Here is a 576,716-nt window from a genome sequence, read left to right as displayed (position 1 = left end):
TATGTATATATATCTTGATTCCTCCATTACTTCTTTGGAGCACTCTTCAGAGCTGTCTGAGATGCTGTGTCCTGGGCTTTAAGTCTTCAGTTTTGTCCATCAAATAGAACATAATTCTCAACTTTCAGCTTGTGCATTTCTTTTTTCAGTTGACAGCAGTCTGCAAATTGAAGTGACAGAAGACAGATTAGCAAGAGAAAAGACAAAGTTTATTCATTTATGTAGACCTGTGAATAAGAAAGAAAATATGAGTTAAAGAAGCGGTTAGAATTTGGGGCTTATATACTGGCTTAAGAAAGGGAGACAGCTAGAATTTTAAAGGAAAATAAATGGCCGACAATGACTGAGGAATATATGGGGAAAACTAATGGAAGACAAGGTTTGTTTTAATAAGCTCTGTTCGTGCAATTTTTCATCTCTAGTGACAACAGTCACTCTTTCTCCCTGCACAGGAATCCTTCCTTAAAGTAGGATTTATTTATGACAGTTGAATTCTTCTGGAAGGTTCTGCTATTAGGAAGATAAGGGGAGTGCAGAGAAAGCATATTCCTGCATCAATTGAATCTGTAATGCCTTCAGCTCAATATAATTGTTATGCCACAGAGGCAAATTCTTGAAGAGCAACTACACACTATAAAGTGCAAAATCAAAGCAAAGAACCAGACAGTTCTGGGAGATCCAATTTCTGACTAAAGTATCCAAATAACATGGTAGATGGTCTGAAGACCATAAATACGGTGACTAAGTTCACATGTGCTCAGTCGCTCAATAGTGTCTGACCCTTTGCAACCCCATGGACTGTAGCCCGCCAGGCTCCTCTATCCATGGGAGTTTTCTAGGCAAGAATACTGGAGCAGGTTGCCATTTCCTCCTCCAGGGGATCTTCCCAACCCAAGGACTGAACCCACGTCTCTTGTATCTCCTGCACCATCAGGTGGATTCTTTACTGCTGCACTGCTATTTTTCACTTAGCCAGAACCATTATATTGAAAGTTGAAACCAGGCACACTGTAATTGAAGTCTCCTCCCAGAAGAGTAAGAGTTTCATATTAACTTTTTATCTCAAAATGAATCAATTAACTGTTCAGTACAACCTGTGCTTTTTTATATAGAATTTGGTAAATTTATTATCCAATTTAGCAGAGCTGAACTCTTCAAAAAGGAAGGAACTCCTGTTAGTGTGTGGCAGCATCCATACATTATTTAGAATCTCAGAATATAGGGGCTAAAAGATATTTTCATCAGCTCACCACCTGACCCCTCGATTCACTGGTAGAAAAGCAGAGGTCCAGAGCAGTTACCTCATTTGCCCAAGGTCACCTAGCTAGTTAGAGCCTTAACTGAGGCTTGAGTCCTGGGCTCAGTCCCTCTGAAACACTTGAAAAGAGGGGAATCTAATGACTTGGAGGTTAATGAATGGAAGTATTTTCGTTAGGTTAATGCAGGAGAGCCCTGGATATTGAGAAAACACAAAATGATTTAGAGCTAATTAAATACAGGGAGAAATTAGAAAATGAGGCTTAAGACAGAGGTTTAATCATTTCAGGTAGACATCTCATCTTTATGCTCTCAAAGTGCCCCGTGCTTTCCTCGACCATAGGGTATTGTAACTCTCTTTTCATTATGTTATAGCTTGAATTCTGCCCTTAATCCCCTTTATATATGTTGATGTCCTAACCCCCAGAATCTTGGAATGTGATCCTGTGTGGAAACAGTCTTTACAGAGGTAAACAAGTTAAAGAGACATCACTGGGTTATTGGATACTGGTGTCACAACAGAAAGGGAAAATTTGAACACAGACCCACATGGAGGCAAGAGGATGTGAAGAGACACAGAGAAAAGAGTATCTAAAGCTAGGGAGAGGGTCTGGAACACATCCTTCCCTCACGACCTCAGAGGGAGTCAACCTTGACCTTGGAGTTCTATCCTCCAGAATTGTGTGTAAAATGCCCAGCTTGTGGGTTTTTTCTTTTTTAAGGTTTTTTTTTTTTTTTTTTTTGTAGTTTTGAAGGCAGCATTACAAAACTAGTGTGCATTGTTTACTTAATTTTCCCACATGCCAATCCTCATTGTCACCCTATTCATCACCAATGGGCCTCGTGCTGACTCTTTATACTGAAATACTTGCACCGTGTCTGGCCTATCACGGGTACTCAGTGAATGCTTGTAACTGAATCACCTTGCACTAAATGGACTTCTCTGAACCTACCTAAACTCAACTGATATTCACAACTCAAATCATTTGGACTATACATTGTTATTTTTATTAAACTGATGATTGTCCAAGAAAGATAATGGCTCTCTCATCGGAAGGCACAAGTGTTATGAAGGAGTGATTGGACCCTAGGCAATGCTTTTCAGCTCTCATAATCCAGATTCAAAACCCCACTTTATTTCTGTTGAATTTTAAACTGCCTTTAATCCACCACTTGCAACTTGAGGGGTCCTTTCAACTAAAATTGTTTCCATCAGAACAAGAATAAAATAAAAAGACCGCACGGCTGATTATTTAGCTTAACAAAACAAAACAGAAAATCCATCAGTCAAAACAAGATTGAAAACAACAAATTCAGTTTTGAAAAAAAAAAAGCCTTGATGTTTCCTTTTGACTACTTTGTTTGCTGAGAAACTAAAAATAGTGTCTTTTTGTTGTGTCTTAAAAAGCTCTTTGTCTATGGAAATCTTGGAAGAGACCAACATTTACTGATTTAGGGTTTTTTTCAGGTATGATATATACAGACACTGATTAAGAATAATAATAAATGAATAATTATTTCATCATCCTATATATTACTTTGTCACACATAAAAAGCCAATATTTCTGAAAAGCTGGCTACTGACAGGCACTAAATCCTCTGTGCATCAGTCAGCACTCTGGCAGAAAAAAGATGGCTTAATTAAAAGGGTTTAACCGACAGAATTTAATGAAGGACAATCTTACACAGTATGGACAGGGTCAAAGGAATCATTGGTGGTTGGTGAGGTGCCCAAAATGTAGCAAAATTGAGAAGCTGTTACCACCCCAGGCTTGAAGCGGTGGGGCAATCTCATCAGAGTCCAGATGAAGATTGTGAAAAGGGGTGCCTGACAAAAACTCTAGCCAGAAAGAAATGGAATTACTGCCAGGGAAGTGATGAGGCAGGGAGATGCTTGATCTACCGCGCCCACCCAGAAACCTGAGGACAGGGAGCCCAGTTGATGCCTTCTACAGGGCTCAATTTCAGACAAGAGTTAGACAATCAAGGGGAGGGGCAAAGGAATAATCAGATTATTTTATATGTGCTACCTAACTGAATCATCCCCACCCTCAAGATGTATTTTATTAATTTAGATGAAGCTCAGAGGAGTTTAAAACCTGCCCAGTTTTTCATGAACAAGTAAGAGTGGGAGGAAGGAAAATTCCAACTTTCTTTTGGGTCTAACAATGGAAGAGAAAAGAAAAAATAACATCTTCTCAAACGAAAGCTTTCTTTAAATGAAAGAAGAGGAGAGAGGGCATTATGTGAAGCTATCAAGGGAACTGTTAAGTTTTATATTAAAGACACTTGTGTAATGCAGAACGTGATGACTATAGTGAACAAATCTGTAGTGCATATTTTCAAGTTGCTAAGAGAAGAGAGATTAAAAATTCCCATCACAAGAAAAAAATGTTGTAACTAGGTGTGATGGATGTCAACTTATTGTGGGGATCATTATACACAACATATAATGTTGTGTATCTGAAACACACAATGTTATATTTTCATTATATCTCAATAAAAGAAGAAAAAACAAAGAAACAGAAAAAATATATGCAAGATATAGCTGTCTTCTTGGAAACTAAATTACATGACTTTTAAAAAATTCCTAAAATACGTAAGGAAGAATATTTGCTGTTTAGTCACTGAGCTGTGTTTGACTCTTTTGCGACCCCACGGACTGCAGCCACTAGGCTCCTCTGTCCATGGGGTTTCTCAAGCAAGAACGCTGAAGTCAGTTGCCATGCCCTCCTCCAGGGGATCTTCCTGACCCGGGGACTGAACTCACATCTCCTGTATTGGCAGGCAGATTCTTTACCACTGAGACACCAGGAATGGTAGGGAAGAAGATGGCAATATATTAACAGCTTCCCAAAGCTTCAACTTTGTTTCCTGAGTTAAAATAAATAAGGAAAAAAATTATCAAAATATTAATAGTAGATATGTTTGTAGATTATTGATTTTTAATACTTTTTATATTTTTTAAACTTTTTCTACAATGGAGATATATTCATTTTATTTAAAAATAGCATGTTATTATTATAATAAATTTTGTGAACTGCATTTGAAAAGAAAGGCATTGGTGTTTGTTTCAGAGCGTGGAATGATTTGGTATGGGAGGAAGCAGGTCTAGGTGGCCATGAGTATGGAAAACAGGCTGGACTAGTGATGAGAAAAGGGGTATGTGTTAATGGTGATGATTAAAGACGAAGAAATGAGGGTGACAAGAGGCTAAATATGCTAGCTAACTCCTGCAAAGAACTATGTAATTTAGTAAGCATTTTAATTTATATCGTTTGGCTTGATGTCCAAAATATCCTTGAGAAATATTACCATCTTTCTTGGCATTGTTACTATGATTATTTTTTGTTTTTTTTTTTTTGTTTTTTTCTCCTCTTGTTTTACAGGTAAAGAAACAAGCTCAAAGAAGTTAAGTGCTTTATCCAAAGCTACATGGTCTGGAAGTGGTGGAGATGGAATTTGAATGCTGGCCTGAGGATTCTGTCTTGTGAACCAAGAATAGTTATTTGTTTGCAGAGGTCTGAGAACAGTCTATGATGCAGACTGGTGCCAACTAAAACACCTCCAGGAGTACTGAAATAACAATTTAGTTTCCTTTAGTCATTTCTCTAAACAAATTGCTATTACTCCCATAGTATGCTAGGTTCACAAATTTGAAGTCTTTTAATTTTTTTTTTTTTGGACTAGACTCCCTGTGCCCCAAATATGAAAGCTAAGAAATCTGAGTGTATCCTTGTGCTCTGAAAATTTCTGTCATCAGTTCCTTAGCTTATCTAATGCATCTCTTGCCAAATAAGTTTGATTAACAACCTCACTCCATAATCATTTTCCAACACATTCAACTGTTGCCTCTAGAGATTAATTGCCAAGCTTTTCTATCTTACTAACAGTACGTTGACATTTAACATCTTGGATTTATAGATTTCCTGGTATGTTATTGGACGGTTTTCTTTGGATAGATTCCCCAAGCATTTGAAATTGGATTTCTCCAAGGACAGGTCTATATAAGTAGAAGAGCTTATCACATCTTTTCACTTCAGTCTCTTCTCAGAGAACTTGGTTTATTACAGTCTTGAAAACTCCTGGGATGTTTCTCTGACTCTGAGTGTGTCTGAATGTACCAGTTAAAATAATGACTAATGTGATCTATATACTGACTATAGATTACTTTCTCATTCCATTTGAATACTTGTATGTTGGACATAAATGTATTATAGAAATGTAGTGATAAGGAGCCCTGTCCACTCATTTAGAAGTTCAGGGACATCTTATTAATCTCTCTATTCCCACTAAACTAGCAGAGCCTTATAAATTCTAGGTGATTAGATGAAACTTGATAGCATGGTTTGTTGACTTTGAAAGACACTATGACTAATATTTAATATTTCAATGCATGCACATTCTTCAAGTAAATAGTAGTATGTGGAATTGAGAAAATAAGTTCTGTGGCATAATTATTGGAGTAGTGTCTTTTAGGTAAAATCTTTTAGTTTTCAATTATAAAACCTTTTCAAACTTGGTTAAGCTAATAAAGGAAACTGCATGGAATCAAGGGCAAAGATAACAGAGAAGTATTTGCTTTTCTCAATGTGAACTTTATTAAAATTTTCTCTCTGTAGAACTCTATTTTTTCATGTGTGTGTGTGTGAGTGGCCATCATTACGCCTGATCCTACTTGCACCCCATTCAAATTTGTCTGCATAGATTTAAGACTGACTTGCTCCAGTTCCTAATTCCTAGGAAAAATAATCTGATTGGTTGGAACCAGGCTGAACAGCTCTGGTTCCCAAAGGTGGCTCATGGCTGCTAGAGGAGCTGGGTACAGATGGCTGTTACCTAAGAAAGATGAACATATCTGGTCAACCCCAAAATGTTTCTGTAGCACCTAAGATGTTGACTTTGATGAGGTACAGGGTTCAGGAACTGTTTTCCCTCATATCTTCTCTTACTCTATGTTTGACTACAAACTACTGTAATATTTAACTCTGACCCTAAGCTGTGAAACTCTCAAGCTGGCCAAAATGGTGACACGCTTTTAACAACAGCTTGACTTCTTGGGGAAAGATTTATCTCAGGATCACTGCAGGGAGCAAAGGGTAAATCCTGTAACTGTTTCCTTTCTAAGTACAGTGAGCCTGAACTGTATTATTATTTAGATACCAGCCTTCCTGAACTGACCCTGGGCAAGAGAGTCAACTAATCATTTCAGTGGGATTTTAAAAGACAGCGGCAATTTTTAGAGGTGAAAGTTTGAGATTGTTCTTTTTTCTACAAGAAGATGGGGGAGAATAGGGTGAGACATTTCTATATTTGCACAGCAAGAAACCTTTAGTGAATCTCTTCTCTATTCCTCAGCTAAAGACATTTTAACTTTTTCTCTGTAGCAGAATCATCACAGTTAAGATATCATGCTAAACCCTCAACCTTTTTTCTAGCAAATAGAGGAGGTAACAAAATAGAGGTCAGATGAGCCAGAAATTCCATTTAGGAAACAGTTAGAAAAACCTGCCTCTTAATGAGCATGCTGTGTAGTTCTCTGTTCCCACTCCCACCCCCCACCACTATTATTTCTTCCTCAGAATAGAATATAAATAATAAATCCATCAAATTCAGTTAATAGTTATGGCTTTAGGGGAACTACAACATAAAGTCACAGAAGGGAAAATGTCATATGACAAGCTTTCCTTGGTTTACAAGGACTTGAGGTTAAGTAATTTCTTCTTCCCTTATGGTTTTAAAATATTTACTCCAGGAGTTGTCAAATCAGCCTGGCATGGTCCTTGTTACAAGTAAATAGGTCCCTTCTGTCAAGGCTCTAGCAATCAGCTTTCCCAGGGATGAGGTGCTGATATCCCAAGGCCTGCTTTTCTCCCCACTGAATTTATCTATTTGTATATCTGTGCACTTAGGCAGACAATGTAATACATCTATTTATTGTCACCACCAGTGTATCCATCTAAAGCTATATCCAAAGGCGTGTGTTCTCATAGAGTGAGGGAGGCACATTAGTCTGGCTTGATGCTGCTCTCACAGGCTTTATCTTGTGAGTTATCTGAAGATAAGGGGCTTGATTGTTGTCAGACACCACAGAGAGTCATTACTGCGTGATTGCAAGAGGCTGACAACTGGGTAAAACTCAGCAGGTTCTGCGTCAGAACTCAAAGCAGTGAAAGTGACAGAAGGAGGGGTCCTTGTTCTCCGTATATTGTAAAATAGACCGTTGTCCAGCAGGCCATGACTTTTTTGAGGTCAGCAATTGGGAATGTATTTATCATTAAACTTGATGATTAAAAAAAAAAAACAGAACATAGTGTGTGATAACTTCTTGTGAGCAAGTAGATGTGTGGATAAATAGATGGATAAATGGATGGATGGATAAACAGATGCATGGTTAGATGCCTGCACACCTGGTTGCATAAATGCATAGATTGATGCATTGGATCATGGGTGGATGAGCTAGTCTACTTACTTTCAGAGCCTTAAGAATGATGTGGGATGCTAGGTTTTCAAGAATGAATGCCTTTTAAAAGTACCCTCCAGGGTGGCCCTTACCTCCACCAAATTCATGCCATACTGGGCTTCTTCCTCTCAGGACTACTACACAAACTATTTTCTCTGCATGATGGGGTTTTCTTCATATTTTCATGCATCAATTAGCTTCTTAATATGCAGATGTCATCTTATGTGCTGTATCATTAAAAGTGATTCTTCTAACTGCCTAAAGTAGTAATCAGGTTGTTCGTCATCCTAGCTTTATTTCAATGGTCTCCTTAGCATCGATTATACTTTTATGTGTTTATTTGATTATTTTATTTTGTGTGTGTGCCTTTATTTCCTTTTCTTCTCCCAATAAAATCTAAGCTTCGTGAGTATTTCCTGGATTATTTATGACTACATAAGTATCTAATTATATTTTGACTGAATTACTAAATGGTTGAATGGGAATAAAATCAAATGATTTTCCATAATTTTAATTACTATAACTTCTGTATATAATATGCTCCTATAATACATTTAGAATAATGCTAATTATGCAATTTAGACACACACAGCCTTTAAAAAGATTAAATCTCTTACTTAAAGAAAGTGATTATGCTGACCTCTTTACACACCAGCTTTGGAAATATATAAAAGGATAAAAAAATACATTAGTGTCACATCCTTCAATCTTTTTGAAATGAGGTGAGGTATAAATACACATGTCCACACACATACACACACACACACACACACACACACATATCCCTATATTTTAGGAATTTATTAGTTTAGACTAATGAAAAGTATACTCTCTTGTAAATAGAGCTTCTTAGTACCCATTCTTTGCTGTATGTTGATTTAGAATGGTGGACTTTTTCCAAGTAAAAATAAGTCAGTGTCTTCTAGTACAGTGGATTTTACTGAGGTAGTTTAGTTTTCTAGTGGCATTTTGGAATGTGATGAGATGTGTTGGTTATTATAATTGGAACTAATGTTATTTGGTAGCCAGCATTGCTACAAATCACAAGGCATGAAAAAGTCTTACCCAATGAAAAGAACTTTTCATATCTCACACAACTTTCAAAACTCTGTTCATAATCATCTGAGCTTTGTTTATAATTCTGCTTTATTTTTAAACACAAAACATTTTGCATTCAAGCTTACCAACTGGACCCTAGCCTCAAGTGCTAATATCTGGGAGAGGGACTGTCGCCTATTATACTATACTCTTTTTTCTGAAAAATTTAGTAAAACTCAATTATGAAGGCTGTCTCTAACTATGTAAAAAGGGGCTTATGAAAGATGATTACAATGTGACGTCCTTTCAAAGGCCATTTTCTTCTTTGGCAAAATAACTTTCTGAATTTCTAGAAGTATGTCAAAAAAAAAATCCAGAGTTAGGTAAAGAGAGATTTTATTCAAATGTAATTTTATAAAAGTGCAATAGTAAAAGGAAGAACATTGTAATAGAGAAAACACTTTGATTGTAAGGTTAAGGGTCCCAAAGTTCAAGCACAGTGACTCTTCTTTTATAAGGAGAAGAGAACTAAACTGAAGGAACTGGATATGGGGGTAGTTGAGAAGCCTGGCTAGTTTGGTCCAGTTAAGTCAGCAAATATTTTGCTCAGATTGGTCAGATTATTTGAACTTAATAAATCAAATCAGTTTTCCGTCCTCAAAATTAAGGGTGTTTGCCATTTGGGGAAGTCCCATCACTAGTAGTCATACCAGTTATGCTATATACACAGGCAATACAATTACTTATATCAGTCTGCATTGGAGACCACAAAATTCATGGCATTTATGGGAACAGAGGCAAAGAGGTGACTATCGTATTGATATTTTATCTTCCATTGTAGCTATACTAAAGCAATAACACAGTGAAAAATATATTTGATCAGTTGGTTTCCTTCTGTTTCTCCATTATGTCAATTTAGAGCATTATATAACTTTTCCATTTTCCTAGATTATGTGTAGAGGTCGACAATAATGTTTGTGAATTTAATTTCAGAATAATAAAAGAAGCTTTATGAAATATTTGTTCTCTAAAAGGCTGAAGGTCCTTTAGAATTGAGAACCACTATCCTACTGCTGCTGCTGCTGCTAAGTCACTTCAGTCGTGTCCGACTCTGTGTGACCCCATAGACGTCAGCCCACCAGGCTCTCCTGCCCCTGGGATTCTCCAGGCAAGAACACTGGAGCGGGTTACCATTTCCTTCTCCAATGCATGAAAGTGAAGTCACTCAGTCGTGTCCGACTCTTAGCAACCCCATGGACTGCAGCCTACCAGGCTCCTCCATCCATGGGATTTTCCAGGCAAGAGTACTGGAGTGGGGTGCCATTGCCTTCTCGACTATTCTACTACCAGATTATTATTTATGGATAATGATGCTGAAACTAATAGAAGTTGAGAAATTTGCCAAGTTATAGAGAATATTGATACAACTACACACATATGTACTCTCAAATTGTTATATTTGTTGGCATGACAGTCATAGGCTAGGAATAGAGATGCATAAATTGTCTCTATTTTGTCTAACAGGAGAAAAAAATGTTCACACATAAATGGTAAAGTGATTGGTTTAGCAAACAAATTTCTAGAAAATGTCATTTCTGATAAGCACACTAATTAAATTTTGCTTTGCTGGGAGATTCTCGCTGTATTTGAAACATGTGGGAAAGTAAAGAGAAATTCTGAGGATCTATTTCTTGATCAGGAAAATGGGAATAAAAGTATAATATGTACCTAATAGCATTGTGAGACTTTAACAAGCTTACTGGAATGATCCATCATTTCAAACAATAACATTCTTATCAATTACCTGATGATTTTATTAAAATGTTAACTCTTACTCATCAGATATCAATGTGACTTGAGATTCTGCATTTTCAACAAAATCTCTACTAATTGCTAATGGTACTGGCTGGAGACCACTTTAAGCAGTAACAAGGATATAATTCCCCTGGCTATCAAAAGGGGCCAGTTCTAGTTATACCTCTTTTACCTCTTCTCCCTCCCCCTTGTCTTCCCTCTTGTTCTCTTTTTGAAACTATAGAAGAATGGGCATTGTTTCCTTGGAGATGTCACTGACTTTGTAATTTTTAAATCACTGCCATTTCACTCATTCAGGAACTTTTGGAAGAAGGGAAATGATGAGATATAGATTGTTTGGGGCTAAGAGGAATTAAGACCCAACTGAAAGAAATTATTGAATGAGCTTTCTTCCTCCCACATGCCAAACTTAATATTCTTAATGTTTCTTTGCCCAAATTCAAAGCAGCCTCACCATATCAATATAGCTAGTAACAGAAAAGGACACGGGTATTATTAATTTGTTCTACAGCAGCATCTATATTTGCTATATACATATATATGATGTATATTATTTGCTATATATAAACAAATGTCCATTTATCTAAAACAGCCTCATATTTTTAAATTCATTTTGCAAAACATTTTGTCATTGCTCCACTATGATTTAAAAGAGCACTATTTTTTTGAGAATAGAAGAGAAAATGAGGCACAAAAGAGTTATTAGCTTCAAAACCCCACAGATGCTTCTTCAATGGGACTTACAAGAATGAGAAACATTTTTTTAAAGAAATACAGTTCTAAGATGTCTTGTAATTTTCAGTTTCACCAACAGATGACACTAGTCATTTCTATAGTCTTTTTTTTTTTTTTTTTTAATAGCACATCAAGGAAATTCAAGGCTGCAGTTTTGAGAATAAAAGCCCAAGCAAAAGAAACTATTAACTCTGAAATGTTAACATATTAAAATTACCATTTCATAGAGTTTTATTGTTGTTATTTTCATACAATTTGCAAAGCATAATCAGATTGTTCTTGTGGCAAATGACAACACTTCAATTCTGTTCACCAACCCATAGTTACAGCAATGATTCTGAATTGAAAGATGCCTAAAGTACTTTCATTGAAGGGATATATATATACATTTCATATGATAAAAATTGAATGTCTGTTCCTTCATCTATAAAATAAAATATTCTGAATGTATTCTCAGGCAACTTTCTGCTCCATATTAATGGAATGGAGTCACAAAAATAAACACAGAAAGACAAGACACTGTCTAAAGGAATGATCAAGTCACCTGATAAAATCAGTTATGTAATTACTGAGGTCAAAATGCCTCAGCAGTGACATAGGAGTTTCTGAGGGTTGTAATGCCTTCTAGATGTTGATAACCTATAAAACAATGTAAATGTGAATGGTTCTTCTCTTTGATCTCTCCCAGAGTCATTCACACTCTTGATACCATTCTGAAATTGGAGACACTTCCTTCTGGACACTTGAGACCTGTCCATGACTGGGCATATCTCACTGCTGCCTTTTTGGTTGTTCCTATAGTTACAGAGGGGCATCCCTGGTGGTTCAGGCGGTAAAAATCTGCCTGCAGTGTGGGAGACCAGGTTCGACCCCTGGGTAGGGAAGATCCTTTGGAGAAGGGAATGGCAACCCAGTCCAGTGTTCTTGCCTAGAGAACTCCATGGACAGAGGAACCTGGTGGGCTACAGTACATGGTGTCGCAAAGAGTCGGACATGACTGAGTGACCAATACACACACACACACACACACACACAGAGTCACAGAAACCAATGATTATTGTCATAATTGTAAATTGGCAGCAAGCAAGATGGTTCATGAAACTCTTCTCTCCTCCTGCCCCCAGTAACTCCATGTTGGACACAGACATAAATTGCCTTGTAGAACTAAATTTGCAAAATAAAGACACACACACACACACACACAAAAGCAGGTATGTGGTACTATTTACTGTGGTTCCAAAAGGAGTTGTGAGCACCATGCTTTCTGAAAGACAATTCAGAAAAAGCCCATATAAAGGTATCTGTCAAAGGAAAACATTCCATCTTAACTAGATATTGAAAAATTTCATAGAAACATGATTTTCTTCTGAATAGTGAAAAAACACAATGCCTGATTATCACTACTCAAGCATGAAGCAGAAATTATACAAACCATTATCATTCCTGATGAAACAAAAGAATATTGAGTAAAGCTAGTCACGTCTCATTCTTTCAAAAATGAGTAAAAGTGAGTGGCTAATAAAGTCTGTTTGCAATTTAAAAAAATTCCTTTTTATTGTTTTGTTTTAAAATAAAATCTTCATAGCTTTCTTTTCAGCAAAGTTAAACTCCTTGCTAATCCTTTAAAAATACTGTACAAAATAGTAATAATGAAAACAGAGCATATCTGCTTTTTCACCATCAATCGTTATCAGTTGCCACATGTACTAAATCCAGAGACAGGAAAAAAAAATAGATCTGAAAAAAAAAATATTTAAGTGTAGTGGCTGTTTTAAATGATTTAATGACTTGGGGCAGAATTACCTTCAATAATCAATTTGCATGAATAAATACAGGATAACATTTTTCTACACGTTTAAAATAAAATGTTGTTTCTTGAAATTGTAATGGGAAGGTACATATACATAATACGTGACTTAGAAGAACAACAGTGAAAGTTGCTAAATTATATTGTTGCAGGAAAAAAAAATGTTAATTGCCTAGATCTTGTTCTGCTTCTAATTTAAGAACTTGAATTGTTTCACTAAGAAATATTTGTTACATGGAAATAACATTTATATGCATTCATATATGCATTCACATATTAACAAATGTATATTAAATAACTGTATATTTTTTCTACCAAAATGTATACTGTTTCCTTCTTTTATTTAAGAACAGAGCTTCGCATCGCATACACAAACATGATTTATACATATGAAATACAAGATAAAACATTTCTGTATGTTTGTAGCTTGACAGTCAGCATACAATTATTCTGAAATCTCAAAGTACGCCCAGTATTGAATATTGTTTTTAAATTGTCTTTTGAGCACTATAAATTCCCTGGATTTTATGTATTTTCCATTTTTTCTGTGTATATGATAGCCTAAAATTTTCCTAGGTATGGTTCTTGCCTTTAAAATAAGCACCAATTACACATATTATTCTTACCTTCACTAAAAAATTAATAAGGAATATTTATAAACTTCATCAACAAAAACATCTAGGTCTAGAATTTTCCTCACAAGAAATTTTCCTTTTTTAAAAGTTCTGAATTCAATTTCTTTAACAAATACATAGTTCTACATATTTTTTAATTTTTCATCAGTCAGTTTTGGTATATTGTTTTTTTTACTAATTGTTCCATTTCATTTAGCTTTTCAATTTCTCTGCATAAATTTCTTTACATTTCCCTTAAGTTTTTATCAGTATTTTTAGATTCTGTACAGCTATAACCATTTTCATTTCTGATATTGGCAATTTGTCTTTCCTCTCCTTTCTTTATTATTCCTGATAGGGCTTATAATCAATCAGTATTACTGATCTTCTCAAAGAACCATTGCTTGACTATTTAATTTTCTTTACAGTTTGTTTTTTATTTCAGTGATATTTTTTCCTTTGTTATTCTTATTTTTATTTCCTCTTGTTTAATTTTGGCAATTTGGTAATTTCCAGCATATGTGGGGAAAATTTCAGATCATTAATTTTAAAAATCTTTTTTTATCTCATATTAGCATTTAAAGTTCTAAATTTAATTCTTACCATCTTTAGTTGTAAATTTTCACTAAGTATTATAAGCAGTATTTTTGATATTTTGATATTTGTGTGTTTTGATTTTTATTTCCCTTGTAATCTCTTTATTAAGCTATGGATTATTTGGAAATGTACAATTTAATCTCCAAATATATAAGAGATTTTCTCATTGTTATTATTTGATTTGAAATTTAATTGTTTTGTTTCAGATCATGTACTCTGTGAGACTGCAAAATTCTGACGTTTATTGAGACATATTATGGCCCAGTATATGATCTGTCTTGATGAGTGTTTCCTATTTACTTAAAAATGGGTCATATTCTAGAGTTAAATGCTGTATGTCACAGTCAATTAAGTTAAGTCAGTTGCTTCTGTTGAGTTCTATATACATAGTTGTCTAGTTGTCCAGTCAATTACTGAGAAAGAGATGTTAACATCTAAGTATAATTGTGTTTTTGTCTATTTTTTCTGATAACTTTTCAGTCATTCATATTAATTCATTAGTAAGAAATTTTTTCCATGTGAGGATATACCACAAAAAGTAACATGATTTACGAATAGGCATGTCCTTGTAACTTGTTTTTAAAAGCTGTATGTAATTGAAGTTGAGTTTAAATCATTGTCTCTTGAATTAGACAACACTGAATTTGAATCACACCGATGCCTCATGTGAGTTGCATGAAAATTTGTCTCTTTAAATATCAGTCTATATAATTGAGAAAATAAAAATTATACATATTTTATGTATACATACAAAACTCTCTGTGTTCAATGTCGAATGAGGTCTTTTGCTCAAGTGAAAGACTGAATATACTAAGAACTCAGTAAATGTAAGTTACCATCATTAGTATCAGCAACAGCATTACCACTATTATTACCTTATCATTCACACATTTTTCAGTTCAGTTCAGTTAAGTCGCTCAGTCGTGTCTGACTCTTTGCGATCCCATGGACTGCAGCACACCAGGCTTTCCTGTCCATCACCAACTCCCAGAGCTTGCTCAAACTCATGTCCATTGTGTCAGTGATACCATCCAACCGTCTCATCCTCTGTCATCCCCTTCTCCTCCCACTGTCAATCTTTCCCAGCATCAGGGTCTTTCCCAATGAGTCAATTCTTCACATCTGGTGGCCAAAGTATTGGCGTTTCAGCTTCGGCATCAGTCTTTCCAATGAATATTCAGGGCTGATTTCCTTTAGGATTGACTGGTTGGATCTCCTTGCAGTCCAAGGGACTCTCAAGAGTCTTCTCCAACACCACAGTTCAAAAGCATCAATTCTTTGATGCTCAGCTTGCTTTATAGTCCAACTCTCATATCCATACATAACTACTGGAAAAACTATAGCTTTGACTAGATGGACCTTTATTATGATTAGATAGTTAGAAATTTACAAATATATTTTTATAAGTTTTGAAGTAAATCCATGTAGAAGAGCTAGGTTATATAGAGCATTGAGTCAATATACATGCTACATACAGCATAAAACAATTCATATGCCCTGAAATCTAGCTCTATTTTTCCATAACTGGAATTTATATTCTCATGATAGCTTTCATCTATATATAAACATTACTCAGATGTATTTTAAAATAACAATGTAAATGTGAATTATTATTTGATTATGACTTTTTTAGCTAATTCTTAAGGTTCTTTGAGAAACACGTTGAAGTCTGACTGTCCTACAGATCAGTTAAATGAAGATTGGGTTATTGAAAGACTTTTCTTTTTTCCCTCATTGATCTGTCTTTGAAATTGTTCTCTCTGAAGTGTAAAAGAATTCTTAGCTGAACTTGCCCATTAATATATACACACACACACACACACATATACACCTTATCAGCAGATAATGAAACTCTATTTTCAGATTCCTAGGTGGATAGTTCATCATTGTACTTAGCAACACAAATAGTGATAAGTTAAAACTTCACTCAAAAAGGACAACAAAGGAGACAGTACACATTCTTATCCATCACATTGGTCTAGTGGGAAATGGGAAGAGCTGACATCAGAGGTCTTTATGGCCCCAGATAGGTATTATACAGAACTCTCACCGCTTATGTGAAAGATTGAAATGGAAATAGTTGGGAAACAGCAGTTTTATCTTGTCAGATCCTTTCAGAGGACTTATGGTTCATACCAGCATAACCTGAGCGTTATTTGCAAGGAATAGCTAAGTAATGAAAACTCACCCTATAGTGCCAACCAGAAATGAAAGTATCATGTCAGCACAATTCCTGTCAGATGGTCTTTAGATAAAGATTCCGGGCTTTTAACTTCATCAAATGAAACAAATCTGGGTAATCAGTCTTGGCATGTAATGGAACCTTTATCTCACTGTGCAAGTAAATTATGGATAGAGTTATACACTCAGGAGATGACCTATATAGCATATCCAAAAGGCAAAATTAAGAATAGTATTCAACCTTGACCCACTTTTTTCACCTTCTCCAAAAAGTTAGAAGGATGGTTTTGGTGAAGTACTGAATGCAAAATACATCAAAAGTAATCATATTTTATTCCCAAGATACTCCTTTAGGGTTCTTATCTTTTTTTAGAGAGTAAGTGTGAAACTTCTTTAAATATCTCAATCTACACCTCTGAATGAGACCCTGACCTCTGGTGTCAGCAAGACACTGGTTCAAATATTAGCAAAGATGTTTACTTTCTTTGTAGCTTGGGTAATTTGCCTAACTTTTTTGAACCTCAATTATCTCGTATATAAAATATGACTAGGGCTTGCCTGGCAGAGTTCATCTGATGAACTACTAAAATAATTAAAAAGAAATAATATCCCTATACTTAATCTATTTGAATACTCAAAAGTAATCAGTATTGGTGATGATTATATTTGTTCTAGATGTGTGGACTTATGCAAATTACTAAACCTCTGTGTGGTTCATGTTTTGCAGGCTTTAAAGGGAAAATATATAAGTTTGTATTATACTACAACTCTATATAATGCTGTTGGTAGAATTAAACCAATTAATTCATGCAAAATGAGGGAAACACTGCTTTTCACATTTTAAAAGTTTCATTAAGTGTTATATTTTGTTATTTGAAATGAGAGTAGCAGATAGCTTTAAGAAAAACACATGATCTGGAACCTTCCTACCAAGATCTGAATATCAGCTCTATCATTTATTCAGTCACATTGTATTACCCTTTCCTCATCTCTAACATTTGTGGTTTAGTAATAGTATCAGTCACACAACATACTTGTGCAGATTAAAAGAGTAAAACATATATTAAGAGCTTAGAACAGTGTCTGGCACATAGTAAATGCATAATAAATGATTTGACCCTCTGTGTGTGCCTTTCAAAAAAATAGATAAAATTATAAAGATTCATATAGCAAGCATCCACATGCTCAGTACTGATAGCTTATGGTGAACTATGTTGGATTCGTGATCTCTGAAGATTTAGCTTTGGGACCAGGGACCAGGCTTGATCACTCAAGAGCTTTTGTGCAGCAGAGTTTTATTAAAGTGAAAAAGGGCAGAGAAAGCTTCTGACATAGACATCAGAAGGGAGATGGAGAGTGCCCCCCTTGCTAGCATTAGCAAAGAAGTTACATACTTTTTAAATTAGTTATTACAATAAATCAAAAGAATGTCTCAAGTTTCTAAAGATCTTACTAGACCCACTCCCACAATTTACATTTGAGGATAACAGGATTAGAACTTAACAATAGAAAGATCCAACCAGACCCACTCCCATAATATACATTCTAAGATATCAGGATTAATCAGAAGGTTTTCAGGAAGGAAAAACTGTCCTCAAGCAGGATACATTATTGTTACATAATCCCTAGTACAAAGTTTAAACTGAGTTGTTTATTGTGTAATCATCAGTTCCAGGCTTAAAGAAAAATAACTATTTTACATGACTAAGAAATGTAGAGAGAAAAAAAAAATGTTTGTCCTTTCCTCCTCAAGAATTCCAGACCTCTATCACCTCCTTGAGAGCCCCAGACTGCTTTCTCCTCCTTTGGGACCCTGGACTTATGAACCGCCCTAGGAATTGACTCTCTCAATACCAAGAAGTAACAAATGCTAACAAGTTTTATCCAACAAAATTAAATATCTCAATACCTTTTTATACTAAGTGAAATACTGAAAGTTGTTTTTTCTTTCTTTCTTTCTTTTTTTTCTGTTATCCTACCACACCAAATATTAAAATGATTAGTTACTGGTAAAGAACATGTGCCCTTGGAATCAGATATCCTAAGTTTGTATTTTAGTTTTACTACTGAGTACTGTTCCATCGTGGCTAAGTTTCTTTACTTTCCCCTATCATGGTCTTCTTATTGGCAAAATGTTGATAACAATACATTCCTTACAGATCCTTCATACACACACACACACAAACAAAAACATGTAGGAAAAGTTCTGCGTACAAAGCATATCTGTGTGTCTGTTACTTAGTCATATTTGACTCTTTGCAACCTAACGGACTGCAGCCCACCAGGCTCTTCTGTCCATGGGATTCTCCAGGCAAGATTACTGGAGTGGGTTGCCATTTCCTTCTCCAGGGGATCTCCATGACCCAGGGAGTGTACCTTGGGCTTCCCTGGTGGCTCAGCTGGTAAAGAATCTGCCTGCAATGCAGGAGACCTGGGTTCGATCCCTGGGTTGGGAAGATCCCCTGGAGAAGAAAATGGCTACCCACTCCAGCATTCTGGTCTGGAGAATTCCACGGACAGTATAGTTCATGGGGTTGCAAAGAACTAGACATGACTGAGTGACTTTCACTTTCACTCCTACATTGCAGACAAGATTCTTCACCATCTGAGCCACCAGGGAAGCCCTCATTTCACTGAAAAACAAATTCCTGAAACTTAGGAATTAATGTTATGGCTTAGGATGGGATTTGAAGAGATCATTTAATCTAATCTATTTATGCAACTTCAGTGTCTTGAATTTAAGTTCTAGGAGAGCAAGATTTTTGCTCATTGTTAAAATATGTATATATTTGAATATTTTCAGTGCCAATAATAAAGAACTCAATAAATATTTGTTGAATATTTATTGAATGTTACATGAATAGAAAAAACGACTTTGGTCAAATACATGGCTATTTTTTAGCCAAATAGATTTTAGTTATTTCATTTTTTTTGTCTAATAATCCTTATGATATCAACCCCACCCACACTGATTTATGTGTATGAATTATAATCGCTAGTATTTATGTTGCATTTCAGTTCAGTTCAGTTCAGTTGCTGAGTCATGTCCACTCTTTACAACACCATGAACTGGAGCACACCAGGCCTCCCTGTCCATCACCAACTCCCAGAGTTCACCCAGAATCATGTGCATCAAGTCGGTGATGCCTTCCACCCATCTCATCCTCTGTTGTCCCCTTCTCTTCCTGCCCCTAATCCCTCCCAGCATCAGAGTCTTTTCCAATGAGTCAACTCTTCGCATGAGGTGGCCAAAGTATTGGAGTTTCAGCTTCAGCATCAGTCCTTCCAATGAACACTCAGGACAGATCTCCTTTAGGATGGATTGGTTGGATCTCCTTGCAGTCCAAGGGACTTGCAAGAGTCTTCTCCAACACCACAGTTCAAAAGCATCAATTCTTCAGCGCTCAGCCTTCTTCACAGTCCAACTCTCACATCCATACATGACCACAGGAAAAACCATAGCCTTGACTAGATGGACCTTTGTTGGCAAAGTAATATCTCTGCTTTTTAATATGCTGTCTAGGTTGGTCATACTTTCCTTCCAAGGAGTAAGCATCTTAGTATGTGCTAAATTCTTTTCTAAGCACATTGCCTGCATTAGCTCATTTACTCCTCATCCTAATCCAATAAGGAGATGTTACTAGAACATTTTAAAGATGTAAACTGAGGCATTAAGTACTAAGTCATTCTCCTTGTATCATATAATCAATAAATATCACAGGCAATTCTCAAATTTAATCTCAAACCCTAGCTCTAAAACATTTGACTAGATTCCTTGTTGGCCTCCATTTGTTTTTATTTTACAGACACACACACACACACAAAGATATTTTAACAACTGATCATCCTTGTGAGGAAAAAAAGAAACAAAACTGGATGGCAGAGTCTTTTCTCCTGAAATCTGACCACATGACAAAATCCTGAAGACCTTGAGAAGAGAAAAGAGATGTACTCTTCCCTTATACAATGTAAAGAACAGCAGAATCACTTGAAAATAGTCTTATTTATTTGGAACACAATGTTTGAAAAAGCACTGTGTGTGATGCAGTGTGATCTCTACTGTTGGATCTCAGTGCCACTGGAAAGCCAGAAAAAAAACAGACTAACTGGGGCTTGATTTGTTTCCCTTAAAACTCTACTTCAGTATAAAACTGTCCTTGTATCCTGCATCATCTTAATACCCTGAGCCAGAGTATTTATCACCTTATTTGGGGTTATCGTCTACACACATTTATTAATGTTCTCGTTACTATATAGATACATGTCTGGCTCCTGCATGTCTCAAAACATTCTCAGGAGTGAATTCTTGTCAAATCACTTTTTAATCTTAGTACTTAGAATAGCCCAGCACTTCACGGGACATTCAATAAACATTTGTTTAACCAGTGAATGAACAATGAAAATGGTTTTAAGCAACAGATACTCTACAATTTAACCAGGCACATTGTACTTACCACTCCACACTTACTGAAGTGGGCTGACAATCAGAGAAAATCGTGTTCCTTTTTACCATGGATTTAAGCTGTTAAATGAATAACGAATGAAGACCTCTACCCATATTAAAGGAGTCCCTTTCATTATTATTATTAAGATGCATTAGCACACTGTAGCACTTGATTGAAGTATTCTTTGCTTCGATGGCCACTGAAGGCTTTAAGCTTGAGAACTGCTAAACTGTGAAGGGAAACACAAAAGATAAAGGTTTGCATTTTCTTTGATCTGCTCAGGGTGTCTGATTGAGTTTTCACTTTCTTTAAAATTTGTATCAGATTGAAACTTAGAAAAGAGCAATAGGAGAGACTAGAGTTTTAGAGAGTTTCATACTATTTTTACAGAAATGAGGTGAGGATAGGGCCACTGGTACTAAATGCATTCAATTTTGAATTTAAGTTACTTGGAGATACTAATCTCTCTTCAATAAAGTACTCTCTGCCCTGCCCCCTCTCCAGAAGACACACATTCTCTCTCTCCTTCTCCCTCCCACATCACCATTTTATGCCCCTTTTAGTGGGGCATAAATGCTGTACTTACATTTTAAAAATATGTTGTTGTTGCTTTACCATACTGTAAAAGTGCCATAATCAAGGAGTAAAGTCTTCCAAGGGTAAGGCTTATTTTTCTTATACATCTATCTATATATATCTATCCTCAGTGCTTTCATTTACTTGGATTTTCTGACATAAACATTTCTGTACATAAAGCATGTGAAGCTCAGCCAAATTAACTGAATTATACCCAAAATACCCAGATCAGAATGTGGGTTTCATTGCTGGGTACCATACTATGGACTGTTAAATTGTTTTCTATCTGAGTAAAATGGGAATAGATCACTTTAAACCTGGTGACAAGCATAAAGTCAGGCTGTGTTTAACTTTATACCTATCAAACCCATTCCAATATGGGTTTCTTTTTTTTTTTTTTTTTGCTTTTAAAAAATATTCAAGTTTAATAATTTATGCTTTACCAATAAGATACATATTTCTACTTTTCTATAAAAGGCGTTAGTGGAACATCCCTGATTAAGTCAAGCCAGCGCTGACCCCGTGGTGCCCGGACCTCACCTGCCCACAGCTTCGTCCCATGCCCTCCAGAGCCCCGACTGGCATCCGCGCCAGGCCCACCCTGTGCCCCGCTCCGTGCACGGTGGCCTCGGTGGGGTCCGGCAGTCCTCCAGAGGAATGAAGGGGGCGGGGAAGTTATTCTTAGGAGCACCGCTGTTGATTCCTGACCCAGCGGCAAACCCCACTCTCAGAATCCGGTCCTCACTTCAATATGGAGAAAACCACGGTGAGAATCTTCCGCGTCCCCGGCTCCGCCCTCGTGGCCTGAAACGGGCCCCGCCTTGAAGGCCGCCGTAGGGGAAGGATCCCACTCTGGCGCCTGGGTGTCCCCGAAGGCCCCCGCGGTCCGTGGAACTGATCCCTGGTAAATTGGTCCTTTTGGGCAGCACCTTGATGACCCGGCCTCGAAAGATGCTCTTGTCCAGCTCCACGGCGGCCTGGGCCGAGCTCTCCGTGGCAAACTCTATGTAGGCATAGCCCTTGGGGTGTCCAGAGAACTTGTCACACAGGATGGTGACCTGGTGGATCTCCCCACAGTGGTTGAAATAGGCCTCCAGCTCCTGGGCCGTGCCCCCATAGTCCACATTGCCCACGTAGATGGATCTGTGGTCAGCCTCTGCTTTCTCCAGGGGGCTGTCTGTCTCGGGACTCAGTAGCTGCCTGGCCAGCAGGGCCCCGGTGGCTTCCTCTCCTTCATCCAGGTTCTGCACCCTGGGCGGCTCCGGCCCCTGGCTCCATGGCCCACAGCTTCAGTTTGATGGCCTCCAGCTCCTGGTCAGGCACTGGGCACTCAGCCAGGCCCTCCCTCTCCAAGAGAGACAGCAGGAAGCCGGCATCTTCCTCATTGTCTTCCTCAGCTTCCCCCGTCTCCTCCTCCTCCCCGCCAGCCCCCGGGTCCAGATGGGTCTTCTCGGCTGGGCTCCAGGCCCCCCAGCCCTGGGCCTCAGGGTCTGAGGAAGACCTCTGGAGCCAGGCCTCAGTAGGGGGAGGGAAGAGGGTGCGGCTGAGGAAGGGCCACATGGCAGCAGGGGCAGGCCAGGCTTCCGGGCTCACTCCACGCCCTATGGGTTTCAATTAACTTGATAAATCTATACGGCAATGAAATCAAAAGAAGGTGTAGTGTCTTGCAGTAGAATAAATTTTCCCTGTTTATATAGAAAAGACCTTGTAATTAAAAGTTGTCATTATTATTTTTATTGCTTTATGCATCTACAAACTATAAACTTTTTCACAGGACTCTACAGATTCAACAACTATTTACAACAAAGGGATTTTTAAGCAGTAAACTTTTGTGTTTTTCATACTCTACCACTTCCCTGAAAGTTCATCCTAAACAACTTGGACATAGGAAAGAAAACTTTCCAAGATTTAAGTTACTCAGGAGGTAGAAGACAAAATGTTTAATTTTTGAAGCTACATTAAGGCAAGTAATTAGGGAACCATTATGTAGTAAAAGCGTATTAACATATCTCCAAAAGGTAATCTACTCCCACTTAGCTTTATTGACCTGCCTGATAAATCCCACAGAAGGTGATGGTAGAGTTCCATCTATTTTAGGAAACACAATTTAGATAGAATTTTAGTATGAGTTATTGTTGAAGTAGAAAGAAATGAACACATTTTGTTTCATCTTGAAATGTTCTCTTAGAAAATTTAAGTCACCCCAAGAGAAGGACCATTGAATAGCTGAGTAGTCTTTGAAAAATGAGATCCTTTCCCAGATCTTAACTCTTCTGGCAAAGTCCAAATGTATCTTTGTTTCTGACACTGTCATAAATCCATGTTTGTGGGAAGAATTTATTCTGTGCTTTTACATTAATCTTCATGAATAGTCAAAGTAATTTCCTCTTACTGTTCAAACTTTCAGCTAGTAATTGGTCAGTAATTCCAGAAACCAAAACATATAAAGACTCTTTCTAAATTAGCATATGATGTTATATTGAACAATTAATGAATATTCTGCAAATTTGCTCTGTGTAATCACCACATTTTACTTTAAAATAATGATGGATGTCAAGATTTAAATCTAAGTGCCAGTATTTGCCAAACAGAAATTCTGTTTATCAATTAGTTATACTGTTCCTAAAAATATTTTTAAAGGGGCAACAGAGGATGGGTTGGTTGAATAGCATCACCAATCTGATGGACTTGAGTTTGAGCAAACTCTCGGATATAGTGAAGGACAGGGAAGCCTGTCCATGGGATCGCAAAGAGTTGGGCATGACTTAGTGACTAAACAAAAAGTGTATACTGATAAAGGTTGATTAGAGATTATAAAAATTAAAATAGTTTAGATTTTTCATTCTCAGTTTTCTATTGATTGAGAGTCTTAGAATTTTAAGACAGTAAGGAGCTACCCTTCCTTAGGTTTCAAAGTTAATTTTATCCTGAAAGTCCATTGTTCACATGAAATCTGGTGAGGAACACCATTATGGAAACAGGGGAGCTTCTCAGGGTAAATCAGAAGGAAACTGGGTGCTGTAGAATTTCTCCCAACTTCCTCCCTGCCATGCTTTCTCAAAAATTTTGTCAGGGACAGCTTGGAAAGTAATGATCTCATCAAATAAATACCAGTTTGTAGAATAATTCAAAAAAAATCTGGAGATGTTAAATGTACTGAATTATCTAGTATCACACAGAGAAATGAAGGCAAAAATGAGAATAGATATCAGTTCAGTAATCTTTTATAACAAGCTTCTCCATGAAAACATACCTGAGAAAATTTTGCTCTTGTTGATCACTCCATCTTCTCAGCAACTGCATCATTTATTGGCTGCGCCATCATGACACGATGCATTCTGTGAAACGCTTCAGGTCAGTGAAGTATTCTGCCTCTTAGGGGGCCTGAAAACCGTTTGAGGGTGGAAACTGTATAGAACATCTCTTGGAATCCCATACTGTACTTTTAGTCTACAAAAAACAAACAATGGAGAAAAGATAAAACCAACCATAGAATATAATGCAGGATTGCTCTTTGGGTAATACATTTTGCAGAACACATTTACACAGAATATGAATATGTGTCTCCTAAAAAAAGAATTCCATGTACAAATATATGTGAAAGAGGCTGGATTAAACAAAAGTTAAACAGTACCAATGGAATTCTCAATTCTTTAATATGCTAACATACATTGTGAATCTGCAATAATTGGAATTTTTCAAATTTATTTGTCATTGAGCCTTTAAAAAATGTGTTTAATATTATATTGCTCACAATGGTGATCTATAGAATATATTTAGTAAAGAATGAGGAAGGGCCAAGTCTAGAAGTCAGAAGTTTGGTGATTCTAACTTGAACATTCCTTTTGCTATATAAGCTTCAGGAAGTAACTTATCTGAGCCTCAGTTTCTTCATCCATAAAAATGGCATGTATAACACTAGCATTGCCTAAGAGAGTTAGTTAAGTACCAAACAGGGTTATGATTATAAAATTATTTATATAAATTTACACACTATTTAAATGTAAAGTATGCTTTTTGTACTGTAAGTTTATAATCATAATTTCAGTGGATTAAATTTGAATAGAGACACAAAGAGCATAGTTTCAGCAAACCTTTTCAGAAAAAAAGTAGTAATGTTTCAGTCAATTATGTACTCTCAGATGTTAAACACAGCTTTATTCAAAGAACTTGCAATTATAATAGGCATTTTTCAATTACTTCTAGTAACTGAAAATTTGGGTGATAATCATTTTTATTATAATCTTATTTTTCCTCTGGAGAAGTTAATTAAAAACTGCCAGATTCTATATGTTTATAAGTATAAAAAAAGGTTGACTAGATATATTGAATGTATTTGAGCTATTTAATTTTTTGTTTTTATAAGAAGTTACTATAAAAAATTAAGTTCACATTTCAAAGAAAAAACAGTATCAGTTCAGTTCAGTCACTCAGTCATGTCTGAATCTTTGTGACCCCATGGACTGCAACATGCCAGGCCTCCCTGTCCAACACTAACTCCCAGAGTTTACCAAAACTCATGTCCATTGAGTCGGTGATGCCATCCAACCATCTCATCTCCTGTTGTCCCCTTCTCCTCTTGTCTTCAATCTTCCTCAGCATTAAGATCTTTTCCAATAAGTCAGCTCTTCGCATCAGGTGGCCAAAGTATTGGAGTTTCAGCTTCAACGTCAGTACTTCCAATGAACACTCAGGACTGATCTCCTTTAGGATAGACTGATTGGATCTCCTTGAAGTCCAAGGGACTCTCAAGAGTATTCTCCAACACCACAGTTCAAAAGCATCAATTCTTCAGCAGTCAGCTTTCTTTATAATCCAACTCTCACATCCAAACATGATCACTGGGAAAACCATAGCCTTGACTAAATGGACCTTGGTTGGGAAAGTAGTGTCTCTGCTTTTTAATATGCTACCTAGGTTGGTCATAACTTTCCTTCCAAGGAATAGGCATCATTTAATTTTATGGCCGCAATCATCATCTGCTGTGATTTTGGAGCCCCCAAAATAGGCAGTCACTCATTTCACTGTTTCCCCATCTATTTGCCATGAAGTGATGGGACTGGATGTCATAATCTTAGTTTTCTGAATGTTGAGCTTTTTCACTCTCCTCTTTCACTTTCTTCAAGAGGCTCTTTAGTTCCTCTCCACTTTCTGCCATAAGTGTGGTGTCATCTGCATATCTGAAGTTATTGATATTTCTCCTGACAATCTTGATTCCAGCTTGTGCTTCATCCAGCCCAGCATTTCTCATGATGTATAGTCTTTCTGTAAGTATACAAATTATATAATTTAATATTCAATTTAAGAGGATAAGTTCAAAATACTGATTATTTTAAAAAAATCAGTTACTATATTTTTCTCAGTGACAAAAGTTACTTCTGAAATAATATTTTATTTATTTTAATTCTCCCTTTCCATATTCACAAAATACTTCTACTATGTGGGGGCTGGGTTGCAAAAGGGACCCATAATTTATAGTTCCAATAGAAATATTTTTAATGGATAGAAGTAGTTACTTAGAGGAAAAGGAAGTTTTTTCATGTCAAAAGAGTGTGGCTATAAAGAGCAAAAGTAACAAATTTCCCCTATATTCAAAATTTGACCAATTCAAAGTAGAATATAATTCCCATGAGGATAAGGACTCTGTCTACTCAGTTTTCTACTTTACTCCAGAGTCTGAAAGAATGTTTGGGATATTTTAGGTACTTAACAGATATTTCTCCACTAATAGCTAGGAATAATACTGCCCTGGTTCCTGACAGAAACAAATAAAAATTCTTCCTGAAAGAAAACATCATCCAATATCTCAAATTATGTTTATACATATTTCAAATACATGTCCAGTACAGAGTAAAAGGTATCTAAGCAGATTTTTTAAAAATTTTATGACTAAAAAAATGGCAATATACACAAGAGGTAGAAGAAACAGAAGAACAGGTACTACAGATATTGGAAGATTTTAAAAAAAGAATAATAACAGAACCCATAGTCAAGAGAATGAGAAGACAACCACAGGCTGTGAAAAATATCTGCAAAGATGTATATGATAAGGGATTACTATTCAAAACATACAAAGAATTCTCAAAACTGAAAAAAAATATCCAATTAAAATATAGGCCAAAGAGACGCTTTACATTATGTATCATTAGAGAAATGCAAATTACAATAACAAAGAAATACCACTACACATCTACACATCTATTAGAATGGCTAAAATCCAGACCACTGACAGCACATAATATTTGTAAGAATATGAAGCAATAGAAACTCTCATTCACTGATGGTGGGAATGTAAGATGTTACAGTCACTTTCATATTTGAAGGATGGTCTGATAATTTCTTACAAAATTAAACTTACCGTTACATATGTTTCAGCAAACTCACTCCTTGATGTTTACGCAAAGTTGTTGAAAACTTTATTCATACAAAATTGTGCGCATATACATAGAAGCTTTATTCACAATTGACAAAACTTGGAAGCAACCAAGAATGTAACAGATGAATGAGTAAATAAACTGTGGTATATCTGGACAATGGGTTATTATTTAGGACTAAAAAGAAGTGAGCTATCAAGTCATGAAAAGACAGGGAGGAAACTTAAATGTATATTACTAAATAAAAGAAGCCATTCTGAAAGGTTACATACTGTGTGATTTCAGCTACATAATATTCTGGGAAAAGCTATAAATGAAGACATTGTACAGGAGGCAGTGATCAAGACCATCCCCCAGAAAAAGAAATGCAAAAAGGCAAAATGGTTGTCTGAGGAGGCCTTACAAGTAGCTGAGAAAAGAAGAGATGATAAAGGCAAAGGAGAAAAGGAAAGATATACTCATTTGAATGCAGAGTTCCAAAGAATAGCAAGGAGAGATAAGAAAGCCTTCTTCAGTGATCAATGCAAAGGAATAGAGGAAAACAGTAGAATGTGAAAGACTAGAGATCTTTTCAAGAAAATTAGAGCTACCAAGGAAACATTTCATGCAAAGATGGGCAAAATAAAGGATAGAAATGGTATGGACCTAACAGAAGCAGAAGATATTAAGAAGAGGTGGTAAGAATACACAGAAGAACTATATAAAAAAGCTCTTCATGACCCAGATAACAATGATTGTGTGAACACTCACCTAGAGTCAGACATCCTGGAATGCGAAGGCTAGTGGGCATTAAGAAGCATCACTACAAACAAAGCTAGTGGAGGTGATGGAATTCCAGTTGAGCTATTTCAAATCCTAAAGTATGATGTTGTGAAAGTGCTGCACTCAATATGCCAGCAAATTTGGAAAACTCAGCAGTGGCCACAGGACTGGAAAAGGTCAGTTTTCATTCCAATCCCAAAGAAAGGCAATGCCAAAGAATGCTCAAACTACTGCACAATTGCACTCATCTCACACTCTAGACAAGTAAAGCTCAAAATTCTCCAAGCTAGGCTTCAACAGTACATGAACCATGAACTTCCAGATGTCTAAGCTGGATTTAGAAAAGGCAGAGAAACCAGAGATCAAATTGCCAACATCTGTTGGATCATTGAGAAGGCAAGAGAGTTCCAGAAAAACATCTACTTCTGTTTTATTGACTATGCTAGAGCCTTTGACTCTGTGGATCACCACAAACTGAGGAAAATTCTTCAAGAGATGGGAATACCAGACCACCTGACCTGCCTCCTGAGAAACCTGTATGCAGGTCAAGAAGCAACATTTAGAACTGGACATGGAACAGCAGACTGGTTCTAAATCGGGAAAGGAGTACATCAAGGCTATATATTGTCACTCTGCTTATTTAACTTACATGCAGAGTACATTGCATGAAATGCTGGACTGGATGAAGCATAAGCTGGAATCAAGATTGCCAGGAGAAATATCAATAACCTCAGATATGCAGATGACAACCACACTTACAGCACAAAGTGAAGAAGAACTAAACAGCCTCTTGATAAAAGTGAAAGTGGAGAGTGAAAAAGTTGGCTTACAGCTCAACATTCAGAAAACTAAGATCATGGCATCTGGTCCCATCACTTCATGGCAAATAGATGGGAAAATAATGGAAACAGTGACAGACTATTTTTTAGGGCTCCAAAATCACTGCAGATGGTGATTGCAGCTATGAAATTAAAAGACGCTTGCTCCTTGAAAGAAAAGTTATGACCAACCTAGACAACATATTAAAAAGCAGAGATATTACTTTGCCAACGAAAGTCCATCTCGTCAAGGCTATGGTTTTTCCAGTGGTCATGTATGGATGTAAGAGTTGGAAAGAAAGCTGAGTGCCAAAGAATTGATGCTTTTGATCTGTGGTGTTGTTTGAGTCCTTGGACAGCAAGGAGATCCAGCCAGTCCATCCTAAAGGAAATCAGTCCTGAATATTCATTGGAAGGACTGATGCTGAAGCTAAAACTCCAATATTTTGGCCATCTGATGTGAAGAACCGACTCATTGGAGAAGACTCTGATGCTGGGAAAAATTGAAGTCAGGAGGGGAAGGTGATGACAGAGATTGAGATGGTTGGATGGCATCACTGACTCAATGGACATGAGTTTGAGTAAGCTCTGGGAGTTTGTGAAGGACAGGGATGTCTGGTGAGCTGCAGTCCATGGGGTCTCAAACAGCTGGACAGGACTAGCGACTGAACCTAACTAACTGACAGTAAAATGATCAGTGGTAGCCAGGGGAGGAAGGGATGAATAAGCAGAGAAGATTCTTAAGGCATAAAGCTTCTCAGTTTGATACAATGATGATGGATACATGTCATCATACATTTGTCCAAACTCATGGAATGTATGATACCAAGAAATAATTCTAATGTAAACTATGGGTTTTAGGTGATAATTATGTGTCAATGTAGATTCAGTTATAACAAATGTAATACTCTGGGGGGTGAATTGAATGGTAATGGGGCCTATATGTATATGGGAACAGGGTCTCAGGGAGGTAGTATCTAGAAAATCTCTGTACTTACCTTTCAGTTTTGGTGTGAACCTAAAATTTCTCTAAAATATAAAGTCTAAAATAACAGATAATTTTGCAAATTTCCAGTGAACAGAAAACCATAAAATAGAATGTAGCATATTTTTAAATCAACCAAATTAAATGCTACAATCTGGAAAATAAAATACCTAAATTAAGAGATTAATGTATGTTTAAGCAACATCTATATTTGGCTGAAGGGAATTTAGTTAAAAGAAGTAACGGGCTGAGAGAAATTTTAAAAGAAATTGGCCAGAATAAAAATAAAGGGGCAGCATATTTTTTTAAACTTATAAACATAAAAAAAGAATATATATATATATATATAAAATGAGGAGTTCTAACATAAGGATTGTATTAATAGAAGCAAAGAAGAAAGAAAGAGGATGGAGCAGAAGCAAATTTTGTTGAGATAATCACTGATAGTTGCTCACAAACTATAAAAGACATGAATCCACAGAATCAAGAGGCCTAGCAAATATCAAGCAGTATAAATAAAAACTATCACTAGTCATATTGTAGCTGAATTGCAAGCAAAATATAAAACTATAAATAAGTCTGGGGGGAAAAGAGGGATAAAATAACAGGATGCCTTCAAAGGAGTGGAGCTGGAACAACAACTAACTTGTAGATGCAGCAATGAAAAACAGAACACACTGGAATGATATTATCAGTGTATTTTAAAAAATTAACTCTCAACCCCAAATTATATAGTACTCAATAAAAATACTGTTCAGTTATAAAGGTGAAATAAAGATGTGTTCCACAAAGCAAGAATTGAGACTATGCCCATAGAACCCCATGGATTCAGTTGCATTTTCCTAATATTTCATCTTACAGTATAAGCATCACTCCCATGTAGAAGTAGAGTCTATATTCTTTTCCCATAAAAAGGCTGGACTTTGTCACTCGTGGTAAATAAACATGACAGAAGTGATAATATGAATCTTTCATGGTAAAGTAATAACAATGATCCTCTTTGGCCTGACACTCTCCCCCATTCCCATCTCTCTCTGGGAATTTTGCCTTTGGATCCCAACGATGCTATTGGAATTCCCAAACCAAACACATGGAGAATATAGCAGAAAGAAAAACTGAAGTCCTCAGTCAACAGGCAACATTCACTTTCAGTCAAATCAGAGAAAAAGCTTTCAAAGTTTTCCAGTCCCCAGCCTTCTGCTGTTCTACCTGAGACTCCACTATATCCTGTTCAAGTTTCTTACCCACAGAAAAGGTGAGTGATAATGTATGATATTGTTGTTTTAAGTAATCATGTTTTGAGAATTTTTCTAACAACAATTATAATAATTGAATCAGATTTTGTTAACATGAGTAGGGTCCTATGCGAAAAAACTTAAGACACTAGCAGTGACTATGAATAGTAGACAGACAGAAGTTGGAAGGGCTTTGAATGGAGTTAGTGAAAGCCTGATGGCCTCTGAGAAGGCTGTCAGGTATTATAGAGAAAGGAAAAAAGAAATGGAAACTGAAAGAAAGGAAATTATTGTTATGTGCACAGAAAGTTTTGCAAAACTACTTGCGATAAAGTAGCAAGTGGAAAATATATCTAATGAAATGGGTAATTTATCTATGGAGATTTCCAGGCAGAATATGGAAAATGCCTCCTGGGTTCTTGCTGCTCATAATAAAATGCTAGAGATGAGGATAAGCTAAAGGAAGACTTATTAAATAAAACAGATCCAAGAGGTGCTGGATTCACAAATAAAACTGACTTTCTTCCCAGAATCTCCAGGACTCTCAAATTTAAAAAAGTGTTTCAGATTAAAGTTATATATTCTTTTTAAAGTCTCTGAAATATATAAGGTGGTGCCTTGAGAGAACTGGTCAGTGAGACAGAAATCTCTTTATTGAGTTTAAAAGCCACGTTAGATTTTATTAAAAATTTTTTTTTCAAATTCAAAGTTAATAAAACACAAGGGATGACTTTTAGTGTCATAAGCAATATTTTTACAGCATCCAATAATAATTTTTTCTGCATATAATATCCCATTTGGTTTATCACAGTATGGTTGGGTCCTCAGTGTCCGTTTTATGACCAAGTTAAAGCCAAATTCATATTCCTAGACTGTAAATATTAATACAATTTCTCAAATAAACAGTACCTTACTTATCAAATCTAAAATGCCATCATTAGACATCTTATGTTTTTTAAAACTAAATAAGAAAAATTGCTGCCAAATCAAATATGATGCAATACTCTCTTATTGTATCATTATGTCATCTTACTAAAATTTGTACTTATTAAATAAGATCATTTAGAAGTCTTTCTTTGTCAATTAAAAAGTTAACTCCTGTGTGTAAGGGAGGAAGAAAACAACTTTGAAAACAGTTAAGGTACTCTTCAAATGTCTTAACGTAAAAATCCAAGCTTTGTATCATTTTTAAACTCACAGTTGTTGGTATCAGTGGTTTCCACACCATGATGTCTTCTGTACCATCCAAGGTATGGGAAGGTCGGTGGGGGCTGGGGAGATGAGGGCAGGGACATTTTTTTTTAAAAAATGACTTCATGGTTCTCTCCAGATGCTCTTATAAACTCTGACACCAGTGCTGTAAATTTTATTGCTTTCCAGACTTTAACAGATGATAACAGTTGAAGATTTTCAGACAATATCTAGAACAGAGAGTTCACCAATGATTCTCAAGTGGTTTAATAATTTACTTGTCAGAAGTTTTCTGGTATCCAGTGATGCCACTAAAAGAGAAATTATAAAAATATACATGTGTGCAAACAACTAGCTCATTAATGTTATCTGCTGCTGCTGCTGCTGCTGCTGCTAAGTTGCTTCAGTTGTGTCCAACTCTGTGCGACCCCAGAGACGGCAGCCCACCAGGCTCCCCCATCCCTGGGGTTCTCCAGGCAAGAACACTGGAGTGGGTTGCCATTTCCTTCTCCAACATATGAAATTGACAAGTGAAAGTGAACTTGCTCAGTTGTGTCCAACTCCTAGCGACCCCATGGACTGCAGCCCACCAGGCTCCTCAATCCAGCCAACTCTAATTTTGACATGTTTCTGATTATGATAGAGTTCTGTTTTGTTGTTGTTTTCAGTTGCTTAGTCATGTCCAGTCATGTTCATGGAACCCCATGAACTGCAGCACCCCAGGCTTCCCAGTCTTTCTCTATCTCCCGGAGTTTACTCAAACTCACGTCCATTGAGTCAGTGATGCCATCCAACCATCTCATCCTCTGTCATTACCTTCTCTTCCTGCCTTCAATCTTTCCCAGCATCAGGGTCTTTTCAAATGAGTCAGTTCTTCACATCAGGTGGCCAAAATATTGGAGCTTCAGCTTCAATATCAGTCATTCCAATGCATATTCAGGACTGATCTTTAGGATGAACTGATTGGATCTCCTTGCAGTCCAAGAGACTCTCAAGAGTCTTCTCTAACACCACAGTTCAAAACCATCAATTATTTAGCACTCAGCCTTTTTTATAGACCAACTCTCACATCCGTACACGACTACTGGAAAAACCATACCATATATGGACCTTTGTTGGTAAAGTGATGTCTCTGTTTTTTTAATACACTGTCTAGGTTTGTCATGGAGAAGGCAATGGCAACCCACTCCAACACTCTTGCCAGGAAAGTCCCATGGACAGGGGAACCTGGTGGGCTGCAGTCCATGGGGTCGCTAAGAGTCGGGCACAACTGAGCAACTTCCCTTTCACTTTTCACTTTCATGCATTGGAGAAGGAAATGGCAACCCACTCCAGTGTTCTTGTCTGGAGAATCCCAGGGACAGGGGAGCCTGGTGGGCTGCTGTCTATGGGGTCGCACAGAGTCGGACACGACTGAAGCGACTTAGCAGCAGCAGCAGCAGCAGCAGGTTTGTCATAGCTATTCTTCCAAGGAGCAAGTCTCTTTTAATTTAGTGTCTGTAATCACCTTTCGCAGTGATTTTGGAGCCCAAGAAAATGAAATATGTCACTGTTTCCATTGTATCCCCATCTATTTGCCATGAAGTGATAAGATTGGATGTGATGAACTTCATTTTTTGAATGTTGAGTTTTAAACCAGTCTTTTCACTCTTCTCTTTCACCTTCATCAAGAGGCTCTTTAGTTCCAGTTCATATTTTGCCATTAAAGTGGTATTATTTGCATATCTGAAGATGTTGATATTTCTCCCAGTAATCTTTATTCCAGCTTGTGCTTCATCCAGCCTGGCATTTCACATGTACTCTACATATAAGTTAAATAAGCAGGGTGACAATATACAACCTTCACATACTCCTTTCCCAATTTTGCAACAGTCTATGTTCCATGTCCAGTTCTAACTGTTGTTTCTTGTCCTGCATACAGGTTTCTCAAGAGACAGGTAATGTAATCTGGTATTCCTATCCCTTTAAGAATGTTCCACAGTTTGTTGCGATCCACACAGTCAAAGGCTTTAGTAAAGTCAATGAAGCAGAAGTAGTTTTGTTTTTTTTTAATTCCCTTACTTTTTCTATGACCCAGTTATGTTGGCAATTTGATCTCTCCACAATGGATAGCATGTACATCATGAGAAATGCTGAACTGGATGAAGCACAAGCTGGAATCAAGATTGTCAGGAGAAATATCAATAACCTCAGATATGCAGATGACACTTATGGCAGAAAGCAAAGAAGAACTAAAGAGCCTCTTGATGAAAGTGAAAGAGGAGAGTGAAGAAGTTGGCTTAAAACTCAACATTCAGAAAACTAAGATCATGGCATCTGCTCTCATCACTTCAAGGTAAATAGATGGGGAAACAATAGAAACAATGATAGACTTTATCTTTTTTGGCTTCAAAATCACTGCAGATGGTGACTGCAGCCATGAAATTGAAAGATGCTTGCTCCTTGGAAGAAAAGTTATGTCCAACCTAGATAGCATATTCAAAAGCAGAGACATTACTTTGCCAACAAAGGTCTGTCTAGTCAAGGCTATGGTTTTTCCTGTGGTCATGTATGGATGTGAGAGTTGGACTATAAAGAAAGCTGAGCACCAAAGAATCAATGCTTTTGAACTGTGGTGTTGGAGAATACCACAGTCTTGAGAGTGCCTTGGACTGCAAGGAGATTCAACCAGTCCATCATAAAGTAAATCAGTCCTGAATATTCATTGGGAGGACTGATGCTGAGGGTGAAATTCCAATACTTTGATCACCTGATGTGAAGAACTGATTCATTGGAAAAGACCCTGATGCTGGGAAAGAGTGAAGGCAGGAGGAGAAGGGAATGACAGAGGATGAGATAGTTGGATGGCATCACCAGTAAGGACGTGAACTTGAGTAAGCTCTGGGAGTTGGTGATGGACAGGGAAGCCCTGGTGTGCTGAAGTTCATGCAGTCACAAAAAGTTGGACACAACTGAGCAACTGAACTGAACTGAATGAAAAATAGCAGCTCTCGGCTGGCAGATCGGCTCCACTAAGGCCAGTGGCAGCTGTGAGGGTGGGCTGCCCTCAGCTCATGGGAGTCCTCCAATGCAGGTTACAACCTTCCTTCCTTCGCAGCCTCTCCAGCAGGGCTTTTGCCTCGAGCCCTGGACATATGTTGACTGATATCTGATGACCAGTGAAGGTTTAAATGCTCAACATGGACTAACAGTGAGACAGCCAGGGCACCAGCATGTCATCCAGCTATGTTGAGCAGCTGAAGGGCTTGTCCCTGCCCTGGCCTAACAAAACATAGTCCACTGGAGAAATGAATGGCAAACCACTTCAGTATTCTTGCCTTGAGAACCCCATGAACAGTTCTATTTTAGAGACACTAAATTGTGGAATTTATGCATCCTAAAATCAATAAAATATGGCATTACTGTATCTCAATTAGCATATATTGTTCTAGACACAGCTTAATTTAATAGGCACACTTAGTTTCTTGATGGATCCAGGAGTGATATAAATGAATTAGGATTTAAAAGAATTAGACTTTATTCCCAACCTGAAAGTAATCTCAAACTCATATTAAAACCTTTCTAAATTAAAGGCTTAGACACAGCCTACCAGGAGTGACAAGTTCAATGAGAATCGTGAACCAAACTAGTTGGTTATTATTTCTGTTGCCTAAGCCTAAGTAATATGAATGAAAATTTATACTGGGCTAGTGTTCTTTATACCAAAACAGCTTTGAAAATCAATCTATTCAGTGTGAGGAAATAGATACAATTTTTATAATATACCAAGGTTCTACAAATTGATGATAACAAGCTAATTTAATAATTGTTTAGGTAAGGTATCAGTCATAGATTTCTAAGATTCTCATAACCTCATTTGTGTATCTAGAGTTCCAAATTTCCTGAAGAATAAACACAAGAGCTACTACTGAATGGCAGAGCCTTATGCATTTCAAATGACCACAATCACATACTTTATTCGCAAAAAACTTGCCAATCCTTGCTAATTATCCTGGTTTCAAACCAAGTGCAGTGTTCCAAAAAACAAGTGCTTCAAAATTATAAGAGCCAAACATTTGCTTAAAAAATTTGTTTGGCTTATATTAGGGCATGAAAGGACTTCTCTTACTAAGATATTTAAAATGTAGTTCTACTGATAGCTAACTATTTATGAAATTTATTATTTGTATCTGCAATCTGCTATTTAGATCCACCTATATGTATATAATTATTTGCAATCTGCAAATAGTTATAATTAAGCACCACCAAGCAAAAGCATGATAAGATTTGTGACACCTGCAAATTTCCTTAAAAAAAGAGTATAATCGCTACTGATTAGCTAGTTAGGTGATTTTTTTTTCCTCTGGTTGCTTTATATCTGTTCTTTTAATATTCATATGTGTATATTTCAAACATCCTCAAAAGGATATGTTTCTTTCAGTTAAACTCCTCTATAGTTTTAAGTCTTTGGATGGAAATGGTGAGTGAAATTACCCAGATATGTAAGCACATGTTTAACATGGGAGGAGACAGCTCTCAGTACACAATTTGATCATAGATTTGCAAGAAATATATTAATATTATTTACATCCCTGACCAAAAAGAAATCAGTTCATTTACATTTTATCCTATTCAACGTATTGGCAAAAGCAAAAAACTGCTGGAAAGAGAGATGATTTGAAATGCTAATGTGGTACAAACGATAGAGATGTCCAAGAGAATTTGGAGTGAATAAGGCTTTCAAATCTGGGCTCATGTAAAATGGAAACTAAAAGTGCATGTTCTTTGGCTTCATTACCAAAGTAGGAGGATAGTACCCAGATGCTGTTCTCTCGAAAGCGGATGTAGTGGCTAACACTTTGGGCTTAAAATTAGAAAGTACAGGAAGGTTAAGAGACTTGGCAAAGGTCACTTATGTAAAAGAAGCAGTACATGCAGTTAGCCTAACAGATGCTTATTCCACAGCTCTTTGCTTTATGCTATAAACCTTCCCATTAATATAAGTACTTTGTCCAGTAGTAAACTAATATGCACAGGGCTTCCCTGGTGGCTCAATGGTAAAGAATCTGCCTGCAATGTGGAAGGCCTGGGTTCAATCCCTGGGTTGGGAAGATCCCCTGGAAGAAGGAAATGGCAACCCACTCCAGTATTCTTGCCTGGAGAATTGCATGCATCAAGGAGATATACAGTCCATGGGGTTGCAAAGAGTCGGACATGACTGAATGGCTAACACTTACTTGATGGGTATGCTGGGTGGTTCTGATGATCTAGGTCAGGCTTGTCCCATCTTAGCGTGGCTCACTCACACATCTGCACTCAGCTGGTGTGTGACCTGGGGGCTAGGTGTCCTAAGACAGACTTCATTCTTGCCTGACACTTGGCTGGCAGTCATCTGGCACAAGGACTAGACCTTATGTCTTTCATTATTCAGCAGATTATCCTGAGCTTGTTTTCAGGGTAATAGCAGCGTTATCAAGAGAGCAAACAGTAGTGTGGGGATCCTTGGACCTGGCAGTTTCACATACACTGCATTCTATTTAACAGAACAATTCACATAACCCGCCTAGATTGACAAGGTAGAGAAACTGATTCTACTCATGATGGAAAGCATTTTCAAGTCACATGGCAGAGGGCTTAGAGAGAGGTGATGAGCTGGGGACATGTTTTTAATCAGCCTACCAAAGCAGAATATTTTGTAGGCATCAGAGAAAATTTCTCGAAAGAGAGCACAGTTGAATTGAGCCTGAGTTATATGAGTGTTATATATGCAGCAATAAAAAAAGAATGGTTTGGCATATGTGGAGATAGAGATAGAGTACTAATAATGTAAATAATTGATGCTTTCTGTTATTAATTATGAAGAACTTACTCCGATTTTAATTTCTATATAGTGTTAATAGTTGAAAAAAAGAGGTAAAGATGAAATTGCGCTTATTAAACAACTGATTAAATTTGAAATGCAATGTTAATATAGTTTTCTTCTCTTTGTAAGATTTCCCTATTTAGCTACAACTGAACCCAAAGGATTCAAATGTGAATTCAATCTGAATTCAATCTCTTTTATGTGTCAGACAGACACAATTGGGAGTGTCATAGGCCTATTGTGCTGTGTGCTGTGCTGTGTTCTTAATTGCTCAGTTGTGTCTAACTCTTTGCGACCTCATGGACTGTAGCTTGCCAGGCTCCTCTGTCCATGGGGATTCTCCAGGCAAGAAAACTAGAGTGGGTTGCCATGCCCTCCTCCAGGGGATCTTCCCAACTCAGGGATCAACCTAGGTCTCCCACATTGCAGGGGGATTCTTTACTGACTGAGCCACCGTGGAAGTTCTAGGCACATTTTAGTTCATGGCAGTTTTTCAAAGTAAATGGTAATTGTCAGTGTAATAATTTTTTCAAGTTTCCTTACTAAACATGTTTCTATATAATAGAAGTTTTAACATCCTATTTCATAAGAAAATAATAAAAATGATTGCTTACATCAACATAAAAATAAAATGAAACAGAAATGAAAACAAATGATTATGAACTTTTACTTAGAATTATTCAATAACCTTAGAAAAATATAAAGATCATTTGGCTGTCTAAAAGAATATGAAAGGTTATCCAGTTCATCTTTCTGACTTGAGATGGAATATTCTTCACATCAGAGTTCTATATTTAGCAACATTTTTAGACTGTGTATACAAATCAGCAAGAGACTAGTTATTTGAAATAATAGAGGTTAAAAGTAAAGACCTTGAATAAATATGATTGCTATTCCCTCTCTGAATTGAATTCTATCTGTATCTACACACAAGCATCTCTATCTTTTAAGTGTGTTGTACCCTCTGACTATGTGACTCAGGGACAAGTCACTTAGCTTCATGGGACTCGTTTTCTACTTCCATGAACAGGAGATTTACATACTGTTACAGTTGGATACTGTATAGGGTTATACTTAAAAGCTGGTATTTTGTAAACGTTAAGTTTACATTTTGCAGTCAGACAAACTGGCCTTCAAATTCTGTTTGGTACTTTCTAGTTAAGTGCTCTCTGGTCAGTTTCTGAGCTTTCTCAGCCTCAATTTCTTCATATGGAAGAAACAGGTAATAATATAATCTACTTTAATTCCTGTAAAGATTAAATGGGAAAATGCATTGAGTTTCATGCACATGTCTAGCATATGGTGAGTACTTCCAGATTAAACATCAAATGACTGAATAAATGAATGATTAGATAACTCAGTATTTGTTAAATGATTTGAATGAATTGATAAGCTAAATACTATGATTATAAGAAGATGAAAGAGTATGGTACTAAGCTCTGAGGTAAACTGAGGGTCAGTTACCTGAGGTAGCTTGGACTGCAAATATAATGAGCTTGACTTAGCATCAAAATGGGTGTATTCTGAAGTTAATATTATTCAATTGTGTGTGCCTCCTAGGATGCCTCAGTCATGTCCTACTATTTACGATCCCATGGACTGTAGCTTGCCAAGCTCCTCTGTCCGTGGGATTCTCCAGGCATGAATACTGGAGTGGGTTGCCATGCCCTCCTCCAGGGGATCTTCCTGACCTAGGGATGAAATCTAAGTCTCTTACATCTCTTGCATTGGCAGGCAAGTTCTTTACCACTACAGCTCCTAGGAAGCCCATTACATATTAAAATACACACAAGCTCTTTAGAAGTATTTTTGATTGATTATTTGGCTATTCTTATCGTAATTAATAGTTGGTAAAGAATCTGCCTGCAATGCAGGAGACCCTGGTTCGATTTCTGGGTTGGGAAGATCTACTGAAGAAGGAATTGGCTGCCCACTCCAGTATTCTAGCCTGGAGAATTCCATGGACTGTATAGTCCATGGGGTCGCAGAGTTGGACATGACTGAGTGACTTGCACTTGGGCTTTATCATAATTAAATCATTATTGCTAATGACTTTCTAATTGATTTTTTTCCCTGACTATTAAGAACATTCTGGGATCTCTTCTTTACTTTTACACTTCAGTTTTACTCCCAAAATAAAACATTCCAATCTGTCCTCATTTTAAATCTCTCCTTACAATTCTCTTTTATTATTTCAACTTTAGATATACAGACTTAACTGTGGAATAATTTATATTTGTTTAAAAATATGTAAAAATATAGAAAAATGATGCATCAATGTTTCCCTATGCCCATAATGTAAATATGTTAGCCTACTGATAAGAAGTCAGTTACATCTGTTTTGCTCATATATTAAAAACAAAGTTTAGGAAATAAAAATAAGTTTTTTAAAGCAGAGCTTCTAGAGTTTTGTCTATCAGAGCAGAAGTAAAACAAGGAGTACAAAATTGATTTCAGGAGGCAACAGGTTTGTGGGGTCAAGCATGTGTGCCTACCTGAACAAGTAATAAAATCATTTACTCAATTCACCTCCTGCACAATGCAACTAGTAATAAAAGCCTAGCAGAGACACAGATCAATTTTTAGACCTCTGAAGGATCTGAGAGCTTCTCTAGTCCAATACCTTAATTCTATAATTGAGGAAACTGAGACACAGAATAAGTGATTGCTCAAGATCCCGAAGCTATGGGAAAAACTGGATAAGAACGGAGACTTTCTAGGATTTCCCTGGTCATCCAGTGGCTAAGACTTCATGCTCTCAGTGCAGGGGACCCAGGATTGATCCCTGGTCAGGAAACTAGATGCCACATACCAGAACTAAGAGTTTGCATGCTGCACCTAAAGATGAAGTAAAGATCCCTCATGCCACAAAGACGATCACAGATCCCAGGTGCTGCAACTAAGACCCAATGCGTCAAAGAAATTAATACTAAAAAAAAAGGAAAGAAAAAGAAAAGAAATGGAGGCCTTCTGACTTCCTGATCCAGTCCTTTTTCTCTACAGGAAGATGAAAGAAAGGGAGGGAACTCAATGGAAAGCTGTGACTCCTCCGAGATTACACAGCCAAGCCTCTGGTGAAGACTTGGAACAATAGTGGACATGGAGTAGATGAGAGAAAGGATAACTAAGGACTCCATCTGACTAAGATAACCTGCAGAAGGTATTAGTCACTTCTTCACTTACATTGTCCAAATCTCACACAAGTTCTTCTTTTGGCCAAATCCAACCTGCAACTGTACAGTGAAGGGGATTCTGGGAAATACACTTTCCAGCTTAACCATGTTGTCACAATCAAACCACCTCAAATGTTATCCTTTGACCCACTCTACACATAAAATTCTTCAGGTATCACTCTACTAAATTAAGTATTTTTAGAATAGCAAAGTTCTAAGGTGCATAGACTGTTGACAATTCTGAAAGAGATGGGAATACCAGACCACCTGACCTGCCTCTTGAGAAACCTATATGCAGATCAAGAAGCAACAGTTAGAACTGGACATGGAACAATAGACTGGTTCCAAATAGGAAAAGGAGTACATCAAGGATGTATATCATCAGCCTGCTTATTTAACTTATATGCAGAGTACATCATGAGAAACACTGGGCTGGAAGAAGCACAAGCTGGAATCAAGATTGCCAGGAGAAATATCAATAACCTCAGATATGCAGATGACACCACCCTTATGGCAGAAAGTGAAGAGGAACTCAAAAGCCTCTTGATGAAAGTGAAAGAGGAGAGTGAAAAAGTTGGCTTAAAACTCAACATTCAGAAAACGAAGATCATGGCATCTGCTCCCATCACTTCATGGGAAATAGATGGGGAAACAGTGGAAACAGTGTCAGACTTTAATTTTGGGGGCTCCAAAATCACTGCAGATGGTGCTTGCAGCCATGAAATTAAAAGACGCTTACTCCTTGGAAGGAAAGTTATGACCAACCTGGACAGGATATTAAAAAGCAGAGACGTTACTTTGCCAACAAAGGTCCATCTAGTCAAGGCTATGGTTTTTCCAGCAGTCACATATGGACGTGAGAATTGGACTATAAAGAAAACTGAGCACAGAAGAATTGATGCTTTTGAACTGTGGTGCTGGAGAAGACTCTTGAGAGTCCCTTGGACTGCAAGGAGATCCAACCAGTCCATTCTAAAGGAGATCAGTCCTGGGTGTTCATTGGAAGGACTGATGCTGAAGCTGAAACTCCAATACTTTGGCCACCTCATACAAAGAGTTGACTCATTGGAAAAGACCCTGATGCCAAGAGGGATTGGGGGCAGGAGGAGAAGGGGACAACAGAGGCTGAGATGGCTGGATAGCATCACCTACTCGATGGACATGAGTTTGAGTGAACTTCGGGAGTTGGTGATGGACAGGGAGGCCTGGCGTGCTGCAGTTCATGGGGTTGCAGAGTCAGACACAACTGATCGACTGAGCTCAACCGAAATGAAGGTGCATAGAGGGAAATATTAGCTTTCCAATTTTTTTAAATTTCCATATTATAATATTATATGTAAGCTTCAAAGAAACTTCATTGCTTTCAACATCTCCCATCAACCAAATGTTTTAAAAATGTGCAATGCTTCTTCCTGGAAAGATGTTCATAAACTGCTATTTGGATATCTCTGTCTCTCTGTCTCTCCCTCTCTTTCTCGTTTTCTCTCCATAACTAGCTAGCTGGGATGAATAAACAGATGACAGATAAATAGATACTTTTAAACTATTCCATTATATAATAAGATACTAATGTTCTGATACTAGATTTTGAAAATAAATTTTGAATGCTTTCAGTGTTTTTTGTTTTACTTAACTCACACTTTTGATTCTAACTTGACAGCTAAACTGGCCTTGGTGCTGAAAGAGTATTTGTTGACATACTTTTTTCTCCACCAGTATGCTCTTGTGAGCGCTGAACCTTCCAGTAGATGAAATGAACTCTCAAAGGTACTGTTTTCACTGCCACCAAAAGGAATGTTCCCTTCCGCTAAACACTGTTCCTCAGACCGGTTCAGCACTCCAAAAAAAAAAAAAAGAACGGGGATATGGAAACAGCTGTTCCCAGTCACCTGAGGAGGAAATACTCACTGGATACTTCAAGCTACAGCATATTTTGCCCTGAACTACCCCAATAATTGCCTTCTACCTTCATGGTAAATGTGGTTTGAATGTCCACTTAAGTTAACATTTCTTTTTACATTTTCCTCTGTTCGTCCAAATAGAATGTTGAGATCATCCCCAGATAACTTTTTATTATACTTGGTTTTGGGTGTTTTAGGGTGTCCACTCCTTGTGGAACCAAAGGGCACCTGTCAGGGCAAAGGAAGCCTCTGCTTCCAATTATTTCTGCCCTGCAGGCACGTCTCATAAAGGAGCTTTCTCTGCCAAGTTCTAGTTATTATTTCCTGAGGCTTTTTTTTTTTTTCCTTCCCAAGATACCTCTTGAGACCAAAACTTCTGACAGTACTGCAACTTTGCGACACTGGATATTACAAGAATCTCTCATTATTTTGGCTTTTTCACTTCCTGACTTTTTACACACCTATAATTGCATGCTTTGCAGTCTTTCCATTTAGATTAAATGGAAAGCAGTATCCTTTAAGAAATTTTTTTCTTTCCTTTATTTCTGTGGTTATTATTAGAAAGAGAGTTTTCAAGTAATGTTGTTGAAAGTACCAATCTGTCTACTTCATTTTTAACATTGTCTTAAATTCAATCTTTTTTTCTTTCAATTTGCTATGTTCTGAATGTCAGAAAAGTTTCTAAGGATAATATAATGGCAAAACTTTCACCCTCTCTTTGCACATTCATAGACAGTTGAATTTAAAAGGAAACTTTTCAGGGATGATAGTGTGGATGTGAAATCACACTTTGTCTGTTCTTACTTACATGTCTAAACAAAGTAAGAAATACTGCTTAGAAAGAGAATGCTCAAAGGAATATAAGTTCCAGATACACCAACATTTTGCGTTATTTTGAAAATATCTTTGAGGTGTAACTTTCAGCTAAAACAATCAAAAAAGAAATCACACTGCAATATCATCAGTAAATCAAACATTTCTCTTGGGTCATATTCCATATTTCTCTTGGTAGATCAGTAAGAATTTGATTAGTTTGGAGATGTTTTTTCTGAGAATCTACTTAATTTATATTTTATTTTTTAGTTCTGAGAATCTACTTAATCTTAAAATTATTTTGTAGATCTAGTCTACTAAAGTTCAGACCAACAGTACTTACATATAACTTTAAAATACCCTATTAAAACTACAAATCTAATTAGGATTCCATAGTAATAGAGGACATACATGTCTCTGTATGCATACGTGTATGAAATAAAAAATCATCTAATACAAAATAAACTAAAAATTGACCAAATTCTAAATAAATTTTGTATAGTCATACAACTTCAAGCCACCTGAAAAGAATATTGGGACATTAATTATTAAAGCATGGATTTGGATGCTTTATTCATTGCTTACACTATTTAAATATTATTTTCTTTTAATTTTAAATAAAAAGAAAATTGATACCGATTTAAGAACAAAATGAAACTATCAATGTTAACTAATGCAATCTATTATTATGAGCCCGTTTTTGTTGTTGTTTGTTTGTTTTTAATATAACCTTTCTGGGGGAACAATGTGGAATCATAGAAAAAACTTGAGGAAATCTGCCAAAGCAAGATGATTTTAAAATGAGAATCAGAAAAATATTGTTTGAAACAAGGATTATTCCACAGAAGCCCCTAGATTCCCTAAATGCATATCCATACACACATCCACATCCACACACAAACATCCACATGCACACACACATACACACACACACACACACACACGTGCATGCATGCTGTGTGCTAAGTTGCATCGAACTCTTTACTACTCCATGGACTGTAGCCAAGGGCTCCTCTGTCCATGGAATTCTTCAGGCAAGAATACTGGAGTGGGTTGCCACACCCGACCCAGGGATCAAACCCACATCTAAAATATCTACTGCATTGGCAGGCAGATTCTTTACCACCAGCACCACCTGGAAAGACCCCCCACTCTGCCCCCCCAACACACATATACCCATAGTCAATTCAGAAAGAACTGTAAGTTTACACAGCATGCATAGACATCATTTTCTGCTAGACTTTACAAATGTTGTAAACATTTGAATTCCATTTCTCTTTGTAAATCAGACAGAATTACTGAGTCCATTGACTTACTTTGCTATGGATATCCAAGGACATCACTCTACAGTATATATTAAGAAACTTAATAAAAGACAAATATCCATACTGAGCAAGATGTTAGTATGATATAGTAAAAATAATATGGTCTTTGGAACTACAACCAACAGCATTCAGAGTTGCTGCTGCTAAGTCACTAAGTCATGTCCAGCTCTTTGTGATCCCATGGACTCATTAGTCTTCTCTATCAATGGGATTGCCCAGGCAAAATACTGGAGCTAGTTGCCATTTCCTTCTCCAGGGCATCCTTCTGACCCAGGGATCAAATCTGCATCTCCTACATTGGCAGGCAGGTTCTTAACCACTGAGTCACTGGGTAAATTTAGCACTGTTATAATTTAGATAAGCAACAAATTTTATCTGAGCCTCAGTTTCCACAGGAATAAAATGAAGAAAACTATATTTAAGATTTATAACAATTAAGTGAAGTCATATATCTAAAAGACTTTTTTTGGAATCTGACATTTAGGTGTTAATATTATGGTGCATATCATCATATATTTCAAAACTTTTCAATGCTACAAATGAGGCAACACATGACTTATCCAGAATTACACTTGTGGAATTATCAAGACTAAAAGAGGGTTTCACTATTCTTTCTTACCAAGGATACTGGGGGGAAATATTATAGTCATAGAAGAATATTTCTTATAGTAAACATGTGATGTAAAAGATGTTTCCAGGCACATGTGACAATGAGTCATGCAGATATGAGACACAGAAAGGTTTCCACTTATGGCTGATCCCATCTGATTGAGTAGGACCTTCCCTGCCAGCTGTTAAAACATCTAAATAGTCTTATGGCTACAAGGCACAAGTGGTACTCTGTAGCAGTTGGCAGAACAATCTGCCATTTCATGTTATGGTTTCAAATTCCCACTAAAGATATCATCTCATGACCAGAAGACTAAGTATGGTGTAGAGATGTCCAGTTTTCAATTTTGTGGCTCAAACTAGAGGAGTTCTGTTACATTAAAAGCTATCACACATCATTCCCTTATAGGTAGGTTCCAGCTGCTGCACCTACATTGCCACCGGACCAGAATTAAATCTAATAGACATAGAACGTAAGTAACTGTCAGTCTGCCAGCAAATGATTCAGGAATGCTATATGAATACATTTTCCCTTTTAGTAAAATCAATGCCAACTCAGCTGCTTGCTGAATGCCACTGCTTGAAGCATTTTAAGAACCATAATCAAGAAATTCAACAGCAATCTCTTTTATCAGGATTGCTAACAACCTTTATCATAGACAAGCCAAAGTCAACAGAAGCAGAATGTATAAAATAGGGGTCTTTATATCACCATCTTATTGTATAAATAGAGCAGCCATCCTTGGCTGTACATCAATAATAAAATAACTAAGATTATTTTCATCACACCTACAAGCCTTGAGTTCAGGACCTGACTGTGCTCTTGGTTACTCAGCTGTATGATCTTGATCCCATGTCATACTTTGGACTGGAAAAGGAGAAATTAAACTAAGTGATTTTTAAATTCCCTTTCATCTTGGTTTCTTTAATCGTCCTTATCCACCCTCAGTGTAGGAAAACAGATATCTCAAGTTTCTACTCACAATACTAAAGTTACTCAGTGTTTTATTTTATTTGTTTAGTTCAGTTATTCAAGGACTTCACATGGCACATCTATTATATGCCTGGCACACTGCAGAATTCTGGGGATAAAACAACAGTCCACAGTATTAAGAAACTTAAAAAACAATAATTCCCCAAGCTCTGAATTACTATAACATTCATTGTTTTGTGCAGACTCCTGCACTCAGTATTCTGAGACATCTCTTATTTATCTGATGACCAACCCACGGTAATCCAGACTGCTTACTAGGGCCCACTGTTCCCACAAAATGAAATTCTTGATAGTTGGAAATGGGGTGAGTGCAAGATTATCTTATTATTTTTAAAAAAAATACTGTTTACAATGAAGCACAAAATGTACCAAAAGTGTAGTTTTTGCACGTTGAAGTTAATTCTTTGATGTTCCAATAATTATTGTATACTTATCAGAATTTCTGAATGTTAGGTACACATTGCTTTGTTGAAAACATATAGAAAATATATTCTTAAATCATTCATAAATTATAGTTTATATGGTAGAAAGGATATGTCAAAGCATGGAATCCATAATGAAATTATACTGTGATTAAAAGGGGGATTTTTAAAGTCCCTTTGAACTTTAAAATGTGACCATTCTTTAAACTTCTGGGTTACTTCTATAGACTGTAGAGTTACAAATTTTCACTTCCAGTTCTTGGATCTATATATGGTCTCAAATTTCACATAAGATGCCAAGGGCTGACTGTTTTACTGTTTTTGTTTTAGGTTTAAGAAACAGTATAGCAGAGAAATCCTTCAAACTAAATAAAAAAGAAATAATTCAACACTACTTCCCATGTAACACTGAAGTAATCGGAGTCACACTTTATAAACTACCACAGTAAAATAATTAATTGCTTCCTTAAAAAGCCCTATGAAACTCAAGACTGCAATTCCAAATGTAACACAGTACAGAAGCAGCCAAAATACTGCAATAAAATTCTTTAATATTCAAATTAAACTTGAAGTATTTTGTACCAGTCTGAAACAACTTCAATTAAAGAAAAAAAGAGGCGGGGGTGGGGGAGGGGATTGTTAATAAGATTCAAATTCTGATTTATATAGCATAAATAACTCTTAAGCATCCAGGTGAGTGATCACACCATCGTGATTATCTTGGTCATGAAGATCTTTTTTGTACAGTTTTTCTGTGTATTCTTGCCACCTCTTCTTAATATCTTCTGCTTCTGTTAGGTCCATACCATTTCTGGCCTTTATCGAGCCTATCTTTGCATGAAATATTCCCTTGGTATCTCTAATTTTCTTGAAGAGATCTCTAGTCTTTCCCATTCTGTTGTTTTCCTCTATTTCTTTGCACTGATCACTGAGGAAGGCTTTCTTATCTCTTCTTGCTATTCTTTAGAACTCTGCATTCAGATGCTTATATCTTTCCTTTTCTCCTTTGCTTTTCACTTTTCTTCTCTTCACAGCTATTTGTAAGGCCTCCCCAGACAGCCATTTTGCTTTGTTGCATTTCTTTTCCATGGGGATGGTCTTGATCCCTGTCTCCTGTACAATGTCACAAACCTCATTCCATAGTTCATCAGGCACTCTATCTATCAGATCTAGGCCCTTAAATCTATTTCTCACTTCCACTGTATAATCATAAGGGATTTGATTTAGGTCATACCTGAATGGTCTAGTGGTTTTCCCTACTTTCTTCAATTTCAGTCTGAATTTGGGATTAAGGAGTTCATGATCTGAGCCACAGTCAGCTCCTGGTCTTGTTTTTGTTGACCGTATAGAGCTTCTCCATCTTTGGCTGCAAAGAATATAATCAATCTGATTTCGGTGTTGACCATCTGGTGATGTCCATGTGTAGAGTCTTCTCTTGTGTTGTTAGAAGAGGGTGTTTGCTATGACCAGTGTGTTCTCTTGGGAAAATTCTATTAGCCTTTGCCCTGCTTCATTCCATATTCCAAGGCCAAATTTGCCTGTTACTCCAGATGTTTCTTGACTTCCTACTTTTTCATTTTAGCAGCAAAGAATATTACACAAGTAACACATTGGTTCCCACAAGTGCATAAGCAGAAATGTTTCAGCTCTTTCTCTTATAATTTGGTATAACAGATTCATTGGTAGTTTGCAACTGTACCTTACAGATTTACTTACTCAAATGAATGAACCAGCCTTTGATAAAGCTCCTTAAAGTATTACTAAACTTTGGAGGAGCTGACTTGTTTACGACATCTCCGTATTTATAACCCAATTATCTGAGGCTACAACAGGAATTAATATACCAGTAAAATTCTGCCTGGAAAGTGCTATATTTTCTATCTAAATTCTCATTTATCAGTTACCACATTATATTTATTTTAGCTGTAGTCAAAAGTGGCCTTTAAATAAATAGACTAGAAAGCTGTCTAATGCAAACTTGCAACAATGCAAAAAACGAAAAACAAGTCAGGGACCATCTAAATGTTCCAAGCTGGGGGAGGGGGGGCAATTTATGTCTACAAAATGAACTTAATATCTTTCTGAAAAATCCTAGAAAGTAGTGATATTTGTTAGCAAAATTTAGATCTGGGTGTCTAGCTTTTAAAATAAGTATGATTATGGAAGCATTCAATTAACTTGTATTCAGGTCTCCTTTCTTGTTGATTGGGCTTCCCTGAGGGCTCAGCTGGTAAAGAATCCGCCTGCAATGCAGGAGACCTGGGTTTGATCCCTGGGTTGGGAAGATCCCCTAGAGAACGGCTACCCCTCTAGTATTTTGGCCTGGAGAATTCCATGAGCTGTAAAGTCCATGAGGTCACAAAGGGTTGGACACAACTGACCAACTTTCACTTCACTTCACTTCCTGTTGATTAAATAAGCAGCTACTTTAGAATTACACAGCTAGGCTGAATGGTCAAGATACATGAAATTCCTGGGCCAATCAAATGATTTTCCTGGAATAAAAATGCCAAAAGAGGAAAAAAGAGATAAAATCAAGAACTATAGATATTTCTTTTGTTTTGTTTTTAGTATTTATTTGGAATGCAGGAATTCCAAAAGAAGCTTTAAGTTCCCCTTGGAATAACAGAAAGAAAATCACAAGATGTACTGTAGGACATGTAAAACTCAAATATGAAAAGTCTGGATTAGTACATTAATTGAAAACTTTTCTATAGATGTCATTCTAGTGTACAGTCCTCATTTGATATAAAAGGAAATTGAGACCCAAGCATCAGAAATAGTAGAAAAGATAATCTAATGAATCTGGCTTAGTGAAGACCTCTAATTATCAATCTGGTGAATAATAAAAACTAGATCAGAAGGGGCATCCAAGGATAGTTATGGTCTTTACTAACAGTCAAGTTCATGGTTACAGAGAACATGTTTGACCATCAGCTGAAAGTAGCAGTTATTCTGATTTCATCATATCACACTGTTTTTTCTTTTATAAACCTTTTAACATGATGTGTTTTGAAATTATGTTTAGGAATAGTTTGGAACACATATTTGTTTATTCTTTCACTTCTGTATTCAACACCTATTTTTTTCAGTATCTCCCATCCTCAAAGTGTATAAGGACTGGAGACATAAAGGGAAACCAGATTACAGAGTTACTTCTCTCAGAGAGTATAGGGAGATAAGAAAAAGATATTAAACATAAAACCCTGATAAATTGTGACACATGTATTGATCAGGTATTAAATAAGCATATGTTTTAACCCAATTTAGGTGGGCAAAGATGTTTTTATATAAGAAGTAAATGTTTAAGTTAAGTTTGGAAGGACAAATATTTATTAATTAGAAACAACAAGGTAATGATTGAGTATGATCAAGGACATTGAACTCAGTGATATATTGTGTCCATGTGCCACACACATTTGCTACAGCATAAAAATATGACTAACACTTGACCTATTTTATGTACTGAACTATTGACCTTCTTAAAGTCAGTCAAAATTGGTACTTTAACATAATTGTTTTCAAAGCTTAAGGGGAACTGTTGCCATTTCCACATGTCAATGATTTTCAGAAAGTGCTTCATGTTGGAATGACACCTATTCAATTACATAGTAAATCACATTTGTCAAGAAAACATATTACATAACTAAATGCAAAGAATTATGGACCCTTAGATGAGACTGTGAATTTTCTTAACAATATTTAGAATTTTTGAAACATTTGTATTTAAATAAAAAATATATGCTCAAGTATAAGTAACTAAAGGTAGAATGCAATGAAAAATCGCTTTCTCTACTTATTTTAACATCATCTAACATTAATAGATATATTAGATTTTGTAATGGAATTTAGTTTTGATAAAAAGAAAAAGTTGCCCCAGCTAAAATATATATTTATTCCTTAATATGAATACAAACCTCATTGTATTGTATCAATAGAAATAACCTTTAGTAACATGACAGCTAAGCTGATGTGGAATCATACTCTTCCACCCTCATTAGTAAATGGAACTTAAGTAGAGGCATTGTCTGTCTAAGAAGGAGTAGGAAGGAGGAAAGGAAGGAAAAAAGGAACAAAAATCTCAAGATGCCAGCAACACATATCTTATTCCAATACTAAGCAGTTGTTGGTCCACTGGGTCTTCTATAATAAGAAAAAAAAAAGCAAAAGCACTAAACATGAATTTTCAGTGAAAATCACAATGAAAGTGCAATCCACTCTGAGGCATAACTAGCAGAATCAAGAAGTAGGAGTTAATAGAAATGTATGTGTGTGTTGTGTGTTAGTCACTCAGTTGTGGCCAACTATTTGTGACCCCGTGGACTGTAGCCCATGTCCATTCACTATTTTAAGTTTAAAGATTTTTAGTATATTCACAAGGTTATACAACAATTTAACTCCAGAACATTTTCATGAACCCTACAAAGAAACTTTCTTTGCATTCCAGTCCCCAATAATGAAAAGGACAAAAAAGATCTTCACGACCCAGATAATCATGATGGTGTGATCACTGACCTAGAGCCAGACATCCTGGAATGTGAAGTCAAGTGGGACTTAGAAAGCATCACTACGAACAAAGCTAGTGGAGGTGATAGAATTCCAGTTGAGCTATTCCAAATCCTGAAATATGATGCTATGAAAGTGCTGCACTCAATATGCCAGCAAATTTGGAAAACTCAGCAGTGGCCACAGGACTGGAAAAGGTCAGTTTTTATCCCAGTCCCAAAGAAAGGCAATGCCAAAGAATGCTCAAACTACCACACAATTGTACTCATCTCACACGCTAGTAAAGTAATGCTCAAAATTCTCCAAGCCAGGCTTTAGCAATATGTGAACTGTGAACTTCCTGATGTTCAAGCTGGTTTTAGAAAAGGCAGAGGAATCAGAGATCAAATTGCCAACATCCGCTGGATCGTGGAAAAAGCAAGAGAGTTCCAGAAAAACATCTATTTCTGCTTTATTGACTATGCCAAAGCCTTTGACTTTGTGGATCACAATCAACTGTGGAAAATTCTGAAAGAGATGGGAATACCAGACCACCTGACCTGCCTCTTGAGAAATTTGTATGCAGGTCAGGAAGCAACAGTTAGAACTGGACATGGAACAACAGACTGGTTCCAAATAGGAAAAGGAGTACATCAAGCCTGTATATTGTCACCCTGTTTATTTAACTTATACGCAGAGTACATCATGAGAAATGCTGGATTGGAAGAAACCCAAGCTGGAATCAAGACTGCGGGGAGAAATATCAATAACCTCAGATATGCAGATGACACCACCCTTATGGCAGAAAGTGAAGAGGAACTCAAAAGCCTCTTGATGAAAGTGAAAGTGGAGAGTGAAAAAGTTCGCTTAAAGCTCAACATTCAGAAAACGAAGATCATGACATCTGGTCCCATCACTTCATGGGAAATAGATGGGGAAACAGTGGAAACAGTGTCAGACTTTATTTTGGGGGGCTCCAAAATCACTGCAGATGATGATTGCAGCCATGAAATTAATAGACGCTTACTCCTTGGAAGGAACGTTCTGACCAACCTAGATAGCATATTCAAAAGCAGAGACATTACTTTGCCAACAAAAATTCGTCTAGTCAAGGCTATGGTTTTTCCTGTGGTCATGTATGGATGTGAGAATTGGACTGTGAAGAAGGCTGAGCACTGAAGAATTGATGCTTTTGAACTGTGGTATTGGAGAAGACTCTTCAGAGTCCCTTGGACTGCAAGGAGATCCAACTAGTCCATTCTGAAGGAGATCAGCCCTGGGATTTCTTTGGAAGGAATGATGCTAAAGCTGAAACTCCAGTACTTTAGCCACCTCATGCAAAGAGTTGACTCATTGGAAAAGACTCTGATGCTGGGAGGGCTTGGGAGCAAGAGGAGAAGGGGACAACAGAGGGTGAGATAGCTGGATGGCATCACTGACTCAATGGACGTGAGTCTCAGTGAACTCTGGGAGTTGGTGATGGACAGGGAGGCGTGGCGTGCTGTGATTCATGGGGTTGCAAAGAGTCGGACACAACTGAGCGACTGATCTGATCTGATCTGACAAAGAAACTCCATAGGCATTAGTATTCAATTTCAGTCTCTCCAATGCTATCCCCTGTTAAAAACTAGTTCATTTTATGTCTCTATGGATTTGCTTATTCTGGGTATTTTGTATTTGCCTATTTTGGGAATCACTCAATACGGGGTTTTTAGTTTTGGCTTCTCATACTTAGCATAAGGTATTCAAGGTTAATTATTAGTACTTCATTATTTTTTAAGATTGTATTAGGAAGAGGATGACCACCAGTATCATCATTGAATACTTTCAACAAATGAATATTTAGCCATTCATCTACTGGTGAACATTTGTTTTGTTTCCATGTCTTGGCTATTATGAATAATGCTGCTGTGAGCATTAGTGTAAAAGTTTATGTATGAGCATGAGTTTTTAATTCCCTTAGGTATCTATATTCCCTTAGGTATCTATATAGACTTGAAACTTTTTGGTCATATGGTAGCTCTACTTAGCTTTTTGAGGAACTGCCAAGATATTTTCCCTGGTGGCTGCACCATTACATATTCCCACTGGTAACATATGACTGTACTCACATCCTTGTCAATATTCGTTCCTGTTTTATTTTTTTTTTTAATTTTTATCTAGTGAATATGAAGTTGTATAACACTGTGGTTTTGATTTGTGTTTCCCTAATAATGTTGATGGGGAAACAGTGGAAACAGTGTCAGACTTTATTTTTGGGGGCTCCAAAATCACTGCAGATGGTGATTGCAGCCATGAAATTAAAAGACACTTACTCCTTGGAAGGAACGTTCTGACCAACCTAGATAGCATATTAAAAAGCACAGACATTACTTTGTCAACAAAAGTCCATCTAGTCAAGGCTATAGTTTTTCCAGTGGTCATGTATGGATGTGAGAGTTGGACTGTGAAGAAAGCTGAGTGCTGAAGAATTGATGCTTTTGAACTGTGGTGTTGGAGAAGACTCTTGAGAGTTCCTTGGACTACAAGGAGATCCAACCAGTCCATCCTAAGGAAGATCAGTCCTGGGCATTCATAGGAAGGACTGATGCTGAAGCTGAAATTCAAATACTTTGGCCACCTCATGAGAAGAGTTGACTCATTGGAAAAGGCCCTGATGCTGGGAGGGATTGGGGGCAGGAGGAGAAGGGGACGACAGAGAATGAGATGGCTGGATGCCATCACCGACTCGATGGACATGAGTTCGGGTGAACTCTGGGAGTTGGTGATGGACAGGGAGGCCTGGCGTGCTGTGATTCATGAGGTTGCAAAGAGTCGGACATGACTGAACGACTGAACTGAACTGAATAGTGTTGAACATCTTTTTACATATTTATTGGCCATTTGTTATGTTCTTTGGTGTGATATCTATAAATTATTTGCCCAATTTTTAATTGGAATATCTGTCTTTATTGTTGAGTGGTAAATTTTCTTTGTATATTCTATAACTAGACACTTATCAGAGATATGATATGATATGCAAATACTTTCTCCCTTTCAGGGGTTCTATGCTCACTTTCTTTATAGTGTCATTTAACCATAATTTTTAAGAAAAAATGTATGAAGTCTTATTAATTTAATTTTTATACTTGTTGCTTATATTTTAGGTGTCATATCTAAGAATTCTTTACCAAATACAGATGGAAATTCAGCCCTATGTTTCTTCTAAGAGTTTTACAGTCCCTACATTCAGGTCCAGTTTGTGTTCATTCTTGTATATGGTGTTAGGTTCAACTTCAGTCTTGCAAGAATTTGTCCAATTGTTACAACACAATTTCTAGCAAAGATCATTACTACATTGAATGATCTTGATATCCTTGGTTAAGAACAACTGACATCCTTGGTTAAGATTTATGAAAACTAAACTTTTGAATACTATAATGCGATAACCCTAGGTATAAATTCTCTTCATCCCCCAATTTGATGTTTTATTTTGCTTTTTATAAATTGGTGACGGCTATTGTAGGCCATTTGTTTACTGATTTTCCAAATTATTTTGAAAAACTGTATTCCTTTTTATATATGATCATTACCTCTGCTTTTTGGTTTGTGTTCAGGTTGTTTTGACAGGAAATTTCTCAAGTGTGAGTAGATGAAAAAAAAACAAACAAAAAACTAGTAAGCAAAATAAAAACAACAGCAACAAAAACTGTCTCCGTCTTTGCATTTGTTTCAGTGCCAGAGCATTTTCTTACCACTTAGCCTGTCTTGCACTCAGCCTAGGGTTCAGCCTAAGGTAAAAGTTTAAGGTCTTCTCCAATATTTTCTGAGCATGCATCTTGCTTTGGGCAAGATTTCAAAATTGACTTTTTAAATACTCCATGCACATAAAGTCCTTTTGAGCTTCCTAATTTCCCAGAGAAGTTCTTTCCAATGTTTTCTTCTGGACCTGAAGCGTTCTATTGAGTTTTGTTGTTGTTGTTGTTTTGCCCCAGATATCTGTGATTTGTTAGTTCACCTTGCCACTTTTTTGAGCAATGCTCACCACTTTTCCAGTCTGAATTCTGAGCTAGGTGAAAGAAAGATGGGTGCCTTGTATCGACTGTGCAGATCAACCATATATGTGTGAGAGCAGACATACATCATGATTTGTGATGAAGGGCTTCTCTATTCCTGCCAAAATGAAGGGTCAGAGTTCTACATGGGAACACAGTCTTCCCTCCTCAGTAGCAATGCCATGCCATAGAGGGGAATGAACTAGTATGAGTAAAAATGTCGTAAAACTTTCTTACCACTTTGACATTTTCTTTCTTGGTTCAGTGTTTGCTTGGTTGTTGTGTATCTTTGACTCTTTTCCATGGTTCTGAGAAAGTTGGAACTCATGGGTTTTGTTGGATATTAATGTTTCATTTAGAGGAGAGAGGCTTGGAGCTGCCATTTTGTTGATGCTCCTCCTCCCTCTCTATTCTTTGACCAAAAGAGCATGAGAATAGTTAACAAAAAACCGGAATGTATTTATTAGAGTTTTGGATAAGGCCATCTGATCAAACAGCACACTAATTTAAAGATAAGTATAACTGAGGCTACCTGAATCACCTTTATTTAGCTTTGTGTTGGGGGATTTTGTCCAGGAAATAAATGGGTTTAGACCACCTTAGTTAAGATGTCTTATTGTGTTTTCTGAAAAACCTTCCCCCTACAAAGAGAAAACTAGATACAAATCCTGTTTTCTTCAGTGAATTCTTGAAAATTGTTTTATCTGAGGTAAGAACTTACCTGACCAAACTGCTTGCTTAAAACAAGTCTACTTATCAAGAATCACTTAAAGGTAAACATTCATTATTCTTCAGGTCTCCTGAAAAAATGAACAAAATTCCCAACCTATATAATCTTTAACACTAATTTTTTCATAAAGCTGTAATTTATAATATTGTGTGTGTTGACATCAAAATGAATGCTAACTAGGCAACCAATCTTATAAGGACAAAAACATTTTTATCATCCTCGTAACTGAAACTGAAGTTATTTAAGTATGTACATTTTCATCATTTTTTCTTAATTTCGACTCTTTTTTGTTGTTGTTGTTGGAATCTGTTCTTATGCAAGATCATATTTTTCTTTTTTTTCCCACTGTTCTATTTTTTAAAGTATGAATCTCTATTCAAAGTCAAAGGAGACTCAATCCATGTAAACTGTACAAAGATGTGTAGGAGGGAGAAAGAAAAATGTCCCCAAACGGTAGATTGCTTGGTCAAGAGTGGCTCAGATTGAGACAGATAAATTAACGGTTACTACTCTATATTCCACAAAACATTAGAGAAGGTAGGGAAAGGTTGAACATTAATGGTTCTTTGCCTAGTAATATCCTGTCCTTGTCATTTTGAATAATGTTTTCTTGAAGTGACACCACTGTTCTAAGGCTGTGAACTCAAAGGAAAAGTCCAGTTGACATTTTGGTGCTGAGTCTTGTTTTTAATTTCTAACTACCAAGAAAGGTATCAGAATCAGAGATTTTTGATTTTCTTTCCAGTTTAATGATTATTTTAAAATTAAATTTTAGTCCTTTACAGAGGAGAAAGTCACATTGGTGTAGTAAACCACCTGAAAATAGAATTTTATCCCCTAGTCATGTTTTGAAATAAAATAGTTTTTTCGAAATGGCTGTCTATATCTTGAAGGTTGATTAAAGACATATAAGATATTTAGCTTGTTGTGAGCTTCTTCCAGGCCATTTTACAGCCTAACCAGCACTTAAGAAAATTAGACATAATCCCACACTAAGCCTGAAACATAATCAATCTATTCAATAATCTCCTCTATGTCTTGACCGCATAAGGTCATCTCATTGTTAGTAAGACTTGATACAAAGTCAGTGATTCAAAGCTACAGACAGCCAGATAAAGCCCATTGCATGTAGTAGAGGTACCCATTTAAGCACTTCTTTAGTAACTTGACCTTGAAAATCTTCCAAATCACCAATTGTGTCAGTGGTTAAAGAGGGTCACTTCTTGAACATCTGACAGCTCCTGAAATATCTTTCTCTCATTCCTGAGATGATTAGAGATAGAGACTTGGAACTCATTTTAAATGTGTAAGTGACAATGTGATTCAATTCAGCGTAAAGACTAATAATATACTATCTGTTATGAATCTTATAGTTTAGCTAGCTTTATTGCCCCTAATGACAACCTTCATGCCATAACACCTTTTGTGTCAACTCCACATGAACTAGCAACATATATTTAGAGTTTTTAAATTCATAGGCAACATTAAAAGTTTAATAATTTTATGCCTAATGAGAATATCACAAAGATATTTCTAGGTATATATCTTCCTCGTGAGAATCCTAGTTATTGTTGTTTGTAATTTTTATATGTTGTTGGTCATAAATATATTCATAAGTTATTTTCCAAAGGACTTAAGTGTCCTGAGCAAGAGATTTTGCAATGATCTTGAAAAGCTTGTTTCTTTTTATTCTCAGTAAAAGTTATATTTTACTAGTATTTTTTAATGTTACAAAATCATTCCAGCTTTTGAAAGACAAAATTTTAGCTATAAGTTTATCAATATGTTTTAAAATTTAAAATTTAAAATTAATTTTATTTTTTTAGACTTTTTATTTTATATTGAAATATAGCCAGCTGGTAAAGAATCCACCTGCAATGCGGGAGACCTGGATTCGACCCCTGGGTTGGGAAGATCCCCTGGAGAAGGGAAAAGCTACCCTTTCCAGTATTCTTACCTGGAGAATTCCATGAACTGTATAGCCCATGGGGTCCCAAAGAGTCAGACACAAGTGAGTGACTTTCACTGTAGCCAATTAACAAAATTGTGATAGCTTCAGGTGGACAGCAAAGAAGGTGTTTTTTTTTTTTTTTTTTCCCCTTTTGAGTATGTTACCATTGACTTTTAAATTTCAAAAATTTGTTCCTGAGAGGCAGCATGAGAATTACAACTACCATTCAGGTACAACAACTAGACATGCCAGCTCCTATGTCTACATAATAATTGTTGCTGTCTTTAGTCACTAAGCCATGTCTGACTCTGCAATGTCATAGACTGTAGCCCTCAGGCTCCTGTCCATGGAATTCTCCCAGCAAGAATACTGGAATGGGTTTCCATTCCCTTCTACAGGTGATCTTCCTGACCCAGGGATCGAACCCAAGTCTTCTGCATTGCAGGCAGATTCTTTACTGCTGAACAACAAGGGAAACCCCTACACAATTAAAAACAAGTGCTTGAGAGTAAATAACCTAGTGCATAAGATCACAGAGGAGTTTGTCTGCAAGAAAACAATTTTTCAAAAATAAAATGCTTCATTCCAGTGCCTGTTTTTAGTATTGTTGAAGAAAAGTTTATAGTTACAGTATTTTTAATTCTACTGAAGAAAGCTGTACGTTTTAATGAAGAGTGGAACTCATTTTTAGACCATCTCTTTCTATTCTACCATTTGGATACAGGGTTAGTGTTGCAGAGGCTTTCACTTAACTTCACAGTAAGGGGCTCAGCTTGGCTTCCTGGATGCTTTTCTGAATTAGAGGTGAAAAGGCAATGGTGTCGAATGACCAAACACAGTAAACATAAGTATTAGTGACTCACAGTGACTTTGATTAAGAAAGACACCTTATGGGAAACAGGCTTCCCCTTGTCCATCTTGAGTCTCCAGGGCTCTGTCTTTTAGTTGCAAGAAATATAAACCGAACTCCACCTTAAAGAGAAATGAATTGATTCATATAGCCAAGGAGGGATAGGGGCATAGGTCACAGAATCACACAAAGAACCAAAAACTGATGGATTAAAAACTTAGAACTCTGGATTTAATGGCTCTAGGGATTCTTTTTAATTTTCTTGAGATCTGTAGTCAAGCTGGAATCAGGAATGCCAGGAGAAATAACCTCAGATATGCAGATGACACCACCCTTATGGTAGAAAGTGAAGAGGAACTACAGAGCCTCTTGATGAAGAAGGTGAAAGAGGAAAGTGAAAAAAGCTGACTTAAAATTCAATGTTCAGAAAACAAAGATCATGGCATCCAGTCCCATCACCTTATGCCAAATAGATTGGGAAACAAAGGAAAGACTGACAGACTTTATTTTCTTGGGCTCCAAAATCACTGCAAATGGTGATTGCAGCCATAATACTAAAAGATACTTGCCCCTTGAAAGAAAAGCTATGACCAATCTAGACAAAATATTAAAAAGCAGAGATGTTACTTTGCTGACAAAGGTCCATATAGTCAAAGTGATGGTTTTTCCAGTAGTCATGTATGGATGTGAGAGCTGGGCCATAAAGAATGCTGAGCACCAAGGAACTGATGCTTTTTAATGGTGTTGGAGAAGACTCTTGAGAGTCCTTTGGACTGCAAGATCAAACAAGTCAGTCCTAAAGGAAATCAGTCCTGAATATCCATTGGAAGGACTGATGATGAAGCTGAAGCTCCAATAATTTGGCTGCCTAATATGAAGAGCCGACTCATTAGAAAAGCCCCTGATGCTGGGAAAGATTGAAGGCAGGAGGAGAAGGGGTCGACAGAGGCCGAGATGGTTGGATGGCATCACCGACTCAATCGACATGAGTTTGAGCAAGCTCTGGGAAATGGTGAAGGACAAGGAAGCCTGGCATGCTATATTCCACGGAGTCGCAAAGAGATAGACATGACTGAGCAACTGAACAGTAACAAGGGATTCTCTTCGTCCTTCTCTCATTTCCATTTACTTTTGTGTGATAGTCCAATTTCTACCAAACACCAGTTAACAATAACCACATGGTAGCAACTCCAATGCAAAAGCACCTAGTGTCTGTAAATATCTGGATTAATACAAAGGAAGGACACTGATTTGTCTGTTGTATGGGCCAATCACTATAGTTGGGGATATAAGTTGCCAAGTTCTATTGCTGATTCCTATAGTTAAAAGACTAATCGCAGTTACAGAAGCAAAGATAGAAAAGCTAGCTGGACAAACATAAAAATTAACATAGTTCAAGACACTATTCCTTTGCTGAAACACTTCTACAGCATCATTACAGTTGTTTCTCTAGGATCAAATTGGAAAAACACTGGGAATAATGAAAAGATCTCTAGTTCTGGGAACAGGAGACTCAGATCCATCTCTTCTCTGCTTCTAAACAGTTTTGTGATGTTGAAAAAGTCACTTTGCATTTCCTGGACTTCATTTTCAATATTCATAGGGTAGTTTCAAGTGAATAAAAATGGCTGCTACTGATAAGCATATTCTGTTGTTGGAGAGCTCAAAGCTACATTGAGCTGAATTTTGTCTCTTCTACAGTAGGATAGAGACTAGGAGTGGACTCTGATATCAGATATCCCTGAATTTGAATCCTGGTTTATGATCCTGAGCAATTTACTCAATCTCTTTCTGGTTCAGTTTCCTCTTTTGTAAGGTCAGGATAATTATTGTACTACCCGCTAAGTTTGTTCACAGGATTTAATTAGAAAAACACCTATAAAGTATTTGGCAAAGCACCTAGTACATACAAGGACTGAATAAATATTAGTCATTGCTATAATTATTAATATGGTTTTCAGTTTTTTAAAAATTTCCAAATCTGATGTTAGTCCTACTCTCAAGAGTTATTAAGAATTTTTTGAAGGATAATTGCTTAGCAATGTTGTGTTTGTTTCTGCTGTACAACATGAATGAGCTGCATGGCCCCTTCCTCTTGAGCCTTTAAAGAATCTCTCTTTCATGGGACAGATCCAGATTTTATTTATTTATTTGTTTTGTCTCCCAGTCTTCCTGCTTTACCACAACTCTTTATTCTTTAGTATTGGGTTGCCCAAAAAGTTCATTCAAGTTTTTCTGTAAGCGCTCATGCAAAGCCCAAATGAAATTTCTGGGCAACCCAATAAACAGGTTCTTCAAGACACTGACACAGAGTACAAAGGTGTCTTTCCTTTTCAGTTGTCCAAGGTCGGAAATTAACCGCTGTCAGTTTAACTGTGTTCTGAATAATTTATAATCCAGAGGTACCACAGCATAAAATATTTAAAAAAGTAAAGGTGAATGCACCCGGAGAACATGGATTGTGGGATTGTAAGGAGCAGGTAATTGAGCATGGACAGTTCTCTTAAATATCTAGATTACATAAAACTACGTATTTAGGAACCGACCCAAGTAATTTGGTCACTATTTTTGCATGATAAAACTTACTTTCTATCATTTGTTTTCGGGCATATGAGTGAAGTGAGTGAAGTCGTTCAGTCGTGTCTAACTCTTTGCGACCCTGTGGACTGTAGCCCACCAGGCTCCTCCATCCATGGGATTCTCCAGGAAAGAATACTGAAGTGGGTTGTCATTTCCTTCTCCAGGGGATCTTCCCGACCCAGGGATCGAACCCAGGTCCCCCACATTTCAGGCAGACACTTTAACCTCTGATCCTGTCCAAAAGAAGGTAATAAAAGATGAGAAAATAATTTGCTACTTTTAAACGATGTCTACAGGATGTCAAAACATTCTATCAGTTGGGTAAAAGTACAGTTAAACTAGTTCAGAATCATGTAGACCAAGTTTGTCTGTGGGATAGGCATTTTTTACTGTCTGTCCCAAACAGGTTGGTTTCCTCTCTATTGTTTTCTTATTTTCTGTCTTGAACTAGTATACTTTTATGAATGGTAACATATTAATTTTAATTAAACATAGAAATTTTACATGGAAATTTGTATTTCATCATCCTTATAACCTTAAAAGATAGGTAAGGCAGAAATTATAATTATCACCTTCATTTTGCCAAAAGAATTTGCTCAAAGTTACCCAGCTAGCAGATGTCAGAGACTTACAAATAACATAACTCTAAGGGTTCTCATTAATAGAAAATAGTGTAATGTGTTCCTTCTAGGTGTCTAATGTTGTTTGAGATTCTTTAGACAAAGCATTAGTATTGAGGTTGATCATAAATGCACCTGAAGATCAATGGAATTATGTTGGGGCAATTCTAAAATAAACATTCAAGGAATGCTATCCCCTAGAGCTCAATTATCTGAGCTAAAAGTGTTTGTAATAATAGATCTTGTTATAGAGCTGGTGAATTTCTCTGTGTGTTTTTCCTATTTCCATCATCTTTCAGTTTCTATTATAACATTCTTGGGAAATTACTAATAAATTAATAATTGCAAAAGCATATATAGCCTCAAGGTCAGTGTACTGGTAGCCATTAGCCACAATATGCTAGAAGAGATATGATGCTTAGCTGTTGAAATACCAGTCACATAGAACTAATCAATGTTCAAGACATACTGGGGATAGAATGGGTAAAGGGGGGATGTGGAGGAAGAAGATGTCTACATATTCATTTGGGATATTTACTCCATAAGGCATATTGACTGAAAAAAAAAAAAATGAACTCATGCAAGATCTGCACACAGCTGGTTGGAACCATGATGCTAAGAAATTGGGAATTGTTTTATAAATGAATGTTCCAGCCTAAGAGCAGGATCTCTTCATAGCAGCCTCCTTTTAGTAGTGCCATTTTAGGCACTTGATCCATAGAGGGAAGTAATTAAGTTTAATATACGCAATCCTCATTTTGAGGACACCCTTGATTTAAAGTAGCAGGGGAGCATAATTAAGTCTAATAGAAACCAAGGCTTGAGACTGAAGATACTCTATGAAGCAAACACAGACCAAGTCTACACAATACCAACGACCCAGTCAACCAGTATCACAAACTGTGCTTATGTCCAACTCTTCAGTGAAAGCCAGACTAGATGTTTGTGATGTGCTTGTTTATTTATTTCGTTTGAATCACATTTATAATTGGTATTGAGTGAATACTAAGCACAACATTTAGAGAAGCACTGGCATCTTTTGTAGTTCTGTGCTTTTTATTTGATAGTGGGGGCTAAGGGGTATAATTATTTGAAATAGTGGTATCAAAGACTGTCATCATCCTCAAGTGGGTTTTTTTTAAGGGTTAAATAAAATCAGATTCTTGATTATGGTATTTAAATCTGTTGGGGGTTAAGTTAAAAAGAATAATCATCCAGAGCCACTCAGCTGACTTGATACCTTTTACATGTATTTTTGAAATAAAATTTCCCAAGTGGATAAGTAAGATTTCATATGATATCCTGTCATATATAAATATATGATCACTAATTTTTTTTAACGAAAGGATATGTTTTATGTGTGAGAATTTTAACATCTCAGGATTGTATTGGAGAAGGCAGTGGCAACCCACTCCAGTACTCTTGCCTGGAAAATCCCATGGACGGAGGAGCCTGGTAGGCTGAAGTCCATGGGGTCGCTGGGAGTCGGACATGACTGAGGGACTTCACTTTCACTTTTCACTTTCATGCATTGGAGAAGGAAATGGCAACCCACTCCAGTGTTCTTGCCTGGAGAATCCCAGGGATGGGGGAGCCTGGTGGGCTGCCGTCTATGGGGTCGCACAGAGTCGAACATGACTGAAGCGACTTAGCAGCAACAGCAAGGGTCATTAAATACCCTTTACAAAGTTAAGTGAAGAAGTTCAGTAATTAAATTGGTGTTTCTAACCAAAATAATATATTCTAAAACCCAAGGACATTTGAATTGAAAATGTGTAGCCTAAACATCAGATTAATTGTCTATATTCCCTATCTCAGTTTACACAGTGTACTCTTAAATATAGCTGAAATTAAAGAAAATCATTCAGATTTATAGTTCAGCCAGTTCAGTTCAGTCACTCAGTTGTGTCCAACTCTTTGTGACCCCAAAGACTGCAGCACTCCAGGCTTCCCTGTCCATCACCAACTCCCAGAGCTCGCTCAAATTCATGTCCATTGAATTGGTGAAGCCATCCAACCATCTCATCCTCTGTCATCCCCTTCTCTTCCTGCCTTTAATCTTTCCCAGCATCAGGGTCTTTTCAAATGAGTCAGTTCATCAGGTAGCCGAAGTATTGGAGTATCAGCTTCAGCATCAGTCCTTCTAATGAATATTCAGGATTGATCTCCTTTAGGATGAACTAGTTGGATCTCCTTGCAGTCCAAGGGACTCTCAAGAGTCTTCTCCAACACCACAGTTCAAAAACATCAATTCTGTGCTCAGCTTTCTTTATAGTCCAACTCTCACATCCATACATGACTACTGGAAGATTTATAGGTAGATGGCTTAGATGGTAAAGCATCTGCCTGAAATTAGGGAGACCCAGGTTCAATCCCTGGGTCAGGAAGATCCCCTGGAGAAGACAATGGCAATCCACTCCAGCACTCTTGCCTGGAAAATCTCATAGACGGAGAAGTCCATGGGGTCACAAAGAGTCGGACACGACTGAGCAACTTCACTTTCATAACATACTATTTGCTGTTCTGCTGTGGGTAAACTTGGTTTGATGCAATGGAAAGAATCTCAGTCTGGCAATTAAGAGTTCTTGCTTTTTATCTTGTTTCTGTTCATTTGGAGAAAAGTGGGGGAAATAACTAAGCTTACAAGATTCATTTCTTACTATTGAAGAGTGTAAAATATTGGAAGAGAGAAGCATGTAAAAATAATTATGGTTTAATGCATTTAATGGCTTCCTAGGTGGAGCTAGTGGTAAAGAACCTGCCTGCCAACGCAAAAGACATAAGAGACACACATTTAATCCCCGGGTCGGGAAGATCCCCTGGAGAGGGTGTGGCAACCCACTCCAGTATTCTTGCCTGGAGAATCCCATGGACAGAGGAGACCTGTGGTCTACATTCTATAGGGTCACACAGAGTCCTACAGAATAGATGTTTATAGAATGTGCTGTAAGAAATGAGAGAGGGAGTCTTAGGCAACTGAAGAGAAATAATGAAAGAATTTTTTTGTTGTTGGATCTCAAAGAAGGATAATAAAAAGCCCAGGGAATTGCATTAGAGGTAGAACAAGCAGTACGTGTAAACAAGGGTCTAAAACATTTCTCTGAGACTCCAGTGCATATGGAGGAAATAAGGTAAAATATGAGTGGAGTTAGAAGGCTCTGGTTGTTCAGAGAAGGTAGGAGTTGAGGTGAAAATTAAAACCTGAACCCAAATAGCAGACAGCTTTGTTGAATACATTCAAGAGTTTGATTTTACTCTTTGTAAAAAAAATCTTTTAAGCCAATGGGTTATTTATGTTCTGTGTTCTTACCAGAACTGCATGAACTTGTACTTTTTTTCTTTCCAAACATTGTGCAGTTCACTGTGTTTTGCATGCATGTGAATGAGAAAATAATTGGTCATATTCTGTATTCACTTTTATGTCATACTTTTAGATTTATGACCTTAAGATTTGAAAAATTATGACTTTAATAAATTTATCATCTGTTGACATTCCTGGAATACTTTTATTCTCAGATAAGATACTGGAAGTAGCAGAATAGTATAAATTGACTGTATTAAAGAAATAGCATACATGTAAAGAACTAGGAATGTAAGAAGCTCTGCCTTCTGAAACCCTGGAGGAGGGCATGTATGGTTTAAGAGAAGGCTGTGTACTGGGAAGAAATAATGGAAGAAAAAGTTAAGGAGAACTGAATGTCTCCCTCAGGCTCTGGCATAATATGGCTGTGAGAACCGACATGTCATTCCATTCCTCCTTATTCATTAATTCTATAAATGTTCCTTGAGCCTTTACTGTGTTTCAGACACTGAAGTATGAGGCAATGATGTTCTTGACTTTTCGTGCTTTTCTTTAATGAGCTTAAGTCAGCAATGACTCTTTGAGAGCAAGCAACAAAAACCACTGGAGCTCTCACCAGCTCAAAAACGACTTAGTTAGAAGGACCCAGGGTAGCTAACAGATTTGAAGGGGAAACTGGAGATCCAGGTTTCAGAAAGAACAGAGACCAATGAATTCCAGAAAACCTGGTAGCTGGAACTAGGAGAAAATGGACAGTGTTGTGGGTATCAGGGGAGGAGCAAGTTTGCAAAGGAGAATTGAATACTCTCTAACAAAAAAGGTAATGGATGCTGGACAGGCAAAAGAAAATGTTTGTCTACAAAGCACCTCTTATACCTTAGGTGATAGCTAAGACTTTTGTGAGTTGTAAAAATTGTAGAAGTAAATATAAGATCATGATATGGTGTTTCACGTTTTTTGGTATACTTTCTTTAATATACAACCCTGCCTTGTGTGAATAGAATCTCATAAGTAAAGGAAGACAGCTTTCATCCCAAAGTGAAATGAAAAAAAAATTTAGTGAAAATGTATTTTTTTTTTTTTTCAAAAGAAGAGGCCATGATTGTATTTACAGTAGGTCTATAAATAAGCATTCTGCAATCACCCTTTAGGGAAAGAGCAAGGTTCATTTCTATAGCTCATTTGAAAAACACACTTCTTGAGTTGAGATGGCCCCAAAGAGATTTATTTTCATGGATTTATAAGCTCTCAGAAACTGCAGGTTTAACGTGGGCTAGCTGACAGACGTTTAATTACCGACTTTGGTCATTGCAGCGATGACATTAATTCTCTAGTTTAAAGAAAATGATAGTATTATCAAAAGTAACCTGTAAAGCTATATTAAAACTACCTTTACTAAAAATCCTTTTTAATAAGCATTGTCTTTAAATAGACTCTGGGTTTGAAATCAAGAATAGTCAATGAAAAAAAAAAAAAAGTTTAATCATATCCCTCTACTCCACTCTGTCTTTACAAAATTCAATTATTTCTATCCAGTGCAGCATAAGAAACGTTTGGCAACTGATTAAAACAATTCTTAAAGCAAATTAGAGCACTGTCTGGAAACAAGAAATCAGAACGTCAAAACACAGGGGCATTTCTATGCAAAATGTCTTATAAGTGTCTTTGACGGATGATTTCTCTCTGTTTATTATATTAGTTTCATTAATTTGGCCCACATCAAGCAAAAGGAAAAGAAGGTATGTCATAAGTTTGCTAATGGAAATAAAAATTCTCAAATGAATAATATTCCCAAAGAAAACCAAAGTAGTCATGTGGGAAAATTTTATGTTTTAATTTTATACAAGCTTACTCAGCACTGTAAAAATCTGTGTACAGGTTTATAGCTGTAGGGATCCCAAAATAACTGCTTTTTTTTTTTTTTTTTTTGCAGTAAAGCTGCATCTATAAAATTTCAGCTACTACTAATATGTAAATACCATTCAACCTAGATTTTATTTATTGCTTTCTGGTCACAGCCAAATATAACAATATGTTATTTGTCCTATATTCAATGTGCATTGTAAAAGTAAACTATGAGCTACATAGATCTGTGTTGTGTGTTTTAAAATATACTGCCATTTTGACTTAAATCTATGTTACTTATACTTTGTTTACAAAAGACTACAGATTTTTCTCCTCCTAAAACTAAAGAGAAACTCCAAGGCATATATTACAGACATATGAAACTATGCATTAACAGTGAAATAAGGTTGTCCACAAGAAATCTGGCTTCTTTTCAATAGATTCCCTTCCCATATCAAAATTCAAGCACTACAGTCTTATAAAATCAGTTAGCTAACTGACTCTGTGTTTTATACAACTATAAATGCTTGTTTCAGTGAATCAAAGCCTCAACTGTTGTCGTTGGTCACTACATTTGTTGCTGCTGCTGCTGCTGCTAAATTGCATCAGTCATGTCAGACTCTGTGCGACCCCATAGATGGCAGCCCACCAGGCTCCCCCCTGGTGGGATTCTCCAGGCAAGAACACTGGAGTGGGTTGCCATTGCCTTCTCCATATTTGTTGCAGTATATTGAAATAAAGAAATATGAAACAGCAATCAGTTAACAAGTGTTTACTGAACCCCTTAGACTTGGTTGGTAAGAAACTTCATACTCATTTTATGAAACTGGGCCTTAACTTAAGTACAGAAACAAATTGAACAATGGGGTTTTATAATTATACTTACCAAATTAATAAGCACTATATTGGGTAAATTTTATATACTACTTTTAATAATAAAATCTCAATTGTGAAGGCTTATGAGATAGCGTGGTGGTGATAATGAGGATGAGAGATAGAGAGTAGATATAAATTTTTGACTTAGAAAATAGTTTCAGAAGGAATTTGGTTTTGTCTCAGGAACTCAGTAGATGTAATCTGGATTTATTCTTTCTCACACACATGCATGCACAGGTACACACACACACACACACACACACATTCTTCTGCCTTCTTTGGTATAAACTTCATTCTCCAGTAGCTCACTCACTCTGTATAGTTGATTCCCCAATTCTAGGCTTGCATATTTATATCTTAGCAAGTATCCCTAGTGGAAGAGAGATCATCTCTGTTTTGAGTAGTTACAAAATGACCCAAATATTGAGATAATTGTTTTTCTGGAGATGAATTGGGATAGCTGATTTCATGAATCTGTCTCTCATTCCAAGAATGTAGAGTATTCCTTCCTAAACCACAGGGAATGAAAATACAGAGAGAGGTCTCATTACAGGAGACAATAATGTGCTGGTTTCAGAGGAAGGGTGAAAAACTAAGCAAATATAGCCAGAGTCCATAGTCGGCAAGAAACACAACAGTGAAGAAAACATATAAGTGAGAATTATACAATGTAACATCAACACCAGTTTTATGGTGTTCCTTACTTTCTGTTAACTTCAACTTTCATGTCTATGATCTTCACGCAATTCTTTTGTGGTCACTAAACTCCAGCATCCCCCATTCATCAGAATTCTCCTCTTAGACAATCAAGAGGAAGTCTGGGGTTATGCCATATAGCTGAACTACTCAAGACATGGCTTGGCATGAATATGGAAGGGAAGTAGCTTAGTGCTGTCAGTTTGGAGAAAAGAGAAGTAAGCTAAATGAGCCTCTTGATGAAAGTGAAGGAGGAGAGTGAAAAAGTTGGCTTAAAACTCAACATTCAAAAAACTAAGATCATGGCATCTGGTCCCATCACTTCATGGCAAATAGATGGGGAAACAATGAAAACAGTGAGAGACCCATGAAATTAAAAGATGCTTGTTCCTTGGAAGAAAAGCTATGACCAACCTAGACAATATATTAAAAAGCAGAGACATTACTTTGCTGACAAAGGTCCATATAGTCAAAGTGATGGTTTTTCCAATAGTCATCTATGGATATGAGAGTTGGACTATAAAGAAAGCTGAGTGCAGAACAACTGATGCTTTTGAACTGTGGTATTGAATAAGACCCTTGAGAGTCCTTTGGGCTGGAAGAAAATCCAACCAGTCAATCCTGAAGGAAATCAGTCCTGAATATTCATTAGAAACACTGATGTTGAAACTGAAACTCCAAAACTTTGGCCACCTGATGCAAAGAACTGACTCATTGGAAAAGACGTTGATGCTGGGAGGATTGAAGGCAGGAGAAGGGGATGACAGAGGATGAGATGGTTGGACGGCATCACTAACTCAATGGACATGAGTTTGAGCAAGCTCTGGGAGTTGGTGATGGACAGGGAAGTCTGGCATGCTGCAGTCCATGGGGTCGCAAAGAGACAGACATGACCGAATGCCTGAACTGACCCACATTACCAACTCCCCACCAGACAACTTTGTCTATATCAGCCCTAGCATAATAAATTCAATTATCCTAAAATTAAACTCATTCATTGTGTCTAGACTGAATTGATTCTCTTTCCTGTCCTCAGTTATCATTTGACTTTCTATTAAACTCTTCATAATTCTTCCCTCAGAAGCATCCCTATGATTTCTTCTACATTTTTTCCCTTTAATTTGAATTTTCACTAGATAATGAATTCACTTTAACAGTGAGTAGTTCTCCTCCTATGTCTAACTTCTAGTTCCCTAAGACTTACTGTTGTCAATCATAGCTATGAATTTCTTAGAGGTTAACTTTATTAAAGGGGCTTCCCAGGTGGCTCAGTGGTAAAGAAGCCACCACAGGATCAGTCCTTGGGCTGGGACGATCCCCTGGAGAAGGAAATGGCAACCCTCTCCAGTATTCTTGCCTGGAGAATTCTATGGACAGAGGAGTCTGGCGGGCTACAAACCATAGGGACAGAAAGAGTCAGTCACAACTGAGCACGCGCACACACTAACACCCTTATTAAGATAAATATGCATACACAAAAATGCTTATTTATTTTAGCTTAAAGTAACTTTCAGAGAAGGCAATGGCACCCCAATCCAGTACTCTTGCCTGGAAAATCCCATGGACAGAGGAGCCTGGTAGGCTGTAGTCCATGGGGTCACGAAGAGTCAGACATGACTGAGCAACTTCAATTTCACTTTTCACTTTCATTCATTGGAGAAGGAAATGGCAACCCACTCCAGTGTTCTTGCCTGGAGAATCCCAGGGAAGGGGAAGCCTGGTGGGCTGCCGTCTATGGGGTTGCACAGAGTTGGACACATCTGAAGCGACTTAGCAGCAGCAGCAGCAAAGTAACTTTTGTTTTGAGCCCTATCTTTAATACTTTACAATATATCTTCTACAATATACACAATATTTTAAATCAATGCAAAAGAAACAACTTCATTTTTAAATGGATGCATAATATAATATCCATGCACATGATACATGTAACCAGTCCCCTCTGATGAGTATGTTTCCAGGACTTTTGCTAATGTCAGCAATGTTGCAATGAATGCTGTTGTACACATTATGTATCTTATATACAGGAAATTCTAAGTATTTTAATCAAAGTATGTAATTTGCTTTTGATTTTTCTTGGTTTTGTAGAATTCATTTTTATGTTCAAGAACGTGTCAGCTTTTCTTTTATGGATTTTGAATTTGATATCATAAGTAAAAAAGGGTTTTTCCACTCTAATACTATTAGGAAACTAAAAAATACCTATGTTGTCTAATAATTTTATGAAAACCCATAGTAGGGGGTGGTCCTAAGATGGCAGAAGAATAGGACAGGGAGACCAATTTCTCCCCCACAAATTCATTGAAAGAACATTTGAACACTGAGCAAATTCCACAAAACAACTTCTGAATGGTGGCAGAGGACATCAGGCATCCAGAAAGGCAGACCATTGTCTTTGAAAGGAGATGGAGAAAACTTGAGGCTACTGTAAGAATAAGACTGAAAACCAGAGGCAGGAGAAAGAAAGAGAGAAAGTGAAGTTGCTCAGTCATGTCTGACTCTTTGTGACCCCATGGACTGTAGCCCACCAGGCTCCTCAGTCGATGGGATTCCCCAGACAAGAATACTGGAGTGAGTTGCCATTTCCTTCTCCAGAGGATCTTCCGGGCCCAGGGATCGAACCCAGGTATCCCACATTGCAGGCAGACGCTTTAACCTCTGAGCCTTCAGTCCAAATCCTGAGAACACCAGAGAACTCCTGACTCCAGGGAACATTAATTGACAGGAGCTCATCAAAAGCCTCCATACCTACACTGAAACCAAGCACCACCCAAGGGCCAACAAGTTCCAGAACAAGATATACCACGCAAATTCTCCAGCAACACAGGAACATAGCCCTGAGCTTCAAAATACAGGCTGCCCAAAGTCACACCAAACACACTGACATCTCAAAACTCACTACTGGACACTTCATTGCACTCCAGAGACAAGAAATCCAGCTCCACGCAGCAGAACACTGACAAAAGCTTCCCTAACCAGGAAACCTTGACAAGCCACCTGTCCAACCCACCCCCCCCCCCCACCCACAGCAAGGAACCTCCACAATAAAGAAGAACCACAAACTGCCATAATACAGAAAGGCCACCCCAAACACAGCAATATAAACAAGATGAAAAGGCAGAGAAATACTCAGCAGGTAAAGGAACAGGATAAATGCCCACCAAACCAAACAAAAGAGGAAGAGATAGGGAATCTACCTGATAAAGAATTCCAAATAATGATATTGAAAATGATCCAAAATCTTGAAAACAAAATGTTGTTACAGATAAATAGCCTGGAGACAAGGATTGAGAAGATGCAAGAAAGGTTTAACAAGGATCTAGAAGAAATAAAAAAGAGTCAATATATAATGAATAATGCAAATAATGAGATCAAAAACACTCTGGATGGAACTAAAAGTAGAATAAGGGAGGCAGAAGATAGGATAAGTGAGGTAGAAGATTGAATGGTAGAAATAAATGAAGCAGAGAGGAAAAAAGAATTAAATGAGGACAACCTCAGAGACCACTGGGACAATGTTAAACGCCCCAGCATTCGAATCATAGGAGTCCCAGAAGAAGAAGACAAAAAGAAAGGCCATGAGAAAATACTTGAGGAGATAATAGTTGAAAAATTCCCTGAAATGGGGAAGGAAATAGTCACCCAAATCCAAGAAACCCAGAGAGTCCCAAACAGGATAAACCCAAGGCAAAATACCCCAAGACACATATTAATCAAATTAACAAAGATGAAACACAAAGAACAAATATTAAAAGCAGCAAGGTAAAAACAACAAATTACACACAAGGGGATTCCCATAAAGATAACAGCTGATCTTTCAATAGAAACTCTTCAGGCCAGAGGGGAATGGCAGGACATACTTAAAGTGATGAAAGAGTAAAACCTACAGCACAGATTACTGTAACCAGTAAGGATCTCATTCAAATATGAACAAGAAATCAAAAGCTTTACAACAAGCAAAAGCTGAGAGAATTCACCACCACCAAACCAGTTCTCCAACAAATGTTAAAGGATCTTCTCTAGACAGGAAACACAGAAAGGGTGTATAAACTTGAACCCAAAACAACAAAGTAGATGGCAAGGGGATCATACTTATGAATAATTACCTTAAATGTAAACGGGTTGAATATTCAACCAAAAGACAAAGACTGGCTGAATGGATACAAAAACAGATCCCTATATATGTTTTCTACAAGAGACCCACCTCAAAACAAGGGACACATACAGACTGAAAGTGAAGGGCTGGAGAAAGATATTCCACACAAATAGAGATCAAAAGAAAGCAGGAGTAGCAATACTCGTATCAGATAAAATAGACTTTGAAATAAAGGCTGTGAAAAGAGACAAAGAAGGACACTACATAATGATCAAAGGATCAATCCAAGAAGAAGATATAACAATTATAAATATATATGCACCCAACATAGGAACACTGCAATATGTAAGGCAAATGCTAACAAGTATGAAAGGGGAAATTAACAATAACACAATAATAGTGGGAGACTTTAATACCCCAATCACACCTATGGATAGATCAACTAAACAGAAAATTAACAAGGAAACACAAACTTTAAATGATACAATAGACCAGTTAGACCTAATTGATATCTATAGGGTATTTCACCCCAAAACAATGAATTTCACCTTTTTTCTCAAGTGCACATGGAATCTTCTCCAGGATAGATCAAATCCTGGGCCATAAACCTAGCCTTAGTAAATTCAAAAAAATTTAAATCATTCCAAGCATCTTTTCTGACCACAATGCAGTAAGATTAGTTGTCAAGTACAGGAGAAAAACTATTAAAAATTCCAACATATGGTGGCTGAATAATATGCTGCTGAATAACCAACAAATCACAGAAGGAATAAAAAAAGAAATCAAAATATGCATAGAAATGAATGAAAGTGAGAACACAACTACCCAAAACCTGTGGGACACTGTAAAAGCAGTGCTAAGGGGAAGGTTCAGAGTAATCCAGGCTTACCTCAAGAAACAAGAAAAAAGTCAAATAAATAACCTAAGTCTACACCTAAAGCAACTACAAAAGGAAGAAATGAAGAACTCCAGGGTTAGTAGAAGGAAAGAAATCTTAAAAATTAGGGCAGAAATAAATGCAAAAGAAACAAAAGAGACCATAGCAAAAATCAACAAAGCCAAAAGCTGGTTCTTTGAAAGGATAAAAAATAAATTGACAAACCATTAGCCAGATTCATGAAGAAACAAAGGGAGAAGAATCAAATCAACAAAATTAGAAGTGAAAATGGAGAGATCACAACAGACAACAGAAACACAAAGGATCATAAGAGACTACTATCAGCAATTATACGCCAATAAAATGGACAACTTGGAAGAAATGGACAAATTCTTAGAAGAGTACAACTTTCCAAAACTGAACCAGAAAGAAATAGAAAATCTTAACAGACCCATCACAAGCACGGAAATTGAAACTGTAATCAGAAATCTTCCAGCAAACAAAAGCCCAGGACCAGATGACTTCGCAGCTGAATTCTACCAAAAATTTAGAGAAGAGCTAACACCTATCCTACTCAAATTCTTGCAGAAAATTGCAGAGGAAGGTAAACGTCCAAACTCATTCTACGAGGCCACCATCACCCTAATACCAAAACCTGACAAAGATGCCACAAAAAAGAAAACTACAGGTCAATATCACTGATGAACATAGATGCAAAAATCCTTAACAAAATTCTAGCAAAAAGAATCCAACAACATATTAAAAAGATTATACATCATGAGCAAGTGGACTTTATCCCAGGGATGCAAGGATTCTTCAATATCCACAAATCAATCAATGTAATACATCACATTAACAAATTGAAAGATAAAAACCATATGATTATCTCAATAGATGCAAAGAAAGCCTCTGACAAAATCCAATATCCATTTATGATAAAAAACCCTCCAGAAAGCAGGAATAGAAGGAACATACCTCAACATAACAAAAGCTATATATGACAAACACACAGCAAACATTATCCTCAATGGTGAAAAATTGAAAGCATTTCCCCTAAAGTCAGGAGCAAGACAAGGGTGCCCACTCTCACCACTATTATTCAACATAGTTTTGGAAGTTTTGGCCACAGCAATCAGAGCAGAAAAAGAAATAAAAGGAATCCATATTGGAAAAGAAGTAAAACTCTCACTATTTGCAGATGACATGATCCTCTACATAGAAAACCCTAAAGACTCCACAAGAAAATTACTAGAGCTAATCAATGAATATAGTAAAGTTGCAGGACATAAAATCAACACACAGAAATCCCTTGCATTCCTATACACTAACAATGGGAAAACAGAAAGAGAAATTAAGGAAACAATTCCATTCACCATTGCAATGAAAAGAATAAAATACTTAGGAATATATCTACCTAAAGAAACTAAAGACCTATATATAGAAAACTATAAAACAATGGTGAAAGATATCAAAAAGGACACAAATAGATGGAGAAATATACCATGTTCATGGATTGGAGGAATCAATATAGTGAAAATGAGAATACTACCCAAAGCAATCTACAGATTCAGTGCAATCCCTATCAAGCTACCAATGGTATTTTTCACAGAGCTAGAACAAATAATTTAACAACGTGTATGGAAATACAAAAAACCTCGAATAGCCAAAGCAATCTTGAGAAAGAAGACTGGAACTGGAGGAATCAAACTGCCTGACTTCAGGCTCTACTACAAAGCCACAGTCATCAAGACAGTATTGTACTGGCACAAAGACAGAAATATAGATCGATGGAACAAAATAGAAAACCCAGAGATAAATCCACACACATATGGACACCTTATCTTTGACAAAGGAGGCAAGAATATACAATGGAGAAAAGACAATCTCTTTAACAAGTGGCAATGGCACCCCACTCTAGTATTCTAGCCTGGAAAATCCCATGGGCAGAGGAGCCTGGTAGGCTGCAGTCCATGGGGTCACTAAGAGTCGGACACGACTGAGTGACTTCCCTTTCACTTTTCACTTTCATGCATTAGAGAAGGAAATGGCAACCCACTCCAGTGTTCTTGCCTGGAGAATCCCAGGGACGGGGGAGCCTGGTGGGCTGCAGTCTATGGGGTCGCACAGAGTTGGACACGACTGAAGTGACTTAACAGCAGCTGGGAAAACTGGTCAACCATTTGTAAAAGAATGAAACTAGACCACTTTCTAACACCATACACAAAAATAAACTCAAAATGGATTAAAGATCTAAACGTAAGACTAGAAACTATAAAACTCCTAGAGGAAAACATAGGCAAAACACTTTCTGACATAAATCACAGCAGGATCCTCTATGACCCACCTCCAAGAATATTGGAAATAAAAGCAAAAATAAACAAATGGGACCTAGTTAAACTTAAAAGCTTTTGCACAACAAAGGAAACTATAAGCCAGGTGAAAAGATAGCCTTCAGAGTGGGAGAAAATAAAAGTAAACAAAGCAACTGGCAAAGAATTAATCTCAAAAATATACAAGCAACTTCTGCAGCTCAATTCCAGAAAAATAAACGACCCAATCAAAAAATAGTCCAAAGAACTAAACAGATATTATTCCAAAGAAGACATACAGATGACTAACAAACACATGAAAAGATGCTCAATATCACTCATTATCAGAGAAATGCAAATCAAAACCACAATGAGGTACCATTTCACGCCAGTCAGAATGGCTGCAATCCAGAAGTCTACAAGCAATAAATGCTAGAGAGGGTGTGGAGAAAAGGGAACCCTCTTACACTGTTGGTGGGAATACAAACTAGTACAGCCACTATGGAGAACAGTGTGGAGATTCCTTCAAAAACTGGAAATAGAACTGCCATACAACCCAGCAATCCCCCTGCTGGGCATACACACCGAGAAAACCATAGTTGAAAGAGACATGTGTACCCCAGTGTTCATCACAGCACTGTTTATAATAGCCAGGACATGGAAGCAACCTAGATGTCCATCAGCAGACGAATGGATAAGAAAGTGTGGTACATATACACAATGGAGTATTACTCAGCCATTAAAAAGAATACATTTGAATCAGTTCTAATGAGGTGGACAAAACTGGAACCTATTATACGGAGTGAAGAGCACGCACATATATGGAATTTTAGAAAGATGGTAACGATAACCCTGTATACGAGACAGCAAAAGAGACACAGATGTATAGACCAGTCTTTTGGACTCTGTGAGAGAGGGCGAGGTGGGATGACTTGGGAGAATGGCATTGAAACATATATATTATCATATGTGAAACGAATTGCCAGTCCAGGTTCGATGCATGAGACAGGGTGCTCGGGGCTGGTGCACTGGGATGACCCAAAGGGATGGGATGGGGAGGGAGGTGGAAGGGGGGTTCAGGATGGGGGGAAAAAAAAAAAAGAAAACCCATAGTAATTTTTTAAATATCATATAAGAATTATTTCACTCTCCCTTGTCTCTGCTTCCCTGGAAGATGATATAAACTGCTACCTGTTTGTAGCCTTGTGGTGCTTGTTACTAAACATTACACCTTGTCCCTAATCATCACTAGACAAATATTTGTTCATTGGAAATACATTGCAGGCATTGTTTTCAAATCTCTACATAGAAGTGCCTTATGCCAGTAGGAGGTTCACTTCTGCATATTTATTTAACAAACCATACAGTCCTTTTTAAGCAAAAATTGATACTTGAATATAGAACTGTTTTTTCGATTAAGGACTGTGAAAGTTATTCTCTGACCTACTTTCAAGTGGAAGAAATGGGTGGAGAGTTTGAAAAGAGAAGGGATTTTAAAATAAGGGTATGGTTTTGAATTTAGATAAACATAGTTCTGAGTCTTGCTTTTACAGACTGAGGTTACAAGAACCAAGACCAGTTTTCATGTAATGTGTATTTAATAAAAATATCTCTGACACAGTTTGTTCATTCATGTGATGAGGTTGATAGGATTTACCCCATTTAGCTTCTGTGAGGAATAAATGTGCCAGATAATCACCATGTATGATGTTTAGGGGATCAATACTAACCACACATTGATGGTGAAGCCATTTCAGAGTTGGAGGTAAGTTGTGAAATACCAGCTACACAAAAACAGATGCATTGGAAAATCCTCAGTTGAATATCAATAATTTTTGTCAGTCTTAAGAAGAGGAATTGATAATATATACCTTCTATTGGCAAAGTATCTGTGATTTAAGGAGATGACTAGGATTCAGCTCTTTTTTTTTTTTTGGCTTGTTTTATTTCTTTGCATTTAATTAGTCCTCAGCAGTGTTTTGGCAGAATTTTGGCCTCATTCTCACCTACCAGCCTACTGCAAAAGAACAATAAGCCTGTCTTGCTTAATATAAACAAGGCCACCAACCAACCTTGAGAATCAGACCAAGAACTCATAATTTGATAAGCATAGATAATTAATCCATAATCCAAGTATGACCTTTGTGTTCTAAAAAATTAATTGAAAAGTGCAGGCTTTGTTTCGGATAGCTTTTGATAATGCTCTGTGCACGTGCTCTCTACCTTACCTCAAATGGGGTAACAAGATTCAGGGAATAATATTTCCTGAAATCCTACTTGAAATCCCATAGGCAAATATTGCCTCCCAGCTCCTTCTTTACTAACAAACAAAGCAAAATAAAACCCAGAAGCTTTGAGTGTTAGTTCTTTCAGAATTCTCCTTTTTAGTGGAAATAATTAGATCGCTGACAACTAGACCGATCCTTACCTAGGAGACAGATGGAATTTGAAAAGGCCAACAAGGTTGTCAGCACTTCAAGAGCAGTACACATAAAAGAAGTGGATCTGCAGGGAGAAAGCCGTTTCTTCAATTCAGAGAGGACATTAAACCAAAGCATAAACAACTCAATTTGATACAATCAAATTAAAACCAGTTTGTGTGGGTAGGTGTGTAACATACTACAGGAAAGAGCCATGTATTATGCACTTCTTTTTCAAAATGTATCTGTGTGTATGCATGTGTGTGTGTATGTTGTGGTGTTGTTCCTTCACTCTATAAGTTTCTGAGTAATACTCCCAGCAGTTTCAATTCAGCAACCTTTGGAATTTGTTGAGAAAAGCCAGGAACTATGCTATAGGGTCAGAGTGGCGGAGTTCACTTCATGCTTTCACTTGGGTAACTAGGTTAGCCGGATGAACTAAAGGTTGCACTGTAAAGGTTGCAATGTGAGGTTGCAACGGGGGTTTTGACTCTAAAGTCAGAAATCTCTGCAGTAATATTCATCAAATGGGTTAGTTGTATTTCCAGGGCATGTCTGTATGTGCCCTCTGCCCAGTTTCCAAGTATAAATATATAGTTTCCAAGTATACATATATATAGTATATCTCTTAGGTTTCCAAAGTCAGGCACACAATCTCCAGTTTAGAACACAAGCAGTGACCCTGATCATTACTGAATGAAGTGCTTCATTCTGTACTGTCTAGAAATATCAGAGAGCGTGTCTCTTTGGTTAACAGACACAACACTGATTCTATTTGGATCATCCATTTGGCTAGACCAGTAGTTCTTACCCCAGGGGTGAATTTCCTGTTTCCCTCATCTCCAAGGGACATCTGGCAAAGTCTAGAGACAATTTAATTGTCATACCTGACATCAAATGAGATAAGACCAAGGATTTTTTTTCTCACCACTCATGTGTCAAAAGAGCAAGGTTGAGAAATTCTAGGCCAACCTTTGGACTGAGCAAAAATTCAGATGAAATTTCAACTCAGCTCCTCAAAATTAAAACTTGATAAAGGAAAAGAACCAATGAATATACTAAACATTTATTTTGAGGACACTGAGATTTTTCCATAAAAAACATGTGGGTACAGAGTTTCTACTAGATTTAGTATTTTTTCCAATTGAAAGAAGAATCTAACTGATCTTCTCTGGGGGAAAATACCAACTCAGTTGTTTGCATTGCTGTAGTTCAATTATGAATAATCTGTAAATTGCCAACCCTTGAGAAATGCCTTTTTAGCTATTTTTCTTGTTTAAGAAAGCATTGTAAAATTAAAATGGCTTTTCCCTATGCAGGTGCACCTTGCCTTAAGCAAGTTCTATATATGAAAACATTGATCTATCAAAAAGATTAATCTGGGCCAAATGGTGGCTTTAGAATACAAATTTGTAGATTTATAAAGACAATGTAAGAATGATTCCTGTAAAAACCCAAACTGTAGTATTTTACATACTGTGATTCAGTTTCTACTTTGGGAAACATATAAATATTAACTTAATTTTTTAAAATTAAAACCGGTTAATCAACTGATCCAGAGAAGGCAATGGCAACCCACTCCAGAACTCTTGCCTGGAAAATCCCATGGACTTCGGAGCCTGATAGGCTGCAGTCCATGGGGTCGCTAAGAGTCAGACACAACTGAGCGCCTTCACTTTCACTTTTCACTGTCATTCACTGGAGAAGGAAATGGCAACCCACTCCAGTGTTCTTGCCTGGAGAATCCCAGGGACAGGGGAGCCTGGTGGGCTGCTGTCTATGGGGTCACACAGAGTCAGACACAACTGAAGTGACTTAAAAAAAAATCAACAGATCATTTTAATAAAACAACCAGCTAATTTTCTAACAAAAATGACTACTTACTTTCCTCTGAGTAAATAAAATTGTTAAAGCGTAGGTCCTATGTAACTGCTGTACTTATTAAAACAGGTTCCAAAGATGTGTGTGTGGGTGTGTATTCCCTACTCCACTATCATTTTACATGAAATACTGCCAAAGGTATAACTTTATGTTTCCTTATCAGGATGCATCTTTAGGAATGTTAACCCAACTGGACAGGTTATACACAACACTATTTCATTACTTGATTCATTCATCTGTTCTATCATCAGTTTATATTGGGTTGGCTAAAATGGTTGCTTGGGTTTTCCTATAAGATGTTAGGAAAAATCCAAATGAATTTTTTGGCCAACCCAATGTACACATATATGCATATGTAACTGTGAGATGCCTTCTAGTGCCCAAACCCTAGGTTATGGTGATGCAGTTTTTTAAAATAGGACCACCTTCTAGGGAAAATGAAATATTATTTTAAAAATATAACTTTGAAGTCCCTCAGGATGAAATATAGAATGACAGGTATATTCCTCTCAAGTGTCAATGGAAACTTGAAGACCACTTCATGTTATGACACTTTTCAGTTATTATGCCCTTATTTTAATAAACTCATCTGTAGACTTGTGGGAAAAGCATTCATTCATAATAGAATGCAGAAGCCAGGCCAGAATATGTTTATAGAAAAACATTTTTAAAAGATAACTGTTGACTAAAACTTTATCAATGATATACTCTGTGTAATGTAATTTAGCCATTTTCTACTGGTAGAGTCTTCTTTGATTAAGGTTCAAATAGATCCAAAATTGATCAAATGTACAGTGTTGTTAAAATTGTTGTTAAAATACAGCTTTGGAAAACCTGTCATACTACTCTGAAACTCTGTTTTATGATTCTTAAAGTGTGTATAATAATAATCAGAATTTTGTTCAATAATTTAAAATTAAGCATCTATAATTTCTAGCATCAGTAGGTAAACAGAAAGTGATAGTTTAATTTCTCTTAACTATGATAAGAACTTGAAAAAGTTCTTACAGAAAATTTATTTTAAAATAAATGATAAATATACACATATGTAACACATTCTTTCTAAGAAGCATTATGAAATGATAGTATTTTTGTAAAAAGGTGAGAAATCTGTCAGTTAATAAGACAGACTGAACTAAAAGAGATTTGTGTTGCTATAGTACAGAAAAAATACTTTAATACACGATCGTTAAAACATTCAAAAAGTTAAAGATGAGTAGTGGACAAAGATTTATGTGATACTCACATGGCACTATATGATGTGGAAGAGAATCAGTTAATACCTAAATTAGAAGCTTTTATTATACATTAAATAAAAGGTTCACCCAAAATCCTTGTCCTAATCCCCCAAAACCATCAATATGTGTTGCAGATGTGATTGAGAATTTTGAGATGGGAAGATTATTGTGGATTATTTGAGTGAACCCAATGTAGTCAATCACAAAGTTCCTTAGAAACAGGAGATAGGAAGATCAGAATTTGTACTAGCAGGTGTGATAACTGAAACAAGAGGTTGGAATAATGCAAAGCAAGAGCCAAGAGCCAAAGAATGTAGGAATCTGAAAGAGGCAAAAACATAGGTTCTCGCCAGAACATTCTAGAAGGAATGCGGTCTCCAAGCACCTTGATTTTGGAGTTCTGACCTCCAGAAATGGGAGGTAATGAATTCATGTACTTTTAAGACATTGAGTTCCTGACCATTACAGCAGCAACGGAAAACTAACATAAGGTCTAAATATACCCAAGTTTTGAAAAAAACACGTAAAAGAAGAAGACTGAAAATGACACAGTAATTAAGCAGTCAAGGGATAGTGAAAGCTATGTTAAAATACTGGAGTGGGTAGCCTTTCCCTTCTCCAGGGGATCTTCCCAACTCAGGGATCGAGCACAGGTTGTCTGCAGTACAGGCAGATTCTTTACCAGCTGAGCCACAAGGGAAGCCCAAGAATACTGGAGTGGGTAGCCTATCCCTTCTCCAGCAAATCTTCCTGAACCAGGAATGAAATCAGGATCTCCTACATTGCAGCCAGATTCTTTACCAACAGAGCTATCAGGGAAGCCTGTTAAAAGCTAAGATGTATTATATATTTATATTCTTCATTGTAAAAGTAGTATAATTACTTTTTATGTATACACATTTATTATAGAATTTTCAAACTGTATTGAATTCATTTTACAGTAGGATGAAATAAGACTGAAATAATGTGTAATACAAACACTATGAGACAGTTGTAATAAAATATGAAAACATGATAGTTTATTTCTCAGTTGGAGTATATTTGTCATTTTGTTTATCAGTAAAGTCTTTCTTCCTGGTCAAAATTTCAGCTCAACTGGAAGTTAATTCTATTTTGTATTCTTGTTATTTTGGAATTAATTATAGATGTTAATGTCTTTTTGGTAAGCATGGGTTAAGTCAGCTTTAGAAAAATATCAATTTGTTTTCCATATGATAGTAAAATTGATTTCACTGTAGGCCAGTTTCTTTTTGTGTGGTCATATTTCTCTACTAATGTAATTTCATTTTAAATTGCTCACTAGAAACCAGTGTCCATGTTATGGTATATGATTAGACAAAGAAGATCTGTTAAAATTTTCCCAGTTTTATACCACTTTCCCCTACGGTTAAGAATGACCTCTTGTTTGATTCCACTGAAAGGAACCGGGGCTTATGGTTGAAATGTACCACAGAGGAAAACAATGAATGACAATAGAGGTTTGAGAAGGGAAAACAATTGCTAGCAAATCTCCATCTTATTTAATGCCCAGAATGCTGATTACTTTGGGAAAGAAATACATTTGTGTTGGCTTTGGGGAAATCAGTTTGTGGACTATAGTGCTTTAGGGGAATTTTGTTGCATTTTTAATTCCCTGACCTAGGTCGCTCCAATCAGACAAAATTTTATTCTTTTCACTTGTGTTCCAGATGGAAGAAAATGTAAACAGCTGTCCAAGTGGTGATGGAGCCTTTTCTTCCACATTCTTGCCTGCCATTATGTTAGAGATTTACTTTTTCAGCAAATTGAAACTTCTAAAACCTAGTAATCAAAATTTCCCCTTTTCCTACACTTTGTATTCCAATGATCATCAATTGCCTACTTTCAGAAATAGTTTTTCAAAGATGAAGCTATGATGACTATGCATGGTCATTATCATATTTACTCTTGTCAGTACCATATAGCATTATGTTGTTTACAATAATTAGCTGTTGGAAGTGATTTTGTAAACACAGCAATGTGACAGTCTGCATATAGAAAAGCAAGTCACTGTTCAGAGACAGATTTGGCTGCTATGCAGTGACTATTGGTTATGACTATAATATAAAGGTCCAAGATAATGAATATATATGAAAGAAGATAGAGAATTTAGAAATTTTAATAAAATCAATGGGAGATAAGTCTTTTTTTAAGTTGATATGCTAATTATATTCACTTGCTGCTGCTGCTGCTGCTGCTAAGTCGCTTCAGTCGTGTCCGACTCTGTGCAGCCCACCAGGCTCCCCCGTCCCTGGGATTCTCCAGGCAAGAACACTGGAGTGGGTTGCCATTTCCTTCTCCAATGCATGAAAGTGAAAAGTGAAAGTGAAGTTGCTCAGTGTTGTCCGACTCTTAGCAACCCCGTGGACTGCAGCCTACCAGGCTCCTCCGTCCATGGGATTTTCCAGGCAAGAGTACTGGAATGGGGTGCCATTGCCTTCTCTGAATTATATTCACTTAAGAAGCAAAAAAATAAAATTGTATAATTAATGTATTGAATTTACACAAATTTAACTTTATGCATAGGATATACCCCTACCTAATTTTTCATATTAAATGGGCAATGAATGTAATCACATCAAAATCAACCAATGCAAGCTATCAAAACCTATCGGTTGTTTTTTAGTCATTAAGTCATGTCTGACTCTTTGCAATGTTAAGTACTGTAGCCCACCAGGCTCCTCTGTCCATGGGATTTCCTAGGCAAGAATACTAGAGTGGGTTGCCACTTCCTCTTCCAAGGGATCTTCTCAACCCAGGGCTCGAACTGCATGTCTACACTGCAGGAGAGTTCTTTACTGCTAAGCCAAGTATGTATAATGGTTGTTTCAAGATTTGCTGACCACTGGAAAACATTAAATGCATTGTTTAAGTTGTCTTCAAGCAGGTAGTGCTAAAGTATCACTATCCACAAAGATGAAATTAAAGAATAATTGAGAAGGACAAAGAAGTATTGACTAACATGGACTTAGAGGAGCAGACACAGGGATAGATACACAAAACCATATATGTTACTCAATGGGAATTGTATAAGCTTTTCAAGAATAATTTCAATTTTATGGGATTGTTGCTTTCTGTGCTATCTTCAGATCCTGAGTTTCTCATAAAACATAACTTTACTTTCTATTCATCAATTCAACAGACCTTCATTGTTTCTTTGAATACCTTCTATTTTCAAGGATCCATTCACAGGAGAAACATGAAGAATCAGATACTGTTTCTTCTAGGAGTTGGATGTTTCAATTGTACATTTATTAAAAATAAAAGATGATATGATTTAATATTGGAATTCACAATGTGCTAACAAAACATGAAGAAAGTTGAAAGTGGCATGAGAAGAAAAGCTATTTGACTTCTCCATTAAAATATATTGGAGTTTTAGAGTCCCAATGGTTTGCTAAATTATTAATAGAAGTTAGATTATGCAAATTGGAGAATAAATTGGCTAAATGTACATATTTACTAGCATATTTTAAGGAAAAGCAAATGTATATTTCTACATTCACTTTTGTGTTCCAGTTCCTTTTTCTGGGAATGAACAGAGAAAACGGATTTTCAAAATTATTTTATTGCCAAAGAATAAACAATTTAGATAGTGAAATGATCATACCAATTCTAAGTGCCAAAATTTCATATTGATAGTGAGAGTTCAAAGGAGTTTCTTTTAGGAGAATCTGGAAAAATACTAACTTTTTGTTTCCTTCTAAATGTATACTTGTTTACTTACTCCTGTAAGGGATTCTTATTAAGGTGTTTTTTTTTTTTTTTTTTCCCCTCCTCTGATGAATTTATAAAACTGAGTAATCCCTTAGTGTGGCTAGATTAAAATCTGCTGACATGTGGTGACCCAAAGACAAGCTTCTGTAGTAGATGCTGTTGTTGCCCTGCCCGGATCACTTTTCCAGATCTGTTCACAAGGCCATCAGTAGCTGTGAGAGTGGGCTGCTTAAGGCTAATTTTGTTCTTTTTTTTTTTTTCACAGAAGTGCCCTCAGTTACCTGGATCTGTTTTGGCTGAGAAAGTCTACTGCTCTCCACCTTGCTGTCGTTGTTCAGTCTCTCAGTCATGTCTGACTCTTTGCAACCCAATGGACTGCAGCACGTCAAGCCTCTCTGTCCCTCACTATATTCACCTAACCTCTTCCAAAGACCATAGTAAAAACTGACTTTGTGAGGATGCAAGAGGATGCTTTTCTTACTACAAAGTGGAATAAACCTTGTGGTGCAATCCATACTCCAAAGATTTCCATTGAGACAGGGTAAAGTTGGTTTATGTCTACTCAGCGTTTTTCCTCTCCCCTCTCCTACTTTTCTCACTCCATTTACCCAGAGAGCACTCAGCCTATAAATTACTTGACTAAGAATTCCTATCTCAGTCTTTCTTCCAGAAAAATGATAATTAAGTAAATATGGAATAACGCTTCCATTCATGGTGGTATCCACTAAGTGGCACCTAGGACAATAGGTTTACTGGTGAATATATATCTTGATGGACCTTGCTAAATGTAATATTCAGAAAGAAATTAATTTAAGTGACTATTTAGCAAATTCATGAAATACAACACTGATAATGTCACTTTTGTTTTCTTTTTTTCCAGATTATTATTCTTTTGAGAAAGTCAGTTTAAGAAAGTTCAGTCAAACAGTAACAACAGCAACCACTAAAACAGAAAAAAAGAATCTGGATCTCACAAACCAATCTATTCTAGTCTACAGATTGCTAAAAGAAAAAAGTTGCAAAATACTAGTTATGAATAAATTGGGAACTGACTAGGTACAAAGTTTATATAAAGATATTGAGGACAGCTTATGATGGTACAGTTGAATTATGTTTTATACATACACATGATTATTCATTTGCAGTCTTCCTTGATAGCTCAGTTGGTAAAGACTCTGCCTGTAATGCAGGAGACCCCAGTTTGATTCCCAGCTTGGGAAGATCGACTGGAGAAGGGATAGGCTACACACTCCAGATTTCTTGGGCTTCACTTGTGGCTTAGCTGGTAAAGAATCTGCCTGCAATGCAGGAGACCTGGGTTCAATCTCTGGGTTGGGAAGATCCCCTGGAGAAGGGAAATGCTACCCACTCCAGTATTATGGCCTAGAGAATTCCACGGACTGTATAGTTCATGGGGTTGCAAAGAGTCGGACATGACTAAGCTACTTTCACTTCACTTCATTCACTTGAAACTAGATAGAAAAATATCAGATCAGATCAGATCAGCCCCTCAGTCGTGTCTGACTCTTTGCGACCCCATGAGTTGCAGCACGCCAGGCCTCCCTGTCCATCACCAACTCCCGGAGTTCACTCAGACTCATGTCCATCAAGTCAGTGATGCCATCCAGCCATCTCATCCTCTGTCGTCCCCTTCTCCTCCTGCTCCCAATCCCTCCCAGCATCAGAGTCTTTTCCAATGAGTCAACTCTTTGCATGAGGTGGCCAAAGTACTGGAGTTTCAGCTTTAACATCATTCCTTCCAAAGAAATCCCAGGGCTGATCTCCTTCAGAACAGACTGGTTGGATCTCCTTGCAGTCCAAGGGACTCTCAAGAGTCTTCTCCAACACCACAGTTCAAAAGCATCAATTCTTCAGTGCTCAGCCTTCTTCACAGTCCAACTCTCACATCCATACATGACCACAGGAAAAACCATAGCCTTGACTAGATGAACCTTTGTTGGCAAAGTAATGTCTCTGCTTTTGAATATGCTATCTAGGTTGGTCATAACTTTCCTTCCAAGGAGTAAGCGTCTTTTAATTTCATGGCTGCAATCACCATCTGCAGTGATTTTGGAGCCCCCCAAAATAAAGTCTGACACTGTTTCCACTGTTTCCCCATCTATTTCCCATGAAGTGATGGGACCAGATGTCATGATCTTCGTTTTCTGAATGTTGAGCTTTAAGCCAACTTTTTCACTCCCCACTTTCACTTTCATCAAGAGGCTTTTGAGTTCCTCTTCACTTTCTGCCATAAGGGTAGTGTCATCTGCATATCTGAGATTATTGATATTTCTCCCCGCAGTCTTGATTCCAGCTTGAGTTTCTTCCAGTCCAGCGTTTCTCATGATGTACTCTGCATATAAGTTAAATAAACAGGGTGACAATATACAGCCTTGATGAACTCCTTTTCCTATTTGGAAACAGTCTGTTGTTCCATGTCCAGTTCTAACTGTTGCTTCCTGACCTGCATACGAATTTCTCAAGAGGCAGATCAGGTGGTCCGGTATTCCCATCTCTTTCAGAATTTTCCACAGTTGATTGTGATCCACACAGTCAAAGGCTTTGGCATAGTCAATAAAGCAGAAATAGATGTTTTTCTGGAACTCTTTTGCTTCTTCCATGATCCAGTGGATGTTGGCAATTTGATCTCTGGTTCCTCTGCCTTTTCTAAAACCAGCTTGAACATCAGGAAGTTCACAGTTCACATATTGCTAAGCCTGGCTTGGAGAATTTTGAGCATTACTTTACTAGTGTGCGAGATGAGTGCAATTGTGCTGTAGTTTGAGCATTCTTTGGCATTGCCTTTCTTTGGGATTGGAATGAAAACTGACCTTTTCTAGTCCTATGGCCACTGCTGAGTTTTCCAAATTTGCTGGCATATTGAGTGCAGCACTTTCACAGCATCATCTTTCAGGATTTGATATAGCTCAACTGGAATTCCATTACCTCCACTAGCTTTGTTCATAGAGATGCTTTCTAAGGCCCACTTGACTTCACATTCCAGGATGTCTGGCTCTAGGTCAGTGATCACACCATCGTGATTATCGGGGTCGTGAAGATCTTTTTTGTACAGTTCTTCTGTGTATTCTTGCCATCTCTTAATATCTTCTGCTTCTGTTAGGTCCATACCATTTCTGTCCTTTATCAAGCCCATCTTTGCATGAAATGTTCCTTTGGTATCTCTGATTTTCTTGAAGAGATCCCTAGTCTTTCCCATTCTGTTGTTTTCCTCTATTTCTTTGCAGTGATCGCTGAGGAAGGCTTTCTTATCTCTTCTTGGTATTCTTTGGAACTCTGCATTCAGATGTTTATATCTTTCCTTTTCTCCTTTGCTTTTCGCTTCTCTTCTTTTCACAGCTATTTGTAAGGCCTTCCCAGACAGCCATTTTGCTTTTTTGCGTTTCTTTTCCACGGGGATGATCTTGATCCCTGTCTCCTGTACAATGTCACGAACCTCATTCCATAGTTCATCAGGTACTCTATCTATCAGATCTAGGCCCTTAAATCTATTTCTCACTTCCACTGTATAATCATAAGGGATTTGATTTAGGTCATACCTGAATGGTCTAGTGGTTTTCCCTACTTTCTTCAATTTCAGTCTGAATTTGGCAATAAGGAGTTCATGGTCTGAGCCACAGTCAGCTCCTGGTCTTGTTTTGGTTGACTATATAGAGCTTCTCCGTCTTTGGCTACAAAGAATATAATCAGTCTGATTTCGGTGTTGACCATCTGGTGATGTCCATGTATAGAGTCTTCTCTTGTGTTGTTGGAAGAGGGTTTTTGTTATGATCAGTGCATTTTCTTGGCAAAACTCTATTAGTCTTTGCCCTGCTTCATTCCATATTCCAAGGCCAAATTTGCCTGTTACTCCAGGTGTTTCTTGACTTTCTACTTTTGCATTCCAGTCCCCTAGAATGAAAAGGACATCTTTTTTGGATGTTAGTTCTAAAAGGTCTTGTAGGTCTTCATAGAACCATTCAACTTCAACTTCTTCAGCATTACTGGCTGGGGCATAGACTTGGATTACTGTGATATTGAATTGTTTGCCTTGGAAACGAACAGAGATCATTCTGTCGTTTTTGAGATTGCATCCAAGTACTGCATTTCGGACTCTTTTGTTGACCATGATGGCCACTCCATTTCTTCTGAGGGATTCCTGCCTGCAGTAGTAGATATAATGGTCATCTGAGTTAAATTCACCCATCCCAGTCCATTTTAGTTCGCTGATTCCTAGAATGTCGACATTCTCTCTTGCCATCTCTTGTTTGACCACTTCCATTTTGCATTGATTCATGGACCTGACATTCCAGGTTGCTATGCAATGTTGTTCTTTATAGCATCGGACCTTGCTTCTATCACCAGTCACATCCACAGCTGGGTATTCTTTTTGCTTTGGCTCCATCCCTTCATTCTTTCTGGAGTTATTTCTCCACTGATCTCCAGTAGCATATTGGGCACCTACTGACACGGGGAGTTTCTCTTTCAGTATCCTATCATTTTGCCTTTTCATACTGTTCATGGGGTTCTCAAGGCAAGAATACTGAAGTGGTTTGCCATTCCCTTCTCCAGTGGACCACATTCTGTCAGATCTCTCCACCATGACTCACCCATCTTGGGTTGCCCCATGGGTGTGGCTTAGTTTCATTGAGTATAGGCTGCTAAAATAACTTCTGAGTTTAACCCTTCCCACGAATTTTCCTCGAACACACAATTATCTCTCATCAGTCTTGACAGTGAATTGTCTTGTTAAAAAGCCTGCAATTCTGTTACAGATAAGCTTCAAATATTGATTTGAACCTTTTACTTCCTTGGTCTGAGATATCATGGTAAGGCTAAAAATGTTCAAATCTGTTGCTGCAGAAAAGCAAAGAAATGTCTCCAGAGAAAGACAGATCTCAGAGACATGCAGAAAACAGTTTGCTACATTTCTATTTCACTGGACACCATGTAGGCATGGCCTATGTTGGTTCAAAGAAGAAGGGAGTACCAAAGGGTGAGCAGTGAAGGTAGCTCTGGGACACAGTAAGTGTTCAATAAATACACAAGTCAGGGGGTTATAAAGTGAGGTTTCTGCTACACAGCCTCTGAGAGCCACATCATGGCAGTCAGCAGGAAAGAAGTGCTGTGGAGACAAAAACTCAACAATACCTACTTTATAGTCATGCAAATTAATGAGTTTGCTGTGTAAGAGATTTAGTGTGAGCTCCTTGCGGTAAAGCTAACAAACATATAAACAAAACTCGTCTCTGTCTCTTAACCCTCAGAAATGCGTATCGTAATGAAACACTAGAAGATGCTTTCTAAATGAATAAATGAATGGGTGAATAATAAATTTAGAACAATTACTCTGTATTTATTTGGTATCATAAGAGAGTGACAAACATTAGGATGTAATTCTAGCCTACCAGCCCCACTCTCACTTTTAACTGCTTCTCTGTCACTCCTGACTTCATTTGATGTTTTGTGTACTCATTGCTTCCTCTTCCATTCAGAATCTTTGTCCTCATTGTTTCCAATGTTAGTCATATTTTTGTTTTGTTTTGTTTTGCTTCCCTTCTTGAAGGGAATGAATTCTTATCTATTCTTTAGACCTTATGATCACACATTTTATTTTTAAGTGAGTTTTCCCAGAATGGGAGAAACATCAATAACCTCAGATATGCAGATGACACCACCCTTATGGCAGAAAGTGAAGAGAAACTCAAAAGCCTCTTGATGAAAGTGAAAGAGGAGAGTGAAAAAGTTGGCTTAAAACTCAACATTCAGAAAAAGAAGATCATGGCATCTGGTCACATCACTTCATGGGAAATAGATGGGAAAGAGTGGAAACAGTGTCAGTCTTTATTTTGGGGGGCTCCAAAATCACTGCAGATGGTGACTGCAGCCATGAAATTAAAAGACGCTTACTCCTTGGAAGAAAAGTTATGACCAAACTAGATAGTATATTGAAAAGCGGAGACATTATTTTGCCAACAAAGGTCCGTCTAGTCAAGGCTATACTTTTTCAGGTGGTCATGTATGGATGTGAGAGTTGGACTGTGAAGAAAGCTGAGTGCTGAAGAATTGATGCTTTTGAACTGTGGTGTTGGAGAAGACTCTTGAGAGTCCCTTGGACTGCAAGGAGATCCAACCAGTCCATTCTGAAGGAGATCAGCCCTGGGATTTCTTTGGAAGGAATGATGCTAAAGCTGACTTTTTTCCAGTACTTTGGCCACCTCATACGAAGAGCTGACTCATTGGGAAAGACTCTGATGCTGGGAGGGATTGGGGGCAGGAGGTGAAGGGGATGACAGAGGATGAGATGGCTGGATGGCATCACCGACTCGACGGACATGAGTTTGAGTGAACTCCGGGAGATTGTGATGGATAGGGAGGCCTGGCGTGCTGTGATTCATGAGGTTGCAGAGAGTCAGACATGACTGAGCGAATGATCTGATCTGATCCCAGAACTGCAGTTTCCATAATCAGTTTATTTGGTTTCTACTAATCACTTTACCTTGAATTTAGGGATTTAGTTTTTACTTGATAAGAGATTGATTTGAAGATTCATCTTATCATTAATTAAATAGTATTATAACTGAAAGTAAACAGAGAATAATTATCTAATTAATGCCATCATTGTGAACTACTAATTTAGGTAACCACTTTGAAGTAATTTGTATTTTTTCCTATGAGTAAACTCTTAATTTATGTTTAATTTCTCCAAATGACTCTACTCAGTTAACCTAACTAAGATAATAAGAATAGTATTGGCTATATTAAGCAATCAAATATCATAAAATTTTCCTAGGAATACAATTTCTACCAATAAGCAAAATGGTAATTATACGGTATGTTTGAAATTTATCTTGTTCTTACCACACAATCATATAAACATTTGTGATTACTATATTATTTCTTCCATTTTTAGATTTAATTTACTAATATATTAGCTTAATTGAAAAAAATATTTTACAGGACACATATACAAATACTACAACTCATGTAAGAACTGACTTAAAAGGAAATACAATCATGAGCTCTTCTGCTGGAGATTTGCTGGCAGGTTATTCAGAAAAAGGCCAGATGCTTTCAGATGATTTACCCAACTCTCAACATATTATAGAAGGCATCTGGAATAAACAATTATTATCTAATATCCATTCCTGTGCCTCATGAATCTACGTGGGATCAAGTGATTCATTCCTCCAATGGAGAGTGAGCAAAGCTGGTGTGTGCCTCTGGTCTTGACATACACATGTGGATATATTTTCCCCAAGTTTTTTCTCTCCCCAGCACAAGTATAAACAAAGGACTATGAGGTGACAAAGTTAAGAGATAGAAGAAGGCTAGCTTCTGAATTACCCCTTGGAAGACAGTCAAAGTCCATGTAACTTGCACTGGGCTTAGACTATGTTATGCCAGGGAAATTTTGGGTTTATTTATTACCATAGCATAGACTTGCCTCACTTAACTATAACATGGCTTGAGATTCATCTAAACAAAGTATTACACATTGTGTTTAAGTAATAAATCAATCCAACAAAATTCTATTTAATGAGTACTAAGTAATATACTGCATGTTGGAAACATAGACAGAAATAACACCTTTTCTCTAGAGCAGGAGAAGCATAGCTTTATAACTCAATAAACAAATGGCATATGAGGTTATCATAATTTCTCCAAAAAAGATAAGTATTTGTGCTACATGGCTCAGGATGCCACAACAAAACACCATTGACTAAGGAACATAAACAACAGATTCATGTTTTCTCACAATTCTGGAGGCTGAAAGGCCAAGATCCAGCAAGGTTGGATTCTGGGGAAGACTCTCTTCCTGGCTTGCAGACAGCTGCTTTCTTCTTTGTCCACACAAGGCAGAGAGAGGAAGATTCAGAGAGAGAGGTCTTCCTATTCTTATTAGATTGGGGCCCACACTTCGACCTCATTTAACCTTAATTACCTCCTCTGAACCCTATCTCCAAAGATACAGTAACTTTAACATTTGGGGTTCAGTTCAGTCACTCAGTCGTGTCTGACTCTTTGTTACCCCATGAATCGCAGCACACGAGGCCTCCCTATCCGTCACCAACTCCCGGAGTTCACTCAAACCCATGTCCATCGAGTCGGTGATGCCATCCAGCCATCTCATCCTCTGTCGTCCCCTTCTCCTCCTGACCCCAATCCCTCCCAGCATCAGAGTCTTTTCCAATGAGTCAACTCTTTGCACGAGGTGGCCAAAGTATTGGAGTTTCAGCTTTAGCATCAGTCCTTCCAAAGAACACCCAGGACTGATCTCCTTTAGGATGGATTGGTTGGATCTCCTTGCAAGTCCAAGGGATTCTCAAGAGGGTTTAGCATACAAATTTTAGGGGCAAAGGGGAACAATTCATTCCATAGTTTATTTTTCTAGGATTAGGTATTAAATGTTATATATAGAAAGGTGAAGAAAGGGAATAAGGCTTTCAGAGAGTAGGTAGGGTTTCTTAACTAATTCAAATTATGAAATAAAAGTTATTAAAATTCAGAATATTAAACATACAATCAAATATACATGAGCTTCGCTGATGGCTCAGAGGGTAAAGAATCTGCTTACAATGAAGGAAACCTGGATTCCATCCCTGGATCAGGAGGATCCCCTGAAGGGAATATCTACCTACTCTAGTATTCTTGCCTAGAGAATCCCATGGACAAAGGAGCCTGGCAGTCTAGTCCATGGGGTCACAAAGAGTTGGACATGACTGAGCGATTAACATAACACACAAATATATACACAAACACAAAAATATTGAGTATAAAAAGTTGGAGATTAAAAATATAATTAAGTTAAAAGAATCAAGAAGACTGATACTAGAATGGAAAAGAGATGATAAATATAAGATCAAAGAAATACAACAACAACTTATTTTGAAGTTTTAGAAATAAAAAACAATACAATATTGTAAAGTTAAAAAATAAAATTAAAAAAAATTAGAAATCAAAATATATATATATATTAAATACCTGATTTAATTCCATCTTAATAAAACTGCTGGTGTTCGGTTTAAATTTTTTTTTTAATTAATTAATTTTAATTGGAGGTTTTAATTAAAAAAAAAAAAAAAGAAGAGCAGAATAAAGAGAGGGGAAAGAATTATCAAGAAATAATAAAACTGAATTCCCCAGCACATGAGAGACATACATTTTGAGATTAAAATTATTAAAACTGACAAATGAGGGAAAATCTTAAAAAATGATATATCTTAACCTACTTTCATAAGATCTCATAGAAACAAAAGAAAGTATAAAATTTCCAGAAAATAAAAGATAATCTATGATATATTAAGAATCAGAAACTGACTGGCATTGTAAAAACCCGTTTTTAGTAGATAATACTTTCAAAGTTTGTGGGAAAACTATTTTGACTATAAACCCTATACCAAACAACAAGTGCCCAAATATTTCTCCAACAAAATGACTCACAGGATACATATGGGGATGTGCTAGAAAAAAGAAAGGTGAAAACGAAGAGAGAGAAAGATTTGGACTATAAGAAAAAATAAAAATAACTTTAAAGTGCTATAAAATTAGCTGCAAGCTGCTGGCCAGAAGTGTTCTAACTCAGCGAAGGAAATTGTGAGATGTAAGTTGAATGTCTTCTAAAAAAATTAAAAAATGGAGGACATTAATAAGAACCAATAAAATGATAGTCATATGTCAATTGATACTTGAAAAAAGAATATTTTTTTTTCTGTTCCAAGAAATAAAAGCAAAGAGAAAATCTGAAGAATACTTAAGGTCATCTAAGTTTCAAATAGAATGTAAAATAAAATGTATCATGATCTTAAACAATTGATGAGTTCAGAAAATAAAATAATTTATCTGAATATGAATCCAGAAATAGTTTTTATTAAATAGCTGAGAAGTAGTGGACATTGGAACTACAGGGAAGAAAAGGAAAACTAAAATACAAATGGTCCTTGATTTATAATGGTTTGACTTACAATTTTTCAGTTTTATGCTAGTGTTAGTGCAGAGGTGATATGCATTCAGTAGAATCTGGAGTTCACATTTTGAATTGTGATTTTTTCCCTGCAGTATGGGGTATGACACTCTCTTGTGATGCTGGGCAGCAGTAGCTGCATCTTCTAGTCGGCCACACAATCATGAGAGTAAACAACCAATATACCTACAACCATTCTGACTCAATAAAGCTACAGTAGACTGGTTTTCACTTTCAGTACAGTATTCAATAAATTACATGAGATATTCAACAGTTTGTTATTAAAATAGTCTTTTTGTTACATAATTTTGCCCAACTGAAGGCTAATATAAATGTTCTGAGCACATTTAAAGTAAGCTACACTAAGTTCTGATGTTGAGTAGGTTAGGTGCATTAAATACATTTTCAACTTATGTTATTTTTAACTTAATGATAGATTTATCAGGATGCAATCCCACTGTAAGCTGAGGAAGACTTATAGTTAAAATACTACTACTGGCTTTTAGAGTTTCAAATCAATTGATAGAAAACTTTCACATACCTTAATTGTGTTTACTGGACCAAAAATAAGATTATCAAAATTATCACAATCAACAAGTTAAAAGGAAAAACCATAGTTGAAGAAAGGAGTTGGAGGGTGTTGGAGAAATTGGGAGAGAATATAAACTTTCTTTTGTACGTCCTATAATGTAGAAATACTTTATAAATTTGATGAAATTATAAATGATTTAAGATTCAGAATAATTCTCTTATGGAAGTTTAGTGAACTGCAAGCACACACACACACACATTACCAAACATTAGGACATGAACAATAATGCAAAACATTAGGACAATAATGTTTCCAATGCAAACATTGGAAAGGAAATAGCAAATATCAAACAAACAGGAATCTTAAGAGTTGCAAAATACAATACTTAAACTGAAGAAGTCATTAGAAAGTTTCAAAAGTAGACATGGTCATGTAGAAGCAAGAATCAGTGACCTACAGGGCAAGACATGGGAAATTACCAGTCAGAGAAGCAAAAAGAAAAAAAAAAAAAAGAAATGACAGAGAGAAGAAAGCTTACTGGAATTAGGTGATGCAATATAAAGAAACACTATTCCCAGTAAAAAATTCCAGAAGGAAAAGAGAAAGAGTGACATAGAAAAAAGGTTTAAGCAATGATGGCTGAAAACTTCCCAAACCTGGGGACAGAAATAGACATCTGGATCCATGAAGCCCGAGGATCCCAAAGAGTTTGGACCAAAATGGACTATACCTAGATATACTAAAATTATATTTTCAGAGACAAAAAAAAAAAAGATTTTAACAGCAGCTTTTGCTGTTAAAGAGTAATTACATACAAGGCTACCGCCATAAGACCATAGGCAGCTTTCTTAACAGAAACTTTCCAGACCAGAAAAGAATGGGATGACATATTCGAAATATGGAAAGAAAGTAACCGCTAGTCAATAATTTTATAGCCAGTAGGCTGTTCTCCACAAACAAAGGAGGGATAAAGACTTTCCTAAAGAAACATAGCAGAGGGAGCTTGTTACTACTAGACTTACATGTGCATGGGTGCTTGCTAAGTCACTTCAGTTGTGTCTGATTCTTTGTGACCCTCTTGGACCTAGCCCGCCAGCCTCCTCTGTCCATGAGATTCTACAGGCAAGAATACTGGAGCGGGTTGCCATGCTCTCCTTCAGGGGATCTTCATGACCTAACCCAAGGATTGAATCCACATCTCTTATGTCTTCTGCTTTGGCAGTCAGGTTCTTTACCAGTAACACCAGCTGGGAAGCCCAGACCTACCATATAAGAAATGCTAAACTCCCACAGTGGAGAAGGAAATGGCAACCCACTCCAGTATTCTTGCCCGGGAAATCCCATATGATGGGAGATAAACTCACAAAGTTGCAGAGGCTTCTGCTTTAACATTTTTCAGTGTCTGAATATCATTGGCATCCTAAGGCATAGGACAATTTGTTTCACCATATAACCCATATCATTAATAAAGAGGCATATCACTTGATGGGGGGCTTATGGGTTTGCCAGCCAACATATTTTGCACCTGGAAATGATGACCAACTAAAAGAAGAGGAGAAACATAAATCAAGCCTATACAACAGTTTAGTTGTTGTGAGATAGTGATGTGAGCCACAAGTGGACTACTGTTTCACTATATTCCATTTCAGAGGTGGCTCTAAACAAAGCAGTGAATGGAGCTCTTTCTAAAGGACTGAGCTATGAACAGTCTACTTATTGTTCTCTTTGTAGGGAGGGAGAAGGGACTTGAGTTATGAATATACATGGGCTCTTGAGCAATAATGAGTGGTTTGCCTAATTAGTAGAGTCTAGACAGAACAAGAATGGAAAATCACAAAGAAGAAACAAAGAGTCATTGGAGATAGACTCATGGTAGCAATCATGATTGGCACATTTCTTTCTGTTTTATATTCATGTCCACCAGAAGGCATATACTGCAATGAGGCAGTCAACCAGTCTCTCTCTGAATTAGAGAGACTAACTTAATCTTGAATGTTAGCCATTCTCTCTTCTTGGCCACACAAGTTCTGGTACAATAAACCCATGAACTGAGTGGCCATGGCTTCATGGATGCCAATACACATAAATTCAACAGCATGTGCTTCTTCAGTGTATGGATGACTAGCTACTGCCACTTCTGCTTGCCTAATCTGCTGACAATAGAGCCCAGTCATGACTCCTCAATATGGCACCATTCCTCAGGAGTTCAGACACCCACTTGATGGCAAGTTGATTATAATGGACATTATCAATCCTGAAGGAAACAGTGATTTATTCTTATCAGAATTGAAAGCTACCCAGGATATAGATTTTCCTTCCCTGTCTGCAATTCCTCTGCCAGCACTACCACCCGAGAACTTAGAATGCCGAATCTGTCATTACGGTATCCTATATATCATTGCCTAAGCTCAAGGGATCCACTTTACGTCAAAGTATGAGTGACAATGGGTAAACAACAATGGGGTTTTCAGCATCTGTACTTATGTGCCCTTCTTACTCAGAGAAAGCCAGTCAAATATAATGATGGAATGAACTGTTTAACACTTTGTTAAGTTCACAGCTCCAGGAAAACACCCTGCAGGGTTACAGCCCAGTCATCTGGAGTGATATATACACTAAACCTGCATCTGATATGTGATGTCCGCAGTGAGGGGGATATGTAGATCCATGAACAGAAGGGCAGTAGTACACTTAGTCTTTCTTACCATCATTCCCAATTACCCATTTGCAGAATTTGTGCTCTCATCCTTGCAGTTTCAGATTCCTCAGCTTAGAGGTCCTCAATCCTAAGGGAAGAAAACTTCTACTCGAGATAATAAATATTCTATGATTTTGACCTGATCTCTTTAATTATCTTATTCTAGTAACCCATAGAAAAAGAAAGTAAATAAATTTCTGGGGCTAGTTAACCCTTAATACTACTAACAGCAACATTTTCCTCTACACAGTGGGGTCTTGGAGGAGTTATGCTGACTATATACTGGAATACCTCAAGTTTTATTCTAAAATAATAGTTGGGAAGTATGACAATGTCGTCTCACTACGGCAAGACATCTACAGATACAGTCTTCCCAGGGAAGTTTAGGTCTGAATCACCTAAACAGATAGTCCAGGACAGCCTAACTGCTAGCTGAGGGTACGGAAAACCTAGATTTAGTAGTAGAGACATGAGATGATAGGTATCTATTACCATCCCAATTCTAGTCTCAGTGAGGCTGTAGCTATTTTTCTCCAAGTCTCTTGTTTTTAAGCCATTGCAGAGAATTTGTCTGGCTCAATCCAGAAGTTGACTCTGTTACTGATTGGACTTAATGAAGGTTTTGAATAGATCTGAGTACTGCAATGTGGGAACTAAATTCGATGTTTTTTACCGCACAATTCCAAATCTTCTCAGCCTGACCAAATATTCAAGGCAGCATTTCGTCTAACACAGATGTTACCTGACAAACTTTTATCTCTCACAACTCTTGTTTCCCATTCAGCAATTTTTCTGATTTCGTGGCGTTGATTGCATACGCAAACCTGATTGGCACTCGTGTGTTTGTACCGTGGATATATAGATGAACTAATGTCTCCTAGGACCATCTTGGATAAATGTGTAGGGTGATCACATATCCTCAGTGGCTCCAAATAGATTTGAGTTATACCAGTTGTGCCAGCACTGTTATTAACACTTTCTCCTCTCACTGTTACAATTGCCCTGTTTTACATAATGAAGTATATGATTGCATTACTACTGGGCATAGGAGCTGATAGATAAATGCTTCTCTCATGCTCAGTCTAGGTGGATGGCCCAGAGAGACACTGAATATGAAAAACTTCTTAGATGTCCCATATTATTGAATAAGCATTCATACTTAGTGTTGGAAAACTCAGTGATACTTTCTGTATTGGCTTTTCTTGCTCCCTTTTTAACTCTCATTGTCCCTTACTCCTCTGAGAAAACATTTTCAAATAAATTTCAAACCCATATATGACAAAAGATACAAAGTCCTTATCTCAGGTTCTGCTCCAAGGAGAATCTAGACTATGTTGACTTGGGTTCAATGAGTGATAATATCTCTGTTGGCTGATCATTGCTGCGTGACAAATCACCCCAAAATTTAGTGGCTTAAAATAATAAAAATTGATTTTATTGCTCTTGTTTACAGCACAGCTGAGGTTCAGCTCCTCTGGGCTATACTTAGCCAGGCAGCTTGCTCGTTACCCAAGTCTGAGAATCAGCTAAAGTTAATTGTGCTCACAGAATCTTTCATTCTCCTTGGACTACAGGCTAACCAAGGCATGGCTTTCTATGGCAGTACCCAAGGAACAAGAAGGTGAACAGAAATATATGGATTTATTTAAAACCTAGGGCTATAGCCAGCACACTGTGACTTATAATATATTCACATGCTATTGGTTAAGCAAGTTACATGTCAAGTCCAAAATCAAGGGGCAGGGAAGTATACTCCACCTGCAATGAAGCAGGAGCAGTTGTATATACACATGGATGGGAAGAGTAAAGGAGTGAAGGTAATAAACCCATGTACCATACGATTATGAAAGAAGTACCAGCTCATTGTCAGTGAAAGAAAACACTGTGCAGTATTTCTGGTAATGATGACAAAATTCTACTTGCTGGAAACTCTGATGAAACTTGTATTTGCTATATTTAATTTGGGGCTTCCCTGGTGGCTCAGAAGGTAAAGTATCTTCCTGCAATGCGGGAGGACCCAGGTTCCATCCCCGGGTCAGAAAGATTCCCTGGAGAAGGAAATGGCAACCCAATCCAGTATTCTCTCCTGAGGAATTTGATGGACAGAGAAGCCTGGTGGGCTACAGTCCCTGGGGTCGCAAAAAGTCAGACACGACTGAATGACAAACACTTCCACTTTCAATCACCACTGAAACTCCATGTAATAGTTTGTACATTTCATAAATGAAGGACAATACTGGAGAAGTCAGAACAGTTGTTTAAGCAGCTAAACTCCAGATTTTAGAGTTTATGTGCTGTGACCTCTTCATTGTGTCTAGGAAATAGGATACTATCATAATTATTATGCATAGAAAATATCTCAATCTTCAGGGTTAAAAAGATTAGACTAGAAGAGGAGCTGCATTAATGAAATACATTTATTTTCACTGGGCCTAAGCAATTTACCCTATAATTTAGAAAGATCATAGTGGGCCTTATGGTAAATAATACTCCTAAAATAGTGAGCCTTGCAGAGCAATTGGTGCTCATTAAAATTCAGTGTTGGAAGCTTCAGGTGGCAGGCAGTTCCATGGAACAATTTCTCAGTGTCCTATGCCTGAAGCAAAACAATTTATGTCACAAGATACTAGGTGCTACCTACTCCCTGTTGTAAGTTATCATTGTGTAAAACTTCTTCTATATTTATATGAATATATTCAAGAGATTTGAACTGAATTATTGGAATATAGTTCTGCTAAAATATACTGTTTCTTACTATGTTGTAGAAGAAAAATATATTCATTTCCCTATTCTCCTTTTGAAAAGCAATACATTTGCAGGCAAAAGGGTATTCCTTTTTTTTTTTTTTTTTATTCCCAGAGGGAAGTGCATTTCTGAGTATCTGGGAAATATACATATGTAGTATAAAGTGAAAAAACAATTTTGTGTTGGAGTAAGAGACTAAGAAAACTGTTGTACTTCCTTCAATGTGCTTTTCCTGACAGAAAGTAAATGTGATATGTGTACTGAATTTCCCTTCATGGCACTCCAATTCCTACCTCTCCCTCACCAAAATGGAAAAGAAAAAAATACAGTCTACATTTCTTGGAATGATTTAACACTTCTATCCTTTTCAAAGCACAATGAAGAGCTGAGCCAAATATTTAGATTTGTAGTATCTTTATGAAAAATAAGCAGTTCTATAAATAATATAGGGCTTAACCATCTAGTTAATTGTCAAAGTCTATGCAGTTATAGCTTAAATGATTGTGTTCAAGAGAAACTTTTATGTCTTTAAGAGTGAAATACACATAAAATTATAGCAGATATTTTATCTTTCATTACATATGCCATTGTGTACAGCAAAGAGCTTTTGGCAGAGAGGTTCAGAAGACACATGTTAAGGGTAATGGCTGCTGCTGCTGCTAAGTCACTTCAGTTGTGTCCGACTCTGTGCGACCCCATAGACGGCAGCCCACCAGGCTCCCCCGTCCCTGGGATTCTCCAGGCAAGAACACTGCAGTGGGTTGCCATTTCCTTCTCCAATGCATGAAAGTGAAAAGTGAAAGTTAAGTCACTCAGTCATGTCCGACTCTTCACGACCCCATGGACTGCAGCCCACCAGGCTCCTCTGTCCATGGAATTTTCCAGGCAAGAGCACTGGACTGAGGTGCCATTGCCTTCTCCTAAGGGTAATGGACCTGAGTTCAAATCCCTGTTTGACCTTTTACAGCTTGTATGATCTTGGCATGGTATTTAATATTTTCAAATCTCTTTGCCAGTAAAGCAAAGGTGATAAAAACTACATCACGGGGTCATTGTAAGGGTTAGGCAAGACTTTAGAGTTAGTGTCTGACCCAGAGGAAGCCCTTAGAAGTTATACAAAAGTGTTTACATTTTGATAATATTAGGAGAAATGTCTATCATGGGCAGGGGAAAATGTCTTATTAAATATATATATTTCTAAACAAAAGTTATTTAGAACAGTTGCACATGCCAAAGTATCTGAATAAAAAATAAAGGAAACGAGCAAAACAGTAATATCAAGACGACAACACCTCTATGTTTGTTTATCTTATATCTTTAAATAATTGCATTAGTTCAATAATCTTTCCTTTAGAGAAAGAAAATCTCTCCTTTAGAGAAAGAATGTCATTAGATGTTTTTTCATAATAAAGCAATTGAATACAAGTTAAGGGCTTCTCTGATGGTTCAGCAGGTAAAGAATCTGCCTGCAATACAGGGGACACAAGAGAAGCAGCTTTGATCCCTGGGTTGGAAAGATCTTCTGTAGGAGGAAATAGCAAGCCACTCTAGTATGCTTGCCTGGAGGATCCCATGGACAGAGGAGCCTGGCGGGATAGAATTCAAAGGGTCGCAAAGAATCGGACACACCGAGCAACTGAGTAGACACACACACACATGAACATACACAAGTTATAGTTAATCGGCATGCTTTTCCTGGAAAAGGAAGAAATAGATCAAAATGTGTGGTGCCTGAAGCTTATAAAATTTGGGGGACACACTTAAAGAATTGGCAGGTGAGGGGACCATATGTATTGGACTGGAAAACGTTAGGAAGATGGACAGTTTCTTTTTTGCCTTTAGTATCAAGAGAGCAGGAGACCTGGGTTAGATCTCTGGGTTGGGAAGATCCCCTGGAGAAGGGAATGGCAACCCACTCCAGTATTGCCTGGAGAATTCCGTGGACAGAAGAGCCTGGCTGGCTACACTCCATGGGGTCGCACAGTTGGATATGACTGAGCAACTAACACTTTTATTTTCACTTTCAAAAAGAGAGCAGAGGAAATAGCAGTCATGAATGAGGAATTCTCCTTGGGGCTGTGAGGCGGAAAAAAGTCATGCTCCACAGTTCCCTGAAGTTGATTTCACTGCTGAAGGAATTCTGTGGCAGACCTGAGAGAGGTGTTACACCTCAGCCTGTGCCTAATGGGGGTCCTGTTGAATGATATTGTCCCACTGCATTGGGTAGAACCTGAACTGTTGGTCTCAATGTCTCCCAGACCACGTGGGCATGCGCCAAATACCTGTGCATATACATACTCCCGTCCCCATGCCTCAGCAAAAAATGATAGAATAAAGAAAGAGATTCCAATAGGAATGCTAGATACCACGTTAAATGCAGTGTACTAGGCTACCCTATCAAAAAAGCAGAGTCACATTGGATTAAAAAATCCAACTGCATGATGATTATGAGAAAGTTCAAACAAAGTGGCAAAAAATTGTGTTAATGTGCAATATATACAGGAAAATGCAAACTAGAAAATGGGGATGCCAAACAGAATTCAGATGCAAGAGATGTAAACAATTTAAAAGGATTCCTAACAATGCTATATCATAAAGATGCAATCATATACATATAGATATATGTATACACTTAGAGAGATGCAATTCACGGTATACATAGGCAGTAAGATAAATAGATACTGTATATACTACATATCTCACTGTAATGAGATACTAATAATATGTATATATACGTATACCCACACACATATATATGTATATTTATATAACATTTAGCCACTAAGCAATTCAACAGCAGAATATGCAGTGCAAAATCTTGAAAAATAAGGATTATTTGATTTAAAAAATATTTGTGGGGAAAATTTCATATGCTTTTCATAGAATTTGACATGCCAAGAGGACAAAATATAAAAAGGAATATAAAATTCTGAGTAATAAAATCAACGTTAATACTGAATTCTAATACCAGACTGCCTGGGTTTGATTCCCCCTTATCATCTCCTAACTAGATGCTCTAAGACAATTTAGATTACCTCTAGGTGCTTCAGTTTCCTTGTCTGCTACATGTGGAAAATGATAACACTAATCAGGTTATTGTGAAGATTAAATAAATAATATAAAACATTTATATAAACACATTAAATTGACACAGATTGAAAAAGAATTGAAACTACTAACATAAGAGAAATTGGAGAGGACGATTTTCATAGCCCACTAAATTCAGTAATTCTGACAATAGCAAAAATGATAATATTTGGTTTGAATGATAGGCTTGTCAATATTTATTTTTTCAAAACTTTAAGAAAAGCTACTATGTAACATAATCATCATTTAATTTATTATATCTCAACTTTGTAAGAAACTTTACATAAAATGAAACATACTCACTTATAGAGTATGAAAGCATCTGTCAAATGTGCATATCTTGGTAACTTCAGTCACAACCAAAACCAATATTTTCATCACTTGAAAAATTCCCTGATGCACAATTGCAATTAATCTCTCTCCACCTCAGCCTAAAGCAAACATTCTTTGTTTTCTGTCACTATCAAATTGCTTTGGCTTTCCTTCAATATCTTTCTTAATAGCATACCATTTTCTAGATTAATCTAAGTAATAACTATTAGCAAATTTTGTCTTTTTAGTTCTAACAAGTATTACATTTGTGAAAGTAGCACAATGTTTTAATCCATTAATCTTCTGATAAACATTTGTGTGGTTTCCAACTTTTGCCTATTAGAAATAATTGCTCTGAATCTTCATTGCACACCTTTGTGTGGACATATGCTTTTTTTTTTTCTTTTGAGAAAATACACAGGAGTAGAGTTTCTTGGTAATAGTATTTTAAGAAACGGCCAAATTGTTTTTCAAAGTAGTTTTAACTCTTTAAACTCTTAGCAACCCAGGTGTAAGAATTTCAGTTGACTCACATCCTCAAAAACGCTTTGGTATTTTCACTGTTCTGCATTTTAGCCTTTCTAATTGGTGAAAAGTGAAAGTGAAAGTCGCTCAGTCGTGTCTGACTCTCTGTGACCCCATGTACTATTCAGTCTGTGGAATTCTCCAGGCCAGAATACTGGAGTATTCTAGAGGATCTTCCCAACCCAAGAATATAATTGGGGTCTCCTGCATTGCAGGCAGATTCTTCACCAGCTGAGCTACCAGGGAAGCCCTCTGTACTGGTATTTCACTATCATTTTAATTTGCATTTTCCTGATGAATAATGATGCTGAGCACCTTTTTTTATGTGCTTAAAGGTTATCCACATATCTTTGGTGAAATGTCTGTTTATATATTTTTAAATTGTTTTAGTTGGCGTTCTTCTTATTATTGAGTTCTTGAAATTAAAATTCAATTTCCTTAATGATATCTTTCAAAGGTCATTTTCCATTTTGATGAAGGCCAATATTTTATTTTTCTCCATGTTTTGTGTTATCACATTTAAATGTGTATGTATGTGTGTCCTAAGAAATATTTTCCTACCCCAACAACTTGTATATTTTCTTCTAGAAGTTACATTTACTGTTAGTTTGTGATCCACGTCAAATTTCATGTTTAGGTTTGTGATTCATTTTGCTGGTGTATGTATAGTGAGTTAAGATTAATTTATTCCAAATTCCAAAAATATCCAATTGTCTAAACACTGTTTCTTAAATATGACATTTTAATCATAATTATCTTGGAATGTTTGTCTAAAATCAATTGATTGTGTAAGTATAGTTCTATTTTTAAAAGCTCTTTTATGTTCTATTGAAGTGTTCTGCCAAAACTACACTGCCGTGATCACTTTAGGAGAGTAGTAAGTGTTAAAATCAGAAAAAACAACTTCCATTTTGCTCTTTATCATTTTGATTTTACTTTTAACAGCTATTTTCATTCTATTAAATTTAATTGTCATGACAACTGCCACAAGAAAACCAGCTGAGATTTTGATTAGAATTATTTCAAATCTAAAGACCTATTTATAGATAACTGACTTCTTAAAAATATTAAATTTTCTCATCCATGAACATGGTATATTTCTTTCTTTATTTAAGTCTTAATTTATTTCTCTCAGTACTTCACTGTAGTTTTTAGTGTACAGACCTTAGTTTAAAGCTTTGATGCCCCCATTGACTAAATAATAAGAATATGAGAAGTGAAGTGAAAGTTGCTCAGTCATGTCTGACTCTTCGCGACTCCATGAACTGTCCATGCAATTCTCCAGGCCAGAATACTGGAGTAGGTAGCCTTTCCTTTCTCCAGGTGATCTTCCCAACCCAGGGATCAAACCCAGGTCTCCTGCATTGCAGGCGGATTCTTTACCAGCTAAGCCACAAGAATATGAGAAGATCCCAGCAAATGTATCTAAGAAGGAACAGCTAGTGAGATATGGAGCAGTAGGGAGAAAAAGCCAATTAAATTGGATTCAAGATAGAAAGTAAAAGGTTGACTTGAAGACCATGAGTATAGACAAGTCTTTCAAGGTACTTTACTGTAAGAAGAAGCAGGAAAATGACAGAAGTAGGTGGAAGACAATGTGACATCTGCAAGATTGTTGATTTTTAACCTCCATGCTGTAATGACACACAAGAGGGGGAGAACTGGTATTCTGAAGAGCGACACAAGTAGCTGGAACAATGTCTTGAATACATAAGAGAGCACATTAACTAGAGCATTAACTAGAGCACAGTGGAGGACCTGGCTTGGGTAAGGAGCATGGTTCACTCAGGGACGCAGGAGTGAAGGCAGAGTCCATGGACACAGGGGCACGTGTGTGACTGGAAGCAGTAGGAGGAACTCCTAGAGCTGTCTTCTGATTGTTACTCCCTTCTCAGGGAAATAGAAAGCAAAGCAATTAGCTATCTTTGAATATGGGGCAGAGGTATTAAAGATTTAGGTCAAAGGGCATCTTTTAAATTAAATGAAATCTTCATGGAAAAACCCACTACGTTATGACTATTTTTCTCACACATCCTCAGAAAAATTCAGCATATTGGCATTTTTATAAGTAAATAATATGTTGATTTCAAAAGAGAGATGCCTCTAAATTAAAAAAAAAGGTAGAGGTTCAGGTAAGGCAATTATCATCCCTATAAAATACTTCTTCCATTTTGCTTCTTCAAGAATTGGAAGAATAGTACAGCCCATTTTGATTAATCTAGTGTTATGAAGCATTAACTCCTCTCTTACACCTCCCAGGATGGTAGTTAGACCCCATGTAGAAATGAGGTATATGACTGACATTTTTTACAGAAGAATGTGATCACAGAAATCCATAGAATGTAGTCATAACATGCAGTCACAGAAACCTTCTGGCTTATCGGATAAAGGCAAACTGAGTCTGAAAGATACCCATATTCGATTTGTGGATTTTGTTTTCCCAGAATCCATATACTTGAAGATGTTAGAAGTGAATTTCTTTTTATTGCAACATGAAAATAAGTGCAAGCAAGTTTTTTGCTCTCATGTTGTAGCCATGTGTGTATGTGTTGGTATCTCTGCATTCAGGTGGTCTCTCTATTTTTTATTTTCATTCAACAAGCTGTTACTCCCTTCAAAACCAATGGCAAAACCCTAACATATTAAAAAGTTTCACTGAAAAGTTGGTCACAAAACACAAATAGCATTCTTTTCCTTACAGAGCTGTTTTGCAAACACATACACAGTGGCTCTTGGCCTCAAAGATTACATGTGTGTTACCTGGGAGCTGCTCAAAGATTACATGTGTGTTACCTGGGGGAGCAGCTCTACTCTTTTGGATGTCACTTTCTTTATGTGTTTACCTATCTTTTAGAAGCCTCATGCACAAATTAAAAAAAAAAAAAAAAAAGGTTTAGAAAGGTTTCAGTGACAGTGCATAAGATCCTTTGATTTTATTTCCCTTTTCTCTTCTCCCTAACTAGTGGCAGAAGTTACAGGCATGCTTCAGAAAGCTTACGTTTGAATACAGTATAAATCAGGGCAGACCCTTGACCGGCTTAATCTTTACTTGCAAACGACAATGCAGTGAAACCAGAGGAAGAAAAAAAAATTACTTATTTTCCTTTTGGAAGCCTAATAAGTAGTTAGCCTGACCCAGTTTTCAATAAGAAATTTTCTGATGACCCAACAGGAGTGACTATCTCTAGTCAAAAAAAAGGGGAGGGTGAATTTAATCTTTCATGCCACTGGAATGGCAGCTGCTCTTAGTATTCTCTGATTCTGTGAAGGATGACAAAGATAGAGCTGGCTTTTCAATGTAGGGAGAATTTTCCTTTTGAATATTCCAAACGGGAGATTTGCACATGTGCCTCAAGAACTAATTGTCTAGGTTCCGTCAGGAATGCAGCAGTAGAGGAGCGTATTTTATGCTTAAGACCAGAGAGGAGCCACGCAGTACTCAGTGGATAAAAGGCTTGCAGTCCCAGCTGGGAAAAAGAGTCCCATTATCTCCCAGCTGCATAGACGTTCCATACGGCTTGGTTCTGCCTGGATGCACAGCATGCCTGGCTGAGAGCTTGAAACAGAGTTCTGCAGAAAAAATTGTAAAGATCCCGAGACGTTTCCCTGGTAAGATCTGTAAGTACAAAATTGTGCTGTCTGCTGCAATGAGAATATTGCTGGGCAAGCTGCAGCTTTTCTTCCTTTCAATGTCTTTGTATTAGCATAACAGGTAAAAGCTTGGGTTGGGGGAGAAGTCACTGCTTTATTTATGCTATGTTTCCATGATGCTGATGCTTAAAATGCATTTATTCCTGTGAAAGAAAATGTATTGAATCTGTATTCGGAAGAGCTTAGGATCAAACCAGGGAAAGAGACTACAGGTATATTTTTCAGTGTTGCATTAGTCTTTGCTGCAGTAAAACTAATGGGCAAGACGGGATGACAGTGCTAATTCTAGTACTTTCAGATGGCTTTACGCCCTTTCTGTACCGGCAAATGGAAGATGTGATTGCTAAATTTTTTCATCAAAGGGTAAAGGGGTGGGGTTTACAGTGTCCAACGGATGGTTTAAAGGAATGTTTAGGAAAAGTTTCCTTGGGGAGGGTTTTGGTTAGGGAAGCAAAGTAAGACTGGAGGTCACATGAGCTTGCAAAATTCATCTGATATTTTGCCATTTATGTAGCTTCTAGACAATAGTTTCTGAAGTTGCCATTTATAATAGTTAAGCTTGTCAGTATTAAGGTATGTATAATACTTTATGGAAAGTTTCAAAAGTTGATGACTTGGGAACAAAACTTTTAAGAGCTCTGAGATTAGCCACATATAACCCGTTATGTTAATGGAATACTGTCAAAATTGGGAGTTTGGGGGAAAATTGGAATTCATAGTTTTGCTTCTCCAATTGTAAACTACTTATGTTTAAATAATCAGCATCCTGACTATGTCCTCTGAGAAACATTCACAGAATGACTAAATAGAAGTTATACCAAGAGGAAAAATAGGGAGAACAGTAGAATTACACAGAATCAATTCGGAAAATGAGGTATTCATAATCTTATCTACAGTGGCAATGTTTTTCAGAGATCTTTGCAAAAAAAAGAAGCCATATGTTGAATACTGAATTGCTTGTTTTGAACAATTTTCATTTGTCTGATGGGTTTGTTTATCATCTTCTTTATTCTTGTTTTTAAAAGGCTTTTCCAATTTATGTGTATTGTATTTTATGGGAAAAAAATATATTTAAGCACACTCTCCCTTACCTCTCCCTTCTCTCATACATGTAAACCTACACAAATTCACAAAACAAACAGACACATACAAAAATACTGACCTGATTTGTATAACAAACAAAAATACAGAGCTATTTCATCTTTGATGCGTCAGTGATTTTTTAAAAGCAATATCATGGCTATGCAGTCCAAAGATTATAAAAATATAAATCTGCAAACTTTTATATAAGGCCCCTTATATGAGGTTATATAAATGCATAACTTATCACATCTTATAAAAAAAAATCTCATCAACTACAGTGCATGACTTCCTTTGAGCATTTCTAGTGAAGTTCCAGAATACTTATTTTTTTTTAATTCTCCATGTAACTTTTCTTAATGACAAATTTAAATTGTCATTTAGCAAATTGTTACGTATTTGGTCCAAACTTAGTGAAGGAGGAAGGTTATGACTTTTAAGCAAATAATATTTGCTTATTATTCACTTATGTATTTATTTTAACATCATATTAGAATACAGTAGCATATAGTATATTCATTAAAAATAACTCAAACTAAACCTAAAAGTTTGAAAAAGAACTCCCAACACCCATAATAACAATTATAAATTTGAAGACTATCATTGGAGATACCCAATGCTATTCATTGAGTAAGAAAGACTTTAGTAAGAACGACTTCTTGAGACGCGGCTGGCATTGTTGGGTTCCTGTGTCGTCTTCAAAAAAAAAAAAAGAATGACTTCTTACCATATATTTATTTTTTATATTTTTACAAATAAGTATTTACATAATATGATCAATGATGATGGTAGACAGACAGATAGATAGATGACAGATAGATCCATAGACAGACATTCTGTTAAAAAGACATGATCTTACCCTACTCTGACAGAGGTATTGAATTTAACATTTGGACTAAGCAGGGAAAAAAGAAAGCTGATATAAAACTGAAAAAAAAAATTACAGGCATTCATTTCTTTCCAAGAGAAAGATTAGCTCCAGAAAAAATTGCCTGAGAGTTAAGAATAATTATAAAATTATTAATAGTTTGAAGTCATTTTTAGAATGAATGTTTAAATATTAAACTATCTCTTATAAGTCCTTGTTGTGATAAAGAAATTAGCACATGGACTTTATTTCTCTTACACATATCACCTGATTTTTAATTATAGTATCAGTTTTATATTACTGAGATTTACAGTATTTTTATCTTGGCTTAATTCCTACAGTCTTCATTTGGACTTATTTCAAGTTTGAAAAGATTCAGTCCTTACCAGTTGCTCAATTTACCATTCCTGTATTCTTTACTTTGAATCTTCATTTCTTGGGTTGCTGGAGTTCATTTTTAGCCCTCCATCAAAGAAACTGTCATAGATGCTGTATTTTCTGTGTGCTTACATAGAATGTTTCTTCCATTTGCTTTAAACATGGAAGACAAGTTATCTTTCTTGAATCAAATATATTTTTTTCCCTTCAGAGGTTTGTAACTATTTATAAACAATGCTGAGGACACTTCCTGTATTGAATGTTGCTGTCCAATAGTTTTTAGATATATTTGAAGTTTTCATCCTTGTATAGTATTTTCTTTTATTGTGATGGATGGCCACATGATTCTCATTTGTTTGGTTGTGTGTTTTTGCCAGAATATGTTCTGAAGTTGATCAGTCTTCATCAACTTGGCTTGAGGATGATGTACCGCACTGATTTGAGATTATTTCAATTTTTTATTGTTATACTATGTATTTGATGTTTTTCCCCCAGAGAATTGTGGAGATAGTTTTTATATTACTTCTTATTTTTCTTTAGGAACACCAATATGGGCATGTTGGGTCTCATGTGTCTGTCTTCAACATCTATTATATTATCCAAATTATTTTTAATTTTATACATTTTCAGTTCACTTTGTTTGATTTTCTTTTTAAAAATATATGCAGAAGATACTAACTCTATGTAAGAATAACTGTCTAAGCACTTCCTCCAAACTGGGGCTGCTTCTTCTTGAGATTGACATTTTTTATCTGCACTTCCCCTTTCTTCACCCCTTTGGTCTTCTTTTTCTTTTAAAATAGGCAGAGGTGGAGGCATAGGCAGAGTAGAGATGATAATTAAGGCACTGAACGATTTTGTATGATACTATACTGGCAGATACATATCATTATATATTTGTCATAATCTTAAGAATGTATAACAAGAATTAACCCTAATATGAACTATGAATTTTGAATGATAGTAATGCAACAGTGTAAGTTAACAATTAAACAATTGCAACAAATTGTAGAACCACATACAACTATGGTAGCATATTTTGCTTGTAGGGCAGGCTGTTCAAGTGTGTGGGGGCAGGGAATACAAGGTATCAGGTTTAGAGGCAAACTGCATCCTCCTAAAAATAAGAGAAGGAGAAGGTAATTATCACTTTATCCTGATGCACCTTCCTTTAAGTCTATTTTTTTTTTTTTTTTTAAGGAGTGATGAAAATGTGCTTCAGAGTCTGTTTTGGGATAATGTCTACTCACACTTTTCATTGAAGACAGGGGGGTTTTTGCTTTGTTTTCGATCCTACCATCACCACTATATTTTTCTTTCTTCTTTGTTGTTTCTGTAAAATAAAAGAGGAATAGAAATCTCTTTAATAAGCTTTAAGTAAAAATCTTTCAGTTTGGAAAAATTCTTTTAAATGGAAATTTCATTAGAAAATTAAATTATTCTCATTATTCATATTGACAAGAGCTGTTTTAGTTAAAATTAAGTTTTTGTGCACTGTGTATTCTAGTATTAAATACTTATTATAGTCAAGGCCTAACACAGAACAAACTAGAGGAAGAAAAAAAAAAAAAACAAAGTCAAGGCCATTCTTATGATCTTCTATTAGTCTTTCATGAGGGAGTCTATGGCCTACTTACTTATCTTGCAATGAATCCTAACATAATTTACAGTGAATTTGGGTCCTAGTAACATGAATCAAAATTAGCTCTCTCAAATATTTAATGGCAGTAGAGTGGATATAAAAGTGAAGCATAATCGGTTTCCAATTACATGAATAAATGAATGAAATTATTTAGATATTGATATTTTTAAAGAAGCAATAAAAGAATCATGTATTCTATGAAGTAACAAAATGAATGCTCTTACTGGTAAAATATGTTCCAATTAAGTCACATTCTCTGCATGGGTCTAAAGTGATAAGCAGGATCCTGATGGCAGGCCACTCAAGCTGAAGGGCCATCCATCACCTATATATCTGCTCTTTTCTACATCCAGCAGAGTCGCCTTGTGGTCTTAGGTGAGTTACTTAGCCTCCCTATACCTTGGTTTCCCCATCTCTAATGGAAAGGAAAAATACTTCATAGTATTAGCAAGAGGATTAAATGGGTTAATATGTGAAAACACCTTGAAAGAAAGCTTTGGAATCAATAGGCACTCATTGTAGTAGTTTTTTAATCATGTTTATCTTAGTATCACTACTATAACATTTGTCTAAAAAGCTTCAGGATTGAGAAGCAATAATATAAAACAATGAAAATAATGAAATTACAATTATCATCTAATCAATTATATTGGTTATTCAGTAGAAAGTTAAATTTGGAGATGTAAATCACAGTTAGATACAAAAATGGAGGTTAAGGAGCATTGAGAGAAGCTTTAGAGATGCTGGCCCTCAGGTCCATATAGCTTAAAAACAGAAGTGATATTTCTGCATACACCAAACAATCAGACCTGATCTAGACTAAGAATTTATTTCATTTTCTGATTATAAATGCAATACACTTTTTAAAAAAGCACTTTAAGCAAAACACACACACACACACACACACACACACAAAGCCATAATTCCTTTCACCAAAGAAAGCCATGGCAAGATGCTTATGCATTTCTTTCCTGTTACTAAGAATCTTCTTCTATATTTAAAAAACATTAAAATTTTAATGTTCTAAAAAAGTAACACATACACCTGGAAACAACATTAATGAAATCTGAAACCACAGGAAACATTCTAGGCTAAAAAATACCTCTGTTTACCCTTCCAGTCCTACTTCCCAGAGATGATTTCAACAGTTCATTGTATTTATTGTTTACTGCCTTTTACTGATCAATTATTCTGTATACATTTTTACTGTCTTAAAAATTGGATACTCTCTTTATTGAATTTCAGTAAAAATTAATACCCTAACGTAATACAGAACTTTATATTTTCTAAAATAGCTGAAGATAATATATCTGTCCTCTCACCAACAGGATAATGACTTGTTTAAATTTTCCCCAAGATATTTTACCTAGTGTCTACCTTTCTATTTTATTTTCAGTTTATTTTTAAACTGTTTCCAGTATTTTTGTCAATGTTTACTGAGATACATGACATGTTTTTCTGACATTTATTTACTACATCTTCTAGCTACATACATGCATTTCATGGATTCATTTCCTGTATACTAAAGATCACTTGCAGGTGATTCTAGAAACAGTATTAAACTCTCTTAAAATTTATGTCTGAGAAAATTACTTATTTTTCTTATATCTACAATAATTGTATAGCTGGTTACAGAACTTGATAATGACTGATATCTGATATTTTTCTCTCAACCATTTTTGCATATTCTGTCTGATGACTTTCTGGAATATAATTTTTTGCTCATGAAAAGACTGCTCCTAGTCTAATTATGACTCTGAAGATATATGTCTTTAACTCTTGTAGATTTTAGGAAATTTTCCTTGCATCAATGTCTTTGGGTTTACCACAGTAGTGTAGGTAGGTGTGATTTTTTAAAAATATATCTCAGTTAGGACTCCACCAGCTCCTAATTCTGTTTTTTCTCAATTCTGAAAAATTCTCAGCTACTCTATATTTAATATTTCTTCCCCTCACCTCTTTATTTTTTCCTTCAGGATGCTCATTAATTATTTGATTCTTCTATTCTTCTGTGTCTTACTTTATATATTTTTATATTTTCCTTTTTTGTGTTGTATTCTTTGTGATTTCCTCATATCTATACTTCATGTATTTATTTTTCTTTTCAGCAAAAGAAATTTTAATTCATTAACTTATTTTTGGCTGTGCTGGGTCTTCATTGCTGTGTGGGCTTTTTCTTTAGTTGTGGTGAGTAAAGGACACTCTCTAGTTATGGTGTGTGGGCTCCTCATTGCAGTGGCTTCTCTTATTGCAGAGCACAGACTCCAGGAGTGTGGGCTTCAGTAGCTGCGGCACATGGACTCAGTAGGGATCTGAGGCACACAGGCTGAGCAGTTGTGGTGCACAGGCGTAGTTGCTCCGTGGCATGTGAGATCTTCCCAACTCAGGGGTTGAACCCATGTCTCCTGCATTGGTAGGAAGATTCTTCATCACTGAACCAGCCGGGAAACACTGAGAAAGTATTTTTAGATTTCTATTATTTCTTTTTTTTTTTTTTTAATTCTCTTGGATGGCATCATCGACTCGATGGACATGGGTTTGGGTGGACTCTGGGAATTGGTGATGGACAGGGAGGCCTGGCGTGCTGCGGTTCACAGGGTTGCAATGAGTCAGACACAACTGAACGACTGAACTGAACTGAATTCTGTTTGTGACTAACAGTTTCTCTTCCATCCTTTAGCTCTCCAAAAATTTAACTAAGCTTATTTCAAAATTGAATTTTGTTTGTTTGACTAGTTTTAATTTTTAGAGGTGAATTATTCCATTACTGGTGTCTGCTGGACCTCCCTCATGGTGGCTCATTCATTATCTGTTTATGATTTCCTTTTAGGACAAATTCACTTTCAGCAGATGTTGCTTTCCATCTAAGAGGCCAGCATTATGTGAGTTGAAGACGCTTCTCTGTAACATTGCTTCACTTTTGCCTCTAGAGTGGCTCTATAATTTCTTCCTATTTTAGATTACTTTCTGTGTTAACTTTTTGGCCTAAAATTTTACCTCATCATGCAGATGGGATAAATTTGAGCCCTACCACCAAGTGTGTCATAAACTTGGTGCTCTGGCTACCTATGAGAGAATCTTTTTCTACCAGACAAACACAGTCTTTCAAGATTCCCTATTTCATGCAGGATCCATTTTACCTTGGGTTATTTTGGCTTTACCACTTCCTCACCAGTCTACATTTGAATTTTCTCTTCATTTTTGGTCCCCTGAGCATTTTTCATTGACAACTTTAGTTTTATTATATGTATGCATACATACATATATATATATATATGTATATACACACACCCCACTCCAGTACTCATTTTTCATTGACAACTTTAGTTTTATTATATGTACGCATATATATATATATATATATATATATACACACATATATATATACACACCCCACTCCAGTACTCTTGCCTGGAAAATCCCATGGACGGAAGAGCCTGGTAGGCTGCAGTCCATGGGGTTGCTAAGAGTTGGACACGACTGAGTGACTTCACTTTCACTTTTCACTTTCATGCATTGGAGAAGGAAATGGCAACCCACTCCAGTGTGCTTGCCTGGAGAATCCCAGGGAGAGGGGAGCCTGGTGGGCTGCCGTCTATGGGGTCGCACAGAGTCGGACATGACTGAAGTGACTTAGCAGAGCATATATGTATTTGTTTTAAAGGTATATCATACTTAGAGAACATTTTATGTGCCTGTGGTAGAAATGATACCATTCTCATTATACTGCATAATATCATATACTTTCATGTTGGCTGGACTTTTCCTCATATTTTCCGTCTTTTAGAAAGTCATCAAATTTTCTGGCTTGCTTGTAGTTTTTTTCTGATACTTATTATCTCACCTATATCTTTTACTATGTTTTGGATCAGTTCTATGGTATGTTAGGAATGGAGGCAAACACTCATTCCAAAATATTAATCTGAAAGTTGATTCTGAAATTTAAAAACAGATATTTTTAACAGAAATGAAAGATTATTTTCCTTAAGTTTTCAGTAATTCCTAGATGCTCACATTATCTCATAAGGAATGGATAATGCTAAAAAGAATCCGCCTGAAATGTGGGAGACCTGGGTTCAATCCCTGGGTTGGAAAGATCCCCTGGAAAAGGGCATGGCAACCCACTGCAGTATTCTTCCCTGGAGAACCCATGGACAGAGGAGCATGGTGGGCTACAGTCCATGGGGCCACAGAGTGAGACACAACTGAACAACTAAGCACAGCACAGAAAATTGACTGTATCCGTGTTTCCACTGGTTGCACTGACATTACTTTAACTTACTGAAATGTTTGATTCTGTCCAAAAGGACAGTTCATTCAATGAGAAAATATGCTAAGCGACACTCTAGAATTTAGTTAGAATATGTGAAAGTTTGTGTAGTCTTTGAGAGTAGTTGTTATATTAATTCTTTAAGTTTAATGATGAGCAAATTCTTAAAATGTTCAATTCAGTTCAGTTGCTCAGTTTAAAATGTAGAAGCAATTATTCAAAATGGTTTTTAGCAGAGCAATTTCTAATGACACAGTAAATCTGAGTGCTAAACAGATCATTCTTTTAGGTGAGTTCTGCTGATTGGAAGTGAAGATACTGGATTGAATGGATTTTAAAAGTTTTTTTAAAGTCTCCTTTTAAAGCAGCAAGAAGAAACTAAAATATTATGTCTTTCAAAGTTTCTAGTAATTTCTCAGTCTTGTGTATAAAAAGTCATTATGGACACTTTACTTTCAAAACTTTTATTTGCTTATTCAAAATTCAATTTATTTGGCTTCTTTTACATTTGCATGACTAACAGGGCTGTGTAAGAAACTGTATAGAGGTTTTTATAGTATCTTTACAAGTATCAGGAGTGTATTATAGTTGTTGGAATGGAGCTCTTACCCAAAGAACATAATTTTCCTCTCTGGCATCTGTCACATTCCTCCAATCAGTAAAGAGCAGCAAATGAAAGAAGTCAGAAACCAGATATGCTGCTACTTTTCTATTGACTATTATAAAAGTAAATTAAGAAATTCCTTAAACTTTTATTGAGATGAAAAGCTTACAACTACTCAAAGATTGATGGAGGTAATTTTCCCCCAAACATGTAACATTAAGATGTTTTCTAGGCTTTTAATCTTGTTAGCAAATTCTTAGAAGTAGAAGTGAAGTCGCTCAGTCGTGTCCGACTCTTTGCGACCGCATGGACTGTAGCCTACAAGGCTCCCCTGTCCATGGAATTTTCCAGGCAAGAGTACTGGAGTGGGTTGCCATTTCCTTCTCCAGGGGATTTTCCCCACCCAGGGATTGAACCCGGGTCTCCTGCATTGCAGGCAGACGCTTTACCATTTGAGCCACCAGGGAAGCCCCTGGTGGGCTTCTTAAACATGCCTAATTGTGAATCTGTGGTGCTCACAGATATGTTAATTCTGACATTGCCATATATATATAAATCAAAAAGTGTGTATTTAAGAGTCATATTAAAATTAAATTCTCTTAAAATAATACAGTTTTTTCAGAGATGCTAACATCATTATTTTATGCCAGTGATATCTATACAGATTGCTTCCTGTCAAGCTATAGGGAGAGCACTTTGATGGGAAAGCTCTGTCTTAGCTGACTGTACTCCAGTTTCATCTATTGTTATAAGATGTTCAGAGTGACAGAAGCAGTTTTCTTATAGAAAGAGATAATGTATTTAAAAAAAATAATAATCTATTTGTCCTGTGTGGCTCAACACAGAGAACCAGAGAGAAGTTTTCATACATTTATAAATACACGTCCATCATCTGCACAATACTTGAGACAATTTCTGTTACCATTAGTGGTTTCTTCACTTAAAAGGTAAAAGTCATTTTCCACAAAGAAACGAGGAACAACAGAAAAATAATTACATGCCACTGACGTTTCAAGACTTATAACTATATCTTTGGATGTCCTAAAGTATATTTTTAAAGAGTTTTAGCTTCTTTTCTTTCATGCCTTTATTTGTACATGATATTATTTCAATTTATCCAAAAATTCTGGTTAATCCAGATCAATCATTTAAAATAATTATAATACTGTCTACATTATAATTCAATAAAATGTACTGATAATAAAGCAATAGTAAAACGAGTTTTCAAGTTTAATTAAATAACATTTCAGAACACTAAAATGTTTCAATATTTTCTTTACAAATTATTGAAAACATGTGATGGATGAATTTACAATTATTGTCTTATAGACACAGTCACTTTGTTTTCATGGAAGTTTGGATCATATTTTAATTTTTTTATGATTTATTATGGTTTTGCTCTCCCCAGTGTCTAAGTTCCTAAAAGCCTGGGCCCTGACTTGTTCCTCTATGTATATTCACTGCCTGGTTCATTTACAATAATTTTTACTAATATGTTAATCCCACAAATACTGACTGAATTCTTACTATGTGATTGATGCTATTTCAGGTACTGGAGTACAACTATGAACAGGACAGAGAAGAGTCCTGCTATTGTGGAATTAAAATTCTAATATGTGTTTTTGAATTTGATTAAATACTCATCTCTACCTGTTGGGAGGAGTTAACATGATTAATTTTATATCTTACTTGAGAAATAAACATTAGAATTTTAATAAAATATTTAATTCCAAGATAATTTTTAAGGAAATAATAACCTTATGCAGTGAGAAACACAGAAAAAACTATATAAAAAAGAATGCATATTTGTTTGGAATAATGATTCTCCCTCTATTATCATATATAGTGATTTATTCTAGGCTATCCAGTTGATTCATAAGTTGAATCTGAAAATTGTTGATTAACAACAAATAGCATCACATTTTATATACATGTTCACATAATTTTTTAATCACATGTCAACTTCTTTACCTGAATGTTGCTCATTTTCATCAAGTAAATGGTACTTGTGGACTCACTATGATGATGAAATATGTTCAAAATTTGCAAACTACATTAAATTCTTAAAACTTTAGTAAATTAGTCTATATAGCAATGGAGGAAACTGAAAACAAACAGAATACCACTTTTTAACCCCCCCCTTTTTTTTTACTGATGAGAATTATACATATTTATTATACAAAATTTGGAAATGCAGAAAAATATGTATTACTCATTATCCTGCATATTTTCAGTTATCTTGTATGCATGTGTATATGTGTGTGTAAGATACAACATTGGGATGGATCTATGTGTTCTGTTTTTAACTGGTTTTCATTCATCAACATAGTGTGTACATTTTGAGTATCATAAATATTCTCCTAATTTGAAGGATATCCCACCACATGGGTATGCCGTAAGTTTACTCAAAACAACAAACTGTCATTAGATATTTAGCTTTTTCTATCTATTTACTACTTATAAAAATGCTGTGGTGTGTATATCCTTGTACTTGGATCTTTCACATGTCTGATGATTCCTTAAAAATAAATTTCTAGTATTATAATGTCAATGTCAAATGATATGCCAAAGTACACTATTTTGAAGATGTCACTGTGTTTACTACTAAATTGTGCTTTAGGAAGACAGTTTCCTTGGTACTTCCAGGCAGATGAATTCCCATTGCCTGCATATTTATAAACAATGCTGCTGCTGCTGCTAAGTCACCTCAGTCGTGTCCGACTCTGTGTGACCCCATAGATGGCAGCCCACCAGGCTCCCCTGTCCCTGGGATTCTCCAGGCAAGCACACTGGAGTGGGTTGCCATTTCCTTCTCCAGTGCATGAAAGTGAAAAGTGAAAGTGAAGTCGCTCAGTCGGGTCCAACTCTTAGTGGCCCCATGGACTGCAGCCTACCAGGCTCCTCCGTCCATGCGATTTTCCAGGCAAGAGTACTGGAGTGGGGTGCCATACATGTTATTAATTGTAAATGCTCTCTATTCAGTGGCAAAGCCACCACACAAATAAATTTTATTTCAATATTTCTCTAACTCACCTCTTTTCATAAATGCAGGCAAATATTTCATGGTGTTTGACCCAGTTGTATCTATGCCTATTGTTAAGGTCAGCCTATATTCTTGGTCAATTTTTTCCATTGGGATTTTTTTTTCCTATGCTCTAGAAATTCATCATACAAGGAAATAACTCTGAATTTTCATACATATACTTCAAGCTTTTTTCAAAGTTTATAATATGTTTGCCTCATTTCATTTTAAGTGTGAAACCTTGTAAAATGTATGAAATACTCTCTAAACCTCAGTTTCTATATGTTCACAGTGATACCTGGATTCGATTTCACAAATTTGGAGGAACTGAATTGAGTTAATGCTTCCAAATGTACCCACTCCAGTACTCTTGCCTAAAAAATCTCATGGACGGAGGAGCTTGGTAAGCTGCAGTCCATGGGGTCGCTAAGAGTTGGACACGACTGAGCTACTTCACTTTCACTTTCACTCTCATACGTGATACAAAATTATTGTTCCGTCTTATAAAATGAAATCACTATTTGACCTAGATTATTCATCAGATCACAAACAAGTCTAAATCAGTAAGTTTGAAGTCTCTTAAGGATAGGAACTATGCCTTCAACTTCTTAGTTCTAATACCTAGCACAGTATTTGCCATGTTGGGGGTGCTCAATAAATGCTTGTTTAATAAATGTAGATTCTAAATATACCAAAGAAACATAAATTCAAATACATCTGTGCTCATTCCAAGTATGCTATTAGAATGTCATCTAAATCTAATGGTGTAAAAAATAGTACATATTAAAATGATAATTAATGTTAAACTTTAATTTATATCTCTGCCCTTGGCAACCACAGTAATCCACTCCATGATGAAGCAATCGGGAAATTTAAACCATTATTACATCACTACAAACTGTGTTTGCTCTGTCTTTGGAGTTGATGTATGTCATGACTTTTATGGGGATTTGAAATAAAATGGTGACTCAAAAGTACATACAGGTAATAGGAAATAGATTTCAGGGTAAAATGTGTAATTGTAAAAACCTTTAGATTCATAAACAATTTATAAATTACAGAGAGAGAGTTATGTGTGAGGAATGTAATAATTTCTTGATCTTCAGTTATCTAAAAATATTATGAGATATATAATTTTTTTCTCTAGATGCTCGGTAGAAGAATTTCTTATTTTTCTGTTAACCTGCATTTAACTTAGTATGATTCTATCTTAATTTGGAGGAAAATAATGAAGTGTTTGGCTTTGCCAAACAGCACTTTGGGCATAGTTTTTGTGTGTGATTTAGACCCGAAAATATTCATACTCTGTTTGGTATATTGAATGAAAAAGATAAAAGCCATCAAACAAGCATGTTTTACTTCTAGTCCAGAATCATAGTATTCATAAATCAAGATATGCTGCAGTAACAAACAATCCCTAAATCATTTTTTTTTAACAAAAGCTCATTTTATTCAATGATGTATATTCAATAGATGTCAAAGCAGTCTACTTTGAATAGAGCAATATAGATACAAACAAGAAATCAAGTATTATCGTATGCCTATTACTGAATCCTCTCTTCACTTGTTTTTTGTTTGTTTTCTAGCTTTTTTCAGATATAATTGATACATTATGCAAGTTTAAGGTATATAACATCAGGTTTTGATGTATGTATACTGACAATCCTCAATGTGCAATGGCTCAACTTACAATTTTCTGACTCTATGATGTTGAGAAAGTGATATACATTCAGTAGAAATTGTACTTGGAATTATGAATTTTTATCTTTTCCTCAGGCTAATGTATGCAGTATAATCTCTCTTGATGCTGGGCAGCAGTCAGCTGCAATTCCCCGTCTGCCAGGCAATTACAAGGATAAACAGCTGATACACAAACTACCACTCTGTATTTCTACTTTTAGTATAGTATTCAATAAATTACATGAAGTTTGTTAGGTTAGGTATATAAAATGTATTTCGACTTATATTTTCAACTTATGTTGGATTTATCAGGATGTAACCCCACTGGAAATTGAGCAAGGTCTTTATATTGCAAAACGATTACTGCAATAAGGTTAGTTAACATACTCATCACCTTACACAGTCACCTTTTTTTATGGTGAGAACTTGTGAGATCTACTCTCTTAGCAACTTTCAATTATACAATACAATTATACAATACAATACAATAAATTATGCTCACTATGCATGCATTACATTCCAAGAACTTATTCATTTTATATCTGGAAGTTTGTACCCTTGGACTACCTTTACCTGCTTCCCGCATATTTACTTACCTCAGGCAACTACCAGTCTGTTCTGTTTCTATGGATTTGGTTTTTCTAGATTCTACATGTAAGTAAGATTATATAGTATTTGTCTTCCTCTCTCTGGCTCAGTTTGCTTAGCATAATGCCCTCAAAGTTCATCCATGTTGTCATAAATTGGAGGATTTCTTTCTTTTTTTATGGATAAAAAATATGCTAGATGCGGTGTGTGCATGCTCAGTCATGTCTGATTCTGAGACTACATGGACTGTAGCTCACCAGGCTCCTCTGTCCATGAGATTCTCCAGGCCCAGGGATCACATTTGCATTTCTGGCATCTCCTGCATTGATAAGTGGATTCTTTACCATTAGTGCCACCAGTTCAGTTAGGTTCAGTTGCTCAGTTGTGTCCGACTCTTTCTGACCCACTAGCACCACCATTCACATCCAAAACAGGGTCCATAGAGTCACAAAGAGTCACACACAGCTCAAGTGACTTAGCACACACACATATCCTCAAGACAATGATTTCATTTCTTTCAGATATATACCCAGAATGACTGCCTGGATCATATAGAAGCTCTGTTTTTAATTTTTTGAGAAACCTCCATACTGTTCTCAATAATGATTGTGAGTGAGTGAAGTCGCTCAGTTGTGTCCGACTCTCTGTGACCCCATGGACTGTAGCCTACCAGGCTCCTCTGTCCATGGGATTTTCCAGGCAATAGTACTGGAGTGGATTGCCATTTCCTTCTCCAGGAATAATGATTGTAACAATGTATAATCTCACCAACAGTGCACAAGGGAAATGAAAGTAAAAGAGTCATGTCTGACTCTTTGTGACCCCATGAACCGTAGCCTGCCAGACTCCTCTGTCCATGGGGTTTTCCCAAGCAAGAATACCAGAGTGGGTAGCCATTCCCTTCTTCAGGGGATCTACCTGACCCAGGTATCAAACCCAGGCTTCCTGCATCGCAGGCAAATTATTTACCATCTGAGCCGCCAGGGATGCCCACACAAGGGAAACGACCTCTAACTCGCTAAGATTTCTGTGTATCCATCTCTGAGGAAACTATCCTCCATGAGAAAACTAAGTGCTAAAATTTCACGTGAACATGTGCTTCCACAAGCACTTTGCTTTCAGAAAAGAGAATTCTAGAGTCTTGCAGTTACATTTAAGTGCTTCTACCCAGAAGTGATACATATCACTTCACTGACTAAAGCAGATCACCCAGGAGAGTGAAAAAGTGAAATTGCTTATGTACCTGACAAGAGGAGGATGAGAAATATTGCTGAGTGACAGACAACACTACCCACCACTGTGAGTTTGCAAACAAAAACCATTTTACTTCACCATTTTGCTAATGAATAAATTCACTTCACTTCAGTTGTTTCAACTGGTCTCAATACCTTAGATAACTTTTTTCTTTTGTTTTATTAGAGATTCATTTTCACTCTTTGTACCTATTAAAAACTAATACCTATCAACATTTTTATCGGCTGTGCATTAAGTAGTCACCTCATTCACTGCATTTTCATTCATTGATTCATTCATCCAGTAATTATTTGTCATCAATTCTCCATATGCAAGACTCTGCTTGTAGTATTAGGGCTTGGAGAAACATTCCTTGTACTCATGAATCTTAGAGCATTTGGAGAAGATATATTTGAATTAAATTGTCACTTAAAGTAGCCCTTGTGCTAAATGCCCAGAAGAGCCCCATGGTGCTATAAGAAGATGATATGACAAAATAGGAAAAGCCAGTGAAGACTTTCATGGGGAGTTCTGACTAGGTGCTTGATTTGTTGGATGTGAGGGAAGACGTTTATATAGAAGGAAGAGTAGATGAGGAGAGGAGGCACAGCAAGAATGAGAAACTGAAGAAGGCAAGCTTCAGATCCAGAGGGACCAGAGGTCCAGGTGCCAGAAGAGGCTAGAGAAGTAGATGAGAACCTGACCTAGGGTTTTACATGTTAAGGCTTTGGATTTTCTTCCTTAGAAGATAGAGGAGCTATTGAGGATTATTAATGAAATAATACCACCAGACTTGGGCATTGAAGTTATTTTCAGTACCACGTGGGAAACTTTCTCTTTCACTATTCAAATATTTAGCATCAGGACAATACAGAAATTTTTAAAAAATGGCATAGGCAACAGAGAAATTAACCACCTATTCAGAGTTTCCTCTCCTTTGATGACGAAGCAAAATCTGTTTTACACTTCACAAACCCTAAAATTTTGTTGTTTGTTCCTTATGTTGACTTTTCCATGCAACAGTCATTTGAAACGTTTGGGGGAAAAAAGTAAAAGAACAGTTTACTAATTTTTAAAGTATAAGTAAGTCCAAAGTGGAAAGTATATAAAATATTAATACAGAAAACTAAAATAAAAAATAATATATTCTTCTAAAAAATACTCCTAAATATTTCCCTAAATTTTTATGTTTTAAGGATAACAAGATTTCTTATATATCCATTCTAAGCTAAAATTGTATTCAAAATATACAGAGATATAAAATGTCACCAATAACCACATCACTTCCTGTATATATGTACCCACACTCCCCTTAAGAAATGATGTTTGTATAATAGGCTCCAGTTTCATCCACCTCATTAGAACTGATTCAAATGTATTCTTTTTAATGGCTGAGTAATACTCCATTGTGTATATGTACCACAGCTGGAGCCTATTATACAGAGTGAAGTAAGCCAGAAGGAAAAACACCAATACAGTATACTAACGCATATATATGGAATTTAGAAAGATGGTAACGAAAAAAAAAAAAAAAAAACCCAGACTCCTTGTCATCTCCTTTCACTACCTTGCAAACTGTTATACTTGCAATGATTTCTTTTTTTTTTAATTAAAAAAAAAAAATTTGGCTGCCCTGTCTTAAAAAAAAAAAAAAAAAAGAAATGATGTTTGTTTCTTTCCCTTTAATTCTGTTCTGGACTCAAAACTTGTCTGCACCAAAAGTGGAAGTGAAACTATGCCAATTCTTGGTCCCTAAGGGGCCATGCAGTTTCTAGTAATACTGTGATTTTCTTAGAACCTAAATACCATGTATTAAGTTCTTGTATCTGTGAAAGGAAGAGGTCTACTGAGTCCCTGTAGACACACCACACAAAGAGAGAGGCTGCTTGGAGGAAACGCAGGCTAGTCAGGTTGGAGTCTGTACCAAGCAGGAAAGAAGGTTTCTTGGATCTTCTAGTCCATTTGCGATATGATAGAGCCAAGGAACTATCCAGTGAACTCATAAGGTTTTGAGAAACAATAAATTGTTGTTTTAACTACCAATTTTTGAGGTGGTTTGTTAGCGTTCAAGAATTGAAACAGGCAAAATTACTTGGTTAGTTTTTAAAAGAAAAAGTGCTATGAAGTGCCTCCAAGTCCCATTTTGCACATTCAGTTCAGTTCCGTTCAGTTGCTCAGTCATGTCTGACTCTTTGCAGATCCCATGGACTGCAGCATGCCAGGCTGCCCTGTCCATCATCAACCCCAGAACTTACTCAAACTCATGTCCATCGAGTTGGTGATGCCATCCAATCATCTCATTCTCTGTCGTTCCCTTTTCCTCCTGTCTTCAATCTTTCCCAGCATCAGGGTCTTTTGCAATGAGTTGATTCTTCGTATCAGGTGTCTAAACTATTGGAGTTTCAACTTCAGCATCAGTCCTTCCAATGAGTATTCAGGACTGATTTCCTTAAGATGGACTGATTGGATCTCCTTGCAGTAAGGACTCTCAAGAGTCTTTTCCAACACCACAGTTCAAAAGCATCAATTCTTTGGCACTCAGCTTTCTTTATAGTCCAACTCTCACATCCATACATGACTACTGGAAAAGCCATAGCTTTGACTAGATGGACCTTTGTTGACAAAGTAATGTCTCTGCTTTTTAATATGCTGTCTAGGTTGGTCATAGCTTTTCTTCCAAGGAGTAAGCATCTTTTAATTTTATGGCTGCAGTCACCACAGGCAGTTATTTTGGAGCCCCCCTAAATAAAGTATGTCACTATTTCCATTGTTTCCCCATCTATTTGCCATGAAATGATGGGACTGGATGCAATGATCTTAGTTTTCTGAATGTTGAGTTTTAAGCCAGAGTTTTCACTCTCTTCTTTCACTTTCATTAAGAGGCTCTTTAGTTTGTACATTGCACATTGCAAACCCTTAATTTATGCAACCTTGTGAAAAATATACCAAGACTCACATGGCACAAGCCTATCTCTAAAAGTTGTGTTTGGTTAATTTTGGATAAAGTCCTTAAAATTATAAATTGATGTCAAAGCAGGGAAATAAAAATTTAGGCAAAAATATCTTTGTTATATTCATTTCACCTCAGAGTGTATTATATGCACAGAATTTATTAAAATCTCAACCAAGATGAAACTATAAGACTTATGTGCTGATTTTGGCCTTTGATGGGAATAAAATAGTGTAAAACAGGTTCACAGATACCCATATACTTAGAGTCAAGAATATATATGACTTCTCTTCATTCTTGTAAACCTTTATAAATTTCTTAAGTCATTTTTCTAATACACCGTGGACTTAAGTGTTATTATATATCAAGTTATAAATATTGTTGATTAGAAATCTGTCCAAGGGATGTCATATATTTCTCCTGTCTCATGGCTAACCAAAACAGTTCAGTGACAAATACATAACTGGGACAAATTATATATATATATATATATATATATATATATATATATATATATATTTAAGCACAATAGTTATAATGAATGTTGCCATATGAATTTTTGCTTTGTAGCATAATTATTTTCTTGTGAGCATATATATTTCTGGTCAATAATAATAATAATAAAACAACATTGAAATTCTCAAGTGTCATAATATTAGTAGATAAAGAAACTCAATTGATCATGTTGATAAACAAGTACCTTTCCCATGAAAGCCAGAGAACTGACCATCAAATATGTTATATGGTTTAAAATGATACTTTTTGTGTATCCATTTCCCTAAAAGGTGCATTGTTCATTTGAAGACTAAATGTTACATTGATTCAGTTCTCTCTATGATTGTGAGATGAGTTCATGTTTATTCACATCAAACTCAAGAACATTCATTTGCAGTTGCCATTCATGTGGATGTCAAAAATGCCACTTTTTGTTGTGTATATTGTGAGAGGGCAAAATAAATAACTTTTCCTGCTTAAAATTAGATTGCTTTTTAAATGTATTATTAATCATCTTTTAGGCACCAAAATATCAAAATGAAATGGTCCAGAATTTTATATTTTCCAGAGTGATAAATGCCGAGTGAGTTAGCAATATTTGACCATACTTTCAGATGTACTGGAGAATTTCTGAAGATGATGCATTTCTCTATTCTATCACCTTTCAGTTTTTATGTTAAGTGCTAATGTGTGTAAACAGCAGGATTTCAGAGTTGTGACACCCCCAAAGACAGACATCTCTATAAAAGTTTTGGTCCAGCCACATGAGAATAATGTGAAATGGATAAGGAATTAGTTGAACTGCAAAGAGTTCACTGAAAGGACTTAACTGTAACCTGGGTGAAGGATTGCAAAATGAATCATTCAAGACTATTTAAGAGTGTAACTAGTACTAGCAAAAATCTACCTCTATCTGAAGGGTTTAAGCTTACAGTCTTCAGTTATTTTAGTAAATTTAATTACAATTATAACAGTACAATTACAATATCATGTCTCTTATGTGCATTATGCAGAAAACTACCCGAGACATAGCGCCTAGCACTTATTTCCTGTTCTCAATTTTCTGCCCTCCAAAAGTTTTCATTCATTTGAGGTGGTTAAACTCCTTAGAGATTAAATGTCTTTTAACACGAAGATGTTTTAGAATGAAATATAGAGATAATGGGGCTTCCCAAGTGGCACTAGTGGTAAAGAACCATCCCCAGGCAATGCAGGAGATGCAAGAGATGCGGGTTCAATCCCTGGGCCAGGAAGAGCCCCTTGAGTAAGAAATGGCAACCCTATCCAGTGTTCTTGCCTGGAAAATTCCATGGGCGCCTAGCAGGCTATGGTCTATGGGGCCACAGAGAGTTAGACACGACTGAGTGACTAAGCAGCCGCAGCATGGAGATAATGACATAAATCAAACCCAAGGTATTAATACCTTGGAGTTTAGTTTAAGGTAACTTTATGCTCATTAGTACTACTGTGTGCTGATGTATAAAGGGCCTACAATACTTCAGACTCTGAGGAATCCCTGCACAATTAAGACTTATGGTTGCACTTTTAAGTTTGTAATCAAATATCTGATTTTAGACAGATCAGTGTAAGTTGAAAATAAATGAAAATTAACTAATTTAAAACATTTTGAAATGTTTAAAAGAAAGTTAAGATTTACTATTTTATGAGGGTAATATACAACATGTAAATACTTGAAATGATTTTCTTTGTTAGGGTCCTCAAGTTGATTGGTTAGGACTTTGAAACACTTAAGGGAACAAAATATTTAATTTTATAAATGCTATTTAAGATATTTGAGAACACTGCAATAAACTCAGTTGTCAATGGTCTTGATTGTTTAAGTATGTTTAATCTACTCAACTTGAAATAATTGAAAATGAATCATGGCAAAAGTAAAAACTTTTCTTATTTTACTAAGATTATGTATAAATTTATAAGTCATATAAATTAAGCCTATGATTTTAAGAGAAAAACAACATTTACATTTAAAACTCTAATAAGCTGGGTATTATTCTATAATCTCCAGTGAATGCTAAGCTTCTGAATTCTATGGAGATGAAGCGACTTGCCCAAGACTGAAGAGCAAACACTGAGACTCACATTCTAACACAAAATCCAGTGACAGTGGTTTCTCTATTCACTCTCTAAGGGGAAACTTAGCTGTTTGTAGATTTGTGCAAAATTTTGGAGTAAAATAGTGTAATGCTCTGAAATACTCTGTATCTTTTATTACTAATTTTCTGGTTTAAAACCTACCAAAACCAAAAGAAAATAGAACCTATACTATATTTCTAAGTAGTCAAAATAATGTAAGTAAGGCATAATGTATCATCATTTTTTCATCTCTCCCCATTTTAAAAAACAAGTTCATCTTTGTGGCTGATTTTTAACTCTAAACAACAGTTGTTCTGCTGTTGTTGACTTTTTAAAACAGTATAGTTATTTTGAGTCTATATTTACACTGTATTCTTATTTAGGATACATAATAATTCATTTTACATCATTTATTGCCTCTGAACAGATTTGAAAAAAGGATCTGAGCAATATCTTTTAAAATGATATCATGCTTTTTATTCTCCTCTTTTTAACAGTTTTGATGATGATCCTCTGAGGTAAATCTAAGTGCAAAACAAATAGACTCCTATTTCTATTTATATGTACATACATACTTTGAATACAGATTTTTGAAAAACAAATTGCAGATTCCATTTTTTCAATGCCTTCTCTTGCTCTGTTTTTTTATTGTAATTTTTAAGTGTTTAATTATTTTCATATATTTCTTCTTCATAAATGTGTCTTATAACTGTTTTCACAGGTTAGATCAATTTTAATCTATCTATGGATGCTATTTTTAAACTGTTGTCTAGTATTGAGCACTTCTTTGTTAGCTGTTGTGTTACATTTGAACATTGCTCATGGCCAAAATTGTGCTAGACCAGTGTCTTTCTTAAAGAAAAGTGCTTTATGTTTTCTGCATCTGACATTTACATCAGACACATTCAAAAAACAGTGAACCAAGTCTTATGAAAGAGATAGAAGGATCATTATTTAAAATATTGATGTCAGAAAAACAGAATTGCTTTTTGATTTAGGATATGTAAATATTCACTCTTCTTGAAAGACTGACTTTAAAACATGTCTAATCCTGCTAAACAATAGAAAAAACATAGAAGAAACTTAAAAAAAAAAAAAGAAAGAAAAGACACCACATAAAGCAGATATAACATCATGGGGAAAGTAGGTACTTTCTATATCATTGTCAAAAACCAAAAATTGCTTCCTGATTTAGGACACCGTAAATGCATATAGAGGTTTGAGTGGCTGGAAGAAATCAATATCATCCATTGTTCCTTGGATGGTGGACTTTGCTCATGCTCTAAACTCTGAACATTTCTAAAACAGTCTCCCTCAAAGCTGGCAAATTTGGAAAAAATAAATTCCTTTTATAGATGAATCATTTTATAGGTGATGTATCTTATAATGAACCCCTTACGATTTTCATTTAATATTCAACTACCCTGACCTGAATATTTCTATCTTCTCCTCTAAGTCAGTACTTCAGGAAAATATGATGAGCAGACTGACAGTGTTGTCAGGATTGTGATTGAGACGAAGCTGCAATTATGAGCAATGTGAAATACAAGTCTTCCTAGGTCCTGACCCATCATGTATCTGGTTTCACAACCTCTGCTTCATTCGTCAGTCATAAGAAGACCTGAGATTCTTAGTCTGGTGACAGAAACTTCCTTTTCTTTTGGTCTATCAGAAAGGTCGGTTTGGTTTAGTTGGCTAAGTCGTGTCCGACTCTTGTGACCCCGTGGACTGTAGCCCATGAGGCTCCTCTGTCCATGGGATTCTCCATGCAATACTGGAGTGAGTTGCCATTTCCATCAGAAGGGGTACTAGTGAAGATTTCAAGTTGGGAGTCTGGCCCATCTGCATTTTAATACTGGTCAGCTGAAAGACTTACTAGCTGGTTAAACTGGGATATACATTTTAACATCTCTCAGCTTCAGTTTTCTCACTTGTAAAATGGGGAAATAATATCTCTCATGATTGTTTGGAGAATTAATTGATATTAATGAATCTAAAAGTCAACACAATGCCTGACATAGAGTAATCATACGGTGAGTTTCTAGTGGTATAGTATCATTAGATTCATCATGAATACAGAAATACCATAGATGGCATAGGAAAAGTGTCACCCCCTGAGGATGTATAATAACCCCATAGGTATTTGGCTGATACCAATTACAAGTGCAAGACGTTTAGATCAAACTAGCATTAATAACCGGAGAAGGCAATGGCAACCCACTCCAGTACTCTTGCCTGGAAAATCCCATGGATGGAGGGGCCTGGTAGGCTGCAGTCCATGGGGTCGCTAGGAGTCGGACACGACTGAGTGACTTCACTTTCACTTTTCATTTTCATGCATTGGAGAAGGAAATGGCAACCCACTCCAGTGTTCTTGCCTGGAGAATCCCAGGGGCGGGGGAGCCTGGTGGGCTGCTGTCTATGGGGTCACACAGAGTCGGATACGACTGAAGCGACTTAGCAGCAGCAGCAGCATTAATAATAGCAGAAAGATACCCACTTTATATAGTCCCAGGCATTTTCCTTGTTCTTTACTTAGGCTAATACATTTTTTTCCCATAAAAAACCTGAGAAGGAGTGATATACTCCACATTTTACAGATAAGTAAATTAAGACCCACAAAGGTAAGTTGTTCAAACTCAACCCAGTCATTCAATAGTGGAACCAGAATTCAAAACCGGGCAGTTTTTAGCCAAAATCAGTATGTTTTACAACCATACTCTCCATTCCCAAACTGAAAATCAAGGCACCACAGGGAATTCATAGAGGCTTCATGGGATGCAATTAAATATTCCAGAGAAGCACAGTGAGGCTCAACATCTGTCAGCTACTGACTGGAATACTACTTTGAGGTAGTTTTATCCCAACATTATATTGCATTACTTGCTTTTGCTATCTTATGATTGTTAAAGTTGAGTTTCCAGTGGTTGTTGTTTATTAAAATTAAATACTATATGAAATATCAGGGTGGAGCAGTAAATCAGGCTGGGCACATTTATTCTAAGATTTGAGAAGTTGTGCTCTGCCTAACAGAAGCATATTTGCCATAAGTAAAAGTGGTTATTTAAGAAGGAAATAAAATAGCATCTTTTTCTATCATTGCAGGCATATCTTAGAGATACTGCAACATCAGTTCCAGACTACCACAATAAAGCAAATATGGCAATAAAATGAGTCACATAAACTTTTTGGTTTCCCAACACATATAAAGTGATGTTTACACTCTACTTTAGCCTATTAAATGCACAATAGCATTATATTTAAAAATGTATAAACTTTAATTAAAGATATCTTATTACTAAAAAATGCTAACCATCATCTGAGCCTTCAGTGAGTCATGGTAGTAATGTCAAAGATTATTGATCACAGATGGCCACAACAAGTGTAATAATCATTAAATTTTTTGAAATATTGCAAGAACTACCAAAGTGTGACACAGAGACATGAAGTGAACAAATGCTGTTGGAAAAATGGTACCAAAGACTCGCTTGAGTCAGGGCTGTCACAAACTTCAGTTTGTAAAAAAACTTTGTGAAGTGCAATAAAGCACAGAGCAATAAAATAAGGTATGCCTGTATATGAATGCTATTACTCAAACAACCCCTAGGTTGTTAAAACATAAGTTTTTTAACCAACCTACTTTATACAGGCAATTGTTCAGTGTTTACTTTGGCCTAGCAGTGACAGATTTTATTTTCTTGGGCTCCAAAACCACTGTGGATGGTGACTGCAGCCATGAAATGAAAAGATGCTTGCTCCTTGGAAGGAAAGCTATGACAAAACTGGAGAGCATATTAAAAAGCAGAAGTATCACTTTGCCAACAGAGGTCCATCTAATTAAAGCTATGGTTTTTCCAGTAGTCATGTACAGATGTGAAAGTTGGACCATAAAGAAGGCTGAGGGCTGAAGAATTGATGCTTTTAAATTGTGGTGCTGGAGAAGACTCTTGAAAATCCCTTGGAGAGCAAGGAGATCAAACCAGTCAATCCTAAAGGAAATCAACCCTGAATATTCACTGGCAGGACTGATGCTGGAGCCAAAGTTCCAACACTTGGGCCAGCAAAAGACCTTGATGCTGGGAAAGATTGAAGGCAGGAGGAGAAGGGGGTGACAGAGGACAAGATGAGTATATAGCATCACCAACTCAGTGGTCATGAATTTGAATAAACTCCAGGAGATAGTGGAGGACTGAAGAGCCTGGCATGCTGCAGTCCATGGGGTTGCAAAGAGGCAGACGTGGCTTAGCGACTGAACAACAGGGATGCCATGAGGAAATTACTGTGACACTGAGAACAACAGGATCAGAAAAAATTGTGGAACCTTTGCATTGTATTGTTCAGCAGCTCAGGGAAAGCTCTATGGGTTTAATTAAACCTTAATTTTCCTATAATTTCTCAGGTACTTATAAATTCCTTTCTCAAAGAGCTCACAGCAATACAGGAAAATTAGACACCAAGATTAAAGGGGGAGTGTGATATTAAGTGTTGGAGGATTCAGATCCTCCACACAGGTGACATAAATACCCAGAAAGTCCATGAAATTGAGTAGTGGAAGGGAATTTTACTAGGTGGAAAAGTGACCAGAAAAAATTTCCGAGAAGAGATGAATGAACGAGAGAGGTCAAAATGTATAGTGCTCATAGAATAATGGGCATGATAACAATGGAGCATTCACTAATCACATTGTCACTTATTAAATACTTGCTAGGTCTTAGGCAATACAATAGACACATGGTTGTGAAGGGGATATTTAGAGTGCCTTTCCTCAGGTTCTGATACCTCTTGGGGTTGCTGACAAGTTCAGGAGAGTGGTAGAAAGAAGAGAAAAAAAGGGGTGGAAATAATATATTGCCTTTGGGTCTTCCCTTATAGCTCAGTTGGTAAAGAATCTGCCTGCAATGCAGGAGACCCTGGTTCAATTTCTGGGTCAGGAAGATTCCTTGAAGAAGGGATAGGCTGACCACTCCAGTATTCTTGGACTTCCCTTGTGGTTCAGCTGGTAAAGAATCTGCCTGCAATGCAGGAGACCTGGGTTCAACCCCTGGATTGGGAAGATCCCCTAGAGAAGGGAAAGGCTACCCACTCCAATATTCTGGCCTGGAGAATTCCATGGACTGTATAGTCCATGTGTTCACAAAGAGTCAGACATGACTGAGCTACTTTCACTTTTACTTTTAACCCTTAAAGAGGCAAGGAATTTTTAGAATTATAAGTATACAGTCTAATTACCTTGGCTTAATTACTTCAAGTGCATTCACAAATATTGGTACTATTCCAAGCTGCTTCATTTTACAGAAAAAGATGTTGGATTTTAATACCCTCCTGGTGAATAAATGAGAGGCATCTGTATATTTTTCCAGAATCATGACTTATTCAGTTTATGGTCTAATTATTGGTTGAGAAGATAAGTAAATAACAAATTATCATATGAAAAATGTGAGGTGGGAAGTAATTAATTCAATAAAATAGATTGTTCAATATGTGAACAACTTCATTATAAATTCTAGGAAAAGGACTGATTTCTGAAGAAAGATAATAACATCTAAAATCTTAAGAATTAAATTAAGAGATAATTAAAAACATTTGCAGGATGTAGTATTCAAATTTGGTAAACAAATTCAGTGACACTATCATGATGAGACTACTGGATCTGTATAACCCTGTCTTTCCTAGGGGATTGACTCGGTTAAGATGCAGTAATAACTCTCTTGTATCATCTCATTAATCCTAGATAGCACTCTCGTGTTAACTGGAGATCTCTGTCTCAAGTTGACTGTCTCAAGCTGCAGACTGTCTCAAGTTGAACATAGCAATTCATGTATAATTACTCACAATGGTATCCTCTTACTAAAACATATTAGTCAAAAGCCTTCAACTACCCAATGGGTTAGGGGAATTATCTTCCTAAAATATCTCCATGATTCTGGTATGGGTACACAGCTAGAACAATCCTGTTCTCACATATGGTCACTATTCATTTATTTGTCATTTTAATAGAGATTTGCATGCTCACAGCCAGTCATTGTGATAGTAGAAGTATTACAAAACTCAAAAGAGAAAGAGATGATTTCTATCTGGGAAACTAGGGACGTCTTCAGGAAGATGGTGGCATACAAGTCATGTAGTAGGGAATAGACAGTCCATTGAGTATGGTTGCATGAGTATCTCCAATTCCAGCTGGACTTCACCAGAAGAGGATGGTAGAATTAAAAGAGAGACAGAGGAAAGAAATGATTGCAAAAGCAAAATGACTGGTAGCATTAAGAGCTCTTTATCCATGTTCATTCACTAGTGTGTCTCTTTCCAATTTAGCAGTCATCTAACTTGAATCTAGGTTGTTTTAGCTGCAGCTTTTTTCATCCAATGAATTAAACTTTGGAAATGTTGAAAGCTGAGTTTCTGTGTGTGGCAGGAAGGAGGAACAATAAGAACGGAACGGAAGTAATGACAGAGAATAACATCCTCTTCCTCCCTCCTTTATTAATACAATTCAGCAAGTGGTTATCAAACACCTTGTATGTGCTAGGTTCTATGTGAAATTATGTAGATATTAATTTAGTAAAAGACAAATTTCTTGTCTCGCATGTCTATAGGCACACAAGAATCTGTAAGGACTCACAATAAATGTAAAACATAAAAGAACAAAAATATAGACAAGGTAAAATGGTAGCTCAGAAGAGGTAAAAGAAGAAGACTTCACAAAGGTGCTATTTTTAGTCTCAAGATGCCTGTAAAAGACATTTCTTTACCTGTACCTTCTCTTAAAATGATTCACAAATAATGAGAAGAAGAAGAAACGGAAAGCAATATTCCATTGTCAGTGAAACACAGAGATGAGATATAATGTCAAAAACTACAAGAACACAAAGTTGAAGGATAAATGCAGAAAGGAAAAAAGTTATACCAAAATACTCTCAAAGGAAGATAAGAAGTAAAGGAAATACTTTGTGGATTCACCCAGAAGGATTAGGAGCTGGAGCCATCTTGTAGCTTGAAAGGCAATGGAAGGGATGCTAAAACTGAAACAGAAGGCTTATTTGAAAAGCTTTCACTTGGGCTCCCAAAGCATCACCTTCTCCAATCAGTAGACCACTCCCCCACTATTTCTCACAGATAGACAAAACCAATGGGAGATTGGAGATTATCTGCAAGAAATGGAGCTACAGGGTCTCAAACTTCAAGTCTTAAGATAGAAAAGAAAATAGCATAAGTCCTGAGAAAGAAAACAGATTTTAGATGATCCTTCCATGCAGAAATTGAAAGACTCAAAATATGGACTCACAAATATCCATGTTTACAATTTTTCAATAAAAAGTTGTCAGCCTTAATAGTCTAATAATGATGACCGTCTGCCAACATACCACATTCATGAATACAGATATATGAATGAAGAACTGGTGTTACCAACCATTTGAGAAAGTCATCAGTATATATGAGTAAGGCCTCAAACTAAATAATAAACATTAAAATAGCATTGCGTGTGTGCATGCTAAGTTGCTTCAGTTGTGGCCAACTATTTGTGACACCATGGACTGTAGTTACCAGGCATCTCTGCCCATGGGATTCTACAGGCAAGAATACTGGAGTATCTTTCTGACCCAGGGATGGAACCCATATCTCATGCCTCCTGCTTTGGCAGACAGGTTCTTTATGGCTGAGTCACTAGAGAAGCCCATACACAATTACATTTAAAATAGATAACCAAGAAGGACCAACTGTACAACACAGGGAACTCTACCCAATACTCTGTAATATCTAAATGGAAAAGGAATTTGAAAAAGAATAGATAAATATGTATGTAAAACAGAACCACTCTGCTGTAACCTGAAACTTAACACAACACTGTTAATCGACTATGTGTACTTAGTCGCTCAGTCCTGTCTGACTCTTTGCGACCTGACCCCATGGACTGTAGCCCACCAGGCTTCTTTGTCCATTGGGATTCTCCAGATAAGAATACTGGAGTGGGTTGCCGTGTTCTTCTCCAGGGGATCTTCCCAACTTAGGGATCAAACCCAGGTCACCCACATTTCAGGCAGATTATTTACCAGCTGAGATACCAGGGAAACACATTAATAATTAAAAAAAGAAAAATTTAATGATTTTACCAAAAAAAATCATAAAAAACTTTTTAACGAAAAGGAGGTTAGAATATAAAAGGAAGAAAGCAATACAGGAATTAGAAATAGTTTTTGGATGTTTACATTATGATAGCTAAATATCAAAACAAAATGACAACAAATCAAAATTACAATCAGCACAAATTTGTAAGGTAAAGTTAAGGGAATTATCCAGAAAACAAAAGATTAAAAATAAGTTGATAGTAGTAGCAAAAAGATAAAAATGTTAGAGAATTAATTTATAAAGTATAATATTCTAGGGAACTTCTAAAACATAGACAAGAATAAAGAAAAAAGTGGAGGTGAAAATAATGTAAAACAAAATATCAAAAAAATCTCTAGGTGTGAAATATACTGAGAAGAATATTCTAGAGATATTAAAATATTTAATTGATAGAGGAAGTGGATAAAAATGAGATTTGGCCAAAAATTGGATGTCAACACTGATTCTAAAACCAAGAGACAGGGACTTTAAAGCTCCACTTTTATAAATGCAAAAAGTAAGACCTTCTGGGTAAATGAGTTGCCCACACTTTCACAAGTCATTGATCCCAAAGTTCTTAGGTCTTTAATAATGTATGTATTCCATCTTTTTTTTTTTTTTTGCACTCTTATTCTTCTTTATTATTCTCATCTCTTCTTGAGGTAATAATTGATGGACAGGTGGTGAATATGGGTAACATAATTGCTAAAAGAGTGAATATTTGTCCATTCAACAAACCAACCCAATTCATGTCATTTTCCTCAATTCAAGTACTAGTTACTTGGTGTTTCATGCAGTCATGTCTCTTTAATTCGTAATTTAATGCAAATGATTTTGGCAATTCCGAGAGACATGTGAGAGTTAAGTTTAGCACGTTTTGTGAATGTTTTCTGCCAGATTGATGACCTTCGTGTTAATAAGATGGCTGCTTTTCAATTCCTCTATAGAAAATATCATTTTCTGCTCTCCTTTTTGTTTTATTTACAAGTGTAATCTCTGATCCATAAATTATTAAGATGAAAATGGTTAGTGGCTAGCTTTTCATATAAGCATACAGAAAGGGTCTAATTCACTGATCCATTTCAAATATTTCCAACCACTTTTGGAAGAATTTTGAAAAGAAGTCAATGTGGCAGAAATGGAGGAGGGAGCTGTTGGCAAATGTATCACAGGCTGTTTTAGATTCCCTCTTCCAAATAACTGTAATAGCATTCTGAAGCTGAACTATTAGTAAAGTGATCATTTCACTGCTTTTTACATCAGTAGATGTAGATCATAATATGACTGTCATTTTATTTGGTGATGGTATGATTTTGGGCTTTCAAATATTACTGGCAGGCACACTTGAGAAAAAGGGAGTAACAGCATTAGAAATGCTGTGTGTGTATGCATGTGTGTGAGAAAGAGAAGAACAAAATCCAAGGACAGTGTTCCCTTGTTCCAGCTTAACTCTTAGAACACTTTCAACTTAAAAATTCCAAGATCACAGTATTTATTTTTACACGTCCAACTACTTGTGCTATTTACCAAAACTTCTGAGAAAAACTCAAACTGAGTTGTCTTATTACCAGGTTCATAGGAACTGTGAAAAGGAGTATCAATAGAAGAAAATGTTGAGCTAGTATCAAAAGAACAAAAGCCACCCTACAGCTAAAAATGATTGCACATGTGCATAAACACACAAATTTCAAGTGTTAGATACATGTATTTTTCTACTCTTTCCTTCATTTGTACATTTTCCTTCACTCCATCTTACTTCCCTCCAGAATACGTTTACAGTTAACTTTATTGAGATATAATTCACATATAATAAACATACACATTTTAAGTTCAATGAGTTTGAAAAATGTATGTCCCTAAAAATGTCCATCCCCTGCATCTGGATACAGAATATTTTTTATTACTGACAAAAGTTTTTTATGCTTTTAGAAGTCAATACTACCACATCTATCCATACCCACTGATCTGATTTTGATCACTACAGATTAGAGTTGTTTTGTTTCTGTGTTTTTTTTTTTTTTTTTAATTTGCTTTTCAGATCATTCGTTGATGGTGTTTAGAAACACAAAGCAAGCTAGAACTTTCAGGACAATACTAAATAGCAATGATGAAGAAAGACATTTATATCTTATTTCTGATCATAGAGGGAAAGCTTTCAGTCTTTCACTGTTGAGTATGGTGTTAACCAAGGTAATGGACGTTGTCAAATCCTCTTTTTCTGCAATGGTTAAGATAATTTTTTTTTCTCTCTTTCTTTTCCTCCTTCATTTTACTAATGTGGTGTATTCCCATTGCTTAATTTTTCTTATGTCAAACTGTCCTTGCATCTCTGAGATAATTCTCATTGACAGTGATATGTGCTATGCTGTTCTTAGTTGTTCTGTCGTATCTGACTTTTTGCAACGCCATGGAATGTAGCCAGCCAGGCTCCTCTGTCCATGGGGATTTTCCAGGCAAGAATACTGGAGTGAGTTGCCATGCCCTCCTCCAGGGGATCTTCCCACCCCAGAGACTGAACCCAGGTCTCATACTGTAGGCAGATTCTTTACCATCTGAGCCACCAGGGAAGCCTAAGAATACTGGAGTCGGTAGTCTATCCCTTCTTCAGGGGATCTTCCCAACCCAGGGATTAAATTGGGGTCTCCTGCATTGCAGGTAGATTCTTTACCAGCTAAGCTACCAGGGAAGCCCTGATAATGATATATAAGCCATCTAATGTGCTGCTATACTCACTGCCCCCAACCCTGCAGCAGGGCACCACAGACCCATGCCTCTGCTGGATACTCCAGGACACTCCTGGGCAAGTCTGGGTCAGTCTCTTGTGGGGTCACTGCTCCTTTCTCCTGGGTCCTGGTGCACACAAGATTCTGTTTGTGCCCTCCAAGAGTCTATTTCCCAGTCTTGTGTAAGTTCTGGCAGCTCCATGGTGGGGTTAATGGTGACCTCCTCCAAGAGGGCTTATGCCATAACCAAGTCAGCTGCACCCAGAGCCCCTGTCCCTGTGGCAGTCCATTGCTGGCCTGTACCTCTACAGGAGATGCTCAAACACAGTTCTGTCTCAGTCTCTGTGGCATCCCTGGGTCTTGGTGCGTAAAAAGCTTTGTTTGAGCCCTCTGAGCATCTCTGGCAGGAATGAGGTTTGATTCTAAACGTGAATTCACCCCTCCAACCATCTTGCTGGGGCTGCTCCTTTGCCCTTCAGTGTGGGGTATCTCCTCATGGCCGCTCCAGTGCTGCATAGCCACTGCTCCAGCGCCACACAGCTGTCACTCCATTAGAGGGCAGACAGACTGAAAACCACAGTCACAGACAACTAACCAATCTGATCACATGGACCACAGTCTTCTCTAATTCAATTAAACTATGAGCCATGTTGTGTAGGGCCACCCAAAACGGACGGGTCATGGTGGACAATTCTGACGAAATGTGGTCCACTGGGGAAGGGAAAGGCAAAGCACTTCAGTATTCCTGCCTTGAGGACCCCATGAACAGCATGAAAAGGCAAAAAGATAGGACACTGAAAGAGGAACTCCCAGGTCGGTAGGTGGCCAATATGCTACTGGAGATCAGTGGAGAACTAACTCCAGAAAGAATGAAGAGACGGAGCCAAAGAAACGATACCCAGTTGTGGATGTGACAGGTGATACAAGCAAAGTCCGATGCTGTAAGAGCAGGATTGAATAGGAATCTGGAATGTTAGGTCCATGAATTAAGGCAAATTGGAAGTGGTGAAACAGGAGATGGCAAGAGTGAACATTGACATTTTAGGAATCAGTGAACTAAAATGGACTGGAATGGGTGAATTTAACTCAGATGACCAGTATATCTACAACTGTAGGTAAGAATCCATTAGGAGAAATGGAGTAGCCATCACAGTCAACAAAAGAGTCTGAAATGCAGTTTTTGGATGCAATCTCAAAAATGATGGAATGATCTGTTTGTTTCCAAGGGAAACCATTCAATATCATGGTAATTAAACTCTATGACCCGACCACTAATGCTGAAGAAGCTGAAGTTGAATGGTTCTATGAAGACCTACAAGACCTTCTAGAACTAACACCCAAAAAAGATGTCCTTTTCATTACAGGGGACTGGAATGCAAAAGTAGGAAGTCAAGAAACACCTGGAGTAACAGGCAAATTTGGCCTTGGAGTATAGAATGAAACAGGGCAAAGGAAACAGAGTTGTGCCAAGAGAACGCACTGGTCACAGCAAACACCCTCTTCCAACAACACATGAGAAGACTGTACACATGAGAAGACATCACCAGATGGTCAATAACGAAATCAGATTGATTATATTCTTTGCAGCCAAAGATGGAGAAGCTCTATATAGTCAGATGAAACAAGACTGGGAGCTGGCTGTGGCTCAAATCATGAACTCCTTATTGCCAAATTCAGGCTTAAATTGAAGAAAGTATGGAAAACCACTAGACCAGTCAGTCAGTCAGTCAGTCAGTTCAGTCGCTCAGTCGTGTCCAACTCTTTGTGACCCCATGAATCGCAGCGCGCCAGGCCTCCCTGTCCATCACCAGCTCCCGGAGTTCACTCAGACTCACGTCCATCGAGTCAGTGATGCCATCCAGCCATCTCATCCTCTGATGTCCCCTTCTCCTCCTGCCCCCAATCCCTCCCAGCATCAGAGTCTTTTCCAGTGAGTCAGCTCTTCGCATGAGGTGGCCAAAGTACTGGAGTTGCAGCTTTAACATCATTCCTTCCAAAGAAATCCCAGGGCTGATCTCCTTCAGAATGGACTGGCTGGATCTCCTTGCAGTCCAAGGGATTCTCAAGAGTCTTCTCCAACACCACAGTTCAAAAGCATCAATTCTTTGGCGCTCAGCTTTCTTCACAGTCCAACTCTCACATCCATACATGACTACCTGAAAAACCATAGCCTTGACTAGACAGACCTTTGTTGGCAAAGTAATGTCTCTGCTTTTTAATATGCTGTCTAGGTTGGTCATAACTTTCCTTCCAAGGAGTAAGCGTCTTTTAATTTCATGGCTGCAGTCACCATCTGAAGTGATTTTGGAGCCCCCAAAAATAAAGTCTGACACTGTTTCCACTGTTTCCCCATCTATTTCCCAAAGCCTTTGACTGTGTGGATCACAATAAACTGTGGAAAATTCTAAAAGAGATGGGAATACCAGACCACCTGACCTGCCTCTTGAGAAACCTGTATACAGGTCAGGAAGCAACAGTTAGAACTGGACATGGAACAACAGACTGGTTCCAAATAGGAAAAGGAGTACGTCAAGGCTGTATATTGTCACCCTGCTTATTGAACTTATATACAGAGCACATCATGAGAAATTCTGGGCTGGAAGAAGCACAAGCTGGAATCAAGATTGCCAGGAGAAATATCAATAACCTCAGATATGCAGATGACAACACCCTTATGGCAGAAAATGAAGAGGAACTAAAAAGCCTCTTGATGAAGATGAAAGAGGAGAGTGAAAAAGTTGGCTTAAAACTCAACATTCACACCATTCAGGTATGACCTAAGTAAAATCCCTTAAGGTTTATACAGTGGAAGTGAGAAATAGATTCAAGGCATTAGATAGAGTGCCTGATGAACTATGGCTGGAGGTTCATGACATTGTACAGGAGACAAGGATCAAGACCATCCCCCAAAAAAGAAATGCAAAAAAGCAAAATGGTTGTCTGAGGAGGCCTTACAAATAGCTGTGAAAAGAAGAGAAGCAAAAAGCAAAGGAGAAAAGGAAAGATACACCCATCTGAATGCAGAGTTCCAAAGAATAGCAAGGAGAGATAAGAAAGCCTTCCTCGGTGATCAGTGCAAAGAAATAGAGGAAAACAATAGAATGGGAAAGATTAGAGATCTCTTCAAGAAAATTAGAGATACCAAGGGAACATTTCATGCAAGTGAAGTGAAGTGAAGTCCCTCAGTCACGTCCAACTCTTTGTGACCCTATGGACTGTAGCCTACCAGGCTCCTCCATACATGGGACTTTCCAGGCAAGAATACTGGAGTGGGTTGCCATTCCCTTTTCCACATTTCATGCAAAGATGGGCACAATAAAGGACAGAAATGGTATGGACCTAACAGAAGCAGACGATATTAAGAAGAGATGGCAAGAATATACAGAAGAACTACACACAAAAAAAGATCTTCATGACCCAGATAATCATGATGGTATGATCACTCACCTAGACCCAGACATCCTGGAATTTGAAGTCAAGTGGGCCTTAGGAAGCATCACTACAAACAAAGCTAGTGCAGGTAATGGAATTCCAGTTGAGCTATTCAAATCCTAAAAGATGATGCTGTGAAAGTGCTGCACTCAATCTGCCAGCAAATTTGGAACTCATCAGTGGCCACAGGATTGGAAAAGGTCAGTTTTCATTCTAACCCCAAAGAAAGGCAATGCCAAAGAATGTTCAAACTACTTCACAGTTGCACTCATCTCACACGATAGTAAAGTAATGCTCAAAATTCTCCAAGCTAGGCTTCAACAGTAGATGAACTGTGAACTTCCAGATGTTCAAGCTGGTTTTAGAAAAGGCAGAGGAACCAGAGATCAAATTGCCAACATCTGCTGGATCATTGAAAAAGCAAGAGAGTTCCAGAAAAAACATCTATTTCTGCTTTCTTGACTATGCCAAAACCTTTGACTGTGTGGATCACAACAAACTGTGGAAAATTCTTCAAGAGATGGGAATACCAGACCACCTGACCTGCCTCTTAAGAAATGTGTATGCAGGTCAGGGAACAACAGTTAGAACTGGACTTGGAACAACAGACCGGTTCCAAATAGGAAAAGGAGTACATCAAGGCTGTATATTTTCACCCTGCTTATTTAACTTATATGCAGAGTACATCATGAGAAACGCTGGGCTGAAAGAAGCACAAGCTGGAATCAAGATTGCCAGGAGAAATATCAATAACCTCAGATATGAAGATGACACTACCATTATGGCAGAAAGTGAAAAAGAACTAAAGAGCCTTTTGATGAAAGTGAAAGAGGAAAGTGAAAAAGTTGGCTTAAAGCTCAACTTTTAGAACACTAAGATCATGGCATCCAATTTCATCATGTCATGGCAAATAGATAGGGAAACAGTGGAAACAGTGTCAGAGTTTATTTTGAGGGGCTTCAAAATCACTGCAGATGGTGATTGCAGCCATGAAATTAAAAGACGCTTACTCCTTGGAAGGAAAGTTATGACCAACCTAGACAGCGTATTGAAAAGCAGAGACATTACTTTGCCAACAAAGATCCGTCTAGTGAAGGCTATGGTTTTTCCAGTGGTCATGTATGGATGTGAGAGTTGGACTATAAAGAAAGTTTAGCATGGAAGAATTGTAGCTTTTGAACTGTGGTGTTGGAGAAGACTCTTGAGAGTCCCTTGGACTGCAAGGAGATCCAACCGGTCCATTGTAAAGGAGATCAGTCCTGAATATTCATTGCAAGGGCTGATGTTAAAGCGGAAACTCCAATACTTTGGCCTACTGATGCAAAGAATTGACTCATTGGAAAACACCCTGATGCTAGGAAAGACAGAAGGCAGGAGGAGAAGGGGATGACAGAAGATGAGATTGTTGGAAGGCATCCCAGAGTCAATGAACATGGTTTGAGTAAACTCCGGGAGTGGGTGATGGACATGGAGGCCTGGCGTGCTGCAGTCCATGGGATCACAAAGAGTCAGACACAACTGAGTGACTGAACTGAACTGTATGTGCAGGGGGACCACCAGTGTTTTTGCCTCTTAAATAGCCATTTGACAATATCAAGGTAGCACTGATTACCACACTGGAGAAGGGCAGTACCAGCATCTGGTGTATGAGGTCAGGATAGTGCTAAACTGACCACAATGGACAGGGCAGCTGCCCTTCCCCCAATAACACACCACTAACCATCCCAGGGTGTTGATATTGCCCAGGCTGAGAAACTCCAATGTACATCAACCCTGCTAACACTCCTCTTTCTCTCTTTAACTTGTCTCTTTCCCCTTAGCCTCCTCTAATAACCCTACCCTCCTTCTGTCAATGATGTAGCCATCCTGAACCTCGCTTAGTTTCTTCTATCAATCAAGTTATCTTTTGCTCTCTTCTGCCATACCTTTCCTTCCTTCTGAAATGAATATCCTTTCCCCTTCCTCACCTCCCAAACCATAGATCTGTTTTAATTTCACTTACTCTCTAGTTCTCAGTTATTTCTTCCAGGAAGCTTTTCTGATCTTTCTTAGACCAAGAGAAGTAATTTTGTAGTATTGCCTCCCTCCAGTAACAACATTGTTTATATCATAGTGTTTATCAGTTTATTAAAATTACATTTTTATTTCTATAAAGTTTATACCCAATCTTATCTCTTCAATTTGGTATCTTTAAGAGTTGAGCCTTTGCCATTTATGCAGTAGTTTTCCATGCATTGTTTGTATTTAAGTTACAGAATAAGCCCAAGAATAACTGAATGACTCAGTCTAGATTTATTTTTCTTTATCTGTAACATTCAGGAAATATAGCACTGGAGAAATGTAAGTTAATATTTTGTATGCATACACTTCAGATCTCTTTGTGAAACAAAAATAACCAATTAAAATATTTTTATCCACTTACCTAAATCTTTATTACTCCGCCTTATACATTAGTGTTAGTGTTAGTCACTCAGTCCTGCCCGACTCTTTGCGACCCCATGGACTGCCGCCCACCAGGCTCCTCTGTCCATGAGATTTTCCAGGCAAGGATACTGGAGTGGGTTGTCATTTCCTTCTCCAGGGGATCTTCCCAACCCAGGGATCGAACCCGGGTCTCCTGCACTGCAGGCAAATTCTTTACCGACTGAGCTGCGTTATACATTAGTTCAGTTCAGTTCAGTCGCTCAGTCGTGTCCGACTCTTTGCAACCCAATGAATCGTAGCACGCCAGGCCTCCCTGTCCATCACCAACTCCCAGAGTTCACTCAAACTCATGTCCATCGAGTCGGTGATGCCATCCAGCCATCGCAGCCTCTGTTGTCCCCTTCTCCTCCTGCCCCCAGTCCCTCCCAGCATCAGGGTCTTTTCCAATGAGTCAACTCTTCGCATGAGGTGGCCAAAGTACTGGAGTTTCAGCTTTAGCATCATTCCTTCCAAAGAACACCCAGGACTGATCTCCTTTAGGATGGACTGGTTGGATCTCCTTGCAGTCCAAGGGACTCTCAAGAGTCCTCTCCAACACCACAGTTCAAAAGCATCAATTCTTTGGCGCTCAGCTTTCTTCACAGTCCAACTCTCACATCAATACATGACTACTGGAAAAACCATAGCCTTGACTAGATGAACCTTTGTTGGCAAAGTATTGTCTCTGCTTTTTAATATGCTATCTAGGTTGGTCATAACTTTCCTTTCAAGGAAATAAACATAAATGACTGCTAATATTGATCTATCTGATCACTTTAAATGATCAAATTGCTGATTCATTATCTGTGAAAAGACTGAGAGCACAAATTCATAGGAATATTTCTTGAATAAATTTTGAGATATGCGAGCAAGATTTGAAAATGGAACAGCAAAAGAAAATGGTTTATTCCTGCCTTTTAAATCAGTAGTCTTGGAGCATGATTTTCTAGTAATTTCTGGCTTCCCTAGGCAGAGTCCAACTTCTGGAGAAAGAAAGAAAATGCAGTCTGCACAGTCAAATGCCAGAGGCAGTATGAGTACTGTGCAAGTTCAAACCAGGTCAGAATAAAAATGGCTACTAACCAGCCATCCAGCTTGTAAAATGATATAAGAACTCATTGATACTTATTGCCCTTTACAAATATTAAAAAATAAGTCATGGTGTCAGCAAAATGCTTCAAGTTTCAGTGCTGCTTTATGGACTAGAAGTGTTTCAAGGAAGAGTTGGCTGTGATGTGAATTTCTGTAAATCAAAACCTACTTTCCCACTTAATCTAATCAAGGCACTGATACTACATCCTAATGGCTATTTGACAAGCCCCAATACACTGAGATGGTAACATCTTAAGAGAAAAGATTTAAGGCAAAAGGCAACACCGTATTTCTACAGTGAGGTAGATGTGTTCTGCCTTATGGGGTTTGTGATCTTCAGTTTGTTTGCTTTTATATTTCAGGGCATTTTAAAAAATTCTAACATCTTTTTTTACCATTAGGTACAATTCATAAGCACTGGAATCAGAAATTCTTGAGAGTTTAATAATCTTCCAAACCAATGAAATGTTCCTCAGTATAGTTTTGTCTTCCTTTTGTGTTTTTGTAAATAAAAGAATACATTTGAATCAGTTCTAATGAGGTGGATGAAACTGGAGCCTATTATACAGAGTGAAGTAAGCCATAAAGAAAACACCAATACAGTATACTAACGCATATATATGGAATTTAGAAAGATGGTAACGACAACCCTGTATGCAAGACAGCAAAAGAGATACAGATGTATATAACAGTCTTTTGGACTCTGTGGAAGAGGGACGGGGGATAATTTGGGAGAATGGCATTAAAACATGTATAATATCATATAAGAAACAAATCGCCAGTCCAGGTTTGATGCAGGATACAGGAAGCTTGGGGCTTGTGCACTGGGATTACCCAGAGGGATGGTATGAGGAGGGAGGTGGGAGGGGGGGTTCAGGATGGGGAATACGTGTACACCTGTGGCAGATGCATGTTGATGTATGGCAAAACCAATACAATAATGTAAAGTGAAAAAAAATTTTTTTTAATAAATTAATTTAAAAAATAGATTGGTAATTGTTTGGAAAAGTTTTAGTTTTCATAAGCTTATTTTGCTTGCTGGCTTTCTGAGCCTCCATTTCCTCATATCCAATATGGAGAAATGTCAAGAAAGTTAAATCAGTACTTAATATTAAAAGAAAAAACAAACAATACATGCATATGAATGTATGCTACTTGTAGATTCTTGTTAAGATAAATCTGATTCTGCAGGTTAAGATAAATCTGGTTCTCAGCCTCATTCGCTGCTTTGGGTTTATTATGTAGAAGGTGAGTGTTCACATAACTGGAAATTTTTCTGTGATTTGACCTTCCCTAATCAGTTTATCTCGGAGAAGGCAATGGCAACCCACTCCAGTACTCTTGCCTGGAAAATTGCATGGACGGAGGAGCCTGGTAGGCTGCAGTCCATGGGGTCGCTAAGAGTCGGACAACACTGAGCAACTTCACTTTCACTTTTCACTTTCATGCATTGGAGAAGGAAATGGCAACCCACTCCGGTGTTCTTGCCTGGAGAATCCTAGGGACGGGGGAGCCTGGTAGGCTGCCGTCTATGGTGTCGCACAGAGTCGGACACGACTGAAGCGACTTAGCAGCAGCAGCAATCAGTTTATCTGAAGTAGCAGAATGACTCCTCATCTCATTACACCTCAGGTTACTGTCTAAGTATTCTGTTTTATTCTTTTTTCATACTTATCACAATCTTTATTTATTACAGCTCTGCCTATTTTCATATTGTCTCTGGCACCACCACCTTTAGAAAAAAAGCTCCAGGAGGGCACAGGCCATTTGTCTTGTTCAACTTTTTATTACTGACATGAAGAGCTTGTAGTAAGTCATCAGTCAGTATTTGTTAAATGAGATTTTTTTGGTTGCAGAAACTAAATTTTATGGACTGCAATCAATGTCCTGGGTCAATCCAGAAGAGAAGAGAAAGACTTTCAAAAAGACTGCATAATCTTTACATTTAGAGCTTCTTCCTTTGTCTCTTCCACACGCCTCTTCTTCTCATCACCAACTAGGAACTTCCCACATAACCAGAGGAAGGAGGGAGGGAAAGTCATCTGAAAAGTTATACCTTTCTCATGGGTTCCGAATTCTCTTATCTATTAATTATTGGATAGATCATCACCATATACATGGTGCCATAACTATGTTAAATTATACATATATAAACATACATACATACATATAATATATAAATGATCAGAAGTATATATATTTCATGTACTTTTATGTACTACATAGTTTGTAAATATTTACTTTTCTAAAGTATTTATCTGTTTTCAATTAAAGTGGAAAAATTAAAAAATGCTTCTTTTAAGTGGAAAAGTTAAAAATGCTTCTGCTAAGTGATACAGCAATATTACTTGTTAAAGGACATAGCCTCCTAGCACAGTTCTATAATAACTATCCAACAACCACACAACAAAAATTTCTCTTGATGTTACTACTTTACATAAATACTTCTATTATAATTTACCCATATTATTATATAACGAACCCAAGAAGGAAAATTTGAAAGGATTGATACTTTGCATTTTGTAAGCCAAATCTATTTCCTATTACATGAATTCTTTGAGTTCAAGTTACAAGTAAAGTTTATCCGTATTTATATCTACTATCAGATATATATGCAAGCACATGTATGTTGTTGTTTAGTCACCAAGTGCTGTCTAACTCTTTGCAACTCCTCTATTCAAGGAATTATCCAGGCTAGAATACTGGAGTAGGTTGCCATTTCTTCCTCCAGGGGATCTTCTTGACCTGAGGATCAAACCCACATCTCCTTCATTGGTAGGCAGATTCTTTACCAATGAGCCACAGACCTCTCTAAATGACTATATTTTATTTCTCTATAATCATGAGACTTAATCAGGGCTATGGCTAAATAACACTAATCAATAATATGATTCAGCTGACACAATCAGAGGAAATCTGTAAGTCAATGAACTACTTTGATATCTTGTATACAAAAGCAATAGGTTGATTGAATTTTCACTTTTTAATCTGTTACTTTGATATCAAGTATTTTCAGCATTAAATATACTTTGTTGATTGAATTCTTGCCCACTGGGCAAAGACAGTGTAACATATAACTAGAGCATCTTTTCTATGTTTTCAGAATTTTTAGGGTCTTCTGTTATGCTAAAGCAATGGTCGAAGGGATAGTCTCAATATCTAAAACTTCAATATTTGATGTGGCCACTCAGTTTTGTGTGGGTTTGTATACATACATATAAATATTTTTTAATTAATTATTTATTTAACACAGATTGTTTTTAAAAAAAAAAAAAAACAGCTGTGAGCAATAGAAAGCAAAGGATATGTCTTTGAAATTAAAGTGAGCAGACACTGCAGGGCCTAGTGGTTCAAAAGTTTTGTAGCAGGGAATGGCTGTCTACAAAATATATCCTAAATTAAGTGGGTACCAACCAGATTTACATAATTGGCTTCCCTTTAGCTACTTATAGATTCTGCCTTAAGTTAGTTTAACTTATTTATTGGTTGGATTATAGAGACTCAGTCCTACCTGAATCAGTCACCTTACTCTTTTGAAATTATTATCTTTCTTTTATCTCAATATAACTTTTCAGACCACAACATTCAATGTTACTTGTCCATCATGAATGTTTTCAACATTCTGTTACATATGATTCCTTTGGTGCATTAGTCCCTACACCATGACACCCTAAAGTGGCCAGGATCACATGTGAAGCCAAGACACAGGGTGGGCAACACCTTCATCCTGTGTATCTCCATTAATCTTGTGGCTCACTGGTAAAGAATCCACCTGCAACGTGGGAGACCTGGGTTTGATCCCTGGGTTGGGAAGATCCCCTGGAGAAGGGAAAGACTACCAACTCCAGTTTTCTGGCCTGGAGAATTCCATGGACTGTATACTCCATGGGGTCGCAAAGAATCAGACACAACTGAGTGACTTTCACTTTACTTCAGCTGTAATATTCCTTGTCATCAGATCAGCTTCTATAATTCATTATCTGGATAATCTGAAGATCCTCTGGTCCAACTGCCTCCCCACTCCACAATTTGTCGCATAAAACAAGCTGAGTACTTTCCTACCATCATACAGAAGATGAGTCAGTGCCTACACCAAAACTGAGGTATGAAGATGGGTCAGTGATTGATTGTCTTGGAGAAGCCTCCAGGGATGGAATCACTGAATTCAGCATTGAGGAATTTAGCTGTGCTTATTTCAGGGAAATAAAATCACTACCTACTCACTTAGTTACTTTTCTTTGTAAAATTCAACAGCCACCTACATATACACATATTTCTATAGATCTAGCAACACACTTGTGGGAGCTGTTTGTTTCTAAAGTTTTTGATCAAACAAATGACAATGATAGAATTTCTGATTTTCCCTTTAGGAACCCAAATATATCCAAATTGCAAACTGAAAGATACTGAACTTTTAATAATTCAAGATTTCTGAGTACCATCAAGTTCCATAAAGCTAATCTGCATAGGTATTTTTTTCATTTGACTTAGTATGGAAAAAGGAAGAGAGTTCCAGAAAAACATCTATTTCTGCTTTATTGACTATGCCAAATATGTGTGGATCACAATAAACTGTGGAAAATTCTGAAGAGACAGGAATACCAGACCACCTGACCTGCCTCTTGAGAAACCTATATGCAGGTCAGGAAGCAACAGTTAGAACTGGACATGGAACAACAGACTGGTTCCAAATAGGAAAAGGACTACGTCAAGGCTGTATATTGTCACCCTGCTTATTTAACTTCTATGCAGAGTGCATCATGAGATACGCTGGGGTGGAAGAAACACAAGCTGGAATCAAGATTGCCGGGAGAAATATCAATCACCTCAGATATGCAGATGACACCACCCTTATGGCAGAAAGTGAAGAGGAACTCAAAAGCCTCTTGATGAAAGTGAAAGTGGAGAGTGAAAAAGTTGGCTTAAAGCTCAACATTCAGAAAACAAAGATCATGGCATCCAGTCCCATCACCTCATGGGAAATAGATGGGGAAACAGTGGAAACAGTGTCACACTTTATTTTTTTGGGCTCCAAAAATCACTGCAGATGGTGATGGCAGCCATGAAATTAAAAGATGCTTACTCCTTGGAAAAAAAGTTATGACCAACCTAGATAGCATATTGAAAAGCAGAGACATTACTTTGCCAACAAAGGTCTGTCTAGTCAAGGCTATGGTTTTTCCAGTAGTCATGTAAGAATGTGAGAGTTGGACTGTGAAGAAAGCTGAGCGCCGAAGAATGGATGCTTTTGAACTGTGGTGCTGGAGAAGACTCTTGAGAGTCCCTTGGACTACAAGGAGATCCAACCAGTCCATTCTGAAGGAGATCAGCTCTGGGATTTCTTTGGAAGGAATGATGCTAAAGCTGAAACTCCAGTACTTTGGCCACCTCATGCGAAGAGTTGACTCATTGGAAAAGACTGATGCTGGGAGGGATTGGGGGCAGGAGAAGGGGACGACAGAGGATGAGATGGCTGGATGGCATCACTGACTCGATGGACATGAGTCTGAGTGAACTCCGGGAGCTGGTGATGGACAGGGAGTCCTGGCGTGCTGTGATTCATGGGGTCGCAAAGAGTCGGACACAACTGAGCAACTGAACTGACTGAGATACATTTTAATATTCAAAAGTGTTATATAAATATAAGATACTTTTCTTAACTCCAGCAAATTTGTAGCATCAGTGTTCAAACATACAACACTTTCTAAGTGATGGTTGTTGGAGGTATATGTAACTGTAACAAACATTTAACTGTACATGAATTCATTTTAGATATGAGTTTCTAAGTAATTTCTAATAGTTATTGATTTAAAATCCCAGGTCATGCTTTTGAAAACTTTCTACATCAGGCAATGTTCATTTATATAAAATATACTTTGTTTTCTTTCTTTAATTTTTTATCATTGCTTTTATTAAATAGTCAATTCCTTTGGTCAGGAAAAAAATACTTCTTTAATATGGAATTTATAAATTGGTTTAAAAGGCCAAAACTTAATTTTTAGCGTGACTTATCTATTAAATATTCTGTCTTCTCTCTCTTCTCTTTACTTAATGAAAAAGCCAATTGCAAAATAAGAAGATTGATTAGTAACAATAATTTTGGTGTTCTAGTAATAAAAACCTTTTCTGAATTCCAATTTTTGTAAAAGTCACTGATTCTATTTCAAGGCTAATTTACAATTCAGTGTCTAATAAATGACAGAGATTTAATTGGAGCAGATGAATCCCCTACCCTCATACCCACCATCAGGATTCACAAGCACTCTGATGAATAGCTAATGCTGTGAAAACCTTACCATCTCCAACTATTTTCTAGCCTGGGAAACATGATTTTCTCTATGCAGGCCAAACTCACATTGCCCAAGAGTTAAGGCTCCTAAAAACCCTCAATCAATTACAGTTCAGGAAATGATAAATACTCTTCTGCACTTCTCAATTGGGATAATTGAACACTGCCCGGGCAATGGCTGGAGAAGGCAATAGCAACCCACTCCAGTCCTCTTGCCTGGAAAATCCCATGGACAGAGGAGCCTGGTGGGCCTCAGTCCATGGGGTCGCTAAGAGTCGGACAAAACTGAGCAACTTCACTTTCACTTTTCACTTTCATGCATTGGAGAAGGAAATGGCAACCCACTCCAGTGTTCTTGCCTGGAGAATCCCAGGGGCGGTGGAGCCTGGTGGGCTGCCATCTATGGGGTTGCACAATCGGATATGACTGAAGCGACTTAGCAGCAGCAGCAGCAGGGCAATGGCAGAGTGACTGAGATCCAGTTGATCACACTGACAGCTGGCCTGATAATAAACTTTCACTGGTTTATTCTCTTCTGAGTAAGCTCCTTTCCATCCCACATTTCTTAGTATCACTCTCCAACCAAACTTTTTGCATTCAAGTCCTTGAAACTCAGAAAAAAAAAGTACTGTTGATAAATAAATGACTTCACCTTTGTGAAAAGATGCATACACAGGGTACTCTCTGCCTCTCTGCGTCAACATACCCATCATTTTATCTTTCTCTAAACTGGTTTACAAGAGGTGTTATAAACTCAGCTTAGAGTTGAGGGGGGAATGAATCCTTTCTTAATTAATTTATTATTAAGCTAATTATTAAAACTTTATCTCAAGAGGTTCATTGAATGTAAATAATAAATTGAAGTCACAGACTATAAAGAATAGAAAAGGAATTGAGAACTCTTTTTTTTTTTTTTTTCCAATTGGGAGGGACCCTTTAACATTAGAAGCAGACCCTTGAGATGTTCTATAAAGCTAAGTTCTGTTAAAGTCTGCATTGCTATATCCTATGTGATAAAAGTTCCTGACACTTAGCAGTTGTGTCTTGCCATTCTACCTGTGAATGGTAGGTCTGCAGAAGAGATGGGGCACTATAATATGCATTCTAGAAATTTAGCACTTGAACTCAGAAGTAGGTGGAGTGTGAAGTATCTGCCACTAGTCACATAAATGCTGATAGTCATGTCTCATACCCAATTCTGCCCTAGGAAATGGGGTACACAAAAGGAGGTTCTTGTTGGTGCTGCTGGGAGCTGTGTGCAAGCTTTCAAAGGCACAATTAGTTCTTCAGAGTCTAATCAAAGGCTGCTTAGGGGGTTGTTCTCCTTGAATTAATGGGAGTATGAGTGTTCAATGAGGGAGATTAGCCCCAGAAGACAGGGAAGCAAATTAAATCTTTATGTTGATTTGAATTGGAAGTGAATAAAGCTTGCCTGCTCACTTAACTCAAGTGAAGTTAACAGGCAAGGATGAATGAAGACTTAACTTCTCTGTGTGGCAAAGAAGACCTCAGGGCACTTTGCACCCGGAAACCTCCTGAGACAGAGCTGAGATGGAGGTGGCCATTCATCATGCTCTGGGGTGATGGGAATTTTCAGTAAATGCTGTATCAATGTAGTTAAATCTTCCCAGAACCAATAAAAATGTCCTTTGCCTTTTCCACCCTCTATTACAAGTAATTGCTATTCATCTAGTTATGGATATCTTGGAAGTAGTCACAGAGTACTTGGAGTGCCTAGGGGATGAAAAGTTCGAAGGAAAAATGTAGCCATATATCATTGGCATTCATGAGAAAATTCACATTAGATGTTTGAACGGCAGGTGCCCAGGAGGCAATAGAGAAATCAGGAACAATATTGTGCCAAAAATACCATTCTGACTGGGGACATGAGGGAGTTTATGTCAGGTGGACTGAAGGAAAGCTATTTGGAAAGAAGAGATGTATGTGATTTTCTGTATGCATTTAGTTTATTTATATGTGTACATCCCTTGAAAAACTAGTGTGTTCTGGGAATTGACAAGCAAACTGGGCCTGAAACTTTTGAAATATGCAGCTGTGCTTATAGATCTTTTACTTTTAAATCTCTGAATAACATCTTGCAACATGATCAATATGTTTTCAACTTCATATCATTTTAAAATCTATTTGCAACCCCTAAGACAAAAAACGTGTTGCGACCATGTACCACTTTACACTTGGGAGGCCAAGTTTAAGCCAGCGGGGATTCAGATGCAAAATCCAGTCCCTGCCTTTTTCTGAATATACACCTCTTCTGGAGGCCTAAGGGTGTGTTGTTTCAATGATAATATACTAGACAGACAAGCTAAAGAAGATGTTAAAAGGAGGAGAGGTGATAGCATTCTTGCCTGGAGTCACTTTAGTGAAAAAGAGTTCTTCTTTCACTTAATTCCTCATTCTAGACTGTTTGAATTATAGTTACTTGAAGGCAGTCCAGGGTAAGCCTACCTAATTCTCTTCATTCCTCTTATTTAAAAGGTCTAATGTATAACCTTTCAAGGAGATTGTACTAGATTCTATAAGGTAACAAAGAGAATAATATCTCTAAAATTTATCATCACTTCTGAATGGCTTTTTGCCTGTGTGTGTGCTCAGTTGCTAAGTCCTGTCCAACTTTTTGCCACCCCCATGGAATGTAACTCACCAGGCTCCTCTGCTCATTACAGCCCTGAAATACATTTAACTGATAAATAGCGATCAATCACGCATTCACTCTGTGGATTAGTGTAACTTAATTTCTCTTGTGTATAAGGACACACACACTCACACACATGATCCTGAAAAATAGACTGTGCAAAATGCATTATGGGAAAGCAGGTGTACCTTAAATCTTTTATTCATTTCCTCATTAAATATAAACTGATTAAAAGTTGAAATTGAAAGCATTTGAAGATATGATCAAAATCTTCATGGGATAAGGGTCATTGCATCTTGGCCAAATACTAAAATTAGAGAATTCTAGGAAGATGGACCAGCATAATCAAAGACAGAGGCATCCTTGAAAATGACTGATCTTTTAAGTGTGGTTGTTTTGTACTTAATAATGTTAATAATGTCAATAATGACAATAATAATAGCAGCTATTATTTAGTGTGCTCTGGCCTCATGTGAAATACTGTTCAAAGCAGTTTATTTGAATTAACTTATCCTCACCTCAAACATGGAAAGTAGCTACTGTTATTATCCCCATTTTAGTGAATGAAGTCGCTCAGTCGTGTCCGACTCTTAGCAACCCCATGGACTGTAGCCTACCAGGCTCCTCAGTCCATGGGATTTTCCAGGCAAGAGTACTGGAGTGGGTTGCCATTTCCTTCTCCAGGGGATCTTCTCTACCCAGGGATTGAACCTGGGTCTCCGCATTGCAGGCAGATGCTTTACCGTCTGCGCCACTGCTGTTGAGGAAATGAAAGCACAGAGGAGTTAGGTAACCTGTTATCAAATTGCTGAGTGAGAAGCAGAGGCTGGATTGAAACGAGGTAACTTGGCTACACAGCATGGACTCTCTGTTACCAATGTTTCCTCTTAAAAAGCTCACAGAGCCACCAGGTCAATGACTGTGTTGTCCTTTCAATTTCCCTTCAGACTGAATTCACTAAAATTATGTGACTGGTTACAGGCAGTGGTGGGCTGTCTCTGATCTCTTTGGATGCCTGATCCAGCAACATTTTCATGGGGCCAGTCTGTCCATTGGGAAGCTCTGCCGAAGACATTACTTTTCCCTCTAAGAGTGGTTTTCACATCTCCCCCACTGTTTACAACTCATAATACTCTTATCAAGATCTGGATATAAATTAGAAGCACAGTTTCATCCCAAGTCACCCAAACTTAGAGGGTGGAAAATTTAAAACAATGCTTTTAAAACAGTATGCACATTTTAGCCTGGCTGGCTCCAAAAGTTAGTTAATCTGTCAGAGCTTCACTTTTTGTTTTTCTTGATGATTTAAAAAAAACAAAATGAGACATTTTGTTTGAGAAAGTACCTTTCAGACTATAAACCAATTTACAAAAGTGGGATACTATTTACATAAACATGAGATCCAGGTACTGGAAGGTAGTTTAAGTCCTGTTAGTAAGAAGGCAGGAGACAGGCATGGCTTGGGGGAAATCTGAGATAATATTGTAATACTCTGCCCTTGGAGGATTGTATCATCAGGCCAGCAGGCAATTTTTACATATATATATATATATATATATATATATATATATATATATACACATACACACACACACACACACACATATATATACACGTACATACACACACACATATATAGCTTGCAAACGCCATCATCAAAGGCTAAAGAATGTGCAAAGGGTTGGGAATGTCTGTCCCCCATGTTCCAGGCCACAGCATCTTTGCTCTTGGGGACCATGTATTTAGCAAGGGTAACACACTCTCCACAAAAAGCTTAATTCACATTTCTGAAATTTCAAAAAGCCAGGGAATGGGCACTTAAGAGACTAAGGTGCAATGCCATTCCTTGTTTGTCAAATGAGTTGTCTTTTTCTCTCTCCTTTTTATTTTTATTATTTTACAAATTCTAGCCTCTCAATAGCAGAGGAATTTCCCAGAGTTTTACAGCAACAGTGTTGACAGGCAACTGCCTTTCCCTCCTGAGTTGACTCCTATTTCTGTGAGGTCAGGACTGCCAGTGGGAGCACATATCAGGGGACAGGTTGATGGAAGAGAAGGCAAAAGGTCCTATTGTCCAGGGGCTGGGGACCATGAACCTTAGCCAAAGGGAACAGAATGGAATCAGTGTACATCCTGCTTTGAGTGCTCACTATATTTTTCCCTCTCCTTCCTTAATGGATAGCATTGGAAGAAAGGGTGTTGCTTCTCAGCAAAGAGCTTACAATTGCTTAGATTTAATGTGTTCATAACAATATGTATATTTTCATAATTCTTTCCAGATAGGACAGAAAATTCACAAGTCCATGCATTTCAAAAAAGATAAGCTATTGTGTGTGATCAGAAAATAACTGATTGGCATGAAAGTGATTAAAATCTAGCCAGTTTCCCTGATCAGCTATGCAGGAATGAGAAACATTAATCATTTAATCCCTTATGTGTATCGTGAGTTTCTTTCCATTTAAAGAGCTCTTTTAAATCCTTGATTTAGTTGATCCTTATAAAAATTTGGAGGAGTCAGTAGGACAGATATTACGGTCCCAATACTCGCAACCTAAGATCAGAGGTTACAAGTCTTAGATTACATTGCTAGCTGTTGGCAGAGCTGGGATTTTAATATCATTGCATTTCTGGTCCAGGGCTCTTTTCCTTCTAGGTTTTCCTGGACTGTGTTCCATAGAGCATCAATTCACTGTAGGATAAGCACTGCAGAAAATAGAGTCCCAGGATCATAGAAGTCTAAGAACAGTATATACTATACCCTTCCCCTTAGATTCTATAATGGACATTAGAAGAATAGAGACACTGAGAAATCCTGCAGGGAAGAGCTTGTTCACCTTATTTAAGCTTGCATTTTGCATTGTATTTGACTACATGCTGTCTTTTTTTCCCCCTTAAGTCTAAAAATGACACTGGCAAACCTTGCAGAGTGCCGTCTGTATAGCTTCATGACAGTTCAGGTTATTCACAGTGAAGGTGGAATCTTCCCTTTGCAACTCTGATAGGAAGAAATCTTTCCTATCAGAAATATGTTTGCTCAGAAACTTGAATCAAATCTCCCAGGATCAGCTTTAGGCAAAATTGTAATATCTGTAAGATTAGCCATTGTGGAGGCAAGTCAAGGTTTAGGATTCGAACAGGTAGTGGTCAGATGAGGGACTTTTGCCACTTATTAGCTGGCAACGCTTTATCCAATTTCTTACACGTCCAAGCTTTAGTGTCCTCACCCGTAAAATGAGAGCAATCATTTTACACGTGATAGGACTGCTGGAAAGATTAAATGAGACAGTGTACATGCAATCCTTGACATAGAGCATGGTGTGAGGGCGGAAGCCCTAGAGCCTGGTATTGGTCAGTATTCAAAAACTGATATTATTAATACTATAGCTATTAACGTGCCCTTTCAGACAGCCTGCTGATCTCCCAGTCATTCTCTTCCATCTCCTATTTTTCTGTCCTGTCATATAGTCCAAAAGGACTGCTTCCAGATGTCTCACGTAGCTGATGTAGGACACAGATGGCAAATACGCTGCCTTCAGAGACTAGGCAGGTGATACGAAACTGTAGTGGCTTGGATCTTAGACAAACTGGGTCTGATTGTCTAAACTAAGGCAAATACCATTAAAGGGTCAAATACTCCTGATGCTTGTTGTTGTTAATGTCTTTTTAAAGATGCTGTTTGTATATAGAAATGTGAACTCAGTGATGCCAAGTCTTCAGATACATAAAGAAAAACCAGAATGTTCATTGTTATTTCAGTTTCCCAACTTTCAAATATTCTTCTGGGGGAATCCAGCTTTTGGACCACCACTTAATGACTCCTGGTACAGAGGATTTTCAGCTTCTTGCTCTTTATATAAATAAAAAGCTACAAGTTTAGAAGGGCTTAAGAGGTCATCTAGTTTAACCTTCTACTCAATGCCAAATTGTCCTCTATAATATCCCAGAGAATTTGTCATCTAGCTGTTCCTTCTATACGCCTAGTCATGATGAATGTGACATCTCATGGAGAAAGCACTTTTACTCTTTACATGCACAATCTCATTGAAGCCTTATATAAACCTCATGCAGTAGATAGTACTTTTTTCATTGTAATTATCATAAAACTGAGGCTCAGATAGGGTATTTCACTTCCTCTAAAGTCACAAAGCTATTAAGTGTCTGTAGGTTTTGAGATACAAACCCAGAATGTCTAGGTTTCAAAGCCAGTGCACTTAAACACTGGATAAACAATTCTACTTGTTAAAATGCTCTGGGCTGATACTAAGCTGAAATTTGCTGCCCTGAAATGTCTACCCTTTGGTCCCAGTTCTGGTCTCCTGAGACACAAATAATAAGTCTAATCCTTCTTCCACAAGACAGCCCTTCAAATATTTGAAGATGGCTCTTCTCTGCCTACTAAATCCTCTCTTCCCCAGGCTAAACATACTCATTTCTCTCCACTGACCCTCACAAGCTCCCAGCTACTTCATCATCCTCACCCTGCTCCCTAGGAGAGGCTTTCAATTTGTCAAAATTCCTCTTAAACCATGATGCTCAGGAGAGAATACAATCCCTCTATGTGGTTATACAAGCTCAGGTGAGGGTTAAGGCAGAAGTTGCACCTCCCTTGTTTTGAACAATATGCTTTTATTAATGCAACCTCAGTTACATCTGATTTTGGCAACTGTGTCAAAACTACTGAACGCTGACCTTAAAATTACCCCATGCTGCATTTATTTTTTAATTTGAAATTATGAAGTCACTTTCCCCCACTCCACATTCCTATTCTGAATAAGTATATCAGTTTTAAAACCTAAGACTTAATATATATTTTCTTAAATACCATCTTATTAGATTAGATATAGTTTTGAACTATACCCATCTGTTTTGCTTGTTTTTCTTTAATTTGACAAGTTTAGTTTAGTAAAGCAGGAAAAAAGAAAACTTTCCCCACAGTCCAGTTTTTCTTAATTAAGCACATAAAGAAATAATTTTTTCCCTCTAATGCTCTATTACTACACCCAAATAAGCTTATTAATATTTCCCTCAAACAAAAGAAAGTACTTCATGCACATAGTAGTTTCAATAGTATCTTGTTATAAATGTTCTTGCTTTGTTTAGTTCTTTTTTTTTTAACTTTGAAATATATGAAGGAGCAAAAAGAGTAAAAGAGAAGAAAACCGGCTTCTTGTTAAACTTATGCATATGCATATAAACTTATGCATAGATATCCTATCAGTTCAGTTCAGTTGCTGAGTTGTGTCCAACTCTTTGCAGCCCCATGGACTGCAGCACGCCAGGCCTCCCTTTCCATCACCAGCTCCCAGAGTTTACTCAAACTCATGTCCATTGAATCAGTGATGCCATCCAACCATCTCATCCTCTGCCATTACCTTCTCCTCCCACCTTCAATCTTTCCCAGGGTCTTTTCAAATGAGTCAGGTCTTCTCATCAGGTGGCCAAAATATTATAGTTTCAGCTTCAACATCAGTCCTTGCAAATAATATTCAGGACTGATCTCCTTTAGGATGGACTGGTTGGATCTCCTTGCTGTCCAAGGGATGCTCAAAAGTCTTTTCCAACACCACAGTTCAAAAGCATCAATTCTTTGGCGCTCAGCTTTCTTCACAGTCCAACTCTCATATCCACACATGACTATTGGAAAAACCATAGCTTTGACTAGATGGACCTTTGTTGGCAAAATAATGTCTCTGCTTTTTAATATGCTATCTAGGTTGGTCATAACTTTCCTTCCACGGAGTAAGCGTCTTTTAATTTCATGGCTGCCATCACCATCTGCAGTGATTTTGGAGCCCAAAAGAATAAAGTCTGACACTGTTTCCACTGTTTCCCCAACTATTTCCCATGAGGTGATGGGACCAGATGCCATGATCTTTGTTTTCTGAATGTTGAGCTTTAAGCCAACTTTTTCACTCTCCTCTTTCACTTTCATCAAGAGGCTTTTGAGTTCCTCTTCACTTTCTGCCATAAGGGTGGTGTCACCTGCATATCTGAGGTTATTGATATATCTCTCGGCAATCTTGATTCCAGCTCGTGCTTCTTCCAGCCCAGCGTTTCTCATGATGTACTCTGCATAGAAGTTAAATAAGCAAGGTGACAATATACAGCCTTGACGTAGTCCTTTTCCTATTTGGAACCAGTCTGTTGTTCCATGTCCAGTTCTAACTGTTGCTTCCTGACCTGCATATAGGTTTCTCAAAAGGCAGGTCAGGTGGTCTGCTATTCCCATCTCTTTCAGAATTTTCCACAGTTTATTGTGATCCACACAGTTAAAGGCTTTGGCATAGTCAATAATGCACAAATAGATGTTTTTCTAGAACTCTTTTGCTTTTTCCATGATCCAGTGGATGCTGGCAATTTAATCTCTGGTTCCTCTGCCTTTTCTAAATCCAGCTTGAACATCTGGAAGTTCACAGTTCACATACTGCTGAAGCCTGGCTTGGAAAATTTTGAGCATTACTTTACTAGCGTGTGAGATGTGTGCAATTGTAGGGTAGTTTGAGCATTCTTTGGCATTGCCTTTCTTTGGGATTGGAATGAAAACTGACCTTTTCCAGTCCTGTGGCCACTGCTGAGTTTTCCAAATTTGCTGGCATATTGAGTGCAGCATCATCTTTCAGGATTTGAAATAGCTCAACTGGAATTCCATCACCTCCACTAGCTTTGTATGTAGTGATGCTTCCTAAGGCCCACTTGACTTCACATTCCAGGATGTCTGGCTCTAGGTGAGTGATCACACCATTATGATTATCTTGGTCGTGAAGATCTTTTTTGTACAGTTCTTCTGTGTATTCTTGCCACCTCTTCTTAATATCTTCTGCTTCTGTTAAGTCCATATCATTTCTGTCCTTTATTGAGCCTATCTTTACATGAAATATTCCCATGGTATCTCTAATTTTCTTGAAGGTTATTGATACTTCTCCCAGAAATTTTGATTCTAGCTTGTACATAATGGTATATCATATATGTAAATATTTATTGGTAGCAAAATTCAGAGATATTTGGATTAAAAAGAATGAAACAAATGATTACACTCCGTTTGTTTTAATCAAGATGTTTCTGAGTTTTGCTGCCTTATATATTCATTATCCATATATTCACTATCCCCTCCAGCTTCCTGACGTTGCAGAAATTAATCAAATATTCAGTAGGCTTGGGTTAATAACTTCCCACTAGAAACTTCTCTCTGTGCCATTCTTTAGACAGAGGTTGGCAAACTGTGGCCTTGGATTAAATGCTATATTTCATTACTCTTTTATAAATAAAGTTTTATCAGAACACAGCTACTCCCATTTGTTAATATCTTGTCTATATAGCCACTTTTGCACTACAACAGTCCTGTTTCCTAGTGGCAACAGAGGCCAAATGATCTGCAAAAGTGAAAGCTGTTTCCTATTTGATTCCTTACAGAAAAAGTTTCCCAACTTCTGCTTTGGTGGCTGGTTAGCAATCAATACATCTTATTACTCAACTCATTACTGAGAACTGAAACTTGTGTAATTTCCTATCTCTATGTTAAATTATACTGAAAGCAAAAGTAATTTAGTTATTTGCTTCAGAAAGTAATCACTTCTATAGGATAAAACTTTCATTTCAAGGCCAACATCAACACCTACAAAGAGTCTTACGTCACTGCACCCATCCATCTATAGTTATTACACCATATGCTCTGCCTATTTCTAGTCAGTTCCTCCTTTTGCAAGATCAACCTTCAAGTCACTCAGCTCAGGACATAAAATCCAATAAATATCACCCATAACTTTCCCTTCTGAGATAGTACTGATATTATGTCAAGTTATACTCTCCTTTTCTAAACTAAGCCTAGTAAACTTAGTTTTGCCTGAACAACAAACATTTCTGGTCACCATTTCGAATATGAGAGTTGACATTACAAATCCTCCAAACTACATTATCACCCACCCAGATCCTCTTATTCTGATCAAAAGAAACACTGAGAGCATTTCTATAAGATGTAATTACCTGCATTTTCAGTTAGGAAAACAGATTCACAGAGGCTGAACCTTTACTAAGGTGACATGCCCAGTGTCACAGATCAAGAGGGGTGTACAGTAGGCAGGACTCTCTCTCAGGGATCTGCTCTCAGGTCTCATTCTAGGTCATAAACTTTATAGGACTATTTGCCTCTTTGAGGCCTCAGTTTCCTCACCTATGAAAGTGGTATCTATATACAGGTGGACCCTGATGTATTATGTTTCAAATTCAACTTTACTTGACTTAGATATTCTAGGTTAGCAGTAAACTGCAGGCTCCTCTCTTATGATACTGGGCAGTTATAGCTCCCAGTCAGTCACCCCATCACATAAATAAACAACTGATACAATTACAACCTTTCTGTTTTTCACTTTTAGTACAGTATTCAACATATTACAAGAGATAGTCAACACTTTATTATTAAAGAGGCTTTGTGATAGATGATTTTACCCAACTGTAGGCTATGTACGTGTTCTGAGCATGTTTAAGGTAGCTTGGTAAAGCTGTGCTGCTCAGTAGGCTAAGTGTATTGAACACATTGTTGACATATTTTTCAACTTATGTTGGGGTTATTGGGACATAACCTCATTGTAAGTCAAGAAAGATCTGTATGTTCTTTCAGTTCTGAAATTAATTGAAAGTATGGTCTCTTATCAGTTAGAAAACTAATTTCTTCACACAGATCTCTTTCAGCAAGCACAAGGCATATGAGATAGACTGTATTGATGACTAAGTTAAGTTCTACAGCTTGGTTGCTCTAATCAGAAAACACGTAGAAATGATTCCAACTATTGTCATAACAAATGTATTTGCATGTATTCCATTCTGTTAACAACTTAACATGTAATCATGTCTCCTCTAAGGAAAGAAGGAATGTTTCTTCTCCCATTGCATTAATCACACTGTGCTATATCTTTCTACTAATCTATCATCTATTATGATTACCTATTTTGAGAGTCAGCATAACAATTATCATAAGCGATAGCATTATATTATGAAAACATAGACTCTGATGGCATGATTTATCTTGCTACTTTGCCTGACTTAATGGGAGTTGGAGTTTCCCTAGTCTAAATCAGATTTTTAGATCATAAATATTTCAATTTTTAATTTATTATTGATTAGCTTGATAGTAAATAACTCCATGAATGCTGAGGTTGGAAATCTGTTTTAAAATTATTAAGCATCTTCCCTTCTATCTGGCCATAGATTGTTATCACAGTGAAATAAAACAGTAGGGCTACCTGAAGCAAATGGACTTGGGATTTTTAATTTATCTAATATAGTTAATTAACTGGTCAATTAAAAACAAAAGGGCAATTAGTGCTGAGCACATTTGTTTTGATGATGAACATGCCAACTGAAAATGGATCTTAATCTCTGCTACAAAATTCTGTAACATCAAAGGAATACTGCTGTAAATACAGAAAGAATAAAGTCCCTTAAGAGTAATGCACTTGCAACAATGATTTCCTTTCATACTAAAGCAACACAATTGAGACACACAGAGAAAAACTGGCCAATATTTTAAGTAATATTCCTCCACTGCTCACTCTATTATCCTGCATTTACAGTGATCACCAAAGCCAGTTAGCAGTAGCTTCTTTTTCCTACTACCAAAGTGAGACAATAATTTCAGTTAATGCAAAAGGGAGGAGAAGGGATGACAGAGGATGAGATGGTTGAATGGCATCACCAACTCAATGGGCATGAGTTTGAGTAAGCTCCAGAAGTTAGTGATGGACAGGGAAGCCTGGTGTGCTGCAGTCCATGGACTGCAGTCCCTGAGGTCGCAAAGAGTCGGACAGGACTGAGCAACTGAACTGAATGCAAAAGGGGTAAGAACTGTACAGGTACAATATGTAATAGACCTGAAGATTTCTATAAACTGTATATACTAATGAACATAATTCTTAATCACTCAAACTGGTGTCACATAGATATATCCACATATATTGAAGAGTATCAAGTTTTTTTAGACAAGAATGACTACCCATATTTTCCTTTTGTCATTCAATGAGATGTGTCTTGGGTGTTCTCTGTAGCTTATAAGTTTAATCATTGAGTTCCAAGCACAATCCTTCTTAAGCCCCTTTCAAAGGCTTGTTTCAAATCGTACGTGCACATACACACGCCATTTTATTTAACCATATGTCACCAGTCCTCAGTGCAAAGAGAAGTCAGAAAGCTCTTTTGTAAAAGATAAAGATCAGGGATGCATTCCATCTCTCTTTTGGTTACACCCATTGCTTCCCATGTCTGTTGGGCACACCACAGTTTAACGTGGCAACAACCTCCCAGAATTACTCTATTGCCTAAAGTCTAGCCAATGCTTCCTAGTCAATCCCGGTTTACTAGCATTTGTATCACACTCATAGACAGTTGAATGGTTTCATGGCAAGAAATAGATTCAGTGATCGCTTTCTACTTTTTTAAAAATTGACTTATCTGAGTGAAACTAAAGGACTATTTGTGTTGTGTGGGTTAAAAACAGTCTTTGGGGGACTTTCCTGGTTGCCCAGTAGTTAAGAATCTGCCTACCAATGCAGGGGATGTGAATTCAATCCCTGATCAGGGAACTAAGATCCCACATGCCAGGGAGCAACTAAGTCCACAAGCCACAACTACAGAGCCCATGTGCTCTGAAGCCTGTGCCCCACAACTAGAGTGAAGTCCGAGTGCCACAAAGAAGGAAACTGCATGCCACAGCTAAGACCTGATGCAACCAAAACTAAAATAAGTAAATAAATATTTTTTAAAAAGAAAAAGAAGAACCATCTTTAGGCACAACCTCACAGTCACAACAATCATCTCTTAATTCTTCTCTCATCTACTTTCTAAGGTCAGATGATGATTGAAACACATGGTAAGAAGAGATCCTTCTAAAGATCTGCTAAAGGCAAGATACAGTTCAGAGTTACTTCAAAATCAAGACCTATTTTTTTTTCCTGCTAAACATGTATAATTTTTGCTGAACACATATACATGGAGTTAGAGAAACAGAGTTCCACATTTCTGTACCTGAAATTCTTATAATCAAATGTTTTTTAGAGTTCAGAATGTATTAGATAAAAGATCAGCAACAGAACTTCCAGAAATTCTAAAGTTATAAAAGGTTGGACAGTCAAAATTTTCAGGTTTGGAGACCATATGGTTTCTGGCATATTCAATTTGCGTTTGTAGCACAAAAGCAATCATAGACAGTGCATGAATAAATAGGTATATTGCATTCCAGTGAAACTTTATTTACAAAAGCAGACAGAAGACTGAATTTGGTCAGCTGACTTCAGTTTTGTGACCCCTAGTCTTTAGAAAGGCAATGTAATGCAAATTTACGTGGATTTAGAATACCTTCAGTGGGCAACAACTCTGTCAACCACCAACACCATGTTTAGCAGCAAAACCTAAGTATTCATGCTAATTTGGAAACAGACTAAACAATGTCACATTAATTCAGTACAGGTTTTACCACCAAATTTAGTTTTGCCATTCAACTTACAAAGATATTTTAACTTTCAGAGATATATATATATATTTTTTTAATTTTGAAAAACTGATTGTGGACCGATGCATACTCTTGTGTTGAAGTGTTTGAAATGATTACTTTTGCCCTAAGGAATTTCAGGGGAGGAAAAAGAAACACATATAGTCTGGAGGAGATAAGTCTGCCAGTAATAATAGAACAACAACCTTAGCAGGTGTGTTAGGAACCACGACACCCACTTCTCCAGGCCAAAATGATATTTAAAAGATTGCATGGTTTATAAACCTCATCTAAAACAATGTGCTTGTAATGCATTTTTGAAACCTTTTTTTTTTTTAGAACTTCAGAAAGTTCTTTTGAGTTTAAACACAGGCCTCCTTTATTCTGCCTCGAGCAATCTTTAGGATTCTAAGAACCTAGAAATAATTCCTGTGGCTATTCTGTGTATCAGTGCCCAGCATAATTTTTCTCTACTGAATATATGTACCCCATTTTGCTGTGAGTAAATAACCAGACCCTTCTTATCTGGATTGTTCTGATTGAGCCAGTGTATTCTCCTTCCTCAGGTAATTTAAACTTTTACAAATGGAACTTTTACAAATGGCAAGTGATGCATAAATATTAGCTATTTAGGCTATCTTTATAGAGCACTGCTAAATAAACTATCCCCTGGGCTTTGCCCTCATTACAGGATGTTGATAAGCAATCAGATGGTAAAGGGCAATATTTGCTACAAAATTATACACCAGGTTAAATCAAACAATCTTAGATTATTAGAGCTAGAAGACATTTAAGGATGATCTCTAGGTCGAAATCTTCAATTTTCGTAAGAGGAAGCTGACAGTCATCGTTACTGTATATGAAACACCCAAAATTACTAAGCTGGTTAAGAGAAAGGCCACACTATAAGCAGTGTCTTTAGATTTCCAGTTTAATCTTTTTCTTTATAATACTAGACTGGTTAGTTGTCAAATACAAACCAAACAAATACTGACTGAATACCCATGAGCTCTATATTACATACCAAACCATGTATTATGAGCTAGTATTGTATCTGGTTTTATCTTCAAGATAAGGTATGAAAATGCTGGCAATATAATGGAGTCTTTGATAAATACAATGCTCAAAGGGTATGCATCACGTCAGTTTGCTCTGGGGTCTTTAGGAAAAACATTATATTAATTCAGGATAAAAAATGAATTTACTAGTCAGGTTTTTGTTTGCAAGAGACAAAAATACAGCACAAATGATTAGACAAAACTTTGTCTTATTCATTGACATTGGAGAATTCCAGGTGTTAAACTTGGTGAGGCACTTCATCATTTCATGATATCAGGTGTGACTATAGGTTCTTTAGAACATAATAACACCCAGATACGTGAAGCAAAACTCTTGTTTCCTACATATCCAAATAAGAGAAGGAATACACAGGGAAATGTCCCTAGGGACAGGATAAAAGCAAGCTGGGACTTAGGTGTGGACAAGATAAGAGCAGCAAATGAGATAGGGTTAGCTATATTTCGAGGGCTTCCATGGGATTATTTTGAATAATTCCATCAGCCTTAGGAAGAAGGGTCATTCCTGATTGTTAGGTAGCTAGAGATCTCTGAAAATTGGGTTTGTATGCACTATAATCCAGAAGTGTCAGAGCTTGAGAAGGGAAGAAATTGGGGCAGGGACTCGGTAAATTTTCTGCTAAGGGGAATTGATAGCTTTTAGCCATGCCTTCTAAACTGGGTGAAGATATGACTTGCAAAATGTTATATTACACTGGATCAACAGATTTAAGTCTTAGCATCTTAGTTGTTGTAATATCATTGACAAATCATTGGCTTTGTTGTCATTAGTTTGGCTTAGGCTACATCCCCCTTCTTTTACAAAACACTGTAGCCAGGGGAATGGATTCCTCATTGACACAGCCCTGGTCATATCTTCATCCCTGTAGCTAGGAGATGAAGGAAATCTCACTTTCATTATATGGACTGACGATGTATAGGAAGGTGGTTCCTCCAAAAAAAAGGAAATAAATAGATAAATAAAATAAATACATGCATAAAGACAGAGTTTTTATCAGAAGAAGAGAAGAATGAATTGTTTGATTGGAGAAACTAATGATGTCCATCAAATAAGTTGGTAATTATAAGTTTTTACTTTCTACTCTACCCTTTCTATTCTCCATATCAGCCAGAATGATGTTAGTATCATGTAAATGTCCTGCTTCAAATCCTCAATTATGATTTGAAAGTGCAACATCCATATTTGTCAACATGGTCCATAGGCCTTGAATAGTTTAACCTCTTTGTCCTTCTCCAACCGTGTCTCATGCCACTGTCCTTCTGAATAGCACCGAAATCTCTTTAAGGTCTTTGAAAATGCACACTCAGTCCTGCTTCAGGACTTTTCACACTCCTTCCCTTTTGCTTAGACAGCTAGTAGTCTCCTTCCTCATTTTACCTACCTTAATCCCTGCTCTCCTACATGCCCTCCTCATGTGTATGCATGCACTTGCCTGGCTAAGAGCTTCTTGTTTTTCAAGTCTCAGTTCAAACACACTACTTGAGCATCACCTCATAGATCTCATAGATGGCACTTATCTTCTGCCAAGTATTACCATATTTACCACATCTATCAGTGTGTGTGTGCTTGATTTTGCTGTTTTTCTTATAAAATGTAAGATCTCAAGGGTGAAATGAAGAGTTTTAGATTCATTACTAACACCAAGGTACCTGATGTCTGGCAGAGAGTAAATATAAATGAATAAATGTTTTTTGAAAAAATAGAAATGAATAAATAGATATAGAGTATCAGTTCAGTTCAGTTCAGTTGCTCAGTCACGTCCGATTCTTTGCAACGCCATGATTGCAGCATGCCAGGCCTCCCTGTCCTCCCTGTCCATCACCAGCTCCCGGAGTTCATTCAGACTCATGTCCATCGAGTCAGTGATGCCATCCAGCCATCTCATCCTCTGTCGTCCCCTTCTCCTCCCGCCCCCAATCCCTCCCAGCATCAGGGTCTTTTCCAATGAGTCAACTCTTCGCATGAGGTGGCCAAAGTACTGGAGTTTCAGCTTTAGCATCATTCCTTCCAAAGAACACCCAGGACTGATCTCCTTTAGAATGGACTGGTTGGATCTCCTTGCAGTCCAAGGGACTCTCAAGAGTCTTCTCCAACAGCACAGTTCAAAAGCATCAATTCTTCAGCGCTCAGCTTTCTTCACAGTCCAACTTTCACATCCATACATGACCACTGTAAAAACCATAGCCTTAACTAGACAGACCTTTGTTGGCAAAGTAATGTCTCTGCTTTTGAATATGCTATCTAGGTTGGTCATAACTTTCCTTCCAAAGAATATAGAGTATAATTTCACTTAAATGTGAGATGTTAAGAGTTTGGAACTTCTGGTGTTAAAGAGAATGAAAGATGATGTAAGATATGAGAAAATTTCTGGAAGGACATTGTCAACTCAACATAGCATATTGGTCTGAATACTGCTTATTTTCTTTTTGATTTTTATTCCTTGATTAAATCTGAAAGCATTTAATTTAGATTTTATAAAGACTTAGAATATAGTCAATGGTTTGTGTTTATGTCAAAGTAACTAGTAACAGAAAGAAATTAAAGATTTTTAAAATTTAAAAATATATCAGAAAATGATCAAAACTTTATTATTTACACTTAAAATCCACATACTTCCAAGAGATATTTGAAGTTGCAAGAAAATATATTTCCACTAGGTTAAAAGTTGTAAAGGGTCCTATCATTTGATATATAATGATTTTATCAAAATATGACCTAGATGAGTTCATTCTACACTTTTTTGAGATTATGAGCTTTATGAGCTGCTTACTAAATTTCACTTTTTGAATAAAGGCCAACCAAACTATTATCTTGATTTCATTTATCACTGGAAAGCTTAAATGTCAAAATAAATTAAAGAAAATTATGATGTTATTGAATAAAAAAAGTATATCTCACACTCTACACATAATATTTCCAGAAATTGAATTCTACAGAAGTTTTAGCAAAATATTAATTTTAGGTCTAGTAAAGATAATGCTTCTCAATGAGTATATTCTCAATAATACTGATTAAAAAACAATCCATGAAATGTGTAAAGTCACTGTTATATAAAAGATAAAGCAAAATTTTACCTTATTCCTAATGGTATAAAATAAAAAGTAAAAGACACCAACAGAATTGTGGGAGTTGATTTAATATGTCTTTAAACCTCTCTAACATTTTAAAAAGTCAAATTTAAAATTATACTCATGAAAGTTTTCATCCACAAGAATACAATCAATTGAACTGCACTTCAGCCTATTAACTGCTATAGAAAATTTTATAGCAAATGTAATGTATATCTAAGGTATGAATTTAAATTATGGGAATATGAGCTGAAATTATGAAAACTTTGCAAATTATACATGCATGTAAAAAGTAGACTTTTAGGTTACCTTATTTAGATTAATAATATTTAAATATGAATTTGAGCCAGTATGCAACAATTTATATATACGTAAGAATATGTATATTTTTGCATTTGTCATTTCATGACAATTTTCTTTTTCTTTCAGACTCTTGAAATACTGACTGGAAGATAGACATTTTCTTTCCGGCTGATTGTATGGGAGAAATTTTGACCTTAGAAAGTGGAAATGAGGTTGCTATGGAAACTGGTAATTCTGATGTCACTCATAAACATTTCCGCAGGTAAAGAGTTCTATTATTATGAGTTCTGATTGATAATCTATTGGCATTTTATTTTTTCTACAGGTGAAGCAATTTTCAAATACATAATATAGGGTTGGCAAAAAAGTTCTTTCATGTTTTCCCATAACATCTTACAGAAAAACCCAGAAGAACTTTTTGTCCAATCTAATACTTACACTATTTAAATAACTAAATGATAAAATTTTGAAGGTAACCTCTATGGGTAATATAGAGTTTAATCCTTAAAAAAAATTAATCAAGTGCCATTTTTAAACAGAACTAAGATGATTTCAGTTATAAATTGTCAAGTATGAAATTTTTATAGTAAAAGGATGTGATTAAGTAAATTTTGTCATCAATAAACAATGAAGAATAATTTTTTTGTTTCCTTTAGAGTGGTCTTTAAAAATTAAAATAGAAATATATATATTTTCTTCAAATTTGGAATTTGGTATGGATTAAAGCTATATCAGTATAGAAGATAAAGTAATATAGAGTGTCATATCAGAAGTAGAATAAGTTTAGAGTTTTTTTCCTATCCATGTTAATGATACATTCTTTCATTCACCCTATGTATGAAGTCTGTGTATCAGATAGCTTTTGTCATGCAACAAACCATCACAAATCTGAATGGATGAAAATAACACATAACCATGTATTTAGTTGAAAAATATATAGATGGGCAATTTTAAGTAGGCTCAACTGGCCTATTCTTTTGATTTTGCCTGAGTGCTTTACATCTGTGGTTAAGCTACTGCATCATCTGGGACCTAGCTAGTCTGCTAATAGAGACCACTGGGCTGTCTCTGCCCCGAACCAAGTATTCTTTTATCCTCTGTAAGTCTGTGGTCCTTCATACATGTCTGCTCAAAATTCCAATAGAAATCAGAAGTATGCAAGGTTTTTTAATGTTAAGACTTGCAACTGACACAATGCCGTTTCTGCTGCATTCTTTTAACCATTCCCAGTCACACTATCAGATTCAAGAAATATAAGAATATACTCCATCTCTTGATAGAAAAACAACAAAATTACACTGTAAGGGGTATGGAAACAGTAAAGCAGATAATAGTGACTAACTTTGAATATAATCAACCATAGTTCTACCAAGAACACAGAATTCTATTCTGAATTTTCAAGCTTACCTGTGTGAGTCGCCACACAACATGAACACTGTCTCAGTCATCTAATTGTCAGAGCAACTCTTCTATCAAAACATACTGCTTCCCACCAACTGTGGTAGTGCATACTACCGAAGTTTCCCATATTCATACCAAAGCCCTAATATATTAGGAGTAACATAGGAACAAACATAGTAACACATGAGTCAGAGACATGGTAATTGTAAGAGGCAAATATTCAAAAACAATTCTAAGAAGTGGAAATATTTCTAATTTTAAAAGGTATAAAAAGGTTAAAATATGCAAAACATAACCATTAGAATCAGAAAAACACGTAAATAAAGATATTTTTACTACTAGAGAATCCAGTGGCTAGAAGTGCTATCATTGTGTTTATTCAAAGTTATTACATTATTTTGATTCATATCACTTCTAATTCTCTGTAACAAAGAATCAGAGTTAAATAATATTTTTTGTAATAGATGAAAACAAAACCAGAGTCATCAAAGTGCCCCCAAATTATACATATGTGAATACAAATTATATTCTTATCCTGCAGTTTCAGTTTCCTGTCAAAATTTTAGATTAACATTTTGCCCTTTAAATATCTATACTGAATCAGCACAGTATATCTAGAAGATCTTTTATGTTAAATTAAAATAAATTATTATTCTCAGACCACGTATCATCTGAGAGATCTTCCAGTTCTTCTGTTACGTTTTATTTTTCCAAGTTGGATGTGATTCAACATGTCCTTTTGCTTTATCCTAAAGCGAAAAATAATCATGTGTCCTTGGTGTACAATTTTCTTATGAAAGAACAGATTGTATCTTTTTTTTAAAACCACAGCTATTTAAATAAGATAATCTGAGCAACATTGCCACAGAGGTAAGAATGCTGACAATCATATACACAAGAGAGCTTTGCTTTGAATCTGTTTGTTTTGTTTTGTTTTATTTTAAGATTTCATGGTGTATCTCCCCACTTGCAGATACTATATACTATGTTAGTTTAGAAAACTCAGTTCCCTAATGATGCAGTGCTATTTCTACACACACACACACAAACATACACATATAATAACCTCTTATTTTCCAAAAATTGATTTTGATTCATTTCTGAAAGACCAACAAATCTTTCACAATTATGTGCTTTTCCTTTCTATTTTTTACTGTTACAATCTTTTCAAAACACTGACTTTTTAATTCTCTCCAAACTTTAAATTAAAATTTAAAATTTTACGCCATCTCATCTCCTATTTGTTGTTGTTGTTAATTAACTGTATCTAACCATATTACTATGGACATTGGCCTTTAAGTTTTTACGATGAACCATAATCTATCCAGGCATATGTTATGGTTCTGGAATATTTTTGAAATTATGGATATTTAAAATTTCTAGTATTCTATTTTAGTATTTTTTTAATATTATGAGACAACCATTTAATTAAGATACATGATTGCTAATTACATGTGAAAGTCACTCAGTCATATCTGACTCATTGTAACTGCATGGACTATACATCCATGGGATTCTCCAGGCCAGAATACTGGAGACAGTAGCCATTCTCTTCAGGAGATCTTCTCAACCCAGGGATTGAATTCAGGTCTTCCACATTGCAGACAGATTCCTTACCAGCTGAGACTTCAGGGTTTTTAATCACTTCATTAATGTGTGTGGTAGACTAAATAATTGTCCCCATGGATATAAGTAGCAAAATGGATTTTGCAGATGGGATTAAGTTAAAGATCTTGAGATGGATAGACTATCCCGGAATAACTGCATAAGAAATTGAAATGCTCTTGTAAGATGGTGACAAAGGATATGTGGCACAGGGCAGAACGCAATATGATGAAAGAGGAGAAAGAGACATCAGATCTTTGCTACCAACCTTAAATATATATAGGAAGGGACCATGAGCCAAGAAATGAAGCTCAAGAAGCTAGAAAAGATAAGGAAAGAGGTATTTTCTCTTTGAAGAAAACATACATTGGTTTCCATCCTGTGAAATCCATTTTGGACTTGGGACTTCCAGATATGTGAGAAAATATATGTGTGTTGTTCTAAATCACCAAGTTGTAATTTTTAGAGAACCCATAGGAAACTAATGTAATAAGTTTCTTCCTCACTAAACTTTAAGCTCCAGAAGAGCTGGCACTGTATGTTCCTGGCATGTGGTAGGGATTCAGTAAATAGTGTTAAAATGAACAAATGAGTGAATTAGATTCAATGTTATTGGTCCTATTTGGATTATCATCAAGTAGAAAAAATTAAGTCATGAATTTCCCATGTTTTGATGTCTTGTCATAGAATTTTAGAGATGGAACTCTAGCAACATTTGAAAGTTTCAAACTATGCCCTACTTGAATGTAAACTTCATGAGAGCAAAGATTTCCATATGTTTTATTCTCTGCTGTTTCTCCACCCCCTAACAGATGGTTTGTAAATATTCCACTAAATTCAACAGATAGTTTTAGTACCTTAGATATGCCGAGCACTGAACTAGATGTTGACCTTCACAGTAAGAGGGCCATGGTCTCTGTATTCTTCAGCATACAGCCTAAAAATGGAAGTCAGCAAGTCAGCCAATAATTTCAATAGAGAAAGTATAGCTTGCTATTTGAATATCATAGTAGAGAGCATATAACATGGAAATGTTCTAAGAGGACATTTGCTGTTTTTGTCAACCTCCAATCCATTTCTGCTTCTTCTGAAAAAATATATTAGATTTTCCTTAGCAAACCACTGTTTTCTATCAGTCTTTGTAGTTGAAAGGAGAGTGACATAACTTCATAATCAGCCAATTGGTATATCCCATCGTCCTTCACCATAGTATTTGGTTCAGGAAATATTATATCTGAACAAATCCCTGGGCATTTGCTAAAATGAAACGACATAAAGTCATCACATTTGTGCTGTGGACGGTGGGGCCTGGTGGGCTGCCGTCTATGGGGTCGCACAGAGTTGGACACAACTGAAGCGACTTAGCAGCAGCAGCAGCAGTTGACTCATTGGAAAAGACCCTGATGCTGGCAAAGATTGATGGTAAAAGGAGAAGAGGGTGGCAGAGGCTGAGACAGTTAGATAGCACCACGGGCACAATGAATATGAATTTGAGCAAACTCAGGGTTATAGTAGAAGACAGAGAATCCTGGCATGCTACAGACCATGGGGTCACAGAGTTGGACACAACTTAGCAACTGAGCAGCAACAACAGTTAGTACAAAGAGGTACCAGGGACTGCTCTGACAGAAAAATTGGCCTGGAAATGAAATTAACACAGACACAGAACAAACCAAGGGAACAATGGCACCATTTCTTCACTTTACCTTTGAAACTTTAAGTACCAGGTGTCTTTTTCCTATTTTATGCTAATTTCCATTGAAATTCTGTCCCTTGATGAAAAGAATCTTCTCTGATAAGGTCAAAATTGTTTTTAATGTAAATTAGTGATGATAAGTGAAGCTCTATTAGCAATAGAAATTCTTCGGGGATTAATGCCTACTCCCTGCTGGGCATGAGGAACACAGCAAATATGAAGACGAAGAAAAGGCACAATTTTTTTCCTGGAAGGATAAAAAGAGTCAAGAGGCTTTATATGGACTCAAGGCAAACCATTCAAATATCACAGTAATCCAAGTCTATGCCCCAACCACTAATGTCAAAGAACCTGAAGTTGAACAGTTCTGTGAAGACCTATAAGATCATTTAGAACTAACACCCCCAAAAGATATGATTTTCATCATAGGGGACTGGAATGCAAAAGTAGGAAGTCAAGAGATACCTGGAGTTACAGGCAAATTTGGGCTTGGAGTACAGAATGAAGCAGGGCAAAGATTAACAGAGTTTTGCTAAGAGAGCACACTAGTCATAACAAAACTCTCTTCCAAAAACACAAGAGACGACTCTACCCAAGGACATCCCTAGATGGTCTATACCGAAATCAGACTGATTATATTCTTTGCAGCCAAAGATAGAGAAGCTCTATACAGTTAGCAAAAACAAGACTGGGAGCTGACTGTGGCTCAGATCATGAACTCCTTATTGCCAAATTCAGACTTAAATTGAAGAATGTAGGGAAAACCAATAGACCATTCAAGTATGACTTAAATAAAATCCCTTAGGATTATACAGTGAAAGTGAAACATAGATTCAAGGGATTAGATCTGATAGACAGAGTGCCTAATGAACTATGGATGGAAATTGTACAAGAGGCAGTGGTCAAGACCACTCCCAAGAAAAAGAAATGCAAAAAGGCAAAATGGTTGTCTGAGGAGGCCTTACAAATAGCTGAGAAAAGAAGAGAAGCTAAAGGCAAAGGAGAAAAGGGAAGATATACCCATTTGAATGCAGAGATCCAAAGAATAGCAAGGAGAGATAACAAAGCCTTCCCCGGTGATAAGTGCAAAGAAATAGAGGAAAACAATAGAATGGGAAAGACTAGAGGTCTCTTCAAGAAAATCAGAGCTACCAAGGGAACATTTCATGCAAAGATGGTCTCAATAAAGGACAGAAATGATAGGGAACTAACAGAAGCAGAAGATATTAAGAAGTGGTGGCGGGAATATACAGAAGAATTATACAAAAAGAAAAGATCTTCATGACCCAGATAACCACAAGGTGTGATCACTCACCTAGAGTCAGACATCCTGAAATGTGAAGTCAAGGGGGTCTTAGGAAGCATCACTATGAACAAAGCTAGTGGAGATGATGGAATTCTAGTTGAGCTATTTCAAATGATGCTGTGAAAGTGTTGTACTCAATATGCCAGCAAATTTGGAAAACTCAGTAGTGGCCACAGGACTGGAAAAGGTCAGTTTTCATTCCAATCCCAAAGAAAGGCAATGCCAAAGAATGTTCAAACTACCACACAGTTGCACTCATCTCACACACTAGCAAAGTAATGCTCAAAATTCTCCAAGCCAAGCTTCAACAGTACATGAACCGTGAACTTCCAGATATTCAAGCTGGTCTTAGAAAAGGCAGAGGAACTAGGAATCAAATTTCCAACATCTGTTGGATCATCAAAATAGCAAGAGAGTTACAGAAAAACATCTACTCCTGCTTTATTGACTACTCCAAATCCTTTGACTGTGTGGATCACCACAAACTGTGGAAAATTATTAAAGAGATGGGAATACCAGGCCACCTTACCTGCCTCTTGAAAAACCTATATGCAGGTCAAGAAGCAACAGTTAGAACTGGACATGGAACAACAGACTGGTTCCAAACAGGGAAAGGACTACATCAAGGCTGTATATTGTCACCTTGCTTATTTAACTTATATGCAGAGCACATCATGCAAAATGCTGGGCTCGGTAAAGCACAAGCTGGAATCAAGATTTCAGGGAGAAATATCAATAACCTCTGACATGCAGATTACATAGCCCTTATGGCAGAAAGTGAAGAAGAACTAAAGAGCCTCTTGATGAAAGTGAAAGAGGAGAGTGGAAAAAGTTGGCTTAAAATTCAACATTCAGAAAACTAAGATCATGGCATCTGTTCCCATCACTTCATGGCAAATAGATGGGAAAACAGTGGAAACAGTGAGAGACTTTATTTTCTTGGGCTTCAAAATCACTGCTGATGGTGACTACAGCCATGAAAGTAAAAGATGCTTGCTTCTTGGAAGGAAAGCTATGATCAGCTTAGACAGAATGTTATAAAACAGAGACATTACTTTGCTGAAAAAGGTCCACCTAATCAAAGCTATAGTTTTTCCAGTAGTCATGTATGGATGTGAGATCTGGACTATAAGGAAAGCTGAGCGCCGAAGAATTGATGGTTTTGAACTGTGGTGTTGAAGACTCTTGAGAGTCCCTTGGACTGCAAGGAGATCCAACCAGTCCAACCTAAGGGAGATCAGTCCTGAATATTCATTGGAAGAACTGATGCTGAAGCTGAAACTCCGATACTTTGGCCACCTGATGTGAAGACCTGACTCATTGGAAAAGACCCTGATGGTGTGAAAGATTGAAGATGGGAGGAGAAGGGAATGACAGAGGATGAGATAGTTAGATGGCATCACTGACTTGGTGGATATGAGTTTGAGTAAACTCCGGGAGTTGGTGATGGATAGAGAGGCCTGGTGTGCTGCAGTCTATGGGGTCCCAAACGTTGGACACGACTGAGCGACTGAACTGAACTGAACTGAAAGGTTAAAAGAGGTTAGGGTAGTTAAATAGGGACTGCTACCTGAGAATTAAATGGCATGGGAAAATAATAGGCTTCTATACATAGAAACTGAGATAAAAATATCATCATTGTGAGTATTATGCTTTGATACTATTTGCAAAGTATTTATTCACTATAGCAGTCACCTTGTACTTGGAAAATCCAGGTTCTCTGAGAACCTCAAATTCCATTAAGCATCACGGGGAAAACCACACTTGGTGGTTCTGTGATGTGGATAGTGTTCTCCCATCAATTATAATAAATCTGAACTGAACTAGTCAGAAAGCAAGCTCACTGTGGATACTACAGTATAGGGGGTTTATTTCAGAATGAAGATCTTGTACAGTTGTGAGGGAAACTGGAGTACTAAGGGCCCAAATGTAATGTCATCAACAAGCCCTCAGGGCACTTGGGCAGGTGGTAAGTCAGACATTGCAAGTGGATCTGGAAAGGCAGCAGATTCAGCTGCCAGAGAGGACATGAGGAGAACTTCATGTCCACTATCTCTGAAGCTGACAGCAGACTTAGGATCACTCTTGGTCAGCAGTGCTAGCAGTTAGGTCAAAAGCTAGATACGAGAAAGGAGACAGGGACCCTCTCTCAGTTTCTCAAAATCTCTCTCTCACCACAGTTACTTCCATGTGGCTTTCAGAGAACCTTGTCATTTCCTCTTCCCAAATTTCATCCAATTAAAAAAGAAAATCAACCCCAGAATTCAGAAATCCAGAATTCTATAGGGAAGGGAAATTTGGGAACTTAGTTTTAGCTAAGCTAATTTTATTGTTCTCTCTTATCTCTGAATTAGGATTTCTTCTGATTATCACTCATTTTTCTAATGAAAATAATCAGTAGTGTAATCAAGTAGAATCCAACAACTATAGATTGTCTTAGTGTTTACCTTCTTAACACATCAGCTGCTAAATATGTGTTTCAGACTGTCTCTTCACATTAATAGTTTGTTTGGAATGTCTGAGCATCTCACTGAGTTAACCAATTGACCACACTGATGGACAGGCAGACTAATCAATGAGTTTTGAAAGTTGGAATTTGGATATAACAGAACCTTAGCCACAGAATCGTAGCATTCAACAACTTGACAACGGCAGTAGAGTTTAAAAACCGTTACCCATCTGTGACTAAACTCTATCAGTGATGCTCTTGAAAATAATTTCAAAATAACAATCAGAAAACGTTTGATAAAAGAATAGCACAGAGAAATTCATTCATAATTACCCAAGGGGATAGCATGAGATGGATAAATCAATTCAAATATGAGTCCCAAGGTGCCTTTTAGCTAAAAGAAGCAGTACGGTCCTCCTATATTATGTGAAAAAAATAGTAAAATTGTGTAATGATTTTCATCTTAAAATCATTGAATATCAGGACTGTAAAGGGTTATGGCTGTCTACTGTTATAGAGATGATAAATGCTAATGTTATCAAGGGCCAAAGCGGAAATAGGCTGAGACTCTAATCCCCAGGTGTAGATTATTGTTCCTGGTCTCATTTTTCTTCAGTATCCCTTTTCTTTCTTTTTTTTCTACACCTACATTTGGAGTGATTTCAATGTTGTAAAACTATAGGCAATGGACAGGTGCAAGGGTACGGAGAAACCTGGCAGTTGAATAGAAGATGTTTTTTTGGAACCAGTTCCCTGAACAGCCCATCTGCATCATCAGTCCTCACATGCTTTGGACTCTGGAAATGTGTTCTCAAACACAAAGCATGATCCAGCTTCTGCAAATATTTTATCACACAACAGCAAATCATTTGGCAATTCTATTTAAGAGAGACTCTGAGTCTGGATAAGTAAAATAAGTGTGTGGCCACGAACTTAGATAAATTAAATTATACCTTTGGCCTTGGATTCAGTTTGGTGTGCACACTCAGTCATTTAGTCGGTCTGCCTCTTGGTGACCCCATGGACTGTAGCCCGCCAGGCTTCTCTGTCCATGGTAATTCTCCAGGCAAGAATATTGGAGTGGTTTGCCATTTCCTCCTCTGGGGCATCTTCTCCACCCAGGGAACAAACCTGCCTGTCTAGCATCTTCTGCATTGGCAAGCGGGTTTTTTACCATTGAGTCACCTGGGAAGCCATTCAGTTTAGCAATGCTACATAAGAAGTATAAAGTAAAAGGACATTTAGCAATTATTAAAAGATGCTGTGGCCACCCAGTAGATTTTGATAATTTGTTCCCAGAAAGCACTCTTCCCTCAATTATTGGTGATTCTGTGTGAAAATGAGGGGTTGCACCTCCATCTCCACCTGTATATTGCAGCCGTGTAAAGCTCTTAATAAAAATGGAACCCTTCTGTGTTCTTTAATATAAGTGCTTTCTATTAATTCCCATGCATACACATACAGGTAAAACACACAAACTGAAACAAACAAATCTTCCTGCTCTTTTTTGAAATAAACTGACATTGTTTCCAGGCTCAAGGTTGAAAACTGGTTGTAGAGCTGGTCAGAGCATTTGGGTAGAGTTTGTTTGTTTATTCAAATGTTGGTTTAATTCTGTATATACCAAATTTCTTCATTGTGAGTCTGGAAAAGTGAGTAGACAACTTCTGCAAGTTTTTGAAAATGCAAGTTTGATTTTTTTTTTTAGTAGCAAAGAGGGAAAGAAATCCTATTTTCTGTTTTTCTGATAACCTATTAGGTACATTTTCAAACTGAAATTTTTTTGGCATGGTCAAAATCTGTTATCTTTGTTCCTGAAATCAGCACTAATTCTGTAAACAAAATAAGACCTAAATTAATGCTAAAAGGAACAAAAGCAATTACAATGTCAATTTTCTCTATGTAGAAAATTGATATTTAATATATTGATACATATGATATATATTTTTCTGGATATATTATATATATATATATATATATACACATATATATATGTATATATGTAGGCTTCCTTTGTGGCTCACATGGTAAAGAATCTGCCTGCAATGCAGGAGACCTAGGTTCGATCCCTGAGCAGGGAAGATCCCATGGAGAAGGGAATGGCAACCCACTCCAGTATTCTTGCCTAGAGAATTCCTTGGACAGAGGAGCCCTGGTGGGCTACAGTCCATGGGTCGTAGAGTTGAACATGACTGATCAACGGCACCTTCATTTTCATATATATATATGTGTGTGTGTGTGTGTGTGTATTCCTGAGGTCACCATCATTGGGATCTCTATTAAATCTATAAACATGATATACTTCCACTAAAAAAATGGCTAAGATTTCCCTGGTGGCTCAGCGGTAAAGAATTCACTGGCCAATGCAGGTGACTTGGGTTCAAAACCTGGTCCAGGAAGATCCCACGTGCTGCAGAGCAACTAAGCTAGTGTGTCACAACTATAGAGGCTGTGCTCTGGAGCTTGGAACCACAACTACTGAAGTCTGAGCACCCAAGAACCTGTGCTCCACAGCAAGCCACTGCAATGAGAAGCCTGCACAATGCAACTAGAGAGTAGCCCCTAGTCATCACAACTAGAGAAAAGCCCGCACAGCAACAGAGACCCAGCACAGCCAAAAATAAATGAATGAATAAATAATTTGTTGATTTTAAAAATGGCTGATTTTTTTTAATGGTTAAATGAAGCAGCATTCTAGCAGATGTTTAACAACGCCCTCTCTGAAAAAAAGTTTGTGTACACATATATACACATATCTGCATGCAGGGGCTTCCCTGTTGGCTCAGAGGGTAAAGAGTCTGCTTGCAATGTCGAAGCCCCATGTTTGATCCCTGGATCAGGAAGATCCCCTAGAGAAGGTAATGGCAATCTACTCCAGTATCTTGCCTGGAGTATACACATGGAGAGAGGAGCCTGGTAGGCTACCCTCCATAGGGTCAGAGGCCAGGAAGCAACAGTTAGAACTGGACATGGAACAACAGACTGGTTCCAAATCGGGAAAGGACTACATCAAGGTTGTATATTGTCACCTTGCTTATTTAACTTATATGCAAGGTACATCATGAGAAATACCGGGCTGATAAAGCACAAGCTGGAATCAAGATTGCCAGGAAAAACATCAATAACCTCAGATAAGCAGATGACACCACCCTTATGGCACAAAGTGAAGAACTAAAGAGCCTCTTGATGAAAGTGAAAGAGGAGAGTGAAAATGTTACCTTAAAACTCAACATTCAGAAAACTAAGATCATGGCATCTGGTCCCATCACTTCATGGCAAATAGTTGAGGAAGCAATGGAAACAGTGACAGGTGTTATTTCCTTGGGCTCCAAAATCACTGCAGGTGGTGACTGCAGTCATGAAATTCAAAGACGCTTGCTCCTTGGAAGAAAAGTTATGACCAACCTAGATAGCATATTTCAAAGCAGAGACATTACTTTGCCAACAAAGGTCCATCTAGTCAAAGCTATGTTTTTTCCAATAGTCATGTATGGATGTGAAAGTTGGACTATAAAGAAAGTTGAGAGCTGAAGAATTGATGCTTTTGAACTGTGGTGTTGGAGAAGACTCTTAAGAGTCCCTTGGACTGCAAGGAGATCCAACCAGACCATCCTAAAGGAAACCAGTCCTGAATATTAATTGAAACACCTGATGCTGAAGCTGAACCTCCAATACTTTGGCCACCTGATGAGAAGACCTGACTCATTTGAAAAGAGCCTGATGCGGGGAAAGATTGAAGGTGGGAGAAAAAGGGGATGATAGAGGATGAGATGGTTAAATGGCATCACTGACTCAATGGACATGAGCTTCAGTAAACTCCAGGAGTTGGTGATGGACAGGGAGGCCTGGCGTGCTGCAGTCCGTATGGTCTCAGAGTCAGACACAACTGAGTGACTGACTGACTAATACATATATATGTGTTTGTATTCTACACACATGCATCCATGTATGTGTACATATATATGTTTATTATCAATTTTATTAATACAATGTATGTTAGCAGAGAATTGAAATAAAATTGTGAAATTTATGTATTAAAAAGCAAAGATATTTCTTTGCCTACAAAGGTCCATGTAGTCGAAGCTATGGTTTTTCCAGCACTCATGTACAAATGTGAAAGCTAGACAATAAAAAAGGCTGAGCGCCAAATAATTGATGCTTTCAAAATGTAGTGGTGGAGAAGACTATTGAGAGTCCCTTGGGCAGCCTTGGACAGTCAATCCTAAAGGAAATCACGTCTGAATATTCATTGGAAGGACTGATGCTGAAGCTGAAACTCCAATACTTTGGCCACCAGATTAGAAGAACTGACTCATTGGAAAAGACCGTTGATGCTGGGAAAAACTGAAGGCAGGAGAATGGGATGACAGAGGATGAGATGGTTGGATGGCATCACTGACTCAATGGATATGAGTTTCAGCAAAGCCCAAGAGATGGTATAGGACAGGAAAGACTGGCATGCTGCAGTCCATTGGGTTGCAAAGAGTTGGACATGACTGAGTTACTGAACAACAAAAAAATAAAATGTACGGTACTCTTAAATATAAATTCCATAAAGTCATTTTATTCTCACAGAAGTCTTTTGTGAAACTGTACTGAATGCATATACCTTGAGCCAATCTCATTTCAGTTCAACATAACTTGACAGAGTTGGATTCCAATCCACCAACTCTGTTCCAGGTAATTGTACTGTTATTAAGTCCAATATGTTATATAATCTTAGTTTCTCACCCTCATACAAATTATTTATTTACTGAAAGCTCTTTCAGCATCAGCACTAAATCAAGATCTGATTTGTGATGTTTGCCAGTTTCTGTGTGTAAATATTCTCATGGCTGATTTCAAGCTAACATGACATCACCATGAATGTGGATATGGATAGATACAGTAGTTATTCATGATACAGGATTAGCATCATAACGGATACTATACATTTTATATGTCTTATACATATAAACCACTTCAACACTATGAATAATAGTAAAATGCACTAATCAGAAGTAATGAGTTTTGAATATTTATTATTTTTAATATAATTATTTTACTTTTAAGATGACATAATTTAACTTTGAATAATGTCTGTGCTTAATAACTTGCTTACAAAATTCCTAAGGATATCACTCAGCTCCCAAGAGCTGCCACAAGTTGGTTGCAGCACATCCCTGGCTAAATACATTATCAATAAATATATATGATATACATGTTTTGTATTACATATAATTTGCATATAAAATGTAAAACTAATCTATGTAATTAGAAGGCAGATAGAGGTTATTCTTGTCTGTCTTAACTGTGATTGGCAGGTCTTCTTGAAAGACAGCCATGGTCTGCATCCTGACTTGAGTGCTGGTTACCTTAGGTGGGTTCAATTTGTACAAATTCATTGAACTTATGTTCATATTCAATTGCAATAATCAAACTGAACATGATTAAATCTGAACTGCTGAGGACAGCAATTTGTCACAATATTTTGAAAGGTCCTCATGTGATTCCAATGTGAAGTTTGAGAACCAGAATTTTTCCATATCGTTTAATTAATCTGTCAAATTATACTAGTTTAAAATATGCTAATGTGTTATTTACTGATATAAGCAAAAGGAAATGAAACAAATTGTAATATAGTCCAAAAAGATCATGTTATATTTGAGCAAAATCTAGCTTCCTATCATGACTTAGGAAGCCCTGGGTAGTTTAGCCTCTCCCTCACTGTCTAGGCTCTAGTTTTCTCTGATTCTAATTCAGTGAAACCAGCAGAGAAAATATCCAGGCAAACTGCAGAATCACAAAAAAAACAGGGAGTTGTTTTAAAGCACTGGTTTGGAGGGGTGTGGTTGTTACACAGCTATATGCAGTTGATACATACATAAGTACAATTTTGAACAATATCTGTAGGATCGCAAAGGTGTTTTTAAGGCTTGCATATATTTTAATGAAACAAGATATGTTAATCTACGTTTTCGCAAGCTCACCAACTTTTGCATTATTCATGGTTTTACAAATGTGACTACATTTCTATCTCAAATTCCTCTGTTATTCTGGTGAATTGAAAATTTCTGTAAATACAGATGGTTTTCTGTTTCCCTGACAACTCTTCCACTTTGGAGACTTTTTTATTTTTTTTAATCTTTTAAGTGCATAGTCTTTGAAATGAGGTAGTTTGTACACAGAGAGTATACAGAATTAACTATTGGTATTGAGGAAAGAAAATGTTAGAAATTCTGTACTCTTCTATTTTGTCTAATGCTTTTGTTAATTTTAATTTTTATGTGCATTTTATAATGCATATAGCATAAATATAGATATATTGGTTCATATGTTTACAACTACTACTTTTGTATTTGTCATAAAATTTGCATAAGTATCTAAGTCATACTACACTCTGAGCAGAAGCTAGCCTTTGTACATAATGGACAGCAATTTGAAAAAGCCAAGTGTTACATAAATTTAACTTTATGTCAAGAATGAAAGTCTTGAACAAATGCTAAGCAAACATTTCATCTGAGTATTGGATTCTCATCATAAACTCTGACACGTCTAGTCACATGGTCCTTGACAAGTTCTATATTTCTGATTTCCCCATTGATAGAATAAAGGTAATAATCTTTCACTTGTGTAGTTTCAAACTCAGATGAAACACTGCACATAAAACTCTTTATAAACTAGAAAGCACCAAATATAATGTATAACTAATCAAATATTAAAAGATAGTCTTTCTTTTCCCTTTACAACTAGGCATTCCATGATTATTATCTTATTTTCAGCAAGGACAAATGTATATTTCTCAGAATAACTATATATTTGAGATAATTATCTCTTTTAAGTGAAGTGTGCGGAAATGATGAAAGTCCTCTTAAGAGCTAAGGAGAAAGAAGAATTTTGGCTGTTTGGAGGTTTATTCAGAGTGGAGGTCACATTGGAGAAACATTGAGAAACAGCTGAGAAACATTGGATATACTTTCACTTAAGAGGAAATCAATCTCAAGAAAGACAATGCAGATGAAAACAATCAGATGAGGAGAGACTTGGGGATTTAAAAAAAAACAACAAAAACTGCAGAGGTCTCACTAGTAGTACAGTCTGACTTAAATGAAGGATACATGAAGGAGAGTAAAGGAAGACATGGCTCATGACACAGGTGAGATGGAATTAATTGGAGAACTTTCAATATTTGTTAAAGGAAATTGAATTTGAATGCTTGATTAGACAGTTTGAACTTCATAGGAAATGGGATCCGTGAAGGTCTTGACACAGAGTAATGACAAAATCAGCTGTGCCTTATGAACGTTTGTCTGCACAGGAGTCGGTGTCAATAAGCTATGCCTTAGAAAGGATGTCGTGGATGCCCTTAAATAGGGAGAAGTCTTAGGGGGCCACTATAAAAATTGAGCAGAGATATCGAAGATTTACTTGAATGATGACCCTCAAACTGAAAAAGGAATGAACAAATATATCCTGAGGTAAAATACAGCATAAAAGATTTTAAATGTTTAGATTATTTATAACCCAGTGTCACTGGGTATCTGCTACCCAATAATATTAAAATAACATTGGCTGTATGTTTAATGTGCTACTTCTGCAACTAACAGTACTAAAATTATGCCTGTGTAGATTGTGCGTCTACTACTACTACTAAGTCACTTCAGTCGTGTCCGACTCTGTGCAACCCCATAGACGGCAGCCCACCAGGCTCCCCCGTCCCTGGGATTCTCCAGGCAAGAACACTGGAGTGGGTTGCCAGTCTAAGCAAACTGTATTAGTTAGCTTTGCAAACTAGGATTCGATTCATGTGTTCACTTTATATCATGATTTATTTATTTATTAAATTAAAAAAAATATTTTGGCCATGCTGCATGGCATGTGGGGTCTAGTTTCCTGACCAGTAAGCAAACCCATGCTCCCTTCAGTAAAAGTGTGGCCTCTTAACCACAGGATCACCAGGCAAGTTCCATGATTTGTTTTAAAAGAAAAAAGTACCTATCTGAGACCAAATTACATGTTGTAATTAAACCACTTATGCCTAAAAGTAGATTCTAATAAGATCCAATAAGATTCTAAAAGTATTTTTGAATATTGGGTTACATTTAAGTGGTCTTAGGGGCTTACTTTGAGAGGTCAGCCAACTATTCATTTATTTTAAAATATTTTTTGAGTCTTTACTGTGCATTAGGCAGTGTTCTAGGTAGGAAAGATGCAGTCATATATACAACTGGAAATAGCTTAGTCTACATAGAGCCTCTATTCTACTAGACATAGAAAGAAAGTGGACAAGTAATAAATGTTAATTCAGACAGTAAAAAATCCATTGAAGATAGTAAAAAAAAAAAAAAAGACTGATGAGAGTAAGGCCAGTGGTATGACTAGGTGCTGACACCATTTATAGGGTCCTAAGGGATGGTCTTTCATGGAGGTGACTGATTTGAGGTGGGAGTAATGGAAAAAGCCAGCCATAGAAAGATTTGGAGAAGTGCTGGGCACCTGAATAGCAAGTGCAGAGGCCCTGAGTGAAGGACAATTTTGATATTTGGGGGAGTCTAAGAAAGAATCATGGCTCTCATGTAATGGACAAATTGAGATGAAAGGGATTGACAAAAGTCAGACTGTATAGTGTCTTGCTGGTCATGGCAATGAGTTTGATTTTAAATCTCAGGAAAGTTTTAGGTAGAAAAAATTATATATTAATCCCCCTATGTTATTTTCCATTTGTGGCATAACAATTGTGGATGTGTGCTGAATTGCTTCAGTTGTGTTCAACTCTTTGCGACCCCATGGAATACAGCCCTTCAGGCTCCTCTGTCCACGGGATTCTCCAGGCAAGTATACTGTAGTGGGTTGCTATGCTTTCCTCCAGGGGATCTTCCTGGCCCTGGGACTGAACCTGTGTCTCTTGTGTCTCCTGCATTGGAAGTCGGGTTCTTTACCACTAGCACCACCTAGAAAGTCACTATTAAAGTACCCCCTAAAAGGGTGGTTCAGATGGTAAAGAGTCCATCTCAAATGCAGAGACCTGGATTTGATCCCCGGGTTGAGAAGATCCCCTGGAGGGGGGCATGGCAACCCATTCCAGTATTCTTGCCTGAAGAATGGGGTTGCAAAGAGTTGGACACAACTGAGCAACTAAGCACACAAAAATAAAAATTACATGAAGTCCTCAGCTTCATAGAAAACTTGAGCCTCTTCTTCAAAGACTTCAAGTTAAAAGCACAATTTCCCACATTCCTTTCTAGTATGGGCCTACATTGCCCAAAGAATATTTTGTCTGCATAACAATCATTTCCTTCCAATGCTGACAAAACAAGGCTTTTCTACATTGTTATCAGTCTTTGAACACAATTTCACTTAGGGTTTGAAGGTGAGTTACTTTTGAAAAAGATTTGATAATCACACAGCTACCTTTATCAGTAAGCATTGCATAAAAATATGGTTTTCAGCATTTCTAAATTGGACCATCTCTATTAGAAATTGCAAAAATGTCACTTGACTTAAAAATATAGACTGGTGTTTCATTCCTAAAGGTGCTATTATGCTAACAATAAATCTGAACAGGACCATAGGCAGAGTGTGGGTTGTGATATGCTCAATATTCATCACACTCCAACCCAAAGGAATATCCATTATGTGCTTCTGGGATCCTTGAGCAAAGCAGGTACATTACACCTGCCAATTTTCATGGATTTGCTGTGTGATACATCATCCTCTTTGAGGAAATCTTGGTCACAGTGCATATTCCATTCTTGTGGTTTTCTTTCTCAGGTAGTTCAATTACTCTGGTTCTCAATTCAGCAGAAATTATGTTTTTGAAATTGAGTAAAATTCAGGCAATCATACATACTTTTCAGTGTCCCCCTTATCACAGACTCCTGACTATTTGGAGGACAGTACATTTTCTCCACATCCAATTTAAGGCTACTCCATTTATAAAATGGCATGTTATGCCAAAACACTGACAAAACAGTTTTTTTTTTTCCCTTGATTGGAATAAACTGTAGAAATAGCTTGATTCAAGTTTTAAGAATCTATTACTTTGAAAGAAGTTTTGAGAATAATATAACTACATTTGTCAGTTGACATTATGTGAAAATAGTGACAGGAAAAGTATCTGATAATTTTAGTCTCAAGTTTATTTCTCAAGAGTAATTAATACAGTGGGAGAAAGTGGCTCATTAGACCCCAATAATATAATAGTTAAATGCCTACAGGAGGCCTTTAATCTGGCTCTCTGCCAATAAATGTGACTACCTTCATGTTCACTTCCTTAAATTATTCAGTTTCTCTCTGGAAAAAAATTGAATCTAATACTGTATAAGCAATACTTCTTCAGGACTAAGCAAATAGACATTCAGTCCATAGTTTTGTAAGACAAGAACAGAAGTGTCTGGCCATAGGAAGACAAATATAAATGACACACAGAAAAGAAACATACATTAATGAAACAAATGGACTGTTTAAAAAACTACCATTTAAATGATAATTTTTTTTAAAGTAACAAAGTTAAAAGAGAATTTATTAGGCAGGAATTCTTAAGATGATATAAGTAATAAAATCCCTTATAACTAGTGATGTTTGCTATTTCTTACTTGGTTTGTGTTTAAAACACCAGCCATTTGACTTTCATTGATACTATTCTTAAGAACTGCAGAGTTGCTGTTGTTTTTTAATTGGAGGATCATTGCTTTACAATGTTATGTTGATTTCTGCTGTACAGCAAAATGAATCAGCCATATGTATGCATGTAATCCCTCCCTCTTGAGCCTCCCTCCCTCTTGAGCCTCCCTCCCACCCACCCACCACTGTCCCACCCCCTAGGTCCTCACAGAACACCAGGATGAGCTCCTTGTTTTATATAGCAACTTCCCACTAGCTATATGTGTTACCTATGGTAATATATATATTTCAATGCTACTCTCTCAATTCATTCCACCCTCTTCTTCCCACAATGTGCCCACAAGTCTGTTCTCTATGTCTGCAACTCTATTCCTGCCCTGCAAATACATTCATCAGTACCACTTTTCTAGATTTTGTATATATGCATTAGTATATGATTTTTGTTTTTCTCTTTCTGACTTCACTCCATATAAGAGGTTCTAGGCTTATCTACCTCAGTTCAACTGCTTAAATTCGCTCCTTTTTATGCATGAATAATATTCCATTGTATATATGTGCCAAACTTTTTTACCCATTCTTCTGTTGATGGCCACCTAGGCTTCTTCCATATTCTGGCTGACAGCAGAATTTTTATGAAGGCTTGAGTTGAAAATTCTGCTATTTCTATACTTGGATAACTCATTTTATATATAAATACATACATATGAAGATTTAGATGATTCACTTTTATCTTGCTAATCAGGTACATAGTAATTTTTTTAATATCAGATTTTTAAAGATTTGACCTTAACTTTTGAAATCTGTCTATAATTTATCAAATTTATAAGAAAATAATAGTGAGATGAAAGACTTAAATGAATAATAACATCTAGTACATCCTGAGCCTTTCTATTTTCACTGTTGGAAAGATTAACCCTTAACCACATCAGTAAACCTTGGGTTTCTCACACACGTGACATTTTAGCATCAACGAAATCTGATCCTTCATGATTTTTCAGTGTTTGCTATACCCTACACATTTGTTCCAGCCATTTTGTTGACTATTTACTTAAGAATAAAATAATTCTTCATGAAAAATTCTCATACATTGTAAAAAAAAAGTTGTAACTTTTTTCTCCATTCATCAATGTGGTTGCCAATTATTCCATTAATATTCATGTTTTTTCCAACTCTCAGATGTATAGATGGTTCAGTAACTTAGGGGCTAAAAATCAACCTTCTGAGACCATATTCAGTTCAGTTAAATAGTTCAGTCATGTCTGACTCTTTGTGAACCCATGGACTGCAGCATGCCAGGCTTCCTGTCCATCACCAACTCCCAGAGCTTGCTCAAACTCATGTCCATCAAGTTGGTGATGCCATCCAACCATCTCATCCTATGTTATCCCCTTTTCTTCCCACCTTCAACCTTGCCCAGCATAAGGGTCTTTTCCAATGAGTCAGTTCTTTGCATCAGGTGACCAAAGTATTGGAGTTTCAGCTTCAGCATCAATCCTTCTAATGAATATTCAGGACTGATTTCCTTTAGGATGAACTGGTTGGATCTCCTTGCAGTCCAAGGGACTCTCAAGAGTCTTCTCCAACACGACAGTTCAAAAACATCAATTTCAGAGCTCAGCTTTCTTTATAGTCCAACTCTCACATCCATACATAACCATTGGAAAACCTATAGCTTTGACTAAATGGATCTTTATTGGCAAAGTAATGTCTCTCCTTTTTAATATACTGTCTTGTTTGGTTATAGCTATTTTTCCAAGGAGTAAGCATCTTTTAATTTCAGGGCTGCAGTCACCATCTACAGTGATTTTGGTGCCCAAGGAAATAAAGTCTGTCACTGTTTCCATTGTTTCCCCATCTATTTGCCATGAAGTGATGGGACCAGATGCCATGATCTTAGTTTTTTCAATGTTGAGGTTTAAGCCAACTTTTTCACTCTCCTCTTTCACTTTCATCAAGAGGCTCTTTAGTTCTTCTTCACTTTGTGCCATAAGGGTGGTGTCATCTGCATATCTGAGGTTATTGATATTTCTCCCAGCAATCTTGATTCCAGCTTGTGCTTCATCCAGCCTGGCATGTTACATGATGTACTCCACATACAAGTTAAATAAGCAGTGGAGGGAGTGGAGTGGGTCTTGGCTGTTATTCTTACAGCTCCCATGGAAGAGCACTGATCCTTTCTCCTAGCAGCTTTTCTCTCCAGCCCTTCTTAATTACCCTAACTTCTTTTAAACCTTTCTCTGTCCCCCAAAGCTAACCTTGGCCCTATTTCCTCAAGTTCCATGCTTTAAAATGAGGGCATGTGGTATTTCACACGCAGGAAGTAAGGACTGAAAGAGCTTTAAATCACTCTGCCTCTGAGTTGACTTATTATTGATTTGACCATGATTTTTAGTGCTTTTACCCAAAGAAAGAAAAGTGCAAATAGGTGTGGAAAGGCATCAATCTGTAATAAGGCTACAGAGATGTCACTTTCTAATAGAAACATATACAGTGCTATGAAGAATATAGGGTATTTTCACACATCTTCTTTGCATGCATGTTCAGTTACTCTGTCATGTCAAACTCTTTGCAACCCCATACACTGTCTAGATGCCAGGCTCCTCTGTCCATGGAATTCTCTAGGTAAGGATACTGAAGTGGAATGCCATTCTTATCTCCAAGGGATCTTCCTGATCCAGGGATCAAACCCAAATCTCCTGCACTGCAGGCCGATTCTTTACCATCTAAGCCACCAGAGAAGCCCCATGCATTGTTAATATTCCCATTTCGTAGATAAGGAAATAAAAATTGTAGATCGTAAATGACTTGCTCAAGGAAACATGGCAGATAAGTAACAAGTTGCATTTTAGCATAGATTGAATTTAGAATTCACACTCTCAGCTCACTATATTCTGTCCATGTCCAACTTTAATCCTCAGTGCTTATGTGATGATCCAGATTTTGACTGGATATTTAGCTATTCAGGGATGTTGCAGATAATGATGAGAATTATTCATATTTCTTTAGCATAGACCATATTTAAAAGAGGCTAAAAATAATATGAAAGAGCTGTATGGTCAAGTTTCAGAGTTGAGTTTGAAAAGTCATTCTGAGCAGTAGAATTTCAGTGAATTTTATTTCTTTATTGTACTTTCTAAATTTTCAAGTGGGTTTACATTATTTTTTAAATAAATAGATTTTCAGGAGTTTTTAAATAGATTTTAAGGGTTTTACTAGTTAAATAGATGACTTGACAAGCTGAGGCATTTTCCCCTCCAAACTGGTCAGAAAATTGACCCAAAACTTTCCACTTTATTTGATAAACCTTGACCATTCTAAATTTCTAAACATCACCAAAGATTTTGATTTGATAAATTATCAAATACTTAACTCTTTTGTGTATTTTCTTAGACCTCTCAAGTTATATACATGGCATAGGTTATAGTCATCTTAAGTTCTATTATAAAAGGGTACTTATAATATTCTTATTCACATATATTATTCAAAGTTCTTCAATTTTCAGTTCAGTTCAGTTCAGTTGCTCAGTCATGTCTGACTCTTTGCGACCCCATGAATCACAGCACGCCAGGCCTCCCTGTCCATCACCAACTCCCGGAGTTCACTCAGACTCACGTCCATCGAATCAGTGATGCCATCCAGCCATCTCATCCTCTGTCGTCCCCTTCTCCTCCTGCCCTCAATCCCTCCCAGCATCAGAGTCTTTTCCAATGAGTCAACTCTTCACATGAGGTGGCCAAAGGACTGGAGTTTCAGCTTCAGCATCATTCCTTCCAAAGAAATCCCAGGGCTGATCTCCTTCAGAATGGACTGGTTGGATCTCCCTGCAGTCCAAGGGACTCTCAAGAGTCTTCTCCAATACCACAGTTCAAAAGCATCAATTCTTTGGCGCTCAGCCTTATACACAGTCCAACTCTCACATCCATATATGACAACAGGAAAAACCATAGCCCTTGACTAGATGGACCTTTGTTGGCAAAGTAATGTCTCTGCTTTTGAATATGCTATCTAGTTTGGTCATAACTTTTCTTCCAAGGAGTAAGCGTCTTTTAATTTCATGGCTGCAGTCACCATCTGCAGTGATTTTGGAGCCCCCAAAAATACAGTCTGACACTGTTTCCACTGTTTGCCCATCTATTTCCCATGAAGTGATGGGACCGGATGCCATGATCTTCGTTTTCTGAATGTTGAGCTTTAAGCCAACTTTTTCACTCTCCACTTCACTTTCATCAAGAGGCTTTTGAGTTCCTCTTCACTTTCTGCCATAAGGGTGGTGTCATCTGCATATCTGAGGTTATCTATATTTCTCCTGGTAATCTTGATTCCAGCTTGTGTTTCTTTCAGTCCAGCATTTCTCATGATGTACTCTGCATATAAGTTAAATAAGCAGGGTGACAATATACAGCCTTGACGGACTCCTTTTCCTATTTGGAACCAGTCTGTTGTTCCATGTCCAGTTCTAACTGTTCCTTCTTGACCTGCATACACATTTCTCAAGAGGCAGGTCAGGTGGTCTGGTATTCCCATCTCTTTCAGAATTTTCCACGGTATATTGTGATCCACACAGTCAAAGGCTTTGGCATAGTCAATAAAGCAGAAATAGATGTTTTTCTGGAACTCTCTTGCTTTTTCCATGATCTAATGGATGTTGGCAATTTGATGTCTGGTTCCTCTGCCTTTTCTAAAACCAGCTTGAACATCAGGAAGTTCACAGTTCACATATTGCTGAAACCTGGCTTGAAGAATTTTGAGCATTACTTTACTAGCATGTGAGATGAGTGCAATTGTGCGGTAGTTTGAGCATTCTTCAATTTTTCTATCTCGCAATTAATCATTAAAGAATTATGAAGTCGAAAGGAAAAATGTTATTCATTCCATTATGTAGATAAAAAAGGATAAAGTAGTCTTAACAATAGAAATATCAAAAGTAGTAGAACTGACTCTAAAACCCAGGATGAGTATTTATATTGCAAATTTATTAGGGAGTGAAAACACTTGATCTCTAGAGTCTTGATTTCAAGAATTTGATATCTCAGGAAGATATAGATTGAGATCTTAGTGAATATCAAAATACTCAAAGTGAAACTTAAAATATTTATATAAAACTAAAAATATTTCTTTGCTGTATCACTTGTATTATCCAAGTACAAGGAACACAGAGAATCAAATAGTGTGAAAACTTCCTACAACTTTTGCAACGCTTTTCTCTTTTCCTTAGTCCTTCCTCAGATATATGGCTATGTTCCTAACACCTAAAACATGGGCTTTGGAGAAGGACATACCTGGATACCAACCCTATCGCTGCCCTTTAAGTAGACAAATGACTCCTGGTAATTTTCATACCTTTCCAAGCTCTGTCTCTTCACTTTACAATAGGTTTAACATTTCGTTCATCAAATGAGCTTTACATTTCACTATTCATTTTTAGAGATATGCAGAAATGCAAAGTGGTTAGCACAGTGCTCAATAAATGATAACTAGTGGGTATCACAGTAAGAGTAGTACTGAGAGTTGGCTTGTTAATTGTTTCTTTATTTACATTTAGGGTTAACAGTGCTAACAATTGAAGTAGCAGCAATAGTCAACACCACTCACTGCTACATAGTATCTTTAGGTGTAATTCTAAGGACCAGATCTTAAAACTCAGTTACCTGGGATGTGTACTTTGTCTTTCTTTTATCCTTGGGCTTTGGATGGCTTTTTTCTACTGCTCTGAATCAAATCGGGAGTTGGTGATGGACAGGGAGGCCTGGCGTGCTGCAGTTCATGGGGTTGCAAAGAGTCGAGCACGACTGAGCGACTGAACTGAACTGAATCAAATATTCAAAGTGAGAATGAACATGGGGTCTTGCTCTATCTCAATTACAGTAAGTGAATAACTGGGTTATTTTGACCACAGATCAAACTCTAAATGAAGGAGCAGTTATAGGTGCCAGAAAGACATGAGAGGAACCATGCACCAAAATTTTTCTTCAAAATTTTTACTACAAATAACTTAATCTCCTCTGATTTAGAAACTTTGCAAACCAGAGTTTCTCACCGTCAACCTATTGACCCACTAATTAATCAGATTTGGGGGCAGATAATTCTTTGCTGTATGGAACTGTCTTCTGTCTTAGAGAATATTTAGCAGTATTCTTGCCCTCTGTCCACTAGATGTCAGTTACAACACCCATCCAAGTCAGGACAATCAAAAAATATCTCCAGACTCAAAGAGCCCACTGGGGAGCAAGTATCTCTAAATGGGAGTAACTTTTGTATACTCTTGAGAACATTCCTGACGTTGAGCAACTATTAGCTATACTCTGCTTTCCAGAAAAGCCTCTACTTTAATCACAACAAACCTACTACAGCTGTTGTGTTTTCTGACCTGGGGACCCCTACCCATCTCCTGCTGGATCATCTCTGCATAGAGACTGACATCTACTTCAGGGTTTCTCTCATCAAACTCACTTCCCTCACGCCTTCTGGGAAGAGTAACTATACAACCTTCATACTTCTTTCTCTTTGAACTACGTACCTTCTTTCTCAGGGGTACCTAAAATAGTATTTTTCACTTTTTTGAACCCAAATTCACTCTTCCATTAGTTTCTGAGAGTCTCCAAAAAAAAAAAAAAAAAAAAACAACACCAGGGCTATACTGGCTTCTGCAAATACTACTGGTAATAACAACTAAAAATTGAAAGAGGTTTTCAACTTGAAAACTGTGTTAGGAATGAGGAAGATAAGAGGGGAACTAACAATAATTAAGCTATGATGTGTCAGCTTCTAGACTACTTAGTATCTCATTTAATCCATACAGTAAAAGTTTTAGATGAAGAAACTGAGGCTTAGGTAGGTTGCTTTCAACACTGCAAACAAATGGGTATTGTTGCTTGTTCTGCATAACTCAGTGCTCTGTGCCCACTTCAGTGTACCATTTCCAACAGTGTTTGGGACTTCTTGTGAAGAGAGGAGACAGACTGCAGTCCTCTTATTTATGTGTGTACGTGTGTGATTTGTATTTCACACCTTAACCCATACTTTGGAAATATTAAGCATCACACTAAAATATGGAACGAACTCTGTCCCAAAAGATCAAAAAGAACAGTCACATTTCTCCATAAGAAACTCTTATACACTTTGGAGAGAAGGCAAGTTTCTATCTACAGACCTGTCAAGAGGCAAGCTGTCTCTTTTTAAAAATGATTTAGAGGCATCTGCCCTCCAGTCTGCTAGTCCGTTAGTGTCTCACTTGGCTATTCATCATCAGAGAAAGGAATCTCTGCCCATTTCACATAAGGTATATGTCTTCCTACTGGAAGATCTTTCTCCAGAAGCAGATGGGTTCAGGCTAAGGTCTCTGCTTGCAAAATAGAGACAGAACTCAGCACTATTTATATCACACTTGAACTGACTCAGTACCACTGCTCATTTAACCTACTTGTCTTCCTATCTGGAGATGTTGTTTTCCTTCTGGCCTCTCTGCCAGCTGTGACATATTCCAGGGAAACCTTAAAGAAAGGACATCTTTAAGAAATACCCTATTGCATTCTGGAGGAGTTTAGCATCCTCACTATACTTAAAGGCTGTGGTTATGTGTGTGTGTGTGTGCGTGTGTGCACATGTGTATGTCTGTATGTATTCAGTCATGTCTGACTCTTTGCAACCACATCTATACTCTGCCAGGACCATCAGTCTATGGAATTTTCCAAGCAAGAATACTAGAGTGGGTTGCCATTTATATCTATATTACCATCTTACTTCTTTGAAGTAGGATTTAATCAGTCCAGTTCTGTTTATTACTGTCTAATTTCTGGCTTCTTCACTTGGAAATCCATCCCTTATGCTAAATGCTCTTATATTATCTGGCAGTTCAAATAGACTTGAATGTGAATGCTCCAGTAAAAAATAACTCCTCTTATTGACCTTGCAAACATATGCCCAATATTGTGCTAAATGCTTTACATAAGTGATTTCGTTTAATTATCAGAAAACTCTAAAAGGAAATAGGTATTATTATCCCCATTGTTAGACAGAGGAAACTAATGAAGAGAAGGTAAACAGATGTCCAATTTCACACAGCTATTATGTGACAGAGTTGGGATTTGAATCCAGATTTATCCCAAACCCAAAGTTGTTCCATTTTATCACACTGTCTTCATGTGAGTTCCTGCTGGGATTATCTTTTACTGCTCAATTTATAATATTTTCACTTTCATTTTAATTTCTGGTTGACAAAATGAATGCATTGGTAGGGTCTGCAAAGACATGGAAATTGGATTACAAGCAAAACCATCTCTGGAAGTGCCAATTTCCTAATATTTCCCTTGTGGAAGGAACCTAGAATAATGGATTAGACCAGTATTCTAATCTCAGATACGCCACTATTGGCTCTCTAACACCAGAAAAATTGTGTTACTTTTCTAGACTTCAGTTTCTTTATTTGTAAATTGATGGAATTGACTTATGAATTCTTAATCCCTTTCTATGATAGTCTGTGATTTTCTGATGCATATAATATTTCTGCCTCTCAAAAGGCTTCCAAAAATCCACTGGAGAAAACACTAGTAATAGGAAATTCTACTTTCACTGCTACTTAACTTTGTGCTCATTCAACTATCTCCATAGTGCCTTTCCCCAGAGATTCTAAACACCTACTTAATTTAATATAGCCCTTTATAAAATGGGTCTTCTCTGAAGATCTCAGCTTGAGGCGTTTCTCTGGTACCCAAACAATACATTCCGTTTTGCAAAGGCTTCATTTTTTTCTCCCTAAGAATTTCCTGTTCATTTAGCTACAGCCAGAGGTAAAGCTAACAAATTTGTACATCTCTTCAGAGGCACCCACTTTACTAAATGTCTTTTAATTGGCATGGGAGCCTGCAGAATGCCCTCTGAGAAACAATGAGAATTGTTTCTTTAAATACAAAAATATAAAGGACACACTTTCAGATTGAATCCCATATGCATTAGAATGGACTTTTAGTTCAGTTCAGTCATTCAGTCATTCAGTCGTGTCCAACTCCTTGAAACCCCATGTACTGTACCCCAAACTAAATTATTTAGCTGTATTGCATAAACTTTCTAGATTTCCTATCATAGATACAGACATTCTCCTGTCAGGTTTTCTGTCATAAATGCTACTCTAGTTCGCGCAATGGTAACGGCATCCACTAAATCCTTCTCTCACTTTTTTTTTCTTTCCAGATTATCATTGTGGTAGGAAGTATAATTAGTAACTATTTGTGTGGACTTTGGAGTCCATAAAATTGCAGCCAACCATTTAACAACTATGTTGAATGTCTTCTACCATTCACATCTTCTACTGCTCATTTCAATATCCCCAAAGCCTAAATCAGTGAAGAACAAATAGGAGGAAGACAATGAATAAAACTGAGTTAAGACACCAAGCTCTGTGCTATAAATAAAGTACTGAGCAAAACTAACATGGCCCAATCCTTACAAAGCTTGAAGTGCAGTGATGGCTTATTCTTACACATGTGTGCACACACATACACACACACTCACACATTTGTGACTAGTGCTCTAAAAGACATGTGACTTTAAGAACCTGTGACAGGAAACCTCACTTGGTTTGGGGAATTCAAAGAAGACTGCCTTCAGGGTTCCCCAAGGACCTCGTGGTGCTGTGGTAGCTCAAAGACTTCCAAAGAAGACTACCTTGAGGAACTGACTTTCTAAAATCTGAATAGTAACTGACCATCAGTTAGAGTAGAGAAGAGGCATTTGTGACATGAGCAAAGATATACAAAAAAGGAAAATAGGTGGGAGGAAACGTGATAGTTTAAGGTCAACAGTAGAGTAATGCAGACAATAACAAGAGGAAGAGCAGATGAGGGAACAAGGAGAGGCAAGGACCAATCCTAACAGGACTTGGTAGGTTCTTCTATAAATCATTAAAGGATTTTCCTTTGTTCCTCAAGAACGTAGTCATTTAAGATTTTGTAGCTGGAAGAAGGAAGTAGGGTAGAAAAGTGGATCAACCAAGATACGAACAAATCTGTACCCTGATATGACTACATTGACTCCTCCATGGTAAATAGATGGAAAGATGAAAAAGAATGAGAATTAACAGGAAATTATAGTAATCAAGGATTAGAAAAAAACACAATAATTTGGTGTAAGGATCTGATTCTCTGTGTTAACACATAAGATAAGGATCTGATTCTCTGTGTTAACACATAAGAAGTGCTCAACTATTTTATGTGTAATTAAGATGTAATCTGTTGTGTAACAGCATTTTGGTAATCTTATTAGTCCTATCCAAAATAGATGAATCCATTTTTTTTCAATCCTATTGATAGTTTGACTTTGAAACCCTAAGATACCACTCCTGTTTATTCTATTTTTAAAATAGCCTCCTACTATATGTTTTATTTACTTTTCTGTTAGCAATGTTTCAAATAAAATAGAAACGGTTTTGCATAGATGAATCACTTGTTAAGGGATGAGTCAACTGACTGGAAAGAATATTAGATTTGGAATTAGGGAAAAATAGAAAAGTGCAGGCTGATTAGTTGAATGATATTTATGGACATTTTACAGTGTTCTGTTGTTGTTTTAGAGACTTAGAAGAAAACAGTAGTCTGCTGCCTTACTAGTTCTTTGAATTTGCAGAAATTTATTACTATCTTAAACTTTGCCTTCATATTCTTGAAGTATGGGGAACAATACCTCTCTCACTTGTGAGGAATAAATTGCCTGGTACATGCTAAAGCATTTTGTGGATCACAAGTAAATTATTGAAAAGCATATAATCATAATTCTCATCTTGTTTAGTTTTTCCACTTGTTAGAAGTATCCTTTTGACACTTTCTTCTACGATTCTGTAATGTCCTTGGTCTTTGTTTCCTACTTTATTTTATTACAACTGCTTACAATGTTATAGCCATTTACAACTTCATGTTAATCAAAATCATGAATTTCAGCAAAGGCAACAATCCTTGACTAGTCTGTGACCTTTTTCCCTTTGATCCTGGCATCTGAAAGCTTTTTATACATTTTAATTCTCTTCCATTTTAATAGCTTTGTGAAGCAGTCCTATTTTCTTTGACTGATAAGATCATTGAAGGTGACCTGATTTTCTCCAGAGATGCACAGTGAATAAAACACATTCCCCACACACTCACTTACCCATATCCAAAGAAGGGGAGAAAAACTTGGAGTTGCAATTCCTATACAGAGGTCACATTAGGAGGAAATAACTTCTCAAATATTGTGATTATACGTGCATCATCAAATCATGTAAGCTGCTGATTGATCATTGCAAATCTTCATTTCTTTGAGGCTTCATCTTGTTTTACAAAAAAAAAAAGTAATCAATATAAACACAAATTTTTACAACAAGAAATATAGAGTTTATTTTTCTTTTGTGTTTTTTTTAAGTGCTCTGTTAATATAAACATCTAAACTTTTGGGCTACATTTTTTTTGAGACAGAAAATTTGTGTGTGTGCATGCTCAGTTGCTTCAGTCCTGTCCGACTCTTTAGCGACCGTACGGACTATAGCCCTCCAAGCTCCTCTGTCCGTGGAATTCTTCAGGCAAGAATACTGGAGTGAGTTGCCATTTCCTCCTTCAGGGGATCTTCCCAAACCAGTGATTGAACCCATGTCTCTTGTGTCTCCTGCATTGCAGGCAGGCAGATTCTTTACCCACTCAGCAACCTAGGAAGCTTTATATATATGTGTGTGTGTGTGTGTGTTTATATACATATATACATATATATATATATATATATAGCTTTGAGGTTTGATGTATGTGTGTGTCTGGGCATTATATTTATACAGTTTTGCATTTACAAGGTGACTTACTTTTTGCTAGGTGTGTGCCTTGCACATTGGGTGCTCTGTCCTTGTGATCTGTTTGTGTCAATTTAATGGCTCATGACTTAAACAGCTAGGCTATTCATGGGTGTCGAAAATTGATATTTGAGAGCATTTTATTCTGCTCAGTCAGGCTTATTCTTTATAAAGAATCCAAACAGTAATAACGTTTACAAAAGACTACTGAATAGAATGCTTAATGTGTACTTATTCCATGAGTTTGTATCCTTCTGCACATTCCAGAGCAATATATCCTCTCTGCCCACTGTGAGCCATAACCCTGACAACGCCACCAACATCTCACTCCTATCTTCATGGCAATCACTCACAAAGATTGTTTTCCTCTGCTTTTCAGAGCTTTATACTTTTGAGGCACTCAGTATATAGTGAATGACTTCAAGACATTTTAATATTCATCCATTCTACTAATACCTCATTTACCATTTCTAAGACCTTTGTTTAGGAAAGGTAAAAGAATCAACTCATTGTTTTATCCCAATATTCCAGAGAGACAAAACTAATTTAGCATTTCTATGTATCAACTTTTAGTAATTATATTTCTCCTATCACAGTTAGTCTGGCAGTGACCATCTTCCTTTTCCAATTCTCAAGAAGGTGCTTCAGTGAATGGACTTTCCCACATAGTTTGTTTCTAGAGTTTTAGAGAAGTGAATCATGAAAGGCAGGTTGTTCTATTTTCCGAAGTCACTATAGAACTATAGTTGCTAGACAGTTCATTTTGGGCAAATCTTGTTGAACTTTTTCTAATTTAAAATAGTATATTCAGCCTGAGCAGAATGACAAATATGTGGTTATAGTGAAAGTATTCACGCTTAGTGTAAAACACAGCATTCAGATAAAGGCAAGCCTTTGCTCATCTTCTATTGCCATTTTCTCTGGCTTTTTTTGTTTTAGACTTCAAAAATGTAACTCATATACAAAGTGTGTGTATATTTATATCATATATCACACATTTCGTATGGGTAAAAGAACAGAAAATTGATAAAATATGCCTGGATGCTTGTGGCATAAAATTATATTTCAGTTCTAGCTATAAAAGTGTAATCCAATTGAAAGGTTTATCATGCATCTGTGAATATTTTTTGTTGCATATGTAATGGTGTTGCATGGGCAATTTAATTTCTTCCTTTAAAAGAAATCTTGGATAAATTCATTCTATAGCTTTTCATAAGATGCAACTAAAGATCAGCTCTGTAGAAGTCCACATCCAATGCATAAAATATATTGTCTCAAATAATTATTTTATTTTAATTGTATTGTTGACTTACTGTGCTGAAAATTATTGTTATAATTTTCACAGGTATGGTGTCTTCTTTTCTCTTCATGTGTGAGCTAAAGTTGTGATTTTTTTCTTTTTTTGTAAAAGACCAAGACAAAATATTCTATATAAATAGGGATAGAATTTAAAGTTCAACATATAATGCTAAACTCATACTGAAACTTATAGTTCTCAGAAAAACATAATCATTCTAATATCAAGATTATCATCAGAAAAAACAATATAGTGAAATAAAAATCAATGAAAGGAGGTAATGTAGCTGTGAGTCTGAAGATAAAAAGTGACAAATTATTCTATTAGAAGACAATTTCTCTTATCCAAAGAGAAATAATAACTTAGTACTTATTATTGGTCAATTGGAAGCTTTAAATGTATGAAAAATATATAAGTAAAAATTTAAATTAAAAAAGAAGTGGGTTCCTAAAAAGCTGGTATAACCAGGCTCTTGGTCATGATTATATTTTTTCCTTCAGCATTAGCTAAGTATGAAATAATTAACTAATACTGGCCCTGTCCCACAAGGGCCAGTATTCTTAATATACTGTATACAACTGGATGCCATATTTTGTAATCCTCAGTGTCATTTACTTTCTAGGCATTCTAGACTCACTCCCATATTTTCATATTATTTATTTATTTTTAAATTTGTAATAAGATCAGTACCTCTTAAAATCAAAGCCCTAACTGTGTTTCTGGGTTCAAAGAAAACAGTTGTTTGACTCACTACATTAATTTTCTGATGCTGCATTATAACACTGGTATAAGAATATTATGGTACAATAATACCATAAACCTACAGGCTTAAAACAACAACATCAATTATGTTACAAATCTATGGTTCAGTAGTCTTGCTACAGCTCATCTGGGTTCTTTGCTTCCAGGACTCATTTGAAAGTGGCAAATAAGGTATCATCCATGACTGAGTTTTTATCTGAAAACCCAACTGGGAAGGAATATGCTTACAAAGCCATATGATTGTTGACAGAATTCAGTTTATTGAACATTGTTAGATTGAGAGTTTCAGCCACTCTCTGGCTATTGACCAGAGGATGCCCTCAGTTCCTTACCACATGGGCATCTCCAAACAGCCACTTCCTTTGTTTAAAATCTGCAAAATGACTATGCAATTGAGACAATTTTCTAGAAAAATTTGAGTTATAATCTTATGACCCTAATCATGGAAATGACAGTTCACTCCCTCTGCTGGTTAGAAGCAAGCCATAGGTCAAACCTACATTCAAGAGCAAGGGGAGATCCAATGGTGCCTACCAGAAGACAGGGTCATTGGGGGTCATGTTTATAGAGTCTTTCCACCACACTTTTCCTATTCTGTGAATGCAAATAATTTTGCTGAAGGTATAGTAGAGAAGTGTGGTAGAAGAGATAGTGTATATCACTGAATCTAGGTCTAATCCAGAAATTTCCAGGAAGATGATGTTTATACAATAGATTAAAAACTTCTATTATTAATTATTTGCTTTGACTGTTACCAAAAAATTAATGATGTTTACTTTAGAAGAATATGGTTTGAGATAAGTGTATATCATAAAGATGCCACACTTTAACTTAATGGTGGATATCTATCTACTAACTCTGATGTTTATGTGTAGGACAGTTACATATAGTTTATGTAAAAGTAATACCATATTTGAAGGACACAAAAAAATTCATGTTAAAATAAAAAAACCAGAGCTCATATTTGGAACTAGTCGTAATATACCTAGTATACCATAATGTAGTGATTTCACTAGAATATAATGATGCCTCTCTATATGAACATCTTAAAATAAAGTCATGGCTTTCACAGAGGTCCTAGGAAATGGTTAAACAGCTAACTGCAGACTGAATGAAACTTACATAGCCTAGGAAGTAAGTATAAGTGTGAACAGCAAGTCTTATGAAATTAGTATTTTTTATTAGAATATTTTCATTCCTGGTATTTTTCACTAGAAATTCAAATTAGGGAATCACATGGGAATGTAAAAATTAAAACCACTATATAAGAATTTGTTGGTTATGTTTATAGCATTAGGAACAACTAGTACTTATTTTAGCATTACCTTAATATAACTTTGATACAGATTAGAGCAAACAGCAGCTTTACTGGAGATGATAAAAAAAATAAAATGTATATCAATTAAAGTATCAGCATTTCATTAAGAGAAGTTAGAGAGTAACAAATCATTCTTGAAATTTATGGAATAATCTATTCTTGTTAAATCTTTATCTAATAAGGGATTTCAGATGGTTTAGTAGTTACTAGATCCAGTTGCACAGAGTTGGACATGACTGAAGCGACTTAGCAGCAGCAGCAGATCCAGTTCAGTGGGATATGGGTGCAGCAAAACCCATTCTCCTTAAAATTGTCAGATTTAAGAAGCAGCTTTATGATTTTTTTTTAATCTTGTATTTATTTGCTGTAGTTGTTATACTCAGGGATTCTTATATCTTCCATAATGAATATCATGTGTTTAAAAAAATTTTTATAAAGTAGGTGAACAGAAAAAGAACAGAACTATAGAACACTTTCTTTGATATCTAGACGACCTCTGACTATGTAAGTGCTCTAAAAAGGAAGTTGGGAACTCCTTGGTTTTCCAATCCACATTTCGATAATCACTGCATAAGAATAAAACCACAGAAGTATGAAATTCTCAGCCCATGTTTACTAAAGTCTAGTGAAAGTGCTAATATATCCCATCCTGGCATACAGCCGGCTTCTATAAATAGAATTCATGATACAAATGAATTAGTACATGTAAAGCACTTACAACTACACAATAAATATAATCTGTTAGGAAAGCTATATATAGCATAGTAATTAAGAGCACAGCCTGAAGGCTCCATTGTTTCAAATTCTTGCTCTGCCACTATCAGCTTGAATACATTACTTAATCTATCTCACTGTTCTTAACTGTAACACCGAGATATTAATAATGATATCTCATGAAGTTTTATGACTATATAAATTAATAAAAACAGTGCCTTGCACAGATTATGAACTATGTAATGTTTTTTCTTAATCATTACTGTTTTTTTAGTTCCTAGAGACAGATGTAGTCCTATCAGTAAATTTTAGGGTTTGATTGCTTTCATTTAATAAATATTTATTGATTCATGTACCAAATTCAAGACACTGAACTAAATAATGAGAACTATAAAAGAGAATAGGATGGACTGTTTTGATGGAAATGACAATTGTTTAACACAGAAGGTAAGATTTTGCATATACGTAAGTAGTATATTGAAGAAAATGAAAGATAGTACAAGATGGTAAAATCTCAAAAAAAAAAGCTATTTACATGAATTTGTAAAAAATGTCATTTTGAATTACACCCAGAGGGGTGTTAGCACTGAACCACAGTGATGGTTGATGTTACTAAAGGGTTACCTATCCTTTGAAAAAAGAGTTGTAGATCCATGTTTATATAGGAAGACATTACATACCTGGGGATATTCATGTGAATATAAACTTGATTTCCACACATGGTTTCACAAATTTCAACGACTCTCCAAAAATTACCTAGGAGAGAAAATGACCTATTTCATGTTGATCGTTTTGGGAAATTTTCACAAAAATATCTTTAATTTAGAATGACCAAAATATGAAGTCCTGTGGATTGATCAGCAAAATAAAATCCAAACACAAGTCATTTAGCTACTCTGCTTTTCGCTTGGGTGTTTCTTTCTTTAACATTTCCTGCGAGTTAGGGTTCTTTCCTCTTTGATTTACATCATGAAAAGCTACGCAGGCATCTCTTAACTCCTAATTTAGCTGTCTGCTTGGAAAAGACAACTTGAACGTGGCTGTGGTGAGGAGTGCCACTCAATTTAGTTGGTTGGAGACCTTTTACAGCCGGAGCCCCTTTTGCAGTGGTAAAGTGCTTGTTACTCTCAGCAGAAGTCCCTCAGTTGCACTCATTCTTTTTAATAAACAGGGGGGAAAAAAGAGGTATGATAAGCTGCCCTTTTCGATATGATATCTCCCCATTCTCCCTACCCAGATACAAATATGAAAGAAATCTTGTCATCTATAAAGGTCCATTTCATGTTTCCTAAGAGAAAAAGAGAAGTTGAGGAGTGAAGCCAATTATGGGAAATGGGAGGTAAAGAGGTGAGGCCAGTGTGTCCTCATAAACACCCCGAAGGTGAGGGTTTTGTACCTATTTTATCCACACAGAATGATTTGTGAAAGCCTTTGTTGTTGTTTTTACAGTTCATAGGCTTCCCACTGGTCAACCCCTATGGCTGATTGCCCCCTACAGTGAAAGCCTTCCACTGGGAATGAAGAAAGCTTAAAAAAAAAAAAAGAGTACCTGATGTGTAATAAAGCACTTTTTGCTAACCAACATTGGTTACATTTATACATAACACTTTTTTTTTTCTTTCCTACCTTCACCCCCACCTTGCATTCCTTTCAGCTGTATAGAAGGCAATAAGGATGAAATAATTAGAATGCACGTCTGCTGCACAGAAGTCCTTCTCCATGGGCACAATTTTAATTTGATCTTTTATAGAAAGCATAATGTGTTTACATACACACCTATATGCCAGTTCTAGATACACAGAATGCCCACTCCATTTTCCATTTGGTTTTTCTATAGTCTCTGAGACCTAGATTTTTGTTAAATATGCATTTAAAATTTTTTAAATGCTTATTTCAAAAACCCCAAAAAATAAAAATATGACAAATGACTGCACATCATAATCTGAAAAATGAATTCTCTCAATGACAAAGATAAATAATTTCCCAAAACACAGTGAAAAAATTCTCAATTTAAATATAGAAAAAGGGAACATTCAATTATCTCTTAAAGAACAATGGACTTCCAAGCCTCCACTGAGAAATATGATGGGAAATTGTTGCCACTGTTTTTCTATTTAAAATCTTCAAATTCAGTTTTCCTTTAATGACCTAATTCCCTGGTGCTTAGGACAAGGCTGTTTTTTGTTTGTTTGCTTGTTTGTTTTTCTGTACCTGTGATTGCTCATCTGTCTAGAATAGTCTTCAGTTCAGTTCAGTAGCTAAGTCGTGTCTGACTCTTTGCGACTCCATGAACCTCAGCACACCAGGCCTCCCTGTCCATCACCAACTCCCGGAGTCCACCCAAACCTATGTCCATCGAGTTGATGATGCCATCCAACCATTTCATCCTCTGTTGTCCCCTTCTCCTCCTGCCCTCAATCTTTCCCAGCATCAGGGCCTTTTCCAGTGAGTCAGCTCTTTGCATTAGGTGGCCAAAGTATAAGTTAAATCATTTATCATATCATAGATCTGGCAGGACCATCACCTTTCACATGTAGATGTCCACAGGTGAGTAGAAAGAGGCTGAAAACACATTTGCTGAAAAAGACAAGACTCAGCACGGGATGAATGCCATAGAAACAGGTGTAGCTAGAGTTGATATATTACACCAGAATCTATTATGACCACCAATGATTTCAGAACAGCCTTGTGCCTCACCTATATGATTTTTGTCATAACAAACAAACTGTATCTGAATCACAGTTTCCTATGAACTCTTTCCTTCCTCTCCCCTAAGATACACACACACACACACACACACACACAATCTTGTCTCAACATCCTTCACTAAGGTTATCACTGTCTACCTTGTTTAGTATAAATGTATGTATAAGCATCATCTAGCAGCATCATATCTGTTAACCTCTAGGTTCTTTGAGGTCAGGACTTATCCAGTTAATTTCTGCATCCTTGGAAGTGCCTGCCACGCTTATTTGTACATCCTGGCACTTAGTGTTTGCTTGAGGATTGGATATATGCAGATGACACCACCCTTATGGCAGAAAGTGAAGAGGAACTAAAAAGCCTCTTGATCAAAGTGAAAGTGGAGAGTGAAAAAGTTGGCTTAAAGCTCAACATTCAGAAAATGAAGATCATGGCATCTGGTCCCATCACTTCATGGGAAATAGATGGGGAAACAGTGGAAACAGTGTCAGACTTTATTTTTTTGGGGTCCAAAATCACTGCAGATGGTGCTTGCAGCCATGAAATTAAAAGACGCTTACTCCTTGGAAGGAAAGTTATGACCAACCTAGATAGCATTTTAAAAAGCAGAGACATTACTTTGCTGATAAAGGTCCATCTAGTCAAGGCTATGGTTTTTCCTGTGGTCATGTACAGATGTGAGAGTTGGACTGTGAAGAAGGCTGAGCGCCGAAGAATTGATGCTTTTGAACTGTGGTGTTGGAGAAGACTCTTGAGAGTCCCTTGGACTGCAAGGAGATCCAACTAGTCCATTCTGAAGGAGATCAGCCCTGGGATTTCTTTGGAAGGAATGATGCTAAAGTTGAAACTCCAGTCCTTTGGCCACCTCATGTGAAGAGTTGACTCATTGGAAAAGACTCTGATGCTGGGAGGGATTGGAGGCAGGAGGAAAAGGGGACAACAGAGGATGAGATGGCTGGATGGCATCACTGACTCGATGGACGTGAGTCTGAGTGAACTCCGGGAGTTGGTGATGGACAGGGAGGCCTGGCGTGCTGCGATTCATGGGGTTGCAAACAGTTGGACACGACTGAGCGACTGAACTGAACTGAACTGAACGGGATATATGACTTCATGTTTCGAGAGCCAGGAAATTCAGATTATCTAAACCTGAAATGTTGGTACATTGCTCTCCTCTATGTTAACTCCAATCATTTAGCTGCAGGTAGCTACTATTAGCAACGACTGCAATAAGTCTTTTGAGTCTATGTCTGAACTCCTTGGAAAAGAATTCTGTGATTCAATGATAATGTCTGCAAGCCAACAGAAAACAAAGAAGGCCACTTTGCTATAAATTGACCCTCAGGATATGTTCTATCCATCAATTTGCATGCACGTGCTCAGTCATATCTGTCTCTTTACAACCCCATGGACTGTAGCCCACCAGGCTCCTCTGTTCATGGAAATCTCCCCTCAAGAATATTGGACAGGGTTGACATTTCCTCCTCTAGGGGATCTTCCCAACTCAGGGATTGAATCACATTTCTTTTGTCTCCTGTATGGCAAGTGGGTTGTTTACCACTACACCACCTGGGAAGCCCACCCATTACTTGACAGGTAAACAAATGGAGCTTCAGAGTGTTAAAACATTTTATTCCATGTCACACAATCAGTGGCAAAATTATGATACAAACTCAGACTCATCTTTATCACAGTGTCTCTTCTCTTCCATTGAGACTACCTTGCTTTTCCTATCCTTGTGAAAAGTGGAAGTTGCTAAGTCATGTCTACCTCTTTGTGACCCCATAGACTATATAGTCAGTAGAACTCTCTAGGCCAGAATACCAGAGTGGGTAGTTTTTCCCTTCTCCAGGGTATCTTCCCAACCCAGGGATAGAACCCAGGTCTCCCACATTGCAGGCAAATTCTTTAACAGCTGAGCCACAAGGGAAGCCCTATCCTTGGAGGATTGCAAACAGGCTTTAAGGAACATGCACTGGTGAGTTGTTTGACAGGTGATGAACTAGATCACAACGTGAACAAAGGCAGAGTGGCTATTTACAAAATAGAAGCATTCCACAGAAACGTTTAAACAATCTTGAGGGACTCAAGAACTTCCTGATTATAGCTCTAGTAGAGCAAAATCTAAGCTATAGGAGATAGCAGAATGGCATAAGGAATATTCCTCAGAGGGTTCTGCTTGAGGGAGATTTGACATAAACTATATGTAAGGTGGGGAAAATGTGGAAACCGTGTCAGATTTCATTCTCTTTGGCTCCAAAATCAAAGGAGACAGTGACTGCAGCCACAAAATTAAAAGATGCTTGTTCCTTGGATGAAAAGCTATGACAAACCTAGGCAGTGTATTAAAAAGCAGAGACATCACTTTGCCTACAAAAGTCCATATAGTCAAAACTATGGTTTTTCCAGTAGTCACGTATAGATGTGAGATTTGGACCATAAAGAACACTGGGCCTCCCAAAACGAATGCTTTTGAACTGTGGCACTGGAGAAGACCCTTGAGGGTCCCTTAGACTGCAAGGAGATCAAACCAGATAATCCTAAAGGAAATCAACCCTAAATAATCATTGGATGGACTGATGTTGAAACTGAAGCTCTAATATTTTGGCCACATGATGCAAAGAGCTGACGCATTGGAAAAAACCCTCATGCTGAGAAAAATTGAAGGAAAGAGGAGAAGGGGTCTACAGAGAATGAGATGATTGGATGGCATCACTCACTCCATGGGCATGAGTTTGAGCAAGCTCAGGGAGATAGTGAAGGACAGAGAAGCCTGACATGCTGCAGTTCATGGGGTCGCAGATAGTTGGAACTCGCTTAGTGACTGAACAACAACAACGATATATAATATATGCTCTAGACCAGCCATATGCCATCTCCAGCCATATGTTGCCAGTTACCTTTTGCACTAGATTAACTACCTCGGGACTCCCTTTTCCTGCCCAACCACTCAGACTCTAGGGTCAGTCTGCCCAATGCAACTCATGACACAGGTGGTAGGAACACATTATACAAGTCCAAAAGTCATTACCCATCACTTTTCTTATCTTCCTTTCATTATTTTTAAAAATATGTATTACCTTCACTTCATCATTTTCAACCATTTCAGGACATGGTTTTTGATATTATGCATTATCAGTGTGAGGAAAGGAAGTTAACAGTAAATCATGATTTTTTGGGAAACCACTGTCTTTCAGAATTCATATTTTAATCACAACCGCAGATAAACAGAGCACCACTTTGAATTCCAGTTTATTGGAGTTTTCTGTAGTAGTATAAAGTCTGTGTCCCAAATAATTCTTCAGTCTACCACCTCTCTTTGATACTTTCAGATTAGGCCTCCTCTACCTTTTTTCAGAAGTCTCATATTTCCATAATGGGCAAACTCATCTGAAAGTTCCTTAGAGAATAAAATCCAAATTCCTCGCATGACCAAAAGACTTTCTCTGATTCTTTCTTTTAAAGTATTACAAATTCTCACCTTGCCGAAGTGTTTATACTTCACAAAGACACCGTGTTTTTTACTTTTCTACACCTGCTTTAGTTGCTAGTGCCTCTTCCTAAAATATTCATATTTACCTTGTCCTCCTGGAAAACTACTACTGTCTTTCAAAACCTTACATAAATATCTTGGTCCAGGAATCTTTGCTTTGTCCACCAGGCTGGTTTTAGGAAACTGGATCATAAAATACAGCATTTGCAATGGTGTAGTCAAATGTTCCTTGTTAGTTGCATACTAGTTTCAGAAGATGCTTTACTCTTCCAGAGGTAGAAAGATTTGGCTTAAATCCAAAAGCATTCCTTTTTGTCACCAACTCACAGAGGTTGTTGGGTTTCATGAGCAACACTAACAACATGACAGCAATGACGTATGTACATGTGCATATGTACATATATATATATATGCAAATAAACACGTGCAGACACAACAACTGTAAAAGAAGCATCAAAGATTCCCTCAAATAATATTTATTTTTCTTTCTCTTTCTCATTTAGATAGCTTAGAACCACTGTCTCTTCAGTGTGTTCATTCTTGCTTCTTTTGCTTACCTTATGCAGAACGCAATTAAACTAGCCTAGGTATGCAAACGGCTCAAAAATTGTGTACCCTTAATGGGTCAAGTGCATAAATATCTAGGGTCGAGATCACAGAAAGCTGCTCCTCTCCTTTTTTCTGCAGCCTTGTATTTTTTATATACATTGTTTGGTCACTAAGTCGTGTTCGACTCTTTACGGCCCCCATGAGCTGCAGCATACCAGGCTTTCTTGTCCTTCACTATCTTCCTGAGTTTGCTCAAACTTATGATGTCCACTGAGTTGGTGATACCATCCAATTATCTCATCCTCTGTTGCCCTCTTCTCCTCTTGTTTCAATCTTTCCCAGAATCGAGGTAATTTCCAACGATTCGACTCCACATCTGATGGCCAAAGTATTGGAGCTTCAGCATCAGCCCTTCCAATGAATATTCAGGGTTGATTTCCTTTAGGATTGACTGGTTTGATCTTCTTGCTGTCCAAGAGACTCTCAAGAGTGTCCAGCACCACAGTTCAAAAGCATCAATTCTTCAGCACTCAGCCTTCTTTATGGTCCAACTCTCACATCCATACATGACTACTGGAAAAGCCATAACTTTGACTTTATTCGGACCTTTGTCAGCAAAGTGATGTCTCTGCTTTTTAATATACTATCTAGGTTGGTCATAGTTTTTCTTCCAAGGAGCAAGTGTCTTTTAATTTTGTGGCTCCAGTTACCATCTTCAATGATTTTGGAGCCTAAGAAAATAAAATTAGTCACTGTTTCCATGCTTTCCCATCTATTTGACATGAAGTGATATGCACATTAATTCCCCTGAAGTTGCTGTATTGACTTAATGGAACACCATTGCCACCTGCTGGCCATATTGAGCCATTAAAATGCTCCCATTTAACCAAATTAAAAAGATTATTCAGGTTTGGCTATGTTGTTGTTACAACTAATTTTTATATATTAGAAGTAGAGTGGTCAATGTGACTCAAGTTTCCATTTAATTACGCATCACGCATAATTAAACTAGCCTAACTTAATCAAAACAATGACTGAATGGAAGTAATAAGCCTTGGTTGTCAAGAATACAGACTTTTGACATCAGAAATAGAGCCTCAAGATTTAACTTTACCATTTTTAGCCTTGGAACCTTGGGTAGGTCGCATAACCTATCAAGATTTACGTTTCTCGACAATGTAAAAATAGATTTTTAGTAGTGGGTTCTTCATAGGGTTGGTATAACCAATCAATGAAATAACAAATTTGAAATGGCAATACGGTATCAGGCACATGGTAAGCAATTCATGCATGTTCTTGGATACTTTTTCCTTTAGCGCTGCTCTTCTTCCAGTTGCAATATCTGTAAAGTCAGTTTTGTCTCTTGACATTCATTTTCTTCTGAATTTTTCAATTAATAAATACGTGATTTTCCAACAGAGTTTCGTCTGTTATATAAAGTACAATAAGGTTAGTGCTCTATTTGTTCAACCTTGCACTTGTTAAACCCTGCAAACCCCAGGTTTAAATCATTATTTGCACTTCTCACAGCACTCATTTTAAAGATTAAAGTATAGTTAATGTTCAATAAAATACAATGATCTAGTACTCAGTAATGAGTTTTAATATTTGTAGTCACCATAAAAACTGCAACTCAAAACAAGATATAAAACATTTCCATTATCCCAAGTATTTTCTCATGTCTTTTTTAAATTAAAAAAGGAAGAAACAAATGGATTGTCTCAAAACATCTATGTAACCCTTATACAGGCTCTATGGTAATCTTCTCTGTATCAGGACAACTTTACTTCATTTGCCGAAGTGAGTATGACCCATTGCATTTCTGATTTCCTCCCTTATTCTCTCAGACCCAGGGGAAATTATAAAAAGGAGAAAGAACAATTAACCCAGAAATGCTCTTGAGTCAATTTAAGATCAACAAACTCTGAGTGAATATAGAGCCTCCAGGCCACTTCAAGATTTAAATCTCCATAAGATGTCTTTATAACATTACCAATATTTTAGAGGGATAGGATATGCAATCTTTTAGAAAAATGACGGTCCCCAAACACCATGGCTGCACTGGTTTACATTCCCACCAATAGTGGAGGAGAGTTCTTTTTCCTCCACACACTCTCCAGCATTTACAGTTTGTAGATTTTTTAATGATGGCCATTCTGACCAGTGTGAGGTGGTATCTCATTGTAATTTTATTTTGCATTTATCTAATAAATAGCAATGTTGATCATCTTTCATGTGCCTGTTAACCATCTGTATGTCTTCTTTGGAGAAATGTCTGTTTAGGTCTTCTGCCTATGTTCAGGTTTTTTTTTTTTTTTTAATTGCATTACGTGATGAGCTATTTGCCCTTTTAAAAATTAAGCCCTTCTTGGTAACATCATTTGGTAATATGTTCTCCCAATTCACAGGTTGTCTTTTGCTTTGTTTACCATTTTCTTTGCTGTTCAAAAGTTTTAAAGTTTAACTTAGTCCCAGTTGTTTATTTTGCTTGTATTTCTTTTGCCTTGGGAAAGAGATCTAAGAAACTATTGTAATCATTTATGTCAGAGAATATTTTGCTTATGTTCTATTCTCAGCTATGTGATCTTATACCTCATGAGTTTGCTTTGAGAAATAAATAACATATTTGCAAAGTTCCCTGGTGGCTCAAATGGTAAAGTGTCTGCCTACAATGCAGGAGACCTGGGTTCAATGCCTGGGTCTTGAACCAGGCAAAGGTCTTCCTGACCTCCTGGACAAGGAAATGGTAACCCACTCCAGTATTCTTGCCTGGAAAAATCCCATGGACGGAGCAACCTGGTAGGCTACAGTCCATGGGGTAGCAAAGAGTCAGATACGATTGATAGACTTCACTTTCTTTCTTTCTTTGCAAAGTTCAGGAGTTGCCAAGATCACCCTCACTTCTGATACTAACTGCAAATTCAGACTGTCCCAATATCACCCTCAGTGGAATTCCTTGGCAGTCTAGTGGTTAGGAATCTAACAAAGTTTTGCCAAAAGAAGGCATTGCTCTTAGCAAGCACCCTCTTCCAACAACACAAGAGACAACTCTACACATGGACATCACCAGATGGTCAATATTGAAATAAGATTAATTATATTCTTTGCAGCCAAAGATGGAGAAGCTCTATGAAACAAGACCGGGAGCTGACTGTGGCTCAGACCACAAATGTCTTATTGCAAAATTCAGACTTAAATTGAAGAAAGTAGGGAAAACCACTAGGCCATTCAAGTATGACCTATATCAAATCCCTTATGAATATACAGAGAAGGGAATGGCAAACCACTTCAGTATTCTTGCCTTGAGAACACCATGAACAGTATGAAAAGACAAAAAGATAGGACACTGAAAGATGAAATCCTCAGGTTGGTAGGTGACCAATATGCTACTGGAGATCAGTGGAGAAATAACTTCAGAAAGAATGAAGAGATGAAGCCAAAGCAAAAACAACACCCAGTTGTGGATGTGACTAGTGATGGAAGTAAAGTCCGATGCTGTAAAGAACAATACTGCATAGGAACCTGGAATGTTAGGTCCATGAATCAAAGCATGTGGAAGTGGTCAAACAGGAGATGACAAGAGTGAAATCAAAATTTAAGGAATCAAAGAACTGAAATGGACTGGAATGGGTGACTTTAACTCAGATGACCATCATATCTACTACTGCGGGCAGGAATCCCTCAGAAGAAATGGAGTAGCCATCACAGTCAACAAAAGAGTCTGAAATGCAGTACTTGGATGCGACCTCAAAAATGACAGAATGATCTTTGTTCATTTCCAAGGTAAACCATTCACTATCACTGTAATCCAAGTCTATACCCTGACCAGTAATGCTGAAGAGCTGAAGTTGAACACTTCTATGAAGACTACAAGACCTTCTAGAACTAACACCCCAAAAAGATGTCCTTTTCATTATAGGGGGCTGGAATGCAAAAGTAGGAAGTCAAGAGATATTTGGAGTAACAGGCAAATTTGGCCTTAGAGTACAAAATGAAGCAGGTCAAAGGCTAACAGAGTTTTAACACACTGATCATAGTAAACATCCTCTTCCAACAACACAAGACTCTACACATGGATATCACCAGATGATCAATACCAAAATCAGATTGATTATATTCTTTGCAGCCAAAGATGGAGAAGCTCTAAACAGTCAGCAAAAACAAGCTTGGGAACTGACTAAGGCTCAGATCATGAACTCCTTATTGCCAAATTCAGACTTAAATTGAAGAAAGTAGGGAAAACCACTGGAAACCCATTCCAGTACTCTTGCATGGAAAATCCCATGGACGGAGGAGCTTGATAGGCTGCAGTCCATGGGGTCACTAAGATTCAGACACGACTGTGCAATATCACTTTCACTTTTCACTTTCATACGTTGGAGAAGGAAATGACAACCCACTCCAGTATTCTTCCCTGGAGAATCCCAGGGACAGGGAAGCCTGGTGGGCTGCCATCTATGGGGTCTCACAGAGTTGGACACAACTGAAATGACTTAGCAGCAGCAGCAGGGAAAATGACTAGACCATTCAAGTATGACCTAAATCAACCCCTTATGATTATACAATGAAAGTGACAAATAGATTCAAGAGATTAGATCTGATAGAGTGCCTGAAGAACTATGGATGGAGGTTCATGACATTGTACAGGAGACAGGGATCAAGACCATTCCCAAGAAAACGAAATGCAAAAAGGCAAAATGGCTGTCTGAGGAGGCCTTACAAATAGCTGAGAAAAGAAAAGACATGAAAGACAAAGGAGAAAAGGAAAGATACACCCATTTGAATGTAGAGTTCTAAAGAATAGAAAGGAGAGATAAGAAAGCCTTCCTCAGTGATCAGTGCAAAGAAATAGAGAAAAACAATAGAATGGGAAAGACTAGAGATCTCTTCAAGAAAATTAGAGATACCAAGGGAATATTTCATGCAAAGATGAGCACAATAAAGGACAGAGATCATATGGACCTAACAGAAGCAGAAGATATTAAGATGAGGTGGCAAGAATACACAGAAGAACTATACAAAAAAGATCTTCATGACCCAGATAACCACGATGGTGTGATCGCTGACCTAGAGCCAGACATCCTGGAATGCGAAGTCAAGTGGGCCTTAGGAACCATCATTACAAACAAAACTAGTGGAGGTGATGGAATTCCAGGCGAGCTATTTCAAATCCTAAAAGATGATGCTGTGAAAGTGCTGCACTCAATATGCCAGCAAATTTGGAAAAACTCAGCAGTGGCCACAGGACTGGAAAAGGTCAGTATTCATTCCAGTCCCAAAGAATGGCAATGCCAAAGAATGTTCAACTTACCTTACAATTGCACTTATTTCATATGCTAGCAAGGTTATTCTCAAAATCCTTCAAGCTAGACTTTAGCAGTATGTGAATGAAGAAATTCCAGGTGTACAAGCTGGATTTAGAAAAAACAGAGGAACCAGAGATCAGATTGCTAACATCCATTGGATCATAGAAAATGCAAGAGAATTCCAGAAAAATAGCTACTTCTGCTTCATTGGCTTTGACTGTGTGGATCACAACAAACTGGAAAATTGTTAAAGAGATGAGAATACCAGACCACCTTACTTGCCTCCTAAGATATCTGTATGCAAGTTGAGAAGCAACAATTAGAACTGGACGTGGACCGATGCACTGGTTTAAATTTGGGAAAGGAGTACATCAAGGCTGTATATTGTTGCCCTACTTATTTAACTTACATGTAGACTACATCATAAGAAATGTCAGGCTGGATGAAGCGCAAGCTGGAATCAAGATTGCTGGGAGAAATATCAATAACCTCAGATATGCAGATGATACAACCCTATGGCAGAAAGCAAAGCGAAACTAAAGAGCCTCTTGATGAAGGTGAAAGAGGAGAATGAAAAAGCTGGCTTAAAACTCAACGTTCAAACAGCAAAGATGATCCAGTCCCATCATTTCATGGCAAATAAATGGGGAAACACCCTGGAGAAGGAAATGGCAACCCACTCCAGTATTCTTGCCTGGAAAATTCCATGGACAGAGGAACGTGGCGGGCTACAGTCCATGGGGTGGCAAAGAGACAGCCACGACTGAGCACATCAGCACAAATGGGGAAACAATGGAAACGGACAGGCTTTATTTTCTTGGCCTCCAAAATCACTGTGGATGGTGACTGCATCTATGAAATTAAATGACTCTTGCTCCTTGGAAGAAGAGCTATGACAAACATAGACTGTGTATTAAAAGCTGAGACATCACTTTGCTGACAATACTTTGGCCACCTGATGCAAAGAGCTGACTCTTAGGAAAAGACCCTAATGCTGGGAAAGTTTGAGGGCAAGAGAAGGGGATGACATAGGATGAGATGGTTGAATAGCATCACAGACTCAATGAACATAAATTTGAGCAAACTATGGGGATAGTGAAGGACAGGGGAGCCTGGTTTGCTGCAGTCCATGAGGGTCACAAAGAGTTGGACATGGCTTAGTGCCTAAACAACAACAGCAACACAACACTGGATGGTATATCCATTAAATGCACATAACCATTAATATTTTATTCTTTTTGTGGACATACAGAATCTCTCCTGCCTAAAGAGTAGTCTAAAAACACTTTCAGACTGGAGGGGCACTCTGAGCATGTGTAGTACAGCTAGGTGGCTGCTGGAGGCTGGGCCCCTGTGCTGATGCCAACAGCCCGCTAGGCCTCCTCCTAGCATGGTCAGCCCAGGGAGGTAGAGAAAGAGCCGTAGCTTCTCCCTGCCGCGTGAGGAGCCGGCACTTCAGCACGCCCACCCCTACCCCAACCCACCATGCCCCCCAACACCCCACAACCTCCCCCGACACCCTTCCACGTCCCTACCACCCCCGCCACCCCTGGGCTTCTGAGGCGCCCTCCAGGCCCACAATGATGACGGAGAGGTGAAATTAAAAAACTTGCAAATTCTTATTTGTTTTTATTTTTGTTTTTCTTTTCTCGTGTTGTATGTTGTTAAGAGGATTTTTAGTTATTCATAGTAACACTTACCAGATTAAAACTCATAGCTTTGGTTAGACCCAACCTACTTTCCTCTTGTTGCTTTATCCCTTGAGTAACCTGGATATTCCCCCATCTTTTCAGGTACATATTTATAGACAACCCCTGCAGCTATATTGTAAGCTGGTTGATCTCAGTCACTGTATATTGGATTTTACTAATCTCATCTTTAGTGTAATCATATTTCCATGTTGCTTGGGGATTTATCACTTTAAAGTCCTATATTCCGCCCAAGAACCTATGCCCACTACTTTAACAGCTAAAGTTCTTTTTTTTTCCCCCATGAGCAGCACTAAAAGCTCACACAAAACTCAGCAGCAAGTTTTTCCTCCCAGCTTGAAAAAGTCCTCTCTTTGTCATAAAACAAAAATACAGAATGAAAGGTTAAGTTCATTCTTATTGCCTATTCTCATTATTGTTGATGAAAAACTCCAAATTAATGTGTCTGTGCTTATGGAATTATCTCCTTCAATGAGAAAGAATTCTTTTTAGAAATAGGCATTGCTTAACAGCATTTGGCATTTGCTCAGCCTGAACAATCATCTAGAGAAGATGTATCTTCTTTCTTTATTTAGTGTAGTGATCACCACAGGAATTTGGTGCTGAAAACCCTTAGTGTAGTGGTTGGTGTAGAGGCTTTTATTAGAAATCATGGCACTGCAATTAAGTACCTGAGTTTACCCTGGAAGTAGACTACTTCTGACTCCAGGCAAATAGTTATATTGCTTTCTTCTTTTCAAACCCCAGAGAAGAAAGGGTTTTGTTTATTTGTTTTGTTTTCTGCAGTATGCTATGCTTCCAAAAGTGACTGGCCAGAGGAAGCACGCAATAAGTATTTGTCATTGAAAGAGCAAAGGTATTGTTGCAGGAAGGGGGACCCCTTCCAGGGCCTGAAAGTGGGCTCGTCTAACACTCGGAAATGAATTGTCCGAGGAGACACATGTGCTGACAAAGCAAGAGATTCTACTGGGAAGGGGAGCCCGAGTGGAGAGCAGTAGGGTAAGGGAACTCAGGAGAACTGCTTTGCCACATGGCTTGAAGTTTTGGGTTTTATGGTGATGGGATTAGTTTCCAGATTGTCTTTAACCAGTCATTCTGTCTCAGAGTCCTTCCTGGTGAACAAGTAAGTGAAGTCGCTCAGTGATGTACAACTCTTTGCGACCCCATGAACTGTAGCCTAACCAGGTTCCTCCATCCATGGGATTTTCCAGGTAAGAATACTGGAGTGGGTTGCCATTTCCTTCTCCAGGAGATCTTCCTGACCCAGGGACTGAACCCAGGTCTCCCACATTGTAGGCAGACACTTTACCGTCTGAGCCACCAGGGAAGATCCCCTGGTGAACAAGTCCATGCCTTATTCAGCCAAGATGGATGCATTGAGAAAGATTCTGAGACGTAGTTGAACAGGTGGTGTCACTTTTTTGACCTTTCCTGAACTCAACCTGTTGATGGTGGCTTATTAGTTCCATGGTGTTCCTTATCAGGACTTTTGTAAAACAACTCATGCAAATGGTTACTATGGTGCCTGGCCAGGGTGGGCGGTTTCAGTCAGTGTGCTTCCCCTAACAGTATGATGAGGATAAACTCTCACCGTGTATGCAGAGGCCTTGGGCTTCCCTGGTGACTCAGTGGTAAAGAATTTGCCTGCCTACACAGGACACATGGGTTCAATTCCTGGATTGGAAAGATCTCCTGGAGAAGGAAATGGCAATCCACTCCAGTATTCTTACATAGGAAATCCCACAGACAGAGGAGATTGGCAGGCTACAGTCCTTGGGTGGCGAAAGAGTCGGACATGATTTAGTAATTAAACAGCAACAACATGCAAAGCCCTTAGTCCAGGACCAAGCTCTCAGTACACATTCATTTAAAAAACATACAGTTAAAACAAAAACAGTTAAATCCTTTATAACTTAATAAAGCGTTCAGCAATGGGTTTATAGGAAATTGATCAATTATATTATTCAATTCCTATTTGTGTTGTCCATTTACTTATTTATTCACCAAACAAGTATCTAGCAATAATCATATGTGTTGCTGGAAGTTCTGAGGAATCAAAGTAAATAAAAGTAACCAAAATGAAGGACATACATGAAACATTCTGTCCAACCCAGGACAGTTTCTATATGTCTATCAATAGCCTATCCCTGACGGCGAAGAAACCCATAGGACAGTGATGAGAAAACAAGAGTATTCAAATTATAAATGTTATTATTAATTTTGTTGGCATTTCTGTATCTGTCAGATTCTCTCAAACTCATGAGATACAAGAGCATTTTCTCTGAGATAAGAGTTTATTCAGACAGTCTCCTCTTTACTGCCAATGTTTGCCTGAGAGAATCTTTCAACTAGTTCTTTCAGGTTACAGACACAATTGGCTGTTCTTGATATACATCTAAGCATCATCTCTGGACCAACCGAAAGGCAAGGATTCTGTGTCTGATTACTCTGTGGCTGCTCACTGAGGATACTGAAGCAGCTCCTGGTTAATTAGACCATTTTATCTCTAACCTCATCTCTTTTCTGGATGTAATAGTAATAGAGGTGCCAGCAATTCCAAGCACAGCTCTGAAACCTTGCTCATCAGCATCTGTGATTTGCACGGGGTGCTGTTATTTGAATTGTTAAAGCCAAATTGTTGCAAAAGGTTATGCCTAAGTGGACATTTTTATCTCCAAATCAATCATGTGTTTTTAATGAAACTTAAAAGGAGCTTATAAAGTTAAATAAGTAAATAAATAAACAACAGAATCTACAGCACTTAGTGATGCAAGTCAAATGTATACTGTATTTCCTTCAGCACATACACACAACATAATGACATGGAGAAATGTTTGCTTATATGGAAAGGAAGAACACAAAGTGACAAAGATTGTGTGCTTCTTATTTTATCAACTGTGCGATCATAGGCAAGTCACAGTCCCCTGAACATCATCCTTCTTGTCTGTCAAGTGGACATAATATCAGTATCTACAGGGTTGTTATCAGGATTAAAATGCTTTAAAAATATTTCATGCAGTGCCTATTCTGCAATGCATGCTGATTATATGTTTGTTACTGTTTAATCGCTAAGTTTTGTCTGACTCTTTGTGACTGCTTGGACTGTAGCCTACCAGGCTCCTCTGTCCATCCGATTTCCCAGGCAAGAATATCGGGGTGGGTTGCCAATTCCTTTTCCAGGTGATCTTCCTGACCCAGGGATGGAATCCACATCTCCTGCATTGGCAGGCAGATTCTTTACCCCTTGTCCACCAGGGAAGCCCTGCTGATTATATATTAGCTATCATTATTCTAGGAAATCATCCCATCCTGCCTACTCATGCAAAGAAACAATTAACTCATATTGAAAAGCAATTATTTCACTTCTACTACAGGGATTGCAGAAAATCAGAGAAAAGGCGAAAACGGGCAAATTTTGCTATTTCTCCTAGGCTTCTTGAGATGCGTAGTCTATATATACTAAAATTTACACCAGAATACAGGAGAAACTGAAAGGAAGAAAAAGGAATGAGCTTTTTTCTATGAAGTATTTGAGGCTTGTCTTCCCCAACATTTCCCAAAAAAACTGTCTATGAAAAAATTCTTATTTCATGAGATGCTCTTAAAAAAATTGCCTTCAACTAAGCTTGGAAAACACTGAGTATTAGATTGCCTCTTGTCTCTTAAGGAACTATTCTTATTTTAATGAAGAAGTGTCTGAGAAATTTGGAACTGCTTTAATAAAAGAAACATTGCAAAAATATGCTGAGGAAAGTGTGTGGGTTGAACAGTGTCCTTCACAACGTTTATGTCCACCTACTAACTGAGAATGGGATTATATTTGGCAATAGGATCTTCGAAAATATAATTAAGGATATTGAGATAAACTCATAACAGATTTTGATTGGGTTCTAAATCCAAAGACTGAAGTCCTCTTAGAAGATGGTGAGGTGAAGATGGACACAGAAACTGAAGTGATGCCAAGGAACACCAAGGATGGCTAACAAGCACTTGAAGCTAAGATGAAGCCATAGGATCGTTTCTGGAAACCTCAGACTCCCCAGAATGAATGAAACCTAATGACACCTTCATTTTAGATGTTAAGGCTTTTGAAGTGTGAGAGAATAAATTTGTTGGTTGGAACCTCTCAGTTATTGGAGATTTGTGATGAAGGCCCTATGAAACATGTAGATGGTATTCCAAAATGGCCATTTACAAAATGTGGAAAATACTATTAAATATAGATCAAAAAAAAAAAAAAACCCTTCTTATCTCTTCTGCTCATTTGTTTTGGTTCCATTGTTTAGTGGTGAGGAGGTGATAAATTGTACAAATGGAGTAGAGAAAAACATTGCTAAGCATTGTGTGCACGTTCAGTCACTCAGTCCTTTCTGACTCTTTGTAACCCCATGAACTGTTACCTGCCAGTCTCCTTTTTCCATGGGATTTCCTAGGCAAGGATACTGGAGGGGGTTGCCATTTCCTACTCCAGGGGATCTTCTAAACCCAGGGGGGGAACCCATGTCACCTACCTCTCCTGCACTGGTAGGTGGATTCTTTACCACTGAGCCACCAGAGCAGCCCCAAGCATTGTTATTAAGAGCTAAATTATGACTCAAAAGTGAGTTCTCTAGTGTGATTGAGGAACTGAATGTTTAATTGTAGTGAATTTAAATAGCCACATTTGGTGAGTGCATATGATATTGAACAGAGGACATCGAGAAGATTGTGGTGTATCTTTGCTTACCAAATTTTCAAAATCCAGATTCTGAGCATGTGGTCAGATGATGGGAAAATAAATATTTGTTAAATTAAAAAAAAAGTGAGTTCTCCATTAGTTTTTGGTTGTCATTTGTGCTCTTGTCAACAAAAGTTCTTCACATTTGTAAATTATCAGTGTTTGTGAAAAGTTTATAAAACAGTCAGCTTCTCCCATGCTACCTCTAGAAGAAACAAATAAAAGAAATGATAAAATAGGTAATAACCATTATGCAATAGCAACAATAGCAATGTTTGCTAAAAGTCAGTCTCTCTGCTTAGCTTTAGAATCAGCATAGAAAGTTAAGATTTCTATGTTTTATGGATAAAGATCTAGAATAGGATTTTGTTTTCATTTCTTTGTCTAGAAAAAAATAAAACACATATTTTTAATCCAGCCCTTTGTGGAAAAGCATTCTGTCATTACTATGTGAACTGAGTCTAACAGTATATGTGATGCTGTTTGGTCACTGGTCAGACAAAATACCACAAAAGCAGCAAAAGAAACAGCTAAAATCATGGCATCAGAAGTCAGACATCTGGACTGTTTGAGGTATGAAAGGCAAGTAAGGAACAATTTGCCCTAAGTCTAGTTCCTTCTTGTAATTGAAATAAATACCTTGCCTACCATATCAGTAAACAAAGGATGCTATAGCCATCAAGCCACTACAGTCACCCCCATGGTGAGCCCTGAGGGAACACATGTTGAAGACAACTGGCTGCCCTTTTCCAAGCCCTCAGTCACTGTAGCCACCCACAACGGTGTACCCTGAGGGGACTCAGGATGGAAAAGAACAGGACACTAGCCCTAGATAGTCAGGGTGCATATCAAAGGAGTGATTTCAGTGAGCCCAGACTCCTGCATGTCCCCATACAGGAAAAACAGTGCTAAATTCATTAACTTGAGATTTCTGATTTTCTTTAATTAACAGTAATCTGTTGATGTTTCGACCACCTGGTCTTTGTTGCAAAAACCCCTGTATATCCTGGCTCTTCCCTTACTTTTTCAGAGTAGTCCTCAGACAATCTGCCAAATAAAACATAACTCAACTTGTAGGTTGAGCATTTTTTTTCTTTTGAAATTTTTATCAGGAGAGCACTTCAAATCTGGACTCTCTGTTAAGCTTCTTAAATACAAGCATGGCAGCTACTGCTTCCTGGCACATTTTCATGGAGAATTTGGACATGTTTTTCAAACTGAAAATGCAATCACGAACTTAAATTATGTTTATGGCTCCCCAAAGCCTCCTTTAAGGTGGCTAAAGGGGCCCTCTTGATGTTACTTTGGATATCTATTTCTCTCATCTCATTTCTTGTCAACTCTTTCCTTAACAAGAATTACGTGAGTTCTCAAATTTTTGATTTCTCACAACTCAGGTCATTTGCATTCACTTACTCTTTCTTCTTTTTAAATAATCTCCCCATCCCTAACTCTCATACTCCTCATGCCTTCTGATGTTAGACTGAGTGTCAAAATTCTACCCTGTGTAAAATGGAGGAAAATTTGCATTTTCTTCACAGAGTTGTGTAAAAAAGTAAATAAGATAATAAATGCCAAAGTTAATACATGTAACAGTAAATAAATTTTCAAAAATATCATCATCGTCATCATCCTTCAAATCCTACTTGGGATAAAATTTGTACTGGAAAGCATTCTCTGATTTTATAAGACTAAATTAGATGAAAACTAACAATAATTATAAGAACAATTCCAACATTAATTCTCTTATATTCATTAATTCAAATTCTAGAAAATTAGGCTAATAATCATAATATGAATAATCATAAATATAGGAAAGGCATTTCTTATTTCAGTTTTTATAGTAGAAGTCCAAAATATAGAACAATGTATTTTCAATTAGATATACCAGTCATATGATGGATTATTATGAAACTTTCAACAAGTATATTTCTATTAAAAAATTAAATTTGTAAGTGCTAATTAACAGCAGGGGAAATGCTTGTGTCATATTTTTAACTGAATAATAGCAGATATTAAAAATTAACAGCATAGTATAGCAAAACATCCTGGAATTATAGGTACCACTATCCTAATAATAGTTTCCAAAAGCATAATTGGGTATTTATTCTTTTCATATTTGAGTCTTGCAAATATTCTAAAATGAGCATGCGTGTTCAGTCAGTTGTGTCCGATTCTTTCCGCCCGATGGACTCTAGCCCGCCACGCTTCTCTGTCCATGAGAGTTCCCAGGCAAGAATACTGGTGCTTAGTCCCTTAGTCATGTCTGACTCTTGGAGACCCCATGGGCTGTAGACTTCCAGGCTCCTCTGTCTATGGGATTCTCCAGGCAAGAATACTGGAGTGGATTACCATGCCCTCCTCCAGACGATCTTCCCAACCCAGGGATAAACCTTCCCAACCCAGGTCTCCCTCATTTACCATCTGAATACTGGAGCAGGTTGCTATTCCCTCTGCCAGGGGATCTTCTTGACCCAGGGATGAACCCATGTCTCTTATGTCTCCTGCATTGGCAGGCAGACTTTTACCACTGAGTCACCTGGGAAGCCCCATTATAATGATCATCAATTATTTACATAATGGCATAAAATTAAAACTTTAAACAATGCAGGTTGAGTAAATCAAATCAAATTTTTTCCTACATATCCATACCAGTCCCTGTCAATGAGATATCTGATGTATTTCTCTTGGCTAACGTTTCACCTGTGTTGAAGAACATGGAAACAAGTTGATAAATAACATAAAGAAAGGGGAAAACATGAATATAAAAGAAGAGAAGAAAATGCCTGATACATTCTCATCATTGTGAAAGGTTTACAAAGTCAATATAGCATCACAGGATAAACTGTTTATGTTCAAACACTGGAGGGGAAAAAAAAAAAAAAGAGGTAAAATTCAGAACTTCAGAACTGGTTGTACCTTGAAAGAATAAACAGAAAATTTCAAATGTTTCTCTCACATAGGGAATCAGCCAGTTTTCCTACTCATAAATGGAAAATAAAAATCTTTTGTTGATTATGAGTTTGAAAAAATAAATTGAACTCATGTTTGTCATTTCTATAAACTATCTCTGTCATTTAATCTTTATATTGGGAGGAAGACAATATAGCTTAATGGATCAGGGGATGCTATTTCATTTTCTTATTTCATATTCAAATTTGCTCTAGTGTAATTATGGTGTTTATGAAGCTTAAACTGATGTAGCAAGAGAAAAATAAAGAGAATAAATATTCATCTGCTCTAAGGGGCACTTCATGATAAGAAAGATCACTTTGGAAAGTATAGGAAATGCATGAGAGGTTTTTATCAACCAATAATTTTAAATTTATAAGGAACAGTCATTATGATAAACCGGAAAAAAATATAGATCTATTTCTAAGTAAATTTTCAACCAAAATGAGGAAAGCTTAGCAAAAACGTTTCAGTTACAGGGAGAGAGAAGCAAAATGAAAACACAAATACCTCACCCCAATCTGTGAGAAAAGAACAGAAAAAGAATCAGGAAATTATAAATGAACAGATTTGCCCTTGGCTGTAGGCAAGATCTCTAAGACAGTAATAAGGAATGAGGTTACCAAACATCCAGAGAGAGATGAGCTGATAAAACTTAATCAGGCTAGTTTCACAAAGGGCAAATCTTTTCTGACAAATTTGGTGGCATTTTTGCATGGCACAGAGGGCAGAAAAAGTACGTGACTAGAATTAGAGAGAGAATTTGAAGTGGAACAGCAGAAAGGCATAGATGACACATGTGGGAATGAAGTACTGTTTTAACTTTCCAAAGGAGGCCACTTGGGTGACCCTTAACCCCAAACCCACTGATTTCATTAAGATATTCATGCTGGTTATAAGCACAAGCAGGACTGATAGATTGGCATGCTTTGTTGTGACACTGTTAGCAAAATCATGTGTTATCAGCAAATGATATACATTTGGAGTACTATGTTAACCACAGATTTTTACAGTGCTTCTCTCAGCTATTTATTTTTCTTTTTTCCAAATATTCTTTTTTTCGTTTGTTATTGTTATATAAATGGAATCAGTGCCATTTAGGCAGACACAATCTTATCTAAGAGAGCAACCAAGGAGGCCACTGTAATATCTCCATGATAATAATGGGTTTCAAGGGGTTTTCTCACATCTTCACTCAGGGACATTTTAGAAATGTGCTTTTTGGTGCTTTGTGTACTTGACAGCATGCTGTTATTTTTCAAAGGTTAATGTTGAAATGCTCTAAATTGGGCAAGTAACAGGGTCAAAGGCCCAGAAGTTCAAAAGATAGAATCTAAGTTTGCCTCTCAGTTGGCCCCTCAGCCTACAAATAAACGTGTCCCTTTCATCCTAAAAATATAAATAATCAAAACTGAAGCACACATGTACCAAGAGTTCTAGGCCCTGCTGTTATCTCTGCTCAGAGCTCTATTTCTCTTTTTGCCATCTGATATCTTTGTAGTATGATATATACAATGCCACAGTTTTCTTTCAGTTCTGAATTTATTTTAAACTTGTCCTTTAATGTCTCAATCCATCTTGACTTTGAAAATGAAATTTCTCCTAAAGAAGAAACAAGAGACATTCTAATGATCAACAGTTTGTTGTCATTCTTATTTTTCATTATTACTCTCTAACAGATGACAATCTTAACTTTAACTATGTTCTCTATTAAAAACTCTCCTTTCTTAGCCTCCCATATGATGGGTGTGATGGATAGATAATGGCTCCAAAAATGTCCATGCCCTATTTCCTGGATTGTGTAAATATGTTAGAATACATGGTGAAGGGGGATTAAGGTAGAAAATAGAATTAAGATTGCTAATCATCTGATCTTAATAGGGAGATTATCTTGGATTATCTGGATGCACCCAGTGAAATAATAAGCATCCTTAAAAGCAGGAGACAGACATGAGTCAGGAAAATGTGACTAGGGAAGAATAGCTGGAGTGACTTGATAGGAGAAGGATTCATTGTACTGTTGTTGGCTTTGAAGTTGGAGATAGGGGTCCACAAACTGAGGAATGGACAGTAGCCTGCCAAGCTCCTCTGTCCATGGAATTTTCCAGGCAAGAATACTGGTGTTGGTTGCCATGTCCTCCTTCAGGGGATCTTCCCGACCCAGGGACTGAACCCACATCTCTTTTGTCTCCTGCGTTAGCAGACAGGTTCTTTACCATTAGTGCCAGCTGGGAAGCCCCCAAAATTAACTCATAAATATATGCAAATGTGTTTATCATGGCTAAATCTTATGGTGTATGAATTATAACTCAGGAAAGCTATTCCAAAAAAGGCCAAAACAAAAACCTGTTTTATCCATAAGGGAAAAAAGGGGGAAAAAAAAATAGCATTCCACTGAACATGAGTCATTTGCATTTCAATGGTTAGAATCATTTGCATTCTTAATAGTTTTCACTTCCTTACATTGTCATCAAATCGATAAGAGACACCAAAAGGCAACATTAATCCAAAAAAGTTCAGTGAAGAGGACACCCAGTATTCTTTTCATGTCCATTTTGAAATCTTTCACAAATATTCCTGGTTTGTCCTATCACAACACATACCTCTTGCCTATTCACTTTTTCATTCTCCTGATGATCATTTTACATATTATCATCTCTTCTCAAAACCTTCTATACTTCCTGTCCCATCATCTGTCTTAGCTAATGATTTTCCTTTCTCCTCCCCAAGAAAGTAAGAAAAAACTTCAGAAGATTATTTTAACAGATTAAACCCCACTTGCATCAGTACATTTTCTGTCTCTGTTTACCCTGTCTTCCTTCCTTTCATTGTGGGAAAAAACCTTTCTAAGACCAATGACCTAGATCCCTCTTCTGTCACCTCCTGAAGGGCATCACTCAATTGTCAAGGAAGAATGCCTTAAAATTCCAAAACATGAATCTAAATATATGCAAAATTTCTTGTATAATTTTATTCTCTAAAGCCACTTTGACTGCCTTGTAAAATGATTTTCTGCAGTGAATGGACGCTTCGTTTATTTAATCATTCAAACTTCCATTCACATCTGCATGATTACAGAAAACATGGAGTATGTAGCTAGTAACTCATAAAAAATTGTGTCTAAATGAATGTTTATTCAATAAAAGAAAGTAAAATGAATTAAACTTGTATCTACTTTCTCATCTCCTTTCATCTTCACTGCCCTTAGTCTTTCTTCTTCGCCATACCCCTTTAACAGTTAATGACTTCAACTAACATGTATTTTTGCATTCACCCACAATAGCTAGCTCAGAGTAATCTTCAATGTTCTCTTCATCTCTCATATCCAATCAGTTATACCATTCTGTTGATACTGCCTCTAAACACTTGAAAATAGCTCATTTTATTCTCATTCTCTTCATTAGTACTGACAAGGCCCAATTTTTCAAATGTTTGATAAATAAATTTTCTGACCTCTGGTTTCTCTTTCCCTACCTTCCCCCAGTTAGTTATACATCTAAGCATGTCATGCTTCTGCTTATAACTGAAGACACTCCTATGTTTTCTGACTTTTACACATCAGGTTCAAACCTCTGTCATATTATTGAAGATCTTTCAAAACTGTTCTAAACCTACAATTGCATCCTTATATTTCATTACTCTCCTCCTTTCAAGACCAGTTACATATTTTGAATGACAAGTATTTTCATATCTTTATTCAAGTTATACTTACAGAGTTTCCTTACTATTTATTTCCTTATCTTTCAAAGACATTCTCATTCTTCTATATTTAGTTCAAATATTGCATCTTTTATTGCTTGTCCATAACCTCTAGGTAGAAGGAATTCCTTCTCTGGATTTTCTTAAAATTATATTTATGCTTTTGGTAAAACACATATCCTGTACTATTGCAATTAGTTAATTGCTTTTATGTCTCTTCCTGGAGTATACCTCATAGTGACTTAGAGTAAGTGTTCTGGAGTCAGATTGCATAAATTCAAAATTGAATCCCAACATGCTTTAGCTGCTTGCTATTAAGAAAGTTAAAGTTCCTCAAGCCTCTATTTCTATATTCTTACAATGGGAATATTGAAATCTAAGTGACAGAGTTTATATAAGTGAGAAAGGGAATAGTTCCTGCCATATCAGTAGACAAAACTGTCATGGTCATCAGTGATTCCAGCCCTCCAATGTGAGCCCAAGGGGACTCAAGAAGGAGAAAAATACCCACGATCCAACAACAGTTAGGTTGCAGCCACTCCCTACAGTGAACACTTCTCTCAGGTTTCCTTGATGCTGTCTCCCAGGCTTGAAGTCCTAAAACATAACTCTCAACTTTTAGGTTGCAACTAGTTTTTAAGTCAGAATAAGAATAGAATAATTCCAATAATAGTTCAACTTTGTCTCTGGCTCTTATATATAACAAAACTACTCTTATTGGGTTGTAAACTTTTTGGGTGCAGTGCATTTATTTATGTTTGCGTTGTCAGTGCATAACAAAATTTTAACACATAATCAGAGCTAATAAGTGTGGCTGACTTGACTTATGTTGGATCTTTATCACTGTGTGCTAGTAGTATCAAAACAAGGGATGATATAGAATTTATTTTGGTTTGGATTTAAAATGAAGAGATCAACAGAATGTGAAATATATGGTAAGGCACTCTTATTATGATTTACTTTATTATCTGTGTGCCATTTCCAATATGTCATATACTTTCCAATCAGGTTTAATGCTTAACTTTCAAATCAGTCTAAGTGGACTGAAATACTGCAGGTCTCCAATGTTAAGCCATGTATATACCATTAGGTCATTATATTAGAGTAACTTAAAACAAATAACGAGAATGATTCCATTATGTTCAGAGTAGACTGTCAAATAAGGATTGTTTTATCAAATGTCCATTGCAGGAAACATTAAGCATGACTACTCTTCAGTCTTCTTAGTCACTCAGTTGTATCTGACTCTGTGTGACTTTATAGACTGAAGCCCACCAGGCTCCTCTGTCCATGGAATTCTCTAGGCAAGAATAGTGGAGTGGGCTGCCATGCCCTTCTCCAGTTATTTTCCAGATGCAGGAATCAAATACAAGTCTCCTGCACTGCAGGTAGATTCTTTACCTCCTCGTCAGACTCCTCCTCTTTAGAACTTTAATGTTTACTTGAATAAGGAGTCACTGATTATCCAGGTGTAAAATAAATGTCAAAGTCAAAGTATGGCTTGAATTTAATTACTGTTTAAAGTTAATGCCAATTTGACCGTATACTTTTCCCCACTACTTTACTGAGATATAATTGACATTGCATAAATTGAGATATAAATGTTGTGTAAGTTTAAGGTATACAATGTACTGACTTGTTTTATGTATTTATTATGAAATGATCATCCCCAAAAGTTAGTTAATATATTCATCACCTCTCATAGTAAAACTTTTTTTATGTACTACTCATAAGAGCTTGCTTAGTCTCATTCAGTCATGTCCAACTCTGTGTGACCCTATGGACTGTAGCTGGAATGGGTTGCCATTCCCCTCTTCAGGGGATCTTTGCAACCCAGGGATTGAAACTGGGTCTCCTGCATTGCAGGCAGGCTCTTTACAATCAAGGTTCATACATGTTGTTACACATGCAGCATTCCCTTCTCCTTTATGACTGAAAAATATCTCATATATGTCATGTGTTCAGTTGCTCACGTGGGTCCTGTTCTTGCAATCCCATGCGCTATAGCCCACTAGGCTCCTCTGTTCATGGGATTTCTGAGACAAAAATATTGAAGTGGGCATCCGTTCCCTTCTCCAGGGAATCTTCCAACTTGGGGATTGGACCTGTGCATCCTGCATTGCAGGCAGATTTTTTACCATATGAGTCACTTGGGAAGCATTCCATATATATATATATACTTTTTAATCTATTTTTAAATCTATTCATCCACTGATGGATATTTAGGTTGTTTTGATGTCTTGTCTATTGTAAACAATGCTGCAATAAACACCACAACCTACATTTTTGAAACAATCTTCAAATATATCTGTAGAATGTATTGAATATTGCCATTTTAAAACCACTACTAGAATAAAATTCTCTTTATACTAGAATTTAAAGACTGGTGAGCCAAAAAAAAAAAAAGAAAAATCTGTCTCTGCACCCCAGCCCTCACTACCAAGCCACATCAGTTTGTTAGTGTTAGTCACTCAGTCATGGCTGACTGTGACCCCATGGACTGTAGCCCTCCAGGCTCCTCTGTCCATGGGATTTTCCAGGCAATAACTGGAGTGGATTGCCGTTTCCTTCTCCAAGGGATCTTCTTGACCCAAGAATTGAACCCAGGTTTCCTGCATTGAGCTACCAGGAAAGCCCCATCTACTTATTAGACTATATCCAACTATTTATTAGACAATTAAACCTATGACCCCAAGGAGCCAGAAAATCAACATCTGCAAATCTGAACTATTTTTTTTTTGTTTTTCCCTTTATTTTGAAAAATAATATATCTCTGGGCACTTTTAATGTTTTCTTTCTCTTTTACCATTTTCCCAAATTCAGTAAGTTGACAAATCACATTGAAAAAAAATTTTTTGTTTTTCATTCTTACTCTCACTACCTTAGTTTAAGATGTATCTCTCTTATTGGACTATTGCGATAACCTCATAATTATATTTTTAATTCTACCTTTATCCTCTTTATTCTCCAATATAATTGATGATTTTTTCTGTTTTTTTTTTTTTTCCCACTAAAAATTAACCCTAATATATCTACCTTATATAAAACCTACTGGAGAAGGGAATGGCAAACCACTTCTGTATTCTTGCCTTGAGAACTCCAGGAACAGTATGAAAAGGCAAAATGATAGGATACTGAAAGAGGAACCATAAGCTAAGCATCAAGAGATAGAGGAGAAACTTTTCTGGCAGCCCAGTGGTTCAGTTCAGTTCAGTCGCCCAGCCGTGTCCGACTCTTTGTGACCCCATGAATCACAGCACGCCAGGCCGCCCTGTCCATCACCAGCTCCCGGAGTTCACCCAGACTCACGTCCATCGAGTCAGTGATGTCATCCAGCCATCTCATCCTCTGTCGTCCCCTTCTCCTCCTGCCCCCAATCCCTCCCAGCATCAGAGTCTTTTCCAATGAGTCAACTCTTCACATGAGGTGGCCAAAGTACTGGAGTTTCAGCTTTAGCATCATCCCTTCCAAAGAAATCCCAGGGCTGATCTCCTTCAGAATGGACTGGTTGGATCTCCTTGCAGTCCAAGGGACTCTCAAGAGTCTTCTCCAACACCACAGTTCAAAAGCATCAATTCTTCGGTGCTCAGCCTTCTTCACAGTCCAACTCTCACATCCATACGTGACCAGTGGGAAAACCATAGCCTTGACTAGACGGACCTTTGTTGGCAAAGTAATGTCTCTGCTTTTGAATATGCTATCTAGGTTGGTCATAACTTTCCTTCCAAGGAGTAAGGTCTTTTAATTTCATGGCTGCAGTCTCCATCTGCAGTGATTTTGGAGCCAAAAAAATAAAGTCTGACACTGTTTCCATTGTTTGCCCATCTATTTCCCATGAAGTGGTGGGACCAGATGCCATGATCTTCGTTTTCTGAATGTTGAGCTTTAAGCCAACTTTTTCACTCTCCACTGTCACTTTCATCAAGAGGCTTTTGAGTTCCTCTTCACTTTCTGCCATAAGGGTGGTATCATCTGCATATCTGAGGTTATTGATATTTCTCCCGGCAATCTTAATTCCAGCTTGTGTTTCTTCCAGTCCAGCATTTCTCATGATGTACTCTGCATATAAGTTAAATAAGCAGGGTGACAATATACAGCCTTGACGGACTCCTTTTCCTGTTTGGAACCAGTCTGTTGTTCCATGTCCAGTTCTAACTGTTGCTTCCTGATCTGCATATAGATTTCTCAAAAGGCAGATCAGGTGGTCTGGTATTCCCATCTCTTTCAGAATTTTCCACAGTGTATTGTGATCCACACAGTCAAAGGCTTTGGCATAGTCAATAAAGCAGAAATAGATGTTTCTCTGGAACTCTCTTGCTTTTTCCGTGATCCAGCAGGTGTTGGCAATTTGATCTCTGGTTCCTCTGCCCAGTGGTTAAGACTTTGCTTTTCAATGTAGAGGGTGCAGGTTTGATCCCTGGTCAGGGAGCCAAGATCCCACGTGCCTTGAGGCCAAAAAACCAAGACCTAAAACAGAACCAATATTGTAGCAAATTCAATAAGACTTTAAAAATGGTTCAAATGAAAAAAAATTTTATAAAAAGAGACAGTGAAAATTCCAGGGCAGAGATCTATAGTCAGATTTATGACTCATATTTGCCTCTGATTCTTAAGGAAAGCACTTGACCTCCCTGGAATTACTTTTCATCCCCTGTCAATTAAGTGGAAATGTCTCTGATATACATTTTTTTCTATTATAAAATTTTGTGAATTGCTTAGAAGAACAAGGGAAATTGGTGAGAGAGAGAAAAAAAGAAAAAAAAAATAGTGTATGTGTTTGTGTGTAATAACGAGAGATGTTCTCTTACAGAACTTTAATTCCAGGAAGGACATAACCAACCTTAGTCTAGTGTAGTTTCTGTAGGTTAAAGAAATTGGTTTGGAAACTAAGGCAGAGGTTTAGTAAAAGAAAATAAATAAAGCAGAGAGAGTAGAGCTGTTTTACTCCTGGAAATACACAGAACTCCAGTGGAAATACTGCAGGGTGTACAACTCTGGATTTGGTGTCAAACCTCAGTTTGAGTACCATCCTGGAATATCACTAGCTGTGTGATCTTGATCAAATCATTTAACTTCTGTAAGCTTTAATCATGGTGTCTCTTTTGATCTGGCATGATGTTTTTTATTTGCTATTTAATGTCACTCTCCCTGGGATATTTATTGGGTAAGGTAGACCCTTAGAAGCCCTGAGGGCCTCTCCCCACTATTTGGTGCAAACACCCCCCAGCTGTTGCTACTGGCCACTGGATTCTGTTCCGTATCAGTTACTTTACCAACATGTGCCCCCAGATCATTCCCACAACTCACAGCAGATAGACAACCCTCAAAGGCACTGAAGTGTCTGTGCCAGGACACATCAGGTACCCAGAGCAGAAATGGACAAGAGGCTCACCCCATCAAGAAGCTGACCACTGAAAGAATAGTGCTGCCATGTAGGGGCAGGAACAACCACCTCCATGCCTTGCCCTGAGATACAGTAGCATGCTCACAGCAAACCCTGATACTATGTGACCTATACATGGGCTCCATTCTGGAGCTGGAGGTGTTGCTAGGCAGAAGGGATGAGGGGAGGTCAACATAGGCCTGAGGCATCAGGAGGTGAGGAGCAAACCGACAAGAATCTGTCCAGAGAAGATAGGCTTTGCGGGTGGCTGGAGGAAGTACCACTCTTTAGCCAAAGCTCTGAGCATTAGGGACTTATCACACTCACCGCACTTGTCTTACAAGCACAAATTTAGGGAATGATAATACTAAGAATATTAAGATGGTAACTGTAGAGCCTTAAACTAGAATTGCTAGGCCCTTGTAAGAGCCTAACTTCATGTGGTCATGCTCATTATACACACCAGGTTTTAGTTTCTTATTTGGTTTTAAAAAAAGAAAAACACGCATCTCCTTTTCTCTCTCTCTTTTTTTTTTAATTTATTTTTGGCTGTTCTGGGCCTTTGTTGCTGTGCGGACCTTTGTCTAGTTGTAGAGAGAAGGCGTTATTGTCCAGTTTTGGTGCACGGCCTTCTCACTGAGGTGGCCTCTTTTGTTGTGGATCCTGGGCTCCAGAGCACTAGCTCGACATTTGTGGCGCACGGGCTTAGTTGCTCCACGGATTGTGGGACCTTTCTGGACCAGGGATCGAACCCCTGTCTCCTGCATTAGCAGGCAGATTCTTGACCACTGAGCCATCAGGAAAGCTCCTTTTTTGTTTTGTTTTGTTCTGTTTCTATGGAATTGGAACATTATTTCAAAAACTGAGCTTTTGTAGTAGAAGACATTTTGAGGGTGCCAGGAACCTGGGTGAGGAAATCTATATGTAGGGTTGGGATTATAGCACAAAGAGAGATCCCAGAAACTTTCTATCTGGACATGACCTTAGAGTGTTCAGGTCTTAACCCTCTGTGAATCCTGAAATTTTCCCAAGTCCTCAAAATGAAATTCAAGTAAATTCAAGGAAAATACACCTTTTAGTTTTGTGATCTTTTAAAGACAGGTCTTCTCATATGCTTAAAGTTGCCTCTAATAACTACTCCTGTAAACAAATGGTTGCCTGCCCAGGCTATCTACCCTTTGGAAGTTCTGGAGAGAAGAAAAGCAATAGAACACTGGTCATAAACATTGTTTATTTGAATCTGTCTTTCCCAACATTTTGTCCATTGCAAAAAACAGAAACTGTACAGTTTGCTGATAGAACACAGAGGCAGATCTCTCAACAAAGGATCAATAAGCTTGGGGAATAAAGTAACTCTGTACTCATTTATTTTCTCCATCATTCTACCATCTGCCTGCCCATTTGTCTGCCTGTCTCAATCTTTGTCACTGTATAGACTAGTATTCTTTTAACTCTTAACGAGTTTTATGGAAGATGGAAACTAATAATCCTGAACAACCTCCTCTCCATTCAAGTAACAATCAGAAACTATAAATCTCTTCATTTTATTTCCCAATTCCTAAGAGAGAGAAGTACCACAGCCCAGCAGGACATATTCACCTTTGGTCTAGTCATTCATAGCCAGGAGAATGGGGTGAATTAAATGAAGGGCCTATTCCTATCAGTTAAAAGCTTCTTCTCCACGAAGATGGTCATGGACTGCTCAGAAATGACAAGATGTGACTGTCCTAGATATAATCAAAAGTTTCTAAATTCAGGGAGGGTGACAATGAACTTTAGACTTCAGTAGTTTGATTCAGTATTGGAGCCAGATCATAGGATTAACTTTTTTATTTTTTAACTCCACAGAAGATAAAAGAGGAATAAAAATGGGGCAGAATCCTACAAGGATTTTTCAGTAACATTTTATAATTTACTTTTAGTTGATACTTAAAAGTATTTATTTTTCAGTGTTCATCTATTGCAAAGTTCTTGCTTTATTAACAAGTAGTAAAACATTTCTTATAGTATTATAGGTAATTTTACAACAGCAGGTTATTTTATCACTTATTGCTCAAAATACCAACTTTTCCTAACCTCCAGTGCATTTTTAAAGAAAAAGGAGTTTGATATCTTGCTTTTGATACCATATTGTCACATGTTTTCAGCTCTTCTTGTATAGAAAGCTCACAGTGTCCTTCCTTTCTGAGCATGTAAGCAAAACAACAAAAGTCCACTATTATTTTATTATTTCAATGCAATATGAAAAAAATCTAGTGATTTACCAAAGGCAACCGAACAACTAGTTGACAAATGCTAAACTTTTTACTGGTATCAATTCAAGTTCTTAAAAAAAAAAAAAAAGACTGATGATAATTCACCAAGACCAGGCTTTTGTGTCTTTCAAAATGAACTAAAGTTTGTTAGAAAATGTTTGGACTCTGTGGGAGAGGGAGAGGGTGGGATGACTTGGGAGAATGGCATTGAAGCATGTATAATATCATATATGAAACGAGTCGCCAGTCCAGGTTCAATGCATGATACTGGATGCTTGGGGCTGGTGCACTGGGACGACCCAGAGGGATGGTATGGGGAGGGAGGAGGGAGAAGGGTTCAGGATGGGGAACACATGTATACCTGTGCCAGATTCATTTTGATATGTGGAAAAACCAATACAATATTGTAAAGTTAAAAAAAAAATGTCAAATAAGAATGTAAATGAATGCCTCACAAAAGGTATCATGGAAATGTAATTTGTTACTTGGAATATGTAATAGTCCTTGGAAAACTACAAATTACTCTCCAAAATACAAAATATTATTAAGTCAAGATATCCCCCTAATATAGATTAAATGAAGATAGAACAGAGCTTTTCTCTGAGTGAAGGTAAAGGAAGATAAGTTAACACTTGTTGTCTACCTATTTTGTGCATGACAAAATATTTTTTGTGGGGAAAGGAAAGTGGTTGAAAATTTTTAAATTCTAAAGATCTAGAATAAAATAGGGCTTCCCTGGTAGTTCAGCTGTTAAAAGAATCTGCCTGCAATGCAGGAGACCCTGGTTTGATTCCTGGGCCTGGAAGATCTCCTGGAGAAGGGATAGGCTACCCACTCCACTATTCTTGGGCATCCCTGGTGGCTCAGTTGGTAAAGAATCTGCCTACAATTTGGGAGACCAGGGTATGATCCCTGGGTTAGGAAGATCCCGTGGAGGAGGGCATGGCAGCCCACTCTAGTATTCTTGTCTGGAGAATCCCTGTGGACAGAGGAACATGGCAGGCTACCATCCATGGGGTCACAAAAAGTTGGACATGACTGAGCAACTAAGCACACACAGGATTAAACAGAGTCATACTGTACCATCAAAAACCAGATTACCAATCTCAATATATTTGCTTCTAGTATCCTTCTTTCATTTAAAAAAAAATTTTAAACATAAATACATGCTTATTTTAAACATTCAAATTATAAAATATTAAGGAAAATAAAATCTTTCCCCTTAAAAAAAAAAACTTTCCCCAAAATAAAGTATGAAAATTTGTTGAAATTGCAGCTGTTTTTCTAGGCATGTAAATACAGAGAATGTAGATTAATGTGTAGAGAGATATATGTGCAGAAACAAAAGCTATTTTTATAAAAGGGGACCATGCCATAGGTATTACTTTGACATAAGGATAGTGGGCTTCCCTGGTGGCTCAGATGGTAAGAAGATACGCTGAACAGGAAATGGCTACCCACTCCAGTATTCTTTCCTGGAAAATTCCATGGACAGAGGAGCCTGGTGGGCTACAGTCCATGGGGTCACAAAGAATAAGACACAACTGAGTACACATGTACCATACCCAATTTTTGTTTAGTCCAATAAAAGTAAAAATAAAAGAAAGAAAAAATGAGAATTTTGAATATTCAATAAACTGTTTGAAACAACATAGATACACTTTTTTCCCCTAAAACTTTCCTGCAAAGATAAAAGACACACTGAATAATACTGAGATCAAAATGCTTATGTATTAAAAAAAATATATATATATATATACATACACACATATGTTCTCTAATTTTGAAATTATGAAAGAAGACGATATTATCACTCACACACTTCAGACCATATTCCTTTACCCATCCCTCTTTTTCTATTTATACTGTTATTTTAATATTATCCAAGTTTATGGCATTCACATTCTGTTCTATAACTAAAACCAACATGTTTCTTAAGTAGTTTAATATTTGAACATACTCAATGTGCATACTATTCTGCCTCCATTCTTGATATCTGTATATTGGTTTATTTTTAGTTGGATGAAATTCATTATTAAGTAATTTCGTCAAAAGTAGTCATTTATGTTATATTCCCAGGGTTTTTGTGTATTTGTTTCTTTTTTGATGGTAAAGTGTGTTGAATGCCATTAGATTTGAAAGATATGTCAGTGGATGATAATAGTCACGTCACTCTTTTATTCAGAATACTGTAGCTTTTCCCTCACTGTCTTCTGGCATAGAATGCTATACTGTTACAAAATCTGAGATTAATATGATTTTCTCTTTCACTCTTTTAAGTAATTTTGTTTTTCAGCATGGTGTTCTTGAAAAGACTTTAAGTTTGAAGATAAGTCACTTTACTAACACATGCAGCTAACACATGCTTTGGTGTAAAGTGTTCTCTCCAAAATGTCTCTGGAATTTGGTATATTTTTTCTATTTGGAATTTTCTTGGTAGCTTTCAAAAGATTTGTTTGATTGTATTTCTCAGTGACATCAAGATTCTTTATGTTAGATCTTATCTATCTTTTTTATATGTTACCTTCTCTTCAATTGTTTTATCTGTGTTTTTTCATTACAGTTATCTCTAATCTTTTTGTCAGTAATTTGACTTTTAGGAGGTATCTGTTTGTTTGTTTGTTTGCCCATCTTAGTTGGTTTATTCATTCTTTAATAATGCTGTTTGGGTTGGATCTTTTATGTATAAGTTACATCCTAATTTATCTGATTCTATAGTTTCTTTTTTTCATCTTGACATTGAGTTATGCTTTTTGAATTCATGTTCTTACTCTACAGCATGAAACAATTTTGAGAAATTTCCTAAGGCTCAGTCAGTTCAGTGCAGTCACTCAGTCGTGTCCGACTCTTTGCGACCCCTTGAATCTTGAGTTATATTTTCTGCTACATTGGATATATTGTCTATCTTTGGCATGCTGTATGTTTGACTTTTATTGTTGCAATGTATTTTCCTACTTACTATTCCATTTATTTTCATATGCTCATACTTGAAGAACTATGTACTAACCATTCATTTATTCCTTACACAGAGGGATTTTTTTTTAACTTTCTTCTCAACATATTAGGGACCTGTTTGTTTTCTTCCTCTGAGTTCCATTTTGGAGGCCAGATACCCACATATCATGAGTACTCATACTTTGTACCTCGAGGGAATATTGTGGGAAGTTCAGCCTTTATTAAACCATGTGGGTGCTTCTCTCTATTTTAAGATTATCTTTAATGGTTTCTAGCAAGATTATTGGTGGAAAAGTCATAGGTGGACTTGATTGGAGAAATGCATCATTTTTCAGTTGGGCTTCAGAGATTTTACAAAGTGAGTATATAGGCATGAAGCTATTGGCTTGTGAGATAGAGTCAGCTTTACTATTCATGCTTCTCTGCTTCACTCTTTTTTTCTTCAGGAGCTCTGGAGTAAAGGGCTGGAGAAAGGAGCCCTTCAAACAGAAGAGAAAAAAATTAAAATACCCTATGCATGTACATGGGTTTCCCTGGTAGCACAGTGGTAAAAAAAAAATCTACCTCCAATTGCAGTAGATATGAATTCAATCTCGGGATGAAGAAGATCCCTAAAGAAGGAAATGGCAACCCACTCCAGTATTCTTGCCTGGGAAATCCCATAGACAGAGGAGCCTGGCAGGCTACAGTTCATGGGGTCACACAGAGTTGGACAAGACCCATCAACTAAATAATAACAATGCATGTCTATATAAATCTACTTATCTCCAGAATTTGAGGTTGTTAAGAGAATTCTCAGAATTTTGTTGCTTCACCCTAAATCTCACAACTGTTGGGGAAAAGATTAAGAAGTTGAAAATCCTTTTGCCTCTCTGAGCCTGGACAAGCCCTTCTTATTCCACATATTTTTTCCTATCGTTTCTTTGTTTATTTTGATTATTTATAAGTCAGTGGCATTGGAAATTATCCCTTTTCTTGTTGATACTTCAAACCAAAAAAAAAGGAATTTTATTTGAGCCTAAGTTGAGGATTATAACCTGGGAAGACCACCTGAGAAAGCTGTGAGAACTGTTCTGCCACTAGAAGTCAAGGTAGAGTTGTACAAGCTTTTTGAGACTGAAAGCTGCTCATCAAACGCTGCATTATTGACAGCTTACATAACCCGCATCTAAGCATCATTTTGGTGGGTCATGTGGCCCCTTACAAGATCAAGAACGAATGTTACCTTTAAGCAGCTGTCTTGTTGGTGCTGGGAGAACATTGCTCTTTATGGTTGAGCAGGTATTTCTGCTGATGGAGGAGTTTTGCTCAATGCTAATGCAGATACACAGTGCACTAGCAGGAGAGAGAGGAGGCCAAAGGGGAGAGAGAGAAAAAAAATTCTTAAATTGTTTTGTCTTGCCATGAAATGCGAATTTTTATTTCACAATTTCTCCTGTTGATCATCAATCTTTATATAGAAAGCATTATGTGATCAAATATTTGGCCCATTGAAGCTAGGGTGGCTGCTTGCCTTTCCCAGTGTGCATCAAATCCCTCAATGCTGGGTGCTAATAGCCTGCTTCTCTCTGGTGGCTTATACTAGCAGAATGTTCAGCAAGGGTTTATGGCCAATTCTAGGTAATCCAATAAGAGACTTAAGCCAGTTTCCTTGTATGTGCATTGTGCATTGCCCATTATTTTATAGCCCACATTAGAGGTGATCTTCAGCTTCAAGTTGTTCAGACATCATTATCCTAGTACAAGCAGATGATGCACAGTGTGAAAGGCAAGAAATTACCACTTATAATTCCACAAACTTTAACTTAAATTGGTAGTAGGAACAACAATATCATTAGTAAAGATCTAATCCCCAAATCCTCCTGAATCAAACTGTTTTCCTAGTATTTCTCCTACTGTAGAAAGAGGATTGTTCAGAGCAGAAATCTCACTTTAAGGGTCATAAGATGAGTTAACAAGTATTGTGGCCCAGACCTTGCTGATTTCTGTTTGTTATTTACTCATTTTTATAATTCCTTGCTCATTTCATTAAGCACTAGAATAAGAAAAGTCTGTTTTAACTCACTCTTTCCCAATCAACTTTTATAGTAACACAACAATGAAGACTTAGTATTGCTACTTTGCAGTTCAGAATTAAGTAACTTATCCAGCATTATATAGCTAGTAACTAACTAGCATTTCCCTGGTGGATCAGACAGTAAAGAATCCACCTGCAATGTGGGAGACCTGGGTTCAGTCCCTGGGTTGGGAAGATTCCCTGAAGAAGACAATGGCTACCCACTCCAGTATTCTGGCCTGGAGAATTCCATAAACAGAGTAGCCTGGAAGGCTAGAGTCCATGGGATTGCAAAGAAGTCAGGCACGACTGAGTGACTTTCACAGGACAGGAACTAACTAGGCTGGAATGAAAACCCCCATCTGTCTGCTATTTTAGGTAAATAATGGAATATAATAAAATTACAAATTTAAGATAAAGTTACAGATTTAATTTATTATTCCTGGGCGCAAATATTTTGGAAGAAAGATATGGATCTAAGTGAATGGTGAAAAAAGTGAGGAGAGAATCAAGATGCCTAAGTTTGATTTCTTTCTATCTCTCAAAGCTGATGATGAATTTGGAAAAGATGATTCAACTTCCTGGGTTTTAGTTTTCTTGTGTGCAATAATAATATGGATGATGATGACAATAATGATGGTAATTTTCTTAGTCTGATGACTATTATTCACTTGTACCAGGCACAATGTGATAAACTTTATAAGTATCATGTCATCACATCTCAAAATAACCATTCGATATACATATTCTATTTTATCAATGAAGATACTGCAAATTTTGCAAATCCACTAAAGCCCATTTGATTTAAGGGCACATGATATAAACCATTAGTTCTATTATCTTTCCAAACCAAGAAGTCTGGCCTGAATGGTCTTTAAAATATCTACCAAATTTGAGATTATCGCGAGCTGCAGTAGGTATCAGAGGAAATGAGCATGCTCCTACATGACCCTCAAGTACAACTAGTAGAGTTCTGGACTGGATGCCCTTAAATTAAATCTTAATATGATGATGTTTTTGCTTTATGTGTTCATTTGGACATTAAAAAAAAACACAGACTTTCTCTTAAACCATGAATACTGAACTCTTCCTCTCCCTTTCCCACATACTTTTCTTTCTTATCAATTCAGTTCAAATGTCCTAAAGTGGAGATAGGTAATGCGAGCGTCCACATGAATGTGGATGATGAGCACAATAGCAGCCCACATGTTAGATACTGAGACGAGTGAGATAGACATGCATGCAGAGCAAAGGGATAGTGCAGGAGTGGCCCTGTGGAGTGGCAGAGCCCAAGTAAGGTGAAAAGGGCACACCTTTAGTGGGCTGGTCTAACAGTAAATATCAGAGTCTGGGAAGCCTGAAGAGGGTCCCATTGCCAAGACGGGGTGGTAAAAGTAGAAACCTGCAATCTGGTATTGGAGTCAAGCAAAGTAAGGACTGAATCCCCACAACGAAAGGACATTGCAGTGTGAGGTGTTAGATCCTACACAAGGATGTGAAAGTTATCCACTTTGGAATATGACCATGCGCACAGTGTCAGAGGTCAAGTGTAATGAAACAGAGCATCTACACAGGAAAGAGACCCTGAACAGGGTCAGAACCTGAGTGAGGTAAAGGAGGCAAGAGACAACTCAACAAGTGGTGTCAGGGCAGGTATGGGAGTAAAACTTGCAGCAGGTATCACAATCTGTAAAGGATGAGGAGGAGCTCCATAAAGGGGAGAAGCTGGTGACAGTAACGGGCAGTTGTTACATATAGAGAGATTGAACAAATGCATAAATACATTGAGAATAGTGGAAACCAGGGTTCTCATGGCTGGAATAGGAAGTTAAAAATATAGACAGAAAAAAAACAAACCTAGAACAAACCCTCTATGAATTACCACAAGATTCTAGTGTGGACTCTAAATACATACACACATGCTTCTATCCATCTATCCGTCTGTGTGTATATATGTGCATGTGTATGGGCTTCCCTGGTGTCAGCAGTGGTGGCTCAGCGGTAAAGCATCCACCTATCAATGCAATAAACATAGGTTTGATCCCTGGGCTGGGAAGATCCCCTGGTGAAGGACACGGCAACCGAAGCCCGCTCCAGTATTCTTGCCTGGGAAATCCATGGACAGAGGAGCCTGGCAGGCTACAGTCCATGGGGTTGCAAAAGAGTCTGGCATGACTTAGCAACTAAACAACAACAACTCATGTATGTAAAATTATACATATACATACTTACATGCCTTCATGTACATATAATATATAAAACCTACACACAAACACACACACACACATGCACATATTGAAAGGTCCTCAGAGCAAAAACACCTCAATGAGTACACTTAGCATCCAGATCACGGCTTCTCAATATCATTCTCTAATTTTAAAAAAATGAAATTTTCTTAGAAAAAAGGACCACTTTGATGGCTGGAACAGGAAAACTGTAAGATGATTCTGAAACACTTTCTTATACCAGAAAGTAAGGAAGAGAACAAAGAATAACAGGCACATGTCAAAAAGATGAAGAAACCAGCTTGAATAGGCTCCTGCTGGCCAAATCAGTGAAACTTTGGGCATCCAATAGTCATGAACTATAACTTCCTTTATGTAATAATAAATAACTTCCTTTATTTAATAAAAAATTCCTTATTTAATAAAATAAGAAGCTATGGATTCACACTGAAAGAGTAGATCATACTGATAGAAATATATAAATAAAAATTAAATTCTCAATAAGGAACAGTATATTTACATTGTCTCAAAGTCTGTAACCACAAAATGCTTACTAATTATAAGGGGAGGGGGAGGTAATTTCATAGTGGAGAGGTTTCGCAGGCAGTACCTTAACCAGTGATCAAAGTTAACTTCAGCAGAAATGAGAGAAGCAGAAGTCCTGGACTATCTGATAGGATGCTATCTGAAGCACACAACATTCCTGAATCTAATCATAATTAAACAGCAGACACAGGGAAACACCCTTTGTGGGAGGGGAATGGAGGGACAGGAGGGCAAGACAATGTGATCAATATACTCTGGATGGTGGGGAGTGTTTTCTTTTCATGGTGATAATTTTTAAAAATTAGAGCCAGTTTTTACAGTGCTTTAATTATCTTTAAACAAACAAACAAAAAAATCTTTATAGACCCTTTTTATTACCCATATTTTCAGCATACAGCTCCTACAAGGACCCTGATCCTGTTGTCCCTTAGACAAGCCTAAATTGAGTGAAACCTAACCAAATCAGTGCCTTGTAATTTTTGAAGTTACCAGGTGAGGAAAATCAAGTGAAAACAGAAAGTGTTCAATTAATACCTTCAAGGACACTAAAAAGAGAAAACAATAAATGAAATCTATGATTCTCTGCTGGATCTTTTTGCTATAAACGATTTTATCAAGAAAAACAGAGAAAGGGGACTGACAGATGCTAGCATTGAAACAATGTCAATTCCTTGATTTTGATCATTTTATTGTGTCCTTTACAAAAAAATAGACACTAATTCATTTATGATAATGTGGCATGCTTGCAAAGCTACTCTTTAAATGGTATAGGACGAAAATTCTTTGTACCATTCTTGAAACTTTTCATATGTTTGAGATTGTTTCAAGATGAAATAGTTTTAAAAATATCTATTTATTTGATGTCTAATACTGTTTACATTCAAAACAGGGTCAAGTATTTTCCACATGGTGTAATTTTTCTTTTCTTTTTCCAGGTGATGGTGGCTTGAGCCCTCCTATTTTTACCCAAGAACCACAAGATGCTATTTTTCCTTTGGATTTGTCAAAATCTGAAATAATCCTGAATTGTGCTGCTAATGGTTACCCATTACCCCATTATAGGTAAATTTCTACTTCTGAGCACCATGCTGGTTTTTTTTCCTTTGTGTTCAGGGTAAAGTATACACATAATTTATTGTTGTTGTTACTTAGTGGCTAAGTTGTGTCCAACTCTTTGCAAATCCATGGACTCCTCTGTAGTAGTCTACCAGGCTCCTCTGTCCTTGGATTTACCAGGCAAGGATAATGGAGTGGGTTGCCATTTCCTAATCCAAGGGATCTTCCTGACCCAGGGGTTAAACCCATGTCTCTTGCATTGGTAGGTGGATTCTTTACCACTGAGCTGTCACCAAAGCCCATACACACCATAAAATGACCTAATTTGAAGTGTACAGCTCAACGAATTTTTACATAGGTATACAGCTGTGTTGGAGAATGGCATGGCAACCCACTCCAGTATTCTTGGAGCCTAGCAGGCTGCAGTCCATGGGGTCGCAAAGAGTCGTATAGGACTGAGCGACTAAGCACAGCACAGCACATTCAGCTGTGTGTCCACCACTCAAATGAAGGTAGACATTTTTGGTACCCTAAAGTATCCCCTCATGCCACTTGCCAAGTGATAATTATCCCACCCTCATCCTCCAGCAACCACTCTTATAACTTACTGGTTAGATTTGCTTAGAGCAGTTATTCTTGAGATTGGGTCTATGTTACAGTGAGAATTCAAAAAGAATGGAAGAAAAAGGAAGGAAGGGAGAAAAAAAGAATGAAGAAAGGAATAGAGGAAGAAAGAAAAAAAAAATAAGAGGACAGGAAAAGATTTGTTTCCCCAATTTGAAAGAGATTGTAAAGCACAAATTCATTTTGTACTCCCTTCCCCACAATATGTGGTTACTGCCTCAGTTGCCCCATATACAATGACTATGAACATGTTTCTCTAAAAGGAATTAATCCAGATTGAAACATTTTTCATCAGACCAATTTCTGTGATTCCACTGATACATTCCATCACCCCAAAAGAATTGGTTTTAGAAAAAATATGTTGAAGACAGCTATGGACCATCTAAGGCAGAAAAGCAATTTTTATTCTGGGCAACTAGAAATACATATATTTGTTCCTCACATATTACCTCTGAAATAATAAGAAAGAATGGTCTGCAGTGTTTCTGTTCTTAGAATATTACAGTAGAGGCAGAATCTGATTCACATTGTGGGTGGACTTCACAAATATATGCATATATGCATTATACTTGTGTAAATCTAAAAGATATTGTGTTGGCAAGAATTGCATGTGCAGTGTGAATATAGAAAAAGTAGAATAATATTAAAATGACTATTGTGGCTTTAGGGTTTAAAAGCATTTTTTTAAGTCTTAATTTTTAGTGTGTGCATACTAAGTCATTTCATAGTGCTAAGTCATTTCAATTGTGTCCAGCTCTTTGTGACCCCATGGACTGTGTAGCCCACCAGGTTCCTCTGTCCATGGGATTCTCCAGGCAAGAATACAGGAGTGGATTGCCATGCCCTCCTCCAGGGGAATCTTCCTGATCTAGGGACTGAACCTACAACTCTTACGTCTCCCGCATTGTAAATCATCACAAACAAAAAGCAACAAATTCAGTCCATTTTAGTAAAAAACAAAACAAACAAAAAAAAAACTGTCTTTTCCTGATTTATATGTTCCATTAAAAATACCATATTTATATATATAATTACTGTGATCTTATAATTATCTAATTAATTAGCTAAATGACTTAAATACAAAAGGTTAAAGACAACTTTGTATCTTGTGTCTCTTGTCAAAATAACTTCAGTATTATTTTTTACAACAAAAGAGCTGAAAACTGTGTCTTATTATTTAGGCTTTATTAAGGCTTTTCTATCTTTAGAACACCTCAACCAATGAAGTCCATCTAGCAGATGAAGATTACTTAGTTTATAAACTGGTCCATCTAGTTCATGGTTGTTTCCTTAAGTAAAAAGCTGTGTTATTTAAATTAAAACTTGGCTAAATATACAAAAATGTGACTAACATATTTTTGAGATCACCTAATACTTCAAGTTGCCATTTTATTTTTGAGAAGTAATTTGATTGTTCCTAAAGATTGATAGAATTTATTAGAGAAAAGGAAAAACATGTAAGTCCCTATACAATCAGAAACAATTGTTAAGTATAGGTAAGAGAGATCATCGATTAGTCATGTACTTATATAAAAATTTCTATTGACTTATAACACATGGAAAGATATAATAGAGTGGTTCTCAAAACAATTTGCTAATAATACTTGTGAAGAAATACACTGAATGAAGAGATGGCAAATTTCAATGTTGTGAAATGGCTTCTGTTGTAACGCTTGTAAATAAGGAGGCTAAAGACAGGCAATCAACGTCTTATTTCCAGTCCCCTTAACCAGGTGTAGCTTATTTCTACTATCATGGTATAAAATACTCAAGATGCTTTTAAAAGATAATGAGGAAAAAAAAATTTTTTAATGCTTAAATGTCAAATTGAATCCCAGTTTTCTTGATAATAAAGTAAAGGGCAGAGGTATTTCAGACAATGCACATTAGCAACAAAATGTGAATTTTAGTTTTAATATGACCCTTTCGAACTTAAAATTTATTTTTAAAAAATCCTCATGACTGTATTCATTTTGGATTGTGTGTCTGAGTGTTTGTGTGTGTGTGTGAAATAGATGGACACTTTATGATTCGGAGTTTAAGATTATTTGAAATTACTTGGGTATAGTGTGAAGCTGTACTAAAAACCCATTGGCTTAGAACCAAGAGTTATCATTTCTAGTCACAGCTCTATCGTTACATATATAACCCTGGAATAATCATGTCTTTCTCCTTTCGTTGTATCCCTCATCCACAAAGTGAGGGTGTGGTTGATTTTAAGGTGTATTTTATTCCTTTTAGTAAATTCCCTTTAGAAAATGAAGTCTCATAAGAGAAACTAAGCAACATTGAAAGCAGAACTTTGGAAACAGTTTAAAAGAATCTTGTCTAAAGTCACTTTCAGTTGGATTCAATACTTTCACGGACAGAATATCAGTGAAGACAAGATATATGTTAGGCAAAGTTTTCCAGTGGAAAGGATCGCTTTCTATTCTTTTAAAGACCAGGAAACACATGAAAATTAACATCTAACCATGCAGCTTTGTTAAAGGAAGGAAAATGGGCTACTCAAAAATAGTACTTGGAAAAAAAATAGTACTTGGGTAGAATTGCTTATACTTAATAAGTCAAGGATATAGTGATGAGATAGGTGATGAGCTTAGTTCTAGAGCTCAGAATATATATTTTATTTGGGAAAATGAAATGACACACACATAAATTATTTTTACATAGGATACCCTCTGTCAAAAAAAGTTCTTTGAATGTCAGAGAGAATTTCCATCACGTGTCCTCTGAACCTGGTCACTGCAGAAGGTTCCTTTCTGTGATTTAATCTATTCCAGTCACAAAGACATTCTTAAGTTTGGAGAAGCTCTAGGCCTGTGAGTAAAAATCACAAAGGGTGTTACTCTGCCTTACTATTCTTTTTATTCATTTCCTCCCTGGATCTACTTAACAACTTTCTGTGACAAAGCAGGATATTTTTATTGTGCAAATTTTATAATCAATGGATATGACTTTTGGAGAAATGACTTGGCTAAGCATACAGAACAAAGGAATATCAAAGCTAGGCCTAAGACTCTTTCTGTGAGGTCAATGGAACTAAATTTAGTGCACATTAGAATCACCCAGAGAGACGTTACAAATTTCAACTTTGGAGTTCTTCATGTGTCTAGGAATGGGTCCAGAAATCGCACTCCATGTAACTCTAAAGCAAGGCTCCGTTTTGGAAAAAACACTCTCACACACACATACATTATCACAGACTAGCAGACAAATATAGCCCCAGACATTATATTCTTGACACAGGGCTTAACTACTTAATAGTGAAGGATGTTCCCCAGAAAAAGGTCAAGATTTTAGTTCAAATCCATTATGTTTCATGGAATCAATATGATATTAAGGCAGATGCTTAAAATAATCTTCTATAGCATATTTCCTAGTTTGCATCATGAGATAATTCTCCTGGGCATGGCATTCTATCAGTAACACTTGTATGACAATCACTTGAATTCATTAATACTATTTCTCAATTTATTTAAACATATTAATTAGAACAAAGCCCACACCAGGAGTTGAACCCCTGATCTATATGCACAGTTTAATAATCATTGTACCATAGTGATTAGAATGATTATGGGGAGAGTGTGAAAAATTCATTTGCTGCAGCTAAGCCAACAACTTTGAATTTGTGTTGAAAAACAATTACCGAGCTTAATTAGGAGCATGTAATGATGACAGCAGTTATTTCAGTGATTGATTTCAAAATTAAAGAAAGCTGGCAAACTAAGTGTGGTATATCCTTTGCATTGAAAAAGCAAGGGAACACAAAGGTTCAAAGACCATGCCCTGTAAACAAATTATGAAAGACAGCATTATAGCACTGGCAAGGAGAATATTTAAGGCTTCAGATAGGCCTAAAAAATAGTAGTTTTCTCCATTTTCTTCTAATATTGAGAACTAGAAACCGAATAAGTTTCTCTAGAAAAAAAAATTGGCAGATAGTTCAGGCAAACGAAATGTACTATTTTTGACTGTTGTCTTCCAGCTTCCTTTTATTAAAAAGAAGTTGAGGTGCACAAGAATTGGCTAAGTAATTTAAAAGTGACAGAGTTGGTTCAAGTCCTCTGGATGATTTGATATCCATCATTTCTCATCTTTAACAGGGGAGAAGATACCCTAAGTCTGTATTTCTCTTCTACTGCTGTAGACATTTGCTAGACTTTTTCCATGGGATGTTTCAGAATTCTAAAAAAGTCAATGACATTTGGAATAATTCTATAAAATGTCATTCCTTCCTTACAATTAGCTACCCGCACAAAACTATTTTTAATATGACCTTAGCATGAAGGGAAGAATCTGCAGAGCTCTCATAAACTCTAAAGAAACAAGATTTACAAACTGTCTTTATTTCACAGGAAGAGGTATTCACTTGTTTTTCTGACTGATTATCTTAACTCAATGTTTTAAAATATATCTCTTTTCTTAAATGGTTTATATTACTACACAAAGCTAGTGCCCTAGAAATGTATATGTTTGAATGTGTAATAGTCTGATTTCAAGATGTCTGACTATTTTGATGGAAGTAAGGGGTTGCAAGCTGGGGGAAGTGGGTCCATTAAAGATAACAAATGGGTATTCATTCATCTTAAAATGATAAAACGTAATTTCAAAATCATCTAATACTTCTATGAAAATAAATATAACTGTTAGGATTTTCTGATACTTAATTAATGTTCTAAAAGATTGTTGACTACTAGGTAAGCCGAGAAATTTTTTGCAGCCTAAAATGAAAACCTCTCAAACTGCATTTGTTTTGTTAAGGTATAATTTTAGTTTGGCATTTCTAAGTACTGTTGAAATATTTTCAGCATGATTAATTTTCCAAGTAAGAAACTATCAGAGACAATCAAGTTCTAAAGTAGTCAGGTTATTTTTGTTTTGTTATCAACCTCAAATTGGCATTGTAAAATCTTTGCTGACTTTCTTTGTGCCATTCTAATATATTCTTCTTGGACTTCATGTCTAAATCATTTTTGACATTCAATTTTGCAGTATCAGTGTGGGTGTTCAGGTATGGTATATATTATTTGAAAAGTTGTTAAAGGAATAGGATGGCCAGGGTTATTGACTGAATGTCTACTTTTTATTTCTTATGTCAAGAGTTCTGTTGCCTTACTGTACAGGTTTTGGTGAGTGTTTGTAATTTGTAAAGAGTAGAAGATCTTTCAAATAATCTAGTTATTGATATTATGGAGCTCACGAAGATAATAATCTTCAGTGAAACTGGTAGGATGTGCCCATATGTAACTATGTTTTGTTTTATTTTAACAGTCTCAAGAATTGTCAATGTATGTTGTTTAAATCAGTAGTGGTCAACTCTGATTTTGGAGGCATAATTTGATTTTTTTTTTTCCTTTGAAGGTGGAAGCACAATGGCGCAGATATTGATTTTAGCATGAGCTATCACTACAGGCTGGATGGAGGCAGTTTGGCAATCAGCAGCCCTCGCACAGATCAAGATATTGGCACATACCAGTGCCTGGCCACCAATTCTCTGGGAACAATTCTGAGTCAGAAGGCAAAGCTCCAATTTGCATGTGAGTTTGTGGGAAAAATCTATAATCTTTGTGTTTCTGAAAATATATTCTTATTATAACCATAGTAGAAAAAAGCGAACTTTGCCAATCACATGCTCTTTGAGAGCAAATATGAATTTATAGAGGTAAAAAGTTTTAACAGTGTGCATTTTGTGAATTCAGACTCCTGGGAATAGTTGAATCTGTTTCCAAAAAAAAAAAAAAAACAGGAAATATCAGTATTATTGTATTTTGTGAATTATATTTAGAAACATCTCTGAAAGTTCTAGATATACATATTCAGATAAAGATTATATATATATATATATATATATATATATATATATATATATATCCTTTTTCCTTCTTCTTTTGCATTGGGCATTAATGTGAAGGGCACATGAATAAAAGAAAGCAAAGATGTTTTTTGGGGGAGGAAAGCTTTCTCCCAGGAAAAGTGATCATGCATCTACAGTTTGATGCAGGTGGAAATAAAGTGGTTGCCAAAGGCAGACTTTATATTAACTGTAACAATGTCCAACTGCGTCACATAAATGTCATCCAAATAATTACCTTGGTGACATTTGGGGACATTAGCAGATGAACAATAGACATACTGCTCCTTATAGTGTTTATATATAGTGTTTCCAGGGACTGAAATGTTTCATATTGGATCCAGGGAAAGCCTTGTTTGAAAGTAATTACATTTGTTGATGTGGATGAAGCAGAAGCCTTACATCTTTCCCTTTATACCCCCTCTGCCATGCGACTCCCACTCACGCCCTCCTCAGAGGATGTACCAGGGACCAAAGAGTGAGAAGCTACTCTTTGGGACCCTGATGAATAGGTCTATACTTCTGTTATTTTGAAAAAATATCTATTTTGAAATCTACAGAACAAAATATACATCCAAAGCCCAACTTGTAGAACTGTTGCAGGAAGGAGGACCCCTTCTAGGGCCCGAAACTGGGCTCCTTCTAACACTCGGAAATGAACTGTCAGAGGAGACACATGTGCTGACAAAGCAAGAGAGTTTATTGGGAAAGGGCACCCGAGCGGAGAGCAGCAGGGTAAGGGAACCAGGAGAACAGCTCTGTCACATGGCTTGTAGTCTCAGGTTTTATGGTGATGGGATTAGTTTCCAGGTTGTCTTTAGCCAATCATTCTAACCCAAGAGTCCTTCCTGGTGGTGCATGCCTTGTTCAGCCAAGATGAATGCCAGAGAGAAGGATTCCGGGAGGTGGTCGAACGTGTGGTGTCTCATTTTGACCTTTCCCAAACTCTTCCAGTTGGTGGAGGCTTATTAGTTCCATGTTCCTTACCAGGACCTCTTGTCATAAAACAACTCATGGAAATGATTACTATGGTGTCTGACCAGGGTGGGCGGTTTCAATCAGTGTGCTTCCCCTAACAGAACTACTTTAATCATCAGTAGATATATAAATTTGGAGTATGAAATGGCAACCCACTCCAGTATTCTTTCCTAGGAGATCCCATGGACAGAGGAGTCTAGCAGCCTACACTCCATGGTGTCCCAAGAGTCAGACACGACTTAGCAACTAAACTACCACCACCGCCACCATTATATAAATTAATAATTAGGTCTGTTTCTCATTGAAAGTCTTGTGTTCCAAAGATAACTAGCTCTACACAAAACTCCCTTTGGTTAACCATTCTGCGAATGGCCTTGTTTCTGAATATGTATATAAATACACTCAGAAATAAATACATATGTATATAAGTATGTGTGTATAAATGTGCATGTGATTATAAATATACACACATGTACATATATGTATGTGGTCCTCTATATACACACATATACACATGTATATATATACACAAGCATTGCTAAGTGTATCTGAATATATATATGTCTTCAGAAAACAAAAGATAATGCAAAATTTTACAGGGCTAAATGGAATATAAACAAATGCTGGTGACTGTTCCCAACCTAGGGATCGAACTCAGATCTCTGGATTCTTTACTGTCTGAACCACCAGGGGAGCCCCATTTGAAACTTACGGTAAAGATAATCACAATACTTGATTTCTACATTTCAGCTAAGACCATCACTTGGAAAAACAATAGCGAGCCAAATATTAATGAAGACTTATTTTACAGAAGTAAACAATTGCTCCACAGGTTTTGAATGACTCTGCCAAAATAATTTTTTTTTCACTTGAATAGAAGATGACCCTAGGAGATACATGGTCAGATTGCATAAAAATAAATTTAATAAATTTGATTTTCTGGTAAAGGGAATCCCATAGAGCATATTTATTTGCTACACCTGGTGTTTCTCCAGAGTTATGGATTCTACCCCTTCTTGAAAATAACTGAATACCTATGATGAAAGTTAATGCACTGTGCTTTATATGGCCATATATTTCCTTCTCTTTGTTCCCCCTTAAAAATTTGTATTTTTAATTTCCAAATTATTTTTTTTACTTTTTTTTCTGCTTTAAAAATGTGTAACTGGAAGTTTTTGTAAGTTAAAATGTAACTTTTATTTGCTAAAAAAAAAGAGGAAATATTTAAAATTCAGAAAAAAAATTTATGCTTTCATTTGGATGAATGAGGAAAGTCAGTTCTTCTATTCTTGCTGACTTTCCTGTCTCTTCATAAAGTTTTCTTTTTTGGGAGTTGAAAGTATATGACTGTTGTTCCCTAAAAGCATTTCTATTACTATTTATGCAGAAATAGCTGATTTATGCATCCATTAGCTGATCTTTCTCCTGCAGACTTAAAGGGTCTTAGGTTTCAAGTCTTAAACTTGAAAAAACAAAACAAACAAACAAACAAACAAGAAAGAATCAGATCATTCTGCCTTTTCTGTCCAGTAACTATAACAGTGTCTTGCCTGAAATGTTTCCTGTTGTTTCCATGGAGAGATTTGGTTGAGTTTATCTCTGCTGACTTGAATCAACCCTGAAAATAACCAACACTTTTTAATCACCTATAAAGTATCCCTTTTCCTTTCCTAGATCTCATAAGTACTCTTGCCAGCTTACTTAAATCAGTTGTTCATTCCAAGTAGTAAAGAATTTATTTTAAAAATGTGAAAAATACCACTTCTAGCTTTGTCACTGCTATTACACAACTCCGAATGGTCTATTTTGAACAAATGTGCATAAAGATCTTAAAAATAAATCAAAAGGTGTTAATAACTTACAGCCCAGAAGACTTCATGTACAAATTCTTTCTTATTCTTTCTTTCTTATATAAATTACTTAATCTGAGTTCTCATCACTATCTTCACAAATTTTCAACATTGCCTATTTACTAGAAAGGCTTTTGTACCTTTCTTAAAATCATAACAATGGTGGTCACATGCTACAATTTTCGCTACAAACAGACCTGAGTTCAAATTCTATCTCTGTAAAATATCCAGCAGCAGGAAATTAGGCCACCTTTTAAAATATTAAGCCCATTTATGAAATGTATTCAGTGAGAATTGCAGCAGAATCCAAAGGACAGTGACAGGAATTAACTGAGTAACGATGTGAACCCCCTGGCCCATGATAGGCACTCAGGAAATGGTAACTCTAATTCTTCTTTTGATATTTTCATTTCCTCCCCCAAATTGGCCAAACATCCATATATTTCAAACTGCTACAGTTACTCATAGAAAAATCTAGTTTACATTTCAAAACTTCCTCCAGACCAGTTGTTTTCAAGGCTTTTAAGTGTTTGACATATATTACCTTTCTTGAACTGTGGAATAACCATAAGAGGATGATTCTATCATTTCCATTTTACAGATTAGAAGCCTGAGGCTCACTGAGATTGGATCTTTTTAGAAAGTATATTGTTAAAGAATCAGTTGTAACTTTAGTATAAAAGTTCAGATTCTACAGCAGAAACCAATACAACATTGTAAAACAATTATATTCTTCCATTAAAAAAAATAAAAATTCAGATTCTAAAACTCATGTCTTTTGTATTAAGGTATTCAGTTCAATTCAAACAGTGCTCAAACAGATCAAATGGGCTTTCATTGTTAATTTAATAGGCCTTTGACATAATCACTGTTGAAATAATAAGCCATTTCTGAAGGACAGTAACCTTCACATAGGCCTGGTGGTAGATCCCATTGGTGCTGAGTTCAAATCCCCTTTACTGGACAATGAGCTCAGCTGTTAATGCCCACAGCTACCCCTTTTCTTCAACCCATGCCCTAGAGCTCCCCATGGGCTCGGGCTGGAGCTAGACAACAGCTGAGACCCCTTTTTGCGTAGCCCGTTCCTGTGCCCTATCCAGTTCCGATCCCTCCATTTCTCCTTCAAGTGTTTCCTCAATAAATCAATGAAGTTGAACCTCTGTGTCAGCCTTTGCTTCCAGGGAAACCGAAGTAAGACAGACACTAAACATATAAGATATTTGATCTTATTGACAGACAAATTGGGTCCAGAATCTCTAATCATATGAATTTCCATAAGTAAGAGCAAAACTATACATCAGAATAAAATTGTGTCAACAGCTCTGCTTCCCACCAGTTGGCAGTCGTACACCGCCACTTTGACCTTCAGAACAAATGAACTATGAACCACCCTTCAGAACCTAACTCATCCATGGGAGAGGCTCTGTAGGTAAATTTGTCTACATAATTGATTGCTTGTGTTTCCAACTTCTTTCCTGATGTTCAGCAATTCAAAATCCCCCTTGGAGTTTATTTTAGACTCCAGCCTGTTAGAGTTGCCTTAACTTGAATCATCCCACCACAAAACCATGCAGGAATACAGCCCAAATATTTAAAAACAAAACCCAAAAAACTCCGTTATAAAATATCCTCCTAAATCTAATCTGTCTTTAAATTGCTATGTTACTCAGGCAAGTTAGTTATCTCTATAGACTTATTAAGGGTATGTTTTGAATTATTTAATTGCAAAAGTTTCCTTCAGTTCTTCCAAAGATTCTGTCATTCCAAATTATCAGGTACATTCTTATTTAAGCTCTTTTCTATTTTCCTCCAAGCAACCTCAAACCTAAAGCAAATTCATTGAGTGTCTAGTCACCAAAAGCTTCTGTTATCACCCTGGCATTCTTTTTTTTTTTTATTTTTAAACTTTACAATATTGTATTAGTTTTGCCAAATATCGAAATGAATCCACCACAGGTATACATGTGTTTCCCATCCTGAACCCTCCTCCTTCTTCCCTCCCCATACCATCCCTCTGGGTCGTCCCAGTGCACCAGCCCCAAGCATCCAGTATCGTGCATCGAACCTGGACTGGCAACTCGTTTCATACATGATATTATACATGTTTCAATGCCATTCTCCCAAATCTTCCCACCCTTTCCCTCTCCAACAGAGTCCATAAGACTGTTCTATACAAACCAGTTTGACTTTATACAAGCCACACATGCAGCTGCTTTGAATTTCTTTTATTTCTCAAGGACTTTAGTGGTAAAGGTTGAATGTAGACTTCTTCCTTTCATATGTATGTTAATGAATTACTCTGTATTGGTGTGAGAGAACATTGCATCTGTCATTGCTGTTTAAAATGTCATCCTTGAGTAAAGAAAAGGTAGAGGATTTTGAAAGAAACCTCTGATTTCACTGAGCTGTATTTTTTTTTTTTTTGAGACTCATAATATATACCTCTACCAATGAATAGAGAAACACTGGGATAAAAGTTACTTATGAATAGACTTTTTGGTCCTCCTCTATTTAATATTTAATCACAGATACCATTTTAAATCAGTTTGTTCTATTATTGCTGAAATCTCCTAGTTTTACAAGACTGATGCTAGACTGGTTGAATAAATTAATGGCCATTTATTTATTCATCAGCCAAGCAACCAGAAAACACCTTATTTATATGCATCAAGCACTGTGCTAGGGACTAAAGATCAAATGGTAGATAAGAAATAGCTACTCCCTGTCTTCACAGAGCAGACAGGTGAAAACTTGAGAGCAAGAAAAAAAGGAAAGAAAGAAATTGGTAGCATTTGCATAATGAGCCTCACAATAACACTCTGAAGTTGCTATAATCCCTTTTTCGGATGACCAGATTGAGGCTATAGAAGAATTAACCAGCTTGCCTCAAATCACACATATAATAAGTGACAGAGTCAGTATTCAAACCCGGGCAGTTGGAACCCGGAGTCCATGTTCTTAATGCCCACATGTGTGTGCATGCTAAGTTGCTTCAGTTGTGTCTGACTCTTTGCGACCCTACAGATTGTAGCCCGCCAGACGCCTCTGTCCATGGGAATCTCCAGGCAAGAATACTGGAGTGGATTGCCAAGTCCTCTTCCAGGGAATCTTTCTAATTCAGGGATGAAACCCATGTCTCCTGTGGCTCCACTGCAGGCAGATTCTTTACCACACAGCACCTCCACAAAAATAGCATCAGGTGATGTGAGAGGGTTAGATGTAATCTATAAGACAGACCAGAAGAGAAAGTAGTCAAGTTTGTCTGGATTGGACAAAGGGCAAGGGAAGCCTTCCAAAGACAGTGGGGCTTGAACTGAGCCTTGAAATATTAAATCGTGTTCCAGATAAAGAAAATAGGGGAGGAGAATGTTCAGGTCCACAGGAGAACAAGAGGAATGCAAATGCAAATAAGCTTCAAGTATTAGAGAAAATGTGAGGGGAATGGGAAAAACCAGGTAGGAACATGACAAGCCATGATTCAGAAATAATTGGTTTTCTAGGACAAGGCTGAACCATAAATTGGAGCCAGGTATATCCAAATTTCAGAGACCCTTTATTTCCAAGCTTAATCTACGAATAATGGAATGATTGGGTGATACTGCGAGATGCCAGAAAAAACAGCAAAATTCTATCATATCATGAAGCTTTTAGGCAGAGGCACCAGGGATGAACTATGTTTCAAAAATATTCTCACTCAGTGTGACAGTGTACACAGGTGTGAATTCATGTGTAAAATAGTGATGTCAATAGTACCCACTTTCTGCACATGTGTGTGCTGAGTTGCTTCAGTTATGTCCAATTCTTTGTGACTTTATGGACTGTAGCCCACCAGGCTCCAATCTATGGGGTCCTCCAGGCAAAAATACTGAAGCAGGGTGCTATTCCCTTCTCCAGGGGATCTTCGTGACCCAGGGATGGAACCCATGTCTCTTATGTCTCCTGCAATGGCAGGTGGGTTCTGTACCAAAAGTACCACCTGGGAAGCCCACTCTCTTTATATAGGTTTATTATAATGACCAAATATGCATTATTATATGTAGAGCAATGGGTAAGGGCACCTGGTATATTGTTGCGAGTTGTTGACTGAGAGCCTGGGAGAGGTCTGGCTATGTAACTGTGAATAGACCAAGTTTGGTACTTCAGTACTTATCCTAAGAACAGTGGAAATGCTTTGAATGATGTTGCAGATTTTGAAGTTGTTTATAAACTGTTGTTTGAAAATACTAATACTTTTTCCTTAAAAATATTGATCTGATATATTAATGATCTTTATTTTATTTTTAAAACCACCATATACATATTTAGGGCTTCTAGGGGTAAAGAATCCGCCTGCCAGTGCATGAGACTTGAAACGTGGGTTCGTTCCCTGGCTTGGGAATATCCCTAGGAGGAGGGCACGGCAACCCATTCCAGTATTCTTGCCTGGAGAATCCCATGGACAGAGGAACCTGGTGAGCTACAGTCCATGGGGTTGCAAAGAGTCAGACACAACTGAAGTGACTTCACACGCAGGCACACGTTTAGGGATGCTCCAAACCTCACTTCTCACACTTGTAGGATGAAGTTAAAGAATTCTTGCTTCATGTCACAGGGTTTAATTTTAGATGGCTCTAGGTTAACACGTGATAATATTTCATTTTAAAGGGCTATAAAGATGTGAGCATTTACAATCATTGTAAATTTTTTCTTTCCCAGAGAAATGCCAAGGGTTTTATACCTGCAATGCTGTTCATCTTTATTCTCTACCTGTAACCTGTCCCAAATCATGTTTTGCAGGTTGAGAAATTAAAGAAATTCAAAATGGGGCAAACACATCACCTGGTCATTAACCTATCACAGACCTAGTATTTTTCACATCTCCATCTCAAAATAACTTTTAAATATATATATATATATATATATATATACACACACATACATATTTGTAGGTAAAGAAAGTAAAACAGAATCCATATAAATCCAAAAACCATAATCAGAACAACAGAAAAGATCTCCAGGTAAAAGTAATGATATAAAGGTCTTTGACTCTTTAGAGTAGGAACTCCAAAGGTACCTGTATATTATTTGAAAAAGTGAAAGTGAAAGTCACTCAGTCGTGTCTGACTCTTTCCGACCCCATGGACTATACACTCAATGGAATTCTCCAAGCCTGAATGCTGGAGTGGGTTGCCATGCTCTTCTCCAGGGGATCTTCCCAACCCAGGGTTCGAACTTAGGTCTCCCACATTGCAGGCAGATTCTTTATCAGCTGAACCACAAGGGAAGGGAATGTGTATTTTTATTTCTGTATTTTGCCCAGTATCTGTACAAGCACAAAAAAACAAACAAACAAAAGAAACCCCTCACATTTAGAAATAAATTTTAAAAGCTTCCTTGGGTACTGATGAAATCAAAATGTCTTTAAATTTTTTTCATGTATAAAAACAGTTATACATGATCCTGATGATATGGTGGCAAAGTGCATTTATATCTGAAAAATAAATTAAGACCTGGGAGAAGGAGTTTTAAAGATAACACTTGAAAATGCATTTGGAAATTGTAAAGGCTCTGATAATTTTGAAGTATGTGTCAAGTGGGAAATGCATATCTAATTATAATTGAAAATGCTAGATGGTTTTTAACCTTTATTTTTTACATCAGGAAAATAACTAAACAAAGTAAGTTGACATATTTTTCTTTAACTTATTAAATAAAATAAATCAGATAAATTAGTATTGGATTTTCATGATCATTTTGGAAATAGCACTAAAAATTGTTCCAATGAAGTTAATATTCTCAATTTATCTTAATATAAAACCATCAATAGGTATTGTAAAAAGGAGAAGAGTTTGTCTTTGCTTTTAAAAATAACTTAATTATTAGTGTATAGGAATGCAAGGACAGAGTGAAGTAAGCCAGAAGGAAAAACATCAATACAGTATACTAACGCATATATATGGAATTTAGAAAGATGGTAACAATAACCCGGTGTACAAGACAGCAAAAGAGACACTGAGGTATAGAACAGTCTTATGGACTCTGTGGGAGAGGGAGAGGGTGGGAAGATTTGGGAGAATGGCAATGAAACATGTAAAATATCATGTATGAACAAGTTGCCAGTCCAGGTTTGATGTACGATACTGGATGCTTGGGGCTGGTGCAATGGGACGGCCCAGAGGGATGGTATGGGGAGGGGGGAGGGAGGAGGGTTCGGGGTGGGGAACACATGTATACCTGTGGCGGATTCATTTTGATATTTGGCAAAACTAATACAATTATGTAAAGTTTAAAAATAAAATAAAATTAGAAAAAAAAATAACTTAAGCCTTAAACAATTGGACTCAGAGTAGTTGCATAACTGAATTACAGCAAGCTAGTATTATTTTTATTTTCTTAACTAAATCAACAGGAAACTGGATTATTCAATGTCTTAGCCTCATTTTTTTCTTCTTCATCACTGTTGGACATCTATGTATGTATGTATCTTATCAGAAATTACACTTTTTCAAAAGGCAGGCTTTCTCTTACTTCCCATATTTGGTAAGACCTAGTCTTTTTTGGTCCATTTGAACAAAAGTGCACATTCAAGCTGCACAGGTAAAGAGCTGGGGTTTGAGAAGAAAATGTTACAAAGTAAGGTATTCATCTAATCAAAATTGAGAGTTCCTGGTTTGTAAAATAGAGAAAGAAACCCAAAGCCAAAGGGCTTATTTATTATTCTTATGCTACTTGACAAATGATTTTGAGGAACTTTTGAACATAACCATAGAGATTTTGCTTTTGAAATTTACAGATTTAGTCAGGACTCACAGCCACATTTTTATTTGTACTAAAGAATCAAATGAATTATTTTCTAGGAGTTTTAATATGTTATTGAAATAGCGGACCCAAATCAAGTGTTTAAAAAGTAAATTCGAATGATAAAGAGGATTTGGTGTCAACCTCTGGAAACGTTCATTTTGTTTTAACATACTAATTTATATGCAATCTTTTCCAAGAAGCAAACACATACAGAAAATTACAAAACATATAAGAACAGTGAAACATTACTAAGCCAGATCCAGAGACAGAAAATCGGCAACCCCAGAAGCCCTACTATACCTTTCCAGTTTCTACTTCCTCTCTCCTCTCCACTATCTTGACTTGTAAATATATAGTTAAATATTGTCTTTTTCAATTTGATTTGAATAAAACCACACTATATATATTCCTTTGAGTCTGGCTTTGCAGTCGACAGTATTTATGAGATTTATTCATGTTGTTGTGGGCAATTGTAGATATTCATTTCCACTGCTATATAATATTTTATTATTCAAGTATACTATGATTACTGAATGACTGCTCATTTTAATGGAAATGTGGATTGTTTCTAGAAGGAAAGATGAATAATTCTTTATGAATAATCATGTTTATATCTTTGGTACATTTGTGTACACATTTCTCTGTTGTATATACCATAGTGTAGAATTATAGGGCATTTGGGTATGCGTATTTACAACTTTAAAAGATAATGTCAACTGTTGTCTCTAGTGGTTTTATTAATTTATCCTCTTACCAGCAATGTTTTTTGACCACAGTTGACACTATCTTTTGTCAACTATTTTGTCAGTCTTTTTTAAAATTTCAGTATTTGAAGAGGATCTGCTAAGTTATCTCATTTGGGTTTGATTTACATTTCTTGGTAACTAATGAACTTGAGCACCTTTCATATGTGTATTGGCTTTATGCAAATCCTCTCCCTTTTAGAAGGAAACATTTAACTCATTTTTCTATTAAGCCATCTTTCTTTTTCTTAGTGATTGGTTCTAGCTATGAGCACATTGTTGCTTTTATGTGGAGGAATAGCTTTTCCTACTTTGTGGCTTGCCTTTAACTCTCTTAAACATGTCTTGATAAACAGAAATTTTCAAATTTAATACAGTCTAATTTATCAATTGTTCCCTATATGTAATGATGCTTTTTGTGTAAAAGTTTAAGAAATGCTTTCCTCCCTTGATTAAATGAAGACACTCACCTATATTATTACTTTAATTTATTGGCTTGACCTTCATATTTAAAATTGCAGTGCACCTGGAAGTTATTTACTTGTTTGTTAGCATGGGGTAAGGTAGGTTCAATATATCTGTATATTTTACACGGATCCTATTGAGCTAACCAATATATGAAAAATGCAGCCCTTGCTTCAGTGTTCTATACTGCCATCGCTGAAGATAATCAAGTATGCCTGGGACTGCTTTAGGCTTTCTCTCTTCTCTTCCATTGGTGTATTTTCTATCCTTGTGCAAATGCCAAACTCTTAATTATGGTAGTCTTACAATAAGTTCTAATATCTGGGTGTGATTCAGTTGATGATACATATTAAATATGAGGTTCGATTTGTAAGCTAAACTCAAGGAGAATAAAATCCCAAATAAAATAAAAAAGAAATAAAAATTCATACCATAAAGTTCTATCCAATCACTAAACTTGAGCTTTCCAGTGGTAAAGGCAAAAAAGGGTTCATATCTTTCAGGGGACAAAAACATGTCAATCGTTTCTGTAAGCATAATTCCTCTGATTCTAGAACCTGAGAGAAGTTTCTCTTGTGAATCCTCAAGAGCAAAGTGGGTGATTCAGTGAACGACATTCCCCTCACAAACCTGTTCAAATGCTTACAACATTGGTTTTCTTATGGTGGTTTCTTACATCATATCTCAAAAATAATAGCTCGTATTTGTTAGCTGCTCCTCAAGCCTCTTCCATAACATTAGTGAAGAGGCTTCTCAAACTATGTGCCTAGTTTACTACCCCTGGAGCCCAGTCATAGTCTATCTGCAGTTCTCACCAACTTCTGGCTATAGCTGTTGCAATACCATCTATATGTGCTCTGCACAGGCAGTAGATTGTGTGACTTTTCTTGGTGGAAGGGTCACAAAGCATAACTCATTCCAGAGGTCCTGCCTACCTCTATCAGAAAACTAGGTTAGAATATTTTTCCTAGACATTCCTCTGTTTACTTTCACTTTCTCAGACTTCCTAGATCGATGGTATAGGAAGAAAATTGTTCTGATTCCAGAACTGGTGGTGTTACATTTATGTCACCCCCTTCTTCGTTCTTGTAGAAATGAGGAAATAGTGGACATTTATAAAAATGAGGCATGTAAGCATTTCTAGTTTTGTGATGTTGAGTACATCTGCTATGATGGATGCCAGCATGCTAAGTCGCTTCAGTCGTGTCCGACTCTGTGCGACCCCAGAGACGGCAGCCCACCAGGCTCCCCCGTCCCTGGGATTCTCCAGGCAAGAAGACTGGAGTGGGTTGCCATTTCCTTCTCCAATGCATGAAAGTGAAAAGTGAAAGTGAATTTGCTCAGTCGTGTCCGACTCTTCACAACCCCATGGACTGCAGCCTACCAGGCTCCTCTGTCCATGGGATTTTCCAGGCAAGAGTACTGGAGTGGGGTGCCATCGCCTTCTCTGGGATGCTAGCATATATGCTCCTAAAAGGAATCACCAATCTTTTCAACAGTTCTTTCTAGCTAAAGAGTATAATTTAGTTTAATCCTTCAAACTACCATGTAACAGAAGCTACTATTATAATCCCAATTTTAGACAAGAAATGAAGCAATATGCTTAGGGTAATTAGAAAATAGTGTAGGTGAGATGTAATACAAGAGATTCTGATGTTTAAACCCACTTCCTTAATCATTCAACTAGTGCTTATAAAATGCTAATATGCATAAAAATCATTTGGGAATCTTACTAAATGTAAATTATGATTCAAGAAATCTAAATGGGGGCCCAATAGTTTAAGTTCTAGCTAACTTCCGGGTGATACATTTGTTGCTGGCCTCAAAACCATACTGAGTAGGAAACACACTTTCAGAATAAGACTTACATTAGTGTCTAAAACAATCTAAGAGCAGCATATCGGGGTCTACCCAAGGTGATGCAAGAAGGCAGCTCTGTTATGGCTTACATAAATTCAGAGGAAAAGCAACTGTTCATCTGTATTTCCAGACTCTAAGATGGCCATTCAATATATTTATTTATACATTCAAGGAATGCATATTTATTGAGCTCCTACAATGTGCCAAACACAGGTAGAAGCAGTGAGCAAAGTAAACTCTATTATCTGTGTTTGTGCATCTGCTCAAATATAACTATAAATTTACTAAAAAAAAAAACCAATATCAATGTCATAGGAATATAGAACAAGAAAAAAAAAATGTGTCTGACCATTAACCAAAGCAATAAGGTTTTGAACTATAATCTCCTGTCAGAAATTTCTACTCATTACATCAGAAAATTCAAATGAGGAAGAGTATAGATTTATAGGCATGACTAAACAAGTCAATTGCAGGGTGATTACCCTCCCCTTCCTTTTTGTGAATCCTTAAGTTGAGAGATCTACTTCCACATAAGTATTAATGAGTTGTTTTGCATAAGCCAATTTTGTTTTATGAATGGAGATTACATAACCCTCATTTAATTCTTCCAGAAATCCCATCCATATGAGCTACTAGAATTTATCTTACTATCCTTTGAGTACAAAGGATTTATTTTAATTATTTCATCAGTTTTAAGCAAGAGCAATCAAACGTAAACAATTGTGCTAGGGGGCTGTGCCCCATGCCAGTTGCCTCTCAGCTTTCTGTTTTTTTTGTCTTTGTACTGGTCTCAGTATTTATTTAGAACGTATTAATAAACTTAGTGTTTTCATTTTAAAAGGTATGAAATCTGGCTGAGTCAAACAACAAAATTTATGATATTTCTTCTTGGCAAGTCTAGCAGGTTGAGGGTCCTATTATTATTAATATAAACATTAATATTAATAAAAGTTAATATGTATCCAATAAGCCAAGCACTGGGAAAAGCAGTTCCTGGGCTTGCTTAAATTCCCATCATGGGTGTGTGGGAGGGCCAAGACCTTAAGCCTGGCTCTGACTGACAATAGGAATCAGGCTCTGAACACAAACATCCTCATTGGCAGGAGTCCTAAAGAAGCATCTTACTGTCCATGGTCCAAGTTATCTCATCTCTACCCTCCACCTCTCTCCTCCACCCTCCTCCATCTCTCTGTCTGCAGACACTCCGGATAAAACTATCCCTTCCCCTTAACTTTACATACTCACAGCAGATGCAGAGAGGGTGTTTTGACAAGACCCTTCACAAACACATACCCAAACACACATCCTTGCCACATCTGCCTTGACATTACCATCTCTTATGTATTGGACCTTCACTATTGTGGATATAGGACATTGTAATAAGCCTTGAGTTCTAAGGTCACCAATCACTGTCCAGACCCTCATCTACACATAACTCTGTTTGTTCTCATATCTGACCCCATTTCCCAACCTCCTCGGCTGCTAAAATTATTCCCTGGACCATGTGAAACCAAGTCAGTAATCAGTTGAATCCTTATACTTTGCTCTAACTTACTCCTCCCTACATTGCTTCAGTTGAAACTGGCTTTCATCTGAGGATGCTGCTTCTCTTGTATTCCTCCAAACTGGTGACTGTTTTTGCCCATGCTCTCTCTGTTTTTTTTTTTTTTTTAATTAATTTTATATTGGAGTATAGTTGACTAACAATGTTGTTAGTTTCAGGTGCACAGCAGGATGTACATAGACCTGTATCTATTCTTTTACAAATTCTTTCCCATTTAGGTTATTACGAGTATTGCATAGAGTTCCCTGTGCTATGCAGTAGGTCCTTGTTAGCTGTCTATTTTAAATATAGCAGTGTGTCCCATGCCCTCTTACTACCCATCTTGTGAATGAGGAGAGTTCCACTTTTCCCTCAATGCCACTTCTAGACAATCTTCCTCTCTCATATACAATGCCTAAGTTGCTTTAATCATGGCGATTAGATTATGCTACCTATGTCGTCTTCATGTTATCATTCCAGCTCATCTCATCAATTCTTGAAGACTTTAACCTCCTGGCTTATTCTTAATCGCACCAAAATATTTCTGTCATCTTTCCTTATATTCAACATTCAGTATTCAATAATCTGATTTATCAGTTCCTTGATTTCTTATCTTCTACTAATCTTGTTCATCACTCTAACTTAGCCAGATGCCACCTTGTCAAGCTGACTCCAAAACCTTGTTTACCTGTCTAAAATGCAAAGCTTCTCTCATATCTAATTTTCAACCTCCCCAACTCTGGAACACCGCTTTTTAACTATCTAGCTCACTGCCCCTATGTCCAGGGACTCCAACAATACTTTGGTTCACTGGAACCTATAATATATTAATCCTAACAAACACCCCCTGTCCCTCTCTGACTTCATGTCATTTCCTTTTTAAATAGACTAAATCCCCTGATTTAGCATTCAAACCATTTTTTTCCAGTCACCTTGACTCAACTGCTCATTTCTTCCTTCATTTTATTCATCTGCTGAAAACCTAAGCATGCTGAATCCAAACTAAAAATTTCACTAAAGAAAAGTCCAACCGTGACACCTGGTCTCACTTTTAATTTGTAACCACTAATATCAAGTGGGATAGCTCCTCTTGGCTGCTCCTGCGCATGGAACAACAGACTGGCTCCAAATAGGAAAAGGAATATGTCAAGGCTATATATTGTCACCCTGCTTATTTAACTTATATGCAGAGTACATCATGAGAAATGTTGGGCTGGAAGAAGCACAAGCTGGAATCAAGATTGCCAGGAGAAATATCAATAACCTCAGATCTGCAGATGATACCACCCTTATGGCAGAAAGTGAAGAGGAACTAAAAAGCCTCTTGTGAAAGTGAAAGAGGAGAGTGAAAAAGTTGGCTTAAAGTTCAACATTCAGAAAACAATGATCATGTCATCTGGTCCCATCACTTCATGGGAAATAGATGGCGAAACAGTGGAAACAATGTCAGACTTTATTTTGGGGGGCTGCAAAATCACTGCAGATGGTGATTGCAGCCACAAAATTAAAAGACACTTACTCCTTGGAAGGAAAGTTATTACTTTGCCAACAAAGATTCGTCTAGTCAAGGCTATGGTTTTTCCAGTGGTCATGTATGGATGTGAGAGTTGGACTGTTAAAAAAGCTGAGCACCGAAGAATTGATGTTTTTGAACTGTAGTGTTGGAGAAGACTCTTGAGAGTCCCATGGACTGCAAGGAGATCCAACCAGTCCATTCTGAAGGAGATCAGCCCTGGGTGTTCATTGGAAGGACTGATGTTGAAGCTGAAACTCCAATGCTTTGGCTACCTCATGCGAAGAGTTGACTCATTAGAAAAGTCTCTGATGCTGGGAGGGATTGGGGGCAGGAGGAGAAGGGGACGACAGAGGATGAGATGGCTGGATGGCATCACTGACTTGACGGACATGAGTTTGAGTAAACTCCGGGAGTTGGTGATGGACAGGGAGGCCTGGCATGCTATATAGTCCATGGGGTTGCAAAGAGTCGGACATGACTGAGTGATTGAACTGGTAAACTATGTCTCTGAGAAGCTCCAAGTAGGGTCATTCTAAATCTTGTTGGTGTTTGGCATAAGTTGGGCCTAAGGAATCTTCTCAGGGCAATTAATCAACAGACTCCTGGTTGGAAGTAGGTATTGCATGGATAAATTTGGAAAGTCAGAATGCTTAATTTCTGCCTTTTCCCCCATTGAACCACTGAGATTTTATTTAGAGACATGAATAGAAATGGATTTGATGCAGATGTTCTACTCCAACTAATCTGTTTCAAGCATTCTCTTTTATTCTGTCAGCTGGCAAAACCTCTTCAGCATCAGTCCTCATACCACCTCTCCCTAATCCAGCCCAGCACTGTGCCGCCATATCATTTACTCTTATATTTTTGAAATCAAGAAAATGAATATTTATATTATTATTTATTCTCTTAACTCAGGAGTACTGGCCTGCACTAATGAGACCTTAAGAAACACTGTTTTGGATTTTGAATAGTATTCCAAGAAGAATAGGACCTCAATTTTAAGAAATAGATTTTATTATCTAATTTAATCTATTATATGATTTAGTAGATTATATAATTTAATTTTTAATTAAGTTTCTTTGGCTAATATGTGTGATAATGTATTAAAGACTATAATTGTGCAAGTGGTGAAACAGTCTGGGAGGCTATACAGTCCTTCAGATGTTAAAGGAGAAAAAACATGAGTGAGAGGGTAGCAATGGAAAATGAGGAAAGAGGAGATACTATTGAGGAATATGGATTGTTAATAACATTTGCTGCTAGATGGGATACAGATTTTGAGGGAGATCAGATCAGATCAGTCGCTCAGTCGTGTCCGACTCTTTTCGACCCCATGAATCCCAGCACGCCAGGCCTCCCTGTCCATCACCAACTCCCGGAGTTCACTCAGACTCACGTCCATCGAGTGAGTGATGCCATCCAGCCATCTCATCCTCTGTCGTCCCCTTTTCCTCCTGCCCCCAATCCCTCCCAGCATCAGAGTCTTTTCCAGTGAGTCAACTCTTCATATGAGGTGGCCAAAGGACTGGAGTTTCAGCTTCAGCATCATTCCTTCCAAAGAATCCCAGGGCTGATCTCCTTCAAAATGGACTGGTTGGATCTCCTTGCAGTTCAACGGACTCTCAAGAGTCTTCTCCAACACCACAGTTCAAAAGCATCAATTCTTTGGCGCTCAGCCTTCTTCACAGTCCAACTCTCACATCCATACGTGACCACAGGAAAAACCATAGCCTTGACTAGACGAACCTTTGTTGGCAAAGTAATGTCTCTGCTTTTGAATATGCTATCTAGGTTGGTCATAACTTTCCTTCCAAGGAGTAAGCGTCTTTTGTTTTATTTTTTTATTTTTTTTAATTTTATTTTATTTAACTTTACAATATTGTATTAGTTTTGCCAAATATCAAAATGAATCCACCACAGGTATACATGTGTTCCCCATCCTGAACCCTCCTCCCTCCTCCCTCCCCATACAATCCCTCTGGGTCGTCCCAGTGCACTAGCCCCAAGCATCCAGTATCGTGCATCGAACCTGGACAGCTGCAGTCACCATCTGTAGTGATTTTGGAGCCCCCCAAAATAAAGTCTGACACTGTTTCCACTGTTCCCCCATCTATTTCCCATGAAGTGGTGGGACCAGATTCCATGATCTTCGTTTTCTGAATGTTGAGCTTTAAGCCAACTTTTTCACTCTCCACTTTCACTTTCACAAGAGGCTTTTGAGTTCCTCTTCACTTTCTGCCATAAGGGTGGTGTCATCTGCATATCTGAGGTTATTGATATTTTTCCTGGCAATCTTGATTCCAGCTTGTGTTTCTTCCAGTCCAGCGTTTCTCATGATGTACTCTGCATATAAGTTAAAAGATGATATCAAAGATGATAAAAGGATAGCTGTGTTTTTCTGAGGAAGACTTGAAGAAATACTTTGAGGAAGGAATCAAAAGTTTCATTTAGGAGATGTCATATATTTAGATACAAAGGTCTGTATTGCATATAAGTATTGTGTGTGTGTGTGTGTGTGTGTGTGTGTGTGTGTGTGTGTGTGTGCACACACATGCTCAGTTGCTTAGTTGTGTCTGACTCTGTCTCCATGGACTGAAGCCTGCCAGGCTCCTCTATCCATGAAATTCTCCAGCTAAGAATACTGGAGAGGACTATCATTTCCTATCCAGGAGGTTTTCCCAACCCAGGGATTGAACCCACATCTCCTGCCTTGGCAGGATGATTCTTTACCACTGCACCACCTGGCAAATCCAATATAAATATTACTTGAAGCCATAAAAGTGGTTAAAGACACCAAGAATGAAATTTTCAAATGAAAGAAACTGGCCCCAAAATAAATTCAAAATAATCCCAATTGTTAGGCCTCAAGGAATATAAACAGATATATGCACACTTGAAATAGCTACATAGTGGCTGACTATATGAACTTTATCATATTATGTTAAATAATTAACTGTTAATGGGCTTAGTTAAACTTCATTAGACAGTGATATAATGACTATTATATATTCCTTTATTCATTGGACCAATTATATCCTTACAGTAGATATTAGAAAGTGGAATTGCTGGGGAAAATAAGTTTTACATTTTAGATATGAATACATCTTGATTAACAACCCTTGAAAAACAGTTATACAAGATTATATTTGCAGCATCACTGAGTATGCAGTTTCCTCCTTCTCTGTCAATATTACATGTTGCTAAAATTTGCATTTAGCATCTGATAAGTGACAATTTTTGTTGTTTTAATTTTGATGTCATGTTTTATTAATAAATTGAACATTTTATACAGTTATTAGAAATTCAAAATTCTTTTGCATGATCTTTGCTTAGTTTTATACAAGGGGGTTCAGATTTTTCTTACTAATTTCCAGAAATTATTTATTCTAAGTATGTTATTATTTTTTCTATTACCAGCTTTTTAAAATTTTCAACTTTTAACTTTGTCATATTTTTATATAACAGAAATTGCAACAGTAAAATTGATTTCTTTGTAATTTAATATAGCGCTGATTTCCTTTACATCTGGTTTGTTTTGTGACACATGCTAAAACATTTTCTCAAGCCTAGAATTATAAAACTATTCCCCTTACATACCCTCGTAATTTCATTTATTATATCTAGATCTGCGGTTCATCTAGAATTTATTTTTGTAAAGAGCTTGAGGTTAACACCTAGCTTTGCTTTCTCTCCTCTATCCTGCCATGTTTTCTCATTTTCGTTTATTAAATAATCCACAGTTGACAGAGCTCATTTTCCACTTACAATGCAAGTGGTTATTTGCTTTGGAGGCAGTACAATGTAGTAATTAAGAGTAAAGTCTCCAATTACCCTAAATAATTCTCCTCTACCCTCATCCCACCCCTCCTGGTAGGATGTATCACTGGCTGGTGACACAGCAAACCCTTATACAAAGCCCAAAGCTGTACCACAGGGTGACATTTCTCCTCTAGAGAAAGCTTGTTTATCACCTAAAGACAAACTTAAAATGGCAGCACTGCCCAGATGTTAGTAGTTTTTGGTGCTTTATTCTACCTATGAATAGGTCAAATACAAAGGTTTCAAAGGCAGCTATTAACACCAAATGCTGCATCAAAACTGGAGAAAGTGAGTGAGGAGTTGCCTTTGAGTCCATTCCATCAATTTCATTTTAACCTGACTTATTTGGCTATATGTCTGTACCCCTCTGCATTTCCTATATCAGCTTTACCACAAATCAGTCCCCTGCAAGTTGTATTGGAAAAGCAATATGTGTGATTGAGATATTGTTAACAACAAAGTGTGTTCTGGTCCCAGAGCTGTTAGATTATGATTGATAAAATTTAATATTTTGAAGAGAGCAAAAAAAAAAAAAACCCAGAAACAGAAAAGACTATTATTCCAACTCCTTTATTTGTAGTGTGGGTAAAGTCCTTTTTGTCTTTCCTACTTTCATTGTAGCAGTGTGACTGAGATTCCAATAAATTATTGAATGCAATATCCAGATGTCCAGATGATTTTTTGGTGCTGCTGCTGCTTCTTAGTGGGCGAGAGAAAAGATAGTTGAGGTTCTGGAAAATGTGTCAAAGCTCAGCAATAAAATAAGGATTTCATTGAACAGAAAGTAATGAAATCACCCAATTTATTTCCCTTTCACTGTTGTAATGCAGGTAAATCTTGCTTCATACGCGTCACAAAGCTTGAACGTTCAGGGGCCGGGTACGGGTGTTGCATGGTTTATGTGTGAAGGACTGGAAGGGTACTCATAAATACTTTTAATAAAAAACTGTGGGTTGAAGCAGCTTAGTTTTTCAAATAAAAGAAGTTTCATTTGTGTTTGGGGATCATGGCTTTTGAAAGTCAACTTTCTCAACTTTTCCCCCTAGTACCAGTCTTCTAATATTTCTGGATGCCTGAGGATTGATATCTCCAGTTCATCTTGAAACTCTTAGGTTTGACTTTTATCTGTTCCATGGGGCAGTCACCTTTGTTTGAGGGCACTTTCCATTTCCTTTCTCAGATCCTGTTCTTAGCTGTGTCACATGCAGATCAGCCAGGCTTGATCAAGATACTAGTCTGAATGAGTGTTGGTGAAGAGGTAAGACCAAGGGTTAGCACAACTTTTCTATGTGTAAAGAACCATGCAGTAAATACTTTTGGTTTATAAGCCAAGGTCTTTGCTGTTTCAGGTTGAAAGCAGCCATATGTAAACAAATGAATGTTGCCATGTTTCAGTAACACTTTATTTATAAAAACAGGCAGGAGGCTAGATTTAGCTCATGGGTCATCATAGTTTCCTGAGTCCTTGAAGAGATTTAGCATCTTTTTTTTATTTTTTATTTTTAGATGCATTCTGCCAATGGCGATAGCTAACTATGCAAAATCTCAGACCATTTAGCAAAACTAAGGGGTAGGGACAATTATAAACCCATTTTACAGATAAGTAAGCAGAGGCTGACAAAGATCATGTAATTTTCTAAGACATGGTACAGGAACATTTGAAGTCAGGCTTGTCCTGGGACCCAAACTTTCTAAACACTTATTCCATAATGCTTTTCTTATTAATCAATAGGAATGAAAATGCTACAAAAATCTATTTCTGTGAGATGTTTCCATGTATGAAAGAGGTTTATTTTTTTAATTTAATAAAATGAAATATGGCATAGTATTTTGTTTATCATTCACAGGACCCTGCATGGTTATTATTATTTAAATTTAAGTGTTTACATTTTTATCTGGAGAAAATTTAGTTATGAACTTACTGGTATGGAAAAAGTGTAGAAGACTAAATGCAAGATATGTAAAGTCAGCATGAAATATTGGAAAGAGGCAGGAATTTGGAGATAAATGAACTGGTTCTATGACAAGATGTATGAGTTTGAGCAAGTTCCATTTTGAGCCCTCATTATCTCATTTTTTAAATTAGAGCAGCATTAGCTCTATATCTATATTAAAAGTTATTTTGAGGATCTATTGAATTACTAGAGACATGCATATATAGATGTATTAATATATAAAATCATAAATAGCATAATACATAAAATGCATAGTATACAGTTAAATATATATATATATATATATGCAAACACACATATGAAAGTATATGATGTATGTGAAAGTGTAAGTCACTCAGTCGTGTCCAACTCATTGTGACCCCATGGATTGTAGCCCACTAGGCTCCTCTGTCCACAGGATTCTCCAGGCAAGAATACTGGAGTGGGTTGTCATTCCCTTCTCCAGGGGATCTCCGTTTGACGTAGGGGTCGAACCCCGGTCTCCCATATTGCAGGCAGATTCTTTGTATGTGAAAGTATATAAAAAGTTATGCCTTCTTTAGATGAATAAAGAAAGTCTGTCTTTCAGTGATCTCAACCAAAACTGCTTTGAATGTGAAGCAAAAAATGTGAAGAAATTTTCACAGATTTTGAGGCATAATGGGATCTTAGTGGGTTGGTTATCTACGCCATTCCTTTGTCTTTAGGCAGGGATATCCTTAATCCAATGCAGATTACATCCTGACTATTTCTTTTAGAGAAGCGATTTAGTGAAAGTGCCTATAAACCATTTGCTGATAGAAAGCGAACCTCTTGAATACAAAATTGACTCCCTGATTTTAAGTGACTTTGTGATGACAAGCAAGAGAACTTTTCAAAAACAGAATATCAAAAACATTTTTTGCTTTGGCGAGCCAATTGCCTTGCCTGCCTGTGGCTTCCACATGGGGGTTCAAACTCAAAGCATCAGAGGATCCATCTGTACTTACTATGCAGCACAGCACCTCTTATGGTCCAGAGGTGAGTCTTAATATTTTATACCATTAACTGTGCAGTCCCAAAGATGGATTCAGGGCAGATGTTTGATGTTGCGGCATGTTTGGGCTGCTGAATACCATTGTGAATTTCTCTGCCTCTCTTCAACATTTTAATAGTGGTAACAACAATAAATTCACCTTGTTTGATGTTTTAGGTAATAATTCACTGAAAGAAAAACAAAAATTGATTTGTTTCTGTAAGGCATCATATTCTCTGCTTTATGAAGAAATAAAAATACTGGCTGTTCAAACTTAATGTGAAGCTGGAGGAACCTCCATGTGTGCCATTAAAAAAAAGAGAGAGACAAGAGAGAAATATGGGTTTCCCACAGGAAATGACTCTCTTTGCCTGTTTAGCTCATTGCTGCATTTTCAGCTTCTGGAGCAGTGCTTGGCAAAGAGTAGTTGCTTAATAAATTAGTGGATAAAGGTTGTTTTAAATGTCCATAGTATATTCTGTCTGTTTACTTGACTTTCTTCAACATTAGAATTCATGCCGAGGATTTGGATGAAGGCAATTTCAGGCAGCGTGGTGAAGGAGAAGGGAACTATAAAGGAAAGAGAGAAAACCCACAAAAAGGAAGCTAGAGTGTAGGTTATCAGTACAGTAGACCCCTCTGAGAAGCTGTGTAGAACACACCACACGATTGCCCCATCACAGGGCAAGGAAGCTGGAGTACTTACCTACCAATTCTCTTACCTCCTAGGTTAAGAGTCACTCCTGAGGACATTAAATGCCCAGCTGGCATACCTGGGTTGCAAGTCATACTATGCTTAAGGAATAAATAAGTCCATAGAGCAGTTTCAGGCAGAGACCCAGGTGCTGAAGGTAGCAAGTCATCACCTGTAATTACCTCCTGAAGTGTCAGGTGGCTTCCTAGAGGGGCTGAGGGAATATGGGGGCATCTACAGTGGCTTACAGTCATGCCTCAAAAGAATTACATCACTTTTGGTTTTATAAGTGACAGTCATAATGTGAGAAAATTCAAGAAATTTGGTTTGGTATTTACATCTATGACAGTTTTAATTAAAAAGGTCATAGAGACTTATCTAATAAGGTAAGAGGATACATAAAAGTTCAAAGATAGCAATTCAGAAATTTTATGTTTTCCACATACCTGGCCCTAGTATTTCTAAGTAAATAGGTAATTTTTCAGTTGCTTCTGATTACTGAAAAAGTGATTGGACTGTACTTACTCTACTCTTAAATACCTAATTGAGGCAATTGGACAGTGATCTCCTTGATTAATCATTATGCTGAAGATGATAATTACAGTTTCTACCTGTCTTATAAAAGAGTAAGCCTAGTTGCTGGATGGGTAACTTCTTTTCTATAGTCACAGACATCTGACATTCAACATCTCAAAAATTTCAAGTAAGAGACACAAGCCAACTTCACTGTAGATTCAGGAGCTGAGAAGTATATAGAGTAGCTATGTTAAGGCAAAGCAATATATAGTCTTGATATTTTATGGCTGCATGAACTATAAGTAAGTACAAGGAGACTGATCTGCAGAGACGAGAATGGGACAGAAGCTCAAAGAAAGCAGAGATGGCCAGGACCCTGATGATTTACCAGGAATAAAGAAATAGAGAGATGGAGGAAGGGAACAACTGTCTGATGGCCTTCCTGTTCTCAGACATGTTTCCTATATTTGTTTGCATGAGATTTCTCCTGATAGCTTTATATCAGTCCCTACTTTTCATTTAGAATGCTTTAAGTAAACTTCTGGCCCTGCCATGCAAACACATCTAGATCAGACAATGAACAGACTACGATCGCAGCAGAAATTAGAATGTACTACATCAACTAGATCATCGTGGTAAAAAACTATAGCTCCTTGGGCTTTGAAACTTAACTCCAGCAATTAATTACTAGTTCAGTGACCTTTTGGCAAGTTTTCTTAAGCTTTTACATTTAGCATTTCACATGTGGCTTCCCTGCTGGTTCAGTGGTAAAGAATCTTCCTGCCAATGAAGGAGGTGTAGGTTCAATGGTTGAGTCAGGGAGACCTCCTGGAGAATGAAATGGCAACCCACTCCAGGATTCTTGCCAGGAGAATTCCATGAACAGAGGAACCTCGCAGGCTACAGTCCATGAGGTTGCAAAGAGTCAGACAGGACTGAGTGACTAAACGACAACAATGCAAAATATGCATAATAATAGTACATACTTATTAGGTAAACATATAACTTATTGAGGGCTATTTGACATAGTATTTAAACTGGTTATAGCATTCCATTTATTCTCATGATAATCAAATAACATAATTATTTTAAAAACCGTTTTATAGATTTGATTTACCTATCCGTTCTTCTTTCCAACAAATGATTGCTGAATATCCTTTAGGTATGAGATACTAAGGAACACTATAAAAATAGCGGAAAAGTAAACTTTTTAGTGTCTCACACTTTATAAATCTAAGAACTAAATTAAAACACAGGCTTATCTAGATTCAAAGCCCAAACACTATATTTCAACTATGTGACCACTCTTTCATTTTATATAAAACAAATAAACTTCCCCTCAGGTTTGGATTTCTCTCTCCCGGGCCATGATCTTTTATAACCAAACTTCAGAGGCCATGAGCCATCATTTCTGCCATAACACTGGGCACGTAGACCAATCCTAGTATAATGTGGCGGGAAGATACCAGAGGAAGTTCACTGGGGGGCTGTTTTAGAGTCTGGCTACCATGTCATTTTTCAGAATAAATTCTAGCCTTTTCTCTCTGAAATCTTCAATAATCCAACAAAAATTGGTCTTATCCTCTCTTTAATTCTGGAAGAAAATATGGTTGACTCTACAGGTAGTTATCTTGCATTCACAATTCACTTTAGAGTTATAATTATTTATTAATGCATTAAACATCTACTTGTTTAATACCTGCTTTTTGTGAGCACTGACCTAGTTACAGCAGGAAGACAAGGTCCCTATTCTCCTTATAGTCTAATTTGGAAAAATTGAAATAAATTAAACCAATCACTGTTTCTGACAGTGATTAGACCTTTAGGGAAAAAAGTAGAGAGTGATAGGGAGATGCTATTTTAAATTGTTTGTCCAAGAGAGGTTTCCCTAAGAAAGCAGCATGTAGTCAGAAATTTGAATGTCAGAAAGAATAGAGCAGTGTGGGGATCTGGAGGAATTTTTCAAGCAGAGGAAACAAAAGGGCAAAGGACTCTAAAGGGGAGAAAGCTTATGTTCTGAGAAACATGAAAGAAAAGTATTCACTGAGTTTTCCTGAACAACAGATGAAGTGGAAAGAAGGAGCATAACCTAACCTAACCCTGGTATGTATGTTAGTAGCTCAGTCATGTCTGACTCTTTGGGACCCCATGGACTATAGCCCGCCAGGCTCCTCTGTCCATGGAACTCTCCAGGCAAGAATACTCCAGTGGGTGGCCATTCCCTTCTCTAGGGGATGTTCCCAACCCAGGGATCGAATCCTGGTCTCCTGCATTGCAGGCAGATTCTTTAACCGTCTGAGCCACCAGGGAAAACATAACCCTAACTCCAACTTTAACCCTTAAGAGGCTTAAATAATTTAGTAAGTGATTTAAAGTTACTTTTATTTCTCTGAGTTCATACTGTGTGCCAGCACTGTACTATGCATTGGGAATACAAAAACAAGCCCATTTACTCATTTTTCACAAGGAAGTCATACACACAATTGCAGTTGGGTAATGGCACCCCACTCCAGTACTCTTGTCTGGAAAATCCCATGGATGGAGGAGCCTGGTAGGCTGAAGTCCATGGGGTTGCTAAGAGTCGGACACGACTGAAGCAACTTAGCAGCGGCAGGGTTTATAAGTATTTTCATGATACATGAACTAATGAGTAAACTCTACATTTAAGAGATTCTTATGATAAGTTATAATGAAACACAAGCAATTCGCTTATTTTTTATGTGTTAAATCAACCATTACTTCTTGAGCACTTGTCTATGAGATGCAGATACTTAAAGGGAACCTGAGAGATTCAGCAGAATGAGTCTGAGACTGAAAGCAACAATTTCAACTTTGTCAGAAAGAAGTACTATAACCCAGACCAATTTCATTTATATGAAACTACTACCAGTAGGCGCTTTGTGACTCTTCAAATCTGGATAAAATCTACTCACTCTTCTCTAGGAGAATCAGTGTTCAGATTCATGTGCGTCCCAGTGGACAGTCATTCATCCCAACCATCATGTCCAGCTCCACCTCTATCTCTGCACAGCCTCATACAGTTTTCCTTCTTTTCCTCACCCTGATTTTGATCCAAGAGTGGATGGAGCTGTTCTGTCTGCCACATAATGCACTTGATAAAAACACACTCACATTGTCTTTGGTTTGTAACAAAACACTTATAAAATCTGGTGGAGGAAAGATGTATTGACACAAGAACATAAATTACTTTAGGTTGAGTAGACTTTTTCTGAAAGACCTTTAGAATTCTGTAAGCTGACTTCCGTTTTGTCTCTGTTTCTCTCTCCTCTCTACCTCCCAATCCCATCCCTGTTCACTCCTAATACAAAGCACCTCTGGTTCTCTCAGAAGTGTCCTGTCTCCTGATCTGTCATATCCTCTGGAGCTCAAATGGCCCATTTTCTTAAATCATTCCCAAACTTCAGGACAGGAGTTTGAGTCAACTCTGGGAGTTAGCGATGGACTGGTGTGTAGCAGTCCATGGAGTTGCAAAGAGTTGGACATGACTGAGCTACTGAACTGAGCTGAAACTTCAGGCATCTATACATTAACTATGGGGTCTGAAAAATATTCAGGCACCACATATACTATTATTTATTTTTCCCAATCAAATTGATTTTATATTTTTAGTAAATATGTTTAAAAGTACATATTTATGACCACTGTATCCAGAAAATTAGTGTCATTTATGATAAGAAGAAATTTTTAAAGAGCAATGCACAGCTTTTAAAATTAATATATATATATATATATATTTGTTTGTATAACACTTAAGTGCATCAACCATACAACCAAGTATATCTATCCCATATATTACTAATATCTTCCCTGTTACCCTGTCAAGGTTACTATAAGTAGTTACAAAGATGAAGGAAGTGAAAGTGCTTGGGAAAACAATGGGATTTTATTTAAATTAGGTGCACACTCTGGCTCTGGCTTCTGCTCTCTCTCTGGTCTCTCCCTTTCTGTCTCTAAATGACAATGCATGCAAAAGTCCTTATCAGTGAACCTCAATTCCCCTGAGGGCTGAGCTGATGAAAGCTGCAAAGAAAATGCAGATTGCATCTGTGACTCCAAAGACCTTGCTCAGAGTAAAACAATTTAATAGGAAAAAAAAGTATTTAGCAACAACCATAAAGTCAATCTCCCTAATTTTAGTTGTGGAAGTTCTTGCAAATTGAAATCCATAGAATAAAAACTCTGGTAAACTCAGAGCTTAAGTGTGTCGGAGGTCTTTGAAAAGATTTCATTTCATACTCTATGTGTAAGCAGGAGTAGTAACACATTTTTGCTAGGAGTTCTGCCCCATTTCCTTGAAAACTCTACCTTTTATATTCTACATAGGCTGCAAATTTTGAAATCGAACTTTCTGATTAAACCATCATGATGAATAAAAGGGCATATTATGTACTGTGTAGGAGAGGATTCTGGTTGGTGTAGCTGTTCATATTTACCCCTCTTACCAAGGATCCTGGAGCCATACTTCAAGGAAATCGCTCCCGTTTACTGTAATGAGCATCACAAAAATAGATCAAAAGGGAGAGAAGAGTGAGATTGCTCCTGAAAGGACATAGGTTCACCATATCTTCCACCAAAACTAATACCTCCAGCCCTCTTAGCTGATGATCTAGCACAGGAGCTAATTACATCTGAAGCTCTGCCTGAACTCCCTCAGACCTCTGGGAGGCCAGTGATCAGTTTGGCTTTTTTGCTACCATGTGTGAGGACTTTTGTACCAGGCTAGGACTTTCTTTCCAAAAAGGCAGGAAGACTTTTGGATAAAAAGAAATTCTGCTTTGCCTTCTTCTTTGTCCCTTCTCCCCTTCCTCTGGTTTTCCCCTCTCCCTCCATGGTATGACCAGAGTGGTATCCTGAAGAGCTGAAAATGCTTCTGGAGTCAGAATTAGGTAGGAGTCCCTTTCTGGACCTCTTCTAGCTGTTCAGCCTTGGGTAAGTTAATTAACCTTTCTGAACTTTGTGTCATAGTAGCTATATCTCAAGGACACCGTGAAGATTAAATGTTATGGTGTGTATCAAGTTTCAGTAACTGTGAACTATGTCAATAAATAAAAATTTCCTTCCATTGTGCTGGAAAGCCCCTTTCACTGTGCCCCTCCAAGCTTAGTGGATGCATTCAAATTTTTAACTGAAATCCAGTTAAACCCCAGCATTTTTCAGATTAGCTACTTTGATGGTTAAAATGGAATACTTCCTCGCTGCCATTCATGGCTCCTTAGCAAAATCTTCAAATGTTCATTCTGGAAAAAAGATAACCTTGATCTCTCTCTCTCTCTCTCTCTCTCTCTCTCTCTGTCTTTCTCTCTCTCTCTCTCTCTCTCTCACACACACACACACACACACACACATCTGAGTCCATTTCTTCCCACATGCTATCAGTTGAGTTCAGTCACACAATCGTGTCCACCTCTTTGCAACAATAAGGACCACAGCACACCAGGCTTCCCTGTCCATCACCAACTCTTGGAGCCTACTCAAACTCATGTCCATTGAGTCAGTGATGCCATCCAATCATCTCATCCTCTGTCTCCTCTTCTCCTCCCACCTTCAATCTTTCCCAGCATTGGGGTCTTTTCCAATGAGTCAGTTCTTCACATTAGGTCACCAAAGTATTGGAGTTTCAGCTTCAGCATCAGTCCTTCCAATGAATATTCAGAACTGATTTCCTTTAGGATGGACTGGTTGGATCTCCTTGCAGTCCAAGGGACTCTCAGGAGTCTTCTCCAATGCTACATGGTGCATTCTTTATTCACCTGAAGACTGACCTCTTCCAAATACTCCTCTTTTTTCACTTGAGCAACACTTGTAAAATTCATTAATCAAGGAACACAAGTAGCCTTAGTAAATCTCTTTAGAGATTAGAGATTACTGACTAAAAATGTACTGGCGTCGTCCTTCTTGTGGAATAAAAGGCAGGAAAGTGAGCATTTGCCAAAAGGCACAATCCAAGACCAAGAAAAAGCAGAACAGCCTAGGATTTTTCTGGCTACTCACTCACCAGGCCAAGAGGTTTACTTCTGCCTCCAGCTGGGCTGTGTAGCTTTCTGAGCAGAGAGGTGCAATGACCTGCCATCTAACACTCTTGTCAAGTTGGCGAAACATTCTCTATAGTAAAATACAATGTGATGTGGCTGTGCTTGGAATAAAATGCATATGCTTTGAGTTTCAGCCTTTTTTTCTTTCATTAATTCACTGAGCATTTGAGCTGGCCACTGGCTGAGCAGAAAAGGGAGTTCCATACTCAGTCTTTAAGAAAATACATTTTATGACATCATCAGCCATTGAGATGAGAACAGAAAATGAAACCCATTTAAAATTTCTAAACATCCTTCTTTTGTTGATCATTAACAATACACAGTTCCCAATAACATTTATTTAGTACCTAGCATCTTTAAAAAGTTTTAGAGATATTACATCTCTATTTCTCTGACACAGGGGCTGTTGGGAGCTCCATTTCATTCATTTATTTATTTATTTTTGGCCTTGCAGCTGTGGGATCTTAATTTCCTTACCAAGGACTGAACCCGAGCCATGGCAATGAAAGTGCCATCTGCTAACCACTGAACCTCCAGTGAATTACCAGTAGCTCTATTTAAAGTGGTGAGAACTGAGATAGAAAGAAACTATAGAATCTGCCCTGCATCAACAGCTGACACATAGTGGATACCATTATCCACTTGAACTTATACTCTCTGATCCTCAACCTGTGTTCTTGATCATTTTGTTCCATCACCAATTATCTGGTGCATAATTCCTTAGTGGGATGTTTAATCTTTGAATGCCTACTTAAACTTCTTCTTTTCTTTTCAGAAACACTGAAGATCTGCACTCTTCAGTAACCTGACATCTCAGTCTGTCCTATGCTATCAAACTTATATTGCTCCATCCTTCACTTCTGCTTCTCTTTCATTCACCTAGTTTTAACTATAGGGAATGCGCAAATTTAGAAAACAAGATGGACAAGTCATGTTTAGAAATTTTTTTTTTCAGTCATAGCTTACCCTGCTTTTACCATCATTAGTCATAAAAAATGAGTCCATTGATAGAAATTCAAATCCAGTCTTGAATGTATATTATAATAGACCAATTATTTCATAGTTGTTTCCTTGTTCTGTTTATTAAACACTTTTCTCTCTGAAAATCTTGATGCTAAGCCAATAGGAAAAAAATCTTTTAGCCCCCTCCTCACTATTATTCTATATTTTTTTCTTAAAAAAAAACATAAGGAAATGGTTCTCATTAGATTCGTTATTCTCAGAAAACCAAAGAGCAGCTCACTTACTCTCTCCATTTATTTCTGAAGTTTTATAAAAAGCCCTTTATACCAAAAAAGAGAAATTTAACATGGTTTGTAAATGGATTTGACACCAGACTCTCTTAGGGTATCTCTTTACTTCCTGCTTGCATATAACAATTCGAAATTTATGCCCAATATCAAGACTTAGCTATTGCCCCTTTTACAGAATTTGACAGTAGTATTGTGCTTTATTAGGTTATGTCATGCTACTGAGTTGTACTAGGAAACACAGTAATATTGCAAACTCTGTAACTGAAAATGTGGTGGAAATCATCTTGAAAATGATGGTGGAAAATGAAACTGGTCTAAGTAGACATATTTTTGTATGCTACTTAATAAAGACCTGGGAGAATTAATTACAGTACCAAGAATTTCAGCTTATTCAAAACCACCCAAGAAATAAGAAATAGTAACAATTTTGGTGTTCTCCATGAGCAGCCCTCTTCCAAGGGACAAGTTAATAGAGATATAAATTCAGAATCACCTTACTGCAATGTCTTGAGATCCATAAAGAGTATTTTGATTACAAAAGCTGCACATGTTGTATCTGGGAATTCAGCAGAACTAATGCAGAACTAGAGAATTATTCTTGATAATTTTCACCAGTTCCCTTTCACTGGGCAAAGTACCAGCTTCTGGCACAGGAAGATGTTTTTCCGTGGGCAAAAACAAGAACGTGTACCTCCAATGTGGGAGCTGTATCATGAAGGTGAACATGTGCTCCTTGGTCCTGTTTACTTCAGCACCAGCTCTTAATGCTGAGGCTTCTTCAGAGGATTTGCAAAGGGGGAAAACAATATTTGATTGATGGAGACCCAGGAGCAGAGTAAAGGAAATCTTAGAGCTGAAAATCAGATTTTGTGTCCTCAAAGTGATCAAAATTGCTGTTGAGGTGTCGGAAGAGAGAAAATGAGCGCTGGTCTGGGGGCAGATCATACGGTCTGTGTCTTGGATTAGATGCTAGTTAGAGAGGCAGTTAAGTGGTTAAGCAAATGTCCTCTAGAGCAACGATATTTGGAATTAAATTTTATTTCCTTTACTTACAAGCACTGTGAAGTAGGATAGATCCATCAATTTCTGAGTTTCGTAGGCGGAGCTGGAGGGAGGTGGACTTCTTTGCAGAGGAAAATGGGGAGATTTAGTTTTCCATTGCTCTTCAAAAAGAGGACTGTAGTGGGAACATTATAGAAAAGACAGAAAGAATAGAGATAAGTTATAGAAGGAAGGAACTAAATAACTTTTAAGAAGTAAATATCTTATATTGGATTTTAAGGTGTTTGGGTCACATATTACTAAATCAATAAGCTCGACAATAGAGGCACAAAGTGTGGTAATGGTGGCACTCCAAATTTGTGTGTCTGTGTGTGTGTGTTAGCAGGTGTATATATCTGTATGTAGGCCAAGACAAGTGGCTGAGTTCCTGCTTTGCAGGGACAGGTGGATGCAGACAAACCAAGAACACATGTGAAGGGAAAAAAGAAAAGATGCATAGGAGTAAGGATATCAGAAAGGAAAAGTGAAGAAGTCAAAGTGTTAGTCACTCAGACATGTTCAACTCTTTGCAACCCCATGGACTGCAGCCCAGTGGGCTTCTCTGTCCATGAAATTCTCCAGGCAAGAACACTGAAGTGGGTTGCCATTTCCTTCTCCTGGGGTTAGGGCTAGGATTAGGATCTTCTCAACTCAGGGACTGAACCCAGGTCTCCTGCATTGGCAGGCAGATTCTTTACCATCTGAGCCACCAAGGAGCTATTTCTAAAGCCTGACAACACAGCACTCCCCACACCAACCCAAGAATTTGCAGAACTCTTTGGAAAGGCATTGAGCTTTTGTGTTGGTTTGTTTGAGCTTGGAGTGGCAGTTTATGCCAGTTTATATGTTGCAAGGGGCAGGGACATCCCAGTTAACATCTGGAGAGAACAACAGAATAACATGTTGCTTGCGAGAGTGAGTCCTGGAACCAGACTATCTCCTTTTCAGTTCTGCCTTGACAAGTAAAAATTGTGTGGTCTTCAGTCAGTTGCTAATCCACTATGGACCTCAATATTCTCCTTTGTTAAATGCATGTGATATTGGTATCTACATTCCAGGGTCATCATGAAGATTCAAGGAAACTGCTTCACTGAGTGTTTGGTACATAGTAGTTATTCTTGCTGTCTATGGGGTTGCACAGAGTCAGACACGACTGAAGCGACTTAGCAGCAGCAGCAGTTATTCTTGATATATGAAAGAATAAAGGAAAAATAAAGAATATTTAAAACACTGTAACAAAGTCATTCATGCATTGCCAATCAACAAAGATTCAATAAATAGTTTTATTTTTACTTTGAACAACTCAACTACTCTATGTCCTGCTTGAAGCATGGACCTTTTCCTGGTGAAGATTTTTCCTGTCTCTATCTTTTCAGGTGCTGTTCTCTTGATTGGGGTCAACAAACCCTGGGTACCCACAGACTTCCTCTCAGTTATGAGAGTTGGCAAACCACTGGCCTCCTTCTGTGATGGGGGCTGGCACCGCCAAACATATCCTCTGACTGTGATCCTCAGGTCTTGGCAGCCAATACACAGTTTTCTTGCTTTAATTGGGCTGAGATTCATTCCTACATGTGGCAGCTGCAAAGATGTATTCTCCTTACAATTAGGCATTGCAACGCTTAGCATTGCTTGGACTTAATTTTAAGTACGTTTAGGTGGCCCTTTTCCCTCCACTGCACCTTGGTTGCTCCAGGAGAGAGCATATGGCCCAGTAATTCTTTAAAGCTCATTTTATGGGCCATTCTCAGGCACTTCCTGCTGGCCTTTGGAACAGAGCCTTGTTTGTGACTGCATTTTTGCTTATGCTCCTGCCAAATGCTTCCTCCAAAACCAGCAATAAAACCGCAGGATCCGATAAGCCCTGGTCATCAGAATGGCTTAATGAGAGCAACCTCGGCAATTGGGGTCTTTAATAGCAACCAGCACGGCAGGACTTGTGCCTGGAGTACCAGGACAGCCTGGGCAGGTCACCTTTGTGGTTTATGGGAATTTCTCCAAATAATACAAAATTTGAGACCATCTCAGGGAATGATCTCACATTAAGCTATTTTTTTCTTAAGCAAAAAATGGATAGGACAAAAACAGAACAGGGTGGTTCTCTCTGGCTTCTCCTTATAGAAGAATAGATCTGGAGTTTATAAAGGTCTTACAGAGAAAAGAAAATATCACTGGGTTTGTATGGCTACCTTCACTGTACATTGCTTCAAAATAATGTGAATTATATTATGTTGCTGGCTGGCAGAAATGTACTTGAAATACAGGTTGGATACTTAAAACAGATTTTGTTCAAAGTATATTCACATGAAATGTCACTTAAGGTAAAATTAGATCTTGTCTATGATCTCTGTGCTATTAAACAGTTTTAAAATCTGAATTATTAATTAAAACCTGTGAACTAGTACTATTTTAAAATGATTGTGTTTTGATTGCTAACAGAACTTGGGTGGCTTTCAAAAGAAGTTGATTTCCTTTTATGTTAGCTAATAGAAACCCCATTGTAATCATAAAAGGCATGAAGAAATTATGTTACAAGTGGATGTTATTTAAGTGGAAGTTAACACAAAATATATTAAAGTACCCATGGTCTTATCAACAGCGTGTTATAATGGCTTCTGATTAACACTGAAAACATGATTGATGGTAGTGTGAGCATGGAACACTGACAATGGGACACTGAGAGAATGTAATTGAAAGCTTGTTAATTTCATACAATCATTCAATTTCTCTCTACTCCTTTGTGACAGCTTTTGTTTTTATGACCATTAAAAAGTCATGACAATTTAATGAGACCTTTCAATGATAATAGTAATGAGGGGAAAAAAAAAACCATTAAAATTCTCACTTGTTATCACTGCTAGAAATAGAAAAAATCAATATATTAGTTTTTGGTTTTAAATGCAGTTTGTTAGCCTGATTCTTAATGCTGCTGCTGCTAAGTCGCTTCAGTCGTGTCCGACTCTGTGTGACCCCACAGACAGCAGCCCACCAGGCTCCCCCGTCCCTGGGATTCTCCAGGCAAGAACACTGGAGTGGGTTGCCATTTCCTTCTCCACTGCCTGAAAGTGAAAAGTGAAAGTGAAGTCCCTCAGTCATGTCCGACTCTTTGAGTATGTAAAATGATGCAAACAAATCTAGTCAGTAATTGACATTAAGTGTACCAAAATGTTATGGGCTGACAGTTATACTATAGCCAAAGAAGAAAGGGGGGCATATTTGTTTAAAAATCCTCTAGAAGAAATATGCAAGGCACTCTAGTTTCCTGATAGCTCAGTTGGTAAAGAATCCACCTGCAATGCAGGAGACCCTGGTTCAATTCCTGGGTTGGGAAGATCCACTGGAGAAGGGATGGGCTACCCACATCAGTATTCTTGGACTTCCCTTGTGGCTCAGCTGGTAAAGAATGTGCCTGCAATGTGGAAGACCTGGGTTTGATCCTTGGGTTGGGAAGATTTCCTGGAAAAGGGAAAGGCTACCCACTCCAGTATTCTAGCCTAGAGAATTCAATGGACTGCATAGACCATGGGGTCACAAGAATTGGACATGACTGAGAAACTTTAGCTTTCTAGATCCTAAGCAGGTATAAAGCTAATGACTGCTGAAGATGAAAGGAAAGAGATTTAGTTGGGAAGAAGCAGACTATATCTTGGACAAATATTTTCATTATTAAAAGTAGAGCATACATATGTATGTATATATATGTATCAGTTCAGTTCAGTTCAGTTCAGTCGCTCAGTCATGTCTGACTCTTTGCGACCCCATGAATTGCAGCACACCAGGCCTCCCTGTCCATCACCAGTTTCTGGAGTTCACTCAGACTCATGTCCATCAAGTCAGTAATGCCATCCAGCCATCTCATCCTCTGTCGTCCCCTTCTCCTCCCGCCCCCAATCCCTCCCAGCATCAGAGTCTTTTCCAGTGAGCCACCTCTTCGCATGAGGTGGCCAAAGTACTGGAGTTTCAGCTTCAGCATCATTCCTTCCAAAGAAATCCCAGGGCTGATCTCCTTCAGAATGGACTGGTTGGATCTCCTTGCAGTCCAAGGGACTCTCAAGAGTCTTCTCCAACACCACAGTTCAAAAGCATCAATTCTTTGGCACTCAGCCTTCTTCACAGTCCAACTCTCACATCCATATGTGACCACAGGAAAAACCATAGCCTTGACTAGATGGACCTTTGTTGGCAAAGTAATGTCTCTGCTTTTTAAAATGCTATCTAGATTGGTCATACTTTCCTTCCAATGAGTAAGTGTCTTTTAATTTCATGGCTGCAGTCACCATCTGCAGTGATTTTGGAGCCCCCAAAAATAAAGTCTGATACTATTTCCACTGTTTCCCCATCTATTTGCCATGAAGTGATGGGACCAGATGCCATGATCTTAGTTTTCTGAATGTTGAGCTTTAAGCCAACTTTTTCCCTCTCCACTTTCACTTTCATCAAGAGGCTTTTGAGTTCCTCTTCACTTTCTGCCATAAGGCTGGTGTCATCTGCATATCTGAGGTTATTGATATTTCCCTGGCAATCTTGATTCTAGCTTGTGCTTCTTCCAGCCTAGCATTTCTCATGATGTAACTCTGCATATAAGTTAAATAAGCAGGGTGACAATATACAGCCTTGACGTACTCCTTTTCCTATTTGGAACCAGTCTGTTGTTCCATGTCCAGTTTTAACTGTTCTTTCTTGACCTGCATACAGATTTTTCAGGAGGCAGGTCAGGTGGTCTGGTATTCCCATCTCTTTCAGAATTTTCCACAGTTTATTGTGATCCACACAGTCAAAGGCTTTGGCATAGTCAATAAAGCAGAAATAGATGTTTTTCTGGAACTCTCTTGCTTTTTCCATGACCCAGCGGATGTTGGCAATTTGATCTCTGGTTCCTCTGCCTTTTCTAAAACCAGCTTGAACATCAGGAAGTTCATGGTTCACGTATTGCTGAAGCCTGGCTTGGAGAATTTTGAGCATTACTTTACTAGCGTGTGAGATGAGTGCAATTGTGTGGTAGTTTGAGCATTCTTTGGCATTGCCTTTCTTTGGGATTGGAATGAAAACTGACCTTTTCCAGTCCTGTGGCCACTGCTGAGTTTTCCAAATTTGCTGCAGATTGAGTCAGCACTTTCACAGCATCATCTTTCAGGATTTGAAATACATATATATGCTCTACTTTTAATAATGAAAATATTTGTCCAAGATATAGTCTACTTCTTCCCAACTAAATCTCTACATATATACATATATATGAAATTACATATATACATTACATCAGTTCAGTTCAGTTGCTCAGTCGTGTCTGACTCTCTGTGACTCCATGGACCACAACATGCCAGACTTCCCTGTCCATCGACAACTCCCCATCCAACCATCTTATCCTCTGTCATCCACTTTTCCCACCTTCAATCTTTCCCAGCATCAGAGTCTTTTCCAGTGAGTCAGTTCTTCACATCAGGTGGCCAACGTATTGGAGTTTCAGCTTCAACATCAGTCCTTCCAATGAATATTTAGGACTGATCTCCTTTAGGGTTGACTGGTTGGATCTCCTTGTGTCCAAGGGAGTCTCAAGAGTCCTCTCCAACACCACAGTTCAAAAGGATCAATCCTTTGGTGGTCAGCTTTATAGTCCAACTCTCACATCCATACATGACTACTGCAAAAAACACAGTTTTGACTAGATGAACCTTTGTTGGCAAAGCAATGTCTCTGCTTTTTAATATACTATCTAGATTGGTCATAGTTTTTCTTCCAGGGAGCAAGAGTCTTTTAATTTTGTGACTGCAGTCACCATCTGCAGTGATTTTGGAGCCCCCCAAAATAAAAACTGTCACTGTTCCCACTGTTTCCCCATCTATTTGCCATGAAGAGATGGGATTGGATGACTTGATCTTTGTTTTCTGAATGTTGTTTTAAGCCATCAATAGGTTCTTTAATTCTTCTTCACCTTCTGCCATAAGCGTGGTGTCATCTGCATATCTGAGGTCATTGATATTTCTCCCAGCAATCTTGATTCCAGGTTGTGCTTCATCCAGACCGGCATCTCACATGATGTATTCTGCATATAAATTAAATAAGCAGGGTGACAATATACAGCCTTGATGTACTCCTTTCCCTATTTGGAACCAGTCTGTTGTTCCATGTCCAGTTCTAACTGTCAGGAGGCAGGTCAGGTGGTCTGGCATTCCCATTTCTTGAAGAATTTTCCACAGTTTGTTGTGATCCACACAGTCAAAGGCTTTGGCATAGTCAATAAAGCAGAAATAGATGTTTTTCTGGAACTCTCTTGCTTTTTCCATGATCCAGCGGATGTTGGCAATTTGATCTCTGGTTCCTCTGCCTTTTCTAAAACCAGCTTGAACATCAGGAGGTTCATGGTTCACGTATTGCTGAAGCCTGGCTTGGAGAATTTTGAGTATTACTTTACTAGCGTGTGAGATGAGTGCAATTGTGTGGTAGATGTTTTTATTGGAGGAGGCAATGGCACCCCACTCCAGTACTCTTGCCTGGAAAATCCCATGGACGGAGGAGCCTGGTGGGCTGTAGTCCATGGGATCGCTAAGAGTCGGACACGACTGAATGACTTCACTTTCACTTTTCACTTTCAGGCATTGGAGAAGGAAATGGCAACCCACTCCAGTGTCCTTGCCTGGAGAATCCCAGGGATGGGGGAGCCTGTTGGGCTGCCGTCTATGGGGTGGCACAGAGTCGGACACGACTGAAGCAACTTAGCAGCAGCAGCAGCAGCAGATGTTTTTATGGAACTCTTTTGCTTTTTTGATGATCCAGCAGATGTTGACAATTTGATCTCTGGTTCCTCTGCCTTTTCTAAATCCAGCTTGAACATCTGGAAGTTCACAGTTCACATACTATTGAAGACTGGCCTGAAGAATTTTGAGCATTACTTTACTAGCATGTGAGATGATTGTAACTGTGCAGTAGTTTGAACATTCTTTAGCATTGCCTTTCTTTGGGATTGGAATGAAAACTGACATTTTCCAGTCCCATGGCCACTGCTGAGTTTTCCAAATTTGCTGGCATATAGAGTGCAGCACTTGCACAGCATCATCTTTTAGGATTTGAAACAGCTTAACTGGAATTCCATCACTTCCACTTGTTTTGCCACAGTTCTGGTTCAGTCTCTACAGGGTCTCTGGGTCCTGGTACCCACAAGGTTAGTTTGAGACCTCTGAGTATCTCTGGTGGGTAAGGGGTTTGATTCCAAATGCGATTTCATCCCTGCTACTGCCTTGCTGGGGCTTCTTCTTTGCCCTTGTACATGGGTTATTTTTTTTGGTGGGATCCAACATTTTCCACTCAATGGTTGTTCAATAGTGAGTTGTAATTTTGGAGTTCTTGCAGCAGATGAGTGCACATCCTTCTACTCTGCCATCTTACACATGTCCTTCACTATATATATATATCGGAGAAGGCAATGGCACCCCGCTCCAGTACTCTTGCCTGGAAAATCCCATGGATGGAGGAGCCTGGTAGGCTGCAGTCCATGGGGTCGCTGAGGGTCGGACACGACTGAGCGACTTCGCTTTTACTTTTCACTTTCATGCATTGGAGAAGGAAATGGCAACCCACTCCAGTGTTCTTGCCTGGAGAATCCCAGGGACGGGGAAGCCTGGTGGGCTGCCGTCTATGGGGTTGCACAGAGTCGGACACGACTGAAGTGACTTAGCATAGCATAGCATATATATATATATATATATATATATATATATATATATATGAAATTTACATATCAGGTCTAGTGATTTATTTTTTTTAATTGTCATTCATGAAAAGGAAGCAAAGTGCACAAAAAGAATACTCATTTGGGAAATAATACTTGGAGAGATAAAGAGTATGAGAAATACCATATATTTCTCACACCATTGGCCATCTAGATGGTATTAACACTTGGTGTGTAGATGGAGAACAACAAATTTTTTTGGATATTTCTTCTCAAACATAATAGGTGAAAGTTAAATGTGAGTTTCAACTTTTTCTATTCAGCTGCAAAAGATGTCTGGAAAAGTATCTTTGGTTAGAAAAGTGTAATATTTACTCTATAAACCTATAAACTTATTACTGTGAAAGAAAGGGCAGTAGATTTTGGTAGACAATTAGCAGTCTCTACAACAATTATTACAACATGTAAATCATATTTGTATGTATGTGTGTGTATATATATATATATGTTTTGTTATATGTTTTGTAATTGGTCTTCTACTTTTACCTTTAGTGAATATAATAAGAGCAAAGTCTATGTCTGCTTTATTTACTAATACATCGTTTACCCTTAATACCCTTCCTATCTTTTAGTAGGTATTCAATACAAATTTGTTAAATCACTGACTGACTGACTGAATGAATGAATACAAGTGATTTTCCAGGCAAAGAAACTAAGGTTCAGACAAGTTATACAGTTTAGCCCTTTCTAGAGGCTGCTGCTAAGTCGCTTCAGTTGTGTCCGACTCTAGAGGCTGGGTGACCATTTTCTAGGAATGTTGAATGATTTATAACTCAGATGGATAGCTTAATAAGACAGTTAGTAAGCTCTCTTCCAACACTGAATGTCTATGATTCTTCGGTGTTGTAGGAAATTACAACACTCCAAACAGGACCACGAAGCTGCTTTGTGAAGGAGTAGATCAAGAGAAATTAGAAGATTTACCTTTTTTCTTGGTTCAGTCACCTATTATTCTTTCCCTCACAACATTCCAAGCTAAGCTCTCACAGGCTTCATCCCCATATCAAAATGGTTACCATTAATCTAAAATGCTAGAAGATTGCAGCAAACTTGCCACATACCTCTTTTAAATCATGCCTTCCTTGGGCAGAAAAGTAAATATGTGCTGTGTTTAAAAGATTTCCTGTTGAGCTTCAGGCTGCCTGGGAGAATAAAACAGATAGTGAGTTATGTTAATAAATGTCTTTATCATATATTCTGCATAGTTGTACTAAAATAAAAAAAGGAAAGACAAAATTTTGAGAGGTAAAACCAGTGTACATCAATTGATTATCAACTAAATCTTTTGGCCGGACAAGTGTGAGTGTTCATTGCTGTTGCCAGTTTTTTCTTCTTAAAATTTTGTTCTGCAAAGCAATTAGTTCTAAATCTGCTTTTCTGTTTTTCAAGATATCGAAGACTTTGAAACGAAAACAAGAAGCACAGTGTCTGTCCGAGAAGGTCAAGGCGTGGTGCTTCTCTGTGGTCCACCGCCACACTTTGGAGGTATGGTTACTTTCGGTCACACCATTAATTCGGCCACTCAGGGGATAAAGTAGGCATAGTAGTCCTTAGTGCCAGTGGTAGCCCTCCATCAAATCTAAGGGACTATGAAAGTTTTTCTGGCTCATCCTGCTGCATCAAGTCCTAATCCAAGTCTTTTCTTCTAAAAACATATTTAATCACTCACTCAACAGATATGTCCTTAAAGAGACGCAGTATGGCCCTGTACACACGTGTGAGCGTTGGGGCTTTGCAGTGAAATGATCACAGCTGTAATCTGTGGTTAACCTACATGGCAAAGAATGATTTGTTTAACCTTTTTAGGCTCAATTTACTCAGCTGTAAAGTAGAGATACTAACTGATGCCTATACTATAGGACAGTCACGAGTGTTAAATGAGCTAATGAAACTGTGAAAAGTGAAGTTGCTCAGTCGTGTCCGACTCTTTGCAACATGTGTCCAACTCATTCCTCCATCCATAAAATTTTCCAGGCAAGAGTACTGGAGTGGGTTTCCATTCCCTTCTCCAGGGGTTCTTCCTGACCCAGGGATCAAACCCTGGTCTCCCGCATTACGGGCAGATGCTTTTACCGTCTGAGCCACCAGGGAAGCCCAAGCTAATGAATGTAAACCAATTAATTTAACAGCCAGGTTTTTATTTTAAAAAGAAAGCTAGGACTGTTATTTTATTTTAATTATTGGGTTCCATGGAGAAGCAAATTTCAACAGCTGTTCTGGAAACCTCATGCTAACTATTGGAAGAGGAAAGTTGCCCCTTTAATTGGAAGAAAATGTTACGGGACACCAAATCAGGTTATCTCCTGATGATGGTGAAAATCAAGCAGTAAATGCTATTCTCTGCTTTGGAAGAATCTGGATTAACTGGTGAACTATCCAGTTGCCAGGGATCTAAAGCACCCACTGATTCTCACCCCACTGGTTTGCAATTTCTTAAAATCTGGAGAGTTTGGTACAATTTGGTAGATTCTCAGCCAGCTGTGATCCTGGAGGAAGTCAGTGTAAAAATAGCCATAAAGTCATTTCAGTTAGTACGATCCGATATCATACTATGTTATAAAAGTGAAAGCCTCTTAGTCGTGTCCTACTCTTTGCGACCTCATGGAGGATACAGCCCTTGGAATTCTCCAGGCCAGAATACTGGAGTGGGTAGCCTTTCCTGTGTCCAGGGAATCTTCACAACACAGACATCCAACCCAGGTCTCCCACATTGCAGGAGGATTCTTCCAGCTGAGCCACAAGGGGAGCCCAAGAATACTGGAGTGGGTAGCCTATCTCTTCTCCAGGGGATCTTCCCGACCCAGAAATTGAACCAGGGTCTCCTGCATTGCAGATGGATCCTTTACCAACTGAGCTATGAGGGGAAAGCCACACCATGTTATAGTTCAGTTCAGTTCAGTTGCTCAGTCGTGTCTGACTCTTTGCAACCCCATGGACTGCAGCATGCCAGGCTTCCCTGTCCATTACCAACTCCCGAGGCCTGCTCAAACTCATGTCCATCAAGTCAGTGATGCCATCCAAACATTTCGCCCTCTGTCCTCCCCTTCTCCTCCTGCCTTCAATTTTTCTCAGCATCAGGGTCTTTTCCAAGGAGTCAATTCTTAGCATCAGGTGGCTAAAGCATTGGAATTTCAGCTTTAGCATTAGTCCTTCCAATGAATATTCAGGACTGATTTCCTTTACGATGGACTAGTTGGATCTTCTTGCAGTCAAGGGACTCTCAAGAGTCTTCTCCAACACCACAGTTTAAAAGCATCAACTCTTCGGTGCTCAGCTTTCTAGTCCAACTCTCACATCCATACATGACTACTAGAAAAATCATAGCTTTGACTAGACAGACCTTTGTTGACAAAGTAATATCTCTGCTTTTTAATATGCTATCTAGGTTGGTCATAGCTTTTCTTCCAAGGAGCAAGCATCTTTTAATTTCATGGCTGTAGTCACCATCAGCAGTGATTTTGGAGCCCCAAATCACTATATGATAATAAAGTATGTCACTGTTTCCATTGTTTCCCCATCTATTTGCCATGAAGTGATGGGACCAGATGCCATGATCGTAGTTTTTTGAAGTAATGTTATAGTTAATTTAATAATAATAGCAAGTACTTACACAGTACAGATCTAAATACTTTATATGTTTTAGATTTTTAATTCTGTAGAACTACTAGTCGAGGGAGATACTATGATGTTTCTTGTTTTATGGATGAGAATACTAAGATACAGAGAGGGTAAGTAAATGGTCCAGTGTCATGAATCTTGTAATCATGAAGCCAGACATCAAATCCATGCAGTCTGGGTCCCAGACCCTGGATAGATCCTAACCACCAATGTCTCTTATAATTGATTTCCACTTTAGAACACGAGGATTTTTGGAAACAGATGGACAAATTTTAAGAAATAAGTGAAAACAACTTTTCTTCTAATATTAAAACAAATATTATTTATGATCCTTCACAAACTTGAAGTTATTTTTGCCATTACTTTCAGTGTCATACAGTCTTGTGAAATGCTAACACAAAAAGAAAAAAAAAACATACAAACCCTAATTGGAAGTTAGAAATATTTTTATTCAATATTATTACAGAGTGGTATGTCACTTTGCTCACTAGCAATATTAGGGAAGAGTTACAATACTTTCAACGTTACCTGATAAAATGATATTATTCCAGAGCACACAAAAATTTGATAGTGCTTATTTTTTAACAATTAAAAAAGAAGTGAAAGTGAAGTCGCTCAGTCGTGTCCAACTCTTTGCGACCCCATGGACTGTAGCCTGCCAGGCTCCTCCATCCATTGGATTCTCCAGGCAAGACTAATGGAGTGGGTTGCCATTTCCATCTCCAGGAGATCTTCCCGACACAGAGATCGAACCTGAGTCTCCCGCACTGCAGGCAGACTCTTTACCATCTGAGCCACCAGGGGCTCCATTTTTTAACATTAGGAAGGTTATTTTCCAGTACCATAATCTAAGACAAATCATGCAAATCGTGTTTGTTTGTACTGTCGGTCTATGTCATTTTATACTCTGACATTGGTCAAAGAGACTTGACAGAATCATAGACTAGTTTCAACTTTGTTTGAAAAAGTTCAACTTTTTCAACTAGTTTCAACTTTTTTACTCTAAATAGGAACAGCAGACATGTAAAATATTTCTAAATGAATGTCATTATATTTTTAAAAGGCAGTAAAGTAGGAGAAGATTTCCCTGGTCACCTTGTCACCTACCAGTGAAGAAGTATTTGTTGATCTTTTTTTTTTTTTTTTTTAATTTTAATTGGAGGCTAATTACATTACAATATTGTGGTGGGTTTTGCCGTACATTCACATGAATCAGCCATGGGTGTACATGTGTTCCCCATCCTGACCCTCCTTCCTACCCCCGTCCCCATCCCATCCCTCAGGGTCATTCCAGTGCACCAGCCCTGAGCGCCCTGCCTCATGCATCAAACTTTTCAAGTATGTAAAACTTTCATTTTAACAGTGCCTGTTTAATGTCATGAAATTAACTCACAGATATACAAAACCTACCTGAAATTAAGTCTGTTATAACTGAATAATGAGTACCTGTTGCATACAAATTATGACAAATTTGACTGATACCGAATTCTGTTTTGCAATATATAATGCTCTAGCAGGATTCCAAAGGCATTTATCAATATTGACTTCATCCAGGTATTATAAGGATTTTCTTCTAAGAGCCATGGCTTTCTCATATCTACAATGACAGGAATGCTGGAATACTATTCATTTTTCCTTCATATCTCTCTCAGATCAAAACTGAGGGGATTATTGACACCATTTGCCTCAATTATACAAAGAATTATTAATTCTTTAAAGTATTAATAGAGTAATTGATTCATTAAATGTTAATAATGGCAATAATAACTACCAGTTGTTGAATTGTTACCCTCAGCAAGCACTATAAGGCTTTCCATTTATTTTCTCATTCCCAGTATTCCAATAATTAAGAATAATAATTTTAAAATAAGAACACTGAGACTCAGACTAAATCAATTTTTAATTAGTAAATAAAGACAAGATTCCAACCCAGAACTTTCTGACTTCAAAAATTGCCGGTGGATAAACTCTGTGGTTAATTCTTCAACCTCAATTTATTTATTAGTTTCAAGAATCTTACACCTCCAAGTTTGCTAAAAGCCCTAAGAGTGTCTTTACATCATTAAAACAATTCATTTTTCTTTTTTCCTCACCTTTTTGTGAGGGTGAATTGTGCAAAGAAAAACCTCAAGAAAGAAAAGGAATGTATTTGTCAGATAAGCTTTAAATTGCATTAGTGGACAGCTAGTTGAAAGTGGGCCAACTCTACATACAGACATTGTCTATCTTTGTCTGTAATTTTCTTGTATTTTATATATATATAAATATAATATATAATATATATTATACTGTATTTTATAAATATATAAATAATAATAATATATATTGTTATTTATATATAAAACAATAAATATATTGTATTTTTATTATATATATAATATATATATATTATATATATATATAATTCTAAGCTCATTCAGGTGGTTGGGTGAATTCATTTCCTTAGAGTTGTAGGCCTAAGGTCCCCATGTCCTTTCTGGTCAGCTGTCAAGGGCCACTCTCATTTTATAGAAGCTGCCCACACTTCTTGCCACAGGCCTCTACATTTTCAAAACCAGCAACAGCGAATCTCCTGTGCATCAGTTCCCTGTAATAATTCAAATCTCTCTAACCCTATCCAGTCCCAGAAAGGGCTCATCTGAATAGGTCAGCACCATCAAAGATAAAGCCACTTTTCCAAGTCAAGTGTGCCATCTATTCTAACATAATCATGAGGGCTCACCATATTCATAAATCCCATCATACTCAGATGGTGGGCAAGGGTCAGTGGGGGGTATTTTAGAATTCTGTCAGCCATAATTCACTTTCCTTCCTTTATTTCCATCTCTCTAAAGGCTCCATATTTGCCTGCACACCTGGCAGTCATAAAGACATGCCCTAGAAGTATACCAACTGGGACAGACAGAGTCAGCAGGGCAAGATGGAGTAAATGTTGGCAAGGCCAAATTTATTCTTATATCCAGTATGTGAATAGCAAAGACTCGCTGTAAATGTTAATAAAGCTTCTCATAGAGAAAGGTGCTATAGACTCCATAGTTCTAGAAGGCCATATGAGCTGAAATTCTCATATCATTTTTTGGAAAATTTGGTTCTGTTGTATGTGTACCTGGTATGTATGGTCTATGTACCTAGTCCACAGCAGTGAGTCCCTCAAGGTGTTCAGTAACAAGTGAAAAATCATATTAAATGTGAAATCAGAACGTCCTGAATTCTTCATGCTTTCTCTCTAATGTGTTCACAAAAAACTTGCATTTTTTTTCTTAACAAGGCCTGTCAAATATATTTCAGTCTGTTTTATATATTGTTTTTAAAAAAACTTTGGGACAGTAAGAAAAATATCAACTAGGCTGAACACTAGACATTTACCCAACAAAGAATAACTCAGGACCCAAACTAACAAACAAACAAAAGAAAGTGTGTAAATGGATTTCCCATGAAAATAATTGGTCACGACTCAATGAAACAGTAGAATAATCAGCATAAGCCAAACCGAAGCAATGCTGTTATATGGATGTCCTTTCTTTCAAATAAATGACAGGATATCTCAGTAGACATTCTTATGGACAATTTTTAAGGCAACAACAAATGCAGACCCAGGAAGGGAGGATTTACAGATAAAGTTTATTTTAGCAGAAAGGTACCCACAGTGGAAAAGAAGAGAAGCCTAGGCAATAATACCAGAACACAAAATTGGCACGTTCTGCTGTATCTCTTAGAAATGTGATTTTTGGAAACACAACGGGAACCATTTGCTTTACTCTGTGGAGAGAAGCGTATTTTCTTCCATAATTCTACTTCCTTAGCAGAGATAAGCTCCTTGAATGTGACTGAATATATGCCAGAAGAGACGGACTCATTCTTCCTTTCTGTTCTCCTAAAATATGACTTCAAAATACTTCAGAGAAATGTCAGTTATAATGAAGGTGTGGTGGAAAGAACACACTGGATTGAAACATTTAATTCCTCATTAGACCTCATTTTCCTTTCTCCTAAACTCTCTCGCTGGTAGTCTATGACTTCATTTATCTTCACACAATATTTAAAAATCTCTTCCATTATCTGCTATATGTTTTATCCTTAATTTGGATATACACTTCAGAAAAATACAATTCTCTTACTTAGCTTCTTGGTTCTTGGCAGAACTAAAATTTGGATACTCAACTAAATAAAACCCTTTTCTTTCCTCCACAATGTCTTTAGAGAATTCTAAGGTCATTCCTAGAAACACAGATTCATGTGACAAAAAATGGCAATATAACATTTATTTTACTTATTCATATGGGGGAGGGGGTCACAGCTTTGGAATGGCCTTTGAACTGCTATGCAGAAAGGTCTTTACCTCTTGAGATCTCACTCAGCTCAAGGGTGAGCTTTTGTTAACATCCTTCATCACCTGTAACAAAGATTCTGCACAAGTCAGTTTGCAACAGGACTGAAAATGGAGTTTCCTCTGAATTTTTAAAATGAACATAAAACTCTTGAAGCAAAAGCTATTGCATGAATCTGAAAATAAGCAGTCAATAGATCTTCATGAATGCAGTGAATGAGTCTGGCCTCACATGAAATTTTGTTTAAAAATGACAGGGTATAGAAATGATGCATGTTGTCTAAAATAATTAAAATCACCTTCACTGTGAAATCACAGTTTTATCATATTGAAAGTAAAGCAACATTCTTTCTCTTTATTTTCTGGATATAAAACTCTCAATCCTGGGCTCATAAAAATCGTAGGTTTAAAATTTGTTTTAGAGGAAATGTTCCATTCTTTCCTCAGATACAACTTTTAGGTTTGTTGAACAATTGGATTTATGCCAGTAGTTAGGAACATCTATGTCTGTAGTAGAAAGATAACAGTACTGTTTGAGCCCAGCACCTGTATTTGCGTCAATAAAAATATTGACGATTCAAACTAAATTGAAAATCATTCTCAGCAAAGTCTCAAAATTGTGTTCAAGAATAAAGAGGACAATCATATTGTCCTATTGAGAAAACATGCTAAATTTTCATATCTTCTTCCTACCAGTTAGTTTTTTTGTTGTTTTTGTTTTTGCTACTTCTAAATATATCACAATGGTGAAGGTAGGTCAAATTGGCAGTGGCAATATTCCTTGTGAATGTTGCTTGAGTGGGTAAAATGTTTAGGTAAATATGCCCAACAGTTTCCTGTTGGCATAATAATAGTGATAATAACCATCATTATTGAACTTCTACCATATATTCACTCAAGGAATATTTATTATGTACTTACTAAGGGCCACTCATTTTACTGAGGTTTAGGGATATGGTGGAGAACAAAGCAACAAAGTCCTTCACTCCATGAATCTTACAGTAAAAATTATAATAGAAAATATAAGTATGGCCAATGATGATAAAAGCGTGGGAGAAAAATAAAGAGCATAGGGAGTGAATGGGGATGTCTTCTACTAAGAGACCAAAGAAGCCTTCACTGACATTTGAGAAAAGAACTAGAGGAATGGGTGAGACACTGAGAAAAGCAGTTTGGGGAGTAGGAGCAGCACGCACAAAGGTCTTGGGTAGGACTGTGTCCCACATGATGGAAGAACAGGAATGAGGCGTGTGTGGCTGAAGAAAGCTGAGCAAACAGGAGGGTAGATGAAGATGTAGGCACTACTCTCAAGATGTTTTGCAGCCTTTGGATTTTCCTTTGAGTGAAATTAAAATGCACTACATGATAGTCAGCATACAACCACTTAAAAAGCGATTACAGTGATTCAGGTTAGAGTTAATAGTGACTCAAGCCAGGATGAGAGCAGTGGGCAGGTGGAAAGTAGCCATATTCAGGATAAATTTAGAGCGTATAGCTGCAATAACTTCCTGAAAGATTAAATGTAGATTTTAAGATAAAGACATGTGTAAAAGATAACTCCAAACTGAGCAGTTGGAAGAATGAAGTTCCATGTACAGGGATAAGGTCAATAAAGGGGGAGCAGGTTTTGGGGTGAGGGAAATCAGGGATTTGTTTTAAGACGTGTTAACTTACAAATGTCTAACTTCAGACCAAAAACTTCCAATAGGCAGCTGAACTGATATGTGTAGGCAGAAAGTTCTGGTCTGAAGAACTAAATTTGGAAGTCATCTTATGTAAATAGTATTTAACACCACACAGTTGGAAATGTATGAGTACCTACTATACACTGGGAGTTTGGGTTTCCCTGGTGATTCAGACAGTAAAGAATCCGCCTGCAATACAAGTGACCCAGGTTTGATCCCTGGGTCATTAAGATTCCCTGGAGAAGGAATAGCTACCCTGTCCAGTATTCTTGCCTTGAGAATTCCATGGGGAGAGAAGCCTGGAAGGCTTACAGGCCCTGAGGTCACATAGAGTTGGACACGACTGAGTGATTAATAATTTCACTTTCATACACTGAGAGCTCAGCTCAGCCTTTGGTATACCCCAGCTCATGTAATACTTTCAAGAAAAATTTCTCCAATTTAAAATAGAGCAACTGTGTTAAAGAGGTTAGTGCTAACTTGGCCAAGATTGTGTGTCTGGAATTCAAAGGATTGTATCTAAATATCACTGCAGTTTTTCCCCTGCCTAATTTTGTCTGGCATAATCTGACCACAGTTCAGTTCAGTTCAGTTACTCAGTCGTGTCCGACTCTTTGCGACCCCAAGAATCGCAGCATGCCAGGCTTCCCTGTCCATCACCGACTCCCAGAATTTACTCAAACGCATTTCCACTGAGTCAGTGATGTCATCCAGCCATCTCATCCTCTGTCGTCCCCTTCTCCTTCTGCCTTCAATCTTTCCCAGCATCAGGGTCTTTTCAAATGAGTCAGTTCTTCACATCAGGTGGCCAAATACAGCCTATTACCACTTATTTAACCCAGCGTTTCTCAATATTGGTACTATTGACAACTTAGGACAAGATATTTCTTTTCACAAGGCTTATCCTGTGCATTGTTAAGATATTAATGGCATCCTTGGCCTGTACCCACTTGATGTGAGTAGCACTCACTCTCCACTTGTAAGAATGAGAAAATGGCTCTGCTGCTGCTGCTTCTAAGTCGCTTCAGTTGTGTCCGACTCTTGTGACCCCAGAGATGACAGCCCACCAGGCTCCCCCATCCCTGGGATTCTCCAGGCAAGAACACTGGAGTGGGTTGCCATTTCCTTCTCCAATGCATGAAAATGAAAAGTGAAAGTGAAGTCGCTCAGTCATGTCCAACTTTTAGCGACCCCATGGACTGAAGCCTACCAAGCTCCTCTGCCCATGGGATTTTCCAGGCAAGAGTACTGGAGTGGGGTGCCATTGCCTCCTTTAGAAAATGGCTCTAGACACTGACAAATATCCCTAGATGATCAAACTCACCTCTGGTGGAGATCCACTGGTATTGCCCAGGTCTTACGTTCACTATTTTAAGCTCACCCATGGAGGATGGAAACTGAGGAGGAAACAAGTCTAGTCCTTCTGTATTTTGCCCCATGACTCACCGTGGCTTCCTTAGAATTGGAGCATACCTTGAAATTTATTCAGAAGTTGCCTGGGTTTTCATTCCTTCTTCAGGAAGGATTTACCAGTACCAAAGCTGTCCTAGGATTCATTGGAAGCTAGTAACCATAGGAACTCAGAGGGCCTTTACTTAGTGGCTGTCTGTCCTGGAGAAGAAAATGGCAATCCACTCCAATACTCTTGCCTGGGAAATCTCATGGACAGAGGACCCTGGCAGGCTACAGTCCATGGAATCACAAAAGAGTTGGACATGACTGAGCAACTAAACATTAACAACAAATCCTAGAAACTCAGAGGGCCTTTACTTAGTGGTTGTTTGTAGGGCACAAAGGCAATCATCTCCATGATTCCAAACAGGAGGTGTTGTAAATCTAAAGGCATCTAATAAAGTCTAGGTGGTCAAGCAGTAATTGTGGAACAAATGGGAACTCAACTAGGAGTGATTATAAAGGTGTTGGGCCAGTTTTCTGGCTTGCATCATAAACTTGCTCAGCACCAATATCAATGACTTCAACCCAGAAAAGAAATTCTTCTTCTTGGATTAGGTCTTTACCACTGAGCTAGCATAACCATGATTTACCACCTAAGAGCCAGTCACATTTAACCCTGGAGCACTACACAAGGTTTGCAGTAAAGTACACTCATATCGGAATATTCCAAAGGGGGGATTTATCCACTAAATCTGAGCACTGTGCTTCAGATTCTTTATTCTGCTCATTTATTTTCTACCTCAAGAAACATGCTACCAATTTTGAGACCCTTTCTATAGCGCCAGTAGAAGTTCTCAGTGTCGGTGTTTATTTTTACGGGTTTCTTTCCCATGAGATGCTTCCCCTCTAATAAAAATTACATCCCATATAATGGGTATACTTGCATGTATCTTTGTGTTTGTATTTTCAATATCAGAGTACAAGATATAGGGCTATAAAAGATGTCAAAACATAATCAGGCTCTGGGGAAAATAGGATTTTTTGTATGCTTGGCAGAGCAGCCGATGGTATTCAATTGCTTACTGCAGATCTTCCATTTCTAATAATAATAAAATTATAGAGGATGGTGTCAGTGTGAAACTACAGACAATGGCTCAGTGAAGACCAATTATCCTTCAGTTCTAATGTTCATGCTGAATCATCACAGGGAAAATACATCACAATCATTAATAACAGATAAATGTCATAGATGGTGGAGAAAATATTTAAAAATTCAGTGATTTCAACTTAAGTGGCTCATGAATTATACATTTAATTAAGAAAAGCCAAATGGGAAGGATTTTAAACTTCCAATTTGCAAGGTATTTTTCTTCTTTCCCCATTAAAAAATATACAAATTAAGCACAGCAGTGGCTGATGATGGGAAAAAAAAAAAAAGATAAAGGCCCCCATTGCAGGCTGGCTGTTTGGATGAATGGGAAAAGGCAGCCAGTGGGGAGAAGGCAGCAGGGCAGGATGAAAAATAATGGTGACAGGAAGGGCTTGCAACTTTGCACCTTCACTAGTTCCCAGAAGGGTGCAAAAGGACACCTGGAGTCTAGTCTCAGAGCTACTGTCGTCTTCCTTTCTGCTTATTTGCCCGTAAACTGAGGGGGTTGGGCTGGAAGAAATTTCAGGTCCCTACCATTCCAGACATGCCATGAATCTGTGAGTCGAGGAACACACTCTTCTACTTCCTACACACCACCTGAAGGGAACTATACAAGGTAACCACCATTCTATCAAGCCTTCCCTAGTGTGATCTCCCAGAGAAGACTGAATTTTGCCAGCAATGATTTTCAAAGCAGAATTTCCTCACTACCAACACCCGCTGGGAATCTGTTATCAATGCAAATTTTCTGGGCCCTCCTCAGACCTAATGATTGAGAAACTCATTAGTTTATGGTTTTCCAAGTCCTCCAGGTGATAGTGATACACATTGAAGTTTTAAAATCTCTGCTCTAGAGAGACCTTCATAGAGAGGAGAATTACTAACTACAGGTTTTGCAAGTGTGTTCTCTTCCCTGTTAATAGTAGCTATAAGCTTGTTGGAGTAATTTTGAATAGCAGGTTAATCATTTATTCTACAAGATTCTGAGGAATTCGAACCCATGATGGGCAATATGATAGGGGAGGGAATGTGAAGAACAACTGGCCTAGATGTGAGAGGGCTCAGATATGCAGGGAGCTGGGATTTTGGAAGTCTGATGGCAAGAAAGAAGGATTAGACATTAGAAGGACAAAGGTTCAAGTTCTATCCCTTTGTACATGTTCACAGTATAATTTGGGGAAATTACATTTATACCCCTAGCTCCAGTATCCTTCCTATAGGGAAGGATATGTAGTAGCAGGCATATTTGCAATAGCCAATTAACCTCACAAAACAAACTGTAGGAATGATGAAACAAGTATGAAACAAGTGCTTCTATTTTTTCAAAATTATTCCTTATGTCATCTTCCTTATTTCTGAACACATTCTTCAAGTAGCTTCTAAATATCCCACTACTGAAGAAGGATACACTACATGTAGGAACAGATTAGAAAGCTTTAGTAGTAAGGTAAAAATGAATTCCCCTAGGGAGAGGTGAAAATTATAGTCTCTGGCCCCAAGATTATAGGGTAAAAGTATACAAAGATTTCCTGAGCACCAGTGGCAATGTGTAATTTCTGTTGAGCGAAAGGAGTTGCTTTGGATTTCAGAGGGCTAGAACTTTTTCCTCTTCCCACAGAGGCATCGATGAAAGATACCTAAGCTGAACAGAGCCCTGGGAATTTGCTCAAGATTTGTCTTTATTTCACAGAAGGTTCGAAAGATGGAGTCACTGACAACAGGGAAACCTGAACTACATTTTTTCCCTCCTCTTTATACTGAAAAAAATTTTACTATCTAGGTGGCTCTCCAGTTTCAAACAAAACCCTTTGAGCATCTCTCTGGTGAAGACAGAGCAACAGGCTTAGAAGTGAAGTAGCAAAGGACATCAGCAAAAAAAACTCAGACACAAGAGCCTATATGAAATGATACAAGACTCTAGTAAGGACTTGCCAAGAAAAACACACACACACACACACACACACACACAAAGATTCAATACCTGGGAATGGGACAAGAATGTCAAAACATATTTTAAAAAGAAGCGAATTTTATTTATGCATAGTTGACCTTAAGGGCTTCCCTGGTGTCTCAGACAGTAAACTAAAAGCATAGACTCAGAAAACTCGAAGGAATGTTGAGAGTGGAGTAAACCATTCATAGAGACATGGGTTTAGCTTCCTATCCACTGCAAAAATAAACTTCTTTTGCAACACCTCAAGCAATTCTCATCCATTCTCTACTCGATCATCTCTAATGATTGAAAACTCATTATCTCCAAAGTCTTCTGCTGGTATAGCTCTAAAGTTTGGACTGATCTTCACTGTATCTTAATGTAGTCAAACAGCATACTATAATGTCCACAAGTCCTACTTTTGCCTTCTGGACATCAATGGAGAGAACTTTTTTTTTTTTAACCCTTTGTGAATGTCATAGCCATTTGACCTATGAAAACAACTCAGTTATTTTTCTCCATTTCTGCCCTGCAGGGTCAAAATCTAAGTTCTTACCACTTTCTTTGGTATTAACTTCTGGACTTGGCTACATTTTGGCTATCTATCTCAATATACTTGAGATTTCAGTTCCCTCTCAATAATGGGTACTCTGAACATAGTATTACAATTCAACTGCAAGATATTTGTAGGCTGTTGAAAATACAGATTCCATGGTACTTCACTCAGATGTTAATAAAACAAATTGCTAGGGTAGGATTAACTATCTGCACTTTAACAAGTTTCCTAATGTGCTCTGAATAAAGCATAATACTCCAGTCTGACTAGTTCAGAGTAAGAATAAAGAACATTAAAAGAATAATACTGTCCATCTTTTTTTTTAATAAATGATAACCCATTCTTGTCTTTAGTTTTCCTGGCACATTATTCATCCTGTTGTTTATTTTTCCCATTTGCACAATTACATAATAATTAAATATTCAAATATGGCAGGCACAAATTACATAGAGAAGTCTTCTGTGTTTCTTTCCCTTCTCTTGAGAAAGCCACTGTATACATGCCTAGATTTTTAAATTTAAAAATTTGCAGAAACACACACACCCATAAGTTCTCATACATGTAAATGCATAATTTTTATGAGATCATACTAAACATTTTTATTTACAATATACTTTTCATGTAATAACATGTCTTAGATTGTTTTTCTTCTTGAACACTAATTTTATAGGCTTAATGACACTTTGTGAATTTTTATATTTCATGCTTAAGTGGCATTTTTGTTGCTGTTCATCCTCTTTGTTATATATTTCTGTCACATCTTCTTCATTCCTGAGAATGATACCAGAGTTCTGGCTATTTAGATGAATTTATTCTTACTGAAATAATTTATGAATTGTCAGAATTTAATACATTGCAAATACAATATATAATTTAATACACAAGTGATTTAATTTAGTCTGTTTTTTGTAAACTCATTATTTTCTTCTGTCTCCTTTCTATCTTCTTTTCTTTCATTCTTTAAAAAGAATCTGGTTCCCTAAGTATATTGTTAATGTGTTACCTGGTTTTTTTTTCCTAGTTTGAAAGGGATGATAAAGATGCCAAAATTCACACATTTCCACTTTCTCAAGCACCTTCCCAGGTGGCTTAGTGAGTAAAGAATCCACCTGCAATGCAGGAAATACAGGAGACTTAAGAGACCTAGGTTTGGGTCTTCCCTGGGTTGGGAAGACCTCCAGGGAAGATCCCCTGGAGGAGGTCATGACAACCCACTCCAGTATTCTTGCCTGGAGAGTCCCACGGACAGAGGAGCCTGGCAGGTTATAGTTTATAAGTCACAAAGATTAAAACACGATTTAATCTTTAAGGTCAGACACGATTAAAACAATAGAGCGCACATGCATTTTCTCAAGAGTTTTTGTATATGGATCAGATTTAAGGTCAAAATAGCTTTCAATGCATATTGCTTCATCATCCCTCTAGAGAATTTTAAATCAGTTCTATTCATGAAGAATGTTTCAGGTTGTCTGCTTCTATCTGAAGAGGACTGCTAGAACATTATAGAAATAATTAGCTTTCAATTTCTTCTTTTTTGTCTCTGCCGTGTCTTGCTTCTGCACTAGTTTTAACATAAGTACGGATGACAAACATGAACTGTGACCTCTGTCTGGACAAGAGGCTCCCAGGTGCTTTAACTGTTCTCCTGTGACTGTGATTTCCAAATGTGTGATGTCCACGTTCATCTACAATTGAAGACATTTCAACCATCATTAGTATATTTCCCCTTTTCACCCCAGCATCTATATCTTCCACATGTTTGGGGAAGGGGTCATTTTTGAACCAGTTAAGTTCTTCCACTTTCCTTGACATAAGTTCATTTGTATCTAGTTTTCACAATACATACAATTTCTTAACCTTATTAGTACCACACTTACAAAACCTTAATACATGAGACTATTTTCCTTTGCTCAACGATGCATGCTGGCTAAGTGACTTCAGTCATTTCTGATTCTTTGTGACCCCATGGACTGTGGCCCGCCAGCCTCCTCTGCCCATGGGATTCTCCAGGCAAGAAGGCTTGCCATGCCCTCCTCCAGGGGGATCTTCCCGACTCAGGGATCGAACCCTCATTTCTGGCATCTCCTGCATTGGAAGGCAGATTCTTTACCACTAGTGCCAGCTGCAACCCCCTTGCCCAACGATATCTAGATAAAATTTAAAAAATGACAACATAGTTTTTTCAGAGATGTACACCAATGCTAACTCTCACATATTGCAGATGGAGATATCAACTAGTGTAACTGGAAAATTCTTTTGTAGTTGTTTTTTTTTTTTTTTTTAATTAAGTAAAACATACACCTACCCTATAGTTCACGTCTTGGGACTTAACAAAGAAAAGTGAAAATGTCCACAGACAGTCTTAGAAAATAATGTTTATATGAACCTAATGCATTGGATTGGCCAAAAATGTCATTGAGGGCTTTCCATAACATCGTATGGAAAAACCCAAACTAACTTTTTGGCCAACCCAATATAATGGTCCCCAAATGGAAACAATTCTAATAATCTTCAACAGGAAAGCAGCCAAACACATTGTGGTATATTCATAAAAATGGAATTCCATTCAGCAAGAGAAAGAAAAGAAGTACTGATAGTCACAACTACATAGGGGACATTAAGATACATTAAACAAACCAGACACAAAGCAGTACATTGGGAGTTGGAGGCTGATATGCACACTGCTATATTTAAAATAGATAATCAACAAGGACCTGCTATATAGTACAGGTAACTCTGTTCAATACTCTGAAATAACAAGAATAGCTACATGTATAACTGAATCACTCTACTGTACACCTGCAACTAACACAACATTGTTAAGCAACTAGATTCCAATATAAAAGTTCAAAAAGAAGTGCATTCTGTTTGATTCTGCTTTTATGAAATTCAATAACCTATGATGATAGAACTCTGGTAGTTGTTACAACAGTAGAGGTTGACAAATAAGGACATAATAGAATTTCTAAAGATGGGAATGTTCCATAATTTATTTTAGGCTGGTGATTTCATAGTGCTTAGATTGTTACAATTAACTGAACTGAACACTTAGGATTTGTGCATTTTATAGCATGATAATTATATCAGTTATATATGCCTCTATATATTTATATTCATATTTATATATAAGATTTCCAGAGGTTGATTGATGTTCAGCAAAAATGATATGTTCTCTTTCATCTTCACGTTTTTGTTCTCTGAGCAAGGTTTGTTAATCTGTTGCCTGGATAGCTCCCATTCATCCTACTAGATTGAGCATGGATTTCTTTTCAGAAGACTTTTCTGACCACAGATCATTCTAAGCTCCTCATCTGGGTTCTGATGCTTCTGCCAAAGCACATATCAGCCCACACTGAGATTATCCACACTAGTTGTAATCAGTTTACTAGGTGAAGTTTTATAAGGCACAGGTTTTGCTTTGATGTGTTCTAAGTCCAAAAATGGTCACAAAAGAGATGTTCAGAAATTGTGTAATAATTGAATGAATGATTCCAAGTGGTAGGGTCCCTGAACTTACACCTTGAAGTAAAATTTTTAGCAAACACCCCTAAACATGGTTAATATGAGCATCCTTCTGATTGCATATTGAGAAGCACAGCTTTAATATGAGCACTGATGTAGAAATTAAGTGTACATTTTGAGCCCATAATATTTTATACCATATAGCTTTCCTTAATAAGTTCATCTACTTGTTCCCTTGACATCTCACCATCACATCTTTAATTACACAAAGCCAGTGATGGACAGGAAAACCATATTATCCAAATTGGGAAATACTTAATTAAAAAGAAATAAAACAATTACATCAGGATGACAGGCACAAACTGGACAAAGAGGGGCACAGTTGTATTCTATTTATGGAGAAGTAGGGCACAGAACTTTCAGATAAGAATGAATACAGTAAGGATAATACTTATTTTATTCTGTTTCCAGATTTATCTTATGCATGGACTTTCAATGATAACCCCTTATATGTTCAAGAGGACAACAGACGGTTTGTATCACAAGAGACAGGGAACTTGTACATTGCCAAAGTGGAGCCATCAGATGTTGGCAACTACACTTGCTTCATAACAAACAAAGAAGCCCAGAGAAGTGTTCAAGGACCACCCACTCCATTAGTACAGCGCACTGATGGTAAGATGATGAGTTATCTTAGGGATAAATTTTGTCTGTGAATTTTGAAACTTGGGGATATCTGTAGAACTTTCTGCTTTCCTCTGTTTCAGTGGAGCCATAATATCTAGGAGTTGAGGTTTAATTCACAAATATGATGAAAAATCACATATTGTCAAAAATAATAGAAAACTATATAATTAATCCACATGGTATAGTACAGATGATTCTGAGAATGCTATGCCACTTCCTCTCTGGATCTGAAACAGATCCTTTCTTCGTTTAAGAAATATTTTATTAAAAAAGAAACAATGTTTGAGAGAGTAGTTATGTGTGTGTGAATGTGTGAATGCTGACAAAATGATTCATTCACCTAATATAGTTTTGATGAACATATGATACAGCTTTTCTTTAACACCACTTTCTTTTCCGTATTTGTCTCTTTTGTTCACCCTTTTATTTCCTAGTTGGCAAGGCAGGAAAACAATTCACATCCAAGGAAAGTAAATCAAGTCAACATTAATAATGAGCATTCCAAAGAAAAATGAAACACAAAATTCATACTAATTATATTTCTCCAAGAAACATAATTTAGATTGGTCTCTGATGATTTTGGAGTTTAGTCAAGCCATAGCTGGTACAAGATTTAGAGCTAGAAAACCTAAGAAAGTCATCAAAGTAGAAGAATCCTCTAGTTGATTCTTTAATTAAATATTCACAGTGGTAAATGTAAAGATGGAAATATCTGTTGATGCGTTTTCTGATCAGATTCTGGACTTGTAATACGTCTATAGAGTTTTTCTCCTCTCTAAGTTCAAGAAAAGCAGGAATATAATTTAATGATGGCTAACAGAATCATGGAATTAGCTCCATACAGGGAGTTCTTATGACAGAGCTTTTATAATCACTAACTATTCAAATATATTTGCATGGTCTTAATTTAGAATTCATCAACCACTGGACTTATTCTTAAGTCCAATTTCTCCCCTTCAGTGAGTGCTCTGTTCATGATCACAAGAGCTCCTAAGCCAGTAATATGCATAGAAACTATCATATTGGCCTTTTTCCTCCCTATCTACCTACTTTCTTAACTTCTCTTCTTAATTCCTTCATTATTCCATCTCCTCTATTCTTTTCACTACATTTATGGTAAAAATATACAAAAGCATCATACATAGTACTAAAAAAAATCTCTTCTAAAAGTAGTCACTCAAGAAATATCACATGTCAAGGAAATAGAAAAAATAAAATTTACCAATTTATTTGAATGAAGTAGTACTCTGTCTTTTCAACCACAGCCTCTTCGAATGTTTAGAATGATTAAGTTCTAAAAAAGGAAGTATTTTTATTTTATAAAAGAATTTATTTTATTTTTAAGATGCTCTTGTGGAATACAGGGAAATTTGGAATGCATTTATTCTGATATTTTGGTATTATATCTTAGGTATTTCTTTTTTAGGGGAGAGAGGGATGAACTAATTTTTTTAAACAGCATCATGAAGTGATGCTTTCCATCATTCACCATCAGTATAGAAAAATATTGTTAACTAAAGAACAGAATAATCACATTTTGATAACTAAAGCATTTGCTTCATAGAAAATCTCTGTTCTTTAGAAATGCTGCTAGCTCTTTTGGTATTTAACAGGTGTGATGGGGGAATATGAACCGAAGATTGAAGTGCGTTTTCCTGAAACTATTCAAGCTGCAAAGGATTCATCTGTAAAACTGGAATGCTTTGCCCTTGGAAAGTAAGGTTGTTTTTTCTTTTTCTAATTGTTTTAATTAATACAAACAAAAAAATATTTTGGTATTCAAATGTTGCCCTATAGGTAAATCAGCAAACATTTTAAAAGCTGGGCAAAAGGGGAACTTTCTGATTGGACTTTAAATAAACATGTCTAATATTAATGCTCTAAAAATGATTGGGGAGATGATTCTGCCAAATGGGCCAATATTTACTCTAGTTTAAGCACAGTGTAAGCCACTTAGGCAGCACATTGCAAAGTGATAAGTGAGCTTGCATAAGATGGCAAGCAGGTCACTAAATTTTTGATGTATCCTTTACTCTATTTTCTTGTACATCCAGAAATATATTACCTGGAGTGTCTCCTTGCTTAATTAATCAACAACTCTTGTAAATGAAAAACCTGCACAGCTAGTTTCCAAAATAAGGCAAATTAAAGGCCATTGTTCATAGTGGATAATTAGAATTGAGCCAAACCTGTCCTGGTAGGGGAAGCATTTTGCTTTACTACTCAGATAAGTGTTTATAAGCAATAAGTTTGGAAAGCTTTAAATCCAGCTACATATATATTTTTTTTTCATGGAATGTTCAGAACTGCATTTTAGCAATATTAAAACTTCATTTTGACACCCATAAACACCAGTAACCAAGTAACAAAGTGATAAAATTCCACTTTAAAATATTAATATATATATGAATTATCTGGGGGATAGCTAAATTGAGATTCAATAGATTCGGTGTGCTATCTGATTTCTTCATTTCCAACAAACTCCTAGGTAATAGTGATTCTTCTTGCCTATAGAATATACTTTGAATAGTAAGAGACTTTACTCTCAGCACCACTTTTAAGTGCTTCCTATAAATCCAGAATCTATTCCTCATGTGGGCCTCATATTCAGAAATAATGATTTACATTCAAAACTATGGGAAACATCCTTAAAAGTCTTCATCCTATTATTAAGCAAATATGCCAAGCAATCCAAATAATGTTTGTTCGTTTCTGTGTGCATGCTCAGTGGTGTCCGACTCTTTCCAGCACTAAGGAGTGTAGACTGCCAGGCTTCTCTGTCCATGGAATTTGCCAGCAAGAATACTGGAACAAGTTGCCATTTCCTCCTCCAGTGGATCTTCCACACCCAGGGATGGAACCAATATCTTCTACATTTCCTGGATTGCAGATGGGATTCTTCACCACTGAGCCAGAGGGGAAGCCCAATCCAAATAATGCTGGTTACTAAATATTTTGTAATCAGCATTATTTGGCTCTGTTTCCCTAGTGGCTGAGTGGTAAAGAATCTGCCTGCAATGCAAGAGCAGCAGGAGATATGGGTTCAATCCCTGGACTGGGAAGATCCACTGGAAGAGGAAATTGCAACCCACTCCACTATTCTTGCCTAGAGAATCCTGTGGACAGAGGAGCCTGGCAGGCTACAGTCCACAGGGTCGCAAAGAATCAGAATTGACTGTCAGTTCAGTTGCTCAGTTGTGTCTGAGTCTTTGCGAGACCACGGACTGAATCATGCCAGGATTCCTTGTCCCATCACCAACTTCGGGAGCTTGCTCAAACTCGTGTCCATTGAGTCGGTGATGCCATCCAACCATCTCATCCTCTGTTGTCCCCTTCTCCTCCTGCCTTCAATCTTTTCCAGCATCAGGGTCTTTTCTAATGAGTCCGTTCTTCGCATCAGGTGGCCAAAGTATTGGAATTTCAGCTTCAGCATCAGTCCTTCCAATGAATATTCAGGATATCCTCTAGGATAACTGGTTTGGTCTCCTTACACTTCAAGAGACTCTCAAGAGTCTTCTCCAAAAACACAGAGTGCAAAAGCATCAGTTCTTCAGTGTTCACCTTTCTTCATGGTTGAACATCCATACACGACTACTGGAAAAACCATAGCTTTGACTAGATGGACCTCTGTTGGCAAAGTAGCGTCTCTGCTTCTTAATGTGCTGTCTAGGTTGGTCATAGCTTTTCTCCCAAGGAGCAAGCATCTTTTGATTTCAAGGTTGCAGTCACCATCTGCAGTGATTTTGGAGCCCCCCAAAATAAAGTCTGCCTCTGTTTCCATTGTTTCCCCATCTATTTGCCATGAAATGATGAGACCAGTTGCCATGATCTTCATTTTTGAGTGTTGAATTTTAAGCCAGATTTTTAACTCTCCTCTTTTACTTTCATCAAGAGGCTCTTTAGTTCTTCACTTTTTGCCATAAGGATGGTGTCATCTGCATGTCTGAGGTTATTGATATTTCTCCCAGCAATCTTGATTTCAGCTTGAGCTTCATCCAACCCCCCAGTATTTTGCATCATGTTCTCTGCATTAAAAATTAAATAAGCAGGGTGACAATACACAGTCTTAATGTACTCCTTTCCAAATTTGAAACCAGTCCATTGTTCCATGTCGAGTTCTAACTGTTTCTTTTTGACCTGCATACAGAATTCTCAAGAGCAAGGAAGGTGGTCTGGTATTCCCATCTCTATAAGAATTTTCCACAGTTTGTTGTGATCCACACAGTCAAAAGCTTAGTGTAGTCAATAAAGCAGAAGTAGATGTTTTTCTGGAATTCTCTTGCTTTTTCTATGATCCAATGGATGTTGGCAATTTGATCTCTGGTTCCTCTGCCTTTTCTAAATCTAGCTTGAATACCTGGAAATTCTCAGCTCATGGACTGTTGAATTTTACACATCTGGCCCCATAGTATTTGTTCAATAAATAATTATAGATTGTTTAAATTATTTTAAGAGACTGACAATTGGGAGTTTTGTCAGTTTTTGTTTATTTGCCTTGAAAGATATGATGAACTTTCACCATTTTCAAGCTTTCTCAGAAATTAAAGTATATAAAACACCATAAAATAACAGCAAAATACTTTGAAAATTTGTTGATTTATTTATAAAAGAAAACCAATGAAAAATAGTATCTGAAAAGAATATTAATAGTTTATTCTATCATGTTTAGCATCAGGAAATATAGTTACTGTAATTTAAAAAATACTCACATAATTAATAAATGAAAAAGATTGATGCTAGTTCTCAAGAATCTCATGTAAATAAATTTCATGTGCTAATCATTTATAGCTAAGAATTTATATGATATGCCTAATCCTCTTAGTTGTGCAGGGTACCTCATATTTTTTTTATATTTGAGGAAGATGATGAGGATCAAAGGATATAAGTAACTGGTTCAGCTTCATGCTTTTGATAAGAAAGAAAGGACACTTAAAATTTAGTCTCACCTGATTTTAAATTCTGAACTTAGAAACTTTTGAGTAAATGGTTAAGATAACTGCTCTCCAAGTTAGAGGAGGCAGATTGAACTCTCAATTTTCTCAAGAGTTGTCTAACAATCGACAAGCATCCTTCTTAACTGTTATGAATTTCCATATCCTCATGCAAAAAAGATTAAAATGATATCTATCTCCTGTATTGTTTTGAAGATTACAGTGTAAAGATATGTAAAAATATGGCAAATATGATGTACAAAATAAAAATCCCTCAATGATAAAGTGTATGTTCATTGTTAAGTTTGTATATAAAAGAGCTGATGCACATGAAATAAAATTAAGGAAGAATGGGAAAATGATGAGAATTGCTTCACTGTACCTCTTAGAAAATCGTCAAGGAAATAATTGATTTAGTGGAGTATGTCCCATAACATTTTATCTGACAAAGTTAATCATTGTTGAGATTATATTTATCAAAGCTATTGTTAAAATGGAATTGAAATGCCTCAGTGTTAAAATGGAAAGTCTGAAGCATCCACAAGGACATAATGGTAGTGTTAAAACGTTCTGCGTAAGAAACATGTATTCTGTGTAACTGAAGTGCAGACATAGTTTTCATTTCTTCAGATGAACAGAATGTAGATGAAAATCCTTTATATATTTGGAAAATATTATGCAAATGTTAGCTGCTGCTGCTAAGTCGCTTCATTCGTGTCGGACTCTGTGCGACCCCAGAGACGGCAGCCCACCAGGCTCTCCCGTCCCTGGGATTCTCCAGGCAAGAACACTGGAGTGGGTTGCCATTGCCTTCTCCAGTGCATGAAAGTGAAGTCGCTCAGTCCTGTCCAACTCCTAGCGACCCCATGGACTGCAGCCTACCAGGCTCCTCCGTCCGTGGGATTTGCCAGGCAAGAGTGCTGGAGTGGGTTGCCATTGCCTTCTCCTGAAAATGTTAGCTACTAACAAAAAAGACTTTTTACTGCCTGTGCCCTCTGCAGTGGACATTTACCAAATACTCTACTGACTTTTCTGAATTTGCAGCATTAACATACACACAAACAATGCACTCCCTAGAAAATTAATTAATTGATAAACATAATTAACAATCTGAAAAGAGCAAAATCAACCCCTCTTTTAAATGATAAATATCTATTTGCAGGTCTATTGCCAAGTGTTTTACAAACTATTGAATGATAATTATAAATCATGTTCTCTGACAACTCTTTATAAAAATATTGCATGCAATACTTGATTTTGTTATATTTTTTTCAAACCAATATGTTCCAAACAATGTTGCGACTGCTTTGCACAAATCCTTTTAAATCTCCTCATTCACCTTCTGAGGTACAACACTTCTCTGTAGTAAGTTGGATACACCCCAAACTGAAAAAGCTAATTGGTTCAGTGAGGAATAAAATCAAGAGTTCTTTCTCTTATCAACAATGTTTTTTGTTTTTAATTTTATTTTATTTAACTTTACAATATTGTATTGGTTTTGCCATACATCAACATGAATCCGCCACAGGTATACACGTGTTCCCCAACCTGAACCTTCCTCCCTCCTCCCTCCTCCCTCCCCGTACCATCCCTCTGGGTCATCCCAGTGCACCAGCCCCAAGCATCCAGTATCGTGCATCAAACCTGGACTGGCGACTCATTTCATATATGATATTATACATACTTCAATGCCATTCTCCCAAATCATCCCACCCTCTCCCTCTCCCACAGAGTCCAAAAGACTGTTCTATACATCAATGTTTCTAAACACTTTTGCTAACTAATTACTGACTACTGTTTATGCTATAAATTATACATTCATTAAACTAAGGTTTATATATTTTAGTTAATGAGAAAGGAGTTGAAGTAGAGGGGGGGTAAGGAAATTAGTAGGTGAATAAGAAAGAGGAACACACACACACACACACACAAAATAACATAAGTCATTCCCACATCATATTCACCATTTTTTTTAAAGGACTTTAAACAGTTCCTGAAATACAGACTGGTTTTCATGAAATATTTGTGGAAATATTTCCTAAGTAGCTAGGAAATAATTCCCTTTATCCTGGGAATATTCCTTCTCTTGAATGGGCAGATTATTTTGGAATTTATCTTGCTAATTGGCCTCTGAGCTTCCTAGGTCTGTGGTTTGGTAACTGTCACTAATTTTGGAAAATTTCCAGTCATTCTTACTTCAAATATTTATTCTGTTCATTTCTCTCTTTGCTCTCCTTCTGGTGTTCCCATTAGACATCTGTTTCACCATTTGTAGTTCCCCCAGTTCCTGGATATTCCATTCTTTCTTTCTTTCTCTTCACATTTTAATTTGGGATTTTTCCATTGACATTTCTTCTCATTCACTTACTCTTTCCTCATGCTCAGTCTACTGGTAAACCTATCAAAGACATTCTCATTTACATTACAGTGTTTTTATATCTATCTCTTCCTTTTGATCCTTTCTTAGAATTTCTTTTGTTTTCCTGCTACATCAATCCTCTGTTCTTTCATGCTGTCTGCTTTTTCCATTAGAGCCCTTAACATATTAATTTTAATAGTTTCAAATTCCCAATGTGATAATTTAAAAATATTTGCCGTATTTGAGTTTGGTTCCACTGTTTGCTTTTCTCTGCAGAGTGTACATTTTAACTGGCCTTTTATATATTTTTGTTGTTGTTAAAAACCTAGTAGGATGTAATAGGTAAAAGTAAGTGATTTTACTCTGGATTTTAGTGTAAACTTCTATGTTTATCTGGCAAGGAGTTAGGCTGTGTTTACTGTTTGCCATAGCTGTGGTTTCAGAGGCTGAAACTCCCTCTTGTTTTTCTTTCTGTTTTCCGTTATCTTCAGGTTTCCCTAGAGACTCTCTTAATTAGAGATTGAGGTCTGCAGTTTCTTTACCTATAACCCCTAGCTATTTATTCAGAAGACCTATTGATATATGAATGTCCGTGTTAGCTAAGTTTAAAATCTCAATAATTTATGGATCTGTTTCTGTTGACTGTTTTTGCTTTTAATCATGATTCCTATTTTTTTATGCTTTTCAGGCTATCTAATAATTTAATTTAATTAGAGATATAATAAATATTATGTTGTTAAAAGCTGGATTGTTGTGTATTTTTTCAAGTATTGGATTTTATTGATAGGAATTAAGTTGTAGTGAATCTGCTTGACCTTTCTGTAGCTTATTTTTAAACTTCCTTGAGTATGGAGTAGATGTTAGTCTAAGGCTAGTTTATTTCTAAGATGTTTCTTCCTATCAAATGCTCTAAATGTTTACTATCTCTCTTCTCTAGCATGTTAGAACTCTAACATCTTTTAGCCCTGTTTGTGCCCTGAAAATTGTTCTTTGCCCAGCCTCATTTCTCATTCTTATGCAGATTTCTGGAGCACTTTCTTTTTCTAGTCCCATTGTCTCTGATACTCTGCTCTGCAATCCCAGCCACTTCAGGCACCTTGTGTCTCCTAACTCAGTGATGAATGTAGTCTTGTCTTATTTATGCTTGCTTCTTCATTCAGTGTTCTGGAAAGTGCCTGGAGGTAAAAACCTGGGATATCCATGGCTTACTTCGTACATTTCCCATCCTTTAGGGATCATAGTTTTATGCTGCCCAATGTTACTTCCCTGGAATCAGGTTTGTTTCCCATTATATTTGTCCAGTTTTCTAATGGTTTCTGGCAGGAGAGTAAATGCAGGTCCAGTTAATCCAACAGTGCTAAATTCCAGATTTTTTTTTTTTTAAGGCTAATTTTGAAAGTAAAAAGGTGAAGTTTGAGAGATGAAATAATTGATATATATAAGTTTTAAATTTGCAATTCAAATTAAAAATCATTGATTCTGACTCCAAAACTCATGCTTTTAGCCATTTGATACTTACATCAAATTATCTTTTTAATATACAAATTAATTCTCCATGTGCAGATGCAGTTAGCCCTCAGTTCTGTAAATGTTTTCCTTTAAAAGGCTTGAAAATTTTCAGCAAAAAGGTAAAAAAGATGTTATCTGAGAATGAAATTATGGATATTTCATTAGGGATAGTAATTATGGATAGTAAAATTATGGATAGTACTCTGCAATTACTAATATTGCAGCAAATAACAAGTTTAATTTTATATATTAAAGTTTTTGATAATTCAAAAGATAACCTTTTCAAAATTCATTATTTTTGAATGAGAAGAAAAAACTCTCTCTAAAAATCAATCAGGGCCATTGCGGAGAATACACCCCACTGGTTTATATGTGGCAATGGTAATAGCTACTATTTATAAAAATCTAGGATAGATGTTTAGGAAGAATACAGAACACATACCAACAACCTAGGGGGCTACTGCAGTCATGCAGGCAGAGAGTGTGGAGAATGAGATCTATGGAAGGCTGGCTAGAGTGTTTACTCAAAGACCCTAACTATCTTAAACCACCATGGGCTAATGTGAATATAGAATAATTGAGACAAAACTTCAGATACCTGCTTGAACTTTAATTATTATGACTTTGGGGACATGTATCTCACTTTCTATGTTGGAGTTTCAGAGCTGACATGATCACAGCTTTCAATTCTCAGTTTTGTCTCATTTGTTTAACACGGCAGACTCTTAATTATCTAAGCTGCAAATTAATTGTATTGTGAAATACCCTGAGAAACTCCTTGGATAGGTGCTATTCAAATATAGTATGATTTACTGATAGATCTCTGTGTCTCCTTTCAAGAAAATATATGCCTTTATTCTTAGTAAAGAAGTTAAACTGATATAATCATAACTCTTCTAACACTCTCATAAACAACCAAACATATATACTTTTCTCTTTTTTTTCTTAATAACTTTGCTGTCAATGCTCTGGAATGCAAATAAAATTAGTCGCTTTACTCAACGTTCCTATGTGTTATGAAGCCTTCACACAGAGGGCTATATTTATGTATAGACAATGATATTTATGTATACAGGTATATCTTATTCATTTTTTTCTAATTTATGAAGGAAAAGATACCCCAGCTTAGCTATTAATGTTAAACAGTAAATATGAAGTCTCACCAAGATATTGTTATCCATTTCAGAACTTTCAGATGAAAGAGCAGCTATTTGACTTTGCTTTCTTTTACACATATCTGAACATCACTGTTCATCACTGGACATCACTGAAGAGCATACCACAGAAAGATTGCTCAGGATGCTCAGAATGACAGTAGCATTTTAACACATTATTAGTTTTTAGCAGAAACTAATGCCTGCGGTATTAATACATCTCTGGCCAATAATATGTTAATATTCATCTAGGTGAATTCAGGGTTTTCAGGATTTTAACACTTGCTTTAAAAAAATTCAGAGAGACATCTTAAAAATTTCCCATTTGAATGTCAGGAACACATGTACACCCATGGTGGATCCATGTCAATGTATGGCAAAACCAATACAATATTGTAAAGTAATTAGCCTCCAATAAATAAATAAATTTTTTTTAAAAAGAGAAAGAAAAAAAATAAAAATAAAACATTTCCTCATTAAGTTAAATGGATAGAGAGTAAATTATTTTCCTATGAATAGCCTGTCCTTTTTGTCCCACAATGTAGTATACTGAAGGTACTCTTCAGATTCTTTCTAACTGCTTTGTATTTTATCATGATTTTCTATTGGTTTGCATGAGATGATATGGTAAATTCCATGCAAATATGAGAACTGACAAGCATTCAAGCCAATCTTTGAAAAACTGAAAGACAGCAATCCTCAACAAAGGAACACATAAACACACATTCATCATAGGGCTGAAAGTTTTATCAGTGGATTCACTAACATTTCAAGGAAACATGGTGTTCTAGAAAGTGTATAGGCTTTGAAGAGATCAGGGTTTAAATACTCAGTCCCCCTGTCAAGTTCCCCTGGAGAAGGAAATGACAACCCACTCCAGTATTCTTGTCTGGAGAATCCCATGGAGAGAAAAACCTGGTAGGCTACAGTTTATGGGATCGCAAGAGTTGAACACGACTTAGTGCTATCTTCCTTTTCTTTCCCCTGTCAATAGCTGGACCACTAGGATCAGTTTCCTATCTGTAAAACAAAGGCAAAAACTAGATGGATGAATAGATAGATAGGCAGGTGGACTATAGAGAGAATAGGATTAATGTAAAGTGAAAGTGAAGTCACTCAGTTGTGTCCAACTCTTTGTGACCCCATGGACTGTAGCCTACCAGGCTCCTCAGTCCGTGGAATTTTCCAGGCAAGAGTACTGGAGTGGGTTGCCATTTGCTTCTCCAGGGGATCTTCCCAACCCAGGGATTGAACCCGGGTCTCCCGCATTGCGGGCAGATGCTTAAATAATTGTAAACTTCACCACTCCCTTATCATAATCCCTAGCTTATAATAGGCAATCAATACATAATAACAATTAATAAACTGTGGTACTGTAATTGTCAGTGGTGCTTTGACTGAGAAGGTAAAAAGGAATACACAGGATGGAGAGAAGGGATTTCTGCATTATATTTCTTTGCTAATACAATCCTCAAGGACTTGCTCAAAACAATGGATTTAGCATTTTAAAATAACGTATTTATTCTTGATGAGGATTATTGACATCCCCTCATTCACTCACTTGGCAAATTAAGCTCCAGTATCTATTAACTTAGTAAATATGCATTGAATATCTTATTCAGTAGTTAATTCCTTTATGTCTTCACTCAGTCAGGAGGAATTCTGACAGCAGATGCTGGGCTAGGCCCTGGGGATATAAAGATAATAGAAAGACCCCAGGGAGTTCGAAGGCTACTGAAAATAGGATTGATATAACAATATGGATCACACATTTTTTTTTTCTCCCTAGAATCTGTTCTTTCCTTACAAACGTTCAATGAAGGAAGATTCAAGAATACTCTCTCTGGGAACTTGCCTGATTATCTTCGCTCCAGGTTACTCCTTTTTAAACTGAGACTGGAAAGAGTTACTCTCAATTTCTTTGGTAGAACTAATAAGAGACTTTTTTTGAAGGAATTTTTTTGTGTGTCTCTGAGAAATAGAAGATTCTTGCCTCTTTCTCTCCTACTTCATTAATACCCCTTTCCCCCCAAAATTTTAAAATAATGGCTTTAGAACAGAAAAGTCAGCTGACAGTATGGTAAAATCCCATATAATACCACACAGTTTTCCTATTATTAATACTTTAAATTAAGATGGTACTTATGTTACAAATAATGAACAAACACAAATATGTCTTTATTAACTAAAGCCATACTTAATTCAAATTTTCTTGGTTTTACTCGATATCCTTTTTAATTCTAACATTCTATCCCAGGTACCATATTGAGTTTTCTTGTCTCCCTGGGGTCTTCTTGGCTATAATTAACAATGTCTCAGACAGTTATTGTTTTTGATAACCCTGAGAGTTTTGAGGAGTAGTGGTCACTTTTATTGTGGGATGACCCTCTACTGGAATTTGTCTGCTGTTTTCCTTAACTTTAACCTGAGGTTATGGGTTTTGAGCAAAAAGACCACAAAAGTAAAGTGCCATTTTCACCCATCATATCAAGGTTATTACTCTATCAATATGATCTATGGCTGCTAATGCTGGCCTTCATCACTTGGCAGAAGAAGTTTTGTCAGTGTTCTCCACTGTAAACCTACTCATTTTTCTCTTTTTCCATTATTGAGTCTTTGGAAGGGTCAAAGTATATGGTTCATATCTAATGAGTAAAAGGTCATGATTTACTTCTTCTAAGGTGTGAACCTATGTAATTTATTTAGAATTCTTCCTCATGGGAGATTTTTCACTTCTCTATCCTCGTTTATCAATTTATTCAATCTTTTATTTATATCAGTATCACATAGTGGATATTTATTTCACTTTGGGGTTATAATCCAATACTGCTTTCTTTTCATACTCAAATCATTTCAGCATATTCTTTGTAAAACACTTTTAAAAATCTTTAAAAGTATATATTATGAATACATTTCCGATTAAACCATTTTCTGTACCTTCATATGGAATGACAGTGGGGCATTCAAATGTGTATTTTCAGCCAGTCTCTTACTGGTGGATTTTCAGTTTAGTTCAGTCATTCGGTTGTGTCTGACTCTTTGTGACCCCATGAACCACAGCATGCCAGGCCCCCCTGTCCATCACCAACTCCCGGAGTCTACCCAAACCCATGTCTATTGTGTCAGTGATCCCATCCAACCATCTCATCCTCTGTCATCCCCTTCTCTTCCTGCCCTCAATCTTTCCCAGCATCAGAGTCTTTTCAAATGAGTCAGCTCTCTGCTTCAGGTGGCCAAAGTATTGGAGTTTCAGCTTCAACATCAGTCTCTCCAAAGAACACCCAGGACTGATCTCCTTTAGGATGGACTGGTTGGATCTCCTTGCAGTCCAAGGGACTCTCAAGAGTCTTCTCCAACACCACAGTTCAAAAGCATCAATTCTTCAGCACTCAGCTTTCTTTATAGTAGAACTCTCACATCCATACATGACTACTGGAAAAACCATAGCCTTGATTAGACGGACCTTTGTTGGCAAAGTAATGTTTCTACTTTTTAATATGCTGTCTAGGTTGGTCAGAACTTTCCTTCCAAGGAACAAGTGTCTTTTAACTTCATGGCTACAATCACCATCCACGGTGATTTTGGAGCCCAGAAAAATAAAGTCTGACACTGTTTCCCCATCTATTTTCCATGAAATGATGGGACCAGATGCCATAATCTTAGTTTTCTGAATGTTGAGCTTTAAGCCAACTTTTTCACTCTCCACTTTCACTTTCATCAAGAGGCTCTTTAGTTCTTCTTCACTTTCTGCCATGAGGGTGGTGTCATCTGCATATCTGAGGTTATTGATATTTCTCCCGGCAATCTTGATTCCAGCTTGTGCTTCTTCCAGCCCAGCATTTCTCATGATGTACTCTGCATATAAGTTAAATAAGCAGGGTGAAAATATACAGCCTTGATGTACTCCTTTTCCTATTTGGAACCAGTCTGTTGTTCCATGTCCAGTTCTAACTGTTGCTTCCTGACCTGCATACAGGTTTCTCAAGAGGCAGGTCAGGTGGTCTGGTATTCTCATCTCTTGAAGAATTTTCCACAGTTTGTGGTGATCCACACAGTCAAAGGCTTTGGCATAGTCAATAAAGCAGAAATAGATGTTTTTCTGGAACTCTCTTGCTTTTTCAATGATCCAATGGATGCTGGCAATTTGATCTGTGGTTCTTCTGCCTTCTCTAAAACCAGCTTGAATATCAGGAAGTTCATGGTTCACATATTGCTAAGCTTGGCTTGGAGAATTTTGAGCATTACTTTACTAGCGTGTGAGATGAGTGCAATTGTGCGGTAGTTTGAGCATTATTTGGCATTGCCTTTCTTTGGGATTGGAATGAAAACTGACCTTTTCCAGTCCTGTGGCCACTGCTGAGTTTTCCAAATTTGCTGGCATATTGAGTGCAGCACTTTCACAGCATCATCCTTTAGAATTTGAAATCACTCAACTGGAATTCCATCGCTTCCACTAGCTTTGTTCGTAGTGATGCTTCCTAAGGCCCACCTGACTTCACATTCCAGGATGTCCAGCTCTAGGTGAGTGGGAGTGATCACACCTTCATGATTATCTGGGTCTTGAAGATCTTTTTTTGTACATTTCTTCTGCTTATTCTTGCCACCTCTTCTTAATATCTTCTGTGGACATTTATTTTCCTTCTATTTTGTTTACATTTTTTTATCATAAATAATGATGAAATGAATATTCTTGGAGCTGTATTTTGTCCATCTGCATGCAAACCTCTTCAGTATAATTTTAGAAAATTAAATTATTAAATAACAGGAATGTAAAAGCTAAAGTTTCTGATATGTCTTGGCAAATTCTCCTCGAGAACAACTGCAGAGGGTCCATTTTCAAATGGACCAAATTACAAGTTGGGTCTCTTTTGATCTTACATACTGATTCCAAAAAGTCAGACATTCCTTTCACTTTTTTTTTTTCTATTTCAAAAGCCAAAATTGGATTTTTACATTGCTGTTTCAAAAATCAAATTAATCTAAAGGCCCTAAAAATCATCCAAGCAGAATATATATATATTTCTGCAAGTAACTCTTTATCCTTTCCATCTCAGTCTACCATCACCTTTCTCAGCAGACTTAGAAATCTTACTTTTTAAGTAACTGGCAATTGCAGAAGAGAAAGATTTCAAATCCAAGTTGGAACTGAACTGAAGGAAAAGAAGTTACTTCCATTTTTCCTGTTAACCTTGGAACCCATCTCTAGAAATTTTATTGGAATATGGAGGCATCTCAATATGTTAAAACAAAAACAACTCTGATTTCATCTTCTGGCCCCCGGACAAAAGAATCTCTACCCCCTGATTATAAAATACATTAGTTAATTAGGTAAGGTATATATTTCTAAACAACAATATATTGACCAAAAAGATGATTTTCATGCTGTAGCTGTTTAGCTCATGCAGAAGCAGCAAAGCATGGTAGTTTAGAGCTCAATCACTATGGAAAGAGACTTTAGTTCAAATCTTTTTTTTTTTTTTGTAATTCACTGTGTGATATTGGGCCTGTTACCAACCTATTCTATTCCCAATCTCCTTATCTACAAAATGTTAATAGCAATAGTCTTGTGTCTTAAGATATTATCATATAGTTTCAGTGAAGCACTTAGCACAATGCCTGGTGTAGAATGTGATCAATAAATGTTAGCTATATTAATAATAGAATGATTAAATATAACCAACCATATGTAATGTCTCCTTAATTTCTTTAGGTGAACATTTATGATTATGAGCTGAGCTAAAGTCAAGCCCTATAATTTCTAAGGAATTCTAACTCTCAACATAATTTTGAAGGAACGTGAGCCTCCAGAACCTACCTTGACCAAAGTATAATTTCCTCTCCTGTAGGGCAACATAGCACTCATATACTTGGTGAAATATTTGTTTAGGATTAATATTATGTATTCATAAAACATTATGGAGATGCTATCGACCAAGGGATAGTTTTCTTTCTTTTTTTTTTTCCTGCTATGTACAGTGTTATTTTCAGCCCTAATATACCTTGAAATTATGGGCTCCTGTTTTACGTTTCATGTACCAATTAGTGCTTACACTGTGGAGTAGAAAGTGGCCATAAAAGTCTTAGGGACTTGGGACAATAGAATCTTACTATCCCTGTGTGGATGATCATAGTACTGAGACAATCTAGCAAACTTTATTATAGGTTCTAACTTTATATTTCAGAATTTATTCTCATAATATATATCCGCATTTTATCCTTTCAAGCAGCCTTTTATGTACCCATTGCTATCTCTAGTTATAAGGAGAAAGCTGAGGCTCAGAGATGTGAGGTAATTTGCACTCATTTACACAAAACTTGCCTGTGTCCTACATGCAAGTACTGTTTTGCTACCACTGCTATTAAGACCAAACTATCTGTGGGCTTTTCACCTGGCTGCAACAAGTGTAGTGTCAAATACCAGAAAAATGCATGCACATTTCAGGGGATAATGTTTTGTCCCCCGAGGGAAACCTGGTATAGACACTGACCAGGAGAACAGGATCATGACTACATTTAGATCACACAGAGAAAAAAGAAAAAAATATCCTTTTTTCCATAATAGTGAGATTGCTTTGCTACAGAACTCATGAATTTATCCATATTGTATCCCCATAGGACAATCTTATATCCCAAGCTCTTTGTATGAATATTTCAAGTTGAGGAAATGAAAGCAGCTAGTTGAACAGTCTGAAAATTGAACAGAGGCACTCTGTGCTGGTTTTGTCATTCTGCTTCCCAGTCTTCGATTAAAAATGGCCACAGACAGGATTTTTTGAAATGAGGTTCAAGTTAAGAATAATCCCAAATATAAGCATCTTAAGAAACTGGTTCTCTGTACCAGTTTCTACTTAAAACTTGGTATAGCCTGGATTTAAGCTGTGGATAATGAGGTTTAAGAAATCCAAGGGAAAAATATAAGCTTTCTCAAATAGCACTAGTAATGAAAATTCTATTTATGGGGTAAAAGTATAGAAGTGAAGCAGAGTTTCTATAAGTGTGTGAAGAGCTTTAATTTAACTTCCAATTCAGGTTGAATTAGGACGGATGGTTAACAAATACATTCTCTGTCTCCAGATAAAATTAATAGGATGCTCACTCTGTAAAAGCACGATGACAAGAGAGTAAGAAGTAAAAGTCCTCATGGCAATGCTTATTTAAGAAGCACACAACCAGAGGAAGAGGGAAGAAAGATAAATAAAAGGGAGAGGGAAGAAAGAAAAAGAGAGAGGGAAAGGAAATAAGTAAGGAAGAAAGAGAAGCAGAGAGAAAGAAGGAAAGAGAGAGAAAAAGGGAGGAAAGGAAGGAAGGAGAAAGAAAATTTGCTTTTATGACCTAGTAATGGCACCCCACTCCAGTACTCTTGCCTGGAAAATCCCATGGATAGAGGAGCCTGGTAGGCTGCAGTCCATGGGGTCGCTAAGAGTCGGATACGACTGAGCGACTTCACTTTCACTTTTCACTTTCATGCATTGGAAGAGGAAATGGCAACCCACTCCAGTGTTCTTTCCTGAAGAATCCCAGGGACAGCGGGGCCTGGTGGGCTGCAGTCTATGGGGTCGCACAGAGTCGGACACGACTGAAGCGACTTAGCAGCAGCAGCAGCAGCAGTCTTTTAGAACTGTGCAGGCTCATGTTGCAGGAAAATATAGATACAAAATAAGAAAAGGCTACTGTAAAGTTTTCTGAAGTACACAGTTCATGAGTGTCTCATTTGTGCTGTGAGGAAACTTTGAATGAGAGAGTTACTTCAAACTGGTTTTCTTTACTGAGATTTGTATTCAAGCTAGAGTCTGACCACATTTGTAAAGATTAAAAAAAAAAAAAAGTGTGTGTGGAGGGGGTGGATTTGGAGCTGAAAGGGAAATTTTACCAGAAATGGCTGATACCTGAAGTTACAGGATGATGGTGGTACCATGCATTTTGACTTAACCCTTTAATGGCAAAGCTTCAAGTGATTTAATAAGAATCCTCATTCTGAAGACCCTTCAAAGATCTCCTTGTTCCACTGAACTCTTCATACATTAATATACTAACTTTGGATTTTAAATAGACCACTTATTTTAAATTAAAATGAACTGCCAGGGAATACTGCATCACTGATATCATCAATATAGATAAGCTAGATAGGTCTTAAAAAGAATGTTGAAGCCACAGAAGGAAAAGGAGTCTACTAGTGCTAATAACTGAATGGGTGGCAACTCAGAATTGGAAGGTGGATCACAATAAATTAGCCTGTACTGGAACTCTAAGTGGAAGAGAATTGGCAGGTAATAATTTAGCAGAAATTACCTGTCTAAACGTGAGTACCATTTCAAAAAGGTAATTAGGATTGTTAACAGCTTCCAGCTGAATATTAAACTGAGATGACGTATGGACACCATCTGTCACAAGCCTGGTACATAGTAAGCACTCAATTAATGGTTATTACTATTCATAAATAAATGCTTAGCTTTCTCACAATGCATTTTTTTTCCTCTTTGGTGAAAGTTGTCTAATTACTTTCCTCCATACCACAATGGTCTTAGATGATTTGTCAAGCTAAAAATAAAAGTATTTTACAACAAACATGCTATAGCTCACTTGCAAGATCCCTGCTCTCATGATAAGGAAAGGAACGTGATGGCTATGATCAGAGGTATTATCTCCTTAGCAGTCAGTCTATCAAACAGGCAGAAGCAAGACATTTACTTCTAGAGACATATATGCATGTTTGTGCACCCATTTCATGTACAGTATGGAGATCTGATTTTAGTTTATGCATGATTCATAAATCAGTTTATGTTAAATGCCTAGTCATACAGAGTTCTTAAAGGAGAATAGAAAACAAATAAACATAAGCTAGGATTCTTATCTTGAAATGATAACAATAATAATTTAAAATTATTTTTAAAGTCATTAACACAAAAATACTGTTTAATGTGTTTTCGATGGTGTTAAATGTGTGAAATGTATTATATTAATACCATTTAATCTTCACTATAATCCTGTGAAGTATATACTAGTATTAAGCCCTATTCTCGGCTTCCTGAGTAGCTCAGCAGGTAAAGATTCTGCCTGCAAAGCAGGAGACCCTGGTTAAATTCCTGCGTTGAGAAGATATACTGGAGAAGGGATAGGCTACCCACCCTGTATTCTTGGGCTTCCCTGGTGGCTCAGACAGTAAAGAATCTGCCTGCAGTGAGGGAGATCTGGGTTTGATCCCTGGGTTGGGAAGATCCCCTGAAAGAGGGCATGGCAACCCACTCCAGTATTCTGGCCTAGAGAATCCCCATGTGTATAGGAGTCTGGCAGGCTACAGTCCATGGGGTTGCAAAGAGTTGGACGTGACTGAGTGACTAGGACAGCAAGCCCTATTCTAATAAATGAGAAAATTTATGTTATAAATGTACAATACAATATAGCTGGTAAGTTTAAGAATTACACTCTGCTCTGTACTCTCTATATAGTATTCTAATAGCTTTGCTATTAACAGTAGTACCAGTATTAGTATTTCATTGCTTACATAGAATGGTGTATCTTGGAAAATTTAGCTTACATTTGAAATTGAACTCACTACTAATATAATTTCATCTTTTGTTGACTTTAGTTCTTCCCACACACCGTCCACTTGGGATGGCTTCAGAAAAGAGAGAGGGTGTGAAATATAAAGCAATTAATTGTTAACTACTAATTGGCACTTGCCTTTGGCACTTGCCATCTGCCTCTATAAGGATTAAATAATGTGTTGCTGTAGCTACTGACTTTCAACATCCCCTGAAAGGAGTTCAGGGCAGAGAGCAGAAACGAGGTAACCTGTGCTCTGGGAAAAACTGGCAGAACAGGTCTTCAGATAGTTAGAAAATTTCAGGAGCTGATTTTATGAGCCCAATTCTTATATCCTCTGATATCTAGAAAAGCCCTAAAATTCATCATGATGATGACTGCTCCTCATGACTAGCAAAAGCCTTTTGCAAAAAGTATGTGCTTTACTGAACATACTCTCCCTTCACCAAAATCACATATATACTGATCTTTCCGCCTACCTCTTTGGAACAGTTTCTCAGAGACATGCTGTCTCCCCGACTATAATCCTTATTTTGTACCAATAAAACATAAGTCACCACTGTCACATGATTCGTTCTTTTAAAATCTGCAACATTTACATCATTTACTGTCTTCATAAGACATGCCCAGACTAAATGGGAACTTTTCATTAAAACAAACGTGCATTTTTATGTAATCTATGCTTTACAGTTATTCTCCCTGACACTACAGCTCACATGATCAGTAGTAATCAGGAGGCTCCTGACATTCATATTTTGTAGTGACATAACAAATCTGAAAAAAAAAAACTTAACATTGAATTAGTATCTGCAAAATCATATAAAATTTGATTTTTCTGCCATTAGAAATTTACAAGAAATGCAGCCATAAAATGCACTTGATAAGACTCAATTAAAAAAAAACAAATGTTTTAGTGACTATTTTTGATAGTTTAGTTGCTCTGAAGAGGGTGGGGAGATTTGAGAGAATGGCATTGAAACAGGTATAATATCATGTATGAAACAAGTTGCCAGTTCAGGTTAGATGCACGATACTGGATGCTTGGGGCTGGTGCACTGGGACGACCCAGAGGGAGGGTATGGGGAGGGAGGAGGGAGGAGGGTTCAGGATGGGGAACACAGGTATACCTGTGGCGAATTCATTTCGATATTTGGCAAAACTAATACAATACTGTAAAGTTTAAAAATAAAATAAAATTTAAAAAATATATATAATATCCTAAAGAAATCTGCTAATACCATGTCATACAATTCAATCACACAGATAGAAAATATCTTAACAGCTTTTTAACCCAGGCATTCAGCCCATTTCTCAAGTCTTTTTAAAAATGAAAGTAGCAGGAAAACTACGCAAACAGGCATAAGGCAAAAAAATGACTATTGTTTAACAGATATATTTGAGGTTTCTTTTTTGGCATTGACACGCTTTAATATAGGCATGTGAAGAATTCCAAGTTACCTTTCTTTATGTTAGCTTTGGTTTTCAAACACAGTGTCTCCATTTTGTTGGAAATTGTTGCCTAGAAGTGCCAAGTATACATCCAACATCTGAGAAAACCTAGCGACAAAAGATCCTGTTTTTAATAGCTCTTTCAAAGGCAGTCCCAGAATTGATCTACTTGTTTCTGATTGTGATGTCTTAGTTACCATAGTTGACCCACAATGGTGGCCACAATACACCAGTTTCTAATGGTAAGACCTGAGTTTTGTGCTCACTCTTGCATCCAGATGTGCACGTATGCATGCTTAGCTGTGTCTGACTCTTTGCAGTCTCATAGACTGTACAACCTGTCATGCTCCTCTGTTGATAGAATTTTCTAGCCAAGAATACTGGGGTGGGTTGCCATTTCCTGTTCTAGGGGATCTTCCCAATCCAGGGATAAAAAAACTTAACATTGAATGTTAAGGGATAAAAAAACTTAACATGTCTCCTGCATTGACAGGCAGACTCATTACCACTGAGCCACCTGGGAAGTCCCCAGAGGTGCAGTCCATCCAATTCAAATCAGATGGACTAAAGATAGGATGCACTGGGTTTCCCAAAGAAAATTAAAATGCACACACAAAAACAAACACATGTCCAATGCAGACTGAGAATACAGGAGTCTAATTCTTAAATCCTTCTTCAAAATTGGAAACTCTTATGTTAGAAACCAGTACACTGAAACTTACAACTTTCTCCATAGTTGAGTGGTTTATTAGGCAAGGTGTATCACTCTAAACATAACTGAGGTAAGAAAAACAAGCATCTATCTAGAGGATGTTCTTTAAGTGAGAAGCTTAAATATCTCTTCAGTCTCATGTCTGCTTTACATTTTTTTGCCTTCTAGTATAGTTCTGACCCTATAAAGCATTGTTCTTAAAATATATTTCACAGTCATGATTTTTCACAAGGATTATACTGCTCAGTTTTTGGTCTTACATGCCACTTTCACAGAATATCATTTTTATGTCTGTCTAATGGCTATATAGAAGTACCATACTGAGAAGTATTTAAAGGTCCCTTACTGTTGGTATTGTAATTAAAGTATACTGTTCAATTACTGGTTCAGAGATTTAGATAAATAGGTTAAAAATTGACTCCTATCTTCACAGTTAAAATAAAGAACATGATATAACAATGGGAAAATATTCAGCCTTTACTGATTTTTTTTTCTTAATGTTTTAGGTTAAAACCTTTTTTAGTTGAATGTTTTGCATGTATTTTTCATAAACCTCAGAGATACACTATCATAAAAAGATAAAGAATCATGGATTCAGATAAATATCAGAGCCTCTATTTATTTTTCTCTTTGTAAATACATTTTCTTAGAATTTTTCTATTATAAGGGTCATACATCCTTACTGTAGAAAAATAATGGAAAAATTGAGATAAGCAGAAAAAGGAAAATAAAAGGCATTTATATCCTCACCACCTGTAGATACTAAATTTTCATGTTCACATATGCACTGTATGTATTTTTGAAAATTGGATAACACTGCCTCAGACTTGGTGAAGTTCTTTATCAGTGAATAAACTTTCTTTTAGAACTTTGTTTTAGAATAATTATTTAGAACTTGTAGCTCTGTGTTTAATAAAATGAGTGAATAAGAAAACTAGCTACCTGAGGTTACTTGTTGGCAGGAATATGCTGTTTTACTAAAATATCAACCTAAAGTTATAGTGTCAAGGCTTTTTCAAAGGACAAAAACAAAACTTATTAAAATTATTATTTTTGTATTTAATTAAAATTCAAGTTGTATTTGTCACTGTATGCTAATTCTGAGAAAAATAGACAAATCAAACATTGATTGGTGAATATTCTTTCTGTGAAATATGTGTGATCACATTTATGACTTTCTACACAGTGTATATCTTTGATTTGCACATCAGGATCCTCATTGTTGGCCAATGAAAAATTCTTGAGGCTTCCACAATTTTGTTGCTTTATTTGAAGCCTCTACTGAATCAACACCAATTATCTGTGGTTGTTACGGCTCAGATTCTATAGATCTTTATTTGTCAACCACTTTGTATATGATTGGTGGTTCTCCTGCATTATTTTTGTGGACTTGGAAAAAGTCCTGCATCTTCTACAAAGTTTATAATTTGGTTTTGCAAAATGATTTTTACTATTATTAAGCTGAAAACATTTAGACCAGAAATTATTTAACCACTTGAAAATCTATAAAAGAATGAAAAATTACTTGAAAATAAGAAAGGAAGATGTTAGTGCTAATAGATTGGGGTTGATTTTTCAAATGATTAGTTTATTAGGGAATATTTTCTGGTTAGAACTTTATTTATAGCCTACATTTGCATTGCATTCTATTATATCTGTACAAGTAAGGCCTTCTTAACCATGAATTTCTAAATTCATCTCTATTGTTTGACACTTAGATTCATATATTATAAAATGTATTTTTTTTGCTGCTTAAAAAGGTAATCAGATGAAATATATTACATATAAGATATTAAGCTAAATTCCTATAATAAAGGAATTGTTTACACATTCTTTCTGAAAAGAGACAAAGTACAATGCAAAGATTTTTTTATGTCATTAAAAAAATGTATAAATAATACATTCTTTTGAGGATAGCAGATCCTATACCCCAGTTCATTTGGGTCTGTTATATAGTACTGATCTCTTGATAATCTAGCTCACCAGTCATGAATGTCTTCAACTATGTATTAGTACCAATTTAGCTATAAAGGAATCTGAGTTTTTGCCTTAGAATCTGTAAATACAAAAAGAAATTGCCTCCTCTTAAATGTTACATCCTCACAGAATTTCCAGACCTTCATATTTAAATTGATACAATCCTGTTACTATCTCTGCATGCTCTTTCCTTTGTTTCAGTTATTGCAATTTACAAATCTGATTTTTATATTGTGTTTATTGTCTGTTTTCCCCACTAGTCTGTGAGCAACATGAGGAGGGAAAACATGTTTAGTCATCAATTTATTCCCTGATCTTACTACTGTGACTTGCTCATGGCAAGCACTTAATAAACTATTAAAATTGCTGGATGAGTGTATGGCGAATGACTGCATAATCTGAAAACTAGTCACAGGTAGTAGATTGACTGATATTTTTCCTTGAGAGTTAAGCTTAAGGAATTCTTATTTTATCCTGCTGTCATAAAGACTAAACCATCTTCTATTCTAATGAGGTGTAACTGTTTAGTCCCATCCCTGATATTAGTTGGAGGAGGTTGGATGGAAGCCCATTGCCGGGGAAAGTCAAATACAGCAAATCCCAAGCTATCCTTGAAATCCCGAACTTTCAACAGGAAGATGAAGGCTTCTATGAGTGTATTGCAAGTAACCTTCGAGGAAGAAACCTTGCAAAGGGTCAACTCATTTTCTATGGTGAGCTAATAGAATTTCAAAAAGTATATGGAATATTTGGTGATATCCTTCATAGTGAATAGTGAAAGTGTTTAGCATGTTGTGGGCAAGTGTCATAGGAGAAATAGAGAAGACACATTTCCAGGTAAGGATGCTTAATTCAATGATTAGCCGATGGGAATGACCATTTTTAAAATATGGCTTTAATTTCAGCACAGTCTATGCATGTTATTGTTTATCAAAGTTTCCTTTGAAATATGAGCAGTGTCGTGTTAAAAGCCATAGAAGTTTATAACACAAAGTAAAATGGAATTCAATATATTTCCCTTAATATGTTCAGCAGCAGCCTGTGACAATCTTAATGATAATCCCAAGCAGAAATTAAAAAGAAGAAAATGACAGGAGAAGTATAATACTTACAGTAGTTTTCAGTACTTGTTTATGTTTCCCAAGATTGTCTACAGATATGTAGATAAGAGAAAAATAAACTCATTACTTCATTTAAAAATATATTTGTCTCAGTTATCAGAATCTTTCATGGACTTAAGAGAGATGATAAAAACATATATTTTCTAATGTTTGTCCTTGTGCCTTCTTTCCTCTAGGCCAAAATACACACTTGCATGAAGTTCACTTTTTTTTTGACATCAAATAAACCATAAAATATACCTCAGGATTGTCAAAATGTTTGCGGCTTTTAAAATACTCTTAACTTAGCTATATTTAACACCTCTGTACTCAGTTCAGTTCAGTTCAGTCGCTCAGTCGTGTCCGACTCTTTGCGACCCCATGAAGCGCAGCACGCCAGGCCTCCCTGTCCATCACCAACTCCCGGAGTTCACTCAGACTCACGTCCATCGAGTCAGTGATGCCATCCAGCCATCTCATCCTCTGTCGTCCCCTTCTCCTCCTGCCCCCAATCCCTCCCAGCATCAGAGTCTTTTCCAATGAGTCAACTCTTCATATGAGGTGGCCAAAGTACTGGAGTTTCAGCTTTAGCATCATTCCTTCCAGAGAACACCCAGGACTGATCTCCTTTAGGATGGACTGGTTGGATCTCCTCGCAGTCCAAGGGACTCTCAAGAGTCTTCTCCAACACAACAGTTCAAAAGCATCAATTCTTCAGCACTCAGCCTTCTTCACAGTCCAACTCTCACATCCATACATGACCACTGGGAAAACCATAGCCTTGACTAGATGGACCTTTTGTTGGCAAAGTAATGTCTTTGCTTTTCAATATGCTATCTAGGTTGGTCATAACTTTCCTTCCAATGAGTAAGTGTTTTTTAATTTTATGGATGCAGTCACCATTTGCAGTGATTTTGGAACCCCAAAAAATAAAGTCTGACACTGTTTCCACTGTTTCTCCATCCATTTCCCATGAAGTGATGGGACCACATGCCTTGATCTTAGTTTTCTGAATGTTGAGCTTTAAGCCAACTTTTTCACTCTCCACTTTCACTTTCATCAAGAGGCTTTTTAGTTCCTCTTTACTTTCTTCCATAAGGGTGGTATCATCTGCATATCTGAGGTTATTGATATTTCCCCAGGCAATCTTGATTCCAGCTTGTGCTTCTTCCAGCCCAGCATTTCTCATGATGTACTCTGCATATAAGTTTAAATAAACAGGGTGACAATATACAGCCTTGACGTACTCCTTTTCTTATTTGGAACCAGTCTGTTGTTCCATGTCCTCTATACTAGAGGACTTTAAAAACTGTATTTATACATGGCCAAAAGTCATTTTCTGTGTGACATGTTTCTATGTGACACATTTATAATCAATAATAAAGTAATTGGAAAAAAACCATATATTTCAATAACTAAAAGGTCTAAGGTATGGTAATTACCTAGAAGGTATGCTAATTAAGTTTATACATGTGTTCTCAGTCACGCAGTCATGTCCAACTCTTTGTAATCCATGGACAGTAGCCTGCCTGGCTCTTCTGTCCATGGAATTCTCCAGGAAGAATACTGGAGTGGATGGCATTTCCTTCTCACAGGGTCTTCCTGATCCAGGGATCGAACCCTTCTCTCTTGCATTTCCTTCATTGGCCCACAGATTCTTTACCACTGAGCCACTTCAGAAGCCGTCAATTGAGTTTATACACACATTCTTTTGATAGCTCCTATTTTTTAATCCAAAGTCTCTGGACTCTGGCATTCTTTTGTAAATAAAATTGTGAGGATGTAACTGGGAGTTTTTTTAGGAGCAGCACAATATTACACCAGCTTTGGCTAATAGGTATGTCATTTTTCTACTAAACGGACAAATATATAGATAAAAAACTTAACCATAAAACTGAGGTCTCTATAAACTGGAAATCAATAATAAAGTACTTTCTCTCACATTAATAAAGCGACTGCTAGCTTACATAGAAGATTTTACAAATATTCACATAATTTTTATAGAAATAAAGTGTAGAAATAATTTTCAGTGATATTATAGGTAATTAACCTTTGATGAATTGAAGAAGATCTCAAATAATGTTTGCTAGATCTGAGATTAGAACCTTGAACAATCTTCTGAAATGAGATTCTGCCCAGTCTACCATAGCTCTTCAACCTGGTCATCTAAGTCTATTCACAAGACGTATGGAAGTGAAAGTGAAAGTCATTCCGTCGTATCAAACTCTTTGCTACTCCATGGACTATACAGTCCATGGAATTCTCCAGGCCAGAATACTGGAGTGGGTAGCCATTCCCTTCTCCAGGGGATCTTCCCAAACCAGGGATCAAACCCAGGTCTCCCACATTGCAGGTGGATTCTTTACCAGCTGAGCCATGAGGGAGGCCCAAGAATACTGGAGTGGATTCCTTCTCCAGTGGATCTTCCCAACTCAGGAATTGAACCAGGGTCTCCTGCACTGCAGGCAGATTCTTTACAACTGAGTTACCAGGGCAGCCCCACATAGCCTATTATCACAATCAAACTAGCCATTTAGGAAGTACAAATGGTCTCTGAGGGTGAATAATGGGTAATTGGTCAATAAGACAAAATAATGCTTCTTGTTCACCTATTTAGTTTTCAATATGCTCCCAAAGGGCTTCCTAGGTGGTGCTAGTGGAAACGAATCTGCCTGCCAATGCAGGAGAGATAAGAGACCCAGGTTCAAACTCTGAGCAGGGAAGATCTCCTGGAGGAGGGCATGGCATCCCACTCCAATATTCTGGCCTGGAGAATCCCATCAACAGAGAAGCCTGCAAAGAATCAGACATAATTGAAGCAACATAGCACACGTATTTTCAAAGGAGAAGAGAATTGATTCAATTTCTTGAGAATCGAAAAATACCCGAAAATTTCAAGACTCTCAGTCCATTATGTTGCTATGCTTAAGTTAAGCTTCAGAATTCTATCCATTTATATTGGGTCCTCCTCTGGCAACCCACTCTAGTATTCTTGCCTGGAAAATTCCATGGATGGAGTAGCTTGTCAGGCTAGAGTCCATGGGGTCACAAAGAGTTGGACGTGATTGAGTGATTGAGCACAAATACACAACCTCCAAAATATGTTTATAAAGCATTACTATCATTATAAATAATGGAGCATATTCAGAGGAGTTAAGTGATTTACACGACCATTGAGAGGGTGAAATAAGTAACAATACCCAAGCCTATATGGTAGACTTGAAATACTAAGTTTTTTTTTTTTTTCAGGTAGTTCTGACTTAGTTGGACCTACATGTAGTTGAAGACTTAAAAGTTTATTCTTTGGAATCCTAAAAATGTACACATTAAAAAAATAAATAAAGCTTAAAGTTATAGCTATTGCACTAAGCAACAAACCATATATATATATATCTGAAACTCCTGTAAGCTATGTGGATTTTATGTGTGTGTTCATTTTTTCTCCCAGATCAAATGTATAATAGGGCAATTTCTAAACAAGTATCTACAAACTATAAAATTTTAAAATATTAAGTAGAAACATGATTCCATTTAATCAATACATTCAGTTCTTCTAAGGGGTGTCATCCATTATCCCTCAAGGTTGTAAAAAGCGTGTTCTGTAACTGGAGGTTCCCCTGATTTCCACAGGAGTTCATCTTGGCTTACTTTTCACCACAGTGGGACATCATGATTTCTTGTTTTCCTTGACTAGCTCCCCGAAGGAACTTCTCTTTTAGTGCAAGATTACAGCGGAGAAACCTTGAAAGTCAGATATACTTGTACATCATTTCAAAGACTCTCAGTACCACTTGCTCCAACCAGTGCTGCAGTGACCTCCTCTGCCACTGTATTTTGCAGGTGTAGCCTGACAGACTCTTATCTCCGGTGGCACAACAGGCCATTTTGTTTCCTGCTCCAGTTTTCTTTGGCCCCTTCTAGAACCTACTCAAAATTTAAGCACACACAACCTGAACGTTCTAACAGTTAATACCTGCTGCTGCTGCTGCTAAGTTACATCAGTCATGCCTGACTCTGTGCGACCCCATAGACGGCAGCCCATCAGGCTCCGCGGTCCCTGGGATTCTCCAGGCAAGAACACTGGAGTGGGTTGCCATATCCTTCTCCAGTGCGTGAAAGTGAAAAGTGAAAGTGAAGTCTTTCAGTCGTGTCCGACTCTTCACAACCCCATGGACTACAGCCTACCAGGCTCCTCCGTCTGTGGGATTTTCTAGGCAAGAGTACTGGAGTGGGGTGCCATTGCCTTCTCCAGTTAATACCTGAACTGCCCTTGAATGACTATGGACTAGAGCCAATGAATAAATGTTTCCTCTTTCTTTCCTGGCCAGGCAGTTATAGAGATTCCTTATACATGCACAGAAGATGGGTAACAATCATCTCTGCGTGCTCAGTTGTGTCTGACTCTTTGTGAACCTATGGACCCTAGCCCACCAGGCTCCTCTGTCCATGGAATTCTCCAGGCAAGAATACTGGAGTGGGTTGCCATGCCCTCCTCCAGGGAATCTTCCCAACCCAGGGATGGAACCCACATCTCATGTCTCCTGTATTGGTAGGCAGGTTCTTTACCACTAGCTCCACTTGGTGGTCAACTCAATAACTCATTCTTGCATTGACTCTCTCCTTTCCTGTTGATTCTCCCTTTTCCTGAGAACTTACCCTTGGCCAGCACTCCCAAACACAAACATGTGACTACTTTCTGTGTACAAAATCAGGCTTCTCTATTTTCTAACTATGTCTCATTGTAAGCTGGGAAAGACTGAAGTCAGAAGGAGAAGAAGGCATCAGAGGATGAGATGAGTAGATAGCATCACCAACTCAATGGACATGAATTTGAGTGAACTCTGGGAGCTAGCAAAGGACAGGGAAGTGTGGAGTGCTGTAGTCCATGGAGTCTCCAAGAGATAGACAAAATCAAGCAACTGAACAGCAATTTCTTGATAAGGTTACCTAACACCTATACAAAAAACCCTCTATAAAATTTGTAGGGAGAATTAAGTGCAATTATACAGGAAGCTCATCCACTCCAACTTATCTAGGAGAGACCTAAACAAAGGAGAGGGATTAAATGGCAAATTCAGAGAGTTTTCTATCATCATTATAGAAGAAATCATAATTTCAAAAAATTTATTTTATACACATCTGTTTCCATGAATGTTAGTAAGGATAATACTACCTTATATTTAAATAGCATTTCAACATCAATTATATCAGTTGCTTTTTGCTTCAGAACTATGTTGAACTTTCTCAGATTAGAAAATAACGTTTGGAAAACTCATGCCTAGAATTAAAGTTATATGCTTAACCTGCATACAACTCTAAAAGTTATCATTCCCTGTCAAGACTTATACACAGGGGAAAACTTGCTTAAAACCTACTAAAATGTGATGAGGCTGATATCTGATTTATGCTTCAGACTATTGAATTGTTATTATATTGGATATAGATACAATTATTTTGGTTAGTTCAATCTAAATATACTTAATGGCCTTTTGCCCACAGAGAGTTCAGATTTGATATACGTTTTCTAACTTGACCTATATACTAATATCTAATACAGAATTATCCTTTCGCCTTGTTCCCACAGCTCCAAAATTGTTATACATGAGCAGCAAAGTGATAGATGGCAAATATCAATCTTATGCAAAAGGTCCACTGATATTTACAACAGAGTTTCTATTGTCCCGCTTTGGGGGTCCTGCATTTTCCCTCCCTGAAATCATGAGTGCAGTCCTTCTGATTTCTATAGTCCTTGAAATGCAGCATAATGTTTTGGCTAACAAATTTGCTAAATAGTTGCTCTTGCCTCTTTTTGAAACAGCCCCTCCAGAATGGGAACAAAAAATCCAAGATACATACTTGTCTATCTACGACAGCTTATTTTGGGAATGCAAAGCCAGTGGAAAGCCAGACCCTTGGTATACCTGGTTAAAGAATGGTGAACGCCTCAATCTGGACGTAAGTAGCTACGGTGATGTTAAACTTCCACCTACTCTGCTAGGGAAATTTTATCACTAAGAGCAACAATGTATGTTTCTGGAATGTTTAGTAGGTGCCAGGAAATGTAGTATAATCTTTACATATCCTAATTTATTTAATACTTAAACTCAAAGTGACTATTAAAATTATTCCTATTATTCAAATGAGAAATTTATGGGTAGAAAACACAACTTGTACAAAGTTGCTCTTAGTCAGTGATTGATCCATATTCAGATGATATCATTATCATCAACAACATTCACTGAACTCTCATATGAGCCAGGCCCTGTGTTAAATATTTTCCATACATTATCTAATGGCGTCTTCATGACAATTTTACGGGAAAGATAAGATTATTATTTGTATAGTGAAAAAAAATTGTTTCAGAGGGCTAAAGTCTATTTGTCCAAGGTCACAAAGCAGCTAGTAAGTGTTAGCATTGGTATTCTAAACATAATCTTCCTGATTTCAGAACCCAAGCTCTCAGTCATCATCCAGAAACTTGGTTTTTATGAAAGCTAATAGCTGTCTCTAAACCTAGAAAAGTGGAAAACTGAGGCAGTTATCCACATTTTTCAAATTAAAGCACACTTTACAATATATAGAAAATGAGACAAGTTTATTTTTCCCGTCAAATTATCCTAATAATTGTGTCAGCTCACCACTCTACTTGCACTTACAGGCTCAGTTAGAGACACAAAGAACATCTGTTGTTTAGAACCTGAATAGAAGGCTGTTCTTTGTTTCAGCTTTATTGGAATTTAATCCATTCATCCCTTTTGCAAACAACATTCCCTGTGTCCTCCAGCCTACTTTTACTATCTTTAGAGGATGGTGATAGGTACCATGAAATATTTAAAGTTATATTTACCTTATTAAACTATTGTATTCAATACACTCAAAATTGTACCCAAAATTGGACTCTGCAACAGACTTTGTATGTTTAAGTATGTTTAAGCATACTTTATAGTACACTGCAGAAAAGAATTTAGCTCCTTAAAGTTACTTACTCAATTAGAAAATTATTGAGTCATCATATTTTAATTTTTTTAGACTTTATGATGGAAAACCATGGAAATTTGCTAGTCACTCTATCCATGTCTAACACTATTCTCGACTATGTTTTCTGAAAAAACTGAAATGGTAGAGTATTCCAAATTATTTTATATACCACATAACAGAAAGGTAGTTAGTTAAGTTGCTCAGTTGTGTCTGACTCTTTGAGATTCCATGGACTGCAGCACGCCAGGCCTCCCTGTCCATCACCAACTCCCAGAGTTTACTCAAATTCATGTCCATTGAGTCAGTGATCCCATCCAACCATCTCATACCTTCTATGCAGAACAATGCCGATTTTTAAAGAAATGAGGTAACATAAAATAAACTAACCACTAAAATTATGTTAAGAACATTTCCATTGTTTTTTAAAGTCCAGAAGACTGCCCGGAATCTTGAAGTATATTAATTTCATTTTCATAAGCAACAGGTCTCATACCCCAACAGCTCATAGATATGCACAAATGTTAAGAGCATGCTTACATTAACGCACTAGCATCTTTATGTGACTTTTCTTTTATTAGGAAAGAATTCAAATAGAAAATGGGACACTCATCATAACTATGCTGAATGTGTCAGATTCTGGTATCTACCAGTGTGCTGCAGAAAACAAATATCAGATAATTTATGCAAATGCAGAATTGAGAGTATTAGGTAAGTCATTCATTTATAGCCAAAAAATTCAAACTGACATTTTAGCAAGCTATGATTATATGTAATATGAATCCAATTTTTCTGTAAATTAGAAATTGCTTTTTCTTGAAATAATGAGAAATATCTAAATTAGCTTCTAAAATATACAAAGTGAGAATTATTACTCGGCTTTGGGTGATGTGGTAACACATCAGGGCTTGGAGGAACCCACTATTGGGTGAAACCAAACCAGAGGTGGCTCCCCCAAAGTTGATCCCAGCATGAGATTTTGAATACAATTCAAAAAGCATCTATTAGAAATGTTTTCAGCTACAAATAAGAAAAGAAAACCTCAATTTACAGACTTAAACAAGGATGTATTTTATTTCAACAAGAACTTTAGCCTCTCTAGGTGGCTTAGTGTTAAAGAATCTCTCTGCCAATGTGGGTTCAATCCAAGGGTCAGGAGGAGCCCCTAGGGGAGGGCATGGCAACCCCCTCCAGTATTCTTGCCTGGAGAATCCCATAGACAGAGAAGCCTGGCAGGCTACAGTCCATGGGGTCCCAAAGGGTCGGATATGACTGAAGCGACTTAGCACACACACATGCACAAGAACTTCGTGGGGGATTGGGAGGTGGGTGGGTAGCTGAGCAAGAGCAATGTGACTTGATGATCTTTAAACTTTTTCCTCATGGTTGTAGCCTCCTGGATCCAGGATGAGTGCTGTAGCTACAGAAATCAAGTCCATACTGAAACCCAAAGAAGAGAGAGGGGACAGCCCCTATCATTAGAAAAGCAAAATTTCCCTGGGTCCTTACATCAAACTCCTTTTATGTAATTAGCTAGAACCCTGTCACGTGACCACCCAGACTTCAAGGGAAGGTTTGAGGATGATATTCTGGGACAGTCAGCTGGTGGAGTTGTCACCATAAATGACTCAGTGATGTCTTTCATCCTGAGATTTCCTTAACAGTATAAACACAGGAGATGAGAGGAAGAATCAAGTAAAACAGCAAAGTTTCATAAGTCTGTGGGTGATGGACATTGATTCATTTGTTTCTTCATTAAATCATCATTTATTGAATATTTATTGTGTATTAAACCCTGAAAACAGAACTGTCAATATCAAAGTGATCTTTATAGAACCTATAGTTCTACAGAGGGGAAAAAAAGCACTAAATTTTAAAATATCGTGATTATTACAGTCAAGAATTGAGTAGGTGCTATCAGCTGAATATAACCTAAATTGAAGACTTTCTCTTTAAACATGTTTCAGAATAAAAAGCATGTATAGGTCAGTGGAAGGGCAGAGAAGCCATATAAGACAACATGGCATATCTGAAAGAAATTCATATAGACTTTATGCCAGGAATGAGAACTGGACACGTAGGTTCCCACAGGCAGGCAGCTAGGAAGACTTGGATGCATCCCCAGGCAGTCTAATTATTTATTACCCTTATGAACTGGTATTTGTTCAAGATTTATCTAGTGAGGACAGAGTTGAAACCGACAGTTTTTTTTTTTTTTTCTCTGTCGTTGTTGTTAAAGTTTCTACTAAGCTTGCCTGCTTCAACTGAAGGCAAACTATTTCCATTTTTCCAGTTAATGGTATGCCTAAGGAAATCTGAAATAATAATATACTGCTTTTGATTTATTTAAAAGGTATTTCATTGTGTGCGCTCTCTCTCGTGAAACCATCTTCACCTTCTTTATTATAAATACAATGAAAATGTGACCTTTTGTAACTTGCTTCCTCCCTAACTCTAGCTTGCTTTTTATCTCAATGACCATTACCAAAACAAAAATAATCTACATTTACTGAGCAAATAATCTGTGCCAGTTGGTACTTAACCTTCTTTACTGAATGCTACCTCGTTCAAGACCCAGACTAACTGACTGAGGTAATATCTATTGCCATCTTCCTTTTACAAATGGAAACAGTGACTCTAAAATGCCAAGTCTACAATTAGCTCCAAAACACCTTGAGCGAAGTAGCTTCAAAAAGGGTTTTTATTTTATAGATATTAGATTCTATCTAGGATACTGCATCAGTTCTTCGGTTACAACATATTGATTAGATGAGTAATTGAATAATTCTGTGATTTTGTTTTTAGCCTCAGCTCCTGATTTCTCCAAAAATCCCCTTAAAAAGTATTCAGTTGTTCAAGTTGGTGGGGATATTGTGATCGAATGCAAACCAAATGCTTTCCCCAGGGCCACTATTTCCTGGAAAAGAGGAATAGAGAGCCTGAGACAAAGCAAAAGGTAAACAAATCTCCTTTGTTTCAATATTTTAAATATTTTGTAATATAATATCTACCAGATTTTAGGGTTTACTAGGTTTTCTGAAATTCTCTCTCTTACAGTAAGCTTGCAACTGTGTACTGGAGATCTGAACATTTTCACATGATGGTATAAACAAAAGGAATTTACAAGGCTATGAACTGTTTGTATAATTTGACTGTAATATTTTCAGCGCATGTGCTTGTAATAGATATATTTTAAGAAATCCTTTAAGACCTTTTTCTATATTCAGTTTGAAGCTTTTTTCCTGACCCAGCCTGCTGAGAAATCAGTGAGAAGAGCATTACACAAAGGAGAGAGACATTCATACTCACACACCTGGTGTTGTGGTTTTTAAGTAGTCACACAGGTGTTCACTCCATGACAAAATGAATTCACCACATGAAAAAAAATGTAGAGAGTTTCCCGTAGAGAAAGAAGAGAGGTTTCCTCCTATTATGGATGTGATTGAGAAATCCCAGATTAGCACTGGCAAGTTCTCTGGGAGAGTTTTGACAGCACAAAACAGGTGTTTTTCTCTACTTGTAACACATTTCATTCTATTGTGCTATAGAACCTTGTATATTCAGAGTTGATTTGACTAAAGTTCCAACTCAAATTTAAGGACCCACATGTGTTTCTATGTGGTCAGATACACAATATGGTGCTGCTATGAATTGCTAATTGCCATGGTGCTGATGGTATGAAAATGGTTTCATGGGAACTTCTTCAGCATCATATGTGCCACAAACTCATATACATACCGGGCAGGTAACGTAAATAACAAGATACGCCAGGTAAAAGAAAAGACAGCTCAATGGTCGTGACAAAAAATGGCAATCTGTCAATCTCAAAAGCCTGTGAAGGAGTGGAGAGTGAGTTCTACGCCTAAAAGGTATAGTCACAAATCTGAATTCAGTCAAATGTTGTTTTATGGGTAGAACTTTTAACATTTCAGAAAAAGCTAGAAATCTAAATTTTGGCATTGAAACTTCTGGGCCAGAAAAAACATCCATGGGTTGGTTAAAGGGACACCGTTTTGTCATTTCTGATCTCAGACTGCATTTTTGGTCAGGAAGAGAGAAAAGTAGGTTCAGTTCAGTTCAGTCGCTCAGTTGTATCTGACTTTTTGCGAACCTATGAATTGCAGCACGCCAGGCCTCCCTGTCCATCACCAACTCCTGGAGTTCACTCAAACTCATGTCCATTGAGTCGGTGATGCCATCCAGCCATCTCATCCTCTGTCGTCCCCTTCTCCTCCTGCCCCAAATCCCTCCCAGCATCAGGGTTTTTTCCAATGAGTCAACTCTTTGCATGAGGTGGCCAAAGTATTGGAGTTTCAGCTTCAGCATCAGTCCTTCCAATGAATACCCAGGACTGATCTCCTTTAGGATGGACTGGTTGGCTCTCCTTGCAGTCCAAGGGACTCTCAAGAGTCTTCTCCAACACCACAGTTCAAAAGATTTAATTCTTCGGCACTCAGCTTTCTTCACAGTCCAACTCTCACATCCATACATGACCACTGGAAAAACCATAGCCTTGACTAGATGGACCTTTGTTGGCAAAGTAATGTTTCTGCTTTGTAATATGCTGTCTAGGTTGGTCATAACTTTCCTTCCAAGGAATAAGCATCTTTTAATTTCATGGCTGCAGTCACCTTCTGCAATGATTTTGGAGACCCCCAAAATAAAGTCTGACACTGTTTCCACCGTTTCCCCATCTATTTCCCATGAAATGATGGGACCAGATGCCATGATCTTCGTTTTCTGAACGTTGAGCTTTAAGCCAACTTTTTCACTCTCCTCTTTGGTTAAAACAAGCAAATAAGCAGTGTAATAATAATGATTGTGTAGAATGCTCCCACTGTTATATCTCTCACTGAAGCCTTGCACACTCTCTTCTGATAAGAAAGAGAAAGCGCTTTCGAAGGCACTCTTTCTTTTCCTCTCCTGTCTCCCAGGGACTCTGTAGCCCAGAACTGAAGCTTTTCCCAGGATAGGGATCCTGTCAAATTTATTCTTGTATGCCCTGTGCCTTGGCATAGAACCGAAACTCAGTAAATATCTGCAGAATGAATGAATGTTTCCAAAAGGATGAATATGTGAGGCATTACCAGCTTCACAGAATGGCTATTCTGAGAGGAAATGCCTCAACACATAAGAACAGATGCTATCAAAAGAAAGGTGTAAAAGATGAAAGGAAAGCTGGTGCTTGCCCCAATTGGTTTCCTTCCCTTCTAGACTACTTGGGAGACTGCTACAAGCACTCCCAACAGATCTGGATGTGCATCCTCTTTAAATGTTTTCTCTTTGACTCCTCAATCCTAATCAAGGTTTAAATGCACTGCTATAGAACAAGAAAACTCAGGAGAATCCCATAGCCTCACACACAGGCTCTGTTCTGAGCATTGGGATAAATTGATTAGCTCTGCTTCATTTACTAAAGTGACTGTAAGTTTTCACCTAAAGAGCAAGAATGACTACTGTTTACCCTCTATAACCTTTAAAGGTCTGTAAGTTTTCACCTAAAGAGCAAGATTTGGATGAAGGTAAGAAAATGAGAGAGAGAGAGAAAGCTTTGTAGGGTACAAGGGAAACTGCTTTTTAAAACAGCTTTTCAGATTTATATTTTATTTGTATAGAGGATGAATTTGGGAGCTTTTTGGCTCCAGAACAGTTATTAATAGTTACGTCAGATTCATTCTTGTCTCACTGGGATTAAAAGAATGGTCCATGTGATTTTTATGTACAGACCCATCTTTCATGATTCTATTCACTCGCTGGTTTAGAATTTCATAACATGTTTCAACAAAAGAAAACAAACAAAATTATCTTCTGAATATGCATCCTAAAAAGTTGAAAAAAATCAAGCCCCAGTAGAGTACAATAATTACCGAGGTGTATCTCTGCCAGGTATAGATGACCTTAAGCAGTATTTTGCAAAGGTCACACACAGCCAGCTCTGTGAGACTTTGTGTCTCTGCAGGCTTCCTATCCTGTCCTTGCTTCTATTGTCTTCTGAGAAGACTGGTTTCATGAAGACCAAGACTTCATGTAGCTTATTGAGAAATGCAGCACCTATGCTTCTACTGGTGTTGACTTCATGGCCTTTCTGTAGTCTTATCATGGGAATTTTCAAATAGGCTGCAGGTAAAAACTAGAATGAAGTCAGAAAAAGAAAAACAAACCGTATATTAATGCATACATGTAGAATCTATAAAAAATTGGTACAGATGGTACAGATGAAGCAACTTCCAGGGAAGAAAGGGAGATGCAGACATAGAGAATGGACTGTGGACACTGCAGGGGAAGCAGAGGTGGGATGCATTCAGAAAGTAGCAGTGGCATAGATAACGCTACCGTGTGTAAAACAGGCAAGCAGTGGAAAGCTGCTGCGTAGCACAGGGAGCCTAGTTCGGGTGGAATGTGGGGGTGGGAGGGAGGTTCAAGAAGGAGGGGATATATATTTACTTATGGTTGATTCACATTCATACTGCTGTACAGAAGAAATTAACACAACACAGGAAAGCAATTATATTCCAATAGAAAAATATTTTTTTAAAAAAAAAAGAAAGGAAAGAAGGAAGAGAGGAAGGAAAGGAGGAGGAAGGAAAGGGCATTAACTATTTACTACTGTAGAGGTGGTATGATACAATGAAGACATAGCTCAGCCTCTACTCAGTCCTAACTGTACCATAATTTGGAGTAAGTCACATGTCCTTGTTAGGCTTCTATATGTAAAATGGATTAGAAGCATCGCATCTTCCTAAAAGACAACAGAGAGCAAAGTGGTCTCTTCAAGCCCATTCAGGTCTAAGCTTGATTTTTTCTTCTATAGGTTTGATCTGAGCCATTAGAGGGTAACTGAATCTTTTCCCCATGATCTTTTCTCCTTCTCAAATCAGTGATGCCAGGACAAATCCCAGGTCTTAGCAAAGTAACTGCATTCAGCTTATAAATAGCTACCACATTGCAAGAATACTTTGGTGAGGAGAATATTAAAAGAGTATCTAATGCCACACACTATTTCTTATAACATTTGTAATATATGAATAAAGGTTATTTGACTTATAGTCTGTGTATACATTTGAACATTGAGTGTGCTCACACGTGTGTGTATATATTAATATGTGTGTACCACAGGGTTAGCCATAATTTCCAAACCTAATGAAATTAATTACACTAGGAGATAGAGACCTAGTCCATTTTCCAAATTTTATAGGACCAGATCACAAACTCAAATACAGAATAATGAATCTTAGTACACACTTTTTTAATGCCACATCAGCTTGAATATTATATTTAAATAATATACATAATTCCTATCCTTTCATACTTCTGTTAAAGCATGATATAACTGTATACACAGGAAGATTAAAAGAGTCAGATCTAGAAAACAGTTTAAATGACTTCAAGTAGGAACAGTTTTTAGTTCTTGACCTTGGAAATACCTATATGGGGAAATGCATGTTTTTAGTCTCTGTTTTAAAACTTCTATACCATTCTGTCTACTTTGAAATTTCATTGTCACTACACTTACTTCCAATAAAGTGTAGCTATCTATCTAGAGATGATTGAAAGGATTCTAAAGAAATCTATCCAAAGTAACCTTACTCTGTGGCTTACTTTAAAAGAAAATGGTGGCAATATATATTTTTTGAAAATTTCTTCCAGTATTACATGAATTGAAACAGCATACAGCTTACAGCTAATGTAAAACTTAGACCTGATGCCCAATCTGCCTTCTCTGTTTCCAGAACTTTTCCTTTCTACAAATAATGGAGAACATACTCAAACTCTTTATTTTTTGAAGCCTACTGTCACACGATTTTTACTGAATTTTATGTGTTGATAATTCAGATCAAGCAACATTTCTGAATATGGTTTGTATTTCTTATTGGCCTGTGTGTCACATTTGAAGTCTTGACTATTTTAAGAGTTCCATCTTTAACAGTGTCTCTATTTATGGCTAGCTGTCAGAGAAGAAAAGTTTTTTTCCAACTAAAAATAGGCAGAACCCTAAGGCTGCCTGATTTCCTGCTAGAAATGTATAGTCATACTCGATCTACTTCATTCTTTCTGGAGCTACCAATCATTTAGAAACAGCACTGAAATTGAAGAGAAGCAATGGTATATTCCTCAGCAAGAAACGAGTGTATTATTAAGAGCCCTTGCTGGGAATCAGAAAATAGGGTTCCAGTTCTATCATTGATAAGGGGCCTGACCTTGGGTAAAATCACTAGCTTACTCTTTTTTTTTTTTTTTAATTAAGGTCACTGTTCTTATATTTATTTAAAGTGAAATAATTAAAAAAAAAACTAACAGAAATACTTGACATGCTACCCACATAGTGACTGCCAGAATAGAGATTGTATTTTAGAAATCAATGCAAAACATTAACCTGGAAGGTCGAAATTGCAGATTCTATCATACTCAAATTTTGTACATGCTTTGCTAATTTGTTCAGGTGACTGAATGATTGTGCCAAACATGGTGATTGCTGTGAGTTGTCAAATTAGCTAAAGTGACCTACTTAGATGGATTCAGAGATTACAGAGGTCCCCAGTATCTAGACTTAAGCATCATTGAGTACTAGGCGCCATTCATTAACTCACCATTATGGACCTAGCACCCAGCACAAACCTGGAATACCACAGATGTCCAATGCTTATTTTCTACTTTGCTAAATGAATGAAAGCAGAAATTCACTTTATTTTGTGCTACCTGAATTAAGAGATTTTTTACAGTTAAACCAAAAATGTATTTAATAATTAATAGGCCCAAAATGTGTTCATTCATTCATTCTGTAAGTATTTAATGAGCAACAATTATACCTCAAATTCTATGCTAGGTGCTGTGGATAAGTTTTAAGTAGCCGACTACATGATGCATAATATCCCTCCTTTAGAAAGTGTTTTCCTTTTCAATTATTTGGAGTCAGAAGATCTGATTTCTGTTCTGAACTCTACTTCTCACTTAGCTGATAATTCTAGTATGTCCTTTAATTTAACTGATCCTCAGTTAATTCATTAAAAAAAATTGGAGAAAATAATAGTTGTCTCACTCTTGGAGCTGTGTGACCCAAATGACACAGAATGAATGAAAAGGATGGATGATCTGTCTACACTCTGTTACCATTAGCTGCATGTATTGCTGTTATTCCAACCTTTATGCAAATCCAAGTTACACATTCTTACCTCCACCAGCCAAGGGAAAAACCAAAGACTTCACCACAGGAAGTCAAGATGAATACAGATGAAGCTTATCTCTGCAAGGCATTCTGAGGCAACTGAGGGAATCAATTCCACATCTGCTAAGTTTGATTAATCACTTCTTTTTTGCCTTGTGGATCCACTTAGCAAGTGAACTGACAGAAATCAAAGGCCTAGATTTATCTCCTTATCCCCAGTGACTGCTGGCTACCTGTGCAGGGATCACCTCTTGAATTTAATAGAAGACGTAGGAAATGTGAACTTTCTGGACCAACAGCTCAAAGTTGTCCTCTGACAGGCAGCATACAAAAAGATGCCTAAATCACCTGAGATTTTGTCAGAGTGGATATATACTCTCCGAACAACAAAAACAAAGAGGTGGACCGATTTTTCCCCTATTATCACAAGAATAATAATTGAATTAATAAGTAACACACCATCCTGCTTCTTCATTTTCCTAAAAACGTCTACCATATTTCTCTCATTTCATAAGATGAAGTAAAATCCAGCTATATGTTAAATTGCCATTAATAATGCAAATAATTATTTTAAGCCTGTCCATAAGCCAGTCAATATACATGCTTTTCATATTTTTCAAAAAAACAAAGCAGGTTTCTTTTCATATTCAGATACATTTCTAAGGTGTATCTGAATATACCTTCAGCCACAGAGTATACAGTTATGTTTGTACTAGTTTTACCCTGATAATCTCAAAAAGCTGAATACAAAGGACACTTTGAAATTCACAGGGAATCAAACTCATTCAGACTTAGAGATTCTGCCCCTACCCCCAAACAACTGGTTTCAGGATGTGGTCACAGTCCATAGACTTAAAACAAGAGGACCATTGGACCTTTTGGAAACAATTCCATGACCTCTTTCCACTCAGATACATGTGTGTGTGTGTGTCTGTGTGTGTGTGTGTGTATACACACACATGCGCACACACGCACATACTTCAAAAAGATCTTATGAGATCATGGATTTTGTGATTTCTCCTACAGTAATGACACCATTAAAACCTTCATGGCTCTGAGCATTTCACAAAATGCCTGCGTCCTGTGACAAGTTATGAACCCCTAAGTTGGTATGGAATCTAGTAGTGATGCTTATTCAATAGTTTTGGTGCAATCTGGTAGGCCCACGCCATTTCCATCTGCATGACACTTCAACTCCTAAGACCTCTTTCCTAGACACAATAGAGATTTTTAGGAGTCTGAGGAGAGCTGAAAGAGGTCAAGGAAGGAGTAGAGAGGGGAAGCAGATATGAGAGAAAGGAGATGAGGAGGAAGAAGGATGAGATGACATTCTCTGTGTCAAGAGAGAATTGATCATTATTGAGCAAGTCACTTGATCTTCTCTTCATGGATAAAAAGGTGCCCTTGGGAAAACCTATTTGAAAGTCCTTAGCATAGTGACATAGAAAAGGAACAGAATTAAAAGTGAGTCTGTTTTCATTCTTTTTCTTGCTAAGCCACCAGGAAGGACAAAGTAGTTCCCGAGTTACAAACACTGACAGAATCTGTTGCCAACACTTTGTCATCACTCCACTTTCTCCTTGGAGCCTTGTCACAAGCATCTTACCTTGTAAATCAGCCTGTGAGAGTCTGCCTGCCTGATTGTAAGGAAGCCACTTATATGATGCTCCCTCCCTTTTTGACCCTTTTCTATATATCTTCTCCAGTGACACATTGTTAAAAATTTGTCTGCCTATGCAGGAGATGCAAGAGACATGGGTTTGATCCCTGGGTGAGGAATATTCCTTGGAAAAAGGAATGGCTACCTACTCCAGTATTCATGTCTGGAAAATTCCATGGACAGAGAAGCCTGGCAGGCTACAGTCCATGGGATGATAAAGAGTTGGAAATGACTGAGTGACTGAGCACATAGTATGCATGTATCTTTCAGTAACTGCTTTCTAAATCACCATTATTCTTCCTTTCTTTTAAACTTTTATTCCCAATAGTTTATTCTTAAAATATCCCCTCTATGCACACTTTTTAAAATACAACTTCAGCCAAAATGCAGCAACTGGTAAGTAGGCTTTCCTATCCCTTACTCCTTGCAGAGCTTCCGAATGGAACAAGCAAACAAATCTAATTTTATTTTGTATCATCAACTACTTAATGTAATACTGCTTAGTACATCAGGTAACATGAGTATCAAATAGGCAAATGAACCATATGTTCACATGTTTAAGGAAGAATGACAGTCTGCATAATGCCAGGCTTATTACAATCTCCCTTCTGTGTGCTTCTTTGTAATAAAATTTTAAATTGTTCATATTCAACTCCTGAGAGCCTTGTTAAGGTGAGCCTTTCCGAGGGAATACATGCTGAAGATGTCAAAAGCCATCTGATACTCTTGCCTATGTCACGCAAAGATGTAACAAGCTAAAATCCTATGTGTGCCCATGTCAGTCTTGCCCTATATTTTCCCTCTTGCCATCCAGTCCTCTTTCCTTCATCCCCACTGGCCTCCACTGGCCTGGAGCACTGACCCTTTAGCACAATGCTTATAGAACCACCTGCCTGCCATGGTCTGAAAAAGCTCCAGTTCATTAAAGATGTAAAGTCTGCCTTTAAACCCAACCTGTCCAGCTGGGTATGCACTGTTTTATTTTACACTACTGTCTTGCTTAGACTACCATTGCTTTAGTTCCCTATTTAAAATGTTTTAACGATGGGTAATAACATCATGCGGATTTAAGCCAAGAGTAAATATGGCAAAGAAGTTCCAGAAATAAATAGCATCCTATAAATTCTTGTACGAGAAGCTATCACTGAATATGCATATAAGCTTTGTTGTAGAGTTGCTATGAATTCATAGGCTAGATCAGTAGCTTTCACTATCATGCATAAGATTATCGTGCCTAAGATTTCAAGATCATGCATGATTATGCACCAAGAACGTTGTGGAAAAAATGCAGAATCCCAGGGTTGCATTCAAGATTTTGAGTCCATAGGCATGAAGCAGGGTTGAGCAATCTGCATTTTTGCAAATTCACTCTGTTCCCAAGTAAAGCTGAGACTGTTCAATAGCAGCACGAGAAAATCTGCTTTGCTGCAAACAAATCATTTAAAAAATAAAAATTTTGTTTCATTTTTCTTTACTCTAAGAACTCTGCTTTCTGTACCAACATGCTCAGCTCCTCATCTTATCTCAATGCTCAGCTCATTCATTTGAAAATATGAATACAATTAGCCTTCAAATGATGTCAACTTACTTATGTGCTAGCTTCTAATTTCTGAGTGACATTTATAACTTCCAAAGTTTTCATAAATATTCAGCAGCAATAATTTTAAAGACAGAATAGGTCAGTTATTAGTGCAATGTATACAAATCACCTTTTGTTCTTGGTTTGACTTTGGAAGAAAGAAGTGCTGACTTGATAGGCTTAAAGTATAATGCTCCTTAGGTTAAGAAAATGGTTGCTTGACAGGTTTGTTAAGCTGTTTGTTACAACTACACCTTCTTAGAGATACCAGTGGGCCCAAGGAAAGTAAATAAATAGAAATAGAAACAGAATTTTTGTCTTGGTAGAAATTATGATCCAGTTGAAGAAAGAAAAAACAAACTAATTAAATGGCAGTTAGTCGCATTAATATTTTCAAAATGAAGAATGAGGCTGTCAGAGCATTTTTTAAAATCACTGTTTCCCTATTTCCTTTATTTTTAAAAAAATTTCCACTATAGAATTTAAAAAAATTTCCAAATGAAATTTATACACAAGCTCATTTAATAAAACAGATAAAATTGAACAAATCCGGCTAATGTCCTGGAGAGAGAATCAGAGCCTCCTCAACACCCTCCCCACTTTCCAGCCACAAGCAACCCAAGGAGTGCCCTAAGAATCTCCTGGATCTCTTGAGAGCAGAGTTGGAGAATTCCTGATTTAGACTGACAAATCTGATTCTCAAGTGTGACTTGTCAAGCTACTCATTTATTTATAAGCACAGTTGCAAACCAATTTGACAGGCCATGTAGAAGTTTCTAGGTTTATAAATTTGAATGAGTTCAGAGTCTCATGAGGGAAGCAGGCAGGTCGACAGCTCCAGTGCAGTGGGGCGTGTGTCACTACAGACAGGATGGGGTGGAGACTCACGAATGCAGCTCACAGGAGTAGAGAAAGGCCTCAGCAGGTTAGAGGTAACTGACCCGGCACTTGAAGGGTAGATGGAAAATTTCCCAGATGAGGAATGTGGGAGGAGCAGATTTTCTGTGTGGCTGTCGTAACCCATAGTTAGCTTCATACTTGGTGCCATTTTGAAGATATAGATACAGACTTTCCTTCCTCAATACAGGATGTATTTCATCCATGATTTCTCTAAGTAGAGAATCAAATTATTTTATGAGTTATCCAACAGTTGGTTCTTTGAGGATTCCAGGGATTCTTCAGTATACTTAATAACATACAGTTTCATTCCTTCTCAGATTAAATTAACCAATTCAGTCAGCAATTTACCCTTGCCATAGTTGAACCTGAGCCTTATCATACCTAATTATAATAATAATATCCAGTAATATCCTACCTACAATTGACAGACGATGTGTTGAGATGTTAGATACAATACCACTTAATTTTCACATGATGCCTATGGGGGGGTATCATTTATTCATATTTTTTAGATGGTTAAAACTAAGGTTTAGAGAAGTTAGGCATCATGTCCACAGTCACAGAGACAGTAAATGACAGAAAAGCATTCCAGGAAGCTCTGATTGCAAAGCCATGTGTAATCTTAAACACCACGCTGTAGGTTTTTAATTAGCTTTCTGATGTAACATAGTGTCCATCTGTGGCTCTAAAGGCAGACTGTCATACTGTACACGTTATTTGTTCCTCATTTTTTTCAAGTTAGACAAAAGCTCTTCTGAAAACTGTGACATGTACAAATTCCATCATTATATCTATAAAAGGTATTAGAATAAATCCATTTGTTGTCAACATACTGAAAGATGGAGTCTTAATTCACATCAATATAATAAAATAAATCAGTTTACTTAATGGCTTAGCATCCTACATCTACAATGTTCAAATGACTATTTTTTTTTCTTTTCGAAAAAAATATTAATTTATTTATTTAGGGCTGAGCTAGGTCTTCATTGCTGTGCGTGTGTTTTCTCTAGCTGCAGCAAGCAGGAGCTACTTTCTACTCATGGTGCGTGGGCTTCTCATCTCAGTAGCTTCTCTTGTTGCAGAACACGGGTACTAGGGAACACAGGCTTCAGTAGTTACGGTGTGCAGGCTTTAGGACGTAGGCTCAGTAGTTGTGATGGATGGGCTTAATTATCCTGTGGACTGTGGGATCTTCCCAGTCCAGGGATCAAACCCATGTTCCCTGCATTGGCAGGTGGATTCCTAACCACTGAACCACCAGGAAGCCCTTGGATTTTCAATGTAACATGAACTATAATTTTTGTTGACATATAGTCAGGGATATGAAAATTCAACACACAAGGATAAACTTCCTAAGCTCCATAAAGGACTTGATCTAGGCATGAAATTATGTTACAGTTAAGAAGGAATTAGAGTCAGCAGACAAGGAAGCACATCCAGTTGACCCTCCCCCTGCTCAGTCAGTTTGTAAACTTAGTTTTGTAAAGTTTCTGAGGAATACAATAATTCAGTAGCCAAAGTGGATCTAAAATTGGAAATCCCATTAGCATCCACCACTTTCAAAACTACCCATGTTTAAGATAGTGAGGGGAAGACTTTCCCAGATACACATATTCTGTAATCCCTGAATTATAAAGCTGGAGTGAAAAAGGTAATAATCATGAATGTTTCAGCCCAATTCCCTTACTTTTTATATCTGAGGGAAACCAAGGACCTCAGGAATAAACTTATTAGTTTAAGTTCATCTGGCTGTGTTTGAATCTCATCTATCTATCTCAAAGTAGGCTGCAGATATAACTTTACATTTGCAAAATTTTAAAGCCCGAGGAAAATCACACAATAGGCTCATCATAAATGTAATGAAAGTGTAGCCAAAATGTCCTCACAATGTTCAAACTTCTCCATTCTGTTATGCACAGCTCTTTCTCCCATTGTCCTTTCAATCCGTTCTCCTCTAGTTATTTGGGGAGCATCCATTTTAAAACATTTCTTTTAAGTCCTATTTTCACAACTTTTTTGTTGTTTGCCAACTTTATAATTTCCTGTCTTTTCTTTTGATTTGCTTGGGCTGTAAGGCATGTTAGCATATGAATCTGTATTAATTCCCTTCTGTGTTTTCTCAGGCATCCTAAAATACTGCAGCAAATGGAGACACTTTTCTTTATCTTTCCCTCCTTCTACTGAACAGCTAAATATTCCTCTTAGGCCTCTTTCATTGGATTAATTTAGCTAAGCTTTCCATCTGATGCTATTTTGCTAATTTTAAATCACATTTCCTTCACATTTTATGGGAATCAGCCTAGCAGCACACTCTTTGGCATGCCATTGAAATAAAGACACATCATGACTGCAAATAATTACATTATTTAGCAAAGACTCTTATCTGCCATCTCCTAATTTATATCACAATTCAGTCACCCTAAATCTGTATTTGTGTTGTCTGTGAGCCACTGCAAAGTTGTTGCTTACATTATTTCTGTATATTAAACAAAGAGTCACATTTTGTTGAATTCTAAGGTCTGAATACATGATGCCTGATTTCTGCTTTGGAGTTTAGAACAATTGAACCAAACATTTAACTTTGAAACATTTGGCTCTTCACACCAGTAATTATGCATTAGGCATAAAATACAACTACAGAACTCAGGAATTTTTAAAAAAACTTAGACACTGGTGGCAGTGATGTTTTTATTTCTATGCAAATTAAAATGTGTTTGATTTCATTTTTAATCTCCCTAGGTAACACCTCGGAACAATCTTTTGGCTAGTTAAATGCTTTCAGTTAACTCTATAATGACACTTAAATCATCTTTGATTAATCAGTTCATGAGAAACATATCTTTAGCTATTTAATCTGTTTAAAATATATATTCTTCTTGTCCACTAAGAGTGGTTAAAAAATTAAATGGCATGCATGACCTGTTTTTCCCCTAGGCACCTGAGAAAAATGTATTTTCTGAAAAAAATATATTTAATTTATTTATGCTACCAATTCTGATGCCATGCCATGTAGGTTTTTATTTTTACTTGTTTACTTGTCCTGCTCTACTCACATTCCATTACATATAAATTTAAACACACTGTGTATGATGTTAATCAATACAAGAGATCAAAGAAACACTAATACTTGTCTGGAGATAGGGAAGAGACTAATAAAATGCAAAGAATATTATCACAGTATTTTCTGTAAATAAACTAAAGAATTAGAAACCCCTCAATAGGGTCTATATTAACATACTAATTAATTTTTGTATGAAGTATTTTATTAAAACTTCAATTTCATGATTGGAACTATATTAAATAATGATTAAAGTGTGGTCTCTCATATATATATATATGCATCCCTGGTAGCTCAGAGGGTAAAGTGTCTGCCTGCAATGCGGGAGACTTGGGTCAATCCCTGGGTGGGGAAGATCCCCTGGAGAAGGAAATGGCAACCCACTTCAGTACTCTTGCCTGGAAAATCCCTTGGACAAAGGAGCCTGGTAGGCTCCTCCTGGTAGTCCATGGGGAACCAAAAAGTAGGACATGACTGAGCGACTTCACTTTCACTTTTCTTTCTATGAATTATAGGACTTCTTGAAAAATACAAAAAAAGAATAACAGCTACCATTTGGTGGTAGTCATTATCTTCTAGGCCTAACTCAGCATTTTAAAAAATGCACTTAAAAATTTTAATTCACAAAACAAACTGATGTTATAACTACTGCTATTCCCATTTACATATAAATTTTCATAGAAAACAAGTGCTTCCAAAGTAACAAAGCCAACAGGAAAGAGTCAGAACACAAAGGAAAACCAAGCTGATTTTAGAGGTCATGGTCTTAAAATCTCTGTGCCACTTGAAGCAAAAGCTTAGCTTTAACTAACACAACATTATAAAGCAATTACACTTTAATTTAAAAAAAAGCTTACTTTTACAATCTATTTAGAGAGTGAAAGCTTGTCTAGAAAGAAAATTATGAGAAAGGAGCAGAAGCAGTAAAATAAAGATATTATTTTCAACAAGTGGTGCTGAAGCAATTGGACAACCACATGCAAAAAAATTTAGACACAGACCTTATACCCTTCACAAAGGAAAAAAAAAAAACTCAGAAAAAATCACAGACTTAAATGTAGAAAACAAAACTGTAAAATTCTTAGAAGATATCATAGGGGAAAATCTAGATGACCTTGGGAAAGGCCATGACTTTTTAGATACAATATCAAAGGCAGATCGGTGAAGAAAAGACATAATAACTTGGACTTCATTAAAATAAAAAAAGGGAAAAAGCTTCTGTTCTGTAAAAGACAATGCCAACATAATAGGAAGTCCAGCCACAGTCTGGGAAAAAATATTTTCAGAATATATATCTAATAAAAGATTTGTATCTAAAATTTGCAAAGAACTCTTTAAACTCAAGGATAGGAAAGCAACTCTATTATAAAATGGGCAAAAGACCTTAACATACTCCTCAGCATACAAGATACACAGATGGTAGATACACATTTGAAAAGATGTTCCATAGCATATGTCATCAGGAAAATATAAATTAAAACAAGATACCACTAAACACCTATTAGAATGACCAAAATCTGGGACACTAACACCAATGCTGGCAAGGATATGGAGGAATGGGAACTGTCGTTCACTGTTGATGGGAATGCAACATAGTACAGCCACTTTGAAAGAGTGTTGGGCGGTTTCTTATAAAATTAAAATTACTCTTATTATACAACTCAGATATTGTACTCCTTAACGTTTACTCAAAGGATTTGAAAATATGTCCACACAAAATCCTGCACACTATATAATTTATAGCATCTTTATTCATAATTGCCCAAATTGGAAGCAACCAAGATATTCTTAAGTAAGCAAATGGCTAATAAACTGTTATATATCCAGGCAATAGAATATTCAGTTCAGTTCAGTCACTAAGTCGTGTCCGACTCTTTGCAACCCCATGAATCGCAGCACACCAGGCCTCCCTGTCCATCACCAGCTCCTGGAGTTCACTGAGACTCAGGTCCATCGAGTCAGTGATGCCATCCAGCCATCTCATCCTCTGTGGTCCTCTTCTCCTGCACCCAATCCATCCCAACATCAGAGTCTTTTCCAATGAGTCAACTCTTCGCATGAGGTGGCCAAAGGACTGGAGTTTCAGCTTTAGCATCATTCCTTCCAAAGAAATCCCAGGGCTGATCTCCTTCAGAATGGACTGGTTGGATCTCCTTGCAGTCCAAGGGACTCTCAAGAGTCTTCTCCAACACCACAGTTCAAAAGCATCAATTCTTTGTGCTCAGATTTCTTCACAGTCCAACTCTCACATCCATACATGACCACTGGAAAAACCATAGCCTTGACTAGATGGCCAAGTAATGTCTCTGCTTTTGAATATGCTATCTAGGTTGGTCATAACTTTCTTTCCAAGGAGTAAGCGTCTTTTAATTTCATGGCTGCAATCACCATCTGCAGTGATTTTGGAGCCCCCCAAAATAAAGTCTGACACTGTTTCCATTGTTTCCCCATCTATTTCCCATGAAGTGATGGGACCGGATGCCATGATCTTTGTTTTCTGAATGTTGAGCTTTAAGCCAACTTTTTCACTCTCCACTTTCACTTTCATCAAGAGGCTCTTTAGTTCCTTTTCACTTTCTGCCATAAAGGTGGTGTCATCTGCATATCTGAGGTTATTGATATTTCTCCCGGCAATCTTGATTCCAGCTTGTGCTTCTTCCAGTCCAGCGTTTCTCATGATGTACTCTGCATATAAGTTAAATAAGCAGGGTGACAATATACAGCCTTGATGTACTCCTTTTCCTATTTGGAACCAGTCTATTGTTCCATGTCCAGTTCTAACTGTTGCTTCCTGACCTGCATACACATTTCTCAAGAGGCAGGTCAGGTGGTGTGGTATTCCCATCTTTTGAAGAATTTTCCACAGTTTATTGTGATCCACACAGTCAAAGGCTTTGGAATAGTCAATAAAGCAGAAATAGATGTTTTTCTGGGACTCTCTTGCTCTTTTGATGTTCCAGCAGATGTTGGCAATTTGCTCTCTGGTTCCTCTGCCTTTTCTAAAATCAGCTTGAACATTTGGAAGTTCATGGTTCACGTATTGCTGAAGCCTGGCTTGGAGAATTTTGAGCATTACTTTACTATTCAGTGTTAAAAAGAAACATGCTAACAAGTCATGGAAATACATGGAAGGATCTTAAATACATATTACCTAGGGAGAAAGCCAATCTGAAAATTTATATACTGTGTGATAATAACTATTTGACATTCTGGAAAAGGCAAAACTTTGGAGACAGTACAAAAATCCATGGTTGCCAAGGAGGGATGAACAAATAGGTGGAGGAAGGAAAAAATAGGTAGAATACAAAGAATTTTTAGTTCAGTGGAAATATTCTGTATGATATTATAATAAGGTGTGTGCATGGGTGCTCAGTCATGTCCAATTCTTCTGCGACCCCATAGACTATAGCCCTCTAGGCTCCTCTGTTCATGGAATTATCCTGGCAAGAAAACTGGAGTGTGTTGCCATTTCCTTCTCCAGGGGATCTTCCTGACCCAGGATTAAACCTGCGTCTACCCATATCTCCTACATTTCAGACAGATTCTTTAATGCTGAGCCATCAGGAAAGCTCATTATAATAATGGATACATGTTATTATATATGCTTCTAAACAAACAGAATGTACCACACCAAGGGTGAACTCTAAGGTAAACTATGGTCTTTGGGTGACTGTATCAGTTGTAACAAATGTACCCCTCAGGTGGAGAATGCTGATAATGAGGGAGACTAGGCATTTGTTGGTAGCATGAAGGATGTAGATTCCTACATAGGAAGTCTATCTTTCTCTCAATTTTAAATAAAGGAAAATTCAAAATATAAGGTAACATAATGATTCAGATAATGATTCAGTAGAAATCAAGATGCAAAGACCTGCATCCTGGCAATGGCTAAGTAAGTTATTTATTTTTTAGTTTTTAAATAAGATATCTTAGTTTCTGTCTGACCAAAGACCAAACTGAACCTGTGCCCCTTAAGTGGAAGTGCAGAATTCTAACCACTGGACTACCATGGAATTCCTCATATCATTTTATTTATTTGGGACAAAATTGCTAATCTTTAATATTTGGTGAGACAGAGTACTGTGAAATATAGTGAATAAGAGGAGGGGTATGATAGAGAAACTTACATATTTTACTTCAGATTCCCTAGGATACAAAAGTAAGAGTGAAGCAAGTAAATTTAGGCAGCAGTGCAGACCAGTGGCTCACTTTAACCCACATAAATACACAACAGGCAGGCTGGCATCAGCTGGCTCACATAGACTGTCTCCATGCAGAAATTACTTGGGGATAAACAGTTTTTGAAAGGAAAGAAAATGGGATTTATGTGCTGGCTGCCCCTTTGCCAGTGAGGTTGCATTATCTGGACTTTTGGCAGCCAATGGCACTAAGAGACCCTGGGGAGATGCATAAGCTGTGTCTGAAACAGTGAAAATGAAAGTAGGCTTGGGAAGATAAATCGGATTCAGACAAGGGGTTGTGGTTGTTGTTCAGGCCCTCAGCCATGTCTGATTCTTTGAGACCCCATGTACTTTAATGCAACAGGTTCCTCTGTCCATGGGGGTTTTTCAGGCAAGAATACTGGAGTGGGTTGCCATTTCCTTCTCCAGGGGACCTTCCCAGATCAGGGATTGAATCCATATTTCCTGCATGGCAGGCAGATTCTTTTCACTGAGCCACCAGGAAAGGAAGCAATGGAGTACAAATCTTCTACTAGATGCCTGGGGAAGAGACCTCTAGGCTTTCATCTGGCAAGTCTCTAAAGGATGTACTCTAAGAAAGATTTTTGGGAAGTCTGTGATCTCACTGCTGAGGGCCCAGGTTCAGTCTCTGGCTGGGTAACTAAGATCCCACAAGCCATGTGGGGTGACCAAAAATAAGTAAAGCAATTAATTAAAAAAAAAAAAAAAACAGAAATATCTGCAAATTGAGAACATTTGTTTTCTCTTTTGAACTTAACTCTTTACTGAAAAGAATATTTGTGCTCTTACCTAAAAGGCAGAAAAAATAAAAGATACGATAACATATTTAAGAATTCCTTCCACAAATTTTGCTGAATTTTCTGGTATGTATTTTCCCTTGTTTAGAATTAATTAACAATAATAAGTGTATTGTGCTTCACAGAATATGATCTATGCCATTTAAGAGAGACTAGATTTTATTTTCTGTGCCTATTTGATCATCTCTGTTTGGACATAGCACTGCATTTTTATTCTGTCTCTATCCTTTTATCTCTTTTTTCAGGTTACCTGTTGGGTTTTTTACTACTCTGATGATTTTATAAGGATCATAAAATACATTTTAATAATCCATTGATTTATCTTGGACAGAGGTGTGACATATTTTCTGTGTATAAATACCATTAGAGATGTTCAAAGTTACTGACATAAAAAAGATGAAAAAGAAAAACTTTATTTTGATTTAAATGAGGAAGCATTGGTATTTACTTGATTGTATATTACTTTTTGTAGCTTGTTAAAATAAGTAATTTTTAAAAGATAACTTTTTAAATGGCAGTAAGATTAGCATAGATATTGCACCTTACCTATGCTAATCAGGTGCTAAAATTATTAAAACTAATATCAATATTTGATCTTAAATGGATTCCAGTGGGACATTTTACCTAAAATCTAAATTGTGCAGAGTCAAAATTTATACATACTTTTCTACTTCTTATCTCATTTTAATCCAATCTATTTTACATTTTCTAGATATCAGTAAAATTAGACAGTCAATTAAAATTTCATGGTCTACAGTATTATCTTTAGACAGAACTGGAAGCAATACTCCAGTTAATAATCTAACTATAAAAATAGCAGTATTGCTCTAGTTTCAGCAATATGAAATTATAATTGCCCAATGTCCTAATTTCTCTGAGTTTAAGAAATTTAGCAATTACTAGTCTTCTGTGTCCTAAAATTTTGTGATAGGCTATGGTTAATACTAAACAAAAAAAGCAGAGAGTTCCTCATTTTCTATGCATAGGGTATCTACCATATGCATAGAAAATATAGATCTGTTTTTTCTATATGTAGGTAAATCAAAGATTGGGCATGCTTTAGATTTGATGTAGTGATAAACTGGATGTGAATGCTAATATCTATTGTATTTATGAAGTTTATAATGAACAAGTTTCGAACTGTGGTGTTGGAGAAGACTCTTGAGAGTCCCTTGGACTAGAGATCCAATCAGTCCATTCTAAAGGAGATCAGTCCTGGGTATTCTTTGGAAAGACCGAAGCTAAAGCTGAAACTCCAGTACTTTGGCCATCTCATGCGAAGAGCTGACTTATTGGAAAAGACTCTGATGCTGGGAGGGATTGGGGGCAGGAGGAGAAGGGGACGACAGAAGATGAGATGGCTGGATGGCATCACTGACTCAGTGGACGTGAGTCTGAGTGAACTCTGGGAGTTGGTGATGGACCGGGAGGCCTGGCGTGCTGCAATTCATGGGGTCGCAAAGAGTTGGACACGACTGAGCGACTGAATTGAACTGATCTCATACAGCTCGGGAAAGCAAGAGGAAAAACATTCAACACTAGTCTTTAGACTAATTCCTCAGAATAACAAAACATTTGACATGTGTTCCAGATAAAAGACTCCTACGCGTTCACGTGACATCATAGTCTATGTTCCTGATGTTTTATTCACAATAGCTCAAAAGTAGACAGCAAAGGATGTAAAAGTAGAAGGCAACAAGTTAAGGCATCTATTACTTTTGTTTTCCCTTTGTGCTACTAACATCCCATGATGTGGGAAGATTGAAATGTTGGGCGTTCTATCACACTATGTAGTCTGCCTTCAATTTATCAGTTAACCTTAAAGTGTTTGCAAATGTTGGTGGCTCAGTTTTTCTACATTTTCTATTTTTCTATGCCAATATAAAATCCCCCAATGTCATTTGACTGTCAGATACAGCTTATAGTTCTGAATTTCTACCTTTTTATTAATGCTCTAATGCAATTAGAAGAATAATGTGAGGTATTACACATTATAACTATTAATTATTCTATTGTTGAATGATCATAATACATCTATACATGTAAATGTCTTCAAATTCTAATTATTACAGAACATTTTAAATGTAAATGCCTTAATTTGTGATTTAATCATCTAAATAGACTACTAAGCTTTGGTAATTTGGGGGAAATTTCTCAATTTGATTGCGTGAACAGGTGAACTATTCTAATTAAGTGGATATTTGAGAATAGACACTGGAGAGGAACAGTGTTATCACTGAACTGTGAAATGATCACAGAGAAAGAGTTAAGGAGGAAACATACATACACCATCAGTTAAGTATTAGAACTTAGTGATGCCAAAAGCAAGATAATTCAGGGACTGATAATTATCTCTTAAAGTCACAAACCATCCCACTGAGTCAGTCAGAGGAAAGGGTTTTTTTTTAAGATGTCAGGCAGGAGTAAGAACCAAAATGAGATTCAAAAACACTGGTCTGAGTCATGTAGGAAAGCAAAGACCAAAACTGGTATCAGCGAAAAATAAAATTAATAAGTAGCACTTAATTAATCCAGTTCTTAAAAGAAGTCTATGTCCGTACCCAAAATAAAAACGAGAACACTGCAGATCAGAAAAAAAATGATTCCACAAGTACAGACATGAAGTGGTATGAATTCAGTGTAGAGTCTTAGTCAGTGAAATGCTGGGGACAATCTGTCATTAGGCTCCTTTTAAACAGTCTATCATATACCTCTCAGGTCTCTTTGTTGAATTGTGACAAAACACTTTGTCCTTTCCCTGCTGTTCCTGTTCATGGAATTGCAAAAGTGCTTACATTGTTTAGAAGAATGAAAAATTAGTTCATTATAGACCTACTGATGGCTAACTAAGAGTAGGGCATATTGCTAAGCATGCTAAACAGTTTACCTGATTTTCATCTCAAGATTCAGTGACACAGATAATATTAATATTCCCATGTTACAGATGAGAAAGCTGACAACTTGCATAGTTGAATAACTTGGACTCAGTAATACAAATATTAAATATGATGGCTCAGATTCAGTCACTTCCACTGTATAATCATAAGGGATTTGATTTAGGTCATACCTGAATGGTCTAGTGGTTTTCCCTACTTTCTTCAATTTAAGTCTGAATTTGGCAATAAGGTGTTCATGATCTGAGCCACAATCAACCCCCCGTCTTGTTTTTGCTGACTGTATAGAGCTTCTTCATCTTTGGCTGCAAAGAATATAATCAATCTGAGTTCGATGTTGACCATTTGGAAGTCCATGTGTAGAGTTTTCTCTTGTATTTTGGAAGAGGGTGTTTGCTATAACCAGTGCATTCTCTTGGCAAAACTCTATTAGCCTTTGCCCTGCTTCATTCTGTACTCCAAGGCCAAATTTGCCTATTACCCCAGGTGTTTCTTGACTTCCTACTTTTGCATTCCAGTCCCCTATAATGAAAAGGACATCTTTTGGGCATGTTAGTTCTAGAAGGTCTTGTAGGTCTTCATAGAACTGTTCAAAATCAGCTTCTTCAGCATTACTGGTCAGGGCATAGATTTGGATTACCATGATATTAAATCATTTGCCTTGGAAACGAATAGAGATAGTTCTGTCGTCTTTGAGATTGTATCCAAGTACTGCATTTCAGAGTCTTTTGTTGACTATCATAGCCACTCCATTTAGTCTAAGGACTCTTGCCCACAGTAGCAGATATAATGGTCATCTGAGTTAAATTCAGTGGAAGTGAGAAATAGATTTAAGGGACTAGATCTGATAGACAGAGTGCCTGATGAACTTTGAACAGAGATTTATGACATTATACAGGAGACAGGGATCAAGACCATTCCCAAGAAAAAGGAATGCAAAAAATTAAAAAGGCTGTCTGAGGACATCTTACAAATAGCTGAGAAAAGAAGAGAAGTGAAAGCAAAGGAGAAAAGGAAAGATATACCCATTTGAATGCAGAGTTCCAAAGGATAGCAGGGAGAGATAAGAAAGCCTTCCTCAGTGATCAATGCAAAGAAATAGAGGAAACGAATAGAATGGGAAAGACTAGAGATCTCTTCAAGAAAATTAGAGATACCAAAGGAACATTTCATGCAAAGATGGGCTCAATAAAGCACAGAAATTGTATGGACCTAAAAGAAGCAGAAGATATTAAGAAAAGTAGCAAGAATACACAGAAGAACTGTACAAAAAAGAGCTTCACGACCCAGATACTCACAGTGTGATCAGTCACCTAGAGCCAGACATCCTGCAATGTGAAGTCAGTGGGCCTTAGAAAGCATCACTACGAACAAAGCTAGTGGAGGTGATAGAATTCCAGTGGAGCTTTTTCAAATCCTGAAAGATGATGCTGTGAAAGTGCTGCACTCAATGTGCCAGCAAGTTTGGAAAACAGCAGTGGCCACAGGACTGGAAAAGGTCAGTTTTTATCCCAGTCCCAAAGAAAGGCAATGCCAAAGAGTGCTCAAACAACCGCACAATTGCACTCATCTCACATGCTAGTAAAGTAATGCTCAAAATTCTCCAAGCCAGGCTTCAACAGTACATGAATCATGAACTTCCAGATGTTCAAGCTGGTTTTAGAAAAGGCAGAGGAACCAGGGATCAAATTTCCAACATCTGCTGGATCATCGAAAAAGCAAGAGTTCCAGAAAAACATCTATTTCTCTTTTATTGACTATGCCAAAGCCTTTGATTGTGTAGATCACAATAAACTGCGGAAAATTCTTCAAGAGATGGGAATACCACACCACCTGACCTGCCTTCTGAGAAATCTGTATGCAGGTCAAGAAGCAACAGTTAGAACTGGACATGGAACAACAGACTAGTTCCAAATAGGGAAAGCAGTACATCAAGGCTGCAATTGACACCCTGCTTATTTAAATTATATGCAGAGTACATCATGAGAAACACTGGGCTGCATGAAGCACAAGCTGGAATCAAGTTTTCCAGGAGAAATATCAATAACCACAGATACGCAGATGACACCAGCCTTATGGCAGAAAGTGAAGAAGAACTAAAGAGCCTCTTGATGAAAGTGAAAGAGGAGAGTGAAAAAGTTGGCTTAAGGCTCAACATTCAGAAAACTAAGATCATGGCATCTGGTCTTATCACTTGGTGATAAATAGATGGGGAAACAGTGGAAACAGTGATAGATTTTTTTTGGGGGGGGGGCCTTCAAAATCACTTCAGATGGTTACTGCAGCCATGAAATTAAAAGCTTACACTTTGGAAGAAAAGCTATGACCAACCTAGACAGCATATTAAAAAGCAGAGACTACTTTGCCAACAAAGGTTTGTCTAGTCAAAGCTGTGTTTTTTGCAGTAGTCATGTATGGATGTGAGAGTTGGACTATAAAGAAAGCTGAGCGTCAAAGACTCAATCCTTTTGAACTATGGTGTTGGAGAAGACTCTTGAGAGTTTCTTGAACTGCAAGAAGATTGAGCCAGTCCATCCTAAAGGAAATCAGTCCTGAATAGTCATTGGAAGGACTGATGTTGAAGCTGAAACTCCAATATTTTGGCCACCTGATGGGAAGAGCTGACTCATTTGAAAAGACTCTTATGCTGGAATGATTGAAGGTGGGAGGAGAAGGGGAAGACAGAGGATGAGATGGTTGGATGGCATCACCGACTCAAGGACATGAGTTTGGGTAAACTCTGGGAGTTGGTGATGGACAGGGAGGCCCGGCATGCTGCAGTATGGGGTTGCAAAGAGTGGGATATGACTGAGTGACTGAACTGAACTGAGAATCAGTCATAAGCAGTTGACCCCCACTCCATGTTTGCTAAATAATACTACTACTTATAACACCATTATTGCATAGGACAGTGTGAGAGAAGAAAACTAATCCTTAGTATTAGTATTGCCATCATCATTGCCTTAGGTTTTTGGTTAAAACTCCCCCATGGTAAAGGATATCAAACTTGCTTTTACTATTTCAGAAAAGCTTAAAGTCCTGAGAAAATGTGCATATATGCACACACATTAAATATTCCATTACATTTGGGGAGTCAAATTGAAAACCTCCAATATTAAAGAGAATGTTATGTAAATACTATATATATCTTCATGGACTGTGGTCCACCAGACTACTCTCCACTTGGAATTTTCCATACAAGAATACTGGATAGGGTGCCATTTCCGTCTCCTGGGGATCTTTCCAACCCAGACCCAGAGATCAAACCTGTGTTCTTGCATCTCCTGCATTGGCAGGTAGGTTTTTTACCATTAGCACCACCTGGGAAGCCTATGTGTATGTACATGTATATACCTGCTTCACTCTTACTTTTGTTTCCTAGGGAATCTGGAGTAAACTATGTAACTTTCTCTATCATACCCCTCCTCTTATTCACTACATTTCACAGTATTTGCACTGTCTCTCCAAATATTAAAGGTTATCATATACATGTGTGTGTGTGTGTGTGTGTGTGTACACTCAAATTTGTACTTTTAGAAACTATTAGGTTGGCCAGGGTGTATTTGGATTTTCCATAAGATGTTACAGAAAAACCTAAATAAAGATTTGGCCTTATTAGTAACTATACTTTGTAAACTTAAAGTGGAAGAGCACTTGCTAAAACAAGTACTTCCTAGTCTAGAGAGACAGACAGGGTTGGAATCTATACTACCTAGCAGGTACATTGATGTACCCCCTTCTTTCCATGCCTCCCTTTCCTGACTTGTAAAATGGGGATGATACGAATAGTGAGCACAGAGGTTTACTTAATGATTCAATAAGCTGACATTTTTAGGGCTTCCTAAGTGGCACTAGCGGTTAAAGAATCCGCCTGCTAGTGCAGACTTAAGAGACATGTGTCCGATCCTTTGGTTGGGAAGAACCCCTGGAGGAGGAAATGGCAACCTGCTCCAGTATTCTTGCCTGAGAAATCCCATGGACAGAGGAGCCTAGTGGGCTACAGTCCGTGGGGTTGCAAAGAGTTGGACATGACTGAGCACAGAAGGCGTACATATGCTTAGTAGAGGACTTGTGCAGACACCATACAGTAATAGTTCACAAGCTGTTTGTGTTTTGACCAATGAGTTTAGTTCTGCAAAATAATATCCTTGATATTGACATTATCTATTTTTCACATACCTATTGTAATATTTAACACAGTACCTGGAACACAATAGATGTTTAATGAATATTTGCTGAATAAATTTAGAAGCAAAACAATCTCTATAAATGCTCTATAAATTGCTACTAAATTTTTAGAAGCCTTACCATATTCCATCGTACTTTGATATTTTCATACATGCTTTTATAATCTATTATCTTTTAGCAATGTAATCTCAGCCTTAAGTTCTAATTTAAAAATATACATGAATTATATGTAATCAATCACTTCAATATCTTTTGCTTTCTTCTCTGTGGCTTATATTCTCTTTGATAATTATTTATGCAAATTTCCATTTTTACCACCAGAATGTTTTCGCAGTTTTTTGATAACCAAGCATATCTACACTCGTAGTTGTGCTTTGTTTTTAAATGCCAGAGAGGCTTATGTAAATAAACATAGAATATTTTAATGTACTTTATTAATATGTTCTTTACAGCCCTCCAGATAGCATTTTGAAGTATCTTTTAGAATGATCCAAAAGAAGGATAGAAAGCCAGCCTTTATCTTTATCAATGTTACCAAAACCATCAATTAAAATGTTCCAGTTAATTTTAACATGTGCATCCTTCCTTATCTGAAAATGTCAATTGTTCAGTTTGCTTAATACAGTTTGACATCAACTGGGTGTTCTTTCTTTTTTTTAATTGTTTATACTAAGCCATGTTTTGATATGTGACAGATGGGAAATTCTCACTTTTCTTTAATAGTTTTTTTTTAAATTATTCTGCATAAATTTAAGGCTATGATTAGGTAGTTTGAGTATATCTACATTATTAAAGATTGAATTTTCTTACTGTATTTTAAATCTCTTATTAATGAAAAAATTATCTGAAATATTCATACCACTTACTTATCACATTAAATTCTCAAATTATGGTAAATCTCTGGCTTTCTATATCCTAGGTAATTAGGGAGAATTACACTCTTAATTATATATTTTTTATAAATGACAAATTGGTTTGTTTACTAGTTTGGTTTCATAAAACTAGTTTGGTTTCATAAAAACTAGTTTGGTTTCCTAAAATGTTTTTATAAAACATTTAAATCTAAGACTTTTTATTCTTTTGTACATTTTTGCATATTGTGTGTGTGTTTAGTCTCAGTCGTGTCCGACTCATTGTGATCCCATGAACTATAGCCTGCAAGGCTCCTCTGTCCATGGAATTCTCCAGGCAAGAATACCAGAGTGGGTAGCCATTCTCTTCTCCAGGGGATCTTCCCTACCCAGAGATTGAACCCGTGTCTCCTGTATTGCAGACAGACTCTTTAAGATTTCAGCCACCAGGGAAGTCCTTTTTGCATACTGACCTTATGAAAACAAAATGGATTCTTCAGTTCAGCTTAGTCGCTCAGTTGTGTCCGACTCTTCGCGATCCCATGAACCACAGCACGCCAAGCCTCCCTGTCCATCACCAACTCTCAGAGTTTACCCAAACTCATGTCCATTGAGTCGGTGATGCCATCTTACCATCTCATCCTCTGTCATCCCCTTCTTTTCAGCCTTCAATCTTTCCCAACATCAGGGTCTTTTCAAATGAGTCAGCTCTTCGCATCAGATGGCCAAAATATTGGAGTTTCAGCTTCAGCATCAGTCCTTCCAATGAATACCCAGGACTGATCTCCTTTAGGATGGACTGGTTGGCTCTCCTTGCAGTCCAAGGGACTCTCAAGAGTCTTCTCCAACACCACAGTTCAAAAGCATCGATTCTTTGGCACTCAGCCTTCTTCACAGTCCAACTCTCACATCCATACGTGACCACAGGAAAAACCATAGCCTTGACTAGACGGACCTTTGTTGGCAAAGTAAAGTCTCTGCTTTTTAATATGCTGTCTAGGTTGGTCAGAACTTTCCTTCCAAGGAGTAAGTGTCTTTTAATTTCATGGCTGCAATCACCATCTGCAGTGATTTTGGAGCCCCAAAAAATAAAGTCAGCCACTGTTTCCACTGTTTCCCCATCGATTTGCCATGAAGTGATAGAACCAGATGCCATGATCTTTGTTTTCTGAATGTTGAGCTTTAAGCCAACTTTTTCACTCTCCTCTTTCACTTTCATCAAGAGGCTCTTTAGTTCCTCTTCACTTTCTGCCATAAAGGTGGTGTCATCTGCATATCTGAGGTTATTGATATTTCTCCCGGCAATCTTGATTCCAGCTTGTGCTTCTTCCAGCCCAGCGTTTCTCATGATGTACTCTGCATATAAGTTAAATAAGCAGGGTGACAGTATACAGCCTTGATGTACTCCTTTTCCTATTTGGAACCAGTCTGTTGTTCCATGTCCAGTTCTAACTGTTGCTTCCTGGCCTACATACAGGTTTCTCAAGAGGCAGGTCAGGTGGTGTGGTATTCCCATCTCTTTCAGAATTCTCCAGTGTTTATTGTGATCCACACAGTCAAAGGCTTTGGCATAGTCAATAATACAGACTGAAATCTTTATTATAATGACTTGAACAATGTTCTCAAATGTTATTGTGCTTATAAATTACTGAAAATCATGTTAATATGCAAAGTTTGATTCAGTAGGTCTGGGATGAGACTACATTTTGAGGCATAAACACCTAAGATTATCTTAAGGGCATCTAATGATGGCTCAACAGATATTTCTTGAATGTCATATTCAACATGCACAATTATTTACTGCAAGTGAGGCAAAGCAATGATTTTTGAAAGAAAATGAGCACTCAGTTGCAATGTTCAATTCACTCTTTGACACTTATTAGCTGCTTAGATTTGTACAGATTTTAACTTTTCCTAGTCTTAGTATGCCTTCTTATTATCCCAAGCTTGAGAAATGTCTATTGATTTTCTAAGATATCTAAAGAAATAATCTGTTTCAATGATGACAATTTCAGTTCAATTTAACAAACTACTGAACATACACAATGAGTTAAAAGAATGGTATACTCAGGTAATAATAAACCACAGTTTATATGAATTTTCCTTTTCTGCAAGTTAAGTGAAACATTATACAACATACAAGCATTGACAGTACTAGTTGGGAAGTTGTTGGCCTTTAGCTATCAGCAGGTATATATTTTTAACATTTAAAATTATTTTGGCAAAAATTTAATGTTTCTATGTTGCTTTAAATTCTTAGTTTTTCCTAAATTCTAGAGGTAAATGATGCACCCACATGTATCTCACATCGATTTCTTCTAATTGAATCAGATAAGGAATTGTTTGGGGCCAGACCCTTGCTACATACTGGAATATCTTTGTTACTGTTCATTAACAGTATGATTCAACTGTTAACATAAATTGGGATCAAGAAATCTAGACATTTCAGAAATTAAATATCAAATGTTTGCTAATGGGGAATACTCCAAGATAATGACTTAAAAACTTCTGATTATGTGTCATGGAACATTCTAAACCCAGAAGTGGATCCTTTCACTCACTTGGCAATAGAATATGGGACTATCACTAAATATAAACTAACATCAGAAGCTGGTTTGGTACAAATTGTACTTGGCTAATATTCTCTGTGTTTCAAATTGGGTAATTAATTATATTAGCTACATTTCCTGTAATAAACATATTAGAAACAATGATATGTTTGCAATGAAACAAATATGGTTTTGCTATTTTTAATAGATGTGATATGCATGCCACATTCCTTTCTTTCCTTTAAAACCACTGTCATTACAAATGAATTTTCACTATTTATTTTTATGCAATACTGACTACCTAGCTAGTGCTTTTACAGTTTTGTTTTGTTTTTTACAAACTTTCAACTTTTTATTTTGTATTTGGGCATAGCCAATTAACAATGTTGTGGTAATTTCGGGTGACACAAACTCCCCTCCCATTCAGGCTGACATATAACAATGGGTAGAGTTTCATGTATTATACAATATGTCCTTCCTTGTTGGTTATCATAATATGTCCTTCCTTGTTGGTTATCCATTTTGAATATAGCAGTCTGTATTTTTAAAAGATCATAAATTTAAATTTATAACACAAAATTGGGTACATGTTCTTTTGTTTCATTTTGTCTCCTTATTAAAATACTTGGTGATGATTTTGCCAAGAAACCAATCTTAGGGTTTCCCTTGATTACAACAATGTTCTGATGTTTGCTTTTGACTATTTCTGAGTTTCAGAGAAAATTTCATAGGAACCATTTTATGAAAGGCTGAAAGTTCTTAAATAGCTATCCCTCCATTGTATACTATATGATTACATGTATTTTAGGAATATTTAATTCAGTCTGACTTTTTGAAGTCTTCATTCATTTTACTCCTTTCTCCTTTTGATGGACTAGGCCACATAACAAGATGGGCCTGAGGCCTTTAGCTATGGGACCATGTGGATAGTTCCTTTAGCTCACTAGCACAGGCAAATATCGTCATGGTTGAGAACCTATTGTTTGGTAGCTGAAAGTCCTAAGTAAAAGCCGGTTTATAAAGCCACAGAGTTAACAGTGTGAAAATCAGCTTGCATGTCTCTAATACCAACTTCAATTTTCAGCAGAGAGTTGACTTTTCAAAATGCACAGTGAATAGTTGCATTTGTTTTTAATCAAGCAAATGGGCATTGCAGCATCAAGCACTCATTTGATTTTTAATGTGCATTGGTATCACCAATGATAATTCAAGTGACAGCATAAATAATTGTCAATACTGTGTCAGAATAAAAGCAACTGTCATTTTTTCTAATATGCAGATTCAGAGATTACTCACAATTAAAAGCAGAATAATAGGAAAGGGATATATTCATATTATCAAATACAGCCATGGTTTTAGAAATGCTTTAAAATGAAAGTAAGAGGTTAAAGCTTACCAGTTTTACAGAACCTTACTTATATTAATTATAAATTTTCTTTTTAGAGTGTTTCTCTTGGAGGACGGCAGCCTCAAAATATATAATGTTACCAGGTCGGATGCTGGATTATATACTTGCATAGCTACAAATCAGTTTGGTGTTGCAAAGAACACTGGCAGCCTCATCATAAAAGGTATTTTACTATCTTTGTTTGTGCTCGATGAACACTGGAGATACATTTGCATACCTGACCTCTATCACTGTCAACCCTGCATCATATTGCATATGTGAAATATTTGGTTTCACAGCTTATTTGAGTAGTACCCTTATATTTATTAATAGCATGCTCACTTTGCCAGTGGAACAGAATGGTAGATGTGAATAGCTTGACAGTTCAAAAGCTGTCCAGTGGGTAATAAGACAAAACTAAAACCTCCACTTAAAATATGCGGATTTCCACAAATGCCTCCATGAGAGGAATTTGTGAATATTTTGATGATGTTAGTGAGGTTTCTTTCAGAAACTCTCAATTTGTATAAAAATTTTACCTGGATGTAAGGCTGCCAAGCACATAGTCGATTCATTTGTTTCTATAACTCTGGGTACTTAACTATAACTAGCAAAATGCAGACTTTCTTGCATTCGCCTTAATAAGCAGTTTTTTACAAAGATAAAAAAATAAAATATTGGTGACATGTGAATCATTATTAGATTCCCATCACAGTAAACGGATATGTTCACCCAATTTCAGATGGTAAAAGTGCACAATCTATTCTTGAAACTTTTAAACTAGTATCAGTCCAAATGTATCTCCATATATCACCAGGGGACACAATTAGGATTAGACGCTTCTATTCTCCATCTCTGCTACTTTATTGAATCTCAGCTCATAAAACTAGTATGTTTAGGGGAAGCCAGGTCACTTTATCATTTCATTGCCTCCTGGATGATCAAAATGACTGTCTTGATAGAGAAGTCTGAGCAGCTTATTAAGCCCAAATGATTAAATTCAGCAATTGGTGTTTTATCATTATTTCTATTAGAAATAAATAAGTTCAACAAAAAGTAGTTAGCTATTACCCACCAATTATCCTTTAAAATGTCTAAAGGAAAATAAACACCCACTTTTATCCCTAGAAGATATTTCTGTCAACTTTATCTCAAGCCTATTATATTATGCCAACAATTGTCTGAAACACTCAGGGGAAATGTAAATGATAGAACTTGTGTAAAAATCCAACCAGTGTGGCATATTTTGAAAAACTTCACTTCTTTAATACTGTATTGTCATCAGGTTTTTAAGACTGATATGGACTTAATGTTTCAAGGAATGTGCTATAATTATATTTAATGATAGGGAATTTCCCCAGCAGCTTTTTGGTAATACTCATGTACTAAAAAGTGTGAATGCTTTATGTTTGAAGAAATAACATGTCCATCAAGGGAAGAAAAAGAGATTACCTTATTTCCAATTTAGATGCTATGAGTGGTATTCATTCACTACATTACAATAGAAGATTAATATATGCTGGAAAGACATGCAGTTAATTTTTCTAGGTATGGAGAAATCCAGTAGGAATTAAAACGTGAAATATTAAAGACAGAACACATCAGTAGTGAAAATGTAGTTTCTCAAAAGTTTTGGTGGACTACTGGTGATGGGTAAGCGGGACCAACAGTTTGCTGCTTAAATACAATGATGAGATCCTTTCACCCTAAAGACTAACGAAAAAAAAAAATTATAAATAGATTAAGCAACACAGATAGTTTTTCTTCCTCAATATTTTCTTTTGCCTTTGGCACCACAATATTGTACATTACTAATCAATGGAAGAAAAATCAAGTGAGAAGATTCACATAAATATGAGAAACTCAGAAACATCCGCTTAGTTCTAAAGATAGCATGTGGATACTTCAGAAGTGAAACATAGCCATGGAGGTTCCTGATTCTTAGGACAGAAACAAGTTGATAGGTATTTGGGGATTTTCCATAAAACATACCATAATCCCCAGATACTCTAATCTCTGTGAGTAAGAAAATAATTAAATAAGATTTCTCAGTTAAAAAGCTGACATAGTTTTGCTTATTTCTAATGTCCTTTGCTGGAGATATTAAGACAAAATGATCTCAACCTGCATTCCTGCTCATCTTCATCTTTTCCACTTTTCCTTCTTCTGTAGCATATTTCATCTTCCTACAAATGATATGATTCACTTATTCACATGTATTTTCTCCTTATCTTTCCCTTCTTCTAGAAAAGAAATGAAGAAGGCAAGGTTATCACAGCCCTGGGAACAGCCCTGGGAACTGTATGTGTTCACTAAATATTTATTGATTGAGTGACAGGATCTCACCTTATCCCCCTTGGTTCTCAGAGATAATTTCTATCCTGACTTCTCTGCTCTAAAATCTGAAAGTTTTCAATTTTTCAGGATTTATACTTGTTAGACTACTTCACAGTAGAGCACTTCAAAGGCAAATAATAAACTTCTAAATGCTTTCACTTTTCCAATTTTAGTGTTTGTAGTTACATGATTTAAACGCACAGAGAACTCCACACTCTGCAAAGGGGGACAAATAGGAAGCTACATGAAAATCTAAAATACTTCATGGACAGAACTCACTGTTCTTGTATGTTCAGTACAATTCCAGATGATTTACATATGCAAAAGGCTTATATCAATATGCATGAATATCATTATTTTCAGTCATTTATATCCCATGGTGGGAAAGAATATGTGTTTGTTATTTTTAGCCTTCATGAAATATCCACATCCCATTTCAAGGGGATTTAGGGATTTTTTGCTTCTTTGCCATTGATAGTAGCCATTAATGTAATAAAAATAAACACATATACATAACACATTTACAAAAACTACATAAACACAAGATATAAAAGCATATTTAGCAACTTTGCTTTATTGCTGATCTGTAATGCATACACTGTGGGATTCTTATACAAAATAGTTTTAAGATAAGTCTATCATTGGCATTTCCTCTTAATGAGGCTGCTATCTCTAATTCCCTTTCATGTAGGAATGTTGAAGGTATTACTGCCAAAAATTATTATTTTACAACCTATAGAGTTGAAGATGTAATCTGAGAAGGAAACGTAATAGTATGCATTGATTCAGTCATTTTCTTGACTATTAAGAGCAGCCATCTGGCTGTTTGTGATGACGATTTAATATTTCTCTCTGTGCTTGCATATGTGTGTGTGTGTGTGTGTGTGCGCGTGCCTGTATATGTGTATGTGTTTGTATTTTCCTGTCTATAGTGTTCATTTATTGTCATTACAGCATCAAATATAATTTTGTCTCTCAAATCAAGATCAGCTTACAGTGACCTTTCTGGTAATATGGTGGTAAAGAGCAAATGAGAAATTTCAGTAAAACTGATAAAACAATCATCTTTCTTTGAATTTACTTATCAGCCTCAGTCATGCAAGAAATGTTGTTGCTAGATAACATGTAAAAAGATAATAGTTACAAGAGTAAGATATTTTTCAGCTTAGTTTTTAGCTGATATGGCTTATCTGTGTTAAGAGGATTCTGAAGTTATCTGCACTGTATGTTGGAAATTTCTATTTCACTAATGCAGCAGGATAAAGCAATTTGCCATTCAAACATTGGAAGTGCAATTAGCACCAGCCTTGCCAGAGCCTCAGAAGATGCCCAGGGTAATTTGAGGACATGTTCCATGGGCACAAACAGGAAATTGAAAGGAAAGAAACTTTAAATGTCTTTGTTTTGAGGACTAGTAAAATTACAATGTGTACATACACTAAGAGGTATATGAAAGTCACATAAAAGGGAAAATTATTTTATCTGACATTTGGAAAATTATTAAAAAGCACAGAAACAGCAGGCTCTAGGAATGATCTTGTTTGCAGGCAACATTTGTTTTTGTTTCCCCACTGGAGAAGTTTTGGATGTTCAATTATAGGCCTCATTGCTTCAGCATTATTTTCAACTGAAATGTCGGAACTTGGAAAAGCATATCTAATGTGCAAATTAAGTTTATTGCTGCTCATTTAGTTGTTTATTCTTTGTGATAGAAGTCTTTATTATACCAGCATGGAGAGTGGCCTATCCATTTTCTCCAGCAGAAGAGGGTGTTCACTAATGTGATTTTACATTTACTAAGAGAAATACTAAGATAGGCAGATAATTGGAGGCTTTGTGGCTTTCCATGGTAGTTTAAAAGATTTGAGGTGTTTAACTCAGCTGTATCTAGAAGCCCAGCTTTCCTGAGTAAACCAAAAATACAATTTCACAGAGGTGACAAGACACAATGGAATATATCCACTATTTTGTAGTGGTTGAATTCTCCCGAGTACTGCTAATGTCTTTCCCCAAATGTTTAACTCTACATCCCAATTTTATGCAAAGAATGAATTAAAAGATTTAATATAAAGAAGACTTTGACTTAAAAATTTTTAGTGGAAGTATTATTAAGGTGAAAAAATATATAGTGAATTTTTACTCTGTCTGGATATGAAATTTTCATTCCCCCTCCAACGCTGAAAATAATGCTGAGTGAGTTCTTGAGACCTTAATTTCTTCAAGAATAAAGGAGAAAAAAACCAAAAAGCATTCATGTAAGGAAACCCAATAATGTCAATAATATTTCGGCCTTCATAACAATTTAGTTCATAGTCTTTTAAAAATCAAGCACATATCACTCCAGGTATGTTAAGCAGCTTTTTTTCTTTTAAATATATATTATACATTACAGGATGGACATCGTATATTAATTATAATTAATGAATTATAAGTTTGCATATTTTTGATTATTCAAGAAAATTGTCACCAAACCTACTATTTGTTAAAATTTTGCATTGTTTTATTTACTCTTAGTAAAAATAGGGGATGTATAGCTTGTGGTTTGTGCCAATTAAAGAGGTCAAATAGATGAGCATATATCACTTCTTAAAGTGGTGAAAAGCAGAGACTTTGAAATTAGATTTATTAGTTCAATTAAAAACTAGCATGAGATCCTAAAGAGTGTGTTTTTGCTGTTATTAATGTTGTATTATTTATTATCATCATTAATATTTTTTATTAAGTACATACTCTGCTCCAGGCATTGTCACAGGTCCTTGATGTATGTCATCTCACTGAACCCTCAGAACAACCCTTTGAAGCAAGTGATCATTAGAGATTGAGGTATAGAGGGCTAGAATTACTTGACAAGGTCCTTGTGTTATTGATATTAAGTGGCAGAACTCTTTTTATCCTTCTTTTTTACATTCCAGTAAAGTTATGTAATAATAATTACATGAGATAATTTCACATGGCATTGTTTAAAGTTTAGAAAAAGATATAGTAATTTGCAGATATTAGTACTTCCCTCTAAATACTTCATTTTAATTAATTAAATATAGTTCAATATTTGATAACTTTACATATGTAAAGAAAGTCTTAAGTGTACATTTTCTGAATTTTGGCAAATGCATACACCCCTGCAACCCCAAAGTCTACCAAAATACATTATCAGCCTGCCTGGTGGCTCAGACAGTAGAGAATCTGCCTGCAATACTGGAAACCTGGATTCAATCTCTGGGTTGGGAAGATTCCCTGGAGAAAGGAATGGCAACCCACCTCAGCATTTTGCCTGCAGAATTCCATGGACAGAGGAGCCTGGCAGGCTACAGCCCATGGGGTCGCAAAGAGTAGAACACAGCTGAATTACTAACACTTTCACTTTCACATATTGTTCCCTCATGCCCCTCCCTGGCCCCACCCTATTCCTAGAAGCAACAACTGTCATGATTTTTTTCTGCCATATACGCCATATAAATGCAATCATACAGTACATACTCACTCTTTGGTATCTGACTTCCCTCACTTGACTTAAACCACAGCCATTTACCTTCTCTTTATTAAAAATGAGCAAAACTAAGCAAAACTTTACCAACAGTGGGTCTAGTCTGTGCAGTAAAAAAAAAAAAAAAAAAAAATCTTGAATTTTAAATAACTTTGCCTCCATTTTCCCTCTCAAATTTATTCACACTGTGCCCAAAGTATTTGGTTAACAATCGGAAGTTCAGTCTTTTTTTTTCAGTGATTCCGTTCTGAGGCTAAAGTAGTGAATAGACTTCTTTGTTCCTCAGATATTCTATTTCTGAACTAGTGCAGTGGTCATTCAAGCTCTAGTGCCTTTTTTTTTAAGGAAAAATGTGTGGCATTACAACATTAAAAAAAAAAAAAAAAAAAACACCCAGATGCAAGCTTTTCAGTCTTTGGATCCTGAATACTCAAAGAGTTATTAGCAAATTCATTCAAGTCAAGAAAAGGAATAGGGTAGGAAAGGGGGTAAGGGAGTGCAGAGGGGAAAAATAATCAACGGAATTAATTGACTCTAATTTTCCTCTTCTGGATTTTATTTTCTTACTTCATCTTCCCTAAATCTAACATAGGGCTTCCCAGGTGGCACTAGTGGTAAAGAACATGCCTGCCAGTACAAGAGACAGAGATTCAACCCCTGGGTGGGGAAGGTGCCCTGGAGGAGGGCATGGCAACCCCCTTCAGTATTCTTGCCTGGAGAATCCCATGGACAGAGGAGCCTGGTGGGCTATGGTCTATAACGTCACAGAGTTGGACACAACTGAAGCGACTCAGCATGCACGCATGCAAACCTAACATAAACATTCAGAAGGCAACATTTTCTATTAGGTCCTATAGCCAGGCAAAATTAAAATTTTCTAATTTCATCTCTTATAAATCTACAGAACACTTCAACCTGGTTTTTTACTACAACCCAGAATAAAGTTACAGTTGGAGGACTGAGTGAACATTATCTATTTATAGGAAATATAAATATGATCCCATAAATAGTCATTGCCTATTATGTATTAACCTCTTTGAAAGTGAGTTGTTGGTATATTTAATTCATTAAGCAGAATCTACGGTGCATGCTCTTTTCAAACACATGTAAGGCCCTGTTTTGATTACTTGTTAATACAGAAGATCTGTGTTTACATTTTATATTACTTGCTAGGGAATTTTTCAGTGTTACTTTGCATGATACCTAGACCTGTTTTTTTCATTTAGACAACTTAAATTTAAGACAATTACTTTCTCCAGACGGTTCTTCATTTGTTTCTTTTACTCAGGGGTTCAGGGTAGTCTTTTAATATTTGCTCCAAATCATTTAAATATTGAAGTGGAAGATAAATGGGTAATGGTAACTGCAGGGAAACTATAATATATTGACCATGGTTACTTTGTGCATTGGAATTAAATTATACTCTGCCTGTGGTAGAATACAATATAAATATGAAATGCTGCAAATAGATTTTAATCTGCAAAACACATGTCTGAGCAGATCATTTTGCATTGGCTAAGAGGATATAAAGCAACCAAGCCTACTGCAAGTATTGGTACAAAGAGGAAAAGTATATTAAATAAAGATTAAATACTCCTCCATTTCTGTCTTGCTAGAGGTAGGGAATTAGACTCCATCACACCAATTTCCTTGTTTGTTAGTTTTCTCTGTAGGGTTTATTTCAGAGTATTAGCTTTCATTTCCCTGTGTTTGCTTTCCCTAAAGTTAGTAATTTTCTTGTTTGTTTGCTTAGTTTTCTACGGACCTGACAACAATTCATTCCTCAATCCTATCTCTACTCTCTTACTTTGATATTGATCTGCCTTTCTGTCTGTCGGGGAGCCTGGTTGCCTAAGCACCATGCCTTTCTCTTGACACACTTCCTCGTTTGAATAGACTGCATCTTCCAATGGATTTTTGAGAAAGAAATCAATAAAAGTGTATTTTTTTTAGATCTTTCATTTTTGAAAAGGTCTTTACACTAAGCTTACATTTGATTGATGTTTTAATTGGAAACAGAATCCTGGATTGGAAATCATGATTTTTCATAATTTGGAAATCTTGCTCTGCTGTAAAAGCTGAAACCATTTTGATTTCTGACCTGTTGTTTGTGACATCTTTTCTCACTCTCTCTGTCTAGAGGTCCTTTTTTCCCAAGTGTCCCACAATTACATGATGATTGGTGTAAATCTATTTTCAGCCTTTTTTACAGGGCATTTGGTGCACTTTGTCATCCTGGAAGCTCATAGCTCTTTGGGCCTGGGATATTTTTCTGAGTAATAATTTACTCCATTTCTTTTTCTGAAATGCCCATTTATAATAGATTTCCTAGACTGGCATTCAAGTTTATGAGTATATGTATGCATGTGTGTATGTATCTACTCATCTATGTGTAGAATTTATTGTATTTTAATATATATATTTAGATAGGCGTGCTGCAATTCATGGGGCTTCAAAGAGTCAGACATGACTGAGTGACTGAACTGAGAAACTGAGTCTATCTACATGTTTATATGTTTTATATATACATGTTATACATAATGTTTCTATATCCTCACATCCATTTTATAGCTGTTTTTGCTCTACCTTCTAGGATATTTTCTTAACTTTACCTTCCAGATTTTCTTTTGTATTTTTGCTTTTTAAAAAAAATTTTTTTCTAAGTGTCTTTTTATTTTCTGCCTATTCTTTTAAGTAATATCTTGGTCTTTTCTTCCTTTCCTCTGGAAGTATTGCTTGTAGTTTTTTCTCTTTTCTTTGTTTTTTCTGAAAGGTCTCTCTTTTCTCAAACACTTTGTTTGCTCTTTGTTTTACGTCCTATCCTTTATTAAGAGGTGTTTGAAGATACATCGTGGAACTGTTGTCTGTTCATATTTAGATCACTAAAAATCCTACAGAAAGCTCTAATCAAGAGTGGGAATTTTGAATGATTTAACTTCATATTTAGATGATCTGGACAGGGAGGCCTGGCGTGCTGTGATTCATGGGGTCGCAAAGAGTCAGACACGACTGAGCGACTGAACTGAACTGGACTGAACTGAAGAAAAATATTGGAGTATCTTCTCTTTAGGCTTATCAGACTCCTAGGACAACCGTCCCTCACGTCCCTCCCAGGTTTCCTGTCTGGAGAGCAAAGGCCAAGCAGACAGCACTCTCGGAGCTGAATAGGGTTACAATACACAAATCTCAGCTCTCACTGTGTACATATTTCCTTAATTCCCTTATTTTCAGTAGGATTTTCCTCACCCTCAACTGGGCTTGGTGATAGGCAGTTCAAAGACCCTCTGTTTTATATTTTCTCAGCAAAGTAATTTGCTGGTCTTCTTCTTAGATGAGAAACTACTCTAGAGACCAAATAACATCCTATTCATAAATTCCCAAATGAATGAATACATAAAGACATGCTAAATAAGTTTTCCCCTCTGTCTTCCCACTGCCAGCCTGTGACTGACCTTTATAGTAAGTCAATTAGAAATCATTCAACTTCATTACAGTTTCTCAAATTTTGTCTCCACCCTTGATCTCTGTTTTGGTGGATTTGTATCTTAGAAGATAAATTTCTTTGGCATCATTTATTAGATGTTTATGAAGAACTTGAAATAAATACTATATAATCAATTATCATTACCAGTATAACATCATATTTTTACTGTGATTCTATTTTTCTCATCTAACATTTAGAAAAAGTCAAGTTTTAGCTATGTTTTGCTCAAACAAAATTTATCAAGTAAACTGGAAAGCACAATTTGGGAGATATGGGTCATGAACTCACCTCTTCCACTTATACAATAGATTAATTCCCCACTTGTACAATAAATTAATTCCTTCTCACGTTCAGGGATATTCTCTCTCTCTCTTTCTCCCTTTCTCTCTCATTCAACCTCTCTTTCAAACCTCCCTCCGTCTCTCTCCCTCTTTTTCTCCTTCCCCACCCCTTTCTTGTCCCTCTCCTTCACTTTGTCTTTTTCATCTCTATTATCCCCTCTGAGGTATCATTCACACCACCATACTCACATAATTTTAAAAATAGTCATTTTCTGACCATGATTCCCCCTATGGCTATTGCCATATTGGACTTTTCCCCTTTATACCAAAGCTCTTTTAAAAATTTGTCTGTATGAGCTTGCGTTTTTCAATCCTTCTTGTCCATTCTGTTTTGAATCCATGCAACCAGGCATCAGAATTTCTCTTAACAGGGTGACTAGTAGCCTCCACACTGTTTAGTCCAGTGGTCAGTTCTCAGTCTTCATCTTTCTTATTCTATCAGACTACTGATCATATTCTTCTTCATATATATCTCACTTCGTTGCCAAGACACAGTATTTGTCAGATTTTCCTTTAATCTCTTGAGTCACTCTTTTCCAATTTCCTCTTATCAATTTTCTTAATTTGGAATATACTACCATTCACTTGGTAACTCATCTAGTCTCATCATCTAAAATAACATCGATAAGCTAATTCCCAAAATGATAAACCAATGTAAGCATTTTTCTTAATTCCAAAATCCAACGAGCAATTTATCATATTCGCTTATCAGTTTGCTACATCCTAACACTGACCTCCTAATTCTCACTCCCCAAACTTGCTTCTCCTACCACTTTATGAATGACAACTTATAATGACAGTTGCTCAAGCCAAATTCTTGTAGTCATTCTAACTCATTTTCCAAAAATGGCCTCAACAATCAAGATATGCAAAGAATCTAACCACTTTCCACCACTTCAATTATCAAATATTAAACCATTAAACCATTATTGTCACTTTCCCAAAGTATGTCTCTTGATGACAACCAAGTTCATTTTACCTGCTGGGGATATAGGACAATGTGAAGAGACACTTCTGATAGTCACAACTGAAGGATCTACTAACATCTAGTACATAGAGGCCAAAGATGCTGCTAGATATTCTGTAATGCACAGAACAGTCTCCCCACTTCCCTCTGAATCGACTGACCTGTACATGCAACAAAAAATTATCTGGCCCAAAATGATAACAATATTAAAGTTAAGGGATGCACCATAGTCTCAAAAACATGAGTCTCAATTCCATCTTTGTCTTCCTTCTAGAAGCTTGAATATTCATATTAAATTGTAGATGACATTTTTGCTTCTTTTACGGAGATCCTAGGACTTCCTTGGTGGCTCAGATGGTAAAGTGTCTGCCTACAATGTGGGAGACCCGGATTCGATCCCTGGGTCAGGAAGATCCTCTGGAGAAAGAAATGTCAACCCACTACAGTACCCTTGCTTGGAAAATCTCATGGATGGAGGAGTGTGGTAGTTTACAGTACACGGGGTCACAAAGAGTCAGACAGGACTGAGTAATTTCACACTTCTAAAGGCTCCTCAGTTCAGTGTTGTTTTATTTGCTCAGTCCCATTCTGATGTATACCTGGAAGAATTTATGGGTTCTGTACTAATTTAATGGTTTTGAATTAAATGTTGAATAAACAATTAGTATAGTTTTAAACTCATTAAGAGTTTCTACATCTGTTCTAAGGAGCACTCATTTCTTTCTCCAAATGACATGAATCATCACACTGCTCAAGCTGTTAAATGTCCTAAATATTCCTAAGACTACATATAATCTATTATAAAACATTAATAACATGGATAAACTTCTGTCCTGACTAGTTAAAGTAGCTTTGTCACACCAATTTCAATTACAAATATTGTAAAAAATATTTTTTTAAATAAAAATTTCAACAAGAAATTTTGGTAGTCTCACAGTGCCAGAAAGACAAAAAGCTGAGCTCAGAATCAACCAAACAGAATGAGGTCAGCTAAGCAATTCAGTCTTACCCCTAAGGGACCATGCCCTAGTAATAACAACAGAATAAAATTGTCCAAGACTTAAAGTCACTGACTGCAGACTCAGATTGATCAATTCCTGACTAGATTCTGCTCTTTTTCCGAATGCCTGCTTAAAAAGTAAGTCTTCTTGGGAAAATTGTAACAAAATGAAAATATTTACATTTTGAGCCACAGTGCCTGATATTTCATAAATGTTATTATCAATAGCTGGAGCCAGGACCAAAGGACCCAAACCCAGAGAAATATCAGAAAATAACAAGACATTACAACTGATAGAAAGGTAGAAGTTGTTACACAAGGATTTTAAAATAATTGTGATTATCTGTCATTTTAGTTATTAAATCTTGTCCAACGCTTTGTGACCCCATGTACTCTAGCCCACCAGGCTCCTCTGTCCATGAGATATCCCGGCAAGAACGCTGGAGTGGGTTGCCATTTCCTTCTCAAAGGGGCTCTTCCACACCCAGGGATCAAACCTGTGTCTCCTGTATTGGCAGACAGATTCTTTATGGCTGAACCACCAGGGAAGCCCCAATTGTGATTAGTATGTTTTTCAAAAAGAGAACCAGATGGAGAATTTCAGAAGAGAAATGGTATGTATTCAAAATTAATTGGAAGCTCTAGAAGTGAAAAGTACAAAGGCTAAAATTAAGAACAAAATAGATCGATTTAATAGCCGAATAGATATTTCAAAGATTAGTAAAGAGGAGGATATATGAATAGAAAATATCCAGAATGGAAAAATAAAGCAATAGGAAAGACAAAAAAGAACATAAGAAACATATTGCTTATGGTAAATAGCTCTAACACGTGAAATCTTGGTTCTAAAAGGAGCAGAGAGGGGAGAAATAAAATGAGAGATGGAGAATTTGAAGAAATATTTGCCAGAGATTAAAAAAAAAACTTTAAATGACAGCAGTCATCTATTCAGGAAATCATATGAGCCTCACTAGGATAAACACAAAAGAAAAGTTAAATAAGCACATAGTAGTGAAACCAAAGGCGAGGAAAAATCATTCCAATTAAAAAAAAAAAAACTAGCAAAGACATTGACAGTTATCATAACAAGAAAATTAAAGGACTCAATAAGATAGTAGAAAGACCTTTCTAACCGTCTTTCAGATGATACAGTAAAATTCTATTCCAAGTACAGATATTCTCTTTAATGAAGACAAACAGAGATGCTTTCACACAAACAAAATCTCAGAAAATTCATCACTAAAATCTTCAGAAAAGAACATAAATGGAAGAAGAAATTAAAAGCAATTGAAAGAGTTAATATATTCATATGAGACTAACTGAGATTCTGAGCAATTAGAAAGAGGATCCAAATTTAAAGTTTTAATTTCTAGTCTTCACAAGTTAACTAATAAAAGAAAATACCAGAGAATTTCATCACCTGTTTTAAGTGCTATTTATATGCTAGTTTTCTTTATATTGGTATCTTAGCAACATTTTCAATAATGTCATAGACAAGTAAAGGCAGAATCACATGTTTACAGAGGGAGAAAGATTTGGTGATTTTCTTAAGATATGTCAGTGTTTTGAGAGAAGTTGATAATTTCAGAACCTCCTGAGCCATTATTATTCTGAACAATGACACTGAAAGACTATTACTCAGAGACGGAGATTTTCACTGAGTTAAAACTACAAAGGAAACAAATAAATACTGACCTAAAGTAATATTTCCTAGATGCTCAAAAGACCAATACATGATGGATTGCCATCCCTGGCTTGTAAAAATATACCTGAGGATCATGATATGTAATAGTGTGTTTTGCCATTCATATAGGAACAAGCCACACTTATATTTAAAGAAATCATGCTAAACAATTCTGAGATACTTTGATGATAGTTTTCATGTCTCCTGAGGTGCTCTTAACTAAAGATGTGTTCTGGAAATATCACTGTCTATTTTGACAATGTGAATTTGAGTAAAGTTCATCAAAAGCATTATGGATTTTATGAAGTCTTTTTTTACACCTCTTAAGGGTAGGATTGTTATATCAAGCTATTTTCATATGATACAAATCTCATTGAAATAGATTGAAAAGAGTAAATATTAAAATTCTGTTATTTTATGAACTCTTCATTAACTCATGCCATTCATATTTAAAATAACCTTCAAAAAATGGTCAGTCATCACTCAAAGCTGAATGGAAAAGTTGCCTCCCAAGTCTGTATGTAAATATTCATTATCCCCATCATTTTCTTTCTGTCTTTCTTTTATTGTTACTGAAAATTAGAAACATGCAAAACAGTAAAGAAGGTAGTATAAGGAACACTGTGCACAAATCAATCAGGGTTGGTCATTATCAACTCATATCCAACTTTGTTTCACCTATACCCTCACCTATTTTCCCCAAATCCACCCAAATATCTCAAGGCAAATCATAAATACTGTAATTCCATTTATGAATATTGCAGAATGTATTTTAAATGATAAGAGGATCTTTTTAGCATAACAATAAACCAATTTTCTCATCTTAAATATTAACAATTACTCCAAAATTTTTCAGAGTTAAATTTTACATGATTTTCTCATAAATATATATTTATATATGCATAATGAATGCTAAATACACATACATATACATGTATACATGTATACATATACATGTATATGTGTGTGTATTTCAACTCTCTTTAACCATGAAAGTCATATTTCCAAACTTTATTTCTTAGAATTCTTTATATTTCAAGATATATTAAGAGGTGTTGCATGAATTAAAAATGTTCCATATCTAGTAAGTGCAGGAAATCTAGAATTAAATAAATTTTTAAAAGATTCTTTAATGCAGGAATATTCAGAGCTTTTAATATGCTAAAATGTGCTACGGAACTCTAAAAGCAAACAAAGTACACAGAATTAATTATAGTTGAATAGCCTGAGAAGTTCATCTTGGTTTATTTTTGAAGCATCACTAATCAGTAACATTTTACTGGATATGACTTTTTTCTCCTGAAACCAAAGCATTGGTGACTTTATGACAATATAGTTTACATAGCTTGGACTTTCCTAAAATAGAAAATTCAAGTTCAATTTTCAAAACCTAAGGCAATATTTCTCAAAGCATGGACCTGGACTGACCACATCAAAATCAACTGAAGAAGCAACCTGTTAAAAATCCATTTCTAGATCCTTCCTGCAACCCTGCTGAATCAGTAATTCTTGTGGAAGCAGAGAAATTCACATTTTGAACACAGTCTCCAGGAAATTCATGCTAAATTTTTAAACTACTAGAGCAGAATTTCTATAAATACTTAAGGAATAGGCAGGAAAAATATAATTATGTGAAATGAAAAGGAATTACTATCCTCCTATTTTGTTTCAGAAAAAGAGCCTTAAAGAATTTCAAAGTTTTACAAATGATAGAGTCTAGCACAGTTGACATCCTTCTTTTTTAATTCATTATAATTCATGCCCTAATTATCTTACTTTTCCACAAATACCAAGAAGTATTTCAGTGTTAATAATGAGCTTCAGCTTACTGCACCTACTCTACCAGAATGTACGCGTTCCCAGGAAAAGAGTACACTAGAAGTGTGTATGTAAATCCCTCCACTCCTCCAGAGTGATTTGAATAGCTTTTTTTCTTTTTTTTCCTCCAATGTTAGTTTCTTAAGAAGTTAAAGTGTATGCAAAGGAGGAGTCTGAACTTGTTAATGAACTAAAACTACTCCTTGTTCTTTCCCTAAAATAGCATAAAAATTGTTTATGTTTCTTCTGCTCGAGAACCATTCTTCCATTCTCTGCAAGTGTGACTTTGTCTCTGCAGGATATTCACTTCTAGTTCAGAGATAGAACTGTGACGGTTGCAGAAGGGAGCTCTTTAGATAGCAATTAGCAGTCTTGTGGGTGTTGGAGAGCCACCTACACAGGATTAGGGCGGGTCCGCATGTGGTGTGAGGACAGAATACAGTAGTTATAAGCGTTCTTGTCCATGCTCCCCCTCACCCCCACAGGAGGGTACTCACAGGGAAACTGCTCAGATAATCATGCATTCCCTGTTTTGGATAACAAGTCTGCCTACATAGAAGCTTCTTCTTTTAAATATAATCCACTTTTTTTTTCACCGTACAGAAACTGATATGTCTCTATGCCATTTATTCCTTCTGCTTTGTACTTCCAAGGCTTCTCATTTTATCAGCAATTTTTTAACAGGGCATCCAGGGCTGGTTTCAGCCTTGTGCAGCCCAGTCACACAGGATCCCATGCTGAGTTTTGCCTCATGTTTGGTCTAATGCTCTATTGTCACTATCTTGAAATCCTTGATCACTTTGTTTCTGAACTTGCACTTTGTAAGTGAAAAATCTACAGGGACAGTGGAGCATGCACTTGAGCAGAGGAGATATGCTGGGTAGAAGCACAAACAAGTTTTTACGGCTCAGCAGCAGCTACTTGTGCACAAACGGGTTCAGGTCTGTGCACCATGCAGTCAATATTTTTGCACAACAGGTGGTATCGTGTACACCCATGTGCCTCATGGGAGTGAGTGCTGAGAGCTGAGGCCCAGAGGAGGGTGGCACATCAGGACCTGGGGCCAAATTGATAAAGGTGATGATGGCAGCAGCTGTGGAAAAATCAGAGGATGACAGCAAGGGCTTCAGGGGAGCAAGAGAATGAGAAAGAGTCAATGTCAAGATCCACGGTGAGAGGTCAGCTACCCTATCTGTCCTCAGAGGATGTCAAATGTCATCTGTACAAATATTAACTCTTCATTCCGAGCACCAGGACAGGCTCCGTCAGGGTCAAGCCAGTAAATTTTGTCAGTAAAGTATTATGAAGCAAAAGCCTAAATATGGACATTGCAATAACGCATATCATAGTGACATGAAGTTTTCAAAGTTTAGCATACATGATTTTGAAAATGTGTGCAACACTAGAAAGCTAATATCCAGAGGCTTAGAAATAGACATTCAAATTTAAATATTAATTTACCCAATGGGAAAAATACTACTTTTATACTAAGTTTCAGGTAAACCAAATATTAATGAGTGTTTCTTCATAATTGAAGATATAGCAGTAGAATGCCTAAACATTTTGGATTATACACAAACCACTAAGCCACTTTCAGTTTCTTGTGAAACCTTCACAAGTTACAGGTTGTGTCCAAAGAATATAAGTTTCACTGTTTAGATTAACATCTAAAATTAAATCCAGACTTAAGCAGAATGGCTTTGTATGAAGAGTTAAGTCTTTTTAGAGAAAAATTGTTCCTTGAGAATCATTATCTTTAGACATTCTAAGATTCAACATTTCAAAATAATTCATTGGAAGTTTATTCCAATTTAGTCACACCTATAAAATACTCTCAAGCGTTCTATAACAAGTGCATCAACAGAAACATGATTGCAAATTTTAAAAGAAAAATTTCAGAAAGCATTTGTTGTTTTATATTTGCCATGAACAACTGATGTCAATCACTTAAAATAAAATTACTAAAAATGTAAATTCTGATGACCTAATAAATAGATTTACAGAAAAGTGAGAAAACCCTCATGATCAATCGGGACTTAACTTTATTAATAAAGTATTATTATTTAATGAATTATATAAAATTGAACTAAAAATATATTTTTTGCAATTTGTATGCTTATGTTGTTACTCATGTATCACTATTACTCTGTTACATTTTATAGGTAATACATATATTAGTTTTAAATCAAAGTTCTCCATATTTAGCAAACTGCTTTTTCCCTATTTAAAAAAAAATCCACATATTATGTAGCTGTCCGTAAGAACATCTAAAGCATACATTTTGAGTCTATCATAATTTTCAATTTCACTCCTTGTTCACTCTCCAACACTGCTTTCTAGCAAAATGGCTGCCTTGTATTCACATGCTATATTTGTTCTTTGCACAGATTTTTTGTAAATGCTCCTGCCTGCATGGTGAATAAAGTTACTTCTTCCGGCCAATTATGTTTACTTAGCTAACTCCTATTTGCCTTCTTTGTGTGTGTGCTCAGTCATGTCCAATCCTTTGTTATCCCAAGAATACTGCAGTGCGTTGTCATTTCCTACTTCAGATCTTCCTCACACTAAGATTGACTCTTGAGCCTCCTGCATTGGCAAGCAGATTCTTTCCCACTCCACTACCTGGAAATCCATTTGCCTTTTACTGTCAACTAAAACAACTCTTTCTTAAAAAATCATCCTTCAGCATTCACTATTTTAATAGAATTATTTATTTCTCATATATGGCACTTATCACAGTTACAGGGCTTTCCTGGTGGTTCAGATAGTGAAGAATCTGTCTGCAATGCAGGAGACCCCAGTTCAATCCCTGGGTTAGGAAAGTCCCCTTGAAAAGGGAATGGTTACCCACACCAGTATTCTTGCCTGGAAAATCCCATGGAGAGAGGAGCCTGGTAGGCTACAGTCCATAGGGTCACAAGGAGTTGGACTCAACTCTTAGTAACTAACATTCTCACTTTTCATCATAGTTATACCTACGTATTTCTAAGTATGAGTTGTTTAATATCAGTTGTTTAATATCAGCTTGTTGCTTTAGATATAAACCTCTAAGGCACACATTGCATCATATTTATTTTGTGCTTTAATTCCTTCTCTTTTCATTGTTGTTGTTGTTCAGTCACTCAGTCGTGCCCAGCTCTTTGCAACCCCATGGACTGCAGCACACCAGCTTCCCTGTCCTTCACCATCTCCTGGAGGTTGCTTAAACTCATGTCCATTGAGTTGGTGATGCCATACAACCGTCTTATCTTCTGTCGTCCCCTTCTCCTGCCTTTGATCTTTCCCAGCATCAGGGTCTTTTCTAATAAGTCATGTCTTCACATCAGTTGGCCAAAGTATTGGAGCTTCAGCTTCAGCATCAGTCCTTCCAATGAATATTCAGGGCTGATTTTCTTTAGGATTGACTGGTTTGATCTTCTTGCAGACCAAGGGACTCTCAAGAGTCTTCTCCAAAATCACAAAAAGCAGCAATTCTTCACTGCTCAGCCTTCTTTATGGTCCAACTCTCACATACACACATGACTATTGGAAAAGAGTATTTGACTCTATGGATCATTGTTGGCAAAGTAATTTCTCTGCTTTTTATTATGCTATCTAGGTTTGTCATAACTTTTCTTCCAAGGAGCAAGTGTCTTTAATTTCATGGCTCTAGTCACCATCCACAGTGATTTTGGTGCCCAAGAAAATAGTTTGTCACTGTTTCCATTGTTTCCCCATCTATTTGACATGAAGTGATGAGAACAGATGCCATGATCTTAGTTTTTTAATGTTTCATTTTATTTCCTTTACTTAGCAGACAGCTGGAATTTGGTGGTTGCTCAATAAATATTACTTAATAAGTGAATTAATTAGTGAAAATATGTGAACATTGTAATAAATTATTTCTTATTCATGGAGTTTTAGTCATCATTAATATACTTCTGGTGAGCTATGTATATAGGGAATGATTTGTCTAATTTTGTCACTTTGTAGTGCCATAATTAGAAGGAGAGGCTTTCATTTTTAATGCTTGAAAATTATTTTTAATTGCATGATCTAAAACTTTAAATCAGAGCAGTTTTATTCTACCAGCACATTGAATTATCCACCTCATCCTCCTATGAATGTAAATAAGATGTTAGTGAAATATTTTTTTAAAGATACTATAAGAAGGAAAATATTCCCTAGTTTTAAAAAGTATTATTGAAACTGTGATATTGTTTATCTTTTCTTTGGGGGAGACCCATGAAGAAGGCTTGGGATTAAGAATGGATTTAGCCCTATAAATCATTCTAGAAATGTTTCCCCAGAAATAGAGTAAAAAGTGCATGCATCTAACATAATAAGGGAAAGAGTATCTTTAATATATAAAAATAAGAAGATGCATTGAAACATGTAAAATATCATGTATGAAATGAGATGCCAGTCCAGGTTCAATGCACGATACTGGATGCTTGGGGCTAGTGCACTGGGACGACCCAGAGGGATGGTATGGGGAGGGAGGAGGGAGGACGGTTCAGGATGGGGAGCACATGTATACCTGTGATGGATTCATTTTGATATTTGGCAAAACTAATACAATTATGTAAAGTTTAAAAATAAAATAAAATTTTAAAAAAAGAAAAAAAAATATTGTAAAGTAATTATCTTCCAATTAAAATAAACAATTAAAAAAAAAAAAGAAGATGCATCTGATGTAGACTGGGTTAGATTTTCCTCCGTCATATTCAGAAATATAATATGTGTTTTTATTTTTCCATGATGCTTTTATTTATGTGTACCTTAAAGCCTATGATTATTTCTTCCTATTTTTTTATTGTTAAGAAAACAGTCACCACTTTTAAAATATTAGAACAATACTTAAACATTCTATTGATAAAATACAGTGGCAAACTCATCGTATGAACATACACATTCCACTTCAGTGCTACTTTGATTTCTTGAGCAATACAGAGAAGCCAGAATGAAAGGAGAGATTTCAGCCTACCTCCTACAAGGTTAAATTTTATCTTATGAGTGATCTTTAGAGAAAGAGATTTTCCAGGGTCCCAATTTCATTTTGCTTTAAAACTGTTTTGAAACTTCATGTACAATATTTTCAAAATATAATTTGCCAAAATTCCTAATTCTTAAATATTAATCCCTTAGAATATAGTTTACTTTGGTAAGCTAGTGCATATCTACATGTAAATGTGTGTCCAAGTTCTTTTTTTTTTTCTTTATGGTTATTTAGTTGCCATTTTGGTAAATTCTTAGTGCTCTAAAAGCAAAACTATGTAGTTTGGTATAAAATGTGTAAAAAATGATATCACTATGAGTCTATTTTAACCACAGAAATATAGGATTCCTGAGTCCAACTGGAAATTTGTTTGTGTCCTTTCAAATTGTCCTTTGAAACTGGTCAATGACATCATAGAACTTGTAGAGCAAGGATTGATATTGTGACACATATTTTTAGAAGCAAATTTTTTTTATGATAGATGTGTAACTCTAAAATTAAAAAATCTGGATGAAAAATAAAAAAGTCACCTCTGTCCTATTCATGTTGTACTTTAAAATAGAAATTTTTTTTATCACAACTATGTCAGAAATAGAATAAATATGTAGTATTCACATTGGCAAATATAAACTTATGATTATAAATTTTAATATAATATGAACTATTGTAATTATGATCTTAGGAACACAATTGTTTCTAGTATATGAAATTAACCGAATAATTAGAGTTTTAACCATTTTGTGGGTTTTGCCTGGAATTTCAGAACAAAATAATAATAAAAATGGTGTGGTACACTCTCTATGTAGTGAATGTTGTCTTTTGAGGTCCCTGGTTTCTACTTATTTTAATATTAAGTATAAATGAGAATGTGTCTTGAATTTTCTTACAAGTAATAGGTTATATTTAATAATGTAGAAATATTTGAAAAGTGGGAATATAATTTTTCTTATTGAGTATAGTAGAGCTTTCATGTTGGACTTATATAATTTCAAACAATAGCAAAACGATTCAAAATATGTATTTTATAGCCATATGCTAGCATTTTATAAGGTTTTAAAACAATAATTTTTTTCTCAACAGAGAGGACTGTTATTACCGTTCCGCCTTCCACAATGGACGTTACAGTTGGCGAGAGTATAGTCCTACCTTGCCAAGTGTCCCGTGACCCCTCCGTTGACGTTGTATTTGTATGGTCTTTCAATGGAGACGTCATAGACTTTAAAAAAGGAATGGCTCATTTTGAGAGGATCGGAGGAGTAAGTTGCTGAAATTTTTAAGTGCTTAATAAAGTGAATCAAGCCTTTTACATGAATCAACCTTGTTCTTAATTATTGTCCCCATATTTATTTGCATGGATAATCACTCACTGTCTGTTTACAAAGCTGCATCTGTTTTTATTTTGTTTTATATCTTTCATAGAAGTGCTTGTGTTCTAGATGCAATTATAATTAAGGGGGTAATGAAAGGGGTCAAGTATGAAAAACTATAATGATACTGGTATATCTCCTAATCTCAGAGGTGCCTCATATTTCGTATTTATCCAGCTTTAAAAAAAAAAATGAGACCTGCTGGGTGTCATTATGTTTTTATCCCTTTTTCCCTTTCTATCTACAGGAATCTGTTGGGGATTTGATGATAAGGAATATTCAGTTAAATCATTCAGGAAAATATCTATGCACAGTAAAAACAACTCTTGAGAGTTTATCTGCTGATGGTGATATCATTGTGAGAGGTAAGCATAAATGGTGAAAATAGATGACAGCACTGTTTATTCACAATCAAAGACATTAATATGTACATGGTAGATCTTTGAGTAACCACATTATGATAAAGCAGTAAAATAAATAGCACAATGTTTTTTTCCTAAACTCCAGCACCCCAGGGTGTGACTACAGATATGAACATTGAATTGAGTAGGTTTTGTTTCTTTATAAGGAATGATCAGACTTAGCTAGCAGTATTGGCCCCTAAAACTTAGATGTGCTTTCTATTCATAATAAACCACTCTTGTTTTTGAAGTTCTCCATATCAGTTGCATTTATTTGAGTTAGCTTTGGAGAGAGGAATGGGTGAGAATGGTTCTCAGTTTTTTGAGATTAGCTCTCTATTGGATGATATTCAACAATCCCATGACTGGCATTTTCTAATCTTCAAAGGAAGCATTTCTAAATTAATCTCTCACCATGTAAGCTGAATTAATAGGGTTTTTATCACAAGTAATGTGCTAAAATACATTATGTTCGATATTTTATTTTCTAAGCATGACAGATCAAATATCCTTGTTCCAAATCCATAAATTTAACAATTTCTAATATAGTCATCATAAAACATATTTTTCAAGGTCCCCCAGGGCCCCCAGAGGATGTAAGAGTGAAACATATTTCCAGTACTACTTGTCAACTAAGCTGGAGACCAGGCTCAGATAATAACAGCCCCATTCAAATATTTAGTATTCAGGCTCGGACACCATTTTCTGTGGGTTGGCAGGCTGTTTCTACGGGTAAGTGATGCATGATTTTGGATGACTTTCTAAAACAGATATTTTGTTTTGTTTTGATTAAATAGTTGATTTTTTTTCAGTTAGTGCCAATTTAGTTGCCTAAAGCATAACCTTCTTCTCAGTTCCAGAAATTCTCAATGGTAAGACATTCAATGCAACAGTGGTTGGTTTGAATCCTTGGGTTGAATATGAATTTCGTGTAGTTGCTGGGAACAGCATTGGGATTGGAGAACCAAGCAAGCCATCAGAATTGTTAAGAACCAAATCATCAGGTAAGATATCAATGTCTTCTAAAGATGAAGAAGATTGTTTATGATATAGTTCCTAAAAATAATAAGTGAGAAGTCATGTAGCATTTTTGGTCCACAATCAGAAGCAGTAAACCAGTGGCTCTTATTTTCCATTTTTATGTGCACAGAGCAATGTGTATTTTCTCCAAAAAGTGAATTCAAAACAAGATGATTAAGAAGACATGTCAAAAATAAGAATTTTTCAAAAGCAGTCCTCTCATCTTATCTGTTTTCTAGCCAAAATCCAATAGAGAATCTGTAGATTTGTAAATGTAAATAAGTTACCAATTGTTTCATTAAATATTGTAGCCAAGAATTAACTACGAATCTGTTGGTGCAGTCAGCCACACATTTCCACTTATTTTTCAACTCTGACCTAGCTTTGCAGCTTCAATGAGTGATAGCATCAAATTTTCCACATGGAAATGAGGTGAATGTTAAACTCATTTAATAGAAGCACTAATTGAGCATCAAGTGGTTTGCTGAACAGAAGAATACAGTAGAACCTGCCTCAGAAATCACACCTTAAACTCTTTTCAATGGATATTCTTTGTTCCACTCAAACTTTCACATCCAAGGTAATATTTGATCATCTCAATGAATCTAGCCAAAAAAGTTCATATTCTTATCCAGTCACCTATGAAGGATCATGCTGTTGCTGGCTTGGTTTAACACACACAAATTACTTCCAAAAAAGTGTGCGCAACTGTCAGATGTCAATAAATCACTTTTTAAACTAAAGGTAATGTAAGTCATTTTATTATAGAACTGGGGCTGGAAAATAATATATTCGATAGTGATAACATAAATTAAATAATTCTAAAAAAATTTAGAGCTAAGAGGTGAGTCTTAATAGAAGAAAAGAAAGGCCAGGATGTAGCTGATGATCTTGGACAGTCAGTATTAGAAAGCAGACATCCAGACTTAAGCTCCAGCATTCACCATAACAGTAGTCCATAAACTAAATGAGAAAAGGCCTGATATAGTGAAATGCCTAAACACAGAAATTCCCAAGCCCTATCACAGAACAACCTTATATGAATCTAGACATGTGCCTCATGACTCTGGATACTAGCTTCAGTTTAAATTGTTTAAAGCTGATTTGTATTATGGAAGCTCTGGGCAGTGTTGATGCTGACTCTAAAGGTTTACAATAAAGTTTTTAATGTCACTTTCTGTTAATCACTAATACTCTCATTTCAGTAGCATAATGAAACTTGGTATTTATAATGATTTTCCTGAATCTCCAAATCATACTGAAGTGTGACTTTTTTTTGAGGGATGGTATCATCAAAAATAATTCCTCTCAATATGGTTTTAGTATTAGTATGGTTCGTTTGAAAACTGAATAAAAGAAGGAACTTCTATTACCCAGAATACTGATGACTTTGAAAGAGTTAAGCATAATTTAAAATAATTTTCTTATACATCTGAACTATTCGACTGCCCTAAAGTATGTCACTGTAAAGCTATCCTTGCAACTATAGAATCTATTCTGATTCACACTGCACTTGGCCAAAGGCATTGGAAGACTTAGAAAATAGAGTTTGGGTGCAAGGCAATCATCTGAATAAATTCTGAAGATCAAAATAGGCAAAGTTAGGGTTAATGTGAATATGAAAGTGGGTAATGTTTGGTGTTACTATTTAAAAAGGAAAGGAGATTATTATATCCGTATATCACTTATGGAGTTAAATATGTATGAAATGGGAATAAATAAAATAAGAAGTTTAGATTTATCTGAATGGTACCCATGGTAGAAGAAAAATTTTAAATGAGAAATTAAACATTGCATATTTTAATTTAAAATGATTGAATATAAATAATTACATATAATTCAACCTTTAAAAAGTATCCTTATCACAGATTTAGCATACATTTGTTATTATTTCAGGAAAAGTGCTTTTTAACACTTCAACATGTATAAAGTGAAACTTCATTCTGATTATACACTACACTACTCCACTCATGCTCACAGTTGTCATCAATTCTACAATTTACCTTGAAATGTTTATATTTCATTATACTAGTCCTTACAAAGGTATAATTGAAGGATGTTTATTTTCCTAATTTGTAAACATGATCAGTCTCTGTATTATTCTACCACTGAGTCTTAGGGTACTGAAGTTAAACCCAGGTAATTCTCTCAATCATGTCCTTGATCAGAGAACATCTTCTTACATTGACTGTGAAAAATTAGAGGAAAGGTCCTATTCTGTAGTGAGAGATTTGAGATTCAAACATGAAATTATAAACCAAGAGTATTTTAATTGATATATTTTAAGGATTCATTTTTAATCGTTAAAATATCCTGATGACTAACAAAAAGAAAAATTATTTTAGTTTGTTTATTGGAAAAAAATTAATTAATAGACTGCCTCAGTAATTTGTTTACAGCACAACTGTATAATTAGGCACTAAATCAGCAGTGTTGCTGTTACCATCTGAATGGAACATCATTTTGCCAATTAGTAGATGATGCATAATAATATCAAACACATGATGTTACTCGATTTTGGAGCCAGGGTGCTCATGTATCAAACACTGTGTCCTCTCTCTTAGAAATTTGGATATTTGTAAACATAATTTATGTTCATTAAAAATGAAGACTCTCTCATAATGTGCCTGCGTGAGATTTTTTTAAGGTGAAATCCAAAAATAAAATTCTTCATGATGAAAAAATACTTTAATAATTGCCATCCTACATTTCTCTTGGTTGCTTTTAGTCCCTGCCGTGGCACCAACAAACATCAATGGAGGAGGAGGAAGTCGGTCTGAACTCATCATTACTTGGGAGGTAATTTTCTATCCAACTCAGTTATTTTGAGGGAAAAAGATTTAGCTGGCCAAGAAGAATATTGAAAAACAAAGAAGATTTATTTGATCACTATTGAGTATATAAAAATACATGGTATGAGAGACTCCTGATGATGCATAATTTAGAGGAGGTATTGGAAATTTTTTGTATTTTTCCCCCAATTAAAAGAGTATTTTTCCCCCAGCAATTGTGTTGACTAACTCAATACAATTCTTTCCCAAATATGAAACATGGCCCAGTGTCTGCTGATGGTGGGTCAGTAGCATTTTTGTTACTAGTTGATGAACTAGAAATTATTTTATTTATTACCTCTAAAATATTCATGAGTTAGGCTCAGCAGAATGCAGGTAAAAAATAATTTTTTCCCTATCATTGCTCTTTAAATCCTTCCAATTTGTTCTTCCCTGCATGTAGATGAAAGCTTAGGCAGATGGCATAGCTTTTGTAATCATCACTATTAACAGGTAGGTTGATTTTTGTACTTTAAAATTTTTTAAACCTGTTTTTTATTATCATAAAATTTGGACTTTCAACCAATCTAAAGTTTCTCATTTCCAGATGCTCAGGTCTGCCTTAGGGAAGGAATTCAATAGTGTGAAAGAGAATACATATTTAGTTCTCCCCTTTCCTTCATTCTGCTATTCAATTTCTCCTTTCCCAAGATAATTCCTCCAGAGTTATTGTGAATTAGGATTGGGAGAAGAGGTAATGGACAGAAATGGTCCTGATTGATGGTCATTTGTAATTTGACTTTGGTATACTCTAACTGACATTTCAGAGAGCAGTTGTTTGTTTTGCCATGATTTTTTTTGGTGGTGGTGGTGGGGAAGGTCCAGGAGGTGCCCCACTGGGGCCTTCTAGTTGTCATCTCTTGGCGCAGGCTGTTGGAAGGTCTCCTCAGTTACTGGAGTCTGGTGATCCATGGCCAGATTTTCGGTCATAGGTCGTCTCTCTCCTCTAGACACTGTTTGCGGACAGCCCCTTTTAATGGTGCTCACAGACAGCTTCCTACATGGGCTTCAAATCTGCTCTCAGCAAACATACACCTTTGTTCCATGTTCTGTGGAGGTGCAATGAGTCCCCACTTGGCCTGTCTTTACTCTGCTACAATACACTGTCCAGGTCTCTCTCCTCTTTGGAAGTTTCTCAGGCATTTGTCAGTTAAAAGAACCCACATCCCCCAAATTCCAGACAAATTCCCCATATCCCCCACATTCCATGAGTCTTTTTTTTTTTTTTTCCTGAAGCCTTGTCACTTGGTTAGGCAAGAGGTAAGAAGTAGCCCCTTTACTTCTCTTGGGTAGGGGCTGGGAATACACAGCTTTTTCTACAATTGTCTCAAAAGAAATATCTCCCCACTAGTCTCTCCCTTAAATCAGCACTCCCTTTCTGTGCATTTCTCTTGGGTCATTCCCTTGTGGCTCAGCTAGTAAAGAATCCACCTGCAATGCAGGAGACCTGGGTTCAATCCTTGGGTTTGGAAGATCCCCTGGAGAAGGGAACGGCTACTCACTCCAATATTCTGGCCTGGAGAATTCCATGGGCTATACAGTCCATGGGGTCGTTAAGAGTTGGGCACGACTGAGCGACTTTCACTTTTATTTTTCATAGGCTAAGTTGTGCCAAGGAGTCCTACATATAAATGGTTTGTATTCTTTGGAATGCATTGCATTTCATGCCTTTATTATCAGCTTTGAGCCTCAGGTATAATTGATAAAAGAGCCTTACTATGTCATTGCCCCGTGTACTTGCTTTTGACACAGTGATGATAATTTTCATAGCCATAACATCTACTTCTTTGGACATTTTAACATTACACCTAAGAACATGATGGCCATGGATGTTTTAGTTAAAAATTGTGATGTCTGATACATTAGAGGGGCTCTCATTAAGAGGTCGGGGGTGATTCATGCCTCAGGAGATATTTTACAATATCTGAGGACATGTATGGTTTTTTACAACTGAGGGGAGGGTTGTATCTGAGGCAAGAATGCTGATGAACATCCTGCAATGCACAGGATAGTACCCACCCCCACTCATGACAAGAAAATACATGCCCCCAGATGTCAAGAGCGCTGAGGTTGAGAAATACCATTGTAGAAGAGTAGTAATACATTGCATCTGTAAATGATTCTGCAGTAGTATAAAACATTCTATATACAGGGTTCATTTTATTCCTCACAAAATTCCATTACAGAAAGAATAGTAGTATTAAGCTCTCTTCATATGAGAGAACATGGAGACACATAGATGTTTTCTAAAAGTTGGGACAGACAGAGCCAGGAGCCAGGTGTGGCCCTGGGAGAGCGATGGGATCCTAAGAGGCCTGACACAGGGGTAACTCACTTGTCGAGAACTTACAGGATTTTAGATGCTGTGCTGGACATTTCATGTCATTTACTCCATGACAATGTTAGGTGGTCATGATGCCACATCCAGAAAACAGACTTAGAAACGTGAGACTGATGGACAGAGAAGCATCTGACCACAGGACTTTCATTCCATTCTCTTTCACTTTGTCCTGAATTAGAATTCCAATGGTCCCTATGCAAAGTTAAGGTTCAGGGAAGGTGGGAGTTCTGTATTTGCTTTGAATATTAAGTTAAAATAATTCCTGTCTACCAAACAAGTTTCCCACAAAAAACACTGACTCTCGAGTGGTCTAAAAGGATTGTTTTTATGGAATGGTGAGTAGGTTATATAGGTTTCAACATTCTTTGAAAGTCATATGAGTATTTCATCAGTGGTCTGACTTCACCTATTTTTTTCCTCCATGGTCAGAAATTACTGAAGGTAGGTAAATAGTGGTTTTTACTCAGTCTATACATGGGGATAATGGGAAATTCTATGTATACTATTCTTAAATAGAGATGATATTAACAACAAAAAATCTTTCCATGATTTATAGTGTTCTTTTTCTTAAGCTGGGTTCTGAAGACCTTCACCTACAGGCCAAATCTGGCCTCCTGCCTGAAATACATTCACCACCACCAGTCCTATTCTCTTATGTGTTCTATATTGCTGCTTTTGTGTTACTGCAAGAGACCCTAGATTCCCCAATATTTGAGAATCTATCACTTTACAAAAATTTTTTTCTGACCTAAATTTTTAAAAAATTCAATTAAAATCAATCCCTTTGTGTATTTTTCTTGGGATATCAAATATGCAGATACTAACAGAAACTGTATAAATGGATGCAAATTCCCATTTATCATTCACATTTGGCATCATGTACATGCAGTTACTGAGCCAAATTCTTCTGGTGCCTGAACTTCTTCAAGGAATCAGGTATGTATACTTAGGAGGAGATGAACACATTAGTTTGAGCCACCAGGAATGTAGTAATGTTTTTAATTCATTGAACGTGTAATTAATGAGTAATCACACTGTTCCAAGCAGTCAGGGTACAAAAATAAATTTTTAAGAAAAGGTCTGAATGCTCAGAACCCAACAGGACAGTCTTAACTCAGTCTGAGAGGAGGTCAGTAGCATATCATCATAGCATATCTGAACAAGGTTTTGAAAAAGAACTTGGGAGTACAAAGAGACCACTGAAGGCCAAAGTCATTCATTGTGGATGAAGAAGTACCCCCTTGAACTTTTAGCACTAATCCAGGTCCAATCACTGTTCTAAACTCAGTTTGACTCCATCATTGTGGTTTATAATTACACTGTAGTATAATAGACCTATGTTTTCTTCTATACCAAAGTTTTGTGTATTTTGTGTATATTTCTATTTTGGTTTGTTTTGTTTGCACTAACCTAGACATGATACCCGGAGAAGGCAATGGCACCCCACTCCAGTACTCTTGCCTGGAAAATCCCATGGACGGAGGAGCCTGGTAGGCAGCAGTCCATGGGGTCGCACAGAGTCGAACACGACTGAGCGACTTCACTTTGACTTTTCACTTTCATGCATTGGAGAAGGAAATGGCAACCCACTCCAGTATTCTTGCCTGGAGCATCCCAGGGACAGGGAAGCCTGGTGGGCTGCTGTCTATGGGGTCGCACAGAGTTGGACATGACTGAAGTGACTTAGCAGCAGCAGCAGCAGACATGATATCTAATCTTAGAGATGGAATAACTGCTAACTCCTTTTCTAAAGTATTTTTACTCATATCTTCGCATCTTATCTTCATTTATACTCCAAAGTACTCCCAACTTTGAGATGCTTGTGGTAAATATCTCACATAAAATGTGACTATAAAACACTGTACAGTAAAAGATAAACACCTAAACTGGCAGTTGGTACACTTTTTTCTAAAAGGTCAGTGAAACTATTCAGTCTTACAGGATGTATGGTCTTTTTTTATAACTGTTCAACCTTGCCATTGTCATTCAAAAGCCGTATATCATTATACATAACACAGGTGTGACTGTGTTTCCAAAACACTTTATTTTCAAAACCAGGCTATAGATCAGGTTTGGTTCAAAGGCCATAGCTTTGTTGACTCTTCGTCTATACTAAAAATTTATTTCCTACAGACACAGTGGTGAAAAATTATATTTTTAGCCTTTATCAGCTTTAAGAGATTTCATTACCAGTGGAATGTCTGAATTTTTGTATACTGTTGAATACTTTCTTTGTTTAAAGGAGAAAATTATCTTTCTGCCCACCTTAAATAGCTCTGTATATTTCTCCATCATTGGATCAGCCAATATGAAAAGGATGAAAGGAAGAACCTAAAGAAGTCTCTTTTCCCTTCTAAACTGAATATGTCGGATGCAGATCTTTCTTGAGGGAATGCCATGTGAAACATTAATTGTACTTAGCTAACAAAAGCAGAAGTCCTAAATCTGAGATTAGAGAAGCATCCAAAACAAGTCAAATACTCTAGCAAGTGTCTTAAACTCTTATAAATCACTTCCATACCACTCAAAATTAACTGTTTTAATTCTGATCTATCTGTGAAAGAGAAGTGTTAACACAAGAAAGCATTTTATTTTCTAAGATTTCAGGACTGTGTATTTCTTCCACTTTTCACTGTCTGTATTTGTTAGATTGTTCTACATGGTAAGAAGTAGAGATCAGGTCATCTTGACTAATACGGATTTATTTTAAAGATCAAATTGCCAACATCTGTTGGATCATTAAAAAAGCAAGAGAATTCCAGAAAAATATCTACTTCTGTTTGACTACACCAAATCCTTTGACTGTGTGAATCACAAAAAACTGTGGAAAATTCTTAAAAGAGATGTGAATACCATACCACCTTACCTGCCTCCTGAGAAATCTGTATACAGGTCAAGAAGCAACAGTTAGAACTGGACATGGAACAACAGACTGGTTCCAAATTGGGAAAGGAGTATATCAAAGCTGTATATTGTCACCCTGCTTATTTAACTTATATGGGCAGAGTACATCATGTGAAATGATGGGCTGGATGAAGCATAAGCTCAAATCAAGATTGCTGGGAGAAATATCAACAAACTCACATGCAGATGATACCACTCTAAAGGCAGAAAGTGGGAGCCTCTTGATGAGCCCTGAATATTCTTTGGAGGGAACCGATTCTGAAGCTGAAGCTCCAATACTCTGGCCACCTGATGTGAAGAACTGACTCACTGGAAAAGACGCTGATGGTGGGAAAGATTGAAGGCAGGAGGAGAAGGGGATGACAGAGGATGAGATGGTTGGATGGCATCACCAACTCGATGGACATGAGTTTGAGTGAGCTCCAAGAGTTGGTGATGGACAGGGAAGCCTGATGTGCTGCAGCCCATGGGGTGGCAAAGAGTTGGACACCACTGAGTGACTAAACTGAACTGAACTGATTTTAAAGCTACTTGAGAAATACTGAGAATGGAAAACAGTCTCAGTAGCTAAGCAGACAGATTAAATGAAGAACTGAAAAATTGTCCAGTGCTGTCAGCGACTCTGATAATCCAGCCCCAGCTCCAACAGTCCCTCCTGCTCGTCCTTCAGTTCTTCCCATTTACTTTACATCCAGTTTTCTACTTGACTAACAGCTAAATTCTGTCTCTTCTCTGTATAATTTACAGCCTCAATTTTTTCTTAGCTTCCACTGCCTCAGCGTCCTGCTACTGTACTTTTTCTACTTATTGCTTGCTCTAAGTTTATTTATTATTGCCCCCAAACACCTATGTATCATATTCAAATTCCATAATGGAGAGGACTTAAAGCATTCAGAGATTCTGATGGATAAAGAATATGTGGCGAGTATGTGTGTGTGTGTGTGTATGCATCTTCTTTGTGTGTGTGTGTGTATGTATATATATATATATATATATATAATGAAATAATACTCAACCATAAAAGGAACAAAATAATGCCCATTGCAGCAACATGATGCAACTAGGGATTATCATACTAAGTGAAGTAGTTCAAAAAGGGAAATTCAACTATCATGATATCACTTACATGTGGAATCTAAAATATGGCACAAATAAACCTATCTACAAAACATAAACAGACTCACAGACATAGAGATCAGACTTGTGGTTGCCAAGAGGTAGCAGCAGGGAGGGAAGGTGATATAAGCATGTAAAACCTGTTTTACATTTCCATTTAAATTTTTCATTTATTTATCTGAGTATCTTTAATTGGGATCATTTTTCTAATTGGCATTCCCAATAGAAATTTTATTTTTTAAATAACTTCATTAATCAGTGTAAATATCCATCTTATCTCTATAAAAGATATGCCAAATAATCAATCAATATTATAATAGCTATACAAAATATTTTTGTAAATACTCAGTGACTGATCACTTCTGCCCAAGTCAATTCCAGAAGAACTACAGAATGGAGAGGACTTTGGATACATCGTCATGCTGCGGCCAGTAGGCTCGACAACCTGGACCAAGGAAAGAGTACCATCTGTAGAGTCATCAAGGTTTATTTACAGAAATGAAAACATCATCCCTCTCTCTCCCTTTGAAATCAAAGTGGGTGTATATAATAAGGAAGGAGAAGGACCCCTGAGTACTGCATCCATTATCTATTCTGGGGAAGATGGTAAGTTGTAGTCAATACTGGAATTGTCCTCTTTGAGACTGTATGTATATTTTGCATTTGTTTTCTATGAACCACTCGGCTTAAGATGGTTGTGTCTTTCTCTGGATGGTAGAACCTCAACTGGCCCCAAGGGGAACTTCTGTTCAAAGCTTTTCTGCTTCAGAAATGGAGGTTTCATGGAATGCTATTGCCTGGAATAGAAACACTGGAAGAGTTCTGGGCTATGAGGTAATCCACAATAATTTCACTCTGCACTCTGAATATGCCAGCTAGCAATAGCTCTGTTCAACAATCCTATACTACCAATCTAGTCCTTAATATAAGTTGCGCTATTCTGTGCTCAGTTGTGTCTGACTCTGTGTGACCCCATGGACTGTAGCCCACCAGGCTCATCTGTCCATGGGATTTCCCAGGCAAGAATACTGGAGTGAGGTGCTATTTATTCCTCCAAGTGATCTTCCTGACCCAGGGAAAGAACTTGTGTCTCCTGCATCTCTTGCATTGCAGGTGGATTCTTTACCACTGAGCCAACCCAGGAAACCCTGAATATAAGATAGTGTGGGTCTAAAGCTACAGAGGGGAATTAATGAAGAGGATCTTTCCAGGTGATCCTAAGCAAGTAAATTAACAAATGGTAGAATTTTAAAAGTCATTAGGTGATTATCTTATTTAATTATCCAAGCTACAGTCATGTTTGTTTCTTGGGGAGAAATAAGCATTTAATCTTTAGTGATGTTAAACCATAGACGAATCTTACCGGGAAACCTAATCCTGAACTGGAGCATTACTTGAAAAAAGTTAGTCATCTTGGAAAAGGCAATTATGTGACAAGATAAAGCTTGCATTCTCCTAATCTGCCTTTATAGTCTATATAGAGTGAAACAAATCATTTCAAACTTACAGTCTTTCATTCTCACAAAGTTAATAGATGGGACTTATTAATCAATTACTCTTCTTTGACTTGCAAATCTAATGATTCAAAAATGAGTAACAAGGTTTTCTTTGTTTTGGTGTTAGAATGAAAGTAGGATTTTGCCTTTATTCTTTTTTCTCCTTTTATAAGAACCATGTTGTCCAAACAGAAAGTTCTACTTTCTGTAGGTGCCTCTACCACTCCAGTCCTAGAAGGCCATACCTCTTAAGTGAACCCTATTTATTTCTCAAAGATCATCTCTACTCTCCCCTGCTCTTTGAACTCTTATCTGATAATTTTCTGGTTTTATGTGTCTTCAAAGTCTTATAGCATTTATTTCCATATGATTTTCGGCAGATGCATCCTCTGCTTTCTTTTCACATATGTGCTCTAACATCTTAACTAGATTATAAGTGGTGCAAAGGCACGCCTTATGCTTTCTTGTCTTTTCCAATTTGCTTAAAACAGTGCTAATGTATAGGAAGGGATCAGTATATGCTGAATTAATAATTCATCTGTGACTCAAAGAACTCTGGAAGAAATGTCAATAGCAAAACATCATAATGTGAGTCTTTCATTGAAAGTATGACTCTTATTTTGTTCTAACTTACTACTGTATACCTGAGGCTTCAGCTCTGATGGCTCAGACAGTAAAGAATCTGCTTGCAAAGCTGAAGACTTGGGTTCGATCCCTGTGTCGGGAAGATCCCCTGGAGAAGAGAATGGCTACCCATTCCAGTATTCTTGCCTGGAGAATCCCATGGACAGAGGAGCCTAGTGGGCTACAGTCCATGGGGTTGCAAAGAGTCAGACATGACTGGGTGACTAACACTTTCACTTTTTACTTTTTTTTTGGTGGGGGGGGATAAAGCTGTTACCTTTTAGATATTTCATGAAATATTTTATTGTGATAAAAAATAGGTTTTCTCATTTCCATTGTGATTTCATATTTTTTTAAATTTCTTCCATATAAATTTTGGACTTTGATTATTTTGTTTTCATTGTATAACCATTTTAATTGAAAAATATCCTCTCATTTGTGCTCCTGACTTCTTCCCATACACCACTGTGGCTGGCAGTTATTAGGAAACAATAAATTGCTTATTTTATGTTTTTAATGAGCAGGTTTTATACTGGACAGATGATTCCAAAGAATCCATGATTGGCAAAATCAGGGTCAGTGGAAACATCACAACCAAAAATATCACAGGCCTGAAAGCTAACACCGTCTACTTTGCTTCTGTGAGAGCTTATAACACTGCCGGGACAGGGCCCTCAAGCCCTCCAGTCAACGTTACCACCAAGAAGTCCCGTAAGTATACATCACACTGTAGGGACCACAATTCACCTCCAATAAGAAGTATTTTATTGCTCAATTTCAATGTCATTCATCCCACCTCATCATTTTACTGATTGCTTTATTTGATCAGTGGATTTGGCCTATAAATCTGGATAGTTGTTGAAACTTTCTGATAACAACCAAAATGAACTGTTCTGATCTTTCTGGAGTTGCAAAAGAGAAAATATTTTAAGTATATAGATGAAAGACAAAGAATACAATGTCTTTGATGTCCTCTTCCAACTTGGGTTCAAAATCTGACCTCCCATTCTGGGGATGTTAAGTGGTTAATTTAATCTTTTAGTTTCAATATCCTCATCTGTAAAGTGAAGAATAAATAGTACTGATTTTCTCACTGGGCCTTGTTCAAGATTGAAAGAGATACATAATAGAAAGTGTCCCACACATACTTTAGTAAATGCTTATTAAATAGGTTTTTTGTTTGTTTTTGTTTGTCTTACCATTTGAGTCTTGATGTGATTCCTGCACTGTCAGATACCTAGATCTTTCCTTCTATGATATTATATCACTGCAAATTACTGGAAAGCCTCTGAAATCCAAGAATTAACTCTTCTGCTCTTTTTCTCTCTCTTAACAATAAACTAAATATTTTTCACAAAGATAGGACCTACTGAATAAAGGATTAATAGTTGACTATTGCTGCATTTGTCCTATGAATGAGTCTGGTGCTGCACAAACATTCCATAATATGAGTCAAAGTAGTAAACAGGGAATTGTCTGATCAGATACGGCTTAGTAAGAACTGCAATTTATTCTTTTTATAAGTGAATAATACTTATGTATTTCTTATATATTGTAGATAAACATAAACTATTTGTGTAAACAGGCTTTTTGAAACACACTCTTTGGTCTCTTAATTCCAATGAAAAAGAGTAACAAATATAGCTGCTGAAATTTGGAAAATGACTAAGACATGAACGCACTGCTACTAACAAACAGGAAAAAACAGAACAAGCCATTAAATACTGTATTCTTTGTGTCCTGTGTATTGGGAATGAATAGATGGTTTAAAAAGTTTGAAAATCAAAGTTCTTTTCCATATAGATAAGTTGGTCATGTCCAAAATGAACTTGGGAATCATCTCAGTTAATAAGTCTTTGATTATAGGATATATTATCCACTTGTGTCCATAACACCAGCCAGTAGCTAGAGACTTGTGTTCTAATTCTATGTACTTCACTGACTCATGACCTGGTACAGGATAAAGCATTTCATTTTCTGCTTTAATTTTCTAAACTGTTAAATGAAAACGTCTTCTGCCCTCACTGTTTTCTCAAATTACCAGTAAGGCACAAATGAGGTTGTGATTATAGGAGCACACTGGAAAATACAAAGTGCTGTGAAACTGCTAAGCAGGAAACAAAGAGACAAACAAAACCCTCCACTATCAGTCCATTTTAATGGAAGAGTTTGTGTGGATCAACAACTCTTAAACCAGTTCTCCTTCAATCCTCTACTTTGATGTAGACTAAGTCATATGTAATTTTCTAGAACTGACTAGCTAAAGATGTGGTTCAATTTGTCTTCCTGATTTACTCTATATTGACTGGGTTGGTGAAGTCATTGCTGTATACCTGTATGAACTATTTGCTTCTACGGCCCTTATGGAGTCTAGTCTCTTTCAGTTAATCTGAAAATCTGATGGAAATCTCCAATCAATCAGAGGTTTGCCCAGACATTTCTTTATAGCTGATTGAGAGATGCCAAACTCACAAAACTCTTGTGTATAATTCAGCTTCTATCTCAGGCAGAATCAAGGGTAATTAGAAATGTGGAAATGTAGTATCAAATAAACCTCTCTTACCTGACAGATCTGTGACAAACTAACAGGCTTTCTAGTGTAGTTGGTGACACAATACTCAAGCCAACCATCTTGTATTACTTTAATTCCATTGGCCAGTTTAAGGTGGGCTGAGACTCAAACAATAAACTAATTAGCAAAAAGATCTAGATATACACATAGTATACATTTAAGATCATGTACATACATCTATATACACATACATATACAATTGTCCTTTAGTATCCAATGGGGATTGGTTCCAGGAGCATCTACAGATGCTTACCTGCCTTGCATAAAATATCATAGAATTTGCATATTATCCACATATTAACACAGCCTCTGTATATTTAAATCACCTCTAGATTACTTATATATACATAAAACAATGTAATTGTTACATGCTGGTGCTAAGTCACTTCAGTCGTGTCCGACTCTGTGCGACCCCATAGACAGCAGCCGACCAGGCTACCCCGTCCCTGGGATTCTCCAGGCAAGAACACTGGAGTGGGTTGCCATTTCCTTCTCCAATGCATGAAAGTGAAAAGTGAAAGTGAAGTCGTTCAGTCGTGTCCGACCCTCAGAGACCCCACAGACTGCAGCCTTCCAGGCTCCTCCATCCATGGGATTTTCCAGGCAAGAGTTCTGGAGTGGGGTGCCATTGCCTTCTCCGAAATGTTACATAGATAGTTGCAAATATTAATACAATGTAAATGCTATGTAAATTATTATTAATAGCATACAGCAAATTAAAATTTTGTTTTTTAAAACTTCCTGAATTTTTTCAAATATTTTCAATCTTAAATTGTTTGAATCTGCTAATGTTGAACCCAGAGATACACAGAGAGCCACCTATATAAATACACACACACACACACACACACACACACATATTAGTCTGTTCAGTCACTCAGTCATGTCCCACTCTTTGCAACCCCATGAACCACGGCACCCCAGGCTTCCCTGTCCATTACCAACTCCCAGAGTTTACCCAAATTCATGTCCATTGAGTCGGTGATGCCATCCAACCATCTCACCCTCTGTCGTCCCCTTCTCCTCCTGCCCTATGTCTTTTCCCAGCATCAGGGGCTTTTCAAGTGAGTCAGTTCTTCGCATCAAGTGGCCAAAGTATTGGAGTTTCAGCTTCAGCATCAGTCCTTCCAATGAATATTCAGGACTGATCTCCTTTAGGATGGACTGGTTGGATCTCCTTGCTGTTTAAGGGACCCTCAAGAGTCTTCTCCAACACCACAGTTCAAAAGCATCAGTTCTTCGGCATTCAGCTCTCTTTATAGTCCAATTCTCACAACCATACATGACTACTGGAAAGACCATAGCCTTGACTAGATGGACCTTTGTTGGCAAAGTCATGTCTCTGCTTTTTAATATGCTGTCTAGGTTGGTCATAAATTTCTTCCAAGGAGTAAGCGTCTTTTAATTTCATGGCTGCAGTCACCATCTGCAGTGATTTTGGAGTTCCCCCCAAAATAAAGTCTGTCACAGTTTCCCCATTTATTTGCCATGAAGTGATGGGATCAGATACCATGATCTTATTTTTCTGAGTTTTGAGCTTTAAGCCAACATTTTCACTCTCCTCTTTCACTTTCATCAAGAGGCTGTTTGGTTCTTCTTCGCTTTCTTCCATACGTGTGGTATCATTTGCATATGTGAGGTTTATTGATATTTCTCCCAGCAATCTTGATTCAAGCTTGTGCTTCATCCAGCCCAGCACTTCTCATGATGTACTCTGCATATAAGTTAAATAAGCAGGGTGACAATATTCAGCCTTGATGTACTCTTTTCCCTATTTGGAACCAGTCTGTTGTTCCATGTCCAGTTTTAACTGTTACCTCCTGACCTGCATACAGATTACACACATATATCACCTTAAAAATAAAAGTTTTGTGCTGGCTATTATAAATAGTGCTGCGATGAACATTGGGGTACACGTGTCTCTTTCCCTTCTGGTTTCCTCAGTGTGTATGCCCAGCAGTGGGATTGCTGGATCATAAGGCAGTTCTATTTCCAGTTTTTTAAGGAATCTCCACACTGTTCTCCATAGTGGCTGTACTAGTTTGCATTCCCACCAACAGTGTAAGAGGGTTCCCTTTTCTCCACACCCTCTCCAGCATTTATTATTTGTAGACTTTTGGATGGCAGCCATTCTGACTGGTGTGAAATGGTACCTCATAGTGGTTTTGATTTGCATTTCTCTGATAATGAGTGATGTTGAGCATCTTTTCATGTGTTTGTTAGCCATCTGTATGTCTTCTTTGGAGAAATGTCTATTTAGTTGTTTGGCCCATTTTTTGATTGGGTCGTTTATTTTTCTGGAGTTGAGCTGTAGGAGTTGCTTGTATATTTTTGAGATTAGTTGTTTGTCGGTTGTTTCATTTGCTATTATTTTCTCCCATTCTGAAGGCTGTCTTTTCACCTTGCTAATAGTTTCCTTTGATGTGCAGAAGCTTTTAAGGTTAATTAGGTCCCATTTGTTTATTTTTGCTTTTATTTCCAATATTCTGGGAGGTGGGTCATAGAGGATCCTGCTGTGATGTATGTCGGAGAGTGTTTTGCCTATGTTCTCCTCTAGGAGTTTTATAGTTTCTGGTCTTACGTTTAGATCTTTAATCCACTTTGAGTTTATTTTTGTGTATGGTGTTAGAAAGTGGTCTAGTTTCATTCTTTTACAAGTGGTTGACCAGCAACCTAGATGTCCATCAGCAGATGAATGGATAAGAAAGCTGTGGTACATATACACAATGGAGTATTACTCAGCCATTAAAAAGAATACATTTGAATCAGTTCTAATGAGGTGGATGAAACTGGAGCCTATTATACAGAGTGAAGTAAGCCAGAAGGAAAAACATAAATACAGTATACTAATGCATATATATAGAATTTAGAAAGATGGTAACAATAACCCGGTGTATGAGACAGCAAAAGAGACACTGATGTATAGAACAGTCTTATGGACTCTGTGGGAGAGGGAGAGGGTGGGAAGATTTGGGAGAATGGCATTGAAAAATGTAAAATATCATGTAAGAAACGAGTTGCCAGTCCAGGTTCGATGCACGATACTGGATGCTTGGGGCTAGTGCACTGGGACGACCCAGAGGGATGGTATGGGGAGGGAGGAGGGAGGAGGGTTCAGGATGGGGAACACATGTATACCTGTGGCGGATTCATTTTGATATTTGGCAAAACTAATACAATTATGTTAAGTTTAAAAATAAAATAAAATTAGAAAAAAAAATAAATAAAAGTTTTTTCTTTACCTTGAATTTAATAATTTGATGGTTCATGCATCCTAAATCAAGCATATGATAGTTAATGATAACCTACTTATGTGTTTAAGCAGAATACTTGCTTTAGACACAGTAGCAAGAGGTGTGTTTAGTTGACCCACTTGGTCCTACAAATGGGCTTGACTGAAATATTGATTAAATGCCAAGAACTTTATTGGTGGTTTGCCTGAGTGTTCACATGAGATCAGCCTCATCAAAGAGTGTGAGACATATCCTTTGAAAACAATTTCATCAACAAGGAGTACTTTTATCCAAGTGCTACAGTGCTAGAATATATCTGGTGAGATGAGAGTCAGAAAGTATAAAGTGAAGTTTAGCATCCCTCTTCTTTTTCATTAAAAAAAAAATGAATAAAACCTCTTGTAATTCCTAATTTCTTTCATGAGCATCTTCTTTCAATATTTCTTAAAGTTTGCTTACACCAGCCTGTTTGCATTAACTCTTTTATCAAAATATCCAACAAGGACTTGAGAATAAGGTTCTACAAGACTCCATTTTGTATTTGAATACCAATCAAATCTCTAATTTTATTCTTTCAACATTCTTTATCACTGTCATTGGAAAATCTAACAGAAACTACTTTAGTCTTCTATTGTTGCTATTCAAGTTACCACAACCTAGTGTTTTAAAACAATATAAATTTGTTATTATGTACTTCTAAAGGTTGAATCAAAAATGAGTTTCACTGGTTGGAAAACAAGCTTTGGGTAAGCTTCTGAGCTCCTTTTGGAAGCTCTAAAACAGCACTTGTTTCCTTGAATTTTCTGGCTTTTGGAGACAACACATACCACTTGCCTTGTGGTCCTTTCCTCTATCTTCAATGCCAACAGCATGATATCTTCAAGTCTCCCTCTGATTCAGACCTTCTACTTCTGCCTTTCACATTTCCTCTGACCCTGGCTCTTTCCTTCAGAAGCATCATTTTCACCACACTGAACCCACCCAGAGGATCCAGGGTTATTGCTCCGTGTCAACATCCTCAACATAATTATACGTGCAACATCCCCTTTTCCATATAAAGTAAGATATCCACAGGTTTGAGGAATCAGAACCTGGACATGTTTGGGAGGCCCTTATTCTGCCAATCACAGTTACAAAACACTGAGCACGTTTAAGTCCTAAGCCTAGTATTAATATTCAGTATAGTTATCTTAATTATTAAAGCACATCAAGAAGTATGTTATTTTAATTCCTAGATCAAAAAAAAAAAAAGTATGCTTAGAAAATTCTGTTGTGGCATTTGTTGGACTGGCATACAATGAATATAGACTCTGAATCTCTGGATCCCATGGACATTGTGCTAATGTGTAGTGTTCACTTCTAACCATCTAAATAGTGTCTCCCTCTCTCCAGACTCTCAAATCTTCAGTCCAAACCTCAAACTGCCTTGAGATTTTTTCCTCCTGAAATAGAATCACATCCTCTTTTAATTTCAAATTTTCATTGTCTCCTCTATTTCAGAAAACAAAGACTAGAGAAAGGTGTATGAGATCTTTCACAGTCTGTTCACAGTCTGTCCACAAATTACTTTCCATTCCCATTCCTCATCTAGCAGCATCAGACTTACTGATCTTCTAACATTTAAAATTTGATTATCTGATTTTATGTACTCTCTTAGTTTGTAGTGACCCCATCATGCCTATAAACAGCCAAATAAATATCTTTTCTACTGATCTATAAATTTCCTCTTTAATATGTTTGCATTTTTTTTTCTGAGTGATTGCATAACTTTGGCCTATTGTGAGATACTTTTGGAAAGAACTAGAAAAAGACTTCAGAGTGAAATAACTGAATGTGAGTCTCAGCTCAGCCATGAGCTGTATGAGAAGTCTATTTATTTAATGACTCAGAACTTCTTTTCTCAACTAAAAAACAGAGATGATTGTACTTTCTTCTAGAGTTTTCTTTAAGCATTAAAGGATATAATGTACAGCGAGGTGACCCAGAGGCAGCCATACAGTGAGAGCTCAATATGTGGTAACATATATTATTATATTTCTTCTTGAGAGGTGATTTCACTTCCTTTGCATTTCTTAAAGTAGGAAAATTCATCTACTTTCTAGTTTCCTTCTTTTCATAAATTTGTTGCAGAAATTTTCTTCAAGAGTCATGGAAGAACATGCAAAGAAAATATGAGAAATGGCTTTCATGAAACACCAAGGACAGCTCTGATTTTAAATGCCACCCCTGGGTCTAAGCTTGATTTTCCATGCCCTTTAGATGACACCAAAATTAATTCTGAAAAGTAGTAATCTACATGCATCACACATTCACACTGCCACTGCTTAGGTTTTCCATCTTATATTTGGTCATCCACTCTAAATTGTGAGAAAGCAGAGCTCACATTCAACAAAATCTTTCCCTATTCTGATTGGATAAACAGAAAACTGAGCCTTTTTATTTTTATTTTTGGAAATACGATAAAGCCGTTTTTCACTCAAGAAAGTAGTGCCTCCCATGAGCAATGAACAGGGTTAGGTAAGTAAAGGAGATTAAAACAGAAAGGATATATGCCTTCAGGCAATTTCTCTTTAGTGGGGAGGGAAATTAAAATAAGAAAAAGTGAAATAAAATAATCATAAATTATGAAAAGCTACTATGAAGAAATTAAGAGGCTGAGATATACATAACATTAAAAAAATAAAGAGACCTAGTGGACAAAGAGACCTCCAAATAGAAGGAACAGTATATGCAAAGTTTCTGAAGTCTTTGCTATTATTGTTGCTGGTGATGATGACAGACTTTTAAATAAAAGTAAATTTTTATTTAAATATGGGATTTTTAAAATAAATACCAGTGGTTTGATATTAAGTATTGTAGCTTACTGAAATGATGTCTTTCCAAAAGACAACTGAGGACCACTGCAAGTATATTGTGATTCACACAGACATCACTAAAAGAAATTTAGATTTACAACTAAAGGGAGAAAAATATTTACACCAATTTCAAGAGGAAAGGGGAGAGGAAAAGCACTGCTTATATAGACAGAAGTATTCAGACCCAGTAACAGAAAGTGTTTGCAAATTTTGCTTCAATTTGGCCCCTGATGTTGACTGACTAGCACTCTGTACTGAATTTTTTCTTGTTGTAAATAATGCAATCAATCCATATTTAGACATAAAGGAAGCATTAAGCTTTTATTTCATCTTGCACTTATGTTCTTTCTCTCTCTCCCAAATGTCAACCCCATGCTGTTACTTAGAAGTGTAACATAAGAAGTTGTTTTTGAATTGAGTTCACAGTGTGAACTACAGTTGAATATAAATGCCATCTACAGAAAAATTGATCACAGGGAAGCCATTAGAGCTGCAGAGGGCTAGTTTAATGTTGCTCTGTCATTTGATGAATAGAAAATAATTTAGTCTTTGGAAATTGCCTGCAAAATTCTTTCAAAAGATTGGAAAAGTGCTTGCTGTTGAGTTTACCAGTGACCCACTAGGTATAAACATACATGGCATGTGTATTATATTATCCATGTGACAGTATTTTGGTTTTTCAAGGTGATAGAAATTTCAACTTTGTCATAGATATCTACAATCCAGTTTAGGTAAATACAACAAACTCATGAAACCAGAATTGTTAAAGGCCTTCTGAAGTACCTTTTAGAAATAACAAACTTTTTTTTCCCAACTCAATACTAGACAAAAGGCATAGACATTGAAGTCACACCCATGGACAAAATAAGAAAAGCTCTGGACTATGAGAACTTTCCAGATAATTACCGAGACTTTCCAATTTTTTCTGCCTTTCAAAAAGTACATAAAAAACTGAAGGAAGAAGAAAATTATGAAGGGGAAATCTTGAAAATACCCCTAATTATATTTAAGAAATGAATCATTTGCAAACTTTGGAATTGTGTTATTAGAAACAATCCACATTGAACACCATTGAAAAACTGACTATGTCATAATACCATAGTGAAGAATGGATACTAATAGGAAAGAGAGTTAACAATTACTGAGCAATTTATTATGTACCACTAACCAAGGGAGGAACATTTCTCATTTTATTTCATGGAAGCTAAAAGTCTTATAAACTAGGATATATTAGTCTCATTCCAAAATTGGAAAACCAGGCCTCTCGGAAGAGACTGTATACAGATTCAGGTTTCTCTGACTTCAAAATCCAATTCTTTACACCTTCCAGATAGCATGAAGGGTAAAGCATTCCCAATAACCCACACAATTAGCCATTCATTCCATGAATTCATTCCTGATATAATGTTTCTCATTTTATGTCCATGGAATGCCTTACTTCTGTTATGGTAGATGAGGAAACAAATGCAAATATCCCAATCTCAGAGACACAATCACTACTATATACTTAATAGAAGCCATTTCTTCTTTCTCTCAATCTGAAGCATCATCAATGGATTCATAGTATAAAAGGAGTACTTTTTATCTAAACATGCAAACAAATAGAAAAGGCATAGCAATAGATAATACCTTCAGAATCTGTTACTGCCAGTGATATCAAAGACATGAATTTTTATTTTTGTTGTATTGATTATATGAAGTTGTTAAGGTTAGTACTTTGTTTAAAGACCAGAGATAAAAGAAATGTGCCAAAGAGTATACTAGATATTAAAATTGTGGTATCTTGTGAGAATTTTTTTTTCTAATTTTATTTTATTTTTAAACTTTACATAGTTGTATTAGTTTTGCCAAATATCAAAATGAATCCGCCACAGGTATACACGTGTTCCCCATCCTGAACCCTCCTCCCTCCTCCCTCCCCATACCATCCCTCTGGGTCGTCCCAGTGCACCAGCCCCAAGCATCCAGTATCGTGCATCGAACCTGGACTGGCAACTCGTTTCTTACATGATATTTTACATGTTTCAATGCCATTCTCCCAAATCTTCCCACCCTCTCCCTCTCCCACAGAGTCCATAAGACTGTTCTATACATCAGTGTCTCTTTTGCTGTCTTGTACACCGGGTTATTGTTACCATCTTTCTAAATTCCATATATATGCGTTAGTATTTTTATATTCTCTCTTTCATAATTGAGAAAGACTAGAAAGGGCACTTTGAATTAAGATGAGGGAAAACAGTTAAAAACTATAGTCATTGTCATCAGTTCAGTTCAGTTCAGTTGCTCAGTTGTGTCTGACTCTTTACGACTCCAAGGACTGCAGCATGCCAGGCTTCCCTGTCCATTGCCAATTCCCAGAGCTTACTCAAACTCATGTCCATTGAGTTGGTGATGCCATCCAACCATCTCATCCTCTGTCGTCCCCTTCTCCTCCTGCCCTCAATCTTTCACAGCATCTGGGTCTTTTCAAATGAGTCAGCTCTTCACATCAGGTGGCCAAAGTATTGGTTTCAGCTTCAACATCAGTCCTTCCAATGAACATTCAGGACTGCTTTCCTTTAGGATGGACTGGTTGGATCTCCTTGCAGTCCAAGAGACTCTCAAGAGTCTTCTCCAACACCACAGTTCAAAAGCATTAATTCTTTGGTGCTCAGCTTTCTTTATAGTCCAACAATCACATCCGAACATGACTACTGGAAAAACCATAGCCTTGACTAGATGGACCTTTGTTGGCAAAGTAATGTCTCTGCTTTTTAATATGCTATCTAGGTTGGTCATAACTTTTCTTTCAAGGAGTAAGCGTCTTTTTATTTCATGGCTGCAGTCACCGTCTGCAGTCATTTTGGAGCCCAGAAAAATAAAGTCTGCCACTGTTTTCACTGTTTCTCCATCTATTTGTTGTGAAGTGATGGGCCGGATGCCATGATCTTTGTTTTCTGAATGCTGAGCTTTCAGCCAACTTTTCACTCTCCTCTTTCACCTTCTCGAGAGGCTCTTTAGTTCCTCTTCACTGAATTCTTACTACATGCAAAACTCTCAGGCTTTTAATTATTATTTGGCTTATATTGTCAAGAAATGTACTAGGACATGGTTTATTCACCTGGCATGTTCATTTTATAAATTCATATGGATTTCTGTAGGTTTGACCATGTCAATTAGCCTCAATTGTAGGATAGCATAATGAATAGATTTGCCACATTGTATCACCTATGTGTCTGCTCACAGTCCAGTGCATAATCTACATGATCTGAGAAAATCACATTGGACCCTGAGTGGTTTTTCTTTAGCCATCTATTACACAGTCACTTATTCAATATATATATGATATATATGCCTCTGCCTACATGCCAACCACTATGCTAGAGGTTGGTAATGCATTCTCAGTAAATTTAAAGAAACTATGAATAACTATAATTCAGTGGGAAAAAATTCATAATAAAATATATGAACTAAGCCCCATGGGAGCATGGGTGAAACGTTTATCTCTCTACTATGTGCCAGTTGAGGTATAAGTGATTAGGTGTATGACATTCCATGGGCTTAGAGAAGGCAAGTAGATATATCATAAGGCAATGTTGGGTGACACCCTGTAATTCTTCCAGCGGCACATAAGACACTAAATAGCCATTGAGTTAAAACTCCAAAAGAAATCATTTCCATCAATGTTATAATGAGTTAAATATTATGCTCATTCAGCCTCACAAATTCAAGTAAGATGCCAAAAACATCTTTCTGGGTAGTTTTATCTTTGCCTCTGCTATCCAGCTGAATTATATTTAATCTCTTTAGTTTCTTAAATCTCAAAAATAATCACATGGACTCAAATCTTTGAGAAGCAGTATGTTGTCATGCAGAAAAAATAAAGAAACCTAGATTAAAAGTCAAGAAACCAGGATACTGACTGGGCTTAAGCACTCATTATTTATATGGTTTTGAAGAAGCAGACTTTCGACCTGGACTCTAGTTTTCTTGTATGTAAAATCTTTCAGTTGGATGAGATCCATTACTTTAGAAGGCTCATTCTAAATATGTCTTCTTGAACATCACACCTTCCTTCTCCCAGAAAACATTAATCTCAGGGAACTAAAACCACAGTTCGGATTCAGGGTAGACACCTTTTGGGATGATCACCCAGTTTGTAATCACTTTCCCTCTTCATGGTTCCTACTGGCTCTATCTGTGTTGAGTGTCATATGTCTTTCCCACTGTCTAGCCACAATGGATTAGGGTAAAATAGAATATGGCCAAATTAAGCCAATCATTAGCTTTTACCTGGAGATTCTAACTTGAACTATCTCTCAACAAAGGAGGTTTCAAATCTCAGATGAGGTAGGCAGTCTTGATTTCTGCTGCATATACTGACAGAGCAAAGAGGTGGTCCCTGGCAAGATTAGCCTGCAGCAAACACTACTGTGAGAGGTAGAGAGAGGAACCTCTTGGCTTTCAGACATTTTTTGTTCCTCTGAGGTTCTGTTGCATTTTGCCATGAATTCCAAGAGAGTCCCTTATATCCTCACAATCTATTGCTAATATTTTGTTTAAAACAACTTGAGTTGGTTGCGTTATTTATAGTCAATGAGTCCTAATTAATACAAGATTAAAAGTAAAGGACTACTAGGAATGTACACCTCTGTATTGATATATGTAAAAAGTTTGCAACCTGATTTTGTCTGAGAGGCTCATTGATTGATGGGCAAATTAAACATTAGATAAAGGAGCCCTCCATCTATTTACATATAGTAAACAAATTCAACGGAAACGATTACTAAATTAATACTGGAAATGCGGCATACCATTATTAATTCATGTTTGTCACAAAGACATTTCCAAATGACTGGAATTTGAATGAATTTACTTCCTCTGATTAGAATTAATATGATATTTGAAATGACACTGAAAACATTTTACCTCCTTTTATGCTAATTATCCAGGACTTATTTTTCCTTTTTATGTTGTTGGGTCATACAGTAACCATGAGCTAATTAATATTCATTTGGATCTTTGATTATCTTTTTAAAGCTCCAAGCCAACCACCAGCTAACATTGCCTGGAAGTTGACAAACTCTAAGTTATGCCTAAACTGGGAGCATGTAAAAACTATGGAAAATGAGTCTGAAGTGTTAGGCTACAAGGTGAGTATTCCGTTTTTCCTTTAAACAGATCACTTAGCTGCCTAAGTAATGATAAATGTTAGAACCAAATAAGAAACAAATTTTATGCATGTGGAAATATAGGAATCTTTGTTCTAATGCTTTGAAAATATTTAGCATTACTGCTTTTAAGTTCTTCATGGTAAATTTTATACTGTGAGGTCAGTAATGTGTCATGAAGCAATAACAAATAAATCTTTACAGTATGCAACATTTTTTTCTTCAAGCAACTCACCCGTATTCAAAAAATATGATTGTGTATTTAGATATTAAAAATGTGAGATGACAATGAGATCAAAAAGTATATTCAAGTAGAATTTCTAGAACTTAGGCTACAGAAGGATATCATCTATCAGCAATATAAAAGAAATCCAACAAAGAAATCCAATCCAATCATCAAATATCAAGACAAACCATTTCCATCAGTGGTAAAGAACATCATCTGCTGACAAATGCATATAGTATCCAGACACTTGAAATGGGTCCAAATTAATCAGTAACTTTCCACAGCAAGCTCCAGAGATAATGGCCTCAAGGTATTTAATTAATAAAGATAACTCTATACTGATTTTAGAAGCATTGGCCAAAAAGGAAATATTTTTTCTTAACAAACATATTTAAAGAAAAAGTGCAGACCAGATATTCCCATCCAAGGACTACGGCATGTATAAGGCTCACAGTGCTAGTGTTTTGTAAGAGTTTCTGCACCTTCAAGAAGCTACATGTCCATTTAACACGATTCATCATCTTATTCAGATTCTGTACCGGCAAAACAGACAGAGTAAAACTCATATTTTGGAAACAAACAACACATCTGCTGAGCTTCTGGTTCCCTTTGAAGAGGACTACTTGATTGAAATAAGAACAGTTAGTGATGGTGGGGATGGAAGCAGCAGTGAGGAAATTAGGATTCCAAAAATGTCAAGTAAGTTGAATCACCATTGCTGTTGTGGATTTTGAATAAAGACAGCTGCCAGCATGAAATCTGGGTTCTATGAATCTTTCCAATTTTTGTTTAAATATTTGTTGAAAAAAAAAAGGTCTATTTTTTCCATATTTATTTCAATTGTGAGCAAGAGGTGATGAGTCAATTTTCTTTAATCCCTCAAATTTCCAACATGCTTACATATGACAAGCAGTTTTATATGTTTCCTTATTTGAAACTCAAAAAAAAAAAAAAAACCACTTCACAACTGTCACTGGTATGTATATGCTTTATCCTGTTGGCACAAAACTGGACAGTTTTTCCCTGGGTACCTGCAAGCTTCTCAGAGCAGGGAGAACAAGTGTGATGTACGTGTAGGTACATCTCCATTGCCATTTTCATGGCAGACATCACTAATTAACTACGGCATTCATACTGGGCTGAGTTAGTACTTTCAAATCCTCTCAACATGATATCCTAAGCAGGTAACACCAATTAGTCAGATTTAGTATATAATAATAAGTTATTATTTCTGCTTTAGAAGAATCACTCACTTATCTATCCAAAGATGTGACTCAGTATAACTCAGCCACTACATGTTGGCCAATCCTATTCTGCCCTTTAGGCAGACTTGGCCAATTTTAGGCATTTTTCTTTTTTCTTTTTATATTTAAAACAGATATCCTAAATCAGAGGGTTAAAAACACTTCCTAAAATTAAACACAATTTAAGTGAAACAAGTATAATAAATGTGGTATTAAAAGAGAAATAATAGTATGTGTTTGGTTCATGAAGAATTAATCTAACAAATGATTTTACTTTTTCTCAATATATTTTGTTTCATTTTTGTATTTTGCAGGTTTGAGTTCCAGAGGCATTTCAGTCTTAGAACCTAGCATCCATTTCCTGTCAGTTGTCATCACAATTTTTGTTGTTTTGCTATTCAGCCACTTATATGATGAATAAAACCATAACTCTTTCATTTTTAAAAAAGCAAATTATTCTGTTAAAAAAAAAAGCCCCCGTGACAAGGTAACATTCAAAAGCATACTTGTTTGGAAATAAAAAATGTATATTATTAAAATCTTGTAAATATCTAATATGGTACATTAAATAAAGAAATTTTAAACACTTTGGAATTTTAGTGTTCACACATGATTACATATATTCAGAAGGTGCCGAATTAATGCATGAAGTTGTCACTGCTGTGGCTTCTATGGAGAGTATATATAAATCTCTTGATAGTGATGGTCAATATGAAAGAAATTGCATTTTCCATAGCTAAGATGTCCATATTTTATATGCTCTAAGCAATTTAGTTCAGTAACTTAAAATTTGACTCTAGTTTTGGAAATAAAATATAATTGTTTGTTTATACTAGGGATTCTTTAAAAATGTCAACTATTGTAAAGCATGATGTGCTTTTATCTCTGAATCAACTTGGGAGAGAAATATTTGCACCCAGTAGCATAACTATATACTTGATGTTATTTGCAACTCACTTTTGTATCAGGTTTGGTAATAAAAATAGCAGAAAAAATGCTTTCTGGCAAAGAAAAATTAAAGTAGGGAAAAAGTAGCCAACAAAAATAATCTAATGGCTCCAGTAAGCAATTTCTCATAGCAAAGTTTAATTTTAAAATCAATTCTGAATTATCCCAAGGAAGAGGGTGCATGAACAGTTCTCAGGTAATTACTACAAACTGTTAGCAATGTGTGTGGCCTTATTTTTATATGATAAATAAATCCAGAGACAGAATTACTTAAAGTTTTTGACATTTTGGTCAATTTTTTTTTTTGCCAATGTTTTTTGCAACTATAAATATAATTTTATACTGTCCAAGCTTTAGAAAGATTCCTGTGGGTTGACTCTTCTCTTGGAGGTACCTGGGAAAGTCAGTGGTCTCAATTCCTGGGATCTTACAGTCTGGAGACAGAAGTATAGGAGGAGGAAAGGTTAATGAGAACACCTCTGCCTCTCTAAGCAGCCATCTCTTTCCCTCACAAACAGCCTTGATGGGTTTGTCCTGCTGTCAGCCTACTCTAGCTATCAGTCAATTAGGTTCGGTGTCCTGCAGAGCTGAGGAATGGACACACTATTTTTTGCCTTCTTAACATGGTACAACATCTCAATTACATTGAAAATATATAAACTCTCCTTGCAACTCTCAAATCACACAATCCCCAAAGTTGGATTTTGTCATTTTCATTTCCAAAATATTTTAGAACTGCTTAAAATACCTGATCAACAGCAGATGGGCAGTGACTTTACACAGTTCAGAACTTGCTCCTTGCTGGAGTATGTCAAGCATGCAGTAAAATCAATGAACCTTATTATCCCTGCACCTTAAGATCTGACTGTGCTTTGATGGAACAAAATAAACAAGCAACTGAAAATATCATTTGGCACAGTCACAGCTGCCTGAACAACACACATTTGTATTGATCACATACCAGTGATGGCACATGGTCTTAATGGTTTTCTCACCTTGGTTAGAGATAAGATTTGTGTCCTGGTTCCCATAGTAGAGACTGAGATATAGTCATAATGAGCATCAGATATACTATGAGATTTTCATTTTTGCTGATTAAGAGAACTAGATGCACGGTCATTTGAGTATGAATCCAAAAGCTAAGTCAGTTCTTATCAACAACACATACATTTGTAGGTGGATTTTAATTCATAATCATGGGGGTATTAAATGTTTGTATTATTCAATATGTAATATATCATTTATATTTTCATCCATCCATACTACATTTTTCAGAATATAATTTGGCATTAATATTAAAAAGTGCAAGTTTTGATTAGATTGATTTGAATCTCTACTCTTGGTGTGATGTTGGATACATCTTTTAACATTCTCATATCATTATTATGAGGGTTAAAGGACATAATGTACACAAGTGTTGAGTATGTTGCATGCAACACTGCAAGTTGTTAACAAACAGAGCTGCTGTCATCTGCTACTATGAACTAAAGCCCCAGCAAAATAAGTTACTAATTTAAGTGTTCAATAGATTATGAAAACGGATTCAATCTGTATGTATGTCAAAATCTAAAGCAGCTTCAAGAAAAATGAGTAATTCTCTTATTCAACACAAAATGGTGCCAAAGAATGAAACCAGTTGTGGTTCCATCAGTCCATTCAAGGAAAATATTCTTTGTGATATACATGTGCCTTTGACATTTAGGAAAGATTTCCAATGACTCCCTTTACTGACTGTGTGTACTGTTATACACTGTTGTGAACATGGTAAATCATGTCTATACTTCTACTCTCCTACTTTTTGCTATACACTGTTATGAACATGTTAAGTTATTTCCATACTTTCCTACTTTTTTCTATTTCTTTTCTACTTTTAATGAATTGGATGAGACCTTTCCAAATTGAAAAAGGTTACCTGCTTCACTCAATCTACAGATTCAAATGCAGAAACACTCTTACAAATAAATACACAAAGATTATTTGGGCACCTTCTGGCCCAGTCACATTGACACATAAAATTAACCATCATAGTACCCTTTTTAATTATTTTAAATAATTCAGTTCTAATCCCTAAAACTTTTGAAATGAATTTATGGAGACACCATCCTCAGTTTATTCATCTGTAATATGAGATATTGGGATTGCATGATCTCCAAGTACCTTTAAAACCCTATGATTCTATATCAAGCTGCAGAGTGGTATCATTTTTAGTACAAAACAGGTTTTAACAACCATAACTCACACAACACTCTGCAAAGCTTTTCACGTTTCCCCTCCCCCATATTTTCATTAGCCTAAACAATTGTGTTGAGCTTTCTCAATTGGACTTTTCAAAAATAATGGGTAAATTGAATATTTTTCCAAAGAGCAAAGAACCCTTAGAAGTTCTGGTCTATCTTGACCTTTTGAATAGCAAAGGAAACCATGAACAAAATGAAAAGACAACCTAGAGAATAGGAAAAAAAAAAATTTGCAAACTATGTGACTGACAAGGACTTAATTTCCAGAACATACAAACAACTCATACAACTCATGAACAACAAATAACCCAATGGAAAAATGGGCAGAAAACCTAGACATTTCTCCAAAGAAGAAATACAGATGGCCAATAGGAACATGAAAAGATGCTCAACATCAGTTTTTATTAGGGAAATGCAAATCAAAACTATTATATTGTACCACCTCACACTGATCAGAATGGCCATCATTAAAAAGTCTACAAAAACAAGTGCTGGAGTTGATGTGGAAAAAAGGGAATCTTACATGGCTGGTGGGAATATATATCGATACAGCCACTATGGAGAACAGTATGGAGGTGCCTCAGAGAACTAAAAATAGAATTACTATATTATCCAGCAATCTTACTCCGGGCATACAACCTAACCAAACTTTTATACAAAAAGATACATGTACCCCTATGTTCATAGCAGCACTATTTACAATGTCAAGACATGCAAACAACCCAAATATCCATTGACAGGTGAATGCATAAATAAGCTGTGGTACAATGGAATATTACCACCATAAAAAGTAATGAAATAATGCAATTTACAGCAACCTGGATGCAACTAGAGGTTATCATACTAAGTGAAGTTAAGAGAAAGTGAAAGAAAAAATACCATTTGATATCATCACCGACTCAATGGATAGGGATTTAAACAAATTGCAGAAGACATGGAGGATAGAGAGCCTGGTGTGCTTCAGTCCATGGAGCCACAAAGAGTCGGACACAACTTAGTGACTGAACAACAACTTATGTTGAATCTAAAATATGACACAAGTGAACCTTGTCTATGAAACAGAAGAAGAATCATGGACAAGGAGAACAAATGGTGGTTGCCAAGGGAGAGGGGGCTGGTGGAGAGATGGAATGAAAGTTTGGGGTTACTAGAAGTAAGGCTTTATATATAGAATGGATAAACAACAATGTCCTACTGAAAAGCACAGAACACTATGGTCAATACCCTGTGATAAATGATTATAGAAACAGTATTTCAAGAAAGAATGTATATATCAGTATATGTATAACTGAGTCACTTAACAGCAGAAATTAACACTACATTGTAAATCAAATATACTTCAATTTTTTAACTAAAGGACAATAAGTTTAAAAAAATTTTTTTTAAAAAGAGAGAAGTTCTGGCTCAACTTTGTTAAAACTATGATATAGTTTTCACTCAAAACTATGATATAGTTTTCACTGTTCAGTGAAAAAAGAAAAATTCAGACAGTGTAGTGAAAATTTAATGGCAAATAGATAGAGAAACAATGGAAACAGTGAGAGACTTTAATTTTTTAGGCTCCAAAATCACTGCAGATGGTGAATGCAGCCATGAAATTAAAAGATCCTTGCTTGTTCCTTGGAAGAAAAACTATGACCAACCTAGCAGCATATTAAAAAGAAGAGACATTGCTTTACCAACAAAGGTCCATCTAGTCAAAGCTATGGTTTTTCCAGTAATCATGTATGGATGTGAGAGTTGGACTATAAAGAAAGTTGAGCACCGAAGAATTGATGCTTTTGAACTGTGATGTCGGAGAAGACTCTTGAGAGTCCCTTGGACTGCAAGGACATCCAACCAGTCCATCCTAAAGGAAATCAGTCTTGAATATTCATTGGAAGGACTGATGCTGAAGCTGAAACTTTAGTACTTTGGCCACCTGATGTGAAGAACTGACTCATTGGAAATGACCCTGATGCTGGCAAAGATTGAAGGTGGGAGGAGGAGGGAATGACAGAGGATGAGATGGTTGGATGGCATCACCAACTCAAAGGACATGAATTTGAGTAAGCTCTGTGAGTTGGTGATGGACAGGGAAGCCTGGCGTGGTGCAGTCCATGGGGTTGCAAAGAGTCAGACAAGACTGAGCGATTGAACTGAACTGAACTGAATCTATGAAATGTTTGGGAGATAATTATGTTTTTGGCATTTTGTGATGAAATACTCACTCATGAAATGAAGTTGAGCATGAATACTAGTTTGCTTTATGTGTTTGATTTCAAAATATCTTATTTGGCATAGGAGTAGGTTACTTTATATGAATGAATTTATTATTATTGTCATTTAAGACATGTTTTGAAAAAATAAAAATCTGAACATCATGGGTGTTCTTTATATCTTTTTAAAATATTTATATTTCTTTATCTCACTACCATAAAATTAAGTTTAACTTGGTCCATTGACCAAAGATTGTGTGCCAAGATCTTCATCTGTATTTCTTGAACATCAATGTTCTGAGTTCTATGGAATTATTGTTTATATATACAAGTGCAATTACAGGTCTAGGAAATCTGGTGGACCTTTTAAAACAAGTTATTGAAAGAATTAACAACAAAAAATATCAAATCCTGCATTGTTTTGTTGTCTTAACATTTGTTGACTATATGTTTCTAATTTTCCATACTAAAATTCATTTTCTTTATGAAATTATAAATAGTAGCTATTTCTCTAATGTCTTGACACAGTAACATAACTTTTACAGAAAGGCAAAGTTGTTTCTCTCATTATTTTTAATAGTTTTGTACTTCATAGTTCTTGGTATAGTCCTCGACAGAGAGAATGAATGATGCCTGAAACATGTAGCTTGCTTTCTGGACTGAATTAAACAGCCAACTGTCAGGGAGATTTGTTTTTTCTTAGTTTCCTCAGGAAAATAAGTATTTTTCTTGTATAAGTTTGACTAAAATAATATGCTAAACTGAACTCCAGATTTTTGTGGGTAAATAACATATTCTTGAAAGAAATATAATAAAGTAAAATTTTTGGAATATAGTAGGTTTTGAAAACATATCAGAAATGTCAGATTGCTTTCCTATTTTTCAAAACATAGTTTTTAGTCTAGTAAGGCATATCTTGGGAGATAAATATCTTGTCCAAGGTAAATTCAGAAGAGAAGTAAATGTGATGACTGTAAATAAAAGTAGTAAGTTGGAGCTCAATGAGAGAGAAAATAAGTCTTGATGTAATAAATTGTTTTGCTCCCCATCCCTGTCAAAGACTAGGCAGTATGCTAAGCTGAAATCTTTGCAAGTTTGTTATGTTATTCCTGGAACTAAATGCTATATTTGTTAGATATCTGTCCTGGACACTGATTAATTAATGTTTATAAATGACTTTGAAAATAACAGCACTTCATAAGTTCTAAAAATTGGTTTAAGATATTTTTTTCCAAGAAATATAATGACTTTTTGCAATGACACTTTGAAAAAGCATGCATTAGTGACTGAGTCCAGATCCATGCCTGGGGGAAAACAGCAATTCAGAAATATGAAAGGTAACACTTAAATTTTAGGTGCATTCATAATAGCCTGCATGAAAAGTGAAAGTGAAAATCACTCAGTCATGGCCAACTCTGTGAATTATCCAGGTCCCAATACTAGAGTGGGTAGCCTTTCCCTTCTCCAGAGGATCTTCCCAACCCAAGGATCAACCAGGTCTCCCACACTGTAGACAGATTCTTTACCAGCTGAGCCACAAAGGGAGCACAAGAATATTGGAGTGGGTAGCCTATCCCTTCGCCAGCCGATCTTCCCGACCCAGGGATCGAACCGGGGTCTCCTACATTGCAGACGGATTCTTTAACAAGTGAGCAATAAGGGAAGCCCGAAAGCCTGCATGGACAAGGTAATTTTATTTCAAACATAAGGTAATCTACATCTATTTGAGTTGCCAGCTTGTGAAGTAAATGTCATAACAAGAGAATTTATTCCTGATATTTACTCATAATAAACTTCAAGTATATTCTCCAGGGCTTCTGGTAGTAACAATAATGGGTGTGGGCAATCTTTATTACCTTTAAGTGCAGTAATTACAAAATGTCCTAAACCAACTCTGAGCAGATAAATTCCAGCCTATTTTTATTGACAGCAAAGAATAATTGAATATATTACTGGCTTTCTAAGTCAGATCATTTTCCTTATCTATTTAAAAGTGAAAGTGCTGTCATCCTAAATCTTCAGGCTTGCAAACTCATACAAAGCTATTTTTATCCTTTTAAATTCTTAATGGAGTACAGCCCTTAGAAGTTTCTTTTAAAAATCTCTTAAATAAATGGACATTACTCAAGCTATTTTCAGAAATGTTTGGACTCATTTATTATTTCAAGTTAGATGTGTGCCGAAGTATGAGTTGTAACTAGTTAAGACAATTTGAAGAACCTACAAACCATTGTCAATAGACAGGGGAGAAATTAATTTACTTCATATCTGTTGATAAGAATTGAGATACTGGATTTGTGTGTCTGAAATTGATATCCTTCTAAGAAAACTTATAATGGTTTTGATTACATTACATTACATTATGTTATGTTGGATGATGTTATTAGGGGATGTTTTATGTTACATTATAGTAGAGTCATCTCTCAGTATTAATGAAGGATTGTTTGGTTCTAGGATGCCCTTCGGATGCCAAAACCCACAAACACTCCAGTTCTTTCAAACTGGCCCTCCGTATCCAATGGATGGGGGCTCCCCAGGTGGTGCAGTGGTAAAGAGTCCACCTGCCCATGCAGGAGACACAAGAGACATGGGTTCAATCCCTGGTTAGGAAGATCCCCTGCAGGAGGAAATGGCAACCCTCCTCAGTATTCTTGCCTGGAAAATTCCATGGACAGAGGAGCCTGGTGGGCTACAGTCTGCGGTGTCGCAAAGAATTGGACATGACTGAGCAAATGAACACATGTGGCACACACACCCACGGATGTGGAACCTGCAGATAGGGAAGGCCAATTATACTATATGGTAAGTGTATATTATATTACATTATATTATACCAATTTATTTGTCTGTCTGAGAAATGAGTCCCAGAAGTGTTGGATGTTATCTTTTTATTCCTCTTACAACCAGCATGCCAACGGAAATTTCTAAGCTCCAGTAGTTACTTTAAAAAAAAAAAATTTCTGAATGAATAATCAAAAGGAAGCACACATTTCTGAGTATAAATTGTATATAAATCGAACATAGATTGCTCAATAGACTCAGATCACCACTACTAAATAAGTGGACAAGTTTACCTTGAGAATGTCTTTTTTCAGTAAGCCCTCTGTGTTAAATTAATATGATTTGGCAAGATGTGTAGCTGATGTAGCTCTGACTGTATAAAAATATTTTAATTTTTTAAAAATTTATTTTTTATTTGAAGGATAATTGCTTTACAGAATTTTGTTGTTTTCTGTGAACATGAATTAACCAGAAGTGTACATATGTCCCCTCCCTCTTGAACCTCCTTCCCATTCCCTCCCTATCCCACCCCTTTAGGTTGATATAGAGACCCTGTTTGAATTCCCTGAGACCTACAGCAAATTCCTGTTGGCTATTTATTTTACATATGGTAGTGTAAGTGTCCATGTTACTCTCTCCATACATCTCACCCTATCCTCCTGTCTTCCCGTGTTCGTAAGTCTGTTCTTTATGTCTGTTTCTCCATTGCTGCCCTGCAAATAAATTTTTCGGTACCATCTTTCTAGAATCCGTATATATGCATTAATATACAACATGTACCTTTCTCTTTTGGACTCACTTCACTCTGTATAATATGCTGTAGGTTCATCCACCTCTTTAGAACTGATTCAAATGTGTCTGTTTTATGGCTGAGTAATATTCCATTGCATATATGTACCACACTTCTTTATCCATTCATCTGAGAAGGACATATAATTCGCTTCCATGTTCTAGTTATTGTAAATAGTGCTCAATGAACATTGGGGTACATGTGTATTTTTCAATTTTGGTTTCCTTGGGGTATATGCCTAGGAGTGGGATTACTGGGTCATATGGTGGTTTTATTCTTAGTTTTTTTTTTTTTTTTAAGAATCTTCATACCATCTTCTATAGTGGCTATATAAATTTACATTCTCACCAACAGTGCAAGAACATTCCCTTTTCTCCACACCCTCTCCAGCGTTTATTATTTGTAGACTTTTTGATGAGGGCCATTCTGACTGGTGTGAGGTGATATTGTAGTTTTGATTTGCATTTCTCTAATAATGAACAACATTGAGCATCTTTTCACATGTTTGTTAGCCATCTGTATGTCTTCTTTGGAGAAATGTCTGTTTAGGTTTTTTCCCCACTTTTTGATTGGGTTGTTTGTTTTTCTGTATTACAATGTATAAGCAGTTTGTATATTTTGGAAATTAATCCTTTGTCAGTTGTTTCATTTGATATTATTTTCTCCCATTCTGAGGGTTATACTTTCACATTGCTTACAGTTTCATTTGCTGTGCAAAAGCTTTTTAAGTTTAATCAAGTCCCACTTGTTTACTTTTGTTTTTATTTCCATTACTCTAGGAGGTGGGTCATAGAAAATCTTGCTTTAATTTACGTCATCGAGTGTTCTGCTTATGTTTTTCTCTAAGAGTTTTAGAGTTTCTGGTCTTACATTTAGGTCTTCAATCCATTTTGAGTTTAACTCTATGTATGGTGTTAGGAAGTGTTCTAATATCATTCTTCTACATGTAGCTGTCCAGTTTTCCCAGCATCATTTATTGAAGAAGCTGTCTTTCCCCCATTGTATATTCTTGCCTCCTTTGTCAAAATAAGGTACCCGTAGGTACCCTATCCATGCGTTTATTTCTGGGCTTTCTATCATGTTTCTTTGGTCTATATTTCTGTTTTTGTGCCAGTACCATGCTATCTTGATGACTGTAGCTTTGTTATATAATCTGAAGTCAGGAAGGTTGAGTCCTCAAGCCCCATTGTTCTTTCTCAAGGCTGCTTTGGCTATTTGGGGTCTTTTGTGTTTCCATATGAATTGTGAAATTTTTTATCTAGTTTTGTGAAAATGCCATTGGTAATTTGATAGGTATCACATTGAACCTATAGATTGCATTTGGTAGTTTAGTCATTTTCACAGTTTTGATTCTTCCTACTCAGGAGCATGGAATATCTCTCCATCTGTTTATGTTGTCTTTGATTTCTTTCATCAGTGTCATAATTTTCTGTATACAATTGTCTCCTTAGGTAGGTTTTTTTTCCCTAGATAGGTTTATTCCTCTTACTGCATATAAAATATTTTAATTTTTTACAATTATTCTAAAATAAAATTTTAAAGGCAAACTTCATAGAAAATACCATGGAGTTACACAAAATCTTCTTTTTCTACTACAAGATTTTTAATAGACTTTAATAGAGTTTTAAAAGCACCTTACTGCTACTGCTGCTGCTAAGTCGCTTCAGCCGTGTCCAACTCTGTGCGACCCCAGAGACGGCAGCCCACCAGGCTCCCCCGTCCCTGGGATTCTCCAGGCAAGAACACTGGAGTGGGTTGCCATTTCCTTCTCCAATGCATGAAAGTGAAAAGTCAAAGAAAAGTCGCTCAGTTGTGCCCGACTCTTAGCGAACCCATGGACTGCAGCCTACCAGGCTCCTCTGTCTATGGGATTTTCCAGGCAAGAGTACTGGAGTGGGATGCCATAAGTTTGTCTATTTAAACGTGACTCTCAAAAGTGTAGAGTCAAGTTCAGGAGTCAAGTTCTTCACGTATGAAGAAGCCTTATGCATCATTCCAAGGTCTAAGTTGTAACTATTTCCCTGAGGTCAAATTAACGAAAGTCCATACACTTAACCACACACTATAATGAAATGTATTCATCTTGTCATGCTGCAATATTAATTCTATATATCTAGCCTGGAAAGTATTTTTAGTTGGCAGAAAATAACACACACAAAATTATAGGTTCTAAGGTTCTGCTCTGGCGACAATGTAAGTTTAAACCCACTTTGTTGCCAAAATCTCTGAATACTTGAAGTTTTTTAAAAATGTGTTTGGCATTTTTAAAGAGGTTGCTAACCTTCAGCTCAAGATCAAAGCCATCTACAGACAGATTAGATGTCATGAGTGTCAGTTTCTTCAAAGTCTGAAACAGTTATCAGTGTTTAGAAGTCAGATGTCATGCCACTTTCTCATATGGTGCCAACTTAGTGGGCTGCTGAATAGGGTCATCTCATTGAGAAGCACTACTCTTTCCTTCACCATGTTCCCCCTCACAGCTCCAAACTGGTTAGTCCAACTTTTTAGGCATTTGAGTTTGATTTGGGTTATATGTGACAAAAAAGTACTCAGAAAATAAGATTTTATCATGGAAACACCATTGAACTAGCAATCCCTAGTTGGATACCCTCAAGCAAGATTCTTATTTGTTCTGAACTTCAATTGCAATATCTGTCAAATGAAAATTAAATAGCTTCTCCATATACATAATGGAATATACAAGGAATTGTGTTTTCTAAGGAATACACAAAATAAGAGAGCTATAAATTTTGAAAAATTAAATAATTTTAAGGGGTACTGATTGGCCAAGACTCTCTTTGAACTTATTGTTTTAGATGAAGTGTAAGTAGTACCAGAAATGAGAACAGCCTCTTTCTGTTTTATTTATGTTTGTGTTATTTTAATTATGTTAATTCCTAATTTTTCCTCTTTGTTTTTGAAACCTTAGTAATAAATATAATTTTATAGAATATTGCATTATCCTTATTTAAATTAACTATTTTAACTCTCAAGTGAATGATGTATGTAATGTAAGAAAAATGAACATTTACATGAAGTGAAAAGAAAATTTATAATTATGTTATCAATTAAAAAAATACTCCCTGCTATTCATATTGTTGTCAGAAAACTTGCAGCTAATCATTGACTAGATCTATATTTATGATACATCAAATCATTCAAGAAACACTTACTGTTTATTATGTTCTATGCATTGTGCTTTGCTCTGCAGAAAAATAGTGAAGGATAAATGTGCTACAAGAGGGCAGCAGGTATAAGCCAACCAATTTCCCACCCACCCACTATACACCACCAAATAATAATAATTATAATAATAATATTTACAAGTTGAGATGAATGCTAAGAGGAAATAAAGAAGGGGCTGTGATAGAGAGCGACACAAGGACCAACAACTTAGAAAAAGTTCCATTTACAATGAAACCTGAAAAAGAAATTTACAAATGCTTTAAGCAGGGTAGACCTCAGTGTGTTATAGTGGGCCCAAGGAAGGCCACTGAGGATGGAGCCAGAAGTGTACAGTGGCATGAATGTGCAGAGATAAGCTGGAATCCCTTTATCCTGGACTTCTCAGGTCATGAGAAAGGATTTGGTTTTAAGTTTTAAATAATATGTAGGTTTAAATTGATACTTTGGAACTGTGGTGTTGGAGAAGAGTCTTGAGAGTCCCTTGGACTGCAAGGAGATCCAAACAGTCCATCCTAAAGGAAATCATTCCTGACTATTCATTGGAAGGACTGATGCTGAAGCTGAAGCTCTAATACTTTGGCCACCTGATGCAAATAACTGACTCGTTCCAAAAGACCTGATGCTGGAAAAAACTGAAAGCAGGAGGAGAAGGGGATTACAGAGGATGACATGGTTGGATGGTATCACTGACTGGATGGACACGAGTTTGAGCAAGCTGGTTGCTCAAGCTGGAGTTGGTGATGGACAGGGAAGTCCGGCATGCTGCAGTCCATGGGGTCACAAACAGTCATTTATGATGGAGCAAATGACCTGAACTGAACTGAACTGAAACTGGCTTGAGACTCAACAGTAAAAGAAAACAAAACAACAACAACAGAAAAAAAAAAACCCACTAAGATTATGGCATCTGGTCCCATCACTTCATAGTAAATAAAACGGAAAAAAGTAGAAACAGTGACAGATTTGATTTTCTTGGGCTCTAAAATCATTGTGGATAGCAACTGCAAGCATTAAATTTAAAGAGGTTAGCTCCTTGAAAGAAAAGCTATGACAAACCAAGACAGCATATTAAAAAGCAGAGACATCACTTTGCCAATAAAGGTCTGTCTAGTCAAAGCTGTGGTTTCTCCAGTAGTCATGTACAGTTGTGATAAGTGGACCATAAAGAAGGCTGAGCACTGATGAACTGATGCTTTTGAACTGTGGTATTGGAGAAGACTCTTGAGAGTTCCCTGGATTGCAAGGAGATCAAACCAGTCAATCCTAAAGGAAATCAACCCTGAACATTTATTGAAAGGACTGATGCTAAAGCTAAAGCTCCAATATTTTAGCCATTTGTTGTGAACAGTTGACTCATTCGAAAAGACCCTGATGCTGGGAAAGATTGAAGGTGAAAGGAAAAGAGAATGGCAGAGGATGAGATAGATAGCATCACCAACTCAATGGACATGAAGTTGAGCAAACTCGGGGAGGTAATGGAGGACAGGGAAGCCTGGTGTGTTCAGTCCATGGGGTCACAAAGAGTTGGACATGATTGAGTGACTGAACAACAAACAAAATGCTTTAAGAAGATTACTCTGTCTACTGTGTGATAAATGAATGGTCAGGAGTCAAGAGCAGAACTAGAAGTTCTAATAGTAGCCCCTGTGATGGGTACTAGTGGCTTAGACTGAGTTGGCAGTTGGGGATGGACTTGTCAAGAACTACCAGTAGGCAAGCTATAATTGGGTAATTGATTTGGATTTTGTTGTTGTTGTTATTTTATCAGATGGAGAAGCCTAGGGAAGGAGCATTTCTAAGAATACAGAAGTTAGGGAGATATCAAGATTTCTACTTTGGACTTGGTAATTTAGAGATATTGTAATTCATGAGGTTGCAAAGAGTCAGACACGACTGAGCGACTGAACTGAACTGAACTGAATGACACATCTGGTCATGTATGGATGTGAGAATTGGACTGTGAAGAAAGCTGAGCACTGAAGAATTGATGCTTTTGAACTGTGGTGTTGGAGAAGACTCTTGAGAGTCCCTTGGACTGCAAGGAGATCCAACCAGTCCATCCTAAGGGAGATCAGTCCTGGGTGTTCATTGGAAGGACTGATGCTGAAGCTGAAACTCCAATTCTTCGGCCATCTCATGTGAAGAGTTGACTCATTGGAAAAGACCCTGATGCTGGGAGGGATTGGGGGCCAGAGGAGAAGGGGACGACAGAGGATGAGATGGCTGGATGGTATCACTGACTCGATGGACATGAGTTTGAGTGAACTCCGGGAGTTGGTGATGGACAGGGAGGCCTGGCGTGCTGCAGTTCATGGGGTGGCAAAGAGTTGGACACGACTGAGTGACTGAACTGAACTGATGACACATCTGGGTGGAACACATCTGGGTCAACAGAACACATCAATGAAATTAGGGTTAAGGAGATCTTGGTCAGCACTTTCATTAACAGGCTGTAGTAATCCTTGACCTCTGTGGTTATTTTTGAAATGGGCTACTTCACTCCCCAAGGCTCACATTTTTCTTCTTTAAAATGCACTGCTATGTCCAGAAATTCTTAAATAATGTAGTGGTTCTCAAGTATTATGAATGATACATAATTGATGCTTTACAACAAGAACCCTAAACCCCAAAAGATCTTGAGTCAACCATTTAAACAGGTTTGTTTAGATTACCATCTTGACTTTACTAAGCTTAATTTTTTTACCCCTAAAATACACAGAAGAAACATTAACTATGATTCAAAATTAACTAGAGAACTGCATTTGCAGAACACTTCTGTCAATTAAGATTGATTACTTCAATTAAAAAATTAAAAATACATGTTGATTACTGATTGAAATCAAAAGATTTTTTAGGTTTAAAGAAATTCCAAAGAGAAATCAATAGACTTCTAATTTTTTTTCCTTTGATTTAATTCCAAAAGAGTCTTTGAATCCTGAATTAGTAAGTTTAGGGTAACAAAATGCTGTTGGCAACATTTTTTGTTTGTTTTTTTAGACTTTTGCTTATGCTGCATTCTCTGCATGGAACACCTTGCTCTCTTTGGGGAACAGCATCTTCAGTAGGCAGCTCTAGTGACAGCCACTGCCACCTTGGATACCTCTCTGCATAATCCATCCTCCTCCTCCTCAGACTGTGTGTGCACTTATGGAGAAGTGGATGCATAGCTTCTTGCATACATCTCTATCTCAACATTTGGCATTTGATTTTAAATTATCAGTCTATTTGAAGACTATGAATTCTCCAGCACTTAGTATTATGCTGAGCACAAGGAAGACAAGAGTTAGGGAAGAAATCAAGAAAGTTTTATTTTATTTTTTTTTAAGAATCAGTCTGAATGCATTTTGCCAGATACCAATTTCAGAACTAAAAGGAAGCTAAATACAAGAATATGGAATGATAATATTAAATACTCTAGTTTGTCTGTAAATTTTTTTTCTAATATTTATAAGAGCATCTTGAAATAAGAAGGAAAAAAAGTCTATTAGCAACATGAATCTTTTATTAGTTCATCTCAGAAAAGCTGATAAACAAGCATTTTAAAGATATCATGACAATTATGTTCTACATGAATCATTTTCTAGAATTTGAATTTTAAGACAATTTGGTTAGCTTTATGACAATTAAATAAGCAGGACTTTTCTGTAAACTTACATTTCAAGAAGAACAAAATTCAAGCACTCTTGCCTCTTTTGTCCAGAAGACAGGTTAATATCAAAAAGTAAAATGATTTGGACATCTTCATCACCAAGATCAATGTTTAATTTATTCTTTTAAATTGATTCCTCTTTACTTTTTTTTTTAAACTCACCTACATCTTAGCAGTCACCACCCCTAGAATCATAGTTAGGTGAGTTCTTGTTTGTATTTGTGTGCTCAGTTCTGTCAGACTTTTTGTGACCCCCCTAGACTGCAGCTTGCCAGCCTCCTCCTCCTCCTCCAGGCATGAATACTGGAGTGGGTTGCCATTTCTTTTTCCAGGGGTTCTTCCCAACCCAGGGACCAAACCCTTGCCTCCTGCATTGGCAGGGAGATATTTTACTGCTGAGCCACTGAGAAAGTCTGCAGGTGAGATTTTAGTGAGAGATAATTCTTGCCATTCCCAAACAGGATGAAATAAGGGCACTTTTAAGGTCATACATTCACCAATTTATGAACAAATTGCATTGCTCTAGGAAATCTATCCAGAGAAGGCAATGGCACCCCACTCCAGTACTTTGCCTGGAGAATCCCATGGATGGAGGAGCCTGGTAGGCTGTGGTCCATGAGGTTGCTGGGAGTTGGACACGACTGAGCAACTTCACTTTCACTTTTCACTTTGATGCACTGGAGAAGGAAATGGCAACCCACTCCAGTGTTCTTGCCTGGAGAATCCCAGGGACGGGGAGCCTGGTGGCTGCTGTCTGTGGGGTCACACAGAGTCAGACACAACTGAAGTGACTTAGCAGCAGCAGCAGCAGCAGCAGGAAATCTATCATCTGGTTGTTTAGACATAATGTTCACTTTTTTTTTCCATATAAATATTGCTAAAGATGGTCCTTTCTAGAGTTCACAAAAAAATTACTTCATGATGGGTCAACATATCTTCCTCCTTCCATATTTGCAACTTCATGGTAGAAATAGGGATTCCAGGACACTACATGACACATGGTATTTCTCATGGTGTGGGACAGGAACCACAGTAAAAAAGAGGAACAGTAGAAACAGGAGATCCACTTACAGGAATTTAAAGGACTGTAGGGATACAGCTTTCTGTTAGTGAAGTCCTTTTTATCATATAAACACTTCTCCATCATATATTGCTTTTCCACTCTTATCAGATATTTCCCTTCCTTATTTCCTTCTAATTATCTCCACTTCTAATAACTTCTTTAAACTCATTTGTTGCTACTCTAGCCTTGGGTTCAGTGTTCTAGCACAATGGAACTTCATTTCCTCTTCACCCATGAGCTGTACTCATCTCACCTCAGGACCTATGCACATGTCCTTATCGTTTCCTGGAGTTTCCTTCCGCCATTACTCATCTGCTCTTGCTCCTTTCATCTAGTTAGTTTCTATTAACTCTGATTAGGTTAAACCCACCCTCTTAAATTTCTCCATTGTAACAATGGAACTCTTTCCTAACACTCATCCTAGCTAGAGCTTTTTTCTTAAATTTATTTGTGTCACTTTGAATTATTCCTATACTTTCCAATAAACCCAAGCTCCACGAGGACAGAAATCTTGTTTTTGGCTAATCATTACATCTGCAATACCTAACATGGTGCTGGCACTCAGGAAGCTCACAATAAATGGGACTTCTTTAGAAACAAATAAGTTAACAAATAATAAATTTTAATAAGTATCTAATAAAGTAAACAAATATTATTTAATTACAAAAGAAGGAATTAATCATGAATTAATGACTATAACTTATATATTTCCTGAAAGATTTTTCTGTTCCTAGAACATAACTTAGAGTTTTTGCTGTGCTACTTATTCCTTAAAACAAGTAGACAGTTATCAAATTGCATCATCATTTTTTTATGGAAGAGAAAATAATGTGAAACTAGATAGCTTTCATTAAATTACATTTGTAATGCCTATTTTATCTCACATCTCAGTTCAGTTCAGTTCAGTCGCTCAGTCGTGTCCGACTCTTTGCAACCCCATGAATCACAGCATGCCAGGCCTCCCTGTCCATCACCAACTCCCAGAGTTCACTCAAACTCATGTCTATTGAGTCGGTGATGCCAGCCAGCCATCTCATCCTTTGTCGTCCCTTTCTCCTCCTGCCCCCAATCCCTCCCAGCATCAGAGTCTTTTCCAATGAGTCAACTCTTCGCATGAGGTGGCCAAAGTATTGGAGTTTCAGCTTTAGCATCAGTCCTTCTAATGAACACCCAGGACTCATCTCCTTTAGGATGGACTGGTTGGATCTCCTTGCAGTCCAAGGGACTCTCAAGAGTCTTCTCCAACACCAGGGTTCAAAAGCATCAATTCTTCGGCACTCAGCCTTCTTCACAGTCCAACTCTCACATCCATACATGACCACAGGAAAAACCATAGCCTTGACTAGACAGACCTTTGTTGGCAAAGTAATGTCTCTGCTTTTCAAGATGCTATCTAGGTTGGTCATAACTTTCCTTCCGAGGAGTAAGCATCTTTTAATTTCATGGCTGCAGTCACCATCTGCAGTGATTTTGGAGCCCCCAAAAATAAAGTCTGACACTGTTTCCACTGTTTCCCCATGTATTTCCCATGAAGTGATCTCATATATACCTACATTTAAAACATATCAACCTAGTGGAAAAAAGGTGACAATATGTGACATTCATAATTCTACCACCATAACCAAGACAATCCTTCCTCCTGACCTTCAGAATTCTTGTAAATATATTGTCACAGGCAACTATGACTTTTTTTTTTGCCACATGCAACTGATGGTTTTTGGCATCATGAAATGAAATTGACTTGCACCTTCTCAGAAAAGTAAAGAAAAATGTCTCTTTTCTTCTGTAACCAGCAAGATAAACTTTTCTCGGGAATTATGATAAGAAGAACACACTTTCTAATTACCCACACTGCTTTGGTTCTGACCATATATTAAGAATAGCTTTATGTATTTTTTTCTCTTAAAACTTTGTCATAAAAGGTTTTTATATATACATTAAATTTAATCTCTTCCTTCTCACAATGCATATCAGACATTTTCTCTTGTTATCTCAGATCTCAAACATTAATCCTGAAATGTGGGCTCCATCATTTAGGTGATAGGCTATCTTAGAACAGTCAGTATGGTAGCGAGAGTATCAAAAGAATTCTTATAGATGAAAGCTAGAGGCAGAAGGAGAATCAGGTTTGAAGTGATTTGATGTAAAAAAAACTTGATGGGCCATTTCTGATACTGATGATGAAAACAGCCACAACTGAATGGATGTAGGTATCCTCTAAAAGCAGTGAAGGCAAACAAAATTTTTTTTCCTCCAGAGCCTTTAGGAGCATAGCTCTGCCAAAACTTTGATTTTAGTCCATTGGAATCTATTTTGTGCTTTTGTAAGTCATAAAGTTTGTGGTAGAGCAGTGATCAGAAGCACTCATCGTGAGTTTAAGAGATTTGCCGAGCTCATACAGTGAATGGAGAGTCAGAAATAAACTCACACAACCTGACAACAAAATCCATTATATGTAACTGGTAATGTAGAAACAACCCAAAACTGCACACACACACACACAAAGATGAATATATAGACATAGAACAAGTATAAATGATTATGTAATTATATATATGCATACACAGGGCTTTCCCAGTGACTAAGTGATAAAGAATTTCCTACCTGCAATGCAGGAGACGTGGGTTCAATCCCTGGGTCAGAAAGATCCCCTGATGGAGGAAATGGCAACCCACTTCATTATTCTTGCTGGGAAAATCCTATGAACAGGAGGAGCCTGGGGGGGCTACAGTCCATGGGGTCACAAAAAGTCTGACACGAGTGAGCAATTGAATATGCACATGCATACATATGTTTTATACACAAATACACACACACCAGACAGTACTGTCTCATTAATTTTTATTATTTTAAAATAGCTATCTTTATGATAATGAAAGTACAGAGAAAAACTTGGTTTCAAAGTTCTGCTAAATACAGTTTATACAACCCGTTTCATGGGATACTGAAAATATACTGTACACAGTAATAATCAAAAGAAATTATAGTTCTACCAGCATTATTCTCAGGTTATAAATTGATTGTGGATTATGGATTTTACTATGTGTGTGTATCTATTTCCTTTTAAAGCACTGGAAATGTTTATAACTGTAATTGTTGCTAACGATTGCTCATCAATTCTTCATGATTTAGATACAAGGAATCCTGAATGCAAAACCAGCCACAGCAGACAAGAAGTGATAACCAGGTACTTAGGAATGTGTAAACAAATAAGAGAAGTAGTTGCTAGTACAATAATGAGCTTAGGTAATTGGAGAAATGGGGAATATCTCCTAAAAATCAGGCTTTGAAATAATTCGCAAGAAACTTTAAAATTATTTTAGAGAGGATCAGATGCACTTCCTAGAACCAGGAAGAAGAGAGATCAATTTGCAACTCCATCATTTTCCAGCTGGCTGATATTGAACCATTCACTTAACCTCTTGAACCTGCGTCTCATCTCATAGAAAAGCACACTAATATCTACCTCCAAGCCTGTCATGATGATGAAATCAGCCAATGCATGTAAATCACTTAGGAGAGGGTAGTTGTTTAGCAAGTATTATTTCCTTTCTTCCTCTCTGCAGTCTCCACTGATACTTTTCTGCATTCTTTAGAGAGATAAATTCTAAAATCTGTCAAATAAAATGCCTTTAAATGATATGCAACATAGGGTTCTAAGTCAAATTTTAAATAAGCAGTCAAATAAATTTAATTATGTTCCTTTATTGTCAGGCTTTGTAGAGCTTTAGTCATTGTATATTGTGATTTTTTGAGGGACATGTGTTATAGAGAATCATAGGAGACAAGTTCAATGAAACATACTGTAGAAACTGCACATTCAGAGGGAAAAATTGGAATAAATCATTAGGACAAAGGAACTTAGGGGTATGTCTTTGTTGTTGCATAGTTGTATTTACTTTAACATAAATATTTAGCATTTAAAGAACTTTGTTCTGGTTGTACTTTCTTCTCTACAGAGTGTTGAAAGAATAAAATTGTAAACTGTACACAAAGAACTATGTAGAGTTAAAACTGCCACATAAGCTTGAGAATTAGAATTATACTGCTGCATCATTTGATCTGCCATTTGTTCCACCATGTGATAGGAATGGAGCTGATGGTTTCTAAAGAAAAAGTAAATGTAAAGAAAAAGTACACATCACTGGGCTCAGAGGCTACAAGGTGAGAGGTTGTGGATGAACAGACACAATTATCCCTGTGAGGAAATAATTCAATCTGAAACAAATGTCTTGTATTTGGAGAGCTGGCCAAGTTCAGTGCATAAGGGCCACAAGCTCTTTTAAAATTTTCATTGAATTTTAACCCACTATGATAGTCCAAAATTAACTATAAGATTATCTGTCTCATAATCCACTCATATCTTGTTGACAGGTCCCTTCTATCTGGAACACAATATTGAAGGAGGAGAGATAAAGACAGAGAGAGAGAGAGAGATCAATTGATTTTTTATTTTAAAAAATTCCTCCAAGTTTGATCTGTGAAGTATTAAACCCAGGAGACCCTTCCCCAAAAGGAATTGTCTAGGGTAAATCATAAAACTACCATTTCCCTTCTAGTTGTTCCACAAGGTACTTTATCAATCTAAAGAATCCTTGAAGTCTTGCAATAAAGAAACATACTTAGTCTAATTCAATGTTTCCAAAATGATTTATCACAATAAACATTATATGCAAGAAATCTACAAAATGGTACTGAATAAAATCACTCCAAACTCATGTGGGGAATTCTTGATGGGATAATATTCAAGTTCCCAAGAGCTTTATAATTCCTGGATTGTGTATGATTCCCTGGGAGGATGCAGAAATGGCTTATTGCCTCAGTATCTTCAGGGTCAAGACCTTCTTTTCTGAGAGCACTATTCAGGCCCCACAGAGTAAATCTGTAGCTAGTACAGGCTAGACCCTTAGAGCATGGGACAGGAGTGCAGGATGAATAGATTGGAGGAGAGAGGCTGCTTCTAAAGGATCAATTTTCACAAGGAAGTCATTCCATTCTCTATCTCAGCACATGCCAATTCTTCTAGTCAGCTGTGGTATCTGCATTTGCCACTCCAGAGGGATTATGCATTTACTTCATGTGGAGCAAAGGGCTGAGACGAGAAATTGCTGGTAAATGAGACACCTGTGACACTTTGTATAAGCATGATTATACAAGGCCCTGGCTTCCTAGCTTCCCTCACCATTGCAGCGGTATCGTTTCCTCCCTCAGCACTCCAGTAGTGAGCAACCTAGAAGGGTTCTGTAGGTTGTTAGGCTTGAAATGGACCCTGGAATCTGGTAGTCAGGCTTTGCCTACTGAGGCAAAGTGCAAGAGAGAAATGAAACAATTAACCATAAAATTAAGACCCAAACTCTAAGCAACAAGAAAGAATATACATTGGCTTTTTCTAATGACTATTGACACATGGCTCTTCCGTGGCTTACCATGCTTTGACTGTTTACTGTGCTAAGTAACACACACACACACACACACACACACACACACACACACCTATCTATCTATCTACATAACCTAATTTATCCCTCACAATAATCTTCCAGTGAAGGGATTTCCTATAATGGTTTTACAAATTGAAAACTAAAGCTGAGACGGAAGAAATGGCTTCCTAAATGCCCTGTGGGAAAGTGTCAGACCAAGAATTCAAACAGATTTAGCCAACTACAAAACCTATATTCTATGTCTATTATGGCATATCGCTTCCCTTCCTGTGTAGGTTATCTTCTGCTTGCTTCTCTAGATCCATTCTCCACAGTTTTCCATGTTTTCTTTGTTCCATGAAGATGATGTATAAGAATTATGTTAATGAGTTTCTTTTTCTCTGGCTACTGTTTCGATCTGGCAAACAGGTAAATTGGCAGAAAATTAGAGGAAGATGCTTTAAACAGGTCTTTTTCTATCATTACTGTTTTTTCTGCAGGGAGCTGATTCTATGTATTTTTCTGTCTCAGAATTTTGATAACCCCTTCCTTTCCTCTTCACTTCCAGCCAAGAGCTGGCATGTTGGATTGCATGCAGAGACGGCTGCAACTCTTCCTCTTGTCCTTGTATAAATGTCCCTTTGCAACATGACCTTTTCTCCACTCCAGTGTAGAATTGCAATCTATTTTCCTGCCCTGTTAATGCGTGTTGATTTTCCCCTTGCTTTAAGCAAGAGAATGCAGAACAAGAGACAGATTTTATTTAAGTTCTAGAGCAGTGGCTTCAAGAGGCTTTACAGAGTCTACCCTTTCCCCCCTGGATCTGTGACATGCTCATGTAAGGAGCCCAGTTTGGCTTCTTGACAATGAATGACCAAAGAGAGCCTGACCCAGCCAGCAACCAGAACTGATCTTCAGAAACATGGATTAGGTCATCTGGGACCATTTAAATTCCATCCAGTCTGCTGGATCACTGCACTTAAATGTGTACTCTCAGGCACGAAAAGAAGAAGGACTTTCCAGCTTACCCTAACCTAAGTAGCTAACCCACAGAGTTATAAGCAAACAGAGAGTTGTTATAAACACTAAATTTGGGGGTATTTTTGTTCAATTCAGTTTGGTTCAGTCGCTCAGTTGTGTCTGACTCTTTGCAACACCATGAACCACAGCACGACAGGCCTCCCTGTCCATCACCAACTCCCAGAGCCTACCCAAACTCATGTCCATTGAGTCAGTGATGCCAGCCAACCATCTTGTCCTCTATCGTCCCTTTCTCCTCCTGCCCTCAATCTTTTCCAGCATCAGGGTCTTTTCCAATGAGTCAGCTCTTCGCATCAGGTGGCCAAAATATTGGAGTTTCAGCTTCAACATCAGTCCTTCCAATGAACACCCAGGACTGATCTCCTTTAGGATGGACTGGTTGGATCTCCTTGCAGTCCAAAGGACTCTCAAGAGTCTTCTCCAACATCACAGCTCAAAAGCATCAATTCTTTGGTGCTCAGCTTTCTTTATAGTCCAACTCTCACATCCATACATGACTACTGGGAAAACCATAGCCTTGACTAGATGGACCTTTGTTGGCAAAGTAATGTCTCTGCTTTTTAATATGCTGTTTAGGTTATAGCAATAGATAGCTGATAAAGTAACTGAACTTCCCCATGCCTTTATGGATATCCTCTTATAAGCGCTCCTCAAATTATCTGATTTTGAGTATGCCATGGACATATTCTTCCCATTTTGAGTACAGACCCTGGCTGATGCTCCTACCATTACAGTTCAATGAAAGACTGCTTTGGGAGAAAACTAACCTAGGTTCTTTCTCCCCATGCTCCTGAATCAATAGAAATATTTCTCTAGGAATTCCTAATTAAAATAATTAATAGTTACATGCAATAGATACTTGGTAGCAATTATATTGCTTGTATTACTTGTAATAACTGTCATTGCAAAACTAGAATTAGGTATTTTTAGCCTCATTTTACAGGCAAGAAAGGAGAAAATAAAAAAAGGTAGAATAATTGCTTCAGTATATTGCTAGTAAATAGCAGAATTAAACTTAGGTCTTCACTTCCTCCAACATTCATGCTCTTTCCACTTCATCAAACTGTCTCAGAGATTGAAATTTTAGTTTAAAAGCCAGCCAATAATAGACCTCAAGCACAGACACTGTTAACTTGGTAATCTCTGGATTTCCACTCTATAAAAGGTTTTCTGAAGATATAATTTCTTCTTCCAGAGAATAAAAGATGAAGGTTATAATAGTGGAAGCATATTTCAACATTATCAAATGGATGTAACTTATTTAGCCTTCAAGAGTGGAAATTTCGAGTCACTGGTATTGCTGTATAATGAACCAGGGCCTAGAGTTTATGTGGCTTCCCAGAATATCTGCTTTAGAAATCCATCTTGTAGGACCCTCAGGGGTAAAAATAGATGCATACAAATAGAGAGGTAAGTAATTTGTGGTCCTTGTTTGCTTTGCTTTATATACTTAACATTAGATTTCTTGTAAGGGTCTCCGGAGATAGAGAATTTATGTTCACATAGGTCCCTGAGGGAATACACAATCTAAAATGACTCTAGCAGGCTCCTGAAGTATGACGGCAATGATGCCAACTGAAGGATTTGTGCTAAAGGAGCAGGCAGCGCACAGGAGATGAAATCGTATTTCTGTGTTAGAGAATGGACCACATTATTAAAGGCCAGTTAACAGAGGCTAGAATAACCACAGCAGCTTGTGTTTTAGGAAAAGCAGCAAGAATACAGCACAGTACAAGAACATGTGGACCCTGGAGTGAGATCAGCTTAAGCTTGTGTATTAGTTGTCTTCTCATTGTGTGGAACTGGGAAAATTACTTAGACTCTCTAAATCTCACTTTAATTCATCATGAATAAAAAGGATAACAATGACACCCATGCCATAAGGAACTATGAAGATTAAATGAGCTAATATGTGTAAAGAACTTACTAAAATACCTGGTACATACTAATGCCTAAATAATGATGATTTTTTAAGATCACTGATGTGTCTCTTGCAAGTGCTATACACATATTATATCATCAGTACTCCCCCATCTCTGTAAGGTAAAAATATTGTACTTTTTAAAAATTATTTTGAAAAGTGAGGGACTTTATCTAAGACCTTGCTGCTACTATATGTGGAAACTGGGACTTGATCTAACTCCTTTTGACTGCAAAGTTGAAAAGTTTCCTCCTTGTTACTGTTTCTCTGAATTACCCTCCCTTACCCAAAGAGGTGTGTGTGTGTATGTGAATGTGGGTGTGTGTTGTAAGTGCACTGTGTGTGTATATTTAAGAGAGAACATTTCTCCCAGTCAATCTTGTCCAAAGAAAAGGCACAGACAACGTGCCACATTTTTGGTGGTGTCCTTCTAACAGTGGGGATGCATATGTCGTCACCCAAGAGTGTTCTCTAACTTCAATGACCCCCTTGCACATTATAGTAAAGCAGCTGCTGAAGGAATATGATTCCATTCATAGTTGCAGAACAGAAAGGAGATAATTGGGCTATGGAGAGAGCGAGCCCATGACCTTGGCCTCATTAGCAACATGCTTTAATCATCAAAGCCAAGTAACCACAGGTGGCTGTGGCCCGTGTAAATGTTCTGCATATCATTTCCTGAAAATGTCAGTGTCTGAGAGTATAAATATTACTTATAATCCTGGGATGATTGTACAGGTACTAATGGAACAGTTTTATGGTATTGATTTTCAATAGCTCATTTGCTATAATCAGCTTAACTTCATCTGCTAGAAAACGAACTTCTAATTCCAGTCTGAGACATATTACAAGAAAATGAGTTTAGCCCAGTCTGCTGCCACTTTGAATCCTTTATGGAAGTGGACTGGGTATAAATCTTAAATAAATAAATCAACTTTAGACTCTTCCAGATTTTCATGATCTCACAAGATTGATTTCCTTTGCCTTAATATGTTTCTAATAAAAGGGTTATTTTCCTTTGAGACATGGTCCATAATCTTTTCCATATTTGTTATCATTGTCACAGACTTTCACTTTTCTATTTCAGGAGAAGTAAGGTTTCTCAGAGGAAGGTAGCTTTAATGGTCCATTAAGTCTGTATAGAATTAGAGAAATTGTAGAGAGAAGGAATGGTCTTTTGGGTGGGCCGGAAAGAAAATATGCATAAAAGTAGCACACCCTCTCATCCTTGAGAAATACGACATCACATTTGTCTCTCTTACTCCAAGTTTTCTGTCTTATTTATTTAAAGAATTGAAAAGTCTACTAAGAAGGAAAATGAACAAGAAATGTGGAAGGTGAACTAGTGCAGCAACAGATAGAACTAATAATAAAAAGCATTATTCAGAACACAGTATCAGTTCAGTTCAGTCATGCAGTTGTGTCCAACTCTTTGTGACCCCGTGGACTGCAGCACACCAGGCTTCCCTGTCCATCACCAACTCCTGGAGCTTGCTCAAACTCATGTCCATCCAGTTGGTGATACCATCCAACCATCTCATCCTCTGCCATCCCCATCTCCTCCTGCCTTCAATCTTGCCCAACATCAGGGTCTTTTGTAATGAGTCAGTTCTTTGTATCAGGTGGCCAAAGTATTGGATGGAGTTTCAGCTTCAGCATTAGTCCTTCCAATGAATATTCAGGACTGACTTCCTTTAGGATGGACTGGTTGGATCTCCTTGCAGTCCAAGGGACTCTCAAGAGTTTTCTCCAACACCACAGTTCAAAAGCATCAGTTCTTTGGCACTCAGCTTTCTTTATGGTTCAACTCTCACATCCATACATGACTACTGGGAAAACCACAGCTTTGACTAGACAGACCTTTTTTTGGCAAAGTAATGTCTCTGCTTTTTAATATGGTATCTAGGTTTGTCATAGAATAGAACAGAGTATGCGCTTCACCAAAAGTTTTACCTTTAGTAGTCAAATCATTCCAAGATCCCAAGATTGAGACTATTATGATATACTTAACTTACAGATGTTTAGACAATTAGATAAACTTTGTGAAAGTCATTCAGGTAATATAATAGAGTCATGACTCAAACCAGGGTAACTAACCTTCCAAAGTCCACATGTCTGACCATTGGATGTCTCTGCTTATTAGGATGCAGAGTGGAGCACAGGTATGAGGGTTGGTTTTTGTTTCCAATTCTGTTTCTGGTTCTTTTGGCAAAACCCTTCACAATTATTAGCCTCACTTCCTCTAGCTTTAAAATGTAGATAACACCTGTCTCCTACCACTGAACTAATACATATAAAACACTCAGGATGCTACTCAGCTCATGTTAAAATCTCAATAAATGACAACTAAAACTGCTATTATTTTGTTATTAGCTCTGTGACTCTAGACAACTTATTAAACCACCAGAGCTATGGGGACTTCATAATTTAAATAAACATACATTTACTGCTTTTTAAAATTTACCTTGCTAGTGGTTGTGAGCCTCAAAAGAAATAAACAAACACCTTACACAATTGGAAGGCATTTAGAGGTAAAAATAAATATTTACCCAGGATTGGAAGCCATTTAAGAAGTAAAAACAAAGTCTATTTTTATCTGCAATAAATGAAACTACTGATTCCTATTAATCAAACATCTCTACATAGTAGGCCTAGACTCAATGGGTTTAGAATAGATTACTTTTAGTGGGGAAAAAACATTGAAGGAGGTGTACCTTGCTGCCTTTGAAAGTGTAGTCTACACTAGAAAATAAATTCTTTAAGTATAGTGATACCATTCCTCTTTATGTCATAGCATAGAACACATGTGTATGTGTGCATGTGTCTATCTGCGTGTGTTTAAGAGAAAGAGACACACAGACACAAAACTTGAAATTTATCTAGTCAGCTGATCATTGGGTGAGTCAGAATGAGGATTTAATTTCTTATGTCTCAAATTCCAAAGCCCATAATAATTAGTGAACTTATTACGTGCCAAGTCCTCTACACCCATAATAATTAGTGAACTTATTACGTGCCAAGTCCTCTACAAATGGTTCATTCACACAAACACACACACACTTTTTTCCCTCAACATACTGGTGTTCTTATCCTCACTTTCTAGATATGGAAAAACACTTGAAGTGGTTAACTTGTTTAAGGCTTTTCCTAAAGCATTTGGCAGTCAAAAGTCAAATCTAAGTCCATCTGACCACCAAAGCTGTGCCCTTCTCAACCTCTGGAGCCCATGTGAGCCTTGCTGGTGCCTAGTGATTAACAGCATTGGGTGGTGGGTCTGAAGGGTCGGGGGAAGTACTAGGAGATCCCTAAGCAGGCACAGGGCTTGGAGGTGAGGTGAATGGGGCGGTGGGAGGATTGCTGGCTACTTTCTTTTGATTGGTAGTTGACTCAGTTCAGGAGAGTATCAATCCCCCTTACAAAATCTCTACTGAAAGAGTGACAGTGAAGTAAATAATTCACATGTATGTTCCTGAAGATTAATCAGTACAGTAGTAAGAGCTTATAATGACTCCTTAGAAGCTCTCATAATTTGCGAGTCTGTTTGTTTGAGGGGAATGTACTTTGATCTGTGTAATGAACTCAGTCTAGTAAACAAAAAAACAAAAAGATATTTAAGCCCATGACTTGGACTCCAGCATGGCAATTGTTACATCTGGATGAGATCACAGATTGAAGAAGTGACTGTCTCAGTCTGGGAAAGGTAAGGATCTTCAGAGAAGGCAACATTTGGCTCAGGACTTAAAAACTGTGTACGAGTTTTGGAGAAAGAGATGTTGAACGAAGGAAAAGGTAGAAAAAAGAGGGTATAGGGCTGATCAATCAATTAATATGCACATTTAAGAACTATAGGGAACCTGTAAATAAAAGACACAGTAAGAAAGTGCTTTGTATTTGTTGAAACTCCATATATGGTGGGGATAATGCCTGAATATTCAAAGTTCTTTCATTTGTAACATCTCATCTAATTCACACAATGGAATGAACAGAAGGGATTGGTGTTTGGCAAATGTTTGAGTCCATTGGGTTGCTATAAAATACTTTCATTTGGATAGCTTATAAACAGTTGAAATTTATTTTTTACAGTTCTGAAAGCTGAGTTCAAAGTCCAGGCACCAGGAGACCTGATGTCTCATGAGAACTCTCTTCCTCATAGGCTTCTAAGTGTGTCCTCATACAATGGAGGGGGCAAGGGAGCTCTCTAGGTTCCCTTTTAGGAGGACAGGAACCAGCACTGTCCTAATGGCCTTATCTCCCCAAACCATCACATTTAGTGTTAGGTTTCAACATATGAATTTGATGGACACAAACCGTCCATAGCACCAAGGGAACTGAAAACTATTTAAATGATTTGATTATAAAACAACCAATTAGTAAAACTGACCTAAAATACAGAACCCTTAAACATTAATTCACTGCTCTGAGTAGTTTTAGCATAAACAAATGACATCTATTTTAACACTAAGAAAGAAAGCTTTGTTGTACATTTGGAAAATAGAAAGAAATAATACCTTTTCAGGTCTTTAATGACAAGAATTTCTTATGGCATTAGGTTGAGTACTTTAACAAGCAAGGGGCTTAAATGTGAGAAGTCTTTAATTCAAAAGCATCACATAGCGATGTTCATAGTCAAGAGATGAATAAATTATTCACTCTTCTCTTCTCTGAGAGAAAATCAAAGAACCGATTTTGAAATATTAGACATTTCACAGCAGTAGACATTTGCATCTGAAGTCCACTATAATAATTTATCTAACTTATGTGCAGCACTACACTCAGACTTTTGGTTACTCTTAATATCAAGATTTCTCTAACTTCTGGAAAATCTCATATTGCATTGTTGACTTTTAGATTTGTAAGTCAATCTGAAGTTTTTTCAAAGTAACATGAATTGCAGTGCAAGTATTTTTTTTGTAAAAAGTTTTTGTGGAGTTATTGAACTTAGATGTGATCACTTTCTACTGCTTTTAGTGATTTCAACTCAGCTGTTCTATTCCTCTATTGTGCATATAATGCTGATAACAGTAATAACAAAAACTAGCATTAACTGAGCACTTACCCTAACCCTAAGGTTAACATGTTCTTGTTAATCACTGATTGAAATATTACCTAATATAATCATCATAGCAAATTTTTACTTTGTTGCATTTTATATCTTGCTACAAAAAAAAAAAAAAAAATTAAAATGCCAAGGAAGAGGCAGTTATTTAGAAGGAGGAATATTTCTTCCCTTAATTGAGGAGACATGAGTTTAAATACAAACTCTGCTACTGACCAGCTACACAGCCATAGGAAAAACATGTACTATAAACACAATAAAATCAATTTTTCTAACTACAAATAGTCCCCGATGGGTATGTGAAATCGCTTGTGAAAACACCTAAAATAATATGGCAAAGTAGAGAGCTGTGTGTAGCATGCATCACGGGCCCAATATATTCAGTTGGGTTTATTTACTAGTACTTTATTCCACATGAACACTTAAGTTTACATAATCCTGAAAATATAAATGAGGATTTCATTCTCTGCCTAATTAACACAGTTGATGTTGTAGATCTAATGAAATAAAGCACATGAAATTGCAAAGTACTGTGCAGTCCTGTGAAAACATAGCTGTTACTATTTTCCCTAGAGCTTAACATATGACAGGTAGAAGCTACTTCCTATTTCAAAAATTCATGATCAGGAAAAAGTAATTCCAAAGGACCCAGGAATGTGTCCTATGTGTTCAAAACAGGAGAGGACAGTTGTAATTTAGCCCAGAGGAGATACTATTAAGATGCAACAACTTGGGTATGTGAGGAATGTTTCCGAGAAGGGCACAGAACATTTTATGTTTTTCTGTTCACTGAAAATCTACCTAGAGAAAACAGGCTACAAGAGAGATTTCTATGGGATATAAAGAACTTCTAGACTGTCAAGGTGATAAAATCCTGGCACGGATTATCAAATTAAGTTGTTGAGACTCCTTCCCTGGAGAACTTTGAGAAGGAACAGGCATCTATCTGTTCTAGAAGCCTGAGACATTTAGCTACTGGAGGGCAAATTAAAGACTTCCAGCTGGACCAGACGATTTTTCAAGGTCCCTTCCAGCTCAATCATGTTCTTAGTCATCAATTATATTCCATCTGCCAACTTCTCAGTTTTTAAAAGGGACTCACTATATTTCCTAAGGTATAGCTCATTTCTAAACTTTAAAATTATTGCCCCAATTATGTTTCATTTACTTTAAAAACAAAATAGATATAATGTTCTATAGCTGAATTTAAACTAGAGCTTACATTAAGCATGAACTGCTGTTTAATGAGTAGAGAGGACTCTGATAATTCATTATATGTTAGATTGTCATAATACAACACCTGAAATGAAAGAACCACCATAGTCTTATGACAATAGTTTATTTGGGATATACCTAGGGGTTCAGTTTCCAGGTTCTATATGACTATGCTTTAGCAAGAATTTATGATTCCTTGGGATATTTTGTTTGTTATCTTATTTTACTTTGGAGAACTTGAGTCTGACTTGTTCCAAATTTTACTGTATAATGAATCTTGGGAGATTCTACTTTGTCTCTGACAGCATTTCCTCTAAAAGACACTTCAACATATGAATCAATGAACCAAAATGCCACAACCTTGAGAAAAAATTAACTCAGAGTTGAAGTTGATCATCTTCATATTCCATGTCTTTGGTGGTTTCCATGGTGATTTCCTGGCTAGCAGCATCTTTGCTTACCAAATGTCTCATTGTTCAAATGTTCATGTGTCTAAGGAGTTTAAAGTTTCAAAACTAAAGTCCAAGCATAATATTTTTTTCTAAATATCACAAAGAAAGAACAAAAAGACATTAAAACTTGTATAATTCTATATAATGGGATAGAGATGGGACAGAGATATTGTCTTGTCACAGTTCAAATCATTGCATGAAGAATGATTCAGATTTGCATTGTGTCCTGAGATCATTGTGCTCTGATATATTAAAATAATGAAAGGGCTTTTAATTATACTAGAAACAGAACTCCTATATACTTGGCAAATTATATCTCCCTGATGGCTCTAGGATGTATATAAGTTCACATGGTAAGCCACTTATTCCTATGAAGTGCTGATTATCACAAGTTCATCTAAAGGTGATATTTGAAAGAAGCTTCAATTCAGAAGAGATTTTACAGATTAAATGAGAGTACATGGCTGTCAAAGAAATACTACTTAAATTCTAGCTTTCACATCTAAAGTTCCAATAATATCCTGCAACATAATCACTTATCCTGTAAAATTTCATCTTAACGTGCCAGTGACCACTGAACTTGCTTCAACTTTGTGTTTCAAGATGAAAAAATAAAGAGCAGTGATGCTTAGCCAGTGGGGCTGGAAGCAGTGTAGGATCAGGCGTGAAGATGCAGAGAAAAATTTAAAAACAGCATGATCCCAGGACTGCCATTCAGTGTATTGTCTGGTTGGATTTGTGGAGGCAGACAGTATAGAAAAAGCTATACTAGGCTGAACTCAACTGTTCTCATTTCTCATCTAAAAACAAAAAAAATTCAGTGATATAAGTAAATTCTTCAAGGTGACAAAAAATTGGTGGTAAGACAAAAACTAGACTTAAGAATCTGTTCTTTCCCAGTCCCTGTAGGAGGAAATAGGTAATAGGGGTTAAGAGATTTGTACAACATAACCCAGATCTCTAGACAAATTTTTTTGAATCATACCATTACATTATATTTTATTTTGACTATTATCCTTATCACTAGGAAGCCTCTTCCTCATCCCACACCACCTCAAGTTCCTCGAGTTGTCAGTTCCTTGTTGACGCTTTTGAACTGTGGTGTTGGAGAAGACTCTTGAGAGTGCCTTGGACTGCAAGGAGATCCAACCAGTCCATTCTGAAGGAGATCAGCCCTGGGATTTCTTTGGAAGGAATGGTGCTAAAGCTGAAACTCCAGTACTTTGGCCACCTCATGCAAAGAGTTGACTCATTGGAAAAGACTCTGATGCTGGGAGGGATTGGGGGCAAGAGGAGAAGGGGACGACAGAGGATGAGATGGTTGGATGGCATCACTGACTCGATGGACGGGATTCTGAATGAACTCCGGGAGTTGGTGATGGACAGGGAGGCCTGGCGTGCTGCAATTCATGGGGTCGCAAAGAGTCGGACATGACTGAGCGACTGATCTGATCTGATCTGTCCTTGGGAAGGATGCTGGGGAATAATGGGAGGTTGATCGGGAAGTCAACCCCTCTCACATTAAACCAAATATGAAATATGTGAAAGATATTAACTGGCTTTCTGATCAATGCTAAATTCTAAATCAATTATACAAGAGATATTTGTCAATCAAATCAGGGAGACCACAAGAGGTGTAATAACCTTCCTGAGGAAGCTGACACTCTGGCTGGTGGAAAGAGGAATCCTCCCATAAAAGGATAAAATAGGATGCTATTCTCATATGACATCCTCAGACAGACAACAGTTTCTTGGAAGTCATCCACAGGTCAGAATAAAAAAAGAGAAATATGTCAGCTGGAATGAGAACGAGAGACTTTGTGGTGGATACAAGGCCCCGAGAGAAGAACTGCATTTAGGAGGACGTAGGACTTCCACCTCCTAGAGTTAATAGGAAGATAAGCTTAGGGATTCATATAAACCATTCAGCACATTGCCTATCATGTTGAAAACATTCAATGGATATTATTTAATTAATGATCCATACAGAGGTACGGTTGGAAGAATACTGAAGAGAGCATCTGAAATTCGTGGTTCTCAACCCAGTAGCTAATGGAGTAAAATGGAAAAATCATTTAATATTATAGTACCTATTTTCTCATTGATGATATGAGAGGTTTAACATAGAATGATCACTAGGACCCACTTTCACTCATAAATTCTATGATCCTGGGACATTAACTGATGCTTTATTCATCAATGTTTGCCCACAAATCTCAGCTAGAGAGAATTTTCTCTGAATTCTGGACTTAGGGCTAGTTAAGTCTATGACTTCTGTAACATCTGAGCTTCAAACATTTACATTCCAACATCAGAACACTCTTTGCTGACATCACCAACAGCCTTTCTAATTACCATCAGTTTTTTTTTAATTCATCATACAAGGGCCATTAATTTGCATTGCATATAAAGCTGAACAACCCAAATTGCCTAAGAATATAAATGTCTCTGTTCTGTTTCTTGGTGGAAAAGTTAATTTACAGTCCCAGAGAGAAAGAACTAAGAAGGAAAGTTAAAAATTCCATTTAGTGTGTAAGATTTTTTTAAAGATTAACATCAATGCATATTGTGAAAATTAAGTATCTTAATGTGCGAGGTTCATCTTTGCTATGAGGTATTAAACTGTCAGGAGATTTTTTTTTTCTCTACTGAGTAACTATCTTTATGCTTTCCTTGTACCTCATACTGTGATTTAGAAGATTAGTGTTCCATGTCAGTGCATTAATGAAGATTATTATTTACAACAATGGCCAGAAAGTGATTGGAGGATTAACTCCAGTAACTCAAGCAATTAAAACTCTTGTAGGTTCCTTTGAGGTTTAAAAAAATTACAGGTTGTTAAGAGGAGCTTATCTTTTCAAGGTATACAGCTACTGCCAGTATACCTTTTTCAGGGACCCAAAACTATCCCTCATCAGAAGTTGCTTTTGGAAAAGACCATCTCTCTCTCTCTCTGTCTCTTTTTCATCCACTTCTCCTTGTAAAAATGCTTTAATTTATTTGGCTAACTGACCTTCCATCTTTTAATGTATTCCTTTTGGGGACACCGATTTGTCACTGTCTTCCTGATCCTAAAGGTTGGGCAAAAGACTATCACGTGACCTAAACATGGGTGATCATACTTGTTTTCCCTAAAAGGTAGATATTGAGCAAAGTGACACAGAAATTTTAAAAATGAATGGAAAGTTATTTTGAGATTTGAGATTGCCCCAACTTTCTGCAACTAAGACCTTAATTCTGAACTCCTGAACTTCTTTGGTTATTATCCTTTCTGTCACTTCATTTGCTTACTTTTCACTTCTTTTTTTTCTGTGAGTCCAGATGTCTCCACTGGTGAATTCATCAACTACTTACAGAAGACAAAATACCAGTTGTAACTTTATTCAGACAATAGAGTAAAATTTCCCCACTCATTTGGTAAGGGAATTATATATAATAATAAAGGATTAAAGGAAATTTATATATAAAATAATTTATATTTACTATATAATTAATATAATATATAGGTAAAATATCTAAAATTTATAAATATATGCAAATTTTTGCATACTATAATAACATATATAGATGTTAAAAGAAAAATCCAATACAACTAATGAACATAGACACAAAAATCTTTTAAAATATAAACATGCCAAGTCTTGTGATACATACATTGGATAATAAACTATAGCTGAGGAATGCAGAATTGAATTAGTATTAAAAAGTCAGTCAATGGAAATCATCCCATTAACAGAGTAGAGGAGAAAAGATTCTCATTACAATAGATGCAGAAAAGCAACTGATGAAATTCAATACCTCTTCACACTAAATAAAAATATTCAGCAAACAAGAAATAGAACATCTTTAGGATATTGTGCATCTGCAAATGGACTTCCCCAGATGTGCTCATGTTAAAGAACCCTTCTGCCAATGCAGGAGACATAAGAGATGCAGGTTTGATCCCTGCATCAGGAAGATCCCTTGGAGGAGGGGATGACAATCCACTCCAGTATGCTTGCCTGTTCATTCCTGTCATGGACAGAGGAGCCTGGCAGGCTACAGTCCACAGAGATTCAAAGAGTCTGAAATGACTCAGCATGCACACATCTGCAAATATTCTAAATCTAACATCATAGACAATTTTAAAATCAATTTTTTTTCCTAAAAAGATCAGGAATCAAATAAATAAATACATAAGTTTTCTCAGAAACATCTATTCAACACCATGCTGGAGGTCCTGGTTAATATAACAAAGAGGATAAAGAAATAAAAACCATAAACAATGGAAAGAAGACAACATGATAGTGTACATTTAAAAATCCAAAGGAATTTAGAAAGAAACTAATTGAACTAGTAAGTAATTTTGGCATGGGCACAGAATACAAAGTCAATAAAATATACACACACACACACACACACACACACAAACACACACAGTCAGCAAACAATCGGAGAATAAAATTTTCAAAATACCATTTACTTATAATAGCATCAAAAAAGAAACAAAAATACTGGGAATAAATATAATGAAACATGCAAGAAGGCAAGTATATAGAAAATAGTATATGAAAATATATAAAATATTACTGATAGACAAACAAAACAAATACAGATTTTACGGGACATGAGTTTGAAGATTCAATATGAAGATAGTGATTCTCCTCAAGTTGATTTACAATATCAAGATAGCCCAATAAAAATCCCAGAAGGCTTTAGGCATGCATGAGCTTATAATAACAATTACATGAAAATTCAAAGCTAGAATGTAAAGGCAATCTTGAAAAAATATTACAAGCTTGAAGGACTTATTATAGCTGATTTCATTATTCACTTTGAATCTACAATAATTAGAGAGTGTGGTGTTCATAAAAGGATAAACAAAAAATCAAGGATACATAATTCAGAGTACTGAAGTAAACACACATAAAATGGTAAATTGATATTAATATGTTACTGAAATTTTACAGATTAATAAAGATGTTTTTCAGCAGTTGATGCCAAAGTTGAATCTTACTTTACCCCATGCATAAAAAATAACTTTAGATTTATCACAGACCTAAATATAAAAGCTAAATCTATAAATCTGCTATAGGAAAATATTGAATATCTTTATAACTGTGATACAGGCAAAGATTATTTAAAGAATTGTTTAAACTATAATAACGAAAAAGAGTTGATAAATCAGACTTTTTCCAAATAAAAATCTTTGCTCATGTTTCAGATAACAAAACAAATGAGCAAACCCCGAACTGTGGAAAATGTTTGTAATAGTTATCTGACAAAGGACTATTATCCAGGATACAGACCAATCATAATAAGAAAATAATCCAGTTTAAAAAGTGGTAAAACCAGTTGTGAATAAATATTTTATAGAAGATTATGAGCTGTCAATGAGCACTTCATATGATGCTTGGCAATACTAGCTATAACAGACAAACAAATTAAAACTAAAAGGAGGTGCTGCTTCACATCCACTACAATGGTTAACAGTAAAAAGTCTGACATATAAGAACTGACAAGGATGTGGAGAACTGATCCTCTTAGGTAAGGAAGGAAGGTGGAATGTAACATGATACAACCAAATTAGAAAACCATTCAGAAGTTTCTAATATAGTTAAAAACAAAATACCTTATGATCCAATAATACCAAAGAAAATTGAAAGCATATGTACAAGAATGTTGATGAAGATTATTTATAAGAGCCCCTGTTTGAAACTTCCCTAATTTCCATGAATACAATAGATTAATATTGCTCTGTATTCATAAAATGGGATGCTACCCAAGAATAAAAGGAACAAATTCCTCAGCCACAGTCATGAAATATGGATTAATTTTTTAAACACTACACTGAGAAAAAGTACCCAGATACAAATAAGTATATACACTATGATTCCACATATAAACATTTAAAGAATAAGCTAAATCAATCTACAGTAATAGAAACTAGATTATAGGTTAACTCAGCAGGTGGCAGGGCTAACCAATAAGGATCATCAAAAAACTTTGTAGAAAAATGAAAATGCTCTGTATCTTGATTTCAGTGACGGTAAAGCCACATATATCTACCTATCAAAACTCAATGAAATAAACTATTAACATCTGCATGTCTTTATGTATGACAAATGACCGCACTAGACAAAAAAAGAGCAGATACTGTGGTATAGCACAGGGAACTCTGTTCACTGTTATTTGGAAGACTGGATGGGAGGGGAGTTTGGGAGAGAATGGATACATGTATATGTCCGGCTGAGTCCCTTGCTGTTTACTTGAAACTATCACAATATTGTTAATTGGCTATACTCCAATACAAAGTAAAAAGTATAGGAATAAAAAGCAGATATAAAAAGAGAGAGACATAAAATATATTTGTAGGTTATGAAATCATTTTTGTTAAAGCCATAAACAATATGAAAACACTCTCTTAATAAAGGTCTTTATTAAAGAGACATAATAAAACAAAGGATAGAAAGTTTTAGTGAGATGAATCTAACATAATAATAAACAGCTGGTATTTTTATATATGGCTTTTAAAGAGTTGACTTCTCTGGACTATATGACATGTATATAAATGTTCTCAGAGTACATTTTTTAAAGAATCCTATTTTACAGAAACTAAGATTCAATACTTTGGGTGACTGATACATTAGAATTAAAATGATTACTAACTTTACAGAAGTCAATATCAATTACTATTAATATCATTGTATTATTTATTATTAAAAGAATCATTCCTTGAAATAATGATGTGTCTGCTCTATAGGAAAAATGCAGCTTAATAAATGGAAAACTTAAGCCCTTTATCAATGCAACATTAAGTTCACTCCCTAGAAAATCAAGATAGAGCAGTAAGGTTCGAATGAAAATGTGCTTCTCTCAATATCTGGAATGTTAATAAATAGCAGTAAGATCCAATTTAATTTTTTCCCCTGTCACAATATCCTGGTAACTCAAGCAGAAAAAATTGTGGATAATTTGTTTTTGAAATCCAAGTTTATATACTCTGTGTATAAAGATAGTAACCTGTCTTTTTTTTAGAAGAAATAAATTTCTCCTTCAATTTGTCAGACAATTTCCCCCACTGTTCTCACTGCTTAGAATGAAAAGGCTGAGTACTTTGGAATTTGAAAAATGGTTGTACTCAGAACACACACAGTCTTACATACACAAAGGCAGCCGCTTAGACACATATCCAGACTGCTCTGGGGGAATCACCAAAAGCATAATAAAAAAATAGTATTTTGAAACTCAGAGTCTTGAAACTCTTTTGTATTTATGATTTAGTTACTACCTATTCACATATTCATGTAATGATTTTTCTCTCTTTTAAAAGTCTGAAAAGGTTTCTTTAAAATCCAGGGCTCTGATATTATATCATGCATCATTATACTGTATATGCCTAGAATTATTTTCTCAATATTAGATAAGTAGAGATCTCTTATTAAAGTTGGTGTATTTCTATGAATATTACAACAAAAGTGGAAATCCATACACGTGTAGAACTCTTGGTTTGCAATATATCTGTTGGTTCTGTTTTTCTGGTAAGCCCAGAAGTATCTTCTGAGAAAATTAAGAAAGTAGCATGGATCTTGCACTGAAGTTGAGTTCCAAAGTCAAATCAAAGGAAATAAGAGACAGAACACTTCAGGGAATAGATAAGACCTCCTATTGGGTGAAATGTAAAGATTGCAGTTAGAGCTGAAAACGTGCTATGTCACCTGCTCCCATTGTGAATGTTTTGTTAGTTCACTGGTGAACCTACCTGTTTCTCTGTGACTTGACTTCACAGCTTTGGTTACTGCTGTCCACAATCAGACAAACACAAAAGGAAGCATTTAGCTGTTCTTCCGCACTGGAAATTTTTCACCAGAATGAAAAAAGGCAACAGGGAATGTCATTTGTCCTTCGCTTTATTCTGAGCTATGGTAACTAAGGCAGAGGGGCCCCTGGTTCCCATTGATCTGTGCAATACAGAATAGCTAAATTGGCTACTGGCAGCCAGCTGGGTCAATCAGCACCAAGACATTGAGAGGGCTTCATTTTTCTTCCATTTCTGCTAGGTCCAGAAGCTACCTGCATTGCGACAACACAAGGACAGGAAACAGAACTGTGGTTCGCTGTTGTAATCCCCAACGTTTAGCATTGCCCCTGTCCCAGAGCAGGCATGTGGTACAACTTTGAAAATTATTGAGTAAAATAGTCCACTGTATTATTTTATAGTTGATCATCTTTACAATTATAACTCTGGGTTCAGAGTTGGTCCCTTAAGAGTTGAGAATATTTTCTATCCCAGGTTTAAAATGCAATGTGCTTGGTATTCTCCACATTGCCTTTACATAAAGCTACACTTCCTTAAACTGACATAAAAGACCCCATGCCGATTTTTTTTTTCTAACCTACCAGCCAATATCCAAGGTCCAGACATAACAAATAATGTGTTTCATGAAGGTGCTGTGTTCTTTCTGGAGTCTGAATCTTCTATTGCCTTTCCCTCTGCTGTAACAATCCCACTCAGTTCCATGGGAGACTTCCTTCCCAGGCTTCGAATCTCAGATTCAGCATCTCTTTCTCTACTGAGACAAACGCCCCCAGTTTGGGTTGAGTTTCCCTTCTAAATGTTCTCACTTAACTGTGTGTGCCACTCTTCAGTGAAAGATAACACAGCACACCGCTACGGTATGTCTCAACCACCAGGCCGCCACGGACAGTGCCGGCACCCTTGCTACTGCTTCTTCCTGCTGCTAACTCTGTGCTCTCAGAACATCTCTGTTGAAAGGAATAATGAGCAAGTGAGTAGATCTATAGAAACTGGCCCTTTTAAGGGTGAATCGGAGGTAATTAAGCCCTGGAATTTGCTGGTGGCATCACTCAGAGGTGAAGAAGGGCCCCAGAATTCTGTGCTTTGAGATTCTAAGTAGAGGTCTATGAATGAAGAGTGACAAAAATGAGTCACAAAAGAAAAATTGCCTTTTAAATGTTTACTTTTGACATATTAACATACCCCTAATTGACAAAATATTGGGAGGAAATCTCAAAAATCTAAGAAGATTTTCTGACCAAAGTCCCTTCTGGCTCCAACTCCTTGATGGAAATGAATTTTTCAGAGATTCAGAAAAAACACACATCCCAACAATGGGCCCACAGAGCCTCCAAGAACACACAAGTACTCAGCAGCTGCTTAACCTTTTCCTTTCCACAGCCCAGGACCAAAGAGGCACTAAGGAATAGTGACAGTTTCTCCCTCATCATTTTCTGGAGGCAGCAGGAGGCCTCCAGCAGTAATTCCTCTTGGTGACAAGCTAGAGGATTTTGTTGCCTACCTAGGGCTCCTCACCTGGGGTGAATCTTCCCAAGGCTTGTCCAGGAAGGGAGTTCCTTGGGGCAGGAGATGCTAAGGGACTAGAGGAGCCTAGGAGTCCAGAGAAGACTGAGGGAATTTTTCAGATCTTTAGGAATCTTAGCATAACCTGTGGGAAGCTGAGGTCCTCTGCTGCTGCTGCTGCTGCTGCTGCTAAGTCGCTTCAGTCGTGTCCAACTCTGTGCGACCCCATAGACAGCAGCCCACCGGCTCCCCCGTCCTTGGGATTCTCCAGGCAAGAATACTGGAGTGGGTTGCCATTTCCTTCTCCAATGCATGAAAGTGAAAAGTGAAAGTGAGGGAACTGAGGGGTTTTGAATGTGTCTTCGGGAACTTGAGGGAATCTGTGAGGAAGAAAATGGTATCTGGAAGTTCTGAAATTACTGCAGGAGCATTGGGTCATTGGAGAAAGGGTCCTGGGAGAGTATGACAGAACTTGATGGAGTCTAGGCATATTTTAAAAATTAGGAGAACATGGCAGGGCATGACTCCTCTCAGTGGACAATACACTGTTCAACATTATTCAGTTTCTAAATCTCTACTGACATAACTTCAAGCTTGACGCGTTTGTGGTGTTGCACTAGATAATACCACTATTCAACTCATAGGAGTCCAATATAAGCATAAAATTCCATAGGTCAGTGCTAGCAAGGAAGTATTTGTTCCTATTTTTATTGTCTTTTCACCTCCAAGTGCCATCTGTTCCCTCCACTACATAAGGTCTAACAGTGTGGAAACCTGAGTGAACTAGCACTGATTTTTTAAATCATTCTGGAGATATTTTAGCATGCTTTGTATTTAGCTATTTAATTTGTGGAGCCAAGGGCTAATCGAAAAAGCAAAAATGCTTGTTCAAAAATAATAGCTAGCTAGTGGGAAGCTGCTGCATAGCACAAGGAGCTCAGCTCAGTGCTTTGTGATGACCTAGAGGGCTGGGTGAAGGGAGTGGGTGGAGGGAGGCTTGAGAGGGAGGAGATACACGTACATTTATAGCTGATTCACTTTGTTGTACAAAAAAAAAAAAACATAACAATACATTGTAAAGCAACTATACTCCAATAATAAAATATTAAAAATTAATAAGAATTTTAAGGTGAATCCAGCAGGACATTAAACCAAGTGCAGGACCTTTCTGAGTGCGGGTCCTGTACAACTGTATGTGTCGTGAATGTTTGTAGTGGGTCTCTGGCTAACCTGTGTTCTGAGACTGTGGGGAATGCAGCCTCGGTGGATCTGTGTGCCCACTTTCACACTCCCAGAAACTTCATTTCTCTTTTGTCATTAGGAAATTAGCCAGGTTTCAGTTATTCGTCTGTCTTTTGTTTGTGGGATTAACGCATTGCCTTTCTCGCCTCTCAGCAGCCTCTATTCAGTCCCAGAAAAAACTCTGGGACACTTAGCAGAACCCTGTGGCCCAAAGTGTATAATGTAGTGGTCAGTCAGTTCAGTCGCTCAGTCGTGTCCAACTCCTTGTGACCCCATGAACTGCAGCACACCAGGCCTCCCTGTCCATCACCAACTCCCGGAGTTTACCCAAACTCATGTCCATTGAGTCAGTGATGCCATCCAACCATCTCATCCTCTGTCATCCACTTCTCCTCCTGCCTTCAATCTTTCCCAGCATTAGGGTCTTTTCAAATGAATCAGCTCTTCACATCAGGTGACCAAAGTACTGGAGTTTCAGCTTCAACATCAGTCCTTCCAATGAACACCCAGGGCTGATCTCCTTCAGAATGGACTGGTTGGATCTCCTTGCAGTCCAAGGGACTCTCAAGAGTCTTCTCCAACACCACAGTTCAAAAGCATCAATTCTTCAGTGCTCAACTTTCTTTATAGTCCAACTCTCACATCCATACATGACCACTGGAAAAACCATAGCCTTGACTAGACAGACCTTTGTTGGAAAAGTCATGTCTCTGCTTTTTAATATGTTGTCCATGTAGTGGTAGAGAATCCCTATTTTCAAGGTCAGAAAATTTCAACAGGTAGCATGATTAACATTTTTGTTTTAAGTAGCTGAAAATCAACTTTGATTCATGTCTTGGCCATAATTTCCCACAGTTGAGCCCACGCGGCCAACCCTGAATCAAGCAAGGGCCAAATGTTAAGTGAATGCCTGCTAAGTGGGGCGGCCTGAGATCCAGGTTGACAATGAAAGTAGCTAACAGCAGGAAAGAAAAGCAGGAGAGTACGCCAAAAGGGAAAATGTACTGCTGGCACATTTCTAGTCATCATACCTGTCTTCCCCTCTACATCACCATGGAGCTGGTGAATAAACAGGTGCATAAATTAAAATTAGGCAATTAGCTGCCATGCAGCCCTGGAGCTGAGGTAATGTTAACAGTAGTTAAACAGCAGGAGAAACTATCACTGGCTAAATGTGCTCACTTCTGGACTCTCTCTCTGTTTTTAAGTCTTTTAATAGATGGATGGCAGAGATTTGCTGTAGTTTTTGTAACAAAGGTCAGTTAATCACACTGAAGACCAAACTGACTGGAAAAAGTATCCTCTAAAATGTGCACAGGACATTAGAGGACACTAGGGTGGACAGCCAAAAGCTAAAAGTGCTCAGAGTTTTAAAAGAGGCCATTCACATTGTTAACACTTTCACAAAATAGTACGATTTTTCTAATCACAGAAATTTCACAAAACTGGAATTTTCAAGGTATTTCAAAATTGCTAACATTTCAAGATTAATAATGAGGTTTTTCTTTAGTCCTCTTTCAGGGTGAACAATTAGCATTGTAGATGCACTTTTAGTGGTCCACATCGATCTTCTAGAATTCCTTTCAAATTGTCATTACCATAAAGAAGTTGCTTTGAGATGAAAACTCTACTTCTAAAAGATATATGCACCCAAAATTTTATAGCAGCACTATTTACAATAGCCAAGACATGGAAACAACCCAAGTGCTCATCAACAGATGATCAGTTGAAGGAAATGTCACACACACACACACACACTGGAATATTACTCAGCCACAAAAAGTATGATATATTGCCATTTGCAGCAATATGGATGGACCTAGAGTATACCATACTAAGTGAAGTTAAATCAGAGATAGAATGACAAATATTATATCAATTATATGTGGAATCTAAAACCTAATACAAACAAATCTATATACAAAACAGGAACAAATTTATAGGCATGAAAAAACAAACATATGGTTACCAAAAGGCAAAAGCAAGGGGTAGGGATAAATTAGGAGAATGGAATTAACAGATACCAACTACTACACATAAAATAGATAAGCAACAAGGATTTACTGTATAGCACAGGAAAATATATTCAATATCTTGTAATAAGCTAAATAAGCAATAAAGGAAAATAATCTGAAAAATATACATATATGTAACTGAACTATTTTGCTCTACTTCTGAAACTAACACAGTAATGGAAATCAAGTATACTTCAATAAAAACTCCTTTGACATTGTGCAATGCTTATATTTTAAACCCTATTTTTCATCAAGATCTAAAGAAAGAATTTAATGTATAGGGTTGAAGAGAAGGAAGACAATAAAATCATCAGTGGTGTAAACTGAGATCATGTAAACTCAACTGTTGTTCAGTCACTCAGTCGTGTCTGACTCTTTCCAACCCTATGGAGTGTAGCATGCCAGGCTTCCCTGTCCTTCACCATCTCCCAGAGCTTGCTCAAACTCATGTCCATAGAGTCAATGATACTATCCAATCACCTCGTCCTCTGTTGTCCCTTTTCCTCCTGCCTTCAATCTTGCCCAGGATCAGGGTCTTCCAATGAGTTGGCTCTCGCATCAGGTGGCCAAAATATTGGAGCTTCAGCATTAGTCCTTCCAATGAATATTCAGGACTGATTTCCTCTACGATTGACTGGTTTGATCTCCTTGCAGTCCAAGGGACCCTCAAGAGACTTCTCCATCACCACAGCTCAAAACCATCAATTCTTTGACATTCAGCCTTCTTTATCATCCAACTCTCAACATCCATACATGACTACTGGAAAACCATAGCTTTATCAGCAAAGTGATATCTCTGCTTTTTAATATGCTGTCTAGGTTTGTCATAGCTTTTCTTCCAAGGAGCAAGCATCTTTTAATTTTAGCTGCAGTCGCTATCTGCAGTGATTTTGGAGCCCAAGAAAATAAACTAAGTAAACTTACTTTAAAAAAATTTTATTGGGATATACCATTATTTTGGCCACCTGATGCGAAGAACTGACTCATTTGAAAAGACCCTGATGCTGGGAAAGACTGAAGGTGGGAGAAGAAGGAAACGACAGAAGATGAGATGGTTGGATGGCATCACTGACTCAATGGACATGAGTTTGGGTAAACTCCGGGAGTTGGTGATGGACAGGGAGGCCTGGTGTGCTGCAGTCCATGGGGTTGCAAAGAGTCGGACATGACTGAGCAACTGAACTCAACTTTGCAATGTTGTATTAGTTTCTGCAGTACAGCAAAGTGAGTCAGCTCCATGTATACATATATGCCCTCTTTTTTTGGATTTCCTTCCATTTGGGTCACCACAGAACACTGAATAGAGGTCCCTGTACTAAATAGTAATTTCTCATTGGTTATCTATTTTATACATAGTAGTAAGTAGTAAAGTTGCTCAGTCTTGTCCGACTCTTTGCGACCCCATGGACTGTGGCCTACCAGGTTCCTCTGTCCATGGGATTTTCCAGGCAAGAGTACTGGAGTGGGTTGCCATTTCCTTCTCCAGGGGATCTTCCCAACCCAGGGATCAGACCCAGGGATCGAACCCCGGTCTCCAGCATTGCAGACAGACGCTTTACCGTCTGAGCCACCAGTAGTGTGTATATGTCAATCCCAATCTCCCAATTCATCCCACCTCCCCTTCTACCATGCATTTGTTCTCTATTTGTGTCTCTATTTCTACTTTGCAAACTGATTCCTCTGTATCATTTTTCTAGATTTCACGATGTACCATTCACAGAGACATGGATGGATCTAGAGACTGTCATACAGCATGAATAAATCAGAAAGTGAAAAACAAACATTATATATTAATGCATATATGCCGAACAATTACCTTATTGAAATGTTACTTGAGCAGACAATATTTCATCTGAAATCTCTGAGTATTGACAAATTTTATAATCATATTCTAAGGATTTTCATAAGACACACTGAATTTCAGGAAAAACTGAGATTTCAGTAGTATTCATGATCTACATGCATGGCTGTAATAGCTGCAATGTGAAGACAGAAGTATTCTGTTTAATTTGAGAAGCACCAAGGGAGATCAGAAGTAGAGATCAGGTGGCAGAGTGGTAAGGAATCCACCTGCCAATCCAAGAGACACAGGAGACTCAGGTTCAATTCCTGGGTTGGGAGGATTCCCTGGAGGAGGAAATGGCAACCTATTCCAGTATTCTTGCCTGAAAAATTCCATGGATAAAGGAGCTTGGGGGGCTGCAGTCCATGAGGTCTCAAAGAGTCGGACACAACTGAGCAACTGAGCACACACACACACACAGCCAGGGAGATGAAGATGATTATCATTTGTGATCCTCTAGATTGTTTTTTGAAATTAATAGCCCCCATGAAAAACAGAGGGATGGTGTGCAGTACTGAGAGACAAGACCAGGGTTCTTACCCCAGGTCACACTAAAATGTAGACTTAGATGGATTCTTTAATTTTATTCCAGCCTCTGTTTGTAATCTCTAAAATGGAGATAATAATAAATATTTATCTTATAGGATTCTTTTGAAGGATTAAAGTAAATAATTCATGTAAATTTCTTAGTTAGCAGAGTGTCTGTCATTTTTTTTTAATTCTTTTTTTATGTGGACCATTTTTTTAAAGTCTTTATTGAATTCGTTACAATATTGCTTCTATTTTATGTTTTTTGGCCACGAGGCATATGGAATCGTAGCTCACCAACAGGAGCAAGGATCGAACCCATATGCCCTGCATTGGAACGTGAAGTCTTAGACACTGGACTGCCAGGGAAACCCCAACACTGTCAGTATATAAGAGACTTAAAAGTTGATGCTATATCATCTCCTTTCAACAATATGTCCCCTCATCTCCTTGACTACATGTTGAAATCTTCCAGAGGGGTTTTAAAAGCAATGATGCCTGGAGTCCACATTCAGAGAATCTGATTTTGTTAAGTCGTGAGTGTGGCCTTAGCATCATGCACTTGAAGATCTCCCCATGTGATTCAACTCTTCAGGCAATTGAGAACCAGTACTTTAGGCAATAAATTGTTCCTAAATAATCACAAATCATAAATATATCAATCATAAATTCATATTATGCAAGAAATTGAGCAGCCTGACATATTCTAAGGATAGTGATTTGTTCATCTCTTGTGCTCATTTTTCTCTTTTTTGCTCTTTTGGAGTTAAAAGAACAAATGAAAAGTCAATGAGACCTAGTGATTTCAGCTTAGAACTTCAGGCTCCTTGCAGAGTTCTACTTATCAGTAAAAGAGGAATTCTTTGAAAGTAAAAGAGTAAGTAAGTAGAAGAGGAATTCTTTGAAAACTATCTTTAGTGTAGATGCTAAAACCATAAAATGCAAAAAGAGTACCCATCCTTTAAAGAGATCAATAATATAAAATTCTCCACCATCCCACTTCCATTTTAAAATCACATCTGAGTCTTTCTGAAAGAGTTTGAGCTAATCCTTGGATCTTTCTGTAATCCTGGAGAATTAGGAAGCAATACACATTCCCCAAGGAAAAGGACAATCATATTTCGTCTTTCTCTCTCATTCTCTTTTCTCTCCTCTTTTTCTCTCTTCTTTAAAATTTTTTTTCTTTCTTTTTTTTTTAAACAAGATCTGACTTCCCTTACAGGTGAGAAGAAAAGAATTTCCAAGTTAGGCCAATTAAAGTTGCCCAGATGAAGCAAAGTCCCCAGGGATAAATCAGAATGCCTACATAGATGAGGAAGTAGGAGCATGTCCTTTCTTTCTCCTTGTTAGAGTTTAGTTTCTGCCCTGAGGAATACTAGTTATTTATTTTCCATCGGAGAAAAGAATAAGCCCTTCACAGAGCTTAACTCTTTCCTGGTTGAAGAGAAATAAAAACACTCATTTTAAAAACTAAAATATAAAATTCTTACCTTAACTTTGCACACTTACTCATTAATGTTAATGTTTCTCATTAAGTCTTTACTTAATTATACAGAACACCTCATTCATTTAGATTCTGCTAATTTGGAATTAAAATGCATTCACGATACTCTTTGTCACCACATGGACTGTAGCCCACCAGGCTCCTCTATTCAAGAGGATTCTCCAGGCAAGAATACTGGAGTGAGTTGCCAAGCCCTCCTTCAGGAGATCAACCCAGGAATTGAACTCAGGTCTACCCACATTCTAGGCAAATTCATTACCATCTGAGCCACTAGGGAAGCCCAAGAATACTGGAGTGGGTAGCCTATCCCTTCTCCAGGGGAACTTGCCAACCCAGGAATCGAACCAAAGTCTCCTGCATTGCATGCAGATTCTTTACCAGCTGAACTCCAAGGGAAGCCCCTATAATTAAACCAAAACTTAAAATTGCATGTAAATTGTGTAAAAAACATTTACTAGTGGCCTGTTTAAACAAGTAGAGTAGATTTACGGATATTTTCCAGATTGTGTACTAGGGAACGTTAGTGTTCACCAAGATATTAATAAGCAGTTTTGTGGTCAGATTATTTGGTAAATGACAATTATTGGATAAGCATTTCTTTCATACCCCTCTGAATTTGGTCCTCAGAATATACCTCCCAGATGTTAGATGGGCATAACCTAGTTACCTGTTAGAAAGGAAATGCAGGGATATCAGGCCCAACCCCATTCTATGGAATTAAAATGTTCTCTTTAATAAAATCCTGAAGTGATTCCTATTTACGTTCAGTTCAGTTCAGTCACTCAGTCCTGTCCGACTCTTTGTGACCCCATGAATCGCAGCATGCCAGACCTCCCTGTCCATCACCAACTCCCAGAGTTCACTCAGACTCACGTCCATCGAGTCAGTGATGCCATCCAGCCATCTCATCCTCTGTCGTCCCCTTCTCCTTCTGCCCCCAATCCCTCCCAGCATCAGAGTCTTTTCCAATGAGTCAACTCTTCGCATGAGGTGGCCAAAGCACTGGAGTTTCAGCTTTAGCATCATTCTTTCCAAAGAAATCCCAGGGCTGATCTCCTTCAGAATGGACTGGTTGGATCTCCTTGCAGTCCAAGGCACTCTCAAGAGTCTTCTCCAACACCACAGTTCAAAAGCATCAATTCTTCGGTGCTCAGCTTTCTTCACAGTCCAACTCTCATATCCATACATGACCACAGGAAAAACCATAGCCTTGACTAGACGGACCTTTGTTGGCAAAATAATGTCTCTGCTTTTGAATATGCTATCTAGGTTGGTCATAACTTTCCTTCCAAGAAGTAAGCGTCTTTTAATTTCAAGGCTGCAATCACCATCTGCAGTGATTTTGGAGCCCAGAAAAATAAAGTCTGACACTGTTTCCACTGTTTCCCCATCTATTTCCCATGAAGTGATGGGACCGGATGCCATGATCTTCATTTTCTGAATGTTGAGCTTTAAGCCAACTTTTTCACTCTCCACTTTCACTTTCATCAAGAGGCTTTTGAGTTCCTCTTCACTTTCTGCCATAAGGGTGGTGTCATCTGCATATCTGAACGTTACAGTTTCATATATACTGCCTTGGAGGATCCCAAACCATATAGACTGTTAGCAAAAATAAAAATAAATAAGCTGATTTTTAAAATCTGTTTTAATTGTGTTTATCTCATAGATTAATGAAATTTGACCACAGAGACATAGCTATTTTGTTTCTGGAACAGTTGCTAGTATCTCATAACCCACACCTTTTTTCAAAATATATATCTGGGGAAAAAACAAGTCAAATTACTTCCAAAATTCTTTGTAATTCTCATATTTGTCTACCCTAAAAAGAGAGTAAAAGATATGCATAACTTCTTAGACTAGAAATATTGGGTTGACCAAAAATTTCATTTGTGTTTGAACATTATATGTTATGGGAAGAACTCAAATGAACTTTTTAGCCCACCCAACAGTATTTAAGAGCATTGAACATTCTTTGCTGAGGAATTGCCAGTTAACATGGAAACTCAAATCAGTGAAAGTCTTTTTTCTACTTTGATCTGCTTTCATCTAAAATTGTAGACTCTGCAGATATGGGCTGTGTATATGTATGTGTGGGGTGCATTGTGTGCACATGTGTGTGTGTGTGTGTGTGTGTGTGTGTGTGTGTGTGTTTCAAGGCAGTGTTCAGCTTCTCCTGGCTCCATCCACTATAGAGGATATTCTGAAAGGAGTAACTATGTCTCCTTTTAGCATCAATAATAGCACTTTCTCCCTGCCCTTCTGAGTGTGGGTGGAACTTGGCTCAAGTTCCACCAGGGCTATACCTGGATCCTGCCCCTCATCTAACTTTGATGGAATCAGTGAAGTCACTGAGGTATTACTTCTATACCTTCTAGAGACCACCAAGATTTGGGATTTGATGGGTCTTATTCCCTTCCCATTCTCAAGCACAGAAAGGCTTTCTATATTTTTCTGGCAAGAATTATTTCAGAATTCTTCTTATTTTCATGAATCCATTGACCAAGAGCAGACAGCAGTCTCTGTTCTCAAGCGTTGTCTCCTAAATTCAGCACTAGAAACAGCAGCACTAGAATTCTTTCTCATTTATTTTCTCCAGCAAATCAAAAGTGGACCTATGGGTTCTTGTCTAGTGGGGGGATATGATTTCACTGTCCTTTCTTGAAAGCTAGTGAACACGCTGTCCTTGATCTTTAAAAAAAAATGATTTCTTATGTGTATCTACTATCATATAAAACCAAAGCCAAGTATGCTTTTCAACCAGTCATGATTTAGTTTTCAACAGAAAACAACTTTATATTTTATATGAATAAGCCCAACGTATTTTGACTCCCCTTCATTATTTTGCCTAAAAAAGAACAAAAAAATTATATTCTTCAGAAATAAAAAGTAGATTCTGGATTTATTTTGAAGACAAGAGAACTTTTGGCATTTATAACTATGTAGAAATTTATAGTTATGTCTCTAGAAACAAAATGAAGTGCTATATTTCTGAATAAGTAAATGTATTCTTCCTTGAATTGAAATCACTTACAAACAATCTGGGATACCAAGGGAATATTTCATGCAAAGATGGGCACAATAAAGGACAGAAATTGTATGAGCCTAACAGAAGCAGAATATATTAAGAAGAGGTGGCAAGAATACACAGAAGAACTATATAACAAAGATCTTCATGACCCAGATAACCATGATGGTCTGATCACTCACCTGGAGCCAGACATCCTGGAATGAGAAGTGGACCTTAGGAAGCATCACTACAAAAAAGCTAGTGGAGGTGATGAAATTCCAGTTGAACTATTTCAAATCCTAAAAGATGATGTTGCACTCAATATGCCAGCAAATGTGGAAAACTCAGCAGTGGCCACAGGACTGGAAAAGGTCTGTTTTCATTTCAATCCCAAAGAAGGCAATCTCAAGGAATGCTCAAACTACCGGACAACTGCACTCATCTCACACACTAGCAAAGTAATGCTCAAAATTCTTCAAGCCAGCCTTCAACAGTATGTGAACCATAAACTTCCATGTTCAAGCTGGATTTAGAAAAGGCAGAGAAACCGGATATCAAATTGCCAACATCTGTCTGATCATCAAAAAAGCAACAGAGTTCCAGAAAAACATCTACTTCTGTTTTATTGACTATGCCAATGCCTTTGACTGTGTGGATCACAACAAACTGTGGAAAATTCTGAAAGAGATGGGAATACCAGACCACCTGATCTGCCACTTGAGAAATCTGTATGCAAGTTAAGAAGACTGGGGCATGGAACAGCAGACTGGTTCCAAATAGGGAAAGGACTACATCAAAGCTGTATATTGTCACCCTGCTTATTTAACTTACATGCAGAGTACATCATGAGAAATGATGGGCTGGATGAAGCACAAGCTAGAGTCAAGATTGCTGGGAGAAATATCAATAACCTCAGATATGCAGATGATACCACCCTTATGGCAGAAAGTGAAGAGGAACTAAAAAGCCACTTGATGAAAGTGAAAGTGGAGAGTGAAAAAGTTGGCTTAAAGCTCAACATTCAGAAAACTAAGATCATGACATCTGGTCCCATTACTTCATGGCAAATAGATGGGGGAACAATGGAAACAGTGAGAGATTTTATTTTGGGGGGCTGCAAAATCACTGCAGATGGTGGACTGCAACCATTAAATTAAAAGACGCTTGCTCCTTGGAAGAAAAGTTATGACCAACCTAGACAAAATATTAAAAAGCAGGGACATTACTTTGCCAACAAAAGTCCCTCTAGTCAAAGCTGTTTTTTTCCAGTAGACATGTATGGACGTGAGATTTTGACTATAAGAAAGCTGAATGCCAAAGTATTGATGCTTTTGAACTGTGGTGTTGGAGAAGACTCTTGAGAGTCCCTTGGACTGCAAGGAGATCCAACCAGTCCATCCTAAAGGAGATCAGTCCTGGGTGTTCACTGGAAGGAGTGATGCTGAAGCTGAAACTCCAATACTTTGGCCACCTCATGCAAAGAACTGACTCATTGGAAAAGACCCTGATGCTGGGAGGGATTGGGGGCAGGAGGAGAAGGGGACAACAGAGGATGAGATGGTTGGATGGCATCACCGACTCCATGGACGTGAGTTTGAGTACACTCTGGGAGTTGGTGATGGACAGGGAAGCCTTGCATGCTGCAGTCAATGGAATCACAAAGAATCAGACAGGACTGAGCCACTGAACTAAACTGACAGAGAATCTGTAATTAGTTGACCCTAGTCTTTAGGTTCACCAAGTCATATTATCTCATAGTTTAAAATGCAAAGATCATTTCAAAGTGGCATTTTATAATATGTCTGAATCCTATTTGCACTTATCACTTCTAAGGGAATTCAGATTCATCCAATCAGAGAAGACAAAATAATAACTGCCTTCTGGCTCCTTCTCAAAAATTTCTAGTGTTCAGATAAAAAACATAACACTTTTTTCTCAGAAATTATAATTTTTAAGAGGTGAAGGTTAGACATTTTTATTTATGGCATATTCATTCCAAAGAGTATTCTTAAGAATGCCCTTGCTGGAGAGATGCTAGGTCTGAGAAATGAAGAACTTGAAATCTCACAAGAAAGCATTTTTTAAACTAGCGATAAAAGAGCTTTCTATGTTTCAAGGTCATTTCACTGTGGAAGGAAATTGATAGAGTCTAATTAGAGTAGAAATGCTATAAAGTCTGCTCAGTAGAGACACACTTGTCTAGCACTGATCGCAGGAAAGAGTCAGAGGAAGTATATAAAATTTTCTCTTATTGATCTACATTTTGTATCACCCAATGTGTTACATGTATGTTCATATCACCTACAATGTTTTACTCTTAACAGTGATTAAAGTGTGAATTTTCTTCTGCTTAGTTACTCATTATGAGTATTTATACAAACACTGAATTGTAGATTTAATTCCGTATGAACTGCTCCACTTAACAAAATTCAAAAACATTTACTCAGAAACTGTTATACTGATGAAGTACAATTGGCCCTAAAGATGTATAGGACATGTATCTTGGGTTTGAAGTGCTTATAATTATAAATAATTATGCATCAATATTTTTCATCTTTGAAAGAAAAAAAATTAATTTACTGTGCTTGTACCTGTCCTCTAAATGGGATGGTATATAATTCATGTTAGTGTTTATACATATAATATAAATAACCATTGGAATAGGGGAAAAATTATAATTTTAATGCCTCTTCAAAGTTTGTGTGTGTGTGTGACTAAATATTGAGAACCTGGGAATATACATATTGTTTAGCTGTCTTAATATTGTTTTGGCATCTTAATATCTGTTTTTGAATGTCCAAAAGTATAGCAAGAATAATGAATGACGCATTTTCAAACCTGTTCTTGTTCAGTTCAGTTCAGTCGCTCAGTCATGTCTGACTCTTTGCGACCCCATGAACCCGCAGCATGCCAGGCCTCCCTGTCCATCACCAACTCCCAGAGTCTACCCAAATCCATGTCCATCGAGTTGGTGATGCCATCCAGCCATCTCATCCTCTGTCGTCCCCTTCTCCTCCTGCCCCCAATCCCTCCCAGTATCAGGGTTTTTCTAATGAGTCAACTCTTCGCATGAGGTGGCCAAAGTATTGGAGTTTCAGCTTCAACATCAGTCCTTCCAATGAACACCCAGGACTCATCTCCTTTAGGATGGACTGGTTGGGTCTCCTTGCAGTCCAAGGGACTCAAGAGTCTTCTCCGACACCATAGTTCAAAAGCATCAATTCTTCGGTGCTCAGCTTTCTTCACCGTCCAACTCTCACATCCATACATACCTATTCTTGTTAAGGAAGTAATATTTTGATCCTGTGGATTTTGTTAATAAACAATATTTTGTTCTTAGAAGAATAGTAATAGAGTTGAATTCCCTGCTTTAAATCTGTGATGTCTGGTACAACACCCGTCTCATATTTCTCATTCCATTTATTGACCCAGCTGTCTTTAACTGATAGAGTAGAGAGAAAAAAATTACATAGGTCTTTAAGATGCTCTGTCTCTACCCCTAAAAGAACACCGGTGAAACTAATTCTTCATAAAACCAGAAAATCATCATCAGATCAGTCGCTCAGTCGTGTCCGACTCTTTGCGACCCCATGTATCGCAGCACGCCAGGCCTCCCTGTCCATCACCAACTCGCGGAGTTCACTCAGACTCACGTCCATCGAGTCAATGATGCCATCCAGCCATCTCATCCTCTGTTGTCCCCCTCTCCTCCTGCCCCCAATCCCTCCCAGCATCAGGGTCTTTTCCAATGAATCAACTCTTCGCGTGAGGTGGCCAAAGTACTGGAGTTTCAGCTTTAGCATCAGTCCTTCCAAAGAAATCCCAGGGCTGATCTCCTTCAGCATAGGCATGGACAAATTGGGGTCATTCAGCCTAAAGATGGAGCAAGGAATTCTTTCTATTCTTGTCACATTCTGTTGGCTTTCTCTCTCTCATAAGAAAAAAAGCAACAGAAATTTCCCTATAGCGTGTTCTGAATGTCCCTTTTATAGACAGGAGGAAAATCAACTTCATTCAACATCAGTATAATTTATCAGAGGGCCTCTGGTTCTATGCAGGGAAATACTAAATTACATTAAATCCAAATTCACCTCACTCAAGATCTGTCAGATTTACTGCCCATCCATTAATCCCACTAGACTTCATTGTGTTGTTTTATCTTCTAATAATGTTTTTATGAGATTGCCATTGCATACTAGCTTTTTTCTGAGCTACATGCACATGGGAGGGAGATTTATTGTTCTTTATGCCGAATGTTAATATTGGTTTAGACTCTTATCCATGACCCTTTAAAGTTAGAGGTGGCCTTCAAGGAAAAGAAAGCAGGTGACTTTGTAAACCAATCTGAAATCTTGTCGTGTCCGGAGCCTGCAAGTGTTGGGACACTTTATGAGGCATTTGTTGCCTACAGTAGCATTTCAGTTCAATCGCATGTTCTCCAATGCCATTTCCCAGTTCAAATGGACTTCAGCTGATCCAGCATATAAGTGGCAGCAGAAGCTTTAAAAATATACTGTAGTGGTTAAAAGTGAGGGTTCCAGAAACAGATCATCTGGCTTGAAAGCTTGCACTTACACTTGTGTGATGTTGAGTAAATTACTTGACTGCTGTTTTCTATATTTAGGAGACAATCATAACTCCAAGTTTATAAGTTGTTTCAGAATTATGTAAGTTTATACATGCTTCACACTTTTAATAGTACTGAATACACCAAGCAGTCAATACTTGCTTATTTCTGCTGTTGTAAATCTGCAAGAAGCCACGTTAAAAAAAATAAATAAACTTCACCATAGTACAAATGAGCAAACAGACTCAAGTGTAAAATAACTGATGAGTGTTCTGGCCATTAGAATCCACCTTTAGGAAATGTAAATTGGTGCAGCCACTATGGAAAACAGTATAGAAGTTTCTTAAATAATAAAAATAGAGTTGCCATATAATTCAGTAATCTCACATACATCCTAGATATATATTCAGAGAAAGCTCTAATTTGCAAGAGTACATGCACCCCCAATGCTCATAGCAGCACTGTTTACAATATTCAAGACATAAAAACAACCTAAATGTCATTGACAGATGAATGGATAAAAATGTGAGTCTCACACACACACACACACACACACACACACACAATAGAGTATTACTTAGCTATACCAAGATTGAAATAATGCCATTTGCAGCAACACAAATGGACACAGAAATTATTATACTTAGTGAAGCAAGTTAGAGAACTACAAGTATCATATTACCTATATGTGGAATCTAAAATATGATACAAATGAATTTACTTACAAAACAGGAACAGACTTATAGAAATAGAAAACTTTTGGTTACCAAAGGGGAAAGGAGGTGGGGGAGGGATAAATTAAAGGTTTGAGGTTAGCACATACACACTACTACATACAAAACAGACAAGCAACAAGTTTCTACTGTATAACACAGGGAAATATATTCAACTCTGTAATAAATCGCAATGGGAAAGACTTTTTAAAAATAGAGTCCACCCTGACTTCCTCCTTATCTGAATAAAGTTTGAGTGTAGAGGCATTTTGGCAGACCTGAGTTCAAGTTCCAGTCCACTTTGCATTTGTTGTATTTACTTTGAGTGAGTTCCTAAATCTTTCTGTGAGACTCAAAAAGGCTTAGTAATCTATCCAAGCCCACAGGACTAGTAAGCACAGGAACTTGGATTCAACTCTAATAGATCTTATTCCAGAATCTGTGTTTTGTCCTCCAGCAACATCATATGGCATGTCGGTACCTATTACTTTGGTCAATGGAGAAGCATGTTAGCAGTCTCATGCATGTTTATAGCAAATTTAGACAGAGCCCAGACTAGAACTGAGCTCACTGAGCAATCAGGTAAATATTCTTCCCACTAGGATCAGTGATTCTCAACCCTAGCTGCACATTAAGTTTACCTGGGGAGCTCACCTTAAGAATACACTTACCTGAGGCCCCTCTTCAGACTAATTATTTCTTCAAAAGCTCATCTGAGATTATGTCTTTTTCATTCTAAGGTGCCAGTGCTAAGAACCATGAATCTTGATCCAAACAATACAAAGAGTATCATTCCCCAAAACACCCACAGAACCAGGTTGCTCCCAAATTAATTAAACTCAGATCTGTTCTAATATCCAGATGGCAGTGGTTCTAACCCTACTTCTTCACTCTCTAATAGTTCTGGCTTACTCTGCCTCACATGCATGAGTAGCCATGAAAAAAATACTAAGGATAATCTTCTCAGGCCCTAATGAACTCTTTGCTGACTTCTTATTTCTTTCCTAACTTATATTCCACCTTTGGATTAGTTTTACTGACAGCCCTACTGGAGAGCTTGAGTGATTTATCCCTGCCTACAGATAGGTTAAGTTCCCCTTATCCAAATTATATAGATCTACCAAGATCTATATACTTGAGTCTTAAGTGACTTTCCAAACTTACCTCTCACTACTCCACCTTCATCTTGCATTCTTTAGTAACAGTTGTGATTCCATGGTTTTCTGAAAGTTCACTGTCCAGGCATCTTTTGTGTGCATGTGTGTGTGTGTTTTATGCTGTTGCTTCTGCCTAGAATGCCTTGCCTAACACTTCTGTATGGAGTATTGCATTTACTCCATGATTGAGCCCAAGCTGCTTTCTACATTTCCCATCTTCACTATTTATCCTTGAACATAAAAAATCCATTCAAGGTCTTTGAAATACTATTTCCTTGAATCTTGATCCCATTTTCCTGTAAACACTGCTTTTTCAAGTCTCCATAGCATATCTTCTTAATCTCTCTGATGAAGTTTACCTCTTTGCATATTATGTAATGTTTAAAGGTAGAGCTTCTTTTGAATTCATCTTTATAACTCACATATGTCAAACCATAATAAATAATGTTATGTAAGTTGCTAGTATATCTTCTCACATCACAACTCAATTTCAGTCCCCATGGGTTAACCAGAGTCTAAACCCTAATGATGGAGCGTGTGTCTCTGAAATAAGCCACCCAATATGTCCCATTCTCCAAGTCATAGTGATTAGTTACACACTAATCATAGGATAAATATTAGGGGTTTTCTTGGGATTTAAATCTCTAAGTATATAGATGTAACAAGCTTCTGGTAACTGTCTTGAAACAAAGAGGAGAAAAAAACTGTTTCAAGCAAAATTAAGAGATGGAGCAATATTATATACTAGGGACATGTTTGGGACCTCTATGTCCAGGTAGACCTAAAGCTAGACCTATGTCTGGACCTTCCAGTTAAATAGTATAGACCAATTCAAGTTAAGTCTTTCACACCTTGAAATGCTAATTTAAGGAATTCACTGTTAAATAACCAATCTTCAAAAATATATTATCCATTTAACACCATTAAAATGGAGTTGAAGGAGTACACTCAACTGACTCCTTTGGTCTAATTTGACTAAATTTTAATTTTTTCAAATTTTGCTTCTTTCCTCAGCTTAAAAGCTGTAGTCCACTAAAATTTACCTGGCATAAGGCTACAGAACACACAAAAGTATAGAAAAGACACTCACATCCCTCTGTTCTTCTGTCAGCCTAGTACAGAAGGGAGTATGTTCTCCTCACATAGTTTGCAATGTAGTATTTTCTACAATCTCCTCCAATTCACTTAATTGTAAATCAGGATATTCAATAAGGCTCAGAAAAAGATCAAAGCTAAAAGAAGGAAAAAGCGAAACCTTCATGTTCAGACCATGCTCCTTATCTTTAAGACACCTTGAAGTCTTTTCAGGTCAGAGGAAAGGACCCATCAGACTATTACAGGTTTATCACATTTTGGGTACAAAGTGACTGTTGCTTACCCTGAGTCCCTCATCTGTCTGGGGATGACAACAAGTATTGTTTTTGTCACTGTCAAATGCAAGACTAATATGGAGGTAACACTGTGAGGCAATGTGAAGGGCTTAAGGGCACAAGTGACACAATATTGCTTGTGGAATTGTGGAGGGCAGGAGAGATACGTGGCTGGAAAGCCGTTATAGGATCACAGGAGGGAGACTGAGGGGTTCTAGCACCACCAAGGAGGTACCAAGCTCTAGATGTATTTGCCAGATGCTCAGTCATGTCTAACTCAGTTTGACCCCAAGGATGGTAGCATGCCAGGTACCTCTGTCCATGGAATTTTCCAAGCAAGAATACTGGAGTGGGTTGACATTTCCTACTCCAGGAGATCTTCTTGACCCAGGGATCGAACTTGTGTCTCCTGCCTTGCAGGCAGATTATTTCCCACTGAGCCATTGGGGAAGCCTCTAGTATATTTACTACACAGGAAAAAAAGTTAGGGGGAAAAAAGAAGATGATGGTTGTAAAGGTGAAGAGGATGAAGAAATGTAGATTGCCTGAAACATCTTCTTTGATTTGAATACTAGCTCTAATCCTTATTTTAATCAGTGATAGAATCATCTTCAATGAACTGTCTGAAATTTTACCTGTGATGGATTCATTTTGATATTTGGCAAAGCTAATACAATTATGTAAAGTTTAAAAATAAAATAAAATTTAAAAAATGAATTAACAATGGTCATGCTGAAGTTATTGTAACAATCACACAATTATCCACTCAACAAGTACCTTTTGATTGCATACTACCCATGTATTGGTGGTATAGACAGATATTGGGGATTTGTTAAAAAGAAAGCTACTATTGCATAGAACTTGAAATGTCAGTTCAATTATTGTGAGAATTTTAATGGTGCCAAGAAACCCACCACTCTCAGCTAAAGAGATATGTATGATTGATCTAAAATGTGGTCTTTTGAAGGTGTTAGCAAAGGTGAATGCATGGGGTCTGGTGTGATGCTCACCAGCAACTTGCAAGAGAAACATTTTCAGGCCCAGAAAAATGTCATAGAAATTGCCAAAAGGATATGAAATCAATTACATAAATGGTGAAATATAACTTTTCATTGTACTTGCTTTTGCCAATGTTAGAAATTGTTAAATTTTTGTCCATATAACAAACTGAAGAAAATCTGTGAGTGATATCTTCTATAGTGATACTCCTTTAAACATTCTTGGTTATCATTGGTAGGAAAGAAGTGGATATCACTTACTGCAAACAGGAAAGAAATGAAGGAGGTAAACCTGACAGGTTTACAGGTGTCAGCAAAACATTCTAGGCTTCTTTATCTGGGAGACTGATTATTTCAGGAAAATTAGTGTGGAATTGTCTGAGATTTATCTGGGTGTCTGATAACCATTAAAAGAGCAGCATTCACATTTATTAATGCAATTGCTTTGTTACATACAAGCTCTTTGCTTCCTTCATTTTTTCCCCTTAGTATTTAATTGAGACACAAATGACAGCAACATTTGTGTGTGTCTATGTCTAGACAGATAAAATAGATATAGAAAAGCATATGCATAGATAGAACTATAGATACAAATATGATAGATTAAAACGTCAGCCAGTCTCAGAAAACAGAAAGGAACAGAGGTTACTTAGGACTAGGTCAGAATTTAAAAGGTTAAGCAGCATGTCCACTAGGAAGTGAGTAATGGCAGTAATCAGAACCTGAGTAACCAGAAACTGAGAACACTTAGAAAGAGTTGCCTCCAAAAAAGTAGGCTGACTGCTGTCTCTCTTCAAACTGATTGCGATTTGCCCTCTAGTGTTCAGTTACATGTTATTTTACCCAGAGATAAATAACTGCTGACTATTCTAACATGTGTACAGGTAATCCTTATTCTTCCCTGCACCCACACATCTGGAAGTTCTGTTTCCAATGGTGGTCTCAGGGTTCTGGGTGGTTTAACAGAAAAAGCCCCCCACATTTAAAAACATAGACATCCATGCTTCTGCCTCAGTACTCTTTAGCATGGAGTAGAGCCAGGCAATTTGCTATTGACTTTTCTAAGTTGTAAGGCTTAACTTTTTTTGAACTAGAATCAAACTTCCAATTCCAGGTACATGTTAAAACACTTAAAAACTACAAGACACATGGGTGGGTTGTGGTTACATGATGTTCACTGTGAAATTCAACTTCACTAAAATTTGAAATTTTTCATAATAAAACATTGGGAAAAATGAACAAGATGGCTTTTTAAAAATTAATTCTTACACCACTATTTCTCTGTCTGTAACAGGGCAAGGAAAATGGCAAATTCTGAGCCATGTTGTTAAGAAATAGATATAATAAAATCCCTGCCACACTGAAATACTTAATAATTTTAATAAAAACTGTGTGAATGATTTACTATAATAATAATAATTATTATTACCTTCCATCTATTAAGCTGTACTATGTGCCAGTCACCTGCATACATTATCTAATTTAATTCTGCAATCACTCTATGAAGTAGGTATTGTAATTCTAATTTATTTACAAATGAGCTAGCAAAGGCTCAGGGAGGTGAAAAAACTTGCACAGTGCATTCAGACAAACCAGAAGAGCTGAGTTTCGAGTCTACATCCTATGTCCCATTAGGTACAGCATTATTTAAAAAATACTTTCATATGATGCAGTAAATAGACATTTTTCCGTATATAACTGTGAATAAGAGATATTGAGGTAATACTGCTGGGACCTGCCAAATAATGACAAGAGAGGAGACTCCAGCAAGTATTTGAATCAGTGATTGTATTTGAAATCTGCCAACCACTAAATAAACATCAAAGGCAGCTGCAGCCACCAGATGTGTTTTTTGTTTCTTCACCTGCTAGCCTATTCCCTGCCCAGGAAGAATGGAGCAATGTCTGGACTAAAAGGCTATCTTTGTGGGCCATTCACTCGTTGGCCTTTGTATAAACACTGCCAGCAGTACATCACTTAGAATGGAGTGCAGCCGAGATTTCTATAACAGAAACATCAATCAATTAAATCCAGGAGTAAGCCAGCAAGCACATTTCACTGAGATCGCCAGCCAGCAATCATCACATAGATCATCAGATAATAATGGTTCTGGACAAAAAGAAAAAGAAAACTAGTCTAGCTGTGAGCAGCTGACTGAAGGAGCAAGGTCTTTTTTTTCTCCATCTGTTACCTACGGGTATATTAGAATCTTCTCTTGCTTTCAATTCCATTAGTCATATTATAGTTACAACTCATTGAACAAATTTTAAAATTCATTACTGCATGAATGGTGTGATTTTATCCTTTCAGTTTCTTTTGCTTTAAGGCAGGAATCTTTTTTTCCTTATTTTTTAACTTAATAGACACCTTGTTTCATCATTTGGACTGGATTCATTTGCCCCATACTTGTTATCTCCCAAAGTAGTCCAATAAAAATATTGATGTGCTTCTAACTTGCATAGTGATAAAAACATACATGTAGTTGGGAAGCCTCTATAATATATCTAGTATAAGAACTAGAATTTCTTGAGAATTTTCTGTCACGTGTACTAGTTGCTCAGTTGTGTCTGACTCTTTGTGATCCCACAGACTGTCCATGGAACTCTCCAAGCAAGAATATTGGAGTGGGCTGCCATGACCTTCCTCCATGGGATCTTCCTATCCAGGGTCTCCTGCATTGCAGGTGGATTCTTTACCCTGAGTCACCAGGAAAGTCAGGCACTATTCAAACAATTTATGTAACATACAACACAGAATGGTTAAGTAAACCTGCCCAAGATCACAGAGCATGAGGTGGACCTAAAATGTGAATGTAGACAACAGGGCTCCAGACCCTACTCTCTAAACACACTGATGAGTGATAACACAGTGACACGTTTTGAGTATTAACCGTATGTCAAATGTGTATTCACCCACTTAATAACTTTTTAAAAATTGTTAAAATTTTTGAAAGCTTGAGTAGAACCCTTTTCACATTAATATGATATCAATATTACTGTTTGAAAAAAACTTGTTTGTTCAGGTCTAACCTTTGTGTTTGAAAAAGTCACCCTATGACAAAATGAGCCCTTTGAAAAATATAAGAGAGGAAGGAATAAGAGATTTCATTTTAGTCACCGTCCACTTTAGAAGGACAGAAAACTTGAATTTCACTACAATGGAGAATTACTTGCTGCCAATTGCAATGTCTTGATTGCTGAGTAACTCTTGGTGAATTAGACGTATTCAAAATTTCTCCATGGGCATCTAATCCTGATCAACAATAATGGCATCTCTACTTGCTTCCGAAATTCTCTACACCAAGCATAAACGGGGAAAATAGCAGGAAATACCTTTTGGTGTTACCTACATCAATGGCAGGGGTGACAGCAAAACAGTCACTGCCAATCAATTCTGGTTCAGAATTTAGGGTTATTTCATTTGCAAGCATCACAAAACCAACTCAGACTATCTATCCAAAAAACCAAATGATTGAGTCATATAAGTAAAGATTCTAGAAGCATCTGATTTTAGGCAACACTGGATCCAGACACACAAAAAATGTCATTAGAAATCACCCTCAAGCCTACTTATATTTGAGCTAACTGTATTTTCAGAACATTCTCCATGGAATCAAGGGGGAAAAAGCACCCTTTATAAAATAATATTTTTTTAAAGGAAGGCAGAGATGCAGGTCAGGATGTATGAGCAGATGTAGTGCACCATGATTTCTTGATTGATAACAGGCTCTTATTGATAAGAACCTCTTGATGAAAGCAAAAGAGAAGAGTGAAAAAGTTGGCCTAAAGCTCAACATTCAAAAAACAAACATCATGGCATCTGGTCCCATCACTTCATGGAAGAGGGGGAAACAATGCAAACAGTGAGAGACTTTATTTTGGGGGGATCCAAAATCACCACGTATGGTGACTGCAGCCATGAAATGAAAAGATGCTTGCTCCTTGAAAGAAAAGCTATGACCAAACTAGACAGCATGTTAAAAAGCAGAGACATTACTTTGCCAACAAAGGTCTGTCTAGTCAAGGCTATGGTTTTTCCAGTAGTCAAGTATGGATGTGAAAGTTGGATGATAAAGAAAGCTGAGTGCTGAAGAACTGATGCTTTTGAACTGTGGTGTTGGTGAAGACTCTTGAGAGTCCCTTGGTCTGCAAGGAGATCAAACCAGTTCATCCTAAAGGAGATCAGTCCTGAATATTCATTGGAAGGACTGATGCTGAAACTGAAACTACAATATTTCAGCCACCTGATGCAAAGAACTGACTCATTGGAAAAGCCCCTGATGCGGGGAAAGATTGAGCAGGAGGAGATGGTGATGACAGAGGATGAGATTGTTGGATGGCATCACCAACTCAATGGACATGAGTTTGGATAAACTCCGGGAGTTGGTGATGGACAGGAAAGCCTGGCGAGCTGCAGTCCGTGGGGTCACAAAGAGTCAGACATGACTGAGCAACTGAACTGAACTCAACAGTCTTATTTGTGGAGATCAGTGGTTATCCGGGCTGTATACTCTTCACAACAAGTAGGGTATTATAAACATGTTTGTCTCATTGTACAACTCTCATCTTGGTGTTCTTTATATCACAAACACTAGCATACATGTGGTCACCCGACCCAGAACCTTCGTGTCATTTCTCACTCTCATCAAGCCCTTTATTTCTTAAATATTTTTCAAATCAACCCATTTATCCCAACTACTGGTTCTCTCTTTGGATAGCAACAACAAGTGAAAGTCAAAGTGAAGTCACTTAGTCGTGTCCGACTCTTTGCAACCCCATGGACTGTAGCCTACCATGCTCCTCCGTCCATGGGATTTTCCAGGCAAGAGTACTGGAGTAGGTTGCCATTAATTAGTCTCTCTGACTCATGCCCTAGCCCTTTAAACCCATCTTTTATGCAGTTGACAATGTAATCCGTTTAAAACATAAACTGTGCCATGCTACTTCCCTGTTTTAAAACCATCAAAGGCTTTCATATGTTGTCAGAATAATATCCAAGGGCCTTAGCCTGCTGTACATGGATAGCATGCACTGCTATAATTTTGCTACACTAAATGGTAGCCACTAGCACACATAATAATTTAAATTAATTAAAATCAAATAAAATTAAAAATTCATTTCTTCAGTTCACTAAACATGTTTCAAGTGCTCAAAAACCACATGTGGCTACTGGTTTTGTATTTACATCAGATAATACAAATATAGAACATTTCCATCATTATAGAATGTTAGAACATAAAACATTGCTGTTTTGTGGCCTCATATCTATTCACTGTTCAACTGTTTTCTAAACATAATGCTGAACCACTTGGAGGAACTGAGTGAGTCATATATATTCATGCCTCTGTAGCTTTGCTCATCCTAGTTCTGCTCAAAATGCTCTTCATGTATTCCTACATAGTAATCACTATACATCCTGGAAGACCCAGCTCAGATGTTGCCTTCTTTGCTGTGCTTAATTGCTCAATCATGTCCAATGCTTTGGGACTGTAGCCCACCAGGTTCCTCTGTCCATGAGGATTCTCCAGGCAAGAATACTGCAGTGGGTTGCCATGCCCTCCTCCAGGGAATCTTCCAAACCCTGGGATCAAACCCACATCTCCTGTATTACAAGCAGTTTCTTTACTGTCTGAGCCACCAGAGAAGCTGAATATGAACTATGGGGTTCAGCTAAGTGCTTTCAAGGCATTCTGTGCCTATTTGTATCTTATAATGCAATGGTGAAAACATCCTGTTTGTTGATAACAGGCTTTTATTGATAAGGACTGTTTGACTTCCTATATGACAGTATGTGACATATTCAGGATTGCTTGACTTCCTTATGACAGCAAACTTTTTGAAGTCAAAAAGTCTGGTTCTTTGTTGTTCTCTCAGCACCAAGCACAATGTGGGACATGTAGGAAGAAATCTAAATCATTGGCTAAAATGTAATAAATCATGTAAAGAAGAAAGGCAATCATTTGATTTGTTAAACAAGATACAGACTTCAATTTTTAAATTAATGTAAGTAATATATCTCCCTGACCTTTTCTGGCTGGTCTTCTCCGGTCTTGACATAACCCCAGCTCACCTCTAACATCATACTTCAACCTTAATTCACTTTCCCTTCAGAATTGATTGGCTTCCCTGGTAGCTTGGATGGTAAAGAATCTGCCTACAATGCAGGAGACCCAGGTTCGATCCCTGGGTCAGGAAGATCCCCTGGAGAAGGAAATGGCAACCCAATCCAATATTCATGCCTGGAAAATCCCATGGACCGAGGAGCCTGGTGAGCTATACAGTCCATGGGGTCACAAAGAGTCGGACACAACTGAGCGACTTCTCTTCTCTTCAGAATTGATTCCTGAATCTATCTACTCAACATAGGACACACGGCAGAAGGAGTGGAGGTTCAAGAATAATCTAAAATGAGTATACTTTCCAGGAATAAAAATAGAGTTTAATGAATTGCTGAAGGCTTCCTGAAAGTGTCAAAAATTCTTCAGAATAATTTTACTTACTTTAGGAATAATATGTGTTCTTTATGTGAATCTCTGATGGGCTTTCCAGGTGTTGCTAGTGGTTAAAAAAACCCGCCTGCCAATGCAGAAGACATAAGACACACAGGTTCGATCCCGGGTTGGGAAGATCCCCTGGAGAAGGGCATGGCATCCCACTCCAGTGTTCTTGTCTGGAAAACCCCATGGACAGAGGAGCCTGATGCGCTATATATAGTCAGACACAACTAAAGCTACTAAGCACGCAAGCACTGATGGATATAGTATTAACAAAAAGAAAATAGACTTCACACCTCCAGAGATATAAGCATTTTTCACTTGAAACCTGATGAAAAAAAGCAGAATTTAAACTTGGAATTGTTTTGTCCCTTTGGTGTTGAGATTTCGCACCTACCTTAATGCAGATAGGTACTACTTCCAGAAAATGATACCTGGCTATCTCTCCTTCCATTTCCATTCTAGGTGAACCCAGGATGGAGGTGGTATTCCAAAGCGACTCTGCAGGGCTGTAGGATGAGTTTAGGTCAGTTTTACATGATTTGGAACCTAATATTCCAGCAACACAGTTAAACATTTTGCATGTCAGTCTTTAAATTGCATCTAAATCTTTTGTTCTTTGGCATTTAGCATCATTTTGTTTCAGTAAGGTTGTCACCTTTTTTTGCAATGACTTTCTGACCTGTCTTTAAAGTCAGCAGTCCAATCAGTCTCTACTGACATACAGAGAATAGTGACATATTGACTTTTACAAGAGATGAATCAAAAGGTGACAGAACATGAATAGATGGAACCTTAGCCCTGAATTTTCCATTTAAATGCTAGTGTCAGCTAAACAAAGAAAAAGACTCCCTTTACATAGTCAATGCAGGTGCTCTGTCCACATAGCATCTGAGCATTAATGCATAGGTCTGGTGATCCCATGGAATTGTGGGTATTCTTTTTTAAAATATAAAGTTGGATTTTACTCCCAACACTGGCTTATCTTAACCAGCAACATAGTTGGAAAAGTTGATCTTTAAAATCACTGTCCTCATTTTCTATTTTTAGCTATGAGGAAAGACTCAGCAAAGGTAAGATTGGGAAGGGAACACTGTTTTTGTTTAGTTTTGTTTTTTAATATTAAAAATCTTTCAAAATAATTTTTTTAAAGTACATGCATGTACTGCTTTGTGCTCATGCATGCTCTGTCGTGTCCGTCTCTTTGCGACTCTTTGAAATGTAGCCCACTAGGCTCCTCTGTCCTTGGGATTTTTCAGGCGACAATACTGGATTGGGTTGCCATTTCCTCCTCTGGGGGATCTTTCTGACCCAGGGCAAACCCATGTCTCCTGAGTCTTCTGCATTGCAGGCAGTTTCTTTATCTCTGAGCCATCAGCACTTTCATGAAAATTTTTTTAAATTAAAAAAATGACTCTGTAAGAGGAAATCAGTGGAAGGTCATGGTAGAAATTATTACTATTTACAAATATTTGCTTCCAATTCCTGCCCTATTGGCTACAAATTTGAGCATGTCATTTGATTTGACCAATGAATGTTTCAGAACCAACATGTGGATCAGTTCTTTCTCTTCTGTCATGACATGTAACGCTGTGTCCAGACTGAGGTTATTTCTTTAGGCTGGGTCTCAGATGTGTAGCAAGTAATTGACTTCTGTTATTTTAGGTTTCATGTTTTGTTGCCATAGCAAACATTACTTTATTCTAACCAATGCAGAGATCAAATAGAAATTCATCACATATTAACTAAAGAAATGAAGGGGGTACATTGTGAAGGTAAGCAAGTCACTAATTAATATCTGAGAATTTATATCATATAATTTGCATTCATTTTAGACATTTATATTTCCATTTTGGTATAAGGTATATTGTGTCTCGTTATTTGGAACAGATTCACACCACTGTCATAGAAGGAAATTATTTTATCAGGCAAGTTTTAAATTGAATCAGGTACTTTCTTTCCATGACCTATGAGAGATCTGTAATCCTAATATATGAACATCTCTGATCATTTCTCAAGTTTCCTTGGATTTTCAGTTAATTGCTCAATTTTTCACTGTATCACACGTATCCTCTTTTGGATAGAGATGGAAAGATTTCTATTTTATATTTTATTTTATACATTCATTAAGAACTTAAACTTAGTATCTAACAACAATTTAATTACTATTTAATTAACTATAATTTACATTTTAAAAGAATGGTGTTTTGACATTTGGAGTGCTCTCAACTAACTTGTATGTTTACTTAAGGTAGAGAATATAAATTATAATTCCTGAATTGGGTCTCGCAGTTTCAAACACAATTGCTTGGCACAAAGTAAGCACTTAATAAACATTTGCTTGATGGATTATGTCTTAGTCTCCACTAAGCATAGGGAAATTCATGTTTATTTAAACATAAAATGCTATTTCTAACTCATGTATTATCTACCTTGTGAATTATTCATAGGCTAGATGACCCTTCTTCCCATCATGAATCTGAGTCATCTGACTTTACCATCATGTGATGTGACCTGGGAATGAAATTAGTTTTAACACCAACCCATGAAGAATATAAATATGAAAGTAAAAATCCCAAAGCTGAATGTCAGTAATTTATTCTTTTCTAGGTTCATGCATTATCTCAGCTACATTTCCCTTTATTAGCTTATAGATTGTAAAATTATAATGTGAAAAGGAGAAAGGGAGAGTATTTCATCCAGTACCTCATTTTGTGGATGAGGTGACATGACTTGCTTGGAGTCATATATGGTACAAGTGGTAAAACATCTGCCTACCAGTGAAGGAGGTGCAAGAGATGCAGGTTCAATTCCTGAGTTAGGAAGATCCCCTGGAGTAGGAAATGGCAACCCACTCCAGTATTCCTGCCCGGGAAATTCCATGGACAGAGGAGCCTGGTGGGCTACAGCCCATGAGGTCGAAAAGAGGAAAAAAGACTGAGTACACACACACACAACCTAATAATGGTAGCAGAAGTACAGAAGCCAGTATCATTAGACACCATTACATGAGTACTCCCCCTTAAGAGTACAGTCTTTTAAGAGTTGGATGTCATTTCTGACATCTTTTGCATGTCATGCCTCAGCCTAATGTCCAACTCTTTGCAACCCTATGGGATGTAGCCTGCCAGGCTCCTCTGCCCATGGATTCTTAGGCAAGAATATTGGAGTGAGTTGCCATTTGGTCCTCCAGGGGATCTTCCTGATTCAGGGATCAAACCCCCGTCTCCTGCACTGCAGGCAGATTCTTTACCCACTGAGCCACCTGGGAAGCCCAAAGTGCTAGACACTGGGCAACAAATAATACAAAATTTTATTTATAAATCTATTTCTACTAAGTTTTCCTTATATTTCTTCTTCCAGTGTTCTATAAGAATATAATAAACCAAGCAGGTAAAATGCCCTGATCAAAATAATTTGTTCAGGAGGATTGGGGACAGCTAGAATTATTCTAACCAGCAAACATGATGAAGTTGTCTATATTATTAAGTTAATTTGAAGACTCACTGAGTATTAAGATATTCAAAGTCCATTATAACATGTCCAAAGTTGATAAACTATTGACCTTCATTAGCTACTTGTTTGATGCACTATTTATGGAAGCCTGTTATTTATCCAGAAATTCAGTTTTTATTGCATTTTCTCTTTCTTACTTACTATCACATTTTAATAAATCTTAATTCCTATTGTTAGACTTGTTCATGTTTGAAAAATGGTGAGAGTAGGAGGATTCTTTTATTCCTTTAATTAATCTCTTTCCTGAGGTTCATTAGCTGGCAATTCTTTCCTGTTAGATCAATGGCAAAATAATAATCTGTAGTCATTTTTGCTTTGAGCAGTAATATACACTTACCTCTTGGAAATAATCTGTTGTGCCCACTGGAAACTTTGATCAGTACTTTTAATCGCATCTTCATCAGATTTTGATATTGCTGAGCTCTGTTTTGATGACCAAGACAGCACAGAACAGTTTGGCATATGTGGTATCGCAGTTTGTGAAACTGGTAACAGACTGCATATTAGTTTCAGTGTTCTTTCCATACAGGTTTAGCAATAAGAAAAAGATTGTTATCTCTTTAATAATTGAACATATGTTTAATATTTAAAGAGCCAGATCCTTCCAGTTGTTAAGCTAATATTAAAGTAGGATAGAAGCAAGCTACTTACTGGCAACTGTCCATCTTACAAATGTCTTTTGAAGTTCAGTGTAGCAATGGTATAGACAGCCAAGCTCAGGCTGGAGGGTATTACTTCTAATAACCAGAACCAGAGACAATGCAGAAACTTTCCTTTTGTAATTATAATCACGTATAAAATCTGTATGTGTTAAAACTATAGTAGAACTCATGATTTTTTTTAATCTTATATTTTATGATTTTACATTCTTTATGGCTATTAAATGCAGGAATAACTTTCCTGAAAGTGAAATAGAAAATAGGGCAATGTTTTCAGTATATTATGTGTTGGGAATGATTTCACTTGTTGTTCAGTTCAGTCATTCAGTTGTGTCCAACTCTGTGACCCCATGGATGGCAGCATGCCAGGCTTCCCTGTCCTTCACCAACTCCCGGGACTTGCTCAAACTCATGTCCATAGATTTGGTGATGCCATCTAATCATCTCATCCTCTGTTGTTCCCTTCTCCTCTTGCCTTCAATCTTTCCCAGCATCAGGGTCTTTTCCAATAAGTTAGTTCTTCACATCAGGTGGCCAAAGTATTGGAGTTTTAGCTTCAGCATCAGTCCTTCACTTGTAACTTATGCACAAAATAGAAAAATGATCAGTGCCTATTTGAATATTTGTTATCCCTGAGCCTCCTTTTATTGTCCATGGTAACTTAACAATTTAGGGGTAAGGAAAGGATTCATATTTTGGTGAGTATTGGCAATGCTTATATCCTGAGACTTCACTTTAGTAACCCCACTGCATCTTCCAAATGATCTTGTAATTTCTTGTTAATGCACTGGAGACCCTCAGTTTATTCAATCACAAGGTATTTTGTAACGTAACAGTTAATTTCACATATTTCATAAAGACATTTGACCACTTCTGCTGAAGCCTCCTTTCAATTGAATAAAAAATTCTTAGGGTTAAAAACATATTTCTTTCTAAAATATCTGTTCTTGACATTTCTGTTCTAAAGGGTTTTTTTTTTTTGGCTTCTTTTTTTTTTTTTTTTTTTTTAAGACCAAGGTGATTTTTAATTTTGCTTTGTTTGATTCAGGCCCTATCTCCTCCACTAAGGATTTTAGATGATCACCATACAGCTTAAAAATTCCAGATAGACTTGAATTTTCTTGGTATGGTCCTGTTTAGCTTTCCATAAGAAAATTATGTTTTGTTCTTGATTGGCATTTCAAGCCAATCTTAAGAAAATGTAGATCATTTTAAACTTTTAAAACAAGTCAAGGTGTATACTCCACACCCAGGAAATCTGATTCTGTAAGTACTGAGTAAGGCCTCATCATAATACATTTTATTTAAAGTCATTCTACTATCTACTGTTGTTTGAGAAGCAGTGTTACAGACTAATTGTTGGAGATAAATTTCATCTTTATTTTTCTGTTCTCTTAATCATATGAACAGAAAAATATAAAATCACTCATCAACTATTTCATGAAAAGAATGAGACAGCAGAGATTTTAAGAAATTTATCTAAAGATAAGTTAGATAAAATAGATAAGATTTATTATGTAAATAGATAAGATTTATTATGGGCCATATGACCCATGGCCTTCTTTGTTTATTTAAGACACATTGCTCTAAAGACTATAATGGTGAACATTATTTCTTGGCAATCCTTCTTAGTATTGCAGTGATTTAGGACTGCCTTATCAAGAAAGGCTTCCTTATATTCTCTCCAAATCACTCATCATGAAACATGCCCCTTACTTCTCTTGTCATCATTGGAGTAGGGGAAAAGCTACTCTTAAATCTTAGATATTTTTTTTATGAAGTTGCATCTCAAACTTCCCTCCTAGAGAACATATTCAATTTATTTGAGGACAAAACATTCTATATATGAGATTTATTTTTTTTTTCCGCAAGTCTGAAAATATATTTATGCCTTGGTATTTCTTTTAGGTTACCAGAATGAAAATTTCCTAGTGAAAGGTCATCATTTAAGTGGCTAAAGAAGAAGAATACATTTTGTCTGTGCACATAGTAGTGGGGAACATTTGATAAAATACATTCTCAGCTTTCTAAGTTATTTCTCTCCCTCCGTTATGTGCTTAAAACAGCAAACTATTGGTGCTCATTTTTTTTTTTTTCTCCCCACTTACCAAGTGATCCCGAAGGTCCACAACCTGTGAATGTTCTTCTGGTACATGAATTTGAATCCTGGGTGCTTCAGAGTAGGTAAGTACAAAATGAGTCACTTAGGTGATTAGGCAACAAGCCTACATAAAGACATATCTTCAAACATATTTATTTGTTTCTTCTTTGCATTTTTAACGTGGGTCTTCTCGGAATCCATTCTGGAGTATCCTTTGCCTGAGTGGAAACAGAGGATGGTTAGAACACAAAGGAAAGAGAATGATCAGTGTTTCATTTCTGAGTTCCAAAATAAGCCAGGCTTATTTTGAGGACAATCTTTGTAAAATAAAGATTAATTTGCCAAACCCTGGCTCTCTGAAAGGAAAGAACATTATATATATTGCTATTGATATACACTAGAATGTCTTCTTGGAGAAGGCAGCAGCACACCACTCCAGTGCTCTTGCCTGGAAAATCCCATGGACGGAGGAGCCTGGTGGGCTCCAGTCCCTGGGGTCACTAAGAGCGACTTCACTTTAACTCTTCACTTTCATGCATTGGAGAAGGAAATGGCAACTCACTCCAGTATTCTTGCCTGGAGAATCCCAGGGACAGAGGAGCCTAGTGGGCTGCCATCTATGGGGTCGCACAGAGTCGGACACGACTGAAGCGACTTAGCAGAAGCAGCAGCAGAATGTCTTCTATAATGAAAAAAAACTTGTGCTTTACAAAATCACACACTAAAATAGCAGCATTTTTTTTTTAAATAATGTAAGACAGAGGACTAAAAACATGTAACTTTGTAGCCAGAGGACTAATAGAAACAATAATCTTAATATGACTATTAACGGAGTTAAATCTCAACTCTCAATGTCTTCCAAGGTGTATGGTTCTGCCCCCAAGATAAACTTACTTAGAGAGAAATATTCCCAATCGAGATCAATTTTATAAAAATTAAAAGTTTTATTCACAATGTGGACTTTGCCTCAGTTTTTTTCTAAACACACAGGAAATATATTTTCAGATTCATTTGCATTTGCAGTTTTGGCAGACACATTGTGAAAACTTTAGTGGTTTTGAAGCCATTAAACCTGTGATATTTGCACTAATAGAAAGCACTTATGTAGTGTTTCCCACTTCCTGAAGGTTTCTCTTTTAATTCTGGGAAAGCATGTCCCAGATGGCTTCAGAATATTAACATGCTGGGAAAATCAAGTACATGCACGTGTGTGTGCTTAGTTGTTCAGTCGTTTCTGACTCTGTGACCCCATAGACTGTAGTCCACCAGGCTGTTTTGTCCGTGGAATTTTTCAGGCAAGGATACTGGAGTTGGTTGCCATTTCCTTGTCCATGGTATCTTCCTTACCCAGGGATCGAACCTATGTCCCTGCATCTCGTGCAGTGGCATGCAGATTCTTTACCACTGAGCCAACTGGGAAGCCCCAAATCAAGTACAAAATAATGTAATTTCAGCACTTGAAACAGGTATTTTTATACTATATGCCCAATGTCTGTGATTTAGTTTGCATTATAGAAACATACATTGTAACAGAAAGGACACACAAACATTTGCATGTACATACACACATCCTTACACATAGATTATAATATTTATCGGTTACACATGTCTTGAAAGAAGCAGATGCCTCATTGAAGAGATTTATTGGAAGAAAGCCTATCATGGAGAAAGGGAAAAAGCATAGAAGAAGGCAAAATCTTAAGACCACAAGGCAGGTCTGAATTCTGTGAAAGGAGAAAGTGAAAGAAGGATTGAGTAGAAGAGCCTCAGTCTACAGCTCATGTCTGAAAAATTTTCTGCCAGAACAATATGGAGAATTCAAGCAAGTTGTCTGTTAAAAGAATCCTTCACTGAAGAGGAATCTGGCCACTACTAGAACCCCAAGGTCCTTTGTCATTGCCTGGCAGCAACCCTTGTTAAAAGAGCCTTCCACCTTCTCTAGAGTGGCAGCTTGAAGCTCTCAGTCAGCTGAACTCCCCACAGCATGTTCTTTCCAAAGAAATCTGAGTGGCACAACTCCATGGCTCCCTCAGCACTTATATACTCTCTCTCCTTCAGCCTCCTGCACTTTCTGCCCAAATCAGAAAACTCTGATATAGCAGAACACAAAGATTATACATAACCACTACACTGAAAACCAGATACAAGAGAAATTTCTTGCTAGACAAACTAAGAGAAGAAGGAAGAAGACGAGGATGCTGTAGACTCTCTTTGGATTTGGAAAAACCTAATGGAAACCACCATCCTGTTGCTGGAGAGGAAGTAACCAACTTCACAGCTGGGGTCAGCAATGACAGCAGAACCTGAGCTTACTACAAAAATCCATGTATCATAATTTTAATGGATTCCACACAGTTACCACACAAATTATGGAAAATTCTTAAAGAAATGGGAATACCACCTTATTTGCCTTCTGAGAAACATGTATGCAGGTGAAGAAGCAACAGTTAGAACTGGACATGGAAGAATTGACTGGTTCCAAATTAGGAAAGGAGTACATCAAGGCTGTATGTTGTCACCCTGATTATTTAACTTATATGAAGAGAACATCATGAAAAATTCTGGGCTACAGGAAGCTTGAGCTGGAACCAATGTTTCCACAAGAGATATCAATAACCTCAGAATGCAAATGACACCACCCTTATGGCAGAAAGTGAGGAGAAACTGAAGAGCCTCTTGATGAAAGTGAAAGAGGAGAGTGAAAAGCTGGCTTAAAACTCAACATTCAGAAAACAAAGATCATGGCGTCTGGTCCCATCTCTTCAAGGTGAACAGAGGGGGAAACATTGGAAACAGAGAGACACTATTTTGGGGGCCTCCAAAATCATTGCAGATGGTGACAGCAGCCATGAAATTAAAAGACACTTGCTCCTTGGAAGGAAAAGTATAACAAATCTAGACAGCACATTAAAAAGCAGAGACAATATATTGCTGATAAATTTCCATCTAGTCAAAGCTATGGTTTTTCCAGTAGTCATGTATGGATGGGAGAGTTGGACTGTAAAGAAGGCTGAACGCTGAAGAATTGATGCTTTTGAGCTGTGGTGTTGGAGAAGACTCTTGGGAGTCCCTTGGACTGCAAGGAGGTCAAACAGGTCAATCCTAAAGGAAATCAGTCCTGAATATCCATTAGAAGGACCGACGCTGAAACTGAAGCTCCAATACTTTGACCACCTGATGTGAATAACTGACTCATTGGAAAAGACCTTGATGCTGGGAAAAATTGAAGGCAGGAGAGAAGGGGATGACAATAGAGGATGAGATGGTTAGATGATATTACTGACTCAATGGACATGCGTTTGAGCAAGCTCTGTGAGATGGTGAAGGACAGGAAAGTGTAGCATGCTGCAGTCCATGGTTCACAAAGAGTCAGACATGACTGAGTGACTAAACAACAACAACAATATACTGTTCTTACAAAGTATCTGTGGGCGAACTAAGTTGCTTCAAGTCACTCTTTGCAATGCTATGGACTGTAGCTCACCAGGCTCCTCTGTCCTCAGGATTTTCTGGCTAAGAATACTTGAATGGGTTGCCACTTCCTTCCCCAGGGGATCTTCCATACGCAGGGATCAAACCTGCATCTCTTACATCTCCTTCATTGTCATTGGCAGGCAGGTTATTCACCTCTAGCACCATCTGGGAAGGCTTTACAAAGTCTACCAATACCTAAATGTTAGGCAACCTCTCTACTCAAATGGCCCAGGAAAATTGCTACAGAGGGCTTTATACTCATGGGTCTGTTCAGGCTGAGAGGAGCATTGCTTTGGAAGGAAAAACACTCCCCACGAAATAAACTTGTTACTTGTTCATAAACACCTTGAGATTCCTGTCTATACTTCTCTCTTTCAATGTTGGGTCTCTTGACAAGTGATGAGTCAGTCCTCCTATTTCTGAGTATCTGCTATACATAATTTATTAGTGACCACTTACTATCACATAAAAAGACAAGCAGCATTAGTACAAAGTAATAAAATAATTTTTATGGCAAATAGCTCCCCAAAGAACTCTGTGTTATGGTAGTATTCACGAAACAATAGTTTTGTACAGACTCTGAGTATATTTTTCACTAACATCAAGCATCTGCCCTGTGGTTAGCCCTCACATTCTCTGCCAGAAGTAATAAATGAATGGCCTCTGGGCAACATTCAGTCTGCAGATAGCTTTTGTTTGGCTTTCATTGTATGTTTTTAAACAATGAGTCACTTCACGAAGCACTAGTAATATAGACCCAAGATTCCCACAATTTGGCCAGGAACTGAAGTAGCAGAGGGGGCTGCCAGCCCCACTGAATGATACACACACACCTGAACTGACCCATGACACTCAACTGCATTACCTGCCTTGTCCTTCTAGACATTTGTGTCTATGAAGTAATCAAAACTGTAATCCAAATGTGGCTGCATTTTTCTTTCCTTTTCCCCAGAAGTTTGTCCTTTATAATTATATTTGGATTGAGTTAAATATTAAAGATTACATTCTCAGAGCACACATCCTTGCAAAAAATGATCACAGACATTCTGCTTAGTGAGAATAGACCAATATTTAAATCTGCACACTGAAGATAATTTACACATACCTAATTGAGAATTTGCAGAATTTGACATACTAAAAAATGTTCTCTGTTTAATGGATGAATAAAAACCAAACATGCTATTAACCAGCACATCACATTTTTTTACTTCTTTATTTTACTATTACACAGAGAGAAGCAAACCTAAGGACTAATTTGTTTTCACAAAAAGAAGATTGATATTTGTTGTGTAAGTTGTTGTTGTCATCAATAAGCAATGAAAAACATGCAGGAACTTTTAAGACATTGAGATATCCAAAAGTTAGTTAATACACAGCTGCCTTTCCAATCCTCAATTTCATTTTACCTTCATCGCCATTTTAGCATCAAATCCTGGGAATCTTCAGTTCAGAAACCTTTGCAGGTGCTACACATACCTAACCTTTCAGTAAGATTAACTGCCAGACTGTGACATTTGATGTGTGATAATGCAAGGCTTTGTGAATTTTAAATGATTCTGCAGATGAAGTTGAGACACAATAAAGCCTTCTTAAAATATAATTTGAGGACCAGCCACTACCACACACTAATTGCTGGAACTTTTAAAGATATATACATAAACGAGTTAATTTGTAGAAGAGAGTCAAACATGTGGACATATTTCATGGGGTGTATTAAATAAGAGTGTCTATAGATGGGGTCCATTTAACTGCCATCATCACTATGGCACACTTCATACTGACCATATACTCTTGCTGTTGATCATTCACCAGGTCATGTGTGACTCTTTGCAACCCCATGAACTGCAGTACACCAGGCTTCCCTGTCCTTCACCACCTCCCTGAGTTTGCTCAGACTCATGTCTATTGAGTCAATGATGCCATCCAACCATCTCATCCCCTGTCACCCACTTCTACTCTTGCCCTCAATCTTTCCCAGAATCAGGGTCTTTTCCAATGAGTTGGCTCTTCACATCAGGTGGCCAAAGTTTTAGAGCTTCAGCTTCAGCACCAGTCCTTCCAATGAATATTTAGGGTTGATTTCATTTAGTATTGACTTATTTGATTTCCTTGCAGTTCAAGGCACTCCCAAGAGTCTTCTCCAACACCACAGTTCAAAAACATCAATTCTTTGACACTCTGCCTTCTTTATGGTCCACGTCTCACATTCATACATGACTACTGGAAAAACCACCTACTGGAGGAAATAAAATGGTGCAATAATCTCCTTTTATACACTGATAAAGTAATAGTAGCAACAATAAACGTAGCAAGAACTTATTGAAAATAGTTTGTCCAGTTACTGTCCTAAGGATTTCCCCATCATTACCAAATCATCCAGCTTCTTTGAATTTTTACTTTAGAAATGAAGAAACTGAAACCCAGAAAGATTAAAAAACTGGATCTAAGGGGTGCAGTCTTCCCAGGTGGCACCCCTGGATAAGAATCTGCCTGTCACTGCAGGAGACATAAGAGACTCTGGTTCTATCTCTGGTCCTGGAGCTCTCCCTGGAGGAGGAAGTGGCACCCCATTTCAGTATTCTTGCCAGGAAAATCCCATGGACAGAGGAGCCTGATTGGCTACAGCTTTTGGGGTCACAAAGAGTTGGAAATGCCTGAGCATCTGAGCACAAGCAGTACAAGATAAAGTCTCATTCAGTCTGTTCCTCTGACTTTAGGGTCTATCTTGTAAATCGCCAAACAAGGTGCTCCCCATATTCATCTAAAAAAAGAATATTCCTCATAGATCTAGATTTAGTAATGTTTGGGAATGTGAATTCGTTCAGGCAAACTGGAAAACATTGCCTGACTTTATAGGGTCACCTAGGTCATAAATTTACCTCCAGAAAGATAATCCTAACGCTTACTGCAAATCTGGGCCAAAAACAACCATTGACATAGCCATTTCAATATATAAATATATAAATCATTTCTGCCTGGGGTTTGAGAGACTTTTACTTCATTAGGGACTGACCAAGTTTGTAATAGAAAGATATTTAAGAATATCTTTTCAGATTTACAGAATTTTTATTTTGAATTCTATTATATATGCCTGGAAACTATAGATGGCTGTCAAATATATGTTATATACTTATATATGTCCTGGGTTGATGTCTTTTTATCCTCATTTTAAAGATGAGAAGGAAGGTATATTTGATTAATTTCAAGTAGGAATAAGAAATAATTCACCTGAGTGCTCCCTTGTTTTAATATACCCATTGTTAAGGGAAAGTCAAACAGTGCACCTCTACAGGGTGATTTTGAAGATGCATTGTCATAGACCACTGTAATGATGAGTGATAACTCAAGGTTCTGCCCTTCCCATATCCACCTACTCCTATACCACCCAGCTCCACTCACCATGCTTAGCAGAGCCTCAACCAACCAGCCAATTAAGAGAGCATTAAAAATAATAAGCAGGTACTGCTGAATCGTTTCATGCAAAGCATGAAAAATCTGTGTTTAAAATAAACAAACAAAAAACATAGTTGAGAACTGCTCTCAGCTAGCATTCTACAAATAAGGATTAGCAGTTACATAAAGAATAAAAATGTTTACATTGTATTCCATATTAATAATCAAGATAGCACTCAACATGGAAAAATTGGAAGGCTTTTCAAGCAGAAATTTAAAAATAAAAATCATTTATGCAATGATTTAAAATGATTTAAAATGATTTTAAATTTTAATATTAAAATTTAGCCAATTTTAATATTTAGTGTATTTCATTGTTTCACAGATAGGATATGTTCTGTACATGAAAATACATCAGAAATAGTGTTTACACTGTTTAAATTTTGTAAGAGAAGAGAAAGATATACTTGTCGTTCAACTAGGGGAAAGAAATTTTTTAACCAATCGGTCCCTTGTTTTAATTTGTACGAAATATGAAAAAGTTTAATAAAAATTAATTTGAATACCATAAATGTCACCCTTTCGAAGTGCAAATTTCAGTGAAAATATTTTTAAACAACAGAAGAGTAACTTAGTTTTTTATCAATACCCTTTCATGTTGCTGTTTTCTACATTATCAGTGCTTTTTCAAAAATAGTACTTTAAAAAATAGTATTTTCATACTATTCCATTGCCTGCATTCCAATATTTTGCTTAATTAAATCCACTTTTTAAGACATTTAATATGTATCATTTTGGGTTTTATATACAATATTTAAATGAATATTTGTGTAGCATAATATTTATTTTTTTTAAATACCATCCTTATTTCTTTATTATGCATTCTTATTCATGAATCACTGTCCCAAAAGTCTATACATTTTTAACCTAAGAGGGAAAATGTTATACTCTTAGATTTCATTTTCAGAATTGTCAGAGACTTCTGGAAAAAGTGAGAACACATCAATTTTTAAAATAGATAAATTTTAAGTGACATTAGAAATATGAATTGATGTTTATTATTTTATAATATGTAGAGACTAGTCGCCTCATAATATCCAGTAATAGTTTAGAGCCCAGTATTTGATACTAAAGTTTATGTATGGTGTTAGAAAAGTTAGGATGAATCTAAATTTTGGCTCTGCCACTGAGTAATTGGATGATATTGAGCAATATCTCTGAGTAAGTTCTGCTTTTCTCCTGTATAATATGAATATCAAAGAAAGCTATTGAAACATAATAAGCAATCTAAAACTCATAGGGTTTTGTTGTTGTTGTTAAATCTTAGTAATAATAATCATTACCACATAGCCAATAATATTATTGAAACACAGGTTTCTGTAAGCCTTCTTACATTTAACACTGCTGCTGCTGCTGCTGCTAAGTCACTTCAGTCATGTTCGACTCTGCGACCCCATAGACGGCAGCCCACCAGGCTCCTCTGTCCCTGGGATTCTCCAGGCAAGAACACTGGAGTGAGTTGCCATTTCCTTCTCCAATGCATGAAAGTGAAAATTGAAAGGGAAGTCGCTCAGTCGTGTCCGACTCTTTGCGACCCCATGGACTGCAGCCAACCAGGCTCCTCTGTCCATGGGATTTTCCAGGCAAGAGTATTGGAGTGGGGTGCCATTGCCTTCTCCGACATTTAACACCAAGTTAGAACAAATCCAACTACTATTTTACATTCTTTTCATGAGCCAGTTCTTTAAGTGATGAGTTATAACTCTTGTGAGTTAGCTATTAGGAGATAAAATAGGAAAGGAAATAAAAAATTTGACACGGCTTTCTAACTTTAATATGAGTCAAAAGACATGCTTTCTAATACAGAAGCACAAAAGTAAAAGTAGATAACATATTGAAGTGAAAATACTGCTGCATGAGAAGAAAGGATGATAAATGTAATAAGAAACATCTGCAAGGAAATAAAAAACACAGTAAATGATGTACAACGCCACTGGAGGCAGTACTGAAGAGAAATAGCAGTGCTGTAAACAAAGGCAACAATATAGGGACCTATGTTGGCCAATAGTGAATTTAGTCATTTAAAATCTATGTTTATAAAGAAATTGGCTTTTCATTCAATTATTTTAGATTTATCCTTATGTCAGTTTGGAATTAGAGCTATGTGACCTCAAAATGAATTGATAAATATTCCATTTTACTCTAAATTCTGGAATAATTCCTATAAGATAGACTCTGAAATTTTGGTAGAAGTCACTTGTGAAACCACCTGAGGTGATGATTTTTTAAGAGGGAAATTTTAGACTATTATTCAGTGTCTACTATAGTTGTTTTGTTTTGTTTTGTTTTCAGTTCAGTTCAGTTGCTCAGTCATGTCTGACTCTTTGCGACCCCATGAACTGCAGCACGCCAGGCCTCCCTGTTCATCACCAACTCCAGAGCATACCCAAACTCATGTCCATTGAGTCAGTGATGCCACCCAAACATCTCATCCTCTGTTGTCCCCTTCTCCTCCTGCCTTCAATCTTTCCCAACATCAGGGTCTTTTCAAATGAGTCAGCTCTTTGCATCAGGTGGCCCAAATATTGGAGTTTCAACTTCAATATTGGTCCTTCCAATGAGCACCTAGGACTGATCTCCTTTAGGATGGACTGGTTGGATCTCCTTGCAGTCCAAGGGACTCTTAAGAGTCTTCTCCAACACCACAGTTCAAAAGCATCAACTCTTCGCCTCTCAGCTTTCTTTATACTCCAACTCTCGCATCCATACATGACCACTGGAAAAACCACAGCCTTGACTAGACGGACCTTTGTTGGCAAAGTAATGTCTCTGCTTTTCAATATGCTATCTACGTTGGTCATAGCTTTCCTTCCAAGGAGTAAGCGTCTTTTAATTTCTTGGCTGCAATCACCATCTGCAGTGATTTTGGAGGACCCAAAAATAAAGTTAGCCACATTTCCACTGTTTCCCAATCTATTTGCCATGAACTGATGGGACCGGATGCCATAATCCAACATTCTATTTATTTGGGGGTTTATAGTTTTCTAGGTTATTAATTTATTCTAGATGTTAAAATTCATTGCTGTGTGATGATTCAAAATATTTAAATTTTAGTTTATACCAGTTTTCTTTCCTTTTTTAATTTTGGAAAGTATTTGCATCTTCTTTTACTTTTCTCTTGCTTAGTCATGTCCAAATTTTGTCTATAATACAGTATTCATAATTATATTTATTGCCTTTGTTATTTCAAGCTAATATAATTTTTTGCTTTTATTGTTTTTTAACACCTTTTTACTTCAATTTTAGCTTTGGTATTTTTGTTTTTGTTTGTTTCCTTTCCTGTTGTTCTTTTTTTCTCTCAGTTATAATGTAAAAGTTTAATGCATTCCATAATTGAAAATCAAAAGTACCATTTGTTTTTATGTTTTCCCCAAACTTTAAATGTTTTATTTTGTATTAGAATGTAGTCAATTTTTTTTCCTTTGGTGTATTCAGAGTTATTTTTGTCACTCACAAGTACTAAATTGATTGCATCTATCATTTCTCTATCCTATTTTCTTATTCATTCAGCCTAAAGTAGTTTTCTGTTTTACTCCAATAATTAATTTAAAACATAATTTAAAATTTTTGTATCTAATTTTAGCTATAACTTTTATTTGTTTCTAATTTTATTGCAATGTGATAAAAGAATCATAATCAGTGTGAAGCAGCTTTTTGTTGTTTTGTTTTGAGTCTTTGGAATTCACTGTGGCTCTCTTGGTGGTCTAGGAAATGCCTGACATTTTTGTGAATGAGTTGTGGCTGTTCAAAACATAATGTTTTCTTTTTTGTACATAATGATCTCTCTCTGTGTCTGTTTTTCTGTCTGTAAATCTACCAACCAAGAGTGATACACACATACTAGATGACACAGTCAGTCATGTTATTCATACTGTGTGCATATTTCTATTTGATCATATCAGGTTCCAAGTGGATTCAGTATTACAACTACTGAACTATAATCATTGATTTTGTCTCTCCTACATACATATATGGGTTTCCCTTGTGGCTCAGCTGGTAAAGAATAGTCCACATGCAATGTGGGAGACCTGGGATCAATCCCTGGATTGGGATGATTCCCTGAATAAGGGAAAGGCTACACTGTCCAGTATTCTGGCCTGGAGTATTTGATGCCCTGCATAGTTCATGGGGTCACTAAGAGTCAGGACAACTCTTATTCCTCATCCCTCAGAGGGAAGACAGAATGAAAATCCCAATCACAGAAAACTAATCAAACTGATCACATGGACCATAGTTTTGTTTAACTCTGAAACTATGAGCCATGGTGGGTAGGTCCACCCAAGATGGATGGTTCATGGTGGAGAGTTCTGACAAAACATGATCCACTGAAGAAGGGAATGATAAACCACTTCAGCATTCTTGCCTTGAGAACCCCATGAAGAGTATGAAAAAGCAAAAAGATAGGGCACTGAAAGATGAACTCCCCAATATGCTACTGGAAAAGAGTGGAGAAACAACTCTGGAAAGAATGAAGAGATGGAGCCAAAGCAAAAACAATGCCCAGTTGAGGATGTGACTGGTAATGGAAGTAAAATCCAATTCTGTAAAGAGCAATATTGCATAGGAACCTGGAATGTTAGGTCCATGAATCAAGGCAAATTGGAAGTGGTCAAACAGGAGATGGCAAGTGTGAACATTGACATTTTAGGAATCGGTAAATTAAAATGGACTGGAATGGGTGAATTTAACTCAGATGACCATTATATCTACTTCTGTGGGCAAGAATCCCTTAGAAGAAATGGTGTAGCCCTCATAGTCAACAAAAGAGTCCAAAATGCAGTACTTGGATGCAATCTCAAAAACGACAGAATGATCTCTGTCCGTTTACAAGGCAAACCATTCAATATCACAGTAATCCAAGTCTGTGTACGCCCCAACCAGTAATGCTGAAGAAACTGAAGTTGAATGATTCTATGAAGACCTACAAGACCTTCTAGAATGTCCCAAAAAGATGTTCTTTTCATCATAGTGTACAGGAATGCAAAAGGAGGAAGTCAATAGATACATGGAGTAACATGAAAATTTGGCTTGGAGTACAAAATGAAGCAGGGAAGAGACTTAACAAAGTTTTGCCAAAAGAACGCACTGGTCATAGCAAACATCCTTTTCCAACAGCATGAGAAGACTCTAACATGGACATCACCAGATGATCAATACCAAAATTAGACTGATTATATTTTTTGCATCCAAAGATGGAGAAGCTGAATACAGTCAGTGAAAACAAGACCAGGAGCTGAGTGTGGCTCATAAAGTAGGGAAAACCACTAGATCATTCAGGTATGACCTAAATCAAATCCCTTACAACTTTATAGTGGAAGTGATAAATAGATTCAAGGGATTAGATCTGATACACAGAGTGCCTGAAGAACTATGCACAGAGGTTTGTGACATTATACAGGACACAGTGATCAAGACCATCCCCAAGAAAATGAAATGCAAAAAGGCCAAATGGTTGACTGAGGAGGCCTTAAATAGCTGAGAAAAGAAGAGAGGCTAAAGGCAAAGGAGAAAAGGAAAGATATACCCATCTGAATGCAGAGTTCCAAGGAACAGCAAGGGGAGAGAACAAAGCCTTCTTCAGTGATCAGTGCAAAGAAATAGAGGAAAACAATAGGATGGAAAAGACAAGAGATCTCTTCAAGAAAATTAGAGATACCAAGGGAATATTTCATGCAAAGATGGGCACAATAAAGGACAGAAATGGCATGGACCTAACAGAGGCAGAAGATATTAAGAAGAGGTGGCAAGAATACACAGAAGAACTGTACAGAAAAGATCTTCATGACCCAGATAACCATGATGGTGTGATCACTCTCCTACAGCCAGTCAGCCTGGAATGTGAAGCCAAGTGTGCCTTAGGAAGAATCACTGTGAACAAAGCTAGTGGAAGTGATGGAATTCCAGTTGAGTTGTTTCAAATCCTAAAAGATGATGCTGTGAAAGTGCTGCACTCAATATGCCAGCAAATTTGGAAAACTCAGCAGTGGCCACAGGACACAAAAAGGTCAGTTTTCATTCCAATTCCAAAGAAAGGCAATGCCAAAGAATGTTCAAACTACCACACAATTGCATTCATCTCACATGCTGGCAAAGTAATGCTTAAAATTTTTCAAGCCAGCCTTCAACAGTGTGTGAACCATGAATTTCAAGATGTTCAAGCTGGATTTGGAAAAGGCAGAGGAACCAGAGATCAAATTGCGAACATCTGCTGGATCATCGAAAAAGCAAGAGAGTTCTAGAAAAACATCTACTTCTGCTTTATTGACTATGCCAAAGTCTTTGACTATGTGGATAACAACAAACTGTGGAAAATTCTTAAAGAGATGGGAAATACCAGGCTACCTTACCTGTCTCTTGAAATCTGTATGCAGGTCAATAAGCAAAGTTAGAACTGCACATAGAACAACAGACTGGTTCCAAACAGGGAAAGGAGTACATCAAGGCTGTTCGTTATCAGCCTGCTTATTTAACTTATATGATTATTTAACTCATCATGCAAAATGCCAGGCTAGATTAAGCATAAGCTGGAATGAAGATTGCTGGGAGAGATATCAGTAACCTCAGATACGTAGATGACACCACCTTTATGGCAGAAATGAAGAAGAACTTAGAGCCTCTTGATGAAACAAGAGAGTGAAAAAGCAGGGTTAAAACTCAACATTCAGAAAACTAAGATCATGGCATCCAGTCCTGTGACTTCATGGTAAATAGATGAGGAAACAATGGAAACAGTGACAGACTTTTTTCGGGGAGGGGGGTTTGAAAATCACTGCAGATAGTGATTGCAGCCATGAAATTAGAAGATGCTTGCTCTTTGGAAGGAAAGTTATGACCAACCTAGATAGCATATTAAAAAGCAGAGACATTACTTTGCCAACAAAGGTCCGTCTAGTCAAGGCTATGGTTTTTTCAGTGGTCACGTATGGATGTGAGAGTTGGACTATAAAGAAAGCTGAGCGTCAAAGAGTTGACACTTTTGAGCTGTAGTATTGGAGAAGACTCTTGAGAGTCCCTTGGACTGCAAGGAGATCCAACCAGTCCATCCTAAAGGAAATCAGTCCTAAATAGTCATTGGAAGGACTGATGCTGAAACTGCAATACTTTGGCCACCTGATGTGAAGAACTGACTCATTGGAAAAGACCCTGATGCTGGAAAGATTGAAGGTGGGAAGTGAAGGGGACGACACAGGTTGAGATGGTGGATAGCATCACCAACTTGATGGATATGAGTTTGAGCAAGCTCCGAGAGTTGGTGATGCACAGGGAATCCTGGCGTGGTGCAGTCCTTGGGGGTCACAAAGAACCGGACACGACGGATTGACTGGACTGACTGTCATACCTGTATGTGTGCTTTTGTGTATTATTTTGTAATATAATAAATTATATAATTTGATAGTTTACTTGGGTGTATATTGTGATAGGCAGGGTAGTGTGTTAGAGCTTTTTCATACATCACATGAGAGAGAGTTGTTATTTACCAAGCGTCTTGTAAGCCAAACCTAACATTTATTAAATTATATTATGTTTAAGTATTTTATAGTAAAAACTAAATTCCTGAAATTCATACTTCACAAATATTCTCCTACATAAGTAAAAGTCAAAGGATAATTTACAATGCATAGATCCAGCATACCCCAATATTCAAATGATCATACTTAGCCCCACTAAAAACAGAACAAACTAACAATATGAATCTCTTCATTGATGCAATGGAAAGTAATCAGTGATACCTGTGAGGAAACATCTATGTCTTTAAGCTGAGTCTAACCTTGAGAAAACAATCAGATGAATACAAACTGTTAGACTACAAGACAACTGACCTAGTTTCTTGAAAACATCAACATGATGGAAAAGGAAAAGAAAAATGAGACAGAACTGTTCTCAATCCGAGAGATTAAAGAGACAGGGTAAAAAACAGAAAACAACTACATGGTTCTTGATTATCTCAAAAGAAAAGAAAACAAAAAGAATAAAAGGGCAAAGGAGCAAGCCTGAAGGACTCCCACTGACCATACTTGACATACATAATAACATTCAGGTCAGGAACCCTTTTGAACCCTAAAAACAATGGGTGCAAAGTTTTCAACAAACAAAATATTTACATGGTAGCAAAGATCAACTCATACACACGAATTAATTACATCTTGCTGTAATCTATGATCTTGAGGTTATTTCTGCCTATTATATCAGTGTTATGGAAAATCCAAGTACTGGTGGGTTATTGCACATCCCTTCCCAGCTCTATGTTCAGTGACATCATGATGATACCTTGAAATCAGTCACAGTGAAAGTTTTTACACCATCAAATGAACAATTGTTATAAATCCAGGTTTTGTTTGTTAGTTGATTATCTAGCTTTACATGTAAAGTGCAGATAATATTTTATGAATGTTCGATTTCTTAGATATGACTTTGAAATTTTGGTAGAAGTCACTTGTGAAACTACCTGAGCTGATGATTTTTTAAGAGGGAAATTTAGTCTCAAAGAGTCAGAAACTTCTGAGCTACTAAACTGACTGACTGATTGACTGAACATGTCCTTTAATGTATTTCTGAATACAAAGAAATACAAGTTCTTTTGCTGGTGAATATATTTGTCTTATATGCAGAGTACATCATGAGAAACGCTGGACTGGAAGAAACACAGGCTGGAATCAAGATTGCCGGGAGAAATATCAATAACCTCAGATATGCAGATGACACCACCCTTATGGCAGAGTGAAGAGGAACTCAAAAGCCTCTTGATGAAAGTGAAAGTGGAGAGTGAAAAAGTTGGTTTAAAGCTCAACATTCAGAAAATGAAGATCATGGCATCCGGTCCCGTCACTTCATGGGAAATAGATGGGGAAACAGTGGAAACAGTGTCAGACTTTATTTTTGTGGGCTCCAAAATCACTGCAGATGGTGACTGCAGCCATGAAATTAAAAGATGCTTACTCCTTGGAAGGAAAGTTATGACCAACCTAGATAGCATATTCAAAAGCAGAGGCATTACTTTGCCAACAAAGGTTCATCTAGTCAAGGCTATGGTTTTTCCTGTGGTCAAGTATGGATGTGAGAGTTGGACTGTGAAGAAGGCTGAGCGCCGAAGAATTGATGCTTTTGAACTCTGGTGTTGGAGAAGACTCTTGAGAGTGCCTTGGACTGCAAGGAGATCCAACCAGTCCATTCTGAAGGAGATCAGCCCTGGGATGTCTTTGGAAGGAATGATGCTAAAGCTGAAACTCCAGTACTTTGGCCACCTCATGTGAAGAGTTGACTCATTGGAAAAGACTCTGATGCTGGGAGGGATTGGGGGCAAGAGGAGAAGGGGACGACAGAGGATGAGATGGCTGGATGGCACCACTGACTTGATGGACGTGAGTCTCAGTGAACTCTGGGAGTTGGTGATGGACAGGGAGGCCTGGCGTGCTGTGATTCATGGGGTCGCAAAGAGTCGGACACGACTGAGCAACTGATCTGATCTGATCTGATCTGATATTTGTCTTAGTGAATACCTATACCTCAGAATTGAATATCTGGGTCATGTGATAGCACATGTGCTTAGTCACTCAGTCGTGTCTGACTCCTTGGGACCCTTTGGACAGTAGGTCACCAGGCTCGTCTCAGTCCGTGGGATTTTCCAAGCAAGAAGACGGAAGTGGGTTGCCATTTCCTTCTCCAGGGAATCTCCCCAACCTAGGGATCAAACCTGGATCTCCTGCATTGCGGGAAGATTCTTAACCTGCTGAGACATTTGCGAAGCAGGATAGAATCTATGCATGCTTAAAAATTTAAGAAATTAACAGTTGTTTATTCCTGCAATGTAACAGATTCTAGTCCTTTAAAAAGTCCCCAAATCTAGTACTGTAAGTTTTTTAAAAATATGTTTTGCCTATATTAATAGATATGAGGTATTAATTCCTGTGTCTTATTTTCCATATCTTTATTCATGATGGTGACTTCATTTTCTTGAGCATATTGAATATATATATATATATTTTTTTTGAACTGTTCAAGTTGTTCTCTCTCTCTTTATTTTTTAAATGGGTGGTTCTTCTATTTATTGATTTGAAGGCATTTCTTAGAGATGCACATATACCTTTGTCAGAGATTGACTGGACTGGAAACTTTTTTTTCTCCTTTTTTTAAAAAAATATAAATTTATTTATTTTAATTGGAGGCTAATTACTTTACAATATTGTATTGGTTTTGCCATACATCAACATGCATCCGCCACAGGTGTACATGTGTTCCCCATCCTGAACTCCCCTCTCACCTCCCTCTCCATACCATCCCTCTGGGTCATCCCAGTGCACCAGCCCCAAGCTTCCTGTATCCTGCATCAAACCTGGACTGGCGATTCATTTCACATATGATAATATACATGTTTCAGTGCCATTCTCCCAAACCATCCCACCCTCGCCCTCTCCCACAGAGTCCAAAAGACTGTTTTATACACCTGTGTCTCTTTTGCTGTCTCGCATACAGGGTTATCATTACCATCTTTCTAAATTCCTTATATATGTGTTAGTATACTGTATTGGTGTTTTTCTTTCTGGCTTACTTCACTCTGTATAATAGGCTCCAGTTTCATCCACCTCATTAGAACTGATTCAAATGTATTCTTTTTAATGGCTGAGTAATACTCCATTGTGTATATGTACCACAGCTTTCTTATCCATTCGTCTGCTGATGGACATTTAGGTTGCTTCCGTGTCCTGGCTATTATAAACAGTGCTGCGATGAACATTGGGATACACGTGTCTCTTTCAATTCTGGTTTCCTCGGTGTGTATGCCCAGCAGTGGGATTGCTGGGTTCATATGGCAGTTCTATATCCAGTTTTTTAAGGAACCTGGATGGAATCTTTTGTTAGAAAACATTAGGAAATTTTTTCTGCCCATCTATGGTTTCTTATTCATTTTTTAACAGTGGCTTTTAATGAGATATTAAGTGCTTAGAACATGGTCCCAGTGTTTCTTAATTCAGATTCAGCTTGTAATTTCTGTGTCCACGACCCCAGACCAAAACTTGCCCTAGAAAAGTTGTTTCACTCTCTGCTTCGCTCGTTCTACCCCTGTCACAGATAATGACATTAGAAATCAAGTTCTGGAACCTATACGTCCTTATTGCAATTGCGTTTTATCTAGACCATTCAGTGTAAAGAGCTAAGAGATGTTTATATTGATATTTTCTAAACCACAAATGTATGTTATCACTGCTAATTCAATTCCAACAGTACCGACCGAGTTTTTCCTCCATCCCCTAATATTGAAAGTATTGGTTCCAAAGCACAACATGTATTTATTCACTTGTTATGACACTTAATTCATATAAAATATTTTCAAAAATAATATATTCATACCCTTCACTGACAACCTCCTAAATACAGTCCAGAATTTGTTTTCAAAGAACCCAAGGCTGTACTCAGATCAAATGCAACTTAAAATACTCTTTTTCTCCTGTGTATTTACATTATACATATATTTTCATTTGCTTTTGTTTGTATGCAATTGTAGGAGGTTATTTTCTGCATTTATCTTTATTTTATTTTATTTTGACTATGTAAAACATTTACCTGATTCTAAAGTTAACAAAGTATAAAAAGATAAACTCCTGAGGGCATCCTGATTCCTTCTGCATTGTTCTCACTAAACCAGCTGTAGTTAACTATATCGCTTTTGTGTTGTCATTTCTGTGTTTCTTTACAAAATAAGCAATATGTATGTATAGCTATAAAAAACACAGTCAATTTATCTACTTTTATGTGTATATAGGTGTATATTTACAGCAGAATAAGAAGAATATATATATATATATATATATATATATATATATTATTTTTATTCCACAGGTGGTGGACTACTCTGTATACTATTTTCCACATTTTGCTTGCTTGGATATTTAATATTATATGTTGTAAGTCACTCCTTATCATATCATTGACGTCATGCTCACTCATTTTTTTTAATGCCTGCACAGTGCTCTACTGTGTGGATATACAACAGTTTATTCAACCACTCTACAGAGGAAAAGAATTTAGATTTTTCCAATATTCTAGTATCAAAAAAATACTTCAGTGAATAACCTTGGAGGAATGTGGTTTTCTGTTTATTCTTTTATACTGAGAAAGATTATTTTAAAAAGTGATATTTTATTTCAAAACCATTTTTAAGGGTCCAGAATATCCTGAAAATTAACCCATTTCTATATATGCAATCAACATCACAAATTAGGAGGAATTAACAGACTTGCCCCTTTTAAGTGTGTTGAAAACAAAGTATACAATTTGGGTAAAACTTGTCATAAAACTGGAAATCAATTTGATGTTTACTATGTTTCACATACACAGGCACATATATTCAACTGCCCAACAAGTAAACATATTTCTTACCTAGTCCACTAAAAAATTCAAAATTATGCTATTATAACCTAAGTCTAAATTTCTGGCAAGATTAAATGTGATCCCATATCTGCCTCCTCATGTAATACTTAAAATGATGTGAATCATTCTGAAGTAGTAGATGGCCATGTTCGGGTACAATAAATAGAAAAGAAAAGAAGAAAGAACATGCAGAGGGAATTCAAGGAAGAAGCAGCAATCGTAGTTGCAAGTGACATTGTCACTTCCCTGGAGGATAAAGTTACTTTCCTTGTGTGTTTTGATTTTTTTTCTTTAAAGATTGATTCACACTGAACATTTTGCAAAAATTAGATGCTTGTCACTGCATCTAAAAATAGGAAGATAAAACTTTGTGTAATTGAAACCATAAAAATATCATTCTAACTTTGAGAGTAAGGGATAAAAATCTCTTTTCTTACAGATATTCGGCAAATGGGAGCAATAAGTGGGGTGGTAACAGTAAAATTAATATTATCAGAATACTTTAATTTACATGAATTTCACTAATATGAAATTATCATGTGAAAATGTTATTTCAGGCATACCTAATCCCTGTTTTTTTCAATGATTTATCTTGGAAATATATGGCCCAAATTCCAATAATTTCCTTTAAAAGAGAACTTTGGATATGATTTAAGTTTATACTTTCTCATGTACAGTTAATTACCAGTCAGTTAATTTTTAAGTATGACTATATGTAACAATTATAGCAAATAGGGTATATTTAAACAATATAAATTCCTGAGTCTCATTCCATACAGAGTTGGATTATCTGGGATTGTAGGCTAAAAAATTTGGTTATTCCATAGTTGATAACTTCTATAGGGTAAATATATGGAAAGGGCATAGAAAAGAAATCATCATGGGCTGAAATAGGCCTGAGACCTTCCTAGAAAGTTGACAGTGGGCCTTTAGTTGAATTTTGAGCACAGAGAGAAAGAGAAGGATGTGATGGTTTTAAATTATGTTTCAAAATTCTTTGACCCTTCCTCCATGAAAAAGTAGAGATTAATTCATGATCCACCCTTAAGTGGAGTTCTGCTTAATAACTTTATCTTAATGAATAGAATATGGCAGAACTGCTGACATGAAACTTCCAGAACTAGATCATAGAATGGACTGCAACTTCTTTTGAATTCCTTACTGTGGGAGAAGTTGACTGCCATGTTATGAGGTCCCCTCAGCAGCCCTATGAAGAACTATATATGGTGAAGAACTGAGGACTCCTACCACAGCCAGGTGAAAATAAGATCTCCTTTTAACAGATATGTGGTGAGCTTTATAGGAGGTGTATCTTCCAATTCCAGTCAAGCCTTCAAACAGCTGAAGACATGACTGACATCATGAGAGACCTTGACGCAGAGCCGCTTTCAGGTTATTGGCCCACACAGAAGACCTGAATAGAGATTTTTCTGAAAAAGACATGCAGATGGCCAACAGGAACATAAAAAGTTCGAGTTGCTAATAATCAGAGAAATGCAAACCAAAACCACAATGAGACATTACTTCACACCTATCAGAATGGCTACCATCAATAAGAACAAAAATAACAAACATTGGCAAGAATGTGGAGGAAAGGGAACCCTCATACACTGTTGATAGGAATGTAAATTGGTACAGCCAGTGTGGAAAAGAGTATGGAGGGTCTCAAAAAATTAAAAATAGAACTTCTACTATATTTTCCAGCTATTTCACTCCTGGTATATATTTGAAAGAAAACAACAACAACAACAAAAAAAAAACCCACTAATTCAAAAAGAAACATGCACCTCAATAGACCTAGTAGCGTTCTTTATATCTGTGAAGATATGGAAGCAATCTAAGTACTCATCAACAAATGAACAGATAAAGAAGATGTGGTATTATACTATCCAGTCATTTAAAAATAAAAAAGGACATTTTACCATTTGCAATAGCATAGATAGACTTGGAGGGTATTATGCTAAGTGAAATAAGTCAGACAGAGAAAGAAAAGTATTTTATGATATCACTCACATGTGGAATCTAAAAAAATACAACAAATTAGTGAATATAACCAAAAAGAAACAGACTCACAGATACAGAGAACAAACTAAGAGTTACCAGTACGGAGAGGAAAGAGGATAGAGGCAAGATAAGTGTAGGGAATTAAGAAATGAAAACTCTTATGAATAAAAGAATCTACAAGTATATATTGTAGAACCAATATTCTATAATAACCATAAAACAGTAAAACCTTTAAAACTTTGGAGTCACTATATTACATACTTATAACTTCTGTAATACTGAACATCAACTATATTTTGATAAAATAAATAAACAAATAAAAATATTGGCTCACAAAAAACAAGATTATAGATAGTGTAATGCTTTAAGTTGCTAAGTATTGGGTAGTTTTTATGCAGCAGTAGAAAAATAATGCATACAGTTAATAAGATTTAGAGTATGTGGAGTGAGTGAAATATTAGATATCATCTAGGACAAAAGAAGAGTATGTTATTAATATATATCTAAGCATAAAATTTAACAAATGAAAATACAACTCAGTTGTGTCTGACTTTTTGCAATCCCATGGACTGTAGACCACCAGGCTCCTCTATCCACGGAATTATCCAGGCAAGAATACTAGAGTGGGTAATCATATCCTTCTCCAGAGGATCTTCCCAATTCAGGGATCAAACCCAGGGATCTCCTGCATTGCTGGTAGATTCGTTACTATCTGAGACATGAGGCAAGCCCATAGTATAGTATTATGTATTAAAGGATGCTTTGGGGATGGGCATTTTATTGAAACTGAGTGCATGAGAAAGGTCTCATTACGACAAATTATTTTTCTATTTTATAAGTTGCCTTAGAGTTTACAAAAATATTTTGATACATTTTGTTGTATTTAATACTCATTATAGACTGATGAGATATATGTTACCATTTTCAGTCAGTGAAACATGAGATAGAAGCTTCCTTTATTCTAATAAGATAATTATGCTAGTTATCTGAAGTGGCTTTAGCTGGTCAGGGCTAGAGTTTCACCTCAGACTTTCTAATGAGTGATTTGTTGCATCACTCCTTTACACTGGTTTTTACCAGCCTCCACACTAGCGACATTTGGGCTGGGTAATTCTTAGTTGTAGAGTCTGTCCTGTGCATTTCAGGATGTTGGGCACCCACTAGATGCCAGTAGCAAACCTCACTCCAGTTGCAACGATCATCCAAAATTGTCTTCAGATATGGTTAAATGTCCTCTAGTACAGGGGAACCCAACTTGAGGTATCTAATGCCTGATGATCTGAGGTGGAGCTGATGTAAAAATAATAGAAATAAAATGCACAATAAACTTAATGCACTTGACTCTTCCCCAAGCTATCCCCCTCTTCTGCCATCATGGAAAAAATGTCTTTCATGAAAATGGTCCCTGGAGTCAAAAAGCTTGGGGACCACTGCTCTAGGAGGTAAAATCACTTCCAGTTGAGAACCATGGCTTTATACTTTTATAATCAGGGCTTTAATAAATATTTGTTGAATTTACTAATGAGCAAAAAAAAAAATTGCCAAAAGTAATATAATCTGATTTTTAAAAGCTAATTGAAGAGGAACTTCTACTGTGATTACTACAAGCAACAAGAGCATCATACAAGGCTTATAACAATTTGTTCAAGAAAAGGCACTCCACAGAAATGGAAAATAATACTATTTCAGGGTATAGAAGCAACTAGGGTCAATAAGGCTAAAGGAAGATCTACATACGAATGTCATGGGGATGTAATGTACAGCATGGTGACTACAGTAAATAACAATGTACTGCATATTTGAAACTTGATACAAGAGTAGATCTAAAAGCTATCACAAGAATAACATTGTAGCTGTGTATAATTACTTACGTTACCTAGACTCTTTGTTGTGATCATTCCACAATATATATATTTAATCATTATTCTGTACACCTGAAACTAATGTCATGTGCCAATTATATCTCAACAAAAAGCTTTAGTTTATTAACTTAAATTTGCACTTCCAAATGAAAACCTCAATATTTATAAGACTAGTGTGCATAGATGGTTATATAAAATAGTTTGAAAATTGTTTTTTTTTTAATTTTACTAAGATTATATACTGTCTTCATAAAATAAAGTTTAAATTATTTTTTATCAAGTTTTAAGTAGAAATCTTACTAAACAAGAATCTGCAACACCAAATATAGTAATTAATTCTCTAAATGAGATTATGCATGCATTTTCCCAATTCCTTTTAGTTTTTTTTTTTTTTTAATTTCTATATTTCAATAAGGTTGTTTTGCTGGACAAACAGCTTTTGCAGAACTTTATGAGCTAAGTGCTGTTCTTTATCTTGTTAGAAACCTTATACGAGAGATTGAGAAAAATTTATCAGGAATATCCCCTGGGGTAACTTGAATTGAATTTTAGTTAGCTGAGAATTTTGACTAATTTATCCCCCCTTTCCCTTTGCAAAATGGATACAGTTGTTGCAATATGTTGACTTTTTGCAAAGCAGTGCCAGATAGAGAAATAATTGCTATCGGATAAAAACCCACAGTTGTACTGTAATAAGATATTTGTTATGAATATCATACAAATGAATGTTGACTATAAAACTGTTTTAAATGAGTTGAATGATCATTTTATAAGAAAGACAGATTCATTTAATTTGAGCCCTGCTTGGGGAAAGTCAATACAGAGACTGCCAATATAAGCAATTACATATTAAATGGAATTTGTACAGTACATTAGAGTGTAGATCTTGCTTTTCAATTTTTTTTGCATAATTGCAAATGATTATATTCCAATGAGGCAATCCACACTGCAAGTCACGGGAAACATCAGTGCTTCTCTTCATTAACTTGTTGGAGTGAAAACTGTAAGTAGAAAGTATTAGATGATAATAATACAACCAAAGGATAAAGATAATAGTGAGCAACAATGGTCTTGTTTCTATGCTGACATACAATTATTTCAAATGACTGACTGAATATCCCTATAAAAGAAAGTTCTTAGCTCAGTAACTTTTAATTGTTTTTCTCTCTTCAGAAATTCTCTTATGTCTTGAGTCCTTTGTGCTACATTTTTTTTTTTCCTGTGTTCCTCTTGATAAAAATGGAAATTCTTATAGTTCAATTATCAGGTTAGAGGGCTACTGGAATGCTAATGTATCCTTTAATGTTTAGAATAAGTTATTTAAATTCCATAACTTTCATTCATTGAGGGAACAAGTTAGCACTCAGTAACTGTTGGCTTGTGTTCTAATTTTATTTATTTAGTAAGTGTTAATGAGTAGTTACTATTTACCAACAGCCTACAGGTTCTAATACAGTTCTAAAATATACAAAAATGTTTGAAAAGCAAGATCTGCAGTTACAGGTATTGAACTATGCAAATTTGAATAAGGCACCCGTTTGCAGAGCTCCTTACAACCTGAGAGAGAAAAATAAATGCACAAGAAAATACTTGTAATTTTGTGCAACCATGTTGGAAGAGATCATGGAGAGAATGTGACTCTCTATTGACATGTGATGAACCCAGACAACTTGAGGTGCCCCACAGCCCCCGCCCTACCTTGTCCTCCAAAATGTGCATCCCACTTGCCTTCCCTGCACTAGAAGAACTCAGCATGGAGACAGTGATGTGTTGCTAAAACTATCTGGCTGGTACACACGACCAAACGTAGTGAAGTCCTCTGCATAAACTCCCAAGGTTCTGTCAGGTCGGTGCAGAGATATACTCATCCTGCTGTGGTCCAAGACAAGCCATTAAGTTCCTTGCTTATTAAAACTGCCCTCTATCAATCTGGGATGTTCTGCCACTTTCTTTTGTCTCTTGCTGCCCTCCGTGTACCAGTCGCCAGTTTCAGGTTTCACAGGAGAAGCTCCTGTGGTTTCAAACCACAACAAACCAGTACTCTGATCAAAATGACAACTGTAGGGAATTTGATTATTTGATTTTTTTTTTTTTTCGCCTCGCAGCACCATCTTGTGGTATCTTAGTTCCCAGACCAAGGTTCCAACTGGCCCCCCTTGCAATGGAAGCTTAGAGTCTTAACCACTAGACTGCCAGGAAAGTCATGATAACCATATTTCTAATTCTCCTTCTTATCTATATGTTCGGTTTCGGGTTCAGATGACTACTTAGGAAAAGCTCAAACTCTCCTCCTACCCTGGACACATGAAATATATATAGCTATCTGTGGAACCATTTCTTCTGAAAAGAGCCTAAAAACTGGTGGAGCGACCCCTTTGTGAGAGGGAAGCCTCATGTAATTAAGAAGGAAAGGAAGAGGCAGAATCTGCTCACATACCTCACACCAGGGTGCTGTGACCCCAAATCAGGAGGGAGCTCGAAACCTGAAGCTTCTTGCTGAGGAGAAGTTGGGTGTCTGACAGTAACAACTTCAAATATTAAGACCTGCACCTGGAGAATTCCCTGGTGGTACAGTGGTGGAGAGTCCACCTGCCAGTACCAGGGGCACGAGGTTGGTCCCTGGTTCAGGAAGATTCCACAAGCCTCAAGGCAACTAGGACCATGCACCACAGATACTGAGCCTGTGCCCTAGAGCCCGCGTTACATAACAAGAGCAGCCACCAAGGAGAAGCCTGCGCACTGCAACTAGAAAGCCCATGCCCAGCAACCAAGACCCAGTGTAGCCAAAAATAACGTTTTAAAACTATATTTAAAAAATAAAATTAAAGAAAGACCTGCACCTGAGAGACAAGCCCCAGACACATGGTTCTGAAGACTGAGGGGATAAGGGGAACTGAGAAATGACTCGTATAGACTTACCCACTGCTTCAGGGCCCTGCACAGAAGTGCCCTTTGAAAAGTGCCCAGATTTAACATGAAGAGTCTCGTTTGCTAATTTTAAGCGTGGATCTGAAGGACAGGCGCCTGCTACAATACTCTCTGGAAACCAGGCTGGTAAACACCATCTTCCCACTTTTTTTCTGTGGTGCCAATATCGGCAGACACCATCTTTTTTTTTTTTTTTCCCCTTTCCTTTCCTTTTTCTTCTTTACTCAGAGGGTGCCACGTCATGCTATCCTCAGCCATGCACAGAGCCTTACAGCAGCTTCTCCATAAGTCTGGTGCCCTGAGTTTTACCTCCACTGAACCAGGTTTTCCGGCTGCGGATGTGATGAGGCTTGGACCCCAGGCTCCAGAGCAGGCGGGGTGGGAGGGTTACGTTCCTGACGTCCTCTGGCTATAACCGATAACCAATCACAGAAGGCTCAGTTTTCCACTGACTTCCCCGACCTGGGCTTGACCACAGAAAGCAGGCTAAAATGTGTCCCCATTTTTCTGAGAAAGAGGCCTATTTGCTTGTGAGGAGCTCCAGCCTGAAGTACAGCTCACATCCCACGCCCTTGCAGAGGCTGCGCACAGACGCCCCTCAGGGAGCTGCGCCGCCACCTTGGTGACCCCCAGCCCCAACACGGGAGCTTCCATGCTTGTCCCGAGCCCCAGGATTTGCCGTGGCTGCAGAGGAGTCACCTCCAGACAGCCTGGCTTCGGTAACTTTTACATGCAGCCCCAAGGGTCTGTATCTATGTGCTTCTACAAGAGCTGCCTCCTGAGGCAAGGCTTCCTGTCAGCCCCCGTCAGGTGCGCATCTAGACCCCTCTTCAGGACTCTGACAATTCTAGTCACAGCCGCACCCACTGGGAGCCATGAAGAATAAAATAGCTGTGGGCGGGTCACAAAGGCTGAGAGACAACCTAAAGCTGGGGCTGGACTGCAGGATAAGGTTCATCTGTACAGACCACTCCTTCCAGACCAGGAAGGTGGCTGCTTCATCTAATGCATGGAAACCCACCGCAAGAGTTGAACAACATGAAGAAAGAGAGGAATATGTTCCAAATGAAAGCAGAAGATAAAATCTCAGTGGACGGGGGGTGGTAGTGGGGGGACAGAAAAGTAATGAAACAGATAATTTTCCTCATAAAAAGTTAGAAATGAATCTATATTCTCAGATGAGAAGATAAAGACTAAGTCCAAAAAGTGAACATTCATTCTCTTCAGTAGCATCAGCTGCTGCTGCTGCTAAGGCGCTTCAGTCGTGTCCGACTCTGTGCGACCCCATAGACGGCAGCCCACCAGGCTCCCCCATCCCTGGGATTCTCCAGACAAGAATACTGGAGTGGGTTGCCATTTCCTTCTCCAATGCATGAAAGTGAAAAGTGAAAGTGAAGTCGCTCAGTCATGTCCGACTCTTCGCAACCCCATGGACTGCAGGCTATCAGGCTCCTCCATCCATGGGATTTTCAGGCAAAGGTACTGGAGTGGGTGCCATTGCCTTCTCTGGTAGCATCAGCAATTTTCTTCAAAATATTGAAGGTATGTTTTTCATCCTCAAAACTCTTTTTTTTTTTTTTTCCCTTATTGTGGTCTTATTCACAACTGGTAAAATGTTGCTGTATTGGTTGCCACATGCAAATGAAAACAGTAAAACTGTGCTGAAGAGTACATTATTAATGTAATAGCTGGAAGTTTTTGAAGGTAAGGAGAGTTCAAGGAAACAACTCAATCTAAGAGACCTTTCAATAAACAACATATGTCTCAGAACTCCAACTCCTCCTTTCACACAAACTGTTTGTTGACTTCTGTCTATACATCTCCAACTGCTCTTTGCAAAGCATGCAGTTCAGTAGGCCAAAGAAACTTGAAGTTTCCTTTTTCATCTTGAACATAAATTGAAAAGAGGTCTGGCGAGGCACTGATTTACATGATCACCATAGTAACTACAGTTGATATTTTTCCATTTTGGTTTATAGCTGTATTTCCTACAGTAAATTTGAAACCAAAATATTTTTTACTAATTTTATTTATTTATTTATGGCTGCACTGTCTTCCTTTTTATACACAGGGTTTCTCTAGTTGTGATGAGTGGGGGCTACTCTTCATTTGGGGGCTTCCCTGGTAGCTCAGTTGCTCAAGAGTCTGCCTACAGTGCGGAAAAACCAGGTTTGATTCCATGCACAGGCTTCTCATTGTGGTGGCTTCTCTTGTTGGAGTTTGAGGGCTCTAGAGCATGGGCTTACTTGCTCTGAGGCATGTGGGATCTTCCTGGGCTAGAGAAGGAACCTGTGTTCTCTGCATTGGCAGACAGATTCTTAGCCACTAGGTAACCAGAGAAATCCCTAAAACCAAAATATGTTTAGTAGAAAAGCAGAGATAAAATATCTATGTATAAATTCTCAAGAGTTCATCACCTGATCTGAAGTTAGGGAATAGAGCTGGAAAGAATGAACAGGTTTTAATTTGCCTTTCCTTCTAAGAATCCTTCTGAAATCTTAAAACATGAATTTTAAATCAATAGTTTTGAAAAGAGCACAAAGGGATAGTTGTTCCTAAAGGAGAGAAATATGTGGCTGACCTGAAATCTAGATGAGCATCATTCTGGTTAGTTTGGCCCTTTTCCAGCTATCAAAGGTGCTAATGCAATTGGTACTCACAAGTCAAGGTGTTTTTATATCTCATTCATCCCGAGTTTAGATGAAGTTCTGGTTTCTTCTGGTGTCTGGTTTATATCAGAAAAAAATTTTTTTTCTGGTAATTCCTATATCTGTGGTTTTTTTAGAGTAATATAAAAATATTTTCTTTGGTATATACAACAAATTAAAATTTAAATCACATAACGAAAGGCAATAACTTGGCAGCACAGTTCCCTCATTAATGTGGCCACAGTTAAGAAAACCGCTCCAAAGAGCATCTGAAATGGCACTCCCAAATTTTCAGCTTCTAAAGAGTGGGAAGCCTGGTATACAGTAGAATTAAAGGTGCCACCTTTGAGCTGCATCACCTGAAAAGCTTTAGAAGCCCACTTATATCATAAAATATTTAGACCTTCCTAGTTAGTAAATTTCTAACTGCATAATAATTTCTTTAAAGAAATGTGCCCTGATGTATAGTAATTAAATTTTTTACTAAATGTTAACTATTGAGGCACTTTGATTTTGTCACTATGCCTTCCGTCTCACTTTCTTGTTCAAGTGAAGATCTGACCTTTTCCACACAGTACTGAACAAAATTAATACTTCCTAATATGCTAATTCTGTCTTATGAAGGCTCTCAATTACTACTTAAAAAAAAAAAAACTTTTTTGTATCGTGTCATTAGAAGAGCTATAACTCTCATTTTATAATCTAAGAAGACAACTAAAAGAATGAATGTTCAGGTCTCAGATACTGATCTTCAATTATGGGTCAAGGTTCTAGAAACTTTTTGACTTGTGGTGGTATGTTACTAAGAAAAAAAGTAGCAAACAGACATAGAAACTTTAAAATTAGAGAGCCTATGAAAGAAATAGATTGTTTAAAGTGTTTACTGAAATGCTATTTGCAAATGTTTTTATTTGGTGTTTGCAAATTAAAGGTTAACAGGAAAGAAAGAAAATGGGAGGCGAAACTATGTGGGGGCAACTCTTGAAAATCTGTCACTTTTGTTTCTGGGTTTTTGTTGTTACTTTGCTTTGTTTTACATCCACTGTTCTTTTGTCCCAAGAATCTTCTGAATTCTGTGCCCAGCATTCTAAAATGAAAAAGGAAAAATATATATACTCCAAAGAAACTCATGCCAAAGAAACTTAAGACTCTAATGCCGTTATATCTGAAGTTTTTCATGTCATGATGGCATGGATGCAGTTGACATTTTATTAATAAAGAACATTATTTTCTTGATAAAGATATGTAAGTGGAATGTTGATGTGGTAATATTTTTGACTGAAGCAAACACTGGGAAAGTGGAACTTGAGAATGCATAAGAAAAGCTGTGGTAAATGTCATGTCTCTAGATCACCCTATATATTCTTAAGTCTACATGCGCTTTTTTTTTTTTTTGCAAATGTTCAATTATAACGATGTTGTACAAGGTGGTTGAAGGGAATCTTTTCATAGTGGCTTTGACAGTTGCTCAGCCAGCAGAGCACTTTGTGTTTGAATTTTGCAAAATTAATCATTGAATGCAATTAGCATTGGTCTCTTCAGAGATAAGCAAGGTCTTTATAATTCAAGGTAGATCTTAACAAGACTTTTTTGTACTGTTTATGATTCTAGGTGAACAAGAATATTTTGTTGTATGAGACAGTAAGATAATACATTAAGGAGCTTTTTGTTCTTTATTAATCTATTTTAAAAATGACTTATCTCTCCTTAGCATAATGAAAATGCCTACATAAGAATCATGTCAGGTCAACTAATGGTTATAAATTCTCCTAAGTAATTCCACAAATCATTCAAAAACTCTTTTCCAAACTCACTGTTATCATTTGGCAAGATGAATTCATTGTCCAAAGCCATATTTAAACATGAGATTGTCTATTCCGATATTTATCAGTCAATTCTAGTGAGGATAGGGGAAAAGCAAGTCTGAGATTAAACATTTTTAAAGGATTTTCTAATTATGGTTAATAAAAAGTTGTTTGTTCTTACGTATGCTGGGTGTAGAAAAAAACAATATGACCAAAAAAATTGGAAGTAGCCTTTTCTTCTTATATCTGAGTCTCGAGTGTTTATGGAGAAAATAACAGTCTGTCAAATAATGTTTTGTTAAAAATGATATTGAACAGTCAAATCCTGTATGATACATCTGTGAGGAATCTTGGAGATCACCCAATCTAAATCTTCCATTAAAAATAACAAGCTTTTATTGCTAATTATCATTAGAGATGATAATTGGCATATTTAAGTTTAGAAAATTAGAACTCAAATCTTCTGGTACTAATTGCAATGCACTTTTCATTATACTATACTCCCAGTTTCAATTTAAATTTACAACAAGTGGCTGAGTCAGGTGGTGGAAGTATAGACAGGATGGAAGATATGTCTCCCTGTTTTACAAACTTCCCTTTGACATCTCCAGCTAAAATCCACTTGATGTAAATTGAGTGCTCTGTAACTTTCCAGGATTATGTCATTATCACAATTTATTATTCACCAATCAACTTCCCATATACCTTTGGGCTACTCCAGCTTCTAAACTAATCAGAGTGGGACCAAAAATTTTAGCACCTCCAAAAAGTAAAGATTATAATTATATCCTATGAGTTTCTACTTTAGTTCCCTGTTTAGCACTATAGTAATTCTCTATAAACATTGCAGTTCTCTTTGAAATCACTCTACCCTAATCCACAAATTTGCTGCTTTTTATTTTAGCATTACATTTGAACAATTTAGTAGCCTTTTATTTTCATGGATGCTTGTCTTACTAATGCAGTGCATTAAGCAGTTTCTTCTTTTCTCCTCAGATCCCTTAACTCACAGGATTAACTTGTTGAATTAGAAATGCTTCACTTCCCCTGTGACTTGCAAAGTAGTTGCCACGATTACATATGGTAAACAAAATGAGTGAGTTGTTCTTCAATTGCATTAATTCTGGAGCTAGCCAAACAAATCATCGTTTTAGAACATATTGTAGATATCATATATCTATAAACAGGGGAGGGGGTGGCTGGCATTAAGGTACAGTATGACATCAACAATCTTAAAAAGATTGATCCAAAAAAGTCTGTTGAAGAGAAACTTCAGTTCTAACTAATGATTGAAATCACTATTTAAGCTCTTTTTAAAAACTGAACTTAAGGTCTCCTTTATCAGATAAATAAAAAATGCTTTAATTAGAAGCAAAATCCATTTCTCTGGTTCAGTCGGTAAATATTCCACAGGAGACCCAGGTTCAATCCCTGGGTTGAGAAGATCCCCTGGATAAGGAAATGGCAACCCACTCCAGTATTCTTGCCTGGAAAATTCAATGTACAGAGGAGCCTGGTGGACTACAGTCCATGTGGTTGTAAGAGTCGGACATGACTTAGCAACTAAACCACCACCACTTTTCTGAAATTTTACTTATATTGTTACTAGTTCCAAGTGGAAATAGGACAGTCTGCATTCCCAGATATCATAGTGAGCTGCCTATGTTTTTCACTTTCTTTATTGAAGGAACTAATCCCTATCCAATGAATTAGAAACCGCAGTTTATTCTTCAAGAATAGTTAGGTACCAATTTATGTTTGGAAGTAGTAGAGTATAGGAGTTTAGAAAAATGTGATCTCTGTAATTAGACCGCCTGTGATTGTTCCCTGGAGTCTAATACATTCTATCTTTATCTTGGGCAAAATAGCTCAACTTCTCTGGGCCTTCCACTTTGGGTTGTTGATAGGATTAAAAGAAACAAAGAATGTAAATTTCTTAGAAGAGTGCCTGGCCGCTGGAAAGCACTCAATCATTAGTAGCTATTGTTATTCCAGGTTTGAAATCCGGTAATTTTTTTTTCTTAACAAGGAGCAAGTCAGTAGTAGACAAAACACAATTCTAATCCTTTAAGAACTTTGTTTCTTCACATTGCAGATCCTAGGATATATTTTACGGCACCTTCAGTTTTTACTAGAAGGTCAATGGCAACCCACTCCAGTACACTTGCCTGGAAAATCCCATGGACGGAGGGGCCTGGTAGGCTGCAGTCGGTGGGATCGCTAAGAGTCGGTCACGACTGAGCGGCTTCACTTTCACTTTTCACTTTCATGCATTGGAGAAGGAAATGGCAACCCACTTCAGTGTTCTTGCCTGGAGAATCCCAGGGACTGAGGAGCCTAGTGGGCTGCCGTCTATGGGGTCGCACAGAGTCGGACACGACTGAAGCGACTTAGCAGCAGCAGCAGCAGCAAATGTTACTAGTCTATAGCAGCTATTAACTGAATATGGCTCAAAAAACAGATCTTGCCCACTGTTTGTTCTCATAAACAAAGCTTTATTGGAGCCCAGTGACACCCATTCATTTCCATATTATCTGTGGTTGCATTTGCTCTACAATGGCGGCACTGAATAGTTTCATTAAAGACAGTCTGGTCCACAAAGCTGAAAATATTTCTTGCCTGTCCCTTTACAGAAAGAGTTTGCTTAACCTTAGTTATAGCAAATATAGGTTTGGAAGATAAGTGAGCTCTAAGAATAGGTTTTGCTGGGAAGAACCCCTGCCGATTTAATGCTAAAAGAAGACAGATTTATGTTGAAAATTGTTCATAATAAGTAAATTTTCCCACAGTCCACACTTATTCCTATTACAGTTTTATTGAATCATAATTTACATACCATAAAATTCACCATTTTAAGTGTAAGATTCAATAATATATTCCTATAAATATATACGAAGTTGCACAATCATTGCTACAAATTCAGTTTTCAAGCATTTTTATTACTCTGAAAATTTCCCTATACATGTCTTCATTCAATTCCTGTTTTCACTCAGCCTCAAGCAACTATTTATCTCCTTTCTATCTCTTTAAATTTGCCTTTTACGGACACTTCCTATAAATGGAATATTTTGGCTTTATATCTGGCTTATTTCACTTTTAGGATACTGTTTTTAAGGTCCACTCATGTAGATACATGACCAGTTTTTGTTCCTTTTGATTTCTCTACAATGAGTATGCAGTGTTTTGTTTATCCATTCACCAGAGATAGACACATGGTTTGTTTTTAGTCTGGGGCTTTTAGAAACCTGGCGTGCTGCAGTCCATGGGGTTGCAAAGAGTCGGACATGACTGAGCGACTGAACAAAAATAAGTAATGCTGCTACTATGAACATTCACTAAGAAGTCCTTATGTTAACAACATCTATTTTAATTTATATTTTATAGATTCCCAGGAGTGGAACTACTGATGAAATTGTAATTACAATTACATGAAATTATAATTACAATTGTAATTACAATGAAATTGACGAACTGTTTTCCCAAGTTATCATACCATACTACATCCTTGCAAGTGTATGGGGTTCTAGTTTCTTCACATCCCCACAAGCATTTATTTTCTTTCTATTTTAACCATTCTAGTGGATGTAAAATAGTATCTCGTTGTTTTATTTTTCTAATAACAATGAATAGCATTTCATATGCCTAAGAGTCACTTATATGTTGTCTTCAGTGAAACATTTATACAAATCCTTTGTTCATTATTTAACTGGATTTTTTGGTCTTTTTTGTTAGAATTGTTAGAGTTCTATAAATTCTAGATATAGATTGTTTATCAGATATCTAAGCTTATTTTTAACAACTCATTGCTTCAGATCAGAGGCAAACCAAAATAGCATTAATCCTCCTGACCTCGGATAAATTTTAATGCCTTGGAGTAAACAAAGTGTAGACTTTGGAGTCAGACAGTCCTGGGTTCATGTTTTATCCCTGCTGTCACCAGCTGGGTAGACCCTGGCTGGACTGAGACTCAAAGTTTTCATTTCTTTCTCTAAAAATAGGGTTAATAGTACAAACTTCATATGAAAAATGAATGAGTGAGTTTAGGTCAGCAATTTTATCTGAAGTGAATAAATGAAACCCAGTTCATGCCCTCTAATACTTATATTCTCTTTGGGAGAGAAGTATTTAAATAGAGAAATGACATTTTGTGACAAGTGCTATTTTAAGGCATTGACAAGGTCCAGATGATACTAGGGACCAAGAAATTTGACTGAGCAACACAGAATAGTTAGGAAATTCTTGAAGGATATGGTTCTAGGTTATGTCAAAGGTAAGATAGAAGTAAGCCAGGAAGAGTGAGCATTCAAGGTTGAAACCAGTGTATTTTTTAAAATATCCCCTTTAAAATAACACCAAATATTATTGGTGTTAATCACCAAATATTATTAATGAAGCTTCAGAACAGTCTAGCTGTGCATGAGTTTTGTAAGCTATGAGTTTAGACTTATAGCAAAATGTAAGTGTGGTATTTAAGTAAGTCATTTAGCAAAGATTTATAATGACTGTTTTTAGAGAATATTTGTCTTCCATTTATAGACAAAGAAGTGTCACTTATGTTGATGCCATCATGGCAAAAGAGAGCTAAATTTATGAGTCTTGTTGGTCAGTTGCAATTAGACTCCTGAAATATTTGATAATAAGGTTCAGAATAATTTCTAAAGGATTTAGAAATATATGCTGGAAGTGTTAGTTTGTAATTACATACAAAAAAGAATCCAGAATAAATCAATGCCCACTTTTTTTCTATTTCAGTGCAATGATATAGTGTTACCAAAAAAAAAAAAAAAAATCAGCAAAGAAGGAATAACATGTTACTTTTGTCTACTTGAAAGCTGGGAGACTTTGGAAGGTATATTAGCTTTTTTTATGCCACCTGATTACCACCAAATATTATTAGTGAAGTTTCAGAACAGTCTAGTTATGCGTTAGTTTTGTATTAGATTGATAGCAAAATGAAAGTGTGATATTTAAGATGCTGGGGGACATGTCTGATGTCATTCAATGCCCTTTTCTTATTCTGTACATTTATTAAAAGCCTGTCTTCAAAGTATCTCTCAGTTGGGCTTAATGTCAAGAAGATGAGGACTAATATTACACAAAATAAGAATAAAAGGATGGAGGGAATTCAAGGCCCTGGAGAGGCTGAGAAAAAGGAGGGTATAAAAAGTCAGAACATAGGTCATCTAGGGAATGGAATGTTTGCACTGGTTTTCTTCTAATTGTGATCTTTCTGAAAGTCCCAGAAGCAACTCATATCATAATTTGCCTTACTTTGCCTCAGGATAATCTGAAGCTTATGTATAAACAAATAAATTCATTCATGGAAGTCACAGACAATGTGAAATGTATAGTTATGTTCCAGGGGGATTTATTATCGATCACTAAAAAACACACATACACACAAAATATTGTAACACTTTAGAAAGACAAAACCTGTCCAATGTGGATTAGAAAGAAAGAAAAGAAAGTGAAGTTGCTCAGTCGTGTCCGACTCTTTGTGACCCCACGGACTGTAGCCTACCAGGTTCCTCCATCCATGGGATTTTCCAGGCAAAAATACTGGAGTGGGTTGAAAAAGAGTTTCAAATACGTTTCCTTCAAAAGTTCTTCACACCCTTCTTAGCACTAAGCAATGGAATAGCAGCACAATCTACCTGAAGCAATTTTCAAATAAGTCAAGAAGATTTGCATGAACTGGGAAAAGAGATGGAATAGAGAATAAGATGGAGAAGGAAATGGCAACCCACTCCAGTAATCTTGACTGGAAAATCCCATGGACAGAGGAGCCTGGTGGGTTACAATCCATGGCGTCACAAAGAGTCGGACACGACTGAGGGACTAACACACACGCACACACACACACAGAAAATAAGAATCAAAAATAAGGCAAAGGAAAAACATACAGTTAGTAGAGGAAAATGAAAAAAAAAAAAGGCATTAGTTGGGGGGAAAATATCTGTAAAGGTCTGGAGAGATTGAGATTCCAACTTCCTGTATAGCATAAATCACAGTTTTAATGATTATCAGTTTAATTTGGTCTTGAATAGGGGTACTTTTTCCTTTCACTTGTTTCCAGGGATCAAATGAACTAGATAATTTCTAGAGTTTCCATTTGGGTATTCAGACACATTTAGATTCAAGTGCATGAGCCATACTAGGGAAAAATAAAATAATTAGTAGGAAAGCCTATATTTGAACCATAAAGGATGAATGAGTTTATGAGATAAATCAAAGCAGCTACTTAATAGGTGATTTTCAAGAAAGGGGAGGCGTAATAAATGGACTATTTGTCTTTCAAGGTCCAGTTCAAAGACTTTCTCTTGATATCCTGATGGGAATTAACCACCATTTTCCTTCACTTTCATTGTCCCTCTATTATAGCAATTATTTCATGTTCATTTTATTATTATTTACATGCTATGTTTATGACATTTTAATTTTAATGTCACTGAGGATAGGAATTAGGTCTGACTGAATTTTGTTTCTTCTGTCCTTTGATTTCTACACATATATCCATCTTTCACCCAGAATACAGGGCCTGATGGTATGCAGATATTAGCGAATTAGACTCTGAGACTCAGTTTAACTTGGTCTTGAATAGAGACCAATAGAGAGAGACTCAATATTCAGATCTTGGCTCACACCATGAAGTCTGATCTTAGGCAATGACTCAGGCTTCTTAGTTTTGCTTCTTTTCTATGAAACAAGATAAGAATTCCAATTTAACATGTTGTTATAGGTTGAAATGAGACATTTTTCTTGCCCCTGTTGATTGGGATAGATAAACAACTTGAACTCTCTTAAGTAAGAGTAAGTGGAGATGGAGAGGGTAAGCTTCATTAAGGGGACTGTAACTGTGGAAGCTCACAGATCAAAGAGAAAACTGTGTGGTCAGGGAAGCCTCCAAGTCTTCAGGTACTGAGCTGGCCAAAGTTCCTTCGAGTTTTTTCATATCATCTTTTGGAAACATCTGAATGAACTTTGTGGCCAACCCAGTATTTCTGAGCTCATTTGCAACAGGATTGTTCTTTGTACTCCTGTTTCTGTCTTCTTAAAAATGTTAGCTCTATTTCTCCAGTGTTTGAATATGTCAGGAGAAGGGCTCCCTAAAGAAGAAAGAATCTATCTTTCCTTCAAGGTCCAGCAGAAAAATCCCAAAAGGATTTCGTCATCTCACTTTCTGTCATGCAGTCACTTTTTACTATAATCAGAGAATTACCAGAAAGAGATTCTTGGCAGAAAAAAGACAGTAACTACCAAATGTACTCCACACCAAGTGCTTAGCACAATGATTACACATAACAAATGCTTACAAAATATCTCAAATATATATACATGTGTGTGTGTGTGTGTATATAGATATACTTTTCAAGAGGAACTAATGAATTCTAAATAAAGAATGACTCTGTACAGTAGCTTGCTCATTAAGAATCTGTTACATGAGTATGTGTTTGTGGCCACTGGATGAAAAAAATAATCATCTGGATTATTATAATGTCCATCTTCCCTGTATCAGTAAATTGCAATATCCATCCAAAACAAAGGAGATTTGCAATTGATTTCTTTCCAGCCTAGGTAATGACCCATCCACAGATCTCAATTTCCATGGATACAATCCTCAACTAAGCCACTGTCATCTTTCAATAGATTGCTGAAAGGAGCGTCCAAATAAATTCTCTGCTTCTACTTTTGTCCTCTTAGGGGTTATGTTCTCTAAATAACCAAAATAACTTTTTATGAAAAAACGGATGTACATAATCAAGCTTCCAATTAAAGTGAGTATCTACTCATGGCAGTAAGAACATAGTCCACACCCTTATCCATGCTTAACATCCCTTTTCCGTCTGATGTTCACCTCCCACAGCACCTTCATCACATACTACTCATGTTCCTGCACCACTGACCTCATTTATGTCAATCAAGAATCAAACTTCCTACTAGCTCAGGATGTTAAAACTTTTTTCTTATCCAGAAGGTTCTTATTCCAGACCTTTGTATGGCTGACTCCTTTGTAGTAGATCTCTAATGAAATGCATCAGCATAACCAAGAGCCTTCTCTGATATCCTTGGCCAATGCAGTGGACCGTCACCTCATTGCTCATTTCCCCAAAGCAGAATATAAACTCCAAGCAGGCAAGAATCAGAGCGTTCTTGTTCGTGGATTTATTCCTAGGTCCTAACCTATAGGAAGATCTTAATAATAACATGCTGGTGTTACAAAGTATGATTCAAGTAGAAAGCTAAAAAAAAATTAACAGTTCAAAATCCACATGATATTTGTACTTGAGATTAAGACACAGTCTCTGTAAAAGCTTTGTTAAAAACCTGGACACTTAGCTAAAGATATTGAATTATATTGTCCTTTGTATCCTATTTAGATATGGGTAGTGTTATGGGCCAGATAAGTAAGTGGTCACTTAACAAGGTCCTGAGGGAATGGAATCCAATATAGGTATTTTTGAAGAGAAGAAGAGAAATGAATGTCAGATAGATATGGGAACCTGTTTGGACTACTTATCAAAGGATTTGTACAAGGAAATAGCATAAAGTAAAAGACCACTAGGCTCTTTTTTTTTTTTTCACTAGGCTCTTGAGAAAAGGGTAGCAGACTACCTAAGGCAATGTTGCTTCTTTAATTTCCAAAAATTCAACTGGAATAACACCATGCCCTGAGTTAGCAGACAAGATAGAGGCAATAAGCAACTTTTCGGTGACCTTGGGAAAAACTCCTCTCATCACTAAGTTTTGGTTTTCTTCTCTGTGAAGACAGTTGGCTTAAAGAGATGGAGAAGCTTTCCTGCTCTACAATTACAGAAGACTAAAGACCTCCCCCCAGGAACATTCCTCCAATGCAAATTAAGGGTTTACAGAGCCTTGGAGGCCTTCCTTAAAATCTGTAAGGGGAGGCTACCAAGAAAAAGTGTATCAGTTACTAAGGCATCCTCTCCAAGGTGCAGACTAGGATAGATGTCATAGTAATCACCATAGGACTGTCCTACTTGTGTGTCAGTTCAGATCAGATCAGATCAGTCGCTCAGTTGTGTCCGACTCTTTGCGACCCCATGAATTGCAGCATGCCAGGCCTCCCTGGCCATCACCAACTTCCGGAGTTCACTGAGACTCACGTCCATAGAGTCAGTGATGCCATCCAGCCATCTCATCCTCTGTCGTCCTCTTCTCCTCTTGCCCCCAATCCCTCCCAGCATCAGAGTCTTTTCCAATGAGTCAACTCTTCGCATGAGGTGGCCAAAGCACTGGAGTTTCAGCTTTAGCATCATTCCTTCCAAAGACATCCCGGGGCTGATCTCCTTCAGAATGGACTGGTTGGATCTCCTTGCAGTCCAAGGCACTCTCAAGAGTCTTCTCCAACACTACAGTTCAAAAGCATCAATTCTTCGGCACTCAGCCTTCTTCACAGTCCAACTCTCACATCCATACATGACCACAGGAAAAACCATAGCCTTGACTAGACAGACCTTTGTTGGCAAACTAATGTCTCTGCTTTTGAATATGCTATCTAGGTTGGTCATAACTTTCCTTCCAAGGAGTAAGCGTCTTTTAATTTCATGGCTGCAGTCACCATCTGTAGTGATTTTGGAGCCCAGAAAAATAAAGTCTGACACCGTTTCCACTGTTTCCCCATCTATTTCCCATGAAGTGATGGGACCAGATGCCATGATCTTCATTTTCTGAATGTTGAGCTTTAAGTTCAGGAAGGGATAAATGAGGAATGTTACGATGAAGCTAGTGTGATGTGTGTGCTTGTCTTTTGTCCCTAAGATTTTCTTTTTTTAATTTATCTTATCAACAATATAGTCTCCTTTGAAAATTAACAAAAAGGAAAGGCAATTTTATTATCAAATGCCGGGAGCCAGCATGAGGAACTCCGCCCATGGCAAAGGTCATGAGGAAGGAGGCTCGGCATATGCAAAGGCAGGATCGAGCCTCAGGAGTCCCCCTGGAAATTCTTGAGCATCTACCCCCAAAACCAGAGTCTGCCTATTTTACTACTTTGTGCTCTCACCTACATGTCTGACTTTACGAGGGGCTGTCCTCCACCACCTCTTTTGGAGAAGGAGTTAACTTAGAGCTCCAGTTAATAATAATTCCCGGGCATGATAGGAGTGTTTCAACCTACAAACTCCTCTGAAGGTTCTCTAGCCTGCCTGACAGGCTTGTCCGGCCACATGTGATTGTTCACAGCCTCCCAATCGTGAGATGCACGAGATGCTTTAAACCTTCTAAAAACAGGTTCTTTAGAGAAGTTAGAAAACTATTAGTATAGTGGGCTGATTAGAAATTGTATTGGTGAAGGATTTTTCATTTGTTGAGTCAATGTTTACTGCTAAGTCTCCACATCCCCTGCCCTTATACACATTAATGAATATATAGAAGAAATAAGTATTAACCTTTGATATTAATCACGTTAGACCTTAGGCTAAGCAAATTGTTTCCTTAATTAAAACCCACTACACCCTCACCCTATAGGAATGTAACTTTATCTGGTACCTTCAGAAGGTGGCGTCTGTTTTAAGAATAATCACCCCTGGAGAAATAAGTGTTCTGGTTGACTGACCGCTGTCACAAGGAGAGGGTAATAAATTGTCAGCAGGCCCCCTGGCCAGAAGATGATGTAGCATCCCTAAGACCTCTGTATACATTTGTATGAAACACCTGACTTTAATAAAAGTCAAGACTGCTGACCCTGTGTGACTTTTGTATAACATCTCAGTGTATAAAAACAGACCCTAGACAAATAAAAAATGGGATCAGTTCCCCGAAAGACTGGTCTCCCCATGTCGTTCTTTCTCTCACCTTCTGGCTGAATCCCCATCTGGAACGTGGAGGCTCATCAAGCCTACTAATTTTGCCTGGGCTTCTAAGATCTGACCGGGGAGGCCTTAGTGTCTCCTCTCCTTTGGGAGAACGGCAGGATGCCTGCGGCCTACGTAGGTGATGTAAATTCCATGCCTTGGAATTTTATTAGCTTTTCACGTAAACCAAGTTATTCAGCCTCTTTTCTCCACTGAATTTTCCTGCTGAGCTATCCTTATTCTATTACTCTTTATATCTCTAATTCGCCAACGCCATCTCTCCTTCGAATTTCCCTGGATCCACCGGGGCTGGATCCTGGCAATCACTGATGAGGCTCCCAAGAACCTCAGTTAGAACTGGGGCTGCAAGAACTTTGAACTAGAACTTTGTCTTGTTTGTAGCAGGTGTTACAAACTTAATGTGGGTTACAGATTCTAACTCAGGCCTAAAAAAGACCTAAAAAATGAAACAAGTACATGCATATGTGCTGTCACTTACCTAAGTTGTGTCTGACTCTGGTCAATCCTGTGGACAGTAGCCCTCCAGGCTACATACCCATGGGATTTCCCAGGAAAGAATACTGGAGTGGGTTGTCATGCCCTCCTCCAGGGGAGGTTCCTGACCCAGGGATCAAACACCTGTCTCTTATGTCTCCTGCATCAACAGATGGGTTCTTTACCACTAGCGCCTCCTGGGAAGCCCAAGAAGTTACATGATTGATTAATTTATTTCCTCTGATACACTCTGAGTACACCAAAGTGGTGACCACTTTTCCTGGTAATCCCTGATATGCCTCAATATTTAGAACAGGATTTATCCATTAAGAATTTCAGGTTAGATTCAGTAGCCAATGACTGAATCTGATAAGGAAAAAGAGGATTGTCTCTTTAAAGGACAATTCCACAAAAAGAAAGCTTCTGTTGCATTTATTGTGGGATAAAATGGAACTTGCTATTGGAAACAGGTCCTCATGATGAGTATTGACCACAAAGCTTTTGATTATGCTAGGAATGGGCACTGACAATTCCATCATTGTTGAAAATATTCCCTCTTTGCCATCTATAATGCAAAAAGGAACTGAAGTATGAAAAAGCAGGGGAAATAGCCTTATTCTAATACAATATGCAAAACTCCCTCTGCTTTCAGTCTTCTGTGCCCATTTCCCAAAACAAATTCGAGAAAGTAGATATGTAATGTTTCTGTGTGCAGAAGTTTAGAAATCAAAAAGGAAAAAAGCTTGTCTTTGCTCTTGATTAGATAGCGATCCCTAGTTTTTCTTTGTACATAGACTGTATTTTGTTTTACAGAGATGTATGAAATTTCCAATTTTCTATGAAAACAATAAATAGAAGCACACACACAATTTATGTGATCTAAGAAAAATAGTACCAAAGGAATGCAAGGAGGCAGGTTTAAGGGAATATTGAGTGTTAAATAAGCATAAGAAGAAAAGAAATTCATCTGATTCAAATGATCCAGAAATACATTTGGAGAAATTTGAATTTGGGCAGAGACTTAAAGCAGCAGTAAACCTTTAATGAATGGACACTGAGTTGTGAGCAAATGCAAACTGTAGAAAACTGCAGAACCCTTTGGAAGAAAGCAAGCAGTCTCATGAGGTAGACATATGTATGTGTGAAAATGTGGTTCACTCTGAGAATATAGCAAGTTATGGACAGACCTGGAATTAAGAATTTGATTTCAAAAGAGTGTAAACCCTTTGTTACAGCATTCATTCAGTACATAACAAACTCAAGGATCAATTCAAACCCTATACCTTTCATAAAGCCTTCCCAGTTGTTGTGACCCTTAATGATGCCTTCACACTATGACACCCATTATTCAACATAGATTTTTACCTTAATTGCAGTCTGTCTCGTCTCAATTTCTGTTTCATCTGTGTTCACTGTGTAAGTCTCAGAACACCTTGAGGCCTACCAGGTCTCAAAAAATTAAGCCTGGTGCGCTTTTAGATACTAAGTTAGCATGTAATGAAGACATTATTGATTATGTATTATAAAGGAAAAAAACACCATACTCCCAAATTGAAACAACGACAGTCACGACCTCACATGTTTTGCTTAACCTATAGGACAGATATTGATCCCATCTGACCGCAAGAACAGAACTTGCATAAAGGGTTTACATTCTGAACACTTTAGTCGTATTCAGTCTGCTGTGTGGTCAAAAATCCATATTAGCGGAGTGCCAGCAATGCATCAAATGTACTGTTAATTTCACTCACAGCAGAGGTTCTGCGCTTTGATGAGGACCACTTAAATTTAATAGAGGAGCAAGCTGTCCCATGCCTATTCTAAAACAGGAAAGTGACCCAAAAGCCAGGAGATAGATTTATCTTACATGCCCAGAACGTGATGTGTGCCTTTTGGCACAGAGTAGATTTTTGGCAAGAAACCTATAAGGTGAAATGGTAATTGTGGGGACAGGACCTCCAGGGTGATATGCAGGAGCAGACAGGCTTGCTTCTTTCATACAAGGCTCAGATAAAGAATGGCCCTCATATTAGAGAGCCTTTAAACGTGTAAAATATTATTTCATCCAAGAAAGTAGCCCTCTGTAGACACCAAGGCTATAAGGAGAATTGGAGTGAGCATGCAAGCTGCCAAGGCAATTGTCAGCGATGGCTGCCAGAGAATCAGATGCCGTGGCTGCAGAGATGTTATCTGTGGCTTACCCTAGAAGTTCAAAGAGAAGCAGCAATGACTGAACCAACTCTCAGGGGATCACAAGAGCTATATTATCTATAATTTATAGAACTTTAAAGACAAATCTTGATTTTTGAGGGGGTATACAAGCAGCGATGTTTCCTCTGTAAGGGAAATTGCCTTAGAGCATGTGTACTGCAGATTTCTCTGCAGAAGAGCATGCAAATTGGAATGATGAAGGAAGCTTACTATGAACTGTCTTGATTAGGTAAATTCTGGTTATATTTGAGTCAAGCCATGGCAGTATAAGCGTAACTCTAAAGGGGAAAATCCTAGTAAGTTCACTGGAATTCTAACAACTGTGTAAGGATTCCCAGCCACCATATTTAATGACGTGAACAATAGAACTGCTCAACAAATAATGTGGAAGCGTAGGAAGTATTCCATCAGAGTCTACACAGAAACTTTTGAAATGTTTGTCTCCAAATTGCAGTCAGAGTAAGGGTGAATTAGACAAATGACAGTGGCTAGAACTTTGTGTCACATCAAAATGTAGGACTATATTCATCTAGCTAGTATCCTCCAGCATTGTATAAGGACTGATATTACTTCTTATGTATTATGATTCATCAATTTGTTATTAGGTATAGTGGATGAATTGACCCATTTATTCCAGATTGACTCATTTATTCAGTAAGTAATTATTAAGTGCATGCTATGTATCAAGACTGGATCTAGTTGTTGGGAATATAGAAGTGAAAGTAACAGACAAGTTTCTGCTCTATAAACTAGAAACCACACCAGGAGGCTTTGAGATGGAAAGAAAAAAACAAAATGGGGAAGAAAGACATTAATGGAGATTCTTTAAAAATTTATTTTACTGAAGTATAGTTGATTTACAATGTTGTTGTTACTTTCTGTTTTATAGCAAAGTGATTCAGTTATACGTATATATAATACTTTACATTTGCTAATTTCAAACTCCCAATTCAACCCCTCCCACCTTGGCAACAAGTCCATTATCTCTGTTTCTGTTTTGTGAATAAGTACACCCGTGTTGTATTTTAGATTCCACATATAAGTGATATCATATGGCATGTCTTTTTTTGACTTCCTTCATTTAGTATGAAAATCTCTAAGAACATCTGCGCTGCTGCAAACAGCATCATTTCATTCCTTCTTATGGTTGAATAGTATTCCATTGCCTAAATATACCACATCTTCATCCACTGATATGCAATTTTAAATAGTGTGTTCATGGAATACCTCAATAAGGTGGTAACATTTGAGGAAAGAAATGAAGAACTGAGTCATGTGGATATCTGAGGAAAGAACAAACTGTAGATAGCACCAAGTATAGAAGTCCTGATGCTGCTGTGTGCCAGGGGAGTTCAAGGAGTAGTAAAAATCCAGTATATAAGGCTATAATGAAGTAAGGGGATGAGAAGGTAAGGTAAGGTAAGGTAAGGTAAGGTAAGGTAATGAGAATAAGGTAAGGGGATGAGAAACAGAAGGGGACAGGGACCCAGTGATAGACCATGGAGGAGATTGTGAGGCCCTTGGTTGTTACCCCAAGTGGATGGGGAACCAGTGGAGGGTTTTGAGCAAAGGAAGGAAATGATTGATCTCATGATTTTAAAACATCACTCTGCTGTTAATTAAAACCCAGTGGGACAAGGACAGAACAAGGGGTTCAGTGAGGATGCACTTGGAATAATTTGGACAGGGAAGGACAATGGCTTTGAAGAAGCCATAGACACCTTGATGATGAATTCAACTAGGTGTTACTGAGTCTTCTTTAAAATCCATTGGGAATGTACAAAATGAAATCAAGTAGTTTTACTACAAAACAGATATTTTTTAAAATGTTGTAATAGAGGAACCAAGTGCTACACAGTACAGAGAAAAGAACAATTAATATAAGTAGTGACAGATGAGAATCTAGTAAGCAAAAAATCAGAAATGGCTTTCTAAAGAATGTGGTGTAGATTTGAATCTGGACAAATAGACATTTAAACACAAAACTACCTTATGATCCAGCAATCCCACTGCTGGGCATACACACTGAGGAAACCAGAATTGAAAGAGACACGTGTACCCCAAAGTTCATCGCAGCACTGTTTATAATAGCCAGGACATGGAAGCAACCTAGATGTCCATCAGCAGATTAATGGATAAGAAAGCTGTGGTACATATACAAAATGGATTGTTACTCAGCCATTAAAAAGAATACATTTGAATCAGTTCTAATGAGGTGGATGAAACTGGAGCCTATTATACAGAGTGAAGTAAGCCAGAAAGAAAAACACCAATACAGTATACTAACACATATATATGGAATTTAGAAAGGTGGTAACAATAACCCTGTGTACAAGACAGCAAAAGAGACACTGATGTATAAAACAGTCTTATGGACTCTGTGGGAGAGGGAGGGGGTGGGAAGATTTGGGAGACTGGCATTGAAGCATGTATAATATCATGTATGAAATGAGTCGCCAGTCCAGGTTCGATGCACGATACTGGATGCTTGGGGCTGGTGCACTGGGACGACCCAGAGGGATGGTATGGGGAGGGAGGAGGGAGGAGGGTTCAGGATGGGGAACATATGTATACCTGTGGCGGATTCATTTTGATATTTGACAAAACTAACACAATATTGTAAAGTTTAAAAATAAAATAAATTAAAAATAAATAAATAAACACAACCTCTTCCTACCTGCTTGGTGGCTGTAGGGAACAGGTGAAAGGATGTTGAAAAAGGCTGAGGAAGAGATGGCAAATATATTTTAAGTCCAAATATTGACAGTAGCTAAGTTTTTGCACAATGAAGGAAGCTATAAGCAAGGTGAAAAGGCAGCCTTCAGAACGGGAGAAAATAATAGCAAACAAAACAACTGACATAGAATTAATCTCCAAAATATATAAGCTGCTCATGCAGCTCAATACCAGAAAAATAAACGACCCAGTCAAAAAATGGGCCAAAGAACTAAACAGACATTTCTCCAAAGAAAACATACAGATGGCTAACAAACACATGAAAAGATGCTCAACATCACTCATTATCAGAGAAATGCAAATCAAAACCACGCTGAGGTACCATATCATGCTGGTCAGAATGACTGCCATCAAAAGTTTACAAACAATAAATACTGGAAAGGGTATGGATAAAAGGGAACCCTCTTACACTGTTGGTGGGAATGCAAACTAGTACAGCCTCTATGGAGAACAGTGTGGAGATTCCTTAAAAAACTGGGTATAGAACTGCCGTATTCCCACTGCTGGGCATACACACTGAGAAAACCAGAATTGAAAGAGATGTGTGTACCCCAATGTTCATTGCAGCACTGTTTACAATAGCCAGGACAAGGAAGCAACCTAGATATTCATCGGCAGACAAATGGATAAGAAAGTTGTGGTACATATACACAATTACTCAGCTATAAAAAAAAAAAAAAAAACACATTTGAGTCAGTTCTAATGAGGTGGACAAAACTGGAGCCTATTATACAGAGTGAAGTAAGTCAGAAAGAAAAACACAAATATAGTATACTAACACATATATATGGAATTTAGAAAGATGGTAATGACGACCCTATATGCAAGACAGCAAAAGAGACACAGATGTAAAGAACATGAATCATGTCAACGTATGGTGAAAACCACTGCAATATTGTAAAGTACTTAGCCTCCAATTAAAATAAGTAAATTTAAACACAAACAAAGAATTATTCTAACACTGTATCTCAGATCAAGTAGGGAGAAGTGAAGATGGTTAGTAGTGTTTTCTAGGAGCACAGAAAAGAGTGAGTTAGGGAACTCCAGAGTGTGGAAGTGACAATGAGCAAAAATATAGGAGCAGGAATGTATGAACTTTGTTCAGGAAAGAATGAATTCCTTGTCATGCCTGAAACATAAGACATGTGGAGGAAGCTATAAAGAGGAATAATAAAACATCAAATTTGAGCTACTTATTTTAAAAAGAGCTTATTTAAATAAGCTCTTTGAGTAGACCAACCAATGTGTCAAACAAATTGGTTTTTAGAAATAGTCATTAACCTATAAATTACACATGTTCTTCATTTTAAAAAGAAGCAAGGTATTTGAAAGTTAATGTAGAATCTTGATGTGATATGTAATCATGTAGCAAAGATATTGAAACACAGGCATCCAAATGGATTATAAAATCTCGTTAAACTAATTGCATTGAAAATTCTTAAAAAATTAACATCACCACTTAATTTTATTTTATCCCTAAATCTAGATTTTAACAATTTGTCTGCAAATAAAGTATATATATGTATATATATATATATATATATATATATATATATATGAAATTTTGAGAACCTCCTAAAAACTCTAGTAATGTATTTAACACATGACAATAAAATTAAATGATAAATAATTTGGTTCTTATATCTTGCTTTGCTCCTCACAAGTTATGTGAATTAAGCAAATTACTTAATACCTCTGGGCATTAGTTTCTTCATTTGTAAAAGAAAGTTGTTTTGTAGATAATCAAATTATTGATCTGAATGCAATTTGGAAGTGCTATAATCTTTATTCATGTCTTACAGAGTTGTGTGTGTTTAGAGTGTAATTATTAATATTATAGTAAGCAATATAGCACAAAAACATCACAGTGTTTAACACATGTATGAAACCAGTCAGCCTTGAAATATATAGCAATTGGATAGTCTAGTACCTGTCCAATAGGATACCTAGGCTGTAGATGAGTTGAGTTTAAAATGGTTATAGGCACAACCTGCATCTGACAACAGTTGTTAGCATGACCGAGACTAACCTTAAAAGAATTGTTAAGTCACTCAGTTGTGTCAGACTCTTTTCAACTCTATGTACTGCAGCATGCCAGGCTTCCCTGTCCTTCTGTATCTCCCAGAGTTTGCCTAAACTCATGTCCATTGAGTGAGTGATCCCATCCAACCATCTCATCTTCTGTTGCCCCCTTCTCCTATTACCCACAATCTTTCCCAACACCAAGGTCTTTTCCAATGAGTTGACTTTTCACTTCAGGTGGTAAGTATTGGAGCTTCAGCTTCAGCAACAGTCCTTCAAATTAATATTCAGGGTTGATTTCCTCTAGGATTGACTGGTTTGATCTCCTTGCAGTTCAAGGGACTCTCAAGAGTCTTCTTCTCCAGCACCACAATTCCGAAACATCAAATTTTTTATGCTCTGCCTTCTTTATGGTCAAACTCTCACATTTGTACATGACTATTGGAAAAACCGTAGCTTTGACTGTATGGACTTTTTTCAGCAAAGTGATGTCTCTGCTTTTTAAACTCTGTCTAGGTTTGTCATGTGGAGAAGGCAATGGCACCCCACTCCAGTACTCTTGCCTGGAAAATCCCATGGATGGAGGAGCCTGGTAGGCTGCAGTCCATGGGATCGATAAGAGTCAGACACGACTGAGGGACTTCACTTTCACTTTTCACTTTCATGCATTGGAGAAGGAAATGGCAACCCACTCCAGTGTTCTTGCCTGGAGAATCCCAGGGACGGGGGAGCCTGGTGGGTTGCTGTCTATGGGGTCACACAGAGTTGGACATGACTGAAGTGACTTAGCAGCAGCAGCAGCAGGTTTGCCATAGCTTTTCTTTCGAGGAGTAAGCATCTTCTAATTTCATGGCTGCAATCTCCATCCACCGTGATTTTGGAGCCGAAGAAAATAAAGTCTGTCACTGTTTCCATTGTTTCCCTGTCTGTTTGCCATAAAGTGATGGGACCGGATGCCATGATCATAGTTTTTTGAATGTTGAGTTTTAAGCAAACTTTTTCATTCTCCTCTTTCACTTTCATCAAGAGGCTCTTTATGTCCTCTTTGCTTTCTGCCATAAGGGTGGTGTTATCTGCATATCTGAGATTACTGATATTTCTTCCTGGAATCTTGATTCCAGCTCAAGCTTCATCTAACTCAGCGTTTCTCATGATGTACTCTGCATATAAGTTAAATAAGCAAAGTGACAATGTACAGCCTAGAAGTCCTTTCCCAATTTTGAACCAGTACATTGTTCCATGAATGAGGTCATACAAAAAATTTATCATGATACCTAATCTGCTAGAAATGAAAACATGGTAGAACGTACATCAAATATGAGATCATTAATATATTTTTAACAGCGATAAGGTATCGGCAACAATATGGCACAAAATTCTGATAGCTACCAATAATTTGAGGGTTACTCTGTGATTATATGCGAAGAAGGCACCCCACTCCAGTAATCTTGCCTGGAAAATCCCATGGGCAGAGGAGCCTGGTGGGCTACAGTCCATGGGGTCGCTAAGAGTCAGACACGACTGAGTGACTTCACTTTCACTTTTCACTTTCATGCACTGGAGAAGGAAATGGCAACCCACTCCAGTATTCTCGCCTGGAGAATCCCAGGGACAGGCGAGCCTGGTGGGCTGCCGTCTATGGGGTTGCACAGAGTCGGACACGACTGAAGTGACTTAGCAGCAGCAGCAGCAGCAGCTGTGATCATAGGATAATATCTTTAGTCAATTCAACAACCTTAAATGATATTTTTTCCCCTATGATTTATACACAAGGAAATTGAAGTGCAGAGAGGTTAAATAATTCAACCAATAAGATGCTAGTATTAACGAGTGTCTCTATGATACACAGAGCTGTATATGATGTCCTCTTCCTTAGTTGCCCATTAATATCTTACTGACGTGAGAAAAAGGATGGATTTTGTAGAAAAGATGAAATTCATGCTAAGATGGAATGTGACAAAGGTATCAATGATTAGATGTCTCTATGCCAAAATTCTTTCTAATGCCATATGTAAATTTTATACATACACACACATACATGATTTGCAATGGTCTTCATATATATATATATATATATATTTACTTATACAATGACTGTGAATTGCTCTATTTTGTATTTTGAAGGTGTTGAAATTGCAGAGCTCAGAGGTTGCATGACTTGCCTGAGGTCAAACAATATAGTGTGTAGCAGATCTGGGTCATAAGCTAGGATCTCTGAGTCAAAATCTAGTTCTTTTCATTACAGCACTCATCAATCCTCAGAGCATAGCTGTCCCCTTAATGGTGCCCTTCGATATTTGGTATCAAATCATTTCAGATGCCACATTTGTATTACTACAAAACTATTACCAACATAAATAATTTATCAATTGTCTTATTATTTATTGTTATCTCTTGACATAAATGACAGGGGATATATAGGCATTTGAATTCAGACATGTCAATAACTTCCTTCCAAAGAGATTGTAATTGATTTTTTCCTGTGTTTTGTTATCAATGTACAGTTAATAATGTATGTCACTCCAAAAAAAGTCTAAATTTATTGAGCTCAGTAGGTTGTTCTCATATCATCAAACTGAAATCTTGAAGTGAGAATTCTGTATTGCAAGCAAGTGCAATGCTTGGTAAAGTTCCTGTGTACATAGTTATAGAAACTTTATGAGTTCCAACTAAATGCCCTTTACTGTCTCAGACTTAATCTTGTAATTATTTTCCAAGACAAAACACATTTTAACAAGAATTAATACACAGGAATACTGTAGAATGAGATTTTTTGACACTAAATAGTGTAAATATGACTTAGGCATGCATTCATTATGAATGCAATGATTTATATTCAATGTCCATTATCATTAATAGACAGGTTTACTTGTGATTTCAGTGTGGAATCTGTAAAGAATACAAGTTTAATAGCAAACAGTGGCATTGATCCAAGTTCAATCAATAAACAACCAAGAAAGAATGGTGTGAGAGTTGGGTTTTCCATTGCAAGATGCCTGTGTTAAGCATTCCAAAATATAGATAATATGTTCCAAGCAGGATTTATATGTTATTGCTCACTCTGGTATACTCTACAATTTGGAGTATGTAATTTTATCCCTTTTTGGTGTCATTTTATCCCTTTATGGTATGCCTGCCAATGGTCAAAAGAGCAGTTCTGACTTAAAAAAACTATAAAATATAACCAGGTGTTACTGAAGTAAAATATTTCTAGTTTTGAGCCTTTTTCTTCGAAATGTGAAATCTTCATTCATACTAAAAAAAAAAAAAAAACCAAAAGCCCTAAGGAAAATAGGAAAATAGTAGTGTTTTCTCAATACCAACATTACTCTAAATAGAAAGATGGACAGAGCTCTTACGATTTCCATTCAAATTGACTATACAACTGGGGAAGGATTAAGATATTATGCACAAAAGGAGGAAAAAATACTTACTTTGGTAATAGAGTTTTGCTTTGAATAATTTGTATTTTAGCTATGCTAGATGTATTTGGAAAGCTGAAAGCTATTAAAAACATACTACTACTGTATACAATGAAAACATTGTTACTAAATAAAAGATGCCATTTTTCCTTTAAAAAAAAACTTAAAAAAGAAAAAAGTAAATTAATTGAAAGAGAACAACAACCTACAGTAAAAGCCATCACTGAGCTCCTTTAATGATGTACAATCTGTTAGCTGTATGAAGACTGTAAACAGACTAATATTTCGAGAAGTGTAGGATGAATCATCCATTTAGAAGCATTGAAGAGAAAATGAAGAAGCTAAGAGTGACTTGTGAAGCAATGAATAAGAATGTATTACACTACAGGAAGCCATCAATATTTGTTTATTATGTCAGTATGAGGAATAAATCTGTTAGCTACTTTGTATTCTCCACAGTTGATTCCAGTGTTCCTGCCTGAGCGTTTTTGTTCCAGAATGAGTGTTGCACAGCTGTTTAATGGTGCTATCAAGAATTCAGAAAGTCATGGTCCCTTGGAGTTGGAAAGGCATTGCAAAGTATGATATCAAACCAGAAATGAATAACATTACCTTCAGATATTCTATACTTCTTTCTTGCACTCTACGGTCACTCTCTGTCTTTTTTTGTCTCTCTCTGTCTCTCTCTCTCTCTCCCTCATATTTTATATCCTTTAATGTTCTCTCCAGTTTTAAAAGTATTTGCTCAGGCAAAAACCAAAATAACTACTAGGTTAAATGGTTAAAGCTCTATTTGTTCTTAATTGAAAACTTTAATTTTTTTTAGGCTTACTTAGGTAAGTCAACATAATAAAACTCAGAAATTAAACAATTTCATATTGATAATAACCAATACTTCAAATTGCTCTTGGGCATATCACAATATAGAGATTATGGCTTATATTTACACATATACCTGTATTAAAGTGGTAGATTTTTAAAAAAAAATTAATCACATTTAATAATTTTTCAAACAGAAAAGCAACCTAGTTACTGGAGAAAATATCTGCAAATTATATAACCAATTATGAGTTAACATCAAAAAAAAATAAACAGCTTATACAAGTGTATATCAAAAAGACAAAATCTCAATTAAAAATGGGCAAAAGAACTGAAAAGACATTTTTTCCAAAGAAAATATAAGGATAACAAACAGACCCATGGAAAAATGTTCAGCATCACTAATCATCAGAGAAATACAAGTCAAAACCACAATGAGATATCACTTCACATTGTCAAAGTGACTATCATCAAAAGTCTAGAAATAAAAAATACTGTCCAAGGATATGGAGAAAAAGAAACTTTAGTACCCTGTAGGTAGGATTGTAAATTGTTGCAGCCACTATGGAAAACAGTAGGAGGTTCTCAAAAAACTAAAAATAGAACTACCAGTTGATCTAGCAATTCCTCTTGGGCATGTATCCAAAGAAAACAAGAACATTAATTTCAAAAGAGTAATGAGCCTTATTGTTTGTAGTAGCATTCTTTATAATAGCCAAGATATAGAAACAGCCTAAGGGCCAACCACCAGATAAATATAAAGAAGATTGGCTAAAAGTGAAAATGTTAATTGCTCAGTTGAGTTCAGTTCACTCACTCAGTCATGTCCGACTCTTTGCGACCCCATGAACTGCAACACGCCAGGCCTCCCTGTCCATCATCAACTCCAGGAGTCCGCCCAAACTCATGTCCATTAAGTCAGTGATGTCATCCAACCATCTCATCCTCTGTCGTCCCCTTCTCCTCCTGCCCTCAATCTTTCCCAGCATCAGGGTCTTTCCAATGAGCCAGTTCTTCACATCAGGTGGCCAAGGTATTGGAGTTTCAGCTTCAACATCAGTCCTTCCAATGAACACCCAGGACTGATCTCCTTTAGGGTGGACTGGTTGGATCTCCTTGCAGTCCAAGGGACTCTCAAGAGTCTTCTCCAAGATGGTAACAATAACCCTGTGTAGGAGACAGCAAAAGAGACACTGATGTATAGAATAGTCTTATGGACTCTATGGGAGAGGGAGAGGGTGGGAAGATTTGGGAATATGGCATTGAAACATGTAAAATATCATGTATGAAACGAGATGCCAGTCCAGGTTCGATGCACGATACTGGATGCTTGGGGCTAGTGCACTGGGACGACCAGAGGGATGGTATGGGGAGGAAGGAGGGAAGAGGGTTCAGGATGGGGAACACATGTATACCTGTGGTGGATTCATTTTGATATTTGGCAAAACTAATACAATTATGTAAAGTTTAAAAATAAAATAAAATTTAAAAAAAAATCTTCCTTAAAAAAAAAGCATCAATTCTTTGGTGCTCAGCTTTCTTTATAGTCCAACTCTCACATCCATACATGACCACTGGAAAAACCATAACCTTGACTAGACGGACCTTTGTTGGCAAAGTAATGTCTCTGCTTTTTAATATGCTGTCTAGGTTGGTCATAACTTTCCTTCCAAGGAGTAAGTGCCTTTTAATTTCTTGGCTGCAGTCACCATCTGCAGTGATTTTGGAGCCCACAAAAATAAAGTCAGCCACTGTTTCCCCATCTATTTGCCATGAAGTGATGGGACGGGATGCCATGATCTTCATTTTCTGAATGTTGAGCTTTAAGCCAACTTTTTCACTCTCCTCTTTCACTTTTATCAAGAGACTCTTTAGTTCTTCATTTTCTGCCACAAGGGTTGTGTCATCTGCATATCTGAGGTTATTGATATTTCTCCTGGCAATCTTGATTCCAGCTTGTGCTTCCTCCAGCCCAGCATTTCTCATGATGTACTCTGCATATAAGTTAAATAAGCAGGGTGACAATATACAGCCTTGACGTACTCCTTTTCCTATTAGGAACCAGTCTGTTGTTCCATGTCCAGTTCTAACTGTTACTTCCTGACCTGCATACAGGTTTCTCAAGAGGCAGGTCAGGTGGTGTGGTATTCCCATCTCTTTCAGAATTTTCCACAGTTTATTGTGATCCACACAGTCAAAGGCATTGGCATAGTCAGTAAAGCAGAAATAGATGTTTTTCTGGAACTCTCTTGCTTTTTCGATGATCCAGTGGATGTTGGCAATTTGATCTCTGGTTCCTCTGCCTTTTCTAAAACCATCTTGAACATCTGGAAGTTCACAGTTCACGTATTGCTAAAGCCTGCTGCTACTGCTGCTGCTAAGTTGCGTCAGTCATGTCTGACTCTGTGTGAGCCTATAGACAGCAGCCCAACAGGCTACTGTCCCTGGGATTCTCCAGGCAAGAATACTAGAGTGGGATGCCATTTCCTTCTCTAATGCATGAAAGTGAAAAGTGAAAGTGTCTGACTCCTAGCGACCCCATGGACTGCAGCCTACCAGGCTCCTCCGTCCATGGAATTCTCCAGGCAAGAGTACTGGAGTGGGTTGCCATTGCCCTTGGAGAATTTTAAGCACCAATTTACTAGCGTGTGAGATAAGTACAATTGTACGGTAGTTTGAGCATTCTTTGGCGTTGCCTTTCTTTGGGATTGGAATGAAAACTGAACTTTTTGTGTCCTGTGGCCACTGCTGAATTTTCCAAATTTGCTGGCATATTGAGTGCAGCACTTTCACAGCATCATCTTTCAGGATTTGAAATAGCTCAACTGGAATTCCATCACCTCCACTAGCTTTGTTTGTAGTAATGCTTCCTAAGGCCCACTTGACTTCACATTCCAGGATGTCTGGCTATAGGTGAGTAATCACACCATCATGATTATCTTGGTCATGAAGATCTTTTTTGTACAGTTCTTCCATGTATTCTTGCCACCTCTTCTTGATATCTTCTGCTTCTGTTAGGTCCATACCATTTCTGTCCTTTATTGAGCCCATCTTTGCATGAAATGTTCCCTTTGTATCTCTAATTTTCTTGAAGAGCTCTCTAGTCTTTCCCATTCTATTGTGTTCCTCTATTTCTTTGCAATGATCACTGAGGAAGGCTTTCTTATCTCTCCTTGCTATTCTTTGGAACTCTGCATTCAAATGGGTATATCTTTCCTTTTCTCCTTTGCTTTTTGCTTCCCTTCTCAGTCATGTACAATTCTTTGTGACCCCAAGGACTATAGCTCACCAGGCTCCTCTGTTCATGAAATTCTTCAGGCAAGGATACTGGAGTGGGTAAGCATTTCTTTCTCCAGGGAATCTTCCCAACCCCTGACTGAACCTGGGTCTCCTGCATTACAAGCAGATTCTTTACCATCTGACCACCAGGGAAGCCCTGGTGGAATATTACTCAGTCATAAAAAAGAATGAAGTCTACTATTTGCAATGTGGATGGATCTAGAGAGTATTATGCTTAATGAAATAAGGCAGAGAAAGACACATACACTATATTTTCATTTATATGTGAAATCTAAGAAATAAAACAAATGAAGGTATGTAATGAGCAGAAACAGACTCACAGATACAGAGAATAACCTAGTGTTAACCAGTGGGGAGAGGGAAGAAAGAGGGGGTGGGATAAGGTATGAAATTAAGAGTCACAAACTATTATGTATAAAATAAATAAGCAACAAGGATATATTGTACAAGACTTGGAAATATAGACTTGGAAATATAGCCATTATATTATAATAATCTTAAGTGGAGTATAATCTATAAAAATAATGAATCACTTCATTGTACGCTTGAAACTAGTATCTTGTAAAACAACTATACTGGAATTTAAAAAAATAAAACTTACATAATTTTTATTACTTTCTAGATTTTAGAAAACAATACTGTTCATTTTTATGTTCTGTAATGCCACATTCCTTTTTTTTTTTTTTTTTTAATTTTCTGATTTGCTTTTCTGCAAATGTGATCCAAACTTGTGGCCATCTCTTAATTCAAAAGAAAGTTGAACCCTTAATCTCAGCCTTAACTTGTGACAGGAAAGTGACAAGCTGGACTCGTACCTCTTAGTGAAAGTGAAGTTGCTCAGTTGTGTCCGACTCTTTGCGACCTCATAGACTGTAGCATACCAGGCTCCTCTGTCCATGGGATTTTCCAGGCAATAGTACTGGAGTGGATTTCCATTTCCTTCTCCAGGGGATCTTCCCAACCCAGGGCTCAAACCTGGGTCTCCTGCATTGTAGACAGACACTTTACCGTCTGAGCCACCAGGGAAGTCCTCTTAAACTCTACTTAAATAAGTTTGAAATTTGCTCAACCCAGTGTCACAGAAGGTTATGAATGAGACTCTTACTTTAGTCATCACAATATCCTATATGCAGTCATAGATTTCAAGGTTGTGAATTTCTTTGTGCTGATAAACTAATAGATAAATTAGTGTCCATCTACCAACAGCTTTTATCATTGGTTTCAAACTCTTGGAAATTTGGCAAATAAATAATCTATGGAATGATAGATTATTCCAAACAAATTCGGATATTCTTCCCACCCCACCAAAATTTGCTTAACTAAATCTAATAAATCCAACTTCAAAGCTAACATAATCGTATTCTAAGTTTGTCAACCCAGTCATCAAGAACTTCTCTTGTCTGAACACATGAAGTTCAGTGCATATTTTTTCCTTCTCCTGAATAGCAATAACAAATTTCTTCCTTCCATTCTGATTGCCTGTATGTGCTTGCTTGTTCTATTTAATCAAATAAATATGAAATTGTTTTTGCTTTGTAAGAAAAATGATTTTTCTTTAAATTGCATTTGACCTAAGTACGAAAATTCATGTCATTGTACATATATGCACAAGTGTATCTATATTAAGGAGAATCCCAGGGACAGGGGAGCCTGGTGGGCTTCCATCTATGGGGTCACACAGAGTCAGACACAACTGAAGTGACAGCAGCAGCAGCAGTATTAAAACAATAGTATTAATAAAGTAACAAACATTGATTACAAATAAAAATTTAACCAGCCATATTGGTATTTTCCAGCTTAATCACAAACATTTGATCATTTGACAAGAGCCAGATAATGAATGAGATATATTTTATAATTTTTGTGGCTATATATATTATTAGCTCCATTTTTAGCATGAGAAAAATTCTGACAATGAGTATATGTACTCTGGATATTAAATATTGTTATTTAAAGATGTAGGTGAACAGTTTGTATTTTTTAGGACAGATTTTTCCCAGTTGTAATTTACTAAGAATACATATTTCATCTTTCTGGGTTTTTTTTAGAGGGGGGATAGTAAACTGAGCAATTCATTTTTATGAATTGCTCAGTTGAGAAGGCACTGGCACCCCACTCCAGTACTCTTACCTGGAAAATCCCATAGATGGAGGAGTTTAGTAGGCTGCAGTCCATGGGGTGGCTAAGAGTTGTGTCACTTTCCCTTTTCCCTTTCATGCATTGGAGAAGGAAATGGCAACCCACTCCAGGGTTCTTGCCTGGAGAATCGCAGGGACGAGGGAGCCTGGTGGGCTGCCGTCTGTGGGGTCGCACAGAGTCGGACACGACTGAAGTGACTTAGCAGCAGCAGTTGAGAAAACAGACAACACATTTCACTCCTTAAGTATATAAAATGTACCAGCAATCAAGTGAAAATCTCAGTTGTTTGTTCACTAGAGATTTATAAAGGTCTTCAGATAAAACTCATTTCAGAATCATCCCTCTGAATATAAGGAAGGTCATATAAGTTTTCTGTTGACTTTCACTACTTGCTTTTCATTAATCATCTGGTTCAATAATTTCTAGTTTGTGGCACTATGAAGTTAATTCTTGATTTACTTTGAGGGACTAAAGTTAGATGTCTTGGAAAATTACACATCTGAGGCAAATGATAAAATGTGTAAATAAAAGTGAAATAACATACTTTGCAGAAAATATTACATGTTGTAAATTTGTTACACTAGAGATTTAAACAACTTTCTTTTTTCCAAGAACATTAATATTAGAATTTTCCATTCTAAGCATACAGGCTTAAAGAAATGTTTATACACTGTCGTTGGTTCTGGAAAAAGTTATTCTCTTCTGTCAACCAACTGTACACATCAGATAGTTCATGGCTTACTAATGTAATTTCCTCATGCAATAGCATTAGAGGTGACATGGTTGCACAATTTGCTTCCCTAGAGCTACTCAGGCATGGATTCTTTCCAACCTCAGGTATGTACTGGGCAGAAGGTATATCAAAATTCAGAGAGTATAAAGAGTCAGGTGAATAATAAAAACACACCATTTAATGTGTGTCTATAGCAGCAACTCTCTATCACAAAGCCAGTGTTCTGAGAGCCAACAAAACTATTTTTCCTATGAGCTTTGCCACTTGCTTGAGATCTAGGAAGGAGAGGGACAGCTGTACTTTTGTAGCTTTTGAGGAAGCTTTTTAAAGCATGATAATTTAATAGGTATTGTGTTTTTAGACAATATTGAATTTTTTTAATGGGTGAAGTGCTATTGTGTCTAGGATTTTTTATGAAATAGAGAAGCAAAGGTTGAGGGAAAAATAGAGGTAAAAAATAAGAATAGAGGTAAAAAAGTCTTACCTCTGACTTCCCCAATGCAACTTAGCAGTGCATAACCACTTAGCTAGCAGGTGGGAATAAAAGCAAAACATGTGAAAAAATAATTATATCAAGAGAAATAGACAGTTGTTTGATTATTACTAAGGATATGTTTTGAAAGTTAACACAGTGGTTATGAAGTGAAAGAATGATTAGAAAAAACAGTGAACTAGAAGTTAAGAACATTATATAGTTGTTCTTAACATATTATTTACACTCATATATAATCTTAAGGATTATAAATAGCCAGGTGGTCTTACTTAGCAAAATTGACTTCCATCTGTTTTATTTAATGAAAGAATAATGGAAATTTAAAAATAGTTGTGCTACAAATTTAACCAATATTTGTATACTATATTATCTGGATATTTCAAATTCAATAACTGACAAGTATTGAATATCTACTTCATAGTTATAGGCACTATGCTAGGAACTACAGATATAATATTTGTTGTACTTGTGGTCCAACAAAAGAGGTAAAATTAAATAAAAGAAGTAAAATTAAATATGATTCCATATGATATGATTAATGAGAGAGATATGAGAAGTGCTGTTCAAACTTTCACTATGGAAACTTTCAAAATACTATGCTAAACTCCAATGTACCCACCACCCAATCTTATCAGTTATCTATGTGTGGCAAACTCTTGGTTTATTTTTTACCTCTATTCTTCCCTCAACCTTCACTTCCCTATTTCATAAAAAGCCTAGACACAAAAGCATTTCACCCATTAAAAATTTTCCATATTGTCTAAAATATGAGTCCTTTAAAAAAAACACAATATTTACTAAATTATCATGCTTTGAAAAGCTAATAGCACTATTTGCATAATATCGGCTAAAATTGCACCAGTGTTTATATTTCCCTGGTTTATCTAAAACAGTATCATTATAGTTCATTTCTTCAAATCAGGCTAAATAAAATAAATTCCTCATATGACATTTACTTGTTTGATGGGATTTCCCCCAGCATTTTATAAGAAATAAATAGTAATTTACAAATCTGATAAAAAAAGTACAGCAAATGCATATTTAGAAAGTTGATTCAGCCATTAACATCTTAGTTCTATCAAGTATCTATCCATCTGTCTATTTCTGCATTCAATCCATATTATTTTTTGAAGTTTTTCAACAATATGTGACCAGAGTGGAAGATATAAGAAAGGTTTTAGGAGAGGGTGAGATGTAAGGAGAGAGTAACATGGAAACTTACAATACCATATGTAAAATAGATAGCCAATAGTGGCAGGAGGCTGGGAGGAGGGAGAAAGATTTTAGGGATAGATGTAGCTGGAGGACTAGACTGAGAACACATCCCACAAAGAGCTCTGTTCCTTTTTCTTTTCTTTTGGTTAAGAAATATGTACTTTATCTTAGGCTTCCTAGATGACGCTAGTGGTAAAAGATCACCTGACAATGCAGGAGATACAAAAGCAGCGGGATCAGTCCCTGGGTCAGGAAGATCCCCTGGAGAAGGAAATGGCAACCCACTCCAGTATTCTTGCCTGGAAAATCCCCTAGACAGAGGAGCCTGACGGACTACAGTCCATGGGACCACAGAGAGTCAGATATGACTGAGTGACTGAAAATACATACTTTATCTTAAATTCCTGTGTGGAAGATAGAAAAGGAACCTAGTAAATAAATGAAATGGAGAAGGAAATGGCAACCCACTCCAGTGTTCTTGCTGGGGAATCTCAAGGACGGGGGAGCCTGGTGGGCTGCCGTCTCTGGGGTTGCACAGAGTCAGACACGACTGAAGTGACTTAGCAGCAGCAAATAAATGAAAGAGATAATAGTTATATAGTGATAAATGTTAAGAAGAAACTTTAGAAAGGAAAATGGAAGTAAGAACAGTTGGCAAGTAGCAAGGTTTACAATTATAAACAAGTTAGCCAGGGTAGTGTCCACTAAGATGGTATTTGAATAAAGATCTGAAAAATACACAAACCAAAAACAAACAAGAAAGCCATGTGGATATCTGGAAGGTAAAGATTCAAAGAGAGAAAGTAGTAAGCAAAGGCTCTGAAGCTAGAACAAATTGACAGTGTTTTATCATTTTAATTAAGTATAATTATACCAACATTATAAGGGAACAGTAACAGGAATAACAAGCAATAAATGAATGAAAAGTCACGCATAATTCTGCTATTCTTGGAAGTTGTTAGGTAGTTAGAATAGAAAACAGAGTCCAAAATGGCGGTGGCCAAAAGACAAGGAAGGGAAAAGCCTGGGAAAATAGAACAAAGGAAGGTCAAAGGAAGGTCCGAGGACTGGAGTGAGGACTTCAGGTAGAACAGCACTTCTGGCTAAGCCCAATTTGCATAGCGCAGGCCCAGGGGAAGAAAAAAACATATAAAAAGAGGAGCCAAAGGGCTCTCTTTCTCTCGGCCCCCCGGCCCGTGCGCTGGGACACTCTTCTCTTCACGTCTTTGGCTCAACATGCCCGCACGCCTCGAAGATGGATTTTCTTGCTATTATCTAAACAAAATAGAGCTGTAGCACAGAGTTGTAACACTGATTTGTCTAAGAGCTATAACACGGTCCTTTGGAGACCTGAGAGCTATAACACAGTCTGTCTAAGACCTGAGAGCTGTGACTCGCCGAAGGGGGGCTTTAATGTCCATCACTCCAAATCTTTGTTCTGGAGGAGCATACACTAGCATGACAGAGGTCAAATTATTTTCATGTTTTATTCTTTAATCCTTTTGTTTTTATGCATTGTGTTCAACTAAAATTTATGTGTGTGTGTATATATGTTGGAGAAGGCAATGGCACCCCACTCCAGTACTTTCGCCTAGAAAATCCCATGGACAGAGGAGTCTAGTAGGCTGCAGTCCATGGGGTTGCTAGAGTCGGACACAACTGAGCGACTTCACTTTCACTTTTCACTTTCATGCATTGGAGAGGGAAATGGCGACCCACTCCAGTGTTCTTGCCTGGAGAATCCCAGGGACGGGGAAGCCTGGTGGGCTGCTGTCTATGGGGTCGCACAGAGTCGGACACGACTGAAGTAACTTAGCAGCAGTGTATATATGTTTGAGGGAATCAATTCCTAGGTAGGTTGATAAGAAGTCCAGGGTCCTTTAAGCCCAGAATTGATGATTACACAACAAACAACTCAGTTTAAACTCTGCACTATAGAAGGATTATAGAACAGCAGTGTATCCTGCTTGAGTACAGTTTCTCCATCCTGAAAACCTTGTGGCTAATCCTGTTATCTTAAAATGTAAATTATGGGAGTGGGTCTAGTAAGATCTTTACAACCTTGAGACATTCTTTTGATTTATTATAATAACTAATTAAAAAATGTATAGCTGTCTTGCTTAGGCTAGCGCAAGATGTCTATGTCAGAAGCTTTCTCTGTCAATTTTCTGGTGGCTCAGACGGTAAAGCGTCTGCCTGCAGTGTGGGAGACCCAGGTTCGATCCCTGGGTCGGGAAGATCCCCTGGAGAAGGAAATGTCAACCCACTCCAGTACTCTTGCCTGGAAAATTCCGTGGACTGAGGAGCCTGGTAGGCTACAGTCCATGGGGTCGCAAAAAGTCGGACACCACTGAGCAACTTTACTTTCTTACTTTAATAAAACTCTGCTACACAAAAGGTCTTGAGTGATCAAGCCTGGTCCCTGGTCCTGAAGCAAAATCTTCTTTGGAGATCACAAATCCAGCACCATTCACCTTAAGCTATCATATACGTATATATGCATACATACATACATATAGTAAATGTTGGCCATTAATTTATTATAAATATTTCCATGTCAGTGTCTAATCTAAATAATTATTTTAATAGCTGCCACTTATTACATGAATTGAAACATCATGAAATTTTTTTGCCAATTATTTTGTTGTTAAATATTTAAGCTGTGTATCTGTTTATTTTTACAAATATAGTGACAAGTATTTTTGTATATTTAATTGCTTTTTATTTTTCTTTTAAAAATATTTATTTTGGAAAAAATCAAAAATATAATTATAGTGTTGAAGGAGTAAACATTGAGTGATTTTGCTTTCTCAAAATGTTGTATTAAACTGCACTTCTTAGCAACAGTATGTGTTTTTATAATTGTCACAAATAGGAATAATCACGTTATAAATTAGAGGATGTATTTTGACCATTTAAGCTCTAAAATGGAATTCTGTTGTTTTACTTTGTATATTTTACTATTATGAAGTGCTAGTATTGTATCATGTATTTATGCTGTAGTTGTTTCTGTCATATCAATTACATGGCCTTAAATTTTCGCATGGTTTTTATTTTTAATTTAAAATATCTTATAAATGTTATTTGCTAAGAAAACTGAAAGAAGAATTCACCCACTGTTTGTCCTTTGTTTTATTTTTGGAAATAAGAGCAGATACATGTAAAATACACATGAAATTTTAAATAATTGTTCAAATATTATAATTTTATGATTATCAATAATACATTTTTAGCGTTTTTTAAATTTTGTATTGAAACCTAAAAAGACAGTAAAAACCAACTGTCTTTAGATAGAGTGGGAGATTGGAGTAAACAGATATAAGCTAGTATATATAGACTGGATAAACAACAAGGTCCTACTGTATAAGACGGGAAACTATGTTCAATATCCTATGATAAACTAAAATGAAAAAAGAATCCATATATGTGTGATTGAATCACCTTACTTTACAGCAGAAATTAACACAACATTGTAAAAAAAAAAAGCTACAATTTAAAAAGAAGGGAACTTCTATAAATAACAGCAACAGCAAAAAAAAAGGAAAAAAAAATCAGCTCTTTGTGTTTCAGAAAATAAATGGAACCTGTAATCTCCCTCTTCTTCAATCCCTTCCTTCCTCCACTCTCTTTCAAAGAAACAGTAACACCTGCTGACTGGATAGGAGTGTTAGAGAGCATGAAGTTTTTATTAGTATATGGGGAAAAAGAATAATTTCAAACAACAAGAATGGTATTTGATAGACAAAGAAAACAGAGAATCTCTGCAAATCAGGCTCTGGAGAGCAATGCAGTGAAAATGGGGAACATGTTACACGGACAAACACCAAAACTTCCCAAGTTAAGAATCAGTGACCACAGAACAAAATGAGGTCTGGAGCAATATTTAGGGGATTAAATGCCTTTCACTGGAACTGCTCTATCTGCTCCTATGTTTCCTCAAGGCATTGACACAATATCAGTCTATTTATTTCCTACCATCCTTCATCAGAATGCAAGTTCTCTCAGAAAAGGACATCACCTGTTTTACTCCAGTGCCTAGGAGAAGGAAATGGCAACCCACTCCAGTGTTCTTGCCTGGAGAATCCCAGGCACAGGGAAGCCCAGTGGGCTGCCGTCTATGGGGTTGCACAGAGACAGACACGACTGAAGGGATTTAGCAGCAGCAGCAGGAGGTGCCTGGCACATAGTAGGCTCTCAATATGCATTGTGTAAATGAGCCAATATATTATGTAAATGAGCCAGATCCAAAAGACTTCCCTGCAACTTTCAAATAGTAAAAGTTCTTCTGCTTCTAGATATATTTTCAGAGGTCTCATCTTTGATATTTTTCTATTAAATTTCATAGGCCTGAGTTCTTTCTGGGAATTCTTTATAGTTACTGTCATATCTATATTTCCATGATGCTTTTGTGGTCACCTTTTCTAGAACCTTCAAAGGAATTTGGTGGAAAGTACAACTCATCAGTAGTTCATCAGGACTGTTAGCCAAGTGTTATTGTAATCCCTATGTTCTTTGTTTTAATAATTTAAAATTGTATCCCTGGCCTCTGTGACTATAGTACAGGGTGTTATATTTAATTGCTTTTGTCTTTTGCTTCAGTAGAGTGGGGCCAAGAGGACCTCTATAAAATTCTTCAATTATAAAAATTTTCCCAACTACTTTGAAGGTATACATCTTTATGTCCTACACTTTTTTTTTTTTTTTAATCAACAACAAGTGGCAGTTTTGCCTGTGGTCACACTCTGGCCACTCCTGAATCACTGATCAAACTTCAAAAACATAAAAAAAGTATGCTGTGCTTTTGAAGTTTGGCAAATAATGCACACAAACATCCTAAGAGAGTACCCTTTCTAAAAACCCATTTGCTATTAAGCAGTTTCAAATTTTCTTACATTTCTGTTTTCCTTTAAAGAAAACTTTTTTCCAGTCACTATTCTCTTTTGTTTTTACTTGTACCTAGTTTATTATAAAGGGGTTTGGGGTCTTACAGTTTTGCTTTTATACATTTATTCCAACATTGTTTTTGTTTTTCTTTTATGCCATGTAGCCAAAGCATTTCTGCTGCTGTGTTCCTGAGTGGTTTTAAATGTGAAGCTTTCAATAATGTTTGTTTAACTGTTCAATCTTCATTTAGACTTTGGATAGCAGCCCTACGGAAGGCCCGGTACAGAGCGATATGGAATCATGCAATCTGATTTAAAATTTTTAATAAAAAGTGAAAGTTAAAACTAATTTGCCAACAAGGGAGAGTAGGAAAGAAAAGAGCAACCCGATGATATTCCTATGTTAGGGTGAATCCAGAATTGTAAGAATGAAAAGGCATGAAGGGAGCAGTATTCTGACACTGCAGAATCCCTCAGTCAAGAGGACTGAGCGAATATAGTGCATCAGACCTTCACAACAGACCCTAGAGCTGCAATATGAAAGGCTTCCCAACAAAATTAATAAATGGAAACAGCCACCTAGGCAACTGAAGCTCCACATCTTTTACAAGTAGTTATTTAGTTTGGATTTTGCTCAAGAGGGTATTTATTAAACATCATCAGTCTGGAAAATACTTTTATTTTTTTCTTTCCACATACTTTATCTCAGAGAATTCTAACAATACTACTAGGGTATACAGAGTATTACCATTTTATATAAAAGGAACTGAAATTAGAAATATTTTAAATAGCTTGCAAAAATTACACAGCTAGTAATTATTCCAGTTGGAATTTTATTTCCAGATGGTCTGATTCTAAAGCTAGTGTTTTTGTTCTTTTTTTCATTTTATGTGACTTTCCCTGCTGAACCTACAGAGGCCAAAATAAATGAAAAATAAATAACTGGATGTCCATTGTGTGGTTGATAGAAATACTCTTTTAGATAAGAATCAGAGTAAGCAGTATATCAACAAATTATTTTCTGATTTCAGAAAGAAAAAGTGTATCTCAAAACAGTTTATAATGTCACATTTATTTACCTACCCAATCCTGTTTGGTTGTTCTTGATTTAACTTTTTAATTATCTTTCAGGTAAGAAAGCAACTAGAGTCAACAGTAAATGAAATTAAGCATTATTTTTATTATAATAAGAGTCCTTATAACACACAATATATATCATATACTTACATATGTCTAGGCATGCATTAAAAGCATAAATATATATATATATATATATTTCTGAATAACAATATAGACAGATTTTAAAAGAATTTTGCTGTTTAAACTCTTTCAAATATTTCATTTAAAGCAAAAGTGGAAATACACCATAAAATAATAGGCTGTAAAATTACCTGTCTCTTACCATTCCCAGTGTCAGTTATACTCTGACTACTTTTATTAAGTATGTGAATATTTTAAAGTTTTATTTTTAAAAAATAAAAAAAATAAATAAAGTTTTATTTTACTAATACACCTGCATTTAGGTCAAGCCAGCACAATGAAGTGTAAATATTTTCTTTGCTAAATAATAACAAATAGGCTTTGCATTTATTCTATATTTTCCCTAACTTTCATTCCTTTTCTTCCTCCCTCTCTCCCACTTTCATATTTTTTGAAAGGCCATTGTGAGACTTTTCATGCATTTTGTGGATTGCATTGTTATCATTGCCCCTATCAATAAGAGGCAACACCTCCTCTTTTGCTCTCAAAATTTCACACATCCAAAATGCCTCTAATTGAAATTTTTTTCCTTCAAATGCACTTTACTTACCCTTTAATGTCCTCACCAAATAGTTTTCTACTTGTATTCACTAAATCCAGTGCATACTGAAATATGCAATCCTGAATCTCATTCTTGCCCTCACAGCCTCTCTTTTGTGCAGTTACTAGTATTCTCAATGATTATCTGCACAATAATCGAAATTTGTAATTGATTATGAATAGCCGTGGGCATATGTTCTTTTTATATTTGAGGATGGTAACCATCATTGAAGTCACAATTAAGATGCAGACTATCTAGAAAGACAATGTAAGAGTGAATGAGAACACAAATCCCAGAGTCAGACTATTTGGGTCTGAATTGAGGTTCCATCACTTTTAAGCTCTGGAAAAATCAGCAAACCTTGCAGTGCCTTGATTTCATCACTGTGAAAAGGGCATGTGCTTTATACTTACTCCTTCTGTCAATTGAGAGATCAAGTGAACAAATCTAAGTACATGTAAATCACAACAAGAAGTACTTGACATAAAAGTGCTCAATAATATTAATTCTTATTATTTTGTTTATTTTACTGTTTTTAAATTGATGATTTTCCCTGTATTTATGCAGTCAAATATTATGCTTTATTTTATTAAATTCATGGATTTTGGAGGTGACTTGCTGGAATTAAACCTATAATCTCTTGCTTCCTGGAATCTTATCACAAGAGAAGAGGGATGAAGAAAAGGAATGAAACTGTAGAATAAACTTAAAAACTGTAGAATGAACACAATAAAGCCTTGTTCTCATTATTAAGCTAAACTAGGTTTAGGTTGATTGGTGACTGTTGTTATTAGAGTAGTTTTTATGTATGATTTGAAACATCTTTAGTCTAAGAGGGTAAAACATTGGTGCTTATTTAACACAAACACAGTATCATGCTACAACTCAAATTTGAAAGACACCAATTGATTATAAGTATTCTTTGAAACAATATATTTAGTTCTTTTATACACCTCATGTTATTAATCAAGCAGAATTTGACACCCTTTGTATAATTGGGAAAAGCAACTTCATTTATATGAATGGAGAAATGAAATTTTAGTATCAGAGACAGCCTCCTTTGGTGTTCAAACAATATGAGCAATTGTATTTCCTCCATGTGTTGTTAACTGGACACATTTTGTTATCATTCTTAGTAACTGGGAGTAAAGGACATGCTAATTCACTGTACGTTATTGAAGAAAGTCCCCTGCATATCCAACTGTGAACTGTTGATAAGTCATCATATTGGCAGAAATAAGTAGGTATGACTGCACACGGGTAATTTATACATCTATTTCTGTGTTTTCTCCTGCCATCTGTACAGTAGCAGGGAAGCTGAACCACATGCCTCTATTTATTTAACGATCATATTTAACTCCCACACTGTTCCCAGGATGCAATAAAAGTATATTAATGATTACAAGGAAAATATTAATAAGGAAACAAATCAGAGAGCTCATGGGTTCAGCCAGAATGAACTTCCTCGTCCATGCCTGCCCATGTGAATACAGATCTGGGTTCAAGCTAAGTTTTCATTACCTTATTTCTCCATTTACTAGGCTGCATGAATACTAATGAAAGAAAGAGGTGTCAAGATAGGTAAACACACAGAATCGAATACATAGAGGTTTTCAGTTATTTCACGTGGAATCATAGTGTTTCCAGTCGACACAGTGGTTGGATAGTAATAATAAGTATATAAATGATTTAATCATGTAACTAGCTATTATTCAGAGGTGAGGAGCATTTAATTATTTCTGCTGAGTGAGTGGTTTGGAGAAATGCTTATTTCAGTGTTTATGTGTTTTTTGAGAATGAGGCAGGCTGGTTAAAATAAAAACAAAACAAATAATCAAAGAGCACAACTGCATGGGTTATTGGAAGTTGTTTGTTTACTTGCATGCTGATTTACATGCCTGAACAAAATGAAAAAGCCGAGAGTTCAGACCCATTAGAATAGCGCCTTCCTTTTGCAAATAAGCCATGATTATAATATATAGTGATGTGGTGTTGGATATAGATTCTCTGAAATGAAATTAAGTCTCTTCAGGCTCATTTTCACTACTGAATTTTATGGAAGGAAGTGAATTCTCTAGTTGGGCTGTTAAGGCCTGTATTTTAAGGAAATAAATGAATATTTAATGAGTTCCAACCATGTGTGAGGCCTTGTGTTAGGCACTCTGGAAAATAAGAAGTAAAAGACCTCATGCTGATACTCAAGGTAATGAAACAATTAAGAGATACAAACCTGTAACACGAAGTCTTAGAAACAATGGGATCTTTGATCTTGAGCTTGTGTTGGAATCCTGGATCCCTTAACATCTCAGTGAATTAATGAATTTATTAGAGCGCTTTAACTTTCCTGCCTATGTAATAGGAATAATGAATCCTAACTTGCAGGATTTATATGAATATAAACAATTATTTGCATGATGCCATAAGCTAAAAAATGTGTTTGCATTTTGCGCATCACCTGTAAATTTCTCTAAACTATAGGTTCATTATATTATAGGTGAGCTTTTGAAAATTTAGGTAAACACTAAACTGCAGTGATCAAAAAACCTAAAAATGGAGTGGCTCCAACAGGATAAAAGTTTATTTCTCTAGAGTGGTGGGCAGTATCTGGCATGAGGGCAGACTATGACACATGAACGTCATCCAGGGACAAGTGGGTCTGTTCTAGTTCTTATTGTATCTAATTCCAGCCACTTTGAATGAGAAGAATAAACAACTTCAGGACAAGTATTATGAGAAAATTATGAAAAAACAGTATTGTGAGAAAAACCTAGAAGTTGGCTCCATCAATTCTTTAACATTCTGTTGATGAAGATTTACTCACATGGCTATATTCAGATATAAGAGGGTCTGTAAAGTGTAATCACAAGCTGTATGACAATATGCTCAGGAATATGGAAAAAAGTAGATTTGGAAGAGCATTAGTTTGCCATATTTGTCCACTCTTTCTCAGTAGTAGTAGAGTTGAATTTTGAATTTTTATTTCGGCTTGTACACAACTCCCAAATTTATCTCTCTAGGCTAAAACTCTCTTCTGAGCTCCATACTGATAATTCCCTCTCCCTTAACTTAAAAATCTCCTCTTGTAGGTTTTAAAGGCATATGTAACAATCACATCTCAGTCGGTAAAGAATCTTCCTGCAATGCAGGAGACCCGGGTTCGATTCCTGGGTTGGAAAGATCCCCGGGAGAAGGAAATGGCAAACCACTGCAATATTCTTGCCTGGAAAATCCCGTGAACAGAGGAGCCTGGATGGTTGCAGTCCATGGGGTCACAAGTGTCAGACACAACTTAGCAACTAAATCACCACCACTAACAATCACATATTTTATCTCTTGATCTTCTTTATAAACCTGATTATTTTTTATTGATTCCTTACAGCAGTGGAATAGTCAGTTAAGCAAATCAGACACAAAGGTGTTGCCTTGATCAGTCTTCACTACCTCATCTCCCATAGCCAACTGAACACTTCGGAGCTTTAACTTTCTATATATGGCATACCTAACCTGCTTCTCTCTCTTGCCACTGTTTCCACTCTAAGCCATGGTACCACCATCTCTTACTAGATTTAAAGTGAAGGTGAAAGTATAGTTGCTCAGTCGTGTCCAGCCCTTTGCGACCCTGTGGACTGTGGCCTACCAGGCTCCTCCATCCATGGGATTCTCCAGTCATGTTGGATTGTAGACTACCAGGTTCCTCCGTCCACAGAATTTTCCAGGCAAGAGTACTGGAGTGGGTTGCCATTTCCTTCTCCAGAGGCTCTTCGTGACCCAGGGATTGAACCCAGGTCTCTCACATTGTAGGCAGACACTTTACCATCTGAGCCACCAGGGAAGTCCCTGGATTTAAAGTACTGGTTTCCTAAATTGTTTAATCAGGTCAACTTTGCACCTTATCAGTCTATTCTCTACACCTCAGCCAGAGATGATGTTTGTTTAGTTTAGTATTGTTTTCTTTTACACTTAGAAAATATGCCATTTAATTGAAGACCAAAACAAGAATCTTCAATGTCATCCACAAAGTACTCCATGCCCTAGCACTTGCTTGCATATGCAAACTCATTTCATATCTTGCTCGCCTTGCTTTTTCACTTCTCCTAAACTAAAGACTCATCTGTTCTCCCTAAGTCCCATGTGCTGTCCTGTGCTCAGTACCTTCAGTCGTATCTGACTCTTTGCGACCCCATGGACTATAGCCCACCAGTCTCCTCTGTCCATGGGGTTCTCCAGGCAAGAATACTGGAGTGGATTGCTATGCTCTTCTCCAGTGAAAGTGAAAGTTGCTCAGTTGTGTTCAACTCTTTGCAACTCTATGGACTCTACAGTCCATGGAATTCTCCAGGCCAGAATACTGAAGTGGGTAGTGGTTCCCTTCTTCAAGAGATCTTCTCAACCCAGGGATAGAACCCAAGTCTCCCACATTGCATGCATCCATATTCTTTACCATCTGAGGCACCAGGGAAGCCCAAGAATATTCGAGTGCTCCCTTCTCCAGGCAATCTTCCTGACCCAGGAATTAAACTGGGGTTTGTCTCATTGCAGGAGGATTATTTACCAGCTGAACTACCAGAGAAGTCCTATATGAACAGAAGATATTAATTCATCACATATTATAGGTCTCTTTGAAAATCTGAGTTTCTGTTGCCAACCTGACTGTGGATGGAGGTTCGCAACATTGAACAAGAGGCAGTGATCAAGACCATTCCCAAGAAAAAGAAATGCAAAAAGGCAAAATGGTTGTCTGAGGAGGCCTGACAAATAGCTGAGAAAAGACGAGAAGCTAGAGGCAAAGGAGAAAAGGAAATATATACCCATTTGAATGCAGAGTTCCAAAGAATAGCAAGGAGAGATAAGAAAGTCTTCCTCAGTGATCAATGCAAAGAAATAGAGGGAAATATTAGAATGGGAAAGACAAGAGATCTCTTCAAGAAAGTTAGAGATACCAAGGGAACATTTCATGCAAAGATGGGCTCAATAAGGACAAAAATGGTATGGACCTAACAGAAGCAGAAGATATTAAGAAGATGTTGCAAGAATACACAGAAGAACAATACAAAAAAGATCTTCATGACCCAGAAAACCACAATAGTGTGATCACTCACCTAGAGCCAGACATCATAGAATGCAGAGTCAAGTGGGCCTTAGGAAACATCACTACAAACAAAGCTAGTGGAGGTGATGGAATTCCAGCTGAGCTATTTAAAATCCTAAAGGATGATGCTGTGAAAGTGTTGCACTCAGTACACCAGCAAATTTGGAAAACTCAGCAGTGGCCACAGGACTGGAAAAGGTCAGTTTTCATTCCATCCCAAAGAAAAGGAATGCTGAAGAATGTTCCAACTACTGCACATTTACACTCATCTCACATGCTAGCAAAGTAATGTTCAAAATTCTCCAAGTCAGACTTCAGCAGTACGTGAACTGTAAACTTCCAGATGTTTAAGCTGGATTTAAAAAAGGCAGAGAAACCAGAGGTAAATTGCCAACATTCATTGTCATTGAAAAAACAAGAGTCTTCCAGAAAAATATCTACTTCTGTTTTATTGACTATACTAAAGCCTTGGACTGTGTGGATCACATGAACTGTGGAAAATTCTTAGAGATGGGAATATCAGACCGCTGGAGCTACCTCCTGAGAAATCTATATACAGGTCAAGAAGCAACAATCAGAACCTGACATGGAACAACAGACTGGTTCCAAATAGGGAAAGGAGTACTTCAAGGTGGAATATTGTCACCCTGCTTATTTAACTTATTTGCAGAATACATTATGTGAAATACTGGGCTGGATGAAGCATAAGCTGGAGTCAAAATTGCTGGGAGAAAAATCAATCAACTCAGATACACAAATAATACTACCCTTGCGAAGAAGAACTAAAAAGCCTCTTGATGAAAGTGAAAGAGGAGAGTGAAAATGTTGATTTAAAACTCAACATTCAAAAAACTAAGATCCTGGCATCTAGTCCCATCACATCATGGTAAATAGATGAGGAAACAATGGAAACAGTGAGAGACTTTATTTCCTTGGGCTCCAAAATCACTGCAGATGGTGACTGCAGCCATGAAATTAAAAGATGCTTGCTTCTTGGAAAAAAATCTATGACTAACCTAGACAGCATATTAAAAAACAGAGAGATAACTTTGCCAACAAAGGTCTGCCTAGTCAAAGCTATGGTTTTTCCAGTAGTCATGTATGAATGTGAGAGTTGGACTATAAAGAAAGCTAAGCACCCAAAGAATTAATGCTGTTGAACTCTGGTGTTGGAGAAGACTCTTGAGAGTCTCTTGGACTGCAAGGAGATTCATCCAGTCCATTCTAAAAGAAATCAGTCCTGAATATTCATTGGAAGGACTGATGCTGAGGCTGAAACTGCAATCTTTGGCCACCTGATGTGAAGAACTGACTCACTGAAAAGCCCCTGATGCTGGGAAAGATTGAAGGCAGGAGGAGAAGGGGATGGCAGAGGATGAGATGGTTGCATGGCATCACTGAC

The 576,716-nt window shown here is 37.0% G+C and overlaps 1 protein-coding gene, 1 non-coding gene and 1 pseudogene across 2 annotated transcripts; 1 reads left to right on the top strand and 2 right to left on the bottom strand.

The window, feature by feature from the left end:
- Positions 1–21,868: 21,868 nt before the first annotated feature.
- Positions 21,869–23,148, bottom strand: LOC516682 (poly(A) binding protein, nuclear 1-like (cytoplasmic) pseudogene; annotated as a pseudogene).
- An 86,640-nt stretch (positions 23,149–109,788) lies between these two features.
- CNTN6 (contactin 6) lies at positions 109,789–430,217 on the top strand. Its single transcript, NM_001191459.2, has 23 exons — positions 109,789–109,974; positions 173,717–173,852; positions 250,024–250,150; positions 256,133–256,308; positions 297,798–297,893; positions 315,006–315,209; positions 316,835–316,937; positions 339,384–339,568; positions 345,774–345,910; positions 347,512–347,641; positions 349,736–349,886; positions 380,215–380,342; positions 401,332–401,507; positions 401,866–401,983; positions 402,593–402,751; positions 402,874–403,023; positions 405,768–405,838; positions 412,603–412,837; positions 412,950–413,065; positions 414,876–415,062; positions 428,031–428,143; positions 428,918–429,086; positions 429,946–430,217. Exons 2-23 carry the CDS (start codon positions 173,798–173,800, stop codon positions 430,050–430,052), a joined length of 3,093 nt encoding a protein of 1,030 aa, NP_001178388.1. The 5' UTR covers positions 109,789–109,974; positions 173,717–173,797; the 3' UTR covers positions 430,053–430,217.
- Positions 119,245–119,316, bottom strand: TRNAC-GCA (transfer RNA cysteine (anticodon GCA)). Its single transcript has one exon. It is a non-coding gene; the product is annotated as a tRNA-Cys (tRNA).
- Positions 430,218–576,716: the final 146,499 nt, after the last annotated feature.

The sequence above is a fragment of the Bos taurus genome, chromosome 22, assembly GCF_002263795.3.
Source record: "Bos taurus isolate L1 Dominette 01449 registration number 42190680 breed Hereford chromosome 22, ARS-UCD2.0, whole genome shotgun sequence".
Taxonomy (NCBI): Eukaryota; Metazoa; Chordata; class Mammalia; order Artiodactyla; family Bovidae; genus Bos; species Bos taurus.
Note: the sequence above shows the minus strand (reverse complement) of the source record. Positions and strands in the feature narration are given on the sequence as shown.

Bases quoted from the DNA above. Each gene is read 5' to 3' on its own strand.
- CNTN6 (NM_001191459.2), top strand. From the start codon at position 173,798: ATGAGGTTGCTATGGAAACTGGTAATTCTGATGTCACTCATAAACATT. The intron at 315,210-316,834 runs GTAAGATGATGA...GGTATTTAACAG, and splicing joins ATTAGTACAGCGCACTGATG to GTGTGATGGGGGAATATGAA. The intron at 316,938-339,383 runs GTAAGGTTGTTT...GTAACTGTTTAG, and splicing joins GAATGCTTTGCCCTTGGAAA to TCCCATCCCTGATATTAGTT.